At 45.5% G+C, this 576,716-nt stretch overlaps 1 protein-coding gene across 1 annotated transcript; it reads left to right on the forward strand.

The window, feature by feature from the left end:
- The first annotated feature begins 178,955 nt into the window (after positions 1-178,955).
- On the forward strand, positions 178,956-437,384 carry POU2AF1 (POU class 2 homeobox associating factor 1). Its single transcript, XM_069614313.1, has 5 exons — positions 178,956-179,094; positions 415,396-415,535; positions 431,124-431,166; positions 431,256-431,527; positions 436,740-437,384. The coding sequence occupies exons 1-5, from the start codon at positions 179,079-179,081 to the stop codon at positions 437,058-437,060; spliced, it is 792 nt and encodes a 263-aa protein (XP_069470414.1). The 5' UTR covers positions 178,956-179,078; the 3' UTR covers positions 437,061-437,384.
- The last annotated feature ends 139,332 nt before the right edge of the window (positions 437,385-576,716 follow it).

Below are 576,716 nucleotides of genomic sequence, written 5' to 3' on the forward strand. Positions count from 1 at the left end.
ATCTAACTCTTGTACTCATCTATACATAGCCCCCTTAATGGGCTTCCCATATCCCACATCATCCCTTGTCATGCCTGCAATATCCAATTCATTTTACCCTGTTGTCAACACCACATGAGGCAGAACAGCTCAAATAATCTACTGCTTAAATCAAGGTATCAACTAATATTCCCGAAATTTCTAGTCAGACAGGCGTCCTTCAGTCCACACCCTAAATAGACCAATTATACATATGAGCCATCTGAACTCTCCAATGCCCCACATCAAATGATCACCAGCCAATCTACCCAATTACTCAAGTGACTGTAGATGTCCCACCACTACAATCGTAGTGCAACATTGAAACATCACATCCTCACTACGTTTGTGCCAGTCTTCAAGACTTTGCAAATCCCTGCTTTATTGTGGGCAAAACCCCTCGTTCACGCTCACCACAATTTCACACGCCAAATGTGCAGCCTCTCACATGGATCAAATAATGAAGATAGACAAAGAGCTGTAACTACTAATCCTATCTCCCTAGTGGAGACCATCTATTCCTACTGGATTCAGCACAGTGGAGGGGGAACAGCAGGCAAATATACAGAACAATAATGCCCTGATGCATCTAGTTACTACAGTGGTTACAAGTTACATGTTTGCAAGATGCAAATAGGATAGGTCATTCAGAAACAAACAAGATCACAAATATGATGGATTGAGTGACATGCCATGACCGGGCCGAGCACGGTGGAGCAGCAGGGACACAGCAAGCAAATGTAGGGAACAGTAATGCCTCGAGGCATCTAGTAACAGTTACAGAGATTACAAGTTACAGGGTTGTATGACGCAAATAGGTTAGGTTGTTCAGAATCAAACAGCATCACAGATACGATGGAGGGAGTGACATTGAGATTAGTGTCTCTAGGAAAGAGAATGTGACATGCTCAGACTACTGGGTCGAGCATGGTGGAGCGGCAGGGGCACAGCAGGCAAATACAGGGAGCAGAAATATATGGCACATGCACTGGCAGTACTAGCCAAAGGAGTCAAGAGTCAAAGGTATGGTACTGCAAACACAGTTGAAGTTACAGGACCAGCGATTAGAATACACTGAGCGAAGATCATAGAAAATGTTTCATGGTGTGACAATCAGGTGCTGCTGCCATGCAAGTAAGTATAAAAACCAACTTATGGATGGTTGCCACCCCGTTGATGAGCGTTGTTCATGCAGAGGGGCCAGGCACAGAGTGGCATACTGAATGCAAGTTGGCTGATATAGGGTGTGTCTTGTACTGCCAGAGAAACAGGCAGTATGGCGATAGCGCTGTCTGGCTGCTGTAAGGGAAGCATGGTATCAAAGCAAGACAGACACAAAAGATACATTTGGAAAACCTCTATTGTTCTCAAAAAAGGGGCTGGAAGAATGCCTATCTTGCCCTACTTCTATGATGGGATCATGCACAACCATCAAATAATAACAAAACCTAATGTCAGCCCTTACTGTAATGTAACAAAATGTCTGTGGGAAAAATGTGTATGCAAAAGGAATAATGTGTAAAACTATAAAGAATCAATGCGGCTGAGTCAGCTCTCCTCCCCACGTTGGACAGCAGGGGGCAAGGCAGACCCCGTAGACAGGATGACACACTTTGGCTCACGTTCTTCAAAATTAAAGGCAGTTCATAACGTGGATTGAGGCCCACCTGACCTCCACGCTAAAGTCTCTCTTTTCAGCTTCAATATATAGTTAAACAAAAGGTTCACACTGGTCTCCCTCAGTCGGGCTCGACCGTTTCAAAACACAAAGTTCACGCCAGTCCCCATCAGTCAGGCTTGGACCGTTTCCAAGTGCAACGTTCACGTGGATCCCCCTCTGTCAGGCTCAGACCTCTTCAAAAACAAAAGTTCAATGTTGGTCCGCCTCTGCTGGGTTCAGACCCATTACAGTTCAACAACACTTGCCGGGGCTTCCTTCCCCAAGCTTTTTACAGTTCGATTCTCCCTCAGTCAGACACAGACCGCTTTTCAGATGTCAAAGACTTTCAAATGTGCAGACTTTCTTTTACAGACCACAACGGGACCACTCAGACTCAGAATTTAATGTTCAGCTCTCCCACGATCGAGCTCAGACCCTCCTCTTTAAAGTTCACACACAAGTCTTCCTCAGCCGGGCTCTAACCCCTCCAAATGTTCACAGATGGGTCTCCTTCAATCGGGCTAGGACCCCTTTGAAGGTTCACAGATGGGTATCCCCCAGAATCCTTCATTCAATTTTGCTGCCAATATGCTAGCTCCCCCTTTTGCCACTTTGGCGGTTTTGGGAGCTGCAGGAGTTTATGGGGATACTTGTTGAGGTCAGGGTCTCACCACCTGCCCCTCAAAGGCTTGCATGTTTTGTGCAGGGGAGGAGCTCTGTTGTGGGCACTGCCAGGTAACCCCAGCTGCCCCTGGTTTGGCATCCTGGAGGTACAGTGCCCTTTCCACACTGCAGCCTCCCCTGTACTCATAGGCCCCTCAATCAGACAGTCCTTCTTCTTCCAGGCCTTCTGTTATCCTTGCAGCCTTAGTTTTCTCCCTCTGTCTTCCATGCACCATCCAGCATCCCCAGCTCGCTGAAAGTGTGCCTTGGTGCTCTGCCTTTTATAGTTAGGGGGAGGATTAATGGGTCTCAGGTGAGACTGATTATCAAGGGAGGCCTGACCTTGCTGTCCTTCTTAAGGGGACAGTCTGTTGTTAAAAGGGAAGAGCCTGTTTTCTGTGTCTGAGCATGTTTCTTCTCAGTGATCTTCATTCTCTTAATCCCACTCTTCTTCGTCTCAGTGTTTGTATAGAAAAGGGGGGGAGTTGGGAAGTCATAGTGTTTTCTGATAATTATGGGAAAATTGGGTTCAATATATCCCATGCAGACTCAGGAGTTGTATGTTAGGGGTATGTCAGAAATGGAGGAATACCGTATCTCTACCGAGGGCATTCCTCCAGCAGTGTGCAAGGGCCCCCTGTCGAGGTGATCCTCACGCACTGATCCAACGCCAGTGTCTGGTTCCAAAGGTAATCTCTGTGACCTGGCCACCTGAAAAAAAATTCCTCAGGGTCTGTCCTTGAGAATCCCCTCAGGTTGCTCACAGAGCGCAGAGGTTGCAGCCAATGCAATGTACCAGAGCAGGAGTGGGGGGTGGGAGTGTGGGGCAGAGGCCATTATGGGATCTGCAAACAGCGTGACACAATGCAACATGAAAAGAAGTTGTAATAAGCCGATGCGACCACCAGAGGTGGCGTGCAAGGCTTACCTTTTGTTGAGGAGTTTGCACGGGGACCACTTAGTGTAGAGAGAAGAGGACGAAGCATGGTGGCCTGGTGGCATCTCCGGCTGAGACCGGCAGAGATATCAAGCGCAGGCCTTAGTGACTGACCTTGTTCACTGGCTGGCATCACCTGCCGGCCCCGAAAGGAGGGATGGATATTCCTTCTATGTGGCCATTAGAAGTGCAGCAGGCCCAGGAAAGGCTGTGGGCTCTGCGGAGCGCCCCTCATGGTGGCAACCATCTTCAGGTGGTTAATTGGGATTACTAACCCAATGGTTGTGCTGAGGCTGCCAGTGCAGGTCTCCATGGATGGATGGTGGTTTTGTGTTTTTGCAGAGCTGGTAGAAGACATCAAGCGCCGGTTTTAGTGACTGGGCTTGTTTACTGGCTGGAATTGCCTCCAGGCTCGTATAGTAATACATACATTGCATTAGTTAGGTCTGACACATATTAGATACCCACATATAGCAACAAAGAAATAGCAACAGATGTATTGATGTTGCAGTTGTAGAGGTTATAGAAAGGACAGTATTTTAGGCCCAGTGTTTAGTTGATGTATTGTAGTGACGTGGGATAGTGTGATGTGCGGGAAGGATGGAAATAAGAAGAAGATGGAGACAGCAAGGTGGTATGGTAACAGTTAGGTTTGTCAATAAGACAGAAATAATACATGTTTTTTTATTTTAAGGCCTAGTACACGATGAACAGACGAGAACACAGTCCTTGGTGTAGAGCTACAGCTCTGTTAGTTCAGCTCCAAAAACAAGTCCACTTTCCCATTCCCCAGGATAAAGAAGCGAGGTTAGAGGCACCGATGCTGCACAGCAGCCTGGCCTGAATGTGATGGGAATTTAATGTTAGTTGGTAAAAGAACAGGAAGGGATGCACCCTTTGAAGGACAAGATTATGCACTAGGCTCTGTGATGCCAATGAGCCAGGCATAGATTTAGAACACTACTGCCCTCAGCCCTGGGGAGAAACCTTATTTATTTATTTATTTATTTATTTATTTAGCATTTGAAGCACGCGCCAAACCCGTAGGTATTTGGGTGCTGGAGAGCAGGTAATACACATTACAGGGTTACCACAGGCAACCATAGAAAACAATGATTTGGCATAAATAATATTACACATATTTACAGACATAAGATATTTACATATACATTTTTCAGTCTGTACATAATCAGTAATATTTACATGTGCAACCTTATTAACATAAATAATAAGCAAATGAGATAGAACAGATATATTCACATGAGCAGATTGTGTAGGATGAGACTATGATCATTAAAGCACAAAGGCTACACATTGTAGTTGAGGAACCAGGCTTTATGTTTTCTGCGGAATGAGGTGTGGGACGGCTGATATGACGGCTCATATGAATCACACCTAGACACACAACTTAAGCAATTAAATCTTCGAAATTAAGACTCAAGAGCAGTGCCATGGTCACGTCATCCCTGGGCACCTGGTGTAGAGAGGAGACAAGAAGCTAGCCATGTCTGGAACATCTTATGATTCTGGACATGAGGAGCAGAGCTGATGCCAATACATTTAGTACATGGTCAGGGGTGTAGATTGTGTGAGCCCTGGAATCGGTTTTGGCCAAAATTACTGAATTAAAATGACCTAACCAACCAAAAGATCCGAAAGAAGGTACCACTAAATATTCGACCTTCAGACTTTTGGTTGTGTAGGTCATCTGGATTTGGGTTAGGGCTGCAAGGATTGCGGCGCTGTCCCCCCAATCTCACTTACTATACTGTGAGCGGGGATTGCGCAGGTGTCACCTGCAGCTGTCCCTCAGTCCAAAAAAATAAAAACAATTAAAAAATGCTGCAGGGGTGTTCCCCGCAACACCCCCTCACTATACTTTACTATACTATACTATACTATACTATACTATACTATACTATACAGTATAGTGAGCGGGTGTTTGCGGGGGACACCCCCTGCAGCTGACCCAAAAAAGAAAAGAAAAAATAAGAAAAAGAAAAAGGCTGCAGGGGTTGCGGGGGACACCACCGCAGCTGACCCGAAGAAATGAAAAAGGAAAGGACCCTGTAGGGCCTGTTCCCGATCACGGAAGTGAAAGGGAACTGGTGTCGCAGGGACCAGGGAGACGGAATTGATTTTAGGTAAGGGCATGGGGATGTTTTGGGGGTGTGTTGGGGGTGTGGGTAGGGGTGGAGGTGTGAGTAGGGGTTTGACCACATCAGGAATGCTCAGGGGAGAAAAGACCAAAGATTAATCTTCGGTCATTTCTCCATGGAGCCTTTCCACCTCGGTCAAACAACGCCAAAACGTGGAATTTGGGTTAATGAAGAATCCTATTGTCTGATCAAAAGCAGGGTGGCCTTGCCAAGGTTCTTTGATTGCTTCTGAAACAGCAGGGTTCACATCCTATGATGATCCCAAATGTATGAGTTCATTGATAAGAATCCACCAATCACCCATTGGGTTAGCCAGTGCCGAAGTAAAGGACCTCGTGTCTAGGGGAATGGTGGTAGTGTAGATGTGGCCAGGTACACATATCATGTTTTAACTGTTGCCATATTATGGCCAGTTAGTACCATTAAGTAAGTTCCAGGCACATGCCTATCCTATGCCTACACAAAAGACAAAAATGTTGGCTTTGCAAATATTTGTTTTCAACAGAAATTCCATGCAAGGGGCAGATGTAAGGACACACATACTGCTTATAAATCAAGTGGCTAAAGACACACTTGGTTGAAAAAGTTGCGTCACCGCATTAGCTTGGTTAGCCGGTTTAGCTGCAATTATGCCATTCCCTTTCAGAAGTCTGCTCAGAAAGCCCAGAGGCAGACTCAGACAGATCCCAGGGGATCTATTTTCCACAGGTACTGGGTGAGAATGGCCTTAGAGACTAGCACAGTCATACGTGGTTACTAGGTAAGCAAAACCTCCCCACCCCCCGGGCTCTGTGGCCCCTTCACATTTCATTTCTTTCCTACCTTCAACATCCATGACAATAGTTTCAGCAGATAGGCGGCACTTTCAGACCCATATAAATGCAACTAAAAAAGAGTGTCCCTGGCTGGCTGTAAGTCATTTGTAAATTCTGTTGTTGGTCTCAAAACGTCCAGTGAAAAAAATTTGAAACCCGCGTACCAGAGATTTTTGATCTTGCCAAAGAGAGGATGAAAGAAACTCATTACGAGTTTGGTGGTATCGAGGCGGTAAATCCACCCAGATACCATCAAACTGAATTACCGTTATCGCCACTTGGTCTGGCGGAATTTCCACCCAATTACAAGTGGTGTTGACTGTATAATTCCCCATTTAATTTGAGTCCATTGGACTCAACTGGGCCTTTTTGGTGGAATTATCGCAGCAGATTTTCTTCAGCGGATATTCCGTCGATTCTGCCGATTTTACGGCGGTGAGTTGGAGGATTTACCTCCAGGATTTTCCTAGAGGCAAAACCTCCTCTCCAGACGAAACTCGTAATTTAACATAGTGTTAAAATTGGAGGTAACAGAGTTACCGCCAACTTTACCACTTACTGCCAAACTCGTAATGACGCCGATAAATATTTTAGTTTTTGCAGCACGGACTATATCCTGGAATATCTGTGATTTCATGCACAAACAAAGTCACCCAACTAAAAGACACGCCCAAAGACAGGAATGACCAAACCCGCCTTTTTTTGGCTTATGGGCGGTTGCAGGAGGTAGAAAAAGCACCAACTCTCTCTCAAAAATAAAAATCCATTATTCATATAGTACCTTTATTTCATTGATCTCACTAGAACGAATGGCTGACTGGCTTGAAACATGCGACCTGCAGGTGACGGACCCCGACAGCAAGTGCTTGACTCACTGAGGTATCTTGCCAGCTTGAACAATTCCGAACAGTCTTATGGGATGTTAGCCATTGTAGACCACAATGAAGGCGCCATCGGAGCAGCAACGCCACAGTAGAACGTTTGTACTGGAAAATGGAAAGCTGCGAAGTGGGCGAAGGAGGTGTAGGCCAGACTATTGACCTAACATGTTGCAACAGTATGGTGGCATCCATGCCCGCATTCAGAACAGAGGTCGTGTTCCTCATGGCTGTAAAATCGTGTGTTAATATGGTTTTTACATTTTGACAGATTTTCTTTGTTTTATTTAGAGGAATGGGGGCAGAGAGTAGAATTACCGATTCCCCATCCCCTCCACCGCACAAGTTTGCTTTTGCATTCCTGGAGGACCCACCTGATTTTATACCTACTAAAGGCAGGTGTATTTTACAGGAGTCCACTGTAAATGCGACCTGCCTTGCACTACCGCCTGCCGTCATTTGCATAATTTGCACTACAAGGTGCAAAAAGAAGCTGTGAATATCAGTGTGTCTGCTTATTTCCAGTGATAGAAGTGTACCAAAAAAGTAGTGGAACTATGACTCCGGCAGGGAAGGGGCAACGTGCAACACATTTTTTAAGAGTGGCAGTCATGCTGGTTGACAGCCAATTGAGTTGAAACAGATTTCAGTTTAGCTATAACTGATATTCGATGGTGAAATGGAGAAGTGTGCTTTAACTTCACAAAGAAAGGTTCCGGAATGGTGAAACTGGTTGCAGTAAGTAGTGGAGCTGTTAACAGTAAAAAATAAAAGTAGTGGAACTCTGCTCCCGACTGTTCCTGCTCACTTCGACCACTGCATATTTCCTGCTTCCTTTTGCACCTCGTAGTTCACATGACAAAAATTGTACAGAGGGAACCTGTTTGCACGAACTGCATAAATACCAGGTCCCCTGGGCCTTATTCCAGGTCGGGCGTTCCAGTAAAAAAGTTTCGGCATTTCTGAATACTGGCACTTTACCGGACTGGCCGACTCCGAGTTTGCAGGTGGGGCACCTGGGTTACCTCAAGCTAAAAGCTGCAGGTTAGCCAGGCCCCCTACCGGCAATTAAAGCCACCATTACCGCCACCGGCATTGTCGGTGGCTGTAATGACGGCAAATCCCCAGATGAACACAGTCCCGCCAACACTCGTAATCCAGAGACAATGCCACCGGATAGATTGCTGGTAAAGGTAAGTACCAAATGCTGATATCCTGATACCGTCGTACTCTTAATGCAGGCTTTGAAAATGACTGGGAGAAGGCAGGTATGCAGGTATGTCCCCATTCATTTGGCTGGGGCACCTTTTCTTCAGATTTCATGTCCTCACTCAACATTTTCAGCAAAGTTACTCCACTGAACAGGGCCGCAAAGAGTGAGCTTTAAATATGGTTGGCAGGACATACCTGCCGTCTCCCAGCTCTATAGAGCAGTATGCCAGCAGCATGATATGATATGTAATTTATAACGCACTTAATACCCAGAGGTTTTTAAGTGCGGACCCGGGGATCGAACCTGGGTTGCTCAGTGTCGTCTTGCTGCCAAGGCGAGCACGTTGCACCTGAGCTACCTATCCTCCTGTGCATGCCATGGATCAGTGCTAAGCTACACCGCCATCATTGCCTGCGTGATCAAGGTTAACCCGGAGACGCTGACCCCTTTAAATGCAGGAACAAGGTCTTGGGATAATGTCTCTGTTACTTGCCACGTGCTGTGCCTTTAGGGTCTGAAATCCGACCTGCCTCAGCCCCCACCGCCCCTCTCCCCATTCCCTATTGAGGACTGGAGGCTACCCTGGTGCCAGGCTTTAATGAAGGGTGGTTTTGTGTGAAACAGCCCCTGGCAAGGCTCTGTCTCCAGATATCCTAAATCTCCTCGTCAGAAAGCCGAAAAAAACCCGTAAAGTTCAGGTTATATTATGCAAACTGTTAGAATGCAGCTTGAGGCGGAGTTGGTGGTTCTCGAGTGGCAGCCTTTCCAAGATGCGATTGTTAGATGTCTCCGCCATGTGACTTGGACCGGTTCACGTGCTCATATTCTAAGCTGGCGTTCTGCTAAATTCATTAATTTATCGACTAAACGCTCTATTTCTAAGGCAAATGTTAGGCATAGATGGATCGATCTCTTTAAAATACAGATCTGTCTTTCCATCACCAGAGGTTTATGCAAAAATACTATGTTATAAGGCCTGCTGTTTCCAAAATTGATTGGGATTTGAGCAAATATAAGCGAGGTAAGGAGTGAAATTGACATTGCCTCCGGGAGCTTAGCCGTGCATTGGAGGGGCTGCTGAAGCCTGGCGCCTCTTTGTTTGAATGCTGTGTTCCACGTGGAGGAGGAAAAGGAGATGAAATCACGTGGGGATAAATTTACAATCGTGCATGATACCCCCTGCCAGGTGGTGATCTCGTAGATACCGTCCTTACGTACTGCAAGCAGTGGTATTTTATGCTTCCCAGTGGAACATGCTTCTAGAGGTAATATGCAATTACAGTAACATCCTGGTGAGAGGCATTCTCTGTGGATTTTAAAGACTGCCTGTGGTAACCTATCATGGCACGTGTACCGCCGGCGGTACAGTGTGTAGACAGAGCGGAGTGGGCTCTAGTAGCGGGTGCTTTACAAACTATGGGCTTCATTCCGAGTATGGAGGTAATCATGGTGCTAGTCGCGCCATGACTACCTCCAATACCGGTACCGAGTCCACCCTGGTTCATTGGGGACTTACCGATCCATTCCGACCTTGGAGGGACCGGTAAGTCCCCATTGAAAAAAAACATTCCCGATTCCCATTTCAGCCCCCATAGGGTTCAATGGGAATGAGGAAGTAGCTAATAACGCTACCGCAATTTGGGGTACCGTTATTAGCTCTCTGGTCCATTAGCGGCTCCCGCTAAGGGTGCCTGGTAAAACCAGGTGCCCATTGCGGGACCCGCTAAGGGACCTCGGAACAGGGCACAAAGGGATTACTGGCACCGATGTCCTTAACAGTGCCCGGCATTCCTTCGCGCCCACCTCGTAATGAGGCCCTATGCAATAACCCAGGCCCTCATTACAACACCGGCGCTAAACCATGGCGCTATTAGCACCATGTTTGGTGCCGGTGTTGTAACGGGTCCGCCATGGTTCAATGGGGAGTTACCACCCCATTCCAAGGTTGGCAGGGGAGTAATTCCCCATTGAACCATGGCGCTTCCCCATTCCCATTTTCGCCCCATAGGGCTCTAAGGGAATGGGGAAGGCGCTAAGTCCGGTACCGCAAATTGCGGTACCGTACTTAGCACCAAGGTCCCTTTGCGGGTCCCTACTTTTACGGCGCCGTTAAACACTTAGCGCCAGGGTCGTAATGAGGCCCCCAGTCTTTTAATAAAGACGTCCAGAAAATGGATTATTCATTTTCCCCATTTATTTTGCTCTATGGTTACATGCAAACCTTTAGCACAAACCCATAAAATGCATGTAAAAGACATCTCAAGTGTGTAACACATGATTATGACTAGCATCAATGCAATCACCATTGCATTTCAACAGCAAGGTCAATAACATAGTTCCAATTATTGCGGAAGAGGACTATACAAACCTATCAAAACTTTTCCAGATCTTTCCAAATAAAATATGCTGCAGCTGTCAACAAATCCCCCGAAAGATGCCACTCCAAAATTGATAAGAGCGAATCGATCCCAGAATACTAACAAATGTATGTTATCATGTAACATACATTCCCTGCAACCCATAACATCCCATCAGAATATGTCTAGTGGTCTCTACCATCACATTGCAAAATCTCCGTATAGGATTTTTTCCATGCTTCAATGTTTTCATGGGTTTCTAATAAGTTAAACCTCAGCCTTGTGATGAACCTCCTTAAAAAGACACATTGGGTCCGATTCATGGAAAAGTGCATTTTGATCCCCCAAGAAAGACTGCTCAGCCCTACGCGTAAAGTTTCAAATGCACTCTCCGCGCATTCATGGATTCAAACGTGCATTACAACCTGATCCGCAAAGTAAACCGAGCTGTGTGAGGAATGCCGACAGCACGCTCACCCCGCAAGCCAAAAACATAGCCATAAGCCAACCATTCCGTAAGCCTCTGTGTCCAACAGTGACACAACATCCAGAAATCCGGCGACACTGCGCAAGGTCCCACATAACGACAGCTGCACCCCTGCGATCCTGCACAAGCACCTCCGTAAGTAATGGCTGCTCCCCTGAAAATCTGCTTGAGACCCCACATATCTAATGGCTGCACCCCTGCCAATCTGCTTGAGGTCCAATATTACTAACAACTGAACCCCTGCGATCCTGCACGAGCACCCCCCTAAGTAACAGCTGCACCCCTGCCAATCTGCACGAGGCCCCAGGTAACTAACAGCTGCACCCCTGCCAATCTGCGTGAGGTCCCATGTAACGAATGGCTGAACACTGCCGATCCTGCGCAAGCACCCCGTAAATAATGGCTGCGCCCTTGCCAATCTGCACAAGGCCCCATGTAACTAAAACCTGCAGCCCTGCCAATCTGCGTGAGGTCCCATATAACTAATGGCTGAACCCCTGCAATCCTGTGAAAGCACCCAACGTAACTAACGGCTCAACACCTGCGATCCGGCACCGGCACCCCTGTGAGTAGCAGCTGCACCCCTGCAATCCTGTGTGCCCTCCACCCTACTCCCAATGTACCAAAATTGCTGCCATATACCCCAACTGCACAGCAGCCCCCTCAAGGCCACACACCACACACCACACACAAGCCCCCTACACCTCTGCAAATACCCCCAAGCAGCCCCCTCAAGCCCAGACACCACCTACAAGCTCCCCTTGTGCCCAGACACCACCCACCGGCCCTCCTCAACTCCACCAATACCTCCAGGCAGCCCATCAAGTTCAGACACCAACCACCAGCCCCTTCAAGTCCAGACACAACCCACCGGCCCTCCTCACCTCCCCCAATACATCCAGGCAGCCCCATCAAGTCCAGACACCGAACCACCAGTGGCCTCAAGTCCAGACACCACCCACCAGCCCCCTCACCTCTGCCGATACCCCCAGGCAGCCCCTCAGGTCCTGACACGACCCACCAGTCCCCCTCACCTCTCCCAATACTCCCAGGATACCCCCTCAAGTCCAGACATCACCCACCAGCCTCCCTCACCTCTGCCAATAACCCAAGGCAGCCCCTCAGGTACTAGCACCTCCCACCAGCCCCTCTCACCTCCGCCAATACCCCCAAGCAGCCCCCTCGAGCCCAGACACCACCAACCAGCCCCCCTCACCCCAACACCATCCCAGCCTGGCCCTGCCACATAACATCCCCACCAGTCCAATGGAGACTAACAATTTACCTCTACTCCAGTGGCCTGCCAAGAACATGAAGCACACCAGCCACATATCCACCCTTCGACTGAGCAACTGGGGGCACTGAAGCAGAATCCATGTCCGTAGCGCATCCCAGGACTGCCTGGTACATCACAACCAGTTGCATGGCAACAGGACATCAGAATGTAGCACCAGAAATGCTGTGAATGCACCATGTACATGTGACATAGTAAAGCAATATCACGTATCATTGTGCCCAGGTGCCATTGCAATGGCCTTAAAGTGCTGCAGGTGAATGACCGAGGAGGGCACAAGTCCAAGACACCACTTATAGGACAGAGTCACATGACATGTGTGTGCATAGTAGCATGTAAACATCAATGAATGAAGGAAGTCAGGTAGGAAAGCATAGCAGACAAAGGCCCTGCAACAAACACAAGTTGAACAGGCATGTGTTTGGCTGATCTGAAGGATGTCTGAGAGTGTGTGAGCCAAAGAGATGGATGATGTGCACAGCCTGATTTAAAAAACTCACATGTAAAGAAGAATTTCAGTGGCACATATGCAGCATGACATGTGAGCATCCAGTGGGTGGTAGCTGATGTGCATAGGTGGGTGGCCATAGAATTGGAGGGACACACCTACTGAATAACGACTGCACAAGTTCCGAGTGTATCCCACACCTCCACAGTGAGGCCCCCAACCCACACGACAGTCACAGAACAAATGCATAACCAAACCAAGTGAAACAAATGCAGCACCTGAACAAAGAGACACCAACAACTTTGTGATCAAGAAAGTCAAATATGTATTTGAAATATTTACACTATCAAAAACTAATATGTAGAAGCGGGAAATGTCCAAGGGCAAAGAATAAACATCAAAAAAGAAAATCCACAAAATTATTTATATACATAGGCAGCGGACTCAATAGTCTCTCATCGCCACCTCCAGGGCAGAGTCACATTCGTTGTCCTCCACATGGAGGCGGGCCACCGCCCTCTCCTGGATAGCCTGCAGGCTCTCCAACATCCTCCTCTCCACCTCCTCCCTGCCTCAGTGTCCTCCTCTCCACCACCTCTGCTTTGGCCCTAGCAACTTTTGCCATCCTGGCCCACTGCCTCTCCACTATCAGCTGCATTCTAAAGTCCACTCGGACGCACACTATCTGACTGATTCTCCTGCATTCCTCCTGCCATGTGACTGAATGTTGTTGCCTCGCTTGCTTCCTAGATGTTGATGGGCCCTGTGGGGATTGCCTCTGGTCGCTCCTAATCTGCTGCTGCCCCGCCGAGAGCAGTCTGTGCAGGTACCCCCGTCGTCTGCATGCCGTAGATCATGGGGCACAGTACCAGCACTGTCCTGAGATGCCACATGTCCCACTGATGCCTGTTTCTGTGTTGCTGCCTGGGCACGCACAGTGATCACCTCTTCTGTACTTGCTAGGACTTCCACCGGATGCAGGAACGTGCTTGTCACCAGACTGGGCTGAGTGGGTGGGATAGGAGTAGAGGGGGCCATGATGGAACTGGCAAGTAAGACCCCCCGGAGGATGACTGGGGCAGTGGAGGAGGGGGTGGATGAATGCGCCAGCGCACAGAGACCACCTGAGAGTAGCACACATGCTAGTTGGCATAAGTAGAGTAGAGGCACATCGCTTTGTGATGCTGTGAGGGCTCCGTACCAATAGCTCTAACATCTTCACAAATCGTGGCCATCCGCCTTGCAATACGAGCCAGCAGGTCATGGTACATTTTAGGTGTGATCTCCCTGGGGCCAAGACGCGGCTCAGTCTGGGTTGAGGCATCCACAACAGTGGTCAGTGCCTCAGCAGATGGAGCAGGGACAGGAGGTTGGGCAGCTTCCTCCATGGTGCACTGCCACATCATTTGGTCCCTGGCCCAGGGGTGCAACCTGTGCACCCTCCTGGATGCCCCCACCAGACCCTGTATGCCGGCCTTCATCTGCCTCTTCCTCCACCACAACCTCCATCTCCCTTGATGACTCCAGAGAGCCTTCCTCCCTGGTTGGCCTCTCCATTTCTACACCTTTACCCACAGACACTGAGGAGTCCTCCACAACAACACCTCCTGGGATGTACCCACAGCAGCTCCACCCAATGTTCCTTGAGCTGACCCAGCCAACTCTCCCTCAGATGAGGTGGTCTCACCTGTGGCAAGCTGGGGTATGCGCTTTGGTCTGGTGACTCGGTACTGCCCTTCTGCTACACAGCAATGCCTCCACCCTATTCATGAGCTGCAGAAACTGTGGAAAATAACACAAAACACATCAACATTAGTAATCATCTTCAATGCATGTGTATCATACACAACATTAACATCTCCAAACATGCAGCATGTTTAATATAGGAACTTACACACACAATGCACACACACACATGTAGGTGCCCATGCAAACTGAATGTCAACTGCTGCATGAGTGTAGTGTGAAGGCTGAATCACAGTCATGACACATGCACATGTCAACCAAACACAGAGCTGAGTTGCCACCAACACATCACCAAAAACTTGCAAGACAACCATATTAATGACCAATTAACACAAGTATGATATGCAGCCATGAGCATGGGAACAGCAGATGGGCACCTGCCCAGACAAACACACTCACCAATATGCACATGTGACAGAATGACCTGCAAGTAAACAGCATATACCGCAACCCATATCAGGTGACAAATTGCACATGTAATGTGGCGCAGCATACACATATTGCATGTTCACAAATACACGTGTGCTCCAAATGCAGTGGGATGAGATGTCACATCCCTTTCCCGGATATGTCAATGCATCAATTTGACAAAGACAGACAGCCATACACATGTGTCACACTAGGCAGGTGTGTCTGGGCAGATGCACTGTCAGGTGTGCCACACATGGAGTTGTCCATCATGCATGTCACTCACATTCCCACAATATAGCATGTCTGCATCAATACTGTTCCAGCACGTGCACCATGATATCACACAGCAAGTTCCCCGAGTACAACAAGTAATTGTTGAAAAATGTGTCAATACCCATGCAAATTGCAGTAAACAATCTCTGACGCCACATATGACCAGAATTGGCATCAGGCAGCAATCTGCAGCCTCTCACACCACACACAAACTATATAAAGTATTTGACATCTGCAAACATGCATGCCACACATACGCTGTAAAGCATAGCTCCACATGGGTACTAACAAGCAGTCTCTAGACCACTTGCCCAGACCAAGATCTGGGAGTAAAGGTCCAGATAGAACCTATATAGGACCCGCAGCTCTTCCTGAGTGAACCGGTGGCAGCCTCCATGGTACACCTCCATGGTGGGCTGCCTGGCGAGGGCTGCCACCACCTTGGAATTGCTATGGACCTTAAAGTCGTCCCAACACTTCTGGACTGTGGTCTTTGTGCGGTTTGCCACTCCCTCCGCATTGATGGCAGCTGTTATGTCGTCCCAGATCTTCAGCCTTGTGTCATTGCCCAGCTGTGTTGCTGGGTTGAAGAGGGTATCATAGGCTCCCAGGATCCGATTCACCTGGATGCCTACTTCAATGGTGGTGCAGTTGGCAGCCCTCTGCCTTGACGTGAGGGTGCTGCACTCTTGAGAGGATGAAGATGGACAGGTATAGCTTCCCTGGGTCCTGGCTAGGTGCGGTGGAGCTGTGGTGGTGTTGTCAAGTGGCAGTCTCATGTACAGAAGGGGTGGTCACAGGCCCAACACAGGAGTACAGGCAAAGTTGGGGCAGCTGACACTCCAAGACAGTACTGGAAACAAGCAGGCACTCAGACTCAAACAAGCAGCAGCAGATTAGGAGCGAGTGAGGCAAAGCAAGACCGCAGGAGGCACAAGAACAGCACTTTGCATGCAGGAGGAACTGGGGTGTGCATCTCGCATTCGCAGCAGCCGATAACAGAGTAAATGCCCTCAACACTTAAGTTACGTCCTAAATCTGAGGATGCAGCTTGGTGATGCAGCACGCCTACGTGGCTCACGGCAATGATGGTGTAATATAAGGTGCGTGACACACATCATTGATTGTGCGTTTGAAGGTTCGATCCGGACAAGTATCGCATTTGTATTTGGAGTACTTCTCAAGACGTTTCTTTCAAGTACTGAGTACCACATTTTTTGGGGGGTTGCCTCTCTGCATACGCGTATTTGCTTTATTTGTACTTTCCAAGGCCTACAGTGTGTCGTGTAAACATTTCTTGAGTATCAGGGTGCCTCTGAGTATGGTGTACAGCATTATTCGCATTTCCGAAGCTTTACGCTATTGCGTACACATTTTTTGAGTTTAGGGGTGCCTCTGCATATCGCGTACAGCATTATTAGCATTTTGGAAGCTTTATTTGCTTTTTTGAGTTTAGTAATGCCTCTGCATATCGCGTACCATATTTTCTGACTTTGGGGTACATTGGAGCCTTGCTGGATCATACATCTACGTCACTCATCATGTAGATTTTTCCCATCTGCATTTTTCCCAGAGCAATATCTTGGTGCCCTTCCATTTATCCTTCACACCTGAAACATGAGTGGAAAGGCCCAGAGAGGGAAAGGGAGCAGATGGGGTTGGGGTCGGGGACATTGTGAGGACACATCTGCCCCAGGTGTATGTGGTGGGTCCCAGGCTACAGGTGACCTGGCAAATGGACGCCACCACCTAAGGCCCCGCAGGCCAAGAAAGGACGCCCTGCAGAGCAGGAAGAGGCTTCAACCGAAGACACGGGACAGAAGATGGGTCCGCAGAGGAAGAGGTGCTTCACTGATGAAGAGCTGAAGACCCTCATTGACTACCTGACAGATCACTATTGTGAGATTGAGATGTGGCAGTATGCGGGGACCACCCATGCACCTGCAGAACGGATGGTGCATTGGCAGTAGGTGGCAGACCTGGTCAATGACATTGGTGTGGAGATGTGCACTGCTGAACAGGTTCAGAAGCGGTGGACTGATCTCACACCTAGGACCAAGCACTGGCCACTGGAGGGCGGCCACCAGAGGAGGAGAAGCTGACGCCTCATGAAGAGGCCACCAGTCAATTCATCACCTTGAGAAGGTGCAAGGTGTGGGAGGTCTGGAGAATTATGAGGACGCATCTGGTGAGTTGCATTTCTTGTGCATCATATTTTCCGCCAGTCATGTAATACACAATATATGTGTGTAGTGGTACATCAGACTGCAGTTGTCTTACTTCCTGAGGTAATGCATGTTTGGTAACGTTAAGACTCATGTCAAATGGCAGTTATTCTGGGAATATCCTGTGTGGTGAACATGTGCGGCACATGCCCATGTGACAGTACACATCACACACAGGGTACTCCTCTCTTTCATGGGCCAGAAATGACACACCTGCATATACTGTTGTCTGCTACATTGTTGCAACATGCCACTTTTCACTGCTCAACAGGTACGCGCAATAGATGTTGACCAATCACATCATTTCATGCTGAGTTGCATTTTCAAATTGCCACCTAATCCTATGGGATGTCTTGTCATGTTGCATATCAGAGCTGTCTGTCCTCATACCCTGTGGGGTTGGCCAGAGTGATGGTGCACCGGTGCCCAAAGAGCACTGCCCAGAGTAGCAGGTGTGATGTTGATGCAATAACACTTGTATGGTCTAAGGGGTTACAGCATTCCCTACATGGTATAGAATAGCTGATGGTGGGTCGACATGCAGGTTTCCATTCTTGCAGTCTGAAAATGACATGTCAGTAGACGGCATATGTTAAATGTTTCAGGCATTATGAATGGCAATGAATGTGCCTGTCTGCATACCATATCATGTGTGTGCATTGTAGATGTTCACACATACCAATCAACTTCAAAGTAGAGTCACCTGTCTGATATTAAAGGCCTGTATGTGTCCGTCAGTTGACACATAACAGGCACATGACTAGTGTGAGAAACCTGAAGGTTTCTCTCCCGCTAGTCCCTGGGGATTCGTCATCCATGTGGCCAGGACACGGCCATCACTTTTGGATCCTGTTCCTGGGGTGGACCAGCGCGGGAGGATTACCTAGGTGAGGGGTCTTTGGGGAGTGGGAGCGGGACACCATATGTCGAGTTGTGGTATCCCCTTCCCTGTAACACCTTTACCCCATCCTACCAGGTAGTATACTCAGGAACTCAATCTCCGCCTTTCACAAAACAAACACTTTCTCGCGGATAGCTCACTATGAGAGGAAATGGACGAACACACGAGCTGTATACCTGACATGTCTCAATACAATGGTCAGACAGGGTCAGGCAATAATGACACCTGACTTCCATTACACTTCCCCATACGGATAAAAGGCGGAGCACGAGAGCACACTCTGAGCGAGGCAAAGCACACAAGGAAACAGCAGTTCCAAGATGGCACTTTAACTTGAGGAGAAAGATAGCAAAACAGAAGGGGATCACAATGAGGGAAGTGCCCTTGAACTTTTCGATGAGGAACCGTTACTTCCACGAAACCTTGAGAATAGAAAGCGTAAGATCGGCAAACCAGGCTGAAGAATCCTGAATTGTGTGTTGCAGGTACCTGCAGACCTCCTGCGTTGATGATCAAGGTGGGGAGATTCACCTGCTGCCGTGATACTGTCCTTGGCTCCTACAACAAAACAACACCAGTGAAATCAACACAGCCGGTGAATTGGGCAGACCGATACCAGACCGGTCTGTGTTGAATCCAAGGTTGCAAGCGGGCAACATTGTACGGTGAGCGATGAGGCGAACAAGTGTATGAAATGCATGTGATAACCAACACGAGTAAAATTGAACAACAGCTGAGTGATTGAACTTTGAAACCAAGATACGATACCTTTGCAAGAGTGGTGCTTATTCAAAGGTATCTGTAAGGTATCCAACTGAGAGTTGACAAAGGTGAAAAAGTGGCAAATAACTATCTATCGAAGTGGCCCTGTGGTGGGTCAAGCAAAATCCTGTGCACAAATGAAAGTCTTCAATGTTGATACTGCCAAGAAAGTTGATGACAAAGTAGATAAAGTTGGTGCAAGTCTGAACGGGGGAGATCAATTGAAAGCTTTGGGTTAATGCCAGTTTGTGTTAAAGTGAATGGGAGACTGACTGAACATTATGTTGAAACGGATCTGAGCCCGGCTGAGGGGAATCCAGGGTGAGCCGTGAATCACCTGAGAAATTGGATACATGAAAATCCTACAAGAATTGTGTTAAAGGGGATCTGAGCCCGGCTTAGGGGGATCTGAGGTGATTAGTGAATCACCTGAGGAATTGAGTATGTGGGATATCCTGAGAGGAAAATAACATATTATTTGTCTGTCGCATTAGGCCCTCTAATGAAAAAAGAGACTTGGGCAGGGGAGGCCCTGATGCTAATGTTTGAACTGCACCTTCCATATAGAGAAGCCAGAGACTGTGCTAAGCTTGAGTGTGCCTCCTTGTCCCGTGCTGAAAATGTGGGGAAGGTAGGCCAACGGCCTGAATATACTGACATATCATTTCTTGAACATGTCTTTCTTTTACATAACATTATTTCCTACACTATTTGTATTTAGTGGTAAGGATTGGCAATAGGTTTTTAAGTACATGCTCTTTTGTTTTTACAAGATACCACTAGGACTCGTTATTAATATTTGGTGTTCATAGCTTGCTCCCATCTTTAGATTTAGGATAAGATAGGTGTTTTCAAACCCTTTTTGAAGTTCAATGAACACCCTTGAACTGTGGTCACTTGTGTCAGTCTTACTGTTGATGCCATGCCTTCCTTATATGTCTTCCTTACATGTGGTGTCAGCAGTGGAATGTGACTCAATTGAGACAAATTGGGGAACCCTAAAATTCCAGAAGCTTAGTCTGAGAGCCTCAGATCTCTCTATCATCACAAAAGAATCCATAGGCTTTGATACCTGTAGCAGCAGAGAAGCTACTATCCCTCCAGGGAAATAAGGAATGATTCCCACATACTTATTTTTGATACCCCCTCCTGTGTGTTTTGTAAGATTAGCTTCAAAGTCTGGCCTGGCCTAGAAGTTCAGTCTAGATGTCCTAGCAAGTGTCGTAGATCTTGAATTCCGGGGCGACATAAAGGTTCTCATACAGAACCATGGCGAAATTTCATTTAAAGTACATTGTGGGGACAAAATTGCACAAGGAATTCTTGAAAACGCTTTATTTCCTCGTTTTAGAGAGAGTAAACTGGAAAATACTGGCAAAGGTACCTTAGGCTTTGGGGATGCTAACGAACCATCTACCAATAAAGCAAATATGGAAGAAGAACATATCATCCTTCACTACCTAGCTTTTCCCCAGCAAAATGACCCAGCACTCACAGATACTTTCTTGCAGGTGATTCCTGAAGGGGAAGGTTTAGAGAAGGGAAGACAGGGATAACTTTACAGAAAGGAAACATCCATAGAAGGCCTGAGTAAAACTCAGTTTGTAATCCCCAAAACCCATCAGAAGATTGTACTAGATATTACACATTCTCATTTGACAGGGGTGACACTTAGGACAATCTAAGACCCAGGCACACATCAGTGGGAAGTTTTACTGGCCAGGTATCCATTCTGATATAAAGAACTTCATTGAGACATGTGAAATATATCAGAAGACCAGTACTCATATTCCCTTGCCTGCCCCTCTGAATCCTTTACCAATATTGGAAGTGCCTTTCTCAAGGATTTGGATGGATATAATTGGACTGCTGGAAACCTCTAGATTGGGTAACAGATATGTCTTTGTCATTGTTGATTATGCTCTCAGATACCCTGGGGCATTCCCTATATGGAACAACACCACCCAACAGATTTTAAAACACATATTACCATATTTTTCCAGGGTTGGTTTTCCAAAGGAAATTCTAATGGATCAAGGATCCAATTTTATGAGCAAACTTGTGGGTGAAATCAAGGAAATGCTCCATATCGCCACTTTAAGAACCTCAGTTTACCACCCTGAAACAGACAGATTGGTAGAAAGATTCAATAAAACACAAGAAATGATCCTAAGAAAGTTGGGAGATAAGGACGGGAAAGACGGGACTGCAAGTATCCCCTGGGCTTTATTTTTAGTAAGAAAAACATCTCAGGAGTCCACTGCATTCTCTACTTTTTAACTACTTTAAGGTAGATAACCTTGAGATCTCCTGGACATGGTCCGGGAGACTTGGAAAGAAATAGAAGAAGCACCCATTCCCCTTTCACAAACAGCTACCAGATTGTGAGACCAAATGAACATTGTTCGAAATCTAGTCTATACTCAATGGAAAAAGCCCAAGCACAGCAAAAGTCCAGTTATGATAAAAAGGTAAACTTAAGATCATGTTCAATAGGACAAATGGTATTAGTCGTCTAACCTACCTCAGAAAACAAACTTGTCTCAAAGTGGCATGGGCTATATGCAATATTAGAATTAACAGGGACTTGTACCTATAAGGTAGCCTAACCTGACAGGAAAAAAAAATACCCATCTCTACCACGTAAATCTCTTAAAAGAGTGGAAGGCAAATCCTTCAAATCAGCAATGCCACAATACTATCTTGTTTGGTCCCAGAAGAAACAGATAACTTAGAATTAATTCCCCAAGAGCTATCTAGTCAACAACAAGAAGATTTAAAATATTTAGTCACAACATTCCCTGGTGTATTCTCTGAGAAACAGGAAGAGTGCAAGGCACTTATCACTATATAGGAACTCCCAAAAAAAAAATCCATCTGAAACCATACAGACTCCCAGAAGCCGGTAGACAGATAGTGGTTGAGGAAGTGAACAAAATCCTAAGGGTAAATATCATTGAACCCTCTTCAAGCGCATGGTGCTCCCCTACAGTATTGGTCACAAAACCTGACCATTCCTGGAGGTTTTGCATAGACTTCCAACAGGTCAATGCCATCTCCAACTTTGATGCCTATCCCATGCCGCACATCGACAAATTGATTGATAAAATCAGAAATGCCTAGATTTAACCAAGGGGTACTGGCAGGTCCCAGTAAATGGACCTGATAAGGAAAAGACAGCTTTCTCAACTCCCCTGGTACTATTTCAGTTCAAAGTCCTCCCTTTTGGCTTACACAGGGCCCCAGACACTTTCAAATGACCTATGGACAACATATTAGAGCCCTACTCTGATTTCTGTGGGGCTTATATTGAAGATATAGTCATTTATAGTAAAACTTGTGAGTACCATCTTTTCCATCTCTTTACTATTATGAGAGGCTTTAGAGAAGCTGGCCTAACTGCCAATCCATCCAAATGCCAACTGGCTAAATCAGCCATGAAATACCTTGGCTTCTTTGTAGGGAATGGTAGTGTCCAACCTCAGCGTGAAAAAGTGAAAAGCCGTCCTAGATATTCCCACACCTAAAACTAAGAGAGACCTAAGAGCATTCTAAGGATTAATCGGTTATTACCGCAGGTTTATCTCTAACCTCTCAGATAGGACAGATAGTGAGAGTAATGCCCTTTGGAACGTGCATATTTAATGGATGGGATTACAGCAGAATAATTCTGAGTCCAAATAACCGGAAAAATTCAAGAAGATGGAAAGTCTCTGTTTTATTCACAATTACCTAAAGCAAGGATGTTACAACGAACATCAATGGATGTCTGCTCAGTCTCTCACTGATCTCCACAAAACATTCTTATACTCAATTATGCATCAGAGTGACATCATGCTACGTGACAATAGTGAAAAACCTATCAAGTGTCGGGATCGGTTAAGGAAACATCTATATATACACTTATATAGGAGCTAACATTGTTATCGCTGTCCTTTATCAGGTGGACAACTTATGCCGACCTCTAAAAACAAGTTATTTCTGAAACATTAGATACACAGTTTCTTATTGGTCTTTTTGGTTTTACAAGCTATAAGGTCCTTCGTTATATGGACTAATACAGTTGGTTGGCACGCTGTGCCGTGTCTGGAACTTTTGGTTCATTTAGCAGCACGTAAGCCCAGACCCAGGTGCAGGAAGATAGGACATGAAGCTACCTCACCACCCAATAAGCCCAGCATCTCTCTTAACTCATGCCTTCTGCTATGAAATTGTCTTTGTACTTGGCCTTGGAGAGTATTCTTGTCTTTGGTAAAGCACTGGAGTGAGGGCACTCTCTGTCGTGTCTGTCATGTCTGTAACTCAAAGTTCAAGCTCTATTTCCATCCTTGGCTCACATGACAGAACGTGACCATGATCTCGTCCATTTTGCAGCTCTTAAATGCTCAAAATAAATTAAAACCTGGCATCCTTTGTGTCTTTCTTGCACCTTAATGTGAGAAGATTCATTCTCTGCACACTTGTTCGTCTTCAGAGCAGATAGCTGACCTCGATTTCTACGATCTTGCCTTCAGGTCAGCTAGCCTTGCCACGCAGCTCCATGAGGCTCACATTCTGCTACGACACAGTTTTTCCATTCCCTCTTCATGGATTCTGGCTTATTTATTTCATGATACCAATTTCCAGTTTCTGTACAATGGCAGCTTCGCCTCCATTCTATTTTCAACTCATAGCTAGCTTATAAAATGACTTGATCGACCTTGCATTTCAGTGTCTGTAAATTCATTGAACTTATATTTTCTGCAACACTTTATTAACCTGTAATCTTTCTCTTTTTCACGTTGATAGTTCACTCGATTCTTTACTTCATCATTTGTCCTTTAGGATCCATACATTGTCTTCAGTCAGTATCTCAGGACATCGTGCACACTTTCCAATGACGTCATCGGTTAATTTACTGAGCTCTTTCTCATATTCCTTCAGGGACTTCCTCCTGCAGGTTGTCATCACTTCGGGGGGTACATTCGATAGCGTTATCTCAATGGGTATCCACTTCCAAATACTTGCTGCGGTATTGTTAAGATAGCTAGTGTCAGGCAGGGCACGGTCTCATGTCTCCAATACAGAGGAGGTAGGGGGCGGGATCTCCTGCAGATTTATACAGCTACTCCTCTACATTCCCCCCTCTGGTCTAGCCCTTGACCACCTCTTCAATTTTTCCTGCACTTGATGAAGTGTTTCTTGGGTGTCCATATATTTGTCATCCCCCTCAGGGTGCTCACTGTTTTAAAGTTTTTATCCACAATCCAGGTCATGTTATTGCATTGCCCATTCAGGGTACAGTAGACCCAATGTCTCAGATAATTCTTATCCTTCATATACCAGAATTTTGTTCCTTATGGTGCCACAATACTTCCTTTTATGTAATCTCTGATAGCATCATCGGTCAGCACCTTGACTTCTGGTCCATCCTTTGCGTCATTCATAATCTTCATTCCCACTGCTTTCTTTGCCGTTTTCTTACATTGCCCAATTATTATCCTTATCATACAGAAGTCTAATATTATTATCACCAATATTGCTTCAATAACTTGAATACCTTTGCTATCCGATAAGGAATCCATGAAAACAGGAGTGCAAACCAATTGTCATCTCTCATGGCCTCTCTCTCATCCACCATTTTTATGTGTAGATCTGTCAACATTTATATATTATACATCAAGGTCCCGTTCTCATTGTCATGTGATGGTATGATTGTGCAACATGATGGCCCGCTCTTGGCACAAACACCTCTTTACATTGCTGTAATCATGTCAAGGATATATCTATTCTGGATGGTCATCAAACTTGTGGCCCCAGCTCTTCTTTTATGATATGACATGATATGGCATTTATAACGTGCCTATACACAAGTGTTTCAAGTTATGACATTAGATCCTTTTATAGTAGCATTCATTGTTTGCAGCAGCTCCCACCTGGTGATCTGTAGCCTTTTGGCATTCACTGCTGTTTGAATTCCAGGCATGAACATGGATGTGAACATCAGCAGAATTCTGCAGAACAATTTGTGCTTGTCTGGAACGTTTTCATTAGCCGTTAGTGATTTTTGAGAGAAATAATTCATCCGCTTATAGTGACCTCCTTTTTCTCAGGTGATCATCCACCTTTTGACATTCTTCAATGTTCAGGTCACTTTGTGGAATCACCAATGCTGGAACATTGATATATACCAAGGAACACACTCTACCCCAGTTCCTGAGCAGTTTCATATAGGCTCTAGATCTGCAGGCCCAATATCGATCCATTAAGACAGCCGTCTCTCTCCTCATTCCTGGAACATCATCTGTATTCTTGCACCCCTTATTATGTCCCATATAATTGTTTCCTTTGCTCTGAAAGCATAGTGTTGCATTAATCAGTGGGACTACAGACACCAGGCATGCTTCATCTTCCACTCATGTCAGCAGTTTGGAGTACTTGGCCCAAGACTTCAAACACTCATCATATACCTTTTGTGCTGCTTGCATTGCTTCATTCTTCAGCAAATGAGCTGGACAGGATATCATTCCATCTTCCCATCCTTTATTTGTACTCACTTGTCCATATATCAGCAGTTGTGAACATTCCCAGCATCCAGGCATTCCAGTCTTCTCTGTCATATCAGAACAGTTCATTCTTTTAATTTCTTCTACAATCACCTTGTCCTGCAGCCGGATACATGAGCATCCTGTCTGTCCAGCCAGGCTCTTTCTCCTTTTGTGTTGTCTTGATATAATCATTCTGGTATGGAAATGACTGTCTTGATTGCCATTGCAAGGTTGCCCAATTCACTTGAAACTACTCTCTAGTAGTACATACTGCTAGATGACTGAGGCCCTTTGCATCGTCTGCTGGCATCTCTTTTGAAATTAAGTTTTTTACTGTATTCATGGTATAGGTCATGAGAGAGCAGACATTCTAATCAGATGCTCTCCCTCCCACCTTTTTTCGTGTACTGGTAACACATATTCCGCAAAGCCATGGAAACCACACTATTTGCATGATCAACACCATAATCATCTACTTATTGCATTTCCTGTTAACCTGCTAAGTGTATGCACAACCTATGATCAATTATGTATAAATGTACAACATGTGTATGTCTAACACACTTGTACGCTCCCTGTAACTAAGTTTCTCCTCAAGTAACAGCGCCACGATGCCCATGGGATGTTTGTGTGCTATACAAATGTAAACAATAAATAAAATAAATAAATATTATTCCCCAGGTGAGCTGCATTATCAAGATATGTATTTATCCCCTCGCTATCTTCTTTTGCATCTCTCTAATGCCACCTGACATGCACAAAGAAGTCACGGAGATTATCATCATTTGTACTTATACTAGGAAAAATCATAGGAGTTATTTTTTTAATGGGACCATTAGGAAAATAATGACTTTGGAATGTAAGATACACAAAAATAAAGAAAATACAAAGGCATGTGTATATCAAGCATAGAGGTCTGGAGAAACCTTTGCTGTGCCATCACAGTACGTGTTGACCTTGTGCTGTCTATAATCACATTATCCTCTTCACAAATCATTTTTAATTCAGGTGTTCAATTTTATATTTGTAGTTGCACAATCTGCTCAATTATCACTTTTAAGAGTCTCCTTATCATGAAACCATTTTTTAGGGTCACGTAGAAAGGTATGAATATTAACATCTCTCCTAACAAGAGCAGGGTGGGACTGAAGTATAAACACAAAAATAGCAACTACAATCCGATGTGTGTCACTGTTGACAGGTATCGTATATTTATCATTGAAACAGATTTTCTCCTTAAAATTAATCTGGGTATTGATCTCTCTTCCAATTTCTAATCAGAAACTGTCATCTAGGAATAGTACTGATGCACTTTTTACTCCTTCAAAGAATTTCTAGAAATTACATTTTTCAGCAACTGGAATTCTCTGCAAGTCCACGCACTTCCTGCTAAAAATTGTAAGGAGGGTCCACTGAATTCCAGTCCAAAAGAAATATGTGCTAACCACACAGTGTTTTATCGTCCTTCTTCTTGGTCATCGATTGAGTCTGCACACGCGGAAATTCTTCTTCTATTCTTGCTTCTTGGTCACCAATTGCTGGATGGAGGGTCTTGCCTTTGTAGATTTGTACATCTCCTAAATGCAACCAAGCTCTTCTTCCTATACCTAAACTGCAGAAGGGGAGACTTCCTCAACACAAAAGGGACCATTGAATCTAGGCTCATGCCATTTAAGGGTGAAATTCCTAATAAGGATCTGGTCGCCAACATATACCTTTGAAGGTGGCAATATTTCACTTGGATTGGTTACTGGACTGTCCTCTTCCGTGTTCCTTGACTCCTCCCTCTGATGCTTGACTTGATCTGTGATGAAAGAAACATTGGTAGTCAGACATGTCAAATAATTGTGCATTTCATCACCTAGAGCCTTTGCTACACTCTGGGCATCACTCCTGACTCAGATGGAGGTGTGAGAGGTGTCCTTATTTAACACCCTGTCACTAACTTGTGGGGAGTAAGGTGGTGCTCAGAACCTGTCTGATTTCGAAGGGCATATAAAGCTAGGGGTAGGCAATATATCCATCCCTTCTTCAGAGTTAATTTTATCTTGGCTATCCTCTTTTTTTCGGAGACTTCTGAGTCTCTCACATATCCTGTTTGCTTGTGGATGATACACAGAAGAAAACACATGCTTTATGCTAAATAGAAGCCTTATTTATTCAAATAGCTCATTGACAATATGTGGCCCATTGGACCTTAGTACTTCACATATACACACCATCTTGGAAATACTACACACACTAAAAACATTGCTGCACAAGTGCCATCAGGGTGTGTACAAGGACCGGCTTCAATCCCCCTAGAGAATGGACATACCACCACTGATATGATATGATATGATATGGCATTTGTAACGCACCTATACACAAGTGTTTCAAGGAGTGACGAGGGAGGGAGGGGGGAACAAAGGGAGACAGACAACGATCCTACTAGGCCAGGTGTCATTCAGATCGTGCAAGTTCATGAGTAGAGGGGAAGGGAAAATTGCAAGGGGGTAAGGCAGAGGGGAAAGTGCAGTATAGGGTTGGTACATACCAGATAAATAATAAGGGCCAGCTGGTGGCAAGTGCAAGGTAAGTGCAGACAAGTGCTGGGAAGGGGGGCTGTAGGGATACAGAGACAGTCCCGCAGTGCAGGGGTTGCCAGGGAGGCAGTGCAGGGGAGAGTGGGTGGGCCAAGGACCGAGATTGGTGAGTGGCCCAGCTGCAGATTCAGTGCAGTTTCAGTAATTTAGCAGGGGAGAGGGGGAGATAAAGCAGAAGCAAAGAGGAAGGTTTTGAGGTGCTTCCGAACCGGAGATGGTTCTCAAGTTTCAGGGAGGCAGGAAAGCTGTTCCAGAGGGATGCCCCTGCTGCGGAGAGAGATCTACCCCAAACTCGTTGCTTGGAGAAGCGGCTGACCCTGAGGGAGTTGGAGACGGATGAGGGAAGAGCTTGAGAAGGAAGATATTTAGGAAGAGAGAGTTGAAGGTATTTTGGCTCCAGGCCCCAGAAGGCCTTCTGGACAATGCAGGGGGTTTTGAACTTAATCCTCTCAGCCACTGGGAGCCAGTGTAGTGATTTCAGTCCTGGAGAGATACGGTGCCTGGGCTTGAGGCCAAGGACAAGTCTTGCAGTCCTGTTCTGGATGAGTTGCAGAGGGCGGAGAGTAGAGGCAGGCAGATTTACCTAGAGGCTGTTACAGTAGTCCAGCTTTGAGAGAACCAGGGCTCTGGAGACAGGGAGCTTCTGGAGGAAAGGAAGGATACCTCTGAGGAGGTGCAGCTGGTAGTGTGACTTCTCAGATGTGTGAGAGAGTATGGAGTCGAAGATGACTGCAAGGTTTTTTGCCTTGCAGGTACGAGCAGGAAGAGGGCCAAGAGAGGCCGGCCAGAGAGCTGCAGGGAAGGAGGGAGTGGGTGTGCCGTTGGGTAGAATCTCAGTCTTACTGGCATTAAGGCAGAGGTCATTGGTGGCACACCATTCCTGGATAGCAGAAAGACAGTCAGAGATGAGGGAAGGAGAAGAGGAGGCTAAGGGTAGCTTGAAAATTAGCTGGGTATCATCCACATAGCACTGAAAGTTGGGGCAGAGAGTGGCGATGCGGTGGGCAAGGAATGCCAGATACTGGTTGAACAGCCAGGGAGAGAGGTTAGATCCCTGGGAGACACCACAGGTAGAGAAAAAGATGTCAGAGAGGAAGGAACCCAGTTGGACCTGGGAGGGTCGATTGGAGAGGAAAGAGGTCAGCCACGCCAGAGCCTGACCAGTGATACCCAGGTTATCACGGAGACGGTTGAGCAGGATGGCATGGTTGACAGTATCAAAGGCAGAAGAGAGATCGAGCAAAATGAGAATACACGGAGTGTTAGAGTCAAGGTTCAAGAGCAGGTCCTCACGGATGTTCAGGAGAGCAGTTTCTGTGCTTCTGGCAGCTCTGAAGCCACACTGATGGTCATGATGGTCACTAATAGATAACTTTATACATTACATGTCTGCCGCATTACAATCAAATTTATATGCAAATGTTGAAATGGACCATTCGGTAGAGGTATTACTCTCTGATTGTTCTCAGTGTATACCCAGCAGTAAACAGCTGACACACGATGCAATTCACCATGAACTGTGCAACGTGTTCCAATAAATTGGGAATGAACCAGTCATCTGCAATTGTGGCAGCAAGACCTTCTCTGGTCATATGCGTGGCATAATGAAAGTGCGACTTTCAGCAATGCCGCCGGTATCACTGGCCTTCCAGTGCTCTCCTGTCACCAAAATGCTTCCATGGGGGATAAAGAGCACCCCTACATTTTCATAGCTCTTGCTCTTCTTTTGGGGCTCTACCCTAAATCTCTATTATTTGCGTAATTCACAGCATATTAAACCCCTCTCGTACTAGCATGATTCTATTCAAAATGTCTTCAGTATCTCCAGTATCAAAACTCAGAATTTCTAAAGAATATGCAACTCTTTTGGTATCTACATCTGCAGCTTCATTTCTACAAGAGATGAAGTCTGTTCATTTAGAATGTGCGGAGCATTTTAGGACTGCTCTTGCTACTGGGAGTTGTAGTGCCTTAATGAGCCTGTCCAATAAAGACGCAAGTTGCACTGGAGTGCCGTCTGCATGGAGATAACCCCTCCTTTTCCAACGTGACAGCCCTGCGTGTACGGTTGCTGTCACAAAGACGGAGTCACTGCATACCTTCACTTTCTGCCCTTCGTGTTTCTCGAGCACAACAATAAGCACTATCAATTCTGCAGCTCACGCTGAAAAATTAGAAGGTAGTCTTGCACTCGACATTTAATTTGTGCATTACAACTGCAGAGACTGAATGCCTCTCTCCACTAGTTTGGTCAATTTTCGAGGAACAATCGATAAGGAGAATGCCCCATTCAGGTAGAGCATGTTCTTTCACACAGGGTATATCATCATCGAATTCAACATCATTTGAACAGTCATGCACATGATCACCTTATTCTACAGGTTCAGCTACAAACTATTAAGCAATGCGTCTCACTGGCACTGCATACCTGGTTTTCCTGAAGGTTGTGTGGTTGACGCCCGACTGTCTTGAGTTGTGAAGGCTGTGTAATGCGAGAAACCAAACCAGGACCAAGAAGGGTGCACTGGGGAGTCATGAATCAGCATCCCATGCCACAAGACAGCTCTTCCCAGGATTTATGTGGCACAGGAACAGTGCAAGCACTGACTGGGAAGGCCAGTTGGTACCTTTAAGTTTGAAACCTCCAGGCAGGTTGTAGGTAATAGCTGGAACTTCAGGAGGATGGTGTGGTCTGATGAAGTCTCCACTGACAAGCAGAAGTACAAGCAAGAGTACCAGAGCAGGTTAAGGAATGGCAAGAAATGGGCTGGGCTAACAGGAGGAGAAAGGAAAGAGAACCAAAAGGACAGAACAAACAAACAATAGGAGGGACAACAGGGCAGAACCAAGGCAGGAACAATAGGGCAGGACCTAAGGTGGAGGCAGCAGAAATGACTGCAAGGAAGGAAATAGGGGCTAGGCAAGGAGTGCAAGGCAGAGGGCACTGGCAAGGAACACAAGGCAAGAGCACAAGACAGGAAGCACAAGGTTTCTGGAGCGCAACAAGGAGGAAAACGATCAACCTTATTAAGACATGAATATGCTGGGCACTACTTGGGAATAAATAGCGCCAGCACCAGAACAGGCTTGGACCACAAGCCGTCATTTCCAAGTGCTTGAAACACAGCAAATGTGCATGCGCGGTGTGCCCAACATGGCTGCGCCCACGGAATGCCTTGACCCTGAGAAGCGGAGCTGAGGAAAATGCCAGCAGTGGTAGAGGCACCATACCCCAACCGACAGGGATGGGGTGGAAGACCTCTTGAGGTAATTGGTCTCGGGTGGGAGGCTCCTCACAGGGTGTGTAACACTATGCCCCCTCCCATGAAGACTGGGTGCACCTGGTTTCCATGGATGTTGAAGAAAGAACTCATGCACCAGATGTGGGGAGTGCACATGTGAGCGAGGTTCCCAAGAGTGATTACAAGCTGGGTAGCCCTTCCAGTCCACCAGATACTGGAGAACCCCATGCCTGATACGAGAGTCACAAATCTCTTGCACCTCATATTCCAAAGAGCCATGAATCAATAAAGGAGTCTGGCACGGACATGCTCTGCCAAAGGCATCTGGGACATAGGGCTTAAGAAGTGAGACATGAAATACAGGATGTATGTGCCAGGATGGGGGAAGCTGAAGCCGGTAAGCCACAGAGGACAGTTGCTTGGTGATCTTTAACATACCCAGGAAGTGGGGAGCTAACTTTGTGGGTAGGTTGCGAAGAGGGAGGGTCTTGGATGACAACCATACCATATTTCCAACTGAGAGTGCAGGTTCATAACTGCTGAACCCATATGCATGCATTAGTATTGGCCAACCCCCAAACCCTCTCCCGTAATAATAGGCTCACAACTTGTGTCAAGTGTTGGCAATAAAAGGCCGTAGGATTTTATTGTACCAATATGGTTATGGCAATACACAATATCACATATCATAATAGTATCATACTTTTGGGCACCGGGTCCTGAGGTTACCCCCTCTGGCCCGTGCCCGCCTTCTTGTGTCCCACGACTTGTTGTGGGCACCGTACAGTGCACTGTACTTCTATTTGTTCTTCTCCCTTTTTTGTAGGGTGGGAGGGTTCTGCGGTAAAGAAGCAAAAAGGATTTGGAAGACACTGAGTAAACAGTGAACCTCTTGTTTGTTTGGGTCCCCGTTCAGGGTCCACAAAGAGATTGTGCTTACTCAGAGCATGCTGCTCTTATTTGTAGGACCCAGGGAGGCCCTGGGTCTTTGTTATGTATGTAGTGGGGGCTGCTGTTGTCACAGTCCCCGGCCGGATAGCTGACTGTCTGGCCCCTGGTGGGGGCAGGTCTTTGAACCTGGGCCCTGCCTGACGGTTGGTTTCCTTATGGTGCTTAGCACCTTGGTGTTTGGAGGAAGGGTGAGGTGACTGTTCACACCTCACCCTTCCATGGCTTTGTGCTGCGGAGACCGCATGTCTCTGTAGCTGGGGGGAGGAGAGGAGCAGAATGAGATAAGGTTGGGGCTGCCCTTCTCCCAGTCTGCTGATGGTAACAGCAGTTACCCTGCCTCGCTTTTGGGATGCCCTGCAGCATTGCCCATAACTGCTGAACCCATATGCATGCATTAGTATTGGCCGACCCCAAAACCCTCTCACGTAATAATAGGCTCACAATTTGTGTCAAGTGTTGGCAATAAAAGGCCGTAGGATTTTATTGTACAGATATGGTTATGGTAATACACAATATCACATATCATAATAGTATCATACTTTTGGGAACCGGGTCCTGAGGTTACCCCCTCTGGCCCGTGCCGCCACACGTGGGCAGCTTGGGCGGCTGACTGTGTTCCCCCAGAAGTATGCCCTAAAAACAGCCCCTGTAGGCGAGGGTGGCATTGATTTCCCGAAAGAAATGCTCCATGCCCCGGTTAGATAAATGGGTGCTGTCGTGGAGAAAGAGGTCTGGGTTGCCTAATGTAATGGCTGGGTGTTTTATGAATCGCAGTCCTCTTGTCGTACAGAATCTCTCTATTCCCCTGTTCAATTTTCTTCTGTAGATGTCTACAGATGTATAGCAGTTGGCCCCTAGCCATTTTGTTTCTTGTTAGGATGGCTGAGAAATATATTTCTGTACCCCTCCAGTTGTGCGAAATGCCTGCCAGGGAGGAGCAGATGTCTTCGCATAGGATTCGTCTACCTGTGTTGACTAGGTTGTTGCCCCCTAGATGGATGATCAGGAATTCTGGGGGGTCCCTGTATGCCACTAGTTCTACTAGTGTGTCGTGGATGTCGGCCCACCATAGGCCTCTGTATCCCCACCATGAAGCGATGGTATTTCTGAAAGGTGGCCCTTCTTTGGTCTCTTCTGCCCATCTGCCTGTCCTGAAAACGAATGAGTAGCCCACTATCCATGCTGATCGGAGTGCGGTCCTCACTTCGCCTTTTGTTTCTGTAAAGGGGGGTTAGGGGGCATGGAAAGGGGAGAAAAAGGAAAGAAAATTGTGGGAGGATGGCTATATCAGTTGTGGTCTGATATATCTTTTGTAACAGTCTGACTTCCATCCCCCTATGGTTTTTAGTTGTTGCGGTGCTAGGCCTCCCTGCCATGCTGCAGTGGCGGCACCTATCCTGAAAGAATGGGTGCCAAAGCTTTTGGGGTCCCACCCTGCTTTGGTGATTGCTTTCATCAGCACCCCTTTAAATTGGTAGCGGCTTAGTGCCGATGAATCCTTGTGGATTGAGAGATCCCCCCTACCTTGGGTCGTTGTGCGTAATAGAGGTTAGTGATGCAAACCGGACAGTTTGTTGCTTCATCAATGCAACAAATGTTGATGGTTCTTTTGGCACCCGGTTTTGACTGTTGCATTTCTATGTTAACATTCTCTTGTCTCACCCTGACCTCCATGACACCTAGGCCATTTGTGGCCTTGGTGTTGGAAGCGATTGGTTCTCCTACCCGGAAAACCCCCAACAGTAGGCTAGAAAAAATGCTGTTTTGAATAACACTATCTCGTAGGGGTAACAACATATGACTTCCAACTGGTTTGTTATCTGCACAAGCTTGTTGAAATCAAGGGGTCGGCGGGTGTCCACTTGGGGACCCTCTATTCTGCCCCATCCTTTCATTGCATAGGAGATGAGGGCGTTCTGTGTGGGATCTGAATCGCCCTGTATTTTTGTAAAGTATGAAATTGCCACCAGGTGTCTTTTTGCCCAATCTCTTTTGAACCCTTGTTCCCGAGCCCATTTTAAAAATACTTCTATGTCTTTAATTGCTATTAACTCTACATGGTATAAACCTGTGGCTTTAAATACTGTTTGTAGACACTTACTGTGCTGTGCTGCGGTAGTGCTTGCCACTGCTTTCTCTGCCATTTCCATTAGGAATCCTGTGAGGTTGTTGGCACCCGTTGATGATGTGTCTGATTCTTGTTGGGCATCCCAGCCTGGGCTCTCTGGCGCTGGCGTTGATGCCAATGTGTTGTTGGCACCTGTTTTAGTGGTACCTGGTTTCTGTTGGTCATCCCGGCCTGCGCTCTTTGGTGCTGGCATTGATGCCAATATGTTGTTGGCACCCGTTTTGAAGGTGCCTGGTTTCCGTTGGGCATCCCGGCTTGGGCTCTCTGGCGCTGGCGTTGATGCCATTATTCTTGTCTTCCCATTATTGCCCAGCATTCTGCTCGTATTGGCGTCATCTGTTCTTGGGCGTGTGGCGCTAGCTCTCGGAATCTTGTCCACTGGAAGCGAGATACAGCATCAGTAGTGTTATTATCTGCCCCTGAAATGTGTTTCGCTTTGACCACAATGTTTTCTTGTAGTGTGACTGCTGTAATGGCTCGTAAGACTTTCAGCACTAAAGGGCATTTTGTCGACCTTCTGTTTATGGAGCCCACTACAGCCATGTTATCGCACCAGATCAAAGGTTCTGTGTTCGCTAGCTGCCTGCCCCAGATGTGTAATCTTAGCCAGATGGGAAATATTTCTAGGAGGGTGATGTTTTTTGTCCACCCTGCTGGTTGCCATGAATTGGGCCAATGTCCTGCCACCCATTCAGAGTCTAGTATGGCTCCAAAGCCCTTGCTCCTGGCGGCATCGGTGAATAGGACCCTGTTTGTCCTGGTATTTAAAGGCGTTCGCCAAAGTAAAGTCCCATTGAACTCTCTGAGGAACTTTGCCCATGTTTCCAGGTCCTGTTTAACCTCTTTGCCTAGCCGGATATGTAAGTGGGGTTTGGTGAATGATTTGATTTTGAACTCTAGGCTTCTGGAAAATATCCTCCCTTGGGGTATTAATCTGGATTCGAAATTGTGACTACCTGCTAAGGATTGTATTTCTTTTACTGTCCCCTTATCTTTCGTTATCAGATTTTGTATTTTTAACATGAGTTCTTTTATTTTTTTTGGGGGGATTCTGCAGAGCCCCTTTGCTGAGTCTATTTCTATACCCAGGAAAATTATGCTGGTGTCTGATTTGGTGGTTTTCTCCTTCGCCAGGGGAATTCCCCATAGGGCGGCCATGTGCTCCAGTTTTGCTAAAGCCCTGCCTCATTCACCAGAGTTTGGTGGTCCCATTACCATGAAGTCATCAAGGTAATGTACTATTTTTGTCCCAGGTTTCTGCTTTTGGAAGGCCCATTGAAAAAAGGAGCTGAATTGCTCAAGTAGTGCACAGGATACAGTGCATCCCATGGGGAGGCATCTGCCTACATAGAATGTGTTGTTAAAAGTGAAACCTAGCCACTGCTGTGAGTCTGGGTGGACTGGCAAAAGTCTAAAAGCGGATTTGATGTCCAGCTTGGCCATAACAGCGTTTATGCCACATTCCTGTATGAGTCTTACCGCCTCTTGGATATGTGTGTAAGATACGGCGGATTCCGTGTGTGGGATGCCGTTGTTTAAAGATTGGCCTTTGGGGTAGGAAAGATGATGGATTAGCCTCATTTTTCCGGGTTCTTTTTTGGGAACCAGGCCTAGAGGGGATATTAAATAGTTATTTAATGGCATGCAATCCCAGGGACCTGCTATCCTGCCTAGTTGCAGTTCTTTCTTGATTTTGGATTCCACTATCTGGGGGTTGTCCCTGGCTAACTTCAGGTTCATCGGGACGGTTTGTGACCCTGTGCCCCTAAATGGGATGGAAAAACCCTTGGTGAAGCCCTGCCATATTGCCCTGCTGGTTTCTTTGTCTGGGTAGTTGTTACAGGCTTCTCGAAAATTGCCCGGGTTGATGGTTGTTCTTCCTGGTTCTAAAATTGGGGTATCATTCTTTCTTGGCTGGTAGACTGGTGCAGTTGCTTGCTGCATGGTCACGGTTGCAGTTTGTGCAGGTGTGTTTGTACCAGCATTCTTTGCCCCATGTACACTGGTTTTTCCCAAAATGTCTGCATGGGATGTTGGATTTGGCAGCATGGTGTTTGTTCTGTCTGTGGGCATTATGTTTAGCCACCCAAGGCTGGTTCTTCAGAAAGGGCTGCTCCCGTTTCTTGTTTTTATCATTATCATTGGACCTGTTACCCTGAGTGTTTTTGTTATTTTTGGATGAAGATTGCGTGGTATCTTCCTCCAGAGGGGGCTCGGCGTTGAGGGTATATAAGTCGTTCTGGACCTCATCCCACTCAATGGCTGGCCTTTCTGACATGCTCCTCCTGAATCTGTTATCGTATGTTAGCCATGTCTTCCCCCTCTGTGTTACTTTTACTTCCCTTATTTTTCCACGTATGCCCAGATTTTCCTTCAATCCATGGGGAATTTTTGTTCGTATATTGTTGCTAAAATGGCAAAAGCTTATAACCAGTTGTTCCAGTTTTGTTCCACCTGGGCATTTCTGGGAATAGCTTTTTCTTCTATTTTTTTGGGATCTCTGAAAGCATCTTTCCCTTTGCACTAGGCTTCTATTAATTAAAAGATTTCTATGAATCCTTGGCCCATATGGCTTCTTTGATTGTGGTGTCAATGTTCCATGCCAGGCATCTTTTGTATCTATTTAATATCTCTGTTTGGAAAGATTTAATTTTTTGCTCTAACTGTGTGTTACAGATTGTTACAATGTCTGTTGCACTGTTGCCGGGTGCCCCGTCACGCCCGTGTTGTCTGCAATAGGAGTTGCCCATGCTTTTAAAGCACCTGCTGGGTCTGTTGAGGCTGTTGGAGTTATTGCATTTATTGCTGTGGGTGCTACTGGCACCTGCTGTACCTGTTGTGGGGGGGTTGCTGTAGGTGGCGTTACCAGGGTGTTGACTATCGTTATAGCAGGTTCTAATGCCATGGTGGGGTTTGGGGCCCCAGGTTCCCTTGTGGGTGGTTTTTGTTTCCCCCTTACTTCTAGCATTAATTGCTGCAGTTCTGCTACATTCTCGCATAGTTTTGACAATTTTTTGTTACCTTTTTTGGTGCCTTCTGATAGTTTTCTCTTTTTTGATGATGCAATGCCCTCCTCTTGGCTGGGTGGCCTGGCAATTCCTTCCCTGGGTAGGCCGTACATGTTTTCTCTAACCCATGCCCATCCGTAGTGCTCTGCTGCTTCAATGGCTGCCAACAGCTGTGGTGATTTGGGCTTTTGTACCGGTGTTGCGGGCACCTGTGTTTTCCATTTGGGCCCCATGCTCCTTTTTGGTCTGTTGTAGGGAAAGGGAAAAATTGTGTTATCAAAGTTTTAGGGCTGTCGTTATCGGCGCGCTCCTTTGAGCTTGTTGTATTTGTTGCCCGTGTTGGGTTACTGGTGGCTGTTGCCCCCGTGTTGCTAGCATATGTTTTCTGCTCGCTCTTTTCCTACAGAAAATGTATCTCCATTTGTTAGATCTATGGAGAGTTCAGCGAAATGTCTCCTGTTGCCCACAATGTGTGGTGCTTATTTTAAATTAAAGAGGGCAGCTGCCGGAATTGTTTCATGTGTCTCTGTTATTTAAATAATGGTTTTGCTGTGGGGGCGCCCATGTAAAAATATAGAAAATATTTCTTAGTTGGCTGTATTTGGGCCCTGCCGGGATTGAACTTACGTTTGTCAAGAGGAGCTCTCAGCTCGCTGTGCTTCTTGACGGACTGTAACTCTGTCTGTGAAAATCACAGGGTTGTGTTTATCCTGCACAGCCTACCTTGCGGCGCGGGGGCTCAGAAATAAAATGTATCTCTTCCCGAACACTGTGATTACTTTTTCCTCCCCTTTAGTCCCAGCACGGCGGCTTACCTGAAAGCTGTTGAAACTGACACTGTCCGCGCTGGGTTGCTCGGGTGCCTCTTTATCCTTCGTTGGGAATGGGTTTGAAAAGTTTCACACGGCACGCGTCCTTGTTTGTTTTCTTTGTTTTGGAAACGCTCGCCGCTCGCTTGCCCGTTCTGCAAAGATGTTGAAACTGCCACCATCTGTGTCGGCTGCTCGGATGCCTCTTCTTCTTGCGGGGGATAGTTTTGAACAGTAACAATGTTCAGGAAGGAAAAAGATGCTGCGGGTACAGCGAACCTTCAAAGGATTTGCTAAAGAAGCAAAAAGGATTTGGAAGACACTGAGTAAACAGTGAACCTCCTGTTTGTTTGGTCCCCATTCAGGGTCCACAAACAGATTGTGCTTACTCAGAGCATGCTGCTCTTATTTATAGGACCCAGGGAGGCCCTGGGTCTTTGTTATGTATGTAGTGGGGGCTGCTGTTGTCGCAGCCCCCGGCCGGATAGCCGACTGTCTGGCCCCCTGGTCTTTGAACCTGTACCCTGCCTGATGGTTGGTTCCTTCTGGTGCTTAGCACCTTGCTGTTTGGCGGAAGGGTGAGGTGACTGTTCACACCTCACCCTTCCAAGGCTTTGTGCTGTGGAGACCGCGTGTCTCTGTAGCTGGAGGGAGGAGAGGAGCAGGCTGAGATAAAGTTGGGGCTGCCCCTCTCCCAGGCTGCTGATGGTACCAGCAGTTACCCTGCCTCGCTTTTGGGATGCCCTGCAGCATTGCCCAGAAGTGTGATGTCTGTCAGCCTGGTTTTTCATACGTTTCTTAGACTCCACAAGGTTTCTCGAGGTGTGCCGATGTTGTGCCTGAATCCTGGAGACGAAATCATCAGCAGACAGAACAGGACTAGGCAGAATGGGTCAGAACGGGACTACTTTGGGGTGTACCCTTTAAGAACAGTAGAAAGGACTAAAAGTGATGGTCGAATGCAAGAAGTTGTTGTTGGCGACTTCCACCATGTCAAGATTGGAACACCAGTTGTCCTGAGAATCATTGGCATAACACCGTAGGTAATGTTGAATTTTTTGATTCATCCTCTCTGTTTGGCCGTTGGTTTGTGGATTATATAAGGAGCTTAAGGCATGATGTATCCCCAAGTGTTGCAGACTTGGAAGCAGAAAAGGGAACGGAACTGAGATCCACAGTCAGAAATTATCTTTTCGGGCAGTCCCTGTAAACGATAAATGTCATAGGGAAAAGCCTGTGCCATCTGAATAGCCGATGGTATCTTGGGAAAAGGAATGAAGTGCACCATCTTTGTAAAACAGTCGATGAAAACCATGATACATGTGTGACCCCCCGAGGATGGCAATTCTACAATGAAATCCATGGCTATGGTATGCCAAGGAAAAGGTGGCAGTTTAGTTGGCCGTGATAACCCCAAGGGTTTCATGTGTGGGATCTTGGTTTGAGCACAGACATGACACATCTCTACATAGTCATGGATTTCACAAGCCCATCCAGGTCACCAGAATTGTTGTGCAATTAGTTCCTGGGTCGCTTCACACCACAATGTCCTCCAATCTTAGAATTGTTTAACCCTTTCATTATAGCATTATATAGATCAGATGTTGGTACATATACACTTCCTAAATAAAATAGAATACCATCTTTCTCACTGACATCGCTGCTTCCCAACAAAGCGCTCCGGGCAAAGTAGCATGATGCAGGGTTCCCAGATGTTGCCATAAAGCTGATAGAAAGTGTTTGGGAGCGATAACGGGTGAGTCCAAATGACAGGGCAGCTTCTCATATCCCAAGGAACGTGCTAAAGCATCCGCTTTCAGATTCTGTATACCAGGCACATAGTAGATGGTGAAATCAAACTGAGAAAAGAGAAAGGCCCACCAAGCCTTTCTGGTATTATGACATTGAAGGGAGCGCAGATACTGAAGATTTATGTGATCTGTATAGACCTCTACAGACAACCGACCACCTAAGAGATGATACCTCCATTTTTCAAAAGCAGCCTAGATCGCCAGCAGTTCTTTCTCGATGATGGTATAACTCCATTCACTCAAGGTCAGTTTTCGGGACAAGTAGGCGAAAGGATGCTCAATTCCAGAGGAGGGCTCCTTCTGTAAAATAACCGCTCTGACAGCATATTCAGGGGCATCGTCCTCGACTATAAAGGGCAAATCCGCTGTTGCAAGATGGGTGAAATAACAAAGGCCCTCTTTAATTCCTCGAAAGCTTCAATGGTGTCAGATTCCCAGACATATGGCAACTCTGTGCTGGTGAGTCGAGTCAATACAGTGGTTAGACGGGAGAAACCAAGGAAAAGCTCCAGTAAAAATTGATGAAACTCAAAAAGTGCTGCAGAGCCTTGAGATCTTGAGGTTGTGTCCATTGACATATCGCTTTCACCTTGGCTGGATCCATAAGTATCCGCAAACTACTGAGAATATATACAAGGAATTCAATGCTGTCTTGGTGAAAAGCAACTTCTTGGCTTTGGGACATAGGTGATTGCTGGCCAACCGGGACAACACCTCCCACATGTGCCGAACATGATCCTCTTTGGTGGTGGAAAAAATGAGAATGTCATCCAGATATATCCGCACATAGAGGTCTATCAAGTCGGTGAAGATGGAATCCATGAAACGCTGAAAAACACAAAGGGCATTACAAAGGCCGAACGGCATCACCCGGTACTCGTAATGCCCACTGCGTGTCTTGAAAGCGATCTTACATTAATCACCTGCCTTGATCCAGACCAGATGATACGCCCCTCTGAGGTCCAGCTTGGCAATAATCGATGCAAGGGCAAAGAGTCCCCTCTTTCTTGTGTACAAAGAATAGAGGAAAACATGCCGGTGACTTGGAAGGAGTGATATACCCTTTAGCCAAACAGTCATCAATGTAAATCTGCAGGGCTTCCTTTTCAGTTAGAGTTAAGGGGTAGACCTTACCATGTGGTATAATCTTGTCTGGCAACAGGTCGATGAAGCAGTCAAAGTCCCTATGAGGGGGTAGAGGAATTAACTCTGGATCAGAAAACACATGGTAAAACTGCTGGTATTCACGTGATATGGTCTCAAAAAGACAGAAATGGTGAATCCTGTCAGCCTTTGAAGACTCCAGAGTAGTGGGGGAAATATGGGACACTGGTGTGGCACAACTATTTAGGGTACATTGACTGAATGCAAATATCAATGTCCGTGTCTCAAAGTTAATGAGAGGATTGTGAAAGAGTAACCAGGATAAGCCCAAGACTGTTTATAGTGATGGCATTGAATGCCAAATCATCTAAGACAAAGCAACGAAAAAAAAAACATCAAATGTGTTTTTTTTCCATTTTTTTTTTTAATGGGGGGTCCTCCCCCAACCCCCATTTTTTCATCCCTTAAAACCCATTACAAATAAAATTAAACCTTTACCTTTGAAAAAAATGCATTCAATGTTTTTTTTAATGCATTTTTTCTATGCTTTTGTCATTCAATGCTTTGTATTCGAGGCATTGGGCCTCATTACACGGACGGCGGCGGACCAAGGTGCTATTAGCACCTTGTCCATGCATGTAAAATACTGGCACCGCCTTGGTGGAAAGGGGAATTACCGCCCTATTCCAAGGTTGGTGGGGCGGTAATTCCCCCTTCCCCCATTGCCCTTCCCCATTCCCATTTTTGCCCCATAGGGCATAATGGGAATGGGGAAGGTGCTAATTACGGCACCGCAAATTGCGGTGCCGTAATGAGCTCCCTGGTCCCTTTGCAGGTTGGTTTTTAACGCCTGCAAAAAGCAGGCGTTAAATTCTCCAGCCCGCAAAGGGACCTCGTAGTAAGGTGGTAAGGGTTTACTGGTACTGGTAAAATACCGGTACCGGTAAACCCTTACCGCCGTCCGTGTAATGAGGCCAATTGACTAGATACCGCCCAAGACCAGTGGGTAGGAAGGCATCTTAATCTTTTTAGCAATGCCTCTCACTGGCGCTGTGTACCTGGTTCTCCTGAAGGTTGTGTAGTTGACGCCAGACTGTCTTGAGTTGTGAACACGAGAAACCAACCCAGGACCCACCCGTATGCGTCTGAGGAATCCTGAATCAGCTCCCCATGCCACGAGAAAGATCTAGACATTGGGTCTCATTACGGGTCCAGCGGTAACCGTACCGGCCGAAAATCAGGCGCCGATAAAATGTTGTTTCCTCATTCCCTTAGAACACTATGAGAATGGGAACCACGCAAACACCGGGTGGGTGCCGGTCCGCCCTTCAGGTCATACCCACTCAGCAGAGTTGTACTTTACCGGTCCAGAAACAACAGTGCTGGTAAGCTTACTGGCACCATTGTTTCCAGACCGGCAAGGATGTAATGAGGCCCATTGTCCTCAGTCAGTATCTCGAGATGTCATGCACACTTTCTTATGATATCATCAGTTCATTCTTCAGGTGCACCTCATCTGATGTATTCTACCTTTCCTTGCCTTCACCGAGCACCTCAATGTCTCCAGAGCTCTCGTCCTCTCTACGCTGGACTACTGCAACAGCCACTTCCTCAATCTGTCAAACTCCCTCTTCGCTCACTTCTACGAATCTAGAACAGTACAGCAATACTTATCCTTGGCCTCATGCACAGGGAGCACATCTTTCCAGCCCTGTCATCTCTCCAATGTCTCCCAGTTGCTGCGAGGATCTAATTCATGAGCTTCTGCATCATTTGCAAGGCTCTCTGATGTTTGGGCCTGTCTAAATCCAACTCTCACTCCCTAACAAACTCCCTGTAAAAGTCCTTTGTTCGTCTATCTCTGACTCTCTGGAGATCTGATGCTTTTTAAAGCAGTTAGTGGGTGGTAGGTCTCTTTCCTGCACAGGTGCCTCCCTCTTGATCAGCCTACTTTTCCCTCTCAGTCGGATCTCCTACTGTTCCTGGTGCTTCTCAAGACCTTCCTTTTCTCTTCATCATTCGCTCTCCCCCTCCACTGCTAATGTGCCTGTCCTGTTATTGATTGGCTGCCTGGTACCTTCAGAGTCTTACAGGGCACCAGGACCCCCATAGTGCAGTCTACCCTAGACTTGGTCTCCCCTGAATCTGCAATTTCCCTTCCAGGCCCCTAACCCCACACTAGCCTGGCTGGTCCACACCCTTGTTGTTCTTACATCCCTCTACCTCCCACTTGGCTCGTGGAGCTTCCTTCAACTGCACTCTCTGCTTTCCCTGGCTCTGTCCACCTGGCCTTCTCTATTGCTCAAGGACCGTTCCACCCTGCCTGGCACTGCCGCCCCCCTGCAATCCTTTCACTATACTGTAGAGGAGGTCCCAACTAAAGCCTCCACTCCCATCACCCATTTTGAAGTACCAGGAACATTCACACCAAAATATGTGATGTATGATGAGCAAATAAACCAGCGAGGCCACAGTTGGCCTCTGCCCAGTACCCATCAGAAGAGCAACACCTATTGAAGTACCAAGAACCAGACAACCGTGGGCAGTAATGTAACCATTGAGAAAACCATACCAACAAATGAGATGAAATGCAGATTGCCTAAGTACCGTCCCGAAACAAACCAAAAAGGTCTTAATGGAAGACGAATGTTGACATCACAAGAGCCCGAACGGACTCATAGATAGAACAAATGATGACCCAAGAATGACACAAGGACACAAAACGCCATGAGAAAAGAGATTGTGAACTTAAAGCGATAGAAAGCTATCTAAATGTAAAAGAGTGAAGCTGTTAGCAAAATGAATACAGTCGATCAGTTTACGCCTGTACATATGCTTGAAACCGCAAGAAGGCTAAGAAAACAGTATGGCTTGCTATGCTAAGTAGAAGAATATCGCGGCAAGCACCATTGTACATAATCTACCTCAAAACGAAATACAGTATTATAAGTGTGATTCCACTTTACACGAAAAGCAGAATCAACTCAGGTTACTAAAGGCCAAGCAAGACAAGATTAATATTCTAGCAAAATGAAAAGAGACGGCTGAAACAAAACTCAGCAGATGCAACTCATGCCAAGAGAGCCAAGATCATACCAATAGAAGGAACGTGCAGTAGCTACATTTAACTTAAACTTAAGAACAGAATATTCTGTCTCTGAAAGGTCAAGATAAGGAAGCGTAGGCAGGTGGCAAGCCGAATAAGAATTAAATGCACAAATCGAGAGAACTAGGCAAATTCACGGTGTCTGCATCACGTGACCATCCGAGCGAGGAGGAGTATGATATCACACCTATGCGTGGCATCCGCCCAGGAGAAGATAGCGGAACTTTCCCAAGCAGAAGATGCAGTTTCCAGGCCAGCCACAGTAACATAATTGACACATTGTTGTTGAAGTGATGATTGAGTGTAACCAAAATTGAAGGAAGGCTGGGTAGCTGAGGGGGGTACCCTGCACCTGGCTGACCATTCTGCGTGCTGCTAAGTAAAGTGGAAATTTATGCATGGGGTTTCTGCCAACCCAATCACAATGGACCAAATAATCTAGGGTCCTATAGTTAGTAGAATCAATTAGACGTTGTACTTTAAGTGATGTCTACAGTAGTCATTTTGAAGGAAGGGCTTAGACGCCCACCTGACAGTATTTACCCAATCCCCTCACTGCGTTAACATATACAGATATACCAACTATATTAAAGTTACCTTTTCCGAACCAATAGAAATGCTTATTAACTTTTGAGTGTTACACGTCACTTATGACGAATTTTCAGAATAAATGATGTGTTTTTTATGAAGTTCATTGGAGTTGAAGCGAGACGGACTATCACATCACTGCTGATTGCCATGACTCCCCGTTTTTTTGTACTTGTCATTAAACAGACTCTCTTTTCGTAAACCATTGAGTTGTCTTTATTGATTGGTGTTGGAGTAATAAATCTGCCCCCCCATCCATCTCAAGGTGCAGCTATCTTGTCTTAAAGTACTCTTGGAGCAAACCTCAGTTATATGGCTCAGTCAGTGGTCTCCTGAGTACACTTGGTAGCAGAGGATGGCTATTGATTATCGATTATTAATTTGAATAAGACACCTATTGACCGTCAACATAAAGTAACTCTAGGTCTTCGGCAATATTACGAGTAGACTGTGAAGCTCCCCGTAGACAATGGTAACTTAAAGAGACTGCAGTCAGGGCCTTAAGGGACCTGTGTTCTCCACGCATCACTTCCCATTCCTACGGGCAGCTGAAAGGGCAAAAAACCAAAGAAGGCGGTAACAAAGGCAGTGATCATGAGGGTCCAGAGAAGAACCATGCGAACGGTGAGTGAAAAAGACTAATGTGCTGGCAAAAGTGCATGCTCTAGAACAAGTAACAGAAAAAGGTAATGGAGGGAGGCGAGAGAAAAAACTAAATATAGTTAGAAGTAGAAAAGACTATATATATATATATATATATATATATGTATACATACATATATATACGGGATAGTGACTCGAGAGTAATACAAGTAAAAAAAAGGTTACCTGGGGAGACACCCGAGAAGTGAGAGGATTCGCCTTATTCCTACGCTTTAATATAGCGGCTAGAAGAAACGTGTCCCAAAGTCCCACATAATGGGCAACAGATAGACTACCACAATGTTTAAAGACGTTGTGAAAGGGATATGTTTACACTCCATGAAGGGGTAATGATTAGAGGCAGAAATATCTGTGTCCAGCTGGGGTCTATCTAGTCTGTCAAGTGTCTGTATTACATGTTTTTGTTGTGACGTCATATGTAAAAAAAAAATTCTTAGAGAAACGTATTCAAGTTTTATGCAATTCAATAGCTGAGATAAAATCGCATATGAATTGATGTTTTTTGAATAAATCCGAAGGTATACAATTTTGTGAAATATGGATTGGAGCTTGCAGTGTTTGGTGCTCGCTCATATTGTTAGAAGTTGTTTAAGCTCCACGGAAAATGTTGACAAGTGTTATATAAGACGAAAGGGAACAGATTTAAGCATGGAAGATATGACTCCATTGGCACACTTATGCAAGCAATTGCCAAAACACGCACCCAAGCTAAAGGAATAAAGTACCGAGTGGGTTAATGGTACCGCCCACAAGATGTTTATGCCATGGCCACAAAATGGGTCTTTATCTAAAGCCGTCTTAAGACATATGACGACATATTTGCATGCCACATATACAGGCAAGAAGTTAGAAAAACTCCTTGCTGTTCTCGAGTTGTGAAAAATGTATGAACAGGGAAAGGAGTAAGAGCTACCAACAGAGTGGATACTTAATGTATGCAAGATTGGTTACTTAATGTATGCACAGAGGGGGTGAGATGCCTACCGCGCCAACTGCTGCACCCAAAACAAAAATTGAAGAAAGTAAGGATGAGGGTTATACTCAGCGAGAGAGTTTAAAGCAGCCACGGGGTATAGCAACCCTGCATATAAGTCACCCACACATAGTAGTGATAAAAATCAAGGAAACAATAAGGACAAGAATATTACCTCTGCAGTCCCAAGGGACAAGGAGAGACGTGATGACGAAAGAAGAGATCAGGCACAGACAAGTGCATCTCTCGACAAAGAAAGAGAAGGGAAAAGATGGAAGGGAAGCAAAGATAGAACTGATGAGATAGCAGTGGCAAAAGACGAATGGATAGGAGGACACATTTTATTGAAACTCGATGGCAAAGGCATTTATGACACGAAACAAAAGTGAAGGTTGGATGAAACATGGAGAAAGGGGAAAGAGAAGCAGTTAAGAGATGAAAGGATAAGAAAGAAAGACAGACAAAGGTGAGAACAGCTATATCGCGAAGAGCAAGAGAGACAGTTCGATCGCAACCCAAGAGCAGCTGATGACCAAGACAAACAGAAACAGCAAAGGTTAGAGGAAGAGCAAAGGATATGTGTGAAAAGAATAAAAAGATGAAGAGATGAGAAAATTCAAAGGGCAGATGAACGTAGAAATGAAAAGAGAAAGGAAGAAGATATGGTCAGAGAAGAAGCGAGGAAACGCAAAGTATTTGATGATGATGTAGAACGTAAGCGAAGACAGAGAGCACGCAATCTCGAATATCAGGGGAAATAGGTTAAAAAACCTGCTCCAGTTATAGACTGGGAAGACATCGAAGAATTCTTTCCTGAGAACGATTTAGTACCAGGCACATTTAGAGCAAATATTGACGATGACTTCGACACCAGAAGCATTAGAGAAACGATTGATAGAATATATGATGAAATGGGGCTAGAACAAATACCCCAAGGGGAGGGGGAAGACGAGTGCCTGGAGAGCACTCAGCTGTATGACACTGAGGATGTCTCCCGAAGTAGTGGGACTAGAGAGCTATCCCTGGATAGATTAGAAATAAGTAGGAACAAAGAGGATACGAGAAGTTGCACTAGTTGGGGACAGACAATATCCGACTCCGAAAGGGAGGAGCGTGAGGAAAATGAGGAAGAGGGAAGGAGCAAAAGACGACTCACAAGGCAAAAAGGAATAAGGTGGTCAGACAATGGTGAATCTGCACCGAGAGCATCAGAGTCTGCCACGCAGCCTGACCGATATGAAGAAGTATCTCACAGTCAGAGGGGGGTGTCTTCGCCGCCCTATGTGGACAGACTAAGGGCATTGCCAGGTAGACGGCAATGCGGAAATATTACCCCTGCAATAGAAAAAGAACAATGAGAGAAGAGAGAGAGGGCTACACATTCCAATTCCATTGCTTGAGAAGGGGGAGTAAGACCGCAGTATATTCCATGGCCACACATGGATCGAGAACATTTGAAAAACAAGCTTCCAATGTTGACATCGGGAGTCGGAAAATGGATACACAAGTTAGAAAAAATGACAGGAGGGAACATGTTAGCTATTGGGGATATCAAGGGTCTCTTAATTGCCATAATTGGTGAGAGAGCAGACAATGTGTGGGCACGAGCATGCTACCTTGGTGTAACCACAATTAATACCACGCACGACAGAGCTCCATTCAACAATTGTAGAGCCGCAGTATGGAAAGCGATACAAGTACTTTACTCAGATACTTCTGATATGTCAGATATAATGACGCGAAAGATGAAGGAGTCTGAAGATCCGTTAATTTACATACAGAATTTTCAAGACGCATGGGTGCACGAGACTCATGAATCTTGGACGAAATCTATACCTGTGTTTTACCATATATTGTGCCAAAGGCTGCCAGAGTCAATACCGAAACAACTCAAGAAATTGGTGGGAATTGAAGCCAAGCCTTGGGCTGAAATACAGTTGACCATCACACATTATTGTAGATTGCTGCAAGAAAAGAATCGCAAAAAGGAAGCAACTCGAAAGGGTGGGGAAGTGAAACTGGTGCAAAAGAAATTGTCAAAATATGCTCTTGAAGGAGCCATGATAACTAGCACAGCTGAATCAAGCATGCAGCAGGTGGCTAGTCCACAGTAAAATAATCAGGGCAATATGGGGTTTTATCCCGGGGAAGAGGATTTAGGGGAAGAGGAAGGCAGAGCAATCAGGGAGGTTTCAAAATAATCAAGGAGGTTTCTAAAATATGCAGAATGGTAACCAAGATATGTCAAATGGGCAAATGATCCGACCACCGCCAGTATGTTGGCTGTGTGGAATGACAGGGCATTTGGCACGCATATGCAGAAATCAAGGCATGATGCAGAACGGCCAAGGAACAGGAGCAGGCATGGCAAATCCACCTGTAGGTTTACAGCAGGGTGGTGCACAGAATCACACAGTGCAACAACAAGCACCAGGAGTGCAAGAAGGTGTGCAACTGCAAAGCATGTGGAATTTTTCACACGGACAATCCCAACAGGTACCGCTGCAACTATTGCAGACGATGTGCACAGTGCAGACCACGAACCCTGGAATGGGGAGTAACGATGGGAATGGGGGAAATTTCCCAGCACACAGTGGGCCAAATTCATATATAAACTAGGACAGCTCACTGGGAACCCTGATGTGTTCTGTCCTATCAGTGACACCAGACCCTCACAGGGAGCCTTGGGTGGATGTTGTTATAGGGGATAAAGAATATTTCTTCTTAGTTGACACGGGTGCAACACGCTCCTGCATACGTACAGGCAAGCTTTCCTTGTCCGGCGAGGCCATAGATACTCAGAGTTTTGCAGGAGCTACCAGTCATGTTCCCTTCATAAATGCACTTCCAATCTCCATAGGAGAATGTGAAATGAATGTACCTTTGTTATATTTTCGGCAGACCCCAGTAAAGATTTTGGGTTGAGATTTAATGACAAAGTTAAACATGACAATCTCGTTCACGGAGAAAGGCATAGTATGTTCAACTCCAGGAATGCACTACGCAAATGTATGCAAAATGATAAGAGCATACTCAGGACATATAGCCATGAGGGCCATACCATTAGAGCTAGAAATATTTGCATTTGGTATGCGTGTGCTTATGGCAGGATTGCCAGGCCTTGCAGACAAAATCATGAGAACCCCTGATGAGTTCTTATTCAGACCCAGAATACTGATTCATGAAGAGAAGGGACAAGTATTTCCCTTGATGATATATACAGCTGCAGTGAAAGGGAGAGTGGCCTTGATTGACGGTTATGATGACGAGGGCCGACAATGGTGCACAGTAATCGCCATTGAAGAAGGATATCGATTGACTGACGTCACCGATGACGATCTGTTTGAAGAACAAGCAGATATGGGAGAGATAAGGGTGGAAGTGAGTCTTACCTATTGGGTAAAAATGATTAAAAGAGAAGTACCTCAGAAAATGATGTTGGCACTAAATTGTCCTGAATATTTTGATGATGACATAGACAAGGTGCCTATCTCAGTATGGACTACAGGGCCCTATGACATAGGCCTCTTAAAGGGGGTTGGAGAAGTGAAGATTAAACTGAAACCAGGAGCAATTCTACCAAGAGCCCAACAATATCCCATGTACAGAGAGGCAGATGAGTGGATTTTTAAGACAATTTCCGCTATGATAGAGCAAGGCATTTTAGTGACATCAGAGTCGTCATGTAATACGTCAGTATACCCTGTTAAAAAAGTAAAGGGGGGTCGTGGAGGCTAATTCAAGACCTAAGGCCAATAAATTATATTGTTGAGTCCAAGTTCCCTAGTCTCGAATCCATCTACAATTCTATGTAATATACCTGTTGAGGCAAAATATTTCACAGTGATTGACTTGAAAAATGCATTTTTCTCAATCCCGATGCACCGTGACTCACAAGATCTGACGTCATTCATGTTCAGACAAATGCGTCTGAAAAGCACAAGGCAGCCACAGGGGTACTGTGAGTCTCCTTCATTTTTCACTGAGTCCTGTAATACGTGGAATATTGCACTAGAAAGTGTTGTCCTGTAATACGTGGATGACATCTTAATTTTCAGCACCACAGAAGAGCAATGCAGGCACAATTCTGTTCAGCTATTGACTATACTGGCTGAGAAAGGATGTACAGTTGACAAAGAAAAGTTACAATATTGTCACCAAGAAGTGCTGTACATAGGCCAGCTGATCTCACATGCGGGAAGGAAAGTGACCCCAGAAAGGGCTAAAGCCATATTTAACACAGCCAAGCCACACACAATAAAGCAGATGCAGAGCTCTTTAGGCCTATGCAACTATGTCAGGGCATGGGTCTTCGACTACAGCTCTTACACCAAGCCTTTACTCCAGACCCTAATAAAGGCCCAAGTGACGAAGAAAAAGATTGAACGGTCTGAGACCATAGATACAGGGTTTGCTGAACTCAAAAGAGCCATTTGACCAGTACCAGTTTTAGGGAACCCCAATTATGCAGAGGAATTTTACATGTTTTCACACACAAATGGCAGCGTTATGACAGCAGTACTCACAAAGAGAACCACGTTGGGGTACAAGCCCGTGGCGTACTACAGTGGGAAGTTATGAGGGGTCATTTCCCGTGCAAACAAAGTTTAGCTGCCACAGTGTTTGCCATAGAGAAGGCTACAACCATTGTAATGGGATGCTCAATGGCGTTGTACGTCGAGCACTCACTATTTGCCATTCTAGAGAAACCAAAGGGCACATTGACATCTCAGAGAGCTTCTGTTTATGAAGTGATCATATCAAATCCATCAATCAAAATAGTCCGATGTAAGATAGTGAACCCAGTTATGTTCATAGCAGAGCCAGTCACTGAAGGAGAGCCAATATATGACTGTGCAAATTATGAATAATTCTATGATGAAATCCCCAGGGTGAAAGAAAATGCCTTGGCAGGAGGAGAGATCGTCTTTATTGACGGGTCTTCGAGGATCGACCAAAATGATGGGCAAAGATACAAAGGCGTTGCTATAATGAAACACACAATGAATGGAGAGTTTTGAGTGCTTCTTAATCACGCAGATCAGGAAGTAATGGTGTATAGTGACTCTGCCTATGTATCTCAACAATGCACAGAGGCTTAGCCCGCTGGAAAAGGAGGGGCTACCTCCAAGCAGACGGCACGCCAGTGCAGCACGAAGCCTTATTGGACAGGCTGATCAAAGCACTACAGCCGCCAGTGGGCATAGAGGTCGTGAAATGGGCCGCCCACACGAAGGGGACAGATTTTATCTCACCCAGGAATCAAGCAGCAGACACAGAAGCCAAGCGTATGGCATCCAAAAGTGAAACGATCATGGAAGTGGAACTTATCCATACCATTGAACAAATGATGGTTACACAAACTGGAATTTAAAGTAATTTGGGGCAAACACAGCTAATGGAACTCCAAGGGGAGGCACCACAGAAAGAGAAGAACCTGTGGAAACGTTGAGGGTGTTCTTTAAACCCTTCTGACAGCTTGTGACGACAAGACAGCACAAACCAGTAATGCCTGTAGCCCTATTAGAAATAGTGCTGGAGCAGTTACATTACCCGGTCCACATGACAAAAGATAACTTAGCAGCAACACTCACAGAAGACTGGTTCATACCGAATTTAGCAGAGCACATTGCATTCTTTATGGTAAACTGTATAATTTGTCAGCAATTTACAGCGGGGCACACATTAAAAGTGATGAGAGGAATCATCCCAAGGCCAAATGGACCTTTTCAACACTTGCATGTCGATTAAGTTGACATGATTCAAGTATGTAAAGGGTACATATACTTAATTGTTGTGGCGTGTCTATTCTCTAGATGGATTGAGGCAGGTCCATGTACACACCCATACTCTACCTGTGCGGCCAAATTTTTTGTTAGAGAAGTGTTCCCCAGGTGGGGGTTGTGCGAGGTCATGAGGTCAGATAATGGCCCTCCTTTTGTCAATGCAGTGTTTGAGAAGATTAGCTTGCTGCTTGTTATAAAGCACAAGTTCTCGTCCACAAGATAATGGGATCTGTGAGAAGCCCAATGGCTTGTTAAAGGAAAGGATAGCCAAGTTGAAGCTTACTGTAAAGAAGGGATGGCTGTACTGCCTTCCACTGGCACTGTATGCACTTCAGAACCAACCTGGGTCCGACCATCATCTTATGCCACACGAGATAGCCACAGGAAGAAGAATGAGAACTCCCTTTACACCCCGAGATGTGATGCCCAATCAAAAGGAGAGGTTTTAGGGTCTGAAATGCAAAACGTAACTGCATGACATCTTGTCTTACTGTAATTTCAGACCAGCTGCAGCGACGACGAAAAGGGTGCAGAGCAGCACAGAACACAGAAGGAGACGCTACAATGGACCAAGTTTAAGGTTCACGTGTTCCACCCGTCTTCCCTGGAGATGCCGTCCTTGTAAAGAATCATACAATGAAAAAGTGGGACGAGCCAAGGTTCAACAGTCCTTTTACAGTGGAGGACTGCACTCCGTCCGCAGTGAAACTACAAGGCAATAGAGCTTGGATTTTTCTCGGCGATATAATACCCTACATCAGAGAAGGCCCCCTGCCTGCACCCCAATGAGAGGAATCGATGAGCGACGAGGAAGAACTACAGCATGTGCAGACGAGATCCATGGCGCAGAAGACGGACGCATGACCAGCCAGACAAAGGCAAAGAACCTTTTGCAAATTGTGGCTTAAACTGGACACTTCCTCTAAGCAAAAAATGGGATAAGGACATAAAAAAGAGACACTCTGTGCATCCTAGTTTCAGAGTGAAGAAGAAAATTGCATGCACAAGCCACAACACAGTCTGATGACTTTGAACTTTGGACTGAGGCACACTTAAGCCTTGAGAAAAGAGTATGCCAAATTTTGACTGAGGACACTTACATTGGAGACAAATACATTATCCTGATTCGTTTAATACTGAGACACTATTCAGAATCACTTATGGTGTCCCACAATAGAGACATCACAATGGACATAATACATTATTTTTATCTAGTGCTAAGATCATACCTGTCATTGGTAGGGAGGCTCACCAGTGTCACTGACTTCCTACAAGATCCCTAAAACGAAAATACAATAATACAACTCCTCACTGCCATTACCAAACAATTTATCCTACTCCCTGAGTTCAGTGAGAAAGAATCAAAAGTTTCCATCATTGGCAGAAATAGATGAGCTCATCAACACGCTGTTCTTTCGCATAATCGAAGACTGTCCAACTCTTATTGGGAGAACAACAGATACGCTCACATTCCTCAGAGATCCAGCAAATGCAGAACATTAAGCCATCTTTTAAATAAAATTATAATTCTGGTTGCAGTCCATGCAACTGGACAGTGCAGACATTGTTCACATCTAGGAGAAAATATATGATCTTGAACCTCAGCAAGACAGGACGGATGTCCCTGTCAACAGAAGACACCAGATTGGCCCATAATGTTCTCTTTCACCTAATCACTGACTTTCCAGAGCTAGTGGGGAGACCAATCGATGTTGACGTCCTCACTTTCATCAGAGACGACGCTAATATTGCACAGATGGGAATGCTCTTACACGAATCATACTCCAAGTAGAACTTTCTAACCATCAGAGGAGCTATCTGAGGAGATTCTAAGAGCCTTCCACTGAGGGACAGATCGAGAAAGCGATGCCAAGTACTCCACACTTCATATTTCTTGTTATTTTGTCCCTAATCCTTCATACTGATCTATGTACACTATGTCCTCAGGACTGAAGCGAATCCGTGGAGTGGACTGGGAGCTTACCTATTTTGAACCTGCACAGTAAGGGGACTTACTAAAATGTTATTTTATTTCTGATTTTTCCCATAGTCTAGCAAAGGGAGTGTATCCTGACAAAAGAGACAATTTGAAACTCGCGAGAGGGGGGGCACTTGTGTAGTGCCGGACACTCTTAAAACACAGAAACAATAAACACTGACATTTGTTGAAAGATCGAAATGTGGGTCCAGAGCAGCAATATGGTCCTCCCACGAGAAGAGAGGCAACCCCGCTTCTCTGGAAGAAAATGCTGTCACTTGGCCTACAGGGGCATATGTACCTATGCATCATATTCATTATTTTTTGCTGTCATTAACGATCAGAACTGCCTTCTTTATTGGTGCACAAAGCATCCCAATTTCAGTGCACCCACCTACTGATGCACGCATAAAACCCACAGAGGCACCCAGACCTTACATAGTCATTCTAGTCCCTAGAAGATCTGACGGTGGAGTGAATGAACTCAGAATGAATGTAATTAGCAACGATACACAAACACTTGTGGTAACGAATGAAAAGAAAAGCCGGAGACAGGTCAGCAAGGAATGAATGAAGTAACATCACTGATAACTACACACACGCAAACATTGAATGCACACGAAACAGGCCTAGTGTTAATGACTGCAGAACCACAAACCAAAGTAGCGGAGAAGAAGAGACTGCCTGACAAAAGAACCTCCACAGCAGATGTTGTGAGAAAACAAGAATTAAAGAAAAAGCCAACAGAAGCAGTTATATCAGAAACTCTTAAGAAAACAAGAGCCAACACTGAGAAACTCTCTGCACAGACACAACTGATAGTAGACTCACTTGTTCTGCACATAGCCCGAGCTAGGGAACTACAAGAGGAACTGAAGAACAAAATCGCAGAGACTGTATTACCAAAGGATATACATTCCAACACCAATGACACATAACTTGACTGACACCCAGCCTACCTCTACCTTGCCCATACCGAACTATCTGCTTCCATGAACTATCCCGTACTTGAGACAGCTGAGCATACCTCACCACCTACCTACCTAGCCCATATATGATACCTAGATTTATGAGCCTGACTTATAAACCTGATTATATATCTGGCTGCTTAGACAACTTGCTAGAGTGCCCTGGACACCTCTAAGATATGCCCTGTACTGGTACTTATGTTTATATATATTCCTGTGCATATTTTGTTGCCTTAGTGTGTTATTTACTCATGCCAAATACTGTAATAAGCTTAAGATTTCTTGTACACTGTTGCGCCCGGCTACCCAAGGGTTTGGCGCGCATTACCAAATAAACAAACAAACAAACAAACAAACAAACAAACAAACAAAGGGACAAGTACCAGTTCCACAGTACAACCATATACTAGACCAATGCCAGAATGGATATGAACATTTATAGCCCAACAAAGAAAGATGAAGAGAGGAAAAGAGCTGCTAGACTCTTGTCCACTCAAATGGCACAGCTGAGGAGGCCTGCACCATGGACCAGGATTCCTGAGAATCCTCCAGCAAGAAAAAGCCATACAGATGCATTCAGGGATGTAGTCATAGCCAACTACCAAAAAATCAAGAGAAGCATGGATGAAGATGACAATGAACTCAACGACTACCCGGACAGCACAGCACATCTGGGAAACAACATTTGGTACCAGCACATGAAAGAAGTTGGAAGACGAGGTTCAGAAGGAGAATGCTTTGTTTGCACACTCCTACCATACAGCATGGGGAAGTCCAAGATCTTTGTAGCTGTAGAAATCGATGTCCAAACAGCACACTCTATGTCACACGTACCAATGTGCAAAACCAGAGGCCAGTTCATGGGTAGTGATGCCTCTCTGAAATGGGCAACTGAAGCAACTGATCCAAATGAAGACGATTATGTCCAGGACATAAAGACAAGAAACAATGGAAAGACGAAACACATTGTGATCAGATATGAGAAGCGTGGATTTAAAGGAGCAGAGATCAGAAGAGAAGCAAATCAGAAGCTAAATGTCCAAGGAAAAATTCAAGAAGAAGCTCGAAGATGGAAGAATAGAGGCCAAATGCAAATTTGGGGAACAGTGTTTTCACCAGACGGATGGGTGAAAGGAGTATTGATATGCCGAGCATGGATGGTCTTCGGTCACTACGAGCCAACCATCAACATAGTGCGAAACGGATGCAAGCCATTATGGCCAAAACTTACAAAACTACTTACATGGGTCAAAGACAGAGGAGGACCCTTACAGATAGTGCCACTAGAAAGCCCAAAGTTCTGCTTCAGGAACAATGGCACAAGAAAGACGGGAGAGAATCAGAACTGTGGACGAGTTTTCGACGCTCCAGGAATGGTACATGGAACCGCAATGATTATGGACCATTATAGGGCGTGTGGATCCAAAGCGTACATCAGACTGCCAAGAGACTGAGGAGGCATATGCATGATAGTGAACGTCCACGTTCCAGCATTGGTAATCCCGATAAGTGACCTGAATATTGACAGTTTCCAAAAAGCAGATGCTCACCTGAGGAAGAAGAGATCTGTGGAACTGATAACTCGGACAAAGAGAGAGAATTACTTCTCTGCTAAATCAGAAGAAGATTTTCATGCAATCCCATATGAACACAGGCTGTTCAGCCTCACCTCATCAGTGTTCGCAACAATTTTCATGCCAAGATTCCAGGTTGGAGCAAACACTAAATGGTTACAGATAACCAGATGGGAGTTACTGCAAACCATCAACACGACAATAAAAGGATTCAATGCAATAAAGGAAGAGTCAGGAGCCATCCGACTGATGACTCTCCAGAACAGATATGTGCTTGACATGATCACCGCCATGGATGGAGGAGTTTGTGCAAAAATAGGAGAATCATGTTGCACATTTATACCTTCTCACGACAAGTAAAATGGAACCTTAACAGAAGCCATAGGTATGCTGACGAAGCTACAGAACCAGGTGATCAACGAAACTGACAAAGTAGATGATGACAGCTGGTTTGGATCACTATTCTCTTGGATCCCACAATGGATGGCACACATATTTAAGTTTCTAGGAGCCATGCTAGTGATGCTAGTACTAGGATTTTGTGTTATCAAGATAATAATCTTGCAATGCCAGAAAACTACAAAGAAAGCCATGGGGATGAAGATCATGATTGATGTCAAGCCAGAATGGAAGCCAAAGACCTGACTGATGAAGAAATAAGAGACTTAGTGAAGGCCAGCAGGCTCGCGCCTGAAGGTACAAAGTTTCTATATCCCAGGAAGCACAGAATCTATGTGGGAAGATGGGTTTACTGTAGCCCAAATGGACAGTGTCAACTAATGACATGGAATAAAGAAGAACATGTAAGGACAGCAGGATGTTTGAAAGGAGTAATCAAAATATGGACTCCAAAGAGACATTTCTTCAAACCATCATGTATAGATCCAGAAGATGAAGAAGGAATGAACCCAGGCGATGGAGTGAATATAAATATAGAGGAATTGAGTGAATTGCATCCAAAGGAGGAGGTGAAAGTGGTTGATGAATTGCCCAGAGGGGGGAGTGTAGAGGAGGTCCCAAATAAAGCCTACACTCCCATTGCCCATTTTGAAGTACCAGGAACATTCACAGCAAAATATGTGATGCATGATGAGCAATTAAACCAGCAGAGAACCGCAGTGGGGCTCTGCCCAGTACCCATCAGAAGAGCAAGACCTATTGAAGTACCAATAACCAGACAACCATGGGCAGTAAGGTATCTACTGAGAAAACCATACCAACAAATGAGACGAAATGAAGATTGCCCAAGTACTCTCCCGGAAGAAACCAAAAAAGGTCTTAATGGAAGACGAATGGTGATGTCACAAGAGCCCGAACAGACTCACAGATAGAACAAATGATGAACCAAGAATGACACAAGGAGATGAAATGCCATGAGAAAAGAGATTGTGAGCATAAAGCGATAGAAAGCTATCAAAATGTAAGAGAGTTAAGCTGTAAGATAAATGACTACAGTCAATCAGTTTATGCCTGTATATATGCTTGAAACCGCAAGAAGGCTAAGAAAACAGTATGGCTTGCTATGTTAAGCAGAAGAATAGTGCAGCAAGCGTCATTGTACATAATCTACCTCAAAACGAAGTACAGTATAATAAGTGCGATTCCACTTTACATGAAAAGCAGAATTAACTCAGGTTACTAAAGGCCAAACAAGACAAGACTCATATTCTAGCAAAATGAGAAGAGACGGCTGAATCGAAACTCAGCAGATGCAACTCATGCCAAGAGAGCCAAGGTCACACCAACAGAAGGAATGAACAGTAGCTACATCTAATTGAAACTTAAGAACAAAATATCCTGTCTCTGAAAGGTAAAGTTAAGGAAGCTTAGGCAGGTGGCAAGCCGAATAAGTATTAAATGCACAAATCGAGAGAAACTTGGCAAAATCACAGTGTCTGCATCACGTGACCATCCGAGCGAGGAGAAGCACGAGTTCACACCTACGCGTGGCATCCGCCCAGGAGAAGATAGCAGAACTTTCCCAAGCAGATGCTGCAGATTTGAGGCCAGCCACTGTAACATAATTGACACAATGTTGTTGAAGTCATGATTGATTTTAACCTTAATTGGAGGAAGGCCGGGTAGCTGAGGGGGGCACCCTGCACCTGGCTGACCATTCTGCGTGCTGCTAAGTAAAGTGGAAATTTATGCATGGGGTTGGTGCCAACCCAATCACAATGGACCAAATAATCTAGGGTCCTATAGTTAGTAGAACCAATGGGACGTTGTACTTTTAGTGACGTCTACAGTAGTCCTTTTGAAGGAAAGGCTTAGACAATCACCTGACAGTATTTACCCAATCCCCTCACTCCTTTCAAATACAGATATAGCACCTATATTAAAGTTACCTTTTCCCGAACCGATAGAAATGCTTATTAACTTTTGAGTGTTACACGTCACTTATGACACATTTTCAGTATAAATGATGTGTTTTTTATGAAGTTCATTGGAGTTGAAGCGAGACGGACTATCACATCACTGCTGATTGCCATGATTAACCGTTTTTTGTACTTGTCATTAAACGGACTCCCTTTGCCAAACCATTGAGTTGTCCGTATTGATTGGTGTTGGAGTAATAAATCTGCACCTCCATCCATCTCAAGGTGCAGCTATCTCATCTTAAAGTACTCTCGGAGCAAACCTCGGCTATATGGGCCGGTCGGGGGTCTCCTGAGTACAACACTTGCACGATCTGAATGTCACAAGGCCTAGTAGGAATGGTTTCTTTGTTGTCCTCCATGTTCCCCCACCCTTCTGTCTTGTTGCACATCAGAGCACATTGTGAATAGGCGCACTATGTATACCCTATTTGAATTAAAAAATGAAAGCTTTTAGTGACAGTACTGGCATTTTTATCTCCACTCAGTGCTGGCCTGCTGCATCACAATGCCCCATGTGCAGTACTTATACCTGGGTTGTATGATGACATGACAGTTGCATGGCCCATCACTCATTGTGTACACCACTTTTGTGAGTCAATGTGCTCGCTGACGGCATGGACATGACTAGGAAGGGTGCTGGATGTCAACAAAAGCCATGCCTCCATGGGTTACAGCTCCTGGTATGGCAACTCATGATGTCAGATGCATGTGTGCCCTGGCATTTTGTGTTTGTCTGCACTTTGATGCACAGGTTCAACTTTTGGCTGGAAACACATGGCTCAAAATGTCATTCTCTGACCATGTGCAGGCAAGGAAGCACCAGCTGCGGAGGAGGAGGAGGAAGAAGAGGTGCTGGTACGTCCGTCCACCAGTGGAGGCCGTGGTATCATTCCCCCATGAAAACCCACTGATACTCCAGACGATCATTAGTCATGCTCCAGCCTCTTCAGACTCTCCTGACTCTGGTGATTTGTAAGATGAGCCACATGTGTATGCCTCACAGAGGGAGAAGGCTGCAACTTACAGATAAAATGGGGCGCCACTGAGTCTATGGCTGTGCAGCAGGCTTCACAAGGCCAGTCAGTGATGGGCCCCCTGTCCATGGTGTTTATGGCTGCAAGGCCACCCTCCCACAAGTTGGCATCCGGTTCTGGGGCTGTTGTCCAATGGAGGGTTCTATACCTGTAGCCAATGACAGGGGCACCACAGCAACAGGCATAGTCCCTTGCATCAGGCCTCCGTGGGCACGCACATGCGGTGGACGTGTGCATACCAGAGGGACAGTGTGGGAATAGAAAATGTGCCGCCATCCAACATGGCAATGTGTGGGGTAGAATTGCAGAGGACATGGATTAAATGGACGAGAACATGACACCGCCAGCAGCCCGGGAAGTGCAATGGCTGCAGGTCATGCAGTCCTCAAGCTGTACCCACAGACTGGGCATGGAGCCCAACATCAAGGGCCGACAGGCAGATCTGAAGTGTCTGCAGGAGTCCCTGCATGCACATGGAGGCCCTGAGACATGAAATAAAAGCATCTTGTACTACACATCGCCAGGAGATGGAGAGCTTGAGGACTGCCCGGCATGATCAACTCTCAGTCACAAGGGCACTGCATCTGGTGCATGCAACCATGTCACGGCTGGCCCTTGCCAACGAAGACCAGGCCTTGGCAATGCATGGATTGGATCGACCAACACAACCACCAGAAGGTCAGCCACAGGATGGGGGGGCAGCACAGCCACTCCTCCTAAACCAACATTGCCTTGATGTCCATGAACTCATGGAGATTTTTTATTTTATTTATTTTTTCACTCATGTGGATATTGACATGTGCCCTCCCCCTGACCCCTCCAGGTTGGACTATTTTTTTTTCTTCACATGACCGATGTGGTCTGATTTTTCATTTATTTTTTCCCCTTTTTTCTTATTTTTCGAGACCGCATTGCAGGTTCGAGGAATGTGTTTTTTTCACTCAATCCTAGATGGACTAATTTTCTCCTCTTTTTTATTTCCTTGAGAGATGTGCTGTTGCCTTCTCAAAGGTATGATGAGTGCAGTAGAGGACATGCAGCCATGCACAGTGTGGTGTCAACTGCCATGGTTGCCTTGAGGACAACAGGATGGCATGTGCAGTCAACAATGGGTTGATGGAATATTGACACATATGTGCTGCATGCATTCTTAGCAACTAGGGCTGGTGTATTGCTATGCCCTATGTTGTTGAAGTGATCCCGATTCATTCACTGACTGCACTCAATCGGAGGTTCACCATGCACCCTTTCACGTCCCTAGTGCCCATGCCCTTTGCCAGGCACTGATCCCCCATTCACGAAATTGGAGTTGCAGTTTCCAGTGCAGGTGATGCGGGAATCACATCAGGCCAGCTCTGTCACCAGGTAAGGATGTACACTGTCTGTTGTACAGTCTTTGCATGCATTCCACATATTTGGTAGCTGGGGTTGTGATCATTGAGCCACAGTAAATGTCACTGCAGATGTGTGTCTGTCCACATGCATGTGTGTGTATGTGCACTTCCACTTCAATGTGTGTGCATTGTATTAGAGGATGCACTTACACAATTTACAAAAGGTTTGGAAGAGATTGTACAGCACTTGTCACACAAGAGTCAATACCCTCACCTGGCACTGACCGCACATCCGGAGTGGGAGAGGGCAGGAGCCCCCACCAGCTACCCTGCTTCCCTGCTGCATAGCGACCTTCAGCTACATTTACTGTGACAACCACACATGGCATCCAGAAGGCCACCGTGCTCCTCTGGTGAGGATCAGCCCCTCAGCCCTGACTGAGCTCCAGCCTGCACCCCATTTTGCCCCAATCCACCTCATGATCACCCAAACACGCTCAGAACTGCACACGCTGACTTTCGAAGCATCCAAAATGTCGGGCGCGATGCAGCCTGAAAACGAGGCTTGCCTTTGCTGCCGTTGCTAGGCAAAGTTGCTCCCTTTAAGCGGAAAAATCCGCCGGCAGGCGGAAGAGCCGGCCACATTTAAGGCACTCAAGGCCCTTTTTGACCCTGTTTGCGCTTGGGTGTGCCATTACCAAGACACTTTTTAACTCTTAATGCAAGTGAATGCACATTGCTGCTTGTTTTTGTTTGTTTTGAGTCAAATGATGTTGTGATGACAAATGCCATAGCCTCACATTGTACTTTTGTCTTGGTCAGATGTACATGCTACCTATGCTTATACTACTTAGCGTGCTAACTGCTGCCATTGCCTTGTATTTTGACCAAATTGTCATTTGCCAACTGTTATTAATTTATAGCCACACTTCCTATCCTAGTATCTCTAATTTTACTGGCTACTGATTTTCTTACCACTCACAATATGCTACCCAAAGTCATAAGTGAGTTCCCCTCTAAGATCCTCAACTGTCACCATACCACTATTAATACAGTATTTGCTCTCCTACTCACTGTATCCACATTCCACCATATCACTACATTCACCAACTCCCCCTACTATTATCCCCCACTGCACCACGCCACCCCCACATCCCCGTTTCACGCCACCATGCTGTCGTTCACCTCCACTCAACAGCCTGCTCACTCGCACACAGCTACCTCATGTCTACTATTCATCAGACGCACCAGACTTAGAGCCAGAACCCAACCATTTCATCTCAGTCACCTTCCTACCTCAACAGCCCACCGTGATCTTCGCCTAGGCTCCCGCTCCATCCACAATTGCACCCCACACATCGAACACATTTGCACACAAATACATACACCAACGCTGCTCATTTCGCCTCATGCAGGTAGTATCCCTACCACCACCGAGACTAAAAATAAAAATGTTCCCTCTCCACATATTAAATGTGCACTCCTTAACATTCGCTCACTCCCTGCTCACGCCCTTGAAATACATGACCTCCTAACCAACCACAACCTTGACGTACTGGCCATTACGGAAACCTGGCTACACGAAGCTTCCGGCCCTGCTGTCGCCCTTGCACTACCACCTGATTATACAATCTTCAGACAAGACAGACCAGCTTGCATAGGAGGAGGAGTAGCCCTCATCTTCAAAGAATCCCTCTCCATCAGACCTATCAGTCACCCATAGGATAGCAACTCTGACATCCTATCTGTTAAGCTTACACTATCCCCAAATAGCACCATCAACATACACATACTTTATCGCCCCCATGGCCTCCCATCAGACTTCCAGGGACACCTCATCCATCTACTTAGCGATAACATCAAAGGCTCTACTAAGAGCATTCTCCTTGGAGACTTAAAACTAGGATTCAATGACTCCAAAGACAAAGCTACTACAAACCTCATTAAAGAGAATAACAATCTTGGATTCACACAAAAAGTCTCAAGCCCCATACACACACCAAAGGCCGCACCCTTGATTGGGTTGCAGACCATAATTGTCTCACCACTATCACATCTAACACAGCCCTGCCATGGACCGATCACAACTGTATCGCATTCACCTTACCCACCACTTCCACCCCTAAAATCCTCACACCAGCCCCAGATGCTCAAGTGAGAAGCTCCAAAAAACTCACACAGGACAACCTTCACCCCTACCTTGATATCCCAGCATTAGCCCCCCCGTTCTCCAACAATCCTAACACCCTAGCAGATATTTACAGAGAGACCCTCTCCAAAGCCATCAATTCCAAAGCACAACTTGAATGTAAAAATAAAAAAAAGTTGCTACACACCAACTCCTGGTTCACTGAAGAACTGCAATCACTGCACTCCAGCAAAAGGGAAGCACTGAAAAATTGGCAAACCAACCCTAGCGATAACACCAAGAACTGCTTTAACCTAATCTCTGGACAGTACAAAGATGCTATCACCAAAGCTAAAGCCAGTTCCTTCAATGCCCAAATCACTAATGCCAACTCACAATCTAAGGACATCTTTGCTATCTTCAATGAACTCATCTCTCCTCCCAATACCCCAGATGAGATCATCAAAGATGAATCCCTGTGTGTTAGGATTCAATCTGCCATGCTAAATAAAATTGATCTCCTTCAAAAATAAATTCAGGACCACTACAAAGCCCTACCCCACCATACTGGGCCCTTACTACCTGATCCCACCCCCTCCACCTAACAATACTAAACCTCTTCTCTTTCAGAGACATCATTGAACCCAAAGTCCTCAACCTCCTGAAAAACCTTAAACCTTCCATGTGCAAAGGGGACATCTGTCCACCTAAGCTGATTAAGGACTGTGCTGACCTCTTTGCCCAGTTACTGACAGCCTTCATTAATAGCTGTTTCAGAATTGGCACTATCTGTGCACGCCTTAAAGAAGCCTGGGTACGCCCCTTCTAAAAAAGCCTACATTAGACCCTGCACAGCCTTGAACTATCGACCCATAACCACTGTGCCTTTCCTCCTTAAGATCCTGGACAAAGCTGCCCACTGCCAAATCCAACATTTCCGTGAAACTCACTCCATTCTCGGGACTAGACAATCTGGGTTCTGCAAAGTTCACGGCACCGAAACAGCTTTGGTGGACCTCAAAAATCAGATCACCCAAATCATGACAAAGGCAAGCCAGCCCTCTTCTTACTCCTAGACCTCTTGGCGGCTTTTGATTTGGTGGAACACAAGACACTCTCCTCACACCTCACCCAATCAGCTAACTTCTCCAATGTAGCAGCTCTGTGGGTCACCTCCTTCTTGGAAGGCAGGGCAATGAAAGCATTCTCCAACATAGCCAATGCAGCCCCCACCACCATCCACTGTGGAGTCCCACAAGGCTCTTGTACAGCACCAACTTTATACAATTTATTTACGAAGCCCCTCTTTGATAAGCTTGACGCCCTGAGTATCACGTATATTAATTACGCGGACGATACTCAGGTACTCCTACCTCTCACTGGCTCATACAAAAGAGACTCCAAAGCACTCCATACCATATACACCACCATTCAGGCCTGGGTGGCAGCCAACAGCCTCTGCCTCAATGGGGAGAAGACCGAAATCATCATACTCGGTCATAAAAATACATGAGCCAAACTTGACAAACTGTACTCCAACTTCACCATTGACAATACTATCATCCCTGTCTCCACATCTGTCAAGACCCTTGGGGTATACACAGAATCAACACTATCCATGACTAGGCAGGTTAGTGCCATCACTCCCGCCTCAGCTCATACCACTAAACTCATCAACCCTATAAAACCATACCGATCCAAGACCAATTGTCTATCAATAGATTGAGCTACCATTGGTGCAAAATTAGACTATTGTAATGCCCTTCTAGCAGGTACATCTACAGAAAACCTAAACCAACTCCAAGTCACACAAAATAATACGCTAAGAGCTGCACTGAGCCTCTGCAAAAGGGAACATTTCTCCCTTGCCAGACAAGAAGCTCACTGGCTCCTGGTTAAAGAGCGCATCACATTTAAAATCCTTACCCTCACCCACAAATGCCTCAACCTTACAGCGCCATCATATCTATCAGAGACTCTAACTAAATCAACCTCTACTTGACCTACCAGGACTCGCTACACCAACCAATGGTTGTAGGTCAAATGGTCGAAAAACAAAATGATCGAATGACCATTTGATCGAAGTAAAATGGTCGGAAAAAAAATGTCGAATTTTTTATTTTTATTTTATTTTATGGGGGGGTTCCCCCCAACCTCCCTTTTTCTTTATTAAAAATATTTTTTAACCAACCAAAACTAAAAAAATATATATAAATAAATAAATAAAACATTTGACCTTTTTTTTCCGACCATTTTACTTCGATCAAATGGTCATTCGATCTTTTATTTTCGACCATTTGACCGGACACCCCAACCAATTACACACTACACGCATCAACAAGGCTAAAGCTGGAGGGTTAGGCTTCCCCCACATAGCTGCCAAGCTATAGAACGCGCTACCCTCAGAGATCAGAGTAAAAAACTCTCTCCTTGTCTTCCGGAAAAAACTCAAAACTTCCCTTTTCATCTAACCCATTGAATGTTGTTTCTCCTGTAAAATGCCTGTATTCAAAATTGCTACTGTTCACTTCCTGTAACTAAGCTTATGTCTGTAACAAGCACCACGATGTCCCTAGGCTGCTGCACACTCTACAAATTTGAATAAACAAATAAATAAATATTTCACACATTCTGGATGTACATGCTAATTTAAGACATACATTTTCTGCTCATCTATGTTCTGTGTATTTTGGAGCTCCAACACTTGCCTCAATGACTGTGATCATGTCTCCTTACTGACACCATTGTACTCCATCTAACCCATGTGCTCTACGGGGCCCTATAGTTGTACTCCCTGTCCACTCTACTCTTTCACCTGCCCCTCTGCCCAATCCACTCCCTTATCCACTCACATGACCTGCCCTGCCACTATTCCACATGTAACACACACATCCATTGTCAGATCTTCACATCCTCTGCTTCTCGGCTTCATAGCGTAGCCTCTGGTGACACAGTCTTGGGCATTTGTACACAGTGGCTCATCGGGACATGTTTGTAATGTTAGCTGCATGTAGGGTTGTACAGATATGTGCATGTGTACCCCTGACGGACTGCTCCTGTGTTCCACAATCAGGTCACCTGTTGTACATTGTTTGTTTCTGTATGTCCACCTGGTTGCATTACATGATTATTTCTTGACATTACTTGTTGAACAAATCCAACACTGTGAGTGATTGCATGGTGTGTGCACATTGTGGGCCCATGCATGTGGTACATTGTCCACTCCCCCCAGGTTGTCTTCATCTGTTGTTCGTGTAGGTGTTGCTAGTGCACCCTGGGATCCATGCACACTTACTGGACTGTGCTGCAGAGTGTGTGGTCTGTTGGCGGATGAGTGAGCAGCTGCATATTGTCCTGATGTCCATTTACAGTTATGTCCAACAGGGGGGGGTTGGTGATTGGTTCACAGTATGGGTATGCGGTTGTAGGCACTTCTTTGCAGGGATGTTTTGTGCATGGGTTTCTTTCTGTTTTGCATGCCAGTGTGGGTTGTGCATGTTGTTTCTCTGATGTGTAGCTTCTGATTGAAGTTTCACCAAATCTTGGCTCTATTGGTCCAGTCTAACATGGCAACATGTCAAATCGAACTTGATAATGCAGTTCAATTTACTTGAATTTACTAACGTCGCGTCTCTCTGGGTTGGTGGCTTAGCCAAGAAAAATACCACATGTAAGAATTAGTATAGAAGAGAAGACCCAGGGTGAGACTACGCTCAGTTTCAAAAGAAGATTTAATATATAGAAATTCCCTTTTGGGATGACACGTGTTTCGGTCCCTTTATAGACCGTTCTCAAACCAGGGCTAAATTCAAATACATGTTAAACATATGAAAACAGAAAACATTATGTTAATTCACATTATTATACGTACATGTAATGCAATTGAAACAATGCAGTAAGTTTGATTGAAGAAAATCATAATGCAGAAATACAAAAGTAAGAAAAGCAAAAAACGTAAAAAAGTAAATAGCCAGACAAAAATAGGTAGGGAAATGGGGAGGACAGAAAGGGTCAAGAGAAAGGTACACAAAACTAAGTTAGTTTGCACTTCATCTATGGTCACACTCTTAATTTAGAAGTATAGTATGAATAATGTTGATATCAACTAGGTTTCTCTAGTTCCCCTTTAATTTAGTTTAGCAGAGATTTTCTGCTCTTCCAATTTTCGGGTTAGATGCCTTGAAGAAAGTAAATGCTCATTTAGCAATATTGCTACTAAGGATTGCATGTCTAATAATCAAGTTTGGGTAAAGCAGTTCCACCCTCTGCCCAGAGGTCCATTAATATAGTTAAGTCTAAACATATTAATCGGTGCGTGTTACTAAATTCGCCTCTAGCAACGTCCTGCTGTAGTTCATTTTGCAAACATTCCGTAATCCACAGTCTTACCAACTGATTCTACAGACGCCCTTGGTCTGTCTGTAGAAACAGTTATTGAAGTTGAAGATATTATATTCGAATGTTAGTTCCAACATTTCTTTTACCATTTGGATTTGCTGGTACATCGATGCTGAGTCTTCCTTGAAGGTGTGATCTATTGCTCTTAGTGCCCTGGTATGGTCGATAGATGTATAGAGGGCCCTGACATCTAAGGTAGCTAGTTGATATTCTTTTTCCCTAGTCTGTCTAGGATACAGGACAACATTTCTTCAATGCCTTTGGGTTCTATTTAAACCAACTTTTCAGTAGACAATATGAATAGGACCATCAGTTTGGCGCAGTAATGGTACAATATATAAATTTAGGTCTCTATCTGGAGCATAAATGTACTCGACAGTTGTTGGGTCTTTAATTTGGTATCAGCACCATTCAACTTCGCTAACATACCATGGATGGTACATACAACATGGGATATATGCCATCTAACAACCAGATGAATATGAAAATATACGTTGTTTTTAGCACGTAAGTTTCACTCGAAAGTACCTACCCTACATTGGTGGCAACATTTATTTAAAGTGAAATTTGTGGAATTTCACTTTAAATAGCCCGGCAATTGCCTTGCTTTGATACTTGTAAATGTAATGAATCAGTAACTTTTAGCAGCACCTTAATGAATTAGTAACACAATTTGGACAACTTGGACATACAAAGTTATGGTATAATACATTGCTCTAAAATGTCCGCCGCATTACAAGAAGTAAACAATGGCCCTCGTCATGTAAAATGGATTTACTATGTAGTCCGTTGCCATGACGACCGAGCCTCTGAATAACTAGGAAGGGGACGCCCCCTACGGACTTCAGGTTACACTCGATCAAACGCGAGACAGATGGTGAGAGGTGAGAGACCGTCACATTAGTGCAACCTCTTTGTTTTCAGTACATTGTAAATGCCGCGAGCCCGAGTGCGCTGTACTAAAGCAGCACGCGCTTGGTCCAAGACGGCTTATATGTGAGCACTAACCGTTCAATAAGAAGGGGAACACTGAGAATGAGTTAATATAAGTTACACACGAGGAATGTTATACTTATGTAGAGCTTTAAATAGAATTAGTTGGCAAGACCGTGGATTACGGAATGTTTGTATGTGCAGAGCTTTAAATAGAATCAGTTGGTAAGACCGCGGATTACGGAATGCTTGCAAAATTAACTAAAAACAGTAGGACGTTGCTAGAGGCGAATTTAGTAACATGCACCGATTAATATGTTTAGACTTAACTATATTAATGGAACTCTGGGAAGAGGGTGGAAATGCTTTACCCAAACTTGATATCAGCCGGTCAAGTGGCATAGCGGTTAGAAAGCCTGCTTTGACATCAGTGCAGAGCCTGCTAATGCAGGTTTGAATCCCGGCAAGGCCAAACTCAGCCTTTCATCCTTCCGAGGTCAATAAATGAGCACCACACACCGTGGGAAATAATAAGCAGCGCTCATATACCTGAGGGTTCATAGCACTATATAAATGTGAAATTATTATTATTATTAGACATGTAATCCTTAGTAGCAGTATTGTTAAATGAGCATTTACTTTCTTCAAGGGATCTAAAACGAAAATTAGAAGAGCAGGCAATCTCTGCTAAACTAAATTAAAGGGGTAGAGAAACCGAGTTAATATCAACATTTTTCATTCTATACTTCTAAATTAAGAGTGTGACCATATATCAAGTGCAAACTAACTTAGTTTTGTGAACCTTTTTCTTGACCCTCCCTGTCCTACCATTTTCCTACCTATTTTTGTCTGGCTATTTACTTTTTTACATTTTTTGCTTTTCTTACTTTTGGATTTTTGCCTTATGATTTTCTTTAATCAAACTTACTGCATTGTTTCAATTGCATTACATGTATGTATAATAATTTGAATTAACATAATGTTTTCTATTTTCATAAGTTTAACATATATTTGAATTTAGCCCTGATTTGAGAAAGGTCTATAAAGGGACCGAAACACGTGTCATCCCAAAAGGGCATTTCTATATATTAAATCTTCTTTTGAAACTGGGCGCAGTCTCACCCTGGGTCTTCTCTTCTATACTAGCTTCTGATTGACCTTACATGGGTGGCCCTTCTTTGCCAGTCTGCCCTTCTCCATCACCCACTTGTGTCCTTGAGCACAGAGTACATGTGCCACTTTTCCATCTATGTGCCTTCAAGGCTCTCTGACCATGCTTCTTCTTTCACAGGTGTTCATGTATCTGTCTTCCTCTCTTGGTCACATTCGCTCTTCCCTCGCCCATTGTGGTGTCAGACATGTCCATCCGCATCTCACCACCAGACAGTTTCCTCTTTGCACCGCTTTTACCCTATCTCTCTCTCTCTCTCTCTCTCTCTCTCTTCCTCTCTCTCTCTCTCTCTCTCTCTCTCTCTCTCTCTCTCTCTCTCTCTCTCTCTCTCTCTCTCTCTCTCTCTCTCTCTCTCTCTCTCTCTAACTCTCTCTCTCTCTCTCTCTCTCTCTCCCTCTTTCTCTCTCTCTCTCTCTCTCTCTCTCTCTCTCTCTCTCTCTCTCTCTCTCTCTCTCTCTCTCTCTCTCTCTCTCTCTCTCTCTCTCTCTCTCTCTCTCTCTCTCTCTCTCTCTCCAGGCAATCATCACTCTGTGTCCTGTCTCCCTCTTGCCCACTTTCATCCTTCAACATTGGGTGGTGAATTCCTATTTCCTTGTTGCATACACGAGCTGTCAGGGCGGTCCAGTATTTGTATGCTGATGCAATGCATGTCTTTGTGATGGTGGGATGCAGTGTATGCAAGACGGGTGGCTACCTTGTGCAGGTAATTCTAAGGCATTCTGGCAGGCACTCATGTTGTTGTAAGTGGCAGGGAGTCTGGCACTGTGTGGGGTTAGTTTTCTTTCCCTTGTACAGAGGTGAGAGGGTCTTCATGGGTGCATGTGACACATGGTGATGGTAGGATGGTGTGTCTATGCATGCTGTTTTATCAAGACAATCAGGGTGGCACTGGTTGCGGGGTGATTGTTGTGAGGAAGGATGCCTTGTATATTGGTGAGTTGTCATGAGGGTGGCAGGTCCAGCTGTATGTATGTGTGCTAAGACACATGGTGATGGGAGTGATGGGGAATGTTTGTTACAGTTGTTGCATGTGTCTTACCTGCCGCGTGGCATCACGTTCATTGAGTTTGTCTATTCCTGTCTACCGACGCAATCAGTACAATCTTGGTCCTTGTGCCCCTTCTGGGGGTGCTGTCCAGAGACATATCCACACACAGCACATAATTGATTGCCATTTGGAGATGCCATGTTCACCACAGACACCAGGCACACGCCATTGGCCAGGTGTTGTTGTTTGCCATGGTGAACATGTACAATGCACAGTACACCGGCAAATAATTTGCAGCATGTTGACAGCTGCTCAATGCATCTCCACACTCCCTTCAGTTATGAGCACATTGGTGCCCATTCACTTCAGTCCCTGTGAAGTCTGCCTTCCCCTGCTTTTGTGTGTTGCCTGCTCCCTTTGATGTGGCAGAGTCCTGGGTCTCTGTTTCTTATTACTTTTTCATGTCTGCTTGTCTCTTTCATGCCAGTTGCCTGTGTGCCCTGCCTTCCTAAATGACTGCTGCCGCGGTGAACAGCTGCCTTCTGCCGGTTCCTGTCTTTGATGAAATTCTGGTTTGTTTGAATCCCATCGTCTTGGGCTTTACATCATTGGCTCCCCTGCCAGTGTTTACTGCACTGCCCCACTGCCACGTTAATTAGGGGATGCCATCTTGTAGGTTTGGGAGTACTTCCAATGAGATCCTGGGTTTCCTTTCCAACCTCTCAGTGATCTTTTTTTGGAGTCCTTTCAGTGTCATACCAACTGTGGCCACTTCTGAATGTTCACAATGTCCCATCACCATGACAAGCGGTAAGTGGTACTAAGTTTTTAAAAATGTATTAAATGTGTATACACAAACATAGGACAAATGTATTGAAGTAACTAGTTTTCACAGATTAATTGTCATTCACTGACCTTGCACAGGGCTGGATCATAGGTGAATGCCTAGTGGCTTGTAGTTGGAGATGGATGAAATATAACTGTCTATGCGTGCCATAGGTGTGCAGCAAGGAGCACTGGTATGTCCAGTAAAAATGCAGTGCCCTCGGAGTTAGTTGGTAATAAAAAGTACCTTTAGGCCATTGTATGCAGTATACTGGGGGAAAGTATTCTTGTCTGTAAGGCACTTGTGATGGGCACCTGCGCAAATGCTGTGTTAGTTAGCTGGATGCATGATACACAGGCTGGAGTTTCGGCGTGTATTTAAATGCAAAATGAGAGGGGGAAGGAGAGGGTAAGGGGAGAGAGTAAACGAAATGAGCCATAGTGATACATGACGTACCACCTAGACATGGAGGAACTATAACCTGGTGGGGCTGGATTGCGCTTTTACCTCGATCTGTGGCTTGCTGTGAGCACCGTAGCTGGCGTCTGTCCAGGAGCTCTAAATCGCACACAATGGAGCTGTGTGTGTTTCCGGGAACTGCGCATGTGCAAATAGGGAATAGTGGTTTCCCATTGCGCATGCGTCCCACCCCGCACTCATCCCGTAGTCATGGGGACGTGTGTAAACCAATAAAAAAATGGTTTTAATCAATGTGATTACACCCGTGGTTAAGGAAAAAGTGTAGGATTTGGATTGGGGATAGACTGAGCACGAAGGACATATGTACAGAAGAAGCCTCATTACGAGTCTTGAGCTCCCGTAATGAAGGGTCCCGGTACGGGACCGGCACCATTCATTACAGGATGCCTGAGTATGAGGTCCCCTAGCGGGACCCGGAACAGATGTCTGGTCAAACCAGACATCCTTTCCGGGTCCCGCGAGTGGACCAAGGAGCTAATAACTGGCCCGTTATTAGCTCCATCCCCATTCCCATTGAGCCCTATGGGGGCTCAAATGGGAATGAGGATTGGTTTTGTGAATGAGAAATTACCGGGTCCTCCAAGGTTGGAATGACCCGGTAATTTCACATTCACAGAACCCGGTAATGGAACCCTGTATGGAGGCCCCATGCCCTTATTAAGAGCATGGCTACCTCCATACTCATACTGAGGCCCATAGTGTGAGAAACAGCCTGAAATGTTTTGATATAAACGGATACAAGGCTTTGACATCCTTAGGGTGCACTCGATGCTAGCAGTGGGAAGGGCTATGAAACAGAATGTTGTAACTAAGACAGTTCGAATAAGCCAAGGGCTTAGGCTTGATCATGAGAAACTGTCTATTATGGGCGTGAAGAGCTGTGCTGCATGGGTAAGGTGGCCCTTATAGAGTAGCTGTTCCTCAGGCTGCAAGTCGACCACATTATAGGAATGGGTAGGGACAGCTATGATTGACTCAATGGCAGTCTTTTACTGCAGGATGGTTATATGTCTGACTACGTCCCCAGTGTGTGTACGCTGCTAGCCTCTGGATCCCCATTTTACAGTGAAACTGAATGGGGCAGGCAGTATTTTGTAGATTTGAGTCTCAGGTTGGCTAAAAGCATGTATAGGTGCAGTAAGTTAGACGAAAGTTGGTCTGAAAAGTGCCCTTTGGCTGCCCTCAAAGTGCTGTTCCATATATCCCCTATAGGGAGGTTTGGTGGTTCAAAGTTCTGTAGAAGAAATCAGGTGATCGGGCCAGTTGGTTATGCCTCATTAAGTCCAGTGGATATTGATTTGAGTTTAAACATCCACCAGGATTCCTTAAAGTTCAAAGAGTTTGCAATATTGCTCATGTTAAACACTTTATCAATGACCCACCAGGTGAAATTGTCTGGACCATGTTGGAATTCGAGGAAGTGTGACATAAGTGGAGCTGAGAGAGGTTTACATCGAATCCTAGACCTGTGTCTGCCAATTCTTTTGTGGATGGGTCTGGAGGTCTGTCCCACGTAACGTAGGCCGCAAGGACATTCAATGATGTAAATGACGTTACATGATTTACAATTTGAAAAGTGCCGTAGTTTCCATTCCTTACTCCCTATGTAGAAGGAGTTATTTTTTCTCGTCAATTTACAAACTTCACAGTTGCCGCATGGGTAATGGCCATTGATTTCTCATAGATTCCACATGGAGGATCTGATGTTACTTTTGCTCATCTTGGCATGGGTAAGTGTGTCTTTCAGATTTTTGGATCTTTTCAATGCCATTCTAGGTATAGGTTCATTAGGCAGAGTTAATTGTACCAACAGCCAGCATTTTCTTATTATACATTTGGGTTTAGTAGTGTTGGGTCCAAATGTTGTCACACACGACATGATGTTTTCTTTGGGGGCGTCCTGTGTTTTAGGTGAGAGCAGTGTTTCTCTTGGCATGAATCTTGCCCTCTTTTGAGTGTCTTTTAACAATTTCATCGGCTAGCCTCTTGATTTCAACTTGTCCTGTAGTGCTGACGCATTGCTTTTGAATTTTGTAATGGCTGTGCAGTTCCTTCGCACTCTTAAAAACTGGCTATAAGGGAGATTAGCCCTCAGGTTTTTCGGATGATTGTTTTATAATGCAACACAGTGTTTCGGTCTGTTTCTTGTTTGAACATGGTACATTCCAGCTTGTTATTTTTGGGTCTGATTGTAAGGTCCAGGAAATGTATGCCCACATTACTGCTGTTTATAGTGAACTTGATCTCTTCTGTACAGTTGTTGATCCAGTTGAAGAAATCTGTGAGGGTGTTGTTCTCTCAAATATAGATAAAGTCGTCGATATATCTATGCCATAACACTATGTTATCAAGACATGGGTTTGAGAAGTACATAGTTGTATTCATATTCTGCCATAAAGATAATGGCCATGCTGGGGGCAAAGGCTGCCCCCATTGCTGTACCACAGGTTTATAGGTAGAAAGTTTAATCAAATTCAAAGAAGTTTTTGGTGATTGCCAATTCCAATAATTCCACTATTTGTGGGGACTCTTTTTTGCATCATATGATGAGTGAGATGGTGTCTTATGCGTTCAACCGCTGAGCCTTGTGGAATACTGGTGTAAAGGCTGTTAATGTCCATGTTGACTAATAGATCTTCTACTGGATTGAAGGGTTAGTGTTCAAACTTCTTTATAGTGACCATAGTGTCCCTCAAGTACGTACCAGTTTTCTGACTCCTAGGTTTAAGGGAATGGTCAATACATTTCCCGACTGGTTCTAAAATTGAGCCACATCCCGAAACAATGGGTCTCCCTGCTGGAGCCATCTGGTTCTTATGTAGTTTGGGGAGGGCGTAGAAAGCAGGAGTGCATCCCTCATGCTATTCAAGAAGACTTCTTCTTTGTCTGAAATCCAGTTGTTGCAAGCAGCACATTTGCTGTATTCTTCTCTTGATTTCCACTGTGTAGATACTTGTTGTCAGGGAATGGGTTGGCCACTCGACCTGTATATTGAGGTGGAACACGCAAAGGGAGTCAGGGCACTCCTCACATGTGTGTGTTGCTAAGGTCCATTTTGTACTGTGCCTTCCTACTTGTTTTCTCGTGTATGTAGTTAGCGGTGTACAGGGAGAATTGCGATAGGTGTCCAGGTGACATTGCTCAGGAACTTTTGTTGTTTGTGTTGTGTGCTTTTCAGTTTAATACATGAAGACTGTTGTTTCCAGTTGTTGTGACTGTGTTGGCGATTTGTAAACAGCCCTACAGATTAGTCAGCCACTTCCATTCCATCAAAATTGGCACATACTCAAATCAAATGATAATAGGCAGTGTGAACACCCTCAAAAATATATATGTATGCAACAAGGCATGTGCAATATTGCACCCCTGCATTCACAATGACATGGATTTGTTTGCCCCAGTCGTGCACATAGTGCCACAGGTGTCCTTTACTATTTTAACTGCCAAAATGGGAGAGGTAAACATGTATCTTTTGATATGCATATATGACCAGCTGCAGAGAAAAGTATCTTTCCAAAGGAATTGCAGCTTTTAAGTTGTGACATGTTTTTACTCGCTTCTGCATTACTCTCATTTGGAATTGGACTTACATTTTTACTCCATGTGTAATCATTTTGCTATCTTCTTTTGATATTAGGAGTACACTACTACTTGAAAATCTTATCTGGTACACTGTTTGTGCTTGTTATTTTATGTCAAATGTACACACACATTTTGCCTATCCCAGACACACTTTTTCTGGGTGTTGTTGTGGGCACTGAGGATAGGCCCTGATTAATCATTGAATGGTACCTGGATTGGGGCCTTGCTGTGTATGCTCCACAAGGGCAGATGTTTAGGTGAAGTAGGTTTGCACCAGCTGGGTGCATGCAGCCTTTCCACATGCCCTTTGGCCAGCCAAGTGTAGGGCTGGTGCCTGTGGGTGAAGCCAGTGTCCCATCTGCATTTCCACTGGTATACCAGGAAAAGTCGCAACATTCTACAGTACACATGCTGTCACTTTGATTTTGCAGACTAGTTGTGGGGCATAAAGCAAAACCCCATCAGAGTGGCCAAGAGAGCATGAACGTGACTTCAGTACCCTGAATCTGTGCACTACGGCCCATGTGGCTTCATGTGCTAATTTGTATCTGCTGGTTTGGCAGGACTATGAAACAGTGTCATCATGTATGGTGACAGCGGGTAGGCACAACACCCTGCATATGTGTATGGGTTTTTATTGGCATCTATTGCCATGGTCTGTTGTTCAGTGTGTCATATGCATGAACATGCATGACAGCTGATGAGCCATCTGTTACCATATTTTCCAGATGCCAGGGCACGGTGGAATGGTGACTGGCGGTAGATGTAGCTATCATGCGTGCTGCCAGGGAAATTGGCATACACTTCCATGATTAGTCCATTAGCATCACACACTACCTGCACCTTAATAGAGTACCAGTGCTTGCGGTTGCAGAAGATGTGTTCTGTCAGTCAATTACACCTAGTACACGTGGGAAATGTGCTACTGCGTAGACTTCCTGGCATTTTTCTGCCTGTCCTCCACTGCTCAGGGCATATATATGTGCCTGCACACACATGCATGTGCTGTTATGCATGCCAATACCTGCTGGAGACAGCATGATTGGGTGGCCTGCGATATTCCACCTGCTATTGTCGTGGTTAGCTGGAAGGAACCAGTTGCAATGAAATGGAATGCAGTTAGCACTTTCTTAAGGAGGTAAGGGCCAGGGAGCAGATGGTGGGTGATGCTAGGTCATGTTCCCACTCCCTGACAAGGTCAACGATTACATGGGGAAACCCGTATCTGGCATATACCTGGTCATCAGACATCCCAAAAAGCATGGTGCGTTGTGCAAAAATCCAGACCTTGAGCCTCCTCCTTCTTCGGTGTCTGTGAACGATAGCTCCTGCTATTTCTGGGTTCATCGTAGGTGTGGACGTTGGTTTGGTGTGCATTGCGTGCTTTATAGGCATTGGTTCCTATGCGCGTTCAACTTTACGCATGCTATCATTTGGCGGATGGATCACAGGGTCTGCATGTGCTTTTTCCCGATGCGAGGTTGTGAGTTGTTATCCATGCATTTGGTTGGTTTTGCAGTGGACAGGGCGTGGAATTTTTAAGCCGGGACTGTTTCTCAACATGCCCACATTTTGCCCAGTTCTTCCTCATTCTGCATGTTCCGCTCCCTATTTGTGTCTCTGCATAGGCCAGGCCCACACTCTGTGAGGTGTCTCATGGTACCGAGCCTACGCGAACTCTGCTCAAGACCCGGAAAAGACTTGCATAGTTGATTCCATGAATCGACGAACAAGGTTTTTTGCGTGCAGAAAGGTGTGCAAAGTCACAATTTTCCCCGTAATTAATTCCATGAATGAGCACCATTGTGTTTTTATAATGTATGAGCATGGTCGAGGGAAAGGAAAGCATTGCCTAGAATATGTAGATAAATACTAGCACCTGTTTTTAAAGGCAACTCCACTTTAAAATCAATCCAATGAAAACAAATGGCACTTCATCAATACATTTAATCTATCTAATGTATACGAGACATTGAGCTATGAAAAATAAGAATAACAACGACGTGCTCTGATTCAATCTTGAAAATTCATATCAAAGACCTTGAATTGTGTGATCTTCGCACAGGGCAAACTTGGGCAGCCTTTCCCACACCAGCATGGATGAAGAACATGTTGGTTCTATGAGGATAGCACCTGGGGTGACTGCCAGAACCAATCAGATTGCTTGGTATGTGTGCCAACGCTATCAGTACAACATGATATCCTGAGAAAGCTGTCAACTACTCATGTCCTTCCTCTGCCTCACTCTGCCCACTGTCCACTCCATCTCAAGTAGCCATTATTCTCATTTTTTTTTTAAATAAATACACTTACCTGCTCAGCAACCACATCCCTCGTTCCATGATCCTTCCCAATAACGACGGCTACCATTGTAATGCACGAGGGCTCCTCCAGGTGGTAAAAGCCCACTGCACTCAATGAAGACCCTGAGTGGGGCTGGGCCTCTTAAAGTGGGTGGTGGGCCTTTATGCCTGGGTATGCCCTCCAAACACATGTAGAAAGCTAGATGAAATGGCTCTGTACCAAAAACGTGACCTTGATACCAGGTGAGGGTTCATTTTAACGCCCCCATCTCCCACCCCCGATCACTAGCTATTCTGTACCCACGTCTCAAACAAATAGTACATGGTGGCTCTATGAATTATACACTTTGGGGTCCTTCCGAGTATGGAGGTAGCCATGGCGCTTTTAGCAGCATGGCTACCCCCATACCTGGTACCGGGTCCGGGTTCCCTGAATGGGGAAATACTGGGCCATTCCTACCTTGGGGGGCCCGGTATTTCCCCATTCAGGGAACCCAGACCCTGTGCATCCCCATTCCCATTCGAGCCCCCAAAGGGAACAATGGGAATGGGGGAGCATGCTAACAATGGGCCCGTTAATGACTGGCCCGTTGTTAGCAGGGTTAACGGCGCCAGCAGCTCTACCGGTGCCATTAACCCCCTACCGCCAGGGTCGGAATGACCCCCTTTGTAGTCCTCTGAAACCCCAACCTCTGATTCACCAACAAATAAATAAAATAACTTAAACCTGCCACTACAAACTTCATATGGCCATTACCCCCTGCACCCCTGTCTCTCTGCGAAACTTCACACAAGATAAAGGTGATGAGTGCATTCGTCTATATGCTGGCCTACTAAGAACATTCCTGGGGGGCGCGCGTCAATTCATACATAGCCCTGTGGTCCACGTGGTCTTCATCTTGAACAAAACACTATCACGTCACAGGATCCCCTCCAACCCTTCCCTATCCCTCCATTGTACACATACTTGAGTACCAACTCCTCTGTATCATAAACTAATACTACCTCTACTGCCTCAAGACATCTGCTAAGGTCATGTATTGTGTGAAACCAAATGAAACTTCAATGACACGTTGATACATTTCGGCTAACCCAATGTTACAAAACCATCCAAACAAACATCATCCGTGTGTAACACTGTACTGAAAGACCAGCCACAACCTCGGGTACAAATTCCCCATCCCCCCTGAGGGAAGCATTTGATCCAATGAATTCCAAAAGCCATGAGAGCTCTTCCCTTAAACAAGCACCTGGGAAATGTCTCCAAGAATCCTATGTCATGGACCTATTCACGAGACCCATATACCTCGGACTTTGCTTGCTGGCAACTGGAAAACAACTGTGGGTGTAGCAAAGTTGTGCACCTCCCTCTTTCCCTTCCCTCTATCTTTATCCAACCGACCGTACTGCCCTTTCACCATATAGTGCCCCTTATTTCCCTTAATGCTCTTCAAGAACAATCTTACAACACAAATTAATTAAAATACATGCAGATCAAATTCACAAGGATACTGCATAGAGTCACCCTCTAAGGAGTCCTATAATAGGTGGCATTATTATTTTATTTTTAATAGTACATGATGTATCGACCTCGGAGGGTTGAAAGGCTTGGTAAACCCTGCCGGGTGGATTTAGGGCCTTGGTAGTGCAGGCTGCTCTTATGTCGGAGATCAATGTTTTACACCGGTAGCCACCCACCCATGGCTATGGTATAAAGACTTGCTTCCCCTCCTTTTTATTTATTTAATATTTAGCAGTGAATTATTTGCCGCCCCGCTTCAGACGACGAAAGGTATCTGAAGAACACGGGCCCCATCACTGACGTTTTCCCATTGCTGTGGTAAGGTGGATATTTTAGTTGAATGTTATCCCATATGTAATGTTTGAGTAAAAAGGTGTTGAAAATTCGACTGTAGGCTTTTTAAAACAGAGGGATTCTATAGGTTATCGAAAGTCACTACCTGCATTTTATCGTAAAAAACAAAAAGGCAATTACAAAATGAAGCCCTTTTCTTATGCTTAAAACCACCCGTTGAATGCTCTTAATGGCCCTCATTCCGAGGTTGGAATAGTGCCATGACTAGCACCAATACCGGTACTGCCACCGACTTGGTGGTATGGGGACTTACTGGTCTATTCCGACCATTGCGGGACCGATAAGTCCCCATTTGAAAAGCCATTCCCCATTCCCATTTGAGCCCCCATAAGGCTCAACGGGAAGGGGGAAGGCGTCAATAATGGTACCGCAAATTGCGGTACCGTTATTGACCCTGGTATCCCTTTGCGGGTCCCGTCCATAACGCCTGGTAAAAGCAGGCGTTAAAGGAGGGACCCGCAACGGGACTTCGGAATAGGGCGCAAAGGGATTACTGCACCGGTGTCATTACCGGTGCCCGGTATCACTTTGCGCCCAGGTCGTAATGACCTCCAATGTGTTTATAGTTCTTTGTGGGAATGTACCCACAAATACCTCACACTTTTGTTTATTCTATGCTTTCTTTTTTTTTTTTTAATTTAACAAAAATGCTCTTAGTTTGGTAAACCACTCACTTGAAATGAAATGTTTCCGTTGTTTTGGGAAAGTGATTATTTGTTCCTGAGTTCTGGGTAATGGTGCTTCTGGTAAACAGATATTCTTTGACTGCAAACAATTTGAAGTCCAAGTTTCAGTATTGTCTCTTCAAGTAAACACTGTCACTGACTCCACATTTTTTAGGCTGACCTCTGCGTGATGTCTTTTGCTGAGTACATAATTTGAAGTAGTGGAATTGTAAGTGATGCCTTGTCTCATCTCAGCATTCTGTCTCTTGCTCGCATGCACACCATACATAATAACTAGATGCAAGTCTACATCAAATAATGACTAAGAGTTATTAACCATCAATCATATATGTTGGGATATATGTGAACAATTCCTCTTGCTCTATCATTTTATATTTTGAAAAGGCAGGTTACAACTGGTGAATTTTGAATTCTAAGTTACTGCCCCGAAGACAAATTAATTATAATTTTGTGTATGGTGCAGTTACAATTCAAATCACACATACAATATGTATTTGTTCATTTTGAAAGTCTAATGATAAAGGGTTAAATATTACTATGAATGACAGAAAATTGACTTAAGTGAACAAAGTTTCAGTAGGTTCCAGAGAAATTAACTTAAAAAATATTTATTTTAGATTGTAAGGTAAGGACTTAAGATGTTCATTAGACAAAACTAATGTTTGTTAAATGACAATTTACATGTGAAGCCTTTTTTCCTGTATACAAGATGAATATGCGTTTGTTTGGGTGATATGTGCCCTGCACACCTGATGTACAAATACAGGATAATGCATAGAATACATTTAAAGTCAAAGAGCTTCTGTGATCCTCCACAGAAATGTAGCCCTTGAGTGCACTGATGTGTTGATGGATTTTATAAGAATATCACAATCATTGTTTGCTAGAAACAAATGGCAAAACTTTGTGGTTGCATTTCTTCCCATAACCATTAGCCAAAGATTAATTAATATGCCATGACTTTCAACTGTATTGCAGGCTTGCTAATACAGGGGAACATATTCACCAGCTAAAATAGACTTTTTAACAGATATGTAAGTGTCCATTAGGAGACCATATAAATGCATCTATAAAGCACACAGCTACCAAACAAACAAGTTAAGAATACAAACTATAAATGCACAGGAATATGTCATCTTTAATATACAATCATTACAAAAATACACTTAATTTTGACCCTTTATATGTTAGGTACTTAGTGTGTATATTTTCTGAACCTGCATAATATGCCTGTTTCAATATACAATGAATATTTCAAAAATTAATTTTTCCTTATAGTCTACAATTATGGATGAAGTCAGTTCTTTGTGACCAACCAATTCCAGAGTTGTTAGAATTCTTACCTGAATAGCAGTCTGAACATTTTACGTATCACAATCTTAAGGTAAGTATTTTGATAAATAAACATTTTAGAGGGGATGAAGAAGTCATGCACAAAGGTGGAGCTCTACATAGAAGTTAGGATCTCCCTTTACTGCGCTCTAAGCATATAGAACAATACAGATTGGAAGGGTGAACTATGCAGCTATTTCATAGAGATAGCAAGGCAATCAGAGGGCCAAGCTAATAGAATATTGCTGTGTCAGATTACATTGATGTGGGAGATACAGTAGGAATAAAAACCTAATGGGAAGGACAATCATCAGATTGTATTCTTGCAAGCCAACAATACAGATGATTTGACAATTCATGCCCAATTTTCAGACATGGCTATAAAGGCCAGGCCTATTCATCTACTGAGCAATACAGGGGGTAGAGCTTGAGATTCTTTGTTAGCTGGATCCAAGGAATGAGTAGGAAAATCATACTGCCAAACCTGTTAATCATACTGCCAAACCTGTTATGAGGGCCCAAATTCCTTAAAAGATGACTAGTAAACGGTTGGTCATTTCTCCCACGAGATGAAACACATTATGTCATTTCCCGTTTTTGTCTGCATCCTCTAAATCATCAGAGTCACAACTATGGCAAAGGGATTAAAAGGTCCTGCTCATTGCAAAACACATTGTACAGTAACTATCTGTAAGTATAATCTCCTGCCATACTGTTTAGAATGTTGGGGGTGGGCTTTGTCAAGAATCATTATTTGAAGTACAGCTCTACAATGTTCTCTTAGGAAACAATTCTCTCACATGTTCTAATTATGTATATTGGGATGTTTGTAAGTCTAATAATTCACGACATTGAAGCCTGGGTGCTCATTGTCCTGCACCCCTTCTCTTTGGAATATCTTGCTCTGTTTGGGTCAGGTCATTGCTTTTCTGCAGCATCATTTCTAGCTGCAACAAATGGTATGCCTTTAGCCTGTCCCCTATACACGCAATAGAAATGATAGCACTTGATGGTCCAATATGCAAAAAGGATTGTAACACTAGAGAGGCCACTGGGCAGTGTGCAGCTTGTAGCCAAGAACCTGAAACAGAGAAAAAAGAAAACGAGGGTTCAAAAGCCTGTGTCCCCCTCCTGAAAAATGTGTGATCCTACACAAACTACTCTCAATAATTGATTGTATTGTCCTTGGCTGACACAATTGAAATCACTTAGAAGTGATAGTATTACAAATTATCTATAAAAAAAGCCCCAAATAAAATGCTACAATAGACTATATTGCACTGCCACATGTAATAAACATGTGAATGACACTTTATGCACCGCACATCATGGGCTGCATTTTCCTTTAGCTCACTCATAGCCCAATCTCCTGTGAGACTGGTTCTCTCCTAACAGAAAAGTAAAATGAGCAATGATGGTTCCACTACAGAGTGTGAGCCCTCTCCTGTTGTGCGATTTTTGACAAAGCATTGTTATTTTCTGTATTTAAACATGGGGGTTGGATTAATTTAGAAATACACTGTTCCCACAGTCCCTGGGGCCACCAACTACGCATTTTTTTTAATCACAATCAATGTTCAATATTGTGAGGACATAACAAAATGGAATTACACACTTTAAGTGGATTTTGGGCTTAGAGCGGATGGCTTAAAAACAAGGTTTGTTCCAGTACAGGCAAAAAGAGTGCAACCTTTGTCCCCCTTGGAAAAGGGACAGTATGGGCAAGCTCTACACAAACACACACACTAGCTGACTCACTCACACATTCACATACACACTCACTCATGCACTCTTGTTGTACTCTGTGTGTTAGACAACTCTTTCTCCACATGCCACACCAAATACACCAAACCTTTGACTCTTTGTCTCCCAAAGGTTTGTGTCTGACTGATGCTGGGGTTATTTTTCATTGTATGGTGGATCTTAGATTCTGAGTTTCTAGAGGTATTCGGGGGCCACACGCCCAGTATTCCAAGTGAGTTAGTCCAGCCCAAAGTTTGACAGGCAATCCTTCTCCCCACCTGGAGCCATTACAGGGATTTCCAGGCAGTAAGGGAGTGTTCCGATTTTTTTCAAGTGCCGGATAAGTCTGACTGCTTGATTTACGGCTCATTAAACACTCCGACCTAATATCTTTGTGCAACCGACAGTCACAGATTTAAATTCAGGCATATCGATAAATCACATACCACACATTAGATAGTTAAAACGCTTTTCACAGAGAACAGGAAAGGCAGATTTCCACTTTGAAGCACTAGATCAAAATGTGAAATCATCATCATTATTATAGAACTTGTAATGATGGAGAAGGGTTTGATGGGACACGTTGTTTAGGGGTTATGTTATGTTATGTTACTTGGCATTTATATAGCACTCTGTATATCATTGGTATGATCTCAAAGCGCTGGTAGGTTGAACCCCCTTGGGAACCGCAGTTCTGGTCAGGAGAGAGAGATGGAGTCGTAGGGTGTGTGGATGCACCAGATATGTGTGCAGCTGATGTAATTGCTGGATGGTAGCTGCATCCTAGCGTCGGGTGTGGTGCTAACAATGTATGCAGTCTGGTGGATGGACACCCAGACTGGGTTCTGGCTGCAATAGGCCTGAAGGATGCTTATGTGAGCAACTAGGCCGGAATGTCATTGGATAGCTGTGTTTTATTAGGGTGATGAGGTGTTCATGGGGTAGTATTTGTATGTGAACAGCTAGGCCAAATTTGCCAGGGGTATCGGTGTGTTTTAGTTGTGTGATGGATTATAGTAGAGAGTAAGCGTAGTGATGTGATATGATGGTTATCTTTAAAGCGCCCAAGACCAGACAGCGACACACAGCAACACACAGACACACAGTGACAGGGGGCTGGGCTTACAGCGACAGGAGGGGGCATACGGATATATAGCAACAGCATGGGGAACAGTGACAAATGTGTGGGGCATGCGAACATTTACATTTGCATTTCTATCTAGATGCGATTCAGGTTACTGTTCGCGATTTCATCTAAGTGAGGCACATGCTAACATTCACCAATTCCATCTAAGTGTGGGACATGCTAACATTCACAATTCCATCTAGGAGTGGGACGTGCTAACAATCTCATTTCTAACTAGATGCAACTCAGGCTAATGTTCACCATTTCATCTAAGTCTTGTACATGCTACCATTCCCCATGCTACTATTCTGGTACACCATTACACCATTCAAAATTCCATATAAGTGTAGGACATGCTACCATTCACCATACTACCATTCTGGTGTGCCATTCACAATTCCATCTAATTGTGGGACATGTTGACAATTGTATTTCTATCTAGATGTGACTCAGGCTAATGTTCACGATTTCATCTCTAAGTGTGGCACATGCTACCATTCAGAATTGCATCTAAGTGTGGCACATGCTACCATTCACAATTCGGTCTAAGTGTGGCACATGTTACCATTCACAATTCTATCTAAGTGTGGCACATGCTAACATTTACAATTCTATCTAAGTGTGGGACATGCTACCATTCACAATTCCATCTAAGTGTGGCACATGTTAACATTCACAATTCTAAGTGTGGCACATGCTACCATTCACAATTCTATCTAAGTGTGGCACATGCTAATATTTAAATTCTACCTAAATGTGGAACATTATACCATTCACAATTCCATCTAAGTGTGGCATCTGCTACCATTCACAATTCCACCTAAGTTTACAATTCCGTCTAGGTGTGGGAGATTCTACCATTCACATTTCTATCCAGGTGCGACTCAGGCTAATGCTCATGGTTACATCTAAGTGTGGCACATGCTAACATTCACAATTCCATCTAGGTGTGGGATGTGCTAACAATCACATTTCTATATAGATGCGACTCAGGCTAATGTTCACAATTTCATCTAAGTGTGGTACATGCTACCATTCACTGGTCTACCATTCTGGTGCACCATTAACAATTCCATCTAAGTGTGGGACATATTGACAATTGTATTGCTATCTTGCTGCGACTCAGGCTAATGTTCATGATTTCATTTCTAAGTGTGGCACATGCTACCATTCACAATTCCATCTAAGTGTGGCACATGCTACCCTTCACAATCCTATATAAGTGTGGCACATGCTAACATTTACAATTCCATCTAAGTGTGGCACATGCTAACATTTACAATTCCATCTAAGTGTGGCACCTGCTAATATTTACAATTCCATCTAAGTGAGGCACATGCTACCATTCACAATTCCATTTAAGTGTGGCACATGTTACCATTCACAATTCTATCTAAGTGTGGCACATGTTAACATTTACAATTCCTTCTAGGTGTGGGAGATGCTACCATTCACATTTCTACCTAGATGCGACTCAGGCTAATGTTCACGATTTCTTGTAAGTGTGGGCCATGCTACCATTCGCCATGATACCATTCTGGTGCACCATTCACAATTCCATCTAAGTGTAGGACATGTTAACATTCACTATTCCATCTAGGTGTGGGACTTGCTAACAATCACATTTCTATCTAGATGTGACTCAGACGTTTACGGTTTCATCTCTAAGTGTGGCACATGCTACCATTCACCATGCTACCATTCTGGTGCACCTTTCCCAATTCTGAGTGTGGCACATGCTAACATTTAAAATTCCATCTAAGTGTGGGACATGTTACCATTCAGAATTCCATCTTACAATTCCATCTAAGTGTGGCACATGCTAACATTTACAATTCCATCTAAGTGTGAGACATGCTACCATTCACATTTCTACCTAGATGCGACTCAGGCTAATGTTCATGATTTCTTGTAAGTCTGGGCGATGCTACCATTCACCATGATACCATTTTGGTGCACCATTCACAATTCGATATAAGTGTAGGACATGTTAACATTCACAATTCCATCTAGGTGTGGGACGTGCTAACAATCACATTTCTATCTAGATGTGACTAAGACGTTCACGGTTTCATCTCTAAGTGTGGCACATGCTACCATGCACGATGCTACCATTCTGGTGCACCATTCACAATTCTGAGTGTGGCACATACTAACATGTAAAATTCCATCTAGGTGTGGGACATGTTAACATTCAGAATTCCATCTAAATGTGGGACATGCTAACATTCACACTGCTACCATTGTGGTGCACCATTCACAATTCTATCTAAGTGTGTGATGTGCTACCATTCACAATTCCATCTAAATGTGGCACATGATAACATTCACAATGCTACCATTCACAATTCTACCTAAGTGTGGGGCATGCTACCATTCACAATTCCATCTAAGTGTGGGACATGCTACCATTCACAATTCCATCTTACAATTCCATCTAAGTGTGTAACATGCTACCATTCACTGTTTACCATTCTGGTGCACCATTAACAATTCCATCTAAGTGTGGGACATATTGACAATTGTATTTCTATCTTGCTGCGACTCAGGCTAATGTTCATGATTTCATTTCTAAGTGTGGCACATGCTACCATTCACAATCCTATCTAAGTGTGGCACATGCTAACATTTACAATTCCATCTAAGTGTGGCACATGTTAACATTCACAATTCCATCTAAGTGTGGGACATGCTACCATTCACAATTCCATCTAAGTGTAGCACCTGCTAATATTTACAATTCCATCTAAGTGAGGCACATGCTACCATTCACAATTCCATCTAAGTGTGGCACATGCTACAATTCACAATTCCATCTAAGTCTGGCACATGCTACCATTCACAATTCTATCTAAGTGTGGCACATGTTACCATTCACAATTCTATCTAAGTGTGGCAAATGTTAACATTTACAATTCCTTCTAGGTGTGGGAGATGCTACCATTCACATTTCTACCTAGATGCGACTCAGGCTAATGTTCACAATTTCTTGTAAGTGTGGGCCATGCTACCATTCACCATGATACCATTCTGGTGCACCATTCAGAATTCCATGTAAGTGTAGGACATGTTAACATTCACAATTCCATCTAGGTGTGGGACGTGCTAACAATCACATTTCTATCTAGATGTGACTCAGACATTCACGGTTTCATCTCTAAGTGTGGCACATGCTACCATTCACCATGCTACCATTCTGGTGCACCATTCACAATTCTGAGTTTGGCACATACTAACATGTAAAATTCCATCTAGGTGTGGGACATGTTAACATTCAGAATTCCATCTAAGTGTGGGACATGCTAACATTCACACTGCTACCATTGTGGTGCACCATTCACAATTCTACCTAGGTGTGGGGCATGCTACCATTCACAATTCCATCTTACAATTCCATCTAAGTGTGGCATATGCTAACATTTACAATTATTGGTATGCTACACGGCTGTTTCAAAGCACTAGGCTGGCATTATAAGGAAGACTGCTAAGATGCCATGTGCTGTTGTAGTTGCAACATGCAAATGTAGCTAACCTGTAATTCAATTTCTGTTCGTGGTGAAATTGAAGGTACCGGATTAAGGGCAAGAGTGGGAGTTGATTGCAGATCGTTAATGTTTTTATGCATTATTCAAAACTAGATTAAAATCTACAGCAGAAAATGCTGATGAAATATGTTCCATAAAAAATGCACCTTAAAACATGTGTAAGACCAAATGACTTAGACTGTCTTTTGATGGACCTTTCCTACTGTTGGCAGTAGCTTTCTCACTAGCCTGAACATAAACGTTGTGTGCCCTTGTTTGTCTTAAACCTATTGTGAACTTGCATAGTGGCACCTTTTAATAACTACACACTGCTTGGTAAAATATGTTTGCAAAAATCAATTTCCACTGTTGACCATTATCTCCCAGTTGTACACATACCTCCCAGTTTTACTCCTCTCAGATTGATGTCTAGAGATACCACCGGTGTAGGCTTACCAGTTGGCATGTATCATACCTGATGCAAATTGGCATTGCAGACTTTGAGCAGACTACCATGGTACAAACAACATGTCAGTGTTTCTGTCTCCTACTCACCAGTAACCAATGGACCATTGGGCTATCTCCTATGCATGATGGAACCCTGGAGCCCTCACCTGATCAAACTGTATAGACCGGGGCTAATCACTTTCCCCTACCCAGCCTTTTTCTTTAGTGTTCTCATAAATTTGCAATGGCATGCAATGCTTAACACTGATCTTTACCTGCATTCAGTTGTACAAAACTGTATGAAGAGAATGGTTTGCAAGTCAGGCATGCACCTTACACGTTAACAGTGTTGTATTAAGTAAGACTCCTGTGTGTCAGTCTCTGACCATTTCTGCAAAAAGCACTTTGTTTTCTGGCTGCAGTGGTGGACTGGTCTGCCATAAACCTCACAATTCTGAAGCAGCCCCGCCCAACTATAAGAGGCGCCTTAGGGAAGCAGTGTGCCTTACCCTATTCGGCTGTCAATTGGTTAAAATATGCAGAACTCATGTCTAGTTAAAAGAAACAATTGGATGCCAAGTCAAATGGTATGTTAGCTTCAAATCAAAGATCAACTCTTTCAATCAGTGTATGTCCCACACTTCGAGAATCTTTAAATAACACCAAGCATCATCCAGGCAGGGGCACATGTTGCAAATATCTGCAATTATCAGGAAGCCTCTACACCCCTAGGATACAATGAAGCCCGGGGAATGAAACCATGCCAGCCCCTACTCATTACCACATCTTCCTGATACAAACCACAGATTCTCAACATTACTATTATATTCGAAAGAAAATGCAACTGCTTCTGCGACCTGGCTTGGTCTGATCACAAGCTGTAAACATTTCAATGCCTCCCTTATTCAGTATAGCTGCTGAAAAGGATCTACATGCTTGGGAGGGCACCAACACAAGATGGGCAAAACTGACACACTTTGAAATTGACCATATATGATATGATAAGTCATTTATAATGCACCTGTTCACAAGTGTTTCTAGGTGTGACAAGACAAGAGAGGGAAGACAGAGGGGGGATGAAACAAATGATGTTACTAAGCCTTGTGTCATTCAGATCATTCAAGTGCGATAATGGACACTACAAACTATAAAGCTGAAGTAGTTAAGCAACTAAGTGACCAAGATACATACTTGGAAATTTTCCAAGACCCAACTGAACAAGTACGGGAAATCATACGGAAAACATTAGAAGAAGCTGAGGTGGAAGAGATTATCACACATAAAACCAAAACTTTCCTTACCAATACACATCCGTTGACACCAGTCATCTATATTTTACCTAAAATACACAAGAATCTGATGGAACCCCCAGGTTGACCGATAATTGCAGCAAACAACAGCTTACTCGAACCAATTGCTCAATACATTGACAAGATTATCCAACCTCTTGCACAGAAATGTACAACATATACTAAAGACACAAATCAATTTCTTAAGAAGCTGGGAGAAGTAACTTTTGATACAAATACAGATATCCTATTTTCTATGGACGTGACACGTTTATATACTAACATAACGCACCAACCTGGATTAGAAGTTGTGGAATGGATGCTACTAAATTCAGAAGTGTCAGTCAAAAGTGACCATCTCTTCATCTTGAAACTCCTGACAATTGTACTTAACAACAATTTCTTCTGTTTTGAAGATAGATATTTTGTCCAAATATCAGGGACATCAATGGGGGCTGTAATGGCCCCAAGTTACGCAAATATTTACATGTCATATTTGGAAGAGACACAAGTAATCAATAATGCAAGATGGAGAGATAAACTGAAATTTCTCACAAGATTTATTTACGATCTATTTGGCATTTGGAGAGGGGGAGAAGAAGAACTTCTAGAATGTTTTGATTTTATGAACAATCTAGCCCCAAGAATCAAATTCACGTACAAATATAGCAGGACCACCATGGAGTTCCTAGATGTTCAGATATACCTAAAAAACAGCAAATTAGAAACAACGATCTTTACAAAGGAAACGGATAGGAACAGTCTTCTTTTGGCAACAAGTTTCCATCCAAGAAAAACAATATCAAGCATCCCTCTAAGTCCGTTTTTGAGATAGAGGCAAATTATCTCAGAAGAAGGTGAATATGATTTAAAATCAAGTGAACTCAGTGAGAAATTTATCAAGAGGGGATACGATAATGAAATATTGAATAAACATGCAATGACTGTTAAGAACATCACAAGAGAAGAATCACTTACGACAAAAGCAAAAAATACCAAGACTGATCTGGTATATGTTACAACCTACTCACAACAGAGCAGTACAATAAAGAAAATAGTCAAAAAGAATTGGGAAATCTTGTCCCAGGATGCGACATTGGTTAAATTATTTCCATCACCTCCATTTTTCGCATATAACAAAAGCAGATCATTGAAGGGTCATTTGATTAAATCTGACTTCAGTCAAAGGTACTGTTCTGCAAAAGAAACATACAGAGGAACCATACCATGCAATAACTGCAGTTCTTGTAACAATGTGATAAAAGGTAATTCCATCAACCATCCCTATACGGGACAAAAAAATTCTTTAAAACACACTTCTACGTGTGAGACCAAGAATGTTATATATGGTATAAAATGTCCATGTGGACTATACTATATTGGATTAACAACTAGGAAAGCGAAAATCCATTGGGGTAAACACAAATCTAACATTCGTAATCATGCAGTTAAATCCCCAGTAGCTCAACACTTTGATGCTGCAAAACACACTATAGAACAGACTCAGTTCATCATCTTGGAACATGTGAAACTACCGAAAAGAGGAGGCGACATCACTAAATTATTACAACAAAGAGAAATATTCTGGATTGAGAAGCTTGACACAATGAATTCCAGAGGGTTGAATTTAGATTGGGACCTTAATTGCTATCTATAGACACCCTCATTAGAGAGGGATGAATTTTACTGTGTGACCAATTGAAATGTGATGAATTATTTATACAAAGACTTTCGGTGAGCCACACACCAGAGATTATATAAGGACTCTAGTAACATTCTTGGGATTGTTATAAAAACACACTGACCTGCTGGTCACAAATAAGAATCATGCATGCGAAAATGTTTGTTCAAATTCTGAAATGTTTTTCTAATTGCAACGTTAAGTGATGTTCAATAAATGCAGAAATGTATAATTGTATGATATAACATCGAATAACACAATAGTTATAATAGGCAGAGATTGAACAAGGATTACTAGCCCATTAATTGTAGGTTTTATTAGCATCAACCTACGCAATTACGTAGTACCACGTAATAAATCGATGGTGATTAATTTGCAATAATGATACTTTCCGAAATTAGGCTATAAGTGAATTCTAACTATATCTCCATGGATATAAACTGCTATGACAGAAGCTTGGATTAAGCTAAAAGAAAAACATTAGTCCACTCAATATGGCGTCCAAAACGGCACCCGACAGTATAGTCTAAACTAAACAAACTACAAGCTCTCGTGGTTGCCTAGCGACTCACGCCGCAGCTCGACAACCGTGAACATCACAGCGAGCGGACAGCTTGTGCGATGCAGATGCAAGAACAAATAGCTCCGTTCAGGTAAGATTTTCTTTTCGCGTGCGATCGCGGACATAGGAGCTAGTTTATAGTTATGTTAGAAGCCATGATTCCGGGAACGAAACTAATCCCTGTCACCACAGATTATCGGGGTAAGCGCAAGTGAAAGCAAGAAGTATTACGGGTCGTCGAGTAATTCCTCAAAAGCTCATGACCGTAGCGGCACGGCTACTGTGAACTATTCCGTGCACACCAATAAGGTAGGAATAATAAAAACAAGATAGATGGTTAACAGAATGTATTAACTAAAATAAGAGAATCACATTTAGAGCATTCTAAAAGTGAATTGCCTGATTTGGTTTCAGGTGTTGTCTAGAATTGATGCCATAACATAGATGAGAGTGGCAGTTACCGATCGATTCTACAACTTATCTATTGGTGAGTCAAACATATTTTTTCTGGAAACCATGTACTGGTTAACAACTCTCACAAATTAGGTGATGGGCAGGGGGACCCAGCGCTTAAAAAGCGCCTGTTCCCTCTGCACACCACCGTTCATCACAATTAATGTTACTCACTAGAAAAACATAACTTATCCTGATTTTACAGCTTTGAAACTTCCCCTATTTTGGCGGCAAGCTTTTCTTGAAAGGGAGATACAAATTCTAAGGTTAGCACATATGAATTGAGCCAATTTTAAGTTTGATCTTCAACATATAGATTACATATTAAATAATGTAGACAAATTAATTTATGTTTTGCAGAGAATATCAAAACGATCCAATACTCTAAAAAACCTGAAGAAGGGCATCGCCCGAAATGCGTAGTTTAAAGATAGGAAACACATTGGGAAACCTATCAAGATTATTGGATCATATGAACAAAAGCAGTTGGAAACATATGAGGGAAATATGACAAATAAATTTGTATTGTGAAAAACATATGAAGAAATATGTAAAATACCTTGTTTATGATGTAAATTGGGATTTCTTTTTAATGAAACAATAACTCTAACATGCAAATAAATGCTCTTTTTTGCAAGATAAATACTGAATATGAACTAATTTGCACCAATTGAATTGTTGCCTACTTGCAAGTATTTCTAATAATTGTGTTGAATCTATAGCAACATGTGTTTTGCCCTATGCTGTGCCTCAATTTGTACAACGAGTTTTTCGTTGCACCACTCATTTTAACACTTATCTTTGCCTGCATTCAGTTGTACAAAACTGTATGAAGAGAATGGTTTGCAAGTCAGGCATGCACCTTACACGTTAACAGTGTTGTATTAAGTAAGACTTCTGTGTGTCAGTCTCTGACCATTTCTGCAAAAAGCAGTTTGTTTTCTGGCTGCAGTGGTGGATTGGTCTGCCATAAACCTCACAATTCTGAAGCAGCCCCGCCCAACTATAAGAGGCGCCACCATGGCAGTGTGCCGTACCCTATTCGGCTGTCAATTGGTTAGAACATGCAGAACTCCTGTCTAGTTAAAAGAAACAATTGGCTGCCAAGTCAAATGGTATGTTAGCTTCAAATCAAAGATCAACTCTTTAAATCAGTGTTGGTCAATGTACATCTAAGAAATGGGACGCTCTTCTTATGTCCCGCACTTCTACAAATCTTTCAATGACACCAATCATCATCCAGGCAGGGGCACATGTTGCAATTATCTGCAATTATCAGGAAGCCGCTACGCCCCTAGGATACAATGAAGCCCGGGGAATGAAACCATGCCAGCCCCTACTCATCACTTACCACATCTTCCTGATACAAACCACACATTCTCAACATTACTATTATATTCGAAAGAAAATGCAAATGCTTCTGTGACCTGGCTTGGTCTAATCACAAACTGTAAACATTTCAATGCCTCCCTTATTCAGTATAGCTGCTGAAAAGGCTCTGCATGCTTGGGAGGGCACCAACACAAGATGGGCAAAACTGACACACTTTGAAATTGATCATATATGATATGATAAGGCATTTATAACGCTCCTGTTCACAAGTGTTTCTAGGTGCGACAAGAGAAGGGAGGGAAGACAGAGGGAGGACGAAACAAATGATGTTAATAAGCCTTGTGTCATTCAGATCATTCAAGTGCGATAACACAAAGTGCAGCGGGGGAGAAGGAGGAAGTGCCAGAGAGAGGAAAAGGGGAAGTGCAATCAGGACAGCATTGCTCTGAGTAAGTGCAAACAAGGCAGCACGGATCTGGGTAAGTGCAAGGAGGCAGGGGACTGTAGGGTTACAGTTACAGCCCCTAAGTGCCCGGTAGGCCTGGAGGCAGTGTAGGGGCGACTGGTCATGGACTGGTCATGGAGGAGCCTGCTATCAAGTGAGACTGTGAGTGTAGCCAGGCCACCAATCAGTGCAGCAGACAGGGTGGTCAGCAGGGGAGAAGGAGAGAGAAAGTAGAGGGGAAAAGGAAGGTCTTGAGCTGCTTCTGGAACTTCAGGGGGTCTGGCACAAGTTTGAGAGGGACACGGAGGCCATTCCAGAGGGAGGCACCTGCAGAAGAGAGAGATCTACCCAACCCTCTCTGCTTGTAGAAGCGTCTGACCCAGAGAGAGTTAGAGGTGGCTAAGCGAAGGGAAGAGAGAGTTGGATGTAGTGTGGGCCCCGGCCCCAGAAAGCCTTGTGAATGATGCAGAGGGTCTTGAACCTGACCCTTGCAGCCAGTGGCGAGATTTCAGGGCTGGAGGGATACAGTGCCCGAGCTTGAGGAAAAGCACAAGTCTTGCAGTCCTGTTTTGGGTTAGTTGCAGAGGTCAGAGAGTAGAGGAAGGCATATAAATGAGCATTTGTGTAGCTATACCATCGCACTGCGCCAATCAACGACCAGACTCTATTCTTTCTAAACGCTGCGGTAAGCAACCCTATCTACGACACTAAAGCCTTTGGGCGTATCCACCCGTTGCCTGCTCTGTTGAAATCATGCCATGTTATGCTCTTGCTAGGATGCGTTTGATTCGTTGTTCCTCCTAAATGTGTAACCTTGTCACCATTGCTGCATCGCGATACCCTGCTAGCCTAATGCATTACGCCTATCTAATGCTGCCTACTGTAGGTAACTGCTCAAGGTATAAGTTCGCCTGAACTTATTTCCCTCACTAGAATACCGTATTTTCGATTCTATCGAATATGTGCTGCTCCTAATTGCTTAGCCATATCCAGTCTACAACATTACAGCATTACTGTGTTTTAGCCTCACATTTTATGCTGTGCTCGATGTCCCTATGTGCGTATTTACTACGCAAGATGACTGTACTTTGATTTTTGTGTGCTGCTCCTAAATGTTTAGCCATATCCAGACTAGAACTTTACAGCATTTTTGTGTGTCATTCCCGTTTGTCAAGCTAACCCTTCTTGCTACTGTGAATAGCATCTAGCATGAACGCCACACTTAGCCTGTCAGAATATTTTGTGTGGCTCCCAAAGGCCTTTCTTGATTACAATATCACTACATACTGCACACACTGCTATCCACACCCAGCCTGCTCCAACCTTGTGCATGCCTTACACTCTGCCTTGACTATGCATCGCTTCTGGCTTGCAGTGTTCCTTACGATCCCATTTACCTATCTATTCAATGGCTCACAAATAACTAACGTTCATCAATCCTTATGGCGACCACGTTGAGTGCCCTCTACACCATTTGGAGCCTCCTCCACTTTGGGTCTCTAGTCTTACGGCACCTTATCACCCCCATAGCGTTAAGAAGCAGCTATATACCTACGCCTATGCCAGTGCAACAGGACGCAGTTACCCTTTGCCATAATCCAAATGCTCGCCTCCCCCTGTGCCACAGCCCTACCATGCTTGACACTGTCCACTCCTTGAACTTACCCTGCTCAATGTCCAGTAGAAATAAAAGATTTGGTTCTCGTACATCAACAAAACGTGGTTTAGAACAGAATACCCCCACATTCAAGTGTTCTAGTACTGCCTCCAATATTTGGACATTTATTACTACCAAACAAACTCCTCAGCCAGATTGGTCAACCATAAAGGGGGCCCTTATTAATGCAAGATCATTAATTGCTCATGCCTTAGACATCGCAGATCTCATACCTCTATCAATCTAGATTTTATAGTGATTACAGAAAGCTGGCTCTGCCCAGCAGCAGGTCCTGCCCTTATGCAAGAAATTCCTGATGACTTCAACATCATCAGAGCTGACAGAACTACTCCTGTAAGAAAAATGCCCTGTGGTGCACCAGCATCCAAAACACCTTGCTGAATAAAATGACACTACTTCAATATAAAATTGAAGATAAACGAGCCAACCTATTAACTACAGCCAAAACGTATAATAATTCTAATCAGCCTAATCTGAGCTCCCAAAACGTCACATCCACCACTCAAATCAAACCTTTTCAATTCACCCATGTCACCACATTAGAGGTAGAATCCATCATTAGAAGCCTCAAGCCATCCAGGCGCCAAGGGGACATATGCCCAGTCTCCATCATAAAAGAAGGAGCAAAAGAATTTGCCCCCTTTATCACTTCCTTTATAAATGCGTCCTTTGTCTCTTGTATCATGCCCAAAAATCTCAAAGATGCTTGTATTATGCCCCTTAAAAAGAAACCTAATCTGGATCCTAACATCCCCAACAATTTCAGCCAAATCACCACTCTGCTGTTTCTCCTAAAAATCTTAGATACGGTCATATATATCCAGATTCAAAATCATCTCAAGACCAATAATCTCTTAGGCCTCAGACAATCTGGGTTCAGACCAAGACATGGGACGGAAACGGCTCTCTTGGATTTCAAAATCCAAATGGATGAGGCCAGGGACAATGGAAAGCCAGCTTTACTCTGCTACTGGACCTGTCCGCAGCGTTCGACTTGGTTGACCACAATATCCTAACCAACCACCTAACCACAGCCGCTGCCTTCACCAATAAAGCTGCAGCTTGGGTCAATTCCTTCCTGGCAGACAGATCCATGAGGGTTTTCTCCACACATGTCAGCCATCCCGTCCCCTATCACATGTGGAGTCCCTCAGAGCTCCTGTGTATCGCCCACCCTCTACAATATTTTCACCAAGCTCCTATTTGATGACCTAGACGAGTTAGGCATATCATACACATTACGTGGATGATATGCAAATACTTATCACTCTGTGAGGCGACTACCAATCAGATGCCACCCTTATGAATGAAATCTACAGAAAAATACAAGCTTGGGTGGCCAAAAATGGCCTTTGTCTCAATGACAACAAAACTGATCTTCTTCTCATAAGATCCAAGTTAAAACTCAACAAGTTAGGCCCTAAATACACCTCCTTCAATATTGACAGCAAACTTATCAAGGTTGACAAGGAAGCAAAAACCTTAGGCTTTTATCTCGACTCTGAATTAACGCTCCAAAGACAAATTAACGCTACCTCTTTCTCAACAGCCTCCACATCAAAACGTATAAACGCCTGCAGGCCGTTCCTGACATCTGATAGCTGTATCACCCTTGTAAGAGCTCTCATATTGTCCAAATTGGATTATTGTAACACTCTCTACTTCGGCACAAGCCAGATAAACCTCCACAAATTGCAAGTTCTGCAAAATAATGCCCTTAGAACTGTTCTTAATATTCCCCGCTCTAGCCACATCTCACAAACCCAACGAAATACTAACTGGCTCCCTATCAAAGACAGGATCACCTTCAGAACACTCATGGTCACCCATAAGTGCCTCAATAACTCAACCCCGAAATACTTGAACAAATTCACTAGAAAGGAACCCACCATACCTATGAGATCCAACTATGCCCACTGCCTCAACATCCCAAAATATAATCTCATTAAACAGGTGGGTCCAGCATTCCGGTGCTTGCAGCTAAGACTTATAACAAGCTACCCCCAACATTAAGGTCCGAACCTTTGTTGCTATCCTTCCGGAACAAAGTGAAAACCTGGTTGTTCCTGCAGTCGAACTAAGCACCACGGCACACGAACATGACCATGACCTAGCACCCTCACTGACCTTGCCCATAGCTTCGGTATGCTTCACATATAGGTCACCTCGACTTGTCACAACTTGCTACCTTAACTATGCCTTGAACCTGCAATTTCTGTACATTTCCTGCTCTTCTGTATATTTCTGTACATTTTGTATTTACATTGTATGTTTGTATTGCTCGCCCAGAGTGCACGGACAGTCATTAATCACCAGTGCAATTGCAGAGCCAATACTTTAAACGCAGGTAGACGACGCAATGACTTACAACCAAACACTCGCTTAGAAAATAATGAGCACTTATACGGCTATTTATTCAAAGCTTGGAAGCAACAAGTGATAACACAGAAATAAATCACAGAAAAGACAGAGAATTTAAAAGAAAATACATCACTGTGGGCGTAACTGAATCCCTCATCTCGCCAGAAGTGGCTGGAAGACCCTGATAATAGCCAGGCCGAGAGCACAACAGACCACAGGTATGCCGGACAAAGGCGTCCCCCTTCCGACTGAGGTCTTTGTACTTGTCCCGTCTGACTGTTGAGGGGTTCCGCATATATGCACTCCTCAAAAAAGGGGTGGTAATTTCTCGAACCTTCTGGCAATGCACCTGCGCATTGATGGGTAACCGTTGGTTGTCAGCTGGGTCAACCGACAGTAACATCAAGGAGCAAAGCGCTTCCCTCTCCTAAGAACAAACGCCATGGAAAACAGTCCCATAACTCATAACAAGACATAACAAAAACAGCTTTCCCAGCAGAATGTCCTTGACTGCACACCAGGTTTGGAAAGCATGTTTTCTTCAGCAAAGTAAATTCAGCTCTCAGCAAAATGAGTACAACTTTTCACTGAGGCATGAAGTAAATATCCATTATGGCTCTGAGTGCCCCCAGAATACACTGCGCACCACCGCCATGTTTTAGCTCAAGCATAACAATTCCACCCTTGGATATTTATCTTCCATAGCCCAGTGGCAGAGGAGCCGGTCTCTGAAACCGACAAAATATTAAAACTAAGTTGTGAATGCATTGAATACAAAAACAACAAGCTATTATGATAGCTAATATAATGCAAATACAAGCAAAAGCATAACGCAGTGTAGCCCCAATATCAGGAATCCATGAAAATAACCAATCCCACCAATTCCCAGTATGATCTTGGGACACTTGAGAAATGAGATCCCTCAAACCTCGAATATGTCTTTCAATGGATCGTGAATGGTCACTTAGATTGAAACAACACATACATTCAACTGCATTACAACCTAAATTATGCTTTAGCAATAGATAATGAACAGCAGCCCTGTTTTGAAAGGTTGCTTTTCTAATAACCTTGCTATCAAGGAGTAATTCTTCTAATGCTTGAGAAGTATGATTCAGTCCTTTGACTACTAAACATGCTAATTTGATTAAAGATTTGTAACCCCAGCAGCTAAACCCCAAACTCCCACTAATGAAAGGGTTAATGCTAGAACCTCAGCTTCTGATAGCAAATGCACATGTGAATCACAATCGGGGGATAGACCCACAGACTCAAAAGTTCACCTTTTGCCTCGAGATATCGCTGGGTGTAAAGGGAACATCATTAGTCCTAATCGAGTTAAGGCACATAGACCTCCGGAAATGTTAGCTGGAATATAAGTGTATGTGATGTTGCCAAATGAAAAGAGCCATCCTGGTGGAAGTTTCACATGATCCAGATGACTGGCAGCTATCACTGTATGATTACAAGACATAGTGTTATTCACACTGGTACATGTGCGTGGAATTCGTGAACACAATTGTTTCTCGAACACAGTTTGATTTTGCTGTTTGGTTAAATTGAGCTGTTGGCATTTGCCAATTCCTTTTGCATTGCATGTCATAAGGTAACACACATCACCTTGAGTTATATTATAGGTTATAATACGTGTCAGATTTCTCCATTTGCGATCTGTTTCCTGGCAAAACCTGCAGTACTCATAGACGGAAAAGGGTTGCCTGATATCGGAATCTTGAACCAAAGAAGCATTGTGCGTGATGCTGAAAATATGCTTTAGAACCAGAACTGGCGTTGGCACTGCTACTATGCATGTAGTCAGTAAGACTTCAGCATTGGGCACGTCAGTAAGTAAGGCAAAAGTGCGTAATATTGAGCACCTGTTGTGCCAGGTATGTCCACATATTCTCCATTTGGGTTATCATTGGAGAATGTTTTTGCTGTCCTGAAGATGCGTCTTGCATGACTGATATCAATGTTGTTTTCACTTGCGCCTGACGTGTTTGCTGCATTTCACGAATCCATGTCTTCGGTCTGGCTGGCTTTTCGGCATCGGCATAAGGCTGCTTTTGGACATCATTACTCATCATTATCAGTTTATCCTTGATCGCTGGCACAGAGGTGACATTTTTCATTGGTAGCAGCATGCCGTTTAACTCTCCCGAACGGAGTCCATTTAGTCCCACAATTACACCAGCCAGACACAGGATCTACAAGGCAAACCCAGAAAAGAGACATCAGTGTTGTAAATCACTCTCTCAGGTAACATTTGTCTACGGGCACATATTGCCATTTCTTTCTGCCGGGCTCCATTACTAAAACTACTTGGTCTTTGCCTGATGCAATGACATCTGCGGGCACTGGTGGGCCACATGGCCTTTCCACCCACACCTTCGCACCCAGTACCATACTGTCTGAAGAGCCAAAACCACGATCCCCACGGGTACTTAACACTGCAGGAGGCTCCCCCTTCTTAATCATGGACAACTTAACGGGGATAATAATTAATTGGGCCACCCGATCGCCCTTGTGGATCGGTAACAATTGGTCCCCATTATTCATCAGGATGACTTTGATCTCGCCTTGGTAATCGGCATAAATTACCCCTCCCAACACTGTAATGCAATATGATCTGATCTAACAACCTAATGGTGTTCAGTTGTGTGGCACGCTTGCATGGCAAAACCATCATGTATCCTGAGTAGGTATCCACAATAGTGCATGCACACTGACAACCTTTACTGATTGGCAGGGGACCAATATAATCAATCTGCCAAATCTGACCTGGTAATTTTCCTCTTCGCAATGTACCCCGAACAATCTGAGGCATAGGCCTATACTGTTGGTGTTGGCACACTGGACATTGCAAAATGATCATTTTCAATACCTCTAAAGGAATACTGATTCCTCGAGCTTGTGCCCACCTGATAGTAGCCTTTTCTCCAAGGTGCCCACATTTCTGGTGAGCCCATTTGGCCAAACCCTCAAAATCGTCTTCCTGAGCCTCCGCATCCACAGATGAAATCTTGGTGTGTTCATCTGTAACAGAATTAAACCAACGTTCTAATGAGTCTGTAGCACAATGCACGTCCACATGATACACAGTGACTTCACTTTGTGATAACATTTCTGCAATATCTTGCCACAGTTCTTTTCCCCAAAACTCTTTTGAATGAATCTTCCACCCATTCTTTTGCCAGGTTGGCAACCACACCGCCAACCCATTCGCCACTGACCATGAATCCGTGTACAAATGACATCAACCAGGGGTCTCTTGTTTCAATGCATGGTAAACCATGCAAAGCTCTGCAAACTGACTGCTCTTCCCTTTCCCTGACGTTGTCAAAATCTTTTTTGTCTTGGGATTGTACGACACTGCTTTCTAGTATCGCTCGGTTCCCACATACGGGCTGGGCCATCCGTGAACCCGGCATGCTCTGTCTGCTCCACGGTCAAATCACCATAAGGTACTCCCCATTTCACGGGAGACTCGCGTTTTTCAGGCACTTCCGGTGGTATGTAATCTGAGGACGGTATGTTGGCTACTTGCTCATGTAATTTTGCAACTCCACCCTTCCCTGATTTGGCTCTGTCTTGAATGTACCATTTCCATTTAATTATGCTGGCTTCTTGAGCATGTCCTATTTTATGTGTTTTAGGAGAGCTTAGTACCCATTGCATAATCGGTATTTCTGGCCTCATCAATACATCATGGCCCACTGTCATTTGCTCGGTATCAACAAGGGCCCAATAACATGCCAGCAACTGCTTCTCTCTCAAACAGAGTGTATGAGTTACCAGCATCGGGTGACTTACGACTCCAGAACTCCAATGGCACACGTTTCCTGTCCTGTTTCTGCCACACACTCCAGTTAGCATAATTGTCTTGTACAGACACATTCAATTCCACTTCGCCTTCCTTCAATGGCCATAGATCAAGCACCTGCTGCACAGTGTCTTTTCGCCAAATCAAATGCTTTCTGCTGCTCTTGCCCCCACTGAAGCCCATATTTCTTTTGTGTCACTTTGTAGAGGGGGGCCAGTATCTGCCATAAATGGGAAATGTGCTATCTCCAAAACCCAAACAGCCCTATGAACTGCTGAGCTTGCTTTTTGTTCATTGGATTGTGAACTCAAGTATTTTCTGTCGGGCCTTCGGCACCATTTCTCGATGCCCATTATGCCACTGAATCCCTAGGAATATTACTGTTTCAGCTGGGCCTTGAATTTTATTCGGGTTAATCTCCCACCCTTCCTTCTTCAATCCTTCCATAATTACTTCTAACTGGTTTTGCACACTGCGCTCATCCTTGCCCTGAATCAAAATATCATCAATGTAGTGAGAGATTTGAATGTCAGGTTTACACGGTATCTTGTCTAAGTGCTCTGCCACCAGCCGGTGACAGATAGTCGGGCTATGTATGTACCCCATAGGTAACCTTGTAAAGGTGTACTGATGCCCGCTCCAAGAAAATGCAAACTGCTCTTGGCACTCTTCAGCAATTGGCACAGAGAAAAATGCATTGGCTAAATCTAGCACTGCATACCAAGTCCCCTCAAACTTGTGGACATTCTCAATCAAGGTAATGGCATCTGGGACCACGGGCACTAAGGGAGGAGTGTGTTTATTCAACTCACGGTAATCCACTGTCATCCTCCAAGACCCATCCCCTTTTTTGACAGGCCAGAGAGGATTGTTCCATGCGGTAGTAATAGGGCGTAACACACCCGCCTCCACATACCCTTTGATGGTGTCTGAAATTTCCTTGTGCCCCCCAGGAATGCGGTATTGCTTCATTGCTACCCGCTTGGTTTCCACAGGCACTTGCACTTGGGGCATCTTCAATTTGCCTACTGTAATGGGTGTGCAGGTCAATGCAATCACCCCAAACTGGTACGTTTTACCTCCCAGTCCCAAAGTCAACCCTTCCAGAATGTCAAAGCCAATTATGTACTCAGGTATCGGGACAGTCAACACTTGGTATTTCTGCCTATTCAAATTGCCTATTTTCATCTCCACTTCAGTTTGTACTGCGGGGGTCTCCTTTTCCGCGAGACCTGTAATAGTAAATTGTCTGCCTTTGAATCGTGCTGGATTGCCATGAATCAGAGAGGCCTCCGCTCCGGTGTCTATCAATGCTCGCACCCCTTGCGTATTTCCTGGCCCCCAAAAAATCTTAACATTAACATGGGGCCGCCTATCAACTTTTATGCGAGCAGACTCTGCCGGAGCTTGGCTGTAACCCTAGTCAAATTTTGAATGAGTGTGACTTGACTCTGCCTCTAGCATTGCACTCACCACCTTCCTCAAATCAACGTATGTTGGCTGGTACGGGGAAGGGTCCCCATAGATCCTTCTTCTTGTTCTTCCTCAGGAGGAGCGGAAGGTGAGGTGTCCCCCTGTGGCTTGGTTACTACCTGTTTCTTAACCTGTTTATAATGCTCTTTGGCTGCAAGCCCTCTCTTTTGTATAATTCATACATTACCCTAGTTTCAATGCCATCAATTTCTTCTCGTGGCACACCATCTTTTAACAAAGCCAAAAACATGTCCTTTCTGGACACTCGGGAGTCTCTACAATCTTGCCTCCTGCCTTCAGTTCTTCTCTAACTACGCCCCTCTCTCTCCCGTGGCTTGTCATCACTCTTGTCCCACTCCCCTAAATCTGCCAGTTGCTGAATGGCATCCACTACCTCATCAGTGGGTTTGCCCGTCATACCTACGAGCAAAGTCATAATGACACTTTTGTATGCGGGTGGTGCAGTTCTGATCACCATGTTTCTAGCTGAAACTGAGAGCGGCACAGCCCCCATGTGTCCTGGAGCATCTACGTGAATTGCCTCTTTCATAGCAAGCTCTCTGACCTTTTTAATTGCCTCTTTCAAAGTATACCACTTTGTTTCTTCACTAGGCCAATCTGTGGTAATGGGGTATTTACGGTTACATGCTTGGGATGGTAGGTGCAACAGAGACACCTGTGAATCTTGGCCATTCTCGTCAGGGGGCGGCCCTGCCCTTAAGACCTCCTGTACATTGGTGTCAGTTGACAAAGGTAGAAAACGCGGTGAGTCCGTGGAATCTACCAACAACCCCGCAGCGCCCCCATCTAGCAACCTCACCATCCATGTCAATAAAGGTTCCCCTGATTTTTGCCTCAAACGGGTAATAATTTCCCCAACCTCCTGCTGGGTGTAATCCTCCAGTGTGGTTAAATCCACAACCCCGCCCGCACGATTCTGCGGGTGGGGCCCGGCTCCCCGTCTTCTAACTGGCTTAGCCACCACTGTCTTCTGTTTAAATTTTGTTTTGGGATCTGACGCATTTGCTGAACTACTCTCTGGACTGGTTGAGTTAAAAATGTCACCATCCCAATTATCCGGATCCAAGTCCACACCGGCGGTAGCGATTACAGCTGCCACCTTTCTTTGGTTGACCCCTCCCCGTCTTTTCCTATACTTATACCAGGCTGCTCTGACTGCTGCCCTCTCGGACACGGCCTGGTATGTGTCGGCTTTATCTTTAAAAAGTTTAATTTGAATCTGCTGCATTAATGCAATCTGCCTTTCTGCTGCCAGCTCTCTTTCAAATCGCAAAATATAATTTTTCATTTCCAAATTCCTTTGATGTATTTTCCTATAGGCATGCAGGAGGACCCAACCCCGCCTACCCAGCGCAGTGCATTCCCTTTCCCTTTCCACTGAAACTTGTTGTAAGCACAACATTACATCAGACGGATCAGCATCTCCCAATCCCTGATGATCCCATGTTTCACTTAGCCTTGCACCGCATGCCCACACCTGGGCCAATTTATCATATGGGCTCCTTGCCCAGCCTGGAATGATAACATCAGAACATTCACCGTTAGCGGGAACGCTCTTTTTCCTGAACAAACTATTCATTATTGCAATGATGTACAAAACCTCTTTATATATATATATTTTTTCCTTTCCAAACTGCAGTCACTCGCGCAGGCACGCATACACCAAAAAAAAACAGATTAACACAGTCCAACACTCGCTACCAAATTACTTTCGCTTACAATGTAAACAAAGCCTACCTGTGTTAAAACAGATTCTTTAATATTTGGAACAATTCATCACAAATAGCCTGCTCACAGCGCCAAAATGTATTGCTCACCCAGAGTACACGGACAGTCATTAATCACCAACGCAATTGCAGAGCCAATACTTTAAACGCAAGTAGATGATGCAATGACTTACAACCACACACACGCTTAGAAAATAATGAGCACTTATACAGCTATTTATTCAAAGCTTGGAAGCAACAAGTGATAACACAGAAATAAATCACAGAAAAGACAGAGAATTTAAAAGAAAATACATCACCGTCGGCGTAACTGAATCCCTCATCTCGCCAGAAGCGGCTGGAAGACCCTGATAACAGCCAGGCCGAAAGCACAACAGCTCACAGGTATGCCGGACAAAGGCATCCCCCTTCCGACTGAGGTCTTTGTACTTTTCCCTTCTGACCGTTGAGGGGTTCCGCATATATGCATTCCTCAAAAAGGGGTGCTAATTTCTCGAACCTTCTGGCAATGCACCTGCGCATTGATGGGTAACCGTTGGTTGCCAGCTGGGTCAACCGACAGTAACCTCAAGGAACAAAGCACTTCCCTCCTCTAAGAACAAGCGCCAGGGAAAACAGTCCCATAACTCATAACAAGACATAACAAAGCGAGCTTTCCCAGCAGAATGTCCTTGACTGCATACCAGGTTTGGAAAGCATGTTTTCTTCAGCAAAGTAAATTCAGCTCTCAGCAAAATGAGTAGAACTTTTCACTGAGGCATGAAGTAAATATCCATTATGGCTCTGAGTGCCCCCAGAATACACTGCGCACCAGCGCCATGTTTTAGCTCAAGCATAACAATGTTCTTCTTGTATTATTTACTGTCCTTGTATATCATTGTAACAATGTACCTAAGTAAAGTGTCCAGATAGCCTTGGGTTTGGTGCGCTATGTAAGCAAATAAAACAAACAAACAATCAAACAAACATTCCTGAGGCTTCATAAATCCCTTCATGGATTTACACAGCTAAACATGCTGAAAGAGGAGAATATGTGAGGGAACATTGATATGGAGGGAATCTTCAAATTAACAACAATGTCATCTTGCCAGGTCAGGTAGGTGGAGGGGTGTGCAATCTTCAGCTCTCCAACAGCCCTAACCAGCATAGTCAATGAGGAGACATCATTGGATTCATAGTCCAAAACATCTGGAGAGCTGCAGGTTGAAGGCCCCAGGGCAATCATACACATGCTCCAAATGTGTAAGATAGTTTCACACCTTTAGAGTGAGACCTGTGTACAGCATTCTAGACACTGGTTGGAATATTGGGGAGCCTTTCATCTGTCTAATATTGCTTACATGAGTAACATGTGATGATGATAATTAAGGCTGCAAGAGGCTTGCATATGCAACGCATGGAATGCACATAACAGTATGCATTACGTTGCAACCGAAGATAACATGTCAACATAAAGCTAGACTATTCAAACAGGTCCAGGGCATTCAAGGACTATCATAGCCTGCAAATACTGCCAGGAAGGCTGTCAGAACCCTGGGGAAGGCTGTTGCATGAGGTTATTGTACAAGAGCACACAAGCTTGCACACTGCGATGTTGCATTCAGGGAGGAAACTGATGCTACGCAGAGTGTGATCATAAAAGGTAAAAAAAAAGGTCATACTGCTGTAATCATACCATGAACATCTAAACACAAAATAAAGTAAGACTTTACAGGCCAGAGTAAGCCACAGTGGCACCACAGTATATTATAGCAGCAAAGCCTTCCATGCTTATGGGGAGTTAAGCATAGGCCTTGGAGAGCAGCTGTCTCTTGCAAAGTTTTCTAATAACAAGCAGGAGCTCATGGTGATAGAGCACCCTCAACTATCCTAAACATGTTGACAGGCCTATGTAACGATGGGCAGGGCAGTGAAGGAAGGCATGTCCCCAGGCAGGAGGGCTATGATGGATGGCATAGCGTAAGGAAGGAGGGGTATGATGGGTGGCATAGCCCCAACTAGGAGGGCTATGATGGCTGTTATAGACCTAGGGAGGAGGGTTACGATGGATGGCATAGCCCAGGCAGGAAGGCAATGATGGATGGCATAGACCAAGGTAGGAGAGCTATGATAAATGGCATAGCTCAAAGCAGGAGGGCAATAATGGATGGCATAGCCCCAGGCAGGAGAGGGCAATGATAGATGGCATAGCCTGAGGAAGGAGGGGTATGATTAATAGCAAAGTCCCAGGCAGGAGGTCTATCATGAATGGCATAATCGAGGCAGGAGGGCTATTATGGATGGCATAGAACAAGACAGGGTGGCTATGATGGATGGCATAGACCAAGGCAGGATTGCAATGATGGATGGCTGGCATAGCCTAAGGCAGGATGGCATTAATGGATGCCATAGCCTAAGTCCGGGGGGGCTATGTTGAATGGCATAGTCCAAGATGTGACGATTTATTGAGAAGCCACCCTCAACACAGGGTGTTCCTTCCCTCCCCACTCCGGGTGTATTGCAGCAAACTGTTTAACAGATTATTTTATTCAGCCCTACTTCAGAAACATATCATGCCACAGGGATGCCCGCTCACCCTCTGTGCTAACAATGAGCCAATAACAGGACTGTGTACAGGAAATATATTTGTATTTATTGAAATTAAAAATATATTTGCACAAAAAGGTCAAACACCACATTATCCGTGACACAGACAATAAACTTCTCTCAACATAAATAAATCACAAAGGTGAGGTAAAAAGAACACAAATAACAAATATTTACTTTCTACAAATTTCACTTCAAGAAATAATTAGCGCTGGTCAGTGAACACATTTATAGAAGTAGTGCAGTACAATTTCGATTTTCCTGCATGCTTAAAAGGCTAGAAGATGATTTTTTTTTACAAATTGTAAAAATGCACATGGCAATTATTATTTCAGCCAGACCTTTATTGAAAATAAACATAGGGTGATTTAGATTTCTGTTCATTAGACCCCATTCCTCCCGACTATGATCTCGGTTTGGGAAGTCAGACAGAAAAATTAGAATGAGTTGGGAATTTTGGATGTCAGATCCCTCTCCACTGAAAGGCCGGTACTGGAGATGCTGGACAAAAATATTGCACTGATTTAAGAACAAAGACACACCTTTTCCTTCAGGAAGTCGGGGACAAAAGGAAAAATAAATTACCCACTTAAAGTATAGGCTATAGTTTACAGTGCACAATGGGAAGTGAGCTTTGTTAATTTTGAATTTTAACAAAAATCATCCTGTAGTGTTCTACCAAATGGGGAATTAAGTAAATTCATCTTTTTAGTTAAATAGGCTAATGATCTACACAGTTTTGACACCCAGCTCCCCCCCACTATAAAGGGAAAGGATTTAAGGCAATCAAACTCCCCCACCTTTTGGTTTCCCATAGCTCAGTTCTACTTACCCAAAACGCCTCTGTTTAAAGTTCAGGACAGCCAGCAGAATGTCAGGACCCTCTGGAAAGATAGGGCATGGTTCTGGTTACTCCACTCACAAGAACGGCCACTCGCTCTCCACCATAGGACCCAGTCAGCATTTAGACCTTCCTAGCATTAGACAGCTCCACCCAGATGCACTCTCATCAATCTCCTCTTGTGTTTTCTTGATGCTGTCAAATTGTAAGTTGCAGCAGCACTCTTTTGATGGTACATTTCATCAGCTTTGTCCCTTCCTCCTAGTGCAATCCCCCTTATATAGCAGCAATGACACCAACAATTTTACAGTCTTGGGGAAGTATGCTGCCCAAGTTCTCACAACTAGGATTGGTCAGTTACCATTCTCTCTCCTTCCCTCTCCAACTACTCTCTACAGATTGGTTTAAGTGTCTGGAGCAGACATATGTCAGCTTAATGTATAAGCCCCATTTGTTCTCATGTCATATTTTTGGCAAAACAAGTTATGTAACAAAACTTAATTTTACTAGCAACTGCCACAATATATATATTTTCTTTTTCAGTTAATGATGGGGAATTAAATAAAATGACACCCAAGTCTGCACCATGTGCACGCCATTTGGTAATTTTCTGCTTTATTCACAGAAAGCATAACAGATAGAAACATGTAATTTCCTACCCATATTTCAAATGTTACCCTACACCAGTTCGCCAACTATTGCATTCGGTACATTTTCAGATCAGCCAGAAACCTAGTTTAACTGGCCATTACAGTTCCCTAACTCATAGGTGCATGAAATTTAATTTCTCCCAAATCATCTGTAAAATAACAGGACAATGTCATATCAATGAAGAACATCCAACATGGTTGCTAGGAAAAAAGTCCTAGGTTATAATCCATGTTAAATTAATTGTAAATATGTATGTACAGCCCACGGGAGATCTCTTTCATCCAGCCATCTGTCTCCCTGGTCCAGCCTCGATCAGAGTTGTTTATGAGTCTCTTTGAAGTTGGTTGTTTGCTCTTTGAAGTCCCATTTTCACACATTGTGGTCATGCTCCAGCCAAGGGGAACAGTCCTGCTATCACTGCCTTCAGAGCCAGCAAGTCTGGGGAACACTGAGTTTTCCACACCTTCCGCAGGACACACTTGCTTGCAGATGTGATTAGATGGGGGATGTAACATCGGGACTTGCAGTAGGGAATTTCTTTTTGAAGTTTCCTCACCCATAAACCAAAATAGTTTGCCTTGGGCCGACACCATTTTCTTAATGGAAACAAAGTGGGATTTGCTTTTTAAATGTTAGCAGGGGTAGGTTATTCACATTTAAGCAGCAAATACACATGCCAAGCTATTTCTTTTAGTGTTTATAAATCCTGTTTGTCATGTGAACGGGACCTCTTATTCCTTATTCTTTTGTGCATTACGATGTTTTTGTTTTTCCCTTTAGTAGTGACGGGTAAGACTTTTTCACATGGTTCTTCAATTTTGCTTGAAAACACATTTTGGGTCACTGTTTAAAATCCTGCTTTTCATGTGAAAGGGAACTTCTGTTTGGAGCCTTTGTATGCACTCCACATGCCACCTCCTACCCCTTGTTCTTCCATGACTCTTTGATGGGGTAGAGCAGGGCAGATGGGGTATAACTAGGCACAATTTCCTTCATTAGGGAGAAGGCACTACATTCTCCCCTTCCGTGTCTGGGTTGGCTGGTATAGCACGGCACCCCCTTTCTTCCTTCATTAAGGAGTGGGCACTACAGACTCCCTTTCCATCTTTGTGTTGGAGGTGTGGCATGGCACCCCCTTTCTTCCTTCTTTTCTGGGGTCCCTGGGGAACTCACTGGACTCCCCTCTTGCCTCCAGGCTGGAAATGAAGGAAGGTAGTTCTCTAAAAATAGAAAGAAAAATAGGTTCCATACTTTTTACACACATATTTCCCTGGATGATTTACTTAGAATTGACAACAACAACAGCATACAGATTTTAAAACATACGTCCACCATTTCACAAATCATGTTTTATCTATTTTCTTTCTTTTCACAGTGAGCGCTAAGTAAGTTACTCCCTGTTATGTAAATATATTTGTCTTAGTTTCCATCTGATTTTTCATCCTTCCTTTTCATTCTCTGCCTAACTTTCATTTGGCCCCTCAATCAGTCTTAAAGCATGTCTGAGAAGACAGCTTTTCAACTGATTGATGTGGACAGATTTTTCTTCTATCTGTTCTCCTTTTGGGATGCACATCTTGCTTGTAGACAACAGGTGATATTTTATCTACAATTTCAAATGCACCACACCAAAATGTAAGGAATTCCTGCTCCTTGGCCTGATTATTTGAAAATTGTACATGTAAACCTTATCTCCTACTTCATACTCTTTCCTAGTAGTCTTTAGGTCATAATAGGTCTTCATTCCTTCAGCCGACTTTTCTAAATTGCACTGAGCAAAAGCAAAAGCATGCTGGAAGTGCTTCCTTAAATTTTCAATGTACTCAAGCATAGTGGAAGCATTTATCAATGTCTGCCCCTGAGTCCTATAGAGCAGATACCGCTGTAACACATTTTGCCATCTGGTAATGAGCACAAATGGTGCTATCTTTTTGCAGAAGATGGTTTAGACCTAATAGCCATCAGTGCAAGCGGTAATTGATTGTCCCAACTGGGACCAGAGTCTGCCACAAACTTCTTTAAGATACTGTTATGTTTTGTTATGTGTTTCGGCATTTATATAGTGCCTTATATATCATCCGTATGACCTCAAAGCGCTGGTAGGTTAAATGCCCTCAGGAACCGTAGTTCAAGTCAATTGGGAGCGAGAGTGTCGTATGGTGCCTGGGTGTACTCGATATGTGTGCAGCTGGTGTAGTTGTTGGATGATAGCCGCTTCATAGCGATAGGTGTGGTGCTGAGGATATCAGTTGGATGTGTTCAGTCAGGTGGGTGGACACCCAGACTAGGTTCTGGCTGCGTTAGGCCTGAGGAACGCCTATGTGAACAGCTGGCCGGTATGTGCTCAGCTAGTTGCGTTCTATTAGGGTGATGAGGTGTTCATGGGGTCGTATTCGTATGTGAACAGCTAGGCTGAATTATCAGGGGTATAGCTGTGTTCCAGTTGAGTGATGATGTATTGTAGAGAGTAAGCATAGTAGTGTGATATGGTGGTTATCTGTAGAAGCGCCTTAGATCTTAGACCTTAGACCAGGATTGTGAAGAGGATGGTGGGGAAATACAAAGTGACATATGGATATATAGCGACAGGGGTCGATAGAGGCAAATGCGGGGATACATATATATATGGGGATACATATATATAGCTGACAGGGGTCGGTACAGGTATAAATATAGATACAGATATACATGGGGATACAAATATATAGGATGTATAGGGGAAACATGTGTATGGCAACAAGATGGAACAGGTGTACAGTGATACAACGTGCAGTACATCCACTCTTTCCAATTCCATCCATTCTGCCAGGTTCCATCCATTCTGTCTTGTTCCATCCACTCTGTCTGGTTCCATTGACTCTGTCCAGTTCCATCCACTCTGTCTGGTTACATCCACTCTGTCCTGGTCCATCCACTCTGTCCGGGTCCGTCCACACTGTCTGAGTCCATCCACTCTGTCCGGTTATGTCCACTCTGTCTGGTTACGTCCACTCTGTCTGGTTATATCCACTCTGTCTGGGTCCATCCACTCTGTCCGGTTCCATCCACTCTGTTCCGGTTCCATCCATTCTGTAGAGTTCTATCTATTCTACCCAGTTCCATCCACTCCATCCTTTCTTTCACTCTATCCAATCCATCCACTCCACTCGCCTCATACTTAATAGCACCCATTTCCATCCATGTCATCCATTTCCGTTACTCTGTCTACTCTGTCACTCCATCCACATTTTATCCGCTCCACCTGCTTCAACTACTTTCTCTGTTTTGTCCACTCCATCCATATTGTGCGCTCCGTCCGTTTCGTCCCCTTCATCCGTTTTGTCCGCTCTGTCCGCTTCGTCTGCTCCGTCCGTTTCGTCCATTTCATCCACTCTGTCCATTCCACTCCATCTGTTCAATCCACTCCACCCGTTTCATCCACTCCACCCTTTCCATCCAAACCATCTTTTCCATTCCCTCCATCCTTTCCATCCACTCCATCTGTTCCATCCACTCCATCCGTTCCGTCCGCTCCATCCGTTCCATCCTTTCCATCCACTCTGTCCGTTCCATCCGCTCTGTCCATTCCATCCACTCTGTCTGTTTCATCCACTCTGTCCATTTGATCCACTCTATCTGTTCCATACATCTGTCTGTTCCATATATTCTATCAGTTCCATCCTTTCTGTCCGCTCCATTCACTCTGTCTGTTCCATTCATTCAATCTGTTCCATACTTTCTGTTTGTTCCACCTACTCTGTCTGTTCCCTCCATTCTGTCCATTCGGTTTGTTCTCTCCACTCTAACCGTTCCATTCACTCTGTCCGTTCCATTCACTCTGTCCACTCCGTCCGTTCCATCCACTCTGTCAGTTCCATCCACTCTGTCCGTTTCATCCACTCTGTCCGTTCCATTCACTCTGTCTGTTCCATCCACTCTGTCCGTTCCATCCACTCTGTCCATTTCATCCACTCTGTCCGTTCCATTAATTCAATCTGTTCCATACTTTCTGTTTGTTCAACCTACTCTGTCTGTTCTCTCCATTCTGTTCATTTGGTCTGTTTTATCCACTATAACCATTCCGTTACCTCTGTCTGTTCCATTCACTCTATCTGCTCCATACATTCAGTCCGTTCCATTTATTCTATCTGTTCCATCCACTCTGTCTGTTCCATCCATTCTATCTGTTCCATACATTCTGTTTGTTCCACCTACTATGCCTGATCATCTACTGTTTCAGTTCCATCCACTCTGTTCGTTCTGTTCATTTTTATCAGTTCCATCTATTCTATTTGCTCTGCCCATTCTGATTTCTCTTTCTACTCTGTCTTTTATTCATTCTATCTGATCAATCTGTTCTATTCATTCGATTCGTTCAATTTATTCGATTTGTTCTATCTGTTCTATCCATTCTATCTATTCCACCCACCTTAACCGTTACATCCAACCTATTTGTTCCATCTATTCCATGTAGACCATCAACTTCGTCCAATTCCAAACCCTCCATCCACTTCCTGTTGATATTAATGACTCCATCTACTCCATCGATTCAACTCAGTACACCCCTTCGCTCCATTAGCTCCATCTGCTCACTTACTCGTTGCACTCCATCTACCTCATTCCACTCGTTCCACTCATTCCAGACATTCCACTCATTCCATTTGACCCACTCTACACAACTCTATACATTCAGTCCGATTCCAGCCAACTCTGTCCACTCCATTTGATTCCATCCACTCCACGCACTTCCATTCATTCATTTGATCCACTCCATATATTCCATACACTCCATCTAACTCCGTCTACACCATACATTACATCTACACCATCCAATTATATCTATCCACTCCATTTACTACTTTATTCCCTCCACTCTATCAACTGTGTAATCCTGTTGACTCCAATCATCCCATCCATCTCATCCAACCACTCCATCCATTCAATCCCCTCCCTCCACTCTATCTACTCAATCCATTCCATCCACTCCATCCTATCCTGTGGGTAGGATCAGAGGTTTTGAACACTGTGTAGAATAGTCTCGTAGTGTGTTTCGTCATTGGGTTGCTGAGGGATGCAGACACATCATTAGGATGGTCATTGGTGTTAAGGGAAGAGCCATGTTTTTAGTAATTTGCGGAATGTCAGATAGTCCTCGGTGTGGCAGATGTGAAGTGGAAGTGAGTTCCATAGAGAGGGGCTAACGCTGAGAACGAGGATCCTCCAATCCTGACCGAGTTGGTGGTTGGGATCACTAAGTGGAGGGCGGAGCTTGATCTTAGGGTACAGGGTGGGAGGTAATGTTTTAGCTTGTCTTGCAGGTATAGAGGGCCGGTCATGTGCACTGGATGGTGAGTAATGCATAGGGTCTTGAAGGTGGCCCTTCGTCCAACTGGCAGCCAGTGGAGCGTTCTGAGAGCTGGAGAGTTGTGGTCTCTTGGGCCCAGATCTAGTAGCATTTTGGCGACAGCGTTTTGTGCTCTTTGCTATTTAATAAGGTGGTATGCTCGGACTCTGAGGTAAAGGGAGTTAGCATAGTCCAGTCTTGACATTACAATACAATAGACATGACAGCGGCAAGTCTATTAGGAAAGGAGAGGTAAGGGAAATTCAGTCTGAGAATTTTGAGATGGTAATGACAAGACTTAGCTACGTTGTTGATTTGATGAGAGAGGGTTAGGTCACAGTTGAGGATGTATCCAAGGTTTTTTACTGTGGCAGAGTGGGTGGGTGGTTGGCCCACGCATGGGGACCAAGGTAGAGGGTGGGGGAAATGGTCAGTGATGCCGCCCACCATGATTTCAGTTTTAGTGGGGTTTAGGAGGAGGTGGTTTGTATCATCCAATGGTCAAGGTCAGGGAAGCAGGCTGCAAGATCGGGCTGGGAGTTGGGGTCTGAGTTGTGGAGTTTCAGAATGATTTGTGTATCATCGGCGTAATTCTAGCACAGGATATTGTGCGGGCGGATGATTCCAGGGAGGGTGGACATATAGAGGTTGAATAGGAGGGCAGATGGGCAAGCTCCTTGTGGTACTCCAGTATTGACTGGGCGAGCGGCGAGGCAAAAGTGGAGAGGAGGGTTATTTGTTTTCTGTTGTTGAGGAAGGAGGCGATCCATTTGAGAGCTGTTCCACGGATTCCTATGGAGTGGAGGTGGTCAAGTAGGATTGAGTGGTTAATTGTGTCAAACGCGGCTGAGAGGTCTAGGAGAATTAGAGCAGGGCATCCTGCATAGACAGTGGTGATCTTAAGATCGTCCCAGATTGAGGCCAGAGTGGTTTTGGTTCCGTGTCGTGGTCTGAAGCCTGATTGGGTGGGGTCCAGGAGGTTGTTGGATTCGATAAAGGAGTTTAGTTGGGAGTATGCTGTTCGATCAATGAGTTTTGCAAGGAATCTGGTGTTTGAGATGGGGCGGTAGGTTTTAGGGTCGAGGGGGTCGAGGGAAGGTTTTTTTTAGAAGAGTTTTGACATGTGCAATTTTGAAGGCATCGGGGAAGATTCCAGAGCTGAGGGAGTCATTTAGGATGCTCTTGCTTACTCTCCTGCACAGGAGGATGAGAATATCTCTTTGAGTACTGAGGCGGGGCAGGGATCAAGGGGTGAGGCAGAGGGTTTTCGAGAAGAGAGAATGTCGAGAAATTTGTCTCTGGAGAATGATTTGAAGGAGTCGAAAGTGGGTGGAGATGTTGTTGTGGTGGCAGGCGGGCTGGTGGCTGGTAGGGGTGACTGATTTTGTGGAGGTGATAGGAGGGCCAGTTTGTTGTTAAGAGAAGTCGTTCTGTTTAGAGCAATGGTGTAGAAGTGGAGGAAGAGCGAGTCGCAGAGTGATTGAGATGGGGTAGATTGGACTGAGGTACAGGTTGGTTTGACAAACTCAGACATTATTTTGTGGAGTTCCTTGATGGGGTTTCCACAGTTAAAAAGTCCCATGTTGTAGTGGGCTTTTTTGGCTTTTCGAATTTCAGCTTTTTAGTGGCGATGGTGCAAGGCGAAGGTGGATCTACTCAGATTGGTTTTTCTTTTCCACCATTTGGTTCAAGGGATTTATTTAGTTGTTTCGTAATCTTGAGCTCGGGAGTAATCCATTTGGGATAAGGACCAAGGTGTGAGGAGTCGCGGCAAGAGGGGGTGAGTGGGATTAGTGAGTTATTGAGCCATGAGTCGAAGGAGTCTATGGTTAAGTGTTTATCTCGGGGGGATGGTTGTGGGGGTTTGGAAGCAGGGCTTTGGCTAGGTTAGGGAGGATCTTTAGTTTCTTCCAGCATTTGCGGCGGATGGGGGTGACTGGTTCAGGGACGGGTGCGGAAGTAGGGGAGCAGATGGAGAAGGGGACAATGAAGTGATCAGTCCAGATGAGAGGTACGGAGGGGGGTAGATGTATCTGGTGATGGGAGCTGAAGCCATCTTCAGGATGTACATCAAGGGTGTATCCTTTGGAATGCGTTGGTCCATTCATGTCAAGGGAGAGGGTAAGTGCATCAAGGCAGTCACATTTGTTTTATTATATCTCTCCACCCCCGCTTAAGGCCAGAAGGTAGGCAATGTGGAGTTTTCTTTTTCCCCTTTGAATCTCCCACATTTGTGTCATCACCCCCCTGGTGAAATGGCTTCCTCAGTCTGACTCAGTCCTTTGCAGGAGGACGAAACGAGAGAAGATGCGGTTGATCATTTGTACAGCAGCTGTCTCCATCTTACTATTCGGGGCTGGGAGACAATCTACCCACGTTGTGAACAAGCATGTCACAGTCAACATGGACTTGTTTCCAAAAGAGGATCAAATCACTGGCCTGATAAAATCAACTTGCAAATCTGACCAAGGCAGTGTCATTCCCATTTTTGTCGGGGAGCTCTGTGTGAGAGTAAACTGGGTTGGAATTTATCACACACAAGACACCTCTTAGGTAAGTGTTGAGGTCCTGGCCTATGTGTGTCCAGTAAGCAAATTTGTGTTAGATAATTAATGTTGTGTGAAACCCCCTATGACCAGCAAGGGCTGAGTCATGGGTGTGGTTCAACGTCAGGATTCAGAATGAGGTAGGTGCCACCCATTGGTCACAGCCTGGTAGGGCTCTCCTTACCAGCAAAATGTCTTTTATCCAGAACATCTTGGAAAACATTTCAACACCAAGAGATCCTCTTTACCAGTATAATATGAAAGCTCTGATGGTCTTCGATGTGTCGATAACATTTCCCAATGATTTTGTCCTCTTTCTGTGCCGTGATCAAATCTGCATCAGGGGTGTCTTTACTCCAATTTACTCCACTGGGCAGTCAAAAGCTATTCAACTGAGTTTGTGACCTGTTGACAGCAGCAAGGTGGATTTCCCCCAGCAAGGATTCTGTTTTTCTGAAATCCCCCTGCATAGCTCCGGTTTTAGACAAATGATCAGCCAGCTCATTCCCAGCTCTTCCCAGTCTTATCTGGCCCCTCTATCTTGGAATGACCACTTATCAACTCTGCATGGTGACTAGTTTGGGGTCCTATTTTATAACCAGCTAAGGGTTCCTGGGCTTCATTCACTCAAGCATTCCCAAAACCACCCACCAGTTCTTTTTCCCCATTGCTATCAAGGAACACCCATCCACATAAACTGTAAGTATCCCCTGACACATGTCATCTTCATAGACCTATCGTGGGGAAGTTAAGTATACCTCCATGTTGTTGGTGATTAGACTTTTGTCCTCAAGACAATTTTCTTGAGCACAATCATCTAAGTTCATCAACTATTGTGCTAAGATACTCTGCTTGTTTTGGCCATATCTTATCTCCACAGGAAAGTCTTGCGTGGACAGAATCCAGGAAGTACATCTGGAATTAATAACATTCCCCGCCTGGATTCTGTAACTTTGTGGATAATGCAAGGGTTGGTGCAGTGTCTCGACAATTATGTGCTTCCCCTGTATGAGCGTTCATTTTTCAATGACCACACTGTTGCCAGGAGTCGGCAGACCCAATCCCAATATATAATAACCTTTTGATTTTGGGATACAAAAATAACTAATTCATTTGTTTTATTACAATTGCACAACAATAAGGGGCATTTGTTTTCCTTATGATCAACTAGTAAGAACATAGCTTATCAGTAACAAAATTGTCTTTTCAATTCTATATTTTTACTTGTTAAGACTTTATGTGTAATCCAAAAAGTGACGAAGAATAAATTTATGTTAATGTTCCCCGCTAAGTGTTCTCATTTTTCTACACCAAATAATTGTATGTACCATTTATATCACTGATTTTTTATGTTTGTACATGTTAGATTTCACCATGTATGTTATTCTTGGTTTTTTGACATAAAGCTTTTACTTTGCATTTTCCATAATGCTTATGCCTCATTTGTGAAGGAATGACTTCTACTTCTACCGCATGCAATATGTATAAATTACACTAGTTATACAGGTTTTGGACCAGATAAGCAATTATAATTCATTTATACCTTACACAGGCCAACCTTCTGATACACCAGGACTTCGTTTTGTTGTAATCTACAGATGATTTTTGACCCCCCTGGTGTGTCACTCCTGGGTCAGACCACTGCTGCTACATTGTGGCACTCTTTTTTGTATATATGCCAGGAGTGCCTTGTCACAGCCATTGAATCTTTCCTCAACATAGGACAAAATCTTGCTTGCGTATGAGAGGACTTTGGTGACCTTGTGATGCTTTTGGTACAATACCGCTGTTAGGCAAGTATCTGAGAACCCTGTCTCCAAGATTAACTCCTTGTTCTTTATGGGGTAAGCCAAACAAGGAGCTTGTGGAAGGCTTCTTTTCAGTTGTTTAACTGACTCAGATTGTTCCTTTAATAAATGGACCATGGGTCAAGTGACCTCTGCATAGTCTTCAATGAACTTCTGAATATAATTAGTGAATCCAAGAAGGCTTCTTTATCCTCGCAGAGTAGTAGAATCTTCTAATTTCCATAAGGCTTCCACTTCTTTGCCTGGGGATGACGACCCTCATGGGTAATCTCGTGCCCTAAGTTCACTCAGGGCTCACACCATTGTGCTTTCTGAAAGGACAGTTTTGCTCCAGCTTTCTGCAACTTGGTTAGAAGATAGCAGATTTTTGCTACATGTTCTTCCACGGTTGAGCTCTTGGTCAAAACATCATCCACATAGGCTAGGTTTCCCCTTTTGCCCAAATCGGGCCTGGCCTTATGTAGGAAGATGTTGAACTCATTGCTGCAGTTTATGTATCCAAATGGGGTTCCGGTCCATGTGTACTACACTCCCCCAAAGGTAAAGGTGAGCTTATGTCTTCCTTACTGTCCTGTAAATGTTGGTCAGGTCAATGGCGGTGTACACCTTTGACCCTTGGATATGGGCTAGTCCCTAATCGATGTAGGGAAGGGGCCATCTTGACATGTGGGCCCATTTGTTCCACACCCTCAGGTCTGCACATAGTCTCCATTGGCCATTTGGTTTGAGTATCTTGAGTACCAGGTTTTTGAAGGTACTATGGACAGGATTAATTATCCCACAGGATTCTAACTTCTTAATCATCTCTGTGAGTGATTCCAGGGACAGGAGAGGTAGCCAGTATTGTTTCACAAACACTGGAGCCATCTTGGGGTCCGTGGGAATGGTGGTTGAATGAATGGATGTGTGTCCACAGTTGTATGAGTCCACTATAAAGATATCTTGGAATGCCAGGAAGACCTGTTTTAGCTTTTGTCTTTGCTCCTCTGTCTCATAGGCATCAGTCAGATTGATCCTTTCCTTGACCATATGCTTGAAACCTAGCAAGACCTTGGGCTTGGCAATTTCAGCGGTATCCTCCAGTTGGGTGGAGACATCTCTTATGATAGTGTTGACCTGGACTGGGGATTCGAGGTAGTGGTCCTTGGCTCTGAACACTATCTCCTCCCTCCTAATGTCACAGGTCACCTCTTCCACACAACAGGGGCAGGAATAGTACACCATGTAATTCCGCCCATGCCTGGTAAAAATCTTTTCTGGAGGAATACCTTCACTGATGTCGACACAACCATTTTTGGATTTGTCCCATGATTGCATCACCTAAATCAATAGAATATTGTTGGGCATCAACTGCCATTCCATTAAAGGTGTCAACGCCCAAAGTGATACTTCGAGGTTCACTGTTATCCATCAATAGTTGAATGGTGTCATGTCCTAGGTCTCTTAGAGGTGTCGGATTTAAATACAAACATTTTTGTTGGAGATGGAAATTTAGATTTATATAGGCGTCCATCTGATGTTAGAGGTTGTGTCCTCGCTTAATTTTAAGGAGGAGAATAAATTATCGCCCCTGCCCTGGGATGGTAACCTCTTCTCGCACTTGTACTTCAACGGCATAAAGCAGTAATTGAGCTGACCGGAATGCGTTTTCAATGTTGTCAGAGCCCATGGGGTTACCCTAGAGTCGGGAACAGGCGTTATGATTAATTAGGTCCAAATTGACTGTGAATCAGTTGACAATGACACTTCCCAGATAAAAGGTGGGACATCTCACATGACCCAACAGTTTTGTTGTATGCTTTTGTTGCCAATGGACATTTTTATCATACACCTGGTAGGCAGGAAATGTGTGGAATTTGGAATTTCCAGACCTACTTCCAATTTGTCGATCAATTTCAATGTGGGCAAGGTCTGATCTTTTTCAGAGTTTCCTGAATCATTCTTTGCGGATAATGCTCTTCCATTATTCAGGCATACTCTGGCGAACACTGCGCCTCCTCCCCTCATTTAACTGAATGGGGAAAAACAACAGCTCACCCTTTTTCTGAATGTCCATCAGACTTTGAGCGGATTCTTCCTTGTCTGGTTTCATGGGACTCAATGTTTCGTCTCATTTTGGACTGGGCTAAAATGTTACAGTGTTCCCTTCCAGTGTAGATTTCCACTTAAAACTGGGAGGAACATTGGTTTTCAAGAATGGAGAATGGATCCCATCGCCAGTTGGTTCTCCTACAGAGATGACAGTGATGACTGGGACTTGGCTATTCTGGAAATGGAACTCTTCCTTCTCGGAACATTGATCAATTATGTCACAGGTACCATTCTTGCTCACATAATTGGTGCTAATTTTTATATTTTTAATTTCATAAGACGGTTTGTCTGAGTCCAGATTACCTTGTTTACACAGTCAATCAGAGGTGATAACCTCCTCAGGAGATTGTTCCCCAGTGAACAAGGTGTACCCTCTGGTGTCACAACTATCCCTGCATGTTTCAACAATGCTGTCTGTTTTTTATTTCCAGATCCACAGTCCATTCGACAAAATATAATTCCCATCAAAATTTTGGAGTTGTCCGGGAAGTGGTGTGAGGGGAATTTGGTGGCCCTCCCCCAGCCCTGAGTTTAGTTGGTTGAAAGCTTTTTTGGACAGGAGGGTGGCTTGGGATCCAGTATCCACCAGTGCAGATATTTCACACTGACCCTGCACCTTGACCGGTGGATAAAATTGGCCTTCTTTCTCCTCCAAGGTGCAAAGAAAGTGTGAGTTATTTGACAGCCCGGTGGTCATTTTCTTATTACAATCCGACACTCGATGATCTTGGGAAATTTTCTGTGTCTTTGGGTTCGGTAATCTGTAAATAACACTTTGCAACTCGCAATGGGAGTTGTTGGGGAATACTCCTTTTCCCTGACTCCTTGGTTGTCCCCATTACCTGACAACAGTTCACAGAACCTGTTTGGAGAAAGCACACCGCCTCTGTTTTAATTTTGTCTGGCTTATGTGTTTGGGGTTGAATAGTTTCTGGTTCTGAGTCGGTCTCCATACTTACCCTGTCCCACTCAGCGTCTTTTGTGACCCATTTTTCTTGTGGAGGGATTCCCCCATTTTTGAAAGAGAAGGTCTGCTTACCTGAATCCCCCAGGGATTCTTCTCTTTCAAAGGGGATAATCCAGAGTACATCCAAAAAGTAGGTTCTTTATTGGCCTCTCCTACTTACCCTTTGCTGTTTGGGTTGTCATTTTTTGGGGATAGAAGATGCTCTTTCAGGCTGAGAGGTTTTAAGGGGTTCTGTTTGGGTGGGAAAGGAAGCTTCCTGTATGGCTTGGCATCTCCACTCCACCTGGGCCCCCTCCTCAGATCCAGTGGGTTGTTGGACGCTTCCAACCCGTCATCCCCCCCGCAATCAGACTTGGGGTTTGGGAAATTCTGGGAAGTAGGGTTAGGTTGAGAGTTAAACTGAACCCTCAGCATGTGCCCCAGACCATCGGTCAGTTGCTGGGCCTGTCGCTCCAGTTGCAAGACCTTGTCTGGGTGGTAGGAAGGTCTTGAGAAAAGGGTAACTGTCCCTTCTCCTGGAGTAGCCTGGGTACTGGAAATTCCCACATTATTTTCCATCCTGAATCTCCCTTCTCCTGGGCTCAGGGATCTATTGTCCTGGAACCAGGGAGAGTGAGGATTGTTTTGAAAGTTCTGGTTTGGGGGATATCTGGGGAAAATGTTCAGATTGGGAGGTGGAGTGATACTTCTCTCCTGAGGGAAGTTTGAAGCGAAGTTTCCTGGGGCAGTACTTACCCGATTGGTCCCCCCCACCCTTGTGCCGGGGGAGTGTATACATACCCCAGGATTGGTTTGGTACCCTTGTACCTAGGTCTTATACAGGTGGCAGGGTCAGAGGGATCATTGTTCTGGGTCCCTGCCTGACTACCAATCGATTAGGCCAGGTTTGGGGGTCCCTTCTGCCTTCCATTTTGCTTGTTGGCAGGAGGGTTACAGGAGGGTTACTTTTAGTCCTCCCCCATCTTCAGACTCAATGAAGGGGTGGTATATGAGGTTTTTGTTTTGGACCTCATATACCCTGGTGGCCTGTTCAATCACCCAATCCAGGGTCCTATGCTCATGAAACTCACGCATCAACTGAGTCAATATGAATTTGGGAGCACATGGAAATATGTACTTATGAACTCCCTACTATTGGTATTCACCCGCTTGGAAGTCTGAGTAAATGCCCACTTTAAATCCTGCACAAACTCCCTAGGTGCCTGATCTTCCCCACACGGCAAGTTATATGGAGTCTTACGGGCCTCTTGTGGGTTCCTATGTGTTGAAAAATATTTAAAAAATGGCCGCCTTATAGGTGGACCATTTATAATTATCCTGGTCCTCCAGTCCCACAAAGAATCTGGAGTATTCAGGTGAGAAAGTCCATTTAGCAAATTCTATACAATTTCTAATCTGGAATAATGCCCTAATTTGCTCATAAAGCTCTACATTCTCCCATACTGAATATTGTGCATTTTTAGGGTAGGGAGTCAAAAAGCTCTTTTTGGCATTTGTCTGTTGAATCAGGTCTTTAACAAACCCCCTCTTCTGTTTCCTTGTCTTTTTCTTCTTCTGCACCAGAGTTAATTCACCTTCAGACTGAGAGCAGCTGCTGGTACTCCCTGGCTTGTCTTCTAGGCACTCTATATCTCTATTAGACTGGGAATATCTCCCAGAACCACAGGGTCTGGACTCCTCTCGCCTGCACCAAAGTGAACTCTCAGGGTCACTCTCCCTGGATTTCCTTTCAGGCCCAGGATATAACCCAGTTTTCTCATTACTCCTACAAGGGAGTCTGGGGAATTCCCCATCTTCCCCTGAATATACAGAGGTTTTAAGCCCTTCCTAGGCTGAGCGTCAGGCTTTCCTCCTTCATCGAAGCGGGCAAGGTTTTTCTCTTTGTAGTCCTATATTCAGCCAATGCAACTCCCTCACTTTCTCTTCATAAGAGTTTTCATGGTCTGAAGTACTATCCCTTCCTTCCCTGGACACACTGGTCCGGCCCTTTCCCTTATGTGTGGTATAGATAAATATTCATCCTTATCAGACAAGGACTGGCCTTCTGGATCTGTCGGGCTAAACCTGGTTAAGTTAAACTGTCTCATTTTCCCCTGTTCTTTGTCGGTGGCATACATGAGGTCAGTTCCTATTTGTACTTGGGAGCCTGCAAATTATGGGATTGAGGCGCCTGATGTGATGGGAATCTCACACTGATCGGTGTGCCTTGTGTCATACTCTGATTGGTCAGAGTGCCTCAGAGCCTGTTTGTAATTCTGAATTTCATTTGTGAGACTCTCACCCCTGCTGTTCTCTGTCCTTATTTCCTGTTGGTATTCAGAGAGCTGGCTTTTTAATTCTGACACTAAGGCCTGATTAATCTCATGCACCCTGCTCTGAACTACCAAACAATCTTTTGTTTGCTGCTCCTCATCCTGAAGTAATTAATTCTCCGTCTGTGAGTATTGTAGTCAGCGTGCATATTCAAGGTGCTTCTGCTTGAGAAGACTAATCTCTTTCTCTTACTCATCCCTACAATTCACTGATTCTCTTTGTCTCACACGCCTTTATAGCATATTATGTTGTTCTCTAATTCTGGTCAGTTCCTGAAAACCTTACTGCTCCTTTTCTACCTCCATTTCCAATTGATTTATCCTCTGTAATAGGTCGCAGTTATCCCCATTCAAGAGGTCTTTTTCCTGAAACAGCTGAATCCTCTGTTGTTTCCGAGTAGTTATAACTTGGTGCATTTCGTCAAGCTCCTTTTGTGAGTCCATTTCTTTAGTGATAAACTGAGTATTTTACCTTTCTAACATCTTGATATGTTGCTTGAGGGCCACAATGTTGTCTAACAACCCTCTGTTATGATTAATTTGTTCATTCAATTGACCTTGAAGGTGGTTTATGGTGTATGCACGCTCAGTGCCTACATTATGCAGTGCAGCAAACTCTGTCTCTCTTTCTGCACTGGCTTGCTGTTGTGTTTTCAGCTAATTTCTGAGTTGTTGACAAGATCCTGGGCCTGTGACAGGTCTCCAGCATGATTTGTCCTACTAGCCTCACTATTTTGCCAACGCTCTTCCACTAAAAGCAAATGAAAATATAACTGAGCAGGTAGCTGAGCCATTTGAATCTGTTCTTCACAAGCATTCTGGGTCATGTAAAATTCCACTAGTTCTTTGTGCAATAATATACCTTTAACCCAAATATCATTGCCTGGTGAGGTAACCTCCCACACAGTTCTGGTTTGCCACTTTTCAGCATCGCTTCAACCCATTTTGTTTTAAGAAATATTTAGCTAGGAGATGCTCCCTGGCTTCACCAATTTGTACAATAGTCATTTTCACAAATGCTTTTTGCACTTTAGTAAAACTTTCTTTATGCATGGGAAAATCACCCTGTTCCTGCTTGATTTCCTCACACAAATCAATGTTTACACAATCTTATCTTTTTACCTATACACCTCCCAGGAACTCAGATGACTTTACCTCCACCATAATGCAATATCATCAAAATGAACCACCTGTCACAATGTACTTGTCATAGTTGAAAAATGGATAGCTAAATCCCGGCCACGAGTCCCCAATTTGTAACAGTTTATTGAGAAGCCACCCTCAACACTGGGAGTTCCTTCCCTCCCACTTCTGGTTTTACACAACAAACTGTTTAACGGATAATTAACAGATAATTAACGGATACTTTTATTCAGCCCTACTTCAGACACATATCATGCCTCTGGCACCCGCCCTGCCCTGAGCTAACAATGAGCAAAGAACCAGGTCAGTGTAGAGAAAATATATATTTGTATTTATTTAAATGTGCAAGAAAATGTCAAACGCCACCTCATCCATTGCATACACAATAAAGTTCTCTCAACATAAATAAATCACAAAAGTGAGTGGTAAAGAACACAAATCACAATTCTTTACTTTCTACAAAGTTCACTTCAAGAAATAATTAGCACTGGTCAGTGAGCACATTTATAGATGTAGTGATGTGCAATTTTGATATTCCTACACACTTAAAAGGCTAGCAGTTTCTTGTTTACAAATGTGTGCAAATGCATATGACAATTATTATTTCACACACATATTTGCTTTAAAATAAACACAGGGTTATTTTGCAGTTTGTTTTTCAGACCCCCCGCCCCCATCTATGGTCTGAGTTGTGGAAGTTAGACAGAAACATTTGAATGGTTTGGGCAATTTGGAATTTCAGATCCCCTCCAATGAAAGGGCTGTGTTTGGGAAGCTGAACAAAAAGTTTGGATTAATTTAAGAACAAAAACACTCCTCTTCCTTAAAGAAGTCAGGGTCAGCAGGACAAAAAGGATTAACCAATTAAACTATATGCTATAGTTTCCAGTGCATACTGGGAAGTGAGCCTTGTTAATTTTGAATTTTAACAAAAATCACCCAATAGTGGTCCACCAAATGGGGAATTAATTAAATTAATCTTTTAGATGCATAGGTTAAGCATCTACACAGCTTTTCCCCTACCCACTATAAAGGGAAAGGATTTAAGGCAAGCAGACTCTCCCACCTTTTGGTTACCCAGGGCTCAGTTCTACTTGCATTCAAAGCCTCTGGATAAAGTCCAAGGCAGTCAGCTGCATGTCAGGGCTGTTTGGAAAGACACAGCAATGGTCTGGGCACTACACTCTCAACCTCCCACTCTCCACCATAGGACCCAGTCAGCATTAAGGACTTCCTAGCAATAGAAAGCTCCACCCAGATGCACTCTTAGCAATCTCCTCTTATGTTTCCTTGAAGCTGTGAAGCATCACTCTTTTGATGATACATTTCAGCAGCTCTGTCCCTTACTCATAGTGCAGTCCCCCTTAAATAGCAGCAATGACACCAACATTTTTAAATCTTCGGGAAGTACCCTGCCCTAGTTCTCGCAAATCGGATTGGCCAGTTACCCTTCTCTCTCCTCCCCACTCCAACCCCTCTCTACAGATTGGTTTAAGAGTCTGGAGCTGTCATATATTAATAAATGAGACAAGTTATATGCATATCCAATCAATCAATTGGCAGGTTATCCCAAGGACTCACCGTTACCTCTTCCTCCGACAGACCCCCTTTCGGTAGTGGAAAGCTCTTCTTGTTCCAAATGGAGAGAAGATAATGAAAGCCTCCCAAGTACCTCTTCCCCCTCCCGGATAAACCAGGTAGAAGAAGAAGTCCCAGGGAAACCCTCTGGGGAAGAAAACCCTGTTCCGAAGGTAGCGGTGTGTTGTCCTCCGTTGCAGTCGGGGATTTCGGCGAAGTCAGGAGGGCGTTCGTCTTTGAGAAGAAGAAAGAGACTGGTAAGTATCAGAGTGTAACTGAGGGATAGAATGTAAGGTAAGAGGAATGTGGATTACCCTTAAACCGGAACAATAGGGGGAAGATGGTGGTAGTCAGAATCTTCCGAAAACCTCTGAGAAGCAATCGAGGCGCAGCTAAGATCTGTTTTGATGGTGCAGAGTCTTGCCAGTGTGTTCGAAATGCCGGTGCGTGATGTGCCTGTTACACAGTCCGGAATGGGACCGGATGGCAAAATTGGTTGATGAAGAGGAGGAGGTAGTTGGAGAGACAGTAGCATTGTTAATGAGGAGTAGCAACGCAACGCCGTGTTGATCTCCGGGACTGATATACCCACCCTCGGATAGGGAGGCAGTACTTCCGGGAAATCAAGGTGTGCTGAGGCTAGACTCGCAACTCCAGTTACGGCGGCCATCTTGGTAGTAGAAATGGCTGACACCCGCCGTCCTATGGTCCATCGATGCCACAAAGCCCAGCGTCTCCGAAGGGGCGTGACAGGAGCAGACATATGGCAGCTTAATTTACAAGCCGTGTTTGTTCTCATGGCACATTTTTGGAAAAAAAAATAGTTATGTAGCAAAACTTCATCATTTTACTAGCAACTGCCACACTATATATATATATTTTCTTTTTCAGTTAATCATGGGGAATTAAATAAAACGACAGTCAGGTCCACACCATGTTGTGCAGCTGTTTGGCAATTTTCCTCTGTTTTCACAGAAAGCATAAGAGTTATGAACATGTCATTTCCTACCCATATTTCTAATTGTACCCTTCACCAGTTTACAACTCTTACATTCAGGACATTTCCAGATCGGCCAGAAACCTTGTTTAACTGGCCATTATAGTTCCCTAACTCGTAGGTTCATTAATTGTATATCTCCAAAATCACCTAGAAAGGTCCTTAACAATGGTACATACATTTAAAAAATCCACTTTATGGTTGCTGGAAAAAAGGCACAAATTATAATAGTCCTTTTGAAATTAATTGTAAGTCTGTATGTCCAGCAAATGGGAGATCTGCTTCATCCAGCCATCTGTCTCCCTGGGCCAGCCTGTGACCATAGTTTTTATGAGTCTCTTTGAAGTTGATTGTTCATCCTTTTATGTTGTAGCACACATTTTAACACATTTTGGTCATACTCCAGCCAAGGAGAACTGCCCTGCTATCACTGCCATCAGGGCCCAGAAGTCTGAGGAACACTTGAGTTTTCCACACCTTCAGCAGGACACACTTTATTGCAGTTGGACAATTAGATGGGGGATCTACAATCCAGACTTGCAGTGGGGGATTTCTTTGTCAAGTTTGCCGACCCACAAGCCAAAAGGGTTTGCCTTGGGCCAACAGAAACCTTTTCATGGAAACAAAGTGGGCTTTTCTTTTCAAATGTTAGCAGGGGCAAATTTTCACATTTAAACTGAAAACACATTTGCCAAGCTGTTTTTTCAGAGTTTAAAAATCCTGCATTTCATGTGGAAGGGACCTTTGATTCCTTCTTCTTTTGTGGATTAAAATGCTGCCTTTCCTTTGGTAGTGATAGGTTGGCCTTTTCTACATGGCTCTTCAATTTTACTTGAAAAAACACATGAAAAGCTGTTTTTGGGTCAGTGTTTCAAATCCTGCTTTTCATGTGAATGGGACCTTCAGTGTGTGGTCTTTGTATGCACACCACACGCAGGAGGGCTATGGTGCATGGCATAGCCCAAGGCAGGAGGCCTATGTTGGATTGCATAGTCCAAGGCAGGAAGGCTGTAATGGATGCGTAGCCCAAGTAAGGGGGGGGGGCTATGTTGGATGGCAGAGTCTAAAGCAGTGGGGCTGTGATGGATGGCATAGTCCAAGGCATGAGGGGCCTATGTTTGATTGCATAGTCCAAGGCAGTGGGGCCATGATGGATGGCATAGTCCAAGGTATGGGGTCTATGTTGGATGGCATAGTCCAAGACAGGAGGGCTATGATGGATGGCATAGCCACAGACAATAGGGATATGGTGGATGCCATAGCCCAAGGCAGGGGGAGCTATTGTGAATGGAATAGCCCGAGGCAGGGGGGATATGTTGGATGGCATAGCCCAATGCTGGAGGGCAATGATGGATGGCATTGTTACATTCGTCCATCCTGCTCACACGATACTAGTGCTCAACTAGCTCCCTCACACTGTCTCAGGCATTCCAGGCACTCAGCACTTGGACACAAATAATATGCAAGGCCCGAGGTTTGGGTGTAAAAGCTGTAATGTTAACACACACACCAGGCTCTCGAGGGCTGCATCGACTCCACCCCATCCCAGGCCTGGCTCATACTTATGTACAATACAAAGCTACATATTAATCTCCTCCCATTAGCCATACGTATTCATAACAACAGGTCATTTCACCGAATATAGAGGGAATCAAGTACATTTCAGATTGTCTTTGCAAAGCAGGCTCTTATCGACCTTGGGACTTCAGCCAGCAGCTTGAGCTTCAGCGCGGTGTACTTCTCAGAAGGGAGGGCTGTTGATGCCCATCTGTGAGGCCTGGCTGGCAGACGTTCCACAGCTAGCTCGGCTGGTTGTGCTCTGGTGGTTCTCTGCAACATCTGCTTTCATGGCTTAGATGTTTAGGCCAGTCCTTATGCCAAATCATTAGGCCAGCCTTCCTGCTTCAGATGTGATGTATCTCAAACCAAAAGAAAGTGCAGAATCAGAAATGTGCCAAGTAACAGGCATAGCCTAAGATGAGAGGGCTATTATGGATGGCATAGCCAAATGCAGGAGGGCAATGATGGAAGGCATAGCCTAAGGCAGGATGGCAATATGGATGGTCTAGCCCCAGGCAGGATGGAAATAATGGATGGCATATCCCAAGTCAGGGGGGGCTATGTTGGACGGCATAGCCCAAGGCAGGAGGGCAATGATGGATGGCAAATCCTTTAGCAGGATGGCAATGATGGATGGCATAGCCTAAGGCAGGGTGGCTATTCTAGATGGCATAGTACAAGGTAGGAGGGCTATGGTGGATGGCATAGCCCAAGTCAGGGGGCTATTTTAGATGGAATAGCCCACGACAGGAGGGCTATGATGGATGGCATAGCCCAAGGTAGGAGCGCTATGGTGGATGGCATAGACCAAAGAAGGTGGGCAATGATGGATGGCATAGTGGAAGACAGGAGGGCTATGATGGATAGCATAGCCCACGGCAGGGGGGGTATATTGGATGGCATAGTCCAAGGCAGTGTGGCTGTGATGGATGGCATAACCCAAGGCAGGGTGGCTATGCTGGATGGCATAGTCAAAAGCAGGAGGGCTATGATGGATGGCAAAGACCCAGGCAATAGTGGTATGATAGATGGCATATACAGGGGGCTATTGATAGATTGCATAGCCCAATGCAGGGTGGGCTATGATGGTGTTGGAACATGTCACACAATGAGGGTAGATCCTTGAATTTATAAACAAGACGTGGTAAAAGAGAAACATTGGAACATTGCGCGAGACAATTTAAACCAGATGTTATTGCCTTCTGCCATTGCATTGTCTGCATTGGAAATCTCAACTCCCCGGTGTTCTAATCTAGCATTATTTCACACATTAGTGTGCTGGCATGGCCATTAATGACCACTAATTTATGCCATGGTAACCCTGAGCCAAGCAGGAGCTTTCGGCGAGGGGTTGAAGACGTTTATAGCAAAGCCTGTCCGTGAGCACATTAACACTATTAATGCCCTGGCATGATGCTTAGGGTACCAAAAGTGTGTTTGAGAAAAGTAAATAATAAAAGTTCCCTTTGCTAAAGGGGTGCATGTAGCTGTGCATGCACCCATGCAACATAGGGGAGATTTACCTCATCTTAAAGTCCACAGTGGGCATTGATTGGGGCGCATGAGCAATGCTGTGGTGCATGGTGGTGCGGAGGAAAAAGAACACAGTGGGGCTCATTCTGAGCCTTCCTGGACCGAAAACAACAGTGCCGGTAAACTAACCAGCACTGTTGTTTCCAGACCGACATATTACAGGTTTGCATGCCGGAGCTGCTGTGCACGACAGGTCGGACCCTGCTGGCACAGCGGCAGACCGGTTACGGAAGCACCAGCACCATTAGCAACCGTGCCAGTGCTTCCATGTCCCCACTCCCATAGAGTCCCATAGGGGAATTAAAATGTACCAGTGCCTGACTTTCGGGACCTCCGTGCCCAATTACTTCCTAACCACCATCCAGCACTTTCACCAACTTTTCAAGGAACGGAGTATGATTATCAGTGTAGCCCAGTCCTGAAGATGTGGGGAGTGTTTTTGACATCAGGATTTTCTTTTTTTTTCTTAAATAATGGATTTTATTCAACAAATATCAAAACACCAAACCATATAGTCTCTGAAGGGGTATCTAATACTCTCTCATTGCACCATAACTTCCCGAAAATAAATAGAAAGGTAATCTTCTTTGGTTCATGCAGGGATCAAGTCAAGGGTACACGCGGGTGGACGTAGTCCACCCAATTATTTAAGAGGGTGGACGCTGTCCCCCTGGGTATTTTGGAGGCCGTATGTAAAATAAGCAAAAATGACTCGTCAAATGACAGTCCTTGTTACTGGAACCGTGGTAGCCAGCTTCACCGGTTGGGCACTTCACCACTCCACCAGATAAGCTGATGAAAATGAGCACACAACTAAAGCTGAATTGTCACATTTCTGGACTGGAAGTTCCAGGGAACACATTGTTAGTGATTCTTGGAGTTTAAAACATGCACACCTTTTAACGTTTTCAAAAAACTATTTGAAGAAAATAGCCTCTCGTTTTCTTTTGTATGTTGATTTTATGAAAGGCAAATGCCATTCGTCCTGTGCAATTTTCATGGTAATGCACAGTGAACTGGATGACATTTGCACATTTCACATTGGTATGCTAATTTCTGGTGACGTCACACCCGATTGTGTATGTCAATTGGTTTAGGACTTCACCCCTGCGCTCATGGTTTACTCCTGCATACATTCCAAGCAATTACTTTCTTCATAGTTGTAGCAGGCCCCTCAGCCACACGCATGTGATGTGAGACATGGCATCAGGTCAGACCAGCAACACCACACGTGCTGACAGGAGGAGATGTAGGGCTATCAGAATGTCAATGTCATTGCATAACTGTTGGGTCCTGCATCCCCACTGCAACATTCTCACACGGGAGTGACCTAGACATCTCTGTACAGGAATTTGAAAAATGGTGCACCCAGTTTACAATGCTGGTTGGCAGCACATTTAGGTGTGTATTATGCAGGATGCCCTGCGCAATCATTCTGCAGAACACCACGCTCTATACTTTAGATGAATGGCATTTAGACATAACCATGTGTCTACTGTGTAACCGCCATTACATTGCAACATATCCCCACTATGTTGGCGCTGATTTATCCGCAAGATGCAGTCAAAACAGCAGCTTGCGGCACTGTCTATCGTTCTGACACTCAGGGCCTCCTGGCACTCAACAGAGAGGATCACTCCTTGAGATTCGTGGCTTGTCCACATTGCACACAGATATCTTAGGCTGATAGCAGGCTTATATGTGTGTTGAGGCATAAGACATTGGAAGAGTGCTGGTGGAGTAGAGGTGAGACCACTCCCATAGGAAGCAAGCAGCGCGAGACCTGTGAATTCTATCCTCTCCATCAAAGATATTCTACTATTAACATTATTAATTGACCTCCTCCCATTCTTAATGCTTATAATTATGCGTGCAATACGGAGAGTTATTGTGAAATCTTCAAAGCAAAGTGCTTTATGCACAGTGAACTAGCACTGTCAGTGACTACCTAGGAAAACCCAACACACGTATCGTATGCAATTCTGAAATTCCCAGTGAACACACAAAGTGTAGATGTGAAAACCCCACCACAAGCAGCACATCCCACACTGCCTCTGGCTCACGTGTGTGCTGATCCTAGGTTCTCACAATTTATCATTCACTCCTTGACTGGTACAACACGAACCTCCCAGAATCTCTGCTACTTTCTGCCACCAAATCCACACCAGCTTGACACTACCATAGGCTGCCCTCGGGAGGACTCTGCCTTCTTGCTCCTCCTCCTAGGTATCACCTGATGACACATATCTTGCCCACTAACGTCAAGAGATGGACACTGACTGGTGTAACACCCACTTTCCCGAATGTCTGCTGCTTCTCACCCCACCCCCAAAATTACACAAGAGTGAATCTCCCACATGCAGCCCTGAGTGGTTCCCATCTCCTCCCGCTCCTTGTCCCAGGTACCGCACAATGGTCTTGTCCACTTTAAGAGGCACTTCCCTCCACAATTACATGAGCGTGGCTCTACCACTAGCTGTCCTCTGGGATTTGCTGCTGCTCCTCCCTGTTGCTACTCAATAACATGTGTCTTGCCCACTCTCTCCAAGAGACAGGAACTGACTGCTGTATCACGGGCCTCCAAAATTCTCTGCGGCTTCCTGCCCGCAGGAACGAGACTCTTCCACAAGTTCCCCCACCCTGGAATCACTGATTCCCACTTACCTCCCGTCACACCCTGCCCCTCTGCCACCCTGCACGTACAAAAAGCTGGTTCCTGATCCACACGTGCTCCACCCCCTTGAGCTATACATTTCATCGGGCTGTGGTTAATTGATGTTCAGTGAGCTCGCAAATCAGAGGATGGGGGACACAACGTAATGGATATTTGTGCAAATTATTAGAATCAATTCAGCTCTCAAGAAGAAAGTTCTTCATTACTTCGCTCCAAGATGCAGAGATTTTTGGCAATGGCCGCAGGCTCTGCAAGCAGATCAAAGACTCAGATTCGGTTGAGTTCTTGGAGGTCACCCCTCTTGGCTTCCGGGAACCTTTGCTATGGTATGGTTCTTGTGTGCTCTGGGACATGCAGCGTCACAGCGAGCTAATATGTACTGTTACTAGGTTTGGGCACGCAAGAAGGAAAACTTAACAGTCACGATGCCAGTCAAGAAGTCCAAATCTGATAGCAATTCCAAAATGTATACAAATATAAAATGCTGGTCTAACAGGTCTTCTCATCTCCAAAAATGTGACAGGAATACCTTTCCACAGTAGCTCTTAACAGGTTGCGTTGTCGCCAAAACATGTATATGAGAAAGCCATAACCCTATTGGTGGTTGTAGCAAGAATAAAATAGACCGGTCTTCACCTTTCCCAGAGGCTGTACGACAACACATGTATCAGATTGTATCTTCACTACATCTCGGGTGACTTGGTGTGGGCAGTCCCAATTCCGAAATTTTCCAATACACTAAAGGTAGTATTTCGTCTGTCGTTGCTTCTTATGTTCACCTCCCCTTGCATGTTAATTCAAGACAGTTTGCTGCCTGAGGAAAGTTGCTGTACACAGTGGGTTGAAAAAGTCAGGTACATCTCTGCCAGCAGGGTCATAAACAGAGTGGGGGTGATCTAAAGGAAATGGTGATAGTCCTCAAAGACTGGCCACACTGGTCAGAGTGGGCTATGTTAAATGTGCAACTCGTATAACCAGCAGTGCTTGACCAATGTTGACCAATGTCAATTGCTCATTTTCACTTAACCACCCCGACAGGTACTTCTCACAGTTTATTGTTCAATCACAAAGATTTGAAGCGAAGCAAGTTAGAAATGCCTGTCAACACCTCCCATTTGCTCCGCCTACCTTATTAAACCTGATACGCAAAGCCTGAAATTGGAAGTCAATTTAAAGATGCCTGGAGCAAATCTTTGAGATCGCCATGTGCACGTGCCCATTTCAGAGATGCTCCAGGTATCCCTAGATGTGCCCCAGTTTCAGCCTTTGGGGTTCAGGCATAAGGCAGCAACAGCAGCAGATCAGAGCTGGCGCTGGCATCTCTGATTTGCTCAGGTGCACATCTTGGAGAATCAGGCTTGATGACACTCCCCGGCAGGATGAATTGCTTGCAAATGACTTTGCCAGTGTGCGTTAAGTAGAAAGAAAATGTGACTCTGATTTCATATCAGCTGTAAAATATCTTTCAAAATAGTACCCACTGCAGAACTGTGCCTCACTGTGTTGTACTCACATGTCACAGGTACAGGACTGCCAAAATATTACTCATCAAAATGAGTTTCCTTTAAGCAAAGACAGATGAGTGCCTGCAGCCTGCATACTCAACATGTGACTGGCTTCATCTTCACACTGTTATGGTATGGTAATGTTTATTTGTATAGCGCCTATACACAAGACAAGTGTTTCAAAGAGCTCAAGGAGGTGGGGGGAGGGCAAGGGGAGAAAAACAACAGTCATTCAGAGCCCTTGAATTTCTGAACAATACAAGTCTGCCCACCAAGGCAGAGTAAGTGCATAAATACATATAATAGGGTAGATAAAAGCAAATAGGTCTGTCGATGATTCTGCAGTTTCTCCAAGAGCATAGAGCACAACCATGCAGGAGGGGGGACTGGGGAGAAATGATAGTCGATCTTCAGGCATGGTAGGATCAGGTGGTATAAGGGCACAGTAGGTACAGGAGAGAGGAGGAGGTGGGTATAAGTGGAGGGGGGAACAAGCTGGACTGGTTGGTCAGAAAAACTGCTAAATGCTGAGAGAAGTCGTTCTCATGGGTCATTGACCAAGTGCAGTAGCAATGGGGCAAGTGCAGGCCCTGAGTCAAGTGCGGGATGACTGGAGAGGGAGCCAGGGTCCTGTGAGACTCTGAGGTACACCCGGCAGCCAGACAGCATGCTGTGTGGAAGGGGAGGCGGAGCAGCGAGAGGGGTTAGCAGGGCAGAGGGAGAGAGAAGGAAGAGGAGAAGAGGAATGACTTAAGGAGGTTCCAGAACTTAGATCTGGCTCAAGACAGAGGGCGGCAGGGAGGCTGTTCCAGAGGGAGGCCCCTGCTGAGGATCAAGATCTCCCTCCAAATCTCTGCTTAGAGAAACGGCTCACTCGCAGAAGGTTGGAGGTAGATGAGCGGAGGGCTCGGAAGGGCGTTTATGCAGATAGGTGGGTCCCAGACCCCAGACCCCAGAAAGCAGTGTGGACAATGCAGAGGGTCTTGAACTTAATCCTTGCAGCCATGGGGAGCAAAAGCAGGGGCTTTAGCACCAGAGAGATGTGGACCCAGCTCTTGAGGCCAAGGACAGAGCAGCGCAGAGGCGGGGAGGTTTAGAAAGAGGCTGTTGCAGTTGTCCAGTCTTGAGAGAACCAGGGCCCTGGAGACAGTGAGCCTCTGGGGGAAGGTGAGAAAAGGAAGAGTAGCTCTGAGGAGGTGCAGCTGGGAGTTGGACTTTTTAGAGATCTCTGAGATGTGAGTGGAGAAAGAGAGATTGGAGTCAAAGATGACCCCAAGTTTTTTGCCTCGTGGGTGGGTTTGGGCACGGGGCCGTGGGAGGCCGGCCAGAGTGAGAATGAGAAATCAGGAGCAAGAGTCCCAATGCAAACTATCTCAGTTTTGCTGGCATTGAGACAAAGATTGTTTGCAGCACCTCAAAATTGAATAGCGGACAGACATTCAGATAAGTGCAAGGTAGAGGAGGTGGCTGAGGGTAGCCTGAAGGAGAGTTATGTGTCATCTGCGTAACACTGGAAGTTAGAAGTGAAGCTGGCATTCACACGTACCAGGGCTGCCATGTAGACATTGAAGAACCAGGGGGATATGTTAGAACCCTGGGGGACATCACAGGTTGAAAGAGTGATAGTGGAAAGGACCCAAGTTCTACCTGGGATGGGTGGTCAGAGAGGAAGAAGGCTGACCACGCGAGAGCCTGACCTGTGATTCTCAGGGTGTCAGGGAGATGCGCAATCAGAATGTTGTGGTTTACTGTGTCAAAGGCAGAGGAGAGGCCAAGAAGAATGAGGAAAGAGGGAGTGTTAGTGTCAAGATTTGAGAGCAGGTCTTCACGGGTGTTCAGGAGAGCAATTTCCATGCCTCTGGATGCTCTAAAGCCAGACTGATGGTCGTGGAGGCAACCAACAGATTCAGTCTGCAGGGTGAGCTGAGAGATAGCCAGCTTCTTCATGAGTTTGCCCAGGAAAGGGGGATGGAGATGGGGCAGTAGTTTGCCAGAATGAATGGGGCAGCCGAAGGTTTTTTAAGAAGAGGAGTACTTGAGAGAGGTTGTTAAAACTCCAGTGGCGAAGGAGAGATTGCAAAGATCAGTCAAGGCTGGAGCAAGAGAATCAATGTTGTCCATAATGGTTTTGGGGGACAGGGGTCCACCTGTTTGGATGAGGCCTTAATAGACAGGACTTGTCTGGCGACCTCATCAGGTGTGATGGGAGAGAGAGAAGAGAGAAGTGATGGAGGGACCAAGGGAGGCTGCAGATGTTCTGGCATATGTTGTGGTGTGAGAGTGAGACATGAAAGGATGTTGTGGGTTTTGGCAGTGAAGTGAGAAGCCAGGGCCGAACAGAGGTCCTGGGTAGGTGTGACAGAAGAGGAGACTGCTGTAGGATTGCCCAGTTCCTTACAGACTTTGAAAAGTGTGCATGTTGTTTGATGCCACATAGATGCAGGCTTGAATAAAGACTCTTTTCTCGGTTCTGATGCAAAGTTGATATTGCCTTTGAAGAAAGTGGCAGGCCAGTTTGTCAGAGGATCCGCCAGATGCATTCCATTTCTGCTCAGCTACCCTAAACTTGTGTTTGAGGGCAGCCAGATCAGAGTCATACCAAGAGTTGCACTTATTGTAAGGCTTCAGATGGACGTTCATGACAGGGGCGAAAGCAGGGGCGTTGCTAGGGGGGGTTAAGGGGCTATAGCCAATGATCTTTTCTTTTGGTTGTAGCGCCGGATAGAATCTCAGGAGCTACAGCCAAAAGACTAGCTAGCCCCCAGTCCCAACAGTTCCGACATCAGCTTAGCCCCGGGTCTTTTCCAGACCTAGCAACTCCCCTGGGCAAAAGTGTCAAGGGTGTTGGAGATAGAGAGATTGAAGTTGGGGAGGGCTGTGTCAGGGTGGGAGTCAGCCGCAGGAGTAGGAGGTGGAGAGTATGTGGAGGCAAGGGCAGCCACTGTCACTCTTTTCATGGGTCTGTTGACTTTGAATCCGAGTGGCAGCAAGAGGTGTGCTGTTGCAAGGGGGAGGAGAGCTTCAAGCGTGAAAGAGAAGAGAGTGATCTGTCCAAGAGAGAGCAGTGGTGAAAGGGATAGAAAGAGGGATGTCGGTGGAGATGAGAGCATCCAAAGTGTGGCCCGCTGTGTGTGTGGAGCCAAAAGGGAAGATAGAGACGGAAAGGGAATTGCATAGGTTGCGGAAAGGTCCTGAAGAGTCAGGAGAGTCCGGATGGGTGTTGAGGTCAGGAGGAGTTGAGAGGAACGAGGAGTGTCGAGAGGAGGTTAGGGCAGCCCATTATGAGAGGAAGAGAGTGGGTTGTCCCAGTGGCTGATAGAAAGGTGGCCATAAGGCGAGAGGATTTAGGAGTGAGAGCCTGCAGACAAGGCATTCGAAAGAGGAGTACACCTGAGTGGGTATGATGGACACAGGTATCCATTCTGGGAAGATGAATGCCACTTCCCCTCCTGACCCCTTGGGCCTGGGGACCAAAAGGATCTTGTATCTTTCAGGTAGGAGTGTGTCAAAGCTTGTGACAGAGCAGTCCTTGAAACATGTCTCTGTGATGGCGGGCACATCAAGATCCATGAGTTCAAGAGGTTGCAGATGTCAGACAAGTGTTTTACAGCAGAGCGAGAGTTTAGTGTGGCAATATGGAGCAGCTTGCCAAATTTGAGGGTCTTCCGAGGGGGGGCACAGGGGACTGTGGTCCCCCTGAGGGTGGCAGGAAAGCTGGAGGAATAGTGGAGGATGGCGGCGAAGCCAAGGCTGACAGGGGAGCTGGGACAGTAAGGCAAGGCCAGGGTGCCTGTGTAGAGGAGGAGGAAGGCACAGCAGACAAATGAGCCTGTGCAGAGGAGGAGGAAGGCACAGCAGGCAAGGGTGCCTGTGCAGAGGAGGAGGAAGGCACAGCAGGCACGGGTGCCTTTACAGAGGAGGAGGAAGGAACAGTAGGCAAGGAAGCCTGTTCATGGTGAGAGGTAGGCTTTGAGAGGCGAGGTAGGAGCCTGTCAAAGAGAAGAAGGTTGGGTTGAGGGTCCTGTACCATGACGGTTCTATTCAGATCGACATTGATGATGACCCTGGAAATGGCGAAGTAGTCAAGGAGGACCTCCCAGCAGGTGCCACCATTAATGGGAGAAGCGGCGATAGGAGAGAGAAAGGCGACCAAGTACCAGGTCCATAGGTCGGGTGAGGGAATGACAAAGAGGATGTCTGTCAGAGTCTCTCTGGCGGGAAGCCGTGACATGGGTGTCTGCAATAGGAAGGCCTGGGTTGGAGCCCAGTATGTCCTTCTTCAGTTTCTCCCGGACAGATTTATTGATAGGAGAGGGATAGGAAATAGAGAACCAGTTAGAGAAGATAGGAGAGATAAATAGTGACATAGCTGGCTGTAATGGTCAAGAGGACACTTACCAGGCTGATGCACTGGGGCACTTGTATGGGGGGTGAGGGTGGGGACAATGGGTGTAGGAAATGGAGGGTGGCAAGGGTGGCTTAACCAGTCAAACAGGAACATTCTAAGCAGCAGAGGAGTACAACTAAAACATGATGTTCATATGAGCCGGCACTTTCTAAGCAGCAAGGTGGAACGGCTAAACACGATTTTAATACAAAAAGGCATTTTCTGAGCAGCAAGGGGGCACAGCTAAAAACAATGTTCATACAAACAGCCACTTTCTAAGCAGCAAGGTGTCAAATCAAAAAATGATTTTAATACAAAAAGGCACTCTCTAAGAAGCAAGGGGGCAAGGCAAAACACAATTTTCATACAGGCACTTTCTAAGCAGCAAGGGGGCGAGGCTAAAACTATTTTCATACAAACAACAGACTTTGAGGGGCACAGGGGGAGCAGCACGAGAATACAGTATATGGTCAAGTGGGAAACGATGAGTGCAGGCAGAGAACAGAGTCACCTTAGAGCATGGGGCATTATTGAAGGTGACGACTTGGAAGGCAGAGAAAGAAATTCTATGTGCCCGAGGCAGCCAATTAACTCACTTGATGATGAGGGATCGAGAAGAAAACAGTCAAGCATAATGCTGGGTCCGAAATATGTTTTTTTGAGAGCATGTGGACTGAAGGTCCAAGAAGTTTGGCTCTGGAGCATGTCCACGCACTAATAGGGACAGACAGGGCCTTTGATGCAGGTCTTAGGTGAAGCAGGCTGGCTTTGGGTTCCTGTGATTGGTTGATGAATACCAACCCAAGCAATGGGAGGGGAGCAGGCTCAGGCAACAGGGTGCACACTGCAGCCTAATGTGCAGGTGGCCATCTTAACACCCCCACAAAGAAAGGTGAAGAAAGTACAAGGAAAATAAAGAAATCCAGCGAGAAAAAGGTGCTTGCAGAGGAAGGATTATTTTGAATGGATGCTGGTATCTTCAACATTCAATTGTGCGATTACATTTTGGTAACATGACGATGCCCACATCATCCAAAATGCATGCGGGCTTACCACAACAGCAGAGGGGCCATGTGTGTCTCTCGGCAAAGCAGGGCTGCCAGAGTGCCGGCCCACTGTATGCCCACCAGTGATAGATGTCAGCTCATGTCTCCATGTATATATTATATTGTACTCATTTTACTGACCTTAGGAGGAGAAATAGTGCACGATGGGCCTGACATGTTATTTTAAATGCTTCAGACCTAGGGAGGTGCAGGTCTCTCAAAAAAGTTGAACATTCCCCACGAAGACTTAACTTATTTGTTGAACTTCAGAAACTGGAATGGCAGGTAAGTGCCTTTCTAGGTTGAGGCCTATGTGTTGCATTGCAGACACAGACCTATGCAGCACTGACATATATCTTCAGGCGTTACTGCAGATCTGAATGTGCTGTCTTACAGAAAAAGAAAACACGACATTCACTGGTGCAAACACTCTATTTCATTTTCCTAACACCACTTTCCAGACTCAGCCCCACCTCTCCCTTTTCCTTACACCTATTCTCCATAGCTACTTCCTTCCGTCCATTTGGCGTAATCATCTCTTTGCGTTTTTGCTACACTCTTCTGACATGATTCCAGGGACACCCCAAACCTTCAAACATTCCCTGGAGTTTCGCAGCTCTGCAAGAAAATGCACGCCGGTTTGCCACTCACAGAGCATGAAAGACACCTTCACTTTTCATGAGCCTTGTTTGGATTCCACGGCCTAGACCCCAAATGAGATGTCGTGCATCCCCCAGGCTCATGAGGCTATAGTCCCTTAGAAGGGTATCCCCCCTATACTTCGCCTAAAACACTTATGTACACTTACTCCAACATTACCTTCATCAGACATTTCTTCTTACCTTTATTTCGTTGGAATCTTGTCATTGTCAAGGTGGCAATGGATATGGTAAGGTTAGCTGTAAGGTCAGAGTTGGGGTCGAGGAGGAGTTAGGGGGGAATATAGATGAGAAAAGAAGTGGAGTGGTGGGGGTGTCCCCTGTAATGATGAAGTGAATGTTAGAAGTGAAAGGCAGAAGAAGTAAAGGTATGAAGAAGTAAATGTGACAAAGTAAATGTATGGCAAAGTGAATGCACAAGAAGTAAAGACAGGCATCCCCAGGGATAATACTGCAAAGAGCCAAGCTACCTGCGGGGATGTGACCAGCAGTGTCCACGAACCCCTTGGTTTGGAGTGTGAAGCATGGGTTTCTGAAACACACATGTCTGTGAGTATAGCCCATGCATCCAATCGCAAACCCTGCCTGCCACCATTCACAGGCCCCCCCCCCGAATCAGGAAATTAACACATAACCCAGACTTGCAAGAAGAGAGCACGTGGTGATGCCAGAAAGCAGCACCAGCCCCTTCTACAGTTGCAGTAGCCTTGCCCAGCAGAGCAGAGTAATCTTCCAATAACCAGCTGTGCTGTGCTCATCTGTTTGCATGTCCTAGATCAATGTTAGAATCGTGACACATGGGGCGAGAGTAACACTTCTTTTCATGTATTCTTTTACAAGGGGCACTGGGATGGATTCGGCAGAAATCCACATATACTATTGACCTTGTTCAATTTGATTACATTGTATCACTTCCTCATTCAGTATCTTCTGCCACAGGCCCTGCTGGGAAGACCGTCAACATTCTAGGCCACGCTGCACGTGAGCGCCCGCTGAGTCACACCCAAGTCACTTACACTCTCATTGGGATCCCTTAGTTCACAATTGCCGTCCACAGAAACCTCAAGCATTTGCAGTCTTCAGCAGGAGCAGCCTGTGCCACTACCTGGACTGGGCTCAACTGGTGAACCAATTCACCTAAGAACTAGCCTAACCTAACCGGCTCAGCTAACGCTAATGTAAAGATCCTCTGTTGCTTTTACTAATATTGTTCCACAGACTTTTAATACTGCCTGGGACAAGCCTTTAATGTGGAGGTGGGACACCTAATTCTCATTGACCGATTGATTATTTATGATTCTCGCTGGAATATGATTGCTTGATTTTGCAAAGTGCAGTATATAGTAGTATGCTCATTTAACATGTTTAAATGTTCTTCCTTTACATATTATACTCTCGACCTCTTGAACTTGACTTGTGTTCTACTGAATCACCCCCTTTTTGGTTTCAAATATTAGAGGTTGCCTAACTTACCAATCATTGAGCCAAGCATTCCCTAGGAAGCCTAGAATCGTTTATGTCTGCTTATATGTGTTGTTAAATTTCAATGGCAACTTGTGTACAGACGGTTAAGCGTTCCCTCTCTCTTCCCAGTGACCATACCAGCGACCTCTCAACATGTACATTGGGCAAATCATCTCAGTGCATATTTAAACGGATTTTGTTCTGCATTGGCCCCATGACTTCCATGACTTTTTTACTTGGAAATATGTCCCGGTGGATAGCTCAGCAGCAACGTGCTCGCCTTGGAAACAAGACGACATTCGGGCCATGCTTAGAAACCTCCTGGTGTTAAGCGAGTTATAAATATGCAACTAAGAGATATATTCCAGTAACAGCGCCTCAATGCCCCCGGGCTGTGTGAGTGCTTTAAAAATGCAACTAAATGAATGATCTATCAAAACCTGCAAAAGTCATTTAGAACTTGACATGTGGAGGATTTAACGTAAACAACAGAGCAAAGTCATTATTGCCCCCTTCTAAAACAATAAACAAGATCCCCATGAACTTATTAGTGTTTCTTATTGATCTCAGACAACGGAGGCACATCTTTTTAATTTGCAAAAAAACAAACAAAAAAAAAAACAATTGAGGATCTTGCAGAGAAAATGAATGTATCAAGCCAAATCATTTCTTTGTATCATAGCTTTCAAGGCTCCGTTGGTCTCTTCAGAGCGCGACAAAAGAGACTGTATAGTCTTGAAAACTGGCCGACAAAAATATTAGTTAGCTTTACAAAGTTACCATCTACGCAACATACTCATTACGAGTTTGGTGGTGCAGTAAACAAATAAAAATTGCAGCATTTCCTTTACCGTCTTTTTGTTTGGCAGGAACAGAAATGATCACCATGTTTATTACACAAGAGAATTCTGAGTTTGGAGGCAAATCCTGCACTAGACCTCCAAAGATCAGCAGATGTACCGCAGCAGAATTACCACTCATGGTAAACCCACTAAAATTCCAATCGAATTCTATAGACTCCCAAAAAATGATTGCATCATTAACAGCAAACTTGTAATGAGGCCGAAATGTGCTGTTTTTTGGTAACATAAAATGAAAACAGGAACCAATTCTGTTTAGTTGGCTAAAACAGCATTCCATCCTGTCTTTGCATCATCTGCCTTAAGAAGCAGCCTAAAAGCCATCATTGCATACAACATGCAAAGGCATTTTTACCACTAAGTGTTCATAGCTTTACAGACTTAGGGAGCAGTAATTATCAGCAGTGCCCATTCCCGACTTAACTTTGGGGCAGACATTATCCTCCAATATTGACCCTGGTCATTAATGATGGCAGTTGTACAATTTTACAAGTAGCTCGGCATGTAATAGCAGTGCCTGGCAAATGCCAATCTCATTCCTATACACAAGCCAACAACATTGACCATTCCGATACTTTTGTTTAACAAGACTTCAAGGAAGGACAGTGCTGAAGGCACTCTAAGGGCAAACATTGTATTTCAGCAGTAGCACATTTACAGCCCCAATTAAGTCAGAAGACTGCTTTGAAGCAACACTGGCAGGCACTTTGTGCACTAGCGTTGATGTTACTGCTTGATAAAGCTAGCTCAAGGACACCTCAGGAGGATGTGTTTTCGGATTGGAGGGGCGGGAAGTGGGTGTGAATGGTCATAGAAATGTGCATGGTTATGCCCCTCATCCCATCTCCATCCTAGCTCGAACTTAATGAAATAGTTTGGGCTTACAGGTGGCGCTTTAACACCGCCTAAAAGCAAAACTAAATAGCGTTCTGCTGCATTCGGGAACTTTCTACTTCATTATCGGTAGATGAGAATGGAGGTATTATGTCTGTAGTTACATCACAAACATGGTGTTCGTATTCATTCCAACGATGAGATAACTCCTTCATGCAGTTGCCTGAATCCTGTTTGTGAAATCGTTATATGCGACTTTCCAGCAACATATGCCAGCATCAAGCTGACAGGTGCTCTGCAGTGGCAAATGCATGCATGCATTGTCATAACATCAGGCGCACGCACACTAATGAAGATCGATGATGAGCGACGCGACTTGTTGGCCACGAGCCCTGTGAAAAGCACGCTCCAGTGCCGCTTCCTCCTTTGGTGAATATAAACAACAGAGCCCGTTGAGAGAAAGCGGCTCTACAAATGACTGATCATTTATGAGTTGTTTGCCTTGAGGTAATCGATGGAGGACGGCGAAGGCCTACCTTTTAAAAAGCTATGCCATTTGATAATCTATACTGATAGGAGGGCATATTTATATGATGTAGGGCTCTGCAATATAATCTCATCAATAATGTCGTAATACAACTGCTGTGTGTTTCGGTTATAATTTGCATTCTTTGTTGTTAAACGGTCAACCTTACATTCGTCTACACAGCTGGGAAGTCCTTCCTTATTGCCTTGCCCAGGTCAATAAGATAGCAGACAACTGCGTGCAACAGACGCCTAGCAGGGACAATTCAGCAGGTCATCTTTGGGACCCCTTTAAAGAAAGCTACATGTTGGTCACTTACTGCTGCACCTGCCACCAGCTGGCCCCATTCTTACCTATGATTGTATTTATTCTTTACTGTTATCCTATGTATTGCACTGCCCCCGCCCCCTTACCTCCCACACTTACCCTCTTCCCCTCCCCTGTGCTTGCACGATCTCAATGTCACCTGGCCTAGAAAGATCATTGTCTCTGTCTTCCCTCTGTTCCCCCCTCCCTGCCTCGTTGCACCTTGAAACACGTGTGTATAGGCGTGTTATAAATGCCATATCATATCACTACGTAGATGGCAATATGCAAGTAAATCTGTGGAATTACCATCAAACTCAGTTATCTCTGCCGCCACTCAGTCCTGTGGCGCTACTACGGGATTATGGATGGTGGTATGGTGATGGGAATGCCCGCTTTTGGAGCAGAGCGGAGCCCGGGCGGATTTTCAACTGTTATACTGTGAGCGGTGCCATAATGCAGTAGCTCCGAGTTTTAGAAGTTGTAAGGGGGAGGATTTACCGCTAGCAAAATGCCTGGGGTACATCATCCAAGTTATTGCCAAACCTGTGGTATGGTGGTGCGGTAATGCAGCAGTAAGCTGGAAATAACTGAATATAGATCGCATTACGGCTATTTTTACAGCACCGCTGTACTTGCTTCCAAGAGACGAATGAGTGTGCAGTGTTTGCTGTATCAATGTTATAAGTTATTATTATAATAATAATTATTATTATTGATATATTATTGTTAGATCCAAAATAAAATTGTTCACTGTGAATACCTTTCTTTGCTCCTTTTAAGTATGCACCAACACATACTCACTACGCATAGCCCAAACTTGCCAGCCATATAAGCAGATTCTCAAAAAATCTGAGCATACAGAAAGCAAGGTGCAGTTCTCACAGGAGTGGGATTCACAAAGTGTCTTGCCAGTAGCTGTGGCGGCTGGCTATTGGGGTACCGCAACCATCACCAGTCCCTTTTGGAATACACTGACACGCCCACAGCTCTCAATATTATATTAATTGGGTGTGGTCACCAACACAGGTGGAGGGCAGCCATCAGGCCTCCACCTACCTCATCTGCCCCTTGCAATCACAGTGGTGGGGCCTAAGCAGCACTGTGAGTGCGTTTTATCCCATTCCCAGTTCCATCCGGGCTGTTCGAATTTACAAAGGAACACAAGCACAGAAGCAGTGCAGTAGTTCTATTATTGGAAGGAGAATGTGGTCAGGGGTCTGCATTGAGCCCTATTAGCTTTGTGCCTTAATTCTCCCTTCACATCTGATCCAAGGATGGGTCCCCGGGGAATGGGGTCGAGGCACTTAACAGGCCACTTTAAATCCCAGTAGGAAGTGAAATGAGTTTTCAAATCAACCTGTCACCAGCCTCTTGTCCCAGGAGCTTCAAGCATTTGGCACTTAGTCTCAGAAATGCATGCGTGACACGTAGATGCATGTGTGTGTTGCAAATGTATTTTGAGAATGAGGGTCAGGCAGTTTTTGTGTTCTGTGTCAAATTTGACATTCAAAATGTGTGAGAGATTTTGGGGCATGATGACCTGTAAAGGGACTACTAGTTTTTTACTGTAAACAAGAAGGAGGACAAATCCAGAGAATGCTGTCCAGAGCATGGACGCCCTCAATCTCTCCAGGAAACGTATTCACATTCTCCCTGGCTTGCCTCACAATTAGCCTGTAAGCTAAAGTACCCCTACCATGAGTTATACAAATATCAAGGCACTGAGGAGTTCGGCGAGCAAACAGAGGAAGGATGCTTAAGGCCGAGCTCCTTTACAGGATCACGGATCTCCGACAGGACTTGCAATATCTTTTAACGTATGGTACAGGGTATGTTATTCTTAATACGTAGCCAAACACTGTCAACCCGTTTAAAAAACCTCACTTATTGGTTAATCTGATGTAAGAGATCTTCCATTTGCTGATCCATCTAATTAATGTAGAATCTGTTTTGGTTAAAAAAAAAGCTAATATGCAACTTCTCATGTGTGCAGAAAATAGTTGCAACAGTTTAACAAAATTCATCAGAAAAACGTTCTAATGTTGTGTAATGTCTATAAGAAAAGATGAGATCAGTAATATTAGGTCACCTAAACTAAGGGTAGACCAATTACAGGCAACATTTTACATATAGTAGCTACATATTAGCAAGTTAATCACACCTCTGCTTTAGTTTAAGAAAACGTTTTAATCTATAAATATTAACAAACAATTAAACATCATGAATATACACAACATAAAAAAAAAAATCATAAAGGTGATAGTACACAGTTAACTTCTTACTCTAAAAAACCCCCATAAAAAATGCAAACTATTAGAGAATTAAATTGATAAGTAGTGACGCTGGTCCAATCAAATTAGACTCCAAATATTCAAACCCGGGTCTGAAAAATGCAATCAAATCATTAGGAGACGTATCTCCAATGTAGTGCCAAATATTTCCCACAACAATCACATGTCAGTATTGATGTCAGAACTAGCCTGCAATAAGAACATTATTTCCAGGCTTTTATACGGCTATTGCAAGCTGCCATGTAATATATATGGAATATATAATGATGGTCATAACACTGAAGGTGGTTATCTGCAATATAGGGGGGTCAACTGATGTAGCACAGAGGATTGTGAAATAACTTGTTTTTGCCAATTGCTGATAAAATAGGCACCCCGATGCTATGGTGCATTACTATGCTTGTAAACAGTGCCAAATCACCACCATAGTAGCATCTGAATTCCAGGCTTGGCCTTGAGTGGCATACTAGGCCCACGCGACGGGTATCCAGACGTTAGTCTACTGGAAAAAAGGAAATTGATGGAGCGGAAGAGAATAGAATGGGACAGCAGGAAATAGATGCTACAACTGAGTAATGGAGCGATGCAGAAGGGAATACGTTTGTTGTGATAGCATGAGTCTGTGTAAGTCCTCTTAGATGGAACATGGTTCTGCAAAAGGCGGGAGGTGGATATGCACTAACGTGTTGTGATGATTAGAATGAGCTTCCAAGGCAGAATTGTAAGCTAGTTCACAATCTAATGTTGGATGCATGAGGGGATCAAGAGTGTGCCTGGGCACTATTGGAGGCTTTTTGTCTTATTTGCTTGGGCATCTCTAAACTTTCTACCTCCCGTCAAACTTCCAAAATTTAATTCTGTGACTGTCAAGCCTGAGCCAAGAGTGGCAAGGATAGATTGTGTGTGAAGGTGAACGTTCTTAGTAACAGAAGGTAAGGGATTGGAGTATTCATATTAAAAAGGACTGGCACCTGGGCATCATAAAGCTTATTATTATGAGTTTGTTCTATACCAAGTTGTTGTAACACTTTGGGGACAAAAGTGCATTAGGAGTATACAACTACTGTTGAGCTGGCAAGCATGATTTCTATTTGACCATGTCCAGGAAAGATATGCAAGTGATGGATTGCAGGCACTAGTTGTCAGCCATTGACACTACCCACATGTCCGTCATCTTCGAAAAGGCATCCAATTGATTAGGATGCCCCTTAGCTCCTTATTCAACTTTAAATAGGTACTGCATGAACCTCTTAGGTCATTTTTACCCATGCACTTAAACTCCAGTTAGAGAGAAAAATAACAAAAGGTTGTACAAGAAATACCAAACCCCTTAGGTAAATACCATGCATAATAAAGCAGAACATTGACCAGCAACCTCAAAAGTGGTTAACCCTCTGCATGCTTCAGTTAAAACCAACACACTGAGTTAGTGTTTGCATATGCACCTAGTGCAGGTACTACCCACACACAAATTAAACTACAGCATTTTCAAAGAATGCAAGACTAAAGAGCAATACCTCTGCATCCCCATCCATCCAAATAAATAGTTACCTCGCTTAAAGGCCTACAGGTTCAATGCTATTACAGAAGGGCAGACAATATATGAAAGTGAGGCTTGGTCTCACCTGTAAAAGGCCAGTCCAGCCTGTACTGCTAGTTTTCATGTCTTCTCCATGAAGCAACACGCAACATCAGGCATGTTTCTGCCTCACTGTGCATCATGAGTAAAGCATAGCTTGTGTCTCTAGCCACAGTAATTTCAGGACTAGGTCTGTACGAACTCCCTGCAATGCATTCAATTCACCTGAAATGTGGGTGATTCATAAAGGATGAACCTCTGTGGAACCTTTTGGACAGTGTGTATGAAGTTTGTCCACATAGCTAGAAGAAGGGCATGTGGTTGGAACTCTGATTCGGTCCCATGCAGGAGGACATTGGTGGAGAATGGCTTAGGCTGTTTAGACAAGCGTAGGAATATTTAAAGTATTTATAGGAAGATGGGTAGGTAGTGGTATTGACTGAATTGACCCAGTCAGCAAGTGGGAGTTAGGGTTGGATTGGCTTAATCATCATTGCATGACATGTTGATTGAAATGGGTTGTAGAGAAGCATATGTACATGTCACTCATGGAGCCCACACCCTCACCTCTGGCATATTGGATGAATAACAAGAAAGCACTATGCATGACACTTGGTATCATCCAATACCACATTGAAGATATGAGAGACGTTATGCCCTGAGACAACCTTATCCAATGTACCCTCAAACTGATGTGGTAGAAAGAAGTCTGCAGACACCACTGGACATAGAAGAGCTATTGGTTAAGTCTGACAGATGCAAGGTGACATCTTTAAGAGAAAATACGAGGACGCACTAAACCTGATGTAAGAATATCTAGAAAATGAAGATGTGACTAAAGTAGTGAAGTAAATATATGCAAAGATGAAGACAAAACATATACACATGAAGACAAAACATCATATACACTTAGAAGATAAGTAACAAGAGATGCAGTAGATGTATATACGCAGAAACACAGGGTGGATAAGACAATGTACAAGCTTGCTAACATAGGAAATATAACTTGAATAAAGCAGCCATGTTACGAAAATGGACATCGGCCTTGTATAATAGTAAGTGTGAAACCTCAAGAAGGGAAGCCAAAGCTGCCAAGCTGACAAGTGCTGGAATACAGATTTGTGCAGAACAAAGGATATTTGTTTGGCTCAAGATAAAGGATGCCACAGCAAGAAGCAACTGAAAGGCATGAAAGGAGTCGAAGAGGATAAGCCATAAGCGTAAGACATATTTTTCTTATATTAAGTAAAGGAGTGAATAATTATGAGTACTGTTATGATGTTGTTGCTTACAAGAGCAATCTGAGCCATTCAACATAGTGAAGCTGCATGGGATGGAATGTTAAGCACCTCCAGTTCCGATGAGGTCATACAGCTGGAGATGATTCTTCAGTGTTCTTAATTTGTCAGTTGATAGTTCTCTGGTAAATGTAGGGAGCCCTTGTTGTGTTGGGGGTCTTTGTTTCCCATTAACTTAAATAAAGACTTGTTGATAAACTTACCTGTGCCCTGTATGATGCCTCGCAACAATGGCGACGAGGATGGGATTTGGTGAGGACCCCCAGCAACTTTGATGAAGGTACTGCCGCTCCGCTGTTCCCCCCAGCGTGGTAGTGGCAGTTAAGGGCAGATCTGAAAATACACGGTGTGCTGGCTGCTCCGCTTTGCCCAGCGTCGAGCGGCCACCAACATGAGAAAAATTCTCAACGGCATCTACCCGAAAGAAGTAAGTGCTCGCCTGGCGTTGCGGCTGTTGGTTTGTGGTCCGGGTGCCCCGGCTATAGTGCGCCAGCTGTGTCGGCTTTGCCGCGGGCGTGTCGAGACTCGGAGTGGCGTTTTCGAAGCGTTGTCAAGTGGGGCACGGACGCCGAAAGGAAGGAGATTGCCGTGCAGCCTAGCGTGTCAGCTAATGCGCAGCCGACGAGCGGAAAGGGAAAGGCGCTGTTTGAGCGAGGAAAGAACCGCGCAGCGGTGTGGGGAGCCGAAGGAAATTCCTTCCAGCGTTTTGGAGGGCAGCCGCGACATCGCGGGTATTTAATACGCAGCGTCTTGCCGAGGCGTGGCGTAAATGATTTGAAGGAAGTTACCACGCAGCATATAATAGAAGCACTACAGAGAGAATTAACACGCAAGGGAATTACCACGCAGCTTGAAATAGAAGGGCATTCGAAAGAGAGGTAATACAAGCGTGTTCAGGTGGAGGAAGACCAAGAAGGGTGAAAGTGGTGACAGCTAATCACAGGAGAGGCACAAGCAGCGAAGCATCATATGTGCAGCGAGGCGTAGGTGATAAGTCTATTTGAGAAGTGAGAAGCCTGTGGAAGCAACATGGCAGGTTTGCCAGGGATAGCTGGACCACCGATTTTTATGCCGACACCAGGATCTGCGAAGATACCATGGGCTCAATGGCGAAAGGGATTTGCGTATTACTTAAAAGCTGCTGGCGGAACGTCGTATTCTAGTGAGAGACAATTGGCACTATTGTTGCATTTTTTAGGGTATGAAGGCCAAAGAATCTATGAAACTTTGCCACAGCCGACGGGAGGAGGCAGCGAGGGCGATGCTGGGAATGAGTTTGACGTGGCTTTGGTGAAGCTGGACAAGCACTTTAATCCTAAAACCAGTACCATACTGGAACGATATAACTTCCGCATGAGAATGCAGGCACAGGGGGAATCAGTCGAGGAGTACGTGACGGCCCTACGACATCTAGCATTAACGTGCAAATTCCAAGGGACATTTGATGAACACATTCGGGACCAATTCATGACGCACTGCAGGGCAAATAAAATACGCGAAGAGTTGTGGTTGAAAGATGATCCCAACCTGGATGAGGTGTTGGATTTGGCGAAGCGAGTCGAACACTCATTAGCATGTGTTGCCAAACTATCAAAAGGTGAAACTAATGACCATAAGGAAAGCAAAAGTGAAGTTTTGAATATAGGGAATGACAAAAGCAAAAGGCGAGGAAGAAACAAGCAGTCGAACAGGATTGGGGGTGAGGAGAAGAAAAACCAAGAAACAGTGCAGAGATCTGAAAAAAAAGAAGAGAGACTGTGCTTTCGATGTGCCAGCGGAACGCATTTTGCTTCATCGATTGTGTGTCCAGGACGTAAGGCCACGTGCGCAAAGTGCAAGAGGACGGGTCATTTTGCAAATTGTTGTAAAAACTACCAGTTTGGACAATCAAGTCAAAGGAAAATACTATATGTAAATGAAGATGATGGAAGCAGATCGTCGGATGAGGAAGTGATGATTCCAGTGCCAAATGTCATAGTTAATACTGTTAATGTTGTGATGGACGGTAATCCAGATGACTGTGAGCGACCGTATGCAATTGTGAATGTGAATGGTCATGATGTGTCCATGATGGCAGATTCAGGCTCGAAAATAACCTTAGTATCGAAAAATGTGTTTGAGAAGGAGATGGGTGGAGTGGTAAGCCGCTTAATTTGCCCGGATATATGTCTCGGTGGATATAATCAAGACAGAATTGATTTACTGGGTTATGAGTGGAGTGAATTTAAGATCAAGGGAAGGAGCTGTAAGGGCAAGGTATATGTCACTAAAAAGGGGCAGTCTCTATTAGGATGGAGAGAACAGAAGAGTCTAGGTATACGTTTGGATCCCAATCATCCTGAACAGGTGCTACAAGTATCAGGGTCATGCACAGGATCGAACAAATATGTTTTGAAACATAAAGGAGTTTTCGAGAAAAACTTGGGGAAAGTGAAGGTATTTCAACATCAAATTGTACTAAAGGAGGGGAGTGTGCCGGTCACGGCAAAACTTAGGTCGGTACCATTCGCTTTGAGAGAAGGGGTAAAAGATGAAATCAGGAAATTGTTGCAAATGGGTGTGATTGAGAGAGCAGGAGGTGTGGAATGGGTATCGCCAGTTGTCGTGGTGAAGAAGAGTACGGGTGATTTGAGGCTGTGCATTGACATGCGGGAGCTCAATAAGTGCGTTATGGTTGACAGGCATCCTTTGCCTAACATGGGTGAGATGTTAACCATGGTGGGCAAGGGGAAAGTATTTTCGAAACTTGATATGGCGTCGGCATACCATCAGGTCGAGCTGACAGAAGATTGTAGGAAAATTACAGCTTTCATAACGCATGAGGGTGTTTTTCAGTTTAGAAGAATGCCGTTTGGTTTAGCATCAGCTTCATCAGTATTTCAGAAAATTATGGATCGGATACTTGAATGTGTAGCGGGTGTGTTCTGTTTTCAGGATGATGTGCTGATATGCGGTGAGACGTTGGAGGAGCATGACCGAAGTTTGTATGCGGTCCTAAAGATATTTGAAAAGAAAGGCATCACCCTGAGGGAAGAGAAATGCAAATTTGCAGTATCCAAGGTAGAATACCTGGGTCATGAGGTATCAGGTGAAGGAGTGAAGCCCAAGGAAAGCATTATCAACTCCATAAAAGAGATTGAGAGACCAACGACCAAGAGTGAACTGCGTTCATTCTTAGGTATGGCAGAATTTTACCAGAAGTTCGTAGAGAATTATGCTGCAAAGGTTGTAGAAATGAGAAAGATTCTGAGAAAAGGTGCGGATTTTGTATGGAGTCGTGAATGTGACGTAGAGTTTGGTAGGATCAAGGAAGAAATTGATATGGCGAAACCTTTGGGGTGCTTTGATACCAGGAAGTTGACGATTATTACGGTAGATGCGAGTGAGGGCGGTTTGGGTGCTGTTTTGGCACAGAAACAAGATGATGGATCAGAAATTATAATAGCTCATGCTTCACGAGGGTTGAAAGGTGCTGAAGTACGTTATTCGGTCCTGGAAAAGGAGGCCCTTGCATGTTACTGGGCGGTGGAGAAATTTAAAAATTTTGTATGGGGGATGGAATTTGTGATTCGTACGGATCACAAACCTTTGAAAGTTATTTTCGAAACGAAAGGTCTGGACAAAATATCTCGCAGGGTGGCTGGATGGGTCACCCGATTGCAGACCCACAGGTTTGTTATGGAAGTAATCCCGGGAAAAGAAAACATATTAGCAGACAGCCTGTCGAGAGTAAAAGTTCATTCGCAGGACGGAATAGAGACTGATGAGATGGAAATGGTGTTTGTAGGTACAGAGGGTATCGTATCCAAGGGAGAGTGGTTGGAGGAAATAAGAAAGGATGTGGCATTGTGTAAAGTGATGTCATATGTTGAATCCGCAGTTTGGCCAAGCAAAGCGGCGTTGATGGAGGAAGAAAAACCCTTTTGGGAAGTCAAAGATGAATTGTCAGTTACTGACGGTGTTTTGTTTAGATGGGAAAGGGCTGTAGCTCCCAAGGGGATTCGGGGAAGGATTATAGATTTGGCGCATAGTGGTCATATAGGTATTACAAAAACCAAGGGAGTGTTGAGAACGGATTACTGGTGGCCTGGTTTCGACAGGGAGGTCGAAGCTCGATTAGGTAAGTGCCAATTTTGTCTCCAAAGTGGTAGGGGGGCGGAAGCTAGGAAGCAACCCCTGGTAGATGTGGGAGTTCCGTCAAGAGTTTGGAAGGATATAGCTATGGACATACTAGGACCTGTTGAATTGGGATATGGTCGGGGAAGATTTGTTGTAGTAGTGGCTGACCTATTCTCTAGGTGGGCGGATTTTAGAGTTGTGAGGGAAATAACGGGAGAAAGCATGGTAAAAGTGCTGCAGGAAATATTTGCTAGTGAGGGTCTTCCAAGTAGTGTTCTCACAGACAATGGAACGCAATTTACTGGTGGGTGTTTTCCCAAGTACTTAGAAAAATGTGGTGTGAGTCATAAAAGAACAGCTTTGTACCATCCGGAAACTAATGGTGTTGTTGAGAGACTCAACAGATGTGTAATGGAAAGCATTCGTATGGGGGAAGAGTGTGGATTTGACAAGTTAGCAACTATTCAGAATAGGATGTGGGCGTTACGGATGGCACCCCATGCTACTACCGGACTATGTCCATTCGAGCTAATGAGAGGTCGGAAGCCTTATTCTATAGCGTGTCCGCCTTGGTTGGGCAGAAGCAGGGAGTCTGATGTGGTTGTCGATGAGGTGAGAAGATCTCTCATGAAGAAGAAGAGCGAATGGGTCATGCGGGAAAACAAGAGGAGAGGCAGGAAGGAGTTGCGTGTGGAATGTGGTGATTTGATAAGAATAAAAAAGGGAGTAGTGAGAAGGAAGGGTGAGATGTTATATTCAGACCCAGTAAGGGTGGTGGCTGTGTTGAAGGGTGCTGTGCGGGTGACCGGTGGTCAGGTTTGGAACATGAATAGAGTTGCAACAGTGAGGAGAGGTAATGTGTGAAACATATTATAGTAAAAGAAAAAAAAAAAAAAGGAAGATGTTTATTAAAAAGGAAAAGGAGATGTGTTATCATGTTGTTGCTTACAAGAGCAATCTGAGCCATTCAACATAGTGAAGCTGCATGGGATGGAATGTTAAGCACCTCCAGTTCCGATGAGGTCATACAGCTGGAGATGATTCTTCAGTGTTCTTAATTTGTCAGTTGATAGTTCTCTGGTAAATGTAGGGAGCCCTTGTTGTGTTGGGGGTCTTTGTTTCCCATTAACTTAAATAAAGACTTGTTGATAAACTTACCTGTGCCCTGTATGATGCCTCGCAACAAGTACCAAGCATTGAACAATCAAAGATGCAGAAAGCACATGCAAGACGGAGCAACCAAGTCTCCAGAGGCTGAGAAGAGTAATAGCACCCAATATAATTGGATCAAATAGCACCCAATAAAAGGACAGAAAGGATAAAATCATGGTCTCCTCACACGTGGTACAAGACTAGAAGACAATGCCTATGCATAAAGCTCCAGACGAAGATAGCAATGTACCTTCACTCCCTTTCAAGTTCTGAGGAAGAGAACAGTCAGCAAGGTCAACTACAGAGAAGTCGCCTTTACTTAGGGCCTACCTGATGAGATATAGTGGGATAATTAACTAAGGAGGGCTGTTCCCCTGCACCTGGGTTTCGTTGCTTACGTGCTGCTAACAAGCCGAATGTCCAAGGTTGGAATAGCAGGCCAACTAATCACAAAGGCATATGTTATGGGTGACCATACATTGTTGCAGAAGCCTATCCACTGCTGTTGTTATGCCGATATCATATTTTACGTAGTTAGAGTTTGTTCAAGGCGTGCCTATCAGATAGGGGAACCCAATGATGATACTAACACTTATATGAAATATAGGTATATATGTTCCCTAAACCAATTCCTCCGCCCGGTAGGATTTTACTATTTGCCACGTAGGATGACATCATAGCTAACATGCAAAGAGGTATAAAGCCTATTTGCGTACTCAAAATGTGTTAAGAGTGTGTGAGCTACAATCTGTTTGTTTGTCAGGTTTCCCTACTTTATTGAAGTGATAATAAAGTAGTAGTTTGCCATATTCATTGAGTTTGTTCGGTTATTTGGGCCGAGGATAATTTAGTTGGTAATCCCACTCAGCACTGGGAACGCTCCACGTACTAATGCACAGGGTGAACAGCCCACATGCCCTCTTCAGAGATTTGCTAAACGTGCCATCAGGAGAAACCTGGCAGGAGGAGGTGGATGCCTGAGGAGAGTTTGCAAAAGAGTCATGCTCACTTGATTTACCTGAGATGGAGTAGCAGATATTCAGGGAGATGGGCAGCATGCCGGTCAGTGTCTGTCTCTTGACACCAACAAGTTAGACATGTGCCATCAGATGACAACTGGGAGGAGAAATTGAAGGTGCCAAGGAGTCCAGAGGGCAGCTTTTGCGGCAATCAAACCCTCCTGATTTACTTGGGAGGGAGCAAGAGGTTCAGGTGGACGGTGAGATATGCTGCTCATGATGTTTTCACTCCTGAAATACCACTTGTTGTGTGCAATTTTCTAGATTTGATGATCAAAGTGGACATGGAAAAAAGACTCATTTATCTTAAACCATACAACAAACCCACAGCTAAGAACTCTCCATTGCACTATAACAGCTTTCACCCATGTCACGTGCAAGATAATTTACCACTGGGGCAATTCATGTGGCTGAAAAGGAATAGCACTAATTGTTGAAAATGACAAAAGAGAGGCTAACATACTTACACAAAAACTTCACGAAAGAGGATACCCTTTAAATTTAACACAGACAGCAAAGAAACGAGCAAAACATAACAATCCAGAAGCACTCTTAGACCACCCAAAGTCAAAAAGAAATGACCATGAAGAGAAGTTGGTGTTTGTGAACACTTATACTAACCTCTCAAACCAGATTTAAAAAGTCATCGGCAAAAATTGGAAAATATTGGAAAAAGAGTACCCATTGAAAAGACCAACAATAGCATTTAAAAGAAGTAAAACCATAAAAGATCAAATAATGCAAAACAATATCAGAGTCTGAATGAAAAAACAACCGACCATTACGGATAGTTGGGGATTACAATGCCCTAAAGGACACTTCCCATGTGGAACTGTACATGCTGTAATCAGAATAAGAAAAGTACAGAAGTAGATCTAGGCCTTGAAAGACCATGGAACCAGCAAAATGTAGCAAATTGCAACTCAAATATTGTAATATATGATATTTGGTGTCCATGTGGCAAGCTATACATAGGGAAAGGGAAAGGAACATAAAAACACCCATTACTGAACACAAGAGTTGCATAACAAATAGGATACATACTGCACCTCTAGTGAGCCACTTCATCAAATTCATACATAAAGCCGATGATCTGAAATGGACTATTTTGTACCAATTTAAACAAAGCAATGATACTAATATGGACAAAAGAAGATAATTACAAAAAGAAAAATAACTAATTTTTTTAACCAAGAGTGTTGAAAATGGATTTAATGAGAAGGTGGGATAATTACGCACTGATGCAAGATCACTGTGATCTAGAAGAGGTTCACAAAACAGACAAAACCTTAGGATAAAGAGACCAGCCCTAGAACACATCAGGGAACATAGAGATAAATGCACCCGACAATGAGTCCACTAATATTTTAGACGTGAGAACACTAATCGACAATGCATACAAATGGGAGTTACGTATGCAGACATAAAGTATGGATCATTTTTTTATAGGAAACAAAATGAACATATTAATGAAGGGTTGTAAAAACATCGGAATACAAGAAGATCTGGATGCCATGTTAATGTGGATAAACACATAATATGATGATTAGAGGAAAGTACCTAGTCATGTTAAAACGCATTGCTGTCTCTATAGCAATAAGATTGAATAAGGGGAGACACGTAGTGGAGCTGTACAATGAGACGGGACACCCGTATTAGAACCGGATAAGGAGACTGAAGGAAAGTACAAATGTACATGTAAGAGAGCCCCCTGCTTCTAATTAGATTAACATAAGTACAAATGTGCTTGCATTAGAGAACAACAAGCAAGTTACCATATATATATAGAAAATCGAGCAAATGCCCTACTACAACCTATTCTTTCTCTTTCTATGATCCACCATAGAACAAGAAATAAAGTGAGGAAGCTAGAAAAATATGCACTGTGAACAAAAAGAATGGATACAATTAATGCGCTAATCCATGCCCCCGTGGGAACCAAGGCTTATAATAATGGTGAGTTAGAACAAAACATGTTCAGTAATGAGCAAGCCCGTAAAATGTGGAAATGAGAAAGCTAAATTCAGAGTAAAACAACATATTTTTAGCAGTTTCTAAAAAAAATTTGCAAACACTACAATAGGAATGCCTAAATTGAAAAGTTAACAATCCCTCATTCAAGACCCATGTGTTTTCTTGTCGCCCATTTCTTAGAGCGCATGATAAAGAAAGGAAAACCAAATTGAGAGTTGTTCCACATTTGTCTAAATACGAAGACATAACGTTGATAGAGGCAAAGAACCAAATAGTAAAACACTTGGATGGTCTACAACCGTCTACAGTCGATGGATGTAAGTACAGATGCAGTTCACAATAAGCCATAACCATTTATGAGAATTAACCTCCCAACACAAATGAGTAGTGATGAATATGAGGAATAATCCGTACCGTAGAGAACGGAAATTGAAAACCGTTGTTAATGCCTTTGCAGCTAAAGACAACAATGGCTAGATAGCTTACAAAAGGAAGACTCAACAAAGTGGAACTCTACAAGATTGGACAACCCAATTCTTTGATACTGGGCTGACTAAAGGAAAAGAATCCAGAAGAACGAATCAGGGACTGTAACAAATAGTGTAATGCCAACCCCTGAAGAATTTCCTAACTATTTTGAATTGCAATAGTATGAGAAGGAAAGAAACGTGTTGGGTAAAAGAGGAATGAATGTGAAATCCTGATTTAATGCATGAATGAAAGATGGTATGGAATAGAGATTAGAGATGACGTATCTATTTTTATGAAATAAGAAAAGTATGTTTTAAACAGATGAAGTGATTATCTATGTATATGCACTACAGAGGGAAAGTCCAACTAAACATTTATATGTTGTAAATAATCATAGTATATCCATGTTTTAAATGATTTGCAGCAACTAATTAAAGTATGTTTCTATTGACAAAGTATATAGAAAAGAGTGTCCTTGGTGTCACTGAATCTAGTGAGAGTACAATATTCATCTCGAATTGTTATTTGTTGTTAGCTAACCAATACAGTGTGAACCTAAAACAGCATAGGACCACCCACACACAATTGGTGTATCAAATATGTATGCACAAGGGAGGCCAGAAATAAACCTGTTTAATTGAGGGAATTAACATACTCAAGTTCCACTACCCTGCCCGCATCACAAGTCATTCACAAGTACATGCACCATAAAAGAAAATAAATGCACAGGCATTGCACCATGACAATGAAAATCCACCAGGACCAATAGAGGAGGGTGCATTTTCAGTTCCTCCCAACACCTCCAGAGCAGAAGGGTGAGGTGTGCAGTTCTCATCTGATGAAGATCAGGGAGAACACCAGACAGAATACTTGAACAGTGGTGGAGACTGAATATCTGAGGTTGCTTCTGCCACTACCGTCAACTTCATAAGACAGCAATGATGTTGAGTTGGATGATGATGAGATAAGATAAACATTTGATTATGATCCATTAGAGCATAGGTGGGAGACAGCATTGCTCTTGGGATGCAGTGATAGATGCAGACTCTTAAGTAAAGCTCATCCCTCCATCTGGTTACAGCCTCTTTGTAAAGCAGACCTCTTGTTGCAGAACAAAAACTGCATCACGTCATTACATTCCATACACAACTCTACCAGTACCACCATCCCCAGCCCTATAATGCCCACATCTGCATGAATCCAGCATCTGCACTGCTAGTGAACTGAAAAAGTCAAAAGTGTGGCAGTACTACACATGCCACATGGACACTTCAACAGAAAAAGAGTTCCAGAGGAGGTACCACATCTATGTGGCCTCGTATGCAGCAGCACCACCCATAGACATGGCAAGTAGTCAAAGGATCTGAATCATATACCAACTTGTACCATCAGACTAGGAGCATACCACCAACTGTCTGCACTATGACCCTGGAACATTCTTTAACTGCACTGGGAGTAGCACACCAAGCTCTACGCAATGCATCAAAGCAGCCCATAGCAGTGCTAATAACACCTCACCCCTCCAGTGCAGTGTTATGAAAGTGGTGGGTCATGGTCAGAAATATTAGTCCCATGACAGACAGCACCTGCTGATGCTAAAGTGGTTGTTAGGTTGGCAACAGATCTCCTGCCATACTTGTTTGTGAAGTAAACTGGATTCTGGTTCTTTGTTGAACAGTTTATCACTGCTATTTCCAGCCAGCATTTCTTCTCTTGGAAAGCGATACAGGAATTGGTACAACAAGGTTATAGCAACAGTGGAACGGGCCCTTATTTGGCCAAAACATACACTTTACCATGGACACGTGAACCATTGGTCAGAACATTGGCTATATATCCATATCAGCACATTGGGTGGTATTTCCTTCCTCCAACAGCAAAGGGTGGCCTTATACTAATTTAAGGGGGCAGCAGGTGTTTGGAATTCAGCACCAGGCAACAATGTGCAGTGCATGCAATCCGCAGGGAGGGTTGACATTTAGGAGACGTAGTAGGGAATGTAGTTTGCATGTGGCCTTTGTGAGAGGAGACAATTGGACCTCATTACAAGGTTGCCGGTTCGGTAACAACCACCCAGCCATTGCCACTGCTAATTGGGCAGGCTGGGTGGGTGCGGGTGGTTTGGCCAAAGATAGTCTGATATTGCGTACATGTTTTACTAGGATGCGCTAAGACCCACCCACTCTTCCTCTCATTACCACTGGAAGGGTTGGAAGTGGAGATTGCATGGTTGCTACCTCTGAGGCACTGGAACCTGGTACAACCTTCTGTGCCACCGACACATGTAGTTCCTCATTTCCATGGTCAAAAGGGTGCAGGCCCTCTTGGCACTTGCCTTGAGCCCCCACTTTACCAACTTCCAACAGTTCTCCTCCATACAGACCTCATGCTATTCTACTCTGATGATCTTCTAGGGTAGCAGAGCAAATATCCCCACACCTTCAATTCATTGGGATATGTGAAAGCGGTTGAGGTCACCACTGCCTGATGCTCCTCCTGGCTTTCCACCTCTGCCAGGGCAGGAAGCAGCTCCTCTGTCAACACTGTGTTCTGTACCTGCCCCTCCACCTCTTCTTCCAACCTCAAGTGAGTCTGCCTCCTACTACACCATCTCCATAGGCTGGTAATTCCCCTGAGCTCTCTTCTGACAGAATTGGCCCCACCCACAACTGTACCCTCACACTGCAGGATGGAGACAACGTCCTCCTTTGTGATCTCCACACGGACAGGACCTAAATTCAAACATCTCCTCCAAGGTGCTTGCTGCAGCCACTCCCCCTGCATGATGCACAAGATGGCCTGCTCCTCCTCTGACTCTGTGGGGCATCTAAATGATGCCCTCTCTTCTGACCCTTTGTGCTTGTCTCTGCCAGGGGCTCATTCAATGCCCCGGCCCCTGCCTCCTCTCCTGCTCCTGCGGCCTCTCAGAATACCCCCATATCTTCCACCAGTTCAGAGCTACAGTAGTGCTCAGTGGCCTGGGCCCACAACATGGCACCTACATTAAGCATGGGAAGCCACACCCCATAATTCATGGGGGAATCCCCTTCTCCTGTGAGGATAAATGCAGCTCCTCCTCTCCCCCAGGCTTCTTCCTGTTCCCCTCCCCAGATGGCAGTCGGAACACATCTGAAATAGCCTCAAAGGTTGAGGACCGTGTGAGCCGAGTGATTAGTAGAACTCTGAGAACCCGGACAAGCACTGGCCCAGCCCCAAGCACAGAAGTGGACAAACATGGGAACAAAAAGGGGAACAAAACAAAAACGAAACAATCCCACAGCTACAACTTGCAACTAAAACCTACAACTACAATCTACAATCTGCAATTACAATGCACAATCTGCAACTACAACCTAGAACTACAACCTACAACTAATACAATACATTACATTGCAATACAATAAAATAAAACAACAGACAACAAGCACACAGTGGGGAAACATTAGTGTTGTGTTCATGGAGAAACAAATACATGTGGGAACATTTTTACCCTAACATTTTTTAGGTAGTGATACAAAACGAAAAAGGCGCAAAAGGAAAAGGCATTTAATAAATAGAGACTCTTACAAGCCACTAATACACATTGAACAAACACTGTGAAAAAAGGAATATAGATAACATAGATTAAAAATACACACAATTACAAGATAACACAAAATGACAAACAAGAAACCCCAAAAACTCCTAGTTTAGTTTAGTTACTTTATTTATACCACGCGCCGAACAGTGAGGTAACTGGGCGCCGGAGACTGCATGTCTATGAGTATAGACATACAAGATATTAACAGTAAGTGCAGTTGACCGGATTACATGGTGGTCGACAAAGGAAACAAGTACATTAATTAGTGTGTCAAATAGTGGTGGAATTCTTGTTGATGAGCCAGGACTTTGTTTTTGCTCTGAAGGTCCAAAAGGAAGGTTCGGCTTTAATGTTCAGCAGCATGCGTTCCATTGTTTGGCGGCTAGGACCGGGAAGCTGGAGCCGCCTGCTTTTTTTAGGGAGAATTTGGGGATGGATAGGCAGTGTGAGTACAACGGTCTGGGTGGTCTGGTTGAGGTGTGTTTAAAGAACTTGTTTGCCAGGTATTTGGTGGCGTCATTGGAGAGGCATTTGTGGACGATGATGAGGGTGATTCTGTCTCGTACAGGGAGTCAATGGGCATCTTGTCAAAAGTTGGAGATGTGTGAGTGTCGCGGGATAATCAGAGCGGCTCTTAGGGCATTTTTCTGTAGCACCTGCAGTTTGTTCAAATTGCGTTCTAGGAGCCGAGAAAGAGAGTATTGCAGTAGTCCATTTTTGAAAGCACTAGCGCTCTGGCTAGTGTAATGCTACTGGAGTGCGAGAAGAAGGGTTTGCATGCATTGATGAGTTTATTTTTATAAGTTGTGGAAGAGGCTGTGGTGTTCACATGTTTTTTGAGCGAGAGTGTAGAATCTAGATAGACCACTAGAGTTTTACTTTCTTTGGCCACATTGATTAGATTACTGTCTATGTTGATAGATGCTTAACGGGGGTCCAGTTTGTTTAGCCGTGGTTGGGAGCCGAGATGAAGGAGCTCAGTTTTCTCGTCGTTGAGGCATAAGCCTTGTTCTGCCATCCAGGCTTGTATCTCCAGGTAGAGGTTGCTGATCCATGTGGAATCCTCTTCATAGCAACCTGATAGGGTGATGAGAACCTGGGTATTGGCAGCTTAATTTGTGTATGTGACACCCAGGTTGTCAAGGCGGTCGAACAATAGCTTACTGAAGAGTTTGTATAAGGTCGGCGAGATGCACAAACCTTGTGGAATGCCGCAGAGGATGGGGATGGGGTGGGCTGAAGCGTTCAGAGAGAATACCCGGGTGGTTCGGTCGTCTAAGAAGGATTAGAACCAGGCAGTCACCTCGTTAGAGAAAGCAGCTGAGGCCATCAGATGATCCATGATGTTCTGATGGTTGACAAGGTCAAAGGCTGCCAAGAGGTCAAGCATCAGGAGAATGGCTAAATTTCCCTTATCCTTTACCTCGTCCATCTGGATTTTTAAGTCCAGGAGGGCTGTCTCTGTTCCGTACCTTGGTCTGAAGCCAGATTGTCTAAGGCCCAGGAGGTTGTTCTCTTCCAGGTGCTTCTGGATTTGTAGGTAAGGCACTCTGTCTAAGATCTTTAGGATGTAGGGGACAGTGGTAATTGGCCTGTAGTTGGTTGGGTTATTGGGGTCTAAGTTGATTTTTTTTTAGAAGGGGCATGACCCAGGCCTACTTGAGGCTGCTAGGGACTGAGCTTGTTTTGAAGGAGGCGTTGATTAGGGCTGTTATGAAAAGGGCCAGATTGTTGGCGCCTTCCTGGATGATCAGAGCTGGCATCTGAAAGGCTTGAGGCCTTTGAGGATATGTTCCACTTCTTTTGTTGACACTGGGGTAAAGGAGAGGGGGGCATGTTGGAGTTTCAGAGGTGGGTGGTGGTGGGGGGATTTTGCTTTTTTGTCTAGACAGACATTTTTCTGTTCAATTCTGGATTGTAGCATGGCAATTTTGTCTGCCAAGGCTTTTGGATCCTCTCACACCAATCTGCATCTTTCTGTGGGTGTGGAGGGGGATTCAAGTTCCCTAAGGATGGTGAAGAGCTCTTTTGTTTTAGATTTGGCGTTCTCAATTCTGTTGTCATAGGTCTCTTTTTTGGCCCTGAGGATAGAGGTTTTGTACGTGGTGACTACTACGTGAGTGGTGTTTTTTTGGGCTTGTTAGGTGTTTTTCGCCATGTGGCTGCTGCTGCTCGTTTGGCGTTCTAGAGGGTTTTAAGCTCTGGGGTGAACCATTTGTTCAGGTGGGCTGCTGGTTTAACTTTAGTGAGTTTGAAAGGAGCGATGATATCTACTGCTGACTTGAGTGTTTTATTATAGAGGTCAGCAAGTTTATCCGCTTCTAGGTTGGCGTAGTTTGCGGGAGTAAGGATGTTGTGGATTAGAGGGTGAAGGTTCTGCAAGGTGATGTTGTTCGGTTGCGTCTTCCCTTGTATGGAGAAGGAGATGGCGTGATGGTCTGACCATGCGATTGGCTCATTTTTAAGGATGGTTGTGGAGCAATTGTGATCCGCTAACCAGTCCAAGGTTCTGCATTTGTTTTGTGTTGGGGCTGTGATGCTGAGCTTGAACCCTAAATGGGAGATGGTATTTTCCAGGGAGAGCACATTGGAATCATTGGGATCACCGAGGCCCAGGTTGAAGTCTCTTAGTAGGATGATTTGAGATCCTATTTTGGTATTAGTGGTCAGGAGGCCGGATATCTCTTCCTCGAATCAGGAAATTGGGCCTGGGGGTGTGTAGATGAGGTGCAAAAGGACGGTTTGTGTAGCAGAAAGTTGGAACTTAGCAGACAGTTCAGCGGACCGGAAGCTGGATGTAGGGGTTATTCCAAGGCCAAGGGATGTTTTGGCGATAAAGGCTACTCCTCCTTTACCTGAGTTCCTGTCGTTCCTTAGTATTGAGTAGTCCTCTGGGATGGCGAGGGATAGAGCTGGGCCTGCTGCCTGATGTTGAGGTGGGAGTGATTGAATTAGTGGTTTTGAAGGGAGGAGGATAGTGTTGTTGGGGCGGAGTAGGGAGAGAGTTGCCGTCAAGGTAAGAGTGGTTAAGTAAAGGTTTGCCATGAACAAACTGTTTGTGTCCAGGAGTACAGTCAGGCACAGTTGGTGGGCACAATGGGCTAGCTTGAGTTGGGGAGAACAGGCTGGTTCAGAATAGGCAGGGCAGTTAAGGTTTAGGCATAGTGGGCTGCAATAGGCCAATTCAAAATAGGCACAGGGGGCTGCATCAGAGCAGATCAGAATAGGCACAATGGGCTGCAACAAAGGAGTTCAGAATAGGCACAGTGGGCTACAATAGGCTAATTCGAAATAGGCACAGTGGGCCTCAACAGGCTAATTTGAAATAGGCACAGTGTGCTGCAACAGAGCAGTTCAGAATAGGCACAGTGGGCTGCAACAGAGCAGTTCAGAATAGGCACAGTGGGCTGCAACAGAGCAGTTCAGAATATGCACAGGGGGCTGCAACAGAGCAGTTCAGAATAGGCACAGTGTGGTACAATAGGCTAATTTAAAATAGGCACAGCGGGCTGCAACAGAGCAGTTCAGAATAGGCAAAGTGGGCTACAATAGGCTAATTCAAAATAGGCACAGCGGGCTGCAACAGAGCAGTTCAGAATAGGCAAAGTGGGCTACAATAGGCTAATTCAAAATAGGCAGTGTGCTGCAACAGAGCAGTTCAGAATAGGCACAGTGGGATGCCACAGAGCAGTTCAGAATAGGCACAGTGGGCTGGTGCTGTCAGGCACATTAGGCAAGTTAATTGAGGGCACAATGGGCTCATATAGTGGAGGCAGGCATAATTATGGCAAACAGGGTTAGGGCATTCAGTGGTGCACTGGTTAGTATACTGCCGGTATTGCCTGACTTGCAGTTGACCTGACTCTTTAGTGTAGGTCATGACAGGGTGTCCGCGTGATTGCCTGATGGTGAGAGACAGGGGATGGGTTTGAATGCGTGGAGGGCGACAGAAGAAGTACATGCATGTAATGGCAGTTACTTACAGTGAGTCCATACTTGCGTAGGAGGCTGCTTGAGTAGGCGTAGATGCAACGCTGGGGGTTTGGTAGTTCGTGTCCACTGAGCGGCAAGAGATCATGGGCAGCAGCTGATCACCGCGGCAAACAGAGGCAAACAGGGAAAGTGGCCTTATAATGGCCTTAGGTAATCTCACCCACACTCTCCTAAACCCTCAAACACCATGAAAGTGCGGCCTGCCATGTGTTCTCTGAGTCTAGCAAAACCAACAAAGGCACAAGAAGTGAGCAAAGCCTTATATGGAGACATAGAAATGTCCTTTAGGAAATGAGTGGCCTCTGATTGGCCACATACATGCAGACATATTCGATGTATCATCTGAGAGGGTCCTTATTGCAAGATGAATCAGATGAATAAACCCATTATTCTTGAATACAATGCGGACTACCCAATCAAATCAAAGCGATTCACACAACATTGTAATTTCCTAATTATTGAGCAATATGACATCAAGCAAAGGAAAAAGACAACACTAGGAGGAAACCATTCGTATCTGAATGACATTATAAAATATATTTAAAAAATGAAATGTATTATAAATGTTTACAAATGGAAAAAAATACACAATAATATTATCACAATTATGAACACAGAACTGCTGAAATCTTGACACCAAATCAGGGGATTGCATACAACATCAAATGGATATTATATGGATCATAAATACATGTGATACATTGAAAAACATATAAGATCATAAATCTTATTCATTCATTTAATATATGTGTTATGGTCATTAAGGTACTAATTGTTCCGTCCTATTATCGTCTTTTTTTATTTCCTGTGCAAGATGCTATGAACCCATTATGTAGCACGTGATATGCCACCTTGAATTGAATGACGAATCGGCACGCACGACCCACAAATCCACTGCAAGTTCGTCTGGGTATCTTCAGTGCCCGAAAGCCCGTCCCTGTCTCGCAGTAGGGACGACTCTCTTTCAAAAGACTTGCCTACCACTGCCCAGATTTAGATATGCTCATGAAGGCCTTCTCATGATCCACACCTGTGCATACCTGTCACCATTAGGGTGACGTGTAGAAATTAAGAGTGATGGTTCAACGGCACCTATCCAGATCATCATGTGTCAGCCTTCCATGCTTCTACAGGAGGGAAGAAAACACATGCTTTGGTCCCAAAAGGGGAGATATAGCCACAAAAAAGGTCCAATGTGAATCTTTTAATAAAAGAAACACACACACACACACACAAGGCCGTGCTACGTATAGTAAAGATATGACTTGCATGGCCCTTGAATTTCCTTGGGAACACACTCCTGCTGTCCGGTACTGCTAGAACGACCTGCCAGTCTTCAGACACTATTGCCAATGGTAAGCTCTGCGTGAACCTGTGAGTTTGGGTTGCCATATAGTAAGTGCTGGGTATCCTCGTTTGCACATCACTGGGAGCTGTTTCGCAATCCTCTGTAGAATTTGTAAAGGCCTGGCACTATCTTCATGACTTCTCAAAGAGCAAGACTTGAAAGCACCACCAAGCTCACTGCTGTCTCCATATGCTCTCCTGTGCTATTGTGGGGTTGTAAAGCACTTCACTGCCATGGGTGTGGCATTGTGTCGCTGGGTGGTAGTTTATTAATAATAAGCAATAATGTGGGTTCTTATGTACGGCTTCATGCCCGATTCCTCTAGCTCCAAGTTCTGTCACAAGATTCAAACTGGTTAAGGCAAGCTGCCCTCATGTCAGATCCCAGTGCTTTACTCATCAGCTATCCTTCCATTTCCTCCCATAATAGAGCCAGATTACAGCACATACTGCATTCCTAATGGCGTGAGTAATTACAACGTTGAAAGCCTGTCCTGAAACTAGTGCTTGGTTATCGGCTTGCATATTATGCAGGAATATGGTGTACTGTGAGGATAAATATGTTGCTAGTGTTAGTTGCATGAGGACTCAGAATGGGTGTGAGGCCACAGAAAGGTTTGATGTCTGTGTAGCTGTCGTGAGTGCCGAGTGCAGGAGACCTGCGCAGACAATCCCTACCACCCAATCTCCCTCCAACTCAATGAGTGACTCAATCAAGTGGGTAAGAAGGAGGACGGAGGAGTATGTTGCAGTGCTGTCGACGGACCACCCCCAGGCTGTAGAAGAGAACTCCAAGAAAAATGAGTGCAGAAATAGATAAGACCCCTTTCCCCTATGCCCAGAATACTGTGCCCACCTAGGGCAAATGGTGACCAGCAGTAAACCTAGGCACAACCAAAGACTCCTCCTATACCTGAGTCCATAGGCCAGAAGACCTGCCCGACTACCTGAAGCATGACAAATGAAAAGGAAAAATGACCTGACACAGCGATACGGGGACAAAACTACAGGACTTTAGGCGGGAGAACAGTACTACAGTATACCAACTCCCAGTCCAACAATCCAGGAGTAACGAAGGAGGAAGATCCATATGCAGAGCACACAACAGGCCAATCCTTGATCCTTCTCGAAATGGTCCACATGGAAAAATACGTATGAAAAGGACGCCACAACAAAATGGAAGAGGGACTCATAAGGTAAACGTCTGTGTAAGCAAAAGGTAAGGGTCCATGTGTAGGTATAACGTGGGTGGGAAAGAAGAATTCAGGGGAGAGAGGGAAACCAACGAAATGGGGAAACAAGATAGGCAGCAGCAAGGAGCGCAGGAAAAGCACAAATCCCAAGGAGACGGCAGTAACCTGGGCAAGACGGCTTCTGGAAGAGAGACCCATGCTGGGTAGCGCTGGTGATAATGTTCTGGGAAAAGCAAGAGCTAAGGCAAGCAACACAAGACAGCGCAAGGTAGTAAGAAAAAGTGGGGGCTCATTGTTGAACCTTGAGGAGGAGCAACCACCCATTCCGGCATGCCAGTTTAGGTATGACTGGGACACAGGTTACTTTCCGCATTTGAACGTGGCGTAGGCATAGTGTAGCATGCAGCCCTACGTGGCCACCCACAGTTTGTCGGGAACTGAAGTCTGCTACTGTCCGCTAGCCACCCTGGGAAATGCCAGCGGCGCACTCGCAGAGGTGGGCATCTGACAGTAGCTTGATGCATGCATTGTGTAGCTATTTTGATTCACAGAGTTTACTTAATGTATTGCAAGACCTATTAATTATGTCGCTACAATTAATAATTACATAGCTTCATTAATTAATTGTTGTGTTGCTAGATGAAATTGTTGCATAGCTTTATTAATACACGGAGCAGGTACAATATTTAATTGCATAACCTCTTTAATTTATAATATAGCTAGATTAATTGTGAATCTAGATTAATTCATTGCATAACCTTATTATTTAACTGCAAACTGGATTAACTCATTGCATAACGTGATTTACTTCACTGTACAGCTAGACACATGTTTCCTTTTGCAGCTAGATTATTTCAATGTGTAGCCAGATTAATCATTGTGTTGCTAGATTACGATTCACCTTGCAGCTATATGATTTCATTGTTTACCAATAATGCATTGTGTTTAGCTAGATTAACTAATAGGTCGTGTTATTAATCATTGTGCATCTAGATTAGTTCATTGTGTAACTAAATGAATTCAGTGTATAGCGAGTTAATGTTCATTTTTCAAGTAGATTATTTAATTGGGTAGCCCGGTTAAGCCCTGTATAGTTTACATAATTCTTGGCATATAGATTATTTCATTGCACTGCTATATGAATTTCATTTTGCAACCAGACTTTTCTTGAGGTGCAGCTATACTGATTGTTGCTGCACATCTCTTTCATTTATTTTTCAAATTAAAAAATGTGCGCACAAAAACATGGACCGGTGCCACTAGATTAATCCAATTTGAAGCTATATTAATTTATTGCGTAACCAAATTAAAGCATGACAAAGCTAGATAAACTCTTAATGTAGCTAGATTATTTATTTTTTTATCAGATAGCTACACTAGATTTTTGCAGATCTAGTTAACCTATGTGTGTAGGTAGGATCATATCAATTTTGTAACAATTTTAATTTCTTTTACATTTGGTTTAAAGACATGGTATGGCTAGAACACATTTCACTTGGGTAACTAGAATATTTTATTTTCACAGACAGATACATGTTCAATGTCTATCTAAATTATTTCATTTGAAGCTGCCCTAAATTCACTGTGGTGCCGGATTACTTATTTATTCTGCTAAATACATTACTTGTGTGGCCAGATTGCTACATTTTGTGTAGCTAGATTAATTATTTTGGCAGCTAGATACAAGATTGGGAAGATAGATCATGATGTTGCTGATGGACAAATCCACTGTGTAGCTAGAATAATCCTTTGCTGCTGATCTAATCCATCCTGCTACTAGATTCATTTATGTTGCTACTAGAAAATGTTCTGTGTAGTTGATTTAATATATAGCTCGATTCATTTCTTTCTGCAACTGGATTAACTTTGTTTGATTTTCAACTAGATTCAGTCATTTTTTGCAAAGGTTGCAATGCCCAAGTATAACTAAATTAATTTTCCTGGGTAGCAGGATTAGTTTTATTGTTGCTGCTAGATGAATTCATTTCATAGCTAGATTGAAATCAGTTTGGGTCTGGATTAAACTAATTCTGCTCACATATTATTTTTTTCTGCTGGTAGATGTACCAATTATGTGACTAGATAAATTCAGTGTGTGGAGCTAAATTAATTTATTTTACTGCTAGACAATTCATTGTATGGCTGTATAATGTATTTTCCTTTCTTGTAGATAAATTCACTGAATGGTTTGTACAAGTGTGTTGCTGCGACATTACCCCACACTGTAATTAGAGTATTTGATATTGCTGCTAGACACATGTCCTTGCGTAACTTGTTTAATTTGATGTGTCCACCTCAGTAACTCATTCCTGCGTCCCTATTTAAATATCTTTTCTCGTAGATACATTCTTTGGGAAGTGACAACCTTTTATTTTGCTGCTAGAGCAACCCATTATGTTGCTAATGTATGTACCTCTTTGCTAGATCAACTTCCTACTGCTGGATGAATGTCCCGTGCTGATAGATAATAATGTTGCTTCTAGATTAATTCATCAAGCAACCGGATTATCACATTTACTGATGCAGGATTGCAAAGTCTATGCAACAAGCTCAATTCCTTCTGCTACTAGACAAATACTTTGCTTAGCCAAGTTACCTCATTTGTATACTTCAAGTGAGACTAATTCATTTGGTTGTTAGATCATTCACAGGCTCAGTACACATTACAGCCTCAGAATGCAACCGACCTCTGGCCAATTCCTGATCAAAAGCCACCGGCATACAAGTGAAAGCCAATTTATCGTAGCTACACATTCAAAATGACCCACTCAAGAAAAGACAGCCAGTAGAGAAGAGATTCATCAATTGTCTGTTACTTCAATGTGAAAAAACAACAATCAATGAAACATAGACGACCTCAACTGCACAATAAGTAACAACTTCACAAAGGGACATTTTGAGAGGGAAAGGCTGCAACTGAGACCTAAAGCTCTCTCAATATTGCATTACCTTTCAACCTTACAACACTCCCAACCCACATTGCAAATGAGAGGGCAGGTGAAATCGAGCAGGAAAACAACAACGCAAGCAGAAGTAAAATCAGCTGATGAAGGGCCCACACACCATCCGGATGGTGACCATTTCATACAAAAGAGAATCACAAAGACCACACTTTCTCCAGAGAGGTATGGATATTTTCCTGTGCCAGAGGCAAAAGGGTTGTGCTGCATCAACGAAAATCTAGGACCAAAACACACCCTTTGTCACAAAAGATTGGCAGGCCTGGTTACCAGGGACATCACAGGAGGGAGGCCCAAACAATATTAAACTCCTGCAAGTCGAATCAGTAGGTTACAGAGAAGGAGGGGTAGCCATGGCACATAAACAACACCTCACAATCTAAACAGCCCCACCAGTGGATATTGCAGACTGCATAACACTCCAAAACAATCTTATCCTTAACCATCAAACCAACCTCTCTTAACTGCTCTTCTACAGGCAGCCTTCAAATCATCCCATCTTTGCAGAAAAGCTTTCATATGCAGTAGGTAGTCTTGTGGTAGTGCACAAGCAGACCATAGTGTATGGGGATTACAATATTTGGTTCAAGGAAGAACATGCAAACTATATAAAATCTTTGAGCTCCTACAATGCCAATTTTTTACCATCAACAAATTGTCAATTTGTCAATGGAACAACACATTCTGTTGGCCACAGATCTCAGTGCAATATTCTGTGAAGGAGGCCTAGTAACCACTGCCCCTCCACACACATTCTGTTGAGCAACCACCTGGTGGTACCTTTTTCTGTCAATCTTGACATTTCTGAAATGTATCATCCATTCAGAAAGAAATACAGTTGACCTTCACTCAAGAACCCTCAAGAACAATTAAAGGCTAACCAGAACAATCTTGGAGAAAACACTACAAGCAGCAAGGCAGAGCAGCATGTGAGGGACAGATTCAACAATAAAAAATGGCAAAACAAAAAGCAAAACAATGGAATAGAAGCATCGGATCATCAGCTCATTCAGACAAGGAAGTGTTCAGAATCATCAATTAAATGAGACACCATAAATCATACAACACATCATCTATGACCTCACAGAAATAACATCATCAAACACTTCCAAAATTAAAGGAAAAACATTCAAAAAGTCATACCAGCTGCACAGGCTGACAGAATTTGATCACAACTTTCCCAACAAGAACCCAATCACAACACCAATACTTAACCAATTCAACCAAATCATGGAAGAATATTTCAAAAGACTGATGAAAGAAAGTAACAATGCAGGCTCCCCAATAGGCCACTGCCCACAGACATCTGCAAAGAAATCCTTGCCAAAGAAAGCTTGTCCCTTTATTGGTGTAAGCTGATGCCCTTCTCAATAGGAGCAGGAATTCTACCGAAATCCATGCATCAAATAACATCTCAAGTATAACACTGGAAACCTGGACAATCCCATTAAATAACAACCTATATTAAACCTATATTAAACATATCTTATTCAGACAAAATCCTTGAAAGCTTGGTATACAGTCAAACGCTGAAACATATAGAGTGCAGGGCTATCTTATACCCTGCACAAGTAGTCAGATATAAGAGAGTAATAGTTGGCACTTGTATCTATCTAGAAGCATCTCAATATCAATGCATACACTCACACTCATGGATATCTAAGCAGCCTTTAACACTATCTGACACTGATCATTCATCTGGAGACTAGTAGAAGTTGCACTATGCAACACACACTTCAGTGGATAAAGCCCTTCCTTATGGGTAGAATTGAAAGGACCTGCCTTTCCTTCTTTAGTTCCAACTGACAGAAAATAACCTGTGGAGTCGTGGACAGGTCAAGCCTATTACCACTACTTTTACACATCTACACCGCCCCACTTATGAGAGTCATAACAAAACGTTGACTCATCCTATACAACCGTGAGGACAACACCCACGTAATCTTCAAAATGACCAGCAATGATGAGAGCAACATGGCCCCACCAAGAGCCTTGCACAGGCGAACACATAAATATCCAGGACCCAGGTAAAACTCAACCCAGACAAACAGAATTCATTATTGTTTCACCCAATGTGGCACCAGGAGGATCTACCATGGCATACAGTAATTGGTCCCTTCCAAATATCTCAAAAGTAATCAAGAACCGTGGGTTCCTTATGGACAATGGACTCACCCTTGGACCACGAATCAATGCCTGAGTAAATACATGTGTCTGCCATCTTTGCTCAGTCAGATGGATACTGCTATTACACTCATCTCAGCATTGTACCCTGGCCATAACAGCACTGCATTTATCAAGAATCCTCTATGCCAACATACTAAACCTTGCATGCCGCGCTACCCCACCAAGAATCTTCAACACGTATGGAACACAGCAGCAAGACTATTGTGCAGGCTTGGCAGGAGGGAACGCATAACAGCAGCACCGAGGACTCTATACCGGCTACTCTTTAAGAAAGTAACCCAACTCAAAGCACTCTGCATTGTCGACAGAACTCTCCTGAGTCAGGCAGCAGACTTCAGTTTAGGAAAGATTCACCAATGCCAAGAAGGCCGCCAAAAGCCATCAACAATGTATTACTAGAGACCAAGTGCCACACTAGTGAAAGACACACTTTGGTAGCCAAACTCTGGGAAACTGCTCCAGGATAAACCTGCACAATCCATGGCAAACTTAGATTCAGGAAAATCTTAAAGACCTGAGTTTTCACTGACTAATACACTAAGAAACTGCCCTGCAATAGGAAGCCACCAGCCTGTTACCACATCCGCAAACACAGAGTGAGGACAAAACAGCAACCCACCGTTTAACATTTGACTAACATTCAAGGGGCGTCATACAGGCTCTCCCCAAACCCCCACTTCAAGGGATTGCCACTGGATGGCCCCCTGCCACTACACAGCATAAGACAAGAGGACCTTCACACCCAGCTGTCCTTGTTAACCCTACCCACTAGCCACTCATATGTCCATGCTGAATTCAAAGCAGGCAAACCAACTAAGCCACTTGCACACCACTACTTTGTACCCTTCTCACAAAAGGGCACACAGCAGAACATTGCTTTACACCTATGTGCATACCACCCTCCCAGACCATCGGCCAATGCTTCATAGTACTGTGGGCACACAAGGTCTCATTTCGTAACATAGATGCCACAATGCTTTTAACAAAAAAACAGCTAGAAACTCAAACCCCTGTAGAGCACGGTGCACTTCTAGTCTGCAGGCACCAGCATAACAGCACATGAGAGCATGAGGGCGCCTTCAGACCAAGCCAATGGCAATGGCGACCAGTATAACTCCTAATCATCTCAAAGAGCAAGTGGTAGTTAGGTGGTTGGTGCTTGATACCCGGTCATTCGATTGTCTGATTGTGGGTGCTGCCATTCTTTGCTTCTGAAAGAACATGAATCATAGTTGACACCATGGAAATTGAATAGGGCTTACTTTGGCCTGGTCCATCACACAAGGTTCCATCAAAAGGTAGGTAAAGTGGGGTGCAGTCCTGGATCTTATGTTGGGTGTGGGGTTTATGGGAGCAGAGAGGAAGGTTTGGTCCCTGGCAGGATAATCACCACCAAGGGAGGAGGGCAAGGGGAGCGTTCGCTGCAAAATATGCAAAACAAAACATGCCCCTTTTAGCAAACACTGCTTCACTGTTGCCTAACATGGTGTCTGTGCGCACAGAGATATGCAGGGAAATTGAAGGTTCTCCTGAGGGAGCTGCTTCTCTCCTTCCTTCCTCTTCCCGTGTCTGTTCAGATGTTCCAATGATCGGTGATGCTCTGTACAGGATGGTCACTTGATTGCCTACTTCTTCTGCTCCTGTCGTGCACATGGCCACGTGTGAATTATCGCCGCACAGTAATGGGTTCTACCACTTATCATACTGCATCACACAACGGGTTTGACATTTTTGGGAAAAACAATTACATTTCTTTGTGATATGTGGTTTTGCCATGTGATATGCCTCTTTGTGTTTCTATTGGAATCTAGTACAAATGGGACGTTATTAGACCGAAACAGCACTCTCGCATAGTGTGTCTGCCACAATGCCACATCACACACACACACACAAACGACTGGTAACCTGGATAGCACCTACTGCCACATAAGATGAACACACCTGTGATTGCTGATCACCTGTGTGTGTGTGTTTTAGGCCACTGGGATCTCTTTTCACACAGCCCTGACTTTAGATCATGGCATTAGGTGCAGGCGTCTTTGAGAAAAGTATGTTAAAATATTGGCGCCCCTTGATGGAAATTTGCATAGCAACAGAGAGAGACAGAGAGAGAGAGAGGGGGAGAGAGAGAGAGAGAGACTTTGTATTTGAAGAACAGGAAACGTGGTGTCAATTTCGAGCAAAAATGACTTACAATAATGTACAGGTTGATGCATTCCTAAGGTGCCTGCACAATACCACAAAGATGAGAAGAAGTGGTGAGCCAGTTAATGAGGGCGTGTACAAAATGGGACATAGCCCAGTGTCAAAATAAAATAAACAAATCAATATAAGTAACAGTTGACCTGCAAAGGTAACAATAGAGTAGGGGTGGAGAGCTACAAACTAAGGGTGTGTGTGTGTTTGTGTGTGTGTGTGTGAACCCAATGTCGAAACAAAACAGAAACAATATAAGAAACAGTTGCCTTACAAATGTGACATTAGATAATGGAGGCACACGCTTCAAACTAAAGAGATGTGTGTGGGTGGGTGGATGCGTGTGTATGTTTGTGAATGTGCTGGCATGTATATGTGTTCAGTAGTGTGTGTGTGTGTGTGTGTGTGTTTCTCTACTTCTTGTGTATCCTATATGTCCCTTTGTTAGTATGTTTCTGTGGGTGTATTAGGATGTGTTCGTGCGTGTGTGCGTCTGTGCACGTGCCATGTTTTGGAATGCTTTTTTCGACTTCAGGATTATCAACCCAATGTGTGGACCCCTTTGCCTAAATCAATTTCAGCGCGCGCGGCTCATTGCACCCCTGTCTTCTGAAATCTGCATTTTTCAGTTTCGCTGGAAACATCTTTCGAGATGAGACACCGTCGTGGGTAGATGGCGGGCAGATGTATGTTCCATCGGCCCGCGTCCTGACACCCTCCCCCCAATAAACTGCGTTACTGGATAATAAGTCACGTGTTGCTCATCAAGCAGGGAGCAGTTATGAGCTGGAGCCAGGCTTAAGAATAACCGAAGGGCGAGAAAAGGCCGAGGCGCGTCAGTGGCGCGTGAAGACTCTGCTACAGGTGTTTCCTGCAGGCACCGCATGAAGTGACCCTGGGGAATCGGGCGTCCGATAAACATATGCACAGTTCTGCATTCATTTTCAACGTTTATACACTTGTTTAAGAAAAATGCGCCTCGAAGGTGTATTTATTTATTTATTTGTTTAAATGACCATGTTAGTCATATTTTTTAAAATTTCTTAAGGAAGGTATCGAACTTCTGGCCCTTATATGAAATCCTGCACCCTGTAGTTTGAGGGTGCACAAAGCAGCAGGTGCTTTAGGAAACCTCCCAGCTTGCGCGAGGTTTCAGGATGTGATGACATCACCCTCTGCTAAGGCGACCTGGGGCTTTAAAATACGCCGAAAAGGGGATCAGGCAGCCAGTTCTTGGTGTAAGTGGAAAGAGAGCGGTGCAGTACCCCCCGAGCGTGAGACTGTCAAGAGCAAAACTGCCTTCCAAAAGAAAAGACTGCGGCTCGCCACAGGACATGCACTGGCAAACACGTAAGTTACATCATTTCTTCTCTGCTTTCCTTTTTTAATTTTGTGTATTAAAAAAAAAAAAAAACAAAAAAAAACATGATAAACTAAATGAAAACCACAGGCATTATGAAACTTACAACACACACGCGGATTGTAAGTCTGAGCTATCCCTTCACTGGGTTTAGGGCTCAGGTATTGCCCCATATTCACCAAAGGCATTTACTATTTTAACTCGCCTTCATTCAAGCAATATTGCAAAAGCAGTCGATGACTTGTCGGAACATATTAGAAGGAGAACGTGCATTTAGCATGTTTTACAGCCATTTCTCTCAGCATCCACACATGCATTTCCAAATCCGGCCTTCATTTGTATAGCTTTGTATTGAAGTAGTCATTTATATAGCGCCTTTCCCCATTTGTATGGTCTCAAAACGCTTTGTGATAGGAACACCCTCTGAGACCGAAGTCCAGGTATGGGAAAGTTCTCAGATGAGGCTTAAACTGTGTGTGCGCATTTGGCCAAGATTAGGATTTAGGGGGTCTGGCTAGTTTTCAGTAAGACCCAAGAGGTCAGAAACATGGGCAGGTGCTGTGGGGCGGTCGTGACAGGGCGCTAGGGCAGTAGACTCGATATGTAGCCAGCTACCCCAAATTTGTTGTACGCTGTCAATGTATTCCAATGGCAGAGGTATTGACTTTGATTAGGGTGGGCCCAAATTCAAGAAAGCACTGCATCTTCTTAGACTTCTCTGAAACTTGTTTGTCCAATATTGTGAAAGTTTTAATGCAGATTTCATGATCTTGCATACACTTTTTTTGACGAAAGTTCTTTAAAAGATGTGCTTTTAGGGAAATGAGCACCAGCCTCCAGTTTCACTGTCATCTCCTCCTCCCAGTGCACACCTGACCTGAATGTTACAAGGCAGTCAAGGGCAGTTACTCTCTAGCACTCCCAGCCAACATTTGAGGATCCACAAATTGACTATGTTTCACCACTGGTGCCTTCAAAATAAACTATAAGATTTTTTGCCCGCATAATATTACGGGAATTTAATCAATGGATAGCTAGAGCTGATTTGAATGATCCATTTCAAACTGGATTCATCCCAGGTGTTGGCACAAGTATTAACTTAATCACCTTAAATTCCATCATTTCAGATAATCGTCAAAAGAAACAACATGTTGTGGAGCTTTTCTAGATTTGAAAACAGCATTTGACTCTGTTCCAAGAGAATTATTGTTCAACAAGTTAATGAATCGAGGATGCCCATGGCATATTTTGAAGTGTTTGATGGAATTTCACACAGATACATCAATACAGATAAGATTGACTCGGGATGGCACATTGTCTCACCCTATACCCACCTTGAGAGGGAGTCATCCTTGCTTCAGCCCTCTTCAATTTTTTTTTATATGATGTGGGTGTTGGATTGGAGAACTGCATTTGTGACTCACCAAAATTGGGTAATCACACTATAAAATGGCTCCTGTATGCGGATGACCTCGATCTAATATCCAAAACTCTTGGAGGTCTACGTAATATGCTAACTGTTTGGGACAATATGCTCAAGATAACATGCTTGTGATAAATTCTAAGAAAACACAGATAATGCAATTTGGAAATGCTAAGGAACAAATAGCCAAGAACTGTTGGAAATTGGATAATACGAAACTACAGATAGTCTCACATTATGTTATTTGGGTTTGAACATAAATAATCATCATGCCAATCTACCCTATGACATGAGTTTAAAAATGAAACTTGTAACAGCTGTATCACAGGCACGCATTATTAGCAACAAATACTGTAAATTCTCAATCTCCCCGATAGTGACCTATTACAAACAGAATTTATTACCAATACTTTTATGTGGATCAGAAATCAAATGTTGGAAGACCAAGCTATATTGGGACAGGTATGAGGGCAGGTTTTGGAAAACATTACTTAACCTTCCTTTGACAGTTCCGATATCAATAATCAGATATAAATTAGGCTTGATCTCAATTAATGCGCATTATAAATGGAACATATGCTCACTATATCGGAAGTGTCTGGAAGTAAAACAATAACAATGGATTATTAAGAATCTTAGCAGACTATGTTAGATTGTCACTAAATACTTTTATTAATGCTTCGAAAGCGAAGTCCCAGAAATATTTTCACGGTGCTTACATTTCCATTGAATTACTTCTTAAGAATCCCACTAGAGCTAAAATTAAACTGTGGGAGTCAGATTGGATTGCCACCGGACACAATGTCCTTGTCATGAGTTTGTGAAAAATCCATTTGCGGTAAAATGATATGGCATTATTGCTCCATATCTAGTAAAATCTCAGAATCATTATCACTGTGGAGGGCTCCTGCGCTTTAGGCTGAATTTGTGGCGAACAAGGGAAATCTTGGCACGATGGTACCCGACTAAGAAATATATTATATCAAACTACCGAGACGCTACAACACTTGATGGTCCAATGTCCAAAATTATTAATGAGTAGAATTATGTACTTTAGAAAACATCTTGAAGGCTACAGTATTGTAGATGGACAAACATTGTGGCATTACCTCTTCTATATACAGACGAGAAGCATTGGCTATGCGATTGTGACATTTTTAGAAATGCTAGATTTGGAAACTAATAACGAGATAAATTGAGATGTGTTAAATTGACCAGCCGTAGCTGAATTGCATGTAAATCTGAATTTTAAGAATTGATTATGGTAGCCTCGGTATTTATTAATTGGTTATATTTATGCATGCAATTTTTATATGTTATTTTATATGAAGAGTCTTCAATTTCCCTTCCTCTTTTCTTTACTTTCTATATGAATAGACTCAAATTAATTTAATTGTTTTATTTTGAACTAAATTTGAATTGGAAATTGGTAAATTTTGTATTGTAATAGATGCATTTTTTAAATTGAATTTTTTCCACTGTTAAAAAGAAAATGTATATCATTTTTAAAGTTGAAAGGTTGAATTTTTCAGCCGTATCAATAATAATAATAATAATAATAATAATAATAATAATAATAATAATAATAATAATAATTTTAAAGGGATTCCATCCGGCCAGAGTCAGGAGACTGATTGGGAGGTGGGGGGTTCATTGCAGGCTCTCCTTTCGCGGCTGAAGCAGAAAATGATCATTCTAGAGAAGGGGTCCCTCTCCACTTGTACTTAAAGAATGTGGTGCTCCTGGCCTTCGGGAATTCGAAAGGATGTGCATCACTGCTCCACCTAGGGCACACAGTGTTGAACTTTCCATGTTGCTGTGAGTTGTGGGTGGTTGACAGATGCCGTGACTGAGGATTCAAAGAAGAAGGTAAGCGTAAGAAAGGGTGTTCAAAGACACAAATTGTAAATTTGATACTGAAATCTTTATGCAAGGCCAAAGGCTCATGTAGTAGGAGGTTTAGCCTATGGATTTATGGGCTTTCAGGACTAATTATTGCTTGACATTAAATAAAAGGTGTCTGAAGCAATATACAGGTTCTCTGTATTCGCTGGGGCAGAAATGCCAGTGTAAAATCATATTAAGCTCTGGTAGGCCAACTGTGGTTCACATGACAACAACAGTATTATTACTATTGTATTTTTACTATCTCTATTGTTTGCTGACCAACTTTAGAAAATGTAAAAGAAAATGTTTGCAATAAAAATTGCATTTGGTAAAGTTTTTTTGCAATGGAAAACAAATTAAATGTATTTGTCAAATAGGTAGGCCTTACGCCAGACATGTACTGGACTGCAAACATTTGATTTTTGACCTTATCGCAAATGGAACCCCTGACATCCTTTCATCACTGAAACCTGGTTCTCTGACACTTCCTCCCCACTGTACATGAGGTCATCCTAAGGCTACTTCCTTATCACACAAAACAGAGCCAGCGGAGCAGATGGTATAGCCATCCTCTGCAAAACTCCCCTCACACCCTTACAGGTCTAGAAACAACCCTGCAATGTTGACTGCAAATCCCTGCTAGTCAAATTCCAACCCTCCCCTTCGTTTTCCCTCAGCGTTCTCCTCCTTTAAAAAAACCCAGGCTATGACAGAACCTTCGCAGACTCCCCGAGTGACTCTGTCTCGGCCATACTGCTATCTCACCTGACTTTCACTGTTCTTGGGGATCTCAACATCTGGGTCGGCAAGCCCTCCAGCCCCCCGACCCACCATCTCATTGACAACATGGAAGCGCTTAATCTGACCCAACTCATATCAGGCCCCACCCACATTGCAGGTCATGGCTTCAACATAGAGTTCAGTTCATCCAACCTGATCTCCTCTGCCCTTACTTGCCCCCTCATCTGGACTGATCACTCTGCTATCTTCTTCCCAGCCCTGACCCTGTGACCCCTTTACCTCCCTGCCGCCTCACCCCTTCTGGCTCCCCAAGGATCCCGCTCTGGAACAAGGTAACAATCTGCCCTGATATTTCCTCACCCTACTCTCCTCCCTCCCCAATCTTCCCTTCCAGGGAGGAACCCCATACTTAGACATTTTCGGCCAATGGCTCTCAGATGCTCTGTCACCTTAACCTCCACAAAACCCCTACCCTCCATATGGGTCCTTCCCCCAGGTGCTTCAACCCTCACCTCAAATTCCTCAATACCCTCAACCATTGCCTGTAATGACACTGGCGGACCAACCCTTCAGCCCAAAACAAAGCCATTCTGGCTAGACAGACGAGAGCCTAGAGATTCAAAATTAGGAAAGCCAAACATGCCTCCTACAACTCCTGCATCGCCAATGCAAACAACCGAAGCATAGAGCTCACCAGGATCATCTCTGCTCTTCCTCTCCAACCATCATCTCCCAGGCACTGTGTGAACCCTCTCTGACTATTACTTCAACATAGCCATTGAGAGGAACCCCAGCATCCATGCTAAACTAGCAAACCTGCCCCCCTATGCTGACAGCCCCCCTTCTTCTGTCCCCAACTCAGACCCTCTTCAGCTCCTTCTCTGTAATCTCCCAACCTGATTTCCCAAAGCTACTCTTCAATAGCCACCCCGCAGGTTCCCCAGGAGACCGTGCCCACCGGTCCTATTCAAAACATCCCCTCATCTGCCTGTGAGGGCTCTCTCACTAGATCCACAATCAACCACTCACTAACAGCAGGTGTCTTCCCACCTGAATACAAAACCTCTCATGTCAAGCCACTTCTAAAAAAATCCTCTCTTGACCTTCTCCTCCCCCCTCCAATTACCACCCTTTCTCCAACAACTGATTCATAGCCAAATTATTAGACCGCACAGCCTACTCCCAGCTGACCCTCTTCACTGAGGCCAACAGCCTCCTTGACCCTGCCCAATCTGGCTTTAGACCCCTCCATAGAATTGAATCCTCCCTGGTCTCTAACTGGGATGACCGGAAAAGAACAGCAGACTCGGAGGGCTGCACTGCTCTCAACCTTCTTGACCTCTCAGTAGCCTTCAATATGATTAACCACTCCATCCTCACAGACTCTTTGACCTTGGCATAAAGGACTTTGCCCTCAAATGGATATCCTCTTTCCTCTCCAACTACTCCCCAATCGTCTCTCTTCATCCTTTCTCTGCTGCCCCCTCTCAGTTCCTCACAGAGTCCCCCAGGGAGCCTCCCTCTGCCCCTCCTTTTCAATCTGAACCTTTCACCCATCCCCAAGCTCATTCGTTTTCACAATCTCACCTTTTACAACTATGCTGATGACACCCAGATCATCCACAAGACTCCCGACTCCACCTCCTCATCCCACCCAGACCTTGCATCCTGCCTCTCAGGCATTGACCTGTGGATGAAAATCGTAATCTGCAGCAAAACATCTCTCCTTCCTGTATCCATGCCTTGGTCACATTCATTAGGACCCACCCCCACTGGACCTCCCTCAGTCAAAAACCTTGGTTGCACTTTTAGCTCAGAGCTGAACTTGTCCTGTCACACCAGTGCAGTCTCCAGATCATGTACCTTCCACCTCTGCATTCTCAAGTGGATCTTTCCTTATCTCTCCTACCCCAACATAGTTTCCGCAGTCATGGCCATAATCCTCTTGCGTCTAGACTACTTTACCTCTGTCTACTTAGGCATGCCTACATACCAACTGAGAAAGCGGCAACGGATTAAAAATTCTGCAGCAAGGCTCCTCCTCGAACAAACCTCCTCAAAAGCCATGTGCATTACCCACTACGCAATCCACAAGATAGGCCCAGAATTCCTCCAAAACAAGCTCACTCACTACCACCCCACCAGAATCCTCAGGTCAGGCTCCACACACCTCCTCTAGTCCCTCCTTTCAAGTTCTCCAGACTAGGAGGTGCCTGTTTCTCTGTCCTCGCACCCACATTACCCGAACCCCCTCACCCTCACACTTGCCTCTTACAGAAACACCTGGCCTTCAGGAAAGCCCTCAAAACCTGGCTATTCCCCCAACTTCATGATTCCCCCTACCTCCCTGTGCCCTCTCCCCACCTATCGCACACACCTTTCATCCAGCAGTCCCCACTGACCCCCTGCACACTCGCCCCACCTGCCACACGGAAGGACTCTCAATCTCAGATAAAAGAATGTGCAAAGGTAAGGTAAAGTCCGGAACTTCAGGGTGTGGGCACGCAGTTGAGGTGCCAACTGAAGTTAGGGATGTGGTGCGCTTATGCAGATTAGCCGGGTGCAGCCATCATTTACAGGGGTTCACACAAAGATTTACCGGGGGATGCCGACTTGAGTTACTTGACATGTAACGCATTTTATCAAGGCGCAGTTAGGAATTACGGGGGGCCGTAGTCAGTGTCACCGGGGTGCTCCGTTGATTGTGGGAGACGGCCTGCAGTATTGACTGGGTGCATGATGATAGTATATAATCTAGTAAAACTGCTAAAACATGCTTTCCTATTTCTGCAAATTTGCCATCACTTCACTGATAGCCTGGAGATGATTGTGTGTTTGCTGAAGCAATTACTTATATGCTTGGAATTTGTGGAAAAGTAAAAGAAAAACTGTTAATTCCAAATACCATCAACTGCATCAGAACAAAGGAGTGCAGTTGAACATCGCTATATAATTAAGTTAAATAATGTTGCATAAATGACTGATTCATGGTATGTGAACCAATGGGAAAGACACTTCCATCTAAACTTCACAATTGCTTAGTGCTGTTAAAACACGTTGCAAAGCAGGGACTGACATATCCAAAAAATGTTCATCTTTGCAGCTCTCAATTAACAGGGCTAACTAAGAAATTGGGATGTGTACTATGTGCCCTGATGCAAGGTGGCTTGCTGTGCATTATTGTGGTTGTAAAACTGAAGAACAAATAAATAGTAGTACAAATGCTAGGGAATTCCATGTTATGATAGTCAAGTGTGACTGCAGTAAATCTATGGAGGAATGGCACAGCAGCAAATGTTTTTATGGTGAAAGTAGGGGCAAGGGATTCTGTATTGGTGACCAGCTGTAGGTGAGAGGGCAGCAGTAGAGGTTTTTTTTCGGTTTATCCCACTTCTGTTCATAGTTTTGGACCACATGGACAATTCCCTGGCACACAGTGTTCTTTCTTAAACCGTGGGTGGCAATATGCTATCATTCGTTGTCCTGTATGAATAACTATCACTTTCTGGATTTTCTTGTTGGGCCAAGAACACATTGGGCCTCATTATGAGGTCGGCAGTATAGTGCTGGTGCTACTAGCAGTTTGCCGCCAACCTTGTAACACCGTTTCTGCCGCCTGATACCCCAGTGCCACTGGGATATTACAAGTCCTGGCGGCCTGGATGTCAGGCGTAGGGAACTGTAAGTCCCCATTCCTGTGGAGTCCCATAGGAATCGCACCATTGAAAATGGTGCCGGTGCTTTTCTGAAAATCATGCCTGCAGGGGCCGGTGCTCCCGGCTGGTCAGACCTGCCAGGCGAACTGGACCCTGCAGCAATTTTCATAGTCTGGTGGTCTGGAAATGGTGCCGGTACGTTGCTACCGGCACTCTTATTTCCAGACCGCCAGACTTTTTATGAGGCCCATGGTCTCCCACTCTGATCTGACCACAAAGGGGGTGCTGCAGTTGGTGGTACGGTTGCCAAACACTGACCTTTGCACAAAAGGACCTGCCATGCTGCCTTTCATAGACATAGAAAAAGGTAAAATTGTACCTTTGTCTCGTTAACTGTGGATTTCTCCTCCTCCTTTTTCTCCTCCATCACACTAGTTTTCCAAAAATCACGTGTAGCTTCATAGACGTGGATGATGTCAACTCTACCTTGCTTGTTATCTGTCACGACTCGCTCCCTTCGCTCCCGTTCCCGCCACTTGGGGGCATGTTTTGGGGTTTATTCCCTACTGGACATTTCCTCCGAACCTAATCCTACGGTGCTGTGATGAATTGGGAGCGCTAAAACCTTATTTTCCAAGTTACTTCCCTTCCGGATCCATTCCAGGTTTTTGGCAGCCAGCATGCTACTTTAATCAAATGACTATGCTTCCCAGAATGCCTGGCTCACTGCTTCACCTCCTCCCTTGCAGGACAAGGTTGGGTGGAGGATAGGCAACACCTGTGGCTGCAGGTGCAGCAGGCGGCACACCTGATGGGTGTGCTCGTTAAGCAGCTTTAAAAACCTCAGTTTGCTTCAGTCCAGCGCTGGTCATTGTTGCAGTGTTCCTGTTGTGACTAGTCCCTTGTTCCTTGTTCCTAGCTTTTGTGCCTAGTTCCTAGTTCCTGTTTCTTGTTCCTCCACCCTGGATTTCAGATTCATGTGCTTAATTGATTTCTGCTTTCTGGATTTCCCTTTCTGTCTTCCTCTGTCTGCAGGCAGCCTTTCTCTGTGCTTTACCCTTTGATGCAGCCCAATTTGCCTGTGTTTTCTGTTTCTTTGATACTGTCCTTTGCTACTGAAAAACTTGATGCATTAGTCTTTCCTTTTTTAGATTTAGTTTCCTGCCCTTTCTCCTTGGATGGGTGGGTAAGGTTTCCTTTTGTGATATCATTTTCCCTGCTCCTGATCCTTACTTCCTACTGGGATCCATCCCATGTTTTCCATTTCACTTCTGCATTTATTTCCCATTTGATTATTTAGGTGTGGGGTGCTGTTGTAACTAGTCCCTTTGTGAATGCCTTTTGTTTTCCTCACTATTTCTTTAATCACAATTCCTACTTGCTCCTTCACTTAGGTCTTAGGTATTTAGTTATCCTCCACCCATTACTGTTATAGCCTTCTGGGTCCCTGTTTGATCAACTGGGTTTGTGGGTTTACTGACATTCAAGTGGTCTTTCCGGTTCTCGTGAGTACTGTTTCTAAGTTCCTTATTCAGTATCATCCAGAGTGTCAGCACACAGATCCTGTCCTTGCTTGCCCTCTACGTGGGCTTAGCGCTGTCAGTATCTGTAATAGCATAGTGGGTAAGGAGTTCGCCGACTTTCCTTTCAGTCATAAGGAGGTTCTAAGTGCTTACCCCACATCCCTTTTCATATACAGGTATTTTTGTTTCACTCTATCTGCACTCCTGGGTTTTAGTATATATGAGTCGTGGTTCTTGTGTGCACGTTGTTTGATTCAAGGTTATTCACTGTGCGATTTTGTGCACATTTCCCTTGCCATATTCGCTGCCTTTGTCCTCACCTGATTAATCCTGACATTATCATTATTATTTTCACAATCAGAAGTGGATGTTTGTTGATTGAGCGGGAGAAAAGGAAACTTCCATACTCCGCACCTCTGAATTCTGTGTTGCATCTCCTGGCTCATAAGAAGTTACAATCTGTAATCCTGTCTCCCTTCTGCCTCAGAGACAGTGAGCCTCACCTACTCTTCCTTGGACTGCCATACCTGAGCATCTGGAACAGCTTATTCCACCCCAGAGGGATGTGTGCCACATGTGCTGCTCATCAATGCAAAACTGATGACTACAATTTAGCACGCACACTTCTGAAAACCCTGATACACACAGCAACTGCTGTGCCAGATGTACAATTCCCTTTAGCCACACCAGTCAAAGTGCTCAGGATGTGTTGGCACTTCACTGTAGCCACAGGAAAATGCCATCTGAGTTAAAGCCACCAAATATAGACACCCTGCCTCCAAAGAATTCAGTAACTCATTCTCTGCATCTAGTATTTTCCCTCATACCTCACAAAAACAGAGCATATTGGATTACAGCCACTGACTATGCTCTCCTCCAGACTCCAAATAAATATAAGTCTTGAGCTCTTCAACTAGTGTTGTCTCATGTTCATCACAAAAAATAAATGGTGTACTGAGTAACAGCGACTGAATAACATCTCCTCCTGCTCCTGAATAATTCTATAACTTATTCTCTGAAACTAGCATTTTGTCTCGTATGCCACAAAAACATGGCAAGCTGGGATACCGCCACTAAATATAATATTCTCCTTCTTCTAGAGAATTCTAGGACTTACTCTGTAGAACTAATACTACCTCTTGTTAATCACAAAGAACTCACTGATTTACAACCACTAAAACTAATATTCTGCTTGCTCCAAAGATGTTTGGCTTGGGTTCATTAGATCAAATCTATTTGCTCGAATCATATTTGTTTGAGATTCTTTTCTTCTGTAAGTCGATTTGGCCGCAGATATATGTGGGGTATACTCCTTGCAGCTCCACCTCTGCGGCAGGGGCCTCCCTCTGGAACAGCCTTCATGCCTGCCTGAAACTTGAGGAGAACCATCACCGGTTCCGGAAGCACCTCAAAACCTTCCTCTTTGCTTTTGCTTTCTCTCTCCCTCTCCCCTGCTAAATTCTACACTGAAATTGCACTGAATCTGCAACTGGGCCACTCTCACCGACCTCGGTCCTGGGCCCAGCCACTCTCCACTTGCACTGCCTCCCTGGCATCCCCTGCACTGCGGGACTGTCTCTGTATCCCTACAGCCCCCCCTTCCCAGCACTTGTCTGCACTTACCTTGCACTTGCCACCAGCTGGCCCTATTTATTTATTTATTTTTATTCTACTTACTTGTACTGCACTCCCCCCCTCCCCTTCCCCTTGCACTTTTCCCTTCCCCTCTACCCTTGCACTTGCGCGGTCTGAATGACACCTGGCCTAGTAGGATCGTTGTCTGTCTTCCCCTTGTTCCCCCCTCCCTGCCTCGTCGCGCCTTGAAACACTTGTGTATAGGCGCGTTACAAATGCCATATCATATCATATCATATCCGACCACCCACTATATTAATATTCACTATTTCCTCCCAGATACATATTTACAGTCAAATTCGATACAAAAATGCGACCAAATCGGATTCGACCAAATAGGATGCACAGTGTTCTTTCTACCAATAGCAGATGTGTTAGATTCCTCCTCTGCAGGTACTATTTCCTCTTGTTCATCGCTTAAGCGAGGGATGCTGAGTTGCAGACACAACCTCCTCCTGCCTCCATTGATTTCAGAGACTTTTTCGAGTGAGAAAGAGAGAAAGAATGAAAATGGGAATGAGAAAGGGAAGAAATTAAACAAGGGCAGAACGGGCAAAGTAAATGAGAGTGTAACAGAGCGAAATAAAGAGCATTAGGGAAATATAAATGCAAGACATCAAAGCAAAAGAATATGGAGTGGGGAAGGAAGGAAGGGGAAAGAGAGATGCGAGGCAAAAGAAACAGATTGGTACTAGAAACAGAACACAGGATTGAAGGAAGGAAATAGAGAAAAATAAAAGCAAGGAGTAAAGAAAAGAATAGCAAAGTAAGATGTGAAGTATGGAAGAGCATTGGAACAAAAGAAAATGTAATAGGAAGCAAGAAATGGGAAAACAGCATAAATTAAAGCAGATTGGAAGATAGTAAGTCATGTGTTTGGTCTGTGGTGTACTCCTCGGCCACTTCTATCTATGTGAACAGGGGGTATTAGAGCATATTTATGAATTTTGCTATGGGCTGCACAAACTATACAGTCAGCACTGAACCTTTTGACAGACCCCTGGGTTTATCTGTCCAGATTATTATCACAGGTATTTCTGTGAACATGTCATACTTTGAAACTTTGATTACAAAGGCTGCACTGGCAGCTTTAGGTGTAGGCTAAGCATGGGAGGGTCCAGCATTGCCAGTGACATCTGTTTCCATTGGTGTCAAGGATACATTTCTGGAAGAAAAACTGTATGACCATATTCAGGAAAATAACAACCCCCTACTTTCACTTCTAGAGACCAAATCTGATCCTTTTTATCGGGATCGGTTCCCATGCTTTCAGTCACCCAAAAGTAGTATGTTTATTTGCTAGATATTGGCCGCTCCTAGCTCTTTAAGAAAAGCTGTGAAGACCTCTGTCCATCAAGATGAGCTGTATATTTGGAGTATATCTATCCACCCCTCCATAAGACTATTTGCCAAATTTGCATATATTCACCATAAAGTAAAAAAGGCTTAAACGATTAAGGTCAAACCATTCTTATCGTAATGGTTCAAACCAGTCTGAGCCAGTAAACCCCCCACAGAGTTTACTTAGTAGGGGAACAAAGCAAGTTTAAAAATGCATGATTTGCCCTGCTTGTGCTTTCAATCAGCTGAAGCTAGTTCGAACCATAAGGCTGATTTGAATGGGTTCAAAATCAACAAATGTCTAATATCTTAATTAATTCAGATATGACCAAATTAGAGTTAAAATGAAATAAAGTATCAAGTGAAAAACAGAACATTGCTAACAGCTTAACACAAGTTCGGCCATGATTAAAAGACATTGGGAATGTAATCTAGAGAAAAACGCTAGACCATTTGGCTCTCCAGAACCTTTGGACTACACCTCCCAACAGCTCTATTCAGACTAGACAACGGTGGGGAATCGTGGCATGTTGAGAGCCACAGGTTGCAGACCTCTGATCGAGAGAGTGCCTTTCTCACCCTGAAGCGCCCCATAGTCAAAGGTGAGGAATCGTGGCATGTTGAGAGCCACAGGTTGCAGACCTCTGATCAAGAGAGTGCCTTTCTCACCCTGAAGCGCCCCATAGTCAAAGGTGAAGAATCGTGGCTTGTTGAGAGCCACAGGTTGCAGACCTCTGATCAAGAGAGTGCCTTTCTCACCCTGAAGCGCCCCATAGTCAAAGGTGAAGAATCGTGGCTTGTTGAGAGCCACAGGTTGCAGACCTCTGATCAAGAGAGTGCCTTTCTGATCCTGAAGCGCCCCATAGTCAAAGGTGAGGAATCGTGGCATGTTGAGAGCCACAGGTTGCAGACCTCTGATCAAGAGAGTGCCTTTCTCACCCTGAAGCGCCCCATCGTCAAAGGTGAGGAATCGTGGCATGTTGAGAGCCACAGGTTGCAGACCTCTGATCAAAAGAGTGCCTTTCTCACCCTGAAGCGCCCCATCGTCAAAGGTGAGGAATCGCGGCATGTTGAGAGCCACAGGTTGCAGACCTCTGATCAAGAGAGTGCCTTTCTGATCCTGAAGCGCCCCATAGTCAAAGGTGAGGAATCGTGGCATGTTGAGAGCCACAGGTTGCAGACCTCTGATCAAGAGAGTGCCTTTCTCACCCTGAAGCGCCCCATCGTCAAAGGTGAGGAATCGCGGCATGTTGAGAGCCACAGGTTGCAGACCTCTGATCAAGAGAGTGCCTTTCTGATCCTGAAGCGCCCCATAGTCAAAGGTGAGGAATCGCGGCATCTTGAGAGCCACAGGTTGCAGACCTCTGATCAAGAGAGTGCCTTTCTGATCCTGAAGCGCCCCATAGTCAAAGGTGAGGAATCGTGGCTTGTTGAGAGCCACAGGTTGCAGACCTCTGATCAAGAGAGTGCCTTTCTCACCCTGAAGCGCTCCATAGTCAAAGGTGAGGAATCGTGGCTTGTTGAGAGCCACAGGTTGCAGACCTCTGATCAAGAGAGTGCCTTTCTGATCCTGAAGCGCCCCATAGTCAAAGGTGAGGAATCGTGGCTTGTTGAGAGCCACAGGTTGCAGACCTCTGATCGAGAGAATGCCTTTCCCATCCAGAAAATGCATTCCCCATCCAAACTGCCCCCGGAAATGTTTCTGGTACAAATACGTATGGTTGAGCAATTTGTTTGTGAGTTGTGTATCAATGATTGCCTTCCATTGCTGAAAGCTCTCCTCCAGATGGCCTTTTTTGTGTTGTATTAGTCATTTCTGCTTATGCTGCTTTTATATTTCTGTGGCTTTTTTTTTTATAGATGAACTATTTGTATTTTGTGCGGCTAACGCATTTTGTTCACCCTGAACTGATTTTCAGGAACGTATCAACATACAGAATACAAAAATATATCCATGAAAATATCTCTAAGGATAGGGAAGAGATGAGAGTAACTGAAAGAATAGAATGACTACCTTAAATGTGATGGGCCCCCAACTCATGCTTACATACATGAACTGTTGCACTGATGACAAACTCGGGCCATAAGTGAGGATATGAGCAAAGAACAGACAAAGAGTCTGTCTTTAAAAACCCTGTAAGGTTGACAATCATAAGGATTATTTTTAGAAGACAATTGGTTCCTATTAATACTCAGTTGGTAGTCCAGAACGACCAAAGCAGTGCAAATCTCTATACAAAAACTCCACAAAGGCTGCTACAGATGATAGAACATGAAATCCACAGGTAATTTGCACAACTACGAAACATATCACACATTCAATTACCAGGATCAGCAGTTGATCACATGAATATTTGGTCTTCGCCTTTGGTCGTACAAAACTCCTCCTCTAGTGGAAAAAACTTTTGCTCAACATGTGTTGGCTCAGTAATAACAAAAAAATAGGCAGAGTACAGGGGCCTGGGGGGGAACACCCAAAAATAATGTAAAAAATTGTCAATGAGAGTTTTTGGCAAAAACTCATAAAAACACCCGTCGCCAAAACGGGTGTTGATGAAATGACATAGAATTGAGTCCTCTTGGTACATGTGAACTTTAAGATGTCTGATGGGAACGGGGAAGACGCTGAACAGGAACTATGTTAGGGGAGACCTCCACCAAGAATTCAATGATATCTGGGCACTCAAATATCCTGTGACTCAGAGTGCTCCTTCTTTAAATTTAACTGTGGAAGTGTGCAGTGCCTGCAATGATTTTTGCCTGGGAATTCAGGACCAACATAGACGCCCATAGCACTTAAGCTGAACACAGTGTCATCAACTAGGGGAACTGCACATTTTGGCAATGTAAAGCCTACTAGTGTCCACAAATCTCAACGTAACACAAAGTGGTTAATCACATCCCCTTTGAAAGGGACAAGACCAGCATAGCACCATACTTTGCCATATCCTCCAGGAAGAATTTCATTGTTCACTGTGGTGTCTGGACTAATGTGGGAATAGTTGCCTTCAAATTCCATGTGCAGAGCAAAGAAATGCATAAGCGGAATTGCTACCCGCATCCCGCTACATGTAGGGAATACAAATAAAAATATCACAGAGGTGATAAAACAGACATAGAATTTGTCTCTTCATGTTTTTGTACTTCCTTCACATTTTGTGGTCTCATCAACGTGTCAATTGTTCAACTTCTATTTTCTCTCATCTCGGTTTGTACGACATTCCTCTAATGGCTGTCTGACATCTGTACTCAAAATCCAAGTTCCATATATCAAAATCATCATCATGTCATTTATTTTGGTAAAGTACCACAAAACGAAACACAAAACTAATACCACATAGACATACCAAATAAGAACATAAAAAAGTAGAACTTGGCTCTAAAATGAACTGCAATTGCTAAAAGAACACACAGCTTGATTTTATAAATATATATATATATATATATATATATATATATACACACACACACATACACACGCACACACACACACCCCCACACACACACACAGTATGCCTGTGTCAGAAATCATGAAAACAAAAATCATAATGCCCGATACAATGGACACAATAACATAACATGAATTTCATTGTCCTGCTGATCTTGGCATTTGTATCATTTCTCTGAATTTGTACCATTCCAGGTTTTGGTATATGCCTCTAGAGGTAAAATAACCAAGCTTAATTTCAAATACAAATGTTGATAATACCAGGGTCCAATCTGGTCAAGACAAAATTCAGGGCCAATGGAAGACATTCTTTTGACCTAGTCTCTTGAATGGCAACCAAGCCATCCCTTAAGGTGTGTTGGATTTATTTTAGGGTTATACCTTTTGCTTCATGGGGCCTCATTACGACCCTGGCGGAAGACCATGGTGCTATTAGCGAATACCAGTGATTTGGCCGAAGCCAAAATTATCGCGGCTGAAATGACCGAAACCAAGGTGTTCGAATAACCAAAAGTTCGAACACTATGTTTTCGGACATTACAGCCGCGATAATTTGCAAAAACACACACACACACACACACACACAACACCCCCCCACCCACACCCCCAGCACACCCCCACCCACACCCCCAACATACACAAACCCCACTTACCTTCATCTTCACGCTGGTTCCTGCAGCGTCAGTTCCCTTTCACTTCCGTGAAAGAGAACCAGGGCTGCAGGGTCCTTTTCTTCTCTTTTTGTTTAACAGAAGGCTGCGGGGGTGTCCCGCAGCCCCCGCTCACTATACCATCAAGTATAGTGAGCGGGGCAATGCAGGGGACACCCCCGCAACCCCCGTTTGCTTTTTTTTTTTTTTTTTTTTTTTTACACGGACGGCTGCCGGGGTGTCCCGCAGCCCCCGCTCACTATACGATCAAGTATAGTGAGCAGGGCAATGCGGGGGACACCCCCGCAGCCCTCGTTTTTATTAAATGCTACTACCAAAGGATCGAACTTTTGGTGTTCGATCCTTTGGTGGTAGCATTTTTCGAACTTTTGGTCATTTCAATGGGAATGGGGAAGGCGCTAAGTACGGTGCCGCAAATTGCGGCACCGTACTTAGCACCAAGGTCCCTTTGCGGGTCCCTACTTTAACGGCTGGTAAAACCAGCCGTTAAGGTCGGGTCCCGCAAAGGGACCTTGTAATTAGGCGCTAATAGGTTAATGGCAACGCAGCCTTTTACGGTGCCGTTAACCCATTAGCGCCTGGGTCGTAATGAGGCTCATAGTATTTTTTTATTATGGGGGTATGTGTGGTAATTTGTTAGGGTGCTCTTATCGTGGTGAGAATATTTTCAAAATATTACTTAACAATTGTTTTTACCAGGGTCACTCAGCATAACAGAATTCTGGACTTGATACACTCTGGGTAGATATTTTATACCCTCTTCTCGCAGTATTCTATGTGCAATACTGCAGTATGCCCTTGGGGCTGTATTTCAAAATACATTGATCATTCCACAACCAAATAGTTGTACTCACACACATGCCTAGCACTTCTGAAATCTCAGCTCATAAACAAAAATGAATCTTATGTTTTACCACATGTGGTAATGTGAATTACCGCCTGCAGTAAAATAGGCGTACCACCTGTTGGACCTCAGTCTCTGCTAACAATAATTCAGATTCAGACACATAATAATAAGAGTACAAATCCAATTTGTTTTTCTCTTTTGTGGCTTTATAAAATGTTAAAATTCAGAAAATGTCCAGTTGCATTATGCTTTACTACTTTGCAATGGCTTACACTTGAACATGGATAAAATGCATTTCATTAGAGAACTCGCACACATCAAATAGCTATTCTAATAATAAGCTTCACTTACACATTTGTTGCTGGCTGACCAGCGCACAGTCTGACGAGGAAACCTTGAATGTTTCTCTCACAATCTTTGGTTAGGAGCCTGTTATCTTTACAAAAGCTCACTCCATAAATGGGAATCACATAAAATAAAGATTGTGAATTACTTTAAAACAAACATATTTCTATTACACAACCTGTAAGCATTTCCTACGTATACTACACTCCCCTCAAGTACTTCATATTTACCCACATCTGTGGGGATATTTCTGACTCAGCTTTAAATGGAAATCTTCCTCAGCCTCCTCACATTTCAGCCCTGACCTGAGTCAACTAGATAAGGGCTGCTACAACATCAAATGGCCCCCAGCACAGGATTCTGTCTGCCTGCCAGCTCCCTGTCACCTCTATCAGCACCCTAAGAAATCTTTGAATGAACACCCCCACTCACAGCCCTTTTTAATAGATTTCTCTGTCAATCAAGGAAAATACCTCCCTTTGCCGATCATTCCACTGAAACAGCATGTGATTTCCTTGTTGGAGAGATGCATCTCTCCATGGATTTCCTGCTTCACACAATAGCCTACTTTCAGTGAAACAGATCTTCACATTGTTATCACCCAGCACAAACCCAGCCTGCAGGTTTACTTTCCGATTGAAAAAGAGCTTCATGCATTTTCCAAATTTGCCTTCAGGTTATATACACATAGACTAATTTGCACTAAATGTTGTTAAGGGATTCAATTATGTTAACTGGGTTTGGATCAGTATGTTAATATCTGTGTTAGTATTAGGTTCAGTGCAACTCAGTCAATTGAAATATCAACCTGAAGTAATATGCAATTTTTAAGCATGTGCTCGGTGCATTTCCAATCATGTGCCTTGTGCATTGGCATTCATGTGCCTTATGCATTTCTGCATTTCATCATTTCTGAGACTCAGAGTTCAGCCCCTGATTCCATAATGCAATTCAAACCCACGCTAACATGTGTATGCTAAAATGATGAAACTACATGTACATGCTAAAATGATGAAGCTAAAACGTAGAGTCATATTGCAAAAAATCTGAGTTCCTACCACTACTCCTACAGATGAATGCTGCACTCTGCCCACTTGGGCTCTGCCTCTTTAACAAATGCAAGAAGATCTTTTGTAATGGTCTGAGGGTTGGTTGATATTGAAATAAAATGAAGCCTAGTCAACATCTGTTTAATATGTTTCGACCATGGCCTAGCTGAACTACGTGAACTTTTAATCAAATCAGCTGAAGCACCTTCATACAGTTGCAATTCATCTGTAAACAGGTATCTTAGCCAAAAGAGTATTGTTTTTATTTGCACACCATATGTAGGGCCTCATCATGAGTTGGGTGATAGCCCTTAAATGCGACAGTAAGCTAATACCGCTGCATTTAAGGACTGGCCTGATCACAAGTTGGGCGCTTAATGTGCTGTGTCCCCTCCAGCTTTTTTTTCTGGAGGTGAAAATCCCATCTAGCAGCTCATTTTAGGTGCTTTTACAGCCAGCTGTATAGCACACAGTATTTGATCCTGCACTAATAGCGCCCGGACTTGTTGGCGCTAACACAATTAAAGTTAGGCGGTATTACCACCAGGATACCGACCAACTCGTGATGAGGCCCTTCATCTGTTTCAGCCCAATTTCCAATTTTAGTGAGATTATTGATGTCAGTTTAGGTAGGGACAAGTGTGGTCTTAAAATGTATTCTCTCCAAATAGCACCCGGGTAGGGGGAAGCATCCAGTCAGGTTGCTCGGAACGCAGGTCGAATCCCATGATCCAAGCCTGCATTCTGAGCAACCTGGTGGTTGCTTCCCCAAGCCTATCATCTTACCCCCGGCCTCCCTTCCCTTAACTTCTTTTTTCCCATCCCTATCACCTCCACTTACCTGATGGTGCTTCGCTCGGACCTTTAATTCGGGACCGTGGCGTTACCCACGGAATAGCCCGTGGAACAGGTACTTAACACTATATTATTAAACAATCAATCTTTCCATAAATAGTCAATGCTGACTGCATTACATCTTCCAAAAGTATCCACTTTTTGGCATTGACACTTTAGATTTTTGTATTCTACATCCGCTTTATGAAATGCCAAGCAAGAACAAAACGTACTGCATTTCATCCAGACCCTGTGATTATTTCTTCAGTGTTATATATATTGAGAGCTCCATATCCTAAACACATACCTGTCCCATATGGACAATGACCACTACCAATTTTCACTGTACACTCACTTGTATGCTTTTGTTATCGATCACAATGATTATTTAGTCTATATTTTACTAAGTCAAGTGTTAATATCGATATTTGTTTTGTATCTGATTTTCTGGAATTGCTGCTTCTGGACACACATGTTTCAATGTCACCCTGTCATGTAAGGTCTGTGTCTATGTTGATGATCATGCAATTAACTCTAAAGCCCATATGAAAAGCTGAATATCAGAACATACGCATGGGTTTTTCAATAATTACAGTATTTATCCTCACAATGCCAATCCCACATTGATTAATTTTCTTCAACCTTGAATGGTGAAAATTGAAAATATAGAATCATGATTTGATCTAAAATTCAGATTCCAAGTTATGTTACCAACGTTTATCATTTACTAATTTCTGTCAGTGAATAATGTGCACTGTCATCGCATTTGAAATAACAATTTCTTAAGGCAATTAGGAAATCTGTGTACAATGAGGCTCTCTTGCTTAATGCAATGTGCACTCTACAAATCTATCTTATCTCTGACACAACCCAGAACATCTGTTTGCTTGTCTCCTTGATAGCCTAGGACTCTCACAATGCTTGATTCCACCATAACACTTGGTCAGGCACAAGAGCTTAATATTTCAGAGCATTTTCAGGATGGCCTACACCTTTGCTCTTCCCCCATTTCCACTCAGAGTTTTCACATGTTAAAATAGACAGGATGGTTTGTGCAACTCAATTTGTAACATTCCCTTACAAACAGCTGCATGTTAATGTTATGCTCTCAAGACCCCCTGACATTCAATGCATGCTGTTTGGCAAGGGCAGACATCGGAGATATTAAATGCAGATCTGAACTGGCGTGCCATTGTGATGCCCTGGTTAATGGCTACTGACTTACCACCATCTCGTGTACAATGGCTTCTAACATGTCCAGGTGCTGAATGAAACGCCTGTTTGGATGAAGAAGGACTCTATGAAACACTAGCCAAACAAGGCTGATGCTAGGATTCTCAGGGCCATGACTAAAATCTTGTTTGTCCTAGCCAGCTCCTAACAGATTGTTAGTATACGTTTGCTTCTTCTGCCCAACAACACAGCATTAACTAAGGGATTTATATAGCCTAAGCCAGGAGTCTGCAACCAGTGGCCTTTGTGGTGGGCCGGAAGAAGGATTCAGACGCACTGTGGACATTTCTATATTCGTCAAATAAATTTATAAAGAAAAGGACTATGGGCTTCATTACAAGTTTGGCGGTAGCCTTGCTGGTAAAACCGGCAGACTGCCGCCAAACTTGCAATTTATTCCAGCACCCGCGAATGAGCAATTACCAGGTCATTATGGCCCAGCCAAACCCGGTAATTGCCCATTTGCGGGCACAGGAATGCATTACTCCCCATACCCATTTGAGCCCCATAGGGCTCAATGGGAACGGGGAGGTTGGCTGCACCGGCACCATTGAGAATGGTGCCGGTGCATCTGACATGCTCTGCTCGCGGGTGCCGATACGGCCGCCAGGACAGACCTGGTGGCCGTAAAGGCACCCACGAGCAGAACTCGTAGTTTGCCGGTCCGGGAACTGCGGTACCGGCAAGCTTACCAGTACTGTAGTTCCTGGACCGGCAAGCTTGTAATGACCCCCTATATCTCCTATCGCTATAGGGATTTCCCTACATAACTAAGGAAACTAAAGGTGCTTGTCTATTGTCAGGGAGTCCAAAGTAAATGTCCTCAGTCCAAACCTAACTCTAACTGACCCTCCCACTAATATGAACAACTAAAGTAGGCCAGAATAATGTATCTTTCCTTCTGGTCATTTTCTTTTTGCCTTCTCTCTTGAGGCTTTCTCTCAGGGTTTTTCTTAGTCCAGATATATCTTTTATATACAAAGGGTTCTCTCTCGAGATGTATTTCTTATACTGATCTCCTCTGACAATCTCTTGTGGTTTTATCGAAGGAGCTGTTCTAGCTCCTCCCAGCTATTCTTAGCTTCTGGTTTGTTGACAAGGTTATACTTATAATAGTTCTCCTTGAGATATTCTCTCACACGTTTAGCTTTTATTTGATGTCCCTCACATTTTTGATTTTCAACCTGTCTGTTATGTCTTTATCTGAATTATGAATCCCCTTCTCTTGGGGTTTCTCTACGGGATTCCTTTTCAGGTAATTTGGTTCAATTTGGAGTCTTAATTTACAATCCTCATAATTTCTTGGGGGTATTCTCCCCATTCTTCAACGATTGGTTCTGTTTTCTTTTTCCCCCTTTCCCAGAGTATTCATTTCCACTTTCTATCAGTTTCACATTCAACTTTATTTGTCACATTCTTTCTTCTTTCCTCATATGTTCAGTGATGTGTGTCACTGTTTGAATGCCACCCTCGTGGCTTTCTCAAGTTTCTCTGTTCATACCACATTGTCCCAGTGGTCTCCCGCTTCTCCTGTTCACCCCGGTACCTTTGTTCTTCAAGGATGACCTTGCAGGGCTTCACCTCGCTTGGGTAAATTGTTTTGCTTTCTTGCTTCCAGGTCTCAGGCTTTGCATTTGTCGCGCTCGCTGCGTCTCTCCAGGAAGCTTTTAGCCCTCCCGGCTGAACTGGTCTTGGCATTGTTAGACAGGTGCCTTGCCCAATGCAGTAGTGCCGTGGTCACGACACCATGTCAGATGGTTCCTCTCTCCCCGTCCTCCAAACAGTTTCTTTTTGATCTGCCTCACTGGCCACACTTGTCTCAGATTGTTGGCCTTCTCTGACTTTTGAATTTCTGTGGCCTCTGCAGCTTCTCTCCGTTCCACCTCTCCAAGGCATAATTATGTCAGGAGGCTTCCCCTGCACACCATACTCTCTCTTCCTCTGTGATCAACTTGCCCCACTTAAATATGAATCTCTCCTTAAAGAAATATTCCCTCTTACTGCAGATGGCGTGGTTGATTCCACATTGCCAGAAGCCAAATAGGAGTAGGACGCAGTTTTCATTATAGAAGGCAATCCCATATATGCAGATAAGGTGGCTGGTCTATGGAGTTCCTTGTGGGAATGGGAGCCCTTTTCCCCTAAGGGGGAGTCACTCACAGTGAGGTCCCACTTGCCCAGACCCCTATAGAGGGTCTTGCGGAGCGGGCTCACCTCCCTAGCCTCAGAGGGGAGGCTCCCCCTTTGTGGAAAAGGGACGAATACCCTCGATTCATCACACCTTCCAGATATTTAAGACTATTGGTCATCACAAGTTTGGTGGTATCCTGCCGGTAATACCGGCAGGATACCACCAAATAGAATTAGCATTGCCGGTGCCTGATATCCCAGTGTTACTGGGATATTACAAGCAGCAGGAATGGTGGTAGTTCCCCATTCCATAGAGTCCCATAGAACTTCGTGGGGGGAATTGCCATAATTACTAGCACCAGTATTAACGGTGCTGGTAATTCCAGCCGTATTTTTGCTGGAGGTAAATCAGGTAACCCCCACTGGCAAACTTGTAGTTTGGCGGTGCAGTAAAAGTGCCTGTATCAAATTTACCAGCATTTTTACCATCACTTTTACTGCATTCCCAAACATGAAATGGCCTCCATATGGCTTCCATGATCCCTCCAAATTGACTAGCATGGGTGGCACCAATGGGCACTGTAATCCAAAACATCTGGAGACTTAAAGTCTGCTGAATGCTGGAGACTGTGGTATAATGTGTGCACTCAAAAAGTGGGCAGGAGCTGTTAATGTCTATCTTGATCTTTACGACAATGCTCTGAAACGGCTTACTCTGGTTCTCAGCCCCCTTAAACTTCCTATTATCGAACAATCTTTTGGCTGTAATGACCACTGAACTTGTAATAGATTGCTGTTCTGAGCAGTACAGTTCATAACTCAGCTATGTACCCAACCCTTGAATATCCGACACTTATTTGTCATTGTTTATTTATTTTATTGGGCATTTGTAAGGCATCAGGAAATTGTCTTTCAAAGCGCCCACGGGAAGGGAATGAGGGAACAGAAAGACAATGGAACATGATAACAGTGATGAGCAACATACAATAGCGGTCCTACTAGGCCTTGTAAAACATAAGCAATTGTGTTGGCCGGGAATCGAACCCGGGTCAACTGCTTGGAAGGCAGCTATGCTCACCACCATACCAACAACGCTCACATCAGTTAGAAATCAGTGGCACCTTCTGAACAACACTTGTGTAGGGAGCCACATCTGCACACTTTACTAGTACATCGCATTACAATCTCTATAAAAAGGACATAAAATAAAAGCTATCCCAGAGAAATGTTTCGGCTTCTATCCGCTACCAAAGGCATTGACAATTGGTCTGTTTTTTTCATACCTGGATCTTTTGTGGGATCTGTTAATTCTGTCCTTCGCTCCATCTAATAGAATTATACTGCTTTCTGTGCAACTATTTCCTTGGGTAACAGGAGAATCCCAGGCTGGAGCAAAGGGCATGATCCCTGATTAAGCAAAGTCTATGCCACTTTGGTCATACACTTTTGTATGTTTATAATCTCTGCTCACAACGACTTGCAATCGGTCCTTCAAATCTTGGGTCAATACTTCTCAGTGCCCGTGGGATTTTCCAAGCCCACTATTTATTTGTCAATGCTTGATGGGTTCATCTTTCCAGGTGACCCTCCAAGGATTTAAAACCTCGCACAACTTTGTATGGAAAAACAAGTTTCTATACAAAGTTGCATATTCTGGTCTGAGCAATTAGGCTTCAAAGCTTGAGAACATATTTGCACTGTTTGCACTGTTTGTAGGTCAGGGGAACAGAAGTGGGGAAAGGAAAGGTAAGTAGAATTGTGTTAGGTAGGACTGGTTAAGTAAATCATGGATTAAGTCATGTAATGTCAGATATTTTTTGGTGAAAGCTTAATTGAGTTCAACCCATAATATTCAAGTTTTTTCGTTTGATTCCAAAATCATATTGTCTTAGCTCTTTATAGTGCTGATTAGCAGGGATTCCACAGAATCCTAGTATTGTGACTTTTACATCGGTTTCTAGGGAAATGAAAAGGCATTTTGGTCAGTGTAATCATTTAACTGGGAGGTGATTGTACAAAAATGCACACGGTTATCTATGAATTACCTCGTGTTTAGTCGAATCACAGGGTCTCATGCGTAACTTTAGTAATTCTAATTTGCAGAAGTTCATCCACACATTGGATCTGTACAAATTGTAGGATTAAATTGGGGTAAGTTTTCTAACATCAGAGAAGATTCAAAAAATGGCAATAGCGTGCTCAGCTACTTAGCTGCAGCTTACCTTCAATAATTAGTGCAGAGCTTGTTGAGGTCTCCCTCTCATACTTCCTGACATAGTATCCCTCTTATAGGGTGGGTCTGCAATGAAATGTGGCCCTGTATTAACATTTATGCCAAAGGTTAGCTTTAAAGGCAGTAAAAAATCCTATGTTTTGCAAATTAGACTAAAAGGGGCCATTGTCATTGTCATTGTTTAGTTGATGTTTTAAACATATATGGGACTGGTAAAGTGGTTTACATCCAAAGACAAGCCAAGTCCTAGGTCTGGCAAGTTAAAGACTATATAGTAAAGTGATTTATTCGGTAAATTCCCATATATAAATAAGTTAAACTTTAAACAGCAAGTTCCATTGTTGCATTGAGGCTGTTTTACCTAATAAAAGGTGCTTAGCTCTTTGTAGGGCTGGAATTCTTTCACGGTAGCGGCGTTCAGCTGGTTGCTGGTTCACAGCTATCCTGAAAGTGGCTAATAACAGGATGTAGATGTGATGACATCACCCGTTGTACATTGGTGACGTCATCTTCATCACTGGATGTGTCTAAGTTGCTGCGATCGAGGGTAGAAATCCTGGAAAATGATTCTAAAAGATTCTTTTTTTAAATTATTGCAGGTGCTTTGAGGGGTTCAGTATCTCCACATAATGTAAGGTCTTGTGTCTAGAAAAATCGTCGGTTTTGAACAGCTCAATGGCTTTAGATAAATGAAATGGTGTACTTCAAGGAACCTCATTAGGGTTAAGCGAAGACCTGATAGCCTATCAATTAAATTGGAGGGAGACTGGCATAATCTGAGCTAGAAGTGATTCCAGCTACTTATTTCATTTCATACAGTTGTCCAAAATTCCAAGAATTTTTGAACATTGTGAAGCTCTTAATGGCACATAGTAATTCATCGCATGAGTCCCATTTATAACTAGTAATTTATTGTGGTAGAGAGTTGGTTCCAGCTAGCTATTTAATTTACACAGGTGTTCAATGAACTCTAAGGCATATTATATCACCCTTGTTGGCATCAAGTGAAACTATTGTATGAGTCTCATTTCTAATAATTCATTAGTTATGAACTCAAAGCGGATTCTGGTCTGTGTACTTGGTGTTATTGAGTTCAGTCCCATAATTGTATATTGTGTGCATTCTTTGAGTTTCCATAAGTGCTCATTGGGTTCCTAGTCCAGTTTAGCTTGGTCTGAGTTACGGTTCAGTTCAGATTGGGTATACTCATGCCAAATATGGCCCAGATATTTTGTTGACATAGTGATTATGTCAAAGTATGTTGTTGTGCTGTTGGTTGTAGTTGGTTGTAGTTGATTGCATTGTCTGTGAGTCCATGGAACTTTGATGTGATATGGTGTAGTACTTTAATGGTGTGTGAACATCTTTGATAATTTAAGTTTTAGTACATAGTGAGTAGCATTCTTATAGTCATCATCTGGTATGTATAATGTTTGCCGTGCTCTAAAATTTAAGTCATTCTCTTGGGTGTTGTCTATACATTGTTAAGAACCGCACAGGAAATAGTGCATTTCATTATCAGGGTTGAGGCCTTCTCATATTGATCTTAGCTTATGGATTAGCTTTGCTTCTTGCTGGCGTAGAGTCCTCCCTCACTCTCCCAGTCTGGCATCCAGTCTGATTTGTTTCACCCCAAAGAACTTGATATCTTCTTTTGTGTTTTTGGTGTGCTCCTTTTGCCAGTGTTATGCTAGTGCTGATTTACATTCTGGTGCGGTTATGTTCCCCAAGTGCTCCCTAATCCTGACACGAAGCTCCTGAATTGTGCTGCCCGCATATATTCTGTTACACAGGCATATAAAATTGTAAACTACATAGGACGTTCTACAGTTAATGAATTCCTTTATTTTAATGGTCTTTCCACTGGTGGTATTATAAGCGTGCATGCTGTTTAGGGCATATCTGCACATACTATAGTTCCCACATTTGTAAAAGCCTTTAATAGTGTTTCCAGTTAGTAAACTAGACTGAAATTTGGGTTTGGTAGTTTCCATAAAACTAGGGCTTAGTTCATTCTCAGTGTTGGGGATTTGGTGTGAGTGATCTTTGGCTTCTCTGAGATATAGCGCCTTAGGTCCGGGTCCAGTCTCAGTAGATGCCAACTTTTCTGGAATATATCCTGAATTGTTTAGTGGCTTTTTCAGTATTGAGTGTTCATTATCACTTTATCCCTCTCATCATTGGTATCTTCACATTTGGGGGTTAGATATTCCAAATGTTTGCTGTAACCTTGATTTTAGCACTGTTTATACATTCTTTGGCATAGCCTTGGGCTAGCCCAATTAGCACACTGGGTGGGGGAGCCAGCCAATAAGGTGGCTAGGAATGCGGGCTTGAACCGCCTGTGTAAGCCTGCATTCCAAGCAGCCTGACGGCTGGCTCCCCTGCTGCCATTTTCTACCCATCCTCTGTGCCTGTTTTCTTTTCTTTATTAACCCTGCCCCACATATTTTGGCTGTGGTGGCCCTCACACCCCTCCACACCTTCCACTCAGCTTCCCACAGCTGCCATGGAAAGGGAGGAGGGGCTCCATACTGAGCCCTGCTTTCTCTTTCCATGGTGCCCATATTAGTAATGGATTTTCCTCCCTACAATGGGATGTGCGCGGCCGTTATAGAAAGGAACATCTTTTTTATTTTAGCACCCAGAGTTGCTGCTTTGGTAACCCGGTGCGCTAGTGGTTTTATGTACCCATTCCAAGGGTAACACCGGTGGTTTATGGCCCTGGGCCTAAGTTAATGGCTCGCACTTCGTTTTCCCCCGGTGTTGTCCGTGCAACAGGTACACAACACCACAATAGTTCTTTCAAAATTGCAATGAATAAGTAATGGGATGCAGAGATATTCTTATAGGTAAAATCAATAGTTTTGAGTGCCAAGGTGTGCATTTTGGATGTATATAAGGCTTGCACATCCATGGTGGCCACCATGTAGTGTTCATTCCATTCTACTTGCCCTATGATTTTTGGCACATGCATAGTGTCCCTTGTGTATGAGTCTAGTGTGCATACTTCTGGTCTAATTATGGTACAAACACATTTGGTTAAGTTCTCAGTGGCCCAGCCCATGCGGCTAACAATGGGTCTTACTTCTGGAAGGTTGGTATGTTCTTTCAGTACTTTTGGTAGGAAATAGATTGTTGCTATCCTAGGTTTGTCAGTTATAAGGAACAATCTTTCGTCGTCATTGATCAGTTGTCTAGTGTGCCATTTGCAAACTAGGATTTTCAAGTCTTTTATGGTGTTTGTTATGAAACATTTGTTAACTTCCATGTAACATCCTGGAGTTGACATATGTTCATTAGCCATTTTGATATAATCGCTTCTGTTTGGAATCACAATTTTACCTCCCTTTTCTGCCTCTTTGATTATTATTTCCTTTTCTGATTTCTAGTTTGTCAATAGCCTCTCTTTCTTTAGTATTGAGTTTGTAGATGCTTTCCCTAAGGGCAGTGTGATTCTTGTCTGCCATTCTTTCTATGTCCTTTGTAACCGCTCTATGGAAGGTGTCAATGCAGGTCCCCGGCTGAATAATCGGGATAAATTTAGATTTGCATTTTAGTTGTCTTTCCTGTATTGCACTGCTGCGTATGCCTCTGGTATCTCTAAAGTCTCTTCCATGTATAGTAGAATTCTAGTATCCATTAGATGTGTTGTGAAAAGTACACTGATTGATGTTTCTGGTGTCTCTTCTTCTCTCTGTGGGTCTATATTGTGGAATAATTTCTTCAGTTTAAGTTTGCGTATGAATTTGAATGTGTCAATCTGTAGATTGGTATAATATGTATCGACATTTGGTGCATGATAACAGTCATTGCTGGGTTCTGCTTCCAGACTAGTCCATCCAATCACAAACACCAAATACTAACGATTAGGCACACAGAATATTTTCCACTCCCTTCTTTCCAATAGATATAATTTGCCAGCTATCTAGAAACCAATCAGTATTAACATTATTTATGTATCTCAACATTTCAAATTGAGGAGAAAGTCTGATATGACACACTTTTAAAACATTGATAAAGATTTCCATAGAACAATAGAAGCCATTGCCTGCAGACCCAGTTCATATCTGACTGAATCCATCAGAAGTCCCTTAGGGAAATTGAATACTTTCTTCCAGGACCTCCCAAATTAACCATGAATGATTTAAGGCCACGACTGCTCCATAGGTTAGTATTTGCACAACCTTGTGTTGATAAAAGGTCAGGACTGGAAAGATGGTAAACTTTCCGTATCGCTTGTGCAATATAAACCTTTGGGTTGCCAACCTCTTGACTTTAGATCTTAACATTCGGTGCCATGCCTTCTCATGTATGCTTTGATTTATAATGAGCCTTAAAGTACATGATAGAATCCACCTGTGTTAATCTTTCGACTCCCACATACCAGTTAGAGGCCTATTGTGTCTTCTCTTGTGGTGTACTTAGAGTCATTATTTTAGATTGTATGCATTAATTCTCATTCCTGCTAATGTTAGCCAAGAATTTGGTTTAGCCTCCGCTGCAGACCTGTTGGTATTTGGTCAATAATGACCAAATTGTCTGTGTATAAAATCCAAGGAACAGGGCAATCATGAATTTTCAGAGGAAAGGCATTTATACCTCTCTGGAACTCCCATAAACCAGACAAATATAGATTAAATAGTGGTAATGCCAAATGATAGCCTTGTTTAAGGCCTTTATATGTGTTGATCTTTTTTGAGCAAGTGCCTTTTGTTGGAAGTCTAACTTGAATTGAATTGGACAAACATTATGCCTTGCTTGCCTCAACAAGGTCATGGGGACATTTCCAGCTTCATATTTTCTCCCAAAGTCTCTCTCTGCTGACACTGTCAAACTCTTGTTCTGGGTCCGTAAAAATTAGGTAAATCTTTGACTTCCTAGAGCTCTTCATTTTTACAGGTACAGCAGAAAAAGATTTAGGCTGGGGCCCACCCCTTTGACAAATCCAATTTGTTGTGGATTTAGTCAGCCTGCCTTAGTTACCCTGGTGTTTAAAATGTGTAAAAGCACTGATGCAAATATATTTCCCAATATATTCAGAAATGCGATAATTCCCAGGACCTTCTCTATTGCCTTTCTTGAACACAGGTATGATCAATGCCATTTTCCAGGAGCTTGGCACCTCTCTGAAAGCCATCACCTGGCTGAATAGTAACCTAAAAAAGTCCGCCCATAAATCCGGAGCGTCTTATTAATCCTTCAATATCGTCTTTGTTGAATTGAAAGGACCATTTCCTTAGGGGGTTATGTACTTCTTGCTTAACTTTTTGTTCAACCAAACAAACCTGTATAATGGTTTATCCATCGCTCTTCAGAAACCGGAGAAGATAGCAGGGGTGATTGTGACAACCCATTGCTGTTTATTAAGTCCCATATATTACAGGTGTTGTTTTTAAATATCATTTTAAAATGTGTTCAGCGTCATGTTTTAGTATCATGGCCCTTGGTGCCGTCAACCATTTTCTGTATTGTAGCTTTCGTTTTTTTAATTCAAATTTTTGTCTCGCCCCCAAGGACTCGCCTTTATTTCCTTAAATCTGTGTGAAAAATTCTGCTTATCTCCACTAGATCTTTATTGTAAGTATGTATGGGCCTAACATCCGCTTTCCTGTGGCTACGTCTCACTTCAACAAAGTCTACTAATAGCCATTCACAATTTAGGCCCACATTGATCTTACTCAAGTCATCACTGTAATTTGATATGATAGTTGGGATGTCCCTCCTCCTTGTTCCGCCCCTGGGAAACCTGTGTTATACCTGAAGCTATACATCTTGATGTTTCTTGTTTCCCCTTGCACCTGACTTCCAGCAGATTGTGATCGCAATCTCCATTGGGATCACCAGCAATAGCTCAACCAGATTCAGCAGGTGCCTGAAACCAAAAAAATAATCCAGGTAAGCTTTATGGTCAACCCTAGACCAAGTTGAGTTACCTGGGATATCACTATTGGTTTGACCGTTTAGCATTTGGAACCCACGATCATTCACTTCTCTGAGCCACAATGCTGCCCTCTTTTGTAGAGAGCTCTCAATTAGCAATTTGCCCTAGTCATCTAAACATTTAATATTCAGGTCTGCACAGATCACAATATGGGGATCCTTCAAACTGGTGTAAGCCTCATCGATCAATGTCAATGCATTTCCAACAAAAGCCTCCCGCCCAATCATTGCCACATTCCAATACAAATTGAGAATTACCATCAAGTTAATTTCATCTGGGCTCTCTTCTCTCTATCTAAGATTAACATTTGTATGAACGTGATTGGGTTCTTCACTTCTCTCACAGAAAGTCCATGCTCTACTTTTACCAAGGTCAGCAAACCAGAGTATGGTCTTCCTGCAGCCACTTTTTTAGCAATATTCAAATAAATTGTAAACCCATCACAGATGTGTATAAATCGAAGACATGTCTCCTGTAGACATAGAATGTCATAAGTCGCTAGTCTACAATGCTTAAACAGATGGACGAAGCCTCGTGTGTTCCAGGAGCCTATTCGTAATTGACTTTGTGTATCTTCGGCCTGATGTTAATTATTCATAGGGACTGTCAATGTGCCCGCAAGCTTTTAAGATCTATTTCTAAACTCTGACCTGGTGGGCAGAAGTTTAGGAGACAACCCTACTTTAGTGGAACAGGGTTACCTTCTGGACAAGCCAGACCAATCAAGGTAGCTTGGCGGGCAGTCGAGACTCGGTTTCAGGTGGAGTGAAAGTGATCAGAAGCCGACGATGAGCACAGACTGAAATGAGCCACAGAACACTTTTAGACAGGTGTATATCAAAATGCATATACATGTATTATAGGCCTTATAATCAAACATAAATAACCACAGTAATAGAGAAACAGTTACCACACAAGCATATCACTATTTAACATATATACAATCACTTTTAGCCTAATGCAAGATGGGGGAAAACACATCCACAACCTGTAACAGAAGGGAGGGTTAACACAATTATTGCATTGGGCAAACTTCAGGATCCAAACCCTAACTTAAGCAGTCCAACCCTACGAAGTGGGCAGCCTCATGCTCAAAATTACAGCAGTGCATTTACAACACACAGACATGCGTAAGGAGTGAAAATTGTACCTTTTCAGGGGGCTGTCGCAGTTTAGGAAGGGGCTTGAGGTGACGACGGATAAAGTCCTAATATTCGAGGAGGGCCTGCTCTTCCAGGCAGAGCAACTTTTGAGGTTCGGGAATAGCTAAGGAGTGCAGACTATCACAGCCAAAGTGAGGATATTTTAGGTATCCTCATGGTAAAAGTACAATGGATGTTCCAAGGGTCACCAGTAAGTCAAGCAAATACTCACCACACCATGGCACACTCTGGACCAAACTTGGCCAGTTCAGTTGTGGTCGCTGGAAAGTTCAAACCCTGCCGTTGCTCGTTGTTGTGGCTCTCAGTGTCAGGCTTTATCTTCAATCAGGATGTTGTCCGCGGAAACTGCTGAACCCCTGCAGTCCCCTTTGGATGCTAACCTCTTAACTGGTAACAAACAGTTCAGTTGAGAGCATCCCCAAAGGAAAGGGGGAAAATGGGACAAAATAATAAACTTCAGGTTTTGCTCAGCTTCTTTATATCTCTTAACCTGTAGATAAAATAACAACAAATACACTTTATTCACTAACCTTTCTTTTCCTAGGCTCTGACTTCTCTTTATCAAATTGAGCAAATAAACACACCACCATACCTGAATAGCCTCTATTGATAATTTAGAGGAAGTGTTTGTTTTCTTACTGAAGAAAAAATAGAGTCTCTGATGCTCTTACTAACTTCTTCAATTCAGAATTGGAAAACTGCTATCTTTAGCTCACTCTCTCAGTTCCATGAATTAATCTTCTAGCAGTTCAAATTCCAAAACACACACACGCCTATCTGGAAATGCTAGGTCTGTCTTTTGTGTGAATCTCTAGCTTTAACACAAATTCCAAATATGACACTCTTGCTTCTTCCTTTGAGATTTGTTTGTGCATGTGGAAAGAAAGGAGTGTTCACTAATTGGATCTTTTGCTTGCGTAAAAATATCACTCTTCAAGGAAGCGTTCACTTGACTAGAGTTATGCGCATGCGTGAAGATATTCCTTTTCCTTCTAAAATGGTGTGCGCATAGGAGCAGAAAATAGAGTTCAAAAATGGCATATGCACATGCGTAGTAGATCAGTATTTCTCCCTCCTTAATCTTATTTGTTCAAGTAGGAAAGAGGAAATTACTGAGCTCCGGACACTGATCCTTGAAGAGGCAGCTTAATGAGGTATGCGCGCCAGGTTATAATGTTAGTAAATAAAACATAACGTTTCAGGATCGCGTATCTATAACACTGTCAGTTGCGCAGACAGTGTAAGATTTCTAGCGCTAGCCCGACGTTAAAAGAAAGCACTGTTACCGTAAGAAGGAACAGTGCTCAATAATTTTTATACGGCCGAAAAAACACACAACGCTGAAAAGATGAACAGGCTTCCACACACCAACTTGCCACACGCTAAATATGTTGCTCAGTTCATTAAATAAGAGTCCTTTTCAAGAATTCCAAAAATAAAGTCTTAAAAGCACAAAACAAACTACTCTTTAAAAAAAGTATAAGAAAACAGAAACTAGTTAATAAATTGTATAGAAATATAAATCCTTCTTGAATTTCACAAAGTTCAGTTAAAAATTATAAAGTCACTTAACTTGCTTCTTTCTTTTACCGGAACGTTTCTGACTTTCTTCTTAAATTCTCCAACACTTTCCTGATCCAAATAACAAATCCTAGGCACAGGGCCTAGCAAAAGTTTATAAATCTTCAGAGCTTTAAACATAAGACCTTCCTGCTGGGCTGCTGACAATGAAAGGCAGTTTAGAATGTTCTAACAATGCCTTTCTTTTACTTCTGACCAATCACTGATCCTTTTGGAAGTCTCCATTTTGGCTTGGTAAGTCTCCAAACGCTGCACTAAAAGTTAAGGCCCAAACCATAATTTATGTTAATCATGCACGCATTCCAGCACATTCAACCAAACCCCATGAAACCTGACAGTACCCCCCCCTTAACGCCCTGTCCCAGGGCCAACTTTAGAAGGATACTTTCTATGAAATGTTGCCACTAATTGTGGTGCTTGTGCATTCAAATCATCCTCCCATGTACATTCCTCAGCTCCAAACCCTTCCCAGTCTATCAAATATTGTAGTTTCCCTCTTAGCCTCCTGGAATCTACAATTCTCTTAACCACAAACTCCTCAGATGAATTTTCTAACTGAATTGGGGAAGGTGGTGGTACAACTCTAGTCCCATGAATCACAGGTTTTAATAGACTAATGTGGAAGGTTGGATGTATTTTCAAGGAAGTGGGTAGTTTTAACCGTACTGCCACTGGATTAATCACCTTTTCAACTTCAAATGGGCTTACAAAACGTGGACTAAATTTGTTTTTACCCTTCATTCTGAAATGCTAGTCGAAAGCCAAACCAGGTCACCAACCTTATATTCAGGACTCAATCTCCTTTTTTGATCTGAAAACCTTTAGTACTTCTGCTTACTATCAAAAAGTACCTTTTTAGCTCTTTCCAAATTCTTCCTCATAATTTGTAATCGAACCTCAACTCCAGGATTCTTTGACTCTTCAGTAATTTCAAAACTTAAAAACCGTGGGTGAAAACCTCTTCCAAGATAAAACTGAGACATGTTAGTTGAATCTTTAGCACAATTATTATAAGCAAATTCGGCAAGCAAAATCAAATCCACTGATTCTTCACCTGTCTGTAGATAGCACCTCAAATACTTCCCCAGTTCTTGATTCACCCTTTCTACTTGTCCATTGGTCTCGGGATGATAACATGATGATAAACTTACTTCCACTCCCAAACTCTTACAAAAAAGCCTCCAGAATCTTGAAATAAATTGAGGACCTCTATCAGAGATAATTTGGTTAGGAAAACCATGCAGTCTAACTATTTCCCGCAAAAATACTTTGGCCAAACTGTCTGCAGTAACCTCTCCCTCCATTGTAACAAAATGAGCTTCTTTTGACAAGAGATCCACAACAACTAAAATAGACGTACAACCCTTGTCACAAGGAAGATCTGTAATGAAGTCCAGGGAAATTGTATGCCAAGGACGAGGTGGAATGGGCAACGGCTCCAACAACCCAACTGGTTTTCCGGTTTGATTCTTCATTTGGGCACAAACAGCAAAGGTCTTTACAAAATTTAAGATGTCCTGACGCAGCTTTTCCCACCAGAAACTCCTCCTAACCAACTCTGGTGTCTTTCTGAAACCTGGATGTCCGGACAGCATAGATTCATGCCAGTCTCTTATTACTCTCTCTCTCAACTCCAAAATAGGTAAGTAAAGTTTATTTTCAAAATACGTCAATCCTTTCTCAATTTTCCGAACCGGATCCTTTCTGACCCACTCCTCCATCTGTGCTATTGACATGGACTTTCAAACTTCTTCCTCAACATCCTCAATTTTCTGTATTCCAGCTGAAATAAAACGACATGGATCGATAATTGATATCATCTCCTTCTCTGATTCCCTCTCACTTCCAGGGAATTGACGTGATAAAGCGTCAGCCTTTCCATTAAGCCTACCTGGTTTAAATGTCACTACAAAATCCTAATCAGCAAAGAACAATGACCATCTTAACTGCCTTCGTGTGAGAGTCTTGGCTGATTTTAAAAAAAGCAAATTTCTATGGTCTGTTAACACAGTCACTGTATGTCTTGCTCCTTTTAAAAAATGCCTCCACTCTTCAAAAGCAAGCTTAATTGGCAATAATTCACGATCTGAAATTGTATAATTTTGTTCTTCCATAGAATTTTGTTTAGAATAGTAAGGAACTGGATGAAGTTGTCCCATATCTCGATGTCTCTGAGAGAGAACAGCGCCCATGGCAAGATTCGATGCATCAGCTTCTACATAAAAAGGCTGAGATGGATCTGGATGAACCAAAATAGGGGCCGAACTGAACCTTTTCTTTAATTCTTGAAATGCCTCCTCTGCCTCTGTAGACCACACAAATTTGGCACCTTTCTTTGAAAGTTTTGTTATGGGAGTAACCAACCGAGAAAATCCTTCAATAAATCTTCTGTTGAAATTTGCAAAACCTAAAAAGCTTTGAATTTCCTTAACTTTCGTTAGTGTTGGCCAATCCGTGATGGCTTGAACTTTGTTCGTATTCATCTCCAACCCCTTGGGTGAAACAATGTATCCCACAAAATTCCAGAAAATTAGTATGAAACTGAGATTTCTCTATTTTAGCAAACAAATGATTCTCTCTGAGTCTTTGTAGAACCTTACTAACATGAATTTTGTGAGACTCTAAATCCTGAGAATAAATCAAAATATCATCGATATATACTACCACAAATATATCTAAATAATCTCTTAAAACTTCATCCATAAAAAATTGGAAGGCAGCTGGTGCATTGCATAAACCGAAAGGCATTACCAGGTACTCATAAAGACCAAATCGGTTTTGAATGCCGTTTTCCACTCATCACCTTCCTGGACTTGCACCAGATGATAGGCACCACGTAAATCAAATTTGGAAAAAATCGTGGCTCCCTGGACCTGATTCAAGATTTTCGAAATTAGAGGGAGAGGATACCGGTTTTTGATTGTAATCCTATTCACAGCTCGATAATCAATGCATGTTCTAAGAGACCCATCAGGCTTTGGTACAAATAATAATGGAGATGCGGCTGGAGATTGAGAGTGCCGAATAAAACCCTTAGCCAAATTTTCTGCTACGTACTCTTTAAGATAATCATTTTCCTTTTCCGTTAATGCATACACTCGACTACTTGGTAAAACTGTCCCAGGCTCCAAATCAATTTTACAGTCAAAACACCTATGTGGCGGTAATTCTCCTACTTCCTTTTCATCAAACACCACCTTGTGACCTTGACAATACTCCGGAAGATGTCGTAGCACCACTCCGATATTATCGCCTGTAATTCCTGCGTCTGTCAGAAAAGAAGAAACCAAACCTTGTGTTTCTTCCCTCCCAGGATTACCTTTCGAAAAACAGTTTTCTAAGCAGAAACTAGACTGTAACTCTACCACTCGCCTACTCCAATCAAATTTAGGATTATGTAGGTTAAGCCATTGCATGCCTAAAATTATTTTCAAAAGTGGTTTCTCAATCAAATCAAATGAGATTTCTTCTCTATGACCTCCAATTAAATCCATAACCAGGACACCAGTTTCATGAGTTATAGGACCTGAAGAAAGAGAAGTTCCACCACTTCTTTCCTCACAAGTGGTATTCCCAAAGCCTTAGCTACTCCCCAATCCATAAAATTCCCTGTGGCCCCTGAATTAATCACTACCGGTCCATGCCCTTTCTTTTCCTCCTTCAAATACAAGGATACATTTACAGTTATGTGTGGAACCGCTGACTGAACAGTATTTGCAATCTGCTGTCCTTTTCCACCGTCTGATGAAAATCTTTTGGGTGTAAAGGGACAGTTTCCTAAAAAGTGACCTCCCCTACCACAATATAAACACAAATGAATCTTACGCCTCCAAGCCTTTTCCTCTTTAGATAAAGGACCTTTAATTCTAATCTGTTGATCATTTACCCTTGGTTTCACTTCTTTACTACCCACCTCAAACTTTGAACGATCTCCTCTAAGGACTGACCTTACCACCCCCTGAGTACAGCGACGCCTTTCTGCTCTCCTTTCACTTATACGATAATCCAACTGAACCACTAAATCAATTAATTCATCACAAGAGGAAGGGCGCTGAACTACACTGGGCAAGGCATCCTTCAACTCCTCCTTGAGACCTCGATAAAAAAGAGAAGACCTCTTTTCTTCTGGCCACTTAGATTCTAAAACCAAAGACCTGAACTGTGTGATATACATGACCAAGTCTCTGTTTCCTTGACGCAAATCTAACAATTCTCCATCTACTTCTAAGGAGATTTGTCTTTTATCAAACATTTTCGTAAATTATTCCATAAAAAGAGGTAAATGTTTAAAAGACAAACTCTTCTGTCTGACCAGTAACCCTGCCCAAGTAGACGCCGCTCCAGATAAATAAGACATCATAAAAGTAACCCTGGAAGCATCTGAAAGAAATAATTCTGGCCGACTAAGAAAGTGCAACTCACATTGAGTTAAAAATTTCTGAAATTTACTTGAATCACCATAGTAACGCTCTGGAGCTGCCAAAGGTACTGGCATAACTAATGCCCTAAAACCTCCTTCTGCCCCGTCACCTCTACCTGCACCTCACTCCTCACCAGCACTTACAAATTCCGGGGGGAATTCTTCTGAAACTTCTCTCCCAATTCCCTGAGTCTGTGCCATCTTTTCACATAACTCGTCTACTCGTTTTCCTAAATTCTTATTCTCTTGATAAGGCACCCTTAATTCCTCCTGTAATTCCCTCACTAAAACACTGAGGACTCGGGGTTCATGACAGCTTGGGTGGACTATTTTTTCTGGCCTTTCAAACTGTCAGGCTTTATTTTTAATCAGGATGTTGTCCGCGGAAGCTGCTGAACCCCGCAGTCCCCTTTGGATGCTAACCTCTTAACTGGTAACAAACAGTTCAGTTGAGAGCATCCCCAAGGGAAAGGGGGAAAAATGGGACAAAATAATAAACTTCAGGTTTTGCTCAGCTTCTTAATATCTCTTAACCTGTAGATATAATAACAACAAATACACTTTAGTCACTAACCTTTCTTTTCCTAGGCTCTGACTTCTCTTTATCGAATTGAGTAAATAAACACACCACCATACCTGAATATCCTCTATTGATAACTTAGAGGAAGTGTTTGTTTTCTTACTGAAGAAAAAATAGAGTCTCTGGTGCTCTTTCTAACTTCTTCAATTCAGAATTGGAAAACTGCTATCTTTAGCTCACTCTCTCAGTTCCATGAATTAATCTTCTAGCAGTTCAAATTCCAAAACACACACACGCTCATCTGGAAATGCTAGGTTCGTCTTTTGTGTGAATCTCTAGCTTTAACACAAATTCCAAATATGACACTCTTGCTTCTTCCTTTGAGAATTGTTTGTGCATGTGGAAAGAAAGGAGTGTTCACTAATTGGATCTTTTGCTTACGTAAAAATATCGCTCTTCAAGGAAGCGTTCACTTGACTAGAGTTATGGGCATGCGTGAAGATATTCCTTTACCTTCTAAAATGGTGTGCGCATAGGAACAGAAAATAGAGTTAAAAAATATCATATGCGCATGCGTAGTAGATCAGTATTTCTCCCTCCTTATTCTTATTTGTTCAAGTAGGAAAGAGGAAATTACTGAGCTCAGGACACTGATCCTTGAAGAGGCAGCTTAATGAGGTACGCGCGCCAGGTTAGAATGTTAGTAAATAAAACATAACGTTTCAGGATTGCCTATCTATAACACTGCCACTTGCGCAGACAGTGTAAGATTTCTAGTGCTAGCCCGACTTAAAAGAAAGCACTGTTACCGTAAGAAGGAACAGTGCTCAATAATTTTTATACGGCCGAAAAAAGAAATCCAAAAATAAAGTCTTAAAAGAACAAAACTAACTACTCTTTAAACAAAGAATTAGAAAACAGGAACTAGTTAATAAATTGTATAGAAATATAACTCCTTCTTGAATTTCACAAAGTTCAGTTAAAAATTATAAAGTCACTTATCTTGCTTCTTTCTTTTACCGGAACGTTTCTGACTTTCTTCTTAAATTCTCCAACACTTTCCTGATCTAAATAACAAATCCTAGGCACAAGGGCCTAGCTAACGTTTCTAAATCTTCAGAGCTTCAAACATAAGACCCTCCTGCTGGGCTGCTGACAATGAAAGGCAGTTTAGAATGTTCTAACAATGCCTTTCTTTTACTTCTGACCAATCACTGATCCTTTTGGAAGTCTCCATTTTGGCTTGGGAAGCTCTCCACACTCTGCACTAAAAGTTAAGGCCCAAACCATAATTTATGCTAATCATGCACTCATTCCACCACATTCAACCAAACCCCATGAAACCTGACACTCAGGTGCTGCGGGACAGGACAGTTGTCAGTGACGGGGCAGAATCCTTTACTCCACTCACAAAGATCATCAGCACAGCGTAGTAACACAGGGACCAAACAGGCTCACAGTGTCTCACACTCTCCTAATTCTCGACCCAGAGGAGCTAGGCCTTTGACATTTGACAGGATAGGGCTGAGGACCACAAGCTAGCTATTCCCAAATCACAACTCGGGACGGCGGCTCTGCTTTGCGATATCCCAAGGTAGAGTTTGTCAATTCACAGGATGGCCCAGGAACACTTCAGAGAAGGCTCTTTTGGTAGGAAATCAGGAGGTGCAGAGAGTAGTTTTTACCACTACTCCAGAGGGTAGAAGCGCCCTTGCAGGCCTTCTAACATTGATGACAAAGAAGGAGTCCGACAGGACAGAAGTGGGCTCAGGGTGCCAAACGTTCTCTGGTGGGTCCACAGGTCTGCTTTGGCTTACAAGATACTTGGTTCCTTTTGTAGTTTAGTGTGAACCATGGTCGATCGACCTGGAATGGATGCAGAGCCCCTCCTCTCATCCAAAGTTCGAGCAATGCTCGGATTTGGACAGCCAATGGAAGATCTGCTCTCTTGAATGCACACCAGTCATGGAACAATCATGGCCCACAGTGGTCTCAGTCATTCAGGAACATCAGACGAAATGGGGTTGCTCTGTTGATATTCATAGAGTCATTCATTCTCGAGTCATTTAGTTTCTTTCACCATTCATTGTTTGTTTTAATTTCAGCTATGTCTCCAGAGAGACGAGCTGCCAGCATTGAGTGCTGCCCCTCCAAATCATCTGCATTTGAAGTTGAATCTCTCAGCGTTGGATTTATAGGTTGTATAGGATTATGTGCTAATTCATGAGCAGGGGAGTTTGAAGATGTAGAACTGCGCTCTAAAGAAGCGCATTCTTCCATTAAGACTGTTTATTCATATGGCCCCTCCACGCACCCCATTAGCAAGTGGTTGTATTGGGGTGAGTGTGCCGAGTTCATTAAGGACCCCCAGTGGACCCATAAGTGCCACTATAACAGTTTATATTGGGACCACTCCTTGCATTCTCTGGGCGTGTCATAGAAGTCTGCTGCGGCAGAACCATCCCGGTTACACTGGTAGAGTTGGTAGAAATGCCACTACCGGCGCAGACTTCATCGACTGGAGACAGACATCTTCCTTGCAAAGGAGAATTTTCTACATCCACACACCCCACCTCAAGGGAAACAGCTGTGATCCCTTCAGTCGCATACACATCAAGAACCAAAAAGTTAATATTCATGGCTGTATTACATACAGTCCACTTCTACCCGGGGAGGGGGGGAGCGCTCACCTCTATAGGAGATGTGGGAGTATTTGCTGCTGCATCCAATAGCTTAGTTGTCAGCTGGTGCAGGGACCGCTGGGCTCCATCGTGGTTCAGAACTGCCATCCAGCAGGTCAAACTTACCACTGACTTCAGCAGCTCAAGTCTTTCACCAACTTCCTTAGGACCCTTGCACCGCCGTGCCCAGCAGACTGCCACTTAGCCCACTTCACTCTGCTTCGCAGACATAAGGTGTTTTAGTGACGTTGGAGGGAGGAGTTTCCCCGTTCACATGGCGGTCATCAGCAGGGAGTTCAGCTTCTAGCAATCCTTCACCGCCAAAATGTAACTGCAGACTGCCACTTAGTCCACTTTGCCTTCATTCACCTTCAAACATGTCGGTAGGACAATGTAATTAGGGGAAATTTGAGGATCATAATTAAACCACAAGAATTATGCAAACTCATATAGCAATGCTAGTCTTTTATTATTTAAAAGTAGTTGCTAGGTTAGTCTGGCCTCCTTTCTCACTAGGGCAAGAGCTCACTCAACCATGTTCTTGATTCACACCTGCAATACAGATTTGTGAGATAAAGACTTGCTGGTGAGATCTGAATGCAATCTTCACCCCATCGCGTTCTTTCCTAGAGGGTCCCCTCCACTATTTATCCCACTATTCGTCCCACCCCAGCCATCCGAGACAGAAGCGTAACCAGAGAAAAAAAACACATACCTCGAATGGGAGGCTGTGTTTTATTCATGGTTAAAAGTAAAATGAAGGAAGCATTTAAAGTGGATCCTCCGAGGTGGGAGATCTACGAGCTATTTGGGGATACTTTCCAAAAAGGAAGGACATTTTGAGAGACAGAATTGCATATCTCGACAGAGGACCTGGTAGAAACCATGGTCACTCTCAAAGTCACGTTGCATACAGACAACATGCTCCCAGCATCCATCCTCAAGACCCTCCCTGTGGAAAGCTCTCCTTCCCTACATGGAGATTATCAAAAGCTCCCTAACTCAAGGTTCCTTGCCATCGACCATAAAGACAGGACAAATCCTCCCTCTTCTAAATAAACCCACTCTACATCTCGAAGACCTAGGTAACTATTGCCCCATCACCCATCTTCCCTTTCTAGGTAAGATCATTGAGAAGGCGGCAGCCACACAACTGCAGCAACACATCAACACCAACAATCTCCTCCAAACATACCAATCTGGGTACATACCCAGATGCAGCACGAAGACAGCAAATACACAGGTGGTTGACAACACCCTCAACAACCTTGACAATGTCCACCCCTGCCTCCTGCTTCTACTCGACCTCTCTGCCTCTTTCAACACATTCAACCACCAGGTACTCACAGACACCCTACATCGACGCATGGGGATAAGCAACCTATGCTGGTTCAAGTTCTACCTCGCCAACCGCCAGCAGTTTGTTCAGATGGGCTCCTCTAGATTGCCAATGCTACCTGTCACCTGTGGAGTCCCGCAGGGTTCCATCTTCTCCCCAGTGATCTTCCATCTATACATGGAGCTGCTAGGAGCCCTCCTAGCCACACATAATATCCGCATCCGAAACACAGCTATACAAGATCGACTCCATCAAGGACATCCACTTGCTCAAAACCTACCTCTCTCTTATCCAGTGTTCGATGTACAGTGCATGCTTGAAGCTCATCCCCTCCAAGACCAAATTCATACCCCTCACCAACAACACTGAACACCCAGACATACAGACCTGTCTATCAACATGAACCCTGAGGGCTTCAGACCTGAGCTCACCTCCTGCGCTAGGTCCCTCGAGTTACACAACAAACACCTCTACTTCAAGACACACATAGCTAAGAAAACTCAGGCAGCTTGGTATCTGTCCTCCCTCCTGAGGAATCATTCAAGCCTGTCCTGCCTCCAGACATCTTTAGATCCACTGTTCAAGCACTGGTCCTATCCCACCTAGATTGGGGCCACGCACTCCTTGAAGGCCTCCCAGCATTCTCCCTGTGCTCATGATAAGTGTCCTACATGCAGCAACACACCTCATAGAAGGGTCTACGGAGATATGTCCAGATTACCCAGCACTTATCGACCTTCTCTGGCTCCAACTGCACTCAAGGATCACCTTGCAGCATCATCTATAATGCAGTCACGCTCAAGTTACCCAGCTACCTCCCTTAGAAACTCAGCAGCTCCGGCAGACAGCACACCACCAGAAGCTGGAACACATGCAGACTTGAAATCCGCCACAGCAAAAAGGATAGGACCAGAAAGCAACCCTTCTCTGGTGATGCCCTAAGACTATGGAACCTCTTCCCCTTCAGCATCAGACCTGCCCTCACGCTCCTACAATTCAGAAAAGAACTCAAGACCCACCTCTTCAAGGATTCTCTCCTCAACAGCTACACGGTCACATCATGCCTCATGCCACCTGACTCGCTAGATGCCAGCTGTCTCTCTCCTCCCCACCACCCTGTACAGCTGTACCCCTCCTCTGTGCCCCTTTGTGTCCTAACCCCGCTGTATATCTGTTCTTTTGTTACCTCTAAAAAGCGTTCTGTTATGCATCTGTACTGTTGTATACTGCTGTAAAGGGCTGGGTTGTGTATCTGTATTCTTGTGTACCTCAGTGTGCTAAGTTCCCTCTCAAAACTAGGTAGGCACTGAATGAAATTTACATAAAATAACGATCATAATAACATTTTCTCAGGAAAAGAAATGATTGAAAAAGAAAAGTATTTGTTATGCTAACATTGTAAACCAAATCTTTAAAATTTTAGATATGCAAGCAAGCAAGCAAGCAAACATGTTTATTCGGTTGTATAAAAACAGCCATTAAACGACAGAGATACACATTATTACACAAATCCAGGTTACAATTTCATAAAATTGCAGTTCCATACAAGATAAGGGAACAAAAAAAGGAGAAACATAGGACCACATCACCCTCTGAATAACTCCCCATGCCAGGGCCTGGCCCACAAAAAGCCTAACCGAACACGGCCCAGGGGAGTGAGGTTTGCCCCAGACAGGGGGAAGGGCCTCCTGACTGGCCTCAAGGGATATTTGGAGCCTAAATATGAGTGTAGGCTGATTACAATTCCACTCCCAGGCGTCCCTCCCGTCCCCCTCCATTGACCCAGGACCCTACTCGCCAGTCTCCAGTCAGAAAAGGCCAGTTCCACTATGTCCTCCGAGCTATTGCCCAAACTGGCCATTCTCCGACAGCCCACCAAGGATTCCCTGGACACAAAGGAACAACCTCTCACGGATCGTAACCAGTGAACGCTTTTATTTACGAGGGACTCCCTGGACTCCAGCAAGTTCCTTTCCATTTTTGGTACCCCGTGGAGATACACTGTAGCTCGGCCAATCTGGCCTTGAACAGGAGGCTGAGATGGACCGTCTCTGTGTCGTTGACCACAGTCGATCATCCCCCCATGATGAGGGCTTATTGAACCTACTGGATTTGGGGCAGATTCTACCGCCCCACTGGGTTCACTATGCTTGGATCCCCCTACCCGGGGAACTTTTTCAATGACCGAATGTATCATCCCAGACAACAAGCTAGGGCCAGAAGAAGTTGGGGCTATAGTCTCGGGACAAGGAGGGTCGAGGTTCTTAGGGTGTACCAAAGGAAAGTCAGAGAGACCCTTACAGACAATTGGAGTGGGAAAGGACTCCCCCTCCACTTTCCCCTTCCCCTGAATGGCTATTAGTGTTGTAAGCAGAGTTCTAATAGCAGCCAACTCAGCCAAAACTTGTTTACACTTACACCCCCTGAGTGACATGTCCACCTCGACTGATGGGTTGATAACCGGCCCTACAGCCGGGGAGGTATCACAGTTTGGTTGTTTGGACACCTTGAATGGGGATGGATGAAAAGAGGGGCTAGCCAATAGGCGCACTGTAGACACAGGTACACTCCCGAAACTTCTATTGCCCAGGGGGAGGTTCCATACAAGGGCATCGTCAGAAGAAGGGCTGCCCCCCGCAGTTGGGCTGGCCAGAGCAGAGTTGGAAGGAGTCTTTCCCGGGTTGGCACGTATGTTAGAGCCAGATGGCGGGGTGGAGGCCCTGATGTTGCTGGTAGGAGAGGAGCAAGCTGAGGAACAGCTGCTGACTGGTGCTCCAATTCCTGCAGTGACTTCCTCATTGGACACCGGCATCTCCGTTCCGGGACCAAGAATTCCAGAAAAGGATAACACCTTGGGGAGGCTGACGCTCAAGGTGGAAACATGGGGAGAGAGCACGACTGCAGTGGATGGGTGGAACAGCGGGCTAGGAAGTCTTCCTCCGATGGAGTCTGTGGTAGCCTGAGGCTTAGAGAAACATTCCCCTCCTTCACAAGGATCAGACAGACTACCAATGTTGATAGGTATTGGACCTTCCCTGATCCCTTGTCCTGCGACTATACTGTTCCCCTGCGGTAACCGACAACCCCCTTCTTTCAACTCTAGTGGGGGTTCGGGGGAACAAGTAAAGTGCTCACCCGCATGTAATAGAACAGAGTTTTGTCCATCCAGATTTAGGGCTTTGACTGGCACTCCCTTCTGATCCCGGGAGTGAAACCTCTTCACAGCCAGGACCTTACGCTTGGAAATGGGGCCACTCTTTTGGCGGGCGAGATGAACCTCTGAGCAAAAAGGAGGAAGGTGGAAGGGTGAGAGCGCTGGTGACGGAGGGGGAGGTTTCCTAGGGGGGCCGTGGGTTTTCAAGGATCTCAGGGACTTGAGGAGTGACATTACGGGTTTAGTAGGTCCACAACAGTTTTCACCAGTTTTCAGCCCTTATGTCCAGAACAAACAGACAACAACTCCTCTTACAGTCCCTCGCCAACACTTACTTTCACCCTTTTTCTCCAGGCGGCCGGGCCTTCCTCTTCACCTCCATAACACTGCGTCCTTGCGCCGCCTTAAGGTCAGAGTGACTAAGTCCTGAAGGTGCACCTCCACGGGACCGCAAACACCCTTCGCGGGACGCCAACACCCGCGCCCTTGCTCCCCCGCGGGCTTCCTGCCCTGCGGGGATGATAAGGAGAGGAAATAGGGAGGGGGCGTGGCCTCCCCTCCGAGAATACGGTGGCCCTCCTGGGCTAATCCAGACACCCTTCGCGGGACGCCAACACCCGCGCCCTTGCTCCCCCGCGGGCTTCCTCAGATATGCTAATTTCTAATGATCACTTCAAGTATATAGTGAAAAGTCACACTTTTCTTACTCAGCAAAGTAGATTATCAAAACTCAAACTAACCATATACATTATTTCCCAATGTACTCCCCATACGAGAAAGGGAAAGGGGGCAAATAGCACCCACGAGGGTTCCTCGCTGTGTTGAATATAATCAAAGATCATTTTTGAAATATAAGAATGACCACAGATCCTTATATTTTTTTAGTTGTCTGTGATAAAGAAGGTTGTATGCATGAATTATTAAGTACATACCGAAAACTCTGCTCGGTGTACATTTCCTTTTTCACACCACTCACCCTTACAGTGTTAAAAAATGTTACTGACCATGAAACACATATACTTATTTATAGTGGTTAAAGATTGAAATGTGAGGATACAATGTCTGGGACACCTGCACCCTCCTTTCCTGTCACTCTCTGGCCAGTCCCCCTTGGCCCTCTTCCTGCTCCCACTTCTGAGGCTGAGACCCTCAGGGTCGTATTCGAATCCACACTCTCCATTTCTCCTCACATCTCTGACGTCTCTAAGAGGTCAAACTACCAACTGCACCTCCTCAGAGATATTCTTCCTTTCCTCTCCTTCCCCCAGAAGCTTACTGTCTCTAGAGCTCTGGTCCTCTCTAGGCTGGACTACTGCAACAGCCTCTTTCTAAATCTGCCTGCCACTACTCTCCCCCATCTGCAACTCATCCAGAACAGGACTGCAAGACTTGTCCTTGGCTTCAAGTCCAGGGATCATATCTGTCCAGCACTGAAACCTCTGCATTGGCTCCCTGTGGCTGCAAGGATTAAGTTCAAGACCCTCTGCATTGTCCACAAGGCCTTCTGAGGCCTGGGTCCTCAATCCCTCCAACTCTCTCTTCGTAAATACCTTCCTACTCGAGCTCTTCGCTCCTCCACCATCAACTCCTTCAGGGTCAGTCACTTCTCCAAGCAACGAGTTGGTGGTAGATCTCTTTCTTCGACTGGGGCCTCCCTCTGGAACCACCTCCCTGCCTCTCTGATACTCGAGGAGAACCTTCACTGGAAGCACCTCAAGACCTTCCTCTTTGCTTCTGCCTTCTCTCTTCGTCTCCCCTGCTGATTTCCTGTCTGACACTGTACTGGTCACCTGGCTACCCTCTGATTTCGGGCCCAGGTCCTTGCCCGACCAGTTGCACACCCGCACTGCCTACCAGCATCCCTTGCACTTGAGTCTGTATCTGTAACCTTACAGTCCATCTACCTGCACTTTTGGACACCTGGTATCTGCACTTACCCTTGCACCTGCCACCTTCTGGCCTTGCTTCTTGTTATTGTTTTGATGACATGTACAGCACTGCTCCCTCCCCTTTCCAATGGCACTTTTCCCCTCCCACTCCCCTGCACTTGCCTGATCTTAATGTCACTTGACCTAGTAAGATTGCTGTCTCTGTCCTCCCTCTGTTCCCCCTTCCTAGCCTCATCGTACTGTGGAACACTTGTGAATAGGCGTGTTACAAATTCCATATAATATCATATCATATCATATCCTTCTTGTTACTGTCCCCAAATGGGGATCAGAAATTATAGGAATGTGTGCATGTCGAGTCTCCAATGCAAGATATTGCTAGCATTGGCGTAGCAGGTGCCCCAGCAGCCCTCACAGTGCGATGGGCCTTGCAACCACATATACAAAGGGGGGACCCTCGGACTTCAAAAATAAATAAAGTATTCTTTTAGCCACTCTGACTTCAGAACGAAATTATTTATGTTACGGTTTCCATAACGGAAATAATGGGCCTCATTAAGAGTTTGGCGGTTAACCGTTGGTACTGCCGGTGGGTTGTCGCCAACCCTGTAACACTGATTCTGCCACCGGGATATCACAAGTGGCGGCAGAATGGTAAATCCCCTTTCCCATGGAGTCCCATGGGACTGTTGCTAACAGTGCTGGTGCTTCAGTGAAAACAATACTGGTAGGGGCCTGAATACGTGGCAGGTCAGGCCTGCCAGGGGATTTGTGCCCTTTGTGGCATTGCTGTAGTATGGCGGTCCAGAAAGGGTGACGGTACCTAGTTACTGGCACCCTTATTTCCAGACCGTCATACTTGTAATGAGGCCCAATATCTTTCTGAAGTCAGAGTGACTTTAAAAAGAAATGATTTATTTTTGAAAGTTGAGGGGCTCCCCACAGGACATGGAAGCCTCCAGCTCCTCTGCTTTCTGCATGACAGAAACGAGTTCTGGTTCCTGCTCTCCAGATGCATGGAGCACTGAGAGGAGGTCTGCTGCAAAGGAGTTCCTCTGGGCAACGGATTCAGGAAAAAGGTATGAAAATGTATTTTTTGTAAATTTGGTGCATGCATGCATCTAAGGGTGTTGGTTCTGCATATGTATATGTTGTAATGTGTGTGAATGAGTGAGTGCATGATGTATGGGTGGCTGTGTGCGCATGTGTGTAGAGTGAATGGTGAATGGGTGCAGGTGTAAATTAGCAAGTGAATGGTGTGTGAGTGTGTGTTCTCTTGTGTTTCTTGATTGCTTGGATTACTTACTGGTAATCATTATTTCTCCAAGTCCTGCTCATCCTCATGCCAGTACTTGCCTATGAGGGAAGGTGCCTCATACATAAGTACTTAGATGAGGAAGGGGGATGTTGAGTTAAGATTGGGCAGAAGCGATTATTTTGGGGATGAGGCATGCAAGGTTGGTGCCTGTTAGGCAGAATTACAGGCAGTACCCTCTGGGACCACTACACACAATTAGGACTACAGGTGTTAGCCAAACCAACCTTTGGTATAAGTCTGTACCACACAGTTTTTGATAGCGAGCTGAGCAGCCAGGCTTATCTCAAGAGTGAATGCAAGCAGTACGAGTAGTTACACAGAGGACTTTCAATCACAGTGGTTGAAGTAGACACTTATACTCAAGGTTTCTTGGTAAAAACACTTATATGCTGATTCATGGAATTAATGTGCGCCGAAAATTCCGGCGCAGAGGTGCCAAAACGTGCGGTTCGCAGTAAAAGTGCGAAAATCGCAGTGCAACTGCGAAAATCGCAGGGAAACCAGCGCACATCGATTCATGGAAGTCCGTATGTGAGAAAAATATTGGATGTGCGCTGAAAAAATGCGCGGCGCACGCCGGCGCACAGGTCATCCAACGGCGTGCGCCACGCCCGCTGCGAAATCGCACATAGCGCGGCGCACATAACAAAAGTAGGCGGAACACGGGACGCAACACTCGGAATGGGGAACAACGCGTGCAAATATATGCGTCACGGGGGAAGTACAGGAGGCAAGTGCGCGGAACGCCCACACGCTCGCCCACAACTCGTATTCATGGAATCGAATAGGGCAAACCTGCGCACGGTCAAAGACGCGCACAGGGCCAAACAAGTCCGCCACAAGAAAGCAGGCGGTAGCGTCCCTGCGCCTGAAATAAATGTGCGCCAAAATGTGCGCTAACAAAAAGCACCTATATACAGCTATGATGAATGATCCATACTGTGGCCCTCTAGGACAAATGAGGTGCAAAGGGGTACCGACAAACACGGACACCCGCTGTGTGAAAAATAGCATGTGCGTGTATTACGGGGTGCGCAGGAACTTCCACACGCGATTGGCCAGGGTACGTGTATTCCAGGGTGCGCCGGAAGTTTCACACGCGATTTCAGCAGGGTACGTGTATTCGAAGGTGTGCGGGAAGTTTCATACGCAAATTCTCAGGGCACGTGTATTTCGGTGTGCGCGTGAAGTTCCACACGCGATTTCAGCAGGGTACGTGTATTTCGGGGGTGCTGGGGAGTCCTACACGTGAATTGGCCATGTTGGTCCTCCCAGCTGTCCCCTCTACACCCTCCACGGCCCCTGCAGGCGGCTCACACCACAGGGGACTACCCTGCACCCCTGCATATGTCCCGCAGGCAGCCCATCCACCATGGCCATGCCCCCCAGCCAACCCACATGTCACCTTGCACTACTGCCCACCAACTCATGCCCCCCTGCACCCCCACCCCCCTGCATCCAGGGGCACCCTCCACCAGGCCCCCACTCATGTCCAACTCATGTCCCCCTGGGCCCCCACCCCACAGCATCCAGGGGCACCCTCCACCAGGCCCCACTCATGTCCAACTCATGTCCCCCTGCACCCCCACCCCCCTGCATCCAGGGGAACCCTCCACCAGGCCCCCACTCCTGTCTCCCTGCACCCCCACCCCCTGCATCCAGGGGCACCGTCCACCAGGCCCCCACTCATGTCCAACTCATGTCCCCCTGTACCCCCACCCCCCAGCATCCAGGGGCACCCTCCACCAGGCCCCCACTACTGTCTCCCTGCACCCCCACCCCCTGCATCCAGGGGCACCCTCCACCAGGCCCCCACTCATGTATCCCTGCACCCCAACCCCCCAGCATCCAGAGGCACCCTCCACCAGGCCCCCACTCCTGTCTCCCTGCACCCCCACCCCCTGCATGCAGGGGCACCGTCCACCAGGCCCCCACACCTGTCTCCCTGCACCCCCACCCCCCTGCAACCAGGGGCACCCTCCACCAGGCCTCCACTCATGTCCACCTCATGTCCCCCTGCGCCCCCACCCCCCTGCATCCAGGGGCACCCTCCACCAGGCCCCACTCATGTCCAACTCATGTCCCCCTGCACCTCCACACCCCTGCATCCAGGGGCACCCTCCACCAGGACCCCACTCCTGTCTCCCACCCCCCCACCCCCCAGCAGTGCAATTTGCCTGGGTACATGAATTTCAGGGGTGCGCGGGTGGACTTATTTCATCAGGGTACGTGTATTATGGGTCGGCGTGAACTTCCACACGCGATATCAGCTGGGTACGTGTATTACATGTGTCGCGTGAACTTCCACACGCGACTGGGCCTGTGAGAGTGGGGTGCGTGTAGTCCTGGGGTGGGCGGGAATATTTACTTGCGACTGGGCCTGGGAGAGCGTGTCACGTGTATTCCTGGGGTGGGCGGGAAGACTTACACGGTCGCCTACAACGCGCCCAAACAAAAGGTCCAATCCGGAAACACGGTGCACGTCCCCCGCAGCATAAAAGAGTGCGCAAACAACAAACAAGCTCAGACGCAAGGATGAATATACCGTTCCTAGCAGCAGTGGGCGTGGGATACCGCAGGAGGAGGAGGAGGAGGATAGTCAGGGTCAGAATCTTCACACCCAGAACCAGCCTATTTGGTATGCCTGATGACCAGGTGTATGGGAGGTACAGGTTTCCACCACACATAATACTCGACCTGGTCAGTGAGTGGGAGGATGACCTCACATCACCCACCCTGTGCTCCCAAGCACTCAGCCCCCTGGAGAAGGTCCACAATGTACTGCACTTCTTGGCTACCGGATCATTTCAGCGGACAAGTGCCATAGTGGGGGGGTGTCACAGGCCATCATCACTGCACGCCCATCAGTCCGCAGGCACATATACCTTCCCAGAACACCTGCAGAAAGGCAGGCTGTCAGCCAGGATTTCTACAGGGTGGCACAATTCCCCAAAGTGCTAGGTGCCATTGATTGCACCCATGTGGCTCTACGTCCCCACAGGGCATCTGAGCACATCTATAGAAACCGCAAGCACTGGCAGTCCATCAATGTCCAGGTAGTATGTGATGCCAAGGGAATCATCACCTCAGTTTATGCCAACTATCCAGGGTCCACCCACGACAGCTTCATTTACAGGATATCAACCCTAAACCGGGACATGGAAGCTGGGCGGCATGGCGATGTATGGCTGCTTGGTGAGTATAAATGCCACAGCACACGCAAGCATGACAGATACAGAGTAATGTCACTACCCCACTAATGATCCCCATCACCACCTCCCCAGGGGACAGTGCCTACCCTCTGAGCACCCACATGGTGACGCCAATTCGGAACCCCATCATGCCTCCCGAGGTAAGATACAACACAGCCCATATTGCAACCCGGGGCATAGTGGAGCGCACATTCGTAGTGCTCAAGTCATGCTTTTGCTCCCTTGACCGTTCTGGCGGGCAGCTGTTATACGCTCCCCCAGTAGTGTGCACGATCATAGTGGCAGCATGTGTCCTGCACAATGTTGCAACACGCCAGGGCCTGGCTGTGGACATGGCGGTGCCCCCAAATCCCCAACCACATGCACGCCCGCTGCGCATGGGAGGGGAAAGGGCACGGGGTGAGGCAGCCCGTACGCAGCTGGTGGCTAATTACTTCACATAGAAATCACAACCCTGTGGAGTGCACACAGCCCTGGCACATACCATCTGACAATCAATGATGACTCAATCTGACAATTCTGATGAATTAAGGGAAAGTCAACTGTCAGAACCATAGCAGCCTGAGATTTTTCACCTGGAAGTGTCACAATGCGTGCATCCCTACGTACACAAACGACACCAATGCAGTGTCATCAAAAGACACACTTCTATGCTGCAAAAATGAATACCCACTTGCAAAATACAAAATGAGAACAGTGCCATGTCACCCAACCCCTCCCCGGCACCGCCACACAACACACCATGGCATGTCATGCTATGTGAGAGCAAACAAATTAATCCCCACAATATGACACAAGTGTCACCAACTACAGTGTCCCTAATGGAAACTGGCCACACATGAAATGCTCACAGTAATGCAGGACCAACAACACACATTACCAAATATTTACCAATAATACTAATCACCTACACAACCTCCAACCGACCATAAACATGACAGTACGGACTTAAAAAATTGGTAGCCTCACTACCTGATAATGCCAGCACTTGGAACACTTCCAACTGTACAGTGTTAGCGCCACGCAAAAGTGTAGGTGCACTGCTTACAACATGGACTCCATTTCCAAAGTAGACCACCTTGTGAAGACATGAGAAATGTACCTGCAAATTAGGAGGATGAGATGGATGCAGAGGCACATTTCAATACACCATGCAGTGTACAATACAACAACAATATGCACTAGGAATGTATACATAGTATTGACTACAGACTGCCCACACATCAAATGGGAGTCCAACGTCACTGTGTAAGTCAATGTCACTTGGGCACACCCTTTGCAAGCCCATGGAAACGGGAAGCAGGAGGGGTGTGTGTCACACAAACCCAAGCATCTGACCCAAATTCAGGACAAGCCTGCATGTGCCCAGCCACAATACAGCGTATGCCCACGGGAGCCACACAAGGCAAAAAACTGTCCAAAAAATCAAAAATCAAAAATGGCCATGAATGGGCCAGGAGGGGTGGGGGAGGCCACCCAGGAGATCCGAGGACAGGGTGCACACCAAAACCCACCTTTGTGGATCTTGCGAAAAAAAACACCTCCATGGGCTCATGGCCTCCACGGCTACCCTATTGTGGGAGAATCGCTGCTGTGGCTCTCCTCACCCTCTGCAGCTGCATCAGGAGGTGGTGGCACCATGGGAGGCAGCCCACAAAAAGACCTAGTCTGGTCCTCCATGGCAGCAAGCATGCGGGTGTGGAAGGTCTGGTTCTGGAGGATAATCGTGCGGAGGTCCACATGCAACAACTCACGGGATGCCCGGACCTCCTCCCTAGTTGCCTGCATCTCAGCTGAGAGCGTACGTGTGAGCCGCTTTAGCTGCTGTTCTGTCATCGTGTTAGCTGAAGCCTCAAGCTCAACCAGAGTTACCCTGAGCTGACGGAGTTCCACCCTCAGGGCTTCCCTGTGGCCCTGGGACTCAATAGAAATGGCTTCCCGCAGAGTCTCCAGTGCCGCCCGCCTGTCCCTGTTGGACGCCAACATGTCCTCCCTGTGTGACTGGAAAATGGAGTCTGTTGCCTGCTGTAGTTGTTCAATCAGCCTTTCTTGGGGGACAATGGAAGTGGCCGCCCTATCCATGGCCTGAGCCATCATCTCAGTTGATGCTGCCTGTTGGTTTGCCATACCGTATATGGATTGCTCCCATGCGGTATTGCCAGGTGCCGTACGGCCACCGCATCGGCGGGCACCACAAAGGCGGACCTACCAACACTGACATCCCCATTGAGGGTTTTACCCCTGGTGCAGGTGTGTTGGACAGTACAGAATCCCTCCCAGAAACACTTACCTGCGACGGCACATAGGTCTCATCATCTGAATCGACACCTGAATAGAGCTCGGGGGAGGTGCACCCAGAGACACCCCTTGAGATGATGGTCTGCAGCAAGTGTGGGTTCTCACCCACCACCACACCACGTCCATCACTGGTGCCCGGTCGGGCCTGAGACCCCTCCTGGGTCTGCACCATCTCCACAACCCCAGCAGTATCAAGTGCGTCATCCCCTGCAAAGACATGAAAGAAAAGAAATGGGAACAGGCATTAGCACCATGGCACACAATTAGGGCTGCGAAGCAAAAGAAACAGTACTTCATTGACACATGTCCCACATGACTATAATCCTCCCATGCATGCACTGTCACTGCGTATGAAGGGGAGGCAAATGGCACACATTGATGACACCAAGATGGAAGACCAACAAATTTGCTGCATGCTGGCTAGCAGTGCCATCACACATTAGCCTGTGATTGGCATGTCCAATACACATACATGACACATGCCATCACACAGATGGCATGTATCCTAGCCATGTCACACATGTGACAATAGGACTGAGAAATGCCTAGTGAAAGTGGTGGAATGCAGACAATCAAGAAATGCCTAGTGAAAGTGGTGGAATGCAGACAATCAGCCTGAATGAACACAGAATAATATGCAACTATGTTGTGGCAAGATGACACTTCAAGGGCAACTGACGTGAGGTTGGGCTGAATGTCTACTGTTGCCAGAAGGGATACTGCAACGCCCAAATCCTGGTGCGCAGAATGTATTGGATGAAGCACATGGGTGACCCAAACCACTCAGGCACACACCCCCCACCTGGCACTCAATCAGAAGCACTCACACACACACCATGCACATGAATAACACACACATGCATGTGCACTCACCGGACAATGCCTCGTACTTTGGCAGGTCTCCCACGCATTGGATCTGTTCCTCCGTGATGTAGGTCCCAGCAACATACTCATGTGGAGTGAGTTCTATGTCCTCTGCTGGAGACCCACCTCCAGTTACTAGAGTTGCAGCATGACTTGAGGCCAGCTTTTTCTTTGCCCTGCGCTTCAGGTCATTCCAGCGCTTGTAGCAATCATTAGCTGTGCGCCTCACGAATCCAAGGGCACTTATGAGGTCCGCGATGGTCTGCCAGTGTGCCTGACATTGTGCAGGTGTGGTCTTGCATCCTGCAGTAATCACCATTACGGTGTCATGTGCGGACACTTACTCCACAAGTGCATCAAGTTCGGCCTGATTGAAGCTGGGCTTCCTTGGTGGGCCGGACTGTGTAGCCGTGTCTGGGGCATCAGCCTGTACTGGACGAGCACTCTTCCTCTTCCGCTTGGAAGGTGGTGGTGATACTGAGTGTCCTACGCCGCTCTGGACACTAGGGGCAGGAGCCCCGGTGGACTGTGGACTAGGAGTGTGGGAATGAACACTCACCATGGGACTTGGTGCAGGCATTAGCTGAAGTGTGATGTAGTCAGGGGGAATGTCAGCAGGATGGACTAGGACCAACACTGTCCTGGCTGGGAGACACAGAGCTGAGGTGGATGGAGCCGCAGCTGCCCCTGCAGCCTCCCCACCCTGCCTACTCGGGGCAGCAGATGACATAGCTGCCCCTGATCCACGTGGGCTGGTGACACCAACGTGCACTGCCACACGTGGCCTAGACCTGCTGACCTGGAAGTCAGCCATGGAGTCACCCTGTGCCAGGTCTGGTGCCACAATGGGCTGGTCCAACAAGGGCTGAGCAGGGATGGTGTCAGCCACGTTACCTTCAACCGGGGGGGCATGGGTGTCCCTGACTGGTCACCCACACATGGGGGGCTAGGGGCACCCTGCAAGTCCCGGCCACATCCCCTACTGTATCCACCACGGCCACCTCTTGTGGCTCGCCCACCTTTGCCACCCTTACCGCATGCTCGCCTCCCAGCCATGGCACTGATGTTGTTGTGCGTATGGGAGTTGCAGTAAACTATTGTCCTGGGCAATTGGGGGTCAAAGGGGTAGGGTACTAGATGGAATTCGTACCCTAGTGCTCTAGCAAGGCTGTATGTGACCCCTGGGGGAAGATGACGGGTCACGCAAGGCACAGGCACCCCGAAAAAGGGAATGTGCACGCAACCCCTCCTAGACCACATGCGTGGAAAAATAAACCTGCACTACGCTGTGGCACCCAGAAACACAAAAATGAACGTATGCATGTCACACGCAGCCTAGACTGACCTCTGAAGGGGTAGGCAACAAACGGGGCAAGCACAGATGTCAAATACGTGCGCGACTCACCGTCTGCCAGGAAAAATCGCGTGAAAAATACGCGCGTGTGCGCGTTGGCAACACTCCCGCCAAAAGAAGAATTGTACGCTGTCTGAGGAGACAGGACAACAGGAGAAGTGAACGCTGTTTGAGGAAACAGGCCCAGGAAAAAGACAAGAAGAGAAAAAGCTGTCAGAGGTAACAGGGAGTACGAACTTGGAACGCCGTGAAGTAAATCGCGTGTGAACCGACAAGAAGTACAGATTTCACCCACTCGCTCTCCACGAAAAGCACGTACAAGGAAATGGTGTTCTACACGTACCTTTTAAACATGCCCACACGTTCAGCGTCACTTCCGCGTGTACGCGCTAAGGCCCCATCCTCCAATTACACGAGCTGACACTCTGACGTGCAGTCATTGGACGTGTAACATGCACCCATGTACAGGGAAACACCCGCACACGCACGTCACAGACGCGCATAGGCGCTGGTGGCCTTTGGGCCAATGAATTCACGTACGTGTGCTGACACGCTTACGCGCTAAGGCCCTTTCCTCGTACGGAAGACCACGCTCCTACCCAGAAGGCCGAATTACTGCCCCCCAGAGCCCCGAGCACGCTCCCACCTGCCATCTGATTGCTGCTGCCTGATTGCCTGCTGCCCACGTGCCCTGCCATTTGCTGCCTGCACATCAGCCAGGGGTGCTGTTGCTGTGACCACCCCTGCTGGAACCAAAGACTACCGACTGGGATTCCAGCGCTCCACAGACCAGCCCCAGGACCCAGTTGCCCACTCACTCCTGCCTCTGGGGTTGTCATGTCGGGCACTGCAACATCTGGCACCACTGACAACCCCCGGCCAGAGAGGCAGAGGGGCACCAGCTTCACTGCCACCGAAGTTGGTGTCCTGGTGGAGCAAGTCCTGGGGCAGTATGATGCCCTCTTCGGAGGTTTGCGCGCCGACAAGGAAGGACGGACTCGGATCTGGACGGACATCGTGACTGCCATCAACGCGGAGGTGGTGGCAGTCCAACTATTCCATCATGTCAAGAAGCGCTGGGAGGACTTCAGGTCCAGGACCCTGAACAAGGCTCTTGCCTCTTGAAGGCAGCGGATGCTAAGGGGCGCCGGGGCCACTTGTCGGACGATCAGATGAGGGTCCTGGAACGCATATCCCCAGCGCTCCACGTCCAGGTCCTTGAGAGGCAGACCCATCTGGAGTCGAGCGGTAAGTGTACATGCATCATGATTGTGACCTGTGCGCGTGGTGATGTGCCAGTAGTGAAGTGAAACAGGAGATGGGAGAACCTCTACTTCGCTGACAAAGAGGAAGTAACAACAATAATAAACGTAAAGTGTGTCAGCGGAAAAAGGACGCACGGCACCCCTTCTTCTTTTTTCTGTTGGTCTTAACTTCAGAAGTAACCAACATTATTTTGTCTAGCAAGCTACGGCGGTTCTTATATTGTTAAATGTGGCCGTAGCCTCTGACCGCCAGCTGGATGATCCCCTTCAACCGACATGACGTTCAGACTGCTTGGCTACATCAAGTTAGCGTTGACTGAATTATCAGTCGTGTTTTTAGAAAAGTACTGTGTTTTTCAATTTTCTAATTAAATGGTATTATTCAGATAATGAGCTCGAAACATGATTCAATATGTATATTTTAAACATATAATGAAATACAAATAAAACATTTATGGTTTCTAAATTTCTTTGCTCTTGGTATGGTTTGATCTGTGGTTCTGAATTTGGGTGCCCCCCTCCTAGTTCCATAGACGGGTTCCTCCATAACTTGTTGTTTTTTTTTTCGCTGACACACTTTACGTTTATTGATGTGCCAGTAGTGTGCAGGTTGCACATGTGTTTTTATGGGGCCAAGTATGGGTGGGTGTACAGGGCCGTGAGGCTAACACATGCGAGGGCTGTCATGTGTGAGACATGGATGGTGCTTATGTGTGTAGGCTTGCATGCCAAATGCAGTTGTGTGGGCACACATGTTTGGATGAATGTGTATGTAAGTAGGCATGTTCGTGATGTCACACATGGATGTTGTTTTCAGCTGCATGTATCAGCACTGTGTACATGTGCATGTGTGTGTTTTTGACAAGGGTGCAACAGTGATGCAACATGGATGCATGTGACAGTGGGATGTGGAAGCCTGATTGGCAGATGTGACATGGATGCCAATCTGAACACTGCGACATTTGGCAGAGGTGTACACATGCATGCAAGTGTGGTGGTGTGTGTGCATGTGCAGTGCACTCCCTGTGTTGCATGTGATGTCTGGCTCACCTTTGCCTGCTCATGCTGTTGTATGTGTATGGATGGTGCTGGCTGTTGCGATATAGCTGTGGTATGGCTCATGTGTGCGAGTTGAAATGACATGTGTGTTGGCGATTGTGATGCCATGTCTGAGGTTTGCCAATGCCACTCATGTACAACTGTCATGTGTGTATGTGTCCATTGTACAGTGCCCTGATGCTTGTGTTTTATTTCTCCCTGTCTGCAGCGTCAACTGATGAAGAGGGCGGAGAAGGTGCTGTGGAGCACAGCGGCGGGGATCGCACCGCCAGCCGGAGACACAAGGCCCGGCTCCCCTCCCAGGTTGTGATCTTGTCAGGGAGTGAGGAGTCCGGTGCCGCATCCCAGGCCGCAGCTGCCGGGGGGAGGTCCAAGAGGCGGAGGTCGGAGTTGGACTCCTCGGCAGCAGAAGGGGCAGCTGGGACCCCACAGGGCCCAACAGGGGAAGATGGCACAGAGTCATCCAGGTTGGTGGGGGGTTTGGTGGAGGAGGAGGCCGTGCAAGCGACAGAGACGGGTCTGGAGGTGGGGATTCCACTGGTGCTAGTGGTGCAGTGCAGGACCAGGGACAGGAGGCAGCACAGGCCGCCGCAGAGATGCCTGTGTGCAATCCTGTCCCTGATCCTGTCACTGCATCATCTTGCACCAGCAGGGATGCCTACGTCCAGAACCGTTTTCAGGCAGGGGATGAGCTCACAACAACTGGCCTTCCTCTGCCTGCGGACGTGGCTATCCAGGTACGGGTTGAGCCTGTCCTGACTGGTGTGGCGTTGCGTCAACGGGCCATGCGAGGTGACCTGCAGTCTTTTCATGAGGAGACTGCACGTCATCTCGAATGGCTCGTTGACCGCGTCGGCCTACTGGGACAGGTCTCCCAGGCCGGATTCCTCCGTTTGCTGCAGCTTGCTCCGACCCCCTCCTCAACTGAACACCCTATGCGCCAGTCATCCTCCGTGCCATCTTCCCACCCATTTGTCACCTGGGTGCCCTGTGGAGCTGCCTCTGACGGTGCGGCCAGGCTGGTGGAGGAGGCATCCCTGCCACAGTCGGGAGTCGGACGTCCAGCAGGGGTGGCCACATCAACGACTGCACCCCAGCCGGTGGAGGATGTGCAGGCAGCAGGAGCCAGGGCACGGGCACAGGCACAGCAGCATCAGCAACGAGGTGGGAGCCATGATGGCTCGGGGCCTTTGACATCGGAGGGGCGGGCATCGGCCGGAGGGCAGGAGGACCCAGGACGGGAAGTGTCTTCCATGTGGCAGCGGTTGGGCCACGCCATAAATGCGGAGCGGCAGTGGGCGGAAGAGGCACGGCTCACGATGGTCAGGGCGGAGAACTCCATGCGGAGGGCCTTGAGGCGGGCCGAGTGCCTCGAGGCAATCCGCAGGGAGTTGGGGGTGAACATGTCGTCGGGCCTGCGGACCCTCGGGGCCATGGAGGAGGACCGCCTCCGGGACATTGAGCAGGAGTTCGATGATGCCCTGGCCCGGAACATCCCGAAGTGAGCCGTCGGACTGGCCCACTGCCCTTGTAAATAGTTCTGTAGTTAGTGTTAGGTTTCCTTTGCTTTTTTATATTTTTTGGTTGATCTTTTGGACAATGGACCACATTTTTGTATATAGTTTTTTTTATTAGGTAGTGTTATTAGATAGGTTTCATTTCTTCTGTTGGGATCATGGACCCTGGATTGTTTATCTGTATATAGTTGACTGTTGGAATTTTTATTTTTTATTTTGATTTTACCCATGGAGCAATGGTTTTTGGTTTTAATTTTCCATTGGATTTACTTTTGTGAACTGTGACTTTGGACACCTTTCCTTTGGATTATGATTTGTGGTTTTACATTATTTTACGGACATGCTGCTTTTTGTTTTTAATTCCCATTTTCGTTTGTTTATTTTTGATTCCATTTATGTTGCTTTTAATATATATTTTTTCATCATACTTCAATGTGTAGTATCATCTCATTGGTTTCATGCATGCCATGATATGGGTTTTGACATTCACTGACACCCATTGTGTGTATGTGAGGGACATGTCTTCATTTACATACTTGCCATTGGGGCTGTATCATGTAATTGGCATTTCTAAGTGGGTGGATGCAATACTTGGGTGGGTGTTTGACATGTGGAGGCTGCCCATAAGGGCCAGGGATCTAGATGGTGATGACGTGTTGGCTGGGGGACATGTGTGGGGGCCTGCTGGCAGGTGCTCCTGACTGGTGGGGGGTGGGGTGCTAGGAGACATGAGTGGGGCCTGGTGGAGGGTGCCCCTGGATGCAGGGAGGTGGGGGTGCAGGGGGACATGAGTTGGACATGAGTGGGGGCCTGCTGGCAGGTGCCCCTGACTGGTGGGGGTTGGGGGTTCTGGGGACATGAGTTGGACATGAGTGGGGGCCTGGTGAAGGGTGCCCCACAGTGCTGGGGGGTGGGAGTGCAGGGGGACATGAGTTGGAATTGAGTGGGGGCCTGGTGGAGGGTGCCCCATAGTGCTGGGGGTGGGGGTGCAGGGGGACATGAGTTGGACATGAGTGGGGGCCTGGTGGAGGGTGCCCCACAGTGCTGGGGGGTGGGGGTGCAGGGGGACATGAGTTGGACATGAGTGGAGCCTGTTGGAGGGTTCCCCTGGATGCTGGGGGGTGGGGGTGCAGGGGGACATGAGTTGGACATGAGTGGGGCCTGGTGGAGGGTGCCCCACAGTGCTGGGGGGTGGGGGTGCAGGGGAACATGAGTTGGACATGAGTGCGGCCTGGTGGATGGTGCCCCACAGTGCTGGGGGGTGGGAGTGCTGGGAGACATGCGTTGGTGGGCAGTGGTGCAAGTTGACATGTGGGTTGGCTGGGGGGCATGGCCATGGTGGATGGGCTGCCTGCGGGACATGTGCAGGGTAGTCCCCTGGGGTGTGGGTCGCCTGCAGGGGCCGTGGAGGATGTAGAGTGCACAGCTGGGAGGACCCACACGGCCGATTCACGTGTAGGACTCCCCGGCACCCCTGGAATACACGTAGGCTGCTGGATTCGTGTGTGAAACTTCACGCGCAACCCGAAATACACGCTCCACGGACAACCGCGTGTAGACCTTCCCGCGCACCCCGAAATACACGTACACAGGGCAATCGCGTGTGGAACTTCCCGCGCACCCCGAAATACACGTACCCAGGGCAATCGCGTGTGGAACTTCCCGCGCACCCCGAAATACACGTACCCAGGGCAATCGCGTGTGGAACTTCCCGCCCACCCCGAAATACACGTTCCCAGGGCAATCGCGTGTGGAACTTCCCAAGCAACCCTGAAATACACGTACGCAGGGCAATCGCGTGTGGAACTTCCCGCGCACCCCGAAATACACGTAATCAGGGCAATTGCGTTTGGAACTTCCCAAGCAACCCCGAAATACACGTGCCCAGGGCAATCGCGTGTGGAACTTCCCGCAAACCCCGTAATACACGTGCCCAAGGCAATCGCGTGTGGAACTTCCCGTGAACCCCATTATACACGTACCCTGCTGATATCGCGTGTGGAAGTTCACGCGGACCCATAATACACGTACCCTGATGAATTTGTGTGTCAGACTACACGCGCACCCCTGAAATACACGTACCCAGGTGAATCGCACTGCTGGGGGGTGGGAGGGGCGGTAGACAGGAGTGGGGGCCTGGTGGAGGGTGCCCCTGGATGCTGGGGGTTGGGGGTGCAGGGAGACAGGAGTGGGGGCCTGGTGGAGGGTGCCCCTGGATGCTGGGGGGGTGGGGGTGGAGGGGGACATGAGTTGGACATGTGTGGGGGCCTGGTGGAGGGTGGCCCTGGATGCAGGGGGGTGGAGGTGCAGGGGGACGTGAGTTGGACATGAGTGGGGCCTGGTGGAGGGTGCCCTGCACTGTGGGGGGTGGGGGTGCTGGGAGACATGAGTGGGGGCCTGGTGGAGGGTGCACCACAGTGCTGGGGGGTGGGGGTGCAGGGGGACATGAGTTGGACATGTGTGGGGGCCTGCTGGCAGGTGCCCCACAGTGCTGGGGGGTGAGGGTGCTGGGAGACATGCCTTGATGATCAGTGGTGCAAGGTGACATGTGGGTTGGCTGGGGGGCATGCCCATGGTGGATGGGCTGCCTGCGGGACATGAGCAGGGGTGCAGGGTAGTCCCCTGTGGTGTGGGCTGCCTGCAGGGGCCGTGGAGGGTGTAGAGGGAACACCTGGGAGGACCCACACGGCCAATTCACGTGTAGTACTCCCTGCGCACCCCTGAAATACACGTGCCCTGATGGAATCGCGTGTGATACTTCCCGCGCACCCCAGAAATACACATACCCTGCTGATTTTGCGTGTGATACTTCCCGCGCACCCCTGGAATACACGTGCCCTGATGGATTCGCGTGTATTACTTCACGCGCACCCCTGATGTACACGTACCCAGGAGAATCGCGTGTGAAACTTCCCGCGAACCACTGAAATACACGTTCCCCGCTTGGCGTTTGCTGTTTGGCAGCCCTGTCAACTGGTCCAGGGTTAGCGCAGACATTTGCGATGAATTGGGAATTTTGATGGCTTTTCCTTGCGCGAGGGCGTTCTTGGGGGTGTAACTGGCGCTGCTGCAGGGTCGCTGCGCCACTCTGCGCCACGGCTGGTTTTGGAGGCTAAAATCCATGAATACGCTGTGCGATGAAATGGATTTTATCGCACGCGGCTGGCGCAGTGTATCGCACGGGGACACTGTGCGCCAGCCGCGTGCACCACTTTTGTGCAAAATTCTATGAATTACCTTGTTAGTAATTTATTACACAAGTGGTCAAGTGGCACAGCGAGTAGAGCGCTCGCTTTGACACCCGTGCAGAGCCTGTTAACGCAGGTTCGAATCCCGGCGGGGCCAAACTCAGCCTTTCATCCTTCCGAGGTCGATAAATGAGCACCACACACCGTGGGTAATAATAAGCAGCGCTCGGATACCTGAGGGTTTGTAGCGCTATATAAAAGCCTAATTATTATTATTATTATTATTATTATTATTATTATTATTATTATTATTATTATTATTATTATTATTATTATTATTATTAATCATTTAGAAAACATTTCACTAGCAGAAGACAACTTATTAGTATAAACCAATACAGTTCAATACAAAATAATTCTAAGGTTTTGAGGCATTTTGAGCTCCCCTGAAATAGGAGCCAAATGGCAGTTCAGTTACATAGAAAGGAGCAAAAGGCACAAGGTAAGGAAAATAAATTATATATACTTTTTAGACAGTGCAAATAGTTTCAATTCACCAGAAGAGTTCAATTCAAGTCAATAGGCCAGGCCAAAGTCGATGGGCTAGTGTCCTGGATAGGAAAGAGCAGTTCTGGTATCAAACAGAAAAGTCTTAGCAAAAGCTCTTAGAAGTAGTTTAGGCGAAAAAGAATCATATGTCGGGTCACACCCTGATTAGGCCTGTAAGTTGGGAAAGTTTCACGAACTTTCACCGCGAGAGTGGCGTTCTCTAAATCGGGTTGGCACAGTGCCTTTTTATGAAGAAACAAATGCTGCTGAAGTCGTGGTTCCTGGCAGGTCCTGCAGATCTCGCTGTTGCTGATCCTCAGTCATCGGGACAAGAGGGAGGACATCGGGGGACTCCTGCACTGCACTGGATCATTGAAGAAAGCAAACACGATGGAGTCACTTCATTTTCCAGTAGCTTTGGATTCAAGAACACAAACTGAAGTCCCTCTCCTTGGTTAATCCTAACCAGCCTTGAGAATGGTATCCAGGTGTCTTATGAGTTGATTGGTCCCACCAACTCAAAGGAAGAAGCCGTCCTTGAAGGAGCTTCTTTGGCGAATGGAGTTTGGCAATTCGGACCTGCAGCAGGCTTCTCGGGGCAAACCAACGGTCCAGGAGTTGCAGCAGCTGTCCTCTTCCAGCTCGTCTTTGGTTCTTTCGTTCCAGTGGTCGACTCTGCCTTCAAAGCCAAAAGACTCGCCTTTTAAACAGTTTTCTCCCTTTCCTTCCAGCCTAGCTGTCACTCACGCAGTAGGGTGGCTGTCCTTGCCAGTCAGTCAGCTGGCCAATCACGCCAGAGTGCATTTGGGTCTCCTTGGTGACTAAGCACAGGGAGTTTCGGGTACCACCCTCACGTCCTGCCCACCCAAGATACTCAGATGTCAGAGGCGGTCTTCAGTCCTGAAGCCTGCCAAAGGCACACAAACAAAGGGACCAAACCTTGTTTGGTGCGCAGTGACAAACACTAGAAGGACCTTTCCAAAAAGAAATGGCGAAAAAAGAAGACAGGGACCTGTTTAAACAAAGGGGCTTAAGGCGCCATCTTGAAAAACATGGCTCCCGTGATTTTTAGCTACCGGTGTTCGTGGTCGGATAAAATCATGGTAGTTCATTGTAAAACCACTGCCACCAGCCTTTTCAATAGGAAAGGGTAGCATTTGACTGCTGCATGAGTATTTAGACACAGGGGATACTATGTAATCCCTCCATTGTAAAATGGTGTGTGCTGGGTCTCGGAATTTGGAAAAACTAGTAAAGTCAATTTCAATTTACATTCTCTGGGCAACACTAGTTTATCCCAGAGAAGGTATTTAAACCTGTGGGAAGTCTAACAGACATCCCTGTTTCTCTGCACTGAGGGTGCTGTGTGACACACCTGAAAAGATGATGCCTATGGAGTTATGTAAAACTCCATAATCAAGGAACACAAATGTAAAACACACATCAAAATACATGAAAGAGAGGGAAAAAAGGCTCACACTCTTTCCAGGTAAAAAAAAATCAAGTCCTCATAAATCCAGCAAAGTTGCTGGGGGTCTCTAAGGTGAGGGGAATTAGCACATTTATGAGAATTCTCCCTAACAGGTCCTGGGCATGGTAATTGGAACATTGGCATTTTCATACATACTTTACTGGCATATTTGGGCCAAGTCAACATGATGGATGTTATAACATGGGGAGATGCTTGGGGTGGGAGGTTTATAGTGCAAGGGGACAGGAAGACAGGACATTTTCTGTGGCATGGCATTTTATGCTCGCATACGGTGCAAGACCACTACGATGTGTGTACTTGCATGGTGGGCGGGGGAATTTGTGCAGCCAAAAAAGGAAATGATTCCTTACTGTAGCATTGCATGCTTTACTGGTGTTGAGGGCAAAGTCAACTTGAAGAGTATTCTTAGATGGTGGTGCGTTAGCTGGTCCAGTATTTGTGCAGCCAGCAATAGAATGTGGTCTTCCTGTTGCAGGAGATTTTTACTGGCATTAGGAGTAAACCAACAAGAGAATATTTGTATGTGGGGACACTGGCATATACAAGCAGAGTCAGCATGAACATGTTTTGTTATGGTTTCATGACTGTGCATAATATTACTGGACATACATAGAGTTGGCTGTTACATTTTGGTGCCAGGAGCCAGGCACAGCCCTCTTGCTTCTATGGTAGGTGAAAGATTTAAGGTTTGACAAAACCCATATTGTATCTTTTACTGAGTGCCGTGTGTGGGGTGCCCATGCAGCAGCATGATCATCATGCATATTTTTGAGAGGCAGATGAATATGTCATCCATAGCTTCTGCCCCGCCCCTGATCCAATATCGTACAGGTGAGAAGTGCTACTCACTAAAACAACCATACCGCCCTTATCCCAGACAGGTACAAAAAGTCATAGAGACATTCTAAGCTAAAGATGGCAAATGCAGTCAAGATAACATTGCAACGGTACCAGGAACAAGCATTAGACACAGCGTGCTCAATTAATGGAATGTTTTGCAGGGAAAATAGGGGACTTGCGTGCCAAACCAGATGCAAGTCCACGTTTGGTGATTCATGGAAACAAATGCTCGGGGCTTACCAGGAATTGTGAGGATTTCACGCAGGCCCGGCACATCAGTGCGAGGAGAGCCTTGCGCGAGACTCTGAGCAGAGTGTGGGCTGGGTCTATGCAATGAGCAAAATAGGGGGCGGAACATGTAGAATGGGGAATAACACGTGTAAATGAGGGCGTGTTGAGAGACGGTCCACGGTCAACCAATCACATGCCCATACGAACGCAAATATGTACGTATTCATGAATTCGAACTCTGAACGTCGAGTCACAAAAAAGTACACACAAAGCCCGGTATACTCAGGCCACCCGATAGCCAGCATAAACGTCACCGTGCATCATAACAAATGCATATAAAGCATGCAATACACACCAAACAAACGTATCCAGCCACGATGATTCCAGCATTTGTCAGTGCGATCATGAATGGACACTGCAGGAGGAGGAGGATGGCCAGGAGGATTTAACCCACGTACCACCCTTTTCAGGATGCCAGATGACCAGGTCTCTGGCAAGTATGGGTCCCCCCATATCATCCTAGACCTGGTCAGAGAGTGGGAAGATGGGCTAACATCACCCACCAGGTGCACCCAGGCCCATAGCCCCCTACAAAAAATGCTCACTGCCTTACATTTCATGGCAACTGGATCCTTCCAGCGGACCACTGCCATAGTAGACTGTACCTCCCAGGCCATACAGTCATGCTGCCTACACAAGGTGCTGGTGTACATAACTGCACAACCTTATGTGCACTGCCACATCTATATGGCAAAAACACTGGCAGAAAGGCAAATAGTCATGCAGGACTTCTATGCTGCGGCGCCCTTCCAACGAGTGCTTAGTGCAATAGATTGCACCGATGTTACGATACGTCACCCCAAATTGACAGAGCATATATACAGTAACCACAAACATTAGCCCTTAATCAATGTTCAGGTTGTGTGTAATGCCAAGGGCATCATAACTGAAGTGTATGGAAACTATCCAGGAAGCACACACAACCGTTATATATTCCAGATGTCACCACTACACCGGACCCTGCTAGCCGGCAAACATGGGATCGTATAATTCATTGGTGAGTATGAATCGACACGCACATTCATGCATATTGCACACTGACCAATAGACACTGCCAACAAATGTTAATGACAACCATGTACACATTTACTCGGGACAGTGCCTACCCGCTGAGCACATTCATGATGATGCCCAAGAATTGGTGACTAGGGGCACAGAAGAGCGCGCATTTGGAGTGCTTAAGTCATGTTTCTGTGCCCTTGACCACTCTGATGGTGTGTTGCTATATGCACCGCCAGTTATGTGCAGGATAATTTTGGCAGCATGTGTCCTGCGCAGTGTGACATCCAAGTGTACATGCAGGTGTGCCACCGCCCGCACACACAGGCATGACCCTTGCGCATGGCTGATCAAAAGGCATGTGGAGAGGCTGCACGTACCCAGCTGGTGAAATTCTACTTTATGTAAAATCTTGCCCTTGTGCAGTGCATCATTGAATGACACCAGGGATGTGCCCATGTGCCATTCAATGATGAGCATGGGCCAATCCTCCATGGCCACAAAAACTCCCTGAGAATGTGCCCCTGGGAGGGCAATATTGTGTTCATTCATTAGACATAAAACAACATGCACAAAGTGTGGCCAAATGAAAGAAACATAAGTGTGAGTATACCTCCATCACCACAGTAAGCATTGGGTGAAACCACACATGAGGCACAAAAACATCAGTAATGTCCCAAAAAATAATAGCCAAAATATGTGTTTCCACAGATAAATTCATCTACTTGCCAACTATCAATTCTGAGCAGCTAGGCATTCATGGACTCCAAAGGTATCATTTTCATCAATCCCCATGCGCCCAAGGAAATAGGGTTGCACACCTGTGTGAGAATGTGCATGACAGGCACAGATATATTCTTGTTGCTGTGAGCACGAAAGCAGTGGTGTAAGGATCCACATGTGACATACATACATCCAATACAGAGAAAATGAACCCCATATAAAAAATAAAAAAAACACTGAACAGGACATAATTGACAAGTGAGACAAAGTGGTTGACACACCTAAATAGCCACAGTCACAGATGCAGCAAGTAACGTGCCATTCCATAGAAAACTCATCAGGGAGTCATGCCCATAAGAAGCATAGCACTGCACCATTGACCAACACAGCCACAGCAACTGCAAAGACCAGCGTGCATGTAGTACACCAAAAATGACAGACCACAATAAACTAATTCTCTAACGACTGTCACAGTGACAACAACTGTACTTTATGTAGACAATTGTACTGCATGTAGACGGAAAACAACACACATGAGACCACAAGTAGTAAGGCATAGTACTATGTTGAAGCAAATTAACGCATGCGGGGAAAGCCCTGGACCCACAATGCGTTTTACACAACAAAAAACACGTTTACTGCTGGCCAACCCATTCCTTGACCGCAACAATGCACACAATACTCAGTCATGTCAAAGTAGTCATGTTCAATATGAACAACAAAAGAGCAACAAAAGTTCATTGAAAGAGAAATGCACAACTTATCTGTTCCCTATGCATGCATACGACTGCAAGTATCCCCTCAATCCCATCACCCATCACACCATAACAACTAGATCTGAAGAGAAAGACAAATCAATGTGAGCGCAGCCAACACATCCATACACCCAAATATACAGCGACATATGCCCCCCAAAAAATGCAAACAACAACTTACATGCCGACCATCCACAGTTGTCCTGGCACACATGCAACCAGATCTGCACACTGCATGCAAATCCAACACACAAAATACACACGCTGACAGACACCCACCCACAACCCAGATACTGCCTGAACCCTGAGTGCCATACATTGAATGGCCATGTCACACCTACCTCATTATCAAGCTGATGGCACATACTCAACACACGCATTTGGCAACAGTCAGCATGACAATGATAGGGTCCACAAAAAGTAGGTCACTGAGATAAATAAAAGGCTGGATCATCCTGGCAGTATTTCCTATGCCATGACATGGCATGCCATCATCAGTGTAGCACTGGGACAGTGCAGTGAACACTGGCAGGCGAGCCGATGATGTAAAGCCCAAGAACGTCTGAACCCAAATACTCACCAGTTGCACTGAAGACAGGATTGTGCAGAAGGCAGCACTTCACAGAGGCAGATGTCAGACTGGAGATGGGCACCGAGGTAACTGGCATGAAACATACAAGCAGACATGACAAAGCAATGAGAAACAGAGACCAAAGACAAATACACACAAAAGGGATCAGGCAACTGGAAAGTGCAAGGTAATGCAGAGTTCACTCTGATTGGATCGAATCGGGTCAAATGTGCATTGACTAGAAGGTGGCATTCACATGCACCCAGCAGCTGTCAACATTCTGCTGTAATCCTCATGGTGCACCATGCTTGGCACATGTATGGGAACCAACAAACCCTGCTCAATCTAGTGTGCCAGGTGTCTGTTGATAACATTGCATCCCAAACATGTGCCTCAATGTTGTCATGTGTGTTGATTATTCTTTGGACTGCACACCAAGAATGTTCAACTCTGACAAAGCAAGGCTAAATAGTGTCCTCTGTGTGCATGAATCAATCTTTGCGAACCATTGTATTGGATGCCATGTGTCAGGAGAAGTGCAAGGAAACACACACCACCAAAACCATCAACACATGTCACAGCCCACAAACAGCTGCCCCTGTCACCCTCTTGACAACTCACCAAGAAAGGCCCTACAGAGATCACCCACCCACAACTAGGACCCTGCAACCTGTGGCAACATGATACGAGTGCAAAAACAGCATGCACAGACACATGAGCATAAGAACACCATGTGACAAATGCATCCAGGAAGTTGGACCAGTGTCCCAGAAAAAAATGTTAAACCAAAATAATTCCACACAGTGCCAGACTCTCTGTCAAACACAACACCACAAGTGACACCCTGAGTGCACCTCACTTACCTGCACAGTGTACCCACCTGGCCTACATACATTACATCCAACCCGGAAACACATCCTCAAATTGTAAATACATGCATTGCAACAACCTAAAAACAGTGGACATACATGACAACCATTTAGGGAACCAGAAAAGAGGCATAGACCTCCCAGTGCAGAAGGACCAAGGGGTGCAAGAGGGAGACAGGACACCGATTGAGAATTGCCTAGGAGTGGAGAGTATCACAAAAGAGAGAGAGGGAGTGACAAGTGAAAAGCATAGCAAGGAGCACACTGTCCGGAGTGGAGACAGAGATGGTCATGCCCAACATAACTGTGGGTGAGGGCACAGAATATTCGACCTAGGGAGGAAGATAGTGATATGAATACCTTTCAGAAGTACCATCATGGCATGAGATCATTGAAGGCACATAGAAGGTTGTTCTATGAGGCCATGAAGGACAAAAGTATTGTGCGGTTAAGGGCAGACAGGCAAATAATAGGCACATGTGTAGGGTCAATTACTAGCCAAATCTCACAGAAACCAAGGCAAAACCCCACCATGGCATGCATACGCCAACAAGACCCAAGTACCCCACTTTTTGGCAACTAAGGCACTGAAAGCATATACCCATACCATACATCAACCAACATATTCTCCTGTTGGACAACTAAGCAAATGGACATGCAGCTGTACATTCACCCCCCCAACACACCACACACCAGCAGGGTCAGACTGGGATGAGAAATAGGCCGGGACACCCAAAAAGAAGTGGCCCACCCCTCGCCTCAAAAAAATGGGCCACCCCTCGCCTCATCACCCTTGACCTCTGATGACATCACCGGAAGTGATGTCATTTGGCCCCACCCCAAAGTGAAATCCTGGGGAGCGATGAAACACGACCTTTCACCCCATGACAAAACAGGAAGTGGCATCAAATAGAATTGTTCCTAAGTACACTACGAAAAATATGGTTATGATTTCACTAATGTGATATACATTTCATACAAGAATGGATCACCATATGTATCATTAACATCTGTGTGTATAGATCCATATTGTCAAATTACTGTGAATGCAAGCAGACGACCAAGGCCAAATGATAATATGTTATTATATAGCACTTATGCTGAAGCTCTTTTTTATAGAACAAATATGCATACAATATCACCCAACCTGTGCTGGTACTCATTTATAGACCTAAGAATGATGAAAGGCTGAGATGGCCTTGCTGGGATTCGAACCTGTAGATCACACACACATCACAGCAGCAAGCGCTCAACCCACTGAGCTATCATATCGGCTATAGTAAAATGAGCAATTATTCTGTAGTGGATACCATTAAACTGGTAACTGAGATTTAACAGCAGACCAGTTAAGTTAATCTGCAGGTCTGGTGCAAAGTTGGCTGCATGTCAAGCCTGCATGCATCTACTTTCAGGCTTCAAAGGTTGGCAAAATAGGGAAAGCAGTGCACTCACAGGACATCCCATACTCTGAGCACTTGTTACCTCATACACGCAAACAAACACCCTGAACAGCATGCCAGGGAGATGGAAAAAATACACATTACAACAAAGCATTCATTGTGGCACAATGAAGACAATGGCCACTTGATGTACTATGGTCAAATATTTCTACACTGTGCAGAAGCTTTTAGGCACAAGGATTTTGTCAAGTGACCGAGGACACCGAGATGGAATGTCTTGTGATGATCGTAACAGAGACAACGGCAGAAAAAACACATGCTACTACTGCAACTTGCAAAAGGCAAAATACATAGTCCGAAATGGATGCTTATTCTACTCTAAAATTGGTAGTTTATCACTAATATCACTGATACATATTTATCACTAAAACAACAGCACACCCACTCCAGGGCAGGTGTTTTTTTTCAATATCTTTTTTGTTTTTCCAGAAACCAGGCCCCACTCCCCAGGGACAATTCCGGCCCAGCCATGGGCTGAGAGGCCGAGGGGGCCAATCCGACCCTGCACACCATACTGAGTGAGACTGCCCCAGTAAGTGTGCATGGATTCCAGGGCTCTCTTGCAACTCTCACAGGAACAACAAATAAAGCCAAGTGGTCGCAAGTCGAGGATGTCCGACATTCATGCAGCTACATTGTGTAGATGCAATGTCCACCCACAGACTGTGGCACTCAACATGAAGACGAAATTAAAACCCAAAACAAGGAATACACCCCAGTGATGATAACCAACAGTACAAAAGCATGTACAAAAAGTCCCCACACTGGGTAACACAGAAGCAGTCAGTTAAGGGTACACATGTGCATAGCTGTACAAACCAACATACATCAAGTGTGACAAACATGTCCTGTGGAGTCAATGACACAAATGTCCATAACAGAGTCACCAAAGCACATGTCATGAAGCGCTGCAGTGTAGGCAGTGCATTCATTCTTATCAGTGTGAATGGGACATGTCGACCAGTGGCCTGGCTGGGCGGGACATGCAAGCGGAGAAGGAAGTGGATTTGGAATTGGCCCCGGTCAAAGAGTAGTGTGCACAGGGGAAACACCTGTCGGGTATGGTATGAAACATAGGGACTGTGCGAGTAAAAGGGTGGCAGTAATGAGACATCCCCATGGTCAGTGAGCCAAGTGTTGGAGAACAGAAACACCCACAGTGCAGATGCACCAATAATGCATGTGCCAAGCAGTACGTTCATCCACACTGAACAAAACACTGACAATGAGGAATGTGACAATAGTGCTGCACAATCACTTACAAACATGGTTTCAGCATCATGAGTGCATCCACGGAAACAATGCACTGGCATAGAAGTGCTACTGCACATACACATGCATGTGTACAGACAAGCATCAGCACAGACATTCACCGTGACAAAAGGTGAACACCACCAGCTGCTCAAGATGTGTACTGCATTCAGAAACCAGGGGGAATAATTACACAGGCAGAACATGCAAGACAGTGCACATGCTTACCTGCTGACTGAGCCAGCAGGATGTGATTCCCACATCACCTCCACCGGGATATGTGCCCCAAATGCGTGACAGGAGGTCCAGTGCCTGGCAGAGGGCATGGGGAGTAGGGATGTCTCCCCGGGAGTGCAGTTACCGCCTCATTCTGGAGCACTGTAACAACATGGGACAAGGCATTAGAACAGCCATAGTACAGCACCATTCACACAGCACACATCTGTCAATAGTCAACCCAATGTTTCCTGCACATGCATCCTGTCCACCACGATGCAACCATGGGAGTTGACGTCACTGTGCATGGCTGCATGTCCACCACTGCATACGTCATGGCCTTGAGAGGGCAACTGCACAACACAAGGGAAATGGAAAATAATAACAAATAAAATAGAAGGTATAAACAAAAACACATGCCAACATCTGGGCCAGGGTTCTTGAAATAAAAGAAAAAAGTCTCCATGGCAAAGCAAGGGACGGGAAAAAAAGCCCATGTCCATGGCCAGAAAAATAAATATATTTAAGACAAAGTATCCATCACGGACCGGGGGGGAGTTCTCCCTAAATGGGGAGGGATAGGGTGCATATGAATGTCCATGAGTGGACAAAAAAATGTGAGTATGCAAACATTAAAAAAAATGTAAAAACCTTCCATGTGCCAATGGTCCTCACAGCAACGGTGGACCAGGAGGCTTGTTTGTGCTTGTCTGTGCTGGGACCCCCATCAAGCAGTTGATCTGTAGGTGGTGGTGGGCTGGAGGCAGACCACACAGTGCCAAGGCCTGGTCTGCCTCCAACCTACCCGTGCCGCGAGCGGGGTCATGGATTTGGCCATTTTATCATGCCCTCAGATATCTTATCCAACACATATCCATGTTGGAGGGCGTCACGCAACATCTGCTGCTCCCACTCTGTCTTTCGGCATGCACACGTCCCCCACGTGTGCGAGGCCCATGGCGGCCTGATACAAGGGATATCCTTTGCTGTGGTGCCCCTGTCGTTGGCTGCAGGTCTGCCTCCCTCCCTTGGACATCAGGACCAGGACCTGATATCAATTCAGGGGAGGGTGGCCGTGCAGCCGTAACCACCGCAGACGGGGGTGCCACCACTGGCTGGCCTTGTGAAGCCAGCCATCCTGCCACAGACTCATGGGCCCCAACTGATCCGCCCATTGGGGCACTCACCTTTTCCCTCTTTGAGGCATGCACATCCAGTTGAGCAACAGAGATGTCTGAGTCCAAAAAGTCTGTAGCATGACTAAGGATGGTCTGGAGCACCAGTGGGTTCTCGTGGCCTACCACACCACGTCCCCCACTGGTGTTATGCCACACAATGGACTCTTCCTCCTCCTCCTCCTCCTCCTCCACCTCCTCTGCATCTGGTGCATCCTCACCTGCACATGGACAGAGAAAGACATATTGATGCATGTCAAAAGAGACAACAATGTACATCTGCTTCAAGGAGTACTCTGACACGAAATGGCAGGATGCTCCCATCAGACATTGTGCATTCACAAACTTTGTCCAGTAAGCAACTGATGCATGGCATTTGCTGACAAGTGATCCCCCCCATCATGTCCATGCCAGCACTGGGCACATTGATATTCAACAGTGTTGTAAATGCACAATGAGGGGACATTCAACTGTCAAGTCGCCAGCCACACATACCAGGGGAAAAGTAATGCACATGTGACATTTGAATGTTCACTAACATCACATGGGAACAGCCAGACATCCATATAAACAGACAACACCACGGACATCACATGAAACACTTATCGGGTCTGGGATAGGGAACTGGACTCAATGTGGACCTGCAGGAAGGGAAGAAACCCATGAGTAGGTACACCTGAAAGTGTGACTTCTGGTCAAGGTCCATGAAGTGCAGAGAGACGAATAGTGGATTGGGCGAGGCAAACAAGGTCCACCAATCCACAAGAGGGTGAGGGGAGTGGCCACATGGAGTCAGCCAGAGTGTGGGAGGGTAAGAAGGAGCATGCGTCAAAATGAGCAGGCTCTCTGTGGTACCGGAATTGAGTCAATGGGCCTCATTACAAGGTTGGAGGTAGCCTTGCCACTAAGATCGGCAAGGCTACTTCCATACTGGCATTGAAGTCCAGCACCTGCAAATGGGCAATTACCGGGGTATTCCGACCCCACCGGACCGGGTAATTGCCATTTCGCGGGTGCCAGTGCCGGTAGATCCCCATTCCCATTTCAGCCCCATAGGGCTCAATGGGAATGTGGATGCCTGTAGCACCGGCACAGTAAAAAACGTTGCCGGTGCTACAGGCAATCTGTGCTCGCGGGTGCCTTTCATTCCGCCAGGACAGACCTGGCGGAATGAAAGGCACCCACAGCACAACTCGGAGTTTGCCGGTCCGGATACAACTGTAAGCTTACCGGTACCGTTGTGTCCGGACCGGCAACCTTGTAATGAGGCCCAATGTGTATGTGGTCTGTGGACATTCATGCAACTACAGTTTGGGAACACAAACATGTGCGTTGACAAACAGCTTAGATATGCATTGTAACATGGAAACCCATAGGAGCAGGTGACAAATGAAACATGCAATGCTGCATGACATGGTGTGTAAGTTAACCTTTGTCTGCATGCACCGGTCTAGCAGTGCAGATTGTAACACAACAAGAATGTAACAATGAACACTACTTGTAGGTGTCACATGTTTCACATGTGGCTGCGGGAGTACCCTGTGGGCAATGTGTCCTGTCACACAGACATGTTGCCACAAATGGCTGCCACATGGGCTATGCCCACTATGATGGCAAATTGACATGAGTCTGCAAGTCACAGGACATGCTTTACCAAGGGCTGTCCTAAAAATGCAGCCAGATGTGCCAATACACAATTGATGTGGGTGTGGCAAAACACAGGAGGCGGAATGACGGACACTCACATAATTATGCAGGCCTCCCATGCCTTGCATCGGCTCAAATCGTTTGCTTCACAATCCGAGGGATAAAGAAGCTATAGCATTGGAAGAACTACTCTTAGAAATGGGTCGTAAAGTGGAGAAAAATGAATCCACTGTCATTTCCGGAAATATTTTAGACTGGGTGATTTCTAGAAATCTCGAAGTCGTTATGAAGAGTACCACTCGATACATCTGGTGCGACCATTGTATAATTGATTTCACCATCAACCTATAAAATATACCAAAAAGAGTCCCAAATCCAACCAAAGCGCCATAAAATTGCAACTATAATAAGGTGAAGCCCCACCTTCTTCAGAGTTGCCTGCAGAAAATCATGCTCTCCACTGATGACTATGATATCCCGGAGACACTTGTGGAAATCTATAGTAAGGTCCTGGCTAAAATGTTGGACAAAGTAACCCCTATGACAAGGTAACTGGTGAGACAAAATGGAAATCTTAAAACATGGTTTTCCCAGGAACTCTCAAACCTGAAAAAGCAAAAGAGAAGTGCAGAACATGCTTGGTTAAAACATCCTATAGCCCCAAATATGAAGAAATGGGAATACTTCAGGGAGCTTACAAAGCTAAAATCACCTTAGCAAAAAATAATTTCTTCAATGAAGAAATTACAGGAGCAAAGAACAACTCAAAGAAGCTCTTTGAGATCTTGAAGCTGTTAGAGAAACCGAATGCATTAGTGCAGCTGATCCATCCAACAGATCAAGACTGTGAGCATGTTCAGCGGGTCTTCGCAAATAAGATTAATGCAGCTTGTAGAAAAACTGATAAAGATCTAGGGGAAGGACTAGGCAAGTAGGCCCAGTCAGCCTCCGTCTACAAACAACAGAATGTACAACCTCTATTTATTTTCAAACATGTGACCATTCTCGAGATGGAGTCAACGTTGTCCACCATGCACCGTACCTCATTCCCTGAGAATATCATCCCAGTGAAATGTATCTTTTCTCTCTAGATTGGTCAACTCTTCCTTTGACCATGTTTCGGTTCCAGAGAAAATAAAGATAGTCACTATCACCCCCGCTGTTGAAAAAAAACATGCCTGGACCATAAGGATGCTAAACCATTAAGGCCCATTACCAACACACATTTTCTGCTGAAGATCCTAGAAAAGGTGGCTACAAAACAACTACAAGCCCACTTTGAGCTGTCATCGATATTTCACAGCAGACATCTAGGTTCAGAACTAATCACAGCAGAGAGACAGTTCTCCTCAATTTACAGACTGACATGCTGGTGATGGAGGACCAAGGAAAGAATTGGCTCTTGGTCTTTCTTGACTAATCCATGGCCTTTGATCTGTGGGACTATGATCGCCTGCTTGACACTATCGGATACGGGGAATTGTGCCCCTCAGCAACAAACTTGATTAAATCCATTCTGTGGGTTAGACAATCCTCAATTTCGTGGGATAACGCCATCTTCAACTCAGCTCTGTTTCTTTATGCAGTTCCACAGGGAGCTTGCATTTCACCAACACGTTTCAACCTGTATATTAGATGCAGTTGCATCTAATATAATATATTAGATATATTATAATATAAGTTTGCAGTTTGCTAGAATCCTGGGAGTCATGTTTACCGATTACACAGATGATACTCAGCTGATTCTGGAAATCAGTGGGGACCATGAAACTGACACCAGAAATCTGAATGCAATATACAGGATTATTGAACAGTAGAAGACAGACAATTGAATTGGCTCTGTCTAACTGGAGCAAAAACCGAACATCTTGTGTTTGGCAGCCCAGGAGCAAGAGCAAAATTGGGGAACAAATATCAATGTTTTTGTGTTAACGATTTCCCCATTATAGTTGCCTAAAAAGTCAAAACCTTGCAGGTATTTTTCAATGCCACTGATAGCTCCGAGACACAGACCAACTACTTATCAAGAAATTGCAACTACTATCTAAGACTTCTTAGGAATATTAAGCCATTCATTTCAGAGATGAATTGTGCTTCTATCGGCTGAGCCATTATACTTTCTTGTCTTGACTAATGTAATTACTTACTTCTGCAGGCCATCACAAGGTTCTTACAGAAATTGCCAATGCTCCAAAATGATGCAGTTCTGATCATCAAGGGCATCCCTAGACAGGAACATATTTCCTCAGGGAGGTTATCACTATATTGGTTGCACATAGTTGCCCGTATTCATGTCAAGACAGTCATCCTAGTGCATAGGTGCATTCACGGAACAGACCTAGGATACCTGAAGTCCTGCATTGCTCTCTATAGTCCAAAGCGTGCCCTGAGGTCAGCTAATTTGGGAACAATCTGCTCCCTCAGGTTCACAAGGCTGGGGGCTTGGTGGAGCCTTTCCCATGAGACCAGTTCAGATGTGGAATTCTCTCCCAAGCTCGCTTGGTCTGGAAAAAAAACGTTAACATCTTCCGGGCTCATCTGAAAACATTGCTTTTCTAATAATTTAGGGTTCAAACTGGTATGTAGCAGTTGGTTGACCTGAATCGATGATTTATTTATTTTATTTTATTTTTCTATTTTATATATTTGTAGTGCGCCGACAGTCCGCAGGCATCAGGGCGCAGAGAGACAGGACCAGATACAGGATGGACAGAAGGGTGCTAGTGAAAATCTATTTGAGCGGGACTTTATTTAAAAAGGTGAGTCTTCAGGTTCTTCCTGAAGATTTTGTAGTTCGGTTCTACTCACATTGCCACAGGGAGATTATTCCAATGGCGGGCCGCCTGGACCGGGAAGGATTTCCCGGCACCCATAGCTCGATTTGCCAGTGGTACCTGCAGCTTGCCTAGTGCTTGTGATCTCAAGGTCCTGTTATGGATGTTTCGGGTGAATTTGGATCTGAGCTACAACGGAGCCACCCTGTATAAACATCTATGCGCCAATGTCATATATTTAAATAGGATTCTCTCCTCAACCCTGTGCCAATGAAGATATCTCCTGCCCTCCGTCACATAATCTCTTCTGTTGATGCCTTTTACTACCCTGACCGCATTGTTTTCCATTATCTGGCATTTCTTGATGCAATTTTTAGATGCTCCCAGCAGTAATGAATTGCTGTAATCAAGACGCGACAGTATGATGGCCCTGGCTATCGTAGCTGAGTTGTTCTCACTTAGGAGTGGGCGGATGGCTCTCAGGAGCCTTATATAGTAGGCATTATTTTTGTAGAGGTAGTTAATCTGCCTCCGTACCCAGAGTGGATTCCATCATCATCCCAAGCGTTTTTACTTGGGAGACTACCTTAATATGTGAGTCTTTGACCACAAACTCTTCATATTCTATTCCAACCTTGTCTCCTGCTTGACTAGAGCCGAATATCATTAGCTCAGTTTTTTTGCTATTTAAGCACATCCAATTTTCTTCCATCCACTTGTCAATTAGGTCATACAAGGCCATGATCTTTTCCTTGTCTATTTGATAGTCACCCTCTAGTTCTAACACTAACTCTGTATCATCGGCATAGTTGGTAAAATATACACCGATGGATGATGGGTGTCACGTTTCCTTATGTTCTTCTGGTGTTTGTGCTGGCACCCCAATATTGGTCATGTGTCCCCTTTGCACATGCTTGTGATTGTTTATGTGCCCACACTCTATTGGCTGTAGTGTGTATTTGGCATTATGTGTGCTCAGGTGGGTGGTGGGCTCACTGTGTGTGGATGTCCTAGTCATATCACTTTCATTTTAGTCACCCAAATCCTGCTCTCATGTCTTGCTCACCCTCTGCCACTGTCATGTAGTTTTGTGCCATATTTGCTCTTTCTGTGTGCCAGTCACCATTTCCTGTGTCAGTGCGTCATGCAAGAGTGGTTGTATTGCTTTACTGAGTCATGCTTACAAGTTCCAGTGCCTGTTTAAAGAAACTTCTCAATGGTGCAACTACCTTTGTGCTGGATATTGACAATAGAGTGAAAAGTGCACTAGCACAACAAAAAGTTATTCTTTCACTGTAGTTGTTGCACCAGTGCAATGTTTGCCCTGGTGCTGATGCAGAATGGTGTTAGGGCTAGGCAATCATTTCCATGGTGCAAAGGAGCATTACAAGAACCAATGGACACGGGCGCTCTTTCTCTCCTAAATGGACGCTCGTCTCGGGAGGATAGCTCAGGGGCTCACTTTGGAAGCAAGACGATGCGGAGCAGCACAGGTTTGATCCCTGGGTCCGTGCTCTGGGTCCGTGCTTAGAAAACTCTGGGTATTATGCGCGTTATAAATAACCAATTACAATTTCCCTGTAAGAGCCGGATTGGCCTGGAACAGCCTCTCGGCTCTTTAAGATTAGAGTCGAACTACATTCAAGTAATTAGTTAGTGCCACCTCAGGAAACAAATCTGTATGTCCCGTTACTAATTGTTGTCTATGTCTTTATGTATGCGCCCTGATGCCTGCGGGCTTCCATGCTTTATAAATAAAAAAATATATATATTTTTTAAAGTATGTTTAATTTTTGCCTTAATGCAAATATATTTAGATAATAGAGATTGGGCCAAGACCTGTTTGCTTCATTCAATAACAACAGCTCAGTAAAACTGGTGCAAAGTGCATTTGCTCATTTTCTAGCCGTGGTGCAAATGTTTGCTCATCTGCTCTATGGTATTTACCGAAGGTTAAATATGCTATTCGGTAGCACGCTAGTGTTATATTTCATTCCTCTTTAGGGCAGAGATCCATCACCTATAGATGTCTTATTTAATTTGCAGTAGCACATTAAAGACCCAAAAGGTACTGGAACATGTGTTAGCAAGTTACGGATCTCCACTGACTCCTGGTGGCTGAAAGAGCTGCTTATGCATCAATAACCATAGGCAGAGCTGCCATCCTGTGCCAGAACACCAAGAAGCAACACGCCCTGCGGTCTCCTGGCTCCCCTTCTTCACCTTCAGGTCACCTGCCAAGTTACACTTCCCAAAGGCTTGTGAAACATAAGTGAGTCATTGTCTCTCCTTTCCCCCTTTACCCTGCTTTCCTCTGATTCATTCATTTTTCCATTTCCTTCTCATGCAGAAATTGTGTTTTGCCTCTTGTAATTGAACTCATCCCACATGTGCGCTCTACTAGTCATGTGAATGTACGTTCAAATCATTTCTTATTCAATGTCGGATATATTCTGTCTTGAGTTTTCATGTACTTAGGGATGGGAATGGGAGTGTTTTGCCACAGTACATTTCATCGAAGGATAATTAGTCTAGTTCTTTAAAATGTATTTTGCTGCATATTTATGTGGTGGGTGGGTTTAGGGAGATGTTTAACGCAGGGGGTAGACGGGGGATTGCGGGGGATTTCCTCCTGCATATATATGCGGCGCTATCAACCTGTAAAAAAAAAAAAGAAATTCAATCAATTCTCCTTCGACAAAACTTTTTTTATCAGATCACATAGTACCTTCAGGGATCTGTGCAGCATCACACTGATGAGGCACAACATGGCCGAAACATGTTGTTGGTCTTTGTGTTTGGGTGCATACGGAATGTGGCATAGTGATTTGGGAAGGACTGCTCTCTCTGCGGACAGAGTCAGAACATAAGTGTGTATATTGTCTCCCATCCTGCAGCAACACAAAGTATGGGATCGATGAATTTACAGTGGATTTACTGGTTGTAAAGAAGCACTGATTACCGTTGTGATATCCTTTGATTAGTTTCAGAGATATAAAATGTGACTTGCATTGATTTTAGAAGGCTAAGAGGCGTCATTGTTTGCAGGGTCTTTTGGAAGAATAACTGGCTGGAGCCTTGTGGTAGAGAAATGTTCACTGGTGGAGCTTTGTGGAAACTATGTATTCAGATAAGAGTCTCTTTCTTGGATCATAGTTTGACATTTGAGAGGCAGCTTGGTCTTGGTCCATTGCAGGGTGGCTTCAAGGATGACTTTTCTTGTGACAAATAGGAACTTGATTGGCCTTGAAAGAGTGGAGGCAACTCATGGTGTATGCTATTAGTTTTGCACATTTACTCCAACAGCTAAAATGGCACTTCAAATTGAGCTGTGATACATTTTGGAGGATATGTGGTATGATCAAACTCTTTAAAAAAAAAACTAGTTACAATATTTTTTTGACTTCCTTCCTCATCAGTAACTAGTTATAAGGTATCATAAAATGTCAGTTTTGGTTGCATACTTTAATATTTTTTTTATTTCTTGTATTGGTGATTTATATCTCACTCAATGCCGGACTCCTACAGATTCTCTGTGCTGGACTGTGGATCAAACTCATTGACTTGGCCCAACGGAAAGTGTGTTGGCCGAGCTATCTGCCCTAATCACATCTGTATCCAAAAGGACACGCCCTTGCTTCTACCTTTTCACTGTCTCTAACACACACTGCTTCATATTCCCTTATAACACGGTATTGTCGCCTTGCTGAAAGGGGTTGGACGGCTGTCTAATGTCAATGCCAAGGGAAACCTACGAGCAATAGTTGGGCTAGGTTTGCTGCATGGGGTTATTGGTAGAACCAAGTTCCCATTGTCTATATGTCAACCCCCAGATAGAAAGATATATTCTATTTTTCAAAAAATACCAGAGTTTCAAAAAAACAAGTGTGTTTTCTGCTAGTAATTTTTTTTGTTTTGTTAGTGACCACATAGCAGATAAAAGGCGTTCAGAGCTGCCATTTGAAAAGTTTCATAAGATTAAATCGAAACATGAAACTACTGTGTACATCTATTTTTAAGACTTACTGAGAAGATTTGCTAGATACTGTTTCTATACGACGCATGTGATCAAGTTGAAAAACATACAGACATGGCCATAGGAGTGAAAATACAATTTGCTTGCGTAGATAAGTTCTTAGTTATCTTTGATGGTAGGAGGAGATTCTATGTAGTGACTGTCACTGATTGTGCTATAATTCTGTTATAAAAAATCTCCTACCTGGCGACATTTTGCAGATGAGTTTATCGCATGGAACCAGAGCCCGTTATTGGGCGTGATATTGTTTGTTTGTTTGTTAATTATTTATAATGCGCGCCAGACCCAGATGTATCAGGGCGCAGCAGTTACAAGATAATGCAAATCTTAGTCACAGAGGGTCAAAAGTGTAAGGCATGAATTACAGAGCAAGGAAAAAAATAGTTGTTATATACAGATATTACAGTCATTATGTACAGAGTTATAGTTATCCCCACGGGTAACATATGTTAAGTCATGAGAGTGAGATGCATTTCTTACAATAGCAGAATTTAGAAATATTTGCACATATTGTATGCAGGGAGCAACAAATAATGGTAGCAGCTTGGGATGATCGTTGGTAATTACAATACAGTTGACATTGTGTAATAGTTAATAGTCATTGGCTTTCAGCCACATAATGGTGTTGTTTCTAAAGTTGAGATAGGACTGGTCTATTCTCAGTGTAGGAGGCAGGGAATTCCAAAGTTTAGCCGCTTTAACAGGGACACTATCACTTCCGATGGTGGTTAGTTTGAATTTCTGGATGGTCAGATGATCCTTATTTGCTGATCTGGTGGGTCTTAGGGATGTGTGTTTGTGGAATCTCTCAGATGGGTAGATAGGGGTGGCGTTATTGAGAGATTTATGGGTGAGCGACAGAGTTTTTAGAAGGATTTTGTCATTGGTTCAGAGCCAATTATTCTGTTGCCTGTGGTTTCTTTTAGAAATGCCTAATGCCACTCTAAGGGCATTGTTTTGTAGTGTTTGAAAATGTCTAATGATGGCTTTGTTAGAACCTATGTACAAGGTATTGCAGTAATCCAGACGGGACAGGATTAGTGCTCTGGCCAGGATGGTACAGCTATTATTGGAGAGAAATGGCTTGCCTGTTCTTATAAGTTTGCACGTATAGGCCATAGAGGACGCCAGCGTGTTAACTTGTTTGGCGAATGAGAGTGTAGAATCGAGATAAAAACCTTGTGTTTTTACCACCTGAGCTACCTTAATGCAGTTGCCGTCAATTATAAATGAGGAGTAGTCAGGTCCCAGTTTTTTTTTTTTTTAAGTTAGTGCGGGTACCCAAGATGATGAGTTTTATCATCATTCAGGCATAGACCATGCATGGCCATCCATGCCTGGATGATGATATACACTCTGTTCTCCAAGGCCAAATCCTTGTCATAATCCCATGAAAGTGAGAGGAGGATCTGGGTACCCCTCATGGGTCTGCCACTTAAGAATGATCTAATCCAAGGTATAGCTTCCTTAGAGAAGTGTACTGCTGTGTCGAGATGGTTGCATAATATTGAATGATCCACCAGGTCGAACGCAGCTCAGAGGTCCAGGAGGAAGAGTAAGGCTGATTTGCCATTGTCTCTGAGCTTGTCGATTTGGGTCTTGAGATCAATGAGGGCAGTCTCCGTTCCATGTTGTGGGCGGAATTCTGATTGTCTGGCTCCTAGTAAATTGTGCAATTCTAAGTATTTTTGTATTTGCGTGTAGGCCACCTTATCTAATACTTTTAGAAGAAAAGGGACTGTTGAAATTGGCCTGTAATGAGTGGGAATTGAAGGATATAACATTGTTTTTTTAGTGAGTGAGGCGCTACATCCATTCAATAGTGAGAGGCACTACATCCATTCAATAGGGAGAAACCCTAAAACATTATAGTTTCGTCAAACAAACACCTTTGGTTTGTTTACCTTGCTCCAAGATAGGACCTCTGTTTCACTTATAAATAAATCTCCCACCCCATTGCCAGTTATGCCATATTATATGCTAGGTTATTTATATTTTGTATTTGTATTTATTGTGTTTATATAGCGCTTTAATCCAAAGCGCTGTACATTATAACAACAAGGTACATTTATAACGTGCTTAATACTCAGAGGTTTCTGAGCACGGATCAGGATCAAACCTGTGCTACTCTGTGTCATCTCACTTCCACGGTGAGCACGTTGCCCCTGAGCTATCTTCCCGATATACCTTTTAACGTCATTAAGACAAATTGAAATATAGCCTCGGTGTCACATGTGTCGACAGTCTGTCACACAATAAAACCCTTTGATTTTTCGGTGCTCAATAGGAGTAGAAAAACACATCCAATAGCCTATCCCCACTCCATTTGAATGTCTAAAGGGGATGAGGTGGCTAAGGGTAAGAAGTGTGATGCATCACTGCTTTCCCTTTTAGGAAGAAGCTGCTCTCAGACATTCTTTCTTCCTGGCTTAGTCAGTGGTGATCCAGCTGGTGGCACTAACCCTCCGTGGAAACGGTTTTGCTGGGGGAACGTTGGGTCATCCCACTGCAAGAGGAAGCTGCACGCGGAGAGACCATGGGAGGAGGAACAGCACTTGTAACTAGAGGGGGGACCCAACATAACTGACCCGTATGTCTGCCATGAAGGGGATATTCCAATGAATGAAGGTCCAGCCTGTTGGCCTGCTGGATGTGAGACACTGAGGCTTTCATCCCAGAGGAGGATCGAAAGAGCGCATGTGCAAAGCAAAAAGAGGTCAGAAAGAGTCTGACTGCTTACAGGTCACCAACTACTGACGGAAGCGCTTAGCAAGCAAACTACACAGAGGAAACCTCTCCAAACTGCTAATCTATGAGGGAGAGTAGAACCAGGCGGTCACCAGCAAGCAGCTGATGAGTGTTGGGGGTGAGAGCATTAAGACACAACTTAACCCAGTGTGAGATGAGGGAACCAAGCCAGGACTACAGGAAGGAAACAGCAGAGCACAAGAAGTACCAGGGATAGCGCCCAACGGATCTTGACAAGGCAAATATGGACCTAGCACACCAAGACGGAGCCAGTGGAGGCCAACCAGGCACCGGCATCTGCAGACAGAGGCCCTGAGCACCGTGACAAGGCCAACATTGAGATATGCAACAACTATGCAGGAAAACGGGCAATACTGGGAAACATTGAAGGAACAGTTTAACTGGGTGAAACAACTCTAAGGGGAAACTGATAAAGCATTCGTGGACTGGTGTGCTGGAAACTGATTCTTAAAGCTTGCCCGAATTTGGGAAAGTATATGTTGCCTGATATTTGTCAAACTGGGACATTGAGTTTTCACACCCAGAGTGAACTGAGGAAGTAATAATTGCCTGAAATGCTACAAGCCTGCAACCGAATAAGAAACTCAAAATAGACTGAGAATAACCCAACTACATCCTGGAAAACGGAGTCTTAACTTGCAGGGCGAAATGGGAAAGAATGGATATAATGCAATGAAACTCTACATGCTGCGACTTTGTGGGCCTCATTTTGAGTTTAGTGGTAATTAGGTGGTAAATCCACCAAATGACCACCATAATCGATCACTGTTTCAGCCACTTGGTCTTGGGATTACAAGTAGTGGGAGGGTTGCACTAAACCCCATGTTGGCAGAAGATAGGACTCCATGGGACTCTCAGCTGAATTACCACCAGTGTTAATGTTGCCTAAGTGTTGTCTTAAAGTTGTGGGTTTGCCTAAAGCATGGTGCAGTAGGAACATCCCCAACTTTATGGTCAAAGTTGTAGTTCAGCAGTGAGGTAAAAATAGCAGTAACACTGTTACCTCCCACAAAATTAGCGATAACAAAATGACCACAGGTTTTATTTCCAGACTGGTGAACGTGTAATGAGTCCCTGTGTCTTCTACTACTAATACTACTTCCACAACCCCTACTACTACCACTATTACTACTTCTTATAATGTTACTACTGTTACTTCTGCTATCCGTCATTGCTAATTCTATCACCACTATTACTACTATTAGTACTACTACCGTTATTATTATTACTAGTATTAGTACTACTACCAATATTGTTACTTATGCTGCACTACAACTACACTACTACAACTGCTATTACTAGTAGTAGTATTACTACTGCTGATACTACAACTACTACTGATACTAGTAGTACCAATATCATTACTGCAAGAATAGAATGGACACAATGAGCCATTTGTGAAATACCTGAACATTGTGAAATGATTGCTCATGGGGGCCTTGGGGCCATTTTATTGGACACTCTCTGGGGTCCCCATTGCGGGTGCACCTAGTTCACAGTCTGCCCAAGCGCCGGCAGATCAGCTCTCCTGCTTCAGGAAGGTTATTGCATGGAGACAGTGATCAGACTCTGGGGAAGGAGGGCAACATATCAATCATCCCAAAGGGACTGCACCGCAATGACAAGGCGCACAGCATGGGGCATTTAGGCAGATAATCGGGCATTCAACAGCAGCAATGTGTTGCAACGTGTTGATGAGAAGTTTCTGGAACATCCTCACCACCTGAGAGACAGGGTCAGCGCTTTGACAGGGTCAGCGCTTTACTGCAGCATCCTCAACACCTGATTGACAGGTTCAGCGCTTTGCTGCAGCATCCTCAACACCTGATTGACAGGGTCAGCGCTTTGCTGCAGCATCCTTAACACCTGATTGACAGGTTCAGCGCTTTGCTGCAGCATCCTCACCACCTGATTGACAGGTTCAGCGCTTTGCTGCAGCATCCTCACCACCTGATTGACAGGTTCAGCGCTTTGCTGCAGCATCCTCACCACCTGATTGACAGGTTCAGTGCTTTGCTGCAGCATCCTCTCAGCGCTTTGTGGCTAAAAAATATTTTTATTTCAACATGTTCTATCAATACTTGTCTGTGGTCTTTATCTCCTCTATCTGTAATTTACTAATCGCGAAATTGTGCTCATACCATTTGGCATCATAATGGCAGGAGTCAATGCATCATTTTACCAGTGCACTTAGCAGCATAATACAACACAGAGATGTCCACTGAAATTTTCTTTTCTGGCCTATATTCTAAATGTTGTAGTGGGATCCCCAGTCAAAGGTAGATCGAAGAATATAGTACAACACAGGGAAAATAACACATTATTAAAATGAAATACAGTAACACCATACCAATACAGATTGGCATGCCCTATTTACACTAAAAACTAAAATCCAGAAAGAAAAAGATGAAAGTTATATTATTTTTTACAAAATTGGAAAATGAAGAGAGAGCGACATGGAGAAAGGGAGAGAAAGAAAGAACACGGAAGAGAGAGAGTGTGTGTGAGAGAGAGAGAGAGACAGAGAGAGGGCGAGCGAGAGGGTGGGGGAGAAAGAGAGGGTGAGGGAGAGAGAGAGGGACAGAGAGAGGGTAAGGGAGAGATAGAGGGCGAGAGAGAGGGAGAGAGAGATGGCAAGGAAGGGAGAGAGGGTGTGGGAGCGAGAAAGGGCAAGACAGAGGTCAAGGGAGAGAGATGGTGAGGGATAGAGAGAGGGTGAGGGATAGAGAGAGTGCAGGGGAGAGAGAGGGTCGAGGGAGAGAGAGAAAAGGGTTAGGGAGAGGAGAGGGCGGGGGAGAAATAGAGTCTCAGAGACAGAGAGATGGCGAGGGAGAGATAAATGGTGAGGGAGAGTTAGATGGTGATAAAGAAAGGGCGAGGTAGAGAGAGGGTTAGGGAGAGAGAGAGAGAGCAAGGTAGAGAGAGAGGGCGAGGAAGAGAGAGATGGTGAGGGAGAGATAGAGGGTGAGGGAGAGAGAGAGGGTGAGGGAGAGAGAGGGTGAGAGAGGGTGAGAGAGGGAGAGAGAGATGGTGAGGGAGCGAGAGAGAGAGGGTGAGGGAGAGAGAGAGAGGGCATGTTCAGCTAAGGGCTTCTTAGGAGTCTTTGCCATTTGAAATGTTAGGACTTCATGTGATCGCTTGATTAGAGAAATTAGATCATATTTCTCAACCTGATTTCAAGTCAAACATTTTTTTTTAAAAAAACATTTGTATTTATTTGTTATTACTAGGATTATCAAACAAAGAATACAATAATCAACTATTCCCGTTCATTAAAGAATAATGGTTCAGTATACTAGAACTCTAGACACACATAGCGAACAGTAGCATTTTGCAATGTCAACCCACACACGAAATGTCAAAACTATAGTTCAAACATCTTCTTTCATCTTCTTTCATCTAGACCTCTGGTTCTCTCTAAGCTGGACTATTGCAACAGCCTCTTTCTAAATCTGCCTGCTTCTTTTCTACGCCCTCTGCAACTCATCCAGAACAGGACTGCGAGACTTGTCCTTGGCCTCAAGCCCAAGGATCGTATCTCTCCAGGACTGAAATCTCTGCACTGGCTCCCAGTGGCTGTGAGGATTAAGTTCAGAACCCTCTGCATCGTCCTGAAGGCCTTCTGAGATCTGGGGCCTCAATACCTTCAACTCTCTTTTCCTAGATATCTTCCCTCTCGAGCTCTTCGCTCATCTGCCTCCAACTCCCTCAGGGTCAGTCGCTTCTGCAAGCAACGAGTTGGTGGCAGATCTCTCTCTTCGGCTGAGGCCTCCCTCTGGAACAGCCTCCCCGCCTCCCTGAAACTTGAGGAGAACCATCTTTGGGTTCCGGAAGCACCTGAAAACCCTCCTCTTTGCTTCCGCTTTCTCTCCCCCTCTCCCCTGTTAAAGTCATGGCTGTTACTGAGATGGCACTGGTTACCTGGCCACCCATCTGATCTCAGGCCCTAACCCAAATGCACGCCTGCACTGCCTCCCTCACAACCCCTGCACCTGGGGACTGTTTTCTGTATCCCTACAGTCCCCCCACTAGCACTTATTTCTGAACTCACCCTGCATTTGCCACCTGCTGGCCATTTATTAGATCGTTGTCTGTCTTCCCTCTGTTCCCCCTCCCTTGCTTCGTCACGCTTTGAAACACTTGTGTATAGGCGTGTTATAAATGCTATATCATATCATATCATATCATATCATATCATATCCCATTATGAAATGTGTAGTATTTCCAAGCATCTGCAGGAATTGTAATTGTGCACTTAGGACTGCACTGCTTCTCTGCACCAGAGAAATGACTTGGTGTCTACAGGGCAGTGGTATTCAAACTTTTTTTGCTGACTCTCTCTTGAGTACAAATGTTGTAGCCGGTCCCCTCTCCCCCTCGAACCCTGACCCTTGAGTAATAATATTGCTGTTGCGGCAGCACCACAGTTTGAAGAGCACTGCCATAGGGGGATTGCGCTGTGCTTGCTGCTGTGAAAAGGTTTCAGTATGTGTTTTATGTATTTTATTGTTCATTTATAATGCCCTTAATACCAGCGAGTGGTTGATAAGCACAAGATCGGTTTCGAACCTGTGTTGTGCCACAGTGTCTTACTTCCAAGACAAATGCGGTGCCCCTGAGCTATCTTTCCTTCCAGTCCCATTCATGAGCAGACCTTCCACCCAAGACCTTGTAATGGTGGGTGTGACCTCCCTCCCTTCTGGTTTTTAAGGGGCAGATGGTGTCCTTAACGCAGAAGTTGCAATCCCAGATCGCACCCTCCTCGTGGGGCATAACAGGCTCGCACCCAAAAATGGCTGCCTGGTGCATAGGCACGTGGCCACCGTCCCACGCTTTAGCTGCATGGGTCAGTGCAACCGAGACTAGGAATTATTTTAAGGCTGGGGACAATGCTCTCCTGGGGAAAGGGGACCTGCAGTAATTGAAGCCTGGAGTAGTGGCCCAGCAGGGTCCTCATCGATGGGGACGAATGATGTTCAACAATCTCTGTTGGATTACATTGTCCACCTTTGTTGGTTGGCGGCCAGACAAAGCATTATAATGGCACTCTAGTGGCATCATGGGCAGGCCCTGCAGGAGTTCACTGATTTGAATGGGGGACATCTACATTTAAAATGGTGGGTTATGTTAGTTATTATATGTTTCTATGCATTTATACTGTATCAAATCACCACTGTGGTAGTTTCAGAGCGTCTAGACTTGTGCGTGGAGTGGTGTATGCCACCTCATCAAGTAATTCAATTCTTAGGGCACCATCATGAGTCTGGCGGTAATCATTAAATGCGGCGGTAGCGCTATTACCGCCGCATTTAAAGGTCTGCCAGATCATGGCCTTGGCAGATTTCCCCCCAGCTCTGAGCTGGGGGGAAATCCGTGGTAAATTTGCCAATTTTCGGCGCTATTACCGCCATCGGGAAATCCGCCATCAGTAATAGCACGAATTTTCCCCATTGAGCCCAATGGGGAATGAGGAATTCCCAAATGGGCCCATTGAGGAATGGGCACTAACCAGTCCGCCAAACCCATTATCCGGCGCTAATAGCACCGGGGGGGTTTCGCGGTAGGGCTAATAGCGCTGGCGGTAATAGCACCGGCATTACCGCCCAACTCGTGATGAGGCCCTTAGTCTGCTGGAGGAGTCAGAATGAGCAAGGGAGAGATAGCAGTATTGGAAAGCGCCACTAGACATTGCCTTCAGGTATAGGCGCTTCTCATAGTATTGTCAGCCGCAATGCAATCACCTGCTACGACCTGGTGTGTTTGTCTGTGTCTCAAAGATATGAAATACATGAATCCCTATAGTTGCCCAAGACCCACCCTAAATCTAGAATGATTTCAGTGTCTTCACCTATCATCAGAGGATGCATGAAAAGTGCATGAGGAGGAAGGACCTAGTCTGCCCTGGGTCCAATGATCTGGAACCGTTGTTTGCATCACCTGTGACTATAAACCTGCTTGCTTTAAACCCTTAAGTGCCAAGGACGAGTATACTGGTCCTTTTTGCATAGACAAACACCTGCTTGAAACTGCTCCTTCCAGTCGATACATCCGGCCAGATGCCCTGTGTGTCTTTCTTTCACCATTCAAGACCTCTTCCTATCACTTTCCAGCAGGGCTGTCAGAAGATGTGGTGAGGCCCGGGGCAAAACATTTGGTGAGGCCCCCTTACAGTTTTTTGCACTCGGCCAGCGGCGGCATATCCGCACACAGGAGACTTGAGAAATCTACCCTTGAGTTTGTGTGCAGGATCCCAAATATGGTTTATTACTACTTTCTCTACTGAAGAAAGGTTCATGCCAGACTAACTTTTTTATCATATGAATGAATATATATAAGATGGCATGAGCTCTCCACTGTGCCACTTCCAATTCTCTGAGGGTCAATCACTTTTCCAAGCAAAGAGTTGAGGGCAGATCTCTTTCTTCGGCTGGGGCCTCCCTCTGGAAACAGCCTCCCTGTCTCGCTGAAACTTGAGGAGCACCATCTCCGGTTCCGGAAGCACCTCAAGACCTGTTTATTTGCTTCTGCCTTCTCTCTTCCTCTCCCTTGCTGATCACCTGCCTGATCCATGCATTGGTCACCTGGTCAAGCTCTGAATTCGGGCCCAGGTCCCTGCCTGTCCTGTTGCAATCCCGCACTGCCTCTTGGCTCCCCTGCACTTGTGGTCTGTATCTGTAACCCTACAGTCCCCGCTCTTGCTCGTATTGTCCACCCCTTGGCTGCACTTATGAGTACTCACACTTGCCACCGGTTGGCTGCACTCTTGTTTCTCCTTTGTTCCTGCACTTCTGCATCCTACCCCACCCTCAGCACTTCTCCCCTCCCCATTCCCTGCTCTTGCACGATCTGAATGACACAAGGCCTAGTAAGATCTGTGTTTTGTCCTACTCTTTTGTTTCTCCCTCCTTGCCTTGTCGCGCCTAGAAACACTTGCGTACAGGCACGTTATAAATGCCATTTCATATCATTAAATCATATGACAACATGAACACACTGACAAATGATGTAAAGTGGAGGCTGGTACATTTCTGAACTTAAGAGGCTTAAATGTTTGTTCCAATTAGTCAGGATCAACAGAGCACAGTGAGGGAGCCCAAACCAAACAAGGGTGGCTTGGGGGGTGGGGGGGTTCTCACTCCCAAGAAAATGTATGAAACATTGGGTTAAAAGTATGCATTTTACAGCACTTTCTTTGCAAAATTGGGTAGAAATCCACACAGTTTGTAATTGGTTTTGTATGGAAGCACATGGAAATTCCCAATAGTTGCAAATCACAAATTGTGCATAGGAACATTTTCCAATACATTTCATGCCGCCTTTCCACGCGGGATATGCTAGTATAAACATATATTCATGCTGGTTGTTCTAATTATGTTGAAGCAGGCTGCATCAATATTTGCCATTATTACCATGTACGGATTCCCAACCAGTAAAAATGCCATGCCACAGAAAGTATATCTGAGCTGACTGTGTACCATAAGTGTTATTACTGGCTAGATTGGCCTACATTCAAAGTGGGCCAATTTAGCCAAGTAGTATGTTTGCTTTAACCTTGATGCATAGTCCTGTGCATCAAGGGTAAAGCAAAAAGAGCACTGGCAATGCTAACAGTTTGGGCATTCGTGTAGGCATGGGAAAGGCACTTCTGTATTGGTATTAGCTGGCCATTGATAGTGCAAAATGGTTTGAGTACCTGAGCAGCTAATAGCACTGCCTCGTAAATGCCTAATACTTATACACAAGCCAAAACTGTTGGCTTTGCCAATGCTTATTTTTAAAAGAATTTCAGCGAAAGACATGCAGGGTGTTTTTAAATTGAGTGGCCAAAGGCAGACCTGATTAAGACATTTTTATTACACCAGTTACGTGTTTACAACTCCAATGAAGTCATGAACTCTTAGAAGACTCCTTTGAGGAAACACTTGCAGGCACATTGAGGGCAAAGTTTGATGGCTAGCCATGTTTAAAGCTAGCCCAAAGAGTTCCAGTGAGGAGGTGTTTTGGGTGGGGAGGGCAGGAACTGGGTGAGAATTGCCGTAGGGATTAGCATGGCCATGAGAAGTCATTTCACTGTTAGCACCTTCATTCATATCCATACATTTTTAGGTAATTGAAATCGTGATGTGGGGTTAGCACTTGCATGCTAGGGGAGTGATTAGAAGGGAAGTGGTGACATGAGACATCTCATTCTCACAGCAGTCCTTAAGTGTGATGTTTCAGAAATGAAGGCAAGAGGTAGCTGCTTGTAACATTGAAGCTTCACCAGAAGAGTCTCGTTCGAAAAGTGGAAAGATTTTAGGTGCCCCCACACAAGGAAGTTTGCCCCTTCCTCACAGCTACTGACGTTAGCACCTCTCCCAACATTTGAAGTATTAGTCCCCTTTCCCCCCTGACATTTTAGCCTAGGTGCACCTCTGATGCCATGAACCCACCCCTTAATGAAGTGGCCCCCAGGGTGGCTACATTTAGGGGTGGTGCTGAACACACACTCACAAAAACACTTTCACCCATGCATTCAACCACCAGTTACACAACTCCATACATTCATGTATACATAAAACCAAACACAGCATTGACACAAACATCAACATGCACGCATGCATTCATACATACATACACATATACGGTGGGTGGTCATAATTTCGAAAACAAAATGTCGACAGACAAAAATGTCGACAAAAAAATGTCGAAAAAAAAATGTCGACTTTCGTTTTTTTTAATTATATATTTATTTTAGGGGTTCGGGAGTTAAAAAAAAGGAAAAATTAAAAAAAAATAAAAAAGGGGGGTGCATTGAAAAAAAAAGTCAACATTTTTTTTTCGATATTTTGACTTTCGACATTTTTGTTGTCGAAATTATCACTATACACCCACATATACATACTAATTTAATTTAAATACACATATACACTTTTAATTTAAAATAAAAAACACTTATCTTACCTCCATGCACCCTTAAAAAGCATCCACGCAGCTGACACGTAGACATGCTGCCTGACAAGAGAGAACTCCTCTCCCATCAGTCAGCGTGGTCACACTGAGCAATGTGAACACACTGACTGACAATAGAGAACTCCTCTCCCATCAGGCAGCGTGGTCAGGCTGAGCAACGTGAACACACTGATTGACAAGCGAGGAGTCCTCTATAATCAACATGAACACACTACTGACAGGAGAACTCTCCTGTCAGTGAGCGTGGTCATGCTGAGCAACGTGAACACACTGACTGACAAGAGAGAACACCTCTCCAATCAGTCAGCATGATCACGCTGACATGAACGCACTGACTGACAGGAGAGGAGTCCTCTCCCATCAGTCAGTGTGGTCACACTGACAACATGAACACACTGACTGACAAGAGAGAACTCCTCTCCTGTCAGTCAGCATGGTCATGTTGAGCAACGTGAACACACTGACTGACAAGAGAGAACTCCTCTCCAATCTGTCAGCGTGGTCACACTGAGCAACGTGAACACACTGACTGACAGGAGAGGAGTCCTCTCCTATCAGTCAGCGTGATCATGCTGAGCAACGTGAACACACTGACTAACAAGAGAGAACACCTCTCCCATCAGTCAGCGTGGTCACACTGACAACATAACACACTGACTGACAAGAGAGAACTCCTCTCCTGTCAGTCAGCATGGTCATGCTGAGCAACGTGAACACACTGACTGACGAGAGAGAACTCCTCTCCCATCAGTCAGCGTGGTCACACTGACAACATGAACACACTGACTGACAAGAGAGAACTCCTCTCCTGTCAGTCAGCGTGGTCATGCTGAGCAACTTGAACACACTGACTGACAAGAGAGAACTCCTCTCCTGTCAGTCAGCATGATCACGCTGACATGAACATACTGACTGACAGGCGAGGAGTCCTCTCCCATCAGTCAGTTTGGTCACACTGTCAACATGAACACACTGTCTGACAAGAGAGAACTCCTCTCCCATCAGTCAGCGTGGTCACACTGACAACATGAACACACTGTCTGACAAGAGAGAACTCCTCTCCTGTCAGTCAGCATGATCACGGTGACATGAACATACTGACTGACAGGAGAGGAGTCCTCTCCCATCAGTCAGTGTGGTCACACTGACAACATGAACACACTGACTGACAAGAGAGAATTCCTCTCCCATCAGTCAGCGTGGTCACACTGACAACATGAACACACTGACTGACAAGAGAGAACTCCTCTCCTGTCAGTCAGCATGATCACGCTGACATGAACATACTGACTGACAGGAGAGGAGTCCTCTCCCATCAGTCAGTGTGGTCACACTGACAACATGAACACACTGACAAGAGAGAACTCCTCTCCCATCAGTCGGCGTGGTCACACTGACAACATGAACACACTGACTGACAAGAGAGAACTCCTCTCCCATCAGTCAGCGTGGTCACACTGACAACATGAACACACTGACTGACAAGAGAGAACTCCTCTCCTGTCAGTCAGCATGATCACGCTGACATGAACATACTGACTGACAGGAGAGGAGTCCTCTCCCATCAGTCAGTGTGGTCACACTGACAACATGAACACACTGACTGACAAGAGAGAACTCCTCTCCCATCAGTCAGCGTGGTCACACTAACAACATGAACACACTGACTGACAAAAGAGAACTCCTCTCCTGTCAGTCAGCATGGTCATGCTGAGTAACGTGAACACACTGACTGACGAGAGAGAACTCCTCTCCCATCAGTCAACGTGGTCACACTGACAACATGAACACACTGACTGACAAGAGAGAACTCCTCTCCTGTCAGTCAGTGTGGTCACGCTGAGCAACGTGAACACACTGACTGACAGGAGAGGAGTCCTCTCTTGTCGTTCAGCATGTCCACGTTTTCAGTGGAATGACGGGAGGCAGCAGAGCTCACTTCTGAGCCCTGCTGTCTCCCATTATTTTGCTGTTTGTTGCGGAGCCAAACGGCTTCACAAGAAACAGCAAAATCATTGCAGGGGCAGCACAGTCCCCCGTGTGAATAAAGGACACGAGAGACTGTGCTGCCTTCCACTTAGGAGAGGGGGCCGCGAGGCCCCCAGCAAGCGCGAGGCCCGGGGCAGTTTGCCCCCCCTGCACCCCCCTCGTGACGGCCCTGCTTTCCAGTGTAAATGTTACATCAATCCGTGCAAAGGAACTCTGTCCATAATGCAAACAAAGTCCATCCCATTATAGCACAACTTCACAAGCCTCGCTTTAAATATTCTGGACCTTGCAATCACACTGGAGGCATCTCAATATTATGACCAGAGGAAAGTACCGCATTTAGCAATGTTGAGGGATGCTACATTTCATTTCGGCATTTGTATAGCGCCTTTCAACATGGTCCCTGCACGCTGTAGGTTGAAAGCCCTCAGAGGGACAGAAGTCCGAAATATGGCAACGTTAGGATGCGCTACTAGTATGTGTGTGTGCATAATGGCCGTTACAGGTTATGAGGGCTTGGGCGAGTACCTGCTAGCAACCCATGTCTAATTGGTATGTGTATGGGTGGCGAGATGTACACTAGGGAAATAAGCTGGAGGGGTGTGTAAGAGGATAGTCAGGTATGTGTTTTGCTACAGTTCAAACTTCTGTCCTGAAAGGTATTGATATTGATATTTTATTTCTATTGTGCTTGTACACAAGCGTTTCAAAGCGCGACCAGGCAAAGGAAGAGAAACAGGGGAGCACAAAACAACAATCTTACTAGGCCCAGTGACATTGAGATTGCGCAGATGCATGGGAGAGGGGGAGGGAAAAGTGCATGGAAGGGGGGAGAAGTGGAAAGTGCCGGAGCAAAGGAGAAACATATAAATAATAATACATAAATAATAAAAGCAACAGTAGCCACAGTCTTATGGCAGAAGTGTTGTGCAAAGTGCAGTTCGAGTTGAATGTGAAAGCAGATGTGTGCAGGAGTGTGGTTGCGTGTTTGGCTAATTCCGAAAGCGTGGAGAGCTAGAGGAAAAATGCATTGGTTATAATCAAATGAAGGCCTGGAATTGGTAGATTTATCACAATTCTAAAACACCTGGCGTGATAAATTATGGTGGCTATATTCTGCATGCTTCCAGCTATCTTTAAGTGGCTACATTCAAGACCCCACTTAACCGTCAAGGCAGCATTCTGCCAACACCTGCATTCCCTGTAGTGAAATCGCCTAGAATCCATAGCATGGTCGCCCCCATGGACTCGACTATGTGCAACATGGTCAACTGCCCCACATCCTTAAACTGAGTACAACCATCTCCCACCTCCTCCCTGATTGACACTGTCTACAAGAAGTCAATCCTGAGTGGCAGACACAGCAGCAGTGACGATAGTGCTTTTTTAATAGCAGTCACCGGGAACCCGGGAAACAGAGATCATCGGTTTATGCTCCGAGACTGTGGAACCTCATATAAGTTAACACTAGACTTGCACCAACAGTCTAACAATTGAGTAAGAAGCTCTAGACACTTCGCTTCAAGGGGCACCTTCTCCACGCACCATATACTGCTCCTGTTGCTTAGCTGTAATGTAACACAACCTATCGTACATGACTCCACTGCTTCTTTAAGACAGACCTGCACTCAATAAATACCCAAAATAAATAAATGCATAAGTCATAGGGCCAAATGGCTGCCCGCATTAACTAAGAGAACCAGCCGCATTCCCTGCCAATGTCCCTTTCTCGGGTGGAACAGTGACTTCCTGGCAATAATGAAATGCCAGTTCCACATGTTCATCTGAACGCAGGGCACATACAGGCAGGTGATAACTGCACTTGGAACATATTTAGAAATATACAAAGGCAAGAACTCAGGGCTGCTCATGCAGCAGACATCACTCACTGTATTCCATAGCCTTTCTCATGAGCAAACTGCAAGCAGTTACTTGCAACACCTGCACAAGGCTGAGAGGAGAATGTCAGCCAAACAGTAACTCCCTACAGAGGCGTTGCTAGGGGGGGCTAAGGCGGGCTATAGACCCTGGTCGCTTGGTTGTAGCCCCAGATAGAATCTCAGGAGCTACAACCAAAAGGCTAGCTAGCCCCCAGTCCCAACAGTTCCGACATCAGCGTAGCCCCGGTTCTTTTCCAGACCTAGCAACACCCCTGACTCCCTGCATATAGACTATTGAGAGAATAGAGCATAATGGTCGGAAACAGAGAAGGGTGGAGAATATCACTGTACTCTGGTGTCACTTTACCACGGGGGCCAATTCTGGCTCTCCAGATATTTTGCACTGCAAATCCCATCAGTCCTAGTCAGCATGGTCGTTAGAGCCGTAGTGGGAAACAGCTAGCAGAAACCTGCTTCATCAGTCAAAGCTGCCTGTGCAGCCTCTGAAAACGCTGACCTTGTATTTCATTTCCTGGCTTATACACGTATCAGATCTGATGGTGACTATGTTCATGACTGTCAGAGTGCAATCTAACATACTCTTGCAATGTCCACAGCTCCACCGGTTGATTGTTGTAGCTGAGCCACAGGCCAGCTCATTAACTAAAATTAGAAACTACACACAAGCCCACAATGTACAATGAAGGATTGCAATGGACGTCCTTATTGTCGAGACAAAAAAAAGCTCTTCTTCAACAAGTCCTTCTTTCCTTTCAAATGTTGGTTGATAAGCTTTAGTTATGCCATAGAATAGACACGATTCCGCTTATCACGACTCAAAGATATGCCACTCCCAGGGGCTGATTGCTATCAGTGCCCAGAGGCCTTCAATCGGTGTGCCGATAGTATTGTTTTCCTTTTTTTTATTATTATTTTTAGGGGAAAGTGGCTCTCTGTGACTTGCAAGTGGCACATTTCCATGAAAAGAAACTACAATCGAAAATAGTGTATGCAGAAAACGTAAAGTGAGATTGCCTCTTTACTATATGCAGGACGTGAGGGTGGGCTGGGCAGCCAGACACATCGTGCAGACTGGTGTGCCAGAAGTGCACTTCGGCAGAGGAAGTGAGGTGTGGGTATGCGGTGGGGGTAGGATGCCATGGGATGGGGTAATGCCGACCGGGGCACCAGATAACATAAACAGCAATGGCAGCCCAGGGGAGAGGCGCAGGGGGCCAGCATTGAATTGCAATGTCCATTGGTTCCGCAAACGCCCAAGTCCTTCAAAATAATGCGCTACGGGCAGCACTAAGCATTCCCAGGCGTGAGCACATCTCTGTCACTAGGACTACATGCAAATGGCTCACCATCCAACATAAAATCGATCTAAAAACCCTCTGCCTTACTTTCAAAGCTCTCAACCATCTAGCCTCCCCCTACCTTACTAACAAATTCACCATGAAATCTTCCATCAGAACCACGAGATCTTCCAATACCTTATGTCTTACAGTACCTAGATTTACCTCTAAAAGAGCCAGAGGCTCGAGCTTCACTGTCCTCGCCTCCCAACTCTGGAACACCCTGCCTCTGAATATTAAGTCTTCCAAATCCTTCCAGTCGTTCAGGAAACTTGCCATTGGGTGGCTTCTGACAAAAACTCAACCCTTAAGTTAGACCTAGCTATAAACTGTACATATTGCACATGTCTCATTTTGTCATTATTGGTTGCTATCACCTCTATTGTCTGTCTATTCTGTATATATCTGCTGCTCTATTATTACTGCTTATTACCATGTACTGTGCCTTGTAACTTGTACTAAGCGCCCTTATACTCCCGGGTCCGGAGCGCTATAGAAATAAAATAAACAAACAAACAAACAAACAAACAAACAAACTAACACGCTGTGGTCCTCCTGAATGGTGATTGCCTCTTCCCAGGTGTTAATGTGAAAGTGTGCATTGTGACCTATTTGAGGAATGTGCGTACTTCATGCCTCTGAATTAGATTTTGGAAATTGGCGGCATCATCCTACTGTTTTCCTATTGATGTAGACTGCTACTCTGAATATTTAACATAAAATACAATCCTTTTGCAACTCCACAGCAGAGTGGAACGGAACGCGAGCCCACTTAGAATCAGATTAACTTCTGATTCTCTCTTCATTTACTATTTGAGTAATGCGAAACATCCATCAGGATATATAATCTAAAGAGATCATGCAAAGATGCTCGAGTTTTAGGTTCCCTTGGACACTGACTGCATGAGTTCCTGTTGGAAAAATGTTGAGAGCCTAGTTAAGGTCTCCACAAACACAGAGCAGAGGCAACCAGGTGCTTCCTCAGCTTTGAGGTTGCGCATGAGAACTGAGGTCAAATACTTTAAAGCATATATCACAAGTACTCTACATTGAATTCCTCCAGTAGAAACTCTTAGTGCAACCCAACAACCCTTAGGGCAGTTTTATGTCAGCAAAGCCTTCACCTGGCTATAATGTTAAAATAACCACCACACTGGAAGGAACAGTCTGTGAATAATCATAACATGTGTGTGCTCATGTGTGCTATAATTTATATCCGTCTTCATAGGACATGTATCTTTCTGAAGGTAGGATTATTGCATTTTGTTTTCTTAAGGCAGAGAAAGACTAACTCTTAATTTAAGGCCACTCATGTTTCAGATATATAGTGCACAAGGGTCTAATCAATGCCTACCATACCAGGTTCCCTGAGCTCTCATTCGTTTTGGCATACCTTGTATTCTCTCTAGAAAGGGGTCAGGTACACGCACCTTCCAAATGTAATTGGTCAGCTACACAAAATTGGTTAATTGCTTTAACAAATGCAAAGTAAAATGTGTGCTTTTTCATTTTACCTTTAACCTAAAAGACATGTTATTTGTACAGGACCTTTTACCACTGGTATGGTCCAACGCGCTGTGGGTTGAACGCCCTCGGGGAGCACAGTCCAGGTCAGTGGGGAGTGTAATGTAGTAAACGTGTTTGGGTGCCCTCGGTATGTGTGCGGCCAGTGTGGAATAAGTGGTGTGTAGCTGCATAGTAGTGCTAGGTGTGGTAAGGTGGTTGTGTGATATCAGTAGAATGTGCGCAGCAAGGCCAATGGACTTGGGCATCTGTATTCTGGTGGCGCTGGAGTTTGTGAATGAGATTATGTGTGCAGCTAGGCTGATTTCGAGGGGTTTAGCTGCTTTCTAAAGACTGTTGAGTTGATCGTGGAGGTGTGTAAGTAGGTGTGCAGCTAGGCTGAATTAATCAAGGGGTAAAGCTGCATTCCATTGCTGCATTCTATTGCTTGCATTCTAAGCTGCATTCTAAGCTGCATTCTATTGCTTGTTGGTGCATAGGAGAAAGTTACCATAATGCTGCGTTTAATTAGCAAAGAATAGGAGCTAGACGGTGCGCAGTATGTAGTTCGGCTCAGGCATTTCCAGATTTGTAGCATTTCAAAGCAAGGGCATTTCCTGGACTGATGGCGTAATGCATATTTGCAGGGCAATGATCAAGTTCATAAGTGCTATTAATGCGTGGGTTGATAGTTCTGCTATATAGATTCCTGGGAGGTAGTTCTGCTAAATGCATTTCCAGATAGGTGCGATTAGCAAATAAGCGTTAGGCAGCCCCCGGTATCTAGTGCAGCTTCTGGGTTTCCAGATGGGTAGGATTAGAAAGCATGTGCATTTTTGAACTGATAGCGGAGTGCATAATTGCATGGCATTGATCAAGTTCATAAGTGCTATTAGAGCTTGGGTTAGAAGTCTAGCACAATCGGTCCAGATTAGTGGAGATAGCAATCTCTAGACCTCAGAGTGTACTGTATTCCAGTGGAAGAAGGCAATGATTCAATTCCGGCGTGTACATAGGTGCTACTACGATTTGGGTTTCAGGTCTGGGCAAAGGCTCCAGATAATGGGGGTAGATATCGTCTGGCCTGCGAGTCTAAAAAAAAGGGCCTGTATTGAGCAGGTTACCATGCCATTTCTTGGGCGTGGTGGTAAGTCAAGTGGTCCGGGCGTTACCTTACGTGTTTTTAGGCAAAGAGCCAGGTTTTGAGTGCCGAGTTATGTACTCTTTAGAGTTAGGTTAGCTGGTAGGCCAGTGCACTCATTGGCAACTGGTAGAGGGAGTTTGCATAATCAAGTCTGGACATGACAATGGACATAATTGCAGCCAATCTGATAGGATAGGCGAGGTAAGGGAAGATACGCTTCAGGAGGCTATGGTGGAAATTACAGGATTTGGATGCATTGTTGGTGTGGTTAGACAGAGTTAGGCCAGAGTCCATTTTGGTGGCAAGGTTTTTGACAGTTGTAGTGGTCGGGCGGTACTCCGTTGAGGGTAACCAGGGAGTCGAATGGGGAAATAAAATAAGGCAGTTTTGCTGCATACCATGATCTCGGTTTTCCCTGGGTTCAGAAGGAGATGGTTATTCATCATGCAGAGGTCAATGTCAGGGAGACATGCTGCTAGGTCAGGCCGAGTGTAGGCGGTCGATTTAGGAATTTGCAAGATGATTTGTGTGTCATCCGCATAGTTATAGCAGGTGAGGTTGTGTGAGCGGATGATCTTGGGCAGGGGGTGCATGTAAAGGTTAAAGAGAAGGGGAGAGAGGCAGGCACCTTGGGGTACTCCAGTGTTCACTGGGCATGCAGAGGAGAGAAAAGGGGGAGATGGGTGATTTGCTTTCTATTAGTGAGGAAAGAGGTGATCCAGGTGAGGGCTGAATCTCGTATTCCTAGGGAGTGCAGTCTCTCAAGGACGTTCATGTGGTTAATGGTGTCAAACGCTGCCGAGAGGTGAAGAAGAACAAGTGCTGAGTCTGCTGTGACTTTGAGGTCATGCCAGATAGAGATCAGCGTGGTTTCTGTTCTGTGGCGCGGACAGAAACCTGCTTGCATGGGGTCTAGGAGATTGTTTGATTCCACAAAACCATTGAGCTGTGAGTATGCAGTGCGGTTAATGAATTTTGCCAAGAATCAGGTGTTGGAGATCCGCCTGTAGTTGATTGGTAGTAGAGGGTTGAGGGGTGTTTTTTTAAGCAGAGGTTTGACATGCGCAGTTTTGAAGGATTCTGGGAAGTTGATGGAGGCGAGGGAGTCATTAAGAACGCACCTTGCCCATTCTCCTGTGCAAGCAAAGGTGAAGATTTCTTTGAGGAGAGAGAAGGGACAAGGTTCGAGAAGGGAGCCAGAAGGTCGGCTGTCAGATAGTAGTTTGAGGAACTCCTCGCTCGAGATAGGGTTAAAAGAGCAAAGCGAAGGGTTCTCGGTCAGGAAGAGTTTTGGTTCTTGTAGAGTGGGAGTTGGGCAGGTGGACAGGATGGACAACTTGGTCGCTGTCCTGTCCAGGGCTGTTTTGTGGAATTGTTCAGAGAGGGAGTTGCATAGCGTTTGTGATGAGGCAGTTGGGGTTGCGATGCAGGAAGGGTTTAAGAATTCTGTGACGAGCCTGTGGAGCTCTTTTCTGTTGCTACAGCTACTGAAGGTCCTTTTATCATTATAGGTTTTTTGGCCTTTTGGATCTCTGATTTGTAGTTTTGATGATGGTGGGCGAGTACTGATTTGCTTTCCGTGGGTTCTGGAGGCTCATCATTGTAGATTAGAGGATGAGTGGTGGCCTCTACCTCTGGGTTTTGTGTCTTTGGGTGCTGAAGGAGTGTGCATGAGAGGGGAGTGTGTGAGGGTGGGGCTGGAGGTGATGGTTCAGGAAAGGGCAGGACATGCCATGCTGAGAGAAGGGAAGTCAGTGGCCAGGGATCATCTACTGGTGTTGGTCGGTGTGATGTGGAGGAAGGGAGGTCGGGGGACCTGTTACTTGATGTGGGTGTGTTTGGTGCAAGGGAGGTGGAGGTAGTGACCAGAGGTGGTGGAGGGGGTAGATCTGTACAGTGGAGAGGTTTTGCATCAGGATTTCTCAAGTGTGGAGTTGGAGAGTGTGTGGCATGGGTTGTAGATGTTTGTGAGGGAGGTTGTGTGGTTGGAGGGTGTGGAAGGTGAAATGTGTCATAAGGGCAGAAGGCAGGCTCCCCTCATGTTAAAGATGGATGGAGAGTGATGCAAGGCAGTCCCTGGGGTTCTGGCTGTGGGGTCAGGGGACAGGAGCGGGGTGAGAGAGGTGCAGGGTTAGTTCCGGAAGGTAGGTGCAAGGGTTGTGTTGGCAGTGGGGCAGTATTTTTTGGAGCGTCTGAGGGATCCTCTGGTCTGAGAGTTGGACGCTGGGTGTTGAGAGGCTGTGGATTGGAGAGAGCCTCCTGCCTGTGAGGGTGGGGTGAGAGGTGGCAGGGTGGGAGGGAAGAGATTGCTGAGAGGGGTGCAGGGTTCAGTTATTCTGGGTGTGCTAGAGTGCCCTTCTTGTCTGCGAGTTTGACAGTCAGCACTGAGAGGTTGTGGGAGGTTGTGAGTTATCTGAAAAGTTGGGTGGGAAGGAAAGTTTGTAGATGAGTGCAGGGTCTGCAGAGGAAAATGGGAGGGGGTTAGGGAGTGGGCAGGTCTTGGTGGCCCCAACAGCTCCTTTGGTCTGGGAGTTGGAGGTTGTGTGGTGCGTGGTGGTGGAGTTGGGTTGGTGTGAGTGTGTAGGTTTAGAGTGGAAGGGATGGTGGTGCGAAGGCCTTGCAGCATATAAGGTTGGTTCAAGAAAGATGGTGCAAGGGTGAAGGGTGTAGGGCAGAAGGGGTGTATTACGGAGTGCCTGAGAGCTCATCTTGTATGTGAGTGGGGAGGTGTGTGGTAAGTTGCAGTGTGTGTGTGTGTGAGTGGTTCTGGGTGGGTGTCCTGCTGGATTCAGGAAAGAGGGTTCGAGGGTAAAGGGTGTAGGATGGAAGGGGTGTATTCTGGAGTGCCAGAGAGATCCTCTTGTATGTGAGTTGGGAGATGTGTGGTGAGTGGCAGCATATGTGTGAGTGATTCTGGGTGGGTGTGGTAATGGGTTCAAGAATGAGAGTGCAAGGGTGAAGGGTGTAAGGCAGAAGGGGTGTATTCCATAGTACCTCAGTGCTCCCCTTGTAGGTGAGTGGGCAGGTGTGTGGTGAGTGGCAGTGTGTGATACTCGGTGAGTGTGGTACTGGTGGATGGGAAAATGTTTTGAGAGGTGGAAATCCTGGGGTTGGTGTGTCCGGCTCGAGTGTGTGTTGGTTGGCATGGTCGTGTTAGGTTCTGGCTCGAATGTGCGTGGGATTGGAGGGGGCTTGGAGCATCTAAGGGTGGGAATCATGGTGAGTGGGACCGGCTAGATGTGAGAGAGCTTGATTAGTGTGTGGAGACCCCTAGATCTAAGGTACCTAGGTTTGAAACATAACAGTCAGTGACAAAACACTCAAATTTGGGATACCAGGATAAAAGGAGATCTCCTAAAATTTGGACTCAACAGCAAATACAGTGACACCTAGGATTGAACCACAACTGTCAGTGATAAAACGCTCACATTTGGGGTGCCTCGATAAATGGAGAAAAGCACCAGAAATGTTGGATGCATCAATAATAGCGGTAGCACGTAGATTTGGGACTAATTAGCAATTTAACAAGTAGCTTGATTTGAGACTATTGGGCAGCTGGAGAGGATGTCTACATTTGAGAGTCAGCAGTCAGCAGAGAGACACTGTACTTTACTGTATAGCAATTATAGAGAAACAAATACATTGTGTGACAAAGGACGGTGTGCTTAGGGTAATGATAGTGGTAGGGCTTCACTGGAATACAGTGATTGCTGTACACCTCACCCAGTGTAATTCAAATATTTGCAAGAAAGTTTGGATGCAAGTTTGTTTGAACCCTTGTGAATACCCATTTAAATGGGGCATTCACCATTTGTACCATAAGCAAGGTACTTATGAAAACACATAACATTAATATGTAGTACCACAACTTTTTTATTAATTAGCTGATACTTTGGCTTTTTAAAAAAAATGTAATTTTCTTTTTTTATAGAGAACAATTAGTAATATGCATAGTTGTGAGACATTTAGTGTTCAACTCAGTTTTACCCAAAGTACAGTACATTAGCATGATAATTACAAGGTGTGATGAATATGCTAAAACATTTGGAAGACAGCTCATAAGTAAGTGAAAAACATCATGAAGCTGAATTCGGTGAACACAGAATATTAATGAGAGTTGAGAGACTTTGACTTATGCTTAAGTTCTCCTATGTCCGGCTAGAATCTGACCTCGTAGTTTCCTTGCCAGTCACTACTGGTTGAGGGCTGGCTTCACATGCGAACACGGTCAAACACGGTCTGGAGCTGCCTCCTCGGGAGCTGCCTTTTTCCTTGGTGCCCTTAGCTGGCGGGGCTGCATGGGCAGTGGGCTGCCCTGGGTGGTCGTACTAAAGAGGATTCAGGGTGCCAATGGGGGTGCGAGGGGAGGGCTATGGGGTGGGTAAGTGGACCAAAGCACGCAGCAGAGGAAGACACAACTACACAGTGCATGAAGCACCAAAAACAGCAAAAAGAAAGGTAGGCACATAGAAACATTGCTAAAATGGGGTCTCTGGAAGCAGGGGAAATTAGGCACAACACTCACCTATACTCCAGAGCTAAAGTGGAGTAGTGGGGTGGGCTCAGTTTGGGCGTGAGGGGAGGGCTGTGGAGTGGACAAGTGGACCAAAGAAGGAAGCAGGGGAGACTGCAGCTACAAGAAAAGAGAAGTCTATGACCAAAACTATGAATTCCTTGTGTGTCAGTCTCATTCCTGGCACCTCATCCGAAAAACAGTTTCAATGCACAGAGACTGAAACTCAGGCATCATCTGTGGCATGTCACATTTAAGTTTCGATGACCATGGGCTCTCATCAGGGCTTAAAAAGAGAATGCAGCTGTGGCAATAGTCCATTCTATGAAATCTTCTGAATAGATTAAAAAGGTAGAAAAGTCAAGAAATGTATGAAGATCCATTTACGTTTCTTACATTTCTTGTCCTGCCAGACAAATACCTGATGGGCATGTTGATTATTTTCTGTAAAAAGGGAGCTGTGAGAATGGATCGATCTCTTTTTTAGAAAATAGATCAAAATGAACACTTGTTGTTCTGTGTCTGTACTTGTCATGCTTTCAGGCACATCCATGTATCTGGATTTTATCACAGTGATTCTTATATAAAGCAGAGGTCTGGAACATGCCTAAAACCAGATGTTTTGGGCAATTTCCCTATGATCCCAATGTAAACACACACTGACACACAGACCTCAACTCACAGTACTTTGCTACTGTTCAAAGATTGCAGTCCAAAATATCAGTTGCTTAGGGCCATTTGGTTCAAATGAAGTTGCCAATTACTTCAAATCCCAGGATTTCTTAGGTGGTTATAAGAAAGCCCTAAAAATGGGATATCTTGGTCACAAGTAGTCATTTGAGCAGACCATTCACTTGACATCCACCACAAGTCATAAGTGCGATAGTGTGCTAGTTCTTCTTTTCTTAATTTAATTTTAAGAAATAGGAAAGGCTTAAAAATAGAGACTACTAAAAGCATACCTTGCAGAGCACGAGTGTGATTATCGAAACTTTGCACTGATGCAAGTGCAATTGGAATTAGGGCAACAATTTCCCTATTTTGAAAACATATCTTTTAAATGTATTTTTGCATTAGGGCAAAGGAGTAGGAATATGGCAAACGTTGCTCTGGTGGAAAATGCATCGGATGAATATGTTGTTTAAGCTTGGGCAATGTTAGCCTGTGTGCTAATATCACTTGCACCTGTGAAATATTTCTCAGTTCATTTCATAAAGCTTTATTAAACAGGAGGGTGTTTCGCACACAACGGTATAATAACACAAAGCAATGTATCAGTTACCATGTACATTTGGATACAAATTCATCTTAGAAAAGGATAAAATGGTCACAAGTGTCATTTAGCATCAAACACACATCTGATCAAGTCATTCCTACGGGCCCCAGCTCGATAGATATGTTTTGCCACGAAAAATACAGTGTTTAGATCAGTAGTCATTTGGCATAGCAATATTCCTTCTGCTACTCTGTGGCCACTGGCCTTCTTAAATAGCAGGAGCAGGTACAATGCCCTCAAATCCTTAAGTGAGTCACAAACAATGGTATCCAGTCGTTTTACTGAAAACAAAACAGAGAGGAACGTTTTAACGAGAACCATAATACTGAAAGAATACCGAAAATATTAATTAAATCATTCAGCCTATACGAGGAGGAAGTGTGGTGGAGCCGCCTGATGAGTGGTTCAAAGACTTCTTGGGCCTTAGCAACGGCAAAAATCTTAAAGGCCGCTTTAGACGAATGTGCTAAACAAACAACAGTTTAACTAAATCCAGAGACAGAATGGTCCTCTAGACAAGTGAAACTGAAAGTTGTCGGACGACAAATCAAGAAGAAACTAATGAATTCAACAAACAAAGAAAACGAAGAAAGGAAGGACGAATAAACTGGAAAACTTAAAAAGAGACTCGTAAAACAAAACTTGCAAAATCATTGAGTTGATAAACGCAAATAAAAAAAAAATATATATATATATATATATGGCAGTTGGGTAGGGATTTACATGGCTGGGGATGGGTTTAAAAGGATAGAAAAGCGGGGGCTTGGTGGGGGACCCACCGAAATTAAAAAAATAAAATAAATTTGCTATTTATTCAGTATTTTGGCTTTTTTGAAATTTACCACTCTGATTTTACCTTTGGTAAAATCACATAAAACCCAAAAAATCATAAAATGCAAAATGGTTTCGGTATCACTACAACATGCCAAATCCCATTACTGCGAGGTACAAAACCTTGCATGCAAAACAGGGATTTTGCGCCCACCAAATAGACAGGGGATTGTGTAGGAATATTTATTGACGTGGGGGCATATGGGAGGGCTGCAGGGAGTCTCCCCTGCATTAAAAATACCCAGCATGTGTTGTTTTATATGCAAGGTTTTCAACCTCGCAGTACTAAATTCTGAATTTTAAAGTAGATCCATTGTTTCAACATCAGTGCCACACATTGACCAAATATCATAGTTGAAGCCCTTCCACTTGCAATTACATTTGACAACCTTGAGAGTGTCTGTCCTAAATTCCATCTAAAGTGCTTGTGCATAGGCCAGGGAGATAAAATCAAGATATTCTTCAAATCTGAATTCATTTTTCACAACCAGACAGTGTAGCCCTAGTTTCAAGTGCAGACAGGAATTTTCTAGTTGTTTACACATAACTCGCTGAGCTGCGAGCTTCACAATATGATTACTGCATGTGATTATCGTCACTGGGTTCAGCTTCAAATTGCTTAAATTAAAGGCACTGATCTGCTATTTATATGCTGTACCCAAGGACGCAAGTGCCCTCCTGGTGACTAACGAATGTGGGTTAAAGCCTCTCTAAACTTTAATACTTCAACAGGTGCCCAAAGCCTGATCCAAGAAATGACCGGCTTGAGGGATATCAAGCTGAGAATTGGCTTCAAACCACACTCCATATGCAGCGGGCCAGACGGAAAACTCTTCAAAAGCGTAAGGAGCAACTTCAAGAACATGTTTTCAATAGGGGCCTGTTTTTGGCAATCGTTAGGGCCCCATAACTCCACACCATACAAGGCTGCTTAAGTATTAATATTTTATTAATATCGGTTGCTGGTGATAGGGCCCCTTATTCATGGTTCACTGCTATTTACCCACAAATTATGGAAGATTTATCAAACTCTGCAGACTAAGAGCCGGTATCTACAAAACTCACACTAAGATAGTCATACAAGTTGACTTCTTCCATTTAGTTCTGCCCACCTCAAGAAAGCAGTCACAAGGTGTTAATCCCTTGAGCCTTTGCTTTTTTAAAGGTGTGCCCAAGATCACACAATCAGTCAAAATAATAATCAATGATGGATGACTGAGGTTCATGTCAAAACCCAGCTTTATCCAAACAACAAATCTAAGCCAGGACAGCATATAAGCATCATTGTTCTCATAGCTCTTAATTCTTCAATGTTTTGTACCAAACCTACGTCAGCATTGATGTCACATTACAATATCAGTTTGCAAAACCTACAGAGAGCTACATACAGAATGTATATGGGTTAGTCACATCATTGGTCACTGCCTATCTGATGACTCTGCCTTGAACCATCCCACTTCTAATACATAATTACTGGTAAAGCTAATTAGTTGGTGTTGTCCATCATAGGAGGTGTGGCAAAGGGATTTTTCATTGGTTGACATCTAGCTTACCAACCTTGGACATTTTGACAAGGCATCACAATATGTGCAAGGCACAAGTGGGGGTACCAAACTCAGAGGACTACCATAATTGCAATTAAAGAAAACTGCTCATCATCCCAAGGAGATCAAGCCTTCCCTCTCCTTTGAACATAGTCTTGAGTGCTGTCCGGTGTCTGCATGTGCTTTGAGGGAGTTCTGCAATGTTTGGCTTGCAATGAATAGCCAGTATTTTCATGTTTGAATCACGTGTTAGGGTACCCTGTTTTAAATTGGATTTTCTTCTATTTATTAGGATTTTAGCTAATTCTAATGTGCATGTTGTGTTCTCTGTGACCACTTGGGAAACCCCTTCCCTGCTCTCAATAGAGTATCTTGATATAGTTTTCTTGTAATCCTGGACATCAAGGGCTGGTTGCTTGTATTAATTCAATTAACTTGAAAGGTTACTACTATGTCTCCTGGCAACTATTACCTTGTCTTTGCGTCCATTCTGCATGGCCACAACACTCTTCTGTGTTTAACCATGGTGCCTGCTATGACTGCAGTTCTGAGCAACTTCACAGCTTCTCAAATAAATGTATTTTGTACGTTCAGCATATTTCCAAGGTCCTGTTACTTCTAGGCCCACTGCGGCCTGTGTGCTAGGAAAATGGATGCACCCTGGTTCATCCTTTAACGTGTTACCCTGCGTCTTTTTTACATGTTAATGTTCTTTGGGGTTACATATACACAAGTACAGATATACTTCTATATGTCCTTCGTGTGTACGTGCATGTGTTTTTCATGTCTGTGTGTGAAAATTCTGCATGTCTGTGTGTGCTTTAATTCAACGTCTACTAATGTCCACTACACATACTACATTTGTATGTCTGTAGCCATCTGGTTACTCCCTATCTTTGCATATATTAATAAATACCTGTTACTGTACTTTTGACACCATCTATTCTATTCCTTAATCCAACTTCATGGTCTTAGTTTGTTTCGCCTTTCAACCCCAGACTCTCGGGATTGTTCGGCTGTCTTAACTTGTAACGTTTTTCTCACCTGGATGATGCTGGCGAGGGGTGTGGAATGGAAACGGTACTTGCATACTCATCTGAGTCAGGGCAGTAGATGTTACCTGAATATGTGCCTGTCCCATTACGATCCCCCCTCTGGTCCAGGCATGGACCAGACCCACATTTCTGCCCATTCTGTTGTAGTCATCTTTGGGTATACATATTTTGCTCACCCCCCGCCACCAAGCTGCCTCCCTGCACTAAATATTATTCAGGACCACAGGTCATGAAGCAGCAATCCTCATCGGCTTCACAATCCAGCCAATGTTTGGTGTAATTATGGGGATCAACAGAACACTTAAACAATGTCTTGGGAGGTCTAATGAGATGGTCTAGAGGGTACATTTTGGGCAATGTATCTGTTTGTGTACCCTCATTCACTTGTGTCACCACATTTATTATCATAGTCATTTCGAGTGCCTTCTTGCTTACCATTTTGCATTGGTTCAGTGCTATGTTCAGGATACAAATAGTCAGGACCAGTACTAGTATGGCCAATATGATTTTGAATGTTTGACAACCAGGTGGGTACCCATGAAAACAGGTATTCAAACCAGTAATCATTTTCTATTTCTTCCTCCTCTGGCACCATCTTAGTGTACAGTTTCTGTAAGTCTTTGATGGCCTCTGTAAGGGTCTCTTCTCATCATCGTTGATGGTATATACCTGCTGTAAGATGGGCCAATTTTGCACAAACGCCTCCCTCCCTCCATGGCTGTTATAAGGTCAAGAACATACCTATGATGAACGTTCATTCGTCTCACTGCTCTGAATTCTTCTTTAATGGCATTGAACCTTGTATGGTTGCATTTATTGTTTGCAACAGCTCACATCTGGTGATGTATAACCATTTGGCATTTGTGCTTGTTCACAAACTGGGAACAATTTAGAAGGTAAAGAACATTGCTGTTTTACCAAATAGTTTGCGTTCATCTGGTATGTTGTCATAGGCTTCTGTTGATTGTACCAAAAAGTAATGTCCACTTATTGTGCGTTTCAGGGTAAGAGACCTTTTATTTCAAACATTTGTACTCATCCGTGGTAAACATTCAATCTGCACCACACTGTCATGATCTCTGCTTCCAAAAGATCAGGACTTGCCCGACTCCCTTGGAAGCAGACCCATAACCCCGGTTCCGAGTGCCAGCCAGTCCCAATTGGGACCTTTTGGACCCTGTCCTGGCGCCAGTGGCACCAGGCTCATAAAGATGCCCAGTCCCAGCGCTGGAAGCGCCGGGCTCATAATGCTTGGGTGGACTTACCTGCAGCAGACCATGCTGCTTACTTACCTGCCAGTTGAACCCCTGATCCTCTTCTGTTTGGGACTACTTTTCCTGTTGGGTGGGGCAGGAGCCACTCCCTAGGTTCAGAACACTGGAACTCTTCTGGAAAGCAGGAACTCTTTTCTTACCTAGGCGTGGCTGTGGAAGGAGACACCTAAGCACTACAGGAGGCTATTTAAACCACACCCGATGGATGAATCTTGCTTTGCGTTATTCTGCATTCTCTGCAGCAGAACGCTCATCGTGTCTTCTGCTTCTGATCCTGGGCCTAAGGGAACAAAGGCTTACCATCCTGGAATCCAGTCTTCAGCAGCACCTGTAAAGACAAAGAAAGAACAGGTTAGCACTACGGTCTTCAGTGGCAGCGCATCTCTTACCTGGTCCATCGGCTGTCACCAACGCCTCGCGCTGCATTCCGGCATCTGAAAGACAAAGGCTTACCTACTCTTCGCATGCTCCGGAGGTCTTCGCACTGCATTCCGGCATCTGAAAGACAAAAGCTTACCAGCTCTTCGCACGCTCCGGAGGCCTTCGGCGCTGCATCCCGCATCTGAAAGACAAAATAAGGTGCGTTTAAAGACATTGGGCAACTTTATTACTCACGTGCCATTACTCCTTCCCACGCCGAATCCAGTGGGTATTCCAGCACCCTTCAGCTTCTCTAAAGCTCCGAACTTGTACCTGCAAGATAAAAGGGACAGTTAGTGCGCATCGTGAAGCAGGCTACAAGCGCTTACTTACGTGCTTCCAGGCGCTTCTATTCCTCACGCAGGTTCGATCCTCAACTCTCATCAGCCCGCCATCCGCCTTCGCCGGAACCCTGCAAAACAAGAGATATCATTACAAAAGACTTTTAAGACATTTGAAGTGCGCAGAACTTACCGTTCGTGCAGTTAATGACGGACAGCAGTCCTCTGAGGTCAAGAGGCCTGCACCCTTATCCAGTGAAGAAACTGGTTACGGCACCCTGCCCCGAGGCAGATGGAGAGCTCGGCGTTCACTTACCTAAGGTGAGGGTGTTAACCTTTGGGGTTCTACAGGAGAAGAGAAAGGGAAGAAGAGAGAGACATTCAATAACCCAGTTCATTAATCCCATATTTTCTATCTGCAGACATCTTACTCTTCGAATCCGACATACAGTGCACAGAGGTCCAGCCCAAAGAGCCAACCGTGTGTTACACATCACCTTTGAAGATACGGCATTCACCCAGTCAAGACCGGCGCCTCTGCGGGAATCAGGTGAGCGTTACAGAACACAAAGCCTACCGCAAAACTCCCACCCAGGCGCTATGGAAACCTCGGATACCGACCAGCTAGTCCAGTTACTTGGGGAACTAAGAGCAGAAGTGCATGCAGCCCGTCAGGAAACGAATGCTTTAAGAAGGGAACTGATTATTTCCAAGGAGCGAACAGACGATCTCGCTAGACAATTGCTACAGTCACAAGCCGGACAAACTCCGTTACCCGCATCAGGGGCAAATCTTCCTTCAACATCCTCTACGAACCCAGTGCAGATCAACCTACCTGGGAATGTACCGCTGGCTCCGCCCGAACGATTTTCTGGTGAACCAAAGAGGTTTGCAGTATTTATTAATCAGTGCCGGTTGCACTTCTTATGCCGGCCAGCAGCCTTTCCAACTGATCAAGCTAAGGTAGCTTTCGTGCTTTCGTACCTTAGTGGCAATGCGGCAGACTGGTCGATCCCTCTAGTTAATCAAGATGATCCGGTTCTCCATGATTTTCAAGCTTTTCAGCTCAGTATGGAAAAACTGTTTGCAAGACATTCACAGGGGCAGGCCTTGGACAATGAGCTCCTTTCATTGCGACAGGGTAATCAAGACCTTTTGGCTTATATTGCGTCTTTCAACAGACTGATAGTGGAAACTCGATGGCCTGAGGACAAAAGGATTACGCTGTTTTATAGAGGTCTACGTGGAGAGCTCAAAGATGTGTTAGCCCAAGTAGTGAATCCCCCGCAAGACTGTTCGGACTATATTGACTTAGTCGTTCAAATTGACCACAGACTGCAGAACAGGAAGGCCGATCGTTCCAAGTTTGATGCTCGAGTATTTTCCAAACCACCAACTCCTACCAAAGGAGTAGACTCCGGGGAACCCATGCAAATAGGGGGCCTGAAAGGACCACTAACACAAAAGGAGCGGGAAAGGAGAAAACAGCTGCAATTATGCCTCTATTGCGGAAACTCGGGGCACTTTCTTCGAGACTGTCCGGTGAAACCAGCCAAGAAGGCAGTAGGAGCTGCAGTTACCAGGGTCACAAACTCTGAGCAGGGAAACGACCTCGCCCGACAAGAATAGAGGTCCTCTTGCCGAGCGTTAACACCAGTTCCGTGACCTCGCATTTCGTGATACCTATGGTCCTCATTAGCCCTGAACATCCGGATCGATTACATGCGATTGAAGCTTACGTCGACAGCGGTGCCATCGGCAATTATGTGGATCATGAAATGGTTTTGAGGATGAATCTGACTCTTTTTCCAAAGGCTGTAAAGGACGTCATTACTACGGTGGATGGTACGGAGATAGCCTCCGGACCAGTAATGCATACCACCCAAGAAGTGACGCTAGTAAGTCAAGATGGACACCATGAGAAGATCGTGTTCGATGTGATCAAGGCCCCTCAGTTCCAGATTATTCTAGGAATTCTTTGGTTAGAGAAGCACAATCCTCAGATCGATTGGCGAGCAAGAACGGTTCAGTTTCCAGAATGTGTCTCTACTTGTCACCCTCGACCTGGTGTTGCACTGGCAGCAATTTCCTCGGAGGCTCCTCAGTTACCTCCTGAATACCTAGAATTCCAAGATGTTTTCCGGAAGGATCAGGCTAACTCTCTACCTCCTCATAGGTCTTATGACTGCCAGATAGACCTGATACCTGGATCTACTCCTCCTTGTAGTAGAATTTATGCCCTCACCGAGCCTGAGAATCTTCACCTCCGACAATACCTGGATCAATACCTAGCGAATGGGTTTATTCGTCCTTCCAAGTCCCCTGCTTCCTCAGCTTTGTTCTTCGTTCCAAAAAAAGAAGGGGACCTTAGAACTTGTATAGATTATCGCGCCCTGAACCAGATCACCGTTAAGAATAGATATCCGTTACCTTTAATCCCTGAACTCCTGGACCAAGTCAGAAAAGCATGCATATATACAAAGCTGGATCTTAGAGGAGCCTACCACTTGGTACGAGTAAAAGAGGGCGATGAATGGAAGACGGCCTTCCGCACCAAGTATGGGCTATTTGAATATCAGGTCATGCCCTTCGGACTTTGCAATGCCCCGGCCGCCTTTCAATATTTTATGAACGATGTCCTCAGAGAGCTCATAGATGTGTGTGTTGTTGTTTACATTGACGACATCCTCGTTTATTCTTCATCGGAAACTGAACATCGGAAACACGTGAAAATGGTCCTCGAGAGATTGCGTCAACACAAACTTTTCGCTAAGTTGGAAAAATGTGCTTTCAACGCGACTGAAGTTGAATTCTTGGGATTCATATTATCACCTAGCGGAGTGCGTATGGATTCAAAGAAGGTTGATGCAATTCTCAAATGGCCATCGCCATCCTCCGTAAAAGGTGTTCAAAGCATGTTAGGCTTCGCTAACTTTTACCGCAGGTTTATCCCCGAATTCTCTCGAATAGTCCAGCCCATCACCGCCTTGTTAAAGAAAAACAAACGTTTTGAATGGTCTACCGAGGCGGAACAAGCTTTCCAGAATTTGAAGACTAGATTTATCTCTGCACCGATCTTAAAACATCCTCGCCTAGAACTCCCCTACATCGTTGAAACTGATGCTTCGAGCCTTGCCATGGGGGCAGTTCTATCACAAAAGGACCCAGTAACCAATCAGTTGCATCCCGTGGCATTTTGGTCCCGCAAATTCTCGCCTCCTGAAATCAATTACACTATTACTGATAAGGAACTTCTAGCTATCAAGTCCGCCTTTAAGGCTTGGCAGCATTATCTTCTGGGGGCCCGACACACCGTTACTGTGATTACAGATCACCGAAACCTGCAATATTTGAAAACCGCAAAAGCTCAATCCTCTAGGCAACTCCGTTGGGCACTATTCTTTGCCGAGTTTGACTTCATAATTACCTATCGACCTGGTACAAAAAATGGTAAAGCTGATGCCCTTTCTCGGATGGGAGTGGAAGAACATTTGATCAATCCTAAACCTGTACCTATCATTCCCGAACAAAGAATTCTAGGTGTAATCGCCACACAATCCATAGAGGAAGTTAAGGATAAAGCCAGGCTACTGGTAACTCCAGCAGACATACAGAATTGGCATCTGCAGGGAAAGGACTTTACGGTGAAGGACAACCTATTATATTTCCAAGAACGGTTATACCTGCCCAGCACAGATTTACAGAAAAAGGTAATCTCTTGTTATCACGATTCTTTAATGGAAGGACATCCCGGTATGACCAAGACCTCGGAAAAGATCAAGCGCTACTTCTGGTGGCCGTCTTGGAAAAAAGATATCAGAGACTTTATAATGTCCTGTGGAGTATGCGCCCAAAACAAGAGTCAAAAGGAAAAACCAGCCGGCCTCTTACGCCCTATTGACAACCCGCCTCGCCCTTGGCATACGCTTTCTATGGACTTCATCACCGATCTACCTCCATGCTCCGGATACAATACGATCCTAGTAATCGTGGACCTATTCTCCAAGATGGCGCATTTCATTCCACTCAAAGGCTTACCAACAGCAGCAACTCTGGCCCGAGAATTTCTCGAAAACATCGTCCGGCTGCACGGTTTTCCTTCAGTTCTAATTTCGGATCGAGGTAGTCAATTTATTTTTCATTTTTGGCGAAGTTGCTGTCGGTCGGCTCAAATTGATGTGAGACTTTCGACCAGCCACCACCCTCAAACCGACGGACAGACCGAGAGGACCAATCAAACTCTGGAACAGTATTTGCGCTGCATGCTACAACAAATTGAAAAAACTTGGAAAGATATCCTTTGGATAGACGAATATGCCTACAATAACTCTGTCCACTCGGGAACTGGGAAGACCCCGTTTTTTCTTTTATACGGTAGTCACCCTCGAACCTCGGAGTTGGATCCACTCCAAGATCTTGGAACACCAGCATTAGACCACCTGCATTCTACAATCACCCAAGCCTTTAAGGAAGCCGTTTCTCACCTTCAAAGGGCTAAAGAACAATACAAGAAAGGAGCAGACCAACATCGGAAGGAAGCCCCCCAATATCAAGTAGGAGATCAAGTCTGGTTATCCACCAAATATCTACCTCTAAAAGGACCACGCACATTCAACCCAAGATACCTTGGTCCCTATTCCATCACTACCATAGTAAATCCAGTAGCGGTCAAGTTGGACTTGCCCCCTCACATGAAGATACATCCGGTCTTCCACGTCTCTCATTAAAACCCGTGCAACCTCAAACCCGACTAACTACATCTCCAAAACCTATTCTAGTTGATGGAGAACTCGAGTTTGAAGTCAAAAGCATCCTGGATTCCAAGATCTCCAAATCTAAACTATTTTACCTGATTGACTGGAAAGGCTACGGTCCCCAAGAAAGATCCTGGGAACCTGCGGAATATGTCCACGCGCCTCGTCTAATCAAAAGATTTCATCAAACATTTCCTAACAAGCCCACACCCCCGGAGAAGCCCGGTTTGGGAGGGGCCTTGAGGGGGGGTGCTGTCATGATCTCTGCATCCAAAAGATCAGGACTTGCCCGACTCCCTTGGAAGCAGACCCATAACCCCGGTTCCGAGTGCCAGCCAGTCCCAATTGGGACCTTTTGGACCCTGTCCTGGCGCCACCAGGCTCATAAAGATGCCCAGTCCCAGCGCTGGAAGCGCCGGGCACATAATGCTTGGGTGGACTTACCTGCAGCAGACCATGCTGCTTACTTACCTGCCAGTTGAACCCCTGATCCTCTTCTGTTTGGGACTACTTTTCCTGTTGGGTGGGGCAGGAGCCACTCCCTAGGTTCAGAACACTGGAACTCTTCTGGAAAGCAGGAACTCTTTTCTTACCTAGGCGTGGCTGTGGAAGGAGACACCTAAGCACTACAGGAGGCTATTTAAACCACACCCGATGGATGAATCTTGCTTTGCGTTATTCTGCATTCTCTGCAGCAGAACGCTCATCGTGTCTTCTGCTTCTGATCCTGGGCCTAAGGGAACAAAGGCTTACCATCCTGGAATCCAGTCTTCAGCAGCACCTGTAAAGACAAAGAAAGAACAGGTTTGCACTACGGTCTTCAGTGGCAGCGCATCTCTTACCTGGTCCATCGGCTGTCACCAACGCCTCACGCTGCATTCCGGCATCTGAAAGACAAAGGCTTACCTACTCTTCGCATGCTCCGGAGGTCTTCGCACTGCATTCCGGCATCTGAAAGACAAAAGCTTACCAGCTCTTCGCACGCTCCGGAGGCCTTCGGCGCTGCATCCCGCATCTGAAAGACAAAAGAAGGTGCGTTTAAAGACATTGGGCAACTTTATTACTCACGTGCCATTACTCCTTCCCACGCCGAATCCAGTGGGTATTCCAGCACCCTTCAGCTTCTCTAAAGCTCCGAACTTGTACCTGCAAGATAAAAGGGACAGTTAGTGCGCATCGTGAAGCAGGCTACAAGCGCTTACTTACGTGCTTTCAGGCGCTTCTATTCCTCACGCGGGTTCGATCCTCAACTCTCATCAGCCCGCCATCCGCCTTCGCCGGAACCCTGCAAAACAAGAGATATCATTACAAAAGACTTTTAAGACATTTGAAGTGCCCAGAACTTACCGTTCGTGCAGTTAACGACGGACAGCAGTCCTCTGAGGTCAAGAGGCCTGCACCCTTATCCAGTGAAGAAACTGGTTGCGGCACCCTGCCCCGAGGCAGATGGAGAGCTCGGCGTTCACTTACCTAAGGTGAGGGTGTTAACCTTTGGGGTTCTACAGGAGAAGAGAAAGGGAAGAGGAGAGAGGCACCCAATAACCCCAGTTCATTAATCCCATATTTTCTATCTGCAGACATCTTACTCTTCGAGTCAGACATACAGTGCACAGAGGTCTAGCCCAAAGAGCCAACCGTGTGTTACACATCACCTTTGAAGATACGGCATTCACCCAGTCAAGACCGGCGCCTCTGCGGGAATCAGGTGAGCGTTACACACACTTTGAGGCACCACCAAAGACGGTGTGCTTATTATTGCTATGGAGCAGAGACCTCCACAATTCTGGGAAACTGCATCTAGGCCTTTGAACCACAAGCCCAGAAGGGGTCCATTAGTACAGCTGTACCTACTTTCGTGCCTGGCATGTAAAAATGCACCCACAACCTGTATTCATTCCAACATTCACTGTGCCATTATTTCAAAAGCACAGAGTAGCATTTTTCAGTGGCATTATCAGTAGTGGTCCTACCTCATATTTTAACAAGGTGAGCGGTTTTGTATATTTGGGCCACGCTTTAAGGTACTCTTCATTCGCATTCTGTACAAACTATTTAGGCTGTTCTAGGAGTGAGAATGATTTGCAACCTTTGAATCCGACAATCCATCCCTCTGTGGTCAACACCCTTCCTTTTATCTGTAACTGGCCTCTATTCCAGTAACAAGGTATGTATTTCCCTCGCGCATCGCTGCACTGCATCATTTTATGGTCTTCTATTCAAATCCCTCTCCTATTCAGGCTTACCAGTATATGTGTCATTATCTTGTGTTGTCTTCTGTAAATCTGCCGGAATATGGGCCAACATTTCTTCCACTTGGTCCAGCAGATTTACCACTGTATTACAAGTGGTGGTGGCGGCGTTACTCCCCATTAAATTGGAGTCCATAGGACTCGATTGGGGATTTCAGCAAAATTACCACTGGCGGAATTACCGCCATGGTAATTCTGCCAATTTTGCAAATGTTTGGGGGAAAATGGGAGGATTTACCTGCAGCATAATGTTAGAGATACATCCCCCACTCCAGGGCCAAACTCATAGTATGGTAGAGCAGGAAATGTGGTGGTAATTCTGTTATTGTCATTTTTTTCTGCACCTTCATACTCGTAATTAGCCCATTTACCTTTTATTGTTGTTGCTGTTCCTGCTGCTGGTTGGCTCATCACCCAGATCTGTGTTTTTCAAACATCTTCTTCACCTTAAATCTCTGTATCGTTGGACATGGGGGCATCCCGAGACTATTTCTTGACATCACTCTGGTGGATCCTGGCTTTCCTTCCCTCTACTTTAACTGCGGAAGAGTTTGCTGCTTCTACTATGTAAGGTCCTTCGCATCTAGACTTGTGCCAACATCTCACAAAGTTTCTACATAAAACGTAATCCTCCCGATAGAGCAGATGGGGCTGTAATATCTTATCGATATCAATATGTCTGCTGGTTTCTTTGATCACTATTGAAGCCCCCTGCCTCAACTGCACCTGTTTGGAGATACATTTCAGAGATGTAGTCATAGCCATCAAATAGTCTTTAATTTCCTCTCCAAGTACAGTGGCTGAATTCTCAGCATCAGTTCAAGCACGTGTGGAATGAGCAATTGGGCCACTCATTCTATGCCCCATTACCACCTCATGAGGCTTGAGATGCTGGTCAGAACCTGGCTGATTGTACTAGGTAAAAAGAGCAAGGGCAAGACAGTGTAGCCATCTCTTATGTAGGGTATCTTTTATTTTTGTGATGCGTTCCTTTAAGAGGCCATAGAGGTGCTTATAAGTCCTGTTTGCTTGCAGGTGGTAAACAGATGAAAATGTGTGTCTTATTCCCAGGAGGGATGCTCTGTGCTCAAACACTTCATTTACAAAATGTGGTTGGTTGTCAGAACATAGTACTTCACAAACCCTCCATCTGGTAAACACCTCTCGTAGAAAGAACCTTGCAGCCGATATGGCTTCTGGATGTGTGCATGGACCTGCTTTGATCCAGCAGGAAAATGGATATACAACTACAATCATGTATTTGTGGCCCTTACATTTTTGTAACATATCTATATAGTCAACATGCAAATGTTGAAATGGTCCAGTGGGATGGGGATATTGCTCCTCTCACTGTTCTAAATGTGTGGCCAGCAGTACAATTCTGATATGCCATGCAATTTATAATAAAATGCTCATTTAGATTGGGGACAAACCTGTCATTCAAAATTGATGCTGCAAGGCATTCTTTAGTGATGTGTGCTGGGTAATGGGGTTGCTCCAGAGCTACTGTAAGCAATTCAAGAGGAATAATGGGGTCCACTGTGCTATCATGGTGCCACACTAGGCCAGAGGGGGCTAATGATTACCCCCTTTTTCTCCATAAATCCACTTCTTCTTTCGAGGGGCCCCCCTGTAACTCCACGATCTGTGTTATAGCCGATGTGTGAAATCCTTCTGTCATCACCATGTTACATGTGTGCGTGTGTGTGTGTACTTGTTCTGGGACATGGTAATGTATAATATCTCAGGGAAGTATGCTGTCCTCTTGGCTTCTGCATCTGTAGCTCAGTTGCCAAAAGAAATCGGATCTATGCCTCTCGTATGTGCTGAGCATTTGACCACGCTGATCACCGTGGAACATTCAAGTGCTTCCATTAGCCTCTTTATCAATGGCATCTCAAGTGTTAAAATCATTGCTACCTATTATGCTGCTTGCTCTGAAATATGTGCTACTAATCTTGTGCTTTTTATGACTTGGAATGTTCCATTGTCAATTGCTTTTACTGTTTCTGTCCCACTATGTTGTAATACACTTCTTTCGTCTATCTTCAATGACACATCAATGAAGAGTATTATACCTCCTCCTAGGGCATTGTCCTTGACATGTGGCATGTCATCATGGAAATCTGGGTAAGTAGTGCAATCATGAACATATTCACCCTCTTCCACTGGTTCTTCTATGAACCTTGCTAGGTTACTGTGCCATACCTAACAATCTTTATTGATGGGTTTGATATTATCACCTCATATTCTGATGCTCTCTGGGTAGTCAATGTACTTTTGGGTTTCTGAAGAATGGCAAAAAGAGCATGTCACACATATATTGTAAATGAACAGCCTGTGGTGATACTTGCTGAGTTCTCAATAGCAAATGTGCTGCAGCCAATGCTTGTTCACATGGATAATTACCTCTCATTACTGGGTCTAGGATCCCACTGTAAAATGACAGTGATTTGTATCCGATTGGATTTATCTGTGTGAGAACAGTCATCATCACAGCTCCATTTGAATGGCAGAAAAAGAAATAATCCTCATTATAATCTGGGATCTGCAGCATGAAAGCTGTGCTGATTGCTCCATTAAATTCATCCAACATATCTATCATCTCACCTGTCCATGCCATCAGGGATGTCATTTAGGATCGCCAGGGGTCGCATTTGCGAATCTTGGGGTCTTACGTGCTACCCCTAAAAAAACATATTTAAAAAAAAAAAGTGTTTTCTAAATTAAATTGGGGCTCAGCAGCATGTGGCCAGCAGAATGTGGCTCTTTTATTCTTGAGTGGCTTTTTTTTTATAGCAATAGTCACTGAGATAGCTCAGTGGGTTGAGCGCTCGCTTTTAGTTTTATTTTTACTGCTCTACTTCTATTATTTGGCCAATGTCATCTCCATAAACACAACACACCCTTGTTTAATTCATAATTTATGTCTGCTCCACCCATCCACATGCCATTGAGAAATGTGTGACTAGCAGGGTCTTACCAACCTCACATTACTTTAATGGCTGAAATGCACACACGCATAATAGCACCTCCTAACTTCTCCAAATTTGGATTGCGCTCTCTCCGGGGGCATTCAATGAATGAATGAATATACATACAAAACAGGAACGGGGCAAGGACATAGGGCCTCATCACGACCCAGGCGGTAAGTTACCGCCTGGGCCGTGACTTTACCACCATGGCGTAAACTACGTTTACGCCATGGTGGTTGGCGGACTTACCGCCCGATTCGGACCTTGGCGGGGCGGTAAGTCCACAATCCCCATTTACCCTTCCCCATTCCCATTTTTGCCCCATAGGGCATAATGGGAGTGGGGAAGGCATTAATTACGCCACCGTAAATTACGGTGGCATAATTAACTCCATGGTCCCTTAGCGCCATGGATTTTAACACCTGCTAAAAGCAGGTGTTAAATTCGCCATGGCGCTAAGGGACCTCGTACTCAGGCGGTAAGGGTCGGCGCTGTTTACGGCGCCGTAAACCCCTTAACGCCTGGGTCGTGATGAGGCCCATAGTCTTGTGGCATGCCTATGCCTACTCTAAACAAGTCAGTGGTCACCCCCCCCCCAAATCCTCATCTCACGATGGCACTATTATCTGAATAGAGTTGGCAGATTACAGTCAATAACGAATCAGGCACCCCTACTCACCAAGACCTGTCAAAGTTGATCTCGAGGGACACCGTCAAATGTGGTCTTCAAATCACAAAGGCTGCATAAACCCTCTTTTTTTAAAAAACTGTATATTTTTGCAAAATGAGGGATAAACGGAAACATTGATCAACAGTGCTAGTCCCCTGTTGGAATCCCGCCAAGAGATGTTTGAGGAGATCGGCTGAATTTGCCCAATCCGTTAGCTGTTTAAGGATTACCTTCTCGAAAACATTTCCACAGTCAACGAGCAATGAAACTGTCCTATAGTTGCAAGGGTTCTCTCTTCCACCATTTTTGTAAATTGGCACAGTTCAGCTTTGCGCCAAGAATCAGGCACCTTATTTAGATTAGATACAGCTGTAAGTAAGTTTCTGTAATACCACTCCTCGTGTTTTTCATTAATTGAAGACTATTGTGCACGTAACTTATGTGACCCCGGAATAACTTCAAAACAGCAGGTGGTTGCCATTGTGGTTTTATTTTCTCAGAAACCTGGTTGGTTGTAACAGGTCAGTCAGGATGGGAAACGCACAACACAGAGAGAAAGAGAGAACGAGAGAAAGAGAGAGACAGAGACAGAGAGAACTTTAGATGCTGCCCAGGACATCCTCACTTGAAGAAATACAGATGATTTGAAACTTAGAACAACACTGAGTCGCAAATCTTTTTCCCACAAGGGAAGGGATGTGCCAGTGAGAAAATCCTGTCACTCTCATTCCCACAGTCTCACTGTGCAAAAGATTCGGGCTAGCAGGGTTGTTTTCTGAAACGAAAAGCACACCATCTACTCAAGGTTTCGGGAAAAAAATTCATGCATTCCCTCACGCAGTTTTGAAACAGGTACAGGGAGATATGCAATGCAAAGCAAGGTAATGACTGATTCTTCTCTGTACTAGGTGTCACTACACACACTGCACCCAACCAACACTGCACTGAGCGCACACTGCACAGAGCACGCACTGATTCAAGAAAATGAATGCAGCACTTCTCAACACACATAATACAGAACACACAGCCCATCACATACCACACAATGCATATCCCACAACACTAACCCACGCAGTGCACTCACTACAAGACCAATCAAAAACAACACTCATAGCACACTGTGAAAAAGCAGAAAAAACAAGCAACACACTCATCAAACCCACAACCACTTTTCACCATGTCATTAACATACCAAACTATGCAGATCACACCCTACACTAGGCACATTTCACACCATGCACACTCTACAGCACCACAAACATATCACAACACGGCAAAGCATGGCACAACACACACAACACACACAAAGCATCCAGCACACCTTCCACCACCCTCCACCAGCACACACTGCATCAAACACTATGCACATACCACACTACACATGCATTTATATTTCTATTTGTTTTTTGGATGTGTATAGCGCATACCTGTATCTGGGCACAGATGATACTACAAATGACTCCGGGGCAAATACTCACTGAAAAAGGAACGTTTTTATTTGTTTTCGAAACTATCTTAGAGAATTGGTGTGGCTGAAGTCCAACAGAAGCAAGTTCCACCACTACAGCCCTGCAACTGCAAATCGTCTATCACCACAAGAATGGAATCGAGAACGAGGCACCATCAAATGAGTCTTATTTTCAGACGTAAGCCAATGGATTGGACAGTATCTGAATTATGTTTTATATAGATAAGGAGGAGCAAGACCATTTAAGCACTTGAACATAAGGCAGCGTCATTTAAACTTGATCTTCTGCTGGACAGGTAGCCAGTGGAGTTGTCTACGGTAGGTGGAAACCTTGGCAATTTGTGAAGTTTAAAAATGAAATACACAACAGCGTTTTGGACAGATTGTATGTTGGGTAACAGGTTCACAGTGATACCCGTGTTAAGGCAGTTCGCATAGCCAAGATGGGCGTTTATAAATGCCCCTGCCATTTGGGCATGTAAAACTCGTAGTAACAAACTTGAGAGTAGTTCTTAGTGGCCGTCACCTCACAAAAGACACTGTAACAACTTCATTGATCTGCACAGCGAGGGTCAGCTCTGCGTCCCACAGAAACCTCAGATTATTCATTTTGGCGATTGGGGGTGGGGAATGTCTGAGGACCTTTAGGAAGATAGGAAGGGCCGAGCAACTAAACCTCTGTTTTCGAAGGATTCATTGACGGTCATTTATTGTCTTATGGCTCTTAAACACTCATCAAGGGTCCCAAAAAAATCAGAAGAGCCGTCTTTTTTCACATAGAGCTGCATATGAATGAAATTCAATTTTAAAACAACAACGAGTGGTAACCAGAGGCTGTACATATTAATTAAACAGCAAAGACAAGAGAGAAGACCCTGTTGTACCCTGTAGTTAGTTGATAGTGGTCCAGAGGTATACGGTCCCAATTTAACTACTTGCTGTCTCTTTATAAGGAAGTGTTTAGACCCTTCTAAAGTGTAACCCCACAATCTAGTCAGGGCTTCCAGCTGGGCTACCAAAATACCATGGTCCACAGTATCAAATGCTGTACATCACCAAACACTCCCCTCACTTCCAAGAAAGCACCATATCACCACATACACTCCACACACCACAGAACCATCCACACTAAACAGGTCCACAAATACTGTGCAGAATCATGCACACGCCTCAGGACTGCACATACTTGGTGGGATCAAGTGTACGTGCATGCTTCTTCTCTAAGAAAGAATGTATGGAGAATAGGATCATTCATGACAGGCTGCATGAAGGATGGCTTCCAAGGAACACTACTGCAAACAATCCTAAATAATTATGTGGTTGGTGCCAATGGTCTCTCTTCCTGATTATGCCCTATGTTTTCCATCAAAACCAAATGTTGATGGCTGGAAGGTTTTGAGCAAATCGTAATCCCAGACACTTCATAGGTAATTCTAAATCTTTGAGCCATCAAGTCTTTTGTATTGCTGGAGTCACCCCGAGTGGGATGGATATGCCCAGATGTGGGTCTGTTGCCTGCTGGACATAGAGACCCAAGCTATTCCTCACTGATGAGGCCCAACAAGGCCGAAACATGTCTGGGGAAGCTTGTGGTCTGGTGCAGAGAGATGTGACCATGCAGTTCGGAATAGACTGCCCCTTTCGGGGTGAGACCAAGCCTGATTTGCATATGGTCTTTCCCCTTTCGTAATGGCTTGGCAGGCAAAGTACGATGGTCTGGAGGGCTGCCCAGAGCAATGCCAGAGGTTTAGATTAATTCTAAACCTTCGAGCCATCACTTCTTTTGTTTTGCTGTTTTCCATCACCTTCTTAATGTCACCTCCATATGACTACTCCCTCATCTCTCTACTGTTATGGGAATTGTCGGAAAGTTCTCTAGAAGGTAGGACCTCACAAAACTATCCCAATAGTTTGTAGATCCCCAACTCTTTGCATCAGTCTGTACTACTCATGGAACCTTGGTAGAGTGGCAGAGCAGTCACCTGTTTCATAAGAGAAAGATGTGAGCTGTAGGTAAGTACACTGAACATAGTAATGCACATCAAAGAAGCACTTACACATTAATTTATATTAATATATAGATTTATTATAATCACACGCGAATCACTTTTAAATACTTAGCACAATAAACCAAAACACTTTAGAATACCTTTCAAAGGCCACTGCTTAGTTTGTAGTTGCTTGTGGTTACATTTGTTACAGCTTCTGAAAGTAATTACCGTTCTATCGTATTATTGGTAATAATGCGAATTCGCGAATATTAGCAGAAATACAGTGAAGACATTTTCTCTGCATACACATATAAGATAGTGACTTTTGGGAAGGGAAACAGCTGGTTAGTGTTACACTGGCAAGGCTTAATGTTCAAGAAGCAGCTTCTTCACACAGCAAGTTTTTTTAATTTCCAAAACGCAACCCTAGCTAAAGGCATTTCGTAGATGGTTTAAAGTCCTGACAAGCAGCAGAATATGAAAAGTTCTTCAGGATACTTTAGAGTCTGTAGTCTTTAAGATTTAGCAAGATTAAACCAATGTTGGAGACCCTGTTAAGGACTCACTAAAGGGACACAAGCAGCAGCTTGAGTCAGAGTTGGGAAGGGGATACCCTGCACACCTCTATTTGCACTCCAACGCTCTGGAACAACTTCAAGGATCAAGGTAAGCAATACCTTTTTCCCCACAGTACCTTAGGTGTGAAGAAAAGATCATGGCTGGATTCTCCTTGGTTTGGCAGTGTTGGACCCAACCTTGGTCTGATGACAAAAGGCAGAACAATAGACGGGATCTCTTAGCAGCAGTCTCAAGGAAGGACCTCTGGCATGGCTTTCATCAACTTCTCTGGTCACTTTGTGGCTTTGGCACCTTTTGTGCAGGCACCAAAAATGGATGCAATTCGCCGGGACTATCGTCTTCAGTTCCTGAAGTCCTGCATTCTGTTGAGGGGGGACTTGGATGGGTTGGATTGTCTCTGTGGATGTTCACCTGGAGCTCAGTGAAGACTTGGATGGATTCAGCTGTTACACAATGATGCACTTTAATTATGTTGGAGGTCTCCTGGTATTGGGGTTCTGCAGCTCTGGAGAGGCACAGCACCTCGGAAGATGGCTCAGATTAAAGTGCGTATTTGGACTGGTTGTTCCCACCAGTGAAAGGGAAGGATTCATCCGGTTTGGAGTTCCTCTGTCACCTAGAAAACAGGGCCAAGACAGCAATGGTGACTTCACGTTGTTGCAAAGGGTCTTTAGGCATCTCAGATCATCTTTGTTTACATCAGTTTTCAGTGGTCGACTTTCCTTTCACTTCCGTATCCTCACCTTTTATACAGTTTCAGCATGCACTCCTCTGCAACCTCTCTCATCAATTTACAGAAAGGGGCGGGTGCCTGTCCAATCAGAGCAGCCAGACCGCCAATGGGAGTTGGTTCCATTCAGGCAGTCAGGCAGACAAAGTTTAGGGGAGTGAAAAACTCCCCCCCTACTTCCTGCCTGCCCAGACACACTGGAGCCTAGGCGGGGACGCCGAAGGGTTTTTGCCAAAGGCAAAACACACACGCAGGCCTCCGCCTCCGAGGACGATAGAAGAAGGGCTGACAAAGAACAGCCATGCTAGTAATGGCGAGAAAGGAAAGGAGCCGCCAAGTTAGTACTTGTGTCACCCTACTGTGCATAAACGGGGCTATAGACATAGCCTGCGGTAGAACATTCACACAATAGTTGGTAGAACACGTCCATCGCCACCAGCCATAACTAGGTTGTTTATTTGACATAAAAGTCACAGGACCAGAGAGAAAGGGGATACTAAGTATCCTTTTGGCATTTCACATATGGTGGTGTGTACCAGTCTCTCAGACTATAAAGTTTTAGGAGAGATACTAAGTATCTCTCTATCCTTACAAACTGTAGTTACTCTAGGATGCGAAAAATAATCTCAAAGGAGGACACAAAGGGTTCCCAGCAACACTGCCCATAAGGAGCTGTGTGCTGCAAAAGTAAGACACAGGTGCCTTAAAAGAGATATGGAGGAAAGTAGACTTCATAGGACAGTAATACACAAAGAACAGAGTTCCAAAAGACAGAGCCCATAAGAATGAATGAGTGGAAAAAGGCTCCACTCATTCAGGATTAAATAAAAAGGACCAGAAGTCCAGCAAAAAGTGCTGGAGTTCTCACTAGGAGAGGGGATGAAGCATAACAATGATGAATCTGCCTAACATCTACTAATCTACCTCCCTCTAAAATATCACCCTACTTTTCACTTCAAACACAACTCCCCCCACCCCAGAGCCGCTAGAGGCCTCTCTGTGACCACATCAACATTAATCAAGCTATCACAAAGCTCTTCTCTTTAGCTCTACTATACTTTCCATACCAGTAGCAAACACAGAGCGCTACCATCTATCAGATTGTGGGTTTTGCCCTTTGGATAATCATACTCTCAAGTCTCACAGCTAAACACATAGTATCCGAGTAGCACTCCAGAAGCAGGTACTTCCGACCTGCACCCATCAACACCACAGGTTCCGCATCCGACTCTTCTCCCACTATCCCACTAACAACCCCCTCCCTCTTTTCCTACAGTGCTGCTCGAAGCAAGGTCTCTAAAATGGAAGAAGGGGGCTTTACAAGATCCCTTTACGTTATATTACAATAAACACCAAATCTAATGTCCAACCTTGAGTCTAAGGTAATGGGTAGGCCCACCTGGTTTCCGACTACCGGCCATGATCACTCCCCACTAAACAAAGAATTAAATGTGACAGGCAGGATTGACAGGTGTCTCATCCCTTTCACAACCATCTCACACTCTCAACGATCACCCAAGCAACGAAGACTCTCAGTCCTGCAAGCGCATTTAAACGATGGAGGTACACTATACAAATCCTACATAGATGAAAAGTAAACATTAATTTCTCATTTTAGAGGACTTGATTATGAGAAACCCTATAAAGACTGTGTATCAGTCTTTTGAATTGGGCTTTATTTTGATGACGAATGCCTTGATAACGACGAACATCGAAACACGTGTCGGCTGACATCCTGTATAATAAAGATATTGAAGATATATCTTTCTCTCAACAAACATACAGACTTGGATTTTCTAGTGCTTGAATTTGCTATTAGGGCACGAGCGTGACGCGCCTGTTACACTCAAATTACACTTTCCCTGTTTGTAGGTGCTAATGGGTGCACCTAGTTTGTTACACTGGCGACCCAACTTGGCCCCCTCTTAATATCTTTAAGTGGACATAGCGCACATCCCTAGGTCCTTTACCCACCCATTAAAGACGGTCTTTGAGAATCTCACACCGTGCTGGGGGGCAATGGTAAATTAGTTTTAGGGTATAAGCAGCGCATCATTTACACTAATGTACGGTCCCCAAGAACTGTTCAAGGCACTCTTGTGAATATGGTGGCCTGAGCATCTCTCACATTTGGACTTGGAAAAAGTGCATCCTCTGTGCTTTTAATTTAAAATTTCCTATTCTTTATGAATGAAGCCTACGGGCTACGCTAGGCAATTCATAGTATTTTCCATGGCACGTTAATACTGTAAATACCCCTGCACTACTGAGGTGGCCTGGCTAATAGGGAGGAAAGGAAATGTCACCACTGACCATTGCTGCTTAAAAAAACAATAATTGGTACAGCCCAACCACTCACATTTAAAGAGTGCCTTGATCATAACCTTTTTCTACGTAGAAAAGGAGCTGGCAACTTGCAGCTCTCTAGTTGATTTGAAGTAGGACTCACATGATCCTGTAGAGGAGCAGGTGGACACCTTCTCCTCGGTCTCCACCCCCTTAGCACCGTCCCATATGAATGACAGATGAAGAGCCACAATTGGGAACCCATGCATGAATCCTTGCAATATTCCTGTACCACGTTCAGTAAATGAGAGACGATATGCACTCAGACAACCATTTAGAGTGTACCCACAAGCTGACATAGTGGAGGAAGGATGCTCCATGGCGAGCTGTCGAAATCCAGCCAAAAACAGAATGGCTATACGTTAAAACAAAGTCTGACGGCAGCAAAAGAATGTCATAAAGAAGATGTAAAAACCTATGCTGAAACAATATGAAAATACTTAAGGATGATGATGTAACTGAAACACTAAGAGAAAAATGTACCCAATGATACACTAATCATGAACACAAAGAAGAATGAAGTGACTCACTGGTCAATAACTGTAAATACGCTGTACCACAAGTTAGAAAGAACATATAGAAGCTTGCTTGTGAGAGGTAGATATTCAACATTTTGGACGACCATTAGAAGAAAATGGATGTTGGCTTAAATCAATCGACCCAGCTACCTCAAAATACGAGCCCAGGATCCTGAATTGAAAAGACGATGAAGAGGCTGTTTTTCCCTTGCAAAATAAAGGAGTTCATTGGTCTAGGACCAAGGATGATATTTTGAGAGATGAAGGCAAAGTATGAAGAGACTCCAACGAGCATACCTTGTGTAAAGCACATATTTCTCAAGATTAGAAGGAACAAGAACATTTACAGTTGCCAAGTATTGGACAATTAAAAGTGTATGAAGTTTACACGGGATAGAGTGAGCAGGTCTCTAAAGACCAATAGGAGCAACTGCACTCTGTGTAATTGAATCAAATACCCTGTTGAAATGGACATATTCGTGCTCTCTTAACACGTGATGAAGCGCTCACAAGCAAGGGCTATTCATTAGGCTTGAAACTGAGATAAAGGTGTGCCTACACTCGCTTGAATGTTCTGATACAGTGGAGTCTGGCAAGGTCAGTCTTCAAACAGAGGACACTGGCTTGAGGCCTACCGATGAGAGAGGGTAGACTAATTGGGAAAACAAGGGGAGAGCTGACGTATCTCCTAGCACTTGGGTTTTGTTTCTATCTATGTGCTGCTATCGACCAAAATGTACAAGCTTGTATTTGGGATGCCAACCAATCAGAAAAGCCTGCCATGCACTTTTACATACATTTTTGCAAGTATTAATCTGCTGCCATATTCTTTGCTGTAATCAGTGTGCTAAGTGTGTAGACGTAGCTCAGGGTGTGTCCTATAGATAAGGGACCGCCAATGGGAGATTACTATTCATGCATTCTATATGTAGACATGTTCCCCTAATCTAATCCCACCCCTTGACAGGTTTTTGTAATATGCCACATAGGATGACGTCATAGATGACACATCTAGCATTATATAAACTAAGTATAATCAAGAAGACATTGTGATCCTGCATGAATCAATTTGATGAATGACGATTAACCTGCTTTCCTTCATTGTGATAAAAGCAGTATTTTACCATCTTCTTTGAGTTTGTCCAGTTATTTGGTGTGAGACACTTTATTGGTAATTCCATCTAGCACAAAGACACTTCAAGGCGCTGGAGCACATTTAGTAGCATTGCTGATGGCTTAGGTCTAATTGACCTAGAGCTCAGACCCAGATTCCCAGATGGTCGACGGCTCCCGCCATGAGGTCAGATGATCGCAGAGTTTCCTGCGGAGAGAGGCGCGTAAAGAATCACGTGATCAACATACAGTAGACAGGTCTCCCTTTGACGAAATTCCTGTCCAGTCCCTGCAGGTGCCCCGTGGATGAAAGGTGAACTGGTCAATTGTGGGAGAGTCAATGTCAAGGGACTCAAGCTGAGCCACGGATGTAAGTAGACTATTGCATTAGTAAAAATATAGAGGGAAGGGATTGTATTTCTGGTATGTTGTATATATAATTTTGGGGATTGCAAAAGGAAGAGAGATAAGAATACCTTGGATTTATAGGCCTGAAAGCGGCGAAAAAAGGGCACAAGCTATAGCTCCACATGAAAGCATCATGGATTCCTAAAGGCAGAGCCAATTATAAGAGCAAGTGTCAAAACTCCCAGAGAGAGTAACACAAAGAGAAGGGTTACATTTACTAAGACAGTAAAGGAAGACGTATGTAAGGGGAATAATATTGGAAGTGCACATATGTAAAAGGTATAATATGTTTGTATAAAGGATAACGTGTTTAAAACGAATGACAAACAATACGAAATTATTGCAAGATGAATAAATAAAAAATTTTTCCTTACAATTTTTGGACAAAGGGTTGATGTCAATCAAAAAGTCAGAATTAGACAAAAAAATATAAATAAAGAAGACAATTTAAAGATATTAAAAAGAAAAACAAAGAATGATAAAAATAATTAACAGAAAATGTAAATGAAGGAACAAAAAGAACAGTGTCAATAGATTTAAAAAAATAAAAAGGTAGGTAAAATATTCTGATTTTCGGGAATACGAGTTGCGATTGATGGTGCCTGCTCAAATATATTGAAACAATATATTTAATAAACTTGAAGGAAGAGGAAATCATTGAGTAAGTATTGGCAGTCTGAATTGACTTGTCATCATGATCGAAACACCTCTCCACATGTATGCAGAACTTTACCATGATATGCAGCCAGAATTAGGTAGTATGATTCCGAATGGATTAAGGGCACAACCAAAAAGACATTTATGCCCTGGCCTCCAGGAGGTTTGTTATCAATTATGGTATTACTTAATCTGGCAACATAATTACAGGCTACATTTAAGGGAAAGAAGCTACAGAAAAGATTGGCAGTATTAGTTCTTTGGAAAATGTACCAGAATGAGAAAGAAGAACCAGTCTATAGGGAGTGGGTGCTTAATCAGCATAAAGGGGAACATGTAATGGCTCCAGCTCCTCTTTCCCCTCCCAAGAAACAAGAAATAGAGGATAAAGAGAAGGGATTTTATACTCTAATGGAATTAAAAGCAACAGTTTGGTATGTTAATACAGATTAGGAACCCACTGCCTATACTAGTGAAGAGACAAACAAAGAGGGTAAAGGCAGAGAACGCAAATATATACAGACACACAACTAAAGTAAACAGCGTGATCAGAAAATCAATAGACAGAATAAACAGATATACATAGAGGAAGAGGCATGACAAAAGTATAGAACATATGGATGGGCAAATATTGCTTAAACTAGATGATAAAGGTATTGATGGATTTCGGGAAAGAGAGGAAAGGGAAGAGCGAGATAAGAAAGTGAAAGAGAAGGAAGAAGAGAGGCTATACACACAATAAAGGCACAAGGAATGTAAGCGAAGGGAAGAGGAAGAAAGCATGAGGCAAAAAGAGAAACAGAAAGATTAGAAGAAGAGAAACGAGAAGTAGAAGCCCAAAGATTGAAAGTACATAGTTTACAAAGAAGGAGATAGGAAGAGGAATTAAGGGAAATAAGCAGAAAAGAGGAAGAAATTAACAGAAGAAGGGGATTTAAAGATGATGAGATTGAATATCTATGCCCTGGAAGCATGATATCCATTGACATGCAAGAGTGTACAGAAGAAGAGAAAGGGTCACAACCATCCCGTGGAGGGTTGCAAGGATTATCAGACATATCAACATGGGGAGAAGAAGACACAGACACCATAGGGACAAGGATGGGGACATTGTATAGACAAATGAGGTATATGGAAGGATATAGCACACAAGAGGGTGGAAAAAGAGCCTCTTTTAAAGAAATAGGAGGAAGCTTGGATGACATCAGAATAGACGATCATAGAACATTATCTTTAAACTAGTTAAATTTTCATGACGCGGAGGAGGACAATAGTCATACAAGTTGGGCTGTAATACAGTCAGACGATGAAAGGAAAAAAAATAAGAAGACGCAAGAAGAGGGTGAATATGGATTTTCAAGTGAATCAAGTGTAGATAAAGGGGTAAAATGGTTAGATTTAGAGGACCCTATAAGAAAAACACCAGAACCGATACCATATACTGAACGACCACAAGTACGATTGCACAGTACAGAGGATGCATCCCTGCCCTATATGAGCAGACTAAGGGTATTGCCAGGAAGAAAACAAGTAGGCAATGATAATGCTGCCTGGAGAACAAGGAGTGTGGGTAGGAATGACCAAGGACAGGGGTTTTCAAAGTTTCCACTATTACAGAAAGGAGGGGGTCGACTACTACAATATATATTGTTGCCCCCGATGTATAAGGAAAATTTAAAGTGCACACTGCCGATTTTGACTTCCGGTGCAGGGAAATGGATTAAAGAATTAGAGAAAAGGACGTCAGGAATGAGTTTAGCTATAGGCTATATAAAAGGCCTATTATCAGCCATCCTGGGGGAGAGAGATGATGACATTTGGAGAAGAGCAGGGTACCCAAAAGTAACTGTGCAAAACACAGTGCACTATGGAGCGCCATTCAATAATTGTAGAACAGACAAATGATGAGCACTTAGAGTACAATATCCAGATACATCGGATATTGGGGCGATAATGATGAGGAAGATGAGGGAGGATGAAGATCCCATTGCGATTATTTAGGACATTAAGGACAGATGGAGTTTGCCGACGAATGAACCATGGGATAAAACGGTAGCGTTATTTTACCACATGTTATGTCAGGGACTACCAGAACAGTAAAAAGGCAGTTAAAGAAACAAGTGAGAATGGAAGCAAAACCATGGCCATAGATACAATTGGCAATCGTGCATTATTGCAGAATGTTAAAAGAAACAGTTAAGAAGAAAGCCGTGGGTAGAAAGCAAGAAGAGGTGAAGTTAGAACAAATTATCAAAGTTCGCTATAGAGGGAGTGGTGTTGACAAGTAATGAGGGAAGCATGGCGCAAGTTGTGCCACAGCAAAATAATATATCCAATGCTCAAGACCAGAATGGGTATAATTATATGACAAGAGACAGAGGGAATGGGCCTCAAGGAGGAGGATGAGGAGTATTTAAAAACCTCCATGAAGGGGAGTATCTAATGACGGTCCGCCCTTAACATGTTGGAATTGTGGAAAAATAGGACATATTGTAGAAGCAGAGAAGGCATGCAACAACCGAATTGGCAATCTCAAAGGGGGGCGGGGGGGAGTGGAATATGGTCCACAATACAATACGGACTCACAAGGATATTATGCCTAAGATCACATAAAATATCAGTAAGTGCCAGTAGAGACACAATTACCACACCCCAGCAATTCCAACACGCACCAATGCAGACACAGTCATTCAGTGCAGTAAAACACCTATGCAAATGCAACAGGCACCCACTCAACTAATACAATACATCCCAATGCAACAAACAGGCACAGCACAATGGCAAATGGACACAGGAGCTACACAAGTAGTAAAACCCAAATTAGGGAAAGTGACTGTGGTGGGAGAGAATCCTTTCCCAGGTACAGGGATGAATTTGTACCCACAATAAGATAGCCCACATGATGATCTAATGTGTTCAGTACTATCTTTAATACAAGAGCCCCAAAGGGAACCAAGGGTCAAGTTGACGATAAGAGACAAGACATTTTAATTTCTTGTAGACACTGGAGCAACTTGCGCCTGTGTCCGTGAGGTAAAATATCCAATGTCAGGCATTGCCATGATTGTTCTGGGATTTTCTAGGGCAACACATTTTGTTCCATTTACAGACAAATTACCCATTTCTATAGGGGAACATAACATGTCTATGCCCTTGTTATACTCTAAACAGATGCCAGTGAAAATACTAGGACGTGATTTAATGACAAAGCTTAACATGACAATATATTTTACTGATGAAGGTATAGTGTGTTCAACCGATACATTATATGAATGTGAACTTATATTAGCCTTTACAGGAAAGGAGGTCTTAAGGGGAGTTCCTCTAGACGAGGAAGTATTTTTATATGAAGTGACGTTTTATTATCATGGTTACCTACCTTGGCAGGTAAAATAGTAAGGATACCTGATACATGTTTGTTCTGGCCAGACATTCCTATGGATGATGAAGAAGGGCAATGTATTCCTTTGGAACTAGAAGCAGCAGTGGTGAGAGAAGAAAGGGTGATGCTTCATGGGACAGACATTGAGGGAAGGGGATGGGGCACAGTGATAGCCTTCAATGAAGGATATAGACTGACATACTTGACAGATGAAGAACTGTTTAGGGATGACTATTCAGATGATGAGTTAGTATTCCTGGCAAATCTCACTTATTGGATTAAAGGTGAGAACATAGAGGTGACACAGAGAATGGCATTGGTAAAAGTGAAACTGCCACCCTGTCAAAAATGAAAAGGGGGGATCGTGGAGATTCATAAAAGATCTCCGCCCCCTAAACAATATAGTCGAAACAGAGTTTCCTTTAGTTCCAAACACTGCGACAATAATGTACAATATGCCATCAAAAGCCAAATATTTTACTTTTGTCAATTTGAAAATGCATTTTTCTCATTTCCCCTACTCACAGGATTTGAATTCCTTTTTATATAGAATGATTTGACTGAAACATACTTGTTTGCCTCAGGGGTACTGTGAGTCCCCTCCTATTTTTAATAGAGTTCTTCAGATGGACTTGGGAAATGTTCAGCTCGAAAGCACCATTATTTAATATGTGGATGACATTTTAGTGTATAGTGAGATAGAAGACAAATTTAGAGAAGATTCTGTCAAACCTATGACGATACTCACAGAGAAAGGGTACAAAGTAGGCAAATAAATATTACAATATTGTCAAGAAGAAGTATTACACATAGGACAGTTAATCTCACATGAATGAGGAAAAGTGACACCTGAAAGAGCAGAAGCCATTATGAGAACTGTACAGCCAAAAACGGTGAGAAAAATGCAGCAATTTTTAGGTCTATGCAATTATTGCAGGTTCTGGGTCTTTGACTGCAGTACATATATTCAACCACTTTTAAAAGCCCTTAAAGAGGCACAGATGGCTAAAACTAAATGAGTGTGGATAGAAGACATGACTGAAATATTCAATGAATTTAAAAATGTTATTAGTAAAGTTCCTGTATTACAGATTCCAAATTATAATGAAGAAGTTTACTGATGTTCAGCAGTCCTTACACAGAAAATGGCATTAGGATATGGTCATAAATAATTAGCTTATTACAGTGGGATTTTGGATCCAGTTATGCAAGGACACTATCCCTGTGAACAGTCTTAAGCAGCTGCTATATTTGCCATAGAAAAGGCTTCAAGTATAACTATGGGCGTTCCATAACTCTATTTGTAGAGCATGCATTATTTGCAATTTTAGAAAAATCCAAAAGTACATTGACTACTCAAATAGCATCGGGGAATGAGGTAATTATATCAAACTGTGAGATCAAAATTGTTATGTGTAGCACAGTGAATCCAGACACGTTTATAGCTTAACCAGTGGGAGAAGGTGATGATGTGCATGACTGTGTTACATACACTGAATGCTATAATGATATGTTCCATGTTAGAGAGAATGCTCTAGGAAGGGGGGAGTGGTTTTCATTGATGGTTCATCTAGAATCGATCAAAAAACACAGGTGAGACATTCAGGATCAGCAGTAGTAAAGCTCATCCAAGGAGGTACATTTTGATAAGTAGAAGATTGTTGCCAACCTAATCAGCGCAGGCCACAGAATTAGCTGCACTTATTGATGCACTACGGAGTTTTGATGATGAGGAAGTGTCAGTGCACTCTGATTCCACCTGCGTGACTTCAACTGTACACACAGGCCTGTCATGTTGGAAGAGGAGGGGCTTCCTCCATGCAGATGGCACTCCAGTGCAACATGTGTGGTTATTAGATAAACTCATTGAAGCTGTAAGCTTTCCAGCAACCATAGCCATTGTGAATTGCACAGCGCATTCAAAAAGAACAGATTTAATCTCTCGCAGGAATGAAGCCGCAGACTTTGAGGCCAAACGTGCCGCATAATATTCAACCATATTTGAAAATTAGATAAAAGATATAAAGAAAGTGGCAGGGCAATGCATCTTGGTTAAAGAAGGTTTTAATATGACGTCCATTGTACAGTTAATTGAGATACAAGGAAGAGCATCAAAAGAGGAAAAGGAGATATGGAAAAATCAAGGGTGTTACTTATCCCCCACTGAGGCAATTTGGAGGCAGGACAGTACATGAAAGGCAGTTATGCCTCTACATTGTTGAGAGTAGCACTGGAACAGTTCTATTACCCATTGCATACGACTTGAGAGAGTCTAGCTGCTACAATTGCAAAAGACTGGTTTGTACTGAACCTCAGTGAACATGTGGCACAGTTCATCGTAAACTGTATTGTGTACCAGAAGTGTATGGCAGGACACAACCTGCAAACGGAGTGAGGAGTAATCCCTAGACCTAATTGCCCATTCCAACATCTGCATATAGATTATGTGGATATGTTGCAAACATGTAATGGTTATCGATAAATGTAAGTTGCATCATGTCCCTTTTCTAGATGGATTTAAGCAGGTCTGTGCACGCATCCTGATGCTGCATGTGCTGCAAAGTTTCTATTCTGCAACGTTTTTCCAAGATTGGGGGGGCGTGTAAAGTTTTTTTTTTTTCTCACTCATAGGCATCAAGCATACGTTTGCTTCAGCCTATAACCTGCAAGCCAGTGGAATGAGTGAGAAATTAAATGGCCTTCTGAAGGAGAGAATAGCTAAGCTTAAAATGACATTGAAGAAGGGATGGCTACATTGCCTACCCCTTGCATGGTATGAAGTATGCAATTAACCTGGTTCAGATCACCATTCAATGCCCAATGAGTTGGTGACTGGATGCCGAATGAGACCTCCTCTCACTCCCCCCCCCAACAAAGGCAAATACAGATGCCCACAGTGTAGCGAAGGCATAAGGCGATGAGATGCATGATTATTTGAAAACGATGGCTCAAAGTATTTCTTTTATTTCTCAAGAGATCAAGAACCAACAGGAGGGGTCAAAAGTGAACAAAGAGGACAATTTGCCCATTCGTTTGGAAGACTTATTATACTCCAATAGTTTGCCCAGGGGACCAGGTGTTAGTAATAAAATTTGGTCATACCTGGAATAACCCTCGACTCAATGAACCCTATGAGGTGGAGGATGTAAGCCCTACAGCAGTGAAGCTAAAAGTTTGACGGGTGTGGAACAATCTGCATGATATCAAGCCCTATAAAGGTGGAGCATTGAACTCTCTTGCACCCACCTCCAGTGAAGCAAGTGCCCACAGTGAAGCAAGTGACCAGAGTGAAGCAAGAGAAGAGTGACAATGAATGACAATGCAATCTATGGTCAATAACACAGAAAAAGAACATGAAACATTTCTAGATTACAGTAATTGTGGAACACTATCCCTAGGCAAGCCAAAAGAGACATTAAGAGAAGAGTTTGAGCTCTAAAAGAAAAAGAAGGAAAAACATTTCTGATCTGCGTTCATGATACCTATCACTACATTGGTATACACATTCTACCTTATTTTTCCGTCTTACATTTCTCAAACGTATCCAGCTTTGATTCAAAAAGAAATAAACTTTGTTGCATTCCAGAAGAACCCCAAGAACAGTTGGATCATGTGGAGAGTGATAATTGAAACAGTATTCCAATTTCTGATATAAAATTGATTAAAAACAGGAGGTAATACATTTGCATGTTCATACAATGGAGAGGCGTCAACATTTTAGAGATTCCGTACGATCCAAAAAATTGATAGGGTTGCATGTAATATTGATGGTGATATCAGCTGGTATTATGATTTCTGTTTTTCTCCTTATCATTGTGGCATTGCAAAATGTTGCAGAAACTGGCCCTACCATAGAGGGTATTAATGACACTAATATAAACTATATTAATGAAACACGTATTGTCCCCACTATAAATACTGGTAGTGGGTTATGCAAAATAGCTAGAAGAATATTTCGATTTAAAAGAAATACTGAAGAAAACCATGAAGGTATACATACATATCTTGAAAATGTGGTTCATTTAAAGAATAATCTATGGTTCCAGCACATGAAAGAGGTGGGCGGAAGAACATCAGACGAAAGTTGTTATGTTTGTTCCTTAATACTGTATGCCATGAATGCAGCAAGAACCTTTATTGCAAGATAAATGTCTCCACATGATGCAAAATGCCTCAGTCATCTAGCAGCATGCACAACCAGTGGACAATTTGAAGTAAAATGGGATATGTTATGATGCTGAACAAAAGTGGCATTCCCATATGAAGATATGTATGTGAAAACAAGAAGGATGAAAAATGAATTAGGATGGACTAACCAGAAACTCATGCATCTATCCCGGACAGGAGACCGAATAAAGGTTGTCCAGATGAAGAAGCTTAATTGCTCAGACATGTCTGAAAAACAAGGAGAGCCAAGATGTGGAGAAATACCTCAGTTGGTGATATGTGAACGTGTTTCTCACTAGTAGCAATTGGGAAGAAGGGCTATTGGCCTCCGTGCATATCTATTGAAGAGAGAATCAGCAAGTATAGTGCAGATAGTGAGTGACAAATGTCTGGAATCATGGGCCAAGTATTCAAAGTTACTCACATGGGTCAACAATAAAGCAGGACCAGTTTCTATAATACCACTGAGAAATGCAACAACATGCTTCAGGAATGATAGCCTGAACCTGGTTGGGGAAAAAAGAATGTGAACAGATAATTGAAGTTCCAGGAATGAATGGGGGAACTGCATTATTAATGAATCCATATTGGGCCTGTGGATCCAGAGCCTAGATGCATTTGCATAAGAACTGGGGAGGATTATGCTCTATGGTAATGCTACATGTACCAGCATTGGTGATTCCCCAAAGTGACCTCCATATTGACGAATTTCCAAAAATGGATGAACATTTAAGGAAGAAGAGATCACCTGAACTCCGCCGACTAAAGAGAAGTAATTATTTTTCAGCAAAATCAATGGAGTCTTTTGACAGTATCCCAGATGAGCATAAATTGTTCAGCAAAACGGCAATGATTGTTACGCTCACCTGGTTCCCACGGGGGCGTCGACCGGAACTGGGCCGCTGTTGTTTCCACCAACGTGATGTGTAGCGCCAAGATGACTGACTGGACTGGCCCGCTCAGCCTAGTTTGTCTGGCTCGCAGGAATATTCTTCTGCAAAGGAGAAGGGGAATTAACCACCCGTGGAATTGAGTGTCAACCCACCTTCCCCACTCCCGTTGTCTTCCCACAGATCACTCTTGATATCCCCTCCTTAGTCTCACCTGATGGTTTGGAAGGATGAGCTCTCCATCCTGCGTCGACCGCAGGGGCGCGTTGATGACCAGTTACTTCACTGGCGTAGAGGAATTGGTGAGTTCCAGTATTGACTCTAAAGTCCAATTGTTCATAAGAGTTCAAATGTCTGATCTGCACTCTGTCTGATTCCTTGCAGGTTGCCGATTAATCCACTCGAAGATTTCCAAATGGCAATTGGTAAGATTCAGGTAAGTCTATTGTGGTTTTCCCCTTAGGGGCCGGGGTACGGCGATGAAGCAGAGTTGACTGCGCCGACCCGAGATGAGGTGAGACCCCCGTGGTAAATTAGGTAAGTTTTGTGGGGGGTAACTTGTATTGTCTTTGCTTTCTCCCCTTAGGGGCCGGGGTACGGCAATGAAGCAGAGTTGACTGCGCCGACCCGAGATGAGGTGAGTACCCCCCGTGGTAAATCAGGTAAGTCCTTGGGGGTAGCTTGTATAGCCTTAGAGAGTCCCCTTGCTCAACTTGCTGTCTTTGTCTCCTTAGGTGTCGGAGGGCGGCCGCGAGATGGAGAGAGCGTGATGGAATGCTGAAGTACCGCCAAGTAGGTGAGTTCAGCGCGGCGCCGTCGGAATGTGAAGCGATGCTTCAAAGACTTCTGTCTTTCAGCTCCGTGGCGAAATGGATCAGGATTCAGGTAAGGATTAAAGTTAAAACTCCTGTTCTAACCTTTATCCTTCTTTTCTTCTTGTTTCAGGAGTCCCAGGACTGAAGCGGGCGTGGCTGAAGACTGGAGCTGCTGAAAACACGGTGAGCGTTACGCTGCAGCAAGCAGAATAACGCGAAGCACGTGTGGCTGTCCGGGTGTGGTTTAAATAGCCTTGGAAGAAGTTCCAGGTAAGTATTCTTCCACAGCCCCACCCAAGTAACAAAATAGTCCCTTCAGTAAAATAGTCCCTCCTAAGCCTCATTTGGCTTGAGTCTTCATGCAGCATGGTCTGCCTCAGGTGAGTATGCAGCATGGTCTGCTTCAGCTAAGTTATCAATAATGAGCCTGGCGCCCATGGCACCAGGACTGACTTTATCTTTATGAGCCTGGTGCCATAGGCGCCAGGACTGCACCCAAACAGCCCCTAACTGCGGCTTTTGGGCATGCTCCAAGTGGCATGATGCCTGCTTCCGGGGCTGCTGCGCCTGGTCTGGTCTTCCGGGGGCAGGCATCATGACAGCACTCCCCCTCAAGGCCCCTCCTAAAGTCCTTCTCCCCCTTGGCCGTGGTTTGTCTGGAAATTCCCGATGGAACCTCTTCACTAAACGAGGTGCATGCACGTGGTCACTAGGTTCCCAAGACCTTTCCTGCGGACCATAACCTTTCCAGTCAATTAGGTAAAAGAGTTTTGATCTCACTCTTTTTGAGTCCAAAATATTCTTGACTTCGAACTCGGCTCCCCGTCTATGAGGATAGGTTCAGGTGGAGTGGTTAGCCTAGTTCCTGGTTGCACTGGCTTCAAAAGAGACGTGGAAGACGGGATGGATTCGCATATGAGCAGGTAGATCCAACTTGACGGCCACTGGGTTAATAATTGCCTTGACAGAAAAAGGTCCCAAATACCTGGGGTTAAAGGTCCGCGTCCCCTTGAGTGGTAAGTGCTTAGTGGCTAACCATACTTGGTCCCCTATTTGGTATTGAGGAGCTTCACATCTGTGCTGATCCGCATCCCTTTTGTATTTTTCCTTAGCCTTTTGCAAATGGATGGTTGCTTCTTTAAAGGCTTGTGTAATAACAGCGTGGAGATGGTCCACTGCGGGCATCTCTAAATGCTGGGGTGAGTCCAAATCCGAGGTTCGAGGATGGTGCCCATAAATGGTAAAAAAAGGACTTTGTCCAGTTCCTGAGTGTACGGAATTATTGTACGCATACTCTGCGATCCACAGAATGTCTTTCCAATTCCCCTTAGACTGATGTAGCATACAACGGAGGTACTGTTCAAGAGTCTGGTTGGTCCTCTCCTTTTGACCGTCGGTCTGAGGGTGGTGACTGGTCGAAAGCCTAACATCAATTTGTGCCAGTTGGCAGCATTTCCTCCAAAAATGTGAAATGAATTGACTGCCCCGATCTGAAATTAACACTGAAGGAAAGCCATGCAGGCGGACAATATTTTCAAGGAATTCCTTGGCCAGGATTGAAGCTGAAGGTATCCCTTTTAAAGGAATGAAGTGGGGCATTTCATAAAAAAGATCTACAATAACTAGAATGGTTATTGTAGAATCGTAGAATCGTAAGTCCGTGATAAAGTCTAATGACAAGGTATGCCAAGGGGTAGGTGGTATGTCTAATGGTTGCAATAATCCAGCAGGTTTTTTCTTTTGCCCTTTATTTTGTGCGCAAATGCCACAAGACATGACAAATGACTTGACATCCTTTCGCCAGGTGGGCCACCAAAATTGCTTCGTAATTTTAGCTTCGGTTTTTGCAATACCCGGATGCCCTTCTATTAAGGTGTCATGGTAATGGGAAATGACAAGTTCCTGTAGTTGTTTTTGCGGTAAAAATAGCCGGCCTTGGTAATAAGGTAAATCATCGATGACAGAGTACTCTGGACCTTTCTTTGCCCAGTCCTGTAGGGCAACGGAATCAAAGAGTTGGTGGATCTTGTTTTGAATGTCCTCCAGTGTCTGTATGGATGTCAGGCCAAGGATTCTCTGTTCCGGAATTATGGGTACGGGTTCTAAAGTTATTTCTGCTTCGCCCATTCCAATCCGGGACAAGGCGTCTGCTTTACCATTCTTACAACCTGGTCGATAGGTCATTACAAAATCAAACTCGGCGAAGAACAATGCCCAACGGAGTTGGCGCGAAGATTGGGCTTTGGCTGTCTTTAGGTATTGTAAGTTGCGGTGATCGGTGATGACCGTGATGGTATGTCTGGCACCCAGTAGATAGTGCCGCCAAGCCTTGAAGGCGGACTTGATGGCCAGCGGCTCCTTGTCGGTTATGGCATAGTTCAATTCAGGGGCTGAAAATTTTCTTGACCAAAACGCCACTGGGTGAAGCTGGTTAGTTTCGGGATCCTTTTGGGAAAGGACTGCTCCCATGGCTGAACTGGATGCATCTGTTTCCACTATGTAGGGAAGCTCGGGGCGCGGGTGTCTTAATATGGGAGCAGATGTGAATTTAGATTTTAACTCTTGGAAGGCGTTCTCGGCTTCCTCTGTCCACACAAAGCGTTTGTTTTTTCGCAAAGCGTTGTAATGGGATGTACAATGTGCGAGAAGTCCGGGATAAACCTGCAGTAGAAATTGGCAAAGCCAAGTATGCTTTGAACTCCTTTGATTGAACTTGGCGAAGGCCAATTAAGAATGGCATCCACTTTTCGTGTATCCATCCGTATTCCTCTCGAGATCAGAATAAATCCAAGGAATTCCACTTCCGTAGTGAGGAAGATGCACTTTTCCAGTTTAGCATATAATTTATGCTGGCGTAACTTCTCTAGAACTGCTCGGACGTGTTTTACATGCTCAGATTCTGATAAAGAGTATACTAAGATGTCGTCGATGTAAACGATCACACAAACGTCGATAAGCTCTCGGAGGACATCGTTCATGAAGAACTGGAAGGCTGCTGGTGCATTGCATAGTCCGAAGGGCATCACCTGGTACTCAAATAGTCCGCACTTGGTGCGAAAAGCAGTCTTCCATTCGTCACCCTCTTTGACACGTACCAGATGATATGCCCCCCGAAGGTCTAGTTTCGTGTATATACAAGCGTCCTTCACCTGGTCTAGTAGTTCTGGGATCAAAGGCAGTGGGTATAGATTCTTGATGGTTATCTGATTCAGTGCGCGGTAGTCTATACATGTTCTAAGGTCGCCTTCCTTTTTCGGTACGAAGAACAAAGCTGAAGATGCAGGGGACTTGGACGGGCGTATGAAGCCATTAGCAAGGTACTGGTCTAGGTACTGGCGCAAATGGAGATTTTCGGGTTCCGTAAGGGCATAGATTCTGCTGCAAGGTGGTTGTGCTCCAGGTACAAGATCTATTTGACAATCATACGATCTGTGAGGTGGTAAGGTGTTTGCCTGTTCCTTTTGGAAGACATCCTGAAAGTCTTGGTATTCAACAGGTAATTGTATGGCTACTGGAATTACTGGGGCCAGGACTGAGTTTTGAGTTTTCCTTGGGTAGCAGGTGTGAGCACATTCTGGGAAGGTTAGTCTCTTCTCTTGCCAATCAATACAGGGATTATGTTTTTCCAACCAAGGTATCCCCAGTATCAGCTGAAACGGTGGGGCCTTGATTAAGTCAAACACCATAGCCTCTCGATGCCCATCTTGACTCAGCAATGTCATCTCTGCAGTGGAATGAGTTACGGGTCCAGAGGCAATTTCCGTTCCATCTACAGTGGTGACAACATCGGCCATGGTCTTGCGGGTGAGAGATAGATTCATCCTGGTAGCCAATTCCCAGTCCAAGTAATTTCCTATGGCTCCACTGTCTACGTACGCCTTTACCGCGTGCATGCGTGATGGCTGCTCTGGATCTACAAGGACCATGGGTATGGTGAAATGCGAGGTCAGAGTGTCCTTCTTTAAGCTCGGCAAGCGGACCTCTACGCTTGCCGGGCGTGGTCGTTTCCCGAGTCAGATTTCACATGGTTTTCGTCTGCTGCTCCTATAACTTTCTTGGGTGGTTTTACAGGGCAGTTCCGAAGAAAATGACCAGTAGTTCCGCAATAAAAACATAATTGCAGTTGCCGTCTTCTATCTCTTTCCTTCTGGGTTAAGAGTCCTTTAACCCCCCCGATTTGCATAGGTTCTGAGACATCTACTCTCTTGGAACTTACGTGGGTTTTAACCAACACCCTGTTCTCAAACTTGGTTCGGTCAGCATTTCTGGTTTGAAGTCTGTGATCGAGCTGGACCACTAGATCTATATATTCAGCACAGTCTTGAGGTGGGTTCACGATTTTGGGCCAAAACATCTTTGAATTCTCCCCGAAGTCCTCGATGGAATAATGTGATTCGCTTGGCTTCAGGCCATTCGGTTTCCACTACTAATCTATTGAAAGTTGCAATGTAAGATAAAAGATCCTGGTTACCTTGCCGTAGGGATACAAGTTTGTTGTCCAAAGCCTGTCCTCGGGAGTGTCGGGCGAATAGTCTTTCCATGCTTGTTCGAAAACCCTGGAAATCTCGAAGAATCGGGTCATCCTGGTTAACTAGTGGAATGGATCACTGCCGCTGAGATATGACAGTACAAAGGCTACCTTGGCCTGATCGTTTGGGAAAGCTCCAGGTCTACATAAAAAGTGCAAGCGGCATCGATTCATGAATGTTGCAAACCCTTTTGGGTCTCCGGCAAAGCGTTCAGGTGGAGCCAAAGGAACGGCTCCAGGTAAATTTATCTGCACCGGGTTACTCGATGGTACAGGAGCTGGACTTGCCCCAAGTCCTGGTAGAGGTGTTTGTCCAGCCTGGCTCTGTAATAGTTGTCTGGCCAACTCATCAGTTTGTTCTTTTGACACTATCAGTTCCCTCCTGAGGGCATTAGTTTCTTGGTGGGCGGAATGCACTTCGGCCCTTAATTCCCCTAATAATTGGGCCAACTGATCAGTTTCCGAGGTGTCCATGACGCCCAGGTGGGTATTTGTGGGTAGGCTTCGCGTTCTGTTACGCTCACCTGGTTCCCACGGGGACGTCGACCGGAACTGGGCCGCTGTTGTTTCCACCAGCGTGACGTGTAGCGCCGAGATGACTGACTGGACTGGCCCGCTCAGCCTAGTTTGTCTGGCTCGCAGGAATATTCTTCTGCAAAGGAGAAGGGGAATTAACCACCCGTGGAATTGAGTGTCAACCCACCTTCCCCACTCCCGTTGTCTTCCCACAGATCACTCTTGATGTCCCCTCCTTAGTCTCACCTGATGGTTTGGAAGGATGAGCTCTCCATCCTGCGTCGACCGCAGGTGCGCGTTGATGACCAGTTACTTCACTGGCGTAGAGGAATTGGTGAGTTCCAGTATTGACTCTAAAGTCCAATTGTTCATAAGAGTTCAAATGTCTGATCTTCACTCTGTCCGATTCCTTGCAGGTTGCTGATTAATCCACTCGAAGATTTCCAAATGGCAATTGGTAAGATTCACGGAAGTCTATTGTGGTTTTCCCCTTAGAGGCCGGGGTACGGCGATGAAGCAGAGTTGACTGCGCCAACCCGAGATGAGGTGAGACCCCCGTGGTAAATCAGGTAAGTCCTTGGGGGTAGCTTGTATTGCCTTTGCTTTCTCCCCTTAGGGGCTGGGGTACGGCGATGAAGCAGAGTTGACTGCGCCGACCCGAGATGAGGTGAGTACCCCCCGTGGTAAATCAGGTAAGTCCTTGGGGGTAGCTTGTATAGCCTTAGAGAGTCCCCTTGCTCACCTTGCTGTCTTTGTCTCCTTAGGTGTCGGAGGGCGGCCGCGAGATGGAGAGAGCGTGTTGGAATGCTGAAGTACCGCCAAGCAGGTGAGTTCAGCGCGGCGCCGTAGGAATGCGAAGCGATGCTTCAAAGACTTATGTCGTTCAGCTCCGTGGCGAAATGGATCAGGATTCAGGTAAGGATTAAAGTTAAAACTCCTGTTCTAACCTTTATCCTTCTTTTCTTCTTGTTTCAGGAGTCCCAGGACTGAAGCGGGCGTGGCTGAAGACTGGAGCTGCTGAAAACACGGTGAGCATTACGCTGCAGCAAGCAGAATAACGCGAAGCACGTGTGGCTGTCCGGGCGTGGTTTAAATAGCCTTGGAAGAAGTTCCAGGTAAGTATTCCTCCAAAGCCCCATCCAAGTAACAAAATAGTCCCTTCAGTAAAATAGTCCCTCCTAAGCCTCATTTGGCTTGAGTCTTCATGCAGCATGGTCTGCCTCAGGTGAGTATGCAGCATGGTCTGCTTCAGGTAAGTTATCAATAATGAGCCTGGCGCCCATGGCGCCAGGACTGACTTTATCTTCATGAGCCTGGCGCCATAGGCGCCAGGACTGCACCCAAACAGCCCCTAACTGGGGCTTTTGGGCATGCTCCAAGTGGCATGATGCCTGCTTCCGGGGCTGCTGGGCCTGGTCTGGTCTTCCGGGGGCAGCCATCATGACAATGATAATGACAGCTATGTTCTTGCCAGGACTTCAAGCTGCAGTAAACGCCAAGTGGCTGCAGATTACCAGATGAGAGCTGCTGTCATGATCATAGCCCCTGGCCTTGGGACTCGGGGTCTCTGGCCCTCACCACAGTGTTCCTGCAAGGCCCCAAGGGCCCAATCATGCCCCCCTCGGCTGTCCTGGAGCCAGTCCTGGCGCCTTTGGTGCCAGGCTCATATGGCAGATGGAGTTCCCATTGGGGAATGGATGAACATGGCTGCCCCCACAAGGTCCAGTTCGGAACTGAACCATGTAGTCTAGCATCTAGGGTGTGGTCCGCCCTGGAGGCACCTGGGATACCTGCAGGCTATTTAAGCCACGCCCGAGCTGAAGCACGCGCTTCGCGTTGTTCTGCACGCGCAGCGTGACGTTCACCGAGACCTGCTCGCAGCATTCCAGGCCTACATCTATAAGGGAGAAGAAGAAGAACACCATTATTCCTCCTTACCTGTTCAGCAATCCAGCTCCTCGCTCCGGAGTCTTCCCTGGAGCCTGACCTCACCAGCAAGCAACATACTAGGGAGAAGAAAAAAGAAGAGGACAATTTAGTAAGCGTTCGTCTTCTGATGGCCACGCCTTTCTGACTCACGCTTACCTACCGAAGCTCTCTTGGAATTCGACAGTGATCCGGACACCTTCCACTCTATGTCCCACTTCCATCTGGCCGCACTTCTTCCTGGACTTTACGGTGACCTGCAAGGGAAGAATAGCACAGGTTAGCCCGATTCAAAAGACGCTCATAGCGCCGGGCTCAGCGAATTCACATTTACCTTCTCGAGCATCGCCCTCACCATCAGCTCGATGTCTTCATCATCCCTTCCGCACCTACAAGAGAAGGAGAGGATTAACAGGGCAACTATTATTATGAATACACACTCTTTAAGAAGTAAAGACTTACCTCAGAGAGCAGAGTCGCAGCAGGACTCCCGGGCCCACGCCAGTGAAGTAACTTGGCTGTGCACAGAACAGCAGGTCGGAGAGCGCACCTTATCGACATACAAGGTGAGGAAGACTCTTAGGGGGTCGCTAGGGAAACACTTGAGAGGCAGGCCCCGAGAGAAGGTGATTGTGGCTAAAACAGAACTCCTGTCTTCAGAATAGATCCACGGCACAGCGAGTCTCCAGGGGAGGTGAATCCAACTCAGGAAGAAGCGATCCAGCCAAGTCGGGTGGCGTCCCTGTGGATACAAGGTGAGCGTTATAGCTGCTGCAGACAATCAATGCAACAATAAAATAATTCAATGCAGTCAGAGAAGTCTAAAGAGCCATCAGGCTGATGACTCTCCAGAACAGGTATGTCCTGGACTTGATTACAGCAACGGAGGGAGGCTTATGCGTCAAGGTCAGTCCTTCTTTCTGTACATTTATAGCTTCTCACGATAGAGAAAATGGATCCCTGATAGAAGCAATAACCATGCTGCCAACTGTGCACACAAAGATGCTGGAGGAAGTAGACGAAATTGAAGATGATGATTGGTTTACAACTCAGTTTTCATGGATTCCAACCTGGCTAGCAAATGCTTTCAAGATGCTTGGAGAAATGCTAGAGTTTTTATTTCTAGGATTCTGTCTCATAAGGATCATTGTGGGACATTGTAAAAAGGCAGCCAAGAAAGCTATTGGAATAAAGATAATGATTGCCATGATGAATCAGTGCAAAGTGAATACAGTATTTGTGAGAACATAAAGAAAAGTACCTTTGCACCTCCAGGAAATAAGTTCTATTATCCTAAAGCGCAGAGGAAATATGTGGGACGATGGATATTCTGTGCACCAGCAGGAAATTGGGTAGAAAGAACACATAGAAGCTTGCTTATGAGAGATATATATTCAACATTTACGATGACCATTAGAAGATGATGGATGACGGCTTATGTCAATCAAACCAGCTACCTCAAAATACGAGCACAGGATCTTGAATTGAAAAGATGTAGAGGTTGTTTATCCCTTGCAAAATAAAGTACATTGGCCTAGGACGAAGCATTCTATTTCGAGAGATGAAGGCAAAGTACAAAGGGAGTCCAAAGAGCATGCCATGTGCGAAGGATATATTTCTCAAGATTAGGAGGAACTAGAACATTTACAGTTGCCAAGTATTGGACAATTAAAATTGGATAACGTTTAAACGCGATACAGTGAGCAAGTCTCTAAAGGCCAAAAGGCCAAGAGGAGCACCTGCACCCAGTGTAATTGAATCAAATTGTTTTAAATACACTTTCGAAATGGACAGTTGTGTGGTTTCTTAACCCGTGACGCTCACAAACAAGGGCTAGGTTTCATTAGGCTTGAAACTAAGATAATGGTGTGCCTACACTCCCTTGAACGTTGTGAGAAAGTGCAGACTGGCAAGGTCAGTCTTCAAACAGAGGACACTCGCTTGTGGCCTAACAATGCGAGCGGGTAGACTAATTGGGAAAACAAGGGGAGAGCTGACGTATCTCCAAGCAACTGGGTTTAGTTTCTATGTACATGCTGCTAGCAAGCCGAATGACCAAGTTTGGAATGGGTTGCCAACCAATCAGAAAAGCCTGCAATGTACATGTATATGCAATGTTGCAAGTATTATTCTGCTGCCATATTATTTGCTGTAATCAGTGTACTACGTGTGTAGAAGTAGCTCATGGAGTGTCCTACAGGCAAACGACCGCAAATGGGAGATTAAAATTCATGCATTGTATATTTAAACATATTCCCCAAATCCAATCCCATCTTCAATAGGTTTTTGTAATATGCCACATAGGATGACATCATAGATGATGCATCTAGCATTACATAAACTATGTATTATCAAGAAGACATTGTTGTACTGCATGAATCAATTTGATGAATGACGATTAACCTGCTTTCCTTCATTGAGATACAAACAGTATTTTACTATCTTCGTTCAGTCTGTCCAGTTATTTGGTCGGAGACATGTTATTGGTAATCCATCTAGCACAAACACGCTTCAAGGTGCTAGAACACAAGCCCTCATCAATTACTGATGGCTGTTGGGAGTTGTATTACAAAACATATGGAGAGCTAAAGGTTGCATACCCCTTACTATGACAAATGGTTGTGGTTGCCATCTGGCACCATGTCATCACTAGCAACGGGGGGGAAAATGGGAGGTAATCTCTATTGATTTCGCTCTTCACAAAGAAAGGAAATCCACCTCATATGCTTATTATTTACCACACAGAAGGGTGTCACAAGCAGGGCAATGGATTTGCCAGAATGCCCTGCCTTTCTGCCAGTCAGAGTGGCCTGCTAATTCTGTACACACGATTGACCAAATGACAGGACCTTTCTGGTTTATCAGAGCAGTTGAAATACATCATTTTCATCAGAGGGAGCATTGCTTTCACTCTGATAGGCTGGAATGTTCCAGCCTCTCCCATTGGGAAGACCATCATGCATCCTTTTGCATTTTCTGACTGGGGGTGACATCAGCGCTGTTTTGCACCACCTGAGAGCACAGCAGAGTGGACCAAGTGCCCCTCCTTTCTCACTGCTGCTTTACGGTGAAGCGGGTGAGCATCCTACCATCTCCTAATGAGAAGTTCTTATCCAGAAATATAGGCAACACATTTTTGCATGATGTGGCAGGCCTGCCTATACTTATAATGGGAAAAGCAAAACTACAAGTCCCAGCATATTTGTCGACTTAAAAATCCAGATTGGACAAACATTCTATAGGGGACATGCGGCCAGCTGTCACCTCTGCAGCCCGCCTTTGTGAATGTGTGGCACTAAAGAACACTATAGAAAACTCTTATGGACATACATACACAGAGCCGCTGATGCAGGGCTCGTCTATCAGGACTCCCTCCCCTCCTACTTTTCCCCTACTCCGATTCTGTGCCCACCCCATCTTTGCAGAGCATTCCTTTGCTTCTCGGGTTCATAATATAGAAATCCATTCCATAGCAGCTCACGGCTTATACTCACCGGATGTTAGCTTTGCCTTAATAGAATTGACTCTGTCCCAGCAGAAGGTCTAGACCGTTGACAATGAAATAGCTCTTTTGAAATGGCCGTTTGGTTTATGGCATTAAGTTGATTATTTTGTGTTTTGCTTTGCAGCATATGTATGGCATGATTGATTTCTGCACACTCTTCCTCACTCCACTCTGTTTGTTCGTGGCTGAAACATCTGCCACAGCGGCACTGACTTTCCACCTGGCAGCTGCTTATTTACTGTAGCCATTTCCATCTGCTGCCAGGCCTGATGTGGCCTGCAATTGTAAGAAGGCACATGCCGGCTGCTCTGTATCGATGTTAATGTTATTGTCATTATAGGCGTGATTTAACATGTCCGGTACGGGCTATATATATGGAGAATTTGGTCGCGCTTTCCCGATTAGGGCAGCACAGATCTGGAATAGGCTCAACAACTTCTGCGCCCAATTAGAAACGTTACTGTTTAAAGGGGTTAACTAGCACCACCTAGCATTCTCCTGAAACTACCACATAAATGTTCAGACCCGTCTAATAAATGTTTTTTGTATCTATGTGCGCCCTGATGCCCGATGGTTCCCGGGGATATATAAGTGCATAAACAAATAATATCTGTGTTAAGTGATGCAAAACCTAATTATGGAGGACTAGAAGGAGGAGATTAGCTTGTCCACCCACCACCCATTCACACTCGATGCTGCACAATCGAAGAGATACTTCGAAGAGTTCTTGATGACAGTGTCAGGCACCGAAGAACCACTCATTTGGTTCAGCAGTTCGCTGAATACACACAAACACAGGCATCTTGTACAGTATTGCATTCACATTTTTTTGGTTTATATAGTGCAAACTTAGCTAGGAACCAATGGTGCATTATCCAAGTCATTTGGGGTTCAGAGGTTGGTGGAAGGGGAGTTTGAAAGTCATAAGAGCTTAGATATCCCATCCTATATGGGCCTAGGAGTAGCAGGTCTTAAGTGAAACCTTCGTTTCCCCTGAAGTACGAGGTGTTGAGTTCCTTCCTGAGCTGCAGGAGGATCGGGGTGGTCCTGATTTCCACCAGGATGGTGTCCTTGTAGGATGGGGTACAGCAAGAGAAATGTTGTTTCCTGGTTTTCTCTTTGTGAGCCAGTCTAAGCGTAAGGAGTGCATCCAAGGTCACAATGACACAGCATAATCAAGAGACAGTGGGTCATTGTTTAAAAGATTATAGTCAGTCAGTCAAATCACTTTATTTTTCGGCTTTATGTGATAAAATTATACAAAATACAACAATTCTGTATACAACATAAAAGAGTGTGAGTGGATAGCTCAGGGGAAACACGTTTGTCTTGGAAGCAAGACAGCACAGCGCAACACAGGTGCGAATCCCGATCACCCGCTTAGAAACCTATCTCTGGTATTAAGCATGTTATAAAAGCACAATTATAATTATAAACAAAATCTCAACACATACACACAAATGATAAGATTGAGTTGAAATACAAAAACAGTGGCCAAATTGATAAAAAGTGTCATAAAATTTGGCTGAGTTTAAAAAAATCCATCCTTTTAATTAGCAGCATGGCATGAGCATGAAGAATGTCCAGTTTACTGTCACTTTAAATACAGCAACATCTTCCAAGTGGGCAAGTGCAAATATAAAATCATTGCTATCTTCCAGGTTTCAACTGGGCTGCCCTTTTTTTAACACACTCCATGTCAAAATGTGGAGACAGCAAACCCCATTTCTGGACTATTAGACCTTCTGAAAAGTAACATTGCATCAGTTCTACTTGTTTTACCTGCAGATAACATAGGCTTCAGATAAAAATGCCTGTACTGTGTATAGGTTGGACAACCTAAAACAACCTAAAACAAGGTGTTCATCATTTTCTATCATATTCCTGCACGCCGTACACATATTTGATGTATTAGGGTCCCACATATTAGTTCTATTTGCAACAGTGACATGAAATCTGAACTTCATGTACAGTATACCAGAAACCTTGTGCGAGGCGACTCTTCTTGTTTTGACTATATCTGACCTCCACAGGAAATCCTTGCATGAACAGCAAGTAATTCTGGAATTACTAACGTTCCCCACCAGGATTCTGTCACTTTGGAGATATTGCAAGGGATGGTGAGGAGTCTTGACAGTGATGTGCTCCCCGCTGGATGAATGGGTGGTAATTTTTCTATGCCCACAGCCCACACCCTTGCCAGGAGTGTCTTCTCACAGTCATTGAATTTTTCCTTCACATTGGACAAAGTCTTACTCACGTACGAGATGGCTTTGTTGACCATGTCATGCTTTTGATACAACACTGTTGCTAGGCAATTATCTGACAACCATGTCTACAATAACTCCTTTTTCTTTATGGTGTAAGCAAAACAAGGAGCCTGGGAAAGGCTTCTTTTCAGTTGTTTAACTGCTTAAGTTTGTACCGGACCCCACTCCCACTTAACTCTGGCTTTTAATAAATGGACTATGGGTTGAGTGACATCTGCGTAGTCTTCAATGAACTTCCGGCTATAATTAGTGGGTCCAAGAAGGCTTCTTAATTCTCGGTAGGGTCTTTTAATTTCAACATGGCTTCCACCTTCTTCGCCTGGGGATTAAGACCGTCAGGGGTGATGTTGTGCTCTAAAAAGTTCACTCGGGTCTTGCAGCACTGTGCCTTCTGGCTTTCTGCAACGGCTTTCGCTCTTCGCATTCTTGTTGTGATGACCTGTAGGAGTGTTTTGTGTTTTTCCCTTGTTTCCTCCCTAGTTGTGGAGTGCATTGGGGCACATTGTGTGTGGGCACTGTATGAATGGACTATCCTATCATATAAGTATGCTTACTCTCTACTCTACACCATCACACAATTAGAGTGCAACTACACCCCTCAATCAATTTGGCCAAGCTGCTCACATACGAACACCATCCCATGAACACCTCATCACTCTAATAAAACGCAGCTATGTCCCACAACAAACCGGCCTAGCTGCACACATAAGCGTCCCACAGGCCTAACGCAGCCAGAAGCCAGTTTTGGTGTCCACCCACCAGACTGCACATATAGAACTGATATCAATACCACCACACCTAATGCTAGGATGCAGCTACTATCAGACAACTACATCAGCTGCACACTTAACTGGTGTACACAAGCACCCTTCATCACCCTACTCTCTCAACTAACCTGGACTACGGTTCCCAAGGGCATTCAACCTACCAGTGCTTTGAGGTCATACCAATGATATATAGAGTGCTATATAAATGCCAAATAATATAACATAACACAACATAACTGGGTTAGAACATAGCAGATTTCTGCCATATGTTTCTCCACATTTGAGCTCTTGATCAGAACATCACCTACATAGGCCAGGTTCCCCCTTTTGCCCAAGTCAGGCATGGCATTATGTAGAAAGATGCTAAACTCATTGCCAGAGTTTATGTGCCCAAAAGGGGTCCAGGTCCATGTGTACTGCTGCCCCCCAAAGGCAAAGGCATGCTTGTACTGGTCTTCCCGATTCATGGATACTGTCTATTAACCATTTGTCAGGTCAATGGCGGGGAAGGGGCCATCTTGACAGGTGGACCTGTTGGTTGAACTCCCTCAGGTCTGCACATAGTCTTCATCAGCCGTTTGGTTGGAGTTTACCCAGTATTGGGTTGTTGAAGTTACTGTTGATTGGACAAATTATGCCATGGGATTCTAAGTTCTTAATAATCTCTGTGAGTGTCACCATGAACACGAGAGGTAACCGGTATTGTTTCACAAATACAGGAGCTATCTTGGGGTCCATGGGTATGGTAGGTGAATGAATAGAGATGCGTCCACAGTAGTATGAGTCCACTGAAAATATATCTTGGAATTTCAGGAAGAACTGTTTCAGCGTTTACCTTTGCTCTTCGGTCTCACAGGTATCAGCAACATTGATCCTTTCCTGGACTGAAACCAGGAAATATTGTAAAAGTATATTTTGCATGAATAACGCCTGATAGTAAATAATTGACCTTAGCACATTCGCATCGCACTATAAATTACATTGAATGAACCTGAAACAGGCTGACTATGCCGACATTTTGAGTTATCTGCTATTTTGATCGCCTCTAGCTTTCTGTCCCATGTTTAGAATTGTGTTTTTTGGCTCCAGCACAGCAAAATGAACTTTGGACTGTTTCCGTGATGTCAACCTAGATAAGAATGTTGAAGCTGCTAAAGTGGATTGTTTGTCCTACACTGAGAAACCTTGGAGTTAAGCAAAAGCCGTACTAATCAGTAATTTAGATACCATCTGTTCCAATAGTGCCTTCTCCGTTCAAAAAGTAGAATGATGAATAGTTGAACGTGCTCTTCTTGCAGAAATCTTTTTTGTTTTCGCACCTTGAAACTAAGCTGACTTTAAACTCAAGAAAAAATGATAGACGAATATAAGCGAGCAAAATAAGGAATGTTACCTTTGTGTCTTATATTTGGAAAACATGTGAAATGTTTAAAGGAAAGCAACAAACTATTCAAAGATGTTTAAGCATGACTTAGTTATGTGGATAGGCCATGAACCCTAGGTAAATGTATTACATGAAGAGGGGCTGGACGATGTGTCCAGGATTGTGGAAAACTTGTATAAATACTTGTGTATTTGAAATGTCCAGCACTCTCTCATCTCACGGTGTCTGCTTGCACACATTGCTGGGTGTTGAGAGCCAGACAGCTGCCTGTTAATGAATAGTATATTGTACCTTTGGACTCAGGACTGGTGTATTTCTATTATGTGGTATTAAGCCTCGATATCTTTTAATCTTACAATACCTTGGGCGTGACAATTTCAGTGGTATCCTTCAGTTGGGTGTAGAGATCTCTTTTGATGGTGTTGATCTGGAGAGGGTATTCGAGGTAGTGGTCCTTGACTCTGAACACTACCTCCTCCCACCCCGTACTGGCAGGAAGAAATTCCCCCCATGCCTAGTAAAAATATTTTCTGGAGGAATACTGTGGCTTATGTTGAAACAGTCATTTGGGATTGGTCCCATGATTTCATTACATAAATCAATAGAATAATGTTGGGCATCAACCGCCATTCCAATAAAGGTGTCTGCACCCAAAGCGATACTTCAGATGTCGCTGTTATCCACTAATATTCGAATGGTGTCGTTCTCTAGGTCTAGTCGAGGTGTCAGATTTTAATACCAACCTTGTTGTTGAAGATGGAAATATACATTTATATAGGCGTCCTGATGTTTGAGTGCCTTCGCTTAATTTTGAGGGGAATAGTGAATTGTCGCACCTGTCCTGTGATGGTACATCTTCACGCACTTGAACTTCAACGGCATACGGCAGCAATTAAGCTGACCAAAATGCTTTTTCAGTGTTGCCAAAGCCCATGGGGTTACTCCCCACTCGTGACCAGGCTTTATTATTAATTAGGTACAAATTGATTGCGAGTCGGTTGAGAATGTCACAGCCCAAATAAATGGCAGAAGGGACATCTCTCATGACCCAACAATTATGCTCTATGCTTTTGCTGCCAATGGACATTTTTTGCATACACCTGCTAGGCAGGAGATACTTGGAATTTGGGGTTTCCAGACCTACTTCCCATTTGTCAACCAATTTAAATGTGGGAATGGTCTGATCTTTGGGAATTTCCAGAATAATTCTTTGCTGATAAAACTCCTTCCATTATTCAGGCATATTCTGACAAGCATTGGGTCCTACCCTTCATTTAACTGAATCGGAAAAAACACATATTTGCCCTTTTTCTGAATGTCCATCAGACTTTAAGCACATTCTTCCTTGTCTGGTTTCAATGGACTCTATGGGCCTCATTACATGGTAGGCGGTAAAGGTTTATCGGTACTGGTATTTTACCGGTACCGGTAAACCCTTACCGCCTTACTACGAAGTCCCTTTGCGGGTTGGAGAATTTAACGCCTGCTTTTTTCAGGCGTTAAAAACCAACCCGCAAAGGGACCAGGGAGCTAATTACGGTACCGCAATTTGCGGTGCCGTAATAAGCACCTTCCCCATTCCCATTATGCCCTATGGGGCAAAAATGGGAATGGGGAAGGGCAATGGGGGAAGGGGGAATTACCGCCCCACCAACCTTGGAATAGGGTGGTAATTCCCCTTTCCACCAAGGCGGTGCCGGTATTTTACCGGCATGGACCAAGGTGCTAATAGCACCTTGGTCCACTGCCGTCCGTGTAATGAGGCCCTATGTTTCTTCTGATTTTGGACTGGTGTAACATTTTGGGGTGTTCCCCTCCCATGTGGATTGCCACTTCCAACTGGCAGGAAAATTGATTTTTAAGAATGGAGAAGGGTTCCCATCACCCATTTGTTCTCCTACAGAAATGATAGTGATGTCTGGGACCTGGTAATTCTGGAAATGGAATTCTACATCCTCAGAATGTTGATCAATTAAATGACAGGTAACATTCATGCTTACATAATTGTTACTCTTTTTCAATTTTATGGGCCGGTTAGTCTGGGTCCAGATGATCTTGTTTACACAGTCAATCAGAGGTGAAAACCTCCTCATGAGGTCCAGTAAAACAGATGTGCTCTCTGGAGACAAGACTATCACTGGATGTTTAACTCAATGTCGCCAAATTTTGATTTCTAGATCTGCAGTTTCTTTGACGGAAATATTATTCCCATTGACATTTTGGAGTTGTCCGGGAAGTGGTGTGAGGGGAATTTGGTAGCCCGCCCCCCGTCCTGAGTTTAGTTGGTCAAAGGCCTTTTTGGACAGGAGGTTGGCTTGGGATCCAGTATCCACCAGAGCCGATAAGTCACACTGACTCTTCACCTTGACTGGTGCATATAATCGGCCTTCTTTTTCCTCCAAGGTGCAAAGAAAGTGTGAGTTATTTTGCAGTGGTAATTTTCTTAATATTTAACTTCGACACTGTGTGATCTTGGGCAATTTTCTGTGTCAGAGTTTGGGAATCTGTAAAGAAAACTTTGAAACTCACAATGGGAGTCGTTCTCTCCAGCTCCCTGGCTGTCCACCTTGACCTGGTGACAGTTCTCAGAACCTGTTTGTAGAAAATACACTCCCTCAGTTTCAATTCTGTCTGGCACACCTTTTGGGTGTTGACTTTCTTGCTCTGAGTTGGTCTCCGTACTTACAGTACAGTTAGGGTCATATGGGACCTATTTTTCTTTGGGGGGATCCCCCCATTCCCGAAAGAGAGTTATTACTTACCTGAATCCTCCATGGAGTCTTCTCTTTTAAAGGGAATGATCTGGGGCTTCTCCACAAAGTGCGTTCTCTTTTGACTTCTCTTACTTCTCTCTGTTCTTTATGTTCCAACTTTTTTGGGGAGGGATATTCATATTCAGGCTCAGAGGTTTCCAGGGGTTTTGGTCTGGTGGGAAACAAGCTTCCTCTAGGACCTTGCATCTCTCTTCCACCGGGGACCCCTCTTCAGGAGAATGTTGGCTGTTGGATATTTCCTACAGTAATTCCCCCCCCAACCACCGGGGAATCAGACCCGAGTGTTGGGGTGTTCTGGCCAACAGGTTCCAGTTCAGGGTTTGACTGAGCCCTCAGCATCCATTGCAGCTCGTTGGTCAGTTTCTTGACTTGTCACTCAAGTTGGGAAACTTTTTTCTGAGTTGTAAGGAGTTCTCTGGTTATACCTCTGTTGCTCCCAGAAAGGGTAACTGTCCTTTCTCCCGGAGTAGTTTGGTTATTGGAAGTTTCCCTCATCATTTTCTATCCTTGGTCTCCCTTCTCCCGGGTTCAGGGATCTATTGTCCTGGAAGTGGAGAGAGAGAGGAGGATTGTTCTGGAAGTTCTGGTTCAGGGGAGCACCTGGGGAAAAAGTTCCGGTTGGGAGGTGGAGTTATGCTTCTTGCCTGAGACCATTTTGAAGGGATGTTTCTTGGGGCAGTACTTACTGGGTTGGGCCCCCCTCTGGCCAGGTAAGTTCATACATACCCCAGGATTGGCCTATTACCCTTGTATTTCGGGCTTACATAGGCGTCAGGGTCAGATGGGTCACCATTCTGGTACCCCACCTGACTACCATTTGATTGGGCTGGGTCAGAGAGTCTCCTCTGCCTTTTATTCTGCTTATCGGCAGAAGAAGTATTTTTAGCCTGCACCGTCTCCAGATCCAATGGAGGGGAGGTTTTCACCTCTGCCACCTTCGCAGCAGCAGGTGTAGTAGAGGGTTTAGTTTTTTTTTTTACTCTCAGTGGGCTTCTGTGCCTCGAAGATCCTGGGGGCATGTTCCATCACCAAATCCACGGTCCTGTGCTCATGAAAATCTGCACCATCTGATTCATGATGTATTTGGGGAGTGCATGGATGTACGTGGAAGTACGTGGTGACAAACTCCCTACTTTTGCTGTTGACACATCGGGAAGTCTGCGCAAACACCCATTTTAAATCCTGCACAAACTCCTTAGGCACCTTGTCTTTCCCACATTGCAAGTTATATGCTGCCTTACAGGCCGTTTGTGGGTTCTGGTTGGGGGAAAGAAAATTCAATATGGCCACCTTAAAGGTGAACCATTTGTAGTGACCCTGATCCTCCAGCCCTGCAAAGAACCTGGAGTACTCGGGGGAGAATGTCCACTTGACAAACTCTGTAAAATTCTCACCATTTTGCATTCCAAATAATGTTACCAATTACTCATAAATCTCTAAGTGCTCCCATGCCAAATATTTTGCATTCTTCTGGTAGGGAGTCAAACTGCTCTTTATGGTCTTTATCTGTCAAATCGGGTCTTTAACACAACCCTTCTTCTGTTTGACAGCCTTCCTTTTCCTTTGCACCTGAGTCCACTCACCTTCTGACTCAGAGCTGCTACTGTTTGTAGTACATTCCCTTTCCTCTATGCACTCACGATCTCAGTGAGATTGGGAATTCCTCCCAGAGTCAAAGGGGATGAACTCCTCTCTCCTATGGAGCTGTGAACTCTCAGGGTCATTTCCTCTGTAGCCTGCTTTTTGCCCAGAAGTGCCCCCATTCGCTTCATCCCCCCCTTCCAAGTAGGCTGGGGAAATCCCCCATCCCTCTGAATGTGCAGAGGTTTTTTGCAGAATGCTCTTCATGGGCTGAAGCTTTGCATCTTCTCTTTCTACCAAATGGACTAAGTGATCCCTCTGTAAATTAATTTCTGCCAACCCAACTCCCAGATTTTCTCATGATAGGAGTCTTCATCGTCAGAAGTACTCCCAGTGAAATTTGGTATTTCCCAGGACACACCGATCTGGCCACCATCCCTTCTGCTTAGTAAAGATAAATATTCATAAATATCAAATAAGGCCTGGCCTTCTGGCTCAGTTGCGCTAGGCCTGGGTGAGTCCAGCTGCCTCATGATTCCCTGTTCTTGGTAAGTGATGTGTATGAGGGCAGATGCCATCAGGACATACAAAGTTGTGTCTAATTGGCATGAGGTCCCTGGTACAGAGGGTATCATCCCTTTATCAATGGGCGCTTTTCCATACTCTGACTGGTCAGGGTAACTTGAAGCCAATTTGCATTTTTCAATATTACTTGTCAAACTCTCACATCTGCTTCTTTCTGTCTTGATTTCCTGATGGTATTCAGAGAGCTGGCCTTTTAACTCTGAGACCAAGACCTGTGTAGTCTCGAGCACCTTGCTCTGAGCCATGACTCAATCTTTCAACTGCTGTGATTCCCCCTGAAAGGCTTTATTTTCTTTCTGGGAGTCCTATAAGATGCATGCATATTCCAGGCACTTGTCTTTCAAGAGACTGATCTCTTCCTCGAACGCGCCCATGAAATTCACTGCCTGTGACAAGTCAGTCTCTTCTTACTTCACATGTACCACAAGTTCTCTGTTTTCCTCTCTAATTCTGATCATATCCTGATAGTCTGACGATTGCTTTTCTGCATCATGGTCTTACCAGCTGCAAATTCCGTTGCTTCACAGTATTGACATTTTGATGCATTTCATCAAACTCCTGTTGAGAGTCCATCTGTTTGATGACCCAATGTGTGTTCTATATACAACCAAATATTCAGTTATTCAGACATCCTAAAAGGGCATAGTATCATCTAAAAGCCCTCTATTATAAATAATGCATATTAAGGAGGGTAAAACCGTGGGGTTGGTGCGGTCAAGCTCTTGAATCTTTTATTAAGGCTGGCTGTGTAGCCATCAGAAGGTGGTAGAACCCTCAAACACCCAAAATCACAGAATAGGAAGTAAGTGTGATGCAATTCACGCTCAGCCAAATAGTCCAAGTCGGATGGTAATTATCCTCGAAATATTGAAACAAAGTCAATTCAAAGTTGTGCTGCATGTTTTAATCATATGTTACAGCTGACACGTCTTTCGAACGTCTGGTCGTTCTCAAGGTTAATGTCAATATTTCAGAACCCACGATGCAGCCTTAATATTGGAGTCATGGGGTTAACTGCGCAGGGTCATATCGACATCCGGTGACAGGGATTTAACCCAGTGAATGATATTTGATATCTGGATATTTACCCAGGACACGGATACAGTGACATGACCCAGGGCAGTTAACCCAATGACTCCTATGTTAAGGCTGCATTGTGGGTTCAGAAATATTGACATTAGCTTTGAGAATGACCTGAGGGTCAAAACATGTGTCGGCTGTAACATAAGATTAAAAGCACAGAGCAAAACGTCGAATTGACTTTGTTTATATATTTCAAGGATGTTTACCATCTACCAGTATCTCTATACTCTGGACTATTTGGCTGAGCGTGAATTGCACCACACTTACTTCCTACTCTATTATAAATAGTCGGATCATTTACCATATGTTGCAGTGTGCTTAAATTGTCCACACACCCTTTATGTGCATCTTGCAGTGCAGAAAAATGCATTTCCTGCACTGCACTCTCCTGTTGCTGTGTTTTGAGCTCATTTTTGAGTTGCTCAATGAGACTTTCTTGTTTTACTTCTAAGGTGTGGCTCTGTTGAACTTTATCTTCTAACCGTTTAAGTTCTTGCTGGGTCTCTTTCAAAATTCCAGTCTGATTCTGCACAGAGACCTCGCTCTGCCAAGTTAAAATCAGTAATATTCAATCTTAGGTTTTCCCTATACACCTCCCTGGAACTCCAGGTTCAAATCCCCATGACACTTTAACAAAGCAAAGATGACTTTCCCTCCACCTTAATGTACTTACATCAAAATGAATGGTCTGTCACCATGCACTTGTCATGAGTCAGAAATAGCTAGCCAAATCCCAGCCACGAGACCCCAATTTGTAACAGTTCATTGAGAGGCCACCCTCAACACAGGGATATCCATCCCTCGCCAAGCTAAGTATCACATAATAAATGGTTAATATTGGTTCTTTTTATTCAGCCCTATGTCAGCCTTATATCATGCCCCTTGTACTCCCCCAACCCCCTGAGCTACCAATGAGCCAAGAACCAGGCTGGTCTACATATTTGTATTTAATTAAATTTAGAAGTAGTAGAAACCGCAATAAACTACACACACCAGCTTCTTTGTGGCTCACAATTAACTTCTTGTTACACAAATAAATCACTCAAATTACAATACCTTTCTTTTTACCAATTCTACTTCAAGAAATAATGAAACTGGTCAATGAACAAAAGTCATAAATACGTTAATACTGTGCAATTTCGATTGTCCTGCATGCTTAAAAGGTTAGCAGTAGGGTTTGGAGATTGGCACAAATGCATATGGTAATTGTGTTTTCTCCCCTCACCTGAAGCAGACACCACTCGCATAGAAGTCCTTTTGCGACCACGAGGACCACCATTGCTGCAAACTCAGACCTTCTAACATGGCTGCCGGGTTCTTTGTCCTAGACTTATGCTTCAATTTGCCTCTCTGAAGCAGCCTGATAGGCAGCTCTTAGCCCCATTGTCCCGGGAGCCGGCAGGCCAACGCCAGCCTCCTTCCCAAGGGGCTCGTCCTAAGGGCGGCATCCCACCCTGTTCGGGCATGGAGGACCGTGGGAGTCCCCCACAGCCACCACCTGAAATTATCTGACTGCCTCTCGCCGCTGCGGGTTTGAGCTCCCACGGGTAAGTAATCATCACTCTGTATCGTAGTCCATGCGTGTGTATTATTTGTGCTCGCTGTGTTTGGTGCTTTATATCTGCGCATCCTCATTTCTGTGCTGTACTGTGCTCACTGTGATCTCAGAATTTGGTGCTTTATATCTGGGCATCCTCATTTCTGTGCTATACTGTGCTCACTGGAAAATTAGAACTTAGGTGCTTTAAATATGCGCATCCCCATGTCACAGTTATACATTACTGCTGTGTTAAAATACTAGGCCTTTTTTCCTCCTTTTAGGAAAGTTGAATCTGGGTGTTTTTGCATTACTGCTGTGTTAAAAACGAGCCCTTTTTCCTTCTTTTTAGGAAAGTTGAATCTGGGTGTTTTTGCATTACTGCTGTGTTAAAAACAAGGCCTTTTCCCCTCTTTTTAGGAAAGTTGAATCTGGGTGTTTTTGCATTTCTGCTTTGTTAAAAACTAGGCCTTTTCCCCTCCTTTTAGGATAGTTGAATCTGGGTGTTTTTGCATTACTGCTGTGTTAAATACTTGCCTTTTTCCCCTATTTTTAGGAAAGTTGAATCTGTGTATTTTGCATTGTGATAACTGTTGAACTGTTAATTGTGTCTCATTAGGCTCTCTCCCACTCTCTCTGTCCCCACCCCACTTTGAGTACCTGTACTGTTGAATTTTGCCGTCTGCTCCTTCTGTGTGTTCCCTACTGTGTCCCCCCCCTTCCTTTAGCGCATCCTGTGCTGTGTGGTGCTGGGCAGTGCATCCCTTCTCCCTTTTCATTCCCTCCTCTTCCTACTCCCTTCTTGCACACTCTATGGTGCTTTCCATCCCCCCATCTTCTCTATCTGCCACTCCATCGACTATCCTATTCCTCTCCCTAAGTTAGGAGGGGCGAAGTTTAAGAGCGACATTCTTGTCTCCAACTCAGGCCTCCCTATCGCTGATACCTACATCAGTGCTTCCTCCGAGCAGACTCTTACCGACATCCTCTTTGTCATTCCCTCTCCTAACCTATGGACCCTTCCCTCCTCTTTCTGTTCCTCTCTCATTAATGGTGGCACTCGTGGGAGGTCCTCTTGGCCTCCTTCCACTCCTCCAAGACCATCATTAATGTTTAACTGAATGGCACTGTCTTGATCCAGGGCTGTCAGCTCAATTTCATACTTTTCGATAGGAATCTCCCACTTCTTATCAATGTCCTTCTCCTGCTACTCCTATTAGCACCTCTCTGGCTCCTCCACCAGTTTCTTCTTCTGCTGCCTCTATGGCACCCTCCTCCTCCTCTCTGGCTACTGTGACACCACCTTCTACCACCTCTGCCCACTCACAGGTTCCTTTACCACTTCCGCAGGGCGTACCTCAAGCCTCTACCCCACCACAGAAGTATTTCAAATGTGGGAACCTGCTCCATGTCGCTAGTCTCAACTCTCTCTATGCTGTCAAAAACTCCTCTGACATTTGCCACCTCCTCGAAGAACTTGAACTGGGTGTCCTCACTCTCACCGAGATGTGGCTAACAGCCAGCTCTGTCACAAGCTTTGACACCCTCCTCCATGACGGCTACAAGATCCTGTCCTAACCTAGAACCAACCGGACCGGAGGTGGAGTAGCTCAGTTCTTTCCGGAGTGGGTCCTATGCTTCTGTCATTCCTTCGCAGGCCTACTACTCCTTTCAATGTCTGGTCTGCAGGCTCTCTGTCTTCCCTGGGGTCTCTCTAACTGTGGCCACCATCTACAGGCCACCTGGCCAGGTCGCCCTCTTCTTATCTGAGTGGTTGTCCAAGAAGGCCAATTACCAGCTGTATGTCCTCAGAGGTATTCTTTTTCTCACTTTCCCCCAGAAACTCACTGTCTCCAGAGTCCTGGTGCTCTCTAGGCTGGACTAATACAACAGCCTCTTTTTCAATGTGCCTTTCTATACACTTGGCCCTCTGCCACTAATCCAGAACAGGACTGCAAGACCTGACCTTGGCCTCAAGCCCAGGCACCGTATCTCTCCAGCCCTGAAATCTCTCCACTGGCTCCCGGTGGCTGCAAGGATCAAGTTCAAGACCCTCTGCATCGTCCATAAGGCATTCTGGGGCCGGGGCACATGCTACATCGAACTCTCTCTTCCAAAAAACCTTCCTTCTCAAGCCCTTTGCTCAGCTACTTCAAACTCTCTGAGGGTCGGACGCGTCTCCAGGCAGAGAGTGTGGGGGTAGATCTCTCTCCTCTCTCTACAGGGGCCTCCCTCTCAAACTTGAACCGGACCATCAGAAAAAGCTCAAGACCTTCCTTGTCTCCTCTGCGCTCTCTCTCTCTCTCTCTCTCTCTCTCCCCCCCCCCCCTGTTGACCTACCTGTCTGTTGTGCTGACTGGTTACCTGGCTACCCTCAAAGGCTCACTGGGTCCATGCTCCTAAATGATTAGTCTCCCTCGTACCCCCTCCTTGCTTGCCAAACACCTAGGGGCTTTAACTTAACCCTATAGTCTGCCGCCTCCTTGCACTGTTCCCAGAGCTGTGCTGCACTGGCTGCACTTATTCAGAGCAATTCTGCCTGATTGCACTCCCCCTTCCCTCTCCCTGGCACTTCCCCTCTCTCCCTTCCCCCTGCACTTTGCGTTGTCACACTTGCACGATCTGAATGACACACAGCCTAGTAAGATCATTTGTCTTGTCCTCCCTCTGTCTTCTCTCCCTTGTCTTGTGTGCCTAGAAACACTTGTGTAAAGGCGTGTTATAAATGACATATCATATCACCCACACTTTTGGTTCAAAATAAACAGGGTGATTTAGCGGTTTGTTTTCAGACCCCCATCATAGACCTTTCAGCGAGTGGGGGTCTGAAAATAAACCGCTAAATCACCATGTATTTATTTTGAACTAAAGGTTTGTGTGAAATCATAATTGCCTTTTGCATTTTGTACAAATCTATAAACCCAACTGCTCGCCTTTTAAGCGTGTGGGAAAATCGAAATTGCACAGCACTACATATCTAAATTGCTTATGTTCATTGACCAGTTTGATTATTTCTTGAAGTGTAATCTGTCAAAAGAAAAACATTGTAATTTGTGTGATTTATTTGTGTAACAAAAAGTTAATTGTGTGACACTTAGCTTGGGGAGGGAAGAAACTCCCTGTGTTGAGGGTGGCCTCTGGACAACCCGTTACATCCCTCAGTCGGTTTATAATGACTTTTTCTAATGGCATTTTTTCGAATGCCATTATGTCGAAAACATTTAGGCGAAAAAAAATATTTCAAATGTTTTATGTCTTTTTTTTTATGGGGAGCTTCCCCCGCTAAACCCCCCATTTTTTTTTAAACACTTTTTTTTACTTTCAAAACCCCAAAAAAACATATAAAAACATTAAATAAAAAATATTACATTCGAAAACATTTTTTTCGACAAAATATTTTCGACATAATTAAATGCATTCGAAAAAATGACTGGATACCCCCTCAGTCATCTGTCTGATGAGAGCAAGTTCCAGTGCTCTCTCATTAGAAAGAAATACGTGTTTGTACTAAGAAGGAGGCATGGGGAATATCATTGTCTTCTGCAAATGTCAAACCAGTGGAACATTGTTGGCTTTCCTGGCGTTTCAGCTTGGCACGCTTTTTTTCCATTGGGAAAAATGTGAGTCTGAGCAGTGAATTACATATATGGGCCATGTATGTAATTCACAGCTCAGACTCACAATTTGAGGCGGACTGTCTGTTATTCAAATTGAGACTCAGACAGCAAATTGCTAGACACGAAACTACGCTTTTACGCTAGGTTCTTCAGCAGAGAATTGGCAACTTAACTGGCCAATTGGGCATATTCGTTTAGCTACAGAACCAGATACAAAATGAACAATGAATAGAAGCGCCACCCCGTACTAGCCAGCTGCACGTGCACTGCGCTTGAGCCTGGCACGCTATTCACTATTCAGCAAATGTTTTCACAAATGGTAATTCACCAAGCCATACCGCGAAACCGACAGTGGCTTTTCACTACAGGCAGTATCACAGAAACGTTGCACTGGTGTAAGTGCAATGAGCACGAGTGCAAACATTATTTCAAGGTAAAAAAAATAAATCTTTGAATGTGCTTTTGCACCAGGACAAATTTGCTGTAAAAATGCCTTAAAATAATATTAGTTTTCACTGGGGCATTTTTTTTTTTTTTGCCCAAGTTGCAATGATGCACAGTTTCTGCAATACGGCCTTAAAAGCGTTGCCCTCGGTAAGCGAACCTTGCACAGTTCCACGGTCGGACTGGGGCATAACATCGTCTCGGGCACCACCGAAAAAGTGGCCCACAGTTGCGAATGGGAACTCGTTCCTTTTGTGACACTGTTTGAATAGTACCCAAGGGGGAGTTTTGTGTTGAAATTTGATGCAAATTGTGCATTTTAAAGAATATGTATTCAGCAACACTGATCAAGACTATTAGCCGCATAGTGAAGTAACTCACCAAACTGGCCCACATTGGCCAAAAAAAGTGGCCCACTTTGACCCAATAGATGTGTCCCACAGCAGCATTTTGCATTTGTGGTTCGGCCATAGGCCTATTGCCCTATAGGCCAGTCCGAACCTGCCCAGTTCGCCATGTCTGCTTGGCGTGTTGCACCTTGGCAGCCTTTCTTGCAACACTGCGCCCGTGCGCAGACAGTGTGGCACTGTTGGTACTGCACGCTGGCATGATAATCATGCTGCAATGTTTGCCCTGGTCGCAGCACAGGAAATATTTGTGAATGTTATCTGCAGAAGGGCCTCAGATTACAGAGCTAATATTTATGCTGCCGTGCATTATGAAAGATTACCGCATGAAGTGGCGGAATGGTACAAAACAGATTACTTTATCAGATGCCTTTTGGCTCCAATCCCATCCTCGGTGAATGGGCCTTCCTTGGTTTAAATGCTACTTAGACGGAGATGTATGGCTCTTTGCAGCCAGCCAGGCATATGTGTCCTGTCCACTTCCCTGTCTGTAGCAATATAACAGTCTGTACGCGGTCTCCATCCTCTTTTTTTTCTTTTATTTATCTGTCGTTGGTGTTTTGTATCACACCACATTCACATGAGATGCTTTAGAGTACTGTGGCTGAAAGTAGTGCAAAGGGGTTAGGAGAGGGGAAGGAGAGGAGACAAAGGGGCTGATTCATGGAATGTGTGCGCCGAAAAACGGGGATTTGTGCCCCATTCTGCCTGCAAATCCCTGTTTAACAAATGGGTATTTGCGGGCAGAATGGCGCACAAATCCCCATTTTTCGGGGCACAAATTCCATGAATCAGCCCCAAAGTATCCGCACTAATGTCAGAGAGAGGTGTTACCTGACCACACAAAGGATCAAAGGACAGGCACAGCCGTGGAGTCTCCTGCCCTGTCAGTTGGCAGAGCCAGGCTATGTGACTGAATGCACATATATCCATCCAGGGTCGGATTGGACCTTAAAGATGTCTCGGGCACCAGAAAAAGTGGACCACATTTGCAAGTGGCAATTCATTCCTTTTGTGACACGGTTTGGATAGTAACCAAGAGGGAGTTGTTTGACAAAGTGTGATGCAAATTTTGCATTTTAAAGAATATTTATTCGGCAACACTGGCCAAAATAAGTAGCCGCATAGGGAAGAAGCTCTTCAAACTGGCCCACATTGGCCAAGAAAGTGGCCCACTTTGACCAAGAAAACGGGTCCACACCAGCATTTTGCAGTTTTTGGTTCAGCTGTGGGCCTATGGTGGGTTCACAGTGAAGACACATGTATGATATCAAATGTATGAGAGTGTAATAAGTATGAGTGATGTTACCACTCTACTCTAACTCATGTATAGCTTATATTTCAAGTTTCCAAATGCCTCCAGGATAGTAACTCTCCTAGTTATCGTTTTTTTTTTTTTTCACCCGGGGTGCATATCATAAATGCAGCCCCTGTGCTGCAAAGCAAGGCTGTCACTGCATCTGGCAGGGGATACCTGTGCCCAGTGAACCCGCTCTGTGCCTCTGGGGAGAAGGTGCTGCAGATCAGGGTACTGATTCACCAGGGCAGAGGTGTACACTATGCTTCTGGCATGGATGTGTGGCGGGGGACCGGGGGTCTGGTCAGCAGACCACCCTCTCTGAGAGAGAATTGCCCGAATCTTTTTATATGTAATCAACATCAATAAAAGACAGGTCTTCTGCATCCTTGCCCGATGGCATTCCTTCCCTGGCACCATGTTTGTTGCAGTGTGTGACGGGCACCATAACTCATAAGGTAGAGAAGGAGAGGGCAAGAGAAACCCCCTGGGTGAGTAGTGCACCATATCCATTAACAAAGGCGAAGGAGGAACACCCCCGATAGTGGGATGGGCAGAATGCCTTTACGCAGAGGAAAAATAGAATGAGGGAGGCAAAGAGAGAGAGAACGTGAAAGAGAGAGAGAGAAAAGGGGGCGTGAGGCACCCCTTTAGTTATGTTATGTCATATCTGTATAGATCTTCATGCCATATCTAATGGCATCCAAGTACTGTAGGGTGCATGGCCCTAGTCTGAAAAGAGCAAATAAAGGAGCCGCGCAATGCATGCCACAGAAATGGTAGTTTAGGCACTACATTGAAAGCAGAGAGGTCCAGTGTGGAGACATTGGAAACCTAAGAGAGGATGGAGAAGAGTGATGGAGCCTATAAATGATAATAGAAAACAGGTGACTGCGGCACTGCATTTTGTTTCTGGGACTCAGCTGTATGTTTTGGGGCACAGTGCTGTACGAGGAGTGTACCTTAACTCAGCAGTGCTGTTGCAGCACTCCTTATTGTGTATTGGGAAAGCAGGTCACACTGTAGGGAAACTGTGCATGTGTGAACAGTATTGGCAGTAGGCTCAATGCACACGTATTGACATGATTGCAATTGTTCTTGTATAGCGCCCTCCTGCCACTATTGGAGGCTTTGCTGCCCTTGACTCTGAAAGAAGATGGGTGGGGGTCATTAGTGGGACAGTGGTAGAGGCAGGTGTGAAACCTGTGGTGTTGATGGGCCGGCGGTGCACAGTTCCTGGGTGTCAATCTGCTTCTACGGTTTTGGCATTATGTCATCCAAAGGGAAGAGCTGAAGCTCTGATAAGACTACAGCACAATGGGTCTGGTTAGCTGCTGATGCCGGAGAGTGTGATACGGCTAAAGAGGAGAGCTTACTCATGGTTCGGTGCTTATGTGCTACTGGCTAGGCCTTTTGCAGTCATCTTTGGGGGGCATGTGTGCATAGTGTATAGACATAGAAGATCTTAAAGTTGAATCGGTTAGTCAGCAGACGGCGGGAGTAGGCTTTAAAAGGCAAAACAACCTGCACAGACACACTCCCACCACTGGCCTCTTACAGACAGGTCCCATTACTTCACTTGCTCACATTGCCACTGTCAATTCCTCTCTCTTGCCTTCTATCTCATACATTGTATATTGTGTGCAACAAAGCCGGCATCTGCGAGTTGGCAGGTGAGGTGGATAAGGTAATCTGGAATCTCCACTTAATTACCATATACTACTTGCTAATAGTTATGGGAGGCAAGACCCTTTGGTTCAGAGAAAGGGCTACTTTACATTTGATTCTGCAGTCACCCATTTTGCATTTCGCAGAGGCTAGTTCAAATGCTGAGACATGCATCAAACCTCACTCTAGCATGTTCAAGTGCTGCACACAGTGGCCTGCTGTGGATACTGCCCATCAAGCAAGGGCCTAGCACCTATTGGGCAGGGCAACAAGGTGTTTGACAGTCATTGGTTGGGCCGGAGCCAGAATCCCTGCTTGTTCCTCCTAGTGGTCTACCCGTCTTCCACAATCCCAAAACCTCTTCGATCACAGTCCAAAATGGCATTCCCTCTGCTCCAAAATGCCACAACCCACCACATTTTGAGGCGGCAACCCAGCAGGGGTACTTTACGATGAAAGGAGGAGCAGAGAAGATATGTGGAGTGTGGAGAGTTCTGAAGAGTGCAGCACCTTGGCCTGAGGGGGCAGGGGGAAGGTGCTGTGTGAAAGAGAAGAGCAGCATGCTGGCCGTGACAGAAAGGGCATTTCAGTAGGGGCTGTGATCGGATGGAGGGGTCCAAAACACTGAAATCTCAGGTTTACAGTATTTCTGGCCCCTTGCTGGGTAGGTGTCTCTGGCTGATGTCCCTGCAAAGTTAGTTCATCTTGCACAACATCACCATAAGTTATTTCAGAGGGTGATGCATTAAAAGTGCCATGAAATGGGTACATGATAATAACTGTTATTATGGCATGGCATGTTGTTGTGAGAGGAATGTTATGTTATGCTATTATGCATTTGTATAGCGCCTTATAAACCATTGGTATAATCTCAAAGCGCTGTGGGCTGAACGCACTCGGGACCATTGTCCAGGTCAATGGAGAGAGCAGAGTAGTAAATCGTGCTTGGGGGCACTCACCGTGTGTGCAGCCAGCATGGTTTACATGGTATGTAGCTGCATTCTAAAGCAGGGCATGGTGCAGTGGTTGTGTGAGGTTAGTAAAATGTGGGCAGCAAGGCCGTTGACCTCAGAGTTTGCATTCTGGCGGGGGTGGAGCTTGTTTATGAGATTATGTGTGCACAAAGGCCGATTTTATCATGGGTCATAGCTGTGTTCTAAAGACTGTTGAGGTGTTTATGATGGCGTGTAGGATTGTGTGCAGCTAGGCAGAAATTGATTGAGGGGTATAGCTTCATCCTATTGTTTGTTGGTGTAGAGGAGAGAGTTAGCTATCGGTATGTGTGAATGTCTGTGCAGATTGGTGTGAGACCCCTATTCCTGATTACTTCCAGTGCCCGCTGAGCTGACCGTATCTAGTCTAGAGGTTTGGAGCACTGGTTCCTCGAGAGAGATTCTCTCTCTAGTGCAGAGTTTGTTCTGATTACCAGGCTTGAGGTTGTCTTTACCTGCTTGGCACTGTCATCGGTGTTGAGTTGCCCTATTCCTAATCTTTATTGGGTTAAGCGAATTGCAGGTCTATGGTCGCCCTTGTGTCTCTTTGAGTCTGCCATTGTTCATTGGAAGATACCTTCTCATTGTGCAGGTACATCCAATTCTGTTCTATTGGACCTACGAGTACTAGTTAGCTTCAATGACTGATGTTCCATGGACCCAGGGACCAGCAACTGCAACTATGGTCATCCCTGTGTCTCGTTGAGTCTGCCATTCATCATTGGAAGATACCTTCTCGTTGTGCAGTTACATCCAGTTCTGTTCTATCGGACTCACGAGTACTAGCTAGCTTTGATGACTGGTGTTCAATGGACCCAGGGACCAGCAGTAGCCACTATGGTCATCCCTGTGTCTCGTTGGGTCTGCCATTGATCATTGGAAGATACCTTCTCGTTGTGCAGTTACATCCAGTTCTGTGCTATCGGACTCACGAGTACTAGCTAGCTTTGATGACTGGTGTTCAATGGACCCAGGGTCCAGCAGCAGCCACTATGGTCATCCCTGTGTCTTGTTGGGTCTGCCATTGATCATTGGAAGATACCTTCTCGTTGTGCAGTTACATCCAGTTCTGTTCTATCGGACTGACGAGTACTAGCTAGCTTTGATGACTGGTCTTCAATGGACCCAGGGACCAGCAGCAGCCACTATGGTCATCCCTGTGTCTTGTTGGGTCTGCCATTGATCATTGGAAGATACCTTCTCGTTGTGCAGTTACATCCAGTTCTGTTCTATCGGACTCACGAGTACTAGCTAGCTTTGATGACTGGTGTTCAATGGACCCAGGGACCAGCAACTGCCACTAAGGTCATCCCTGTGTCTTGTTGGGTCTGCCATTGATCATTGGAAGATACCTTCTCGTTGTGCAGTTACATCCAGTTCTGTTCTATCGGACTCACGAGTACTAGCTAGCTTTGATGAGTGGTGTTCAATGGATACAGGGACCAGCAACTGCCACTATGGTCATCCCTGTGTCTCGTTGGGTCTGCCATTGATCATTGGAAGATACCTTCTCGTTGTGCAGTTACATCCAGTTCTGTGCTATCGGACTCAAGAGTACTAGCTAGCTTTGATGACTGGTGTTCAATGGACCCAGGGATCAGCAGCAGCCACTATGGTCATCCCTGTGTCTTGTTGGGTCTGCCATTGATCATTGGAAGATACCTTCTCGTTGTGCAGTTACATCCAGTTCTGTTCTATCGGACTCACGAGTACTAGCTAGCTTTGATGACTGGTGTTCAATGGACCCAGGGTCCAGCAGCAGCCACTATGGTCATCCCTGTGTCTTGTTGGGTCTACCATTGATCATTGGAAGATACCTTCTCGTTGTGCAGTTACATCCAGTTCTGTTCTATCGGACTGACGTGTACTAGCTAGCTTTGATGACTGGTCTTCAATGGACCCAGGGACCAGCAGCAGCCACTATGGTCATCCCTGTGTCTTGTTGGGTCTGCCATTGATCATTGGAAGATACCTTCTCGTTGTGCAGTTACATCCAGTTCTGTTCTATCGGACTCACGAGTACTAGCTAGCTTTGATGACTGGTGTTCAATGGACCCAGGGACCAGCAACTGCCACTAAGGTCATCCCTGTGTCTTGTTGGGTCTGCCATTGATCATTGGAAGATACCTTCTCGTTGTGCAGTTACATCCAGTTCTGTTCTATCAGACTCACGAGTACTAGCTAGCTTTGATGAGTGGTGTTCAATGGATCCAGGGACCAGCAACTGCCACTATGGTCATCCCTGTGTCTCGTTGGGTCTGCCATTGATCATTGGAAGATACCTTCTGGTTGTGCAGTTACATCCAGTTCTGTTCTATTGGACTCACGAGTACTAGCTAGCTTTGATGAGTGGTGTTCAATGGACCCAGGGACCAGCAACTGCCACTATGGTCATCCCTGTGTCTTGTTGGGTCTGCCATTGATCATTGGAAGATACTTTCTCGTTGTGCAGTTACATCCAGTTCTGTTCTCTCGGACTCACAAGTACTAGCTAGCTTTGATGAGTGGTGTTCAATGGACCCAGGGACCAGCAGAAGCCACTATGGTCATCCCTGTGTCTCGTTGGGTCTGCAGATTGCTTACATTGCTATACAATAAAATGATATCATTACTGTATGCAAGAAGCAAGAGATTATATTTGATGGGGTTAGATACGTGATTTCCTTTAGTTGCACTACAGTTTTAAAGAAGGCTTTTGATATGTTATTTAATGTAATTTACCTTTTGAATAGCGCCTTTTCCCATTGTTATGGCCCAAAGCGTTGTACGTGAACGCCCTTGGCGGACCTGCGTCCAAGGCACAGGAGAATCATCAGATAAGCTTAGAATGTGTCTGTACATTTTAGCGAACATGAGGATTGGGAGGGATGGCCACGTCCTTGTTAGCTACCCATGTCGAGCTGGAATGCGTTAGGTGCTTTGAGGTAGGGGGGCCGAATCCGAGTGTAAGAGACTCAGGTGTCCAGCTGGACTATGTATTAATAAATCATGTTGCATTGACTTTGACTGTATGAGGATATATTTCATTTAATCTGACTGAATAGGTGGATGCAGGCCTGGTAATAATTAGGCATGGTGAAGGCAAAATAGCTGCTGTCAGTCCTGGGTGTGTTGTGTTAAAGCAAGTATTTATTTACTTATTTATTTACATAAATACATACATAAAAGTCGCAGGGAAAGCAATGCATTTTTGGTACAGAAACGCTTACAGAGTTTATCATTTCTAACAAAGCGGAGGGCATGAGTACTTTGCAATGGGGTGAGAGAATGTGGCTTAAAGACCCGATGTTGCAGGTGAAGGTGGAAACATTAGCCAGGGACAAGGACAGGACAGAATGCTATAGGAACGGGATGGTGGAGGAAGTGTTGAATTAAGGCTGGAGGGGTGACGGGAAAGTGCTGTATGGTTGTGTATGAATTGTATGGAGAGAGGAAAACAGGGTTGTGCATTAGCGTAGAGTGCTAGGGAACAGGTTCCTCAGAACAATACCCATAGAGGGTGGTTGGATCGACTGGTAACGGCCGAGGACTCCAGTTAGTACTAGGCTCTTGGTGGCATTAAGAGGTGGTCCAGGCTGCTACCATGGCATAATTGCTATAAACATTGCGGGGCTAAGCCCCAAAGTGTTAATAGTGTTCTTTTCTTTTTTTTTTTTTTAGAAAACCCTGACCCATTGCAAGCTCTTGGGTCGTGATATTCATGGATGCCAGAGAAATTGAACTCGGGGCTCCCAGCAGAGACCCTCTTCCATTTCAAAGGTGAGGTGAGTAGTTGGCATGAAGGGCACAAAGAAGATGAAAGCAATGAGGGACAACTGGAAAGGAGAGAGCCGAGGACGGGGGCAGGGCAGTGGTCAAGGGCTAGGTAGGGGCGATCTCCAGGCACAGGTAATGACATGGCAGGTGAGTGCAAGGATCTCTCTTACCTCGCTCCAAATATGTGCTTGAATCAATCCTTTCAGCCCTCGTTTGGAGCAAGCTGATTGGTCCACGCACGCACCCCTTCGAAACACAATGGAGTCAATATAACCACCCTGTGACTATCTACATAATATGAATAGATTGTTTCGTGTTTTTTTTTTTAATTTTTGTTCATTCTTTGAATGCTTTAGGAGTGTGATTGTATTCAGGTGTGTTTATCTGTACCTTCAAATAGATTTTATCAAAATCAGTGAACAGTCGTAGCAACAAAACATCCGATTCGTGGAGACTTTATCAAGACACGTATTGGTTAATCTCCTTCCTTGAAGGCGACGCAGTGCACCGCAGCGCAGGTCACGCCAGCGGCTGCTCTGCGCGTAATCAAGGGCTCCTTAACTTCGATTCATTAAGAGCTCACCTACGCCCTGCAATCTTTCTTATTTCCTCGTGTCAGATTAGTCATCCAGGGCGTGACTCAGATAGCGCAGGCAGAGCTCTGTAATTTCAGACGTGTTGAAGGCATTGCCTCATTACAACCCTGGCGTTGGACCATGCTGCTATTAGCACCATGGTCCATGCCGGATTCCGCCATGGTGGATGGCGGATTTACCGCCCCAGTCCAAGGTTGGCGGGGCGGTAAATCCCCATTCACCATGGCCCCTTCCCCATTCCCATTTTTGGCCCATAGGGCTCAATGGGAATGGGGAAGGCGCTAATTACGGCACCGTAAATTACGGTGCCGTAATTAGCACCAAGGTCCCTTAGCGGGTTGGACTTTAATGCCTGAAAAACGCAGGCGTTAAAGTGTGAATCGGGCGTTAAAGGTTTAACGGCGGCACAGCCTTTTACGGCGCCGTTAACCCCTTAACGCCAGGGTTGTAATTGTGTTCTTTTGTAGCTTGCTGAATTTCAACTGCACATGTTAAACTGCTTAATTGTTCGACCAGGGAACATATCTGAAACTGTCGCTGGCTTCACTGGGAAAATCTCTGCTGGGCCACAGGGACCGAGAGACGTAATGTGATATAACGCGCTTAATACCCTGAGGTTTCTAAGCGCGGACGTGGGGATCGAACTTGTGTTGCTCCGCGACGAGCGCATTGCCCCTGAGCTATCCTCCCGAGATCCCACCAACATTCAATACCTAGACAATTAGGACAGCCCCCAACCCTCTAGCTCCCACAGGTGTCCCTAAATGTGGAACCACTGTAATCTGAACAAGCAATGCCAATAGTTTTGGAGTTAACTGTTATTCTTTGCATTTTGCATTTACAGGCACCAGGGTGCAAAGAGGAGAGTGTAAAGTTTTAAAAGATGATGTGATAAAGGGGTGCAGGTGTGCAATGGAATGAAAAGGGGAATCCAGCAACAGAGAAAAAAACCTAAGGTTCCAAGTTTTACCATTAAGGTCCAAAGTCTTACAGTTGTTTGTCAGAGAACAAACTGAACAGTGCCCACATTTATAGTGGCCTAGAACTGGTGGAAGGTTCCAGAGGGTGGTTTGTGTCGAAGGGGTCGATTCCTTGAGGTACGCATGGACCAGCATGTCCCTCATATTTCTTTGGCGTTTGAATGCGAACCTCGGTTGTATCGGACAGAAATCTTCGGTAGCTAAAAGATGCCAATGTTTCTTTATTGTTCTTCGTAAGGCGTTGCTGATAGGACTAAATGTACTTACGCATGTGATTCTTTCTTCTGAGATGGTAGGCTCTGGGTGGAGACATCTGTCTCTATTCGTGTGTTTGGCTCTTTTGTATGCTCTGTTGATGAATTTTCTTGGGTAACCGGAAGAAGCGACAACGTGGTTGGATCTGCAGGGCTGCCCGGATCAACACACGGAGGAGACGCGAAAAGTGACTCAGACACGGTATGCATTTTGCTATGGCGGCGAGCGAACATCCTAGGTGAAGGCTGAGGACGAAGGGCCTGGCTGTAGGAGGCTGATATTCGATAACATATTGCGGATTGTGAGAGACTTGATGGACTTGAATATAGTGGCGGTTACATATATTAAAACTTTATAGCAATGTGTAGTTCTTTGATGTGCTATTGGAGCGCCAGGGCGGTAGCACCCTACCCCTCGAATTGTAGTTGTAGTTATAGTAGGTTGGCCACTAGGGCGGCCTCACCCTGCGGAGCTTTGAGTACAGGCGAAAGCCGGAAAGAGCTAGATGCGGGGAGCCTGAGATCCAGGGATGGAGCTGGGCAACAGTTGGGGGGGAGAGTGTTGGGGAAGGGTTGGGAGGTGGGGGGAGAGGGAATGGGAAGTTTGGTGTGTTTTTGGTTAACAGGGTTTTAGAAGGGGATGCAAGCCTATATAGATTGGAATGGAACTCAAGGTTACACTGAACCTGGGGGGGAGGGATGGGGATCATACCAGGCCATGGGGGACCTTAAAATACTCACATGCAATGTGCGGGGGCTTAATAGCTATTTAAAAAGGAACAAGGTTATGCTGTATCTGCGCAGGCAGAAAATAGATATTGCATTGCTACAGGAAACCCACCGTACACGTGAGAAGATGGATCCGATTGCGGGAAAGTGGAAGGGGGTGTTGGTGGGCTCTTCGTACTCGGCCTACGCAACAGGAGTACTTATATGGGTGGCGCCACATGTCCTGTTTCAGCGGTTGCAAGTGGTGGCTGAAACAGACGGGAGGATGGTTATGCTGAGGGGATTGGTAGAGAATAGGGAGATAAGTATTGTTAACACGTACGCCCCGAACCAGAACACAGCGGCATACATTAGGACACTGAGTGCGAACCTGAGCGTGTGTGTGGGTAGCGCGGTGATCTGGGGAGGGGACTTCAACTGTGTATTGAACCCGAGGGTGGATAGATCAGACGGGAAATTGGATAGACCGGCCCCTGCAGCCAGTGCGCTACAGACACTGCTTGATGACTTTGGGTTGGAAGATGCATGGAGAGTGTGGCACCCTGGGGAAAGGCAATATTTACATGATTCTGCCCCACAGCAGTTATCAACAAGGCTGGACTATGTCTTTGCATCACCAGAAATGATAGCGGACATTGCGCACATAGAGTACAGGGCCAGGGTCGTCTCGGACCACTCGCCCCTGATTCTTGCATGGCAATATTGCCCCCCGAGGGTGAGGATCCAGACATGGCGCCTACGAGCGGAGGCGTTGAGAGACCCCTTCATTAGAGAAGATTTACAGGAGGAGATAGTAAATTATTTTGAAACCAATTCTGGGAGTGTGGACTCGGCGGGGACACTATGGGAGGCCTTTAAAGTTTTTATGAGGGGGGCGGCCATGACGAAATCCAAGGGCCTAAAGAGTGGGGTTTCAACAGAACTGAGGGAGACGGAAGCAAAATTGGAAGAGGCAACGATACAGCGGAGAAACTAGATTTGATACTTAAGCTGCAGCAAAAATGTGCGGATTTCTGGGAGAGGTTGTGTAACCTTAACTATAAAAGGTACATAGAGAGACAGCATGCGGGAGGTGACAAACCGGGGAGACATTTGGCGTGGTTATATAAGAGCGAGACCCCCAGAGCCACAATCAGAACTATAGAGAGGGAAGATGGTAGCATAGAGGACACCCAGGGGGGGGGGTAATCAAGTGTTTGTGGATTATTATAAAGTGCTATACGGGGAAGACGGGGAAAGTAGCCGGGCAATGACAGAAGAAACGCTTGAGGATATGAGGCTGCCCAAGATAAGTGAGGAGGAAAGAGAGGAATTGGACTCCCCGATTACCCTGGAAGAACTGGGGGAGGTGGTGAGGCAGTTGTCTACTAGTAAGACCCCGGGGACAGACGGGCTCCCAAGCGAATTTTACAAGTTATATATAGAAGAGGTCCTCCCCCCACTGCTAGAGATGATAAATGAGGCTTTCGAGACGGGCCGCCTGCCGGAGTCACTGAGAGAGGCAGTTATAGTACCTCTCCCTAAACCAAATAAACCAGGGCACAGCTGTGGTTCCTTCAGACCTGTGTCAATGTTGAACCAAGACGGCAAGATATTAACTGCGGCCTTGGCGAATAGACTGAAAAAGGTCATTGGTAAGTTAATACATCCGGATCAAACGGGCTATGTCCCCCATAGAAACATCACCCATAATCATAGGCGACTTCAGAGGATCATTGAGTTTGGCAGCAGAAGTGAGGAGGAAATGGCAATCGTGTCCCTGGATGCGATCGGAGTCGTGGCTGCTGGCGGCCCTGAAACACTATGGGTTAGGGCCTGGCTATGTAAGGTGGGCGGAGATTTTGTATAGTGAACCGCTGGCCAGAGTAAAGACGGGATCTGTGATATCAGAGAGGTGGCAGCTTAGTAGGGGTACTAGACAAGGATGCCCATGGTCCACTATGCTCTACATTTTGGCCCTGGAGCCTCTTGCGATCTATTTGAGGCAGCAATATGACACCATAGGCATCGAGGTGAACAGGGAGCGGCATTTGGTCTCCCTATATGCGGACGACATGTTGCTGTATGTGCGGTACCCGGAGGAGAACCTCCAGTATATTTTGGAAGTGCTTGGGAGATACGCTGTGCTATCAGGCATAGCGGTGAACCCCCAGAAGTCTAGTCTGTTCCCGTTGGGGGGGTATACAGGGGTTCCAGCAGAGAGGTTACTGGTCTTACAGGTACCGTGGGCGGTTAGTACTTTTCGGTACCTGGGGATAGATATATATCACACTGTGGGGAGGAGCATAGGTGTAATACAGAGGCGGCAATCCAAAAAATTGAGAAATGCATGCGGTTTTGTGCGAAGCTGCCTTTGGCGATGATGGGGTGGGGAGCGATGCTAAAGATGGTGATCCTGCCAAGGCTCCTACATTGCTTCGGGAATATTCCGTATCTGATACCTAAAGGGTTTTTTGCCAAACTGAATAGCATGTTTAGGGACTTTCTGTGGCACGGCACGCGAAACAGAGTGGCGTTATGGAAGCTCCAGAACTTCCATGACAAAGGGGGTATAAAGCTGGGTATAAAGCTGCCCAATTACGAGGCGTACTATGTGGTGAGCCAGTTGCAATATGTTGCCAAATGGCTATCTGATGAAGAGACCTCCGAATTTAGGCTGTTTGGGCGGGATTGTGCACCCTTTTATTTGAAAGAAGTTATGTGGGCACCCAGGGCGGAGATGGTGGGGCGCCCTAAAATGATGCTGCTGGGGTGGAAGGTGTGGCGCAGGGCATGCCAATTGATGGGGAACCCGTCCCCATGCTCGCCGCAGATGCCATTGGTTGTATTGACAGAGGCAGACGCTCAGCTGCGACTGATACTCCGGACCCACTCGGAGCCGGCTGGGGTGGCAACGATTGGGGATATTTGGCAGGGGGGCTCTTGTGTTACCTTTGAGGGGCTGCGGGAGGAGGCTGGGTTGCACAAAGGCCAGTACATCACGTACCACAGAATGGTACAGAGGATTAAGAGAATGTGGCCCGAAACTGTGTTGGAGGAAGAACTGGACGCCACCATCAACGTTATATATGATATAGCTGAGGGGGGCCATGAGGTCTCCAGACTGTACGAGATGTTGATGTCTAAACTGGGGAAGGAGGTCACGCAGCTGAGATTGGACTGGGAAACGGAGGTTGGGGCCCAAATGGGTGATGGGATGTGGGAACGGGGGCAAAGGTATCATAAGAAGGTGTCTAGAAACGCGAGACTGAAACAGATACAGCTTTACATAACACACAGGGCTTATATGACGCCTTGGAAGATATCGAGGTACAAGAATGCAGGTCGGCAAGCATGCCCCAAGTGCGACGAAGAGAAAGCAGGCATGGTGCACATGTTTTGGTCTTGCAAGATCATAGAGAGGTTCTGGAGGGGTGTAAAAGAGAAACTAGAAGGAAGAGGGGTCAAGATAGTAATGGACACGGTATGGGCCTGCCTGCTGGGGGGTTCCCCAGACCACAGAAACTCAGGCATGTAAGCAAACTAAGGGACCTGGCTTATGTGCTTGCAAGGAGAAGAATTGCCATGGGATGGAAGTCATACCATGTGCTGAGGATAGAGGTGTGGTGGTAAGACCTGCAAAAATGGGCAGAAGCCGAAACCATAGCATGGCAAGAGGCGTGCAGCAACGGGGGGAGGAGGAGAATGAGTCCCTGATGGCCTGGAAAACACTGATAGCTGGATTGTTTGGGTCGTTAGATGACCCGACTGAACCTGTTGAGGAGGAGACTAAACCACAGGGTGTGGAATCTGATGACTCAAGGTGATAGACTCGCAAGGGGGGTGGGGTAGTGGGAGTAGTGGTTAGGGAATTTAAAAAGTGTAATGAAACTGTTGAACATACACTGTTTGTTTGGTTTTATTGTTTGTTTGTTCAAAAATTAATAAAAACTTTAAAAAAAAAAAAAAAGGGAAAAGCAGATCAGGTTTGAGGGTTAATTTGTATCGGTGTGCCAGCCAAGTGAAACAATTTAGTCTTTATGGTCACTGCGATGACGTGTTTGCCCAAGGCAGTTATGCAGGTGGGAAGGTCGCTATTACTTCAAATATTTGCATGGGAATTTGGCTTGTGTGTTCTGCATCGGCTGGGACAGATGGTTGAGGAACTTTACACCTGTGCCTGAGCGTCAGCTTGAACCCTGGCCTTTGCCAGCGGCAGACCCATGCACTCCCCGTTGAGTTTATGGGGAGCAACCCAAGCACCAGGCTCTCTAGACACGCACCACGCCTCACCCCGCATCTTTATCCATATTGCAAGGACGCTGTGCGGGCAAACACAAACCATTCAGCGTAAAGGAACAAAATTCACCCCCGCTGCAGCCCACATGGTCCTGTCAAACCTACCCTTGCCCTTTAAACTACAGGCCTGCATAGAAAACAATTCTCTCCCTTCAGAAGAGACGAAAATGTACTTTAACATGGCAGCTAATTTTCCCGTTTTCGTTTTCACACAAATGCTGCACTGCTTAAACAAAAGGCACAGATCCTCAGTGAAACCCCACCAAGGAGGGCACGGGGGCACACTGAACATCTAGCTGGACGCTTCTTCACCGCATGTATATTAAATAATAAACAAAACCCTCACTAATATGAAGCGAGTTCCTTTCATATTGTCCAGTAACCTGAACAAAGTGTTGCATCGCATTAAAGAACAGCAGTTCTGCACTGTTTCTCAGTACGCATCACACACATGCTCCATTTGCCAATGCACCACACCTCATGGGATGCTTGCAGCAGACATGCGCCCATGCTAACTTACTCGAGAAACCAACCCTCTCTGCACTGCGCGTCTCATATGACACTCACCGCCTCACCCACAGCTGAATAACTTTGTTTACACACATTGGGCCTCATTAGGACCCTGGCGGAGAGGGTTTTACGCCAGCGTAGTGCATGGCGTACCTCTCCGCCATACTACGAGTTCCCGTAGCGCCATGGCGGCCTTTTCCGGCTGGTTTTACCAGGCGGAGAAAACCATGGCGCTACGGGACCTCGTTGTTAATTACGCCACCGTATTTTACGGTGGCGTAATTAACTCCTTCCCCACTCCCATTATACCCTATGGGGCAAAAATGGGAATGGGGAAGGGTAAAATGGGGAATGGGGATTCACCGCTCCGCCAAGGTCGGAATGGGGCGGTGAATCCGCCAACCCCCATGGCGCTATCGGCGGCTTTCCGCCATGCTTCGCGGTGCATTTAGCACCGCGAAATCCGCCTGGGTCGTAATGAGGCCCATTGTCCTACGCTCACACCACAACAAACGCGTACACAGTACAATTTGCTTTTAAGGCTTTGTATTTTCCTTCAGACCGTGACAAGGTGGGATATATGATCTCCAACCTGGTGGGCAGCGCATTAACATAGGCCACCCCAGTTGTCACTACCAGTAACCCTATGTTGGATACACTTCAAGGGTTTGTCAACAGTCTCAGAGCAATATTTGGCGGGCAAGAGGTTGTGGTGTCTGCCCAAGAACAATTATTGGACATCAAATCAGGTTCCACTGATGTGTTGTCCTATGTAACTAGGTTTAAGCAGATGGCGGCTAAAACCACTTGGCCCGACAATGCCTTAATTTCCTTATTGAGGATGGGCCTTTCTGAGGAACTCAAGGGCGAGGTTCTAGGGTGGCTAGACCTGCTAATTTAGCAGAAATGTTTCCCCTTGTGATGCAGCTGGAGTATCGCTTACAGGAACGATACTTAGAACGGAAAAAAAGGATGGTCAGGTCGCCAAGCATCTGAATTGCCTGTTCACATATTACTGTCACCGAAGGGGATGAACCTATGCAGTTAGGGGTGGGTCGGCGTCTCCTTTCTGTAGAAGAGTGGGCCAGAGGAGCTCTTAAGGATTATGTATGTATTGCGCCTCCAGGGAACATCTTGTTCATGATTGCCCCATTGCTCCCCCAAGGAAGTCAGAAAATTCTAGTACTTGGACGTAAAAGGAAACTGTGATCCGAGAAGGACTGCTGAGTTACCTAGGATCTATCTCTTCTCCCACTGATAAGTCCATGGTGGTTCTCTCTTTCAGTATTCACCTCCCCTACAAAGAATTGATTAATGTACCAGCTTTCATTGATTGTGAAACTGCTGGTTTATTCATGGATGACAGATGGGCACAAGATAAAGACATGCCTTGGATTTCCAAGACGGTTACAGTACCCTTGGGAGGGGTTGATGGTACCCCTTTAGTATATGGCCTTATCACCGAACATACTTCGGCCATAACTTTATCCATAGGGTCTCATGTGGAAAACATTTCCTTTGATCTCATCAAGGCCGCCCATTACCCTAAGGTCTTCCTTGGTTGCAACTAAGTAACCCTTTCATTAACTAGTCTGCAGGGTTGTTGTTTTTGGGTTCTGAACATTGTCTCACCCATTGTTTATCAAAGAAATCAAGTTGCCAACAGTGTTCTGCCAAAGAAGTATACCTGAAGCCTACTTTTCCTGTAGCACTAATCCAATCCATTCCTGAAGCATAGGGTGTCTTTCAGGACCTGTTCTCAGACCTCCAGTGTAAAGAACTGTCACCTCACCATAGGGATGACAGCGCTATTGATATAATCCCTGGGAAATCCATTCCATTCCGTTGCATGCACATTCTCACTGCTGTAGAAATACAGGCCCTGGAGGCTTATCTGCAGACCAAACAGAAGAACGGCCTCATAACAAAGTCTAAGCCTCCTGCTGGTGTCTGAGTATTTTTTATTCCTAAGAAGCACACTGCAGAGTTGACGATCTGCATAGACTATCACAGTCTTAATAAGATCATGATCCTGGACTGAAGGGGTGCGAACCATTTCATTCGGATATGCCTGGGCGATGAATGGGAGACCGCCTTTCATACCTCTTTTGGTCATTACAAATACAGAGTATTGCTCTTTGGTCTTTCAAACACTCCTTCTGTCTTTCAGCAATTCACGGATCACATGTTTTATGATCTTCTTCACACTGTGATCGTCTATTTAGATGATATATTGGTCTATTCTAGATCTTCCAACATCCACAAATCCCATGTTAAGACAGTTCTTCAAAGGTTATGGGATAATCACCTCTTTGTCAAGGCTGAGAAATGTTTCACCAGCCTGAAGTACGATATTTGGGTTACGTCTTACCTGTACACATGGGGAACAAGAATGGATCCGGAAAAGGTACAGGCAATTATGGAATGGCCCACTCTGGTTCCATGAAGGACCTCTAATGCTTCCTCGGGTTTACCAACACCTATAGGAAGTTCATACCTGTGTTCTCTCATATCCTTTCACCCCTCAAGCTCTTTTAAAGAAAGCTGTGAGATTCGTATGGATTCCTGCAACTTCAGATTCTTTCAGAACTTTGAAGAAGGCATGTTCATCTTCTCCTATTCTCTGAATCCCAGATCAGAGCAAAGGCTTATTTGTGGAAACAGATATCTCACACAGCGCAATAGGAGCTGTTCTTAAACAAAGTAATGCAAACAGAGTTGAATTCCCAGTGGCTTATCTATCTAAAACATTGTCACCATAAGAACTAAACTATTCTGTGTTAGAAGAGGAGCTACCTGCCATAGAAAGGGGATTTCTGGAATTGAGGTATTTACTCTTGGGATCACATCATCCAATAGAATTGAGAACGGACCTACAGAATCTCAAAAGTCAAAAAGTACGCCAAGACCCAAAACAGCCGACAAACCTGCTGGGCATACTTTTTCTCTCCCTACAACATCACCTTCATGATTATCCCTGAATCATCAAAAGGTATGGCTGATGCCTTGTCCCGCATATCTGGTGATCCCATTCCCTATTTCCATTCCAAGAAGATGTTTCCTTCGGCCACTTTTCTGTTCTATGGCTCCTTATTTCTCCAGGAACTATGACAACAGTCACAAATCAATTTAGAAATGTTTAGAACTGAAGCTAAATGGTATCCTCTTGACAGGAGGGTGACTTGTTTTTCCATGAACGCCAGGTTTTCATACCCATGGCCCATCTACGTCAGAAGGTATTGCAGATGTGTTATGATTCTGTGATGGCAGTTCATCAAGGCACCAAGACAACTAGTGTCCTCATCCTAAGACATTTCTTGTGGCCAGCTTTGGCAAGTATGTCCACCATTATATTTTGGCATGCACTACATGTCTCCAATCCAATGTCCTGTGACAAAAACCCTTGGGTTATCTCATTCAACCTCTTCTGCCTCCACATCCCTGGCAAGCCATATCCACAGTTTTTATCGTGGGCCTACCCACCTGCAAAGGGAATACAGTGGTGATGGTGACCATTGATTATTTCTCCAAGTTGGCTCACTTTGAGGTTTTACCTAGTATTTCAACAGCCCTGCAAATGGCCTGTTTAGTCATACAGACCATTTTTCTGCTGGCATGTACTCCCTGATTCTATACTGTTGGATTGTGGTCCACAGAATTTAACCAAATATTGGTCAGACCTTTGCAAAACCTTGGGGATATAACAAGATCTCAGTTCTGACTACCATCTCCAGACCAATGGCCAGACTGAGAAGCTCAATCAAACACTTTAATGCTAATCACATTGCATGTCATCTGTCATCCAAGACAATTGGAGTCATTGTTGTGCCTGTTTGCAGAATTTGTCTATAACAACTCTCCACAGTCCAGCATAAACTGCAGTCCTTTTTGCTGTACTTTTTGATTTTACCAATCCTGTTTACCCTCTGTGACTGCATCTTCTGTTAAATTTCTGGCTGTGGGTGCCTTGATATGTGATATCCAGAAAGGCCACCAGATTGCTCTTAATTCCCTCTTGTCTGCATATCTTTGGGTCAAGGATCAAGCAGACCTGAAATGCACGAAAAAACGGTCTTATTGCCTGGTGGGAAAGTTTGGCTGGCTTCCCATTTTCTTCCCCTCATTTGGTTCCTTCCAAACTATCTCCCCTATAATCTCATCCCACCCTGTGGACACTTCAATGGGCTGGAATACGAGGTAGCAAAACTCTGTGATTCCTGTTACATTTGTGGCAGGTTGCATTATCTGGTGGGCTGGAAAGGCTATTGTCCCTCAGATCATTCAAGGGAACCTGTTTAGAATGTGCATGCCTCTGGTTTGGTGGTTATTTTCCATAGGTTGTGTCCTTGGAAGCCTGGCCATCTCTATTCAGGGTGGGGGAATATTGTCATGACTCACTGTAGGCAATGGTTGCTCTTGCATTTGTGGCGACGAATGCCTTGCAGCTTACTTATTCCTATTTCAGGGACCTCCTTCAGGGCTCCCTTTTCTGTCTGCATCGTTATAGTATCCAGGGAAGCACGTCTGATGTCTGACTTCATCACACGACATGCCATACAGCTAGAGTTGTCAAAGAAGAATGAATGCTGCTCCCGAACACCTTGCTACTGCCACTGTAGCTCCTAAACTGCCGTAAATTCTGTGATACTTTCCTACGATGCATTGTAAATGCTATCTCTCGCTCTGCTTTCCATTTAATCCTTCTCCTTTCTGTAGTCTTCCACCTGCACACTGCGTTCCCCACTGTTGCCCGCTGTGTTGCATAACCACTGCCTGCTGCCACTATCTCCTCACTGAAGCTTGCCATCAGAGACTGCCATATGCTCCAGTCGACTGCCAAGAGACCAGCTAGGGTTTTCTTCCCCAGAGATTTTCCCTAGGGCCCCTGCCTTTCTCTGGAATTACCATAATCAGGAGGTCAGGTGCCTTAAGGTGATTCTACAATCAACTGGTGTGGTCCTTCTTAATCAGGTTAGTGCATTGACCTGTAATTCATTACAGTAGCAAGAAGAAATCATCATTGGATCCAAGCTGAAGGCACAGTTTGCCCTACATTTTCTGCCAGTGAAGGAAGTCAAGGACCTCTGAGAGAAGCAAGAACCCTCCCCTAAACATCACCCATGGAACAGAGGGAGATACCAAATTCAGAGGACCCGCTAGCTTCTCCAGAACCGGTACCCACCCAGCACACAGCATGCCCTGCTATGCTCTGCAGCAAGCTTCCTAGGTAGGAAGGTCTCTGAAACTGAATCCAAAGACAAGGCAGCTGCCAGCAACACACTCCCCATCTTTGGGTTGTCCCCTTTAAAGGATGATACAAGCCCATTAAAGAAGCTGGGAGAAGTGCCTTGATGAGCACCTACTGAAATCCACCATATGGGACATTTTCGAGCCATTCCAGTTCCTTGAGCTGCTTCCGACTGCAACACTGACCATTGTCATGTCTGCTGTCACTTAAACACATTTGAGACGTCTCAACCAGTGCTTCAGAACCACAGAACAGCACTGAGACAATGAAACTTGACCCAGACTGCTGTGTAGGCCAGTCTGCAGCCATTCGTCCAGCTTTACTCACCGAACAGTCTTGCCGCCTGATACCAGCAGCTGACTCTTGTCTTGAACTCTGTCACAGAAACCTGCAAAGCACCCAGAAGCAGACTCAACCCCCTCGAACACCAAGAATACATAAAGCACTTACAGCACAATGGTACATTGTGGTTCTGTCCCACTGGTCCCTCCCAGAATGCCCTTAGAGACATTTTGAGACCCATTGCTCACTTGGTGCTGAAGCAAAGTAACCTTAAACTGTTGTGGTTATTAATCACACTGACTGTCAGTATCCAGAGTGCATCCATTTTCCTTCTTTGAAACGGTCTGTCTTCTGCATTCCTTTACAGGGTATGTTGTATTTCGTAGTGTTGCTAGAACTGTCTGTTGTGATATAAATAAATTAGATATTTTTATACAACACTGACTGGACCGTCCCTTTTATCATTGGGTAGTAATTGTATTTTTGCTGTGTTGCAACTAATCAATGACCCACTGCCTTTCGGAGATACGCCTTCCGTTCCGTCCATGTTACCAAAATTGGACAATGAGCTTTATAATTTGCTTGTTATTCCAATCTGTTCGGACCCCTTCTGGTGTGGGGCTGATTGATGGTTTAGAAATCGATATTCATCCCTGGACCACTGGTTCCCCCGGAAGTTGATTTGTCACACTTTGACATCCATTCTCACTGTTTATGTTTATGATTCTTCCCATTTTTGTTGTTGTTGTAGCTAGTAGGAGGCGCTTAAGCACCACCTATAACTCAAAATGATTGGCTTGGAGTACCGCTACGATGGGTGGGGAGACACACTGCATGTGGGTGTTGCTGGATTACTTACCCATTCATAGACTACTCTGGGCCATGCTGATCCCAATGGCTATTTCCATCAACAATTTGCTCTCCCGGCGCAAAACACATCCTCCTGGGCTCTGTTGAAGCTAGCCCTGTCAAGCATTGCCATCAAACATTGGCATGCTAATGTTATTTCGATGCAGTCTGCTGAGATTGAATGGCTTAAATGCAGCTGTAAATGTGCTGCTTGTGAAATTAAAACGTCTTAAGCAAGTGTGCCGTCAGACACTTGATTGCTTGCACTAAAATCAGTGCAGCTTTTACGCCATGGCCCCGGGCATATGGCAACCTCAGAGTTAAAAACACTAACAAAACATAAGGCGCAGCACAGAACAGCTACATCCGGAGTTGAGATTGAAAAACATTGCTCCCATCGGAGTCAAACGTGCATTTGACTCGTGTGACAGGAAGACACACTGCTGTATTTCCGATCTAAGGAAACCCACGTTACTTGGCAGTGAGTGCATCGGACCGCCCCTGGTGAGCATATCTGCATACGAGTGAAATACAATTGGACCTGCAGATATGATAATACAAGGCACAAGTCCTTAAAAAACAGTGCTGGCAAAGCCAATATTTTTGTCTTTTGTGTAGGCATTGAATAATCATTTTCCAGACACTGACCTAATGGTACTGGCTGCCCATAAAATGGCAACAGGTGTAACTTGATATGATTAGTGGGGCATGTAATAGCAGCTCCTAGAAAATGCCCAACATGTATAAACAGGACAGACGTGTTGGCTTTATCAACACTATTTTTAACAGGATGGGTGGGGACACACACTGCATGTGGGTGTTGCTGGATTACTTACCCATCCATAGACTACTCTGGGCCATGCTGATCCCAATGGCTATTTCCATCAACAATTTGCTCTCCCGGCGCAAAACACATCCTCCTGGGCTCTGTTGAAGCTAGCCCTGTCAAGCATTGCCATCAAACATTGGCCTGCTAATGTTATTTCTATGCAGTCTGCTGAGAATGAATGGCTTAAATGCAGCTGTAAATGTGCTGCTTGTGAAATTAAAACGTCTTAAGCAAGTGTGCCGTCAGACAATTGATTGCTTGCACTAAAATCCTGTTAAAAATAGTGTTGATAAAGCCAACACGTCTGTCCTGTTTATACATGTTGGGCATTTGCTAGGAGCTGCTATTACATGCCCCACTAATCATATCAAGTTACACCTGTTGCCATTTTATGGGCAGCCAGTACCATTAGGTCAGTGTCTGGAAAATGATTATTCAATGCCTACACAAAAGACAAAAATATTGGCTTTGCCAGCACTGTTTTTTAAGGACTTGTGGCTTGTATTATCATATCTGCAGGTCCAATTGTATTTCACTCGTATGCAGATATGCTCACCAGGGGCGGTCCGATGCACTCACTGCCAAGTAACGTGGGTTTCCTTAGATCGGAAATACAGCAGTGTGTCTTCCTGTCACACGAGTCAAATGCACGTTTGACTCCCATGGGAGCAATGTTTTTCAATCTCAACTCCGGATGTAGCTGTTCTGTGCTGCGCCTTATGTTTTGTTAGTGTTTTTAACTCTGAGGTTGTCATATGCCCGGGGCCATGGCGTAAAAGCTGCACTGCTTCAAAAGGCCACTTCTATATGTGTTTTAGTGGAAATAGGCTGTAATTGTAGAGGAGTCAGATACTCGGAAGAAGTCCAAAATGCGCTTCGGAAACATATTGAGTTATGGGATTGGTTGGAGAACTATTCCCACCTCAGTGCGTTAAAGAGCTATCAGTTTGTTCAGTACAGACTATACACCTTTATGAAGCCACAGGCGTATTTGAACCTTTGTCCATCTATCTAAAAGGCTCTGAGGCTTCATCGTCTTACTTAGAATGGAACAACTACCAACAAGGATGGTTATGGGGAGCAGAGAAAAGATTCCTACTAAAGAGCAAGCCTGTCGCCTATGTAAATCGTCAGAAGCATTGGAGACAGCTAAAAACGTACTAACCGAATGTCAAACCATGGTCAGTACTATCCAGGTGTGTATTGGTAGGTATGTACATAATCTGGAAAGCATTCGGGAATTGTCCTTTTGGTGTTATTGCACTAATTCCGCTGGCATGCACCTGCTAATTGCCCTTTACAATATAGGGCTAAATATCGAAGCCGGGTTGGGTCCAATGATATGAAAAATAGGAAAGGTGGTGACAATATTCCCCACGTTAAATGGATGTTGGGTCGGCTCTGAGAGAATAATTATGAATACAATCTTTACCCTCAATCATTCCCGCAGACATCCTGAGTAAAGACTGATAAAAATACTGTATCTCCATTCTAACTATCTGTGTTATTCCGGGATTATTGGCCCTTGAGGTAAAGAGTACATGGGGAAAGTAATAATGAGAGGGATTTATTTTATTTATTTTAATTTGACTATATTCTGTTGAGGTTCTATGAAAAATTATAGTTAAATGGTTCTTACATGTATTATTGTTATTTGAATGTTTTGATTTGAAAGTTAGGATTTGATGGATATTATGATATTAGTATGGTATTGTTTTATATTTGTATAATATATGTGTAAAGTTTATTTTGAAAACTAAATCACATTAAACATTAAATTACATGTGTTTTTTTGACATACACTTGCATAACCCTGAAATGATGGCGCCTTAATTGGCATCTACTTCCTCTTGCGTGTGCACCTGCGATTTTCAAACGGACCAGAAAGACCTTAAAACCACGCTTTTCCATTTAGCGTGTGGGTATAGCCCCTACCAATGGAGGGAGCCAGAGAATTCATTGCTAGACCCGAGCCACAGTGGAGTGAAAGGGTGTGGTTTTTCTCTTAGAGCCAACCAGGTGCCAAGCCTTGAAAAGACCCATACCTGAGTACTGCGCATCGACATCCCACGACACACAACCCATGCTTGCAGTTGTTCCACCCATCTTCATGGCACACAATCGATGCTTGAAGTCCTGCCTCCATCTTCACACACACACAATATTCACATCTTGCTTCCAAATGTTGGCAGATTTAGTAGAGCGGTGCATGTATTTGTTCAAGAGCAGACACTTTCAGATTTGAAACCGGGATTGAAGCCCAAACTGACAGCAGTCCCAGTTGATACAGACTTGTGCTAATGTCTGCCTTTACAAGCTAAAATAATAATGTTGACGTTCAGAAATCACAATATTAAGCAATCTGACAGTATACAGATTAGCATGGACATATTTTAAGCAGCTAATCATTTTGTAGCGTTACCTATCAAAGCCTATATGGAAAGATGCAAGTAGCAGAATGCAAGGCCAGTCATCTTAAAAATGATCCTCTGGCACTAGGTGAACTATGTGACAAGTACAAGCAAGTGCCCCTCCCTGGGCCATTTTCTGAGTCAACGAATGAACGTGTGTAGAGACATGTGGGGAGGCAGAACTGGCATCGCCTGTAACCACCCCCTTCCCAGAAATGTTCTCCCAAGCAGCAGAATGGCGGTGTCAGCACCAAATAAAAAAGTGATACATTCATTGGGATTTTCACGAACGAAAAGTAAATGTTTTGCTAATGTTTAGTGTATTATTCTTTACTGTGAAACATGAGAGCTATCCGAGTGGATGGCTCCTGGGTAAAGTGCTGGTCTCTGATGCGGTGGAAGCCTGTACTTTGCAAATTAGAATTGCATGGCAGTACCAACTCAGCCTTTCATCTTTCGGAGGTTGATACATTGAAAAGCATCAATAAAGCTAATAATAACACCTGTTATTAAAGCACTTAGAAGCGAGATAAGCGTAGAATGAATGGCTGTACAAGAACACACATGTTATAATAAATCTCGTATTTTGGATACGTTTATTAATATGCTACACCCACAATTGGAACCCTCCCTCTTCGTGTCTTTCCTCTTAATTTCAAGCATAGTTTGACTGCATAGTCATATTACGAGTTGAGTGTTTGGCTTACAACAGACTCACTTTATATAAATTCTGTGATTCAGTGTGCAGCATTTTTACAATTGTACATATCTCCTGACCATAAACAAGACAGAACAAAGTATGAACAGAGTGTCACTGATCCAGAGGGGAAAACATTTGCGCACACACAAATAACTTCGTTCACTAGCTTTTTAATGACTATTTCTGAAAACAGAATGTCTCACCTACCGAGTGAGGTTGCCCAGAGTTGTTCTCTCTGTTTTGCATAATGTTTGCATCACCCTATGATTCCAATACATTTGGTTTCACTTGTATACTCCAAGGTTCCTCATCTTCAAGAGTCACTAGACACTCGGAGTGCCACATTCTCCGAATGACCCCAGATCTTAACAGTGACTTCGAATTCGCATCATTCGTTTAGGATTTCTGTACATTGTGAGTGGGCGTGGCCGTTGCGATTCAAAGATTTTGCGATGTTTTCCTGATATAGGAGCAGAAACATCTCAAGAAACAAGAAGCAGGAAGACCCTCAACGCATAAAAGGCTGTTTTGTTGTCTGGGTTAATCGTTCGGTTCAGCTATGGAAGATCGTCACTTTCCAAATGTGCCATTTGTTTTCCTCAGTCTTTAGAATCAAGACAACAAGTTGTTGAGCGATTCTTTACAACGTGTGCCTGTAACTCACTTCTCATCGTGGCTCTCATCCTGTGGACCAGGAATGATCTTGCACTCTTTCTGGAAGCTGTGGATAATTCTTCAACAGGATTCACTTGATGTGTCCTTCTTCCTCACCAATAGGCAGTTCCTGGAAAAGAGAAACACATCTTTAAAGCAAGATTGGGTTGTCCAGGAGGCATGTGTGCAGGATCCTGGGATCGCACCATCTAACAGTGACTCCGAACGTATGTGCCTTTTGGAGCTCAGACTTCCGATCTCCCTGACCATGCTCTTCAGCAGGTCTATGGCATATGTGTAGTCCCAGAAGAGGTGGCACTCCATCGTGTAAGCTGTGGAAACTCTCAGGCAGCTCTTGAAGGGCTTCAGTCCTCTGGCGTGCATGAAGTCTCTCAGCACCTGTGCTTCCTTGATGGCCATCCAGTCAATTCTTTGCCCTGGTTGGACGGTCTGCTAATGCAATGTTATCTCACACATGCTCCACTGTTGCAGAGGGTTCAACACCACTGATCTGCTTGCATACCTCCTTCTCTTGGATGTGTGTTTATAGATCCCTTTCTTTGCCCGCTGGTTTGAGTTTGCCAATGGTAGCCCCTTAAGAACCTAACCGTTTATACCTAGTGGCATGGCATCGAACAGCTATCGGGGATCCTGGTGTTCCACTCTGCCCATCCCAGCATTCACCACCCTGGCAGGTGGAAGAAGCAGGCTATCAGGAACCCTGTGCTGCTTTCATCACTGCTATGCTGTGTGGTGCTAATGTATTTGATGGTGAAGACATCTCTCAGGTTGGTGTGTACGTCCAGCACGCCTGTCCCCCACTTGTTGTGTTCCTTATACATGATGCTTCTCTTCACTCTGTCCATTTCTGAGTTCCAGATGAAGTAGAACATCATCTGGGTGATGGTCGTTGCCATCTTCTTCTGCATGGGCCAGGCCTGTGCCATGTACTGCAGCAGTGGTAGCACGTCATTCCTCAGGATGAGCATCGGCTACCTTCGTGGCAAAGCTTTCAGACGCGCCAGAATCACCGCTTCGGCAATCTTATGATATCACCGTCCTTTCGGAAGTGTTCCAATAGGAGCTCCATCCCACCCAATTCCCAATGGCGCCTGAATGTGCATACGTGGTTCATGGTTAAAAACACTTTCATTGTAGTGTGAGTTTAGTGAGAAGGAAGTGACACCAAGTCCAACATGCATCAATATAATTATGATTTAAGAATACAACCCTTTTATTGCATACGTATGTGTCCAATATAAATCTCTGTGGTAATTCTTACATTCCCAAAATGATATGGGATTTTATGAAAAGTACAAGTTGGCGATACTTGTCCTCTTTCCCTTTTTATAGAAGTAGTTTGAAATTGTGAAATGGGAGTGTACCAGATTGTTCACCTTAGAATGATAGCCGTCTATCAGAAATATATGTATATGCTTATTGTAACTTTTGATAATGTGCTCAATAAGACAAGTGTAATGTTCTTAATTATAACTATTATATATAAGAACTGTTCATTAGAAATTAACATGGTGAAAAAGAGGCAGTTGCCAATGTTCATCTAATAAAATAATTTCCTCTTTGTATTTTTGACTGTAAATTTGCAAAGGTGGAAAAGCCAACTTTGCCTAAGTATTCCTTAGCATATGGTCTTTCAGATTGGCATACAAATACATGGTATGTCATCATTCTCTTTCCTTCTGTCACAATTTATTAGGCGGTCAATCTCAACTCAGATAGTTCCTTTCCCCCTCAAGCAAAGTGGCGCGCACCCAAAGCGCTTATACATATTCAACTACAGTGAGGCATCCAACCTGTCTTGCACCAACCCAGCAAATACCCTTTGTACCAACAATGAGCTAGGTGCCAGGCCGGTGTATAGTAAGAGTAAGAATATATATTTATTTAAGGTTTGACAAATAATAATAGCAACCAAAACATCACCCACCAAAGCCATGGCTGCCTCGATAACCCAGGTCCGGGTCCGGTCTCACTGAATGGGGACTTACCGGGTCATTCCAGCCTTGGAAGACCCGGTAAGTCCCCATTCAGTAAACCATTCCCCATTCCCATTTGAGCCCCCATAGGGCTCAATGGGAATGGGGTAGGAGCAAATAACGGGTCGCTAATAGCGGGCCCGTTATTTGCTCCAAGGTCTTCTAACGGGCCCTGCTAAGAACGACTGGTCAGACCAGCCGTTCCTGCTGGGACCCGCTAAGGGACCTCAGAATATGGCAGTAGGGGCTTTACGGCACCGCCATGTTAATGTTAAAGGGCATTTGTACCGCGCACTATCACCACCGGAGTTGTCCCCTGGCGCTCTGGCGGCTCTGAAAGAGGAGGTGAGGTTGAGTTAGTGGGAGGCAGCAGGAAAAGTGCAAGAGAGCAGTGATGTGCAGTTGGCGGCCTCAGCCCGTTGGGTCCGTTGGCTGGGCCTGGGGTGTTTGCGGCCGGTAGTCGTCGTGTACTGTTGTGCAATACTATGTGTGTTTTTGTTTTGTTGTTGCAATGTAGTGAAGTTTGTGCAGTTTGTTGTGCTGTAGGTTTTGGTTGTGTTTGGTTTGTAGTTTGAGAGGTGTATGCAGAAAACGGAAATTGTTAGTAGGGTTGGTTAGTTTGCGTCTCTGCCCTGAATTGAGGCGCTCGGCTTGTGTAGTCTCCCCTGATGCGGCTCTGTCCTGATCTGGGTCCGACTGGCATATAAGTTTCCTTACTTTTCTGGCCCCCACCTCTAACATGCTCTCTCATAGCTCCCCTTATCCTCCCTTCACACTCCTGTGGTCAGTGCACCTGTCAATGTCAACCTCTCAGGTCATGTGGTGATTGTCAGTATCTCGACAGTTCCACATCACTGTGGTGCCTGGCGGTAGCTAAGGGGCGGGTGAAGTGATGGTGGGATTGTCTGGGGTAGTTGACTCAGATTCCGTGCGTGCCGCCTGTGTTCCAGTCTATCCGGTGTTACCCATCCAGGTGCTGTGGGAGTTACCCTCTCGGGTCGGGGATGTCCGTGTCCTTTCCGGTTAAGTCATCCTTTTTCTGGTTTTGGTTTCCATATTTAGTCTGTGGTGTTGAAGAGCCAGGTTTTTAGTGATTTCCTGAATTTTAGGTGATCTTCAGTGTTTCTTATTTCTTTTGGGATGTTGCTCCAGGTTTTTGCGGCTAAGTGGTAGAAGGAGGTGCCTCCAAGTTTTTTCTTAAGGTATGGTTTGAGTTCCAGGCGGATTTCGTTGCTTGATCGGAGGGGTCTTGTTGGTTTGTAGACTGTTATTTTCTTTTGTAGGAATTCTGCTCCTTGTCCGCTGATGCTCTCTGTGTTATGCACATTGTTTTGAAGGTGATGCGTTGTTTTACTGGGAGCCAGTGTAGTGTTTTTAGGGCTGGAGTGATATGGTCTCTTCTGGATAGTTTGAGGAGTAGTCTTGCTGCTCCATTTTGGATCCGTTGCAGTTTCTTCAGGAGGTATTCTGGTATTCCGAGGTAGAGGCTGTTTGCATAGTCGATTTTTGACATGATTAGGGTGACGATAGTGAGTGTTTTGTGCGTGAAGGAGAGGAAAGGTAGAATTCTTCTTGCTGTGTGGAGGAGGAAAAAGCATTTCTTCACTGTTGCATTTATTTGTGGTCCCAGGGTTAGGTTGTTGTCCATTTGGACTCCCAGATTTTTTACTACCTTCGATGGTGTTGGTGTGTTTCCCATTTCCGTAGGCCATGGGATGGTGGTTTTGTTCTCCTGGTCTTTGGATATGATCATGATTTCGGTCTTTCCTGGGTTGATTTTCAGGTTGTTGGCATCCATCCACTTGAATACTTTTTTTAGACAGTCGGTTAGGGCTGAGTGGTCGACATCGGTGTCTTTGATTGTGTAGATGATCCGAGTGTCATCTGCGTAGTTGTAACATGTAATGTTGTATTTTTTGAAGATTCTGGTGACCGGAGTCTGATAGATGTTGAAATATAGTGGAGATAGTGAGGATCCTTGTGGCACTCCACAGTCGTTAACTCGTGGAGTGAATTTGAAAGGTTTTATCCATACGGTTTCTGTTCTGTCTGCTAGAAATGATTTGGTCCAGCGTAGTGCTGTGTCTGTTATGCCTATGTCTTCTAGTCTCGTGTTTGGTTTCCTAGATTCTCTTAGGATATCCATGCATCTCTGTGGCAGGTTGAGATGTCCAAACTCTGACTTCAGGAGCCATGCTGCCAAGTTCATTGAGCTGGGTTGAGGATGCACTGTTTGACCTTGGTGCTGGAATAGTAGGTTGTGCCAGCACGGGAGTCTGATGGATTCGAACACTGCTAGCCTGCGCATGAGTGGAAACCACGGTTGTCTCGCCCACATGGGAGCAACTAGGATGAGCGTCATTGATTCCCTGTTCATCTTGTTGACCACCTTCCTCATGAGAGGAGTTGGTGGAAAAGCGTAGGCAAACATCCCTGACCAGTTCATCCACAGGGCGTTCCCCTTGGAGTCTGGCTGGGGGAACCTGGATTTGAATCCTGGGCACTGTCTGTTTTCGCTTGTGGCGAATAGGTCTATAGTAGGGAAACCCCACTGTGAGAAGGTGTTTTATACAACTTCTCTGTGCAGACCCCATTCGTGTTCTTCTGGGAGGGGGTCTCTGCTCAAAGCATCTGCTAGTGAATTGAGATCCCCTGGAACATGTTGAGATGACAGGTAAATGTTCCGTCTGAGTGCCCATGTCCATATTTTCTGGGCAAGCCTGGACAGATTTGGCGAACAAGTCCCTCCCTGTTTGTTTATGTGAACTTCGCTGTCGTGCTGTCTGTTAAGATCTGCACTGACAGGTTTTACAGCTGGGGTTCGAACGCTCGAAGCGCTCTGAAGACTGCCAGAAGCTCTAGCAGATTGATGTGATTCTTGGCCACTGTGTGAGACCAAAGACCCTGAGCTGTGTGCTGAAGGAGCTGTGCTCCCCACCTCGATAGGGACGCGTCTGTAGTGACTACAGCTTGTATCTCCGGATCGAAAAAGGGCTTCCCCTTTGACAGGTTCTCTTTTGTCCACCAGTGAAGACTCTGTATTAGTGTTGGCGAAACGACCACTAGATTGTCCCACTGACCACTTGCCTGAGACCACTGTTTCGCCAACCATTCTTGCATGGGTCGCATGCGCAGGCACGCGTGGGGGACCAGGTAAATACATGACGCCATCATGCCTAGCAAACGCATCGCTTTGCACACTGTTATCTGGCGACCGGACTGATATTGAGGAATTTGCAGTAGTAGATTCCGAATTCTTTCCTCTGATGTAAAGGACAACCCCTCTTGAGTGTTTAGGACAGTTCCTAGGAATGTTTGGAGTTGCTTGGCACCAGGCTTGATTTTTTTCTCGTTGATCGAGAAACCCAATTCGTAGAGGAGGTCGATAGTTCTTTGGATGTTGGATCAGCAAATTACTGGGGTTTCCCCCGTGATGAGCAAGTCTCCCAGATAAGGGTACACTGGGATTGCCTCCCTGTGTAGGTGTGCTGCCGCCACCGCCAGTACCTTGGTGAATACCCTTGGAGCCGAGGCTATACCGAAGGGCAGCACCTTGAACTGGTAGTGCTAACTGTCCACCTTGAAGCACAAGAATCTTCTGTGCACTGGGAACATGGAAATATGAAAATAGGCATCTTTCATGTCCAATGTTGCCATGTAATCCCCTCTTTTTAGGAGTGGGATAACCTCTTGGAGAGTAGTCATGCAAAATTTTTGGGGATTGACATACTTGTTTGCAGGGCGCAAGTCGAATACTGGGCGCACTGTCAAATCTTTTTTTGGCATAAGGAAATAAGTTGAATAAATACCCGTGTTTACCTGTTTGCCCGGGACAAGTTCTATCGCGTCCTTTGCGAGAAGATTGACAATTTCCTGGAGGAAGATCTTTGGTCCAGGGAATGTATCTTTGTCATGGAGGGTGGTGGCGGGGGCGCTCCAGCAGTTCGATGCAGTATCCTGCGGACACTGTGGAGATCACCCATCTGTCTGATGTGAATGGGCCGTTCAGCCCCTACCACCATACTCGTAATGACCCCCAATGTCACAATTTCAAATTACTTTCACCAATTGACTGACTTGTATTTCTAATGAACTTACAGATACTACACACACGGGCACAATTTAGAGACTGCACATCAAACACACACATAGGATTTTTTGCACATTAACAATTATGAAATGTGAACATCCCCCAGTGATTGCTTGGGTTATCACAATGCTCCCAGCAACCCCCACCCCCAGGCATCAGTCATATATGATCCCTTAATTAAAGGCAAGGTAAAGGGAGTGGTAATACAGTAGCAACATCGTTTTGGATTTTTATTAAAAGACAGGGTTTGACAAATAGGCACAATAAAAACAAAAAGTTTTTTTAAAAAAAGGGAAATTCAAGAAAGGAACTCAATGGGAAAATCATTTTGGGCTTTTTATTTGAAGGGCAACGTCAGGAAAGGAACTCAAGGGGTAAAATGTGTTGGACTTTTTATCTGCATGAAATACAGGGCTTTGGGAACATTGTTTTGGGATACAAGTAAATGCATGGGAAATTTTCTTTTGCACACTTTACATTTGCTTGAATGGAAGAGTTTTAGGGTTCCATATTTTGAGGTTATGGACGACCCGCTTCTGTACAAAAGACAGGGATTTCAGAAAGGGAGAGTCACCCAAGTACTTTTTGTCTATACCGGCTGTAACACGCTGGGCCTGATCTTTGTTTGTTTCGCACTGAAACAACACTCATCCCATGATTATCTATATGGGAATTAATTGGTTTAACGTCAATTCAATGCTTTAAGGATCTACACAGCTTCCCCCATCCCACATTTCAATGGAAAGGATTAATGTATTTATTTTATATTAAGGCAGGCAGTTCCCAACCCAATTCAATTTAAATGGGTAGCACTATTTTGTATAGTGGAATGAGTTTGAGTTGGATTTGATAAAATGTGCCATGGTTCTCCTCCAGTTCCACAACCCACCCGCTATGCGAGGTGGAGATTAAGGCTAGTAGGTTGCCCCCAACAATTTTGTTGGCATATGGATTGATCTACTTATATGGTCAGCCTTGGTTATGGGGCATCCAGGGAAACAACAGCTCTCCTCTGAGGACAGCACCGATCTGGTCAAAAGCTTCAAACACGGGTAGTCCTCAGCACCCAGGCTTCCTCTGGCTCCTCAAAAGGCAGGCCCAGCTACCGTCTAGATTTCCCAGTCTCTGCCTCCCATGCAATGTTTAAGGCCCAACAATAGAGTGGGAAAGTCAAGGGAAAAATCAAAAGTCCAAAGAAACATTTCCAAGAGTCGAAAAGGTAAAGAAAGAAGATCCCTCTCAGATTGAAAACTGATCTCTTATAGAGCTGGTGACACTCCATTATTATCAAACTTCCCATGCTACGGATTGCCCATCTATCTCCCTCACCCCAATATGCCCAGTGCCTGGTAATAAGACATGGAGTTAGGGGGGGGGGGGTGAATGTTGGAGGCTAAGGGAGGAGAAAGTGGGTTTAACTTTTTCAGTGACCATAAAATCTAACAACACGGCTGCTACCCTAATTTTTCAGATAACTGGAGGCACATATATATTTTTGAGTTCTATATTTTATGGCGAGTCGGAAAATACTTATCATATCTCAGCATGCCCTTCCTGGGAGGAGCTACCATTTTTATTGAATTACTCCTGAGCCGCAATAGTCACAAATCTGCCCCTTCCTGATTCAAATATACTTCCATAACCTATCACCTATCATCACACCAACTTTCTATTCCCATGGAATTATGGGAAAGCCTAAATCATAATTGTCTTTACATGGTTCTGACGTGCTTGTGATCCCGTTTAATATGAACCCGGGATGAGCTCAGTGGAACACACAATGTGCTTTTCATTCAAGAAAATGTATTCAATGTTAGTCAATGGCAAGCCACCACAAGTGTCCCTGAATTTCACACCAGCAGCCACCCTTTCTTATATTTAATTTCTCCCATGTGACCTTATTAGGCCATCTGGCTGGCCGATGTGATCATGCCCTCCCCTCCTGGGCTTCAAAGGTTTTTTGTTCGAAGCTAATGGACAGTTAATGTGGAGACCTAACCTTAAGGTCACTTCTCCTGGCTGGCTTATCTGCCACCTTCACAATTCGATCTACTCATCTGTATTTGTTAGCATTTAATCTGAAAACCTAACCTTCTTCTCCTAGAGGTCCTCAGCCAAAGGTCTTGAGGTCAACGTTTCAGAAGCCCAGACCTTCCAGTTCAATGGGAAAAAACAAACGACATGCATAGTTCTAAAAGAATAGCTTTTTACACTGACATGATGTGTTTAACACGTAACATTTTGTATTACACCTAGGCCTGCTCTTCATAAATACAATCTTTCTTTTCTACTATATTAGAACAGCAGTAGATTCATTATTAATCTTATGAACACAGATAGGCCATAGTTGACATAGGAAACCAGTGTTCACTTTTACAAAAACGAGAAAGGCCTTTCTCTTTACATGCTGTGATTTTATATGATTAAAATGAAGTCTCTTTATTCCTGATAACGCAATCTGTCACTACTTTTTTTCTAAAATGGCAGGCATCATTCCTCCTTTGTATCTTCTTAATGCACTGCATTTCAAAGGTTCCTTTTTCCAATTTAAACAATGTCAGCATCTGCAGCACCACCTGTTTCTTTTTGTTTGACTCCATTGGACACAGTTAGCAATATGACAGTTCTAAGGCACACTCTCCTTAAACTCAGTGTCTTTGTATTTTACTACAGTTGAGATAGGGCCATTTGTGTTCATTCACTATTGCTTATATCGGAAAATAATGTTTTGAACTGGCCTACATTTTCCAATGGGTCTCAACATGAGCCAGCTTCACTCTCACAATAAAGGCCTACCATGGCCTCTCTATCTCTGACATTTTGGGGGTGTACTTTCACCCACACATCCTGGCATGCATGCATCAAGATTGGTGTAAGAATACTTTCTCTCTGTTTGTGTTTTTGGCACAAGTGGTAGTAATTTAGAGTTGTCTTGTATCTAAAATTATTATTCATAGAAGAAAGAGAAGGGGCAACGTATTGAGAAGCAGAATATGTGGTTGTTATGGCAACTGGTAATGCTATTGATATGCATTGACTGGCCTAGATGCAGATTGAAGAAGGTACATACTGGAGCCTTCTTCGCCGCTGCTACCAAAACTTGTAATTTCCTGCCACCTGCATTGAGAGGTCAGATCTCCCTGGCAACCTATAAAAGAGATCCGAAGATGCTGCTGTTCCACTGACCAGACTGGCGGACCCTGTCCTAAGTCCTTACATGATCTCTCAGCCATAAACCTCTGCACCGCTTTGTTTCCTGTTGTCCTTGTCTGCACACTAACTCCTGAGGGTTCATGGTTGCGCAATACAAATAAACTAAAGTAAAGTAAAAGCATTGGTCACATCATAAACTTTTTTTGGTGTATTCTTCCACTATAAATATATTCTTCTAGTCCTTCATCATATTTCGTCTGCTTTGTCACAGTTCCTCTTTCTCTTAATCACTCATCATTGTCCTCCTCCTTGTTCCATTCCTCCATCTTCATCATAGTTTGTTTTATGTCTACTTTCTCCTTCATCACATTCCTTTATCACAGATCTTCATCTTTGCCACTGGCCTTTTCCTTCATCATAATCCTTCTACGTCTTTGTAGTCCTTCATCATGGCCCTTCACCTTTCTGCGTATCCATCCACTTAGTCATAGCTGTTCTCCTTTTTCAGAGTCCTTCTCCTTCATCATGGTCTATTCTTCATTGGCCTTCCTCTTCGTTATAGTCCTGTTTTATCACATTACTTCATTTTAGACCATCTCCCCCTCCACAGTACTTTTTCTCCTCTATCACAGTCCTTCTCCTTTGTCATAGTCATTGTCTCTCGTCATAGCCCTTCTCCTTCATCACAGTCCGCCTCCTTTGTCACAGACCTTCTTCATCAGAGTCCTTTGTCACCACATTCCTGGATTGCAGTCATTCATCATAGTCCTTCTACTTTGTTGAAATCATTCGCACAGTCCCTCATTCATCAAAGGCATTCTCCTTCATCACAATTCTTTTTTCCGTTGTCACAGTCCTTCTACTTGGTCATAACCAAATAGAAGGACTTCTTGACAGATGCTTACCTTCTGTTTTCAACTTTCCCCCCTCCTGCTGCCCCTCTGTCTTCCTTCTTCCATCCAGTGGTGGTACACCACCCCTCTATCCCTCCTGGGAAAACATTTAAAGGGGGCAACCTGCTTCACTTAGCTACCTTCAACTCTCACTCCACTTCCAAATACCCCTCAGACGTCTGTCTGCTCCTAGAAGACCTTGACCCTGATGTCCTTGCTCTCACTGAGACGTCGTTCAAGGCCAACTCTGTCACTGCTTTTGACACCCTCCCCCTTGAAGGCTACAAGATCCTGTCCAACCCCAGGGCCACCCGTTCTGGTGGAAGGGTTGCCCTAATTTTCCCTGAGTGGATACCAGGTGCCATCTTTTCCACTGAATCCTATTTCTCTTTTGAAAGCCTTGCCAATAGTCTGTCTGTCTCTCCCACCCTCTCCCTCTCCCTCACTCTCGCCTCTTTGTACAGGCCCCCCGGATCCGCACCCATTTTCCTCTCAGAATGGGAAGACCTCTCCTCCTCTCTCCTGGTCTCCTCCCCCAATTGTCTCCTCCTTGGAGGCTTCAACATCCATCTTGACTCCCAGGATTTGGCCTCTGTTCTCTTTAGCAACCTCTGTGACTCTCTTTCCCTCAAAATGTTCCCCTCCGGCCCAACCCACTCTGCCAGACACACCTTTGATGCTCTCATCTCTACAGACATCTCTCTGTCCAACCTTCTAACTACTATTCTCTCATGGACTGACCAATCTCTCCTCTGCTCCCACCTTGAGCTCCCTGATCCGCTGACAATGCCTTTGCCCACACTTCTAGTCTCCTTCTCCATCATTCGACCGATGAAGCGGGTGTCATTCGCTGCATTTGCTGCCACCTTCATCCCTCCTCCCTCGTCTGCCTTTGTCTGTCGTACTGACTCTGCTCTGGCTAACCTCCACCTCTCCATCTCTAACACCCTGGACACCCTTGCCCATGTCATGAGGATCCACATGAAGCCTGCTACCAAATGCAACTCTTGGTATGACTCAGTGTTGTCAGCTTTGAAACGCAAGTGAAAAGCTGCTCAGCGGAAATGGCAGGCATCAAGTACATCCTCTGACAAACTGGCCTGCCACCTGCTCCAAAGGCATTATCATCTTATCATACGCTCCAAGAAGAAGGCTCATGTCCAAGCCCGTATCACTGAGGCCACCAATAACACAGCTGAACTTTTCAAAATCTGCAAGCAACTTGCCAATTCTTCTGCACTATACTCCTCTCCTCTTCCCTCCCAGAACCTCTGCAGCGCACTGGCCTCACAATTCTTCACCAAAACTCAGGACATCCTGTCATCACTGTATTCTACCCCTCCCCCACCACCTGTCTACTATTGCTGCTCTTGGCCACCCTGCCTCTCCCATATTCTACCTCTTCTTTACCATTGCACCGGATGAGGTCTCCAGAGTAGTCTGATCTATGAAAGTCTCTTCCAAAAAGGTGCCCTCTGCTCTTCCAGAACCAACAAAGACAACATCTCCACTCTCACCCCTTCATCAGCTGACCTGTGCAATAATTCCTTTGCCACTGGCTCTTTCCCACAACCCCTCAAGCACTCTCTTGGCCACCCTGTCCTAAATAAGTCATCTGCAGAACCTGTATGCCCGGCTAACCATCGTCCTATCTACCACTTTCTTGGGTGAACTCAATGAGAAGCTGGTCATCCCCCAACTGACCCACCACACCAAATCATCTGGCTGTCTCCAAGACCACCAGTCTGGTTTCAGGTCATCCAGAGGCACAGAAACTGCTCTCTTGAACACCCGTGAGGACTTCCTGTTGAACCTGTATTCAAACTCTCCCTGTTTCCTGATCCTTCTCGATCTTTCTTCTGCCTTTGACACTGTCAATCATGCCGTCCTGTAAAGTTGGACGGGTTCCTCCAAAAGTCACCCCAATTATCAGCAAAAAACACTTGGGCCATTCAAAGAGTCCCCGGCACAAAAACGGAATACTCAGAAATGGGGCAAAGTTACTCTCTTTTATTAGCAAACAAAATAACAGGGATCACACCAGAGAAACAATCCCGATGTGACATCCCAAATTCAGGTTTCATCCCAGAAACCTATCAAACATTCACATTGGTCAGTTTGGGTAGAATGTATATGGAAACTATATGCGTTAGTTCTACAATTGGATAGCCATGCCTAGGAACCGCTCTTAGGACCACCTCTACTGGTATCAATCTACAATGTTGCAGGGTCGCAGAGAGACCATTGGCCCTTGCAAAAAATTATCCCCACAAGAAAGGTGAATCTTGATTGATCATAATGTGTCCTCCCATCCCAGGGACTCTGGACAGCTACCTGACTGAGTGTATCTTTTCAAGGAAATAGGAATGAACATGGAGGTGAAAAGTGTTCCCTAATGTTCCAATCTCTGATCACCTAACCCTGGGAGAGAGCAGTCAGTTAGCAGCTCGTAGCCAAGACTTGGAGCCTATTTCCCTTCTGGTTCCACAGGGACGGCCCTCTTCGTCTAACTTGGTTGAATGGGTATTGGCCTGTTTGGCTGTGTCACCTGTCTGGAGACCACAAAATGAAGCTGTCCTGCTTGTAATTATTAGGAATTTAGCCTGATTTGCTGCAGGTAGCTCATTGGGCCTCATTACAGGGAAGGCGGTAGGGGATTACCGGCACCGGTAAGGGCACGGATGCCAGTAATCCCCACCGCCCTACTATGAGGTCTCTCAGCGGGTCCTGTCCTTAACGTGTGGTCAGACCACACGTTAAGGACAGGACCCGCTGAGGGACTTCAGTGCAATTTGCGGTACCGTTATTTGCTCCTTCCCCATTCCCATTGAGCCCTATGGGGGCTCAAATGGGAATGGGGAATGGTTCCCCGAAGGGGGACTTACCGGTCCCGCAAAGGTCGAGTAGGCCGGTAAGTCCCTATTCCGGGAACCCGGCCTCCGATGGCGGTAAGGGGGTAGCCATGGCGCTAATAGCGCCATGGCTACCGCCTTCCGTGTAATGAGGCCCATTGTCTTGGTAACTCAAACTTTTCTGTCTCCACTTGTCTTTGGCTGAGTGCCTCGAGTCTGCTCGCTTCTGGCTGCAGTGATCATGTCAGCTTTTCCCTGTACTTGAAGCCTGTCTCTCCTTGCCATCCATTTATGACACCTATAGCTTTTATATAATTCCCTATGGCTTCTCAATGTTAATAGCAGTTAAGCATGTGCAAGCTAAATATATGAACTCTTTGCATCTTGCGGTTTCAGCTTTTGCGAAGGATATGAATATAAAGAGATATGTATGTGTGTCCGTTCTCTACCTATGTGAGTCGTATGCATATGCTTCATGCCTATGTGCAATAAACGAGTGCATGTTTGTGTAACTTTATGAATGCATGAATATGTACTTCATGTATAATGCGGTTACGTGGTGATCTCGTAATTGATTTCCGGCTTTGCAGTCAGTCAACTTGTTTGATCAATGCCTTTTCCATGTCATCCAAGTAATTGATTGGGTATGGTCTGAATGGCTGTCTGACCGAATAACGCCTCTCACACGTGTGATACATTGAAGTTTGGGTTGATGCGCCCATAATTGAGTCACACCTGTCCTTTCTATGCCTTTGTGCTGAAGGTTGTGTGGGGGGCTTGAGGTTTAGATTTGGCCATGCAGCTACAGTCCTCATAAATCATCTCTTTGATACCATAGGCAGCATGGACAGGGCACTGGCTTGGCTGACCCCCTTCCTTTCAAATCAACCCTCCCAAGTGCAATTGGGCCCTTTTCTCTCGTCCACCTCACTCTCCACCTGTGGCGTCCCTCAGGGCTCTATCATATCGCCATGGCTTTTCAACATCTACCTTGCCCCTCTAGCCCACATGACCTATGCCTACTCTGCTCAATTTCAGTGCTATGCTGATGATACCCAGCTCTCCCTTAAGCTTCTATCCCCTACCAGCTCTTCCCCTCTCATACCTGATTGCCTGCCTGATATCCAGGTGTGCTGCTCTGCTAATGATATCTGCATTAATGACAGCAAGACAGAGATCCTTCTCATTGGGACACCTGCTACCACTACCCGCTCCTTCTTGCCACCCTCCTTGGATCCTCTCCCCTCACCCTTTTGTGAGGCTAAACTCCTGGGAGTCATCTTTGACTCCACACTCCTCTTCTCTCCTCATATCACAGACCTTGCCAAGAAGTCCAACTTTCAGGTCCCCTCCTCAGGGGCATTCTCCTTTTCCTCGCCTTCCCCCAGAAGATTGATGTCTCCAGAGCTCTTGTTCTCTCTAGGCTGGACTACTACAATAGCCTCTTCCTCAATGTACATCTTTCTTCCCTCCAACCTCTTCAACTAATCCAGAATAAAACTGCAAGACTTATCCTTGGCCTCAAACTCAGGGACCATATCTCTCCAGCCCTAACATCTCTCCACTGGCTCCTGGCGACTGCAAGGATCACCCACAAGGCTGTTTGGGACCTCTTTACATCCAGCCTTCTCTCCGTAAATTCCTCCCTACTAGAGTTCTTCAGGGCTCTAACTCCCGATCTCTGCAGGTCAGAAGTTTCTCCAAGCAGATAGTGGGAGGTATCTCCCTTTCCTCAGCAGGAGCCACCCTCTGGAAAAGCCTTCCTGACCCCCTCAGATTTTAACCCGATCACATTAAATTATGTAAACTTCTCAAGACTTTCCTTTTATCTTCCTCCTTCCTTTTCCTCCTCCCTTGCTAATGCCCCTCTGCCGCTGCCACTGGTGCCTGATCCCTTGTGAGCCTTACTGGGGCCAGGCCCTCCTTAACCTGTGTCCCCAGCATCCCTTATCAGCACTTGCCCTTGAGCACCCTTTCCTGGACTAACATGAAACTGGTCCACCCCGTCCTTTGCACCTATTCTTTCCTCCCCCACTCCCCTGCCACTTGCCTACATGGTTCCACTCATCACTTGTGCACCCCCCTCTCCTGCACTTCTCCCCCTCTTCTCCCCTCCCAAGCCCTGCAGATCCACTTCCACCCTGCCCTGCACTTTTTTGTATCTGCACTTGCACAGTAAGAACGACACAAGGCCTGTTACAACTGTTGCTGTTACTGTATTATAATATGCCGCCCCCCCCTGTGTTTGTTTTGTGGCGCCTGGAAACACTTGTTTATAGGTGCCATAAAAATGTCCGGCAAAATAAAAAATAAAAAAAACTTTCATCACAGTCATTCATCAAAGTGCTTCTCCTTCATCAAAGTCATTTATCACAGTCCCCCTTCATCACAGGCATTCTCCTTCAGCACAATATTTTCCTTTGCACAGATCTTCTACTTGGTCATAACCTTTCATCATAGTTCTTCATCAGAATCCTTCTCCTTCATGACAGTCTTTCTCGTTCATCTGAGTCTCGTACAACAGCCCGTCTCCTTCATCATATCATCACAATCCTTCTTCCTCATAGCGATCCTTCTGCTTCATCACAGTCCTTCTCCTTCGTCACTGTTCTTCATTGCAGCCTTCATTCACCAGGCTTTTGCCTTCATTATAATCCATCTAATTTTTCCACAGTCCTTTGTCACAGTCCTTGTCCTTCATCAGAGCCCGCCTTTATTACAGGCCTTCTCCTTTGTAAAAGTACTTCATTTTAATCAGAATGGCTTAGGCACATTCTCTGCATTAGTAACATTCTTCCTCTCTCTGTCACTCTTCTATAGCAATTGTTCTATCTTTTCTGTTTTCCCCACACAAAAAGTCCCTGTTTGTCTCTCTATATCTGCCCGACTTGTTTGGAACACATGGTACTACCTCTTTTTATATAGAGGTAGAGTTATAAGTCCACTGGGTTCTCTTGGTCAGGCAGAGGAAACGAGACACGTGCTCTTGAAACTGTAACAAAGCTCATGAGAACTTAGCGTTTTTGTTGATCATTTTCTGCTTCTCCTCGAAGTACATGGTTTAAAATGGATGTCAGGCAATCAATGGGCCTCATTCCGAGTTCGGAGGTAACCACGCTGCTACTTGCGGCATGGCTGCCTCCGAACTCGTCCAAACTCCGGCCTGGTGAATGGAGTTATTACCTGCCCATTCCGAGGTCAGAGGGACTGGTAATTCCCCATTCACCAGGACCATTCCCCATTCCCATTTGAGCCCCCATAGGACTCAATGGGAAGGCGGCAATAATGGTACCATGAATTACGGTACCGTTATTGACCCCGGAGTCCCTTTGCGGGTCCCGTCCTTAACGCCACCTGGAAGGACCCACAAAGGGAACTCGTAGTAAGGGGGTAAGGGTTTAACGGCACTGGTCTCGTTACCGGTGACCATTAACCCTTACCACCCTACTCAGAATGAGGCCCACTGTCTTTAACCCTGTTGCCATGAACCGGCTGCTCTGTATTAATTTGGCAAAACGTCTTTGGTTGCTCTGCACTGACTGGAAATTGGTCTCGCACCTGCAGCAATGGCAGCGTTTGGGGTACTACCATTACTGGCTTACCCATCACCTACACACTTCATCAGGTGTAGCATGCCTTCAACCAGTGATCAGCAATTCCACCAACTGCAGAGGTGGAAGTAAAAAATTAAAAATAAACAAATAAGTGCCATGGCACTTCTCGCCAGCTGTCCTGGCGGTTCTGTGTGGTGCCAATTCATTGCTTCCAGACCCCATCATCAGATCTGTAGACATACAGCCTGTCCTTGACCTGCCCTGTGCCACTGTTTTGATCTTGCTTGCTCTTTACTCGAATTTTATCCCCAGACTGCTTTTGGATTTCTCCAATGGCTTCATTGGATTTCATGCATTTCTGACCTCCGCCTGCTCTATCTACCACTTCTGGATTACCCTTATGGCATTATTGTATTTCACTGTTTTGGACCCTCATCTCCTCTACACATGATTTCTGGATTTCCCTTTGGCATTGTTGTATTTCACTGTTTTGGACCCTCATCTTCTACACACATGATGTCTGGATTTCCCTCGTGGCATTGTTGTACTTCACTGTTTTGGACCCTCATCTCCTCTACACATTATTTCTGGAATTCCCTCATGGCATTGTTGTACTTCACTGTTGTGGACCCTCATCTCCTCTACACATGATTTCTGGATGTCCCTTGTGGCATTGTTGTACTTCACTGTTTGGGACCCTCATCTCCTCTACACATTATTTCTGGATTTCCCTTGTGGCATTGTTGTACTTCACTGTTTTGGACCCTCATCTCCTCTACACATAATTTCTGGATTTCCCTTCGTGCCATTGTTGTACTTCACTGTTTTGTACCCTCATCTCCTCTACGCATCATTTCTGGATTTCCCTCGTGGCATTATGTTACTTAACTGTTTTGGAACCTCATCTCCTCTACACATCATTTCTGGATTTCCCTCGTGGCATTGTTGTACTTCACTGTTGTGGACCCTCATCTCCTCTACACATGATTTCTGGATGTCCCTTGTGGCATTGTTGTACTTCACTGTTTTGGACCCTCATCTCCTCTACACATCATTTCTGTATTTCCCTCGTGGCATTGTTGTACTTCACTGTTTTGTACCCTCATCTCCTCTACACATCATTTCTGGATTTCCCTCGTGGCATTATGTTACTTAACTGTTTTGGAACCTCATCTCCTCTACACATCATTTCTGGATTTCCCTCGTGGCATTGTTGTACTTCACTGTTTTGGACCCTCATCTCCTCTACACATCATTTCTGGATTTCCCTCGTGGCATTGTTGTACTTCACTGTTTTGGACCCTCATCTCCTCTACACATGATTTCTGGATTTCTCTTGTAGCATTGTTGTACGTCACTGTTTTGGACCCTCATCTCCTCAACACATTATTTCTGGATTTCCCTTGTGGCATTGTTGTACTTCACTGTTTTGGGCCCTCATCTCCTCTACATATGTTTTCTGGACTTGTGCCATTGGTGCGTCTTGCTGGCTGCTTACATCCCATTTCTTCTGTGTACTGTCCTGGATTCTCCTCCAAGTTCTGGATCTGGTTGGACCTGTTTTCCGTATTACCTGCTTATGAACTGACTGGAAACCTAACCCTAATGCTCTTGTTCCCTCGCGGTTTAGGCCCCAATTAAAGTTTCTCCCCATACCTGTGTTCTTCTTCGGTAATGTTCTATAAGTTAGAACACATCCAGGAAGGTGATGTGAGCACAACATGTCACTGTACATGTGTGATATTCACTGTCTGCTATCTCTCTTGAGATTGGTTGACAGGCTGGTGGCATTCCGCCTGCCCTTTCAGTTCACCGCATATTTCGAAGGAATCATGTTTTTCTCACTGTGCTGTTGGGGAGAAATCGTGTTACCCTATAGTGTGTTCATACATCAGCAGCGTTATTTGCCAAGATTGCTCGTAAGTCTTGATCAGATTTGTAAACAAACATTTTCCTCAAATAGAACACAGTACAAAATGGTCACACTGTGGGTAGAGAGGTCCCATAGCTAGTTGTATTAGAGTAGTGCAGCGCTGAAGCAATACATGATACAGTAACCTTTTGTGCAGGGTGATTGATGGTAAACACTAAAGGGATTCACTGAGCAAATCATAGTGGGCATATGAACGATATACAGTTGCACATTGTTTACAAATGGCAGGATTGGGCTGGGAATCCAGGGGGAGGTACCGTGAGAGTGCTCATCTCAGGGGATCCAATACAGACAGGGGTAGTAGTTTAGGGTGATGTTAAACCTCATCACTGTGGGGTTTGAACTTGCATTTAGGGGGTTCAGAGTTCCAGTGCAATGGAGCCAGGAGTGTGAATGAGGGTACGCAGGAGGATGCACATTGAGAATAGAGGTGATGAGATTGCAGAGAGCACGGGAGGAATAGCTGCAAATAGTCAGATTGGGGGAGGAGTGGGAGGCAGCCAGTCTGATGAGAGATTTAAAGACCAGAAACAAGAATTATAAAGAAGTCGTGGTTGTGCATGTTGCATGTTGAACCACCCCAGAGGTTTATGAGAATAAAGGGAGTGGATAGTGGGTGCAGGTGGCAAACCTCAACAATAGGTAGCCCTAAGAAGAGGCTTGTGCAGTAATCAGCTGCCTGCTGACAACGTGTAGATCAGAGCCTTAGTTGTGTGGTAGGTGAGGCAGGATGGGTTAGATAGCTATTCAGAAGGTGGAGCACATCAGCTGTAGAAGTTGATGGCATAAACAGTTGATGTATCTGGTCACTGTTGACGATGGCCCCCTGGATGGAAGTGTAAGGTAGGCCCAAAAACCCTAGTTGTACAACAAATATTTCAATGAGCCAATAAAAGTGCACAAGAAGCAGGAAAATCAAATGTTTATTAAATGCATTCTCGGCTGAGAATAATCCAAAAATCATTCGACATTACATCATTAAATGGCAGTTTATATAGGAGTGTGTGACATTATAGCTTTGACAATGTTTCAATATACACGTAAATGTGCATTTACTGATTGGTCAACAGCTGCTGTTCTATAGGGGATTCTGTAAAATACCTAGGCATATTGGCCTATCCCATTCCTGGTGACCATGCTAATGACTTCCTCTTAACAAAGATCTAAAAATGGTGCTATCCAGCTTCTGCAGTTTTAATTGGACAATAGACATGCAATATACAGCTCAGTTTTTCATTGGCTGTCCCACCTCAAGTGCTTCTGGGTGGGTTACCTTCACCTTGATTGACCAATCACTTTGTGAGGTGTATACAGTGTGGCAAGAAAAAGAACACTTCATCAAGTTCCCGTTGGACCCAAAGGTTGGCACCATCTGACCGTTCTCAGCTTTGTGACTGTTCAACTGAAAGTTAATATTGTGACTTCTCATTTGAAAACATGTGTCACCTTTTGGTTCATTTCCTTCATTTTCCCATTATGGAACTACATGACTTCATAGGGCGTTCTTCTTGGCCCCTTGCTTGGAGACCATGTGCAAATATAAAATCTGCATTTGTATGTGGGTGGGTGTGAGTGTATTCCCCATTATACTTCCTGCATTGATCAAGCCTCTACTTGCGTCTATCTTAATTGGATATCTATTTCTTTATAGTCTTAGTTAAAATACGCATGTGCTTTGTACTCATAACTCTACTCCTAGGTTCATGTTTTCTGGTAGGGGGCAGTATGAGTATTTTGCCTGACCGACTTTGTCTTGTGCGCATCCCTGCACATTACCTCATTCTCACCAAGCTGTGGCCTTTGTTTTGCTAGTTTTTAAGTGATGGGTAAGAACATTATTTGTTGTATGTTTCACTCGTTCCAGGCTTGGGAACCTGCTGCACCCTCTGCTCCTGTGCAGCTTTTCGCATCTTCCCTCGTGGAGTACAACCTTGTCCTTTGTCGTGTCTGGGAAAAGCCAGAATAGGCTGTGTTTAACCACTGAAAATGTGAATGTTTCTCTGTGCCTGATTTTCTAACTACTGTGAAGGGCTGTGTTGTGTTTTACTTACTCTGGTCTTTCCCTGTTATGTATGTATGAGCCCTGATGGAATGTTACTGTGGAATGTTATGGATGAACTGTGTCTGTGTGTTCCACAAAGTCAGTTGGGGCCTGAGCTTAGATGATGAGGGGGCCGGTGGATGTCTCTCCCTGCCTATGTATTTTACTTGACTGCCCTAATGTACTTACCTAAAGTCTGTACCTAGTAAAATCTGTCGAACCCATGAACGGCTTCACTTGCCTACTTTGACTCCAAAGCATGAACTTAACATTGGCGACGAGGATCTTGGGAAAGTACACCAAAGGAAGGAGTAACACGCAACAGAAAGAAAAGGAAAACGGACCAGAAAAAGGGACAGAAAGTAGAAGAGTTCCATAGGAGACATCCACCGGCCACCCCTGGCCTTAAGGTGAGCATGCCCCTTTGCCAGAGCTGGCAATATTCTGCGCCAAAGTTTGTTTTGTGGGCTGGCTTGCACCTTGAGGGGCAGTGAACCTCAGAGGGCCCGTGTTCCTGGGAAGGAGGCGCTGTCGAGGATGGACGTGGCGCGGATGCTTTCCCCTGAGGGAGCGGCGTTTAATGAGTGTGCACTCTGGGATAGTGATTGTCCCCTCGACCTGGATGGAGAGCCGCTCTGGAGAGCGCCTGTGCACCGATGGCCAGAGGTGCACAGCATGTGGCGATCCCGGCGCCCAGTTTGTGAAATAATGCTGGGCGGCCGGTGCTCTCCTTACATGGAGCAGGGTGTCTATGGACGGAAACTTACCTCCTTACTTGCTGCCTTGATGTTAGGCCGCGGAGCGTGCGGTCCAGGGGGCCGCGCTGTTGATCCTGTCCCAGCGGCGCTGAGGTGGTCCCTCTCTGCTTCCTCATCGATGCAGCTTTTGGATGACGGTTGGGCCGGAGCTCTCCGTCCATGCCCGCTCTCTCAGGCATAATGGTGACGTCAGCTGGATGCTGTGGGAGTTGGCGATTGTGCCTCTAGTGGAATGTTTTCTCCAGCATTCCAGGACCCGGCAGCGCTTTGAGCGCGGCGAACAGTGTTACAAACATTAGAAAAAAGAACCTTCTAACGTGAAACCAACGTGCCCTATTTCCGGGTCTGCAGGAGTTTTGCAGTGTATACGGGCCATGTTTATGGATGTGAAGGAGCGTTGCAGCGGATGAGGAGCTCGCTGAAAAGAACGTGGCAACTTGCATTGGATTTCAGATGCCAATATTTGGATTAATGACAAGAGTAAAATGGATCAGAGTTTTTTTTTTCCGTTTCGTGTTAATTGTAAAGGTACTGCAATATGGAACAACGGAGCCAGCCATCAAAGTGGACCCTTTGTTTTCTTTCGTTTTAACCAAAACAACATCGGCTTTTACTGTTTTGGTGATGCAAGGTACTTTTCATGTTTATTTTGGTGGCGCTCAAAGTGTTCTGACATCAGTAAAGGTGGTGAAGCTGCTTGTGAGGAAAAGACCACAAATGTGGTGATTTACATTACATTATTTTCTGTGGGTGGTTGGCTGCAATGCGGCGCAGTCTACTGTCAGTTTGGTGTTTTATTTATTTATTTTTTCTCATTTCAAATCGCCCGATGTCATATGAAGGATGATGAGATAGTGGAGAAAAGCTTGGTAGGAAGGGTGTTATCTAATACCCATTCATTGTCTAAGTGCTGCATTTTTTTTTCGCATTTCGACAATTTCAGAGAGGCTCTGCTGATGGGGTTTTTGGTTATTCTGGTTAATAAGAAATGTTGATGTATACTTACACTAAACCGTAAATGGGGCATTTAGATTGCAAAAGGATTAAAATTGTCATGTGAGGTCTGGTAGAGAATTTCGTTACAAAAAAATGTTGCTATGAATTTCAGGGTTGGGTGACTGTGAGAGGTTGGATGTTATGGTTGTCGTGGCCTCTGTTTCAGTTTCTCATGTGTGACATAATGTGTTGCATTATGTATGTTATTTTGGCTAACCACATTTTCATTCACAGGTTCATCAAACACAAAGGACTTTGTAGGGTAAAGATTATGGACTCGATAGTAGTGTTGAACTCTCGCTTACCATTCTTGTACTCTCAATTTATCTTTGCTTGTTTTGTAAGAGACGTGTGATGAGGAAGTGTATGTGGTGGCGGTAACTAACATTTTTGGCACCTATGGTGGTGTAGGTTTGAATACCTGAATGAGCATATGGTTGCTCAGTTGTGGCACCTATTGTGGTGTAGGTTTGAATACCTGAGTGAGCAGATGATTGCTCAGTTTTGGCACCTATGGTGGTGTAGGTTTGAATACCTTAATGAGCATATGGTTGCTCAGTGATGGCACCTATTGTGGTGTGGGTTTGAATACCTGAATGAGCAGATGGTTGCTCGGTTTTGGCACCTATGGTGGTGTAGGTTTGAATACCTTAATGAGCATATGGTTGCTCAGTGGTGGCACCTATTGTGGTGTGGGTTTGAATACCTGAATGAGCATATGGTTGCTCAGTTTTTGGTACCTATGGTAGAGTGGGTTAAAACCAATAGAGCATATGGTTGCTCCAGTATTGTACCGACTTTTGGTTGGTGTCATACGCAGTGGTAGGTGGTGCCGATATTATTATTATTTGGTGCCACAAAGTGATTTGTAAGTGTTGCTTTAGGCGGTCAGTGGGGTAGAACCCTGTTTGTTTGTGTGTTGGCACAACCAGTTGATGGCGGATGATGAAGTAGGGTACAGTAGTGATGTAAAATTGGAGTAAGAATTGCGTTAGATGGTGGGCTGGTCCCCGAGTGTTAGTTCCATAATAGGCCTGTTATGGTACTGGTGATAGTTCAGGAGTGGTGTGGCTTCATGTAGCTACTGCAAGGGTCTCTGTAAGGTAACAGTTTGGTTGTTTGGATGGGCACATTTTAGGAGGATGTTTGTGGATTGTTTTCTCTAAGTGTTTAACCCCAAATTGCATAGTCTCACCACCCCCCTATATTTCCATCGTTCCATTGTTATGTAAGGGGGGAGATGTGTTGTGTTTTACTTACTCTGGTCTTTCCCTGTTATGTATGTATGAGCCCTGATGGAATGTTACTGTGGAATGTTATGGATGAACTGTGTCTGTGTGTTCCACAAAGTCAGTTGGGGCCTGAGCTTAGATGATGAGGGGGCCGGTGGATGTCTCTCCCTGCCTATGTATTTTACTTGACTGCCCTAATGTACTTACCTAAAGTCTGTACCTAGTAAAATCTGTCGAACCCATGAACGGCTTCACTTGCCTACTTTGACTCCAAAGCATGAACTTAACAGGCTGCTTCTAAGAATGCATTTTTGACTTTAGAATAGCACAAATTTCATGTGCCTTACATTACCTTACCAATATGAATTTCTATATGTTCCTTACTATTTCTCTTACTGTTGTCTAGTATATTTGTCTAGCTATTATTTTCACTCTAAAAAGTGTCATGTGTCTCTTTCTGTTACTTGTACATGTACCCTATTTATACTGGGCTATTATATGTTAGTCAACGCCTTTCTTATTTCACACAGTTTTCACTATCACTAATAGATGCCTATAGGTGTCTTATGTATATTTCATCATTGATTATTCTAAGAAACGTGTCTATTCCTTTGTTTGTTTGACATGAGGCCTATATTTCATGCGAATTAGCAATGTGACTGCCCCTCTAGATGGTTCTTGTCTTATTTTAGAGAGATGTCCTTAGCCTGTACTTTCATCCCAACATTACCCACTTTCCTTCCTTCCGGAACAAATTATTTCATAAACTCTTCGTCTCTTAGTTCTTGCTCTCTTGCCCAATCGTATAAATGTCTTTGGGGAGCCATATCTTGCTTATATTTCTCAAATGTCTGCCCTGCCCCTTCGCATAATCACATGGGCTACATCTGAAGAGGCTACAATCTCCTTTTGCTGTGTGGTCTACATAAAATTTGAGATAATTTTCTGGATCTGTGGGTGTTGACAAAGGGTTCCCAGTGGGCCTATTGGTTGTTCAATTCATACAATCTTTATCTTTGCTTTTATTAATACCTCGTCTGTCTGGGTATTTTTACATTTACAAAAGAAGAGTCATCACTTGTTCTAACTACAAGTAGTTTTACATTTTTTCCTTGGGACACAACACGCACCATTATTATTTGGTTCATGCTCCAAATCATGCTCCAAATCAAAATCAGGAAGGCGAGAATGGGAAAAAGGAGTCCACACATGTCTGTTAGCCAGTTTGGCATCCAGGAAAACATTTCAGCAAACCAGTCTTGTTCTTTATTAATCCCTCCTTCCATCTCCATACCCTCTGCCAATTGTGGAGAGCTTTGATTGCTATGCCTAGACAACTGTTCTCTCTGTTTTTTGGGGGTTTATAAGGGCAACCTGTTGCCCCAATAATTCTGCAGTCCCCTCCCTCCATGGCTTTGAGCAGGTCCAGTACCATACAATTTTGTAGTGTCATTATATACAGTACTTTCAGCTCTTCTCGAACATAATTGAGGTCATGCTAAGGAGCATTCACCGGGTTCAACCATGTTTCATCTGACAATCTGGAGCCATTTGGCTTTCGTGGCTGTTTGTATTCCAGGGGCTACGAAAAATAGTTCTGTCTTCAAGAAAAGTCTATATTAGGTGGGTATTTTCTCCAGAGCATGGTCAGCTTCCTTGCTTAAATAGTTTCATCTCCTCCTGTGAGATTTAATGATTTATTTCTTTATTGTTACATTTATAAAGCAAGCTAAGCCCTGATGCATCAAGGTGCTGTAACATGATCAGTTACTTTCAGGATAGCACAAGCGATATGTTACATGCATAGCGGGTTCTGGACCTGTATTGTTCAGTTTTACAGTGTACTTCGGGTGGCAGTTTTAAGAGCTCTGCGGAAAGTCCAATATGAATGTTCTGCCCTCAGAATGGGAGTGAGAAGGTTCCAGTAATTAGCTGCAATGGCTGGGAAGCTGGAGCCTCCAGTTTTGGCCCGTTTAAGTTAGGGCTGAGAGATGAGGTGGGCATACGCTGAGCTGGTGGGTCTTGAAGAAGATGCTTTAGTGAACATCTGAGATATATATGGCGGGGCATCCTGGACAAGCATGTGGGTGCGATGGAAAATGTTTTGAAGATAATCCGTTCACAAACCAGGAGCCAATTGGCTTTTTTCTTGTTGCAGTGATATGTTCAGCTTTGGGGATGTTTAGAGCTGCTCTCAGAGCAATGTTCTAGATCACCTGCAATTTCCGAATGTTCTTGTCGAAGGTACCTGCGAATAGGGCGTTACAATAGTCAATCCTCAAGCCTACGGTGGCTCTGGTTATGTTAAGGCAGCTGTCCAGGGATGAGAAAGGTCTGGATGCGTTGATAAGCTTTGTGTAAGCGGCAGAGGTGGCAATGGCGCTGGCTTGAGGTGAGAAATATAGGGTGGTGTAAAGGTAGACTCCTAGGGCTTTCACAAAAGGAGAGACAGAGATAAGGATACTATCATTGTTAAAGGCAGCACTTTGAGGATCAAGCCGCTTGACCACATAAGGGGGGCCCACCAAAAGTAATTCTGTCTTCTAGTTATCCAGGCATAGATGGTGTGTGGCCATCAGGCCTGGATGGTCATGTAGACTGAGTTGAGGGTAGTGGAATATTTGTGGTAGTTGCCCAAGAGGGGGAGTAGAATTTGAGTGTCATCGGCATTGTTTGTATATGATATACCGATAGAGTCCACAAGGACAAATAGAGGAATCGTGAATATGTTATGCAAAGTAGGGGACATGCAGCATCCTTGAGGCACACCAAAATTAATAGGTACTGGGTGGGGGTACTAGCATTTTCTGCAAATATTCTAAAGGTTCAATTTCCTAGGAAGGAGGCTATCCAGGAAGTGGCCTCAGGAGAGAAATTTGCTGCTGAGGAGGATAGGTGCTGACCCGGGATTTCGTGGTCCACTAGATTGAACACTGCTGATAGGTCAAGGAGAAGAAGCAGCGCAGGCTTGCCTTCATCCCTGATTTCGTCAATATGGATTTTAAGGTCCACTAATGCACACTCCGTCCCATGGCCTGGGCGGAACCCAGGACTGATGAATACCCAGGATATGATCGGCTTCCAGGTATGTTTGGATTTGAAGATACGCTGCTCTATACAGAGTTTTAGCAAGAATGGACAGTGGTGATAGGGCAGTTGTTGGTGGGGATAGTGGGGTCTAATGAGGGCTTTTTGATGAGGGGGGTACCCAAGCTTCCTTTAGGCTAGTAGGGACTGTGCCAGTGGAAAAGTATGCGTTGAGAAGGGGTGCTAGGATGTCCGAGCATTCTTTGATTATGCTCGCTGGGCAGGTATCTCCTTTGAATTGAGAGGATTTGAGGACTTTTAGGATGGCTTTGACTTCATCTTCAGACACATCAGTGAAGTGGAAATGGGGACATATGGGGGACTGCTGGCAGGGGGTAGGTTAGGCTGAGATGCTTGCAGGGGTTGACTCCGAGATTGCTTGGTGTCAATTTATTTGTACAGGGTGTCAATTTTGGTGAGCATGGTATTTTGGATATTGGTGCACCACAAGTCATCTTTGATTATGGTGACCGGGGCGGTGGTGGGGGTTTCCAATTCTCTGAAAATGGAGAAGATCTCACGGGTGTTGGATTTGGCATTGGCTGTTCGGGAATTATAGGGGGCTGATTTAGCAGAGAGGATGGTTTTTTTATAGTGTTTAGCAGCTGCAGAGAATAGCAGCTTCTTGGTGACGGTTGGTGATTTCTTCGATCTAGCTTCTGGTAACTGTTTGTTAGAGCGGAGTTTGTGTAGTTCTGGGGCAAACCACGAGTTTCTGTGAGTGGATGACTTGAGTTTATGTGGTTTTAGAGGGGCTAAAATGTCAATGGCTGTTGTTAAGGATGCGGCATACGATCAGCAAGTGAGTTAGGGTCATTGGTGAAGAGGGGTTTGGGTAGAATTGAGCTTATACACATGTTCGAATAAGATCTAAAGGTGATGGTTGGGTCGCGGTTAGTCTTGGGAGTTGTTAGAGTGTAGCCATGTGAAAATATTTCGTCTGAAGCTATAGTAGGATTGGTCTGTTCTAATGTTCAGAGGGAGAGCATTCCAGTTCTGGGCTTCCTTAACTGGGAAGCTACTGCCACCCATTTATTTCAGTCTAAATTTGGGTATCTGTAGACAGTAGGAATTGGGAATTCTGATGGGGCGGGTCGACGTTTTTCTCACTATTCTTGCTGCCATGTAGGGGGGGCTGCGTTGTTCAGGCATTTAAAGGTAAGTGATGCTGTTTTAAGTGAGATTTTAAATGTTTTAAGTGAGATTCTGTTGCAGATTTTGAGCCATTTGTGTTCTCTTCTTTTGTTCGAGATGTGTTCTCTGGCGGGTAGGTTAAGGACAGTTACTTGGTTACAGTTAGGTTGTTTAACTTTATTGTTGAGTATATGGCGGTTGCATTTGGTTTAAATTTATTGGAAACACTTGATTGGTTGATGATGAATTATATTTTTATATGCAATAAAAGTTAATAATCTCGTTTTGGTCACAGACTTTTACTAAATGAAAAAGGGGTTGGAAAAGCCTCACTATCCCTACGCTAAGAGGTATTTTCCCTACTTCAACCAAAACTAAGGGTCTGTCTGTTGTCAAGATGTCCCAATCAAAACATGTGTCCTGTGTCTGAAATCCTATCCTAGCCCTCACACTTTATAAAGTAACTCTAAGGTGTTATGAATATTGTCTCTGATGATTCTCAAAGTGCACAAATGTTCAGCTTCAGCAAAAAGGGTATGAATCCAACAATATAAAGATCTCCATGAACAATATTCACAGTTCCAGGGAAATACTCGCTTTCCCAAGTTTTCTCTTCTCTCCAATGAAATAAAATAAGAGAGTTCCAACAAATAATAGCCAAGTTCCTTGTAGACCAAGAGGGTTACTGCCTCCCGCTGTTACATTCACAGTTCCAGGGAACAACTCTCTTACCCAGATTCCTTCTTCTTTGCAAAACATCTCACAATCCCAAAGGTATAACTCTTCCTTGGGTTTCTTTTCTACTACTTGAAGTTTGGATGTGAGTCCCAGACTCGCAGGTCGCCTGGTATACTCCCCTGCCAGGTTTTACTTCACTGTAACAGACAACTCACAACGTCAAGGGCATGGTCTTCCTTGACATATCCTTTTGCTGTTGGCCATCACACACCCTTTTTTTTTTACTTTGCCTGGTATACTCCCCTGCCAGGTCTTACATACAGTCTTTCACAGACTTCTTCCAATCATTTGATGACACAGTCTTCCACACACTTATGTTTCGCTGGTGTACTCTCCTGCCAGGTCTCGAATACAGCCTTTTGATCTCTTGATTTACTGTCTCTTTCAATTGTTTTACTTTAGCTGGTATGCTTCTTTGCCAGGATTTATATGCAGTGTTCCTCTCGTTTAAGCAGAAAGAGATATTTGTGCAGTGTTGGATTCTTACTGCCGATTTCCTAAAGTTTGATTGCAGATGCGTTCTACTATTTATTATATTTCCTCTTTTTAAGTATGGGTCTAGTGACCCATTCATGGTATGGTTCAAAATCCCTTTAAACCCTTCACATGTTTCATTCAGCATACTTTCTGTTACTTTCATGGAGCAGTATGCATTCTTAGGCAACCCGGTAACCTGTTTCACTTCCCTGGGCTTACCGGGTGCTTTGAACGTCTCTCGCACCTCTTTGTTGCTTCTCTGGGCCGCCTCCTGGCTCAGCGTGCATCCCATTAACCACTGCAGATTTACCATGTATGGTTCCGGTCTGCGCGGCTCCCACAGTCTCTCCGATACAGGCAGTGGGTCATCTGCCACTCGACTTCCCTTCACACAGTAAGGTTTCACTTTGGTCTCGCTTTCACCTGTGGGCTCTACCGTAGCTTGCTGTCCGGCCCCCTCGCTGCTTCACTGAGATTCCATGGGTCTCCCTCACGTTGTCTGTCAGCTGTTGGGAATTTAAACTTCCTGGCAGCTCAAAGCAGTTTCCAAAGACTAGACTGCACAGTTTGCTAGTTGGCTCTAATCATCTTAATGGCTCTAGTTCCTCCTTCTCGTCTCAGTGGTTGTTACAATATGAAGTTGAAGATGACAACAAAGCTTGTTCGGAGTAATCACTACTGCTCCCTGTCTCTTCCTCATCTCAGTTATCAACTCCTCACTCACTGTTGGATATTGGGAACTGTATGAAGCAGACATAACAGGGGTTTGAGGAAGCAAATTACAATGTGCCAATTAGGCATTAGGAAGAGAATGAGTATCCCTTAAAGGAAAAGGGGGATATGCGTCTTACTCTAATGATATCTTGTCCTCCCCCTGAGGGATGCCCCCCCCGTGGCCCTCCTCATATCGCCACCCCTAGGGTCAGGATTAGGTAGACACTGCCATCCCCTGGCCACATGGGAAGAGGTCGCCACCGGGAAATCAGTGATGACATCCTCTGATTCATCACATAATGTACCCCCTCTCTTTACCCATAATGCTTTCTCATGGTGCGACACTCTTTCCTGCAATTCTACAATGTGCGCCATGGACATTAAGTTGTACAATTCTGGTAACTGCTCTTGTTATCCTGCTATGATAGGTGTATTGCTTTCTCTTGTATGTAAGGGCAAAGCTGCCTGTTTGGCAGCTGTATTCGCAGCTTTACTGCCATGTGAAATTGCATCTGTTTCTCTTGTGTTCGGGTGCACACTTCACGATTGCTTCATTTCAATGCATCTATTAGTCTATATAACAATGGTGCATGCTGTACTGGAGACCCATCTGACCTTCTGTACCCTCTCATTTTCCATCTTGACAGACCTGAATGGAGTGTTGATGTTACATATTCTCAATCAGTAAATATTGTGATGTCATCACTTGAAGACAACTGAGGTGATTCTATGCGTGCTTTGAATTCTGCAGCTTGTGCTGAATTTTGTCAGGGGAATATCTTTTGCATTATTGTTTGATATTCTAATTCTAATGATTAGTTTGGAATTGCTTTCGGATTTCTGTTCTGGTCTGACCTCTGGTATTGGCCCTCTTTCTTGTAGCGCACTGAGGCCTTCTGGTGTGTTATGCCATATAAGAATTAAATAACATAAAACAACATCACATTTTTCTTCTTGACCCTTCACATATCTTACCACTACTGCTCCTGTGTGCTTCTGACCACTCTCCTGATTAATCGTTGATGACCCATTAATATGAAGTACCTCTCCTGTATCGAGTGCATCCTCACTCACTCTGCTGCTTTCTTCATGAGTTCTTCATACACGGCACAGTTGTGTACCTGAACTTGTGACTCAGCTGGTTTTGCTACAAATTGTTGGATTCACAATATGGCATCTAATTTTGGTATTGGCTAGGTTTGACAATATTACCTCATACCCAGATGCTCTCTGTGTGGTGAGGGATGACTTGTTTTGTTAAAGAATGGTAAAAACGGCATGCTCAACATACAATATTATAGGGCATTCCATTGTGATTGTAGCAGATATCTGAATATCAAATACAGTGGCTCCCAGAGTGTACTCACATGGGAAATGACCTTGCATTACTGGGTCTAAAAGCCCACTATAATATGCTAGGGGCTTATGTTTTGGAGATGAACGGTGTTTGAGAACTACTGTCATTACCTCTCCATTCGAGAGAACAACATTGTTTGTTGTAATCTGGTGTTTCTAACACTGGGGAATTGCTGATTGCCATTTTGAGATCTTCAAAACATTCTGACATTTCCTCTGTCGATTTTAGAGTTCCTGTAATTTCTTGCCTATTTTACTGCTTGCAGTAAGGGCCTGATATATGTGGAATATGTCAAAATCCATGTTCTATAATAGTTACACAACCTTAGGAAATGCTGCATTTCCTTGACTGTGCTGGGCTGTGGTGTGTTCTGCACTGCTGTAGCTCTGCCTGGGTTACTCTCTCCCTGATGAGGATAGTATCTGCCCTAGGTAGACTACCTAGTTTACTACTAATACTGTAACTTCTCTTTGTCAACTTTGTACCCCTTGTCTGCGAGTAGTTTTAGGAGCTGGATTGTGTCTTCCCTACACTGTTCTTCTGTTGTGCTGCACACTAACAAATCATCTACATACTCCATTACTGTGCTTGGTATTTGTGTGTTTCATAAGTACATCTGATGGACCCTATTGAAGACACTGGGGGACTCACAATATCCTTAAGGTAAAACGGTTTGTTGGTATCGCTAGTCGTGGTAAGTGAACAATGTGAGCTACTGAGAATCTGAATGTAATGGCATCAAGAAGACGTCATTTTTTAGATCAATCACAGTGAAATAAGCTACATCTGTGGGAACATTGCATAGTATTGAGGCAAGATTGGGCACTAATATTCTGTCTCTACTATGTTATTTAAAGGTCAGAGTTTGTATGAACCTCCACAATAAGCCTTTTGTCTTTTTCACACGATAGAAAGTCGTGCTGAATGGGGAGTGAATGGCACTATGATGCCTTGCTGAATTAGTGCTGTAATGGTGCCATATAGTTTAGTTTAGTTTAGTTTATTTTGTATATAGCGGAACACACCCATAGGCCTCAGTGCACTGACAAAACAGAAAAAACACCAATACAAAACATAACATAGAAATACATAAAATAATAGGCATATAAAAAGCATCTAAAGGATGGAAAAGGTACCGAAACATATATAACCATAAAGAATCAGTTCACAACAACTCTTATCTTGGTAAGGGAGGATATGTTACGCAGGTTTGTGTTTTTGTTCAGGAACAGGGGTAAACTACTTAGACCACATTCAATAACAATACAGTCTGTGTTATCATGGGAACACCAATTTTCAATCTGTAACCTTCAAAGGACTTTCAGGTCTTGAGTTCTAACACAATTATGGCCGACTTTTTGATTGAGCCAGGCTAGATTGTTATTTTTAAGCGCCTCACTAGATTCATGTTCCCTTGGCTTGTCAACATTAGTAAGAATGATGTTTCTGGAATCCATGGCAAAACTTTTTAGAATAGGGTCAGCAATTCTAGCCATACCAGACTTATTAAGGTGAATATCCTTCAAAGATCACGTGGAATAGCTGATGTTGTGGGTGTAGAAGAGCCGCCAAAAGAAAATTCATCCGCTGAGCCAGAAACAGGCTTAGCTACAGAGACCTGAGAACTTGTTCCTTTATAAGAAGACTTTTCTAAATGGGTTTGAGAGCCTTGATGAGCCAAATTCTGGGAATAAAGGGTTTTACAAGACTTTTCCTCACCCATAGATTCAGATTGACAGGATTTATCCAAGCTCGGTAGGTGTAGCGTAGACATTTTGGGGACTAAGGAGCCAAACCAGGCCCAGAGATCCTCAGCATTTAAACATACATCAAGATCCTGCATGATATGATCCTTGAGGAGCAACCAGTTTCCTGGACTGTTTAAATCACCGTGCCCCTTTCCAGGCTCTTGGGGGGTGGCTTCCCCTGTCCACTCCCCTGTTTTTACCAAGAGGGATGGGGTTGTCAGAACATACATGGGTACAAGGCCTTCGAGGCTATAAGATCCCCTACCCTCTGATACGTCCCTGTTAAACTCATGGGAAGATGACACCAAATTCAGTGGCTGCATATGAGAGGGGGAAGAGGACCCCGCTAACGACAGCAACTGCTTCAGTGGTGTCTCTCTTGGTGGTTTTGTTGGTGGAGAGTGGGGTGGGTGGATTTATGGAGCTTTTGTCTCCTTTTTACACTTGGTGCCAGAATTTGAGACAAATAACTGCCGTTCTCACAGAGGGACGGAGATGTAAGCAGTGGAGAAGGTTCCAGCCTGGCCAAAGTACCACGGTAGTTAACGTTAGGCGGTGTCCCAGGGACAGCCCCAGTAGGCAAATTCATATCATTAACCAGGTTATTCATAGTGTTTGCTCTTGTAACTGGCATCATTCAGTAGAATTGTAAATAGAATAGTAAAAGGCAAAAGCACAAAGGAATGCCGTGGCTGAGAGTTGACAGAGATTAACAAGAAGTAACATGGACAACACAGCAGACCAATAAGCCATCACAATCAGCTCAGCAAGGCACCGCAGAGGTTTCGGCAAGCATAAGGTCACCAGCGCCATCAAAGCCTCCAGTGTTCTGCAACACTTTCCCTCCAACGGCAGAATATTGGATATTGTTTCACTCTAAGGAGTATTGCACCTGGTTTGAGTTTGATTCTCACTGCCCTCATGCTGTTTAATAACCCTACATCATGAGGATTGTCAGTCCATAGATGACTGGGCAATGTGCTCATATAATCGTGATGGTGGTGCTTTGGCAGTCAATACTGTTTGTGGTACCTCTCTTGTTGTACTTCCATGTGACAGGGTATGCATATCTAGAACACTATCTCCCCTTCAGCTTCCATATCTGTGAATAATTGCTCACCAATTACTTCTCTTAGTGGCAATGTGGGGGTCTATGCATAATACTGTGTGCCATTCTATTCCCTCTTCATCTATGCCTGCTAGAATAATTGCTTGTTTTCTGGTGATCACTGATTCCTTATGTAGGGTAAACATCTCTCCTGGTGCTTTCTCTTGTGGGACTGCTGGTCTAAATAAAAATTATGTGGACAGGCGGAATATCATGTTTTGCATCCCAGGAAGCCATCCTATCAGGACAGTCACTCTGTATATGAACACGGGTAATGCTCGAACCACACTGGTACAACATGGCACTTGGACTAATACCGCTATTCTGGTGTAATGCATGCCTGGTGTAGAGCACAATATCCCTTTGGCTATGAATGAAATAATAATATTCAATTTGCTCAAGATATCGCTTTCCAATAGGTTTACCTGTGTTTCTGTACTGCATATTAATGGCACTAACACTTCCTGTGTCCCTATGATGATGGGTAGATTTTCTGTGAATGGAACCTTGGTAATAGCCCCAGAGAATCCCTGCGTGTCCATGCTTCTGTTGGCCAAAGGACTCCACACTTCCCTTATACAGGACATGGTGGCGTCTGTATCCACCATAAAGGTGAACATCCTGTCTTCTAACCTAACTCTCACTTGGGTTCCTTTTCTGGGTCCGGGTTGAATGATAGGACTAGACGTGTCAGGGTTCACTATGGGCTGTCGTATTGTGAGTATATATTTGTCACCAGAAGTGGGAAATGATTGCCTCCCATGACAGGTGCTCCTGTGAAAACTGTCACTGTTTCTTGAGATAATGCATTCTGTTCCCATGGCGGTGTGATGGCTTGGGAAGGTGCTTGCTGTGTGACAATCTGCATGACCTTTGGGGTTGGATATTTTATAGGCCTGAATTTTGTGGCTTGCGGACCCTGGAGCATACATCGGTCCAGATGCTGCTATGGGACCTGGGGCATATGCAGTGTGTGTGGTACCTTGTATGGTGACATATAAGCAGATTACTGGTTTGGGAGTGCACCTGGATGATACTGCATTTGAGGCCTGCTTCGACAATCTTGTGCCACGTGTCCTACTTTCCTACATGACCAACAAGGCCCTCCAAATCGTGGTCTTAATCCTCCAAACCCCCCTCCTCATCCTCTCTGGGATTTACTTCTTGCTCCCTGTACCTCTCGCATTTCCCTTGTTTTATCCACTGAATCGCCAGCACAACTGTGTGGTGGTTTCTGTTCCTGTCTCCCATCTGTGGCACTAGTGACTACTGCAGCTTCCATACTCACCTTTGCTAACTGTTTCTGTACAAACTTTGCTTCTGCTTCTCATGCTTTTACTTTCAATAAAGCACCATATGTGCTTGTGTCTCACCCCATCTTTTTGCTTTGCTGCCCACTATTTTGTCCAAGTCTGTCCGTACCTCTACTGGAAGACATCTGCCTTACATGTGATAAGATATTGGTATACTTTTATCCCAGGCTTCTCCTGTCTCTTCTCACCACATCTCCTGAATTGAATGAATGTACACGGCTGGGTCTTCATCTGGTCTCATTGTGCATTTCATGATTGATCTTATATCAGGTTTGTATGGGTATGTTCTTTTCAAAGCATTCCAGACACAGGTTCTGCAATTATTAAATGGATCCCCATCCTACATGTCTAACCCCTGGGTATCCTGCTTTTTCCCAGATTGTGTTTGTTTGTTCTTCTAATTTAGTGGCAAATAGGCTCTTCATGTCTCCCACTGCTACGGTGACTCCCGCAGTCTATTTATCAAAATCAGAGATCCACTTCCCTGCTGTGAGCACAGACAATCTTTATTAGATTATTTGTATCCATGTGTTGCCAGGGCACATCCTGCGATCTCACTATTCCATTCTCTATTAATGGAATTGGTGTCCCCATCTTGCCTCTGTTCGGTGTCTTCGCCCTGTTATTCCCTCATGGTACTGCCATTGACCTTGGATGTGGTCTGAGCCTTTCCCCCATGGCTTTATCCCCCTCTTCTTCTGTCTCCCAACAGTCCTCATCATCCTCCTGCACTCACTTGTTCTCTGATGCTTCTGACTTGTACTTGAAACTCTATTGGTTGTGCTCTCTGTGTAGTGTACCCTCTTAATTTCTCCTTCCCGCCTGCATCCCTTCTTCTGTCTCTATATTTGCATCTTTAATCACTGCACTATTCATTTTCAACAGGATCTCCCCTACTGTTCATGTATCAGTATTTATCATTAGGCACGGTCCTCCTCTCTCCCATCTCTTAGTTACCCTCTGAAGCTTCTCTTCTTTCTACTGGATAGCTGCTTCTAGTTCCCTAAGCACTTTATTTTCAACTTCGTTATAATCAGGTCTCACCCTTCGTTATTTGCTGCAGCACCCCATGATGCTTTTAGTTCTGAAACTGTTTTCTGTTTATATTGAGGGTTTGAATTTCCTGTGGAAAGCTGTACAGGATATGTCCCAAGTGTTGGCTGGGCTATCGGCTTAGCAGGCACTGCATCCTGTGCTGAACTGAAGCCTTCTTTGAATAGAGGCAGAATTGGAGACTGTTCAGGCATTGGGGACTGAGTCACACTAGTGCTGTCTCTAGGAAGGGGCATGGTGGATTGTGGCCACAACAGGTGTCTTTTCCCCTTGTTCATTTCTGGACTCTGACTCCCCTTCTACTTCATCATATAGTTTGCAGAGTTCTAATATATACTGTCCTATTCTTAATATTTTCCTTTATACGTTGACCGCAAAGCGTGAATATATGTTCGATTATTCACTTATTGTGCGTGCCTTTCATGGGCTACACAGTAAACATCTTACCTTCTGTCCCTGTCACCCACTCTTTATGATATTCCAGAATCTTCTCTGTATATGTCGGGAGCTCCGTACATATATGCTCAACCGGTGTACACATTTTAAACAACAAAGGAGTCACAATGGCGTGATGCCAATAACAAATCATCACAACAAAAACCGTTTGCAACCAAAGGTCTACAGAGGCAGCCCCTCACGGCGTGCCTCTGTTTGACACTAATAAACACAAAGGTAGACACAAATTCACTGTGTGTCTTCACACAAAAACAGCCAATAATTTCCACTCTCCACTCATACAAATCAAACAACACTTTTCTATCTATAATTCATAAAACTAAAACACAAGATCACCACTTATATAGAGAATGGTTTATTTTCCCTCCGCTCACCCCCTACCTCTGGACAGAGGGATAGAGTGCGCGCTGTGCTGTCCTCCCTCCTCTATCAAGGGACGTTTCACCACAATATCTCTCATTTCACTACTACTATACTACTACTACTGTGATGTCACCGCTACTCTCTGTGGGAGCCCCTTTCTTAATTTCTACTCAAAGTTAACATCTTTATGCACCACATGGTTCACTCTCTCTCACATTCCTCACTCTTCCCAATTCTTATTCACCCACTTGTTCTTGCATCAGGTGCCCTTTGATTCTCTATGTTCTTCCAAGAACCACTGATGCCGTTGCTCCCCCTAAAGGGCCTGTACACCTGGGGGTGGCACCATAGCCTCGAGTGATCTGGCAAGCCCCTGGGTAATCCGGGCACTTGATGGCCTTCTCATGGTGTGCACAGTTTCTGCTCTCTGCAGGCAGGGGCTGCTTGCCCAGGAGAATGCGGCAGAGGAGCTCCTAGCCCCTTGGATGTACCTAGAATAGCTTTGCGAGTCACCAAATGTAAGGTAGCCCCAAAAACCCCAGTTGTATTAAAAATAATTGAATGAGACAATAAAAGTGCACGAGAAGCAAGAAAAAAAATGTTTATTACATTCAGCCTCGGCTGGGAATAATCCAAAAAATCATTCAAATTGTCATCATTAAATGGCAGTGGTTATCGGAGTGTTTGACATCATGGTTTTGACAATGTTAATATGTATATTTACATTCACTGATTGGACAGCAGCTGGTGTTCTATCGGGGATTCTGACAATACCTAGCCCTATTGGCCTATCACATTCCTTGTGATCATGCTAATGACTTCCTCTTAACAATGATCTAATAATGGGGTTATCCAGCTTTTCCAGTTCTAATTGGACAATAGACATTCTAAACTTTTTGCAAGATACAACTATGTTTTTCATTGGCTGTCCCACCTCAAGTGTTTCTGGGTCGGTTACTTTCACCTTGACTGATCAATCCCTTTGTGAGGTGTGGACAGTGTGGCAACAAAAATTAATACTTCATCGAGTTCCCATGGGACCCAAAGGTTGGCATCACCTGACCTTTCTCAACCTTGCGACTATTCAACTGACAGTTACTGTGGTGACATTTGTTGGAAACATGTTTCACCTTTTGGTTCATTTCTTTCCTGATGGAATTACAGGACTTCATGGGGCATTCTTCTTGGTGCCTTGCTTCGAGACCATGTGCAAATATAAAATGTGCATTTAACTGTGGGTGGGTGTGAGCGGCCCTAACTCTTATGAACATATTTGGTTTGAAGAAGTATCTGAGCATTTAATCTATTCTCCTCATTGATCAAGCCTCTCCTTGCTTCTATGATCTTTGGATACCTATTTCTTTATATTCTTGGTTAAAATACCCATGTTGCTTGGTACTCTTTACTCCACTTCTAGGTTGATGTTTTCTAGCAGGGGCAGTGTATGTCTTTTTCCTGACCAACTTTGTCGTGTGCACATCCCTGCACATTGCCTCATTCTCACCAAAGTTGTGGCCCACGTTTTGTTCATTTTTACGTGATTGGCAAAAACATTATTTGTTATAGGTTTCGTTTGTTCAAGGCTTGGGGACCTGCTGCACTCGCTGCGCCTAGCCAATCCCTATGCATCTTTTCGCATCTTCTCTCTTGTGGTACAACCTTGTGCTTTGTTGTGTCTGGGACAAGCCAGAAAAGGCTGTGTTTAACCACTGAAAATGTGAATGTTTCTCTGCAGCCTGGTTTTCAAACTACTGTGAAGGGCTGCTTCTAAGAATGCCCTTTTGACTTTAGAATGGCTTAAAAGTTATTTGCTGCATATTACATTACTAACATGAATTTCTATTTGCTGCTTACTATTTCTCTTACTGTTGTCTAGTCTATTTGTCTAGCTATTATTTCCACTCTGAAAAGTGCAATGTGTTTCCTTCTGTTACTTGTATGTGTACCTTTTTTCTACTGTGCTACTATATGTTAGTTGCCTCCGATCTTATTGTACACAGTTTGCTTTCTCACGATTAGATGCCTTTAGGTGTCTAATTTATATTTCATTGTTGATCATTGTCAGAAACTAGTCAATCCCTTGGTCTGCTTCACATGATGCCTATATGTCGTGTGGATTAGCAAGGTGACTGGCCCTCTATATGGTTCTTGACTTATGCTAGAGAGATTTCCTTAACTTGTACTTTCTCTCATGTTTGGGACATTGGACTTGCATCCCAACAAGTGTGTTGGGGGAAGGGGTGAGGAGATTGAAAAGAAAATATGTGTTGAAAGAAGAGTTGTTGGATTGGAGACAGACAGAAATATCCCTCTGGTCTTAGTGAAATTAACCATCTGCCAAGTATTTAATGCAATTGTGAAATGTTTTTTTTCTAGCTTCAAAATCAGACCCACAACCACAGCGGCCATATCAAGGCGTGCGGGTCAAAGAGCCTGTGAAGGAACTCTTAAAGCGGAAACGAGGGAATTTGAGCAGCACATTCTGCTGCAACAATAGTGCCATGCCAGCCCCTACCGTAAGTTAGCAATTAAATATTTAATTATTCCAAATCAAGAATATCTGTGGATAAACTTGGATTGTCATGATTTTAACATTTAACTTTAATACCTAATTGGATGATATGGGACACCATTCTCTAAGTGCTGTTGTCTGGGATCCTTGGGGACTCCTAAGTGTGTCTGCAGAATGCACAGGGCATTCACATGGATGTATCCCATCTAAGACAAAACACAATCTTCTCTCCTTCTCTTCTAATGAAGCCATATGTGAGGCCTTGTTCCGTACGAGTGGTGGTGTCGTAGGTGGTCGCCCTCGGGATTGCTTTGCTGTTGGACCTATTGCTTTCGGTAAATAGTCTACACTAAGAATTCTCACTTGATCGATGCCACAGAGATGGGTGTGTAACATGCGGGCTACAGGTTTTAATTCCAGCAGGGCTGTCTCAATCTTTGATGCATTTGAAGTTGCCAATTAGAGCATAAATAAGTTGGGTACAAATATTAACTTTTTTATCCTGTTGTAAATTTCAGCAAATATTGATTGCCAGTGTATGGTGGTTGGAAAGACATCAATGGTGTTGCAACTGGAAGTTTGTGTCCTTCACACTTTTCTCCAAGCGCAAATGAAGTTTACATTTTCAGTCAACAAAACGGGTTGAGTATACCTGAAGGGTGTGAAGCAGCTTTGAAATCAGGCAGACAACTACAAGGCTTCATGCAGATTGTAATGCTAGGGCTCAGCATGACAAAGGCCAACATTAATCATTGAGTTTCATTCCGAGTTTGCCAGTAATACCAGAGGAATTGCCACCAAGCTTGTTTACCAATACCACCACTCATACAGTTAAATTGCCACCAGATTACAGGTGGCCGTATGACAGAGCTGTTCCTAATTCCTGGAGTCCAGACAACCCCATGGTGATTTCGGAGTAATTATTGTGGATTCAACTTAGTCATTCTTCAGTTCCTTGGTATTTAAATAGTGTTTTTACATCCACCACCCTGCTGGAGGGACATCTTCCACTATAGGGGCATGGATGCAATTTGGTGGCACGGTAAAATGGCAGGAATTGTGTTATTGCAAACAAATTCTGTAACAGAATGACCACTATTGTTTTGTCACACTGACAGACTAATAAGGAGCCCCATTGCGCCCAGCTAAGAAGGGTGAAATAGTGAGTCAGATGTGCCCATATTAAAATCTCTGGCTTGCAATCTACATAACTATTGTTGCAACAGAGACACAACCAACAGAGCCATGCTACTGCAGAGGTGTGATGTGCTGTGCTATCAGCACATCACATTCAACTGCAGTAGAACTCTTCGTTTCTCTTCCCTTTGCCCTCCTCATCCTCTTCCCTTCTTCCCCCCACCCAGCCTCAAGCATTCTTCACTAGTCATGCAGACCCTCCATCATTTGAATATTTCAACCTATCAGTTTCTAAGCATTTCTGTCTGGAACCCAAATATTTTTTGAAATGTATAAAGGAGTGTGGAGCCCCTCTACTGTGAAAGGCCATGGGTCAAATACCCTTTTCTATGGAATGTCTTCCACTCAGGAGGGTCTACAAACACATTTTAGCTCACTGCACCTTTCACAGAAGAGAAATGTCCATTTGCCTATCAGTCTTTGTCCCACCCACAAGTGCAGTCCAGCACCTAAATGCTAGTTAATTCTCTTCTGAACAAGAGTACCATCAGCAAACCCAGACACATGTTTCAGCCTAGTCTGGCCTCAACAGTCAGGTGAAGCTGAGCTTCTCCAAGCACAGTGAGCAAGGCGTCCACATCAGGATTGCCCTGGGTTACTCGGGGGGAAATCCCAAGTTTTATAACATTGAAAGGAGTGTGGGAGCCCCTCTTCTGAGAATGGACATGGGTCAAATACCCTGTTCTATAGAATGTGTACCACCAGCAAACCCAGACACATGTTTCGGCCTAGTCGGGCCTCATTAGTGAGGTGAAATGTGGTTTGTAAGGCCTTAAAATTCTGTTTGTCGCACGCAGATGCTTGAAATGAGCTCTGCTCGGTCCTTCTACGACCACCTTGATGTTTCACCACTTCCAGGCAACCGTCTCATGTATACAGGTGCTGTAATCTGGGGAACAAGTTGGGGTGTCCGCATTTAATATAGCCAATGATATCCAGAGGCTCCTAACATGTAACTGTACAGAATTTGGTGCAGATTAGTGGAACTGCTTGGAATTGTATGAGGAACAAACAAACAAGCAAACTAACAGATTTTCAATTTCCTATATATAGATATTCAAAATGTGATCATGCTTGGATTTACAATTGTGATTAGTGCAAATATAGTATAAACAGTTTAACATTTTAAATAGCTGTGTTTGTCATATTGTCATCACTATCAGTATTCACTCAGTTGGGGTGTAAATAATTGCAAAGGTCTTCCCAGATATCCTTAGGGCGACACTTAGCTGGAAGCAATGTCATATATAGTTCATAGCCCAAAGTACATTATTTTGCCACGTCCCCACCTTGGGGGGCACAGTGCTAGTCCATTTCTGTAACCTGCATCTTTTTCCAGCAGCAGGCTTATACTTAGAAATATTTGTTTTGTATCAGATGTCGCAACCCACATCCCACCGGCAGGCAACCAGCTGGGTTGGGTTGAATGACTGTGTTCAGTGTCTTAGGTAAAATAGCACAGACCTATGTATAGTAATTAGACAATTTCGGGCAAGACCACAACATGTGCAGGAGATCAGCATTCAGGTTTTTACACCTAGGCCAATTAGCCCTCCCAATCTGATTTAAACAATTTAATCCGCCGCGGAGTGTAGCGCAATCTATTAGTGATCTTGAATTGGATAAGCCTGAATCTGGAGCTCAACAACACCTCCTTTGTCAATCTGCACATAATTAGCCATTGCTCATCCATATTGTCTGTCTGTAAATCTCAGCACCACTGAGCTCTGGCTCTCGTCGTCCCAAGAGGACTATTCTGCTGCACTAGCTTATATATCGACAATGCTGTAATGCTCACCTGGTATCCACGGGGACGTCACTCAGCCTGTTCTGACCTCTTACGACCTCAAACCCTTCCCTGGAGTCTACTCGACTGGAGACTGGGCCTGAAACACAGGATTGGTAGAGTGTAACTCCCTATTGTCTCTGTGTGCTTGAACCCCTTCTTCCCCGGGGTCCAACCCTTCACTTTGATCCACAGCTCACCTTGTTTTCTTGGAAAGTGTGCTCTCTGCCCTGCTTTCAGCACAGGGGCGCGTTGATTGATACGGGCTCGTTGCTGCCTAGTTACTTCACTGGCAAGAGTCCGACAGGTAAGTGTAATGAGTCTTTTGAACAGTTCTCTAACTTCGTTCCTTTCCTTCCTTCGATGATGGCCGGCGTCCGGGGATGGCAACGTGCTGCTGAGATGAGTAGCAATGCGACCCTTTCGTATTTCTATTGAACTGAGCTCTTTTTCTGTGTCTTTTAGGTGCCGCAACGTTTTCAGCGTGGATGCCAGTTATGAAGAAGAAATGCGGTGAGTAAGCATGGTATGCGGCGCCTCTAGGTGTTTCCACGCTAACCTGGAGTGTCTTTCCTCTCTTGCAGATGGATGATAAGTTCCGGAGACAGAGTTCCCCCAGAGCGGCTGGGATTCAGGTAAGCGTTTGAAGCTCGTACAGTCTTTAAAAATAAGCAAAGATGTGCTGAATGCTTACTAATGCCTTTTTTCTGTTCTTTTCCCTTTTCCTTAGGAAGCGGCGTGCCGGGATGGGAATGACACCGCCGAAGATGCCCGCAGAACAGAAGGAGCGATGAATGATGGGCAGAAGCACTGCAAGGTAAGGCTGTTCCTAACAGTGTTCTTGTTCTTGCAGGAGCTGAGCGCAGAAGAAAGATGCAGGCCTTCTGGAGACCGATCCGAACACAGTGAGTGTCACGCTGCAGGTGCAGAAAATGCAAAGCATGCCTTTCAGCCTGGGCGTGGCTTAAATAGTCTCTGGGTAAAACAGGTGTCTCTGGGCTAAACCACACCCAAAATACTAGACTGCACATGCAGTTATGGGAACCGAAATATGTGGGGGCATCCATCTTGTCCCCATCAATGTACTACAAGTCCAATCCCCAATGTTATCCTATGGGAGTGAGTGAGTCTGGTGCCACAAGCGCCAAGTCTGACTCCAAGTGGGTCTTTGGAGGGATGGAGAGGCCCTTGAGGGCCATATAGGTGATCGTGGCCTGGCTCCAGCCTGAAATCTTGGAGGGCTTGCGACATGAGGGGCAGGAATCATGACAGCACTCCCCCCCCCCAAGACCCTCTCAAGGTGGCGCTTCTGTCTGGTCCTGGTTTGTTTGGATGGTTTTGATGAAATTGTCTAAGCAAGCGAGGTGGATGGATGTACTGACAAGACTCCCGTGTCCTGTCTTGGGGACCACACCCCTTCCAATCTATTAAGTAGTATAATTTGGATCTGACGTACTTTGAATCCAGGATGTCCTTGACTTCGAATTCTGGCTCCAAGGCGACTACTTTTGGCTGCGGTGGCGTTGCTACCCGGGTCCCAGGTTGAACAGGTTTAAGGAGAGACACGTGGAACACAGGATGAATGTGCATGTTTGATGGCAAAGCTAGCTTGACCGCCACAGGATTTATCACAGAGGTGACGGTGAATGGACCCAGGTATCTTGGACGGAAAGTTCGGGTTCCTTTAATGGACACGTGTTTAGACGCCAGCCAGACTTTGTCTCCCACTTGGTAGTTGGGGGCTTTTGCTCGGTGTTGATCAGCAAACTTCTTTTGGCGATTCTTAGGCGTTCAGCTGCCCTTTTAAAGGTTTGAGAAAAGGTTGTGTGCAAGGTTTTGACTGCTGGCATTTCCAGGGTTGTAGGACCGTCCAACTCAGAAGTACGCGGGTGCCTGCCGTACATGGTATAAAAGGGTGTCTGCCCAGTGCTGGTGTGTAGGGAATTATTATAAGCATATTCAGCTATCCATAATAGGTCGAACCAGCTTCCTTCAGCTTGGTGTAACATGCAACGCAGATACTGCTCGAGCGTCTGATTTGTCCTCTCAGTTTGACCATCTGTTTAGGGATGGTGACTGGTGGATAGCCGGATGTCGATCTGGGCCATAGAGCAGCATTTTCTCCAGAAATTAGATACGAATTGAGTACCTCGGTCTGAGACCAAAACTGAAGTAAACCCATGGAGCCGTACAATGCCTTCAAGAAATACCTTTGCCAGAGTGGAAGCATTTGGGAGCCCCTTAAGAGGAATGAAATGTGCCATTTTTGAAAATAGTTCCACGACCACAAGAATAGTGTTAAACCCTTGACTGGGTAGTAAGTCAGTAATGAAATCGAGGGACAACGTGTGCCCTGGTGCTGGTGGGGTTGCAATGGTTGAAATAGCCAAGCCGGTTTCTGCTTGGATGACTTGTTTTGAGCACACACTCCACAAGATAGGATGAATTGGATAATGTCTTTACGCCACGTGGGCCGCCAATAATTTTGTATTACCTTGGCTAGGGTTTTAGCGATTCCGGGGAGGCCCTCGAACAAGCAATCATGATAACCGGACATGACTTGTTCTCGTAGTTCTTGATTTGGTAAGAATAAACGATTCCTGAAGTAGGGCAACTGATCTTTTATCATGTAATGTTCTCCTTGTGCACTCCACGCTTGTAACTGCTCGGGACTCATCAGGTTTTGGATTTCTTCATGTAATTCTTTATGAGTTATGGTTGCTGTGATTCCTAGGAGCTTGTCACTCGGGATGATTGCTATTGGGTCAGGTGTCTGATACCCTTGCTCTTCCACCCCCCTACGGGAAAGGGCATCGCCTTCCCTTTTTTCACCCCTGGTCGAAATGTAATCAAGTTGTCATATTCAGCAAAAAAAATAGCCCAACGTAGTTGTCATGAGGATTGGGCCTTTGCCGTTTTTAGGTACTGGAGGTTCCGGTGGTCAGTTATTACGGTGATTGTGTGTCTGGCGCCCAAGAGGTAGTGCTGCCATGCCTTGAAGGCTGATTTAATGGCCAGGAGTTCTTTGTCTATGATAGCGTAATTGAGTTCAGGAGGTGTGAATTTACGTGAGCAGAAGGCAACTGCATGTAACTGGCCTGTTTTGGGGTCCTTTTGTGAGAGGACGGCTCCCATAGCCATGCTTGAGGTGTCCGTTTCCACCAGGTATGGGGGATCAGGGCGATGGTGGCATAAGATTGGGTCAGATGTGAATCTTGCTTTGAGTTCCTGGAAAGCTTCCTCAGCTTCGGTTGACCACTGGAACTTTTTGTTGCTTTTCCTTAGCAATGACGTGCTGGGATGCGCGATTTGTGAAAATCCTGGGATGAACCGCCTTTAGAAGTTTGCAAAACCCAGCATACTTTTAACCCCCTTCAATGAATTTGGGGATGGCCAGTTCAGGATAGTGTCTACCTTGTGTACATCCATTCGGATTCCATTCAGGCTGAGAATAAAGCCCAGGAATTTCACCTCGCAGACGTGGAATGAGCACTTTTCAAGCTTGGCGTAGAGCTGGTGTTGGCCGAGTTTCTCCAATACGGATCGGACGTGTTTAACGTGGTCCTGCTTTGATGCGGAATATACTAGAATATCGTCGATGTACACTAGAGCACAGACATCAATGAATTCCCGTAGGACATTGTTCATGAAGCATTGAAATGCTGCAGGCGTGTTGCAAAGGCCAAAGGGCATTACTTGATATTCGTACAAGCTGTATTTGGTGCGAAAAGCGGTATTCCATTCGTCCCCCTGTTTTACGCAAACAAGGTGATATGCCCCTCTCAGGTCTAGTTTTGTGTAGATTTGGGCATCTTTGACTTGATCAAGCAATTCAGGGATCAGTGGCAGGGGGTAGCAGTTTTTTACGGTAATCTGGTTCAGTGCTCGATAGTCGATGCACGTTCTCAAGTCCCCCTCCTTTTTCGGTACGAAGAATAGAGGACTTGCTGCTGGAGACTTTGAGGGACGGATGAACCCGTTGGCCAGGTATTGTGTTAAGATAGGCCTTCAGGTGCTGGTTTTCTGATTCCATGAGTGCGTAAATTCGCCCACAAGGGATTTGTGCTCCGGGTATCAGGTCGATTTTGCAATCGTATGGTCTATGCGGTGGCTGGGTATTAGCATGTCTTTCTGAAGTCATGCAGCAAAGGATCATCTTGGGCCACAAAGGGTACAGTCCGCAGCGCTGCCACTCAGGTAGGATAGCACAAAAGCGACCCGTGATTGGTCATTCGGAAAGGCCCCGGGTCAACAGAGGAAGTGCAGGCAGCACTGGTTCATGAACGTTGCAGACCTCTTGGGATCCCCCGTAAATCGTTCGAGCGGGGCCAAGGGAACTGCCCCAGGAAGGGTTATCTGAACAGGATTGGCTGATGGTGCTGGCATCGAGGGCACGCTTCCTGGCAATGGTGCCTGCCCTGCTTGTGACTGGAGACTTCGAGGGACGGATGAACCCGTTGGCCAGGTATTGTGGCAAAGAATTCTTTTACTATACAAGACCCAGATATATGGCAAAATTCAAGCCCCAGAACCAAGAATATTTTTCTTTTTTGGAACTAGCACTAACTTTGGCCTCATTTTCCGTACAGAATAGCTACACGGAAAAGATGCAGGGAGCCTTTCTCTAGACACCCACTATAGGGGGTCTTATTAGGGAATTTAATGATAAGTTTTCCCTTTCAAAATTCATTTTTAAATGTCACACTTTGAAATTTTAATTATTGTTTGTCAGATTGTTGAATGTCTTTTGTGATGAAGCATGAAGATAAATGCTTCTCATTTGATTATGATATGTTTATTATGGAATACATTTTGGTTGAACACTGAGTAATCTTTGTATTAATGTTCTTTGTTTTTTTGAACAACATGAATTAAAAAGCACATGTTATTTGAAAATGTTTTCTCTCTCCAACCAGCTCAATTATTCTAAGATGTTCAGAAGTAACTCAATTAGATGATTGGTGCTATTTAAAGGTCACCTGGAAAATAACAACTGAGTGATCACCTCGAAAATTGTTTCCATAGAGATTATTTTTGATGCAGGGTGGGATATATCTTTATGTTTACAATTGTGTCAAGATAGGCCTTCTGGTGCTGGTTTTCTGTTTCGTGAGTGTGTAAATTCGCCCACAAGGGATTTGTGCGCTGGGTATCAGGTCGATTTTGGCATTCGTATGGTCTATGCGGTGGCAGGGTATTGCCTGTCTTTCTGAAAGACATCTTGAAAGTCCTGGTATTCACTTGGTAGGGTGCTGATTGCCGCAGTTGCAAGCATGGAGGTTCTGGTGTCTATTGGTTGTTTCTCTTGGCGATAACATGGGTGGGCGCAAGTCTCGGGAAAGGCCAATTCTTTCGCTCGCCAATCGATTCGAGGATTGGGAGCTACCGACCATGGCATTCCCAAAATCAACCAGAACTGTGGTGCCTTAATGAGGTTGAAAACGATAGATTCTTGGTGTCCATCCTGGCACAGAAGGGGGAAAGCTGCAGTGCATTGGGATACTGGACCAGAAGCTATTTACGTGCCATTGACAGTGGTAACAGTGTCAGTGGTTGATTTAGGGCATAACGGAAGTCCCATCTTTGCCGCAAGATCCTGTTCGATGTAATTCCCAACGGCTCCACTGTCAATGTACGCTCTTACTGCGTGCATCCGAGATGGTTGTTGGTGATTGATCAAGACCACAGATAGTGCAAAATGGGAGGTCTGTAGTTCACTTTCTTCTCTCGACAAGTGGACCCCTACACTTGCCGGGCTGGGGAGTTTTCCAATTCCTTGATGGTATCTTCCTTGTCTGTGTCCCCTACCGGCCTCCTCGGTGGCTTCACAGGGCACTCTTTAAGGAAATGACCTGACCTTCCACAGTACAGACATAACTGCTGCTGTCTCCTTTTATCCCTTTCCGCCTTAGTCAAGGGGGATCTGACCCCCCTGATTTGCATTGGTTCTCCTGAACCTTCCGTTGTGTGGGCAATATTATCCTTTGAACGCACAAACATGGGGCGAGGGTCCAGTCTGGTTCGATCTGCTCTTCAGTCCTGCAACCTATGATCCATTTGAACAACAAGGTCAATGAATTCTGAGCAGTCTTTCGGGGGGTTCACTACTTGTGCGAGAACATCCTTGAGCTCCCCCTGCAACCCCTGATGAAATAACATGGTTCTCTTCTCCACTGGCCATTCTGCTTCACCTACGAGTCTATTGAATGTGGCTATGTATGTTAATGGGTCTTGATTCCCTTGGCGTAGGGACAGAAGTTTGTTGTCTAATGCCTGCCCATGAGTACGACGGGCGAACAGCTTTTCCATCTCCTGCTGAAAGCCCCTGAAGTCATGCAGCAAAGGATCATCTTGGGCCACAAAGGGTACAGACCAGTCCGCGGCGCTACCACTCAGGTAGGATAGCACAAAAGCGACCCGTGATTGGTCATTCGGAAAGGCCCCGGGTCAACAGAGGAAGTGCAGGCGGCACTGGTTCATGAACGTTGCAGACCTCTTGGGATCCCCCGTAAATCGTTTGAGCGGGGCCAAGGGAACTGCCCCATGAAGGGTTATCTGAACAGGATTGGCTGATGGTGCTGGCATCGAGGGCACGCTTCCTGGCAATGGTGCCTGCCCTGCTTGTGACTGGAGACTTCGAGGGACGGATGAACCCGTTGGCCAGGTATTGTGGCAAATCATTTTTTTACTATACAAGACCCAGATATATGGCAAAATTCAAGCCCCAGAACCAAGAATATTTTTCTTGTTTGGAACTAGCACTAACTTTGGCCTCATTTTCCGTACAGAATAGCTACACGGAAAAGATACAGGGAGCCTTTCTCTAGACACCCACTATAGGGGGTCATATTAGGGAATTTAATAATAAGTTTTCCCTTTCAAAATTCATTTTTTAATGTCACAATTTGAAATTTTAATTATTGTTTGTCAGATTGTTGAATGTCTTTTGTGATGAAGCATGAAGATAAATGCTTCTCATTTGATTATGATGTTTATTATGGAATACATTTTGGTTGAACACTGAGTAATCTTTGTATTAATGTTCTTTATTTTTTTGAACAACATGAATTAAAAAGCACATGTTATTTGAAAATGTTTTCTCTCTCCAACCAGCTCAATTATTCTAAGATGTTCAGAAGTAATTCAATTAGATGATTGGTGCTATTTAAAGGTCACCTGGAAAATAACAACTGAGTGATCACCTCGAAAATTGTTTCCATAGAGATTATTTTTGATGCAGGGTGGGATATATCTTTATGTTTACAATTGTGTCAAGATAGGCCTTCTGGTGCTGGTTTTCTGGTTTTGTGAGTGTGTAAATTCGCCCACAAGGGATTTGTGCGCTGGGTATCAGGTCGATTTTGGCATTCGTATGGTCTATGCGGTGGCAGGGTATTGCCTGTCTTTCTGAAAGACATCTTGAAAGTCCTGGTATTCACTTGGTAGGGTGCTGATTGCCGCAGTTGCAAGCATGGAGGTTCTGGTGTCTATTGGTTGTTTCTCTTGGCAATAACATGGGTGGAAGCAAGTCTCGGGAAAGGCCAATTCTTTTGCTCGCCAATCGATTTGAGGATTGGGAGCTACCAACCATGGCATTCCCAAAATCAACCAGAACTGTGGTGCCTTGATGAGGTTGAAAACGATAGATTCTTGGTGTCCATCCTGGCACAGAAGGGTTAAAGCTGCAGTGCATTGGGATACTGGACCAGAAGCTATTTACGTACCATTGACAGTGGTAACAGTGTCAGTGGTTGATTTAGGGCATAACGGAAGTCCCATCTTTGCCGCAAGATCCTGGTTGATGTAATTCCCAACGGCTCCACTGTCAATGTACGCTCTTACTGCGTGCATCCGAGATGATTGTTGGTGATTGATCAAGACCACAGATAGTGCAAAATGGGAAGTCTGTAGTTCACTTTCTTCGCTCGACAAGTGGACCCCTACACTTGCCAGGCTGGGGAGTTTACTGATTCCTTGATGGTATCTTCCTTGTCTGTGGCCCCTACCGTCCTCCTTGGTGGCTTCACAGGGTACTCTTTAAGGAAATGACCTGACCTTCCACAGTACAGACATAACTGCTGCTGTCTCCTTTTACCCCTTTCCGCTTTAGTCAAGGGGATCTGACCCTCCCGATTTACATTGCTTCTCCAGAACCTTCCGTTGTGCAGGCAATATTGTCCTTTGCACGCACATACATAGGGCTAGGGTCCGGTTTGGTTCGATCTGCTCTTCAGTCCTGCAACCTATGATCCAGTTGAACAACAAGGTCAATGAATTCTGAGCAGTCTTTCGGGGGGTTCACTACTTGTGCGAGAACATCCTTGAGCTCCCCCCGCAACTCCCGATGAAATAACATGGTTCTCTTCTCCACTGGCCATTCTGCTTCAACTACGAGTCTATTGAACGTGGCTATGTATGTTAAAAGGTCTTGGTTCCCTTGGCGTAGGGACAGAAGTTTGTTGTATAATGCCTGCCCATGAGTACGACGGGCGAACAGCTTTTCCATCTCCTGCTGAAAGCCCCTGAAGTCATGCAGCAAAGGATCATCTTGGGCCACAAAGGGTACCGTCCGCAGCGCTGCCACTCAGGTAGGATAGCACAAAAGCGACCCGTGATTGGTCATTCGGAAAGGCCCCTGGTCTACAGAGGAAGTGCAGGCGGCACTGGTTCATGAACGTTGCAAACCTCTTGGGTCCCCCGTAAATCGTTCAAGCGGGGCCAAGGGAACTGCCCCAGGAACGGTTATCTGAACAGGATTGGCTGATGGTGCTGGCATCGAGGGCACGCTTCCCAGCAATGGTGCATGCCCTGCTTGTGACTGGAGAAGTTGCCGGCTTAAATCATCAGTGTGTTCTTTGGTTACTATCAGCTCTCTCCTCAGGGTGTTGGTCTCCTGCCTGGCTGCATGTACTTCGGAGCGTAGCTGCCCCAACAGGTGGGCTAACTGGTCGGTTTCTGACGTTTCCATGACGCCCAGGTGTATTTTGATGTGAGGCTTTGCGTTCTGTAACTCTCACCTGGTATCCACGGGGACGTCACTCAGCCTGTTCTGACCTCTTACGACCTCAAACCCTTCCCTGGATTCTACTCGACTGCAGACTGGGCCTGAAACACAGGATTGGTAGAGTGTAACTCCCTATTGTCTCTGTGTGCTTGAAACCCTTCTTCCCTGGGGTCCAATCCTTCTCTTTGATCCACAGCTCACCATGTTTTCTTGGAAAGTGTGCTCTCCATCCTGCTTTCAGTGCAGGGGCACGTTGATTGATGCAGGCTCGTTGCTGCCTAGTTACTTTACTGGCAAGAGTCCGACAAGTAAGTATAATGAGTCTTTTGAAGAGTTTTCTAACTTCGTTCCTTTCCTTCCTTCGATGATGGCCGGCGTCCAGGGATGGCCACGTGCTGCTGAGATGAGTAGTGCTGAAGGTGAGTGAGAGCGTGATGCGCGATGCGACCCTTTCGTATTTGTATTGAACTGCCTTCTTTTTCTGTGTCTTTTAGGTGCCGCAACGTTTTCAGTTTGGATGCCGGTTATGAAAAAGAAATGCAGTGAGTAAGCGCAGTATGCGACGCCTCTAGGTGTTTCCACGCTAACCTGGAGTGCCTTTTCTCTCTTGCAGATGGATGAGAAGTTCTGGAGACAGAGTTCCCCCAGAGCGGCTGGGATTCAGGTAAGCGTTTGAAGCTCATACAGTCTTTAAAAATAAGCGAAGATTTGCTGAATGCTTACTAATGCCTTTTTTCTGTTCTTTTCCCTTTTCCTTAGGAAGCGGTGTGCCGGGATGGGAATGACACCGCCGAAGATGCCCGCAGAACAGAAGGAGCGATGAATGATGGGCAGAAGCGCCGCAAGGTAAGGCTGTTCCTAACGGTATTATTGTTCTTGCTGGAGCTGAGCGCAGAAGAAAGATGCAGGCCTACTGGAGAACGATCCGAACACAGTGAGTGTCACGCTTCAGGTGCAGAAAACACAAAGCATGCTTCTCAGCCTGGGCGTGGCTTAAATAGTCCCTGGGTATCCCAGGTGTCTCTGGGCTGAACCACACCCAAAAGACTAGACTGCACATGCAGTTCTGGGAACCGAAATATGTGGGGGCATCAATCTTGTCCCCATCAATGCACGTCAAGTCCAATCCCCAAAGTTATCCTATGGGAGTGAGTGAGTCTGGTGCCACAAGCGCCAAGTCTGACTCCAAGTAGGTCTTTGGAGGGATGGAGAGGCCCTTGAGGGCCATGTAGGTGATTGTGGCCTGGCTCCAGCCTGACATCTTGGAGGGCTGGGGACATGAGGGGCAGGAATCATGACAGATGCTAACCATCTCCTGCCAATGGAGATCAGAATATATGAGATACGTACATGCAATGATGGTTCAGCAGGTAATTTTGACCAATGCTCCTGAAATGGTGGCCATATGTGGTTGTAGTGAAGTGCCTGCAATAGACCATTCCCAATCTTCAGTTTGAAAGACCAATCTAAAAAATGTACCATCAAGAAACATCACCCAGGGTGTTAATGCCAGCAGCTGACCATTATAGCTTGGATGCATTGTCAATGGTGGGGCTCAGATCAGGAAAACGCCATAGTGAAATGTTCCTCTAATATAAATCTGTTGCAACAATTATACAGGAAAGCTTTCTCAGAGCACCAGATGTGGACCCAATGGGTGTCAAGAGGTAGATCCCCATTTTCATATCTAAAAATTAAAAATACATTTAGTATCCATAGTTATTTGTTCCAGAACCAGCTTTTGAAAAAAGAATGGTGACATTACTTTGCTCCTAATTTTGACCATTGAGAAGTGTTGACATGAAATTCAAAATGTATGCAAATCGGCAACATCAACGAAGCTGCATGATTATCTTTCTGAAACCTGTACTACCTGAAAGTGTTGAATTAAATTGGAGTATAGCTATATTTGAGCAGATTAAGCAGAAAGAATTGGAAAGGCCATTTTGAAAAGGTAATGACTAAGTAATGACATAGACAAACAATGCAATGGAGCAAAGTCTAGATTTGAGTGGTCTGGTGGATTTTGACGATTCAGACCTATACAAGACAAAGGGCCTCATCACGAGTCTGGCGGTAACCCTTAAATATGGCGGTAGCGCTATTACCGCTGAATTTAAAGGTCCGCCAGATCATGTCTTTGGTTGATTTCCCCCAGCTCTCAGCTGGGGGGAAGTCTGCAGCAAAATTGCCGATTTACAGCGTGATTACCGCCAGCGGAAAATCTGCTGGCAGTAATAGCGTGAATTTTCCCCATTGGGCCCAATCGGGAATGAGGCATTCCCGAATGGGCCCAATGGGGAATGGGCAATAACCCTTCCGCCAAACCCGTGATCCCGCGCTAATAGCTCCGGGGGGCTTGGCGGTAGGGCTATTAGCGCCAGCGGTACTGCCCAACTCGTGATGAGGCCCAAAGTCTTTGAAGAAAGGTCTCACTTAAACATATTTCTTTCCATTGATATCAGCTGCAGCACAATGTAAAACAAACTCAGCCTATTATTGTTAAATGTATTCCTACATGCTTAGCAAATAATATTAGTCTGGGCACATTACACACAGAATTAACATGTTAAACAATTAGATAAGCATTAGCCTAAGATATAGTCAATCAACAAGTAAACTAGAAATGTATTCTACTTAGTTCTGCCCCTCTTTGCAACCATCAATATCCAGAGTTTATTCACCAAAAACAGCTACAATATTTCCCAACCTTACATATGTTCATGTTATCCTGCCTACATTTTAAATACCACAATGATTGCTGACCACAACACTTATTTTTGATAACACTGTCTTAATAGCACAACCCCCTCAGAATTAATAAACTAATAGAGTTCATCTATCTCACCTGGATTTAAGTAGAGAGCAATAGAAAATGGCAAAGACATTATAATAAGTTCTGTAATATATGGGGACCATATATGTCTTATCAATGGGTGTGAGCCATCAAATTAGTTACTGATTATCATTAAATCAGCAATATTCTTTAAAATCTCTTTGACTTAATGATGCCATTTTGTCTTGATTGAAATGTACTCAGGTTACAAAGAACTTTAATTTTTGAATATTGTCTGGGATGAAGAATTCCCATACTCAGATATTTTTCATTGAATCCTCACCCAACATCTTCCCACAGCTTTAGAATCAAACTATAGTCAGACATCGGACTACGTCAAATTAAGAATTGATACTAAACAGAAACATATATTTGTGTTAACTAACTATCAAATCTGATATCCCACTTTTATCCTCATGAAAATGTTGGATGGTGAAAGTGTGTTCAACCAACTCTGTACCATATGGTGGTGCAAAAATAGACTAGGGTTGGTATAAATTGAGCAGATCAAAACTTTGCTTGAATAAACATAATCTTTCTTATTTTGGGTCTATAAAGATAAACGTTACTTGTAAGTATACGAGTGAAGGTTTTGAGCATTCTCCCTTAGTTGACAATTGAGACAGTGGATCAAAGTTTTCAAATTTGCAGCACAATTGGCATGTTTTTCACAAATGTTTTAAATGCCTTAAATGGGCCATTCATACAGGATATCATGCACATTATAAAGAATACGCTTCAGTAAACACAGATTTTCTCTATTCTTTAGGTGATACTGCCACATCAGCCGATTTCAGGATATTCAACTATTGGTAACAGTGAACATATTTGCTTTATTTTTCATTAATGTCCTTATTCTTATGTAAATACTAATACTAGTCTATCTTTATGATCTCTCCAGACCCACACTGTTTAGATTTATCTGTAACAAGTTCCTCATTGCCAATTACAGACGATGGGGGTCTGTACACTGGTTGGATCACCCAGCCGTCGTCTGCTAGTCTACAGCCCTTGACGCAATGGGCAACTTGCACGGATTACATCCCTCATGAAGCTATCGGCTGTCCGTTCACTGGAGACATGTATGTGCAGCCAATGTGTCCCAGCTACACCGTCGTTGGTCCTTCTTCTGTGCTGACATACACTTCACAGCCACTTCTCACTAACTTTATGGTAAGAAGTAATAACTTAGCACAATGATTATTCTGCCTTGCTAAAATTGAATACATAAAAGTGGAAATTTGGAAATTGTAGTGATAAGCAATGCATTCAATTTAACATGAAGGATTAATAATGTTCTTCTTAAGGGAGGATGATGCAGCATTTTCTCTGCAAGGATGTTTAAGTTTTATTTTGGTTGTTCAGGGAGAGTGAAGGCAGAAACTGGTATGCTTATGGTATGTTTATGTTGTGTATATTACTCTCAGGCTTCCACACTAAACCCACTGCATTCCAGGTATACAAGAGGCAACACAGCGGATGAAAAGTGGTGGAATGATTATTTTTAAATTAAAACACTGTAGATGGTAGCTTTCAAGTATGGTATGAATTTCACCTTATAGTTCCAAGTGACACAATAGACATTTTGAGCTTCATTCCTTTTTTTCTATTCTTACTTTGAACTCCTGAGTGGAACATATCCCGATAGATGATAGCTATCCATCTGTAAATCTATATATGGACCTGACAACATTTTTTATCCTAGTTTTGCTTTGCAAGCTTCAACTCACTCTGCTTTCGCAATTATATATTCTAGGATTCTGCACCCTCTTTTGAAATATATCCTCTATTCTTTTACTCAGACAACACTCCTCCCCAAATGGCAAAAACATGGTGATCAACATGACTGCCTGAGATGATCTCTATCACAACATTTCCTGTGCCTGCCTCTAATGCACCTCAAGTTTACCATTGACATTTTTTCACAACTACAATACAATACCTTCCATGCTTTGAAAAGACAGTAAATCTTTTAGGAGTGTCCACTCATGTAGGCTCAGAATAGCTAGACAATGTATTACCAAACTTAACAACACTGAAACACAAAGAGTATTCTCTCTCTTACAGCATTTTTTAAATTCATGGGACACCTTGTGTTTCCTCTCCAACGCCATGGCTATACCTTGTCTTCAATCCCTCCTGATTTAATCATCTTTTCTCTAAAATCCCTTGGAACTCCCCTAGTCCAGAAAACTATGATAAATGTGTTGCCACAGAGCAACTTTGAAAGGGTCCTTCCATTTAATGACGTAAATCCATTCTATTCATAATTAACAATACCATACCATACCAAACCATCAACAGTGTGTTAAGCAAAGCCTTTTTTCAGAAACACAGCACAATGTACAGCTAACTATTGTTCAATAATGTAACCTATGATGGAATACTCGTGGTACAAATATGAAGTCATTGCTTGTTTGGAATGCTGCAGATGAAATGGTCAAAATATGAATATTTTTAATTGAGTTTGCAGTTGAAATTGCAGTCATGGATTACCTTGTATTACAGTTGTCTGCTATCTTTGCAAAAATAATCCTTTACAACCTGATTCATCCTTTCCATTAGCCCAACTCCCTGAGGATGATACACACCATATTTATGGCAAATGCCTACATTAAGTTAAAGTATTTGTGTAATTGTATGAAGATGTTATACAGCACCAACTTTCCACGGTTGGTTGTCTTTGAGAACCTAAAGGCTTGTCATGCATTGTGTGCCTGTTCGTGACCACGAGATATTAGCATGCAGAGGAAAAGGCAAAAAAAAAAGGTTAAGAGAACGGGGAAAGGTGATGCAGGTGAGACAAACAAATATAGCGTGTATAAAAAAAGGAATGCATATTTTGTGATAGATTGCATGCTTGTGGAACCAGGTGCCGTGAACCTCCAGTCAAGGTTTCAAAAAATTATGAAATGTATTCTAAATGTTTGTAGGAATAGACACTTTCTAAGTGATGCAGTTCTCAAAGAGCAGTAGACAATTGATAGCAACTTTTCCTAAGGGGGGAAAAAAACAGAGCAGAATGTGTGCAAGGTAAATGCAGTTAGAGAACACAACGAGCATAGAATAAATGATTTATCTTATTAATTAAGAATTCCTCTTTGAAAATGTTTTCGATCTTTGCAGTGGATGGGATGTGAAAGCAGACATAAACTATTTCAAATTCAATGAATATCCTGCCATGACCAAAGTTTATCTGTATTTGTCACTGTATGGCAAAATCGTTAAATAACCTCAGCGTCCACCTTTCTAGATAAAAAAACAGTTTTCTAATTACTGCAGACGAATCATAAGAGAAAATATCATCTACATCGTGTCTCTGTTACTGCACACCGTACAATTCTTCATAATTTTTAAAAAGTAGCACTCAATTCCAGGCCAACTAAATATCCATACAAAATGTCCATTGTTTCTCTAAAACATCTTCACTTTTCTGGTCAGAAGCTAATAGGATGCTTAGGAGCATACACGGTCACAGCCATGGAGAGATGAGATAATGCAATGGGTAACTTCAATGAGTTAAAGACCACCTCTTGGGTCAATGGCCATGTCATAGCTCGATGGAGGAGGAATGAGTCCCCTTGCACCGATTCCCCCTTTAAGCTACATACTTTAGAGAACACTGGTGTAATCTTCTTCTTCTGATGGCCTGTGTAACTTTTTCCTCCTGCTGGCCTGTGTGGACACCTCACATGTCTACTACTTCTCACTCTTCCTCTTTCAGTGTCTCTCTCTCTCTTTTCTCCCATCTTTCTCTCAATAGATACATTGTGCTGCTTGTGCTGCAAGGATTGAAGGTTTGAAAGGTAGTGGTTCCCAGAATGTGGAAACATCGGTCACAAGTACTCCACCTTAGGGATGTGGGGTGCAGCGTCAGACTAGTATTATGTCTTACATTATCTTGCACGGGTTCTGTGCGCAGTGGGGCCTCGTCCGTTCTGTCCATCAGCAAAATGCTTAGTGGTCAAAGAACATTGCTCCTCGGGTGGTCAGAATCCCTGGTCATTTTCCCAGGAATCTTCTGGTTCTTCCAAAACAGCGGTTTAGGACCCCAATTCCTTTACCTATTAGCCCCTCGGTGTGTGGCCAGTAAAAGGACAGAGAAATTGCTGGATTTTACCCTGCGTCCTGAAATTACATACAAGGTATTGTATGAATAATAAAGAAAAGCATTCACAGGAAAAACAAATGCACTCATCTACTCAAGCGCAAACTATTGTGGGCCAGGGGACCACTCCTCTTTCTCCACATTTCCATGTGATGTGAGCAGAGTGAAAAACACAGAGAGATAAAAACCAAGCAGGGGCTATTGTGCTATGCTATTTTGTGTTTTATGCCATGTTACACTACCAACTGCATGATCTTTTGGTATTGTGAGCAACTAAAGTGATGTGGGCTGGAGTTGGTTAGTAGAGATAGAGGAGAAATGTGAGGTAGTTTTGGTGTCGGTGTTGATGCATAGACTCTGAAAGTAGCTGGGTACAGTGTGTGTGAGTCTGTTTCTTAGTGGTTTGTGTCAAGAGAACACGAGATATCTGTATCCAGAGAGGAGCCGTGTGTGCCCATAGTGTGAGGGTGTTGGTCAGGACTGTCATATATGTTTTGGCAGCAGGGCTTTAGTGTTCTGAAGTTCAATATGTGCTGGGAGGGAATGTTCAATTGCCATGTCTGGGTGACTTCATCTTGTATGCTTGTGTGTTAGAAAGTAGGTTTTGAGTGTGTTAGTGTTGGTTGAAGAAAGTTGAGAGATTGAGTCTGTTAGTGTGGGGGGAGGACAGTGGAAATGTTGAGTCTGTTAGTGTTGGCTGACGACAGTGGAGATTTTGAGTGGTTTGGTGCTGGGTGAAGGGAGTAGAGATTATGCGTGTGTTAGTGCTGGGTGAAGACAGTGGAGATTTATTCTGAGTGTGTTTGTGCTGGGTGAAGACAGTGGAGATGTATTTTGAGTGTGTTTGTGCTGGGTGAAGACAGTGGAGATTATGAGTGTGTTAGTGCTGGTTCAAGACAGTGGAGATGTTGAGTGTTTTAGTACTGGGTGAAGACAGTGAAGATTATGAGTGTGTTAGTGCTGTGTGAAGATAGTGGTGATATATTTTGAGTGTTTATGTGCTGTGTGAAGATAGTGGTGATATATTTTTAGTGTGTTTCTGCTGGGTGAAGACATCGGAGATCCCTTTGACCTTTTGGAACATTTAACTGTTGTATCTGTGAAGCCATCCTTGCAGTTTTGCTCTTCAGGTAGTGCCATTGTGAGAACAAGTCTTGACAAGCAGCTAAGTGGGCTCTTATCCCTGGCAGTGAGAATCGTGCAGCACAGCATCCTAAATCAAAGGGGTGGACATCGGGGAAGACACACAGGAGCAGACAGCAGTGGGTACCAAGCAGGGTGAAGTAGCAGAATATCCTAACTCGGGGTAACATGCAGTGGGAGAGCGCCTGTGAGCCTGATAACAGTGACAAACCTGCATGAGAACAGATAGCAGTAGCAACCCCATGAGGGGCAATAGAGGAGTCCTCCACAGCCGACAGCAGCGGTTCCCAAGTAGCGGTGAAGGGAATTGCTGGCAGCGTGGAAGATGGAAATGTAAAAATATATTTGAAAGCGCTATGCAGGGGCAGACAGGGTAAACCCATTTCATAATGAATTGCCATTGTTCTGATAAAATAGAAAATTGCATCATGACAGGGCTTAATGGGAGAGCCCAGGCTTCCAGACATTGTAGGTGTGGAAAGTTGGTGGTGGGAAGTGGATATGGAGATTCCAGAATACTGTATCACTCGCATCTCTTTCAGTGGGTTGGTTGTGATAAGGATGCAATATGGCGTTAGTAACCCATTCCACGGGCATACCTGGGGATATGGGCCCGGACGTTACCCTCTGTGTAGACAGAGGGTAACGGGTAACTAATACCATTAGCACCCTGCGTTACCAAAGCGGTAACCGGGGGGTGCTGATAGCAGGGTCTGTCGTGTTCATTTATGGAAATCACAGTTCAAAGGTGGCCACCACAGAGATGGAAGGCGGGGCTCCTTATGGAGCCCCTCTTCCATTTCTGTTGCGGCCAGCAAAGGGAGACAGAGAGAAGTAGAGGCAGCCACAATCGGGGAAGTGAGGAGTGAGGAGTAGATGGAGGTCCAGGGAGGGGGAGGCAGCCTGCGGGTTCCAGGGAACGCAAGCTGAGATCAGTGGTTTCAGCCTGTGATCCGCAGAACCAGATTGGCTGTGCCACCTTCTCAGGGTGCTAATTGATGAGAAGATCAAGAACAGCAGTCTTCCAAGTTCAAGTACATATTCTTAGAATAAACTAAATAACAGAAAAGTCAAATTTTGCGTCCTATGTAGGTGAAACATAATCTCACCATTGTTTTCGTTTCTTCTTAACAGTCAAGAAACACGCCGACTGGAGTTGTGACGCCTCTTGAATTTTCAGAACAGCACACACCCGTCACTTACTTTCAGCCTTATTATCAGTCTATTTCAACTCTCCCTGCGGCAACCCTGCAGTACCAAGCCCCTCCCTCCACAGCTGCGGAGACACAGCTCGCCCCCTTCCCTTTTTCAGTACCTGACCCAACAATACCACAGCAGGTGGACGAAGAACGACAAGAAACCAGCTCTATAGCCATCGAAAAACTGCTCCAGCCAGAAAATGAAGAGAATGAAAACTTTGTTTTAAAGAGCGCCCTCTCTTTGGGAGGGTTTTAGGGCTATTCTTTGATTGGGACATTTGGCATGAGGCAGCCATTTTGAAAAAAAAAACACATTGTTTATCATCTTGTGATTCATTTTAACTGCATCTGGTTCACACGTGGTTCCCAAAGAACACTGGAATATGTGACATAACTGTTCCTTCTTTTTATGTTAGTTTTGAGATTAGTTTCAATTTGCTCGCCCGTGTGATGAGTTATTTGGATACAATGATACCACGGTGGTATTTTATTTTCCAAAAGGTGATTCATGTACTCAGGAAAACTGCTTTTTCATTTATTATTTTAACATAAACTCAATAAAGAAAGGGCTATATTTGAAGGGAAAGTTACCAAGATAGTTATTTGTTTTTAGGAAGCTTTCGTGCAGTAATGGGTTGGTTGTAGAGATTTATGTGTACACTGAATTAAATTTTATTTTATTTATTTGGTTATGCCTTTAGTAAGACAGAAGGACAACAGAGTCCTGTACACAACTAAATAAAAAGTGATAGCCTGAAAATATCAGAAACAGTTTCTGATTCTGGCAGGGCCTCACTCTATAATAATGATGGGGACGTGATTGTGAGATTTGCCAGCAAGCAATGCAACTAAAAAGGATAGGGCCTCATCACGGGTTAGGCTGTATCCCGGCAGTAATACTGCTGCAATACCGCCAGGGCAAATAGCATTAGCGTTACCCGGTCTGGCGCTATTAGCTATTAGCGCCGGATCACGGGTAGCGTGGTAACGGTTATTGCCCTTTCCCAATGGGGTTAGGGGGGGCCCTATAGAGCCGGCGCTAATAGCGCAGAAAATGCGCATTGCTCCGGCGCATTTATCTCCCGCACTGAGCCCATGCTCAGGATTGCACGGACACTTAAATGTGGCAGTAATAGCATTAACGCTGCATTTAATGGTTACCGCCCAAACCGTGATGAGGCCCATAGTGTGAAGTCAGGAACGGGCCCATTATTGAATACTTTTAAAAATAAGATGACCATTCCATCATATTGTCCATTATACTGCACGGCATTTGCATAATGCATTTCTGTCATAATTATTCATGCTTGAACCAGTTTGAGATTATTCAAAACACTCCAATTCCACTTGGTTGGAAGTTCCTTTCAAACATTTTCAGCAATTCGCAGACGCAGAAATGTAAACGGCAGATTGCCATCGCTCGCTGACCTAGATTTTATTCTATGTCAAACTAGTGCTCATGCTAGAAATAGAAACATACTTGCTTCTATATACATCTTTACCCCCCCTATTTCCAGAACAGGTATACCCTGGTGCTAGACTCTTTCTGCATAAGTGAGTTGCTTGTACTGGTAATAGAAACAAAAAAGTGCTCCTATCTCCAGCACCTGCCCATGCTAGGAACAGAAAATATATTTTGTTTTCTTTCTCTAGCTCTGACGATATTCTAATTCGAACGAGGTTGCCCACGAGTGCTAGAAGACGTATTTTTCCATTTCTATGTGCCAATTAGCACTGGCACCATTCCTCAAGGCAAAACAGTAAGTATTAAAAAAGGATGGATGGTTAGAAGGCAAGTTTGGCACAGTTCGCCCGCTCTACAAGTGATCCACAAATATTCATAGGCCGCCAAAGCTGCCAAATTTTCGAATGGCTGTACTGTGGATATTTAAGGGTCGTGTGGTTGAGGCTAGGATTTTGTTTAAATATATGTGTGTGGTCCACCAGGCTTTTTACGGCATTGGTCCTGAGTATCTACAACAAAGTTTGTGCACTATATTCCTACTCGCACTCTTCGTTCCCACTCTGCTCTTCTTCTAGTTATCCCCCGGTTCAGGCGCATTCGCACTGGCAGACGCACCTTTTCTGTTGTGGCAGCAAAGGCTTGGAATAAATTTCCTCTTGCCCGTCGCAAGATTGTTGACCACCTTCTCTTCCGATGGACGTTAAAAACGTTGCTATTTTAGAGCTCTCCTCCACTGCTTGTAACCTACTGTCCTGGTTCTTGTTAGCGCCATGATGCCCTCTGGCGTGTGTGCGCTTTACAAATCCTGCTAACATAACATGTGTGGGGTGGTTCTAAAATGGAACTTTCTTAGCCCGATTCACCCACCAAGAAGTATAGTGTTATTTAATTTACTTGTCTGTGTAAAGAGAGCAAGCAATGGCAAGTGACGTTCCATGAGTAACCTGTTCTATGCACAATCTACCAAGGTTCTCCTACTCCGGGCCTCAGGGCCAGAATCCTGATGGGTTTTCAGGCTGTCCCTCAGTAATATTCATGAGGAAAAATGTGCATACATTTAGAATCATTGTATGCAAATGTTTCTCAAATGGTCAATAATATATCATATGGCACACTTCTGTAGTACATTAAACTGTGCATGAGTGAGTCCTTTCCAATAATGCACATTTAAGAAAAATCACTTCTAGGTGACCCACAATTGACTGGATGCACTAAATCTCAAGGTAAATCAACCCAACAATATATTCAGATTCTTCATAGAAATGTGTTAGGCAAAGCAAGTATCATTCAGTCTGAAAGGATTCAAGACCACACAAGAGAGTGTGTGTCTGCAGAAGGATTACATGGTAATTTAGCAAAGGAAGTGACTTAAAAATTAAGGGTGTCACTACGAGTTGGGTGGTATTATGGTGCTAAATCTGCTGGAATACTACCCAATGGAATTACTGTTAATGCCACTTGGTCTGGCAGATTTACCACCAGATTACAAGTGGCAGAGTTAATCTCCATTTGTGGAGAGTCCAGTGAACTCTATGAAGTATTTTTGGCAGAATAACCATCAGAAAGTGGGAGTATTGACCTCCCATACACGTAGTAAGGCAGAGCAGGAAAAGTGGTGGTAATTCCATTGCCACCCATTTTTTCCGCACCTCATACTCCCAATGAGCCCCTAAGTGTGTCATTTTCCATAATACCCTTTCAAATACAAGGAAGCTAAACAACTGTTTGCATATGTTGACCATGCGTAACCATTCGAGAATGTTTGTTAATATGATGTTACCAGTTTTTCATAATGTGCATATCACCACCATAGTGGTCTTAAAGTGGTAAAACCTTGCCTGTGGATAAGCAAATTGTGACCCAGCCCCAGTTACTACTATACCCTAGTTTGCATGCAGAAATGGAAATGGGAGAAGGTAAGCAGGAGGGGGCAAATGGCAAATAATCTACTTTACATTTTGTTCTTTAAGTTAATCAACTGCGGAATAGAATGTTAAAATGCAGATGTGGATTTAGCATGTAAAAGGGTCAGTGAGGGTGGTCTGGCCCTTACAGCCATTCCCCTTTAATTGCTTCTTCGTGGGCAGCACTCGACAAACAAACTGCTTAGAAAGGCACATTAATTGGGCAAACGAAAGTCACGCCTGCTTCCCAGAGAAATTTTAAAAAAAGGGCACATGGCTAAGCCCTGATATGGTTGATCTAATGAGTGGATCACATCCTGTGTGGAGCAATTTCGTCTCTGAAAGTTGCCATTCGCTTTGTGTTCCCCGCAGCCGCCAGACTTGCTTTGCTGGCACCGGGACTTGTTAATTGTAAAACAATCCAGCTCGACGACGTTGCTCCACACGGGATGTGATCCACTCGTTAGATCATCCATTAAAGACATTACATCAGGGGATTCTCCCACGCAAGGCAAATGAGAGTCCGGGCAATTATCATTCACTTGATGGGGCGCCTCAATGACAGATCCTCCCACCAATTAAGAGAGGCTCTTTTCCAAGAATTAATTTCTAAGAATTTACTGCAGCAAATATTAACTGACGATACCCTTTGGACACAGATTATACATCATTCCCCGTCCTGAAGAAGGCCTATTCTATTCAAGCACCAACAATTAGCTTCACTTGGCCGACACATTATATTATCGACAACCTCCTTTTTATGTTCAGTATTTAATGTCACACTGCGGTTTTTTGTACTCCAGAAATGTACAATTCTCTGGGTAGCATATGTTTTTCTGTACATGTATTGTTGAAAATGAAGTGAAAATATGTGTTGTATTAGTTGAATCCTGTTTTAGTTGATTGGATGGTACACATTTGTACTACTAATTTGTAATTAAAACTCTGTCCTTTTTTGGGTTGTGATAGAATTTTTATCGTTTGAAAAAATCAATATGTTTAATAAATAACCAATGGTCAAATACTTTGTTGACCTGACATCGAAAGTTTGCATCCTATGGTTATATACAAGCACATTTAAGGACTGCACGTGTGATCTCTCACTCTGATTGTTCTTGCTTCCCAGAGGAGACATTGATCAGCTCACACACACACAACCAGAGCGAGCCCTCCCAAACCTTACAGATCGCCCGAACCCAGAAAGGCTCTCCACTGGAAGCAGCACACAAGTACTGATCAGCCAGCCTCGCCCCTGGGATCAGGTCACGCCTCCACAATGAGGCGGCAATATTAACACTTTGCACGTATTCTGGCAAATAACAAATGATGCACATTTTGCAGAGATTTTGGTGTGACTCAACCCATTAAAGCATTTGATTGTGACACCTGATACAACTACTAAGAAACAGGCGGTCAGAAAAAGTGCAGAAGCTTCATGTAACTTGTGCCCCAAAAGGGTTACATTTCTGTTGCACACATACAGAATCTCAGAGAGATCCCAAACTTGTTATATTGAGTCCAAATCCTGTCTTTAGGTTAACTCGCATATTGCTTATAACTTATACATGAACAATATCTGGTGAGATGTGGGAAATATATGTGATATGTTAGATATATGTAATGTAAAGTCATAAAATGTGTATTTATTCTAGCTGTCGAAGGCCGTCATCTCCCCTTGCCGGGGAATCGGGTAAGTGTTCCCTTACCCTTCACCTCTCCCCCTGCGGCTACACAGATTTCCCTTCCCCCTCACGCCCATCCCTCCACTTACCTCTTTTTTGGCTCCTTTTTGGTAGAGGGCAGCTGGGCACACGTCTGTTTCCAGCACGTCCGCTCCCGATCCGCGACATAACACCATGGAAAGGTAGAAGGGACAACACGAAGTCCCTTCTCCTTTCCATGGCAACCATTTTTTGTTTACATTATTTCATATTTTTTGAATGGTTGCCATTGAAAGGGAGAAGGGACTACACATAGACCCTTCTCCCTTTACATGGTGGCCATTTTGTTTGTTTACTTTTTTAATATTTCCAGTGTCCACCATGGAAAGGGAGAACGGGCTACGTTCTCCTGTCCTTGGTGGCCATTTTTGTTTTTGTTCGTTGCAACACACGCAACCAAGAACATTGCTTTTAATACCCTGGTCCAAAGGGCCGGTGTACTAATAGCAATAATTCTCTCGACGGGGCGGGGGGCCTGTAACTATGGTCCCAGGAGCATTAACTGACTCTGTAATGCCCCTCCACCCCCAGCTCTGGGATTATTGCTTAAATAGTGCAGGAGGGCGGACCTCAAATGCTCTTTATTTTTTAATGTCAGAGCATTGGCAGTTATTGCATAACGTAATGCTAGCTGAAGTTATCTGAATTCAACAAACTATTTTTCTGACTGCAAGTCATGCTATTAATGTGCGATGGCATTGGCTTGAACATACAATGTGGCTTGTGCAATTAACTGGCGTCTTTATTGGGGACAATGAGCAGGAAGAAAGTCACTCAGGACAGAAATACAGAGTCCCAGTTCTTATCAGGGTTTCACATGGAGAAAGGGGGATTTCCTCAGACTGCCTCTACCACGCCCGGCCCTTCTCACCTCCCCTACCACATGGTGTGATTCCCATTTGCTAGAAACAAACTAGCCATGGCTGACAGCAAAACGACCAGAGAAGACACGTATATCTTGAAGGGGAAGGTGCTGCACGACCACGAGCGACAGATGCTTCTTCTGAGGAGAGGGCCTGATTAATATTTAGCGATGTTGCAGAATATTTTAAATAATACTAGACGTGTTTTTTTTGTTGAGGGAAACGTGGATACTATGAGGGGTGCTAGGATTCTGACAGACCCTGTATTGGGTGAGAAGATGAAGTTGTAGAGTCTAAAACTGTGTTATTTTCTAGGTTATGTGTCTTATTTGTGTTTGTGCATATGGTAAGCCATCTTTGAGTTCAGCAGAACTACCAACTAATCGCTAGCCAGGCAAGCAAAATTAAAGATGGCCTTGGTACTCACAGAAGAAACAGGTCATTGGTTTAAAGTTGAGCGCGACCCTTTCCAGGAGGCATGTAATTTTTGAGAGACACAATAGTTTTCTCGGGAAAAAGAAGCTATTTTAAAAAATGAAATCAATTTACTAACATTATGAATTTGCTCATTTAAAAAATTACAATTTTAATTCATAATGATCACTTCCAGTATGTATTGTAATCATTATAAGACAGTTGCACTTGGCTTAGACAGCCAAGTGCATTCTGAAAACCTAGACATATACATTACTTCATAGTGTTACTCTTTCAAAATGCACATTGCATTCTTTCAAAACACCCCTTTGAGGAAGAGGAAGGCAACAAAGAGCAGACAGCAATGAACATTTTGGAACAATAAGAATTACCAGAGACCCTTATTTTTGCCAAATTCGTCTATGATAAAAGGTCTGCATGTTTTCATCCTAAATACATAATGCACACTGGGTTTGGCGCTGATTTAATTTACGACAACACTCACAATAACATTAAAGTGTTTGGGGGTCATTACAAGTTTGGAGGTAGCCATGGTGCTATAGGCGCCATGGCTGCCTCCAAACTCGTGTCCGTGTCCGGGTTCCTTGAATGGGGATTTACTGGGTCATTACAACCTTGGAGGACCCGGTAAATCCCCATTCAAAATATCCATCCCCATTCCCATCCGAGCCCCCATAGGGCTCAATGGGAATGGGGAGGGATTGTAAGAGGATTCAATTCAACACTACAGCTAAGTCAATGCCTAGTCTGGGATACTGAATGGAAACCCTTATTGATATATCTTTACGTCCAGTTCATGAGTTCTGGGTGACTACCCCTATATAACACCCCTCTCTTGGAATCCCCCTGACCCCACTGAGCCAAGAAGTAGTTCTGTTTTGCAAGTTTAAACGGTTTATTTGATAATTTAAACAATATATATATATATATATATATATATATATATATATATATATATATATATATATATATCACTTTATAATAAATTAATAATTGAATATCACACTTAATCTGAGCAGTAATCAATAATGGATAGTCTGGCACTAGCACACTTCTTTATAATCAATGATGAGAGGTTATAGGATGGATAAAATAGCAACAATACCTTTATGGTTCCAAATGGATGCAATGTGGAATGAAAATGCAATACAGAAAATAACTTGATAGGGTTTCAGCAAAACAATGTAATCACTTTTCTCTGGCAATCCACTCCCCCCCTTTATGCAATGCAAGGAAATGGAAGGAAAGCACACAGTTCTCAGAAATGCAATCAAATGTAATTCAGTTCACCCCAGCAATCTTATACAACAGGTAGGAGTTTTGAAACACATGCAAAATGCTTTGAATATGGTGACAATGAAGTGAGGAAGATGCTGAAAATGGTTTTAATTCCCTTTAGGAGGTTCAGGGTAAGTGAAACATACTTGGGATGAGTTCAGGCTCACTTTAGCAAGGATCTAGGATGGTTCTTAAGAGGCAAACGAATTTTTAGCAAGGAAAGATATGACTGCTGATGGTTACACGTGGCTGGATTTTTAACCAAATCGCAAATCGCGGTAAAATTCGCGAGTGCGAGAATCGTAATTACGGAGAAAGTGGAAGGAGTAGGAAGTCGGTTTCTTGAAAAGCTGAGATTCTAAGCTTTCAGAGGAAAGTTAAACCAAGTTCCTAGCCCAAACGGTTCCAGAGATACGGACGATTAAATAAAGGTAGTTTTTCAGATTTGAAATTTTAAAAGTTCAAAGCGACAGGTTACAGCTTGCAGCTAGAAAATGACAGGTGACAGCTTTGCAAATGACAGGTGACAACTTCTAGGTTTAGATTAAAATAGATTGAATTATATTATTTTAACTAAGAGATTGGTTCTGCACAGTTCTGCTAGGTACTCACAATATATTTAGAAATAGGCCTCGCCACGGATCTGGTCAGATTTTCGGACTGGACTCCAGTTCTGGTCTCGGCACTTCACAGTGATCTGGGTCAGATCTCTGGTTCTGCTAACATCGGTCTGGGTCACTCTGGTTCTCTGGCCTCTGGTTCTGGATACTGCTCTGCTTTCTCTGGGTACAGCACTGCTTCTGGATCTTTCTGCACAGCTTTCTCTGGATACAACACTGCTTTCTGGCAAATGGCAAGAGTTCTTGCAAAGAATTCAAACATCTCGCCTGGCTGTGAATAGTTTACAATGATTTGAGGCCTGCAAAAGAGGGATTTAGCTTGTAGTTGACCTCTCTGCTACCAATTCTGAAGTAAAGTCTTGGTCTCTGAAGGTGGATAGATTGGAGTCTCTGTGTTGGCTCTCTGGAGGTTGATGGAGGTAAAGTATGTATTTTCCCGGCAGAGCGTCCCGCAGCAGATGGAATAGAATGTCTCTAACTGTCCTGACTGTCTGCTTTTATGTGTTTTGAAAGTGGGTGGAGAGGCTAGCTTTCTAGGCCCTACCCCTCTCCACTTGTCATTGGCCACTTCCTCCTCTTCCCCTTGATTGGGGGAATGAAATGAAGTGTCATCATGATGAGGTCTGTTTATGATACAGAGAACCCACCCCTGTCAACTTTACACCCAAATCTATATCTGATCCAAATACAAACTTCCCCGATAGACAGTTGTTTGGCATTGCATACACACATCATGCCTTTACTGATGGTAGCCCCTGTTCCAATTCTGTCGTTTCTAGGAGCTTGGGATCAAAAATGGCAACATATTTCACTTTTTGGTCGGGTTACCAATATTGGATTTGTCCCCGCATTTACACAAATGTTCGCAAAGCATGTGGGCATTAGGTGGTGGAGTGTCAGATTTTTAACATACATACATTTAGAGTAATATCCTCTTTTCCGCTAAAAACCCCCCTGAACATACCACCGGGTCCTAACACGTCTTCAAATGTGCACAGAAAAATCACAAGAATAATGATATCACTTATAAAATTTTCACAAGTTCGCTCTATGAATGATCCATCTTTTTAGATTTATGTTCTGGCCCCAAAGGGGTGTGGTTTCCCCCCAGCACAAGGTTGAATTTCTGGTTTTTCCAGTTCTGCCAAGCCAGCTTGCTCTCACAGGCAGTGCTCCTCCCCTTTCCTTCCAGGAGGAAGCCACTTTTACGACCCCCCCATTAAAACATTTGCCTGAGTCAGGACAGGGCTTTGTTCAATTTCCTGCAGAGCCCAGGTAATTCAATCAGAGAAGTGTCATATCCCTTTTGGTGGGAACAGCAAAAGGCAGCTAGGCCTGGGAACACAGCTGTTGTGCAAGTCTCAACTCCTGTTGGGGGTAGCTGGTGGGCAAAATTCCCTCTCTTTTTAAGCCAGGCCTCAGCTAAATGTCTCTTTGGCTGCCAGTTTTCCTGTCCAAATCAAACTTCCAATTTTTACGCATGCAGCTAGAATGCTGATTCTAAGTTTAAAACTATGACATTTAAACAATTGCAACCTATGTGACACTCAAAAGTAGGTCACTCATTTCTTGTAAACATTTAGATTTTTAGTGTCTTTCAGTCCAAATTTACTTAAACTGCTGAAATCCACAGCTCAGCCAGTTTTGCTATGAACATTATTTTAGGCTCATCATCTTTCCAGATTTTGTATGCCCACAAGACTTTATTCTGTCAAATGCCTGCTGGTGTTCAGTGAGATTGTTGGATATTCTGCAATGTTTGAAATGGGCATTCTGAGCTTGCCTTCAGAGAAACAAAGGGTGATTTTTAAAATGCTTTCTAGCGAACAGGCACTGCTGTTTTTCTCCTTGGCACCCCATTTCACTCATGGCTCTTCTGACCCAGCACACCCGCACCGGGGGGTGGCAAGTCAGGCGACCATTTTGGTGTGCGCACAAACTGCGCGGTTTTCATAGATTCTGGCGCACATGTGGGCTTTTTCGGCCATCTTGGATTTCCTAAGCCCACAGCACCAAATGTTGTAGCATAATAGTCCAAACGTGGGTCAGAACACCCAACAAACCCCCCCCCCGCCCGACTGCACTTGGATTGAGTCGAGGGGATGTCGGGTGCTAAGGATGTTGACCCACGTGCTGGGAGGTCCGCATCATCTTCTTCCAATTCCGCAGATGACAGAGTTCAGCATCCTTTCCTCCATCAGGGGTGGATCAGTCAGTTCTCCTCGCTGGTCCTGATGGGAGTATTGGGCGGTACACTGGGCACCTCGGATCTTTGCTCCCGGTCCTTGGGTCGTTCTCCTTGGTTTCATCTCTCCTAGGACGACAAAGGAAGAGCGGCAATACCTATTCATAGACATTTTTCCCCCACCATTGATATAGTGGGGTGGCATATACATTTATAGTCAAAACATATGAACATGCACATTTCTTTTTGCATTCAAAAACCAAAACACCCACATTGAGAAACTCAGAATTTGATAGGCGATATGTAGGATATTTTAAGTTAGAACTGAATTAATCTGAGACAGTACCCTCTAGGATTCCAGAGGATTCCTCCAGTTGTTGTAGAGTGTGCCTGGGATGGCAACACTTTAGCTGATTTATATGTACCCACTTGTCTTCCCCCTCTGCCAAACCGCCTTTGGGGATGCGGATCTTGTAGGCCACAGGGGAGATCTTGTCTATAATCTCAAAGTGTCCCTTCCATGTAGGCAAAATTTTTCGCTGTTTGGCCTGGTTCCTTTGGAAATTGTATAGATAGACCCGGTCCCCCACCTGATATTCCTTCCTGGAAGTTTTCAGGTCATAGTGGGTCTTCATACTCTCAGCTGATCTTTCTAGATTCCGCTGAGCATAGGCAAAAGCATGTTGAAGGTGTTTCCTTAAATTCTCCACATACTCATGAGTTGTGGAGGCATTTATTAGTGTCTGCTCTTGGGTCCTGTAGAGCAAATGCTGCGGAAGCACCATCTTGCGTCCAGTCATCAACTCGAATGGTGATATTTTGGTTGCAGATGAAGGAGTAGATCTGATGGCCATTAGGACCAGAGGTAATTGGATATCCCAACTTGGCCCAGAATCTGCCACAAACTTTTTTAATATGCTCACAATGGTTCGGTTGTATCTCTCCACTGCTCCAGAAGAAGCTGGCCTGTAAGCAATGTGTAGCTTCCTTTTAACCCCCAGTATCTCCCACATCTTTGTCATTACTTCACTGGTGAAGTGGCTACCCCTGTCTGACTCAATCCTTTGAGGTAGACCGAAACGGGAAAAGATGTGGTTACTCATCAGGGCAGCTGCAGTTTCTGTCTTGCAATTTGGGGCTGGGAGACATTCCACCCACTTGGTAAACAAGCATGTAACGGTCAACATGTACTTGTTTCCTCTAGACGAGCTAATCACAGGGCCTACAAAGTCGATTTGTAAATCTGACCATGGCAGTGTCATCCCCCTCTTTTGGAGGGGTGCACGGTGCGTGAGGGATGATGGCTGAAATTGTGCACACACAAGACACCCCTTCAAGTATTGGTCAAGGTCCTGCCCCATGTGTGGCCAGTGTGCAACCTCTCTTAAGATTTCCAGTGTTGTGTGAAACCCCCTATCACCGGCGGTGGCCGCATCATGGGCGTGACTTAACATCAGGCTTTGGAATAAGGTAGGAACCACCCACTGATCGTGGCCAGCTTTGGATTTCCTTACCAGCAAATCGTCTTGGATTCGGAACATTTTTGGACATTTCATCAACACTCTTAGGTCCTCTTTCCCAATGTAATCGGTATCCGTCAGGGGAAAGTTCTCAGGGTCCTCAAGGTGCTGGTAAAATTTACCAATTATTGGATCTCCCTTCTAAGCGGTAATCAAATCAGCATCAGGGGTCTCCTTACTCCATTGTGCAATTGAAAGGTCATTGTGAGCATTTGTCTGGGACCTAGTGATAGCAGTGACCTGGATTTCCCCCAACAGGGACTCAATCTCAATTAGATCCCCTTGGATGGCCCCGGTTTTGGCCAGCTGATCAGCTAAGTCATTTCCAGTTTTGTCTGGTCCCTCTATTTTGGAATGACTCTTGATCTTCTTCCAGTAGGTGGTCATCCCATTCGATGTGACCAGATCATCAATGTTTTGGATCAACTTCCCATGTTTCAAGGGTTTGTTGTTAGCACATAACATGCCTCTGGTTTTCCAATTAACCAGGTGCTCCACGAACCCGTTCCGTACATAATCCGAATCTGTGATTATGACCAGTTCGTGGAGTTGATGCTGGACAGCAGTGAGGATGGCCTGATGCACAGCCATCAATTCTGCCAGCTGACTACTTCGGGGACCAATTTTGTATCCAGCGGAGGGTTCTGGGGACTCATTCACCCATGCATTCCCTACGCCGGCCACCAGTTCTTTCTCCCCGTTGTTGTCAACATGGTAAGAGCATCCATCCACATAGACAGTGGGCATTCCCTCACACTTGTCCTCTTCAAAGACTTTGTGTGGGGAATTAAGGTATGCCTCCATGTTGTCCTTGATTTTTAGACTTTCGTCCTCGAGACAGTTTTCTCTGGCACAATCATGCAAGTCAGCCAGAACTTGCGTGAGGGCACTCTTCTTGTTTTGGCCATATCTGACCTCCACAGGAAAGCCATGCATTGACAGAATCAAGGAAGTAATTCGGGAATTACTCACATTTACGGCCCGGATTCTATCACTTTGGAGATATTGCAGAGGCTGGTGTGGAGTCTCCACTATGATGTGTTCCCCCTGGATAAACGGGCGGTAATTCTTCAATGCCCACACCGTTGCCAGGAGTGCCTTCTCACTATCGTTGAATTTTTCCTCCACAGAGGATAAAGTTTTGCTCGCATAGGAGATTACTTTATTGACCTTGTCATGCTTTTGGTATAATACTGCCGTCAAGCATGTATTAGAGAACCCCGTCTCCAGGAAGAACTCCTTGTTTCTGACAGGGTAAGCTAGGCAAGGCGCTTGTGAGAGGCTTTTCTTGAGTTGTTTTACCGCCTCGGCTTGTTCTGGACCCCATTCCCACTTGACCCCCCCTTCAGGAGATGAATCAGGGGTCTGGTGATCTCTGCGTAGCCCTCAATGAACTTTCTGCTGTAATCAGTCAGTCCAAAGGGGCTCCTTAGTTCCTGCAGAGTTGTGGAGTCTTTCAGTTTCTGAAGTGCTTCCACTTTCTTTTCCTGGGGACAGAGACCCTGAGGAGTAATCTCATGCCCCAAGAAATTAACACGGGTTCTACAGCACTGTGCTTTCTGAAAGGAAAGTTTTGCTCCGGCGGCCCTCAACTGCGTCAGAACATAACAGATCTCCGCTATGTGTTCCTCCACAGATGAACTTTTGATGAGGACATCATCTACATAAACCAGGTTACCCCTTGCACCCAGGTCGAGTATGGCCTTGTGTAGGAAAATGTTGAATTCATTGCCGGAGTTGAGGTATCCGAAGGGAGTCCGGGTCCATGTGTACTGCTGGCCCCCAAAGGTATAAGCCAGCTTGTATTGGTCCTCCCTACTGACAGGCACAGTCCAGTATCCATTGGTCAGGTCTATTGCAGTGAATACCTGTGACCCCTGGATCTGTGCCAGCCCTTGGTCAATGTAGGGCAGAGGCCATCGGGAAGTATGGACCCGTTTGTTGAGCTCCCTGAGGTCGGCGCAGAGTCTCCACTGGCCGTTTGGCTTCAATATTCCCAGCACCGGATTATTGAAGGTGCTGTGAACTGGACGGATTATTCCCCAGGACTCAAGGTTCTTAATTATTTCAGTAAGGGACTCCATGGATGCGAGAGGCAAATGATATTTCTTCACAAACACTGGAGTCATGCCAGGGTCCGTGGGGATTGTTGTTGTGTGGATGTCGGTGCGGCCACAGTCATATGAGTCTACCGCAAAGAGATCTTGGAAATCCAAGAAAACTTGTTTCAACTTTTGCTTTTGTTCCAGAGTCACACAGGCATCAGCTAGGTTGACTCTCTCTTCCACCATCTGCCTGAAGCATGGGAAGACTTCTGGTTTGGCTATCTCAGCGGCCTCCTCCAGCTGGGGGGAGAAGTCCCTGGTCAGAGTGCTGATTTGGACAGGAGGCTTCAGGTGGGAAAGGCAACCCTCATGGACCTGGAAAATGACCTCATCCCGTTTGAAGTCACAAGTCACATCTTCCTTACCATAAGGGCAGGAAGTGTACACCAGGAAGTTCCCCCCATGCCGGGTAAACACCCTGTCTGGTGTTGTATTGTCCTCACTGTCACTGTCAAAACAGTCCTTGGGGATTGGTCCTAACAGTTCATTTCCTAAATCGATGGAAAAATGTCGGTCATCAACCGCCATTCCAATAATGGTGCCTGCGGCTAGAGTAATACTCTTTAAGTCGCTGTTATCCACCTCTATTAGAATGGTGTTATGTTCTATGTTGACTAATGGATTTGGGTTTACCCCCAACCCTTGCTGTTGGAGAGAAGCATTTAGATGTATATAAGCATCAGGGTTTTTCAAATGTTGTCCTCTTTTAACTTTCACTTCCAGGGAGAATTGTCGGGTCCTTTCTGGGATGGTGACTTCCTCTTTGATCTGAATTTCAACTGCATAAGGTAGCAATTGAGCTGACCTAAATGCTTTTTCTAGATCATCAAAGCCCATGGGATTATCCGCTAATCGGGACCAAGCTTTGAAGTTTATTAGGTCCAAACTAATGGCAAAGCGATTGAGAATGTCACTGCCTAATAAAAGGCGGCAGTGATGTCTCGCACGACCCAACAATTATGGACTAGGCTCTTGTTGCCAATGGAGATTTTGAGCATACACCTGCTTGGCAGGAGATGTTTGGAATTAGGTGCTTCCAGGTCCATTTCCCATTTGTCTATCAGTTTGAATGTGGGAATGGCTGGATCTTTAGGGAGTTGGCGGAACATGGCTTCGCTGATGAAGCTCTTACCGTTGTTCACACACACTCGAGCGAGAACAGAGTCCTTCCCATCATTTAACTGAACAGGGATGAACAACTGCTCTCCATTTGCTGAATATCAGCCAGGCTCTGAGCTGATTTCACATCTTTCTGGACTATAGGAGTGGGAGTTTCTGAGTGTGGATTGGTAAAGAATTTCAGGATGTTTCCTTCCAGTGTGGAATACCACCTTAAACTGGAAGGAAGGTTGATTTTCAGAAATAGAGAGGACCCCTCATCACCAGTCTGTTGTCCTACTGCTATTACTGTCACGTCTGGAATCTGGTTGTTCTGGAAGTGAAATTCTACTTGGTCAGATTTTTGTTCAACCATGTGGCAGGTGCCGTTTAAACTAACATGGTTGACACTCTGTTTTAATTTTATGGGTCGGCTAGTCTGGGTCCAGAGGACCTTGTTTACGCAATCTATTAGGGGTAACAACCTTCTCAGGAGGTCATTCCCTAGTAAACAAGGGGTGCCCTCCGGAGTCACAACTATGACTGGGTGTTTCAACTTGTGTCGCCCAATTTTAATGTCCAAATCTGCTGTTCCCTCAACGGGAATTTCCTTCCAGTCAAAGTTCTGGAGTTGTCCAGGAAGTGAGGTGAGAGGAATTTGGTAATTCCCTCCCCTTCCTGCATTCAGTTCATCAAAGGCCCTTCTGGACAGAAGGGTAGCTTGAGATCCCGTGTCCACCAGCGCTGAAATCGTGTCCTGCCCCTGTACTTGTACCGGGGCATAATATCTTCCCTCCTTCTCCTCAAGGGGGCACAGATAATGCACATTTTTGGACAACTGGTGGGCTAACTTTCTGGTTTTGGACATTGCAAGAGAAGAAATTTGGGCAGAATTCTGTGGAGAGCCTTGGGAATCTGAAAGAAAAAGTTGGCAACTGGAGATCAGAGCCATTGTGGGTTCCCCTGGTTCCGGTTCTGGGCCGCCCCCCCCCCCCTTTTGGAGGCAGTCACCAGGATGGGTTTGAACCAGGGGATTTCGGTATTGTGGGTTCTGGGATGAGATGATGGGCGGCGGTAGCTCAGTCTCCATATCTCCCCAGTTTGAATTGACATCCCTTGGGACCCATTTTTCCTTGGGAGGAGTTCCCCCATCTCTGAAGGAGAAGATCCTTTTCCCAGGATCTTCTGAGGATCCCTCTCCCTCAAATTGGAAGACCTGTACCTCCTCCACAAAGTGGGTCTGTTTAGGTCCTTTGTTTCTCCTACCCCCCCTCTGCTCCTTGGGAGGCGGGCTTTCAGGGGCAGGATATTTTGTTTCCGGTTCCTGGGTTTCCAGGGGCTGTTTACAAGTTGGGAAGGAAGCTTCCTCCAAGGCTTTACACCACCCTTCCCCTTGTGCCTCCTCCCTGGGAACTGGTGTGTTATTGGGGTGCTGCCCCCGTCATTGTTCTGAAGTACCAGGTCCAGAGTTTGGGGCATTCTGCGGTGGCATGCTCATCTGAGGGTTCTGTTGAGCCCTCAGTATGTGACCCAGATCCCGTGCCATATTTTGGACCTGGCGCTCTAACTGGGAAACCCGCTCAGGCTGATACGGGGCTCTATTTTCTCCCCTGGGCTGATCCCGGGAAGGGTAGCTATCCCTTCTCTGGTAGTACCCCTGGTTGGGAAGATTTTGGTACCCCTCCACCCTTGGCCTCCCCTCTCCCGGATTAGGTTGTCTGAGCTCAGGGAATTGGGGAAAGAAGGATGGATGATTTTGGGGCTGGAAATTGGGTGGATACCTGGGGAAAAAGTTCTGCCCAGGATTTGGAGAATTTCTGCCCTCCTGGGGGAAGTTAGGAGGGAAGTTCCCCGGGTCAGGTGCTTGGTTGGATCCCTCCCCTTGGGCTGGAGGAGTCCACACATAACCCAGGATTGGTCGGTTTCCCTTTTAGCGGGGACTTACATAGTCAGGGGAGCGGGGGACCCCATTTGTGGGACTACCTCCTCGATTCCCTGTCTGTGACTGGCCCGAGGGATTTCTGGGCTTAGGATTATTAGGTGCAGGTAGGTTTTTAGGCCCCCCCATCTCCAAGTCTAAAACGGGGGCAACCTTTACCTCTGCCACCTTGGCAGCAGCAGGGATGCTGTTGGTTTTGGGGTTTTTGGGCGCATTATTTTTATTTTCTATGGGCTTCTGCACCTCATAGATCCGGGTAGCCTGTTCAATGACCCAGTCTAAAGATCTTTTCTCGTGAAAATCTCTCACAATCTGGGTCATGATGTATTTGGGCAAGGCATGGAAAAATGTATTGACAAATTCTCTGCTGTCTGTGCGCAACCCTTTGGTGGTCTGCACAAAGGCACGTTTCAGTTCTTGCACAAATTCTTGTGGGGCCTGATCCTCCCCACATTGCAAATAGTAGGCTACCTTGCGAGCCTCTTGGGGATTTCTGTGAACAGAAAAATGTTTTAATATGGCCGCCCTATAGGTGGACCACCTTGAATGATTTTGGTCCTCCAGCCCCGCAAAGAAACTGGAGAACTCTTGGGAGAATGTCCACTTTACATATTCGATACAGCTTTGGCTGTCCTTCAAATGAAAAGTCTCCATCATTTGCTCATAGAGCTCCAAGTGTTCCCAAACAGAGTACTTGGCGTTCTTATGATAAGGCGTGATGACACTCCTGATTGCCTTAATCTGTTTCAATGGGTCCTTAAGCAAGGCCCTTTTTGCCTTATTGGCCTTTTTGGTTCGGGTAACCCTCGTCCAATCATCCTCTGACTCAGAGGCACTACTCCCAGAGGTTCCTGTCTGATCTTCCAGGTTTTCCCGGATTCTGCGAGCCTGGGAATGGCTGGCAGAATGTGGGGACCTGGTCTCCTGTATCCTGCGCCATTCAGAGGAGTCTTCGCTGCCAGGATTTGATGGGTACCCCCCCCCACTGACCTAACTGGGCAGAGGTTTTCAGGATGCCCTTAATGGGCCTACTCTCCTGGGGTTCCCCACTAAATTGCACTGTGCTTGGGTGCCCATACCCGGGTGCCCGCCCATCCATTCCTGGGAGGTACTGGCCTATGAGCCCCATGCTTCTGGCTGGATAGTAATCTGCCATCCCTGTGGCCCGGTGCTCATGTGCGCCAGGGGACATGGGGGTGGCAGAGTCCAGGGACTGAGAGAGATAAAGGCCTCTGGTACTAGGGCTTCTGAGGTTATGCTCAGGAGTTTCCCTTTCCCAGCGAACCTGGTCTCTATCCGCCCCTGCTCCCTGTTGCAATGCAAGAGCCTGCGCCTTCAGTTCCTCAGTTAAGGACTTACTAGACTCTATCAGTCTCTCCTGCATCGCTACCTGTTGTTGGAGCCTATCATTGTGCTGGCAGAGAGCCTCATTCTCTCTCTGCATTTCCTGATTGGTCCTGGACCACTGGGCCAGTCTTTGCTGCAGGAGGGTTACCTCCTGAGTCCCCTCCCTACTGGCATGCTCCTGTATTGCAAGAGCCTCCTCCATCCTCCTGGTGTGCTCTAGCAAGTCCTGGTGTTCTTTTTGGAGGTCACCCAGTCCCTGGTGGGCCAGGTGATTTTCTTCCATTTTTCTTCTTAAGTGGCAGACTTCCTGGCCTAAGGTGTCCCTTTCCTGACCAAGAGCTTGAATTTGTGACGCCAGGTCGTCCCTTTGCCTTTGGAAGGCACCAGCTTTCTGGCGCTCCTGATCAAACTCTGCCTGGGTATCCAGGTCTTTCAGGATCAGTTTATTGCTCTCCTTCTTCTCTCTGTCTAGTTGGATTTGCAGGGTGGCTACCTGCTCTGTGCATGCCCTGTTGAAATTGATCTGTTGCTCCAGCTTTTTCTGGCTCTGCAGTAGAGAGTCCAAACTGTCTTGGCGTTCCTTCTGCAAAAGCCAGTATTCTGGTATCCTGGTCTGTCTTTTCCTGTTGCAGTATATCCATGTCCTCTTTTATTTTAATGATATACTGTCTACTATTATTTTCTGACTCCTGGCTCCCCTGCAGCCTCTGCTCAGAAGAGACCAGGTCAGATTGGACCTTCTCTAACGCCATCTGTCGCTTATTCGCCAGATGTTGGCTTTCAGTACATTTATCCTGCATGTCTCGCATATATAGGTAAAGGTATGCCGCTATCCTAACCATCTTGTCTTGTTCATCCTTAGCTTTAGGAGCCATGTATAGTTCACTCAGGGCCACATGTAAGGGACCCTGATCTCTCCATGTATCTGACCCTGTTTCAGTGACCTGTTGCGTGATGGCCTGCAACCAGACCATGCGGTCCTGGTGAGTCCACTCACTTCTCACAAATAACTTATGTAAGAAGTGCTCTCTGGCTATTTTCATGTCTACTAAGGTCGTCATTCTAGAGATTGGTCTCTGTCCTGACTTACAGAAGTTTGTATTTTATTTTTTGCAAAACAGACCTTTTCCTTAGAGTGTTCCTTTGAGGAGTGCTTTACAGCGTAACACAGCGTGGTGATCCGACCAGATATGTGTATCTGGTCAGCTGGCACACTGTATTAATCTGCACAAGTGATAGATCTAACCCAAACGTCCGGCTCGAGCCCCCAATTTGTAAGAGGATTCAATTCAACACTACAGCTAAGTCAATGCCTAGTCTGGGATACTGAATGGAAACCCTTATTGATATATCTTTACGTCGAGTTCATGAGTTCTGGATGACTACCCCTATATAACACCCTTCTCTTGGAATCCCCCTGACCCCACTGAGCCAAGAAGTAGTTCTGGTTTGCAAGTTTAAACGGTTTATTTGATAATTTAAACAATATATATATATATCACACTTTATAATAAATTAATAATTGAATATCACACTTAATCTGAGCAGTAATCAATAATGGATAGTCTGGCACTAGCACACTTCTTTATAATCAATGATGAGTGGTTATAGGATGGATAAGATAGCAACAATACCTTTATGGTTTCAAATGGATGCAAGGTGGAATGAAAATGCAATACAGAAAATAACTTGATAGGGTTTCAGCAAAACAATGTAATCACTTTTCTCTGGCAATCCACTCCCCCCCTTTATGCAATGCAAGGAAAAGGAAGGAAAGCACACAGTTCTCAGAAATGCAATCAAATGTAATTCAGTTCACCCCAGCAATCTTATACAACAGGTAGGAGTTTTGAAACACATGCAAAATGCTTTGAATATGGTGACAATGAAGTGAGGAAGATGCTGAAAATGGTTTTAATTCCCTTTAGGAGGTTCAGGGTAAGTGAAATATACTTGGGATGAGTTCAGGCTCACTTTAGCAAGGATCTAGGATGGTTCTTACAGGCAAACAAATTTTTAGCAAGGAAAGTGATGACTGCTGATGGTTACACGTGGCTGGATTTTTAACCAAATCGCAAATCGTGGTAAAATTTGCGAGTGCGAGAATCGTGATTACGGAGAAAGTATAAGGAGTAGGAAGAAGGAAAGTTAAACCAAGTTCCTAGCCCAAACGGTTCCAGAGATACGGACGATTAAATAAAGGTAGTTTTTCGGATTTGAAATTTTAAAAGTTCAAAGCGACAGGTTACAGCTTGCAGCTAGAAAATGACAGGTGACAGCTTTGCAAATGACAGGTGACAACGTCTAGGAGGCAGTTCTGGTTAGATTAAAATAGATTAAATTATATTATTTTAACTAAGAGATTGGTTCTGCACAGTTCTGCTAGGTACTCACAATATATTTAGAAATAGGCCTCGCCACGGATCTGGTCAGGTTTTTGGACTGGACTCCGGTTCTGGTCTCGGCACTTCACAGTGATCTGGGTCAGATCTCTGGTTCTGCTAACATCGGTCTGGGTCACTCTGGATCTCTGGCCTCTGGTTCTGGATACTGCTCTGCTTTCTCTGGGTACAGCACTGCTTCTGGATCTTTCTGCACAGCTTTCTCTGGATACAACACTGCTTTCTGGCAAATGGCAAGAGTTCTTGCAAAGAATTCAAACAGCTCGCCTGGCTGTGAATAGTTTACAATGATTTGAGGCCTGCAAAAGAGGGATTTAGCTTGTAGTTGACCTCTCTGCTACTTATTCTGAAGTAAAGTCTTGGTCTCTGAAGGTGGATAGATTGGAATCTCTGTGTTGGCTCTCTGGATGTTGATGGAGGTAAAGTATGGATTTTCCCGGCAGAGCGTCCCGCAGCAGATGGAATAGAATGTCTCTATCTGTCCTGACTGTCTGCTTTTATGTGTTTTGAAAGTGGGTGGAGAGGCTAGCTTTCTAGGCCTTACCCCTCTCCACTTGTCATTGGCCACTTCCTCCTCTTCCCCTTGATTGGGGGAATGAAATGAAGTGTCATCATGATGAGGACTGTTTATGATACAGAGAACCCACCCCTGTCAACTTTACACCCAAATCTATATCTGATCCAAATACATACTTCCTCGATAGACAGTTGTTTGGCATTGCATACACACATCATGCATTTACTGATGGTAGCCCCTGTTCCAATTCTGTCGTTTCTAGGAGCTTGGGTTCAAAAATGGCAACATATTTCACTTTTTGGTCGGGTTACCAATATTGGATTTGTCCCCTCATTTACGCAAATGTTCGCAAAGCATGTGGGCATTAGGTGGTGGAGTGTCAGATTTTTAACATACATACATTTAGAGTAATATCCTCTTTTCCGCTAAAAACCCCCCTGAACATACCACCGGGTCCTAACACGTCTTCAAATGTGCACAGAAAAATCACAAGAATAATGATATCACTTATAAAATTTTCACAAGTCCGCTCTATGAATGATCCATCTTTTTAGATTCATGTTCTGGCCCCAAAGGGGTGTGGTTTCCCCCCAGCACAAGGTTGAATTTCTGGTTTTTCCAGTTCTGCCAAGCCAGCTTGCTCTCACAGGCAGTGCTCCTCCCCTTTCCTTCCAGGAGGAAGCCACTTTTACGACCCCCCCAATAAAACGTTTGCCTGAGTCAGGACAGGGCTTTGTTCAATTTCCTGCAGAGCCCAGGTAATTCAATCAGAGAAGTGTCATATCCATTTTGGTGGGAACAGCAAAAGGCAGCTAGGCCTGGGAACACAGCTGTTGTGCAAGACTCAACTCCTGTCGGGGGTAGCTGGAGGGCAAAATTCCCTCTCTTTTTAAGCCAGGCCTCAGCTAAATGTCTCTTTGGCTGCCAGTTTTCCTGTCCAAATCAAACTTCCAATTTTTACGCATGCAGCTAGAATGCTGATTCTAAGTTTAAAACTATGACATTTAAACAATTGCAACCTATGTGACACTCAAAAGTAGGTCGCTCATTTCTTTTAAACATTTAGATTTTTAGTGTCTTTCAGTCCAAATTTACTTAAACTGCTGAAATCCACAGCTCAGCCAGTTTTGCTATGAACATTATTTTAGGCTCATCCTCTTTCCAGATTTTGTATGCCCACAAGACTTTATTCTGTCAAATGTCTGCTGGTGTTCAGTGAGATTGTTGGATATTCTGCAATGTTTGAAATGGGCATTCTGAGCTTGCCTTCAGAGAAACAAAGGGTGATTTTTAAAGTGCTTTCTAGCGAACAGGCACTGCTGTTTTTCTCTTTGGCACCCCATTTCACTCATGGCTCTTCTGACCCAGCACACCCGCACCGGGGGGTGGCAAGTCAGGCGACCATTTTGGTGTGCGCACAAACTGCGCGGTTTTCATAGATTCTGGCGCACATGTGGGCTTTTTCGGCCATCTTGGATTTCCTAACCCCACAGCACCAAATGTTGTAGCATAATAGTCCAAACGTGGGTCAGAACACCCAACAGGAGCTAATAACAGGCCTGTTAATAACAGGCCCGTTAATAACGGGCCCGTTATTAGCTCCCTGGTCCCTTAGCGGGACCTGCTAAGGGATCTCATAATGCGGCGGTAAGGGGTTAACGGCACTGGCATCCTTACCGGCACTGTTAACCCCTCACCACTGCACTCATAATGGGCCTCATTCCGAGTTTGGAGGTAGCCATGGCGCTATTTGCGCCATGGCTGCCTCCAAAACTGGTTCCGACTCCGACCTGGTTCAATGGGGACTTACCGGTCTAGTCCGACCATTGCGGGACTGGTAAGTCCCCATTGAAAAAGGTAATCCCCATTCACATTTGAGCCCCCATCGGGCTCAATGGGAATGGGGAGGGAGCAAATAACGGTACTGTTATTTGTTCTAGGTACTCGAAATAGGGCGCAAAGGGATTACCGGCACCGGTGTCCTTACCCGTGCCCGGTATCCCCTTGCGCCAACTCGGAATGAGGCCCAATGTGTCTCATTTAGAAGGCGTTGGGATTTACATGTGAGGGACAAGCGCCTGTGAATGCTCTAACTCCATTCTGTTTGTTTCCAGCGATAATGTTTCTTCTTCCCAAAAGAGTGCACCGAGCTAAATTTAAGAAGACAGTCTGAGAAACAAAGCTGGATTTCCGGTTAAGGAGTATGATGCTGTACAGGTTTCCAGTCTCCAGTGTACACACAAACCCTAGAGCATTAAACATATGGGCTACTGGGCCAGTTACTACGGTATTGAGGCCTGTCTGTGAAACAAGTATGAAATGTCACATAATTGACATTTCTTTACATCATGTATATATTCATGAAAGTTCATCTTGTAATAACACATGTCAGCATCTTCTGCTGATTGTGCTACGGAGAAGTCTTAAAGACACTGGACCTGATTTATAAGAGTGTTGTTCAATAGGAATACCTCTCTGCAAAACACGTTATAAATCAGGCCCAATTAGGCTTCCTCACAAGTTTGGTGGTGCAGGAAAAACTGTTGGTAATGCGGTTGCTGCCATATTCTTTTGCAGGGACGGAATTGCTGCTGTTTCTATTGGTCTGCCGGACTACAAGTTTGATCTTGAAGTAGAGGACTTTCCTCCTGCATCATGCTGAATGGAGATCTTCCACTCTAAAGGACAGTGGCACCTATAACATCTGCCGTTAAATTCCTCTTGCAGACCAGATGCAGTGACCCAGCTTTCAACCTGTGAGAACTATTCACTTGGGGACGAGAATCATCTAGTCTCTTATTTACATTGCTTGGAGCATACCTTGAACTGCTTTTGTTTGAGTATAAATATTGAAATAATGTTTGAAATAAAATCCCAGCAACATTGATACACACATTACAAATACAATCATCCCCCCTGATTAGCAATAAAGTGTCATTATGCAATATTCTAAAAAAAAATAAAAACGCATAAAACCATTTCATTCATTGAAATTCACCCTTTATGTTTAAAACAGCTTTATCTAACAAATACATATATGGTAACCCTGGAGTTTGTTTTCAGAGCAAAGCAGCTCTAGGCCTCAGTGAAGAAGTGGCCCCAGAGAAGTCATGTGCATTGGACAGGCATGTCCTCTGTTTGGGCTGTACCTTGGAACAGGCATTTGTCTTAGAGCAGGGATTGGCATTTTGACAGGGATTAACCTTGAGACAGGCATAGGTCTTGGAGCAGAGATTTGCCTTTTGCCAGGGATGGACCTGACAACAGCCATGGGTCTTGGAGCAGAGATTTGCCTTTTGCCAGGGATGGACCTGACAACAGCCATGGGTCTTGGAGCAGAGATTTGCCTTTTGCCAGGGATGGACCTGACAACAGCCATGGGTCTTGGAGCAGAGATTTGCCTTTTGCCAGGGATGGACCTGACAACAGCCATGGGTCTTGGAGCAGAGATTTTCCTTTTTCGGAAGACATGGTCCTCTGAATGTGCATTGGTCTAAGAGCAGGGATAGATTTTGCAACAGCCATTGGTCTTGGAGCAGAGTTTCTTCCTTTCGGCAGGGATGGTCCTTTGAACATGCATGTGGCTGAGAGCAGAGATTAGCCTTTCAGCAAGGATGGACCGTCAAACATGGATTGGTCTTGTAGCACAGACTGACCTTTCAGCAAGGATGAACCTGGCAACAGCCTTGGGCCTTGGAGCAGAGAGCTGCCTTTCAGCAGGGATGAACCTTTGAGAATATATTGGTTTTGGAGCAGATATCTGCCTTTCGGCAGGGATGAGCCTTCAAACATGCATTGGTCTTGGAGTGGAGGTTGGCCTTTCGACAGGGATGGAACCTGCAACAACCATGGGTCTTGGAGCAGAGATTTGCCTGTTGGCAGGGATGGACCTAAGAACATGCATTGGTCTTGAAGTAGAGATTGACCTTTCGGCCAGGATGGACCTTGCAACAGCCATGGGTCTTGGAGCAGGGAATGGCCTTCGGCAGGGATGCTCCTTTGAGCAAGCATTGGTCTTGTAGCAGCATGGATTGGCCTTTCAGCCGGATTGGGCCTTCCAAAAGCCATGGGTCTTGGAGCAAAGATTGGCATTTCAGCAGGGTTAGACCTTGCAACAGCCATAGGTCTTGGAACAGAGATCTGCCTTTCAGCAGGGATGGACCTTCGAACATGCATTGGTGTCGGAGCAGAGATTGGCCTTCAGCAGGGATGAACCTTGCAACAGCCATGTGTTGTGGAGCAGAGATCTGCCTTTCAACAGGGATGGACCTTGGAACAAGCATGTCTCTTAGAGCAGAGACTGACATTTTGGCAGGTATGGACCTTCCAACAGCCATATGTCTTGGAGCAGAGATCTGCCTTTCGGCATTGATGAACCTTGGAACAGGCATGTGTCTTAGAGCAGAGATCTTCCTTTCAGTAAGGATGGTCCTTTGAACATGCATTGGTTTTGGAGCAGAGATCTGCTTTTGGCAGGGATGTACCTTGCAACAGGCAAGAAACACTTTAGCAATCAAATGGCTTCTCAGGTTTGTGGGCTACAACAGTGGCCAAAGGACTAACATGTTCTAGCACCTATTCATGGTTTAAAGTGCTTCTCAGTGTGAAAGCAAAAGAATATATCGAGGCTGAGTACTTTCAAAAAGAAATACACCAAACGCAGGTTATAAAGATACACAGATCTTTACAAACAGTTTTCAAAGAAACAGAGTATCGGATAGCTATTAGGCCCTCAGTTCACCACAGCGAATACCAGCCCATTCGGTGTGGGAAGTGAGTGGGACTGTACATCAGAATAGTCGCACCTTTTATACACTCCAAAACTTGATGTCCAACCCACTTGCAGGTTAATAAGTCTAGGATCTAGGATCTAGGGTTTGTGCCGAGTTAGTTCCCTAATTTATGCAGCTATACATTTAGGGGTTATCCTTAACATATTCGCAAACAAGTTACAATAGCAACAGTGTGTCTTCGGCTTTCGCGTTGAGCCTCTGCACATTACTTTATACAATTTAGTAAAACAAGTGTTCACATAAGGTGCTCAAACAGTATTGTGCATGATATACGTTCATGGATTAGTCTCGTTGGTACAGGTAATCCTTTATACACTGGTCAACGAAGGACAAGGTCTCAGTACATGACCCTAACATTTGGCCTGCAGGCAGTTTACACATTAACTTGCACACAGATATCAAGACGACCATGTTACATTCAAAACGACACTGTCCACCATCTTAGAACACAGGGTGACTTTAGAGAGAGAATCTAAAATGGCGGATGAACCTAAAATGGCAGCTTACATGGATCTAAGGTCAGGACCTTCCAACACGGATTTCCTCGCAGAGCGACTTGGCCTAGGCCAATATATATACACACGATCTAGAGGGTATAATATGATTTCCCGTTCGACATCAGGACCAACAGCCATTTCAGGGTTCACAGCAACTATTAGGTACAAGCGTCACTTCAGCTTTCAAAGAACCACTCAGGTTCAAAGCCACTTCAAAGCACCTCTCAGGTTCAAAAGACACTCCAGGGTTCAAAGCACCGCTCAGGTTAAAGCACCACTTCAGGACCCAAAGCACCTCTCAGATCCATGCTCCACCACAAGATCCAAAGCAGGTCTCAAGTTCAAGCACAACTTCAGATTTCAAAGCACCTCTCAGGTTCAAAAGACACTTCAGTGTTATAGCACCTCTCAGGTACAAGTGTCACTTGAGGATCCAAAGCAGCTCTTAGGTTCAGGCACCACTTCAGAATTCAAAGCACCTCTCAGGTTCAAGCAACACCTCAGGGTACACAGCACCTCTCAGGTGCTAACGCCAGTTCAGTGATCAAAGCACTTCTCAGGACCAAGAACCAGTTTAGTGTACAAAGTCCATTCAGTTTCAAGCACCACATCAGGGTTCAAAGCACCTCCCAGGTTCAAGCACCACTTCAGTGTTCAAAGCACCTCTCCCATTCAAGTGCCGCTCCAGGGATCAAAGCACTTCTCAGATGCAAGTGCCAATTCAGTGTTCAAAGCACCTTTCCGGATCAAGTGCCACTTTAGGATTCAAAATCAGGTTCAAATACCAGATCAGATCAGTGTTAACTTCCTCTTTCTATCTCGTTAGGTAGTCAACTTTGCCTTAGGGTTTGTGGAAAGTCTTTTAAAGATTCTTAGCTCCTCCCCCTGATGCTGTCTTATTGCGGGATAGGTCGGAACCTCTCTTTCCTCCCTCAAGTTTGATGGCATTGGTAAACTAGTTTCAAGTCCCTACATTTTCACAATAGGCCATAATGGGGGCATTAAGTTGTATAATGGGCAGTCACCATTTTAGATCTGCCTCGATCGTTCAGTCTTTGCATGCCTAGTGCGATTATCATTCTAATCCCTGCCCTGGTGAGGCTGAGCAAGTTCTTCAAGAGTTGTAGTCTGTGTTCACCGGCAGCCTTCATCTCACAAGTCACACCTTCCCGATTTCCTGAGACATTGGGGGTCATTCCAAGGTGGGCGGTAAGGGATACTGGGCACTGGTAAGGAGACCGGTGCCAGTATTCCCTTACCGCTCTACTACAAGGTCCCTTAGCGGGTCCCACCAGGAACGGCAGGTCTGACCAGTCATTCTGGACGGGACCCGTTAAAGGACCAGGGCGCTAATAACAGGCTTGCAAGTCGCAAGCCCATTATTAGCGCCCTCCCCATTCCCATTGAGCCGTATGGGGGCTCAAATGGGAATGGGGAATGGCATTTTCAAGTCCCCATTTAACGATACCGGTGCCGGACCCATTATTGGTGGCAGTCATGGCACAAATAGCGCCATGGCTACCTCCAATCTCGGAATGAGGGCCATGGTCACAGTGAACCAAGGAATGGTTAAAACCAGTGCTAAGGGTGACAGACTGGTCTGTCTCTCAGGGGCTGATTCGAAGGTGCATGTAATAAGAAAAGTGCTGTGTCTCAGCAGAAAGACACTTTACCATGATGCAAAGGATTCTGAGCCAACCCAAGACTGGTGGTAATAAATCAAGTCTGCCACTCCAGGAAAGCCCTGATTTGTGGCATAGCCACATCCTTGCCAACCACGTGTTAGCGTCTGGCATCTACTGTATTCTACAGCCAGAACACCCTATTTTCACCAGCCTAAAGAGGCGTTCATTAAGGGTTCCCTGCGAGGTGCCGTCACACTCTACTGCACATTTTTTCCCTTTATATACATAGCATTTCTTAGACTGCAGCAATACTTTTCTAGTTTAATGAAATTTTAAGAAAACTTTCTTAAATTAGAAAAGTGGCTGTCTTCTAAGACATGCTTGCAATGCCACTGCGAGAGATTTTAGTAGCTTTTGCTGCTGGAAAGCACAACATCCCCCCTCCAATTCTTCCACCCACTTCAGAATGATGGTGCTGGAAACTGGAGGGGAGAATGTTGGCTTTCCATGCTATATTATAATCAGCACAAGTCAGAATCAGCCCATGAGATTTAGTTATGGTGGGGCTAGTTTGCCATATAACAGAATCACCTCAGAATCACTGAAATACTCATATTCATTGATTAACCTAACGGGGTCTAATAAATAAATAATTAACTATGGCCTGCAGTTGAAGTGTAGGAGTGTGGTGTCTACTTCTCCAACCTTCAGAGGTCATTGCGAGGATACACACTCAGATAGCCCATTTGTTCTCTCTATGTCTGTTTGTCTGTTTTGGATGGCTGCGTTCTTCGCTACATGCATATCTTAGTTTTAGTTTCATATGTGGTGTATCCTACTTCCTAGGTGCATATTTCATCACCAGCAATACAGTTTAGCCTCAGAACAGGAGTGGGTCTCAGACCAAGAATGGTGCTCAAGGTATGGAGAAGGTTTGGAGCTGGGACTTGCCTGAAGACAAGGATCTCGCTCATGGCAAGGATGGTCCATGTGCGAGTAGCCGGGATCGGCCCTTGGTGCACGGTAGGTTGTTGATATCAGGTGACGAGCGGGAAATAGCCCTCGAGTGAAGATCGTGGAGGGACCTAATAAAACATGTGGCAAGTGTAACTGTGGCTTGTAGAAGATTTGTTTACTGGTTTATAAAATAGCTGAGGAAATATTCACACCGAAAATATAAAGAGTGAATGTTGGTAATAGTTTGCTTTTCCCAAAGCTACATATAGGTGCTGGTGCCAAATACCTGCGGGGCAGAGAAGCAGCTAACTGTGACAAATCACAATAACTCAGTGCATGCACAAAGGTGCTCAATACATGATTTGCCAATTAGATTTTGGTGAGAGAACTTTCAGTGTTTGTCGATTCAACAGAATTTCAGCTTTTCACTGCTCGTTTTCAAGTTATTTCAGGAATCCAAAACAATTGCAAATTTGCCCGGCCCTAGCTTTTGTTATTTCATAGTGAATAGTTGATGCATCAAAGGAGAATCGGCACAAGGCTGTGTCTCAATCACGAAGAATGTTGACAAATAGGCCATATATCTTGTCAACAGATTCAACAATTACATCTCTTGAAGGAGCCTGCGTTGCTTCCGGCATGAATAGTCTCATCCAACCACCTTTTCAGGGGAAAACGAGTTTTGTGGCTGAACATCCTCCATCAGGGGCCTGGAGCTTCGGAAACAGATTCCTCAAGGTTAAGACTCATACCTAATCACCTTAAATTGAGAAAGGCTCTCAAAACTCTATTGGTCCCAGAAATGTTCTGGGAAGTAATGATTAGATATTGCCTAAGACAGTGCCAGGGACGAGTGTGCTCGTCCTTTTTGCATAGACTTGTATAATAGCCTGCCGTTTAATGGGTTGTTACAATTGGTGAAAAACGTACCTGTTTAGGATTGTGAAAAGCAATTTAATGAATTGCATTTTACTTTTGCTTTATTGCAATTCTTCATCTTGCCCTCAAACCGCTTTTCGTTGTTGGCTCTGTGGAGTGATTTTGTATGCATGCTGATGGATCCTTCTAATCAATTAGTTAACAAATGGACAGGACCATTTAAACAACTGAACAGACTGGATTTCCTGTCCTATGAGTTGATCTTCTGTTATGTGGTGGGAACCAAATCGTCTCTCTTGCAAATCTGGGAAGAGGTTATGTCAGTGTCTATTTTTGTAATCTTAAAATGATTGGAGTCATTAACTGATAAATGAGCAAAGTGCAGAACAACGAATAGTCCCAAATAAATGAGTGCACCCAGCCCCGTGAGGGCATCTTCTAGTGGGACTGTTTCCATCAAAGAATTCAAAGATTTGTAGTGGGCCTTCCTACTGCGTCAAAAGGATAATCGATGATTTAGACAGAGAGCAGCTATCTCCAATTGTGAATTCTGATGATCATCATCCAATCACCCCAACATTCCATGCCACCTGCTGGCCTGGTTAATAAAAGAAATCTTCCCTCATGAATTTACCAGTCGATCTCCTTGGCATTTTACTCCAGGCGTTGCGCCTCTATGCCCCGTGGATAAATCAATTGTCCTTGTCTGTATTCTGATGCCAAATAACGATCTAGGGTATTTCGCGTAATTTCGTTCTTTCAACGAGAAGGCATCTGTGATTAGCCCAGGGACAAAGAATCTTTAGGGTTATCTTCCAGTCGGCTTATCCAGGGGGAGTTGCAAAAAGCACTTCACTTAAGAGTCTCTTACCATCAATCGATTCTAATCATTGTGTAATACATTTTCTTCCCAGGTGACTTGTAGGTTCACAGCAGTCCATTAATCATGGGGCTACCAGAGTCCAAATTATCCAAACATTTATCTTGTGCGAAAAAAGGAGCAAATTAATTTAGCCCCAATTTTCCTGGTTGTATAATAAGGAATGGTGCAAACCAGTTTTGCCCCAATCACTATTTTCTAAAATGTTTTCACTATGGAGCAGATTCTGTGTTGTATCTTATTTGCTATTTAAAATAAAAGGAACTTATGTAAAGACATTTGTTTTTATATTGCACAGCAGTGGCAGCTGGTACATTTTTATAATTGGAGGGGTGTAAATATTCCCACATATATGCCAGAGCGACCAAGCGTAGCAAGGGAGTCCAAACCAAACAAGGGGGATTTGGGGGATTTTCCCCCTGCAAAAACGTTTGGAATAATGGGTTAACATGGGGCTTTGTACAGTACACATTCTGTGAAAAATTGGATTCCAAAAGTCAGTTTGCAATTGGGTTTGTAGGGTAACTCCAATCCAACCACCCAATAGCTGTTATTGACCATGTTTCCCTTTGACAGTTTAAGCCAGCCAAGGCGCAGCCCCTCATCTTCGGCTGGGGCCTCCCTCTGGAACAGCCTCCCTGCCACTCTAAAACTTGAGGAGAACCATCTCTGGTTCCGGAAGCACCTCAAGACCTTCCTCTTTTCTTCTGCCTTCGCTCCCCCTCTCCCCTGCTGATCTGTTCTCTCTTGGCACCATGCACCTGGCCACCCTCTGTCTTTTGGGCCCAGGTACCTGCTCATCCTGCCACCCTCCCACACTGCCTCCGGGCCACCCCTTGCACTGGGGTCAGTATCTGTACCCATACAGCCCCCCCTTTTTCTTCCTGCACTTATCAGACCTACCCTGTCTGCTGCCTTAAACCTAGCACTTGCAAATTGCTGGCTTCATTACCACTGTTTGTTGCCTTTATCATTTATTTATTGTTATTTATCTGTTTCTCCTCTGCTTTGCACTTTCCACCTCTCCCCCTTCCATGCACTTTTCCCCTCCCCCCTCTCCCATGCACTTGCGCGTTCTGAATGTCACTGGGCCTAGTAAGATCGCTGTTTTGTTCTCCCCTGTTCCCCTCCCTTGCCTTGTCGCGCTCTGAGACACTTGTGTACGAGCGCGATAAAAATAAAATATCAATCAATCAATCAATCAATCAATCAATCAACTGAAACGAGCAGCTAGGTCTTCCACTGGGCTGGTGCTGCTCTGCTACGAAGGGCGATGGTTCTGATGGGTCGGCGCCCCGTCAACTATTATGGACGAGCCATCCTGGATGCCCAGCAAACACAGTCAAAAGAACAGCGTTATTATGTTTTGCACGAAAACAAAGTAAGTTCCTAATAGAATGCTATTTGCTATTTGCTATTTAACATTTATCCAAATATATAAACATCATCAATAGGAGTGCATGGTGAACACAATTGTGGTTTTTATTATGTTTTGCACACATGTATGTTTAGCGCACCTGTTATAAGAATACTGCAAGCAGGTTCTCCGGAAGAAAGAAAGGCAAATGCTTGTGTCCAATGGACTTTCTGTTGCCGTTGACGTACGGAATTGTGAAGCAGGTCAGACTAGCTCTGTCCTCTTTCCATCTGGCTTCTCAAGCGGTCCTTACAAGTGTTTTGTTTGGAAGTTTTCAATTAATATTTCTTGACACCGTAATGAAATATAGAGAAATAGCATATAATTAACAGGCATTGCACATCATTATGAATTTGACGGTGGGGTAAAACAGTGGCAGCAACTTTGTTACTGTCACTTTTTTGTTGGTAGTATCGGAATTACCAACACATTTACTGCACCACTGAATTCCAAGTATGGCTGTAAAGTGGGGGATTCACGGCATGGAAAAACACTGGACACAAATCCTTCAAATCCACCAAAAAACCCATGCCGTCCATCGCCAGACCACCACCCGCAATCATGTTGTAATGCCATGGGACATAGTGACGGTAACGGTAATCGGTTTTGGTAGCAAATTGACCCCTATTTACTGCCAAACTAATAATGAAGCCCTTTGTTGTATTGCCCTGAGGTTGCGTCTAAAACAGCAAAAAAGCGCAGCACTCCAAAAGGTAGGAAGTACAGAAATTACATTAAGACGTCCAATGACTACTGGAGTATTCTTGGCATCCTTCTCTGTTGGTGAAAGGCAACTTGTGATAGGCAACTTGTCACGCCTTGAAACACTTGTGTATAGGTGTGTTATAAATGCCATATCATATCATATCATATTATATGTTCTGGATGGCTTTGTAAAGCCTACAGTTGTTTCTCAGTACATCACAGTGAATTACCAGGAGCCACAGAAGCACCATTGATCTTGTAATCAAGAGCCCCAAGAAGCTTGCAAACATCTATGGCATCTTCTTATAATCCAGACAAAAGAATACTCACATTAAATATTAGGCAGGATATGGCCATACCATTGATCAAGTGTGTGTTAGGGTTGGATTTGTATTGGTATGGAGTGAGTGATTATACTTTGAGTTTCATAGTTGAATTTGTTTTGTTATAAAGTGAATGTTTGGTGGGGAAAGACACCAGAGGGAATAGAGGATGGCAGCAAAGGAGCAATATTTAGCGCGAGAAATTAGCATAGTAATAAAGAGGGAGGGAGCTTAAAGGAAGTGCACTCTGGCATTGGCTGAAGGACACGGCTAGTGGGCACCAGAAAATCAATATGATAACAAAACACTTCAAATTCTGTGAAGAAAAAAAAACGTTAGTGAAGAGAGATCTATTTTATCACAACAGAACCCTTGATATGCATAGGATGTGGAAGTGATGATCATCTCAAATCGGTCTCCCCCACGTTGCAAAGCCCATCGGCACATACATGATTTCACAGAGGGGATTCAAAAGGATATCATGGGGGACAGCTACGGGGGAGGGGGGGGCTGAGTTAAGATGCTCATCAATTCCCACACCGGCTGAATTTCAAATTTTCTTTTTGCCATAAATCAGATCACCTTTTTAACCCTTGCTTAAATAAGGTGTTTTATATATATATATATATATATATATATATATATATATATATATATATATATATATATATATATATATATTTAATGAAAATACTTTGTTAAGGGGACGTTATGGTTAAGTTGCACTAATAAAAACCTATGAAATTCAATGAAAAACCTTTGCTAAAGGGGCGTTATGGTTACAAGTAAAACAGAAAAACCCCTAGAATTCGCCAGTTATGGTAAGATAAGCAACCATAACTTGCGCCAACACCGTGCACTGCTACGACTAACACCCAGGACATTAAAGATGACATCCCCATTCAGTCTATGGGACAAAAGAATTTTTGGGAACCCCGCTATAACTTTACCCCCCCTTGATCAAACCTCACCAAACTGTGCTAAACAATTCAGAGTGCATATACTTTTTCTGCAAAGTTTGGTGAGGATTCGTCCAGGGGAGCAAAGTTATAAGCCACCCAAAAAGTGCATTTCTATGGGTTTAGCAACTTAACCATAACCACAGGGCCGCTACCACAGGCCATGTAATATATATCACTACAAAAAAAACTTTGTTAAGGGTACGTTATGGTTAAGTTGTCGTACCAAAAACCTGTGCACTTCACTAAAAAAATGTTTCCAGCCTGCCATTACGGTTCACATTACAACCTAAAAATCCCTGAAATTTGCAAGTTATGGAGGGCTAAGCACCCACTCCTGCCATTAGCACTGTGCACTGCTACCACTACCACCCAGAACATGAAAGATGCCATCACAAATGTCATTGATGACATCACTGACGACATCACATGTTTCGCCCCTTTGTTTTTCTTCACTGCCATATATATATATATATATATATATATATATATATATATATATATATATATATATATATATATATATATATATATATATATGTATATTCAGTGAAAAAACTAAAAACTTTGTTACTGGGATGTTATAGTTCACAGTAAAACCGAAAAACACTTGACAATCCCTAAGTATGGGAAGCTAAACAACCATAACTCACGCCACCTACGTGCATTGCTAAGACTAACACCCAGAACATCAAAGATGACATCAGAAATGGGAAAAAAGACGTTTTGGGACCCCTCCTATAACTTTGCCCCCCCTGGACCAGACATCACCAAACTTTGCAAAAGTAATTCAAAGTGCCCATACACTTTTTTTGCAAAGTTTGGTGAGGATTCGTCCAGGGGTAGCGGAGTTATAGGCCGCCCAAAAAGTGCTCTTCCTATGGAAACAGCAACTTAACCATAACTAGTGTAATAGAGAGAGAGAGAGAGAGAGAGAGAGAGAGAGAGAGAAAGCGAAAGTGAGAGAGAGAAGAAAAGCAAGAAAGGGAGACAGAGAGAAAGAGAGAGAGGGAGAGAGAAAGAGAGAGAGTGTTAAATAGGTGAAACCTAGGACAGTGCTTCTTGAGAGCTGGCAGTAGTAACATTTGGGTTGGACAGATCCATTAGATCACTAAGCCATCCCTAGGGAATGTTGTGGGTGGTTCACCCAACAGACGGCTCACTCAGTTTGTGTTGCTTTGAAAACTTGTTAATGCTTCCAAACAAGCCGATTAAACCAGGATTAGAAATATAGCAATAACAGCATAAGGGAAAATATCACATTGACAGATTTATCCTCATTTTAAACATGGACATAAATCAAATTGAATTCTCTAGTGTTTGAGTGACACTACTAGGAGTAGCAAAGTTCATTAGCAAAAGAAAAAAGGAGATGCATTGCAAGGATAATACGTTTATTAGGCTTCTGGATAATTTGGTGGCTCCATGTTTTCGAGGTAATACCAGCCTTCCTAATGGCTCTTATAGGAAGTAAGTACTATACCTGCCTTGAGAATGGGCCTATGATGTCTTGAAGTTGGCACCCTCTCCTTCTCTCCTCACATCTCTGACGTCTCTTGTGAGGAATTCCACCATCCGCACAAGGAGAGTGCGCTCACCTGGGCTTTTTTGATTTTTTAATAATGAAAAGGAATGGTGGGAGACCAACCTCTGAGGACTGTGTGAGGCCATTCCACACACAGTCCATCTGCTTCCGGCTCAGCTGTAATGTGACAGCGCCCGGTGCATTAAAGCATCTCTAGCAACGTGAAGGCACACCTTCCTCCAGCCATGAGCAGCCTAATTTAAATATCAAAGCTCAATGGATCTGCATTCCTTTTGTCCTCCAGCTGGTGGCAGTGCATGCTAATGAGAGATAATTGAAGCAAGCCTGAAGGGGCTTGGTTGCTGAATAGACAAAAGGAAAGGTGGGGCAAACACCCCTTTGGTATGCAAAATGTCAATTTGAAGCTAGTTCCCACCCCTCTGTATGAAAGGCAGTGAAATGCATGTCGGGGTCCACTATTTACCATAGGCAAAGCTCTGCAGAGCTGACCCCTTTCAGATGGGAGAAGTATGTGGTTTGGGGGAGACAAGTAGTTTGCTCCCAGCCTAAACTTTAAGGGAACCATGTGCTTTAATCAAGAGTCTCAGAGGGCTCAGTTAACCAGAGAGACACTTTGATCTACAACAGACTGGGAGATGGGTAGGACTTAGGTATAAGCGTTCACCCCCTTGTCTGTCCTGTTACAGAGCACTCTGATCCTACCATCATGCATAACAGAAGATTGTTGGTTGGGACCCAGGAGTGGTTCATTAATGTAGGCTTAGCCTGCACCAATCATTGGGGACTATTTGGCTTTAAAAGATGGCTGAACCCCTCACTTAGCAGATCAACGGAAGACTTTGAAAGAAGTAAGAAGGACTCATTTGGACCCGAGCTGGAGGTACAGTCTACCTTACATCTTCCGCTAGTGAAGGAAGGCCAGGAGTTCCAAGAGGGAAGCAATATCCCTCCCCTTAACATCTCCCTGGGAACAGAGTGAGATACCAGACTCAGAGGACCCATACAGTAGTCCCAGAACCGGTACCCAGCCAGCACACAGTGTGCCCTGCTAGGTTCTGCCAGCAAGCTTCTTAGATGGGAAGTGCCGGAGATTATCTGATCTAAGGACAAGGCTGCTGCCTGCAAACACTCAGCATTGGGCCGTCCGCCTTGAAAGGACACGAACTCTGTAGGAGGAGTGCCACACAATCATCATCCAGTGTCCATCTTTTAAGGATATTTTCCAGACAGTCGAGTCCTCAAAGCACATCCGGCTGCAGCCCTGACTGTTGTCACATCGCAGTCAACAGAGCCGTCTGAGCCACCTCAACTAGCATTCCAGATCTGCCAAACAGCACAGAGACAATGATTCAAGGCCCAAGCCGCCGTGCCGGACACCCTGGAGACGTCCATCCAGCCTCGCTTGCCGAACTGTCTGTCGTCTGATACCCGCAGCTGTATGCCACTACTAACTCTGTCTCACGGGCTGGGAAGCACCCTGGAACCGCCTCGACACTGGCGAGCACCAAGAACTTCTTCAGCACCAGGTACATTGTGGTAAATCCCCCCCACCCCCTGGTCCTTCTTCCGAAGGCTCCTATAGACAGTTACAACCCTTTGCTCCCTTGGTGCTGAAACCAAATAACCTTGAACTGTAAAACTAATTACTAATTGCAAAAAGCAGGCGTTAAAATCACCATCCCGCAAAGGGACCTTGGAATCAGGTGTTAAGGGTCGGCGCCATTTACGGCGCCGTAAACCCCTTAACGCCTGGGTCCTAATGAGGGCCTGTATCTGCAACCCTACAGTCCCTTTTCTCTGCACTTATGAGCCACCTGCTGACTGCACTTGTGAGTTTATTGCAGTTCCCCATTCACCTCCCCCCTGGCTCTTCTCCCCTTCTCTCTTTCCCGCACTTGCGTGTTCTGAATGACACAAAGCCTAGTAAGATTGTTATTTTGTCCTCCCTTTGTTTCCCCCTCCTTGTCTTGTTGTGCCTAGAAACACTTGTGTACATGCACGTTATAAATGTCACATCATATCATGAGCACAACATATGATTTCTTCTAATCATGCCTTTCCTGCAAAATCAAATATTGCCATGTTTAGTTGTGAAACTACATGTTGAGTCTGGCCAACTGAGTAGCATGTGAAACATCTCAGATGGCAAAAGAAGTTGAGCCAAGTAGGTTACTCAGGAGGGTCACTGTATCCAGGAAAAATAAAAATTTCAGGCATCCCCGTACAAGCATCAATATATTCAGGCAAAATACTAGAGACATTGGTACACCATTATGACTGTATCAGCAAGCGAGATGTCTAGGGCATCTCTACCTCAGCATAACTGTATCCGGACAACTAGATTACTGAGGCTTGCTTTCATCAACCATACTCTGCTCAGGCAACTAGGTTTTCCAGGTTTCCAAGCATCAGCCTCACTTGATTCAGACAACACTGTGGGGATATGGCAGCAGCAGCATCACCGGATACAGCGTCAAATGTTTGATGGTTATGTGATGACAGGCAAACACAAATGGAAGCTACAAGTGTTATCCTTGGAAACCTGAAAGTGGGCTAAATCATAAATAAGTGTAGTCATAAAGTGCAATACTGATGTCAGGATAAGTGTGATGATTCCTCCAGGTGGGGTGTAGGGGAGCTAAAAACCTCAAAGCATTGTGCAGAGTGTGGCTGAGAAGTGTGGTGACAAGGACAGTTACTGCATGGTGATTCCAGTTGTTGTCTGGAACAGTACTGTAGCCACAAACTTCCTGCTACAGAATCTCTCATCGTCACGTGGAGAACGATCGCTACTGAGAAGTGTGGTGACAAGTGCATTTGCTGCAGTTGGTGCAGGACTGTAGGATTGTGGACTTTGGACTCAGCCTGGACTCCCTCTAGCCTGATTGACAGGTTTCCTGGGTAAGCAGTATATATCGTTTTATATACTTAAACTCTTTGGATTATATTCAATATGTCTACTTGTGTGCTGCCTCGCAACAATCTAAGAAGTGGCCCCAGTGGCAGTTGACTGTACATCTAATACTGTGACGGTGCCAGAGGAGTAGCGACTATCATGAGAAAAGGGCTCTTTTCCTATTACTGAAACTTATGCTTTATCCTTCTACCTCAGTAGACTCAGCTACACCATCCGCACAGGCTAATACAGAAAGGGCTTTCGAAGAGATTGAAAATTCCTTCCTGCAATTGTGTCACATTTTGGAAACTGACTCGAAAGCTTGTGGATCAAGTTCATTATCTAATACACCTGCATTGTTTGGAAATTCATCTCCATCGATGCCTCATTCTTTAGGCAACAAAGGAGGGCTGACTTAAAGGATTACTGTTAATAGCCCCCCCCCCCGCAAATACGACTCTGAGTAGGATAATGGATAATAAAAATGTGTTCTGTGACTTGAACTCTATTGCAGCATTACATCTAATTCTTCATTCGCTGGTGAGACTCTATGACAATCTGTGAGAGGAAACAAAACAACATGGCATCCTGTTGAATGACATTAGCAACTATTTGAAATTAAATAATAGTATAGAGGGAGGTGGTTTCGGAGGGGATCAGATATTGGATCTTTGATAGGATAATTTTGTGATGATCCTAATCTACAAAAATCTCCCCATCCTTTCTGTGACAAGTTTGTTATAATTGAACTGCAATCACAACCTATAGGTTGTACCTTCTTGCAAGACCCAGATGAAGGGGATATAAGTAAGAAAAAGAGTCACTAAATCCTACAAAAAAGGCCCCAAACTCACATCAGACGTCAACCAAAGGATCCTGAACATTCTTAAGGAGCCTCAACAGTGATTCTAATTCTGTTATGGTAATTCCAAGAGAGGCAGATTCTGAACCTGCCCAGAATAATATGACTCTAAAAAAACAAAAATAGTAGAAAGCACAAAAAAGGGAAAAGTAAAGAATTCCAACTACTCGATCTGAAATGTAAGGATAATACGAACATACCTTATTTATTAAAGAATGTGACAGAGGGGAGTGAAGAAGATTCCCTTTTACAGACAAACCCTACTGTCATTTCCCCAAGGTCGCAGCACCTTAAAGATGTTGCTGATATACCAGATATTTCGAATAATGGCCTTGAATCAACTGAAGATAATCTGACCCCTCGGCCTTCAGAAGCCAAGAGATCGGGAAATTATCTGCCTGTTGAAATCCTGAAATCAGGAGAATCAATAAAGATGTAGGATTGGCATAAGTTTGATAAATTGTAGCATCTTACAAAGGGAGACTCTAAGGCTCCTTCTATACAGCTACTAATTGGCTTTGAAATCATTTTTCGAGGTGAAGGCCACTCGTTATTAAATAGGTAATCTGAGCCATGCTTTGCGATTGCAGTTCTCAAATGATATCATCTTGGAAGAGTTTGTGAATGACAATAGGGAAGATTGTGTCGTGGCTCATATTCATTTGAAGCCTGTGTCTAATTTGATCTTGAATTAAATTGATGCATGGTTAATGAATGGTATCAATGAATTTGCTTTAAAAAACATATTAATTGTACAAAGTATCCGGTTGAGCCTAGACCATCGATTTCGGAAGGTAAGCGACTCAGAACTAATCCATCACGTAGTGAGTCTACCTCCAAAGATGTAATTTCGTGCACTTAGGTTTAGGGTATCAGGTACGTTCAGGTCATTACAAATGAAGACAAAGCAATAGAGATGAAAGCTGATTGTTCTTGGCTGCCGTTAGCGCTGACTTTAAAAAATAATTCAGCAAAGCGAAAATGTTTTTACCAAAACTGAGCTGAATAGAATCTCATGGAATTCTAAGAGTTTTATTGGTTTTCTTAGTAGTGACTCCAAGATAATATTGTATCATGCATTTTATTTTAAGGGAGTCAGGTTAACAGCCCTACATTTTCAGGTAGGTTATTCCATACTGGTAAATAAGGTAAAAAGGGGGGGGGGTGAAGGAATGCCTTTCTGGGGGTCTCTAATTATTGTGTTGATAACTCTCTGGGCTGACCGTTTAAAGAATGGAACGGTAACTCAGATGCTGCCTTCACACCAGTTTGATGTGGGGAAAAATTCAGCTCCTTTTGATTCATATTTATTGGAATCCTGCATGCACTAATGTTGAGGATTTGCCTTTGTTGATTGCCACGCTCCTATCTGATTTGTATAATACTACAGGGTCTGACTTTATCATTTTGGTGGGGAATTTAAATTGTATATGTCCTAACAGGCACTTCTGCTATAGTACTGTCCTAATGCAGCAACAAAAAGGTGTTCACATATAAACTGTACCCTGGGAATACCAAGCAAGGCAACAATAGGCATGTTATTTCTTGTCAGAATTGGGTAAGTGTGTGCAATGTAAAGGAGGAAAGCATAAGTAATATTTGCTCTGGGTTACTATGAGTTTACAAAAGTGCTTTTCTTCAATAGGGCTGGTTTGAAACTGCTTGTTGAACTCCGTTCACAGATATGCAGGGATTACCTAGTGTGAAAAAAGCCAATGTGCCTAATCTAGCTCTCTGTGTGCACTTGTCCAGCTCTGTTCTTTGAACATGTTTGAATATGTCACTATTCCTCAAATTCTTCTTCCGCTTGCGGTGGATCGTCTACATGTTGGGTTAGGGGGTTCTCATCTAGGCAGTGCTTGACGTCTCCCATGTGGTCCCATGCCTTCCCTATTAGTTTGATGGCCTTGTCTGTTGCTTGCTCTACTATAAAGGGGCGATCAAAGCACGGGTAGTGCCTCGCTCTAACAAAATATCTTTAAAGTACTTTGCACCCTGGATAAAGAAGCGGTGGTTTAAGCAGTTCAGATTGTTATACTTGTGTTTTGTCTTCATCACTCTTTTTCACTCTTCTTCAACCTCCCCATACGGTACTTCAGTTGTTGAGAGATAAAAGAGGCACTAGCCAACAATGAAGCAAGGTATTCATGCATTTCATCACCAAGAACAGTAGCAATATTTTGGGCATCTGTCAGCGCTCTAGTGGGAGGATCAAGTGGGAGGAGCATGCGTCATCCTGTCAACACCTCATGAGGAGTTAGATGGTGGTCAGATGCAGGCAGATTGCGCAATGTGAATAATGCTGAGGGCAGGCATTGAAGCCATCCCTTTTCAGTGTCATTTTTATCTTTGCGATTCGTTCTTTGAGTAAGCCATTGAGGTGTTCAGAAATTTCATTTGCTTGCAGATGATAAGCTCAGGAAAACGTATGCTTAATACGAGCATGTCTGTGATTTGTTCAAACACTTAATTTATGAAGTGAGGTCCATTATCTCAATGTAGGACCTCGCACACACCCAACTGTGGGAACATCTCTTTGATGAGGCATTTCGCCGTACTGATGGCATCGGGATGTGAGCATGGACCAGCTTCGATCCATCGAGAAATGGACACACTACTACAAGCATGTACCTGTACCCATTACAATTTTGGACCATATTCACGTAATCTATGTGGAGTTGTTGAAAGGGCCCATTCGGGTGTGGTGTTGCTCCTTGCACTATGCGCAGCATGTGTCCCACATTGAAATTTTGTCAGACAATACAATTGTGCATAAAGGTAGCCATATATTCTGTTAGGTTTGAGCAGAACCAGTCTTCCCCTATATACACTGCAAAAACATCTTTGCTAAGGTGGGTGGGATAGTCCAGCTGTGTGAGCGCAATCTGCAATCATGCAAACGGAAGGACTGGCTTTCCAGTGCTTTCCTGTCACCACATTGCATCTGTGAGGGATATGGAACACCCTCTCTTTATCCACAACTCTTTCTCATCTGCTGGTGCTTGGCCTTAGAATTCTACTATTTGAGTAACGGGCAATGATCTATATCCTTATCGCAGTAGCATTCTGAGCTCTGGTATGTGTTTATTAGGTGGGGTGTCAAACTCATTTATTTCTGTGAAATATGCTGCTCGCTTTGCCTCTGCATCTTCAGCTTTGTTGCTGTGGGAAATCACATCCTCCCCCTTGTTTGGTATTGCCACTTCACTACAGCTATTTTCCTATTCTGCAACCTATGGTCAAGTTGCACTGTGAGGTCTATGTAGTCTGCACACCACTCAGGTGGGTTCACAACTTGCGCCAAAACATCCCTAAGTTCCCCATGTAGCCCTCGATAAAAGAGTATAGTTCTTTTCTCTTCTGGCCAGTTGGTTTGAGCTATGAGACGATTGAAGGATGCAATGTAGGTTAATAGATCTTGATTTCCTGTCTTAGTGACAGTAGTTTGTTGTCCAGAGCTTGTCCCTGAGCATGTCAGGCAAACAATTTCTCCATTTCGTGTTGGAAACCCCCAAAGTTCCGAAGCAGAGGATCATCTTGGGTTACTAATGGTATTGACCAGTCCGCCGCATTACCCCCTAGATATGAAAGTACAAATGGCACTTTAGCTTGATCATTGGGGAAGGCTCCCGTCCCGGCCTGCATAAGAAATGTAAACAACATTGGTTCATGAATATGGCAAACTTGTTTGGGTCGCCATTGAAACGTTCGGGTGGGGCTAAGGGTACTGACCCTGGAAGGACTACCTGAACCAGTGTGGATTATTGTGGCGGAGCAGCATGGCTTATCCCATGCAAGGGAACCTGTCCTGCTTGTGCTTGCAGCACCTGCCTTGCTATATCATCGGTCCTCTCCCGGGTTATGATAAGATCCCGCCTTACTGCACTGGTCTCTTGTCGTGAGGCGTGTACTTCAGCACATAATTCCCCAAGTAATTGGGCCAACAGATCTGTCTCAGAGGTTTTCATAACGCCCAGGCAGAGAGTTGTTGAGGCTTTGCGTTCTGTTACGCTCACCTGGTCTCTGCTGAGGCGTTAGGGAACAGTTGCAGCCCTCCCTGGTGTTAGACCTCCCCCATCTGGTTTTGTCCCCTGCGGATCAGCACTGGGCGGCGACAATTGGATCTGTTCCTGCGTGGAGATGGGAAAATGTGAATGCGCTGGTAGGTGACTGTGGTATCTCCCAACCCCTTCAAACCAAGGTGCGATTTCTGTGGGCATGTACCATCCCATAAGGCTCACCTGATTAATGTGAATGATGAGCTCTCTGTCCTGCTACTTCTGGCAGGGGTGATTGTTGGTGGAATCTAGTTCCTTCACTGATTCTTGAGTATTAGTCCAGTCTGGCTGTGACTAAGTACCTCTTTCTGCTTTTCTCTCAATGTCTTTGTCTTTTCCCTTCTTTCTGCTTTCTTTCAATGTCTTTGTCTTTTCACTCTCAATGTCTTGATGTTATTGCTCTCAATGTGGTTGCTTCACACTGAATAATGTTTCTCTCTGTTTTCTCCCAAATAGGTGGAAATGCGGCCTAACAAAGGAGGTGCTGAACTCGGCTGAGCTGAAGATGGATGCGACCGCGATGTACCTCAGCAGATGAGTGATGGATTTAGGGAAGGTGCAAGGCTTTAATGGCAGTGAGCCCCTTAACGTAATGCCTGTTAAGTGTCTAACCTTGTCTTTTGCCTTTTCTTTGCAGGTACTGCGAGTTCGGATGGAGTGGGTTGTGCCGTGGTGCATAGATGATGCTGTCTGCGTTCCACGGTGTTTGCCGGTGAGCCGCTGTGTCAGGAAGAAGATGTCTGCACTCCGAGATGCTTGCAGGTGAGCCGCGGTGGCAGGAGGAAGATGTCTGTGCTCCGAGATGTTTGCATGTGAGCCGCAATGCCAGGAGGACGCGTGCAGGTAAGAGCAGGATTCTCCAGTGTCTAGCATGGATGAAGATGGCAGGATAACTCCAGGTAAGATGACATCATGGGCAACGGTGAGTGTTACGCTGCATGGAGGTGCAGAATAATGTGAAGCGTGTAAAGTTGCTGTTGTTTACTGTAGGAGAGGGGACATGGATTTATGAGTTAGAAAGACTGACAGCAGGGACAATACTGGCAGAGGGTGATATGAAGAGCTTACTCTCCCTCATCCTTAGGGAGGTCGCTGATGATGTTTGGAAATGGTCAGGCTATCCGGGAGTGACAGCACAGAACACAGTGCATGATGGGGCACCTTTCAATAACTGCAGAGCAGCCGTATTGCAGTCGCTGAGGGTACAGTACCCAGACGCATCTGACATAAGTGTAATTATGACATGCAAAATGCATGAGAATGAAGACCAACTTCAATATATTCAGGACATACAGGAACGTTGGCTCCTTGAGACAAGGGAACCATGGAACAAAACAGTGGGTGTATTTTATCACATGCTAAGCCAGGGGAAATCATAACAGGTACAGAAAAAATTGAAGAAATTAGTGGGGACAGAGGCAAAGCTTTGGTCAGAAATTCAGTTGACTATAGTACATTATTGTCGGCTAATGTAGGAGTAGGCAAAAAAGAGATGCAAGGAAAGAAAACAAGATGAAATGTAGTTGCTTCAGAACAAACGGTCAAAGTATACAATGAAATGGGCGATGCTGATGAGCCTAGAGGCAGTGGTTACACAGAAGGCACAGAATCATCAGCAGATGGCAGCAGACATTTCTCAGGAAGGGGAGACACTAATTTGTGGCTGCTTGGAAGCAGAGGGGTGCCGAGGGGGAGAGGAATCGGGTACCCTGTGCAGCAAGGTGGAGTTGGGTTTAATGGGGGACAACCTAGACCCATGGTAGGTCCAACACAATGCTGGGCATGCAGAAAGATAGGCCATATATTGTGAGCGTGTAGGAGCAGAGAGGGAATGCAGCAGAATGGGAGAGGAGACATTCCAGAAGACATACCATGCCGAGCAGACTGATTATTATGCCCAAGATCACACGAAGACGCAGGCACATGAGCCATAATTGGCACCAGCACAACATGTACCAGCACAGTTGTAAACACTCCATGACGTATACATCGCAGGCAGAGGTGTGCACACAGCCACTGCAAACAGCATTGCAAGCACCGGCACAGCAGAATGCTGTAGCCACAACACACGCAAATACCACAATGCAGACTCCCATACAGAAACTAGAAGGAGCAACTATAGTGGGAGCGATGCCTTTCACTGGAACAGGGATGTCTTTATATCCACAATGTGTCAGCCCACAGACTGACGTGATGTATTCCAATCCTATCAGTTGCACCCGATACTAACAAGGAACCATGTGTAGGGGTAACCATAGGTGACAAGACTTTCTCTTTTCTCATAGATACAGGGGCAACCAGATCCTGTATTAGGGGGAGAGATACCCTATGTCAGGCATTGCATGAAAGCTCAAAGCTTCTCTGGTGCTCTGGTGCTACCGATTTGGTGCCATTTACTGACTAACTGACAATTTGCATAGGGAAGCATGACATTACCATGCCACTGTTATATTCTCAACAGTCACCAGTTAACATAAAGGAAGGGACATGCTGTCATGGCCACATGCCAAGAATCACAAGAGTGGTACCATCAAGTGGAGGGAGCAGGAAGCATCATGGGTCATGCACGTCCCTTTAGCACATTTATGCATGGGTGGCCTGGTTGAACACAGTCCACGCACCTTTGGCGCCAGGCTCATGGAAGGATTTAAACAGGACATTTCCATTATGGGCAGAAGTGCTTAGAATAAACAGGAACTATTTTAACATGAGCAAGAATATTCTCAAGAACTCTCATTTGTGTAACTAGTCTGGGTGTGGTCTCCATTTTCATCTGCATCTGCACGTGCATCTTCTAACTTGTACAAGTGGCAGGGTGTGGCATGCAGAACTTGTTAGGGGGCGTGGCCTTAAGAGCTCAGCTATGCAGGGTATTTTGTGTAGATTTGGGGCCTAGCGGTATTTTCTTACCGCCAAAAATAAAATAATTCAGTAATAATCACTCATTGCAGATTGTGTTTGGTATTATAGGAATATAGTGGATATGCATTATTTCAGTACACAGATATATTTAGTTAGTATATCTTTTGTTGGTGGTATGCGTTGTTGGTGGTATTTCTGGTGAGCATTATTCCTTTGTTTTATATGTGGCCCCAATATCCAGAACCCCTTATTTTTGTTTGGATTGTTTGTGTGATCACTAGAGGGACCTCAGGCCTACATTTCAGAAACACCACATTTTCATATGGAGTGCCACCTAGGGCTGTTCTCACTGATTTATCTACACCAGCGAGCTAATATGTGGTATATCACTAATATATTTACATTAGTGAACTATATCCAGAAGTCTCTCTTTCTGCTGACTCATTTACCTCCAGCAGACTCTGTTGTTATGTTCCATTCAGAAGCCACACACACACTTATACACTGAATGGAACCGTGCACACAGCTACCGCCAAGTCTTATTTTTTTTAAGTTTTTTAGCTACCTTATTCTTTCTGTTGTTTTATCGACATGAAAAATGACAATTGCACTGCTTAAAACTCTTCCCCATATTACCAGTGCTATAATGGTAGATGCACTAAGAAAAGAGAAAAACAAAAATACACTACACATCTGATTTCATATATTTTTGTGTATTATAAACAATTGCATTTCAACACCATCTTACCCTTTTTTACAGAAATACATGGAAATTGCACAGCAACAGCATTATCTGTACCAAAATGAGGAGATGCAGCAAGAGAATATTCAATTTGCAACATTAAACATGTTGATTAAACCCAGGAATTTCCTCTTCTACTCTGCCTGAATAGGTTTCGCACACACACACACCGCCCCCGCACTCTGCAAGATAATTACCGAGCTTGTTCTGCATGCGAATTCTTCAGGCTGGTCGCCTTCTGGAAATGGCTCAGTGCTCCCTCTTAAAGCACCCCAGCAAGGACCTGCATCTGCCGTCACTCAAGCCAGGGCTCACCGACTGGAATTTCCCAGCCTGTGCAGCAGTGCACTGGGACCTCCCTCCCAACCAGGAAACTCCCCAGCCACACAGGCAAGTCTTTCTCTGAGCTGTGCAAAATGTCTTCTAACTTTCTTTCTCCCCGAGATTCTTCAGGAAAACTCTGTTACAGCCTACAAAACAAGTTCAACCAATAAAATTCTATCATGTCCTACCCTCCTTCTCTTGAACAATGGCTTGGTTTATACAGTTTAGAAACTGTATCTACTCATTTCCTGGTGCATATGTTGCATCCTGCAAATACTGTGGACAGAGCACAGAGAGAGAAAAAAAAATCTGCACACAGTCTAGTGGGAGTTTCAGCCTGCCTCATTTTGCACTTGAGAACACATTACAATATTAAAAGTTAGAATTATGTTAGTACTGTTAATGGTGTTAATTCATTAATTATCTAATGTGTCTCCTGCAACAGAGGCATTTCAGATGAGAAAATAAAAATAAAAATGTGCGTTTTACATGTAACAAAATGGTTTGCATTTTAGATGTAGAAATCGTTTTTGACTGAATAGCCTGTCTTCATATACATATCCATGTCACACTGGCAACACATGCCTTGCTGTACCACATTATAGCAGTGCATTAAACCCATGCAGTGGCGCTGCATAAAAATGCTAAATAAAATAGTCTTACATATTCCCTCCTTTCTTTTTTTTTTAAATTCGGCTATAATCCAAGCCAATTGGGAAAAAAAACATTCTCTTTTTCTTCTTTTAAACTGTATCAATCCAACAAAATCAATATTCACATGTAAAAATGAAAATTGAAAAAATCACTGTTCAATCATCACAATGTTAAAATTCATCAGTTCTTATAACATTCTCTACATTTTTCCTCCCAATGGAAGTGTCCATAGTTCAGTGTCTTACTTTTAAACTTGAGTTCAATCACAAAACAATAAAATAAAAAAAAAATAACTAAAACAAAGAATTAACATAACAGATTAAAATAATTAATTAAAACAATAAAAACGTGGAACTCCACACTCCAGTACACTTGTCTGCCTCTGATATGTCCCGACCGGCGATGTCACATCATTTAGTTCATTCGGGTGCTCTTCCATCTGGTACTCTTGGATCCTTTTCTATAGAAGTCATCTTTTCTTTGGCATTCCAGTTATTTTGTCTTCACCTCCACCCGGTGGCAGGCATCATTCGATCTTTATCCAGGGGACTCCAGGACTCCATCGTCTCCTGTGACCTCCGGTACAAATATGTTGATATTCTAAATCAAATAGAAAAGAAACAAATTAAGTATATAGCACAATACTAATTTCTCCCTTTTGCCAAAAATAGAACATGCTTTGTAAAACATTTCGCCCTTTTTCTTTCGCCTTCTGAAATTAAGCACAGATTAAAAAGAAAACAATCATACATAAAAGAGCATTCAATATTTAATACATTTTCATTCTGCACACCAACTCCATAAACTTCAGCTTCTTATTTTTTTATTGTTTATTTTATTTATATATATATATATATACATATATTACAGTGTTTATGTGCCATTATAATAATCAACCATCTTTATTTAAATTCTCTGTTGCTACCTTCTGTCTGGACCCACTTATTTCACTTTTTATGTTCAAGGGACTTTATCTGTTTCTACACGCTCAAGGCGTTTAACTTCATGTCTGGGATGGCATGGCTTAATCTGATTCACATGCACAAACCGTTCTGTTGCTGTTTCGCCTTCAGTCTTTAAAAATTTATAAACTACAGGAGAGATTTTATCTATAATTCGGAATGGCCCCTGCCAGGCTGCTAGGAATTTGGAATTTTTCTGTTTACTTTTTCCAAAATGAAATTTATACACCTGATCCCCTACACAATATTCCTTTACTGTTGACTTTTTATCATAATATGATTTGGCACTGTCAGCAGCTCTTTCTAGATTTCTCTCTACAAAAGCAAATGCATGTTGTAAATGCTTCCTCAGTTCATCAATGTATTCATGAACTGTGGATGCACTCACAAGTGTCTGCTCATGTGTTCTGTATAGCAGGTGTTGTGGCAACACCATTTTCCTACCTGTCAAGACCTCATGGGAGCTAATACCTGTTGCTTTGGCAGGTGTTGAACTGATTGCCATCAAAACCAAAGGTAAACGTAAATCCCAGCTGGAACCTGCTTCTGCCACAAATTTCTTTAATATGTCCATAACAGACCTATTGCCCCATTCAACACCACCTGAAGAAGCTGCCCGATATGCAATATGTAGTTTTCTTTTCACACCCAGTATTTGCCATACCTTACTCATTAGAGCACTAGTGAAATGACTTCCTCTGTCTGATTCAATTCTTTGTGGCAACCCGAACCTTGAAAACACATGATTCACTAGCAATGTGGCTGCTGTTTGCGCACTACAATCTGGTGCAGGAATACACTCAATCCATTTCGACATCAAACACACCACACTTAAAATGTAACGGTTCCCTCTGCTCGACCTCTTCACAGGCCCCACATAGTCTATTTGCAAAACTGACCATGGAAGAGTTAGGCCTCTTTTCATTAATTGGGCTCTATGCATTGGTGAAGCAGGTTTAAATTGGGCGCATACTAGACATCCTCTAGTATATAATTCTACATCTTGGGACATATGTGGCCAATAAGCATAATCTTTTAGTATTTCCAATGTTTTCTGTGAACCTCTGTGGCCTGCAGTTATAGCATTATGTGCATGGTGTAGCATTAACCCTCTAAATGAAAGGGGTACCACCCATTGTATCTGTCCTGTTATGGACTCTCTAACCATGAGTCCATCCTGTAATCTAATTCTTTATTTTTTAATAGCACCCTCAATTCTTCTTTTCCCACACAATCATTTTCTGTTAAAGGATTTTGTTCAGGATCAAGCAAATGATTATAATAGATTCCCAAAATTTGATCATTCTTTGGTGCCTCAATCAAATCTTGGTCTGGTGTATTGTAACTCCATTGTACCACTGATTGCTCTGTCTCCTTTGGTGCTTTAGAACGTGTTACTGCATCAATCTGTATTTCACCCAGTAAATGTTCAATAGGTAGTAATTCTCCCATCACAGCCCCAATTTTAGCCAGGTGATCTGCTTTATCATTTCCCTCCTTATCCTCTCCTGGAGTTTTTAAATGCCCACAAATTTTTCTCCACTATATTGTCAAATCATTTTCTGACACCAATTTATCTATGGCTTGTACATTTTCCCATGTTTAAGTGGCTTTTTGTTGTATGTAATCATGCCTCTCGCTTTCCATTCAGGTAAATATTCCACAAAACTATTTTGTGCATAGTCAGAATCAGTCACTAGGACAATTTCACTGAATTTATTATCAACTGCAGTAGCAATTGCTTTATAAATGGCTGCCAATTCCGCTACTTGACTGCTCCTAGCTCCAATTCTCATCCTAATGCTGGGGATGCCTTCACATTTCAACCAGACATTTCCTATTCCTGACACTAATTGTTTATTACTGTCATTTTCAATGTGAAAAGCACAACCATCAACATATACAGTTGGCAACTCCTTGCATGTCTTTTCATCAAAAGCTTTGTGTGATGATTGTTCAAATTCCTGTAAATTAGGTTCCACTTCTAGTTTGTTTGATACTTGTTCAGCTGCACAGTTGTGTAAATCTGCTAAAACTTGAGCGATTGGGCTCTTTTTATTTTGTCCATATCTCACTTCTACAGGAAAACCCTGTAATGCCAGCGTCCATGAAGTGATTCTGGACTGCGCTAGATTACCTGACCTAATTCTTTTACTCTCTAAAAATTGCAAAGGTTGATGATTTGTTTCAATAATCACCTTTTCTCCCTGAACAATGGGATGGAAATGCTGTAGCGCCCACACAGTGGTTAATAGGGCCTTTTCACATTCATTAAATTTCATTTCAACTTGGGAAAATGCCTTACTTGCATAGGCAATAGTTTTGTGATTCAAATCATGTTTTTGCGATAATACTGCTGACATACAATGTTCAGAGAAACCTATTTCTATAAAGAAATCCCTATCCTTTATGGGGTATGCTAAACATGGTGCCTTTACAAGACATTCCTTCAGTTTGGCTATTGCCTCAGACTGCTCTTTTTTCCCATTTCCAGGGTGTATTCAGTTTTAGCAGTTTAGTTAATGGTTGAGTGATTTCAGCATAATTGTCAATGAACTTTCTGTTATAGCCTGTCATTCCTAATAAACTTTTTACCCCTTTCACATTTTTAGGGTCTTTTAGTTTTTGTTTGGCCTCTATTTTCTTCTTTTGTGGATTTAGTCCATGTTCAGTTACTTCATGGCCTAGAAAATTCACTTTTTTCTTGCACCATTGTGCTTTTTGTAAAGATACTTTGGCGCCTGCTTTCTGCAAGTGTCCAAGAACACGTCTTATTTCATCAAAATGGCTTCTCAAGCTTTCATTTTTTATTAGGACATCATCTACATAAATTATGGTTCCTCTTTCTGCTGCATGGGGCATGGCCTTCCTCAAAAATATTCCAAAATTCACTCCCACTATTAACGTACCCGAACAGAGTTCTAACCCATGCGTATTGAGTCCTGTCAAATGTAAAGGAAAATAAATTCTGTATCTCCTCCGCCAATGGCACGCGCCAATATCCAGAGGTGAGATCTAATGTGGTAAACACTTTTGAACCATGTACCTGAGCTAGGCCCTGATCAATGAATGGCAGTGGCCATCTGGACACTGGTACTCTTTTATTTAACTCCCTGAAATCTGCACATAGCCGCCATTGACCATTTGGCTTTAACACACCTAAAATGGGCGTGTTGGATGTGCTATGGATAGGCCTGATGATTCCCCGCGATTCTAAATTTTTTATAATTTCTGCCAATGATTCTAAACATGCCAGCGGTAGTCAATACTGGCGTACAAATACTGGACTTCTGCTACACCCTTCCGGAAGTGTGGCCACATGTAAATTAGTTAGCCCGCAATCATAAGCGTCTTTTGCAAATACATCTTTAAATTCCATAAATATCTTCCTCAATTAATTTCTATCCTCATCGTTGTCACACGCATCCGCAGATAAGATCTGCTTCTCTACCATTTTGGAAAATTCTGGAAAATGTTCTGGTAGGGGAATCTCTGCGCTTTTCTCTAGCTGTGTGGCTGTGTCTCTTTGTAAAGCTGCCACTTTTACATGTTTTGGCATGTCAGCTTCCATTTCAATGGGCTGATTTTCCATTTCATTTTCACTTAAGTCAAATGTTATACAATTCTCTTGATAACAGCACACTGTCTCACTTGAATCATAAGGGTACACAGAATGAATTTTAAACATTCCTTTGGGCTGAGAGTCCAGGTATTCTGGCAAATCACCCTTGGCCTCTACATACTTTTCAGGGATATTTCCAATCGCCATGTTATTTAGATGTGCAGTATAATGTGATTTTTGTATGGCCATCCCTAATGGGGAATTTTCCTCTAAATGAATATCTTGGCAACTTTTATTATTAATCATAATTTTTACAGACCCTTCACCAATATCTACCAATGGAATGTATTCATAATCCAGGCCTTGCTGTTTTATGGATTCATTCATGCACACAAATGCATCAGAATCTTTCATCTGCTGTCCGTTTTTACATTTCAGTGTTATTGCAAACTGTTTGGTAAATGCAGGGATAATAGTATCTTTCCTCATTTGTAATTCAATTGCATAAGGGACCAGTTATGCACAGTGATAAGCCCTTCTTTTGTCTTCAAATTCAGGTACCGGCCCACCTAGGCGTGACCATATTTTTTGATTAAGAAAATCTAACACCATACACATTCTGTGCATGATGTCATTGCCCATGTAAAAGTCATTTTGTGCTCCACTCACTATCCATACATTATGGTAAATTGTTTTCTGCCCAATACTAATTTTCAGCATGCATCTTCCTGCAATTCGGTTTTCAAAGTCTGGACTGTCCAACCCAGAAACATACTGGTTTTTAATCCTAAATTTCAGGATCTCCTCCCTCTCCATTATTTTTTGCAACAATTTCTCATTAATGAAGCTCCTTTCCTGTTCAAGCGCTAAAGTGGCTTTTATTGTTTTAAAACAGTCACTTATACCCACATGAACCCGTGGTTGCTCATCTTCCATGTGTATTTCAGCAACAGTGGTAATGTGTTTTTCTGAACCTGCTTTAGGAGCAGTATCCTGTTTGCATGTCCTTTCCTTTAAATAAAAACGTAAGGTGTGCTCATCTATGGCAGTCTGCCATTTTTTCCGTGGGTCCAAGTATATTTGTACAGGTAGTTTTTCATTGTCGCTCTGCATTTTGTCTTGACACATTAATATAAAAGTGACACTAGGTATGCAACTATTCTGGAGATATACCTCCACTGCATCATTTGTTTTGGCAACGGTGTGACATTCATTTATGTTGCTGTTTTGTGATTTTAGTTTCTTAGGTCTCAATGGTTTTTTGGTTAAGGACCACAGCACTCCATTCACCCCATCTATGAGAGGAGACAATCTTTTCAGGCAATCTGTCCCCATCAGAAATGGAATTTCACAAAGAGATGTGATCAATACCTCTTGTTTCATTCTGTGTTTTCCTATTTTTATGTCAACCTCAGTTATACCTATAATGGGCACCTCCTCCCCGTTAAGGTTATGCACTGGACCTTGATTTTCCTTCACCGTGATCTGATTCTGTGGGGATCTCCCTTCATTGATACTCTTTACCAGCTCCTTAGACATAATTGGGGCCTGTGCGCCAGTGTCAATCATTGCAAATGTTTGGCATTTTTCTTCTACAGTGATGGGAGCATAATACCTGTCTTCAACTTCCTCTAACACACATAAGAAGTGTGAATTCTTACTGATTTCGGAGCTCACCTTTCTCAGGCCTTTTTCACTTTTGGCTAAACACATTGGTAAATGGAAAGACATTTTTCCCTCCTTTTTGTCCATTTCTGAGTGATAGACTTTATTCATTTCTCCATGTTCAGAGGTTTTTTGAAGTGTGGCCACTGTTCGCCTATCCATCCAGGTATCATCAGGGGCCACATTACAACCTTCCAATTGAACATGTGTAACAACATCATTCAGCAATCTGTCATTGTTTAATTCTATGCATTTGTGATAATTTAGTGTGGTACCAGCCCTTTCAGCCTCTTCAAAAATATGTGGCTCAAAGAATTCTTCAGGTGATTGACCTGTACCCTCCTTTTGAGTATGTCCTTTTTCTGCCTGTGTTTGGTCATTGTTCTGAGTGTCCAGGGAAGAAATTATAGCATCCCCACTTACTCCCTGTTTACTGGTATTCCCCATGCAAGAGTCATTTTTCTTAAATCTGTCTCTTTGTTCTTTTGGAGTTTCAGGTTTTCTTATTTCATTTGTACAAATCTTCAATGTTTGATTTAGCTCTAGGTTAAACCGTACCTCTCTTTCAGAAGTATTTGCACTTTCTGTTATATGTTCACTTACTGGCATTTTCATTTTTAAATCGACATCTAAGAGTCATTATGCAAAATTACATCAGAGCAATCTGTTTTTTCGGCGCTGTAGGTATCCTGAGTACTTAGTCACTTTTCAGATGCTCCCTGGTCATTGCTATGGCCATCTGCCCCCTCCTTTGATGGCTGTTTTTGTACTGTACAGAGCCTTCCTATTTGTTCAGCCAACATCTTCACTTGGGCCTCGAGACACTGGAATCTTTCATCTCTCTAGAATCCTCTCTCTGTGGCCTAGATCGATATTGGTTGTTTTCTCCCAGATTGGATCTATTCTGATACCTCTCAGGTGAGTGATTTCTATTGGGATGGTTTCTGAACTCTTGATTCATTTGTGGAAGGGAGCGGGGTGCGCCCATCCTTTAATTATAGTCCCCTGGTGGGGAATCATTGTACTGCCGTGGGGTGTAATTCATGTTCTGTCTCATGTCCTGTCTCTCATGTTGTGGGTACTGGCTCCTATGTTGATTCCCATTATCAGCAAATCGATCCACATATCGGGGTCTATCCTCATTACCATATATCATGGTGTTGGGATCAAATTTGCTTTGTGTCCCCAATGTCTGGTAGGGACCATCATTTCTTTGATCTTGATTTTGTCTCTGGTTATTGTTCATATTGGACATATCAGGCCGATAGCCTGCCCGGGGCCTATCTCCTAAAAACCTAGGGCTGATGTAGCTCTCCCTATTACTAGGATCATGTGATTGAAACATTGGTGCAGAGTGTGATGACCTTTATTGATTAATCCTTTGTTCAGGTGCCGAATTATTTTTACCTAGACTTTGAACAGACTCATGGGACATTTTGGCTGACCTGATTTCCATCACTGTTGCTGAGGGTTCTTTAGATTTAGGTCTAGTATCTTTCATTTTATCACTTTCTCTACCTTGACAATAGAGTACCTCATATAGTTTTGTGCTTTCATGCACAATCCACTCAAGGGACTTGTCATGATCAAATTTCTGGACCAATTGAGATATGATGTCTTTCTGTAGCCCATAGAAATAGGCAGTTTTAAATTCATTAGAATTGGGGTCAAAAGATACATCAAAGCGAGAAAATGCTCTTTTTAAGTCTTGTAAAAACTGGCGAGGGGATGTATTCGGCCCAGCAGTGATTGTGTAAGCAACTTTCTTTGCCTCCTGTAATGACTGGAAAGGAGAAAAATGACGCCTAATTTCTTTTTCAAACTCCGCCCATGTCATGTGCTGCTGTTCATTTAATCCCCTTATGATGCTGGCCGTCGGAGCATCTAAGGTTAAATGAAAATACTGCCTGTACTGTTCCTTAGGGATCTGGAGGGCTTCAAAAATGTCATGAACCACTTCTAAGTGATCCTCAATGCAGCATTCCCCTCCTTTTTTAAATGGTTTGATCAGGGCGTTAATAGATTTCATTATCTTTATGAGGCTACTTGTTGCAATGCATGGAATTGCACTACCTGGTGACTCAACCCTGGTTCCAGGTGTATGGGATTGGTGGCGGCCCCCAATGGGAGTATCAAATCCCCCAAGGTCGCTGCAACCAAGTTCAGTCACCGGCCCAGTCACTGGAGCACTAGCTCTTTGGGTAGAAATAGAATTCACCTCCACTCCATTGAATGTAGTACCCTGTCGCCTCTCCTGGGACCTGGGAATGCACATTTGCTGTTCTAAGTCCTTACACTTTTTAAGGAGCCTGTCTGCTTCGTTTTGCAAATAGTTGTTTTCATCACTCATTTTATTAATTACCTCCTGCATGTTGCACATTTGCATTTGGCATTCATTAAATTCCGTATTTCGCTTGTCTCTTTCTTGAAGCATTTTAATCACCTGTTGTTCTACATTTTGGAGGTCACTTTCTTTTTCAAAATTTTCTTTGTGTAAAACTTGCATCTCTGAAACCACCTCATCTTTATCTTGTCTAATGTGGTCCACTAATGCTTTTAAGTGTACCAATTCTTGCTCACTGTCCTCAAACTGTTTCTTGCTTTTGGGCAATTGAGCATCAAAATCTCTGCATTTTAACTACATGTGTTTTTGGCATACATCCAACTCTGTTCTTAACATTTCCTCTTTCTTATTTGCCCCATCTAAGTCAGTCTTTAGCCTGTTAATTAGCTGGGTATCATGTTCCTGCATTCGCAGGGACCTATTCAAAATAAACCAGATCTTGGCGCATAGCCGTATTAGACAATCTTTCTCTGCATTTTTATCGGCTGCGTTCAATAACCTTGTAAGGCAGACCTGAATTATGCTGCCTTCTGCAAAATATTGTCTAGTTTTTCTTTATGCACCTCACACTGAATGCGGTCATGCCATTCTGAGGTACTATTCGATGACCACGTCCCATGTGCAAATAACTTTGCCTCTAAATATTGCACTAGGTCTGAGAATGTGGTTTCCCTTTGTGACATTCTGAAATTCGTTTTTAGTGACACACTGCTATTATGAAATGGATTCCCTTTTATGTACAGATGGCAGTGTGAGGCACACTTGCCACGCCCAGTAGGTGCTCTGTGATCACTTTCCTGGCCTGCAACACACCATAAATATGTTGGGTATTTTGTGTAGATTTGGGGCCTAGTGGTATTTTCTTACCGCCAAAAATAAAATAATTCAGTAATAATCACTCATTGCATTCAGATTGTGTTTGGTATTATAGAAATATAGTGGATATTCATTATTTCAGTACACAGATATATTTAGTTAGTATACCTTTTGTTGGTGGTATGCGTTGTTGGTGGTATTTCTGGTGAGCATAATTCCTTTGTTTTATATGTGGCCCCAATATCCAGAACCCCTTATTTTTGTTTGGATTGTTCGTGTGATCACTAGAGAGACCTTAGGCCTACATTTCAGAAACACCACATTTTCATATGGAGTGCCATCTTGGGCTGTTCTCACTGATTTATCTACACCAGCGAGCTAACATGTGGTATATCACTAATTTATTTACATTAGTGAACTATATCCAGAAGTCTCTCTTTCTGCTGAAACATTTACCTGCAGCAGACTATGTTGTTATGTTCCATTCAGAAGCCACACACACACTTATACACTGAATGGAACCGTGCACACAGCTACCGCCAAGTCTTATTTTTTTTTAGCTACCTTATTCTTTCTGTTGTTTTATCGACATGAAAAATGACAATTGCACTGCTTAAAACTCTTCCCCATATTACCAGTGCTATAATGGTAGATGCACTAAGAAAAGAGAAATACAAAAATACACTACACATCTGATTTCATATATTTTTGTGTATTATAAACAATTGCATTTCAACACCATCTTACCCTTTTTACAGAAATAAATGGAAATTACACAGCAACAGCATTATCTGTAACAAAATGAGAAGAGATGCGGCAAGAGAATATTCAATTTGCAACATTAAACATGTTGATTAAATCCAGGAATTTCCTCTTCTACTCTGCCTGAATAGGTTTCGCACACACACACACCGCCCCCGCACTCTGCAAGTTAATTACCAAGCTTGTTCTGCATGCAAATTCTTCAGGCTGGTCGCCCTCTGGAAATGGCTCAGTGCTCCCTCTTAAAGCACCCCAGCAAGGACGTGCATCTGCCGTCACTCAAGCCAGGGCTCACCGACTGGAATTTCCCCAGCCTGTGCAGCAGTGCACTGGGACCTCCCTCCCAACCAGGAAATTCCCCAGCCACACCAGCCAAGTCTTTCTCTGAGCTGTGCAAAATGTCTTCTAACTTTCTTTCCCCCCGAGATTCTTCAGGAAAACTCTGTTACAGCCTACAAAACGAGTTCAACCAATAAAATTCTATCATGTCCTACCCTCCGTCTCTTGAACAATGGCTTGGCTTATACAGTTTAGAAACTGTATCTACTCATTTCCTGGCACATATTTTGCATCCTGCAAATACTGTGGACAGAGCACAGAGAGAGAAAAAAAAAATCTGCACACAGTCTAGTGTGAGTTCAGCCTGCCTCATTTTGCACTGGAGAACACATTACAATATTAAAAGTTAGAATTATGTTAGTACTGTTAATGGTGTTAATTCATTAATTCTCTAATGTGTCTCCTGCAACAGAGGCATTTCAGATGAGAAAAGAAAAAAATGTGCATTTTACATGAAAAAAAATTGTTTGCATTTTAGATGTAGAAATCGTGTTTGACTGAATAGCCTGTCTTCATATACATATCCATGTCACACTGGCAACACATGCCTTGCTGTACCACATTATAGCAATGCATTAAACCCATGCAGTGGCACTGCATAAAAATGCTAAATAAAATAGTCTTACAAACTTTACACCTCAAATTATATTTGTTCATCTGTTGCCACGGCATATATTGTGGTTGTCCTCTGTCCTTTTCTAGCGGTGGAAACTATGTCAGCCCCAAACCTCTGTCATATTTCCCTACGTCTTTCGTGGTTGCAGACAATCTCATCATGCTAGTTCTCTTTCGTCCCAGTAATGCTCTCAACCTTTGTGTATATCGAGTAAGTTTGTCTGCACTATGCGATCTGCCTTTAAAATGCTCAAGGTATCCCTCAAGTTCTAGCTTCCCTCTTTCGGTATCTTCCTCTTCACCCCACAGTGTATCACGCTCTTAGTTTACTCCATCGGTGGGCGACATGGCCTCCTCCCTTCATCATCATCACTGTCCCCTAGGTCCCAGTCTGACCTCATTGTCTTCAAACTGTCATCACTGCCTTCACCCCCTTCATCCTCAAAATTAAGCCTCCTCCACATGCCTTTCCCCTTTCATCGCCCCATTGATCTGTCCAGTGAGTCGCTCTCCTCCCTCAATGAGACCCTGCTACACTCCTGCTCGCAGAAACTCTATCCTGCCTGTTCCTATCCAATATCCCTATTCTCCTCTGTATTCCTGCTTCCTCATCATCATCTAAAGGTTTTTGCTCTTTCATTATGTCCTCTACCTCCTTGAGGCATCTCTTCCTGCTTCTCTCTCTCTCACTTCTGTCTTTTGTCCCTCTCTTCTTTCACTCTACATCGATGTTCTTTATCAACTGTCTCAATCTCCATTTTCCTCTTCTCTCTTTTCAATTGCAACTGCCTCTCTTTTTCTTCCTCAGCGTTTCTCAACACCTTCTCCTCAATTGCCTTCTGTCTTCCTTTTTCCCTTTCCTCTCTCTTCTTCTCTTCTACTTTCTCTGTTTCCTTTCTCAGCCGTTCATGTTTCTTCCTCTCTTATCTTTCTCTTCTCTTCCTCTTCTCCTCTGCCCATTCTCTGTATTCCTTCTCCGTTTGTTTCTTAGCTTCCTCCCAAATGTTTCTGTGCTCTGTTACACTCTTTCCTTCCAATTTAAGCAATATCGGTCCTCCAGCCCCATTCATTCGGCAGAACTGTTGTTTCATTGTCCCCGACGTGTCCCTGAGTCACTTTGTTGCCCCCAGTGAACTTTACATGCAGATTGTTGTGCTCTTTAGTCTCATCAATCATGGCCCATGCTTTGTTATTCTCCAGCTTACTTCCACTAAGTGCATATTTGCTACCATATGCAGGTGGTGTGTGATGCTGGAAATACCTTATGGAGGGAGAGGGCCTCCCGTTCTTGTCCTACCACTTCTCTGTGTGTGTTTTCCTTATGTTTTCTGCCATTGAGCCCCAGCCTGGACCTCTGGCAGTTCAGCTGCTCATTTTATCTTTTGGCGAGCAACACCCATGGGATACCCTTATGGCACCCATGGGTGGGGGTACACCCTTGTACTGCTTACGTGTGTTTTGGGCACCTGTGTGTTGCCCACAGAGCAGGATATGGGCTGGCGGCAGCTGCATGCTGACTAGGCAGTAACTCTGAGTGCCCTCCTTTTTTTGGGATACATAGGCCCTGCCATAGGAATCAATGTATTCCTACACAAGGGCAAGATGACCACTGTGGCCTCTTGGTTTCTATTACCTTTTACCTTGTTTTCCAAAGTCCTGGGAAACCCTGACTCTGTCCCTTCCTCCTGGATGGCTGCTGGGTGGAAATACCATATATGGCTCTGGGGCTGCCTCCTGCCAGACTGACTGGAGCCTACCTAGGTGTTGTGTGTTGTGGGTACACCCTAGGGGTGGGACCTGTGTGTGTTGTGGGTGTCTGGTTTCTGTCTGTGTGACACAATGAATGAGACAGCCCTGACTGAAACTGACATGAATGCAGTGTAGTCTGCTGAAAGACTGGATACTTGCCTCAAACCACATCCTTTGGTATGGGTGTCTGGGTGGGGTGAATGGCCTGATTGGCTGTCTGCATGAATGCCCTTCTGTGTGATTGGCTGAGTGAGCCTGGCTCAGCCAGAGTGAATGGGGAACAGATGTATATGTCTGGGGACTTCTCACTTACCAATTTGTTCAGAAGCTGAAGTCGAAACTTAGCAAGAAGAAGCTGTTCCTTGAAGTCCAGCTGGAGGAGAAGTCTGCTGCTGCAATTTCTTCAAGTAATCAAAAATCTGTTGTGTCTCCCACAGACTGATCTACAGAGAACCTGCAAAGAAGACCGCTGCTCGAGCTCCAAGGGACCATTGTGCAAAGCTTGTGCATTGTGCAATGCCTCTGCTCTTCATCAAAGTATCCAGGAAGCCAGTCCAGTGTCAGGGGTCTTCAAAGACCAGAAGATGAGTGCCGGACATCTTGACCCAGAGAAATCCATTGGTGTCACCCAGGGTCCGGAGGGGGTACCCTGAGATAGTGCAGCTGGACACCTGGAGCTGCAAAAGTCCCAGACTGCCCATGAACATTTCAAGGGACCTCCTCACCATCATCAATGGCTGCTTTTTCTCGCAGGAGAGAGTCCAGAGTCGGTGAGTGCCTAGGAAGGTCCGTCAGTGAGTTTCCCACCACCAGAAGCTAACAAAGACGTCCCAAGGATCAGACTTGGTGAGATTCTGAGGTCCACTCCAGTGGTCGAGTCCAGGTCACCAGAGCCACCCAGAGGTCTGTGTTGTGGCTGCAGCACCGAAGTACCTAAAGTCGGAAAATCGCTGTATTCCGAAACCCAACACCAAAAGTTACCTATATGCACCCGACATTGCCCGAAGTCATCCAAAGGTGCCAGGGGTCTTACTTTCATCTGCCAAACCTTTAAGGAGCCCACACCAAGTTTCATCGTCAAATGACTTCTACCATCAGAGAAATTGTCAACAAAAAGAGAGCACTGGAAAGAGCTAAACTGCTCCACTTCAGAAAGACTGTGGTTCCTTTTTTTCATGGACTCAGCATCCCAGTGGTTCTGTCTTCTAAAGGGGTTGCATCCTCCTAGGGAATCGTCGTGGAGATTGCTTAATATGCTGAAGTCAGACTAAAATAAATACTACCTATTTCCATCAGTGCCTTAATCTCTAGTTTTGATCCGTTTAAGCTGCCAGGAGGTCTGCTTCCCCCTGACTTTGCATAGATTTCAAGAATTAACAGTGCACAGTTCATCATGGTCTTTATCTGAATCAACTCCTCAAAACTGTAATCGTCTCTCCTCCCAAAAACTAGGCCAGCTCACAGAAAAAACTTAGACCAACCACCATCAAAACCTAAAACCTTGCACTGCTATGTTTCTCAGAGACTTGCCAATGATTGCAAAAATTAACAGGCAAATGACAATCATGTCAGAGCCTAATCTAGGGAGAACCTAGAACAGCGAGAACCCCCACATAACCAGAGCAAATTGACTTCTTTCCTCATCGGATTAACATTTATGAATCAGTGGCGTTTTTTTTCTCTGTACAGTTGACTTCCAAAATGTACAGAACGTAAACAGAAGTTTAAAATACCTCCTGCTCAATGGAGAGTCCCAACTCTTTTAAAGTTCATCAAGCGGGCACTTCATGAAATATAAGTAGTGTTTCTTCGATGTAAGATTACCAGACTGAGGTGGAATTCTTTCTCGCTGCAAACACTTTGTTTTATGGAAAAATAATGTCATTTGCTTTGTTGATCGTGGCAGTGTGTTTTGGGAAAATGCATTTGATGACGTGCCTAACTCTTTACAATTAAAATGGAGCACATTATAAATAAATGAAACAATCTAATACTATGGGGAAATGCCCAATTTCTTGCAGGTGAAAATCCGGGCCAGTTTAGCTTTGATTCTGTGACCATTCTGTTGCCACTCTGAATGCTTTGTTTACAGTGTATGCTGCTTTAGTTAAGGAATGTATGGGCAGAGCAGTGTGTAAACAACACACTCCACATCACTATGTTTGCTTAGCAAAGCTTGTGTTAAATAAACATATTTTTACTTAATAGACCATTTTCAATAGAGATGCACGTCTATGTGCGTGCAGCATATGCAACTCAAAAGTGTTCAATGCAACAGAGAGCACATTGCATCCATTCACTCAAATAGCGTACATTGGTGTGTAAGGAATTCTCACTCAACCAATATTACCCTACCCATCTTGTATTGCACCAAGCATTTGGAATATTCCATTTAATATGGTATTACGCCGTTCATGCAGTATTGGCACACTCATTGGGCACTAGCACATGGGTGTAGTAATTCGACTCATATAGTATTACTTCAACCATTTGTCAGTAGTCCATCTCTATGGTATTAACCAAATGGTGTTATACCAAATCCATATGATATTAAAGCAGCCATGTTTTACTACTTCGCTCATTTGGTTATACATCCCAATGTGGTATTAGCACGACCACGATGTTCATTAACCAACTGATGTGGCACTAATCCCTTCATTTAGTAATATCTGCCTGTGTTGTATTAGCTCCTTCGTGTTGTATTAACCAACTCAAGTGCTATTGCCCCATCAAGTGGTTACTACACAGCCCATGTTCTATTATACCTTTCATGTGACATTACCACACATATCTGGTTACATACACTGATGTAGTATTAACCCACCAATGCGTTCCTAAGTATTGTGTTTGTTATCACTCCATCTATGGGATATTACCTCACCATTACACTACCCCACTATGTGTATTAGCCCATACATAAGGTATTGTTTCATCCATGAGGTAGTATTCCACTTGTTGAGTATTATTCCTTTCATCGGTTATCAACTCTCCCACATAGTATTAGCCTATCTTGCGGTCTTACTCCACACAAGTAGTATTAGGCAAGTATGGTGATACTATAACATACATACATACTACCTCATCTATGTGGTACTACCCAACCCATGGCCATGAACTAATTTAAGAGGTATTACCCCAGCCAGTGCAGGTTATGCCCATTAATGTGATATTACTTCACACATAATTTTTATTATTTTTTATAAGCTCGTTCCATGTGGTATTATCACATACATGTGATATTAGCACATTCATTCAATATTACTCTATCCATCTGGTAGTCCATTGTTGTGGTATAACCCCACCAATATCGTATTACACAAGAATTGGTACCAACCACTGGCACATAGGGCACCTGGGATCAAGAAGGGAACAAAGCCCATATATGGTTTCGTCAGTACTTTTATTCTGGGGCTTTGGGCGTAGAAGCAGCCTGGAAAGACAAGAAAAGGGTGTGAAGTATGGTCTTCTTCCAAAGAAAATATTTATTTGGCCAAATGCAGGAAATCAGGACTTTGGCCCTCACAGGGCCAAAGACTTGGTCTTTAAAGTTCATTGGAGGATGACTCCCCAAACCTCTTCTGCATCACTGGTTTTTGGGTTTGCAGATCCTCTTCTTTATCTACTCTAGATTTCGTTTTTTGAGGGTACTGTACCAGTTGACTGAGTCTAATACCAAGACTTTTGGATGGAGTGGGATAATCTCTACATGAGCCCTCTCCCTGCACTTTTCCACTCACTCAAACTCACTTGCTACAACTACGGATGACACACAAATCACATGCTGGTCAATACAAGAAAAACAACAGAATGTATGCTCTGCTGAAAGACAGCCCTCCTCCCTCAACCCACACTCTGGCCTCCCTCCCTAGCTCCCTCTGCACCTCACTGCATCCACCACAGTCAAAAACCTGGATTGTATGATGCAAACCAACTTGACTCTATCACACAACATTAACTCTGTGTCAACATTCTGCTACCTTCACCTCAGCTTACTCAGACACATCTTCCCTTACCTCTCCTAACTCCACAGAGTGACTGCAATCATGTCCATCTTCCACTCCCATTTAGATTACACCAACTCATTCTAATGGTCTAGAACCCTGCAGCTAGGCTCCTCCTCTGCATTGGTGCCAGAGAGAACATCACCTCCACCCTCCAGGTCCTCCACTGGCTACCGGTTGGACAATGGGTCGCTTACAAAGCCATGTGCATCATTTTCTGACCCCTACACAAGACAGGCTCAACATACTTTCAACAGAAAATCACCCACTACCACCCAAATAGAAACCTGCATTCATGCACTGCCCTCCTCCTGGTCATTCCCTCTTTCAAATCAACCTGAATTGGAAGCTCCACCTGCTCCATCCAAATCCCACAATCTGGAATTATATGCTGTTTAGCATCCAATACATAGAGGACCACCTGGCCATCCAGAAGACCCTCAAGATCTGGCTATTCCCCTCAGCACCATGTGTGAGGAATTCGACCATCCGCACAGGGAGAGTGTGCTTGCCTGGGCTTTTTTGATTTTTTTAATAATGAAAATAATGATGGCAGACCAACCCCAGAGGACTGTGTGAGGCCATTCCACACACAGTCCATCTGCTTCCTGGATAAAATGCATAGTCACATGTACTCCGGGAAGACAAAGCCTACAGGCTCCGTCTTCATCTGTCATATTCAGCTGGAATGTGACAGCCCTGTGTACATCAAAGAATCACAAGAAGTGGAAAGGCACACCTTCCTCTAGCATGGGTAGCCTGATTTAAAGATCAAAGGCCCCATGGATCTGCTTTCCATTGTCCTCCTGATGGTGGCAATGCACACTGATGAGGGATAAAGCAATACTGAAGGAGCTTGGTTGCCGGAATAGACAACAGGAAAGGTGGGGATAACACCCCTTTGGTATGCAATGTGTCAACTTGAAACTAGTTCCCACCTCTCTGTATGAAAGGCAGTGAATGGCCTGTCTGAATCCAGCAATTAACACAGATGTCCCTGCAGAGCAGACCCCTTTCAGAAGAGAGAAGTAGGTGGTTTGGTGGGGATAGGAAGTCTGCTCCCAGCACAAACTTCAAAGGAACCCTGCACTTTAATCAAGAGTCACCGAGGGCTCATTTAACCAGAGAGACACTTTGATCTACAACAGACAGGGAGATGGGTGGGACTTAGGTATATGGCATCACCCCTTGTCTGTCCTGTTACAGAGCACTCAGGTCCTAACCTTATGCTTAACAGAAGATTGTGGTGGGGACCCAGGATTGGTTCATTAATGTAGGCTTAACCTGCACCGATCACTGGGGCCCATGTGGTTTTAAAAGAGGGCTGAACTCCTCACTTAGAAGATCATCTGAAGATTTTGAAAGGAGTAAGAGGAAGGACTCATTTGGACCTGAGATGAAGGTATAGTCTACCTTACATCTTCCGCCAGTGAAGGAAGGCCATGAGTTCCAAGAGGCAAGCAAGATCCCTCCCCTAAACATCTCCCAATGAACAGAGGGAGATACCAGACTCAGAGGACCCGTCCAGCAGCTCCAGAACTGGTACCCAGCCAGAACACAGCATGACCTGCTACGTTCTGCCAGTAAGCTTCCTAGGTGGGAAGTGCCGGAGAGTCTCTGGACAAAGAACAAGGCTGCTACCTGAAATCACACCGCAGTCACAAGAGCAGTCTGAGCTGCCTCGACCAGCATTCAAGATCTGCTAACCAGAACAGAGACAACGATCCTTGGCCCCTAGCCACCACACCGGACAGCCCGCAGACGTCTGTCTAACCTCGCTTTCTGAACCGCCTGGCACCTGGTAACCGCAGCTGTCTCCCGCCACTAACTCTGTCTCAAGGTCTGCAAAGGGCCTTGGAACTGCCTTGACGCTGCTGAGCACCAAGAACTTCTTCAGCACCAGGTGCATTGTGTTTCTGTCCCCCTGGTCCTTCTCCAAAGGTCCCTACAGACAGTTATGACCCTTTGCCCCATTGGTGCTGAAACCAATAACCTTGAACTGTAAGACTGATTACTTTACCAACTACCCTCCTGTCAGTATCCAGAGTTCATCCCTTTCCTTCGTGAAACTGTCTGTCCTCTGTGTTCCTTTGCAGGGTTGGTTGTATTTGTAGTGTGCTGGAGCTGTCTGTTGTAGTAATAATAAAGTAGATATGTTTATACAACCTTGACTGGACAGTCCCTTTTATCATTGGGTAATAATTGTATTTTCGCTGTATTGCAACTAACCAATGATCCACGACCTTGCAGAGATAAGCCGCTGTTCCGTCCACATTACCAAAATTAGACAAGGAGTTCTTATAATTCACTTGTATTCCAATCTGTTTGGATCCCTTCTGGTGTACTAGAGGTGTGTGGTTGATAGATGGTTTAGAAACCGATATTCATCCCTGGACCACTGGTGCCCCGGAAGTTGATTTGTCACACCATGACTAACCCTGTCCTCTTGAGCTAGCTATTCAATCCAGGATGACCGGGTCCGGAATAAACTCCCATACATTCACCAAAAGACAGTAAGATCTTTTTTGTATTTTTAAGAATTAACCTGATTAACACATATCCAGTAGAAAACAGGAGGGAGTCAACGTCGCCGATACGAACCCAAGAAGCCAGCAACAGCAGCTGGGTATGCATCTCACTCCATACTTATGGAAGTTAGCCAGAGGCAAGGCTACTCACTCGCATACATCTGCAACCATATGCCTCCCCCAACAAGATACTGCACGTGTGAAGTGCCCTTAAGTGCCTGATACGCCTGGAGGGACTGGAGGGACCTTCTTTTGCTTCCTTGCTTCCCCGCTACGTGCTTCAAGCTACAACCCCTTGGAAAAGAATTTCCTATTTAAGAAAAGGCTCCATGTGCCCATACGTGCCCGCTCGTGTGAAGTGCCTGGAAGTGCCTGATACACCCGGAGGGACTAGAGTGACCCTCTTTTGATTCCTTGCTACGTGCATCAAGTAAAGTGGACTTATATGCGGACTATACATAGGCCCTCATTACAACACCAGCGCTAAACCATGGCGCTATTAGCACCATGGTTGGTGCCGGTGTTGTAATGGGTCCGCCATAGTTCAATGGGGAATTACCACCCCATTCCAAGGTAGGTTGGGCGGTAATTCCCCATTGAACCATGGCCCTTCCCCATTCCCATTTTCGCCCCATAGGGCTCATTGGGAATGGGGAAGGCGCTAAGTACGGTACCGCAAATTGCGGTACCGTACTTAGCACCAAGGTACCTTTGCGGGTCCCTACTTTAACGGCTGGTCTACCAGCCGTTCAGGTCGGGTCCCGCAAAGGGACCTCGTAGTAAGGCGCTAAGGCCCTCATTACGACCCTGGTGTTAAGTGTTTAACGGCGCCGAAAAAGGTGTTGGCGCCGTTAAACCCTTAACGCCTGATTACGAGTTCCCTTTGCGGTACCCGACCTTAACGCCTGCTTTTAGCAGGCGTTAAAGTAGGGTGCCGCAAAGGGACCTTGGTGGTAAGTATGGTGCCGCAATTTGCGGCACCGTACTTAGCGCCTTACCCATTCCCATTGAACCCTATGGGGCAAAAATGGGAATGGGGAAGGGCCCATGATGAATGGGGAATTACCGCCCGCCAACCTTGGAATGGGGCGTTAATTCCGCCATTCACCATGGCGGACCCCGGCATGGACCATGGTGCTAATAGCACCTTGGTTTAGCGCCGGGGTCGTAATGAGGCCCTAAGGGCCTCATTGCAACTCAGGCGTTAAGGGTTAACGCCGTCGTTAACCCTTAACGCCTGATTCCAATTTTAACGGGTGCTTTTAGCAGCCGTTAAAATCCATGGCGCTAAACCGCCTTGGTGCTAATTACGGCACCGTAATTTACGGTGCCGTAATTAGCGCCTTACCCACTCCCATTATGCCCTATGGGGCAAAAATGGGAATGGGGAAGGGTAAATGGGAAATGGGGATTTACCGCCCCACTCACCTTGGAATGGGGCGGTAAATCCGCCATCCACCATGGTGTAAACATAGTTTACATGCTTTTTGCAGGCGTTAAAGTCCAACCCGCTAAGGGACCTTGGTGCTAATTACGGCACCGTAATTTACGGTGCCGTAATCAGCGCCTTCCCCATTCCCATTGAGCCCTATGGGCCAAAAATGGGAATGGGGAAGGGGCCATGGTGAATGGGGATTTACCGCCCCGCCAACCTTGGAATGGGGCGGTTAATCCGCCATCCACCATGGCGGAATCCGGCATGGACCATGGTGCTAATAGCACCATGGTCCAACGCCAGGGTTGTAATGCAGCCCCTTGACTTGAAGCATCCTCTCTAAATGTTTCTGGCTTTTATAACAAGTGGACAAAGTCTTTATCACAGTTTCTTTTACTCTCATCTTAGGCCATGCCCCCTTGGAAAAGCGTTTCCTATTTAAGACAGGGGCCCTCATTAGGACCCTGGCGGAGAGGGTTTTACGCCGGCGGAGTGCATGGCGTACCTCTCCGCCAGACTACGAGTTCCTGTAGCGCCATGGAGGATTTTTACGCCTGCTTTTTGCAGGCGGAGAAATCCATGGCGCTACGGGACTTGTCGTTAATTACGCCACCGCATTTTACGGTGGCGTAATTAACGCCTTCCCCACTCCCATTATACCCTATGGGGCAAGAATGGGAATGGGGAAGGGTAAAATGGGGATTGGGGACTTACCGCCCCGCCAAGGTCGGCATGGGGCGGTAAGTCCGCCAACCACCCTGGCGGAGTTGGCAGCTTAGCGCCATGGACCATGGTGCAAATTGCACCATGGTCCTCCGCCAGGGTCGTAATGAGGCCCAGGGTCTGCACTCCCCTTCGCGCGCTCCTGTTTGAAGTGCCCTGAAGTGCCTGATACTCCTGATAGGCGTGAGAGGCGATGAGGCAGTAGGGGCGACTGTTGAATCAGCCTTCCGCTTACGGCGTTAATGGCCTGCACCGAACGTTGTGTATTTCATCTTAAAGTGAGCGTTACCTTTATTGGGTTGCCAGGCAACATACTTTGCTTCCAACGTCAACTCAGGTACTCAATGCACTAGGTACAATAAGTGAATAGTTATAGTAAAATTGTATTGTTTTGCTAAGCACCTGTCGCAACAGCTTTAAGGCATAGCTTTAAGGTACAACACACCTGAGCGTTTCTGTTAATAAGCTATTGGTTTACCGTCATTTTGAACTCCCATGTTGGCGGCAAAAGGCGGTCTGAGCGCTTGCAGATGTTCATGAAAGCATCAGAGTTTAAACCTAACCAACTGTCAAGCACGCACAACGTGCTGCATCTAACGAAAAAAGTACAGCTTTTGTGTTTTGCTTTGCTGTGTGGAGCACATTGCAGTGTGGAATTTAGTATTAACAAGATACTGCACAACACCTTTGCCATTCGAATGCAGCTATCCCCCACGACAAAAATTCGGTCTGGCTGGAATCATAATGTATTTCTACTACTATCCCACGATCTCTTATCTTTTTCAAAGCACCCATCCACATGCCTGCTTGGCATGGGCAGCAAGTAGGATTCGAGATGTCAATTCCCAACTTCTTTTTTTGTCTAAAATGCACACATGCATTCTAAATTCCTGATACAGTTTCCCATACTGGGACTCTGGTCCCCAGAGAGAGTTCAACCTACAGTGTATTGGGAGCATGACAATGGTGAAAGGTGCTATACAAATCATTGATCGTGGACAGTACAGGGAGCCAGGGAGGGGTTCTTGGGTCAGACTGGAGCTACACTGGGTTCCGTCGCTAAACTGCCCATGACCTCCTTGACCCTATCTCATTCCTCCTTCACTGTCTGGTCCTGCCTAAGCACAACATTGCCAGTCTTTAACTGGAGATGTCCAGTCCTTTCTTGCTGACTAGGCTCTGGCCTTCCTCATTCCTTGGTCTTCTCCACTTGAAATGGTCGCTGCACTGTTCACAACTTATACAAACTCTTTGCACCCTGGATGGCATGGCTGGGTACCAGGGGTCAAGTCCGAAAAATGTTAGTGGTGGGACTCATCAACAAACGCAATGGGATGTGACGTCGCCACACATTTGCATATCAAGGTGAAAGATGCACATTTCATTAAATTGGCTTTGCATAACCACCCACATTGCACAGGATGAATGGCATTTGCCTTTCATAAAATCAACACACACAAAACCAAGACAGGATATTTTCTTCTAATAGTGTTTTTGAAAACGTTAAAATGTGTGCATGTTTTAAACTCCAAGAACCAATTCAAATGTTTTCCCCATGACTTGCAGTACCAAAATGGGAAATTTCACCTTTAGTCGTTTGTTGTTTTTGACCAGGTTATATAGTGCAGCGGTGAAGTGTCCGGCCTGAAAACTTGATAACTGCTGTTTGATCACTGAGGTCTGCTTTAATTCATAAATTCAAAGAGGATATTCAGTGCATCTGTTTTAGCTAAGGGGGACTGAGTCCACCCTCTGAATAAACTGGGTGGACTCCGTCCCCCGCGTGTACCCTCGAATGGAGCCCTGCTGTTTACTAATAGCTGTAATCCCCTCTTAGTAAGAATGCCCCCCACCTCAAGGTGTTCCCCTACTAGCATGAAATATTGCCTGTGCAAGAGCTCGGCTGTCATTTACAGTGGAGTGCTTTATCATCTGAACGGTTCTGCTGTACTTTCATTAGAACTTAACCATACCTGCTCTGGGGAATGTAATTGTAAAAGATGTTACTGCACAGAATGTCATTCATTTTGCATATATTCCCGGCAGGCTTCCATTTGAGCAACCTTCTACCTTAACAAGGTACTAGATAGTTGACTTTTTTCACTTTAAAAGGTCAGGGAAGATCCATAATTCACTTGAGCTGCTCTGTCGGGCTTCCTTACCAGCCGTGAATACTCGTTCTCGGGCAGGCAATTCATTATAAGTGCTTTAGTGCATCTGTCCCCCAGCTGTGTGTATGTGTTTCATGGGCCCTGTGTCTCTATTCACTTCTCACGAGTAGACGCGACAATGCACCCCCTGCCTGCAACACAGCACACATACAGCCATCTATTAACCCCTTAACTGACAGGCTATTATGCGAGTCTACGCAAAAAGGACGAGCATACTCCTCCTTGTCACTTAACACTGCATCGAGGGAGTGGGCGGAGCCAACAATCATTGCTCATGGTATTTCAAGATGAACATACTCGGCCTTAGCACCCAAAGGGAGCAAAATGGAGGAACTGGATGCGTGCTTTTGGCAGAGCTCTGACATTAGGCGGGAGTGTGTTCAACAGTCCTCGTGCATTTGCACTCTGTGGCCCTCATTAGGACTCCGGCGGAAAACCATGGTGCTGTTAGCACCATGGTCGATGCCGGAGTTCGCCATGGCGGAATGGGGAATTACCACCCCATTCCAAGGTTGGCGGGGCGGTAATTCCCCATGCCACCATGGCCCTTCCCCATTTTTGCCCCATAGGGCATAATGGGAATGGGGAAGGCGGTAAGTACGGTACCGCAAATTGCGGTACCATACTTACCTCGAGAGTCCCTTTTGCGGGCCCCTACTTTAACAGCTGGTCTAGACCAGCCGTTAAGGTCGGGTCCTGCAAAGGGACCTCGTAGTAAGGCATTAAGGGTTTAACGGCGCCAACACCTTTTACGGCGCCATTAACCCATTAACGCCAGGGTCCTAATGAGGGCCTGTGAGTTGTAGTCCTACTTTTATGAGGGAACACCACAAATACAAGTTGCAGAAACGAAGAGACAAACAACAGGCCTGGGGGAGCTGCTCGCACTTTGGGCATCTAGAGAGCTGTGGTTTCAATTAAAGAAGTACATGTGTTTCGAGGGCCACTGTTGGGGAGGGGAAGATAAACATAGGTCTACACGAAGTGTACACCCACGAGGACAACACCCAGGAACAGCAGAGAGTGCGTCAAGTGTAAAAACACAGTGAGCATTATCAGGTTGCTGTGTATTCATATATACATGCATAACCACAAGGAAAATCAGGCATGCAATATTACATTAATGCTATTAAAGCAAATCACCATTAAAAATCTATCACCAGCAAAGGCTCCAAAACTCTACATGCAATAATAATACACAACAAACATAAAACATGAAACAAACAAAAACAAAAATATGGGCTCAAGGCAACACATCAAGTTCAAGTCAATTCAACCCACACCCTGAAATGACTCCATCTTCATGAGCCTACATGCCTACTCGGCCATGCCACCCTAGAAAGTTGGCCAGAAACACATGGTGTGTCAAAAAGTTTACATAGTATCAGTGCCACTGTCCTAGCTCGAATAGCATTGATTACTTTGGTAATACTATTATCATACTTCAGATCCCAGTGGACGACTGAGCCCCCCACACCTCCAAAATTCAGAGGTGCATGAAAAAACACAGAAGTATTCATCCATGAAGGATGCACACTTTCTTCAGAAGCACCTCATCCTGGTGAAGTGCTGATGCGGTGCTCAGCATGAGCCTGATTTACTGCTGAACATTTACTGCAGAGGATTCTGCTCTCTAGAGCACAGCTTTAGCGCGGCAGTACGCAGGGCTGGCACTGCCAGGGGATTCTGCTCTCTAGAGCACAGCTTTAGCGTGGAAATACGCAGGGCTGGCACTGCGAGGGGATTCTGCTCTCTAGAGCACAGCTTTAGCGTGGCAGTATGTAGGGCTGGCACTGCCAGGGGATTCTGCTCTCTAGAGTACAGCTTTAGCGCGGCAATACGCAGGGCTGGCACTGCCAGGGGATTCTGCTCTCTAGAGCACAGCTTTAGCACAGCAAAACGCAGGGCTGGCACTGCGAGGGGATTCTGCTCTCTAGAGCACAGCTTTAGCACGGCAAAAAGCAGGGCTGGCACTGCGAGGGGATTCTGCTCTCTAGAGCACAGCTTTAGCACGGCAAAAAGCAGGGCTGGCACTGCGAGGGGATTCTGCTCTCTAGAGCACAGCTTTAGCACAGCAAAACGCAGGGCTGGCACTGTGAGGGGATTCTGCTCTCTAGAGCACAGCTTTAGCACGGCTTTAGCACGGCAATACGCAGGGCTGGCACTGCGAGGGGATTCTGCTCTCTAGAGCACAGCTTTAGCACGGCAATACACAGGGCTGGCACTGCGAGGGGATTCTGCTCTCTAGAGCACAGTTTTAGCACAGAAAATTGCAGGGCTGGCACTGTGAGGGGATTCTACTCTAGAGTACAGTTTTAGCAAGGCAATATGTAGGGTTGGCACTGCGAGGGGATTCTGCTCTCTAGAGCACAGCTTTAGCACGGCAATACGCAGGGCTGGCTGGCACTGCGAGGGGATTATGCTCTCTAGAGCACAGCTTTAGCATGGCAATACGCAGGGCTGGCACTGCGAGGGGATTCTGCTCTCTAGAGCACAGCTTTAGCACGGCAATACGAAGGGCTGGCACTGCGAGGGGATTCTGCTTTCTAGAGCACAGCTTTAGCACGGCAATACGCAGGGCTGGCACTGCGAGGGGATTCTGCTCTCTAGAGCACAGATTTAGCACGGCAAAACGCAGGGCTGGCACTGCGAGGGGATTCTGCTCTCTAGAGCACAGTTTAGCAAGGCAATGTGTAGGGCTGGCACTGCAAGGGGATTCTGCTCTCTAGAGCACAGCTTTAGCACGGCAATACGCAGGGCTGGCACTGCGAGGGGATTCTGCTCTCTAGAGCACAGCTTTAGCACGGCAGTATGCAGGGCTGGCACTGCGAGGGGATTCTGCTCTCTAGAGCACAGCTTTAGCATGGCAAAATGCAGGGCTGGCACTGCGAGGGGATTCTGTTCTCTAGAGCACAGATTTAGCAAGGCAATATGTAGGGCTGGCACTGCGAGGGGATTATGCTCTCTAGAGCACAGCTTTAGCACGGCAGTACGCAAGGCTGGCACTGCAAGGGGATTCTGCTCTCTAGAGCACAGCTTTAGCATGGCAATACGCAGGGCTGGCACTGCGAGGGGATTCTGCTCTCTAGAGCACAGCTTTAGCATGGCAAAACGCAGGGCTGGCACTGCGAGGAGATTCTGCTCTCTAGTGCACAGTTTTAGCACGGCAAAATGGAGGGCTGGCACTGCGAGGGGATTCTGCTCTCTAGAGCACAGTTTTAGCAAGGCAATATGTAGGGCTGGCACTGCGAGGGGATTCTGCTCTCTAGAGCACAGCTTTAGCACGGCAGAACGCAGGGCTGGCACTGCTAGGGGATTCTGCTCTCTAGAGCACAGCTTTAGCACGGCAATACGCAGGGCTGGCACTGCCAGGGGATTCTGCTCTCTAGAGCACAGCTTTAGCACGGCAAAACGCAGGGCTGGCACTGGGAGGGGATTCTGCTCTCTAGAGCACAGCTTTAGCGCGGCAAAACGCAGGGCTGGCACTGCGAGGGGATTCTGCTCTCTAGAGCACAGCTTTAGCACGGAAATACGCAGGGCTGGCACTGCGAGGGGATTCTGCTCTCTAGAGCACAGCTTTAGCACGGCAACACGCAGGGCTGGCACTGCGAGGGGATTCTGCTCTCTAGAGCACAGCTTTAGGACGGCAAAATGCAGGGCTGGCACTGCGAGAGGATTCTGCTGTCTAGAGCACAGTTTTAGTACAGCAAAACGCAGGGCTGGCACTGCGAGGGGATTCTGCTCTCTAGAGCACAGCTTTAGCACGGCAAAACGCAGGGCTGGCACTGCGAGGGGATTCTGCTCTCTAGAGCACAGCTTTAGCATGGCAAAACACAGGGCTGGCACTGCGAAGGGATTCTGCTGTCTAGAGCACAGTTTTAGCACAGCAAAACGCAGGGCTCGCACTGCGATGGGATTCTACTCACTAGAGCACAGTTTTAGCAAGTCATTATCTAGGGCTGGCACTGCGAAGGGATTCTGCTCTCTAGAGCACAGCTTTAGCACGGAAATACGCATGGCTGGCACTGTAAGGGGATTCTGCTCTCTAGAGCACAGCTTTAGCACGGCAAAAAGTAGGGCTGGCACTGCGAGGGGATTCTGCTCTCTAGAGCACAGCTTTAGCACAGCAAAACGCAGGGCTGGCACTGTGAGGGGATTCTGCTCTCTAGAGCACAGCTTTAGCACGGCTTTAGCACGGCAATACGCAGGGCTGGCACTGCGAGGGGATTCTGCTCTCTAGAGCAGAGCTTTAGCACGGCAATACACAGGGCTGGCACTGCGAGGGGATTCTGCTCTCTAGAGCACAGTTTTAGCACAGTAAATTGCAGGGCTGGCACTGTGAGGGGATTCTACTCTAGAGTACAGTTTTAGCAAGGCAATATGTAGGGTTGGCACTGCGAGGGGATTCTGCTCTCTAGAGCACAGCTTTAGCACGCCAATACGCAGGGCTGGCTGGCACTGCGAGGGGATTATGCTCTCTAGAGCACAGCTTTAGCACGGCAATACGCAGGGCTGGCACTGCGAGGGGATTCTGCTCTCTAGAGCACAGCTTTAGCACGGCAATACGAAGGGCTGGCACTGCGAGGGGATTCTGCTTTCTAGAGCACAGCTTTAGCACGGCAATACGCAGGGCTGGCACTGCGCGGGGATTCTGCTCTCTAGAGCACAGATTTAGCACGGCAAAATGCAGGGCTGGCACTGCGAGGGGATTCTGCTCTCTAGAGCACAGTTTTAGCAAGGCAATATGTAGGGATGACACTGCGAGGGGATTCTGCTCTCTAGAGCACAGCTTTAGCACGGCAATGCGCAGGGCTGGCACTGCGAGGGGATTCTGCTCTCTAGAGCACAGCTTTAGCCCGGCAATACGAAGGGCTAGCACTGCGAGGGGATTCTGCTCTCTAGAGCACAGCTTTAGCACAGCAGTATGCAGGGCTGGCACTGCGAGGGGATTCTGCTCTCTAGAGCACAGCTTTAGCACGGCAATACGCTAGCACAGCACTATGCAGGGCTGGCACTGTGAGGTGATTCTGCTCTCTAGAGCACAGCTTTAGCGTGGAAATACGCAGGGCTGGCACTGCCAGGGGATTCTGCTCTCTAGAGCACAGCTTTAGCGTGGCAGTATGTAGGGCTGGCACTGCCAGGGGATTCTGCCCTCTAGAGTACAGCTTTAGCGCGGCAATACGCAGGGCTGGCACTGCCAGGGGATTCTGCTCTCTAGAGCACAGCTTTAGCACAGCAAAACGCAGGGCTGGCACTGCGAGGGGATTCTGCTCTCTAGAGCACAGCTTTAGCACGGCAAAAAGTAGGGCTGGCACTGCGAGGGGATTCTGCTCTCTAGAGCACAGCTTTAGCACAGCAAAACGCAGGGCTGGCACTGTGAGGGGATTCTGCTCTCTAGAGCACAGCTTTAGCACGGCTTTAGCACGGCAATACGCAGGGCTGGCACTGCGAGGGGATTCTGCTCTCTAGAGCACAGCTTTAGCACGGCAATACACAGGGCTGGCACTGCGAGGGGATTCTGCTCTCTAGAGCACAGTTTTAGCACAGAAAATTGCAGGGCTGGCACTGCGAGGGATTCTGTTCTCTAGAGCACAGCTTTAGCACGGCAATACGTATGGCTGGCACTGTAAGGGGATTCTGCTCTCTAGAGCACAGCTTTAGCACGGCAAAAAGTAGGGCTGGCACTGCGAGGGGATTCTGCTCTCTAGAGCACAGCTTTAGCACAGCAAAACGCAGGGCTGGCACTGTGAGGGGATTCTGCTCTCTAGAGCACAGCTTTAGCACGGCAATACGCAGGGCTGGCACTGCGAGGGGATTCTGCTCTCTAGAGCACAGCTTTAGCATGGCAATACACAGGGCTGGCACTGCGAGGGGATTCTGCTCTCTAGAGCACAGTTTTAGCACAGAAAATTGCAGGGCTGGCACTGTGAGGGGATTCTACTCTAGAGTACAGTTTTAGCAAGGCAATATGTAGGGTTGGCACTGCGAGGGGATTCTGCTCTCTAGAGCACAGCTTTAGCACGCCAATACGCAGGGCTGGCTGGCACTGCGAGGGGATTATGCTCTCTAGAGCACAGCTTTAGCACGGCAATACGCAGGGCTGGCACTGCAAGGGGATTCTGCTCTCTAGAGCACAGCTTTAGCACGGCAATACGAAGGGCTGGCACTGCGAGGGGATTCTGCTTTCTAGAGCACAGCTTTAGCACGGCAATACGCAGGGCTGGCACTGCGCGGGGATTCTGCTCTCTAGAGCACAGATTTAGCACGGCAAAATGCAGGGCTGGCACTGCGAGGGGATTCTGCTCTCTAGAGCACAGTTTTAGCAAGGCAATATGTAGGGCTGGCACTGCGAGGGGATTCTGCTCTCTAGAGCACAGCTTTAGCACGGCAATACGCAGGGCTGGCACTGCGAGGGGATTCTACTCTCTAGAGCACAGCTTTAGCCCGGCAATACGAAGGGCTAGCACTGCGAGGGGATTCTGCTCTCTAGAGCACAGCTTTAGCACAGCAGTATGCAGGGCTGGCACTGCGAGGGGATTCTGCTCTCTAGAGCACAGCTTTAGCACGGCAATACGCTAGCACAGCACTATGCAGGGCTGGCACTGTGAGGGGATTCTGCTCTCTAGAGCACAGCTTTAGCGTGGAAATACGCAGGGCTGGCACTGCCAGGGGATTCTGCTCTCTAGAGCACAGCTTTAGCGTGGCAGTATGTAGGGCTGGCACTGCCAGGGGATTCTGCCCTCTAGAGTACAGCTTTAGCGCGGCAATACGCAGGGCTGGCACTGCCAGGGGATTCTGCTCTCTAGAGCACAGCTTTAGCACAGCAAAACGCAGGGCTGGCACTGCGAGGGGATTCTGCTCTCTAGAGCACAGCTTTAGCACGGCAAAAAGCAGGGCTGGCACTGCGAGGGGATTCTGCTCTCTAGAGCACAGCTTTAGCACAGCAAAACACAGGGCTGGCACTGTGAGGGGATTCTGCTCTCTAGAGCACAGCTTTAGCACGGCTTTAGCACGGCAATACGCAGGGCTGGCACTGCGAGGGGATTCTGCTCTCTAGAGCACAGCTTTAGCACGGCAATACACAGGGCTGGCACTGCGAGGGGATTCTGCTCTCTAGAGCACAGTTTTAGCACAGAAAATTGCAGGGCTGGCACTGTGAGGGTATTCTACTCTAGAGTACAGTTTTAGCAAGGCAATATGTAGGGTTGGCACTGCGAGGGGATTCTGCTCTCTAGAGCACAGCTTTAGCACGGCAATACGCAGGGCTGGCTGGCACTGCGAGGGGATTATGCTCTCTAGAGCACAGCTTTAGCACGGCAATACGCAGGGCTGGCACTGCGAGGGGATTCTGCTCTCTAGAGCACAGCTTTAGCACGGCAATACGAAGGGCTGGCACTGCGAGGGGATTCTGCTTTCTAGAGCACAGCTTTAGCACGGCAATACGCAGGGCTGGCACTGCGAGGGGATTCTGCTCTCTAGATCACAGATTTAGCACGGCAAAACGCAGGGCTGGCACTGCGAGGGGATTCTGCTCTCTAGAGCACAGTTTAGCAAGGCAATATGTAGGGCTGGCACTGCGAGGGGATTCTGCTCTCTAGAGCACAGCTTTAGCACGGCAATACGCAGGGCTGGCACTGCGAGATGATTCTGCTCTCTAGAGCACAGCTTTAGCACGGCAATACGAAGGGCTGGCACTGCAACGGGATTCTGCTCTCTAGAGCACAGCTTTAGCACAGCCGTATGCAGGGCTGGCACTGCGAGGGGATTCTGCTCTCTAGAGCACAGCTTTAGCACGGCAATACGCTAGCACAGCACTATGCAGGGCTGGCACTGTGAGGGGATTCTGCTCTCTAGAGCACAGCTTTAGCATGGCAAAATGCAGGGCTGGCACTGCGAGGGGATTCTGTTCTCTAGAGCACAGATTTAGCAAGGCAATATGTAGGGCTGGCACTGCGAGGGGATTATGCTCTCTAGAGCACAGCTTTAGCACGGCAGTACGCAAGGCTGGCACTGCGAGGGGATTCTGCTCTCTAGAGCACAGCTTTAGCATGGCAATACGCAGGGCTGGCACTGCGAGGGGATTCTGCTCTCTAGAGCACAGCTTTAGCATGGCAAAACGCAGGGCTGGCACTGCGAGGAGATTCTGCTCTCTAGAGCACAGTTTTAGCTCGGCAAAATGGAGGGCTGGCACTGCGAGGGGATTCTGCTCTCTAGAGCACAGTTTTAGCAAGGCAATATGTAGGGCTGGCACTGCGAGGGGATTCTGCTCTCTAGAGCACAGCTTTAGCACGGAAATACGCAGGGCTGGCACTGCCAGGGGATTCTGCTCTCTAGAGCACAGCTTTAGCACGGCAAAACGCAGGGCTGGCACTGCGAGGGGATTCTGCTCTCTAGAGCACAGCTGTAGCGCGGCAAAATGCAGGGCTGGCACTGCGAGGGGATTCTGCTCTCTAGAGCACAGCTTTAGCATGGAAATACGCAGGGCTGGCACTGCGAGGGGATTCTGCTCTCTAGAGCACAGCTTTAGCACGGCAACACGCAGGGCTGGCAATGCGAGGGGATTCTGCTCTCTAGAGCACAGCTTTAGCACGGCAACATGCAGGGCTGGCACTGCGAGGGGATTCTGCTCTCTAGAGCACAGCTTTAGGATGGCAAAATGCAGGGCTGGCACTGCGAGAGGATTCTGCTGTCTAGAGCACAGTTTTAGCACAGCAAAACGCAGGGCTGGCACTGCGAGGGGATTCTGCTCTCTAGAGCACAGCTTTAGCACGGCAAAACGCACGGCTGGCACTGTGAGGGGATTCTGCTCTCTAGAGCACAGCTTTAGCATGGCAAAACACAGGGCTGGCACTGCGAGGGGATTCTGCTGTCTAGAGCACAGTTTTAGCACAGCAATACGCAGGGCTGGCACTGCGAGGGGATTCTACTCACTAGAGCACAGTTTTAGCAAGTCATTATCTAGGGCTGGCACTGCGAAGGGATTCTGCTCTCTAGAGCACAGCTTTAGCACGGAAATACACAGGGCTGGCACTGCGAGGGGATTCTGTTCTCTAGAGCACAGCTTTAGCACGGTGTTGGGTGTCCTGACCCACGTTTAAGCTATCATGCTACAACATTTGGTGCTGTGGGCTTAGAAAATTCAAGATGGCGGAAAACCCACATGTGCGCCGAAATCCAGGAAAGCTGCGCAGTTTGTGCGCACACCAAAATGGTTGCCTCACTTGCCACCCACCAGTGCGAGAATGAAAGGCCGGGTTGCCATGAGGGAAATGGGTTGCCAAAGGAAAAACAGTAGCGCCGGTTAGCTTCAAAGCGCTTTAAATCACCATTGGACTACCCGCACAGTAGTCTGAAACCATTGGGAATGGCAATGCTGATTGCCAAATGCAACCTAGAATTGTTGGGAATTCATTTTCTTAAATCCCAAAAATGGGTGCAGTACCAGTACTCACCACTATCCAAAAGCCGGCAGTTTAAAACCACCCTGTGTTTCTCTGAAGGCAGGCTCAAACTGTCTATTTTAAACATTGCAACACATCTAAAAACTCACTGGACACCAGCAGACATTTGGTAGAATGGAGTGTTGTGTGCCTACAAAATCTGGGAAATGAAGAGCCCAAAACAATGCTTATAACAAAACTGCTATGGAGTCAGCAGTTTAAGTTGCACTGGATTTAAAGACACTAAAATCGAAAATGTTTAGATTAAATGAGTGACCTATGTTTGGTGTCACATGCCTTTGTAACTGTTGGAATGTCATAGTTTTGCACTTAGAATCAGCATTCTAGCTTCATATGTAAAAATGTTTAGTTTTATTTGAATGCAGGAACTGGGGAACAAAAAGTGACATTTTATCTGAAACCTGGCTTAAGGAACTGAATTCTGCCTGGCAACTACCCCCATCAGGAGTGAAACTTGAGTCACAGCTGTGTTCCCAGGCCTAGCTGCCCTTTTGCTGCTCACACTAAGGATATGCCATCTATCTGATAATTGAATTACCTGTGCTCTGCAGGAAAGTGAACAAAGCCCTGTCCTGACTCAGGCAAAGGTTTTATTACAGCGGTCGTAAAATGTAGCTTCCTCTTGGCAGAAGCTGGGAGGAGCACTGCCTGTGAGAGCAAGCTGGCTTGGCAGAACTGGATAAACCAGTATTTCTACCTTGTGCTGAGAGGAAACCACACCCCTTTGGAGCCAGAACATAACTTTAAAAAGATGGATCACTCATAGTACGGACATGTGAAAATTTTATAAATGACACCATAATTCTTGTGATTTTTCTGCCCACATTTTAAGAGGTTTTTCGACCCGGTGGCATGTTCAGGGGGGTTTTAGCGGAAAAGTGGATATTACTCTAAATGTATGCATGTTAAAAATCTGAAACTTCATCAGTTAATGTCCATACTCCCTGCGCACCTGTATGTAAAGTTGGGTCAATGTCAGAAATTGAAAAATCAGTTAAAAAGTCAATTATGTGCCATTTCTGAATGCAAGCTCTTAGAAACAGCAGATTTGGACAGAGACATGGCTAAATTCAGCCACACCATGTATATGTAATTTCAAGCAACTGTGTAACTGTGAAATATGTCTTTTATTATCAAATATAGAATGTGTGCAATCTGACAGAGGAGTGTCCTATCTGCAAGCCATAAAATGACATCACTCTGACACAACTTAGCTTCGCCAATCAAATGATAAATGGAAGTTTGACCAATTAGAAGCTGAGAGAGAGGTAGGGTCAGTGATGCTAGAACACACCCACATTCTAAACACATAAAAGCAGACAGACAGGACAGATAGGGACCTTCAATTCCATTTGCTGCAACGCGCTCTGCCGGACCATACAACATCCAGAGATCCAGACTTCAAATTCATCAACCTCCAGAAAGCCAAACTAGAGACCAGACCAGAGAGAGAAAGCAGTGCTGTACCCAGAGAGAAAGCAGTGCTGTGCCCAGAGAGAAAGCAGTGCTGTGCCCAGAGAGAGACCCGAGCCCAGTCCAAAACCCTGACCAGATCCGTGATGAGGCCCATTTAATTCAAGAATATAGTGTGAGTACCCAGCTGAACTGTGTAGAACCAATCTCTTAGTTTAAATTCATCTAATTCAATCTATTTAATCTAAGTAGAACTGCCTCCTAACTGTCACCTGTCATTTGTAAAGCTGTCACTTGTCATTTCCTAGTTGCAAGCTGCACTTGTCTTTTTGAACTTTAAAATTTCAAATCTGAAAAACGACCTTCACAAAATCGCTTATATCTCTGCAACCGTTTGTGCTAGAGACTTGCAATAACTTTCATCTGAAAGGTTAGAATCGTGGCTTTCCTACGAACCTAGAACCGCATTCCTACCCCTTATAGTTTTACCGCAATCGCGGAACACGCATTCGCAAATTTTACCGCGATTTGCAAATTTCTTCACATGTAAAAACTGCTGCTGCTTGCCTTCCATTTGCCAGAAATTCGTTTAACCTGCTAACTATCCCTGCATCATTGCTAGTGTGAGCCTGGACTAATATTAACTAGATACCACTCACCCTGAACCTCTGAAAGGGAATTAAAAGCATTTCCAGCATATTTCTCATCCATTGCTAGCACATATCAAAGCATTTTGCCTGTGTTTTCAAAACTCCTATCTGTTTTCTGTAGTGTAAGCTTGCTGGGGTGAACTGATTTACATTGATTGCATTTCTGAGAACTGTGTGTTTTCCTTCCATTTCCTTGCCTTGCATCAAGGGGGGGGAGGGGATTGCCAGAGAAAAGTGATTACATTGTTTGGTTGAAATCATATTGAGTATTTTCTGTACTGCATTCATTGAATATTGCATCCACCTGAGCTTACATAAAGCATCCTCTACCACATTATACTTTTGTTCCTATTTACCAGTGTGCTACCTTATCCATTTCATGTCAACTCATTAGTGATTATAAGAAGTGTGCTAGTGCCAGATTCTCCGTTGTTGATCTTTATCATATCAGATTAAGTGTGCTATTCAATTATTAATTTATTATAAAGTGGGATATATATATCTATGGTTAAATTATCAAATAAACCTTTTAAACTTGCAAAACAGAACTACTTCTTGGCTCAGTGGGGTCAGGAGGATTCCAAGAGAGGGGTGTTATATAGGGGTAGTCATCCAGAACGCATGAACTGGACATAAAGATATATCAATAAGGGTTTTCATTCAGTATTATAGACTAGGCGTTGACTTAGCTGTAGTGTTGAATTGAATCCTCTTACAAATTGGGGGCTCGAGCCGAGACGTTGGGTTAGATTTACCACTTGTGCAGCTTAATACAGTGTGCTAACTGACGGGATACATACATCCGGTCGGATCACCACGCTGCATTACGCTGTGAAGCATTCCTCAAAAGGGACACTCCAAGAAAAGTTCTGTTCTGCAAAAATAAAATACAAACTTCTGTAAGTCAGGACAGAGACCAATCTCTAGAATGACGACCTTAGTAGACATGAAAATAGCCAGAGAGCACCTCTTGCATAAGCTATTTGTGAGAGGTGAATGGACCGAACAGGGCCAGGATGTGTGGTTGCAGGCCATCACACAACAGGTCACTGAAACAGGGTCAGATATATATAGAGATCAGGGTCCCTTACATGTGGCCCTGAGTGAACTATATATGGCTCCTAAAGCCAAAGAGGAACACAATAAGATTGCCAGGATAGCAGCATACCTGTACCTATATATGGGAGACATGCAGGATAGATGTGCTGAAAGCCAAAATCTGGCAAATAGGCAACAGATGGCATTAGAGAAGGTCCAATCTGACCTGGTCTCTTCTGAGCAGAGGCTGCAGAGGAGCCAGGAGTCAGAAGATGATAGTAGGCAGCACATCATTAAAATAAAGAAGGATATGGATGTGCTGCAACAGGAAAAGGTAGAACAGGATACCAGATTTCTGGCCTTGCAGAAGGAATACCAAGAAGGTTTGGACTCCCTACTGCAAAACCAGAAAAAGCTGGAGCAACAACTGGACTTCAACAGGGTATGTGCTGAGCAGGTAGTCACCCTGCAAGGCCACCTAGATAGAGTGAAGGCAGAGAGCAACAAACTAATTCTGAAATTATAGTTTTACCGCAATCGCGGAACACGCATTCGCGAATTTTACCGCGATTTGCAAATTTCTTCACATGTAAAAACTGCTGCTGCTTGCCTTCCATTTGCCAGAAATTCGTTTAACCTGCTAACTATCCCTGCATCATTGCTAGCGTGAGCCTGGACTAATATTAACTAGATACCACTCACCCTGAACCTCTGAAAGGGAATTAAAAGCATTTCCAGCATATTTCTCATCCATTGGTAGCACATATCAAAGCATTTTGCCTGTGTTTTCAAAACTCCTATCTGTTTTCTGTAGTGTAAGCTTGCTGGGGTGAACTGATTTACATTGATTGCATTTCTGAGAACTGTGTGTTTTCCTTCCATTTCCTTGCCTTGCATCAAGGGGGGGAGGGGATTGCCAGAGAAAAGTGATTACATTGTTTGGTTGAAATCATATTGAGTATTTTCTGTACTGCATTCATTGAATATTGCATCCACCTGAGCTTACATAAAGCATCCTCTACCACATTATACTTTTGTTCCTATTTACCAGTGTGCTACCTTATCCATTTCATGTCAACTCATTAGTGATTATAAGAAGTGTGCTAGTGCCAGATTCTCCGTTGTTGATCTTTATCATATCAGATTAAGTGTGCTATTCAATTATTAATTTATTATAAAGTGGGATATATATATATCTATGGTTAAATTATCAAATAAACCTTTTAAACTTGCAAAACAGAACTACTTCTTGGCTCAGTGGGGTCAGGAGGATTCCAAGAGAGGGGTGTTATATAGGGGTAGTCATCCAGAACGCATGAACTGGACATAAAGATATATCAATAAGGGTTTTCATTCAGTATTATAGACTAGGCGTTGACTTAGCTGTAGTGTTGAATTGAATCCTCTTACAAATTGGGGGCTCGAGCCGAGACGTTGGGTTAGATTTACCACTTGTGCAGCTTAATACAGTGTGCTAACTGACGGGATACATACATCCGGTCGGATCACCACGCTGCATTACGCTGTGAAGCATTCCTCAAAAGGGACACTCCAAGAAAAGTTCTGTTCTGCAAAAATAAAATACAAACTTCTGTAAGTCAGGACAGAGACCAATCTCTAGAATGACGACCTTAGTAGACATGAAAATAGCCAGAGAGCACCTCTTGCATAAGCTATTTGTGAGAGGTGAATGGACCGAACAGGGCCAGGATGTGTGGTTGCAGGCCATCACACAACAGGTCACTGAAACAGGGTCAGATATATATAGAGATCAGGGTCCCTTACATGTGGCCCTGAGTGAACTATATATGGCTCCTAAAGCCAAAGAGGAACACAATAAGATTGCCAGGATAGCAGCATACCTGTACCTATATATGGGAGACATGCAGGATAGATGTGCTGAAAGCCAAAATCTGGCAAATAGGCAACAGATGGCATTAGAGAAGGTCCAATCTGACCTGGTCTCTTCTGAGCAGAGGCTGCAGAGGAGCCAGGAGTCAGAAGATGATAGTAGGCAGCACATCATTAAAATAAAGAAGGATATGGATGTGCTGCAACAGGAAAAGGTAGAACAGGATACCAGATTTCTGGCCTTGCAGAAGGAATACCAAGAAGGTTTGGACTCCCTACTGCAAAACCAGAAAAAGCTGGAGCAACAACTGGACTTCAACAGGGTATGTGCTGAGCAGGTAGTCACCCTGCAAGGCCACCTAGATAGAGTGAAGGCAGAGAGCAACAAACTAATTCTGAAAGACCTGGATACCCAGGCAGAGTTTGATCAGGAGCGCCAGAATGCTGGTGCCTTCCAAAGGCAAAGGGACGACCTGGCGGCACAGATGCAGGCTCTTAGTCAGGAAAGGGATACCTTAGGCCAGGAAGTCTGCCATTTAAAAAGAAAAATGGAAGAAAATCACCTGGCCCACCAGGGACTGGGAGACCTCCAAAAAGAACACCAGAACTTGCTAGAGCACACCAGGAGGGTGGAGGATGCTCTAGCAAGAAAGGAGCAGGCCAATAGGGACACAGCTCAGGAGGTAACCCTCCTGCAGCAAAGACTGGCCCAGTTCTCCAGGACCAACCAGGAAGTACAGAGGGAAAATGAGGCTCTCTGCCAGCACAATGAGAGGCTCCAGCAACAGGTAGCGATGCAGGAGAAACTGATAGAGTCGAGTAAGGCCTTAACAGAGGAACTGAAAGCACAAATGCAGGCTCTTGCATTGCAACAGGGAGCAGGGGCGGATAGAGATGAGGTCCGCTGGGAAAGAGAGACTCCTGACCATAACCGCAGGAGCCCTAACCCCAGGGGCCTTCATCTCCCCCAGTCCCTGGACTCTACCACCCCCATGTCCCCTGGCGCACATGAGCACAGGGCCGCAGGGATGGCAGATTACTATCCAGCTAAGAGTATGGGGCTCATAGGCCAGTACCACTCAGGAATGGAGGGGTGGGCATCCGGGTATGGGCACCCAAGTACAGTACATTTCAATGGGGAACCCCAGGAGAGTAGGCCCATTAAGGGCATCCTGAAAACCTCTGCCCAGTTAGGTCAGTGGAGGGGGTACCCATCAAATCCTGGCCGCAAGGAGGAATCTGAAGACTCCTCTGAACTGCGCAGGACACAGGAGACCAGGTCCCCACATTCTGCCAGCCATTCCCAGGCTCGCAGAATCCGGGAAAACCTGGAAGAACAGACGGGAACCTCTGGGAGCAGTGCCTCTGAGTCCGAGGAAGAATGGACAAGGGTTACCCGAACCAAAAAGGCCAATAATGCAAAAAGGGCCTTGCTTAAGGACCCCTTAAAGCAGATTAAGGCGATCAGGAGCGTCATCACGCCTTACCATAAGAACGCTAAGTATTCTGTTTGGGAGCACTTAGAGTTGTTTGAACAAATGATGGAGACTTTCCATTTGAAGGACAGCCAAAGCTGTATTCAATATGTAAAGTGGACCTTCTCCCCGGAATACTCCAGTTTCTTTGCGGGGCTGGAGGACCAAAATCATTTAAGATGGTCCACCTATAAGGCGGCCATCTTGAAACATTTTTCTGTTCACAGAAATCCTCAAGAGGCTCGCAAGGCAGCCTACAATTTGCAATGTGGGGAGGATCAGGCCCCACAAGAATTTGTGCAGGAGTTAAAGCGTGCTTTTGCACAGACCACAAGAAGGGTGCGCACGGATAGCAGGGAATTTATTAATACGTTTTTCCATGCCTTGCCCAAATATATCATGACCCAGCTCGTGAGGGATTTTCACGAGAAAAGATCTTTAGACTGGGTCATTGAACAGGCTACCCGGATCTATGAGGTGCAGAAACCGGTAGATAGCAAAAGTAATGCCCAGAAAAACCCCAAAGCCAACAGCACCCCTGCTGCTGCCAAGGTGGCAGAGGTAAAGGTCACCCCCGTTTTAGATTTGGAGATGGGGGGGCCTAAAAACCTACCTGCACCTAATAATGCTAGGCCCAGAAGGTCTTCGGGCCAGTCACAGACAGGGAGACAAGGAGGAAGCCCCACAAATGGGGTCCCTCGCTCTCCTGACTATGTAAGTCCTCGCTACAAAGGTAACAGACCCATCCTGGGTTATGTGTGGACTCCTCCAGCCCAAGGGGGGGGATCCAGCCAAGCACCTAACCCAGGGAACATCCCTCCAAACTTCCCACCGGAGGGCAGAAATTTACCAAACCCTGGGCAGAACTTTTTCCCCAGATATCCACCCGACTTCCAGCCCCAAAACCATCCATCCTTCTTTCCCCAATTCCCTGAGCCCAGACCACTGAATCCGGGAGAGGGGAGGCCAAGGGTGGAGGGGTACCCAAATCTTCCCAACCCGGGGTATTACCAGAGGAGGGACAGCTACCCTTCCCGGGATCAGCCCAGGGGAGAAAACAGGGCCCCGTATCAGCCTGAGCGGGTTTCCCAGTTAGAGCGCCAGGTTCAAAACATGGCGCGGGACCTGGGTCACATACTGAGGGCTCAGCAGAACCCTCAGATGGGCGTGCCGGCGCAGAACGCACCCAACTCTGGACCTGGTGCTCCAGAACAATGACGGGGGCAGCACCCCGATAACACACCGGTTCCCAGGGAGGAGGCACAAAGGGAAGGGGGGTGTAAAGCCTTGGAGGAAGCTTCCTTCCTCACTTGTAAACAGCCCCTGGAAACCCAGGAACCGGAAACAAAATCTCTTGCCCCTGAAAGTCTGCCTCCTAAGGAGCAGAGGGGGGGTAGGAGAAACAAAAGACCCAAACAGACTCAGTTTGAGGAGGAGGTACAGATCTTCCAATTTGAGGGAGAGGGATCCTCAGAGGATCCTGGGAAAAGGATCTTCTCCTTCAGAGAGGGGGGAACTCCTCCCAAAGAAAAATGGGTCCCTAGGGATGCAAATCCAGACTGGGGAGATGTGGAGACTGAGCTACCGCCGCCCACCATCTCATCCCAGAACCAACAGCAAGAAAACCCCCTGGTTCAAACCCATCCTGGTGACTGCCTCCAAAAAGGGGGGGGGGGCGGCCCGGAACCAGAGCCAGGGGAACCCACACTGGCTCTGATCTCCAGTTGCCAAATTTTTCTTTCAGATTCCCAAGGCTCTCCACAGAATTCTGCCCAAATCTCTTCGCTAGCAATGTCCAAAACCAGAAAGTTAGCCCACCAGTTGTCCAAAAATGTACATTACCTGTGCCCCCTTGAGGAGAAGGAGGGAAGATATTATGCCCCGGTACAAGTACAGGGGCAGGGTACAATCTCGGCACTGGTGGACACTGGATCTCAAGCTACCCTTCTGTCCAGAAGGGCCTTTGACGAACTGAATGCAGGAAGGGGAGAGAATTACCAAATTCCTCTCACCTCTCTTCCGGGACAGCTACAGAACTTTGACGGGAAGGAAATTCCCGTTGAGGGGACTGCAGACTTGGACATTAAAATTGGGCGACATAAGTTGAAACACCCGGTCATAGTTGAGACCCCAGAGGGCACCCCTTGTTTACTAGGGAATGACCTCCTGAGAAGGTTGTCACCCCTAATAGATTGTGTAAACAAGGTCCTCTGGACCCAGACTAGCCGACCAATAAAATTAAAACAGAGTGTCAACCATGTTAGTTTAAACGGCACATGCCACATGGTTGAACAAAAATCTGACCAAGTAGAATTTCACTTCCAGAACAACCAGATTCCAGACGTGACAGTAATAGCAGTAGGACAACAGACTAGTGATGGGGGGTCCTCTCTATTTCTGAAAATCAACCTTCCTTCCAGTCTAAAGTGGTACTCCACGCTGGAAGGAAACACTCTGAAATTCTATACCAATCCACAATCTGAAACTCCCACTCCTATAGTCCAGAAAGATGTGAAATCAGCTCAGAGCCTGGCTGATATTCAGCAAATTGGAGAGCAGTTGTTCATCCCTGTTCAGTTAAATGATGGGAAGGACTCTGTTCTCGCTCGAGTGTGTGTGAACAACGGTAAGAGCTTCATCAGCGAAGCCATGTTTCGCCAACTCCCAAAAGATCCAGCCATTCCCACCTTCAAACTGATAGACAAATGGGAAATGGACCTGGAAGCACCTAATTCCAAACATCTCCTGCCAAGCAGGTGTATGCTCAAAATCTCCATTGGCAACGAGAGCATAGTCCATAATTGTTGGGTCGTGCGAGACGTCCCTGCCGCCTTTTACGTAGGCAGTGACATTCTCAATCGCTTTGCCATTAGTTTGGACCTAATAAACTTCAAAGCTTGGTCCCGATTAGCGGATAATCCCATGGGCTTTGATGATCCAGAAAAAGCATTTAGGTCAGCTCAATTGCTACCTTATGCAGTTGAAATTCAGACTAAAGAGGAAGTCACCATCCCAGAAAGGACCCGACAATTCTCCCTGGAAGTGAAAGTTAAAAGGGGACAAGAGTTGAAAAACCCTGATGCTTACATACATCTAAATGCTTCTCTCCAACAGCAAGGGTTGGGGGTAAACCCAACTCCATTAGTCAACATAGAACATGACACCATTCCAATAGAGGTGGATAACAGCGACTTAAAGAGTATCACTCTAGCCGCAGGCACCATTATTGGAATGGCGGTTGATGACCGACATTTCTCCATTGATCTTGTAAATGAACTGTTAGGACCAATCCCCAAGGACTGTGTTGACAGTGACAGTGAGGACAATACAACACCAGACAGGATTTTCACCCGGCATGGGGGGAACTTCCTGGTGTACACTTCCTGCCCCTATGGTAAGGAAGATGTGACGTGTGACTTCAGGAGGGATGAGGTGATTTTCCAGGTTCATGAAGGCTGCCTTGCCCACCTGAAGCCTCCGGTCCAAATCAGCACTCTGACCAGGGACTTCTCCACCCAGCTGGAGGAGGCCGCGGAGATAGCCAAACCAGAAGTCTTTCCAGGCTTCAGGCAGATGGTGGAAGAGAGAGTCAACCTAGCTGATGCCTGTGTGACTCTGGAACAAAAGCAAAAGTTGAAACAAGTTTTCTTGGATTTCCAAGATCTCTTTGCGGTAGACTCATATGACTGTGGTCGCACTGACATCCACACAACAACAATCCCCACGGACCCTGGCATGACTCCTGTGTTTGTGAAGCAATATCGCTTGCCTCTCGCATCAATGGAGTCCCTTACTGAAATAATTAAGAACCTTGAGTCCCGGGGAATAATCCGTCCCGTCCACAGCACCTTCAATAATCCGGTGCTGGGAATATTGAAGCCAAACGGCCAGTGGAGACTCTGTGCCGACCTCAGGGAGCTCAACAAACGGGTCCATACTTCCCGATGGCCTCTGCCCTACATTGACCAAGGGCTGGCCCAGATCCAGGGGTCACAGGTATTCACAGCAATAGACCTGACCAATGGATACTGGACTGTGCCTGTCAGTAGGGAGGACCAATACAAGCTGGCTTTTACCTTTGGGAGCCAGCAGTACACATGGACCCGGACTCCCTTCGGATACCTCAACTCCGGTAATGAGTTCAATATTTTCCTACATAAGGCCATGCCCGACCTGGGTGCGAGGGGTAACCTGGCTTATGTAGATGATGTCCTCATCAAAAGTTCATCTGTGGAGGAACATATAGCGGAGATCCGTTATGTTCTGACACAGTTGAAGGCCGCCGGAGCAAAACTTTCCTTTCAGAAAGCACAGTGGTGTAGAACCCGTGTTAATTTCTTGGGGCATGAGATTACTCCTCAGGGTCTCTGTCCCCAGGAAAAGAAAGTGGAAGCCCTCCAAAAATTGAAAGACCCCACAACTCTGCGGGAACTAAGGAGCCTCCTTGGACTGACTAATTACAGCAGAAAGTTCATTGAGGGCTACGCAGAGATCACCAGACCCCTGATTCATCTCCTGAAGGGGGGGGTCAAGTGGGAATGGGGTCCAGAACAAGCAGAGGCAGTAAAACAACTCAAGAGAAGCCTCTCACAAGCGCCTTGCCTAGCTTACCCTGTCAGAAACAAGGGGTTCTTCCTGGAGACAGGGTTCTCTAATACGTGCTTGACGGCAGTATTATACCAAAAGCATGACAAGGTCAATAAAGTAATCTCCTATGCGAGCAAAACTTTATCCTCTGTGGAGGAAAAATTCAACAATTGTGAGAAGGCACTCCTGGCAACGGTGTGGGCATTGAAGAATTACCGCCCGTTTATCCAGGGGGAACACATCATAGTGGAGACTCCACACCAGCCTCTGCAATATCTCCAAAGTGATAGAATCCGGACCGGAAATGTGAGTAATTCCCGAATTACTTCCTGGATTCTGTCAATGCAAGGCTTTCCTGTGGAGGTCAGATATGGCCAAAACAAGAAGAGTCCCCTCGCGCAAGGTCTGGCTGACTTGCATGATTGTGCCAGAGAAAACTGTCTCGAGGACGAAAGTCTAAAAATCAAGGACAACACGGAGGCATACCTTAATTCCCCACACAAAGTCTTTGAAGAGGACAAGTGTGAGGGAATGCCCACTGTCTATGTGGATGGATGCTCTTACCATGTTGACAACAACGGGGAGAAAGAACTGGTGGCTGGTGTAGGGAATGCATGGGTGAATGAGTCCCCAGAACCCTCCGCTGGATACAAAATTGGTCCCCGAAGTAGTCAGGTGGCAGAATTGATGGCTGTGCATCAGGCCATCCTCACTGCTGTCCAGCATCAACTCCACGAACTGGTCATAATCACAGATTCGGATTATGTACGGAACGGGTTCGTGGAGCACCTGGTTAATTGGAAAACCAGAGGCATGTTATGTGCTAACAACAAACCCTTGAAACATGGGAAGTTGATCCAAAACATTGATGATCTGGTCACCGCGAATGAGATGACCATCTATTGGAAAAAGATCAAGGGTCATTCCAAAGTAGAGGGACCAGACAAAACTGGAAATGACTTAGCTGATCAGCTGGCCAAAACCGGGGCCATCCAAGGGGATCTAATTGAGATTGAGTCCCTGTTGGGGGAAATCCAGGTCACTGCCATCACTAGGTCCCAGACAAATGCTCACAACGACCTTTCAATTGTACAATGGAGTAAGGAGACCCCTGATGCTGATTTGATTACCGCTCAGAAGGGGGATCCAATTATTGGTAAATTTTACCAGCACCTTGAGGACCCTGAGAACTTTCCCCTGACGGATACCGATTACATTGGGAAAGAGGACCTAAGAGTGTTGATGAAATGTCCAAAAATGTTCCGAATCCAAGACGGTTTGCTGGTAAGGAAATCCAAAGCTGGCCACGATCAGTGGGTGGTTCCTACCTCATTCCGAAGCCTGATGTTAAGTCACGCCCATGATGCGGCCACTGCCGGTCACAGGGGGTTTCACACAACATTGGAAATCTTAAGAGAGGTTGCATACTGGCCACACATGGGGCAGGACCTCAACCAATACTTGAAGGGGTGTCTTGTGTGTGCACAATTTCAGCCATCATCCCTCACGCACCGGGCACCTTTACAAAAGAGGGGAATGACACTCCCATGGTCAGATTTACAAATCGACTTTGTAGGCCCTGTGATTCGCTCGGCTAGGGGGAATAAGTACATGTTGACTGTGACATGCTTGTTTACCAAGTGGGTGGAATGTCTCCCAGCCCCAAATTGCAAGGCAGAAACTGCAGCTGCCTTGATGATTAACCACATCTTTTCCCGTTTTGGTCTACCTCAAAGGATTGAGTCAGACAGAGGTAGCCACTTCACCAGTGAAGTAATGACAAAGATGTGGGAGATACTGGGGGTCAAGAGAAAGCTGCATATTGCTTATAGACCAGCTTCTTCTGGGGCAGTAGAGAGATATAACCGGACAATTGTGAGCATATTAAAGAAGTTTGTGGCAGATTCTGGGCCAAGTTGGGATATCCGATTACCTCTGGTCCTAATGGCTATCAGATCTACCCCTTCATCTGCAACCAAAATGTCACCATTTGAGTTGATGACTGGGCGCAAGATGGTGCTTCCTCAGCATTTGCTCTACAGGACCCAAGAGCAGACACTGATAAATGCCTCCACTACTCATGAGTATGTAGAGAATTTAAGGAAACACCTTCAACATGCTTTTGCTTATGCTCAGCGGAATCTAGAAAGATCAGCTGATAGCATGAAGACCCACTATGACCTGAAAACTTCCAGGAAGGAATATCAGGTGGGAGACCGGGTCTATCTATACAACTTCCAAAGGAACCAGGCCAAGCAGCGCAAATTTTTGCCTACATGGAAGGGACCCTTTGAGATCATCGACAAGATCTCCCCTGTGGCCTACAAAATCCACATCCCCAAAGGTCCTTTGGCAGCGGGGGAAGACAAGTGGGTCCACATAAACCAGTTGAAATGTTGCCATCCCAGGCACACTCTGCAACAACTGGAGGAATCCTCTGGAATCCTAGCGGGTACTGTCTCAGACTAATTCTGTTCCAATCATAAAACATACCACATCTAGTCTCTAAAATATTGTGATTTGCATGAAACTGTCTCTTAGTTATACTGTTTTTATCAAAATAAGAATGTAATGTTTCGTCATGATGAAATGCATATGCTGTCCCACCATCTCAACAGTGGTGGAAAAACGTCTATGAGTAGGTATTGCCGCTCTTCCTTTGTCGTCCTAGGAGAAAGAAAACCTGAAGACGGGCCAAGGAGGACGATCCGGAGACCGGGAACGAAGATCCAATGGGCCTAGTGGACCGCCCAATACTCCCATCAGGACTGGCGAGGAGAACCGATCGATCAGTACCGGATGGAGAAGAAGATGCTGAACTGTGCCATCTACAGAGTAGGAAGAAGATTATGCGGACAGACCGGTGTGTGGGTCAAAACCCTGGGGCACGCGACTCCCCATCGACTCAAATTCAAAGTGCAGTCGCGTGGGGGGGCTTGTTGGGTGTCCTGACCCACGTTTAAGCTATCATGCTACAACATTTGGTGCTGTGGGCTTAGAAAATTCAAGATGGCGGAAAACCCACATGTGCGCCGAAATCCAGGAAAGCTGCGCAGTTTGTGCACACACCAAAATGGTTGCCTCACTTGCCACCCACCAGTGCGAGAATGAAAGGCCGGGTTGCCATGAGGGAAATGGGATGCCAAAGGAAAAACAGTAGCGCCGGTTAGCTTCAAAGCGCTTTAAATCACCATTGGACTACCCGCACAGTAGTCTGAAACCATTGGGAATGGCAATGCTGATTGCCAAATGCAACCTAGAATTGTTGGGAATTCATTTTCTTAAATCCCAAAAATGGGTGCAGTACCAGTACTCACCACTATCCAAAAGCCGGCAGTTTAAAAGCACCCTGTGTTTCTCTGAAGGCAGGCTCAAACTGTCTATTTTAAACATTGCAACACATCTAAAAACTCACTGGACACCAGCAGACATTTGGTAGAATGGAGTGTTGTGTGCCTACAAAATCTGGGAAATGAAGAGCCCAAAACAATGCTTATAACAAAACTGCTATGGAGTCAGCAGTTTAAGTTGCACTGGATTTAAAGACACTAAAATCGAAAATGTTTAGATTAAATGAGTGACCTATGTTTGGTGTCACATGCCTTTGTAACTGTTGGAATGTCATAGTTTTGCACTTAGAATCAGCATTCTAGCTGCATATGTAAAAATGTTTAGTTTTATTTGAATGCAGGAACTGGGGAACAAAAAGTGACATTTTATCTGAAACCTGGCTTAAGGAACTGAATTCTGCCTGGCAACTACCCCCATCAGGAGTGAAACTTGAGTCACAGCTGTGTTCCCAGGCCTAGCTGCCCTTTTGCTGCTCACACTAAGGATATGCCATCTATCTGATAATTGAATTACCTGTGCTCTGCAGGAAAGTGAACAAAGCCCTGTCCTGACTCAGGCAAAGGTTTTATTACAGCGGTCGTAAAATGTAGCTTCCTCTTGGCAGAAGCTGGGAGGAGCACTGCCTGTGAGAGCAAGCTGGCTTGGCAGAACTGGATAAACCAGTATTTCTACCTTGTGCTGAGAGGAAACCACACCCCTTTGGAGCCAGAACATAACTTTAAAAAGATGGATCACTCATAGTACGGACATGTGAAAATTTTATAAATGACACCATAATTCTTGTGATTTTTCTGCCCACATTTTAAGAGGTTTTTCGACCCGGTGGCATGTTCAGGGGGGTTTTAGCGGAAAAGTGGATATTACTCTAAATGTATGCATGTTAAAAATCTGAAACTTCATCAGTTAATGTCCATACTCCCTGCGCACATGTATGTAAAGTTGGGTCAATGTCAGAAATTGAAAAATCAGTTAAAAAGTCAATTATGTGCCATTTCTGAATGCAAGCTCTTAGAAACAGCAGATTTGGACAGAGACATGGCTAAATTCAGCCCCACCATGTATATGTAATTTCAAGCAACTGTGTAACTGTGAAATATGTCTTTTATTATCAAATATAGAATGTGTGCAATCTGACAGAGGAGTGTCCTATCTGCAAGCCATAAAATGACATCACTCTGACACAACTTAGCTTCGCCAATCAAATGATAAATGGAAGTTTGACCAATTAGAAGCTGAGAGAGAGGTAGGGTCAGTGATGCTAGAACACACCCACATTCTAAACACATAAAAGCAGACAGACAGGACAGATAGGGACCTTCAATTCCATTTGCTGAAACGCGCTCTGCCGGACCATACAACATCCAGAGATCCAGACTTCAAATTCATCAACCTCCAGAAAGCCAAACTAGAGACCAGACCAGAGAGAGAAAGCAGTGCTGTACCCAGAGAGAAAGCAGTGCTGTGCCCAGAGAGAAAGCAGTGCTGTGCCCAGAGAGAGACCCGAGCCCAGTCCAAAACCGTGACCAGATCCGTGATGAGGCCCATTTAATTCAAGAATATAGTGTGAGTACCCAGCTGAACTGTGTAGAACCAATCTCTTAGTTTAAATTCATCTAATTCAATCTATTTAATCTAAGTAGAACTGCCTCCTAACTGTCACCTGTCATTTGTAAAGCTGTCACTTGTCATTTCCTAGTTGCAAGCTGCACTTGTCTTTTTGAACTTTAAAATTTCAAATCTGAAAAACGACCTTCACAAAATCGCTCATATCTCTGCAACCGTTTGTGCTAGAGACTTGCAATAACTTTCATCTGAAAGGTTAGAATCGTGGCTTTCCTACGAACCTAGAACCGCATATAGTTTTACCGCAATCGCGGAACAGGCATTCGCGAATTTTACCGCGATTTGCAAATTTCTTCACATGTAAAAACTGCTGCTGCTTGCCTTCCATTTGCCAGAAATTCGTTTAACCTGCTAACTATCCCTGCATCATTGCTAGTGTGAGCCTGGACTAATATTAACTAGATACCACTCACCCTGAACCTCTGAAAGGGAATTAAAAGCATTTCCAGCATATTTCTCATCCATTGCTAGCACATATCAAAGCATTTTGCCTGTGTTTTCAAAACTCCTATCTGTTTTCTGTAGTGTAAGCTTGCTGGGGTGAACTGATTTACATTGATTGCATTTCTGAGAACTGTGTGTTTTCCTTCCATTTCCTTGCCTTGCATCAAGGGGGGGAGGGGATTGCCAGAGAAAAGTGATTACATTGTTTGGTTGAAATCATATTGAGTATTTTCTGTACTGCATTCATTGAATATTGCATCCACCTGAGCTTACATAAAGCATCCTCTACCACATTATACTTTTGTTCCTATTTACCAGTGTGCTACCTTATCCATTTCATGTCAACTCATTAGTGATTATAAGAAGTGTGCTAGTGCCAGATTCTCCGTTGTTGATCTTTATCATATCAGATTAAGTGTGCTATTCAATTATTAATTTATTATAAAGTGGGATATATATATCTATGGTTAAATTATCAAATAAACCTTTTAAACTTGCAAAACAGAACTACTTCTTGGCTCAGTGGGGTCAGGAGGATTCCAAGAGAGGGGTGTTATATAGGGGTAGTCATCCGGAACGCATGAACTGGACATAAAGATATATCAATAAGGGTTTTCATTCAGTATTATAGACTAGGCGTTGACTTAGCTGTAGTGTTGAATTGAATCCTCTTACAACGGCAATACGCATGGCTGGCACTGTAAGGGGATTCTGCTCTCTAGAGCACAGCTTTAGCACGGCAAAAAGCAGGGCTGGCACTGCGAGGATATTCTGCTCTCTAGAGCACAGCTTTAGCACAGCAAAACGCAGGGCTGGCACTGTGAGGGGATTCTGCTCTCTAGAGCACATCTTTAGCACGGCTTTAGCACGGCAATACGCAGGACTGGCACTGCGAGGGGCTTCTGCTCTCTAGAGCACAGCTTTAGCACGGCAATACACAGGGCTGGCACTGCGAGGGGATTCTGCTCTCTAGAGCACAGTTTTAGCACAGAAAATTGCAGGGCTGGCACTGTGAGGGGATTCTACTCTAGAGTACAGTTTTAGCAAGGCAATATGTAGGGTTGGCACTGCGAGGGGATTCTGCTCTCTAGAGCACAGCTTTAGCACGCCAATACGCAGGGCTTGCTGGCACTGCGAGGGGATTCTGCTCTCTAGAGCACAGCTTTAGCACGGCAATACGCAGGGCTGGCACTGCGAGGGGATTCTGCTCTCTAGAGCACAGCTTTAGCACGGCAATACGAAGGGCTGGCACTGCGAGGGGATTCTGCTCTCTAGAGCACAGCTTTAGCACAGCAGTATGCAGGGCTGGCACTGCGAGGGGATTCTGCTCTCTAGAGCACAGCTTTAGCACGGCAATACGCTAGCACAGCACTATGCAGGGCTGGCACTGTGAGGGGATTCTGCTCTCTAGAGCACAGATTTAGCAAGGCAATATGTAGGGCTGGCACTGCGAGGGGATTATGCTCTCTAGAGCACAGCTTTAGCACGGCAGTACGCAAGGCTGGCACTGCGAGGGGTTTCTGCTCTCTAGAGTACAGCTTTAGCATGGCAATATGCAGGGCTGGCACTGCGAGGGGATTCTGCTCTCTAGAGCACAGCTTTAGCACGGCAAAACGCAGGGCTGGCACTGCGAGGAGATTCTGCTCTCTAGAGCACAGTTTTAGCACGGCAAAATGGAGGGCTGGCACTGCGAGGGGATTCTGCTCTCTAGAGCACAGTTTTAGCAAGGCAATATGTAGGGCTGGCACTGCAAGGGGATTCTGCTCTCTAGAGCACAGCTTTAGCAGGGCAGAACCAGGGCTGGCACTGCCAGGGGATTCTGGTCTCTAGAACACAGCTTTAGCACGGCAATACGCAGGGCTGGCACTGCCAGGGGTTTCTGCTCTCTAGAGCACAGCTTTAGCACGGCAAAACGCAGGGCTGGCACTGCGAGGGGATTCTGCTCTCTAGAGCACAGCTTTAGCGCGGCAAAACGCAGGGCTGGCACTGCGAGGGGATTCTGCTCTCTAGAGCACAGCTTTAGCACGGCAATACGCAGGGCTGGCACTGCGAGGGGATTCTGCTCTCTAGAGCACAGCTTTAGCACGGCAACACGCAGGGCTGGCACTGCGAGGGGATTCTGCTCTCTAGAGCACAGCTTTAGCACGGCAACACACAGGGCTGGCACTGCGAGGGGATTCTGCTCTCTAGAGCACAGCTTTAGGACGGCAAAATGCAGGGCTGGCACTGCGAGAGGATTCTGCTGTCTAGAGCACAGTTTTAGCACAGCAAAACGCAGGACTGGCACTGCGAGGGGATTCTGCTCTCTAGAGCACAGCTTTAGCACGGAAAAACGCAGGGCTGGCACTGCGAGGGGATTCTGCTCTCTAGAGCACAGCTTTAGCATGGCAAAACACAGGGCTGGCACTGCGAGGGGATTCTGCTGTCTAGAGCACAGTTTTAGCACAGCAAAACGCAGGGCTGGCACTGCGAGGGGATTCTACTCACTAGAGCACAGTTTTAGCAAGGCATTATCTAGGGCTGGCACTGCGAGGGGATTCTGCTCTCTAGAGCACAGCTTTAGCACGGAAATACACAGGGCTGGCACTGCGAGGGGATTCTGTTCTCTAGAGCACAGCTTTAGCAATGCAATACGCATGGCTGGCACTGTAAGGGGATTCTGCTCTCTAGAGCACAGCTTTAGCACGGCAAAACACAGGGCTGGCACTATGAGGGGATTCTGCTCTCTAGAGCACAGCGTTAGCATGGCAAAATGCAGGGCTGGCACTGCGGGGGGATTCTGCTCTCTAGAGCACAGCTTTAGCACGGCAATACGAAGGGCTGGCACTGCGAGGGGATTCTGCTCTCTAGAGCACAGCTTTAGCACGGCAATACGCAGGGCTGGCACTGCAAGGGGATTCTGCTCTCTAGAGCACAGCTTTAGCACGGCAAAATGCAGGACTGGCACTGCAAGGGGATTCTGCTCTCTAGAGCACAGTTTTAGCATGGCAATATGTAGGGATGGCACTGCGAGGGGATTCTGCTCTCTAGAGCACAGCTTTAGCACGGCAGTATGCAGGGCTGGCACTGCGAGGGGATTCTGCTCTCTAAAGCACAGCTTTAGCACGGCAATACGCAGGGCTGGCACTGCGAGGGGATTCTGCTCTCTAGAGCACAGCTTTAGCACGGCAAAACGCAGGGCTGGCACTGCTAGGAGATTCTGCTCTCTAGAGCACAGTTTTAGCACGGCAAAATGGAGGGCTGGCACTGCGAGGGGATTCTACTCTCTAGAGCACAGTTTTAGCAAGGCAATATGTAGGGCTGGCACTGCGAGGGGATTCTGCTCTCTAGAGCACAGCTTTAGCAGGGCAGAACGCAGGGCTGGCACTGCCAGGGGATTCTGCTCTCTAGAGCACAGCTTTAGCACGGCAATACGAAGGGCTGGCATTGCAACGGGATTCTGCTCTCTAGAGCACAGCTTTAGCACAGCAGTATGCAGGGCTGGCACTGCGAGGGGATTCTGCTCTCTAGAGCACAGCTTTAGCACGGCAATACGCTAGCACAGCACTATGCAGGGCTGGCACTGTGAGGGGATTCTGCTCTCTAGAGCACAGCTTTAGCATGGCAAAATGCAGGGCTGGCACTGCGAGGGGATTCTGTTCTCTAGAGCACAGATTTAGCAAGGCAAAACACAGGGCTGGCACTGCGAGGGGATTCTGCTGTCTAGAGCACAGTTTTAGCACAGCAAAACGCAGGGCTGGCACTGCGAGGGGATTCTACTCACTAGAGCACAGTTTTAGCAAGGCATTATCTAGGGCTGGCACTGCGAGGGGATTCTGCTCTCTAGAGCACAGCTTTAGCACGGAAATACACAGGGCTGGCACTGCGAGGGGATTCTGTTCTCTAGAGCACAGCTTTAGCACGGCAATACGCATGGCTGGCACTGTAAGGGGATTCTGCTCTCTAGAGCACAGCTTTAGCACGGCAAAACACAGGGCTGGCACTATGAGGGGATTCTGCTCTCTAGAGCACAGCGTTAGCATGGCAAAATGCAGGGCTGGCACTGCGGGGGGATTCTGCTCTCTAGAGCACAGCTTTAGCACGGCAATACGAAGGGCTGGCACTGCGAGGGGATTCTGCTCTCTAGAGCACAGCTTTAGCACGGCAATACGCAGGGCTGGCACTGCAAGGGGATTCTGCTCTCTAGAGCACAGCTTTAGCACGGCAAAATGCAGGACTGGCACTGCAAGGGGATTCTGCTCTCTAGAGCACAGTTTTAGCATGGCAATATGTAGGGATGGCACTGCGAGGGGATTCTGCTCTCTAGAGCACAGCTTTAGCACGGCAGTATGCAGGGCTGGCACTGCGAGGGGATTCTGCTCTCTGAAGCACAGCTTTAGCACGGCAATATGCAGGGCTGGCACTGCGAGGGGATTCTGCTCTCTAGAGCACAGCTTTAGCACGGCAAAACGCAGGGCTGGCACTGCTAGGAGATTCTGCTCTCTAGAGCACAGTTTTAGCACGGCTAAATGGAGGGCTGGCACTGCGAGGGGATTCTACTCTCTAGAGCACAGTTTTAGCAAGGCAATATGTAGGGCTGGCACTGCGAGGGGATTCTGCTCTCTAGAGCACAGCTTTAGCAGGGCAGAACGCAGGGCTGGCACTGCCAGGGGATTCTGCTCTCTAGAGCACAGCTTTAGCACGGCAATACGAAGGGCTGGCATTGCAACGGGATTCTGCTCTCTAGAGCACAGCTTTAGCACAGCAGTATGCAGGGCTGGCACTGCGAGGGGATTCTGCTCTCTAGAGCACAGCTTTAGCACGGCAATACGCTAGCACAGCACTATGCAGGGCTGGCACTGTGAGGGGATTCTGCTCTCTAGAGCACAGCTTTAGCATGGCAAAATGCAGGGCTGGCACTGCGAGGGGATTCTGTTTTCTAGAGCACAGATTTAGCAAGGCAATATGTAGGGCTGGCACTGCGAGGGGATTATGCTCTCTAGAGCACAGCTTTAGCACGGCAGTACGCAAGGCTGGCACTGCGAGGGGATTCTGCTCTCTAGAGCACAGCTTTAGCATGGCAATACGCAGGGCTGGCACTGCGAGGGGATTCTGCTCTCTAGAGCACAGCTTTAGCATGGCAAAACACAGGGCTGGCACTGCGAGGAGATTCTGCTCTCTAGAGCACAGTTTTAGCTCGGCAAAATGGAGGGCTGGCACTGCGAGGGGATTCTGCTCTCTAGAGCACAGTTTTAGCAAGGCAATATGTAGGGCTGGCACTGCGAGGGGATTCTGCTCTCTAGAGCACAGCTTTAGCACGGCAATACGCAGGGCTGGCACTGCCAGGGGATTCTGCTCTCTAGAGCACAGCTTTAGCACGGCAAAACGCAGGGCTGGCACTGTGAGGGGATTCTGCTCTCTAGAGCACAGCTGTAGCGCGGCAAAATGCAGGGCTGGCACTGCGAGGGGATTCTGCTCTCTAGAGCACAGCTTTAGCATGGAAATACGCAGGGCTGGCACTGCGAGGGGATTCTGCTCTCTAGAGCACAGCTTTAGCACGGCAACACGCAGGGCTGGCACTGCGAGGGGATTCTGCTCTCTAGAGCACAGCTTTAGCACGGCAACATGCAGGGCTGGAACTGCGAGGGGATTCTGCTCTCTAGAGCACAGCTTTAGGGCGGCAAAATGCAGGGCTGGCACTGCGAGAGGATTCTGCTGTCTAGAGCACAGTTTTAGCACAGCAAAACGCAGGGCTGGCACTGCGAGGGGATTCTGCTCTCTAGAGCACAGCTTTAGCACGGCAAAACGCAGGGCTGGCACTGTGAGGGGATTCTGCTCTCTAGAGCACAGCTTTAGCATGGCAAAACACAGGGCTGGCACTGCGAGGGGATTCTGCTGTCTAGAGCACAGTTTTAGCACAGCAATACGCAGGGCTGGCACTGCGAGGGGATTCTACTCACTAGAGCACAGTTTTAGCAAGTCATTATCTAGGGCTGGCACTGCGAAGGGATTCTGCTCTCTAGAGCACAGCTTTAGCACGGAAATACACAGGGCTGGCACTGTAAGGGGATTCTGCTCTCTAGAGCACAGCTTTAGCACGGCAAAAAGCAGGGCTGGCACTGCGAGGGGATTCTGCTCTCTAGAGCACAGCTTTAGCACAGCAAAACGCAGGGCTGGCACTGTGAGGGGATTCTGCTCTCTAGAGCACATCTTTAGCACGGCTTTAGCACGGCAATACGCAGGGCTGGCACTGCGAGGGGATTCTGCTCTCTAGAGCACAGCTTTAGCACGGCAATACACAGGGCTGGCACTGCGAGGGGATTCTGCTCTCTAGAGCACAGTTTTAGCACAGAAAATTGCAGGGCTGGCACTGTGAGGGGATTCTACTCTAGAGTACAGTTTTAGCAAGGCAATATGTAGGGTTGGCACTGCGAGGGGATTCTGCTCTCTAGAGCACAGCTTTAGCACGCCAATACGCAGGGCTTGCTGGCACTGCGAGGGGATTCTAGCTTTTGCACGGCAATACGCAGGGCTGGCACTGCGAGGGGATTCTGCTCTCTAGAGCACAGCTTTAGCACGGCAATACGAAGGGCTGGCACTGCGAGGGGATTCTGCTCTCTAGAGCACAGCTTTAGCACAGCAGTATGCAGGGCTGGCACTGTGAGGGGATTCTGCTCTCTAGAGCACAGCTTTAGCACGGCAATACGCTAGCACAGCACTATGCAGGGCTGGCACTGTGAGGGGATTCTGCTCTCTAGAGCACAGATTTAGCAAGGCAATATGTAGGGCTGGCACTGCGAGGGGATTATGCTCTCTAGAGCACAGCTTTAGCACGGCAGTACGCAAGGCTGGCACTGCGAGGGGTTTCTGCTCTCTAGAGCACAGCTTTAGCATGGCAATATGCAGGGCTGGCACTGCGAGGGGATTCTGCTCTCTAGAGCACAGCTTTAGCACGGCAAAACGCAGGGCTGGCACTGCGAGGAGATTCTGCTCTCTAGAGCACAGTTTTAGCACGGCAAAATGGAGGGCTGGCACTGCGAGGGGATTCTGCTCTCTAGAGCACAGTTTTAGCAAGGCAATATGTAGGGCTGGCACTGCAAGGGGATTCTGCTCTCTAGAGCACAGCTTTAGCAGGGCAGAACCAGGGCTGGCACTGCCAGGGGATTCTGGTCTCTAGAACACAGCTTTAGCACGGCAATTTGCAGGGCTGGCACTGCCAGGGGATTCTGCTCTCTAGAGCACAGCTTTAGCACGGCAAAACGCAGGGCTGGCACTGCGAGGGGATTCTGCCCTCCAGAGCACAGCTTTAGCGCGGCAAAACGCAGGGCTGGCACTGCGAGGGGATTCTGCTCTCTAGAGCACAGATTTAGCACGGCAATACACAGGGCTGGCACTGCGAGGGGATTCTGCTCTCTAGAGCACAGCTTTAGCAAGGCAACACACAGGGCTGGCACTGTGAGGGGATTCTGTTCTCTAGAGCAAAGCTTTAGCACGGCAATACGCATGGCTGGCACTGCGAGGGGATTCTGCTCTCTAGAGCACAGCTTTAGCACGGCAAAAACACAGGGCTGGCACTATGAGGGGTTCTGCTCTCTAGAGCACAGCTTTAGCATGGCAAAATGCAGGGCTGGCACTGCGAGGGGATTCTGCTCTCTAGAGCACAGTTTTAGCACAGCAAAATGCAGGGATGGCACTGTGAGGGGATTCTACTCTCTAGAGCACAGTTTTAGCAAGGCAATACGCAGGGCTGGCACTGCGAGGGGATTCTGTTCTCTAGAGCACAGCTTTAGCACGGCAATACGAAGGGCTGGCACTGCGAGGGGATTCTGCTCTCTAGAGCACAGCTTTAGCACGGCAATACGCAGGGCTGGCACTGCAAGGGGATTCTGCTCTCTAGATCACAGCTTTAGCACGGCAAAACGCAGGGCTGGCACTGCAAGGGGATTCTGCTCTCTAGAGCACAGCTTTAGCACGGCAAAATGCAGGGCTGGCACTGCGAGGGGATTCTGCTCTCTAGAGCACAGTTTTAGCACAGGAAAAACGCAGGGCTGGCACTGCGAGGGGATTATACTCTCTAGAGCACAGTTTTAGCAAGGCATTATGTAGGGCTGGCACTGCGAAGGGATTCTGCTCTCTAGAACACTTCTTTAGCACGGCAATACGCAGGGCTGGCACTGCGAGGGGATTCTGCTCTCTAGAGCACAGCTTTAGCACAGCAAAACGCAGGGCTGGCACTGCGAGGGGATTCTGCTCTGTAGAGCACAGCTTTAGCACAGCAAAAGGCAGGGCTGGCACTGCGAGGAGATTCTGCTCTCTAGAACACAGTTTTAGCACAGCAAAACGCAGGGCTGGCACTGCGAGGGGATTCTACTCTCTAGAGCACAGTTTTAGCACAGAAAATTGCAGGGCTGGCACTGTGAGGGGATTCTACTCTAGAGTACAGTTTTAGCAAGGCAATATGTAGGGTTGGCACTGCGAGGGGATTCTGCTCTCTAGAGCACAGCTTTATCACGGCAATACGCATGGCTGGCTGGCACTGCAAGGGGATTCTGCTCTCTAGAGCACAGCTTTAGCACGGCAATACGCAGGGCTGGCACTGCGAGGGGATTCTGCTCTCTAGAGCACAGCTTTAGCACGGCAATACGAAGGGCTGGCACTGCGAGGGGATTCTGCTTTTTAGAGCACAGCTTTAGCACGGCAATACGCAGGGCTGGCACTGCGAGGGGATTCTGCTCTCTAGAGCACAGATTTAGCACGGCAAAACGCAGGTCTGGCACTGCGAGGGGATTCTGCTCTCTAGAGCACAGTTTTAGCAAGGCAATATGTAGAGCTGGCACTGCAAGGGGATTCTGCTCTCCAGAGCACAGCTTTAGCACGGCAATACGCAGGGCTGGCACTGCGAGGGGATTCTGCTCTCTAGAGCACAGCTTTAGAACGGCAATACGAAGGGCTGGCACTGCGAGGGGATTCTGCTTTCTAGAGCACAGCTTTAGCACGGCAATACGCTAGCACAGCACTATGCAGGGCTGGCACTGTGAGGGGATTCTGCTCTCTAGAGCACAGCTTTAGCATGGCAAAATGCAGTGCTGGCACTGCGAGGGGATTCTGTTCTCTAGAGCACAGATTTAGCAAGGCAATATGTAGGGCTGGCACTGCGAGGGGATTATGCTCTCTAGAGCACAGCTTTAGCACGGCAGTATGCAAGGCTGGCACTGCAAGGGGATTCTGCTCTCTAGAGCACAGCTTTAGCATGGCAATACGCAGGGCTGGCACTGCGAGGGGATTCTGCTCTCTAGAGCACAGCTTTAGCACGGCAAAACGCAGGGCTGGCACTGCGAGGAGATTCTGCTCTCTAGAGCACAGTTTTAGCACGGCAAAATGGAGGGCTGGCACTGTGAGGGGATTCTGCTCTCTAGAGCACAGTTTTAGCAAGGCAATATGTAGGGCTGGCACTGCGAGGAGATTCTGCTCTCTAGAGCACAGCTTTAGCACGGCAGAATGCAGGGCTAGCACTGCCAGGGGATTCTGCTCTCTAGAGCACAGCTTTAGCACGGCAATACGCAGGGCTGGCACTGCCAGGGGATTCTGCTCTCTAGAGCACAGCTTTAGCACGGCAAAACGCAGGGCTGGCACTGCGAGGGGATTCTGCTCTCTAGAGCACAGCTTTAGCGCAGCAAAACGCAGGGCTGGCACTGCGAGGGGATTATGCTCTCTAGAGCACAGCTTGAGCACGGCAATACGCAGGGCTGGCACTCCGAGGGGATTCTGCTCTCTAGAGCACAGCTGTAGCGCGGCAACACGCAGGGCTGGCACTGCGAGGGGATTCTGCTCTCTAGAGCACAGCTTTAGCACAGCAACACGCAGGGCTGGCACTGCGAGGGGATTCTGCTCTCTAGAGCACAGTTTTAGCACAGCAAAACACAGGCTGGCACTGCGAGGGGATTCTGCTCTCTAGAGCACAGCTTTAGCATGGCAAAACGCAGGGCTGGCACTGCGAGGGGATTCTGCTCTCTAGAGCACAGCTTTAGCATGGTAAAACACAGGGCTGGCACTGCGAGGAGATTCTGCTCTCTAGAGCACAGTTTTAGCACGGCAAAATGGAGGGCTGGCACTGTGAGGGGATTCTGCTCTCTAGAGCACAGTTTTAGCAAGGCAATATGTAGGGCTGGCACTGCGAGGAGATTCTGCTCTCTAGAGCACAGCTTTAGCACGGCAGAATGCAGGGCTAGCACTGCCAGGGGATTCTGCTCTCTAGAGCACAGCTTTAGCACGGCAATACGCAGGGCTGGCACTGCCAGGGGATTCTGCTCTCTAGAGCACAGCTTTAGCACGGCAAAACGCAGGGCTGGCACTGCGAGGGGATTCTGCTCTCTAGAGCACAGCTTTAGCGCAGCAAAACGCAGGGCTGGCACTGCGAGGGGATTATGCTCTCTAGAGCACAGCTTGAGCACGGCAATACGCAGGGCTGGCACTCCGAGGGGATTCTGCTCTCTAGAGCACAGCTGTAGCGCGGCAACACGCAGGGCTGGCACTGCGAGGGGATTCTGCTCTCTAGAGCACAGCTTTAGCACAGCAACACGCAGGGCTGGCACTGCGAGGGGATTCTGCTCTCTAGAGCACAGTTTTAGCACAGCAAAACACAGGCTGGCACTGCGAGGGGATTCTGCTCTCTAGAGCACAGCTTTAGCATGGCAAAACGCAGGGCTGGCACTGCGAGGGGATTCTGCTCTCTAGAGCACAGCTTTAGCATGGTAAAACACAGGGCTGGCACTGCGAGGGGATTCTGCTGTCTAGAGCACAGTTTTAGCACACAAAAACGCAGGGCTGGCACTGCGAGGGGATTCTACTCACTAGAGCACAGTTTTAGCAAGGCATTATCTAGGGCTGGCACTGCGAGGGGATTCTGCTCTCTAGAGCACAGCTTTAGCACGGAAATACACAGGGCTGGCACTGCGAGGGGATTCTTTTCTCTAGAGCACAGCTTTAGCACGGCAATACGCATGGCTGGCACTGCAAGGGGATTCTGCTCTCTAGAGCACAGCTTTAGCACGGCAAAACACAGGGCTGGCACTATGAGGGGATTCTGCTCTCTAGAGCACAGCGTTAGCATGGCAAAATGCAGGGCTGGCACTGCGAGGGGATTCTGCTCTCTAGAGCACAGTTTTAACACAGCAAAATGCAGGGCTGGCACTGCGAGGGGATTCTACTCTCTAGAGCACAGTTTTAGCAAGGCAATATGCAGGGCTGGCACTGCGAGGGGATTCTGCTCTCTAGAGCACATCTTTAGCACGGCAATACGAAGGGCTGGCACTGCGAGGGGATTCTGCTCTCTAGAGCACAGCTTTAGCACGGCAATACGCAGGGCTGGCACTGCGAGGGGATTCTGCTCTCTAGAGCACAGCTTTAGCACGGCAGTATGCAGGGCTGGCACTGCGAGGGGATTCTGCTCTCTAGAGCACAGCTTTAGCACAGCAATACGCAGGGCTGGCACTGCGAGGGGATTCTGCTCTCTAGAGCACAGCTTTAGCACGGCAAAATGCAGGGCTGGCACTGCGAGGAGATTCTGCTCTCTAGAGCACAGTTTTAGCACGGCAAAATGGAGGGCTGGCACTGCGAGGGGATTCTACTCTCTAGAGCACAGTTTTAGCAAGGCAATATGTAGGGCTGGCACTGCGAGGGGATTCTGCTCTCTAGAGCACAGCTTTAGCACGGCAGAACGCAGGGCTGGCACTGCCAGGGGATTCTGCTCTCTAGAGCACAGCTTTAGCACGGCAAAACGCAGGGCTGGCACTGCGAGGGGATTCTGCTCTCTAGAGCACAGCTTTAGCATGGCAATACGCAGGGCTGGCACTGCGAGGGGATTCTGCTCTCTAGAGCAGAGCTTTAGCACGGCAAAACGCAGGGCTGGCACTGCGAGGGGGTTCTGCTCTCTAGAGCACAGCTTTAGCGCGGCAAAACGCAGGGCTGGCACTGCGAGGGGATTCTGCTCTCTAGAGCACAGCTTTAGCACGGCAATATGCAGGGCTGGCACTGCGAGGGGATTCTGCTCTCTAGAGCACAGCTTTAGCACGGCAATACGCAGGGCTGGCACTGTGAGGGGATTCTGCTCTCTAGAGCACAGCTTTAGCAAGGCAACACGCAGGGCTGGCACTGCGAGGGGATTCTGCTCTCTAAAGCACAGCTTTAGGACGGCAAAACACAGGGCTGGCACTGCGAGGGGATTCTGCTGTCTAGAGCACAGTTTTAGCACAGCAAAACGCAGGGCTGGCACTGCGAGGGGATTCTACTCTCTAGAGCACAGCTTTAGCACGGCAAAACGCAGGGCTGGCACTGCGAGGGGATTCTGCTCTCTAGAGCACAGCTTTAGCATGGCAAAACACAGGGCTGGCACTGCGAGGGGATTCTGCTGTCTAGAGCACAGTTTTAGCACAGCAAAACGCAGGGCTGGAACTGCGAGGGGATTCTACTCTCTAGAGCACAGTTTTAGCACGGCATTATCTAGGGCTGGCACTGCGAGGGGATTCTGCTCTCTAGAGCACAGCTTTAGCAAGGCAATACACAGGGCTGGCACTGTGAGGGGATTCTGTTCTCTAGAGCACAGCTTTAGCACGGCAATACGCATGGCTGGCACTGCGAGGGGATTCTGCTCTCTAGAGCACAGCTTTAGCACGGCAAAAACACAGGGCTGGCACTATGAGGGGATTCTGCTCTCTAGAGCACAGGTTTAGCATGGCAAAATGCAGGGCTGGCACTGCGAGGGGATTCTGCTCTCTAGAGCACAGTTTTAGCACAGCAAAATGCAGGGATGGCACTGTGAGGGGATTCTACTCTCTAGAGCACAGTTTTAGCAAGGCAATACGCAGGGCTGGCACTGCGAGGGGATTCTGCTCTCTAGAGCACAGCTTTAGCACGGCAATACGAAGGGCTGGCACTGCGAGGGGATTCTGCTCTCTAGAGCACAGCTTTAGCACGGCAATACGCAGGGCTGGCACTGCAAGGGGATTCTGCTCTCTAGAGCACAGCTTTAGCATGGCAAAACGCAGGGCCGGCACTGCAAGGGGATTCTGCTCTCTAGAGCACAGCTTTAGCATGGCAAAATGCAGGGATGGCACTGCGAGGGGATTCTGCTCTCTAGAGCACAGTTTTAGCAAGGCAATATGCAGGGCTGGCACTGCGAGGGGATTCTGCTCTCTAGAGCACAGCTTTAGCACGGCAATACGAAGGGCTGGCACTGCGAGGGAATTCTGCTCTCTAGAGCACAACTTTAGAACGGCAATACGCAGGGCTGGCACTGCAAGGGGATTCTGCTCTCTAGAGCACAGCTTTAGCATGACAAAACGCAGGGCTGGCACTGCAAGGGGATTCTGCTCTCTAGAGCACAGTTTTAGCAAGGCAATATGTAGGGCTGGCACTGCGAGGGGATTCTGCTCTCTAGAGCACAGCTTTAGCACGGCAGTATGCAGGGCTGGCACTGTGAGGGGATTCTGCTCTCTAGAGCACAGCTTTAGCACGGCAAAATGTAGGGCTGGCACTGCGAGGAGATTCTGCTCTCTAGAGCACAGTTTTAGCACGGCAAAATGGAGGGCTGGCACTGCGAGGGCATTCTACTCTCTAGAGCACAGTTTTAGCAAGGCAATATGTAGGGCTGGCACTGTGAGGGGATTCTGCTCTCTAGAGCACAGCTTTAGCACAGCAGAACGCAGCGCTGGCACTGCCAGGGGATTCTGCTCTCTAGAGCACAGCTTTAGCACGGCAATACGCAGGGCTGGCTTTGCGAGGGGATTCTGCTCTCTAGAGCACAGCTTTAGCACGGCAAAACGCAGGGCTGGCACTGCGAGGGGATTCTGCTCTCTGGAGCACAGCTTTAGCGCGGCAAAACACAGGGCTGGCACTGCGAGGGGATTCTGCTCTCTAGAGCACAGCTTTAGCACGGCAATATGCAGGGCTGGCACTGCGAGGGGATTCTGCTCTCTAGAGCTTAGCTTTAGCACGGCAACATGCAGGGCTGGCACTGTGAGGGGATTCTGCTCTCTAGAGCACAGCTTTAGCACGGCAACACGCAGGGCTGGCACTGCGAGGGGATTCTGCTCTCTAAAGCACAGCTTTAGGACGGCAAAACGCAGGGCTGGCACTGCGAGGGGATTCTGCTGTCTAGAGCACAGTTTTAGCACAGCAAAACGCAGGGCTGGCACTGCGAGGGGATTCTACTCTCTAGAGCACAGCTTTAGCAAGGCATTATCTAGGGCTGGCACTGCGAGGGGATTCTGCTCTCTAGAGCACAGCTTTAGCAAGGCAATACACAGGGCTGGCACTGTGAGGGGATTCTGTTCTCTAGAGCACAGCTTTAGCACGGCAATACGCATGGCTGGCACTGCGAGGGGATTCTGCTCTCTAGAGCACAGCTTTAGCATGGCAAAAACACAGGGCTGGCACTGCGAGGGGATTCTGCTCTCTAGAGCACAGTTTTAGCACAGCAAAATGCAGGGATGGCACCGTGAGGGGATTCTACTCTCTAGAGCACAGTTTTAGCAAGGCAATACGCAGAGCTGGCACTGCGAGGGGATTCTGCTCTCTAGAGCACAGCTTTAGCACGGCAATACGAAGGGCTGGCACTGCGAGGGGATTCTGCTCTCTAGAGCACAGCTTTAGCACGGCAATACGCAGGGCTGGCACTGCAAGGGGATTCTGCTCTCCAGAGCACAGCTTTAGCACGGAAAAACGCAGGGCTGGCACTGCAAGGGGATTCTGCTCTCTAGAGCACAGCTTTAGCACGGCAAAATGCAGGGCTGGCACTGCGAGGGGATTCTGCTCTCTAGAGCACAGTTTTAGCACAGGAAAAACGCAGGGCTGGCACTGCGAGGGGATTATACTCTCTAGAGCACAGTTTTAGCAAGGCATTATGTAGGGCTGGCACTGCAAAGGGTTTCTGCTCTCTAGAACACTTCTTTAGCACGGCAATACGCAGGGCTGGCACTGCGAGGGGATTCTGCTCTCTAGAGCACAGCTTTAGCACAGCAAAACGCAGGGCTGGCACTGCGAGGGGATTCTGCTCTGTAGAGCCCAGCTTTAGCACAGCAAAAGGCAGGGCTGGCACTGCGAGGAGATTCTGCTCTCTAGAGCACAGTTTTAGCACAGCAAAACACAGGGCTGGCACTGCGAGGGGATTCTACTCTCTAGAGCACAGCTTTAGCACGGCAATACGCAGGGCTGGCACTGCAAGGGGATTCTGCTCTCTAGAGCACAGCTTTAGCACGGCAAAACGCAGGGCTGGCACTGCAAGGGGATTCTGCTCTCTTGAGCACAGATTTAGCACGGCAAATCGCAGGGCTGGCTGCGAGGGGATTCTGCTCTCTAGAGCACAGCTTTAGCACGGCAATACGCAGGGCTGGCACTACGAGGGGATTCTGCTCTCTAGAGCACAGCTTTAGCACAGCAATACGCAGGGCTGGCACTGTGAGGGGATTCTGCTCTCTAGAGCACAGCTTTAGCACGGCAAAATGCAGGGCTGGCACTACGAGGGGATTCTGCTCTCTAGAGCACAGCTTTAGTACGGCAAAATGCAGGGCTGGCACTGCGAGGGGATTCTGCTCTCTAGAGCACAGTTTTAGCACAGCAAAACGCAGGTCTGGCACTGCGAGGGGATTCTGCTCTCTAGAGCATAGCTTTAGCTCGGCAAAAAACAGGGCTGGCACTGCGAGGGGATTCTGCTCTCTAGAGCACAGCTTTAGCATGGCAATACATAGGGCTGGCACTACGAGGAGATTCTGCTCTCTAGAGCACAGCTTTAGCGCAGTAAAGCGCAGGGCTGGCACTGCGAGGGGATTCTGCTCTCTAGAGCATAGCTTTAGCTCGGCAAAAAACAGGGCTGGCACTTCGAGGGGATTTTGCTCTCTAGAGCACAGCTTTAGCACAGCAGTATGCAGGGCTGGTACTGCGAGGGGAATCTTCTCTCCAGAGCACAGCTTTAGCATGGCAATACTCAGGGCTGGCACTGTGAGGGGATTATGCTCTCTACAGCACAGCTTTAGCATGGCAAAATGCAGGGCTGGCACTGCGAGGGGATTCTGTTCTCTAGAGCACAGCTTTAGCACGGCAATACGCAGGGCTGGCACTGCGAGGGGATTCAACTCTCTAGAGCACAGCTTTAGCACGGCAAAACGCAGGGCTGGCACTGCGAGGGGATTTGCTCTCTAGAGCACAGTTTTAGAACGGCAAAATGCAGGGCTGGCACTGCGAGGGGATCCTACTCTCTAGAGCACAGCTTTAGCAAGGCAATATGTAGGGCTGGCACTGCGAGGGGATTCTGCTCTCTAGAGCACAGCTTTAGCACGGCAGTACGCAGGGCTGGCACTGCGAGGGGATTCTGCTCTCTAGAGCACAGCTTTAGCACGGCAAAATGCAGGGCTGGCACTGCGAAGGGATTCTGCTCTCTAGAGCACAGCTTTAGTACGGCAAAACGCAGGGCTGGCACTGCAAGGGGATTCTGCTCTCTAGAGCACAGCTTTAGCACAGCAAAACGCAGGGCTGGCACTGCAAGGGGATTCTACTCTCTAGAGCACAGTTTTAGCAAGGCAATATGTAGGGCTGCCACTGCGAGGGGATTCTGCTCTCTAGAGCACAGCTTTAGCACAGCAGTATGCAGGGCTGGCACTGCGAGGGGATTGAACTCTCTAGAGCACAGCTTTAGCACGGCAAAATGCAGGGTTGGCACTATGAGGGGATTCTGCTCTCTAGAGCACAGCTTTAGCATGGCAAAATGCAGGACTGGCACTGCGAGGGGATTCTGCTCTCTAGAGCACAGTTTTAGCACAGCAAAATGCAGGGCTGGCACTGTGAGGGGATTCTACTCTCTAGAGCACAGTTTTAGCAAGGCAATACGCAGGGCTGGCACTGCGAGGGGATTCTGCTCTCTAGAGCAAAGCTTTAGCACGGCAATACGAAGGGCTGGCACTGCGAGGGGATTCTGCTCTCTAGAGCACAGCTTTAGCACGGCAATAGGCAGGGCTGGCACTGCAAGGGGATTCTGCTCTCTAGAGCACAGCTTTAGCACGGCAAAATGCAGGGCTGGCACTGCAAGGGGATTCTGCTCTCTAGAGCACAGCTTTAGCATGGCAAAATGCAGGGCTGGCACTGCGAGGGGATTCTGCTCTCTAGAGCACAGTTTTAGCACAGAAAAACGCAGGGCTGGCACTGCGAGGGGATTATACTCTCTAGAGCACAATTTTAGCAAGGCATTATGTAGGGCTGTCACTGCGAAGGGATTCTGCTCTCTAGAACACTTCTTTAGCACGGCAATACGCAGGGCTGGCACTGCGAGGGGATTCTGCTCTCTAGAGCACAGCTTTAGCACAGCAAAACGCAGGGCTGGCACTGCAAGGGGATTCTGCTCTGTAGAGCACAGCTTTAGCACAGCAAAAGGCAGGGCTGGCACTGCGAGGGGATTCTACTCTCTAGAGCACAGCTTTAGCACGGCAATACGCAGGGCTGGCACTGCGAGTGTATTCTGCTCTCTAGAGCACAGCTTTAGCACGGCAATATGCAGGGCTGGCACTGCAAGGGGATTCTGCTCTCTTGAGCACAGATTTAGCACGGCAAATCGCAGGGCTGGCTGTGAGGGGATTCTGCTCTCTAGAGCACAGCTTTAGCACGGCAAAACGCAGGGCTGGCACTGCAAGGGGATTCTACTCTCTAGAGCACAGCTTTAGCATGGCAATACGCAGGGCTGGCACTGCGAGGGGATTCTGCTCTCTAGAGCACAGCTTTAGCATGGCAATACTCAGGGCTGGCACTGTGAGGGGATTCTGCTCTCTAGAGCACAGCTTTAGCATGGCAATACATAGGGCTGGCACTACGAGGAGATTCTGCTCTCTAGAGCACAGCTTTAGCACAGCAAAACGCAGGGCTGGCACTGCGAGGGGATTCTGCTCTCTAGAGCATAGCTTTAGCTCGGCAAAAAAAAAGGGCTGGCACTGCGAGGGGATTCTGCTCTCTAGAGCACAGTATTAGCACAGCAAAACGCAGGGCTGGCACTGCGAGGGGATTCTGCTCTCTAGAGCACAGTTTTAGCAAGGCAATATGTAGGGCTGGCACTTCGAGGGGATTCTGCTCTCTAGAGCACAGCTTTAGCACAGCAGTATGCAGGGCTGGTACTGCGAGGGGAATCTGCTCTCTAGAGCACAGCTTTAGCATGGCAATATGCAGGGCTGGCACTGTGAGCGGATTCTGCTCTCTAGAGCACAGCTGTAGCACGGCAAAATGCAGGGCTGGCACTGCGAGGGAATTCTGTTCTCTAGAGCACAGCTTTAGCACGGCAATACGCAGGGCTGGCACTGCAAGGGGATTCAACTCTCTAGAGCACAGCTTTAGCACGGCAAAACGCAGGGTTGGCACTGCGAGGGGATTTGCTCTCTAGTGCACAGTTTTAGCATGGCAAAATGCAGGGCTGGCACTGCGAGGGGATTCTACTCTCTAGAGCACAGCTTTTCCACGGCAATATGTAGGGCTGCACTGCGAGGGGATTCTGCTCTCTAGAGCACAGCTTTAGCACGGCAGTACGCAGGGCTGGCACTGCGAGGGGATTCTGCTCTCTAGAGCACAGCTTTAGCACAGCAAAATGCAGGGCTGGCACTGCGAGGGAATTCTGCTCTCTAGAGCACAGCTTTAGTACGGCAAAACGCAGGGCTGGCACTGCGAGGGGATTCTGCTCTCTAGAGCACATTTTTAGCAAGGCAATATGTAGGGCTGGCACTGCGAGGGGATTCTGCTCTCTAGAGCACAGCTTTAGCACAGCAGTACGCAGGGCTGGCACTGCAAGGGGATTCTGCTCTCTAGAGCAGAGCTTTAGCACGGCAAAATGCAGGGCTGGCACTGCGAGGGGATTCTGCTCTCTAGAGCACAGCTTTAGTACGGCAAAACGCAGGGCTGGCACTGCAAGGGGATTCTACTCTCTAGAGCACAGTTTTAGCAAGGCAATATGTAGGGCTGGCACTGCGAGGGGATTCTGCTCTCTAGAGCACAGCTTTAGCAGGGCAATATGCAGGGCTGGCACTGCGAGGGGATTCTGCTCTCTAGAGCATAGCTTTGGCATGGCAATACATAGGACTGACACTACGAGGAGATTCTGCTCTCTAGAGCACAGCTTTAGCAAAGCAAAACGCATGGCTGGCACTGCGAGGGGATTCTGCTCTCTAGAGCACAGTATTAGCACAGCAAAACGCAGGGCTGGCACTGCAAGGGGATTCTGCTCTCTAGAGCACAGTTTTAGCAAGGCAATATGTAGGGCTGGCACTTCGAGGGGATTCTGCTCTCTAGAGCACAGCTTTAGCACAGCAGTATGCAGGGCTGGCACTGCGAGGGGATTGAACTCTCTAGAGCCCAGCTTTAGCACGGCAAAACGCAGGGTTGGCACTGCGAGGGGATTTGCTCTCTAGAGCACAGCTTTAGCACGGCAAAATGCAGGGCTGGCACTGCGAGGGGATTCTGCTCTCTAGAGCACAGTTTTAGCACAGCAAAATGCAGGGCTGGCACTGTGAGGGGATTCTACTCTCTAGAGCACAGTTTTAGCAAGGCAATATGCAGGGGCTGGCACTGCGAGGGGATTCTGCTCTCTAGAGCACAGCTTTAGCACAGCAGTATGCAGGGCTGGCACTGCGAGGGGATTGAACTCTCTAGAGCACAGCTTTAGCACGGCAAAACACAGGGCTGGCACTATGAGGGGATTCTGCTCTCTAGAGCACAGCTTTAGCATGGCAAAATGCAGGGCTGGCACTGCGAGGGGATTCTGCTCTCTAGAGCACAGTTTTAGCACAGCAAAATGCAGGGCTGGCACTGTGAGGGGATTCTACTCTCTAGAGCACAGTTTTAGCAAGGCAATACGCAGGGCTGGCACTGCAATGGGATTCTGCTCTCTAGAGCACAGCTTTAGCACGGCAATACAAAGGGCTGGCACTGCGAGGGGATTCTGCTCTCTAGAGCACAGCTTTAGCACGGCAATATGCAGGGCTGGCACTGCAAGGGGATTCTGCTCTCTAGAGCACAGCTTTAGCACGGCAAAACGCAGGGCTGGCACTGCAAGGGGATTCTGCTCTCTAGAGCACAGCTTTAGCACGGAAAAATGCAGGGCTGGCACTGCGAGGGGATTCTGCTCTCTAGAGCACAGTTTTAGCACAGCAAAATGCAGGGCTGGCACTGCGAGGGGATTATACTCTCTAGAGCACAGTTTTAGCAAGGCATTATGTAGGGCTGGCACTGCGAAGGGATTCTGCTCTCTAGAACACTTCTTTAGCACGGCAATACGCAGGGCTGGCACTGCGAGGGGATTCTGCTCTCTAGAGCACAGCTTTAGCACAGCAAAACGCAGGGCTGGCGCTGCAAGGGGATTCTGCTCTGTAGAGCACAGCTTTAGCACAGCAAAAGGCAGGGCTGGCACTGCGAGGGGATTCTACTCTCTAGAGCACAGCTTTAGCACGGCAATACGCAGGGCTGGCACTACGAGTGGATTCTGCTCTCTAGAGCACAGCTTTAGCACGGCAATACGCAGGGCTGGCACTGCGTGGGGATTCTGCTCTCTTGAGCACAGATTTAGCACGGCAAATCGCAGGGCTGGCTGCGAGGGGTTCTGCTCTCTAGAGCACAGCTTTAGCATGGCAAAACGCAGGGCTGGCACTGCGAGGGGATTCTACTCTCTAGAGCACAGTTTTAGCACAGCAATACGCAGGGCTGGCACTGCGAGGGGATTCTGCTCTCTAGAGCACAGCTTTAGCAGAGCAATACGCAGGGCTGGCACTGCGAGGGGATTCTGCTCTCTAGAGCACAGCTTTAGCACGGCAAAATCCAGGGCTGGCACTGAGAGGGGATTCTGCTCTCTAGAGCACAGTTTTAGCACAGCAAAACGCAGGGCTGGCACTGCGAGGGGATTCTGCTCTCTAGAGGATAGCTTTAGCTCGGCAAAAAACAGGGCTGGCACTGCAAGGGGATTCTGCTCTCTAGAGCACAGCTTTAGCATGGCAATACGCAGGGCTGGCACTGCGAGGGGATTCTGCTCTCTAGAGCACAGCTTTAGCACGGCAATACTCAGGGCGGGCACTGTGAGGGGATTCTGCTCTCTAGAGCACAGCTTTAGCATGGCAATACATAGGGCTGGCACTACGAGGAGATTCTGCTCTCTAGAGCACAGCTTTAGCACAGCAAAACGCAGGGCTGGCACTGCGAGGGGATTCTGCTCTCTAGAGCATAGCTTTAGCTCGGCAAAAAACAGGGCTGGCACTGCGAGGGGATTCTGCTTTCTAGGGCACAGTATTAGCACAGCAAAACGCAGGGCTGGCACTGCGAGGGGATTCTGCTCTCTAGAGCACAGTTTTAGCAAGGCAATATGTAGGGCTGGCACTTCGATTGGATTCTGCTCTCTAGAGCACAGCTTTAGCACAGCAGTATGCAGGGCTGGTACTGCGAGGGGAATCTGCTCTCTAGAGCAAAGCTTTAGCATGGCAATACGCAGGGCTGGCACTGTGAGGGGATTCTGCACTCTAGAGCACAGATTTAGCACGGCAAAATGTAGGGCTGGCACTGCGAGGGGATTCTGTTCTCTAGAGCACAGCTTTAGCACGGCAATACGCAGGGCTGGCACTGCGAGGGGATTCAACTCTCTAGAGCACAGCTTTAGCACGGCAAAACGCGGGGTTGGCACTGCGAGGGGATTTGCTCTCTAGAGCACAGTTTTAGCACGGCAAAATGCAGGGCTGGCACTGCGAGGGGATTCTACTCTGTAGAGCACAGCTTTTCCAAGGCAATATGTAGGGCTGGCACTGCGAGGGGATTCTGCTCTCTAGAGCACAGCTTTAGCACGGCAGTACGCAGGGCTGGCACTGCGAGGGGATTCTGCTCTCTAGAGCACAGCTTTAGTACGGCAAAACGCAGGGCTGGCACTGCGAGGGGATTCTGCTCTCTAGAGCACAGTTTTAGCACAGCAAAACGCAGGGCTGGCACTGCGAGGGGATTCTACTCTCTAGAGCACAGTTTTAGCAAGGCAATATGTAGGGCTGGCACTGCGAGGGGATTCTGCTCTCTAGAGCACAGCTTTAGCACGGCGATACGCAGGTCTGGCACTGCGAGGGGATTCTGCTCTCTAGAGCACAGCTTTATCATGGCAATAAATAGGGCTGGCGCTACGAGGAGATTCTGCTCTCTAGAGCACAGCTTTAGCAAAGCAAAACGCAGGGCTGGCACTGCGAGGGGATTCTGCTCTCTAGAGCATAGCTTTAGCACGGCAAAAAACAGGGCTGGCACTGCGAGGGGATTCTGCTCTCTAGAGCATAGCTTTAGCTCGGCAAAAAACAGGGCTGGCACTGCGAGGGGATTCTGCTTTCTAGGGCACAGTATTAGCACAGCAAAACGCAGGGCTGGCACTGCGAGGGGATTCTGCTCTCTAGAGCACAGTTTTAGCAAGGCAATATGTAGGGCTGGCACTTCGATTGGATTCTGCTCTCTAGAGCACAGCTTTAGCACAGCAGTATGCAGGGCTGGTACTGCGAGGGGAATCTGCTCTCTAGAGCAAAGCTTTAGCATGGCAATACGCAGGGCTGGCACTGTGAGGGGATTCTGCACTCTAGAGCACAGATTTAGCACGGCAAAATGTAGGGCTGGCACTGCGAGGGGATTCTGTTCTCTAGAGCACAGCTTTAGCACGGCAATACGCAGGGCTGGCACTGCGAGGGGATTCAACTCTCTAGAGCACAGCTTTAGCACGGCAAAACGCGGGGTTGGCACTGCGAGGGGATTTGCTCTCTAGAGCACAGTTTTAGCACGGCAAAATGCAGGGCTGGCACTGCGAGGGGATTCTACTCTGTAGAGCACAGCTTTTCCAAGGCAATATGTAGGGCTGGCACTGCGAGGGGATTCTGCTCTCTAGAGCACAGCTTTAGCACGGCAGTACGCAGGGCTGGCACTGCGAGGGGATTCTGCTCTCTAGAGCACAGCTTTAGTACGGCAAAACGCAGGGCTGGCACTGCGAGGGGATTCTGCTCTCTAGAGCACAGTTTTAGCACAGCAAAACGCAGGGCTGGCACTGCGAGGGGATTCTACTCTCTAGAGCACAGTTTTAGCAAGGCAATATGTAGGGCTGGCACTGCGAGGGGATTCTGCTCTCTAGAGCACAGCTTTAGCACGGCGATACGCAGGTCTGGCACTGCGAGGGGATTCTGCTCTCTAGAGCACAGCTTTATCATGGCAATAAATAGGGCTGGCGCTACGAGGAGATTCTGCTCTCTAGAGCACAGCTTTAGCAAAGCAAAACGCAGGGCTGGCACTGCGAGGGGATTCTGCTCTCTAGAGCATAGCTTTAGCACGGCAAAAAACAGGGTTGGCACTGCGAGGGGATTCTGCTCTCTAGAGCACAGTATTAGCACAGCAAAATGCAGGGCTGGCACTGCAAGGGGATTCTGCTCTCTAGAGCACAGTTTTAGCAAGGCAATATGTAGGGCTGGCACTTCGAGGGGATTCTGCTCTCTAGAGCACATCTTTAGCACAGCAGTATGCAGGGCTGGCACTGCGAGGGGATTGAACTCTCTAGAGCACAGCTTTAGCACGGCAAAAGGCAGGGTTGGCACTGCAAGGGGATTTGCTCTCTAGAGCACAGTTTTAGCATGGCAAAATGCAGGGCTGGCACTGCGAGGGGATTCTACTCTCTAGAGCACAGCTTTAACAAGGCAATATGTAGGGCTGGCACTGCGAGGGGATTCTGCTCTCTAGAGCACAGCTTTAGCAATGCAAAATGCAGGGCTGGCACTGCAAGGTGATTCTGTTCTACAGAGCACAGCTTTAGCACGACAAAAACGCAGGGCTGGCACTGCGAGGGGATTCTGCTCTCTAGAGCACAGCTTTAGCAATGCAAAATGCAGGGCTGGCACTGCGAGGGGATTCTGTTCTACAGAGCACAGTTTTAGCACAGCAAAACGCAGGGCTGACACTGCGAGGGGATTCTGCTCTCTAGAACACAGTTTTAGCAAGGCAATATGTAGGGCTGGCACTTCGAGGGGATTCTGCTCTCTAGAGCACAGCTTTAGCACAGCAGTATGCAGGGCTGGCACTGCGAGGGGATTGAACTCTCTAGAGCCCAGCTTTAGCACGGCAAAACGCAGGGTTGGCACTGCAAGGGGATTTGCTCTCTAGAGCATAGCTTTAGCTCGGCAAAAAAAAGGGCTGGCAATGCGAGGGGATTCTGCTCTCTAGAGCACAGTATTAGCACAGCAAAACGCAGGGCTGGCACTGCGAGGGGATTCTGCTCTCTAGAGCACAGTTTTAGCAAGGCAATATGTAGGGCTGGCACTTCGAGGGGATTCTGCTCTCTAGAGCACAGCTTTAGCACAGCAGTATGCAGGGCTGGTACTGCGAGGGGAATCTGCTCTCTAGAGCACAGCTTTAGCATGGCAATATGCAGGGCTGGCACTGTGAGGGGATTCTGCTCTCTAGAGCACAGCTTTAGCACGGCAAAATGCAGGGCTGGCACTGCGAGGGAATTCTGTTCTCTAGAGCACAGCTTTAGCACGGCAATATGCAGGGCTGGCACTGCGAGGGGATTCAACTCTCTAGAGCACAGCTTTAGCACGGCAAAACGCAGGGTTGGCACTGCGAGGGGATTTGCTCTCTAGTGCACAGTTTTAGCATGTCAAAATGCAGGGCTGGCACTGCGAGGGGATTCTACTCTCTAGAGCACAGCTTTTCCACGGCAATATGTAGGGCTGCACTGCGAGGGGATTCTGCTCTCTAGAGCACAGCTTTAGCACGGCAGTACGCAGGGCTGGCACTGCGAGGGGATTCTGCTCTCTAGAGCAGAGCTTTAGCACGGCAAAATGCAGGGCTGGCACTGCGAGGGGATTCTGCTCTCTAGAGCACAGCTTTAGTACGGCAAAACGCAGGGCTGGCACTGCAAGGGGATTCTACTCTCTAGAGCACAGTTTTAGCAAGGCAATATGTAGGGCTGGCACTGCGAGGGGATTCTGCTCTCTAGAGCACAGCTGTAGCAGGGCAATATGCAGGGCTGGCACTGCGAGAGGATTCTGCTCTCTAGAGCATAGCTTTAGCATGGCAATACATAGGACTGGCACTACGAGGAGATTCTGCTCTCTAGAGCACAGCTTTAGCAAAGCAAAACGCATGGCTGGCACTGCGAGGGGATTCTGCTCTCTAGAGCACAGTATTAGCACAGCAAAACGCAGGGCTGGCACTGCAAGGGGATTCTGCTCTCTAGAGCACAGTTTTAGCAAGGCAATATGTATGGCTGGCACTTCGAGGGGATTCTGCTCTCTAGAGCACAGCTTTAGCACAGCAGTATGCAGGGCTGGCACTGCGAGGGGATTGAACTCTCTAGAGCCCAGCTTTAGCACGGCAAAACGCAGGGTTGGCACTGCGAGGGGATTTGCTCTCTAGAGCACAGCTTTAGCACGGCAAAATGCAGGGCTGGCACTGCGAGGTGATTCTGCTCTCTAGAGCACAGTTTTAGCACAGCAAAATGCAGGGCTGGCACTGTGAGGGGATTCTACTCTCTAGAGCACAGTTTTAGCAAGGCAATACGCAGGGGCTGGCACTGCGAGGGGATTCTGCTCTCTAGAGTACAGCTTTAGCACAGCAGTATGCAGGGCTGGCACTGCGAGGGGATTGAACTCTCTAGAGCCCAGCTTTAGCACGGCAAAATGCAGGGTTGGCACTGCGAGGGGATTTGCTCTCTAGAGCACAGCTTTAGCACGGCAAAATGCAGGGCTGGCACTGCGAGGTGATTCTGCTCTCTAGAGCACAGTTTTAGCACAGCAAAATGCAGGGCTGGCACTGTGAGGGGATTCTACTCTCTAGAGCACAGTTTTAGCAAGGCAATACGCAGGGGCTGGCACTGCGAGGGGATTCTGCTCTCTAGAGTACAGCTTTAGCACAGCAGTATGCAGGGCTGGCACTGCGAGGGGATTGAACTCTCTAGAGCGCAGCTTTAGCACAGCAAAACACACGGCTGGCACTATGAGGGGATTCTGCTCTCTAGAGCACAGCTTTAGCATGGCAAAATGCAGGGCTGGCACTGCGAGGGGATTCTGCTCTCTAGAGCACAGTTTTAGCACAGCAAAATGCAGGGCTGGCACTGTGAGGGGATTCTACTCTCTAGAGCACAGTTTTAGCAAGGCAATACGCAGGGCTGGCACTGCAAGGGGATTCTGCTCTCTAGAGCACAGCTTTAGCACGGCAATACGAAGGGCTGGCACTGCGAGGGGATTCTGCTCTCTAGAGCACAGCTTTAGCACGGCAATACGCAGGGCTGGCACTGCAAGGGGATTCTGCTCTCTAGAGCACAGCTTTAGCACGGCAAAACGCAGGGCTGGCACTGCAAGGGGATTCTGCTCTCTAGAGCACAGCTTTAGCACGGCAAAATGCAGGGCTGGCACTGCGAGCGGATTCTGCTCTCTAGAGCACAGTTTTAGCACAGCAAAACGCAGGGCTGGACTGCGAGGGGATTATACTCTCTAGAGCACAGTTTTAGCAAGGCATTATGTAGGGCTGGCACTGCGAAGGGATTCTGCTCTCTAGAACACTTCTTTAGCACGGCAATACGCAGGGCTGGCACTGCGAGGGGATTCTGCTCTCTAGAGCACAGCTTTAGCACAGCAAAACGCAGGGCTGGCACTGCGAGGGGATTCTGCTCTGTAGAGCACAGCTTTAGCACAGCAAAAGGCAGGGCTGGCACTGCGAGGGGATTCTACTCTCTAGAGCACAGCTTTAGCACGGCAATACGCAGGGCTGGCACTACGAGTGGATTCTGCTCTCTAGAGCACAGCTTTAGCACGGCAATACGCAGGGCTGGCACTGCGAGGGGATTCTGCTCTCTTGAGCACACATTTAGCACGGCAAATCGCAGGGCTGGCTGCGAGGGGTTCTGCTCTCTAGAGCACAGCTTTAGCACGGCAAAATGCAGGGCTGGCACTGCGAGGGGATTCTACTCTCTAGAGCACAGTTTTAGCACAGCAATACGCAGGGCTGGCATGCGAGGGGATTCTGCTCTCTAGAGCACAGCTTTAGCACAGCAATACGCAGGGCTGGCACTGCGAGGGGATTCTGCTCTCTAGAGCACAGCTTTAGCACGGCAAAATCCAGGGCTGGCACTGAGAGGGGATTCTGCTCTCTAGAGCACAGTTTTAGCACAGCAAAACGCAGGGCTGGCACTGCGAGGGGATTCTGCTCTCTAGAGGATAGCTTTAGCTCGGCAAAAAACAGGGCTGGCACTGCAAGGGGATTCTGCTCTCTAGAGCACAGCTTTAGCATGGCAATACGCAGGGCTGGCACTGCGAGGGGATTCTGCTCTCTAGAGCACAGCTTTAGCACGGCAATACTCAGGGCTGGCACTGTGAGGGGATTCTGCTCTCTAGAGCACAGCTTTAGCATGGCAATACATAGGGCTGGCACTACGAGGAGATTCTGCTCTCTAGAGCACAGCTTTAGCACAGCAAAACGCAGGGCTGGCACTGCAAGGGGATTCTGCTCTCTAGAGCATAGCTTTAGCTCGGCAAAAAACAGGGCTGGCACTGCGAGGGGATTCTGCTCTCTAGAGCACAGTATTAGCACAGCAAAACGCAGGGCTGGCACTGCGAGGGGATTCTGCTCTCTAGAGCACAGTTTTAGCAAGGCAATATGTAGGGCTGGCACTTCGAGGGGATTCTGCTCTCTAGAGCACAGCTTTAGCACAGCAGTATGCAGGGCTGGTACTGCGAGGGGAATCTGCTCTCTAGAGCAAAGCTTTAGCATGGCAATATGCAGGGCTGGCACTGTGAGGGGATTCTGCTCTCTAGAGCACAGATTTAGCACGGCAAAATGTAGGGCTGGCACTGCGAGGGGATTCTGTTCTCTAGAGCACAGCTTTAGCACGGCAATACGCAGGGCTGGCACTGCGAGGGGATTCAACTCTCTAGAGCACAGCTTTAGCACGGCAAAACGCATGGTTGGCACTGCGAGGGGATTTGCTCTCTAGAGCACAGTTTTAGCACGGCAAAATGCAGGGCTGACACTGCGAGGGGATTCTACTCTGTAGAGCACAGCTTTTCCAAGGCAATATGTAGGGCTGGCACTGCGAGGGGATTCTGCTCTCTAGAGCACAGCTTTAGCACGGCAGTACGCAGGGCTGGCACTGCGAGGGGATTCTGCTCTCTAGAGCACAGCTTTAGTACGGCAAAACGCAGGGCTCGCACTGCAAGGGTATTCTGCTCTCTAGAGCACAGTTTTAGCACAGCAAAACGCAGGGCTGGCACTGCGAGGGGATTCTACTCTCTAGAGCACAGTTTTAGCAAGGCAATATGTAGGGCTGGCACTGCGAGGGGATTCTGCTCTCTAGAGCACAGCTTTAGCACGGCAGTACGCAAGGCTGGCACTGCGAGGGGATTCTGCTCTCTAGAGCACAGCTTTAGTACGGCAAAACGCAGGGCTGGCACTGCAAGGGGATTCTGCTCTCTAGAGCACAGTTTTAGCACAGCAAAACGCAGGGCTGGCACTGCGAGGGGATTCTACTCTCTAGAGCACAGTTTTAGCAAGGCAATATGTAGGGCTGGCACTGCGAGGGGATTCTGCTCTCTAGAGCACAGCTTTTGCACGGCGATACGCAGGTCTGGCACTGCGAGGGGATTCAACTCTCTAGAGCACAGCTTTAGCATGGCAAAAGGCAGGGCTGGCACTGCGAGGGGATTCTGCTCTCTAGAGCACAGCTTTAGCACGGCAAAATGCAGGGTTGGCACTGCGATAGGGATTCTGCTCTCTAGAGCACAGCTTTAGCATGGCAAAATGCAGGGCTGGCACTGCAAGGGGATTCTGCTCTCTAGAGCACAGCTTTAGAACGGCAAAATGCAGGGCTGGCACTGCAAGGGGATTCTGCTCTCTAGAGCACAGTTTTAGCACAGCAAAACGCAGGGCTGGCACTGCAAGGGGATTCTACTCTCTAGAGCACAGTTGTAGCAAGGCATTATGTAGGGATGGCACTGCGAGGGGATTCAGCTCTCTAGAACACAGCTTTAGCACGGCAATACACAGGGCTGGCACTGCGAGGGGATTCTGTTCTCTAGAGAACAGCTTTAGCATGGCAATACGCAGGGCTGGCACTGTGAGGGGATTCTGCTCTCTAGAGCACAGCTTTAGCATGGCATAACGCAGGGCTGGCACTGCGAGGGGATTCTACTCTCTAGAGCACAGCTTTAGCAAGGCAATATGTAAGGCTGGCACTGCGAGGGGATTCTACTCTCTAGAGCACAGCTGTAGCACGGCAGTACGCAGGGCTGGCACTGCGAGGGGATTCTGCTCTCTAGAGCACAGCTTTAGCACAGCAAAACACAGGGCTGGCACTGCGAGGGGATTCTGCTCTCTAGAGCACAGTTTTAGCACAGCAAAACGCAGGGCTGGCACTGCGAGGGGATTCTGCTCTCTAGAACACAGCTTTAGCAAGGCAATATGTAGGGCTGCCACTGCGAGGGGATTCTGCTCTCTAGAGCACACCTTTAGCACAGCAATACGCAGGGCTGGCACTGCTAGGGGATTCTTCTCTCTAGAGCACAGCTTTAGCACGGCAGTATGCAGGGCTGGCACTGCGAGGGGATTCTGCTCTCTAGAGCACAGCTTTTGCACGGCCATACGCAGGGCTGGCACTGCGAGCGGATTCTGCTATCTAGAGCACAGCTTTAGTACGGCAAAATGCAGGGCTGGCACAGCGACGGGATTCTGTTCTCTAGAGCACAGCTTTAGCACGGAAATACGCAGGACTGGCACTGCGAGGGGATTCTGCTCTCTAGATCACAGCTTTAGCACGGCAAAACGCAGGGCTCGCACTGCAATGGGATTCTGTTCTCTAGAGCACAGCTTTAGCACGGCAAAACCCAGGGCTGGCACTGCGAGGGGATTCTGCTATCTAGAGCACAGCTTTAGCATGGCAAAACGCAGGGCTGGCACTGCGAGGGGATTCTGTTCTCTAGAGCACAGCTTTAGCACGGCAATATGCAGGGCTGGCACTGCGAGGGAATTCTGCTCTCTAGATCACAGCTTTAGCACGGCAAAACGCAGGGCTGGCCCTGCAAGGGGGTTCTGTTCTCTAGAGCACAGCTTGAGCACGGCAAAATGCAGGGCTGGCACTGCGAGGGGATTCTGCTCTGTAGAGCACAGCTTTAGCATGGCAATACACAGGGCTGGCACTGCGAGGGGATTCTGCTATCTAGAGCACAGCTTTAGCACGGCAAAACGCAGGGCTGGCACTGCGAGGGGATTCTGTTCTCTGGAGCACAGCTTTAGCACGGCAATATGCAGGGCTGGCACTGCGAGGGGATTCTGCTCTCTAGAGCACAGTTTTAGCACGGCAAAACACCGGGCTGTCACTGCGAGGGGATTCTGCTCTCTAGAGCACAGCTTTAGCACGGCAAAATGCAGGGCTGGCATTGCAAGGGGATTCTGCTCTCTAGAGCACAGCTTTAGCACGGCAAAACGCAGGGCTGGCACTGTGAGGGGATTCTGCTCTCTAGAACACAGTTTTAGCAAGGCAATATGTAGGGCTGCCACTGGGAGGGGATTCTGCTCTCTAGAGCACACCTTTAGCACAGCAATACGCAGGGCTGGCACTGCGAGGGGATTCTGCTCTCTAGAGCACAGTTTTAGCACGGCAGTATGCAGGGCTGGCACTGCGACGGGATTCTGCTCTCTAGAGCACAGTTTTAGCACAGCAAAACGCAGGGCTGGCACTGCGAGGGGATTCTGCTCTCTAGAACACAGTTTTAGCAAGACAATATGTAGGGCTGCCACTGCGAGGGGATTCTGCTCTCTAGAGCACACCTTTAGCACAGCAATACGCAGGGTTGGCACTGCGAGGGGATTCTGCTCTCTAGAGCACAGCTTTAGCACGGCAGTATGCAGGGCTGGCACTGCGAGGGGATTCTGCTCTCTAGAGCACAGCTTTTGCACAGCCATACGCAGGGCTGGCACTGCGAGCAGATTCTGCTATCTAGAGCACAGCTTTAGTACGGCAAAATGCAGGGCTGGCACAGCGACGGGATTCTGTTCTCTAGAGCAGAGCTTTAGCACGGCAATACGCAGGGCTGGCACTGCGAGGGGATTCTGCTCTCTAGATCACAGCTTTAGCACGGCAAAACGCAGGGCTCGCACTGCAATGGGATTCTGTTCTCTAGAGCACAGCTTTAGCACGGCAAAACGCAGGGCTGGCACTGCGAGGGGATTCTGCTCTGTAGAGCACAGCTTTAGCACGGCAAAACGCAGGGCTGGCACTGCGAGGGGATTCTGTTCTCTAGAGCACAGCTTTAGCATGGCAATTGTTAGGAAAGATTTCGTAATTGTAGGGAATTTTCCTTCCATGTGGCAACCCCTAAACTTTTTGCTATTGTTTTTAACCTTGTTCTTGACTTTGCCAGAGAAGTACAGCCTTCTGCCGCACTCCTCTGGGCTTTCGCTCCTTTTCTTACGGGGAAACTGACATGCCCTTAAAACAGTCAGTACCGGGGAACGCTGTTTCCCGTAGTTTCTTTTATCATGTTGCGGCTTTAGTGCAACATGACACAAGAGGGCACTGTAAGCTAAGTTACAGCTCTCTTGGGTCTCTAGCCTTCTACAGACCCTAGATACTCTTTTAGGATGGTATTTGATCGGTGCAAGTAATTCAGGGACTCGAATGGTGGCAGCGATCGTTTTGTTTATTTTGAGCTCCTTTTGGCGTTCTGAGCACGGTTTTGCCCTGAACCCAAAATGGTGGCCTGGCTCCCAAAATGGCCAGACCACGAGGCTCCTTTGTCCTGTCCACTGACCGTCTTGCTCCCTTCACCTTCCCCAGGTCGGGCGACCCGGGGCCTTCCTTATTTGGGCATGTACTTTCCCGCGAAACGTGGTTGCTTTCGCGGGCTTCTACATGTCGTTTGTGTGCCTCCAGGGTGTGGGCTGGGATGTCTGGTCCCAATACACATCCTGGGTGCCAGAGAGTCTGGGGTGGTGTGAATGCCTGGGACCACCGTGGTCCGTGATTGGTCCACGTATGGTATGTGTGTTGATGAGCGGATCTCCCATTGGCTCCCCTCCATTTTGGCGCGAAGGGAACCGTGGATAAGAGGGGGCTGGAAACACCACTACCAGGTCGATCTCCTGAGTTCTCACGAACGAAGGAATACAGGAGCCAAGTATCCTGCAACCAAGAGGCTGGACCGAGGAATCGCTGGTGACCTGCTGAAGGAATCCTCCTTTGCACTGCTGTCGTCCTGTGAAACCCTTTCCTCCTTGGATCGAACCAGAAGGCCTGCACGGGTGCTTCGACCTTTGGAATAGCAGGAACAGCTATTCCCGGCGACTTCATCATCTCCTGCCAAGTAAGCCTTCGGAAGTGTCTCTGGGCCATCCAGTTCACTGACCAGCTTACAAGGGAGTCCTGCTCTGCAACTGCCGCCAGGTTGTGTTGTATTTCGAGTCCTTGTCACTCTCCCACGCTTCGTACGCTTGGCGTCCCCAGGTCTGAAGGGAGGAGTGTACATTTGGCTTGAATACACACAGCCGCTCCGTTGTCCTGCTGCGGCAACAAAACTGTGCTGGTTTCGTCGATTGGGACGTCTTTTTGCTCTACACGACTACGAGGCGTTCCCTGCTCTTCTGAACCTGCCAGCTGCTGAAACTAACGTGGAGAAGCCTGGGTCTGCTTGCTTCGGGGACCGGTGAGTAGTTTAGCTAGGATCTGGTCGCCCTCCTGCAGTATCCCATTGCTTTTCCTTGCTGTGTAAAAACAGCACCCTTTTGGCCGTACTCGCGCTCTGCTTCTGCCCGCTGTGGAGGCTGCGCTTGAGTTGCGGAACCTGTTCTCCTTCTGCTGTGCACTAACCCGAACTGCCTGACTTCCTCCGAAGAGCTTCCCCTTTTGCCCGTTGGCACCGGCGTGGCAGGTACTTTGAGCACAAGGCTCCACTCTTCGCAGGGCTCGGACTTCCATCTAGTTAGGTGCCTCTAAAGGCGAACTGAGTCTAAAGCGTTATCGCACTGCCTGTTTTCCTTTCCTTTCAGGTGGACTACATATTTCGTGCTTTAAACGCTTGCGACTGTGTATTTGTATATATATTGTGTTGATATGGTATGTGTTGGTTTAATATTGTGATATTGTGATTTTCTCGCTACGGTCGTTGTTTTAAAGGCCTTAAAATAAATGTGTTTATATTTTTGATATAACACCTGTTTGGAGTAGTTTGTAAGCGCTCTTGCTTTGTGTGCTCATTGCGGGCTTTCAGTCACCCTCACCCCTCTTGAGACCTAGTCTTGACCGCCGCGATCGCTACCTTGATTGGTCTGGCTTGTCCAGAGGTTACCCTGTTCCAAGTAATTAGGTTGGCCTTCTGAACTTCTGCGCCACCAGGACAGAGTTCAGGAATCCGTCTTAACAAATTGGTGTACAGCGGTGGGATACGACTGAAGGTATCCAGTGTTGCGCTCGAACTAGGGCATTTCAGGTTATTCCAAACAGTACACGTAGTGAATTGTTGTAATATAACTTTAAAAAGGCCATAGTCCTATCAAACAGTATGGAAGCAAATACCTTGTTAACTTTAAATGCTTCCAAATCAGAAACGCTGAAAAAGATGTGTGCGGAGAGAGGTGTTTCCTCTCAAGGCACAAAATTGGAAATGATCCAGAGAATCGTGGCGTGGCAAGAAGCGCAGCTTGACGCTATAACTTCCGAGGACAGTGCAGAAGGTGGTGGGGCTGCTCTCACTGGTAGAACCGACGGTTCTGCCGCTGCACTGATCCATCGCGACCACGAGGACAGGGAGGATGTAATGTCTAATGTTTCCTCTGCCAGTGTTGATGGGGAGGCTATGCTTGAATTCAAGAACCAAGAGCTGCGGTTTAGGCAGCAGGAGCTTGAATTCAGCATAGCCAAACTCAAAATCGAACAGGCAGAAAAACAGAAAGACAGGGATCACCAGTTGGAACTGGCCAAGCTTCAGGTTGCAAATGGATCCAAGGGTCCTAGACATGGGTCTGGGGCTTCCTCTCATCCACGGTTTCCAAAGGATCTGCTCAGTGTGTATGAAGAAAGGAATGACATTATGGACTGGCTGAATGCGTTTGAGTATGCATGCGAGGTTCAAGAAGTTGACAATGCTGATAAGATTGCGTGGTTGCTCAGTAGACTGCCCCATTCTGGCTGCAGTGCCATTATGGAAATGTCGAAGGCTGAGCGGGCTGATTTCGCAATGTTAAAGCAAACTCTCATTTTAAAGTTTGGGAAGACTCCGGCCCAATATTTAAAGCGTTTTCGAGAGTATAAGAAAAAGGAAGGTGGTACTTGGGTATCTTATGTCGCTGAATCTTTGAAAAACTTAACTGGCTGGGTCGAAGGTTATAAGGTTTCTACCTTCGAAGGCATGATCAATCTGGTCATGCTGGAACATATTTTTGCTTCTTCTTCCCCGGAGCTTAAGCAGCATTTGGCCGATTCGAAGGAGATAGATCCTAAGAAGCTTGCCATTGCAGCAGACTTATGGGTGTCACATCGAGTGTCCCATAAGGACAAGACTCATCCTGGTAAGCAGGAGGAAGGGAAAAAGTCCAAAGATGTGGAGGGTGGGGAATCTGCTAAATCTTCTTCCCATAAGGGCCACAAAAAGAAAAACAAGGGTAAGACACAAGAGAACTCACAGGGTAGTGGAGGTCAGCCTCCAAAACAGAACTCTGGTTACAATAAGCCTCCCTATGTAAACAGACCCACTGGGGCTTGTTTTTCTTGTGGAGCAACTGACCATGTGAAGGGGGATCCCCGTTGTAAGGTTAGACCTTTGGGGGTCCACTCCGCGAATCTGGCCTTCTCCTCCTACGAGGAAGAAGAGATTACAGGAGCATCCTTCTCCTCAGACTCATTTCCCAGCGGAATAGAGGCTGAGGTAGTTTTAGTGTCCCTGGGTTCCTGGGAGCCTAAAGTCGCAGAGGCTTATGCTAGGATTCCGGATAATACCAAGCACTACTTTAAGGACAGTGTGCTGATCAATGGAGTGGATACTCCAGCTCTTAGGGATAGTGGGTGCAGTCGCACTGTAGTGGATTCTACCTTGGTAGACTCAGAGGAAGTTGCCAGAGCTACTCTGATGCCCACTAAGTTGGCTGACGGCCCCCTCCGTATGTTTCCCGTGATCCCTGTAAATCTTACTTTAAATGGTACAGCAGTCAGGATTCCAGTGAGCATTCAGAGAAACGTCCCGGGAAAGGTCTTGTTGGGCAATGATCTCAGAGCTTTAGGGCTCGTAGGAGACACTGCCGAAAGACCCTACACACGGTCTCAAGCACGGGCAGCATTGGCCAAGTCCAATACGCCGCCCCAGCCGAAGGGGAAACCCAAGGCGAAAGGAGTCTACAAGTCAAGACGAGGGAAAGAGAATATTCCCCCGAGCTCGCCTACCACTGCGGTGGAGGAAGTTGGTCAATCGCCCGGGCCTGACGAGGAGGTGGCGATGCCTGAAGTATTCGACCCCAACGATCATCCTGAACTAAAAGACTTGTTAGTTGAAGGAGGTCCTGATAGGGACGAATTCAGTAAAGGCCAACGTGAGTGCCCATCTCTGGAAGGCCTAAGGAGACAGGCCTGCTCCCAGCTTGAGGGTGAACCTCCTGGGAAGCATAGGATTTATTGGGAAGGTGGACTCCTGTATAGTGAGCCCACAGAGTCTACAGAGGGAGACCATAGGAGGTTGGTGGTTCCCCTTGCTGTTAGGCCCTTCCTCCTGCAGTTGGCGCATGAAGTTCCCCTTGCTGGTCACCTTGGTATGAAGAGGACCAAGCAAAGGTTATCCATGCACTTCTACTGGCCCAAGATGGGGGTGCAAGTAGAAAGTCACTGCAGGAGTTGTGCCTCCTGCCAGTTGTCTGGTAAGGTTGGCGCGACAATCCAAGCTCCGTTGGTACCGCTCCCAGTTGTGGGGGTACCATTTGAAAGGGTAGGGATCGACATTGTTGGTCCCCTTGACCCGCAAACATCCTCGAGCAATAGGTTTATCCTGGTGCTGGTCGACCATGCAACCAGGTATCCTGAGGCCATCCCATTGAAAACTGTAACTGCCAAGTCAGTTGCCAAAGCTTTACTCGGCATATTTACTAGGGTTGGCTTCCCTAAAGAAGTTGTGTCAGATCGTGGCAGCAACTTTATGTCGAAGTATATGCAGGCTATGTGGAAAGAATGTGGGGTCACCTACAAGTTCTCTTCTGCATATCACCCCCAGACCAATGCTCTGGTGGAACGTTTCAACAGAACGTTAAAGAGCATGATTGGGGCTCTGGAGGAGCCCCAGAGAAGAAAATGGGATCTTCTTTTACCATGCCTACTGTTTGCCTACCGACAGGTACCACAGGAGGGTGTTGGCTTCAGCCCCTTCGAACTTCTGTTCGGTCATCCCGTACGGGGACCCTTAGCCATCGTCAAAGAGGGATGGGAGATGCCCACTCCCCCTGTTACTACCAATGTAGTTGATTATGTGCTAGGGCTCAGAAAACGGATGGTACTTCTGATGGGCTTGGCTAGTGATAAATTGAAGGCAGGGCAAGCGCTGGTGAAACATTGGTACGACCAGAAAGCTTCCCTCATCAACTTTACACCTGGTCAGCAAGTCCTGATCATGAATCCGATAAGGCCTCGAGCTTTACAGGACAAATGGTCAGGCCCTTACACAGTGGTGGAGCCCCTGGGTGAGGTGAACTATTTAGTGGACCTTGGAAGGCCTGGACAGGCTCCAAAAGTGTTCCACGTGAATAGGCTGAAGGCTTTCGTCCCAAGAGTCGAAATCGCAGCACTGCTACTGGCTTCAGATGTTGAGGAAGAGGAGTCAGAACCTCTCCCCGACCTGTTCCAAAGCGGTCCTTCAGATAGCTCCGTTGAGGGTGTCCGAGTGGCCCCTCACCTGACTTCTGATCAGCAGGCTGAGGTGAAAAGTTTGCTTAGGCAGTTTTCCCCCCTGTTTTCACAGTCCCCTGGTTTGACACCTTGGTGCAAACATAACATTGACACAGGAGACAGTGTACCTACCAAAAGTAGGGGATACAGGATGTCAGATAAAGTACAGTCTTATATTAAGACCGAGGTCAACAAGATGTTAGACCTTGGGGTAAATGAACCCTCTAGTAGTCCTTGGTCCAGTCCTGTGGTTTTGGTTCCAAAAGCAGGCACTTCTGAATTGAGGTTCTGCGTGGATTACAGGGCTCTGAATGCTGTCACCAAGACAGACGCACACCCCTTGCCTCGAACAGATGAGCTGGTGGATACTTTGGGTGCCTCCAAGTACCTCAGCACGTTTGACCTCACTGCTGGCTATTGGCAAATAGCTTTAGCAGAACATGCCAAGGAGAAAACAGCATTTTCTACTCCAGACGGCCTTTACCAATTCCGGGTAATGCCGTTCGGGTTGAAGAATGCACCTGCCACTTTCCAGAGGCTTGTGAATCATGTGTTGAATGGGTTGGACGAATTCTGTCTTGCATATCTGGACGATATAGCAGGTTTCAGTGCCACCTGGGAAGACCATGTGAAACACCTCAGGATTGTGCTCCAGGCTCTTCAGAAAGCCCACTTGACCATAAAGGCTAGTAAATGCCAGATTGGACAAGGCTCAGTGGTTTACCTTGGACATGAAGTAGGTGGAGGGAGGATACAGCCTCTACCCAGTAAAGTACAAGCAGTACAAGACTGGCCTACCCCCACTACGCAAACCCAAGTGAGAGCCTTCTTAGGACTCACGGGGTATTACCGCAATTTTGTGGCAGACTATGGTACCATAGCTGCTCCTCTGACTGCCCTCACAACTCCGAAGAAACCCAAGAAGGTAACTTGGACTGACGAGTGTGAGAAGGCCTTCAATGGCTTAAAAGACTCCTTGTGCCAGGCCCCTGTGCTCAGGGCCCCTGATTATCAAAGACCTTTTATCGTGCAGACGGATGCCTCTGACACTGGGATAGGAGCTGTACTATCACAAGTAGATGAGAAGGGTAAGGAACACCCTATCGGTTTTATTAGTCGCCAGCTTAAGGACAGAGAGCTCAGATGGTCCACGGTAGAGAAAGAATGTTTCTCTGTTGTGTGGGCCCTAAGAAAGCTGAGGCCCTACCTCTATGGGACCCACTTCAATGTGCAGACTGACCATAAGCCGTTAAAGTGGCTAATGAACATGAAGGGGGAGAATCCAAAGTTGCTTAGGTGGTCCATAAGTCTACAAGGCTTCGACTTCACTATTGAGCATAGGCCAGGTGTCCAACATAGCAATGCTGATGGGTTGTCCAGAATGTTTAACCGACCTGAACAAGAGACTCATCCAGGGGTGGATTAGTTCCCCCTGTCCATAGTCTGGGAGGGGCGAGTATTAGGAAAGATTTCGTAATTGTAGGGAATTTTCCTTCCATGTGGCAACCCCTAAACTTTTTGCTATTGTTTTTAACCTTGTTCTTGACTTTGCCAGAGAAGTACAGCCTTCTGCCGCACTCCTCTGGGCTTTCGCTCCTTTTCTTACGGGGAAACTGACATGCCCTTAAGACAGTCAGTACCGGGGAACGCTGTTTCCCGTAGTTTCTTTTATCATGTTGCGGCTTTAGTGCAACATGACACAAGAGGGCACTGTAAGCTAAGTTACAGCTCTCTTGGGTCTCTAGCCTTCTACAGACCCTAGATACTCTTTTAGGATGGTATTTGATCGGTGCAAGTCATTCAGGGACTCGAATGGTGGCAGCGATCGTTTTGTTTATTTTGAGCTCCTTTTGGCGTTCTGAGCACGGTTTTGCCCTGAACCCAAAATGGTGGCCTGGCTCCCAAAATGGCCAGACCACGAGGCTCCTTTGTCCTGTCCACTGACCGTCTTGCTCCCTTCACCTTCCCCAGGTCGGGCGACCCGGGGCCTTCCTTATTTGGGCATGTACTTTCCCGCGAAACGTGGTTGCTTTCGCGGGCTTCTACATGTCGTTTGTGTGCCTCCAGGGTGTGGGCTGGGATGTCTGGTCCCAATACACATCCTGGGTGCCAGAGAGTCTGGGGTGGTGTGAATGCCTGGGACCACCGTGGTCCGTGATTGGTCCACGTATGGTATGTGTGTTGATGAGCGGATCTCCCATTGGCTCCCCTCCGTTTTGGCGCGAAGGGAACCGTGGATAAGAGGGGGCTGGAAACACCACTACCAGGTCGATCTCCTGAGTTCTCACGAACGAAGGAATACAGGAGCCAAGTATCCTGCAACCAAGAGGCTGGACCGAGGAATCGCTGGTGACCCGCTGAAGGAATCCTCCTTTGCACTGCTGTCGTCCTGTGAAACCCTTTCCTCCTTGGATCGAACCAGAAGGCCTTCACGGGTGCTTCGACCTTTGGAATAGCAGGAACAGCTATTCCCGGCGACTTCATCATCTCCTGCCAAGTAAGCCTACGGAAGTGTCTCTGGGCCATCCAGTTGACTGACCAGCTTACAAGGGAGTCCTGCTCTGCGACTGCCGCCAGGTTGTGTTGTATTTCGAGTCCTTGTCACTCTCCCACGCTTCGTACGCTTGGCGTCCCCAGGTCTGAAGGGAGGAGTGTACATTTGGCTTGAATACACACAGCCGCTCCGTTGTCCTGCTGCGGCAACAAAACTGTGCTGGTTTCGTCGATTGGGACGTCTTTTTTCTCTACACGACTACGAGGCGTTCCCTGCTCTTCTGAACCTGCCAGCTGCTGAAACTAACGTGGAGAAGCCTGGGTCTGCTTGCTTCGGGGACCGGTGAGTAGTTTAGCTAGGATCTGGTCGCCCTCCTGCAGTATCCCATTGCTTTTCCTTGCTGTCTAAAAACAGCACCCTTTTGGCCGTACTCGCGCTCTGCTTCTGCCCGCTGTGGAGGCTGCGCTTGAGTTGCGGAACCTGTTCTCCTTCTGCTGTGCACTAACCCGAACTGCCTGACTTCCTCCGAAGAGCTTCCCCTTTTGCCCGTTGGCACCGGCGTGGCAGGTACTTTGAGCACAAGGCTCCACTCTTCGCAGGGCTCGGACTTCCATCTAGTTAGGTGCCTCTAAAGGCGAACTGAGTCTAAAGCGTTATCGCACTGCCTGTTTTCCTTTCCTTTCGGGTGGACTACATATTTCGTGCTTTAAACGCTTGCGACTGTGTATTTGTATATATATTGTGTTGATATGGTATGTGTTGGTTTAATATTGTGATATTGTGATTTTCTCGCTACGGTCGTTGTTTTAAAGGCCTTAAAATAAATGTGTTTATATTTTTGATATAACACCTGTTTGGAGTAGTTTGTAAGCGCTCTTGCTTTGTGTGCTCATTGCGGGCTTTCAGTCACCCTCACCCCTCTTGAGACCTAGTCTTGACCGCCGCGATCGCTACCTTGATTGGTCTGGCTTGTCCAGAGGTTACCCTGTTCCAAGTAATTATGTTGGCCTTCTGAACTTCTGCGCCACCAGGACAGAGTTCAGGAATCCGTCTTAACAGCAATATGCAGGGCTGGCACTGCGAGGGAATTCTGCTCTCTAGATCACAGCTTTAGCACGGCAAAACGCAGGGTTGGCACTGCAAGGGGGTTCTGTTCTCTAGAGCACAGCTTTAGCACGGCAAAACGCAGGGCTGGCATTGCAAGGGGATTCTGCTCTGTAGAGCACAGCTTTAGCATGGCAATACACAGGGCTGGCACTGCGAGGGGATTCTGCTATCTAGAGCACAGCTTTAGCACGGCAAAACGCAGGGTTGGCACTGTGAGGGGATTCTGTTCTCTAGAGCACAGCTTTAGCACGGCAATATGCATGGCTGGCACTGCGAGGGGATTCTGCTCTCTAGAGCACATTTTTAGCACGGCAAAACACAGGGCTGCCACTGCGAGGGGATTCTGCTCTCTAGAGCACAGCTTTAGCACGGCAAAATGCAGGGCTGGCATTGCGAGGGGATTCTGCTCTCTAGAGCACAGCTTTAGCACGGCAAAATGCAGGGCTGGCACTGTGAGGGGATTCTGCTCTCTAGAGCACAGTTTTAGCACAGCAAAACGCAGGGCTGGCACTGCGAGGGGATTCTACTCTCTAGAGCACTGTTTTAGCAAGGCATTATGTAGGGCTGGCACTGCAAGGGTATTCTGCTCTCTAGAACACAGCTTTAGCACGGCAATACACAGGGCTGGCACTGCGAGGGGATTCTGTTCTCTAGAGCACAGCTTTAGCATTGCAATACACAGGGCTGGCACTGCAAGGGTATTCTGCTCTATAGAGCACAGTTTTAGCACGGCAAAACGCAGGGCTGGCACTGTGAGGGGATTCTACTCTCTAGAGCACAGCTTTAGCAAGGCAATATGTAGGGCTGGCACTGCGAGGGGATTCTGCTCTCTAGAGCACAACTTTAGCACGGCAGTACGCAGGGCTGGTACTGCGAGGGGATTCTGCTATCTAGAGCACAGCTTTAGCACGGCAAAACGCAGGGCTGGCACTGCAAGGGGATTCTGTTCTCTAGAGCACAGCTTTAGCACGGCAATATGCAGGACTGGCACTGCGAGGGGATTCTGCTCTCTAGATCACAGCTTTAGCACGGCAAAACGCAGGGCTTGCACTGCAATGGGATTCTGTTCTCTAGAGCACAGCTTTAGCACGGCAAAACCCAGGGCTGGCACTGCGAGGGGATTCTGCTCTGTAGAGCACAGCTTTAGCACGGCAATACGCAGGGCTGGAACTGCGAGGGGATTCTGCTATCTAGAGCACAGCTTTAGCACGGCAAAACGCAGGGCTGGCACTGCGAGGGGATTCTGTTCTCTAGAGCACAGCTTTAGCACGGCAATATGCAGGGCTGGCACTGCGAGGGAATTCTGCTCTCTAGATCACAGTTTTAGCTAGGCAATATGTAGGGCCGCCACTGCGAGGGGATTCTGCTCTCTAGAGCACACCTTTAGCACAACAATACGCAGGGCTGGCACTGCGAGGGGATTCTGCTCTCTAGAGCACAGCTTTAGCACGGCAGTATGCAGGGCTGGCACTGCGA

This window comes from Ambystoma mexicanum, chromosome 9, assembly GCF_040938575.1.
Source record: "Ambystoma mexicanum isolate Mex_15411 chromosome 9, UKY_AmexF1_1, whole genome shotgun sequence".
Lineage (NCBI taxonomy): Eukaryota > Metazoa > Chordata > Amphibia > Caudata > Ambystomatidae > Ambystoma > Ambystoma mexicanum.

Bases quoted from the DNA above. Each gene is read 5' to 3' on its own strand.
- POU2AF1 (XM_069614313.1), top strand. The intron at 431,167-431,255 runs GTAACAGTGAAC...TGATCTCTCCAG, and splicing joins TTCAGGATATTCAACTATTG to ACCCACACTGTTTAGATTTA. The intron at 431,528-436,739 runs GTAAGAAGTAAT...TCTTCTTAACAG, and splicing joins CACTTCTCACTAACTTTATG to TCAAGAAACACGCCGACTGG.